The sequence below is a fragment of the Anopheles stephensi genome, chromosome 3, assembly GCF_013141755.1.
Source record: "Anopheles stephensi strain Indian chromosome 3, UCI_ANSTEP_V1.0, whole genome shotgun sequence".
Classification (NCBI taxonomy): Eukaryota; Metazoa; Arthropoda; class Insecta; order Diptera; family Culicidae; genus Anopheles; species Anopheles stephensi.
In genome coordinates, this window is record NC_050203.1 from 44771686 (window position 1) to 45292531 (window position 520846).

At 45.6% G+C, this 520846-nt stretch overlaps 26 protein-coding genes and 3 long non-coding RNA genes across 44 annotated transcripts; 15 read left to right on the forward strand and 14 right to left on the reverse strand.

Moving 5' to 3' along the window:
• Positions 1 to 4351: 4351 nt before the first annotated feature.
• Positions 4352 to 6114, forward strand: LOC118509234. The gene is made up of 2 exons (XM_036049543.1): positions 4352 to 4476; positions 4548 to 6114. The coding sequence occupies exons 1-2, from the start codon at positions 4466 to 4468 to the stop codon at positions 6112 to 6114; spliced, it is 1578 nt and encodes a 525-aa protein (XP_035905436.1). The 5' UTR covers positions 4352 to 4465.
• Positions 6115 to 34016: 27902 nt separating this feature from the next.
• LOC118511049 (S phase cyclin A-associated protein in the endoplasmic reticulum) lies at positions 34017 to 54674 on the reverse strand. Its single transcript, XM_036053648.1, has 14 exons — positions 54540 to 54674; positions 54201 to 54325; positions 53873 to 54057; positions 53614 to 53815; positions 51290 to 53359; positions 49803 to 51213; positions 49568 to 49691; positions 49253 to 49398; positions 39255 to 39400; positions 39087 to 39176; positions 38475 to 38566; positions 37299 to 37463; positions 35230 to 35382; positions 34017 to 34825 (listed from the first exon to the last, which is right to left on the reverse strand). The coding sequence occupies exons 2-14, from the start codon at positions 54280 to 54282 to the stop codon at positions 34760 to 34762; spliced, it is 4932 nt and encodes a 1643-aa protein (XP_035909541.1). The 5' UTR covers positions 54283 to 54325; positions 54540 to 54674; the 3' UTR covers positions 34017 to 34759.
• Positions 54675 to 54960: 286 nt separating this feature from the next.
• Positions 54961 to 55756, forward strand: LOC118511050. The gene is made up of 2 exons (XM_036053649.1): positions 54961 to 55128; positions 55190 to 55756. Exons 1-2 carry the CDS (start codon positions 55053 to 55055, stop codon positions 55636 to 55638), a joined length of 525 nt encoding a protein of 174 aa, XP_035909542.1. The 5' UTR covers positions 54961 to 55052; the 3' UTR covers positions 55639 to 55756.
• A 473-nt stretch (positions 55757 to 56229) lies between these two features.
• On the forward strand, positions 56230 to 63504 carry LOC118511051 (protein bicaudal D). Its single transcript, XM_036053650.1, has 10 exons — positions 56230 to 57108; positions 58739 to 59104; positions 59189 to 59326; positions 59403 to 59560; positions 59649 to 59959; positions 60033 to 60223; positions 60315 to 60526; positions 60658 to 61139; positions 61211 to 61385; positions 61484 to 63504. The coding sequence occupies exons 1-10, from the start codon at positions 56905 to 56907 to the stop codon at positions 61650 to 61652; spliced, it is 2406 nt and encodes an 801-aa protein (XP_035909543.1). The 5' UTR covers positions 56230 to 56904; the 3' UTR covers positions 61653 to 63504.
• Positions 63505 to 67273: 3769 nt separating this feature from the next.
• Positions 67274 to 69347, reverse strand: LOC118511055 (proton-gated ion channel subunit pbo-6-like). Its single transcript, XM_036053656.1, has 6 exons — positions 69024 to 69347; positions 68780 to 68952; positions 68652 to 68699; positions 68464 to 68579; positions 68034 to 68401; positions 67274 to 67921 (listed from the first exon to the last, which is right to left on the reverse strand). The coding sequence occupies exons 1-6, from the start codon at positions 69079 to 69081 to the stop codon at positions 67344 to 67346; spliced, it is 1341 nt and encodes a 446-aa protein (XP_035909549.1). The 5' UTR covers positions 69082 to 69347; the 3' UTR covers positions 67274 to 67343.
• A 273-nt stretch (positions 69348 to 69620) lies between these two features.
• On the reverse strand, positions 69621 to 73024 carry LOC118511054 (transmembrane protein 62-like). The gene is made up of 4 exons (XM_036053654.1): positions 72471 to 73024; positions 71166 to 72390; positions 70778 to 71081; positions 69621 to 70690 (listed from the first exon to the last, which is right to left on the reverse strand). Exons 1-4 carry the CDS (start codon positions 72669 to 72671, stop codon positions 70411 to 70413), a joined length of 2010 nt encoding a protein of 669 aa, XP_035909547.1. The 5' UTR covers positions 72672 to 73024; the 3' UTR covers positions 69621 to 70410.
• On the forward strand, positions 73012 to 77917 carry LOC118511053 (protein arginine N-methyltransferase 9-like). Its single transcript, XM_036053653.1, has 2 exons — positions 73012 to 73621; positions 75272 to 77917. Exons 1-2 carry the CDS (start codon positions 73323 to 73325, stop codon positions 77193 to 77195), a joined length of 2223 nt encoding a protein of 740 aa, XP_035909546.1. The 5' UTR covers positions 73012 to 73322; the 3' UTR covers positions 77196 to 77917.
• A 550-nt stretch (positions 77918 to 78467) lies between these two features.
• LOC118511052 (polycomb protein Sfmbt) lies at positions 78468 to 88660 on the forward strand. 2 transcript variants are annotated; one of them, XM_036053651.1, is made up of 7 exons: positions 78468 to 78846; positions 79847 to 80004; positions 80842 to 81832; positions 82293 to 83600; positions 83672 to 84111; positions 84184 to 84487; positions 85254 to 88660. In XM_036053651.1, the coding sequence occupies exons 1-7, from the start codon at positions 78840 to 78842 to the stop codon at positions 86276 to 86278; spliced, it is 4233 nt and encodes a 1410-aa protein (XP_035909544.1). In that variant the 5' UTR covers positions 78468 to 78839; the 3' UTR covers positions 86279 to 88660. The 2 variants fall into 2 exon arrangements, with proteins under 2 accessions (XP_035909544.1, XP_035909545.1); XM_036053652.1 differs by having other exon boundaries at positions 78472 to 78846; positions 85293 to 88660.
• Positions 88661 to 90505: 1845 nt separating this feature from the next.
• On the forward strand, positions 90506 to 166129 carry LOC118511056 (formin-J). Of its 8 annotated transcripts, none has more exons than XM_036053658.1 (4): positions 90506 to 90607; positions 91589 to 92003; positions 114944 to 115211; positions 157206 to 166129. In XM_036053658.1, the coding sequence occupies exons 2-4, from the start codon at positions 91855 to 91857 to the stop codon at positions 159033 to 159035; spliced, it is 2247 nt and encodes a 748-aa protein (XP_035909551.1). In that variant the 5' UTR covers positions 90506 to 90607; positions 91589 to 91854; the 3' UTR covers positions 159036 to 166129. The 8 variants fall into 8 exon arrangements, with proteins under 8 accessions (XP_035909551.1, XP_035909552.1, XP_035909550.1 ...); XM_036053659.1 differs by having other exon boundaries at positions 90522 to 91422; XM_036053657.1 differs by having other exon boundaries at positions 90522 to 90792.
• A 493-nt stretch (positions 166130 to 166622) lies between these two features.
• On the forward strand, positions 166623 to 177709 carry LOC118511059 (RNA-binding protein 42). Its single transcript, XM_036053669.1, has 5 exons — positions 166623 to 166881; positions 166950 to 167325; positions 167401 to 167568; positions 168148 to 168406; positions 177344 to 177709. The coding sequence occupies exons 1-5, from the start codon at positions 166841 to 166843 to the stop codon at positions 177466 to 177468; spliced, it is 969 nt and encodes a 322-aa protein (XP_035909562.1). The 5' UTR covers positions 166623 to 166840; the 3' UTR covers positions 177469 to 177709.
• LOC118511061 (ras-interacting protein RIP3-like) lies at positions 168430 to 173964 on the reverse strand. The gene is made up of 2 exons (XM_036053671.1): positions 173287 to 173964; positions 168430 to 169525 (listed from the first exon to the last, which is right to left on the reverse strand). Exons 1-2 carry the CDS (start codon positions 173302 to 173304, stop codon positions 168821 to 168823), a joined length of 723 nt encoding a protein of 240 aa, XP_035909564.1. The 5' UTR covers positions 173305 to 173964; the 3' UTR covers positions 168430 to 168820.
• Positions 170091 to 173279, reverse strand: LOC118511065. Its single transcript, XR_004906105.1, has 2 exons — positions 170209 to 173279; positions 170091 to 170149 (listed from the first exon to the last, which is right to left on the reverse strand). It is a non-coding gene; the product is annotated as an uncharacterized LOC118511065 (long non-coding RNA).
• Positions 177710 to 177940: 231 nt separating the features above from the next.
• On the forward strand, positions 177941 to 179438 carry LOC118511060 (radial spoke head 1 homolog). Its single transcript, XM_036053670.1, has 2 exons — positions 177941 to 178360; positions 178434 to 179438. Exons 1-2 carry the CDS (start codon positions 178214 to 178216, stop codon positions 179100 to 179102), a joined length of 816 nt encoding a protein of 271 aa, XP_035909563.1. The 5' UTR covers positions 177941 to 178213; the 3' UTR covers positions 179103 to 179438.
• A 158-nt stretch (positions 179439 to 179596) lies between these two features.
• Positions 179597 to 182963, forward strand: LOC118511057 (ribonucleoside-diphosphate reductase large subunit). Its single transcript, XM_036053666.1, has 4 exons — positions 179597 to 179792; positions 179888 to 179976; positions 180108 to 180285; positions 180562 to 182963. The coding sequence occupies exons 1-4, from the start codon at positions 179753 to 179755 to the stop codon at positions 182835 to 182837; spliced, it is 2583 nt and encodes an 860-aa protein (XP_035909559.1). The 5' UTR covers positions 179597 to 179752; the 3' UTR covers positions 182838 to 182963.
• Positions 182964 to 199709: 16746 nt separating this feature from the next.
• On the forward strand, positions 199710 to 301901 carry LOC118511058 (protein gustavus). 2 transcript variants are annotated; one of them, XM_036053668.1, is made up of 7 exons: positions 199710 to 199821; positions 202569 to 202623; positions 203784 to 204371; positions 227540 to 227600; positions 236023 to 236107; positions 297667 to 298580; positions 298672 to 301901. In XM_036053668.1, the coding sequence occupies exons 6-7, from the start codon at positions 297878 to 297880 to the stop codon at positions 298809 to 298811; spliced, it is 843 nt and encodes a 280-aa protein (XP_035909561.1). In that variant the 5' UTR covers positions 199710 to 199821; positions 202569 to 202623; positions 203784 to 204371; positions 227540 to 227600; positions 236023 to 236107; positions 297667 to 297877; the 3' UTR covers positions 298812 to 301901. The 2 variants fall into 2 exon arrangements, with proteins under 2 accessions (XP_035909561.1, XP_035909560.1); XM_036053667.1 differs by lacking the exons at positions 199710 to 199821; positions 202569 to 202623; positions 203784 to 204371; positions 227540 to 227600; positions 236023 to 236107 and adding an exon at positions 276735 to 278155.
• Positions 227809 to 228823, reverse strand: LOC118511063. Its single transcript, XM_036053672.1, has 2 exons — positions 228615 to 228823; positions 227809 to 228505 (listed from the first exon to the last, which is right to left on the reverse strand). Exons 1-2 carry the CDS (start codon positions 228812 to 228814, stop codon positions 228034 to 228036), a joined length of 672 nt encoding a protein of 223 aa, XP_035909565.1. The 5' UTR covers positions 228815 to 228823; the 3' UTR covers positions 227809 to 228033.
• On the reverse strand, positions 275093 to 276632 carry LOC118511064. The gene is made up of 3 exons (XR_004906104.1): positions 275616 to 276632; positions 275269 to 275551; positions 275093 to 275183 (listed from the first exon to the last, which is right to left on the reverse strand). It is a non-coding gene; the product is annotated as an uncharacterized LOC118511064 (long non-coding RNA).
• An 8036-nt stretch (positions 301902 to 309937) lies between the features above and the next one.
• Positions 309938 to 332388, reverse strand: LOC118511068. 4 transcript variants are annotated; one of them, XM_036053678.1, is made up of 4 exons: positions 332258 to 332388; positions 311344 to 311457; positions 310877 to 311277; positions 309938 to 310794 (listed from the first exon to the last, which is right to left on the reverse strand). In XM_036053678.1, the coding sequence occupies exons 2-4, from the start codon at positions 311441 to 311443 to the stop codon at positions 310636 to 310638; spliced, it is 660 nt and encodes a 219-aa protein (XP_035909571.1). In that variant the 5' UTR covers positions 311444 to 311457; positions 332258 to 332388; the 3' UTR covers positions 309938 to 310635. The 4 variants fall into 4 exon arrangements, with proteins under 4 accessions (XP_035909571.1, XP_035909572.1, XP_035909570.1 ...); XM_036053679.1 differs by having other exon boundaries at positions 311344 to 311460; positions 332258 to 332385; XM_036053677.1 differs by lacking the exon at positions 332258 to 332388 and adding an exon at positions 320257 to 320417 and having other exon boundaries at positions 311344 to 311460.
• LOC118511067 (putative gustatory receptor 28b) lies at positions 329621 to 331296 on the forward strand. Its single transcript, XM_036053675.1, has 2 exons — positions 329621 to 330884; positions 330953 to 331296. The coding sequence occupies exons 1-2, from the start codon at positions 329667 to 329669 to the stop codon at positions 331064 to 331066; spliced, it is 1332 nt and encodes a 443-aa protein (XP_035909568.1). The 5' UTR covers positions 329621 to 329666; the 3' UTR covers positions 331067 to 331296.
• Positions 331293 to 334479, reverse strand: LOC118511066 (U2 small nuclear ribonucleoprotein auxiliary factor 35 kDa subunit-related protein 1-like). Of its 2 annotated transcripts, none has more exons than XR_004906106.1 (6): positions 334397 to 334479; positions 333746 to 334322; positions 333437 to 333675; positions 333251 to 333373; positions 332945 to 333163; positions 331293 to 332880 (listed from the first exon to the last, which is right to left on the reverse strand). XR_004906106.1 is itself a non-coding variant. In XM_036053673.1 (6 exons), the coding sequence occupies exons 1-6, from the start codon at positions 334423 to 334425 to the stop codon at positions 332397 to 332399; spliced, it is 1590 nt and encodes a 529-aa protein (XP_035909566.1). In that variant the 5' UTR covers positions 334426 to 334479; the 3' UTR covers positions 331293 to 332396. The 2 variants fall into 2 exon arrangements, 1 of the variants encoding a protein (XP_035909566.1); XM_036053673.1 differs by having other exon boundaries at positions 332945 to 333101; positions 333270 to 333373.
• A 1551-nt stretch (positions 334480 to 336030) lies between these two features.
• Positions 336031 to 343622, reverse strand: LOC118511120. Its single transcript, XM_036053852.1, has 3 exons — positions 343441 to 343622; positions 339652 to 339799; positions 336031 to 337141 (listed from the first exon to the last, which is right to left on the reverse strand). The coding sequence occupies exons 2-3, from the start codon at positions 339797 to 339799 to the stop codon at positions 336579 to 336581; spliced, it is 711 nt and encodes a 236-aa protein (XP_035909745.1). The 5' UTR covers positions 343441 to 343622; the 3' UTR covers positions 336031 to 336578.
• Positions 343623 to 350606: 6984 nt separating this feature from the next.
• LOC118511111 (glucoside xylosyltransferase 2) lies at positions 350607 to 352492 on the reverse strand. The gene is made up of 3 exons (XM_036053836.1): positions 351951 to 352492; positions 351568 to 351880; positions 350607 to 351486 (listed from the first exon to the last, which is right to left on the reverse strand). Exons 1-3 carry the CDS (start codon positions 352100 to 352102, stop codon positions 350821 to 350823), a joined length of 1131 nt encoding a protein of 376 aa, XP_035909729.1. The 5' UTR covers positions 352103 to 352492; the 3' UTR covers positions 350607 to 350820.
• A 35-nt stretch (positions 352493 to 352527) lies between these two features.
• On the forward strand, positions 352528 to 360565 carry LOC118511069 (dedicator of cytokinesis protein 7). Its single transcript, XM_036053680.1, has 7 exons — positions 352528 to 352995; positions 353104 to 353188; positions 353257 to 355695; positions 355762 to 357786; positions 357853 to 358897; positions 358966 to 359365; positions 359472 to 360565. The coding sequence occupies exons 1-7, from the start codon at positions 352955 to 352957 to the stop codon at positions 359674 to 359676; spliced, it is 6240 nt and encodes a 2079-aa protein (XP_035909573.1). The 5' UTR covers positions 352528 to 352954; the 3' UTR covers positions 359677 to 360565.
• On the reverse strand, positions 360392 to 362265 carry LOC118511113 (reticulocalbin-2). The gene is made up of 2 exons (XM_036053838.1): positions 361163 to 362265; positions 360392 to 361078 (listed from the first exon to the last, which is right to left on the reverse strand). Exons 1-2 carry the CDS (start codon positions 361999 to 362001, stop codon positions 360907 to 360909), a joined length of 1011 nt encoding a protein of 336 aa, XP_035909731.1. The 5' UTR covers positions 362002 to 362265; the 3' UTR covers positions 360392 to 360906.
• A 186-nt stretch (positions 362266 to 362451) lies between these two features.
• LOC118511092 (intraflagellar transport protein 80 homolog) lies at positions 362452 to 365425 on the reverse strand. The gene is made up of 3 exons (XM_036053794.1): positions 364418 to 365425; positions 363956 to 364335; positions 362452 to 363875 (listed from the first exon to the last, which is right to left on the reverse strand). Exons 1-3 carry the CDS (start codon positions 365219 to 365221, stop codon positions 362789 to 362791), a joined length of 2271 nt encoding a protein of 756 aa, XP_035909687.1. The 5' UTR covers positions 365222 to 365425; the 3' UTR covers positions 362452 to 362788.
• Positions 365426 to 366095: 670 nt separating this feature from the next.
• On the forward strand, positions 366096 to 387318 carry LOC118511088 (arf-GAP domain and FG repeat-containing protein 1). Of its 3 annotated transcripts, XM_036053775.1 has the most exons (8): positions 366097 to 366169; positions 366397 to 367404; positions 380579 to 380767; positions 380895 to 381607; positions 381837 to 382538; positions 382969 to 383199; positions 383291 to 383724; positions 383807 to 387318. In XM_036053775.1, exons 2-8 carry the CDS (start codon positions 367241 to 367243, stop codon positions 383849 to 383851), a joined length of 2478 nt encoding a protein of 825 aa, XP_035909668.1. In that variant the 5' UTR covers positions 366097 to 366169; positions 366397 to 367240; the 3' UTR covers positions 383852 to 387318. The 3 variants fall into 3 exon arrangements, with proteins under 3 accessions (XP_035909667.1, XP_035909668.1, XP_035909669.1); XM_036053774.1 differs by having other exon boundaries at positions 366096 to 367404; XM_036053776.1 differs by lacking the exon at positions 381837 to 382538 and having other exon boundaries at positions 366103 to 367404.
• A 341-nt stretch (positions 387319 to 387659) lies between these two features.
• Positions 387660 to 389977, reverse strand: LOC118511115 (stress-induced-phosphoprotein 1). The gene is made up of 2 exons (XM_036053840.1): positions 388569 to 389977; positions 387660 to 388483 (listed from the first exon to the last, which is right to left on the reverse strand). The coding sequence occupies exons 1-2, from the start codon at positions 389471 to 389473 to the stop codon at positions 388411 to 388413; spliced, it is 978 nt and encodes a 325-aa protein (XP_035909733.1). The 5' UTR covers positions 389474 to 389977; the 3' UTR covers positions 387660 to 388410.
• A 22-nt stretch (positions 389978 to 389999) lies between these two features.
• On the forward strand, positions 390000 to 394459 carry LOC118511135. Its single transcript, XR_004906111.1, has 3 exons — positions 390000 to 390151; positions 390235 to 390406; positions 390473 to 394459. It is a non-coding gene; the product is annotated as an uncharacterized LOC118511135 (long non-coding RNA).
• Positions 394460 to 444603: 50144 nt separating this feature from the next.
• On the forward strand, positions 444604 to 513458 carry LOC118511077 (hemicentin-1-like). Its single transcript, XM_036053747.1, is given in 11 exon segments — positions 444604 to 445101; positions 445810 to 446226; positions 492487 to 492676; positions 492760 to 493020; positions 493112 to 493308; positions 507336 to 507781; positions 507783 to 509481; positions 509560 to 509928; positions 510078 to 510449; positions 510604 to 511228; positions 511316 to 513458. Coding segments are annotated over 9 exon segments (3783 nt in total). The 5' UTR covers positions 444604 to 445101; positions 445810 to 446168; the 3' UTR covers positions 510795 to 511228; positions 511316 to 513458.
• Positions 513459 to 520846: the final 7388 nt, after the last annotated feature.

Sequence of the window (520846 nt, forward strand, 5' to 3'; positions counted from 1 at the left end):
AGTCGTTTTAATGGTGTTTGTCCCGTATTGACAATTCAATGATTTGAGCCAGAAATCAATCGGATGACGCCGTCTTAGCACCGAGCCCAAATTAATCGGGCGACGATGATTGGATGTCCGACACATTTTTGGGAACGCGTATCATACAACGGGTTGTTGCATTGTGGTTTCCTAGCCCGAGATTCAGTGAACCACAGCAAGTTCAGTTGAAAAAAAACTTGAAGCCTTTTGGGAAGCGTTTTTGGTGTCTTTATTAAGTTATAACAAAAATAGTGGAATTAAAAAAAAAACACTTTTTATCCCATCCGCTCACCCTTGATAGCGATAGACCTGTTCGTCCCGGTGGAAAACTAACTCTTCGTAAAGCGGCACATGTTCGCAACATATGTCCTAATATTTCAATTTTCATCATCAACTTTCCACCGTCAATCCCGATGCGCCCCTTCTGTGAGCCTGCCAAATGCGCAATCCCTGTTGCCCGCAAACCCTAGAGGCTCGCGCTACACACTCAGCCACGTCACGCGAGATGCTAAATATCCTATCGACAAAACACCCGTCCGGAAAAACGCAACGCAAACGGACAGACGCGGACCGAGTAACGCAGCAGCAGGCAAAAAAAGCAGAAGAGGGAGCGTGGAGAAATGTAAATATTATGCGACCGCATCATTGGTTTCAATAGCTTATGAATAAATTTCCCCCTTAATAACGACAATCATGCGGAAATGCGGCGCTGGAAAAGGCCGAGGAAGCAAAAAAAAACTCGTCGGGCAGGAGAGATACAGCGGGCCAGGGTACGTCTAACTGTGATGGTGATGTTCTCTGACCCAACCCGTCGAATGCAACTCGCAGCGTGTAATGCGCCCTTGTCGGGTTCTCCATGTAAAGTAGCCGGCAAATCCTAAATCCACCCGGACTGCCCTTCATGCTCGGGTATCAGGGGGAAAGTTTGAGTGTTTGCGAATGGAAAGACAGTCGGTCGGTGAAAAGGAAAGAAGACAAAAAAAACACATCAAACGGTGCATGATAGAGAATGAATAAATAGAATTTGAGAGCCATTCGTGAGGGTGGCTGTGTAAGGAATTCGCCCAGACCCGCCATAGCATAGCCATCGGCTATCGGGTGGTTTTCGCCAAGTCACCGTAATCTGCTTAAGTGAAAATCCTAATGTTCATTATCGACCAAACGGAGCTAATCGAACGATCGGATCCGATCGGCCGCGATGGCCACAGCATATGGATGATTATTAATCATAATTATTTGGCAGTACGATCCTTTATACAAACGACCGCTTTAACACTGTTTGTACAGCACGCTGGATTTACAACCGAAGCTTCTTGGATTAAAGTCACACAAATATGCGTACTTAACGCTATTATCGAGCACGGGGTCAGTTTCAATTATTTTATGGCGAAAGCTGTACACGGAACCGTAATCTCGCTTCGAAACAAAGATATCCGTGCCGTGCGACATCCACCCAGTCCCGTCAGCTGTGGTGAACCATGCTCTTAGTTCCACTCATCACACACGGCACCATATGGTCCCGGACGATGTCCCGATGATACTTGTTTCCGGGCGAGGGCTTTCAATTGAACCTATATAAATTTTCTCTTCAGCTTACCGTTTGAGCCGGCAGGACGAGCATAAGAAATCAAGGGTCAGGGTCCTGTTGTACATCCAGCGATCCGTAAGGTCCGGGCAAGTTGCTACTGCTTCGCAATAATGTCCTTTACGGTATTGCTGTTTTTTGTTTCGTGCTCTCTCTCTCTTTCTCTCTTTTTTTCTGTTTTCTTACCACTTACCACTCAACCCCTCGCACCCAACTACCTCCCTCCCCTAGGGACGCCAAGGATGTCCGGGAAGATTAAAATCGCACCCAAATGATGATTGTTTATTGTTCGTCTGGCGCGTACGGTTAGTGTGTGTGTGTGAGTTGTGTCGCGTTTTTAGAGTATGACACTAACCGTACCGAGGCCCCTTTGGTTGTTGGGGTGTTTTTAATCAGGATTGATTGATTTTTATACTCAGTGCTCCCTATATTCCTACAGACAGTGCCAGGGGCCGATGGCGGAGGCAAACAAGGTAGAAGTGGCCTGAAGAGGGTATACCGTCCCGAGGGAGAAATAGCGGATTGGCTTTGAACGGAACGGGATTCTAGGGGCATTTTCGGGTGCGGGATTCCGTTCCGGTAGCGTCGGTACCCCTTTACCCCTTGCGGGCATAGAGCCGAGGTGCTCGATTACTGATGCTACTGCTGCTGCATGTTGTCTGTGTGCCGTTTAGGGCTGATTTACACCACCGAATCATTCATTGGTGGGTACGCGTACTGTGAAGGTGGTGGGAGAGCACGTTCACTACACGATACATGGAACGCGCCGCGTGATGCTGCGGATGGATGGGGTTCATCGTAACGTTATTAGTTGATTACATTACCTATTATCGAGATTATCGTCCCGGGAGTATGGAAGAAGTCATCTACCAACGAGGCCAATTGCTGTGACGCGTTGCATATAAAAAAGGAAACCCACAAACATGAGTGTGTAATCTATCTGGCAGTTTGTGATATCGCGACCAAATGAATGGACATGTGAAAAAAATGAAATTTGTTATAGCAGTAAGAACAATTGCTCGCAACAACACAGCGAAAAACAGGAAAATTACACGAACACTTATTAAATGTACCAAAATTCTATCTGTTACATCTAAATTATTTACTTACTAGTAAGGCTGCAGAATGTCTGCATACCGCTCACGGTCTTGCAGCTGTTCCAATATTCAGGCTGTTCTGGCTGTCCGATGACATTCTCATGACATGTCCTCCCAGTCTATCAGAGCCAAACGTGCATACTTCGTAAAGCTCGTAGAGATCGTCATTGTAACAGACTCCTCGAATGTCTTTAATGTATACGTGGTTAAAAATCCTTCAGAGCATATTCAGATCAAAGGCGGATAAGAGGGTTTCATCGATATGGACAGTGTCCATGCCTCAGAGGCAAGCGCAGATTCAACATCCCAATCGGAATGGAATATGGGGCCCCTTACCACATTAGAATACTTACCGTGTGGTTTCGTTGTTTGTTAGGGGCCTCTTTTGAGGACGCGGGCCTCGCGACCGCTCAGTCCGCGTACCGTAGAACCCGCCAATGCTCGGAGGCATATGTGAGTGCCAGGATTATAAATGTTCTATGCGGGTCAAGCTTTGTGACAGCACTCCTGTACTATGTTGTTGTCGGTGCTGTCTTTGTCCAAGATAGGTAAAGTTTTGGACGACTTGCGAAGATGCAAACACCTATCTGTACATTGTCCCATCTTTAGTCAGTGTTTGTAAGCCGTTGGTGAAGCCAACATTAGTTTGGTTTTCAGCTCATTAATCTGCTATCAGGGGTTCAGGTCCGCCTGCTATACCCTTTGGTATGCTTCTGCTACATAGCAGAGCCTCAAAACAATGATGTCTAAGTCATCAGCATATATCTGAATCTAGATTGACATATAAAAGATCTTCTGAGTCTCTGATGGCCTTCTCTAGCGTCAGATTTAAGCCGCATAAGTCAAGCAAGTTTATCCCTTTAGCTCAGGATCTTGGTAAAACCACGTTAACTTGAGATGTCATGTCGGTCATTGCCATTCTTAGCAGCTTGTTACAGTTGGTCTGGACTCCTAATGCCTTGACTGGGATTGATTTTATTTCATTGATTAGTGCATGGGGACCGATATAGTAAACTAAGCTTTATCGATTCTTAATCACTGAAATGTTGTCCGAAAAATTATCCCAACCAACATATTCATCTCAACATGATAGCCCATCCCATCCACGATTTCGCAGCATTCGTTTTGTTAGCGATAAATGCATTCCAAATTTCTAACCACGCGGTGAAAGCTACGATGTAGTGCTCCAAAGTGTCAAACCGCGTAGGGCCAGCCCCATAACTCAGCCAGTTCGGCGATGGAGTGTGGTACATCTTTTCAAACAGAAACCTTTCGCCACAGAACGATGCAGAACTGATCGCTCGTCGCGTAATCCATCCAGCGTTAGCAGGCCGGCGGCAACATGCGGCGGCACAGATTAAGAAAACGTTCGCGTTGGCCGTGTTGAAAATTCGCTTTCGTTTTCATCGCACCCTTAAAAGCAACGGAATGATTTACAAGGCATCGCCGTTTGTCGCATGCTTTTCGGCTAATTAAAACACACAAAAGGTTTCTAAAGGTTACACGCGACGTCATGAATATTCACTCCGAAGAGTATACTTACGGTCGGTCGAATACAGCCGACCAGCAAACCTGGTACTGGTTGGTTCGGGCAGAGTGGATACAGAAGATTTTAAAACGACTGTCGCGAGAGACCGTTACGGTGAGTATAAATAAAGCTTAAGCAACGAAGGGCTCTCGGGATTATTCTGCAAACTGTGTCGTTCGTGTCCGGGTGGATGCAGGAGCTCAGGGCCTACCGACGTTAAGGTTGATCGCAGTGATGTTGATTAGGTAAGTAAAACTCTTTTTCGATTAAAATTGATTTTTAACTAAACTAACTCAGTTTTCCTTACATTCTTTAGATTCATAACTTTTCTACTCTCCCTGCATGTATCCAAAACACTTCACCTGATGGAAAACGCTAAATGGTATGAAGAAAAGCTAGGCGATGTTCAGGAGATCGCTGCATTCGTGTGCGTTAATTTACATCTGGATTTGGTAAAACATCGCCATGAAGCTGAACTTCTTACAAATGGTTCGCAAACGTTGCATCTAATGTGTGAACAATTAATTGAGTCGAAAACTTACGATCGCTGTAAAACGATTTTGCGCTACGATTTACCTGACTACAGCACGCTAGCCGATCAAATTAGGCTAAGTACTAGTGAGGCCAGATACAGTCCTGACGATCACAGGAAAAAAATCCAATACCAACGTACTGTTACTTTAGACATGTTTAGCTATGACATCTTCAATCAAAACCTAGATTCTGTAAACACGAGTTCCAATGCGGAAGTTCTTGCTGGAATGCTACAAGACTTAGCACAAACAGTCACACGAAAGCAGCAAGTAGTTAGCATGCTCACGAAACCTATCGAAGATGATTTTTATTTTAAATCGTTGCACTCTCTAATGACGTTATCGGAGAGGAATCAATTACTAGCAAAAATAGTTTATCATTGCAGTACATTAAAGTACGCAGTCAATGCTGATGTAACTACTCTAATCCGTATTTTAGAAGCCGTGCATTGCAAACGCTTCGTCTCGAATGATCACATTTTGGTGAAATTGAGTGTACCGCTTGTAAAGGAAAAAAACTATAAGGCTCTTAAATTAACCATACTGCCAGCAGTTAACGATGACGTGCTGGTGTTTCCACAAATTGACAAGGACGTCTTTTTTGTTGATGAAAATAAACATTTCGTAGGCTCCATCAACTACAGCACCTTTAGAAACGTGTGCCAATCGCTATCCGGTACATTTATTTGTAACTTTGCACGCATTAGGAAGGACAAGAATGCACCGCACAATTGTGTGTCTGCTTTAGTGTTTGGTCAACGAACAACCGCGTGCCAGACGTTGGTAATGCGTAGCAAACAAAATGTTTGGCTGGCTACACAAAACCCCAACAGTTGGTTGTACATATTTCCCCGAAAAGAGTCAATGCTGCTAACGGTGGATGGTAAACGGACTAAGAAAACCTTTCATGGCACTGGGTTGTTTAACCTTGTTCCAAACTCGACTGCCCAATCGGATAGCTTCGTGATACGATATACAAATGAGCCTCATACAGCTCGTGGACAAATCAGACCGTTGCCTTTTAATGTAAGCTGCCAGACGATCAACGCTATGTCGATATTGAATGGCTCTGAACCACAATCACCCACGAGCAGAGTGTTGCTAACTCAGGAAGAAAAACATTTCTTGTTTGCTTCGGGAATCGATGAAAATCTGCTACACCATTTGTGGAAAATGCAACAAGCGTCCACCGAGGATGATCCTAATACGGTGCTGTACAATGTGCTTACCGTGATCACGCTGGTGATCGTTATGTTTTGTCTACTCATAGTTTCGCTTTGCGACACAGGCAAACAGGATTTGAATGCTCATCATGATAAAGAAAGTCCCATCTTTGTAGTAAATATGTAACGACAAGAAACAATTTTGCTGAGGACAAAGGTGGTAGTCCTGAAGAATCAATAAAAAGCTCGACTGAAGACAAATAAAAATTTGAAGATGTTTTCAATAACCAGAACCCTATTGCTTTTATAACGTATGCCAAGGTAAGATCAGGTGATCACTTTGAGTCATCGTAATGGAATGTTCAAACACGAGGTAGCCCGTCAAACCATATCGATTTTCTATTCCACCCGAAACATGTCCACGTTCTAAAATTCACAACAAAACAAAAAATATTCTAACCATCCATGGACATGCTTCTACAGGTAGAATTTGTTACTAAATGGTTGTTTTCTACCATAGCAAAACACAGAGGCATGTCGCAACCATATTCCGGTAGCATTCAACCTGCCCATAATCAACCCGAGTTAGGGTTCTCAAGGGCCCAAAAGAAATGCCCAAGAGCAGGGCATAAATGGTGGTGTACAAAAAAACAACCTGCACCTTCAAATCCATACGAACATTTTGATCCTTTGACATGACAAAGGATCGGGACCGGAACTTACCGTTGTTAGACGCTGGGTCGAGCAAGGGGCAATGGCTATCTTACAGCTGCACCGGGCGCTGGGAAGCGAAGATAAGATAAACGAAAAACAGTACACAACCAAAGGATATGTCTTCATCATCCACCGAGCAGTGGTGGTTAGGTGTTTGAAGGTTTTTTGGGTGATGTTCGTTGACGTTAATGTTTCTGACGATTGACGATAACGGCTTAATTTAGTAACCGTATACCTGTATGACAGGGTGGATCGTGATCCCAGTGGTAGCAGCTCCTGTGGACCATGTATTGAATCCTATCCCGACAGACCTGACTAACTGACAAGAACTAACAAAAATTAAGACCGGGCTAAGACCTCTTTATATTATTGTCCCAAAGTAGAAGATTTGTATGATTGATTTGGCCTATGTAATATAAACAAATATGGCTATACTCCAAACAGTGGAGGCCTGGTAGGTCCACAGTGAGATGGAACGACGACGATAATCACATTGATGCGCTCTTCCACAAGGCCATCCAGCTTGGGCCTTCCACGGCCATTAGATTGGCACGACTGTACCGTGTGCGAGTACAGGATCAGGAGGAGGTCGAGGACAACTACCTTATACCGCGAAAATTATTGACGCTGACCCATAGCATCTTAATAGTGTCCTAAATATTGATGGTTGTAACGAATAGATATATTGTCTGCTTAGGCATTTATCATCAGTGCATTTAAAAATATACAAACATAGTAAAAAGGTGTTTAATAGTATTTTATCAACTGAGTGGAACATCATCTTTGTCCATCTCCTCAAGTTTTTCACTTATTGTAAACCAGAAATAAGAACATTAACAATTATTGGTCGCAGTTCAAAAATATCTGTGTATCCGTCAAAAAATCATGGAACGAACAAAAAAATATTTGAGACCGCGGGTCAAAACCAAAAATAGACGAAATTTGCGTCAAAAAATTCCAGAACAAAAGCAAAATTATTATGTGATATCGTTAAAAAACGTTGGGATACCCTGTTATAGATATATTGACTAAACTGCGCAAACAGTTGTACCAAAAGGTGAAATTTGTGCCATATAACATTCACTCCACACCGATCGACTCTTATTTATCAATGACCGCCGATAGATTCTCTCACGCATTCCACCCGAACGACATCCGGATATGGTTGTGCTGTGCGCACGTTTAAGGGTTGATAAATTATTATTGTTTATTTTCCGCTCCGTGACAGTCAACTTTGGTGGTCTCGTGTCTCGTGTCGCTTCCGCCTCAAGAGGTCGGATGAAGCGTGCCGATACGTCCTAGCAACGGCTTCGCGCACCATTGCGCCTCAAAACGAGCAACTTTTGACCATATTTTGACAATTATCTGTGGGGTATGATAACAGGGTCTAATCGCATTAATTTGGTGTTCAGCATATTTTTCTGTACCACCATGGAGCGGTCGCTGCAAAAGGGGTTTCCCCCGATGGGTCCGACGGATGTGCCGAAATTGGACGCAATTGTTCATGACACGTGCAGTCGGCCCTGTGCGCCGTGTTCAGTGCACGTGACAATGCGCGCATCGGTCGCCGTGAACCGAACCGGAATTCGCAGTCGAATGTGGATCCGGAATGGAAATGCCTTAAATGAACCGATGACATCGAGTGCGGTTACGAATGATTTACCACCATCATGTCATGTTTGTTATTACGGTGTGAGAAAATGGAACTGAACCATAGCTTTCAAGGGATCAGTGTATAGCTAGGAAAGGAACACAAATCTCATGGAATAGTTTAAAAAAATATTTGGCCAAACTCACTTTTCTAGAAGTATTTATAGTTTTGAATGACTTTCAAGTGCAGTAAAACTTTATTACTACCGGCTACAGCTAGACGTTCGACACCACAAATTCAAGCTTCTTTGTTTGCAAATGTGGTCCGATTTTACATCCTTGATACAGCAACTATTTGCTCTTACTTTTGTGTTACTTTTGATTAGCGAATGGCGAATAAAAAAAAATCCAACAATCGATCGTTTCATCACCAAACGGCCGTGGATGTCGGTATGTATGGTGAGTATATTGCTCTAATTTGCATACCGAAAAAATAAAACACAACACGTGCGCACCTGCCATAAACCAACACGAATCTTATCAATACCTTGCTACGGTAGGTGTTCACGCAGCCCAAGATTTATGAGTAATCAGTCCGGTTAGTTTTCTGTTTTCTGCACCACTGTTCTATTTCTTGCCCTAACCGATCGTACCCTCATCGTCATCGGAGTTTTGTTCAGTAACCGGTCCGGCACTGGCCAGTCTCACCACCGACAGACTCTCGTAAGTGACCCCGTATTTTATTGTAATAGCATCCAAGAAGCTACCACATTTTGATCAAATCCAAAGTTTTATCATGCAATCGATCGCTTACGTCCAAACACCCCACCAACATCGCCAACTTGGATCCTTTCGCTGTGTGTTCCGCATTCGATCGCGATTGTTTTATACTTTTATATGTGCATATTATTTATACGGTCATATAAAGAGCTACTCACCACAGTTGGCCAAGCGATGAAAGATCGTAGAACGTGTACCAAAATACACACACATACCTAACCTTTCCATGAAGGTGAACTAAGTTGATGAAATTAACTACGCCGTTCCGTCCTTGTTGGATCCATGTCCATGTCCAGATCAGAAGCTAGGTTGGTGAAGGTGTACGGCGTGAGGATATCGATTCAAATTAGATGAATTTTTAATACGATAAATTTTGCATTTGAATTTTGTTCTTCAACCGAGCTGTGCCAGTGCACAGGTGTCCCTGTGAGACTCTTCTGATCGATCTAGGAGGTGCCGAGGTTAACAGATCCTTTCTGTCGATGGAATCACGGGCCGGATTGTAATAACTGCACCTGGAATGGGCCTGGGATTAAACATAAACCTCATAAGTCTAGCAGGGTTAATCCACAAAATCTTGGTGATGAATTGTAATCGCTTCTGCGCCAGTCAATTACAGAGATTCGGATCATATACCAGAGTTTTTGAAACACTCGGTGGATCGTTTCGTGGACTGAATATCAAATTCGTTGTGGAAAGCTGCAATCATATAAAGGAATGTCACATTCAGTTAGGGGAAATTTGTATCTATGGCTGACGAACTTTGAACTCTGCCGTACATTTTAAAAATGTAATTGGATTGTTTATCTCACCACGACATTTCATTCACTATCGTGTGAATTTAGCCTGAAATTTGGCTGCACAGCTGATTTCATAGTTCTACAGTCAAGCAGCAAATGTCCTCTCGCTAAATCCCACATTCCATTGTATTATTGAAATCTTTCACAGTGATATTGTAATATTGTACTATATAGTTGAAACATTTCACCGAGTAATTCAATAGTTCCATTATTTGATTTGAACTTCTGTTTCGTCAGCCAACATGGGTTTGTTGATATCATCGACCAGGAAAGTCTACTGGCGGTTAAAGCTGAAAATGGTGACTCTCTGGAGATACCTAGCCACATGTTTGTTTTTTTTTGTATTGTCTCTATTGCTATAAATTTACTTGATGACTTACCTTTTCATTGAGACAATGCTAGTGTCCAGAACAGTCAAATATATGTGTTGGTCTGCTTCCATCTACCCCAAACCAAATCATCAGCCTGACGCTCGGTGATGTTTGCATCAGCAAATCTAAATCTTGGTTTGGTCCAGATATTATATATTAAGGGCAAATTGCTCTAAATGTTGCCGGTTAAGCACAGCGAAAAAAAACTCCATAATTATACTCATTAGATTAGTTCATTCATCATTAGATTCCATTTGCAGTTGCAATAACAAGGCCAACGAACCGTATGTTTGATATGTCTGATTTAATTATTATTGCAAATCAAAAATTTTGCTCAACGTTGAAACTACTCAAAGACACAACTTTACATCCTCAATGACCTGTAAAAGAAAAAAACCAATTGTCGAAGAAGAATAAACTTTTTCCAATTTTTTACCACACTACATCCCATCCATCGACAACTGTATCATGCCACAAGCTCCGAATAAGTTATCTCGCCGGCACAGGAATTTCGGAACCTGCGCCCGACCGATGATCCATCCTCCTCCCCCTCCCCCTTCCTCCCTTCCTCCGCCATCTGCTGACCGGTTCTGGCAGTAAAAAGCTGTTTCCAAAATAAAGTGTTGAAAGGTTTAAATGTTTGCTTTGTTCGGCTGTTTCAATATCGGCTGCCGTTGTTAGCAACGGGCCCGGTCCGGTTGCCGGTGTCGAAATAATAATAGCGAACGAATGGACGAATGGCCACCGCATATAAAATAATAAATTCTTGTTTATCATTATGATAGATGACATTTTATTGTCACGATTCCTTCCCCGGCCCCCCAAAACCGGCCCCGTTCGGCCGGTTCGGGAACACACAGTGTATGGCACCAGGTGAAGCAAAACCTGGTGATCTGTGCATGCAAAAAGGACCTCAACGGAAGCAGCGGTTTCTCGGTGCCATGCGCGATGGACAGAACCCGATGGAGGATTAAGATGAGTGTGGCCGTGAAATAAATTATCGGTTTAATGTTTGGCGCCAGGCGAGGGGGAAAGGAAGCGGAAAGGAAGAGACCCCGAGAATGGGGCGCGTGATGTATGAGGCTGGTGTGGACGGGCCCAAGACTTAGACTTAGCAGCTAGCTGGGCGACGCAGGCACAAGCCATGGTGGCCCGGATGGGTCGGAAAAGCTCGGAAGAGAAATGGCATACACATATACGAGCAATATCCCAAATCCGAAACAAATGAGTTGATTCCAGCATGCAAACAGCGGTGAACAGCAAGAAGAGAGAAAAAAAACAACGGGCGCATACTAATGGGGGGGGGGGGGGGGATATAAAACGAGCGGATAAAAGGTACAATATCAACAAATAAAACAGAAACACAGCGAGAGAAGGTTGGAAAACCATAAAAAAGCTGACAACTAACGAATGCGTAACGTTTTCGGTAGAAACCGCGCCAACGTGAAGTGTCGAGGCGGCCCTCGATGACACATAGTACGCAGGTGATTCATTGGTTGTGACAGTGGATAAATTATTGAACTGTGGCGACCATTTTCGATTCATCTTTCGTTGCCGGGGCCGACACCGATGGTGGCACATCAAGGCGTTATGTTTGAAAGTGGAACGCATTCCACAAACTTTGGTCCAGTTTTTACAACATTTACATACATTGTACTGCTTAGCAGGAACACTAATGATTTGGCTTAGCGCAAAAACACACACATGATCAAGGGTTTTCACTACCTTTTGCCTTACACAAACCCGCACGTTACATACGCCACCCTCTCACGTGCTTTGGGGACCCGCAGCGTTTTTCCGTGGACAATAATTGATTCTGTCATCACTTTAAGAGCCTTTTTCCTTGCGACGCCCCGATTGCACGATAAGCCCATCCGGGTACGAGAGGGCCGCAGTAAAAAGTCAACAGATTGCACGCCCAGTACCTTAGCAGGGCCTCGTTATCACTCGCGGCAAATCTACAACCGTAGCGCACACAATCTGTTCATTTCCTTCCCCTTCATTTCCTGCAAAAAAAACACGCACCAACCAAAAGTTTACTCCCTCGCATGAAACACCGATAAACATCAGGATCAGTCCGGAAATCTGATTGATAATGATAGGTCTGGTGCTGGTGGTAGTAGCGTTCAAAAGGGAACATCCCTCCGGTTAGGTGGATGTCGGAGCCGTGGTGCTCTTTTCTGGGAAGGAAATTGTTTTGTTATCGGGGCTGAAACCTGAATAATGTGCGACGGGTATTATTTTTCAATTATCGTGCAATAAAAAGTGCTTAATTTGAATGAATGGAAAGTGTGTAAAACATTAAATTAAAATGTCGTGCCGTGTAGATGAAAAGGTTTCTAAAGGAACGTTACATTAGAAAGAAAATTAGTCGAGGCGATTCAGGCGCTGATATTCTGATACGGCCGGCCAGGAGATCGAATCCCATTAGGAGCGTTTCTCCGTAGCGAAGACTTGACCTATCCAACTGGGTGTTATCAACAAGTCCTAGTAAACCATCAGAAGATGACCATGACAGCTAGGTCACTGTTAAACCAAGAAAACAGGTTGCTTTAGAGGATTAAGTAAATTGAACCTTTTTTTTAAACAAACACAAAAGTTTTTCAATTATAAAAATCCACATTTCGGAAACAATGTTTTGCTTTTAAAAACAGAACAGTGGTGTGTATCATCGTGTGCATGGTACAGAAATGAGCGCGAGATGTCGGCGTAACCCAAACCCCAAAGCAGTGCTCCGTAACACGTTTCGTGTGATTAGCGGTGGCTAGCGAGAGAAAGAGAGACTTCACCGTGTCCGAATGTGTGATGGTCAAACATGCATAAGCAAATAGTCAAACAGTCGCTTCAGCAAACAAACTTGAACCGTCCTGCATAATGCGTTTTCCAGATCACTGATTCATTCGTGGAACGTCGCGTAAAACAATCTACCCGCGTATGGCCAACTGCCTCGATTCGATAGCAAAACCGTCCACCAAGTCCACAAACAATCATGAGACCGAAATCATCTTCATGACCTATTTTTCTCACCTTTGTCGTACAAGGAAAAAAGAAAAAAAGATCATGTCGGTAATTCGGCATCCTTGGGCAGAGCGCGTCACTGTGGCCCACAGCTACGACTTGGCTAATCCGCTAAAGAGGATGATATTACGAGCATGGTACATAGAGAAAAGGAGAATAAAAAATAGGGAAACAAGACAATCGTACAAAGACATTTTACATCAGATTACTGGCCTGGCCTACTGTCCCGTACCTTCGCCCCGGGCCTGCAGTAGTGTGTTGTTGGAAGCAGTGTGCGCGTCTTTTCATGCTCCGGAACGAAGCTGCCGATGAGGATTCACGCCAACGTGAGCGACATGAACCCAACAAAAGGACACACTGACTCAGTCAGTCAGTGATCTTTGGCATACCTTCACACATAAGCAAAGCGTCCGTTCTTTTTGCTTTGTACGACTTTTCTTTATCGGAATAGCCGATTCACCTTCCCATGCCGAAAAAGAATGTGTTACGGCGATTGAAGCGCACTGATAAACGGGTGGAGGAGTTGGATCGCGTCGTAAAAATGGGAACATTTCGAAGGTGCCGCCTCTTTGTGCGAAAGACCGCGAGGGCGTTCGAAACGCCAAAACGGCACCACGGCTCCGAAGAGTACGATGATTGAAGGCGAAGCATCGAAGGCACATCGATGACAAAACCACCAGATCGGATACCATGATGGACGATCGATGCGCGAAGATAACTTTCGGACGTCTGCCAACAAAAGGGGGCACCAACCACCCGACTTAGCCGGGAGTATTTCGGGGGTTCTTTCTACCTATCCTTGCTGTGTGCTCGTCCATTGCTTCTTCTCATACGGGCAGCCGCTCAAGATGCCTTCGTCAGTGAAGATCGTTTCTGGTGATATTTATGCTCTCCGGTGTGTGTGTGTGTCTATTGAATAATTTGTGTGCCGCTTTGCGGGCCGCAAAGCGCTCAAAGTCCGCACCGCCGCGCACGGTGTGGAGAAATTAAGACACATTATGTCAGTGATACGGACGTATCGTGCTCGTTTCATCTGTTTCACCGGCCGACGGCCAACAACATCCACACGGCATACCATTGACACGGTCGCCTACCGATAAATGGACATCGATCGTAAGCCTCCGGACAAAATGCGCTCCGACCAAGCTTGTTGTTTTGCTGCCGAAGCCAGCTGGCCGTTGATGTAGCGACAGCTTGAATGAATGTTTGAAGACCGTACAGCACACCGCGCGCTTTTTGCGTGTTTCCCCTTATCCCCCTGACGTTTCGATTATTGCAAGCATTAATTGTTGCCCAGTTATTGGTTGGACGGCATCGTTGTATTAATAAAACAAAATATAACTTGTGTCGGTGCCGTATATTAGCAACACTACCAATACCTTGCAGAGCTTGTCTGCCGTTGGAAAACTAGAATCAATGTCCATACTTCATGTGAACGACACAACAGGATTGAGACACATCCGGAAACTGACGTTGAGGGAGCTAAAGCAAACTTAAAGACACATTGGTATCAAATTACATGCAGCTTGCCTTGTTTGTCTTCCAAATACACCACGGAAGGTACGTAAACATTAAACGATATCTTGTTACGTTCCAACTGAAAACATTTCCTTTATGCTGTAAAAGTTTCTACATTTCATTTAGACAATTTTGTATTGGTTGGCAAATGGGGCAAGTGGGGCAAGTGGGGCAAGTGGGGCAAGTTGGGTCACCTATAATTGTTTTCAGTAAAATTACTATTTTAAATTCCTTTGGCTCTACAGCCTTGAGAGGTTTTGTTCTGCCATTTCTGGCTAACAGTTACTTGATTTTACTCGTAGCCGGATATTCATTCCTACGAACGGGGATGCGGTCTGATTTTTCTAAATGCGATTAGTGCGATTTTCCTCGAATGGCGAATGGCATGAAACCTCGACTCGAGGGAAACCCCGAGCTAAATCAAATCTACACTTTCCATCGGTCACCATATTCAATCTTGTAATGCTTTTTTTAACTCCTTGGGGACACGCGACGAACAAATCTGTTGCTGGGTCTGGTTGGGATTTGATTCCTGGTCTATCCGTGTGAAGATCGGCACCACTAACGATTATGCTACCTGTGCCATATTTAACATATGACGTATGTAAAAATGTAAAGGAGGCCAACAGCCAGAGTATTATATATGAATACTTAAAGCCCGAGGAGTTGACTCCTATCGCCAGTTTGGAGGTACGTTCAGGTCGTTGCGAAACTATTCACAACGCACAGCAATATTGGGCAGTGATAAATCACATTTACCACTTACCAGTACGTGTAAAACACCTGATCCAATCCAGTTTTCATCTAATGCTTTGATTTGATCTGGGTGGCAGTCTTGCTCCATATGGGTGGCACCACTCTTGCCGCATTGCACGGGAAATCACCAACTTTTTAATCATTTTTAAAACGTATAGAAAAAGGAGTCGTTTCATGCAATGACTTTTTTATGTATAAAGATATTTGTGAAAACATGCCCCTAATTCGGCTTATATTAATTTTTTTCTTGCTTGTTCTCATGCATATTTCTTTCTCTCTTCTTGGCCTTGCATAGTCTGTTGTCACTACAGGGGAAAGGTCTGTATGGGATTTTATACTCCGGTCCTGGCATGTGCAGACCGACCCCACATGTTCACATGTATGTTATCTGTGTCTTAATGCAAGTAAAATAAACGAAATATTACAATATTATAACTAGGTGACAACAGACTACCGCACTGCTACGCTGTACTGTACTGTGCTATTTCAACTGTTTTTCAGATTGCGATGTTATTCTTTTGTCAGGCTTACTATTATCAACAAGCATCGCATTATCCGGGGACGGCACAATACCGCGCTGGAACCGTTTTTCAATTAGCAAACATCTTTTACGATTGCATCTGTGCCCGCGTATTCCACACATTCCACCTTGTCCTTCCACGAGGATCAACAATGCTGGGGTACCTGTACCGCGCACAACAATGCCACACAACATTGTCGTTTGTCGTCCTCGTCATCAGCATCATCGTCGCCATCGTTTTCATCATAATCAACATCAACTGCAACAATGAGATCACGCGTACGACAATCGGTGTGCGTTTGGTGCGAAGGGCGCTAGGGGATGGATGGATTGGTGGATGGATATATTTCTAATTAAAAGTAAACAAGCACTGATCTTCCGTATCGAGCGAAACTAAATAGAGAGTGCACGAAATGACAAAAAAAAAACACCACGGTCTTTCTTGCGCTAGAATCGCTAGAAAAGAAAAGAAAAAACTCAAAAGCATACGGGATTGTAAACGAAAACATGGCTCACGCCCTTGTGCTCGACAGTGCCTGCCGTAGTAATAAATGTTGTCAAACTTGTTCGGAAAAATAGGTGCAATGTAAGGAAATGTAGGATACAAAATACCTCTTTATAACATTCAGCTAACACAATCTAACTGCCATGACACATCGATGTCAAACTTGGAACAACTTTTCGTTTTCGTCCTTAACGTGCGCATATTGTTTGCAACGCACTGTATCGTTCGCCACATCATGGGATAGAGAAAAAAAAACAACGAATCAGGACCACCTTTACGGTAGCTTTCCCTTTCAATCCATCGCAATCACACGCTGATTGTAGGGCATTATTCTCACCGGTACTCGCTCTATTGTTGTTGCGCACCCGCGTGATGCAGCGGACCGAGTTCCCCTTGTTTGCGCACGTTCCCTCTGACTGAGACAATGGAAACACATGGGATGACAATTTCAATTTTTGTTCCAGTCCGTTGACGTTTCGGTGACGTTTTGGTTGGATGGTTGCTGCCGTCGTCAAACGTTGTCCCCGGCCAACACTCCCCGGGGTTGCGGAAGTCATTTCCGCGAGGAATGCAGAAAAATTTCAAGTCAATTGAAATGGTTTGACTTTTTCTCGAGCCTTAATCACGGGACACTCAATGTGGGTGGGTAATACGCACAAGGGATTCGGTGATCCGGTGGGACACGCTTCGCGAGCCAAATAGCTGGCCAAAATCTTTACCATGCAAAGGATTCACAGCAAACGATAATCATCTCGTCTGGAAGCGCAGTACTTTAAGCTGTGTGTGCATGTGCACATTATTTCTTTCCCCCTATTTAATGACATACCAACCGGGAGAGTTGTTATTTGCACCTGACAAGCTAAATAATTCATAATAAAGCCATGTAGGCCTTGCACTCTTAAAGATGCTGGTCTATTGTTTCAGTTCAAGCTTGCCACAGTACTGCTTGTCGTCCAGTTCCAGTTGGCGAAACATTTGTAGGCACCCACATGGTCAGCCATGTATTTTTTGGCGTGTGAATTCTTCAGCTTCATTAATACGACACTTCTTATAGGGTACTAAGGGTAAGCATGACCCAAATGGCTGAAGCTTTTACACTTTTGAACCTTCATCTAGAATGCCTTAATAATGTTTGTCCAGTGTATCACGGGTGGCCTTATTATAATACCCTTAACAGATCTTGTACGTAATGTTATCATCTCCTCAATGACACTTCACCTTTGTATTGACTTGTTAAAACCGGCAATAAACATATTTTACATAACAGTATATCAATGTACAGAAACCCCAACAGTCCAGATCGCAGTCCAGATAGGACATCAGTTATAGGGATGAATGATCTCTCCTCGCTGTTGTTTAACATCCCTTGCGCAGGTGTCTTGCAAAGTACGAGTGCGAATTTTTACACGATCAATGGACGACGAAGAAAAAGAGCTCAATTACACGGCTTGAATGTGGAATACATCACTGAGAAGTAGTATTATATCAGTTCAAGTCAGTGATCTCGAAGTGGTAGAGGAGTTGTTTAAAAATCGAATCGCGCATATTAGGGCTCGACAAACTCCTACAATTTAGAAGATTCCAGCAACACATCAAATACCCTCGATATGTCACTAAGAGATACGCCTGGTGGTTCTCTATGGGCACGAGTCCTGGATTATCCTGACAAAGGTTGGTGCAAATATGTTGACTGCAGTCCAAGCCAGCAGGACGTGATAATTATGGCATGTGATGAGGTGGCGGTTTCATGCTTAAACATGAGCTTCTCAGCAATCGTCCTCCTCCTCGTGCCCTCAAAAAGTGCTCCGCACCGATCTGTTAGACACAAGGCATACAAGATCGTAGCGACCTCGCCGGAGATCGGATAGAGTCGTTGGTGGGGGAATTGTAGGCGGCCCTGGATCAAGTTTCCCCGGTCAAAAGTTAGCAACGACAATAACATACAATAAAATACACGTTCGAGTTCTGACTGTTCGATTAGAAACCACTCTTCTGGCCTATCACACCGAAGCAAAGGAGCAACCGAAGGATTATCTCACTATTGTGCAGCTAATTAAACTTGTCAGACTAAGGCAGGTTTTTAAGGCCACAATTATTAAAGGACATATTATGCGTTCTCTAAACAGGCAGGGACATTGCATTGGCCGATGACGCCGCTAGAACACGAGAGATAGCGAAGTCTTCTGCAGCAGTTCATCACTTTTATTTAAGCGATTATAGCGCCTGATAAATAATAAAGTAAGATACTTTCAATACTCCGATTAAAGCACAAAAAATCTTTCTCATACACCTGTTCCTCGTCCTTAGTATGTTGAAGATTACCGAACAAAACGAAGGGCGCGAAGAATTGCGCCCACTTCTCTCAACTGCTTTTGCCTGCTAAAATTAACTTCACTTCCAAGTTCCAGCGGTAACAAGTGCATGCTGCCGGAGGGGCACTATAAGCTAATGTTATTTTTGGTCGTTCGTTTTTTATTCCCCAGTTTTCCCATCCCTTCCAGTAGGCGTTATGTTTTATTTTCATTCTAACACGCCGTGCGGAATCTCTTCCCCAGCGTGTACCGCACGCGTTTAATGAACTTCAACCACCCCATCGGCGCAGGGGGGTAAGCGAGCGTCACACTATTCGGTGGTTGTGCACTGTGCAAGGGATCTGCATTGGGTATGCGGACACACGACATCGACGTACCGCCGACACGTTTCGTTCATTGTAAAGTCATTCGAGCGCTTCCCGTGAACCGTGGAACCGCGAGGCGTCAGTGTCACGTGGATCAATCCAGGCGATCGATCGATCCCCGTCCGCTGCGATGTTCCCTGTTTCGTCGAGGGAAAACCAACCAAACGGCGGTGCCAGCCCAAGTGTACCAAGTGTATAAATATTGTTATTATTCTTGTCCACCCCTCCGCTTGGTAGGCTGATGGCTGGCCCCGCCGCCATACACAGGCTGATAAATGCGATGCGAACAAATGTTTCTTCAAGGGAGTGTGCTAAAGTAACAAAACTCAATCATAACACAGCGGCGGCCTCGATGATGGCCAGCCTGCAGAAAAGGAAAAAGGAAGAACGCAACGCCACGCGACCTACTCGTAAAATCGGCACGGGAAACTCAACACCGTAATCGCAATCAAAGCGGTTGCCGAGCGGGGCTTAATAGAGAAGCGAAAACGTGTGTCCCTCAAAGATGCATTCTTCTCGAAAGGAAGTTATCAAATGATTGCTCTATTTCGTAGAGTCATCATTGTGTGCCGTTCGTTGTGCATTTTTCCTACCGTCTCCAAGCCATTGCTTCTTCAGGACACGTGACCGAATTCGGTTAAATTAATATCAAAACAAATTACGTGTGTAGCACGAAGAACGGCCCCCTTCTGTCTTATCGCGCACCATCCTGGCTCAGCGGGACGCACCGTTTCAGTCACGAAAGAGGCACGGTCGCCACGGTGCTCCGGAGGCGTTACGATCTAAATGGAGACAGTTCCCGTTGCGTAGCGTCAATATTAGGAAGAGCGTATGCAGATCGGTACGGTGGACAACAGTCGCAGCATGCCATCAGGAAGCTAATTGTTGCGCGATTGCCACAATGGACGACCGGGTTTCAATGATAGCTTTTATTAATGACTTGATTTTTGACTTCTGGCGCACACACGCAATGGCGAGCCGACCCATTGTGCCGCAATAAGTGGTCTCGGAAGTTTAAGTGAGTAATGATTTTTGGATGGATGCCGCACAGTTATTGCTGCGAATGATAAATGGGGAAGAAGAAATGCAAAAACGACAAAGAAATTGTAGCAAAGTCGAAGGGATAGCAGAGTTAGTAAACAGGGGAAAATGTGTTTGATAATCTGTGATATAAACCTTAGTTAACCTTAGGGGTCCTAGGGTGATCTATTCACGTGTCACATCAGTTGTCGCGATCGGCAGATCTTTGATAGAACTTAAAGCCAGCGCTCAATATTGTCATCATCTTGAATGTCAACCGAATATCTTGTATCTCCGCTTCTAAGAATCCGAATGACTTTAAATTTATTTTATGTGAGTAAACATGGCAATTATCTTATATTCGTCTGAATTGGTCAAACTTATTGTAAATTTTTATCCAGTACATTCTAGTAGTTTTACAGGATAACATGTAGCCAGAAACTTTGGAGGCCAATAACTTTTGTGTGCGTATTCCATGTTACCTCAACCCTAATCCGTTTCGAAGTTGTGAATGTTCAAAGATGACTTTTTTCCCTAGAATTCAAAATAATGTTTTAAATACTTCAACATAGTTTCCCAAAGGAGTGCTACTTGTATAAGTTATAAATAAACTCTCGCAAACGTGGTTTTATTGTAGTGAAGCGATACAAAACGTTGATGTGTTCGCTACAACGGTCAAGTAGGAAGAGGGCTTGTGCTGACAGTTACAGAGTTCGGCCGAATGAAAATACTACTGCACTAACATACTACAGTATTGTCCTTCCATATTGTACCAGTTACAATATGCCATAGTTATTCCAGTTATACCAGATATGCTGTAATAATTTAATATATATTATATATTAAACGTATATATCACGCGTCTAGCTGGAAAAAAGTAAAAAAGTTAAAGAGGCCTAAAAAAATCATGTCAACTTTGAAGAACCATAACATGAAAATAGATAGCAAAACGGCCAAGCCATTCTTCATGAATAAAAAACAAACGAAAATAAAACATGAAAATAGATTAGAATTTAGGCGAATCTTCACATTAATCGAAAAAACAAAAATCGATTTAACTTTCACTCCACGGTTGCTCCTAAATCGGACAACGCATTCAAAAGTTATAAGCCTCCAAAAATGCTAGCAAACCCGGGAAGCCCGGTTGCCTGGTATATGAAGTTTTTTTCCGGTCGCCCAGGACTGGTTTAAACAATTTACAGAATGTCAGAATTTTACAATTTACAGAATTTACAAACTCATGAGCATCTCGAAAAGAACTTAGTACAATATTGCAATGAAAGTAAATTTCATTGAAATCCCACGTCTATCGACTCTAAAAAGAAAACTTCTGTTGATTTCTATCAGTCTAGTAGGAAGAGAGTACAGAAGAAGTGGAGGAAATGATGGAAATGTATCATCAATTAGTCGCTATAAACAATTAAACGTACAGTACGGCTCTTTTAGTACGCTGTACCGTAGTGACCAACGGGTTAACACGAGCTTGAGAATAAGACACACTCATATAACCCTTTTAGATCTCTTATAGATCTCTCTCTCTCTCACACACACACACAAAATGTCAGTACTAAGGCTTTTATGTTATAGAAGTTGTACAAGCTCTTGTTATGCATTGCCAAGAATATTCTAGTGAATGCAGTGCATAACTCACAACTCAGTAGATCAAAAGCGCAAGTCTCGCAATATATTTCGCAAATAAACGCGGTACCGATCCTGACACCCAGGAACAGAACCGGGGTCAAATCCCATTCGGAACGTTCCCCCTAGTGAGAATTTACTATCTAACCTCGTTGCATGATTAAGTCTACTCTAAGCCATTGTATGGCCGGCATGACCACGCACGTTAAGCGCCCAGTAGAAGAAGAAGAGAAAGAAGAAGTTATGCAAGTGACCATATAAGATCACTGAAACCTTTTTCTAACTAAAAATCACGCTACAACCCATTCCCAAAAGCTTTTAAAGGGTGTTCGTCAGATGCTGATTTCTATGGAATCGGTTAAATTCCTTCTTATGACTAATCGCCCATCCAATCACCCGGAAACGCTGGCATTACACACCACTCACCCATTTTTATTTGACTCTATCTCCGCAAACGCCGCTTAATAGATGTGTTAATGTGATTCCTTGCCCAACCGGCCCTTTGATGCCCTAATGTGTGCCATTGAACTATCCTACGCAACCCGAAAATTGCCCATTTCCATTAGAGTTCACACAGAACCTGGTCGCGTGCATATAAACCAAAACCAAACCCAAAAAAAACAACTCCACAGTAAGAACAGCAGCCCGCACACCATCTGCTTGCCTCGTCGTGACTGTCCTGTACGGGACTCGGCGCGCGACTCACCTGATCAGTCACAGTGCAAAGTGAAAAACGGTAGTAAAATTATCACCCGAAAAGCAAGCGACCAAAGATCGAAACATTCATTCGGCATGCGGATGAAAATGAAACAACCGTGGGTGAAAATCAGAAAAATAATGGAGAGAAATAAGTAAACAAACACCCCGAAACCTTCCTAATGGATGGATGTGTCGTGCAATTCGGTAGCCACAAATCGGCGGTACACGCCGAAAAACGGGATGGAAGGGGTAGGGCATGGGTGGGGGGTGTGGGCCAACGGGTAAGGAAAGATGAAAAAACAGGGTACAACTTAATGAGAGGTGGGAAAACCCATCTCAAATAATACCCATGAAAGCACTCTATTTTATAGCACATTCAGCAATTCTACCGTAGCCGAATGCAGTTCCTGAGTTCCGCGTCTGGTGAACACGAGTAGCGGTAGCCCGGTATATATGTATATATGAATTGTATTTATATTGCCACCGCTTCAGGAAGGCTTCATTGGAGAAAAATTGGAATTTATAACTGAAAAATGTCTTAAAGTTCTGTTGTGCCGGAACCGCAGTCATGCACACGAATAATATTTTAAAATGCCATCTACAGCGTTAAACTCACACAAGGCAATGTGTAGCATCAACTCATACTTGTAAAATCAAGATAGCGTATTCCCCAGAGCTTGTAGCATCAATTTTGGCGTGCATTACTTAAGGACTATATTTAGGATAGGAAGGCACACTCAGTGCCTCCGTTGCATCTCGAGCACCGCGGAAACAATGACATCGATTGTAAGTGTTTTCCATTTGTTCGGTTCGTCGCTTGAGACGGCATTTGGCACTTTTCGGCCCGTTTTTGTCTGGTTCGTCAGCTGTTTGCTGCTGGCAGCGGCATCTGAAACGGCCCAAGCAGTGCGGCTCTTGCAGACAGCACCCTCGGAAACAATTGTTGATGTGGAAGCTGTTAATGGCCACACTTTGCGCGTCACCAAACGAACGTTCGAAGAGCAATCACCGTATCAACTGCAAACGCCGTCACGACGAAATGCATTAGACGGCCGACACTAAAGAACAGCGCCAGGGCCAGAAAATGGAGTTTATGAAGATCGTAAATCAAACCCCCATCATCGGACGCTCAGCAACAGGAGGAACCGAAAAGTGGGCCCCGTTGATGCATCACCGAATCACGAAACTCAACCTACTACTGCCTGGGTGCTTGCAGTTCAAGTGTGAGGTAGGAAACGTCGGGTATCTGAAAGAATTCAGGAACATATGACGAGCCTGATGGCATATTGAAACTTCCCAATTTATATTAGTAATATATTCTGGTGAATTAATTATAAAACTGCATTTTACGAGGAAAATCAAACAGCAAACAGTGCTTAACCAAATAATTTAAAAGAAAAATACTAAACATACTACACAAGCACTTCCACGGCGCCCTCACTCGCAAGTAACATTCCCGATAGATAGAGCGTTCGATAAATTCCACTCGAAGAATGTCCCAGCAGGGGCAACATTTCTTTTACTTCAATTTATGTACCAAGCGGCACATTTGAAAGTAAATTCTTCTGCCTGTATGCTGATGCGTGTCTGCGCCCGTCCCTGTCAGCTACAGAGTCTCCTGTTCCTATTTGCATTACCCTCACACTTTTCACCGGGTCCGTAATCCTAGAACGAAAAAAAAAGCCCAACACAAAAAAAAACACATCGTTTCAAGCTTTCCTGGTGAAGAAAATCACTTTTCAGTGGTTAAACATTCAACAGCATTCAACAACCCATTTTCGACAGCATTCTGCTCTCTTGGGTGTCGATGGAAGCCGCTGCACAGGGGCCGGCCATGGGTGTGTAAGAATGTGGAAAAATAAACATCACTTTTTTCTGTTGGATGCTCGCGCTCGACTATCCATTCAACAACGGTCTCGTATTGATTTATTCAGTGGGGTGGAATATATATATATATGTATATATAAATTGCGGTTACGGTGGTATTCTTTTGTCGGCTTGCCTGGTTTCGTCGCGCTGCAAGTTCAAAAAGAGCACATAACAATATGGCAGGGTGGCGCTAATGTGTCTCACTTGCCTCCGATTTTGTTTTACTTTGCGCTGCACTCTTGCACAGTGCATTTGGATGCAGTTTAAAGAATGCTGATCTGCGTTTCAAGCGTCTGTAGCGTTTAGGAACAATGCTAAAGTTAAGATCGCTGCAAGCATCGAGTATTATTGGAAGATCGCTGAATTTGGAAGAAATTGTAACTGTAACATTTGACGCCGAGCAAGTCATACCAAGCGCTTTGAGCATTTATTCAATCCTTGATATTACTCTACGCGAGCCGCATCTACAGTATTTAGTTTTTTTTTGGTTGTGATTTGATGTAATAGATGAATAATAGACTCAGTTCAACCGTGTTGTCATTTGACTACCCAATATCTGAGCGACTCGTACAACTATCAAGCGTATTTTGTGTCATATCCTATCCTGTAGACAACATTTTCCTTACTTACTTACTTTTACATCCGTTTCGCGGACTCGACCTGCTGCAGGAGTCCTCGATACTACTCACAGTATGAACAGCCTGAAAGGATTTTACACGCTGAGTCGTCCGGTGCCATTCCCATGACATGAGCCTGTCGATGCCTGGCGAGTCTAATTCGCTGCACGATGGTGACATCAGCGTACGCGTCAAGGAGCTCGTCAATGTAGCGGCTCTTCCATTGTCGTTCCACCCATACACGGGGCAAACATCATTCTGAAAAAGGGTTTCTTAAAATTTGGATGGATTTCATATTTTAGAGTATATTCGAGAGGATAAGTTTCCTCAGTATGTCCGACTGGTAGCATCGTGCATCTCAACATCTAGGTTATCATCGGTGGATTTTGATCCCAAGTAGGTAAAGTATTCGACGAATTCAAAGATGCGACGACCTAGCGGTGTTTACCCTTGAGTTAATAATAGTATAGGAACAGCTTCATAGAAAAGCCGCACAAATCTATTTCTATGTCATCAGCATATGCCAGGATCTAGATTGACTTATTGAAGAAGGCGAGCCCTTAATTTCCACCGCGGTAAGCCCATCTCCCTAGCGGAAGGACCTTGACGGTGGTAGAGAACAGCAAGAGTTTTCCATCACTTGATATGTGATGGTGGACAGTGTCAATCTTACAAGCCTGGTTACCTTGGACGAAATGCTTCTCTACCATCTTCTTCAACATTTGCCACACAGTGAAGATCTGGTCAGTGGTTGATTGCCCGTTTAGGCATCCTCTGCTGACAGTTTCAAAATATCTCTTCGATAAATAAGACAAGTCAATTATCTAAAATTAGCGATTACATCTTGTTGGATTTTTTCAACACCGTAATACCCCGGTGGTCGCTGCACTTGCTGCCCAGCAATTTATTCACTATCTTACATATCACATACCTCAGTAATAATTTGATAAACTACCTTCTAGCTCGAGTGCTGCAACACCGTTTTGTCCAGTTGGTCGTTTATTCTGTCGGTCTAAGGTGCCTTGTTGCGCTTGAGCTGCTATGTGGCACAGTTTAATCATATTATCTGCTGGTAGAGCTTCTAGCTAATCTTAAAACGGATTTTTTAATGTTTCATCGAAATATTGACCTGTCGCGAAAGGACCTTCATCTGGTAATTGACTAGAACCCCCCTTTTTCCGACAGCGGCTAGATAAGGTCTTAAAGAATTGTCTTTTATAGCATTATCTCCACCAACATTCAAACTTAGTCCATTTTTATATGCAAATGATAATCATTAAAATAAACAGTACAATCACGTGTTTTAGTATGTTGTAATGTAGAATTCCATAGCAAATATTATATGTTTAAATAGGAGGCTCAACTCTTCATAACGTTCCTACAATGTGTGCAACAAACTCGAATTGGCGCTACAACATATTACACAGCAGGTATGTAAAAAAGTACTTAAAAAACATGCACTTTATGGCAAGTAACCTAACGCACATGTATTATTTCCATCAGTGCATAAAGTGTCTGAAGATGATAACAATACAGTAAATCTCTTATCTATCAAATAAGTACCATCAGCTCGTCTGTGGTGCACCGTAATGCACTTTTCATTGCACTACAAAAGATTAAACTAATGTATGTTGCCGGTTGTTCCCTATCACAAAAAGGGAGATAAATAAGCACCATGCAACAGTTTGCCGCAAGTGGAGCCATCAAACACCAGTTTCCTAATGAATTGCCCCAATGAGGTGAACGGTAGACCTCTTCAAAGCCCAAACAAACAGATGTCCAGCAGTCGTGCAGTCCAGGGTGGAGTGTGCAAAAATTAATTGCAAGCCCCATGCCATTCCTTGCCGCAAAGCAAAGCTGTGGTAGTAAAACATAACGTGCGATAGCGTGCCATCATAACCAGGCTTAAGTTGATTATAAATCATATCTTGATTAATTCCACCAGGGCTACAGGCAGCCATGGGAAAATGGTTTTGATGACTTTCCAGCGAAAAAAAGCCTTGCGCCAATGAACTATGCTTCAGTGCGCCACGGAGGCATGCAATAAGTTACAGCTGTTTTCACTAACTGCAGATCACTCTTTGCAATGGATTCGGACGGACCGAAGATTGGGCACGGAAGCAATAATTACCATTATGTATTACAGCCCCACACAGTGAAGGTGTGGAACGTGTTCCGAAAATCGGTTCAGCAGCAACTAACTCAAACAGCTAACCACACAGACACACCACTCAACCGAAATCAATATGCCGGGTGCAATATGAAGAAATAGGATCACATTTCCGTTTCCGACCGAACCACACATACTGGGAGGACCACCAGCGCGGAAAACCTTTCCGTAGGATCCACGTGGAAAATGTCAAATGCACAATGCGTTATGTCAATATGGAAGGTTCGAATGGAAAAATAACACTTCAAACCACCCTGGCAACGGTTCGCAGTGTGGTTACTACGGTTGCCAGGTCATACTGATGCTTCCGATCTTATTTTGATGGATGTTACTACTTACGTTACACTGCTTACCACAGTTATAGGCACACGTTTTTCATTACTTCTTCGACAGTATGCATGAAACATTTTTTCTTTGCATCTCACTTATATTTACCGGTGCCACCATACAACATATCAATAATTTTAACATAAACTCACACTCCAATGTATTCCCGCGGGAGCGTTCCTCCAGCGAGCATTATTAAACTTCCTTTCATGTCCTGCACTGTACGACACAGTCCAAACCGAGTGCTCCGGCGCGATCGAACCGTCGGCGAAGTAACGGCAGGGAGAAAATATGATATTTTTAGCAAATATCAAAACAAACAAAAACTTCCGTTAACAGGCAAGAGTTTGCTCAGCACATCTTAACCATACCCGCGGCTGCTGCCTCTGCTGTTACTGCTATCCGAAATCATTCGCCAGCAAAGCGATAGAGAACACAGCCAAAAAGGGGTTGACATTCGATATCCTCGGTACGGTTCACTCGGGTGCGGTTTTAGGAAAATACGGTTCGTCCTGCCGCTCAAGCTGTCCCCGCGATGTCTTTTCAAATGGTGCCTTCACGTTGAGGTTACCACCATTAACGCGTGGCATATTTCGAACAACACACCGTGGTAAAGACGTCCTCTCAAAACAGGCTGTGTGTGGTTGGGTGTTGCTTACAAATTGAATGGAAGCTATGCATTGAAACCTTTTCGTGTTATGTCTAGAACAGTAACTTCCCTTGTACAGTTTACAATCCCTAGCAATTGAATCATGTAAAGCTATATTATAACATTTTTACTCGCAGAAAAGACAGGTATAAACTTATTGGTAAAGTCAAATAACTACTTTTCAATAGATTTATTCTTCCTACTCGTTCAGAGCTTTTATTTTTCAATAACTTTGATGTGATATAGACTGCACAAGAATGTTTTACAATATAGAGGCGAAAGAGAACTAGCATTAAGAAAATACTGAAAAAGTCACCAATTGCTTTAGCTTTAATTCGTCTTTCCCGTCATCTTCAAGGTCCACGATTTATTTGAAAAAAAAAATATGGAAATTCTGACATAGAGATTGTCTTATGTGTATTCCCTTCCAGCGCTTCAATCATTATACCAGAAGCTCGTTATCGTTCAGTGATATTGTTTTTCAGTTCATAAAACAAGTATCTCCTTCTTCTTCTTTTTCTTCTTTTTCTTGGCCTAACGACCTTTTAAGGTAATGCGTGCCATTTATGGCTTACTGGGCTTATTGATACCGCATAGTTGGATAGTCATTGTTCACTATGGGGGAACGGCCCAGATAGTATTTGAACTCCGAACCTGCCGTGTGAAGACTGGTGCCGTTGTCGCTGTGTGATAAAACAATTATCTTTCTGTTTAAACAATGCGCGATTGAGGCATAACAAACGACACAAGCAATCTATGTTGCACGTTTGCCGAAAGAGGCGAATGAGGTCTCAAAGACCCAAAGCCTCGATAAATAAACGATAAAAAAATATCGTATGGTTGATAGATCTCGAACAGTACATTGTGCATAAGAGGCGAATGAGGTCTCGGAGACCCAAACCCTCTATGTATCGTTAGTTAGCAGCAGAATGTCGTTCTACTAGAGCACACCCAAGGAGCCGATTGAAGTCTAATAACTAAAAATCTGAAAAAAGAATGTTACCAATCAACCAAATTACACCGCTTAATTTTTTGTTATGTTTTCTTTTTAGTAATACAAAAAACTAATAGCTTAATAGAAGTGAATATAGCCAATGATAATACCAACTTTGATTTTTCAAAGCGCAAGATTACTTCATATTGAGATATTTTTTTAAAACTGTGTATGATTTCTAAAAACTGACAATGAATTCTTCACAATATCTTAGACATATTCATTATGAACACATCAGCTTTGAATTCCACTCTTGTCCACATATCTGCGAGTACCGGTTTCCTGTAGTAAGCTACTTATTACATGTTTATATCTAATGTTACTATACACTCTCAGTGAAGCAACAGCTTCGCCGGTACACAATGATGCCGATATGCGGATGAACGATGGCCGATTGGAAGCGCAAATGTAAAGAATGCTTTTAGTTTTAATTATATATTATTTGAATCCCTCCTCCGCCCCGCACGGCCCATTCCCGCGCCAACGCATACGATGCCATCTTGCCCCGTGCACGGATCAATGTTCTATTAGCTGTGTTGGTTGGCTTTTGTTCCATACAATTTAGATCGACCTTTCTATCACTAGACGTATACGTATGCGGCTGGTACATTTGCCGAGCCGTACGCCATACTACCACTAACCACTGAAAAATGCTACATCATTCCGTCAACCAGGGGCTACCCGCTCTATCAACGCATGTCAGCGAAGCGGGAAGCGGACTCGGTCTCGGCCGTAGCCGAGAGGGCAAAACAGGGCTGTGTTTTGCTGGCAAGATGTAGAAAACATCACCCAGTATCGAAATCGGAAAGGCTTCAATTTCTTGTGCGTTTTTTTGTTTCATAAACACTTTTTCCTGCCTCCCGATCGAAAGAATGCCCGGACCCGGGGCTAGAATATTATTGAGACGGAAAACACCGCTCGATTGGTCGGCCCGGCTATAAATAGTTGAAAATTGGTATTAATTTTTGAAAATGGACCTTAAAAGCTTTTACTGCCGAAGAGAATTTTCTTCCAGCGACCCCCGTCGTTCCTTTTACCGCACCTAGTACTATGGGTATGTTCTCCGCCATGCCGTCATGGCGTCCAAGACCAAGACGACCATTATCTTTGTTGTCGCTCGGCCTATGCTGCGATGTATCCGAGCACTGGTAGAATAAAATTTTCTTATTTGATTCCAAACATCAAAGCTATCATTGGATCTGCTTTGCCGACAGTGTGTTTGATGCCGTTTACCCAACACCGTCAGCATCGTCTACCCACCAAATATCTCTTCCTGTTTGCCTAATAAGGGTTTAATAAGCCAATGAATTGGCGAAAGTTACACAACCAGCGGTTCGGTGCGAATGAAAAGTACACTGGTCGCACAGCACCTGTAATTATTTGCCTCAAACACATCCAAACATCGTAAAACAAAAATCCTTCTTCCTGCGTTACCGTTGCCGAGCGAAGGACTTGAAGAGGGGCAATTTTCTTTCGGCATGTCTATGCACCGTTTTTCGCTTACTTCACTACTATTGGGACGATCAAAGTTGCCGAAGAAGAATGGAAGCTATCTGCGCTCGTACGCGCATAGAAGTACGCAAGCAGCAATGGAGTGAAATGTTTCGAGCTAATTGCCAGAGCATGCAGCAAGCTGCGTGACCTTTCAACGAGCCTGGGTCGAATCATCGATCGGTCTAATGCATTAGAACTAATGAAATTAAATCGAAGCCAATCAAACGGTTCTCCTGCTTGACTGGCATTTGGTTAATATTTTCCTCTCGGTCCAACGATGTGGTTGAGAAAGTTAAGGATGGGGAGGGAGAGGCGGGTGGGGCATGCAAATGGAAGGGCCGAAACCACAAGCCATCCACCATTGTAATGGTTTCGTTCGGGGATGAAAGATGCTGGCTAAAGTCTCCATGTCTGAAGGAACGTTTCAAACAATTGAAAAACGAAACTAGCTCACAGATTAGTTTAACAGATCCGAGAAATAGTCCTTCTCTTTTTTCTAGCTTTGTTTACCACTCACGTACCGACCAGCACTAGCAGCAGTTGGTTTCATTCTACATTGACTGCTCGGACCTTGGATTGAATCCTTCGTATCACATGTAACATCGAACTTTGGTCGCAGTCTTGCATATCATCATATTTAAAACATTCAATGTCCGTCAGTGCTACAGTCACTAAGCTCAAAGACTTTAACCGCAATCGTAATGATCAGAACATTTTGAATCGACGTCAACCAAAGACCGCCTTTGAATGAGGAGCATGATAAAGTATTCACTTTCGAATAATGTTCAATCTTATACTCGTTCAACATGCCGCCATTATTTTGCCATTTGTATTTGGCTCATGCATTAACATAAAAGACACAAATTGTCAAGAATTTTCCACCTAACCGACCATCGTCTTTTGCATAACATGTTTTTTTATTCATTATTCATTGATTTGGAGCAACTTTGACCCTAAACAGCAGAGGAACTGTAATTGAAGCATTGTTCGTTCTGTGAGTTTTCACCCAAAGGATTTGTTAATAGTGAACAACTTCTTCTCACGTCTCGAGAAAGGCAAACATATCTACTAATCGTCTACCGTCTAACACAAAAGTGTTTAGTGACCGTAGAACGCTATAGAAGCTGACGAGCAAATTTGAGACATTGTCATTGTGAAATTAGGATTCAAGGGTCACACCTGTCAGTCTCAAGAATAACTCAGAAGCACTTGATCTCAAAGGCTTATAATAGCTGATAAAAAGCTTACATTTGGGTCAATCATTGCTAAGGCACCACTCGACTGCCGTAAGACTCCTCCTTGAGTATAGCAATCGAGCGAACTTTATTCATGTTGTTAAAGTGCACATACTTTCAAACACTTTTTCATAAAAGACAAAAACTTATCTGAAATCCCGACAGGCTCATTCGGATTCTTAAACGGACTTTCAAATGCTGCAGTTTCCAACTTTCAACAGTTCACTCCTGTACATTTCTTTCACTTCCGTTGACACTAATATGAATGAATGTTTCTTCTGATTCAATTACTGTTTCACCAACCGGTGGTGCCGATTACTCTGCACATTAGCGAACCCTCCTAGCCCGCACGAAACGGAAACACTTTTGTACGGTCGGTCTGTTTCAATTTTTCTTCAAGCTTAAAACGTTTTCAATTATAGTTTTGAACTCATGTAACGAGTTTGGCAAACATTACGCTTGCGCCCATTTTTGGACAGAAAAATTATCATCATACGCTACTGCACTCGCAGTAGTAAGCTGTCCTTTTAATTCGGGAAAAATCTGTCACTTCAATATTTTTCTGTATTTGGCAATGTATTTATTTACACACTATAGCAATAATTCATTTCGTCATCCCTTTTGCACATTGCATTGTAATCGTCGAGCGTTCCGCTTCACCGAAACGAACATAAACAAAACAGGATTATAATCTAATCACACTCATTATCGAATTAGGCGAACAACGGCGAAAAGTGCAACAAGACGCGCCCGAACGAGGGAGTTTGCAAACGAAAGTAAGCATCAGATAGAGAAAAAAACGCACACTCCATATTCAATACTCCACACCCTCTCTTCATGGTAAACAAAGTAATCGAACGATAGTGACACGCTGCGACTTGCGGGAGCTCTGCCTTGAGCACATGTCCTTGCAACATTCGCGTGTCCCTTGACTGTTCAAATAACAACGCACATGCAAGGGCTGCTGCTGCTGCTGCTGCTGGAGGAAGTAACGCAAAGCAGATTAGATGAATTTCATTATCGAGATTTTAGGGAATAGGCTTCCGAACGGCAAGGGACTATCGCTGTTTGTGATGGTGCAAATCCACCCACTTGCCATAGACTGATCTGCTAAACGAAGGCTGACGCAGACTTTGGTCCCCTCGCTGCCGAAAGTCTTACCGTCCCATCCGTGTTGTACGCAGGGGAGAATTCACTAGTGGATGCTAAGAAAACTGCATACTTTGTTTCCCCCCTGTATATACTTTCTTATGCTTACAGAGGGCACAAGAATTCACGCGGAAGTACGTTTTTTGTGCACTTTGGTCAATATGAGTGCTTTGCTTTTTCGCTCTTTTTTGGTGTTTCTCCGGTCACCCTTGGAGTACGTGCTTCTCTCGAGGAGACAATAACTCATGCTCACTACCACACTTCTAACCTACGGTCCATTGAATATATCAACTCCAAACAGAATGTCAGCAGAAAAAAAAAACGAACAACAAAAATATAAAACGCTACAATAAACGTCACAGACGGTCGCACACCACTCGGAAACAATTAACCGAATTATCACACCCATTCGATAGCAACACGTGCCACTAAAGAGGGTCACCGAACGACTAAACAAGCGGACGACACTGAATTGCTCCGACTTTGCCAGGAGTCTGCCGATGGATTATAGCTAATATGCGTGCATAATGCGTAAATTTTAATTTTTCACACTTTGCTGATCCGCTACATCAAAGAGATATTCATGTCTGCATTATGCGTCAAATCAACGATGACCCTTGGTCAAGAACGCCTAATTGGTCATATCCATTTGGCACTAGTAGCCATAACGGTTGATGTCATTATTCATTCCGCTGGACACATTTCTCATAGGAAATCACTTTAAAGCCTCGAGTGTAATTAAAAAAATGGCTATAACGATTACGGTCATCGTACAACATTATTACGAGCGAACGTTATTACATTTGCATACGACATACAATTCGATAAACACGAACAATACGGTTATTAGTTTAGGAGTTTCTTTCCTTCAAACTATTGAGCAACAACGCAAAATTTCCTTCAATGTAATGTTTCATTTTCCAAAATGAGACAACGCAAGAAACAATACTTTTTTTTAAGAAGAGCGCCACAAAACGAAAAATATATGTTAACTGAGACTCTCCAACCATCCCGGACATGAAGTCTTCTGGATGACATTCTGCTAAAGGCTATTTCTAACTATTCTACTTGGTTTAGTTAGTGGAGTGTACGTTCTGTTTAGTTTGTGTTCAATTACAACCTAAAGATTAATCACAGAGTAGTAATGTCGGCTAAACGGTGCTGGGGGTAATGATAATGATGATACTTGTTGTGCGTGAAAATCGAGGCACGAGCGTCGTTGCTCTGACCTGTTTGTTTATCCCACCATTTTACTGCAACAGATGAGGATGTCCACTGAAACACCCGGACACTTATTGTGATTTGTCAGCTGAGCGACGCTTATATTATATTATATTGAAGGCGTTGGTAAAGGTGTCTTTGTTCCGGTCATTTCGTACCTGTTCCAAATCGTAAACCCGTGTACTACATAACTTCGATACTGATTGGTGATGCTGATGGATACGGTTGAACCGATGTAGCCCGTCGATGCTTTTGGCTCCACTGGTTTGGTGACGATGGTTCAAGCTATTCAGCACTGCTGATGAATGTACCATATCACTCGCGCGAACCATTAAACGGCTTTTATTTCAACACGATGACAAAAGTAGTTTGCGACCCCGTTACACTGTTATATCTGTTCGGACGTTCGCTCAAAGTATTACCTGAAATTTTGGTACCAATATTCCTTCCACTTCACTTTCGATGCTCTTGCACACTCTTGCAGATCCACTTTGTAACGCACTAAACCAGAAGGGATATAATGCGATTCTTCTTTGCCATATCGGATCGTCTAAACTCCTCCAGCAGCTGCAATGGGGACGGACGATGTGTCGTGCAGACACCAAAGCGCAGCAAAAGGAACACGATGCAATAAAACCGAAACGTCATAAAGAGAACGAGAAATAAATTAATGTACGATTTTTATGCATCAAAATGGGCAATAACTAATTCGCGATGCATCGTTTGCAAACGAGAGATATCGCCAAAAAAAACGGATAAAACTACGTTAAAGGTCCTTTTAAGCAAACGGAACGAGCGATGGAAGTGACGGTAACACAAATTTTGACAATTAAAACGTAACCAATCTGATAATACAAAAAGCTCGCGAACGCTCATGATTTTATGATGCCGGGCTTTGGATTACGGTGTTCACTTTATGTGCAACACGACTCGCCCATCAAAACACTGATTGTATCTGCATTAGAACTTACCTCAACGTTGAAATCTCTGCCGACCACGACTCTGGCACTGGGGTTGTCATGAATTATAGTGACCAATGTCGGATATGTTATCACGTCGAATTGCTTGGGCAGCTTGGCGAAATTTTTAATGACGCTCATGTACTGATCGGATGTTAATAAATGCTGCAAAATTTAAAAATTAGGATGTTTGGATTTTAAAATGGCTAACGTTAGATTTTTAGTATTTGTAAAACGTTGAATAAAATTTAGTAAGTACTACAAAAATGTTACTCTCACAAGAAGTAATGACCATCAACTTTTACATGATTTAAATTATGCTTGAAACAGGATAGTTGAAAAATATTTCTTTTCTTCGTTGTCATGTCTTTTGATTGTCTATCGTACAACAGAAACATCAACACAAAATTTCAAACCCATTGATGATGACCAGTCCCTGATAAGACCGACCCTTGTTCCCCGTAGGCGGCAAACTGTCCAAATTACAGTGTCCGTAGTAATTTCAGCAAAAAAAAATACCCAAAATATTTTCATCATCTTCTCAGGTTCATGCGACGTATCAGCCGCCAGGAATCAGTACGATGACGTTGCGCAAATCGCTGACTGACATCATGCTTTGCAGCCACATACTTTGGCACCTTGTAATAACAACCAATGCAAACGGGGAAACACAAAACAAGCAAATATGACAGACAGTTCCCGTGTAGTGACGGGAATGTTCGAAAACCCAAAAGTTCGAATCAACCTTCAATTCTACCTTTTCACGATTTCAAACTTTTCTATGCATAGTTTGGTTTAAATGCACACAATAAGTTATCAGTCATGTTGCGCCGTTTGTAATTAGAGGAATTTGTAACGTCACGTACTTGCTAGACTTATGGGAAAGTCATTTTTGGTCAAATGGTTAATCCTTGTTACATATGAGTAAACTGTTTACAGCAAACTAACATTGCCACAAAAATTGTTTCATAGAAGTTTAAATCACTTGCGGTTTAGAGCTGCTGATCATACCAATCATCATTCGAAGATATTCGCGCTCAGATCAGACCGATCAACGAAACACGAAACGAATCACAAAGACATGAGCGTCATACAAGATACTATGGTCTGCGAACTAAAATTATCTAGAAAAAAAATATGTTAAGCTTTCCAGCCGTTAGCCCAGCCCGTTCGCAAGGGCAAACAGTGAACCGCAGATAATAACACGTTTTGTTACGATGTTTTACGTACAATCTTTTCCGAATAACGATCATCCGAGCTTTACTGATGAAGTTTCAGAACAGAGAAACCGCCTGGCAGCCGACAATGGCGTCCGTTCGTAGCGAACGTCAGCATGCGGAATGCTGTGAAAGGAACCAACGGAGGAAATACTCGCCGCCGAGATATCATGGAGCCCTTGCTGCGACGTGATGCAGGCGAGCTTGAATGTGAAGATGTGCGCTGCCTTTCAGCGAACGAGCACGATGGAACAAAGCGATTGGGGGAAAATATGACTTCTCAGCTATTCCCCGTACTTGAGAGGGTGCCCGTGACCACGCGTAAGAAGACAAGGGAAAAGAAATACGCGAAAGGGCCAATGGCAGAGCTCGACGGATAGCGGAAAACATAAACTATACATACATATAGATATGTAAGAGTTAGATTAGACAGAAGAAGAATGCACAGCACTGCGCGAAGGAGGAATCCACAAGTCATAAAAGTAATTTAGATCAAGAAAATTATTGCGGCACCTAAAAGGCTAATGGAAAGGCAATGGCTGAAAGGTGAACGCCGCCGCCCCAAAACAAGAGATGGCCCTGCTAGTCGCAACGGTGTATTGTTCTTCCCCTGCTTTGGCATCTTTACTTCTCACAGGCATTGTCTTGCTTTTTCGGCAGCGAAAAGCGAACCATCAAAGCAGCTAAAACTATACTCAAGGAATCATATAAGCCTCTGAAATACCATAGCCAGAAAGAAAGGTCCGGCTGCTATCCAAAATGGCGCCAGAAACACAACCTGGCAGTCCGACTACACCGCTCTCAGAACCGCTGAGTAAGTGGTCATATAGCGTCGAATAGAAATCAATAATACCAAACCCTTACCTGATTGATTTTATTGTTGGCACAGAAGAAACCTAGTGTTGCTATTAAGTCGATTATCACAGTCTGCGTTTCACTTTTTACATCCGCTTTTGGGACACAGTACTGCAATAGTATACTGATGACATCGAGGAACTTTAGTGAGAGATTTTGCTCTATTAATACTGCCTGCAATGAGGAAATAAAAAGGAAAAATTGTAATAAAGGTGATAATATCTACTGTGCTTTATTAATTGATATCAAATTCAAAAATTCTGAAACTTGAGATCGCCCTTTCTTTTCACCAAGATAGGCCTGTACTATGAACATTTCATAAGTTAATGTTATGTGCGGTATTTTTGTAAGATCTACTTCAAGGCACAAGGTATGCCTTTGAGTGTGTTAAAGCTTGTCCCACTTCATTTACCTCATGATTCACAGAAACAAGTATAATGAACGAGCTCGGTTCAAGTGTTTCGTCGTCCAACGTCACGGAGATGAAGGTAAAGTTTACTTGTTGTTATTGGATAAACAAGCAAAAAGGGATAAAATGTATTTACGGATCTTTCCGAAATCGAAGAATATTGTTCAGCTCCTCCAGGTCGTCGAGTGACATAGCATAGAGAGTGGCAAAATGAATTTCAATCAAATAGTACACAAACCCTCAGTGACAAATATTTTCGCTCTTAGAAAAGTGGCTCACTGATTAAACGAGGTGATACACCATCCAGAGTAAAAGATTTCTTAACAATCGGTGGAAAGCATCAATATTTCCTCAACCTCAAAATGAAGGTTTGATGTAAAATTGTCAAATACGTTGTTAGTCAAAGTGTTAAAACTAAATGCCAAACTATTTCTATGTAATCTTGTTGTCTGTGTAAATCAAAAATGGATTGTGATCAACTTCTAGTTTGTTATTGTTTGTTGAGGTTTAGTTTTACTTATATTTTAATGTTACTTCAATGAATGACACAACCTCGTGCTCTCCTCACGTGGTCACGTGCTCTCATCGACCAAATACCTGGAAAATGGTCATTCATTGAAAAACCTACGGATAACCCTGAATGGGCGCGTTATACCCATTACCGTACGTACCGGACAATGAAAATACGCGGAAACAGTAAAATCACACCATAAAACTAAACCCAACCGAAACGAAACGAAGCACTGGTCCACGTTTACGAGCCCCTGATTACTTACCTGAAACGCTTCCACGTTCAGGTTGGCAAAGGTCACCAGAAGATTAAAAGTAGCTGCCGCCAAGGAAGTCGTTCTGGGAGGAATGCTTTCACCTGCAAATTAAAAGAAGCCCAAAGAGGGCATGCGATTCAATACGGTGTGAACAGGCCTCTTTTATAGGGACACGAAAATCCAACAAGTGCGACGATCCTCACGGGAAGAAGCTGTATCTGATTGCTGGCTATAATTTCCTGGCAGTTCATGAACGAATACGAAGATAGGCGGAGGCAGGCTCGCCTGAAACACGCGCAATACCGTCTCCGAAAACGGCTAAATGTACAGCAGTTCGTGACGTTTAGATTAATCTACTAATTAAGCGGAGCCATTTCCGGTTCCAGTTGAAAGCAAGCAATGACCATGCGCCGAAGAAAATGATTAACATACACTTCATATACACTTTGCCAAGATTGTTCTTCAATAGAATGACCGTCGATTGCACAAGTACCGCCAGGCGGTAAAATCACAAGGAAGAATTTAAACAAATACGTCAAAATTGTCGACATGAGCTCGATCTCACGTTCATGGCTTCTGTTTTTACTACTGCTTTTTGTATTTCCTTTTCAATTAGCTTACCAATGGGAACAACCGCAGCGTAGAGTAGAGAGATGGTTCCAAACATTTCTGTTGCCCGGGCCGTCAGCATAAATTTGGTAGTGTCAGGTCCTGTGGAAATGTACAATTGTTTATCATAAAAAAGCCTTTGCAGCGTTGTGCGGGGATGCTCCTCTTCTCGATACGCACCTTTTGGACATATTTCAACCAACTTAGTCAGCAGACCCAAAGAGGCCAGTAGCGAAAGCACAAGACTAGTTTGATTTTCAATTGACTCATGCACCTTATCGATTCGTTGCACCAAACTCTCCACTAATCCAATGCTTACGATATAGCTGAAAAAGAAACGAAAATTAACCACAAAACCACGTTAACGCAAAATTAAGCTATTAAATTAGAAACGCTGCATGACACAGCATCCTTAGACAATTGAGCAAATACCAAGCTCTGTCAATCTAAAGAATAGACGACACCATACGATAAAAGCTGTACAAAGAGTTCTTAAATAATACTGATTGTCATGAAGCATTAAAGTGTACTGTTGTTGATTAAAACGAAACTGGATTAATTTTATCCCGAGGCATTCCACCCTCTAGGGCTCTCTAGGTATGTCAACATTCGGTGCTGTGACAAAACATTAATCCATCATAACAACGTGCACCCCTTCTTGGTGTACCCTTTTAAACAGGTTCTCCTTTATTTTAAACAAGACAGCGTCACCAAAAAAAAAAAAACTTTTTAAAACACCACTTTACCTACTCTTTCTGCCATGCTTTGTGCATGCTACCGAATTTATATCGGAAATCGTACTCCCATGCTGTATACAAGAGAAACATCAAAATAAATCTAAACCCATTTTCTTCCCATACTCCTGCTTCTATTAGGTGATGATAGTCCTGCAAACGATGTAGAGTAGCCACCAATGAGGATTTAATCGGGATCTGCTTTACCATTTCACATTGTTTCCACCATCCGAAGAGGCACACTGGATCACTGATGCTGAAATATCCATTGCGGCAAGGGGTTGGAGTAGAACCATAGTCACACACACAAGTTGACAGTTGACACTTGACAGCGCCAGGCTAATACGCAGAAAAGTGCAAACATAGATCCTGCGGAAAAATATCACCATGTACCAATATTGCACCGAGGGGTTGCGCGTTTGTAGCCGTCTTCTACACGTCCCTTACTATTTCAAGCGCTACCGAACCACTCGTAGACCCTTTTTATCCGGTTCTACTAGTGTGCTTCCCAACGGCCAGGCGTGGGTAGCTGTCAGCTGCAATCAAGTGTAACAAGAGGATTGCAAACAGCATAATCAGAGTTGTGAAGAATTAACATATGACATAGGTAAACAAAAACAGCTTTATTTGCGCTCTCGGTTAGACTCACCATTCTGCGCGTTTGATAGGAATTAGTTGTAAAAGGAGTCTAATATTCACACTATAGTAGGAAACGTTTTCCATTACCAAACGTTGTGCAATTTAAGACTAAAAAGTTCCAACTACTCGTACGCTTTTCTCTTCACAAAAAGTATGCATACTACATTTGCATTGATCAGATAATGAGCAAATGCACAAAAAATCTTTTAACTAGCAAACGCTTCAGATACTGACTGTTTCTATATTTAATGTAACATCAAGAAGAAAAACGCATACTTTGGGAGTGATGTGTTTCAAGTAGAATGGCAATTAATTTAATTCTACTAAACCAACACTCGCACAGCTTTGCATAGCGATACCACCATAGGAACCTGTTGATTGTAGTGCAGAAAAGGGTTGCAAATGCAAACACTTGTTCACCGTTTTGCAGAACTCTTGCTTGACTAAATAAATCTCGACCCTTTTTCCAAGCTTCTCCAGTGGTCACGACCAAAGGTAAACATTAATCTTATAATACACAGCAAAGACGCGAATTTTGTCCACACGGTCAGTTTTCGTTACGGTCGCCCTGTTGTTTGTTTTGGTTGGGATTTAAAGTAAACCCATAATTTGTATGCAAAAGACGACCCACAGCATTAGAGAAAGGATCATGTTTTCCTTCTTTTTTTTTGCTACTGCTGATGATGTTGCACTTTCCGTTCAATCCGTAGACAGTCATCATAAAACAAAAAGGGGCATAATTTATTCTATTAATTATTCAGGTAGAGAATGAAAGATCAAACCAACAAACGTTTCCAACTTTAGAAGGCCACTATTTGTAGTATGGCAGTACGAAATGTTATAAAAGTTCTCCGTAACTAATAAAACAATGCTGCAGTAAACTTATAGTCAGAATCCATTAAAACTAAAATCTAGATCTAAAAATAAAATCTCAATTTTTACAGTTTGCAAAGTTTGTTGACTTTAAGTGGTTGTTTGTGTTTTTCATGTCTGCCGTTTTTTTTTGTGCAGCTGGATTGATTTTTAATCCCCTGCGGTCGAACCAATATCTTTTTCCATTGTGATCCATTAAGATTATTTCCATTATCAACACGCCAAATGTTACGCCAGCCTACCAAGCCAAAAATAGGCCAGAGTTTTGTCGCAAGCAATTTGAACGTTCCTTTTTCAATAAACATCCTCTCCCATAATCCGCTTAGTAATTTGAATACAAACTTAAATCCACTCCGACGATTACTTCGGAAAAAAACTTTCGATCAAGCGCACGTAAACACATATGTAGCGAGAGCTCTCTGTTATCATTGCATAGATTCATCGAATCAAAATTTGCATCACCATTTGCAGCACTGTTTCCCATCTCAATCGCATGCTGGGTTATGAGCAATGGAGTACGAGATTTGGATATAATTAATATGAATATTGTTTCTACCGTTCAATGCTTTACAGTTTGATGCTAAGTTTAGAACTGGATGATGCAAATTGTGTTGATTATAGATTTTCAATTATTTAGAGATCATTGCAATACTGCATTTTAAAATATTTAATAAATGAAGCAAACTGTTCATCATTATCAACGTGCATTAAAACGTTAAATTATTATTAAACTAGCTGCGTATGAAAACCATACAACAAAAATTCACAATAAAAGTAACAAAAGGCAACAGTGTCATAAACAAACGTTAAGGGTGAACTACATACCATTGCAATAGCAAAGGCTAAGTGCAACTTCGGAACCATGCATGTGGTTTCGTCTTAAAACAAAGAACAAAACAGTATGTACTGGAAACAAGGGATTTGAGCCAATTGAAAAATATAAGTGTTTTCATTGTAGTAAAGCATCCCTGATAAACAATGCAACATTAAGAGCACCAAGAAATTCAATTCATTTTCAAACCAAAAATCTGTTTCCGCTCAGAAAACATATTGATTTACAATCACGCCTTGTGCTATTTTACCACCCAATGATTTTCAAGAGGCTATCCATTTCCATGAACGAGCAGCGAGGGCGATACTTTTGCATATGTAACCCACACATTAATATCAAGTACTTGTTCTTATGTAAATACAGTACCCCAAACGCATACTCGAACACTTGGAAATGGAACAAAAATGTGTGAGTTAAGGGGAAGTTTCGATGGTGTAGGCATGGACAGTCGTAATTCTTTCCGCACGCATCTTTCATCAACTTCCTACTCATCACTACTAATATTAAAACTTAACAAAAATCTGTTCCCAAATTAATAACATGTACAAAAGCTTGAGAAAGCCCAATTTTCGTCGTGTCAGATTTTTTCGTGTCAGATAGAAAAGTTGTACTTTTTCCTACTCATCACTACTAATATTAAAACTTAACAAAAATCTGTTCCCAAATTAATAACATGTACAAAAGCTTGAGAAAGCCCAATTTTCGTCGTGTCAGATTTTTTCGTGTCAGATAGAAAAGCTGTACTTTTTAGCAATTTCTTAACTATTCACTGGAGGACGCAATATTAATATGATATTTCAAATTTGAATAACTATATAAATTTGTGAGTACATATCTTTTTACAAAACAACTCTTTGCGCTTATTTTTTACAATTTTAAAGTAAAGCTCATCCCTATAACGCATAAATCATTCATTAAAACCTAAACGTATTCAATTTTAAGTCCTGGGAGTCCAGATTTGCATTTGGAGCAGTTTTTGATTAAACTGTTATTCGAATTAGCAATAGTTTGAACTTTATAATTAAGTTAAAGTATAAATACTTTCGATTCACGGTTTTGTCTCATCAAACAAGCTGTGTGTGGATTTTCTTCTAACAAAACACAATTCTTACGTGCACAAATCCTAAAGCAGCGAATAAGACTTCACAATATATTGTCTGTTTGTCTTTGGGCCATTGATCTAACTTTCAGCGTGTACAAGATTATAGTACTACGCCTCTGTAAACAAACGCACAGGCTAGGTAGGTATGCACGAAAGTTTGCCTCCAAATTGGCTACTAGAAAACATTCGCAAATAGAATTGTGTTCATGGGATGAAAATTGTGAAATTTCAATTAGCGGGCCAGATAAAGCCAAATATTTGAACTGATGTTCAGTTTTTCGTTCCGGCAGTGCTGCGGTCTTAGCCCACGTGCTCGTACTTGCATAGTACCGTAACCGTAACGAGCAACAATCTATCCATCCCTTCAGAGGCTCTCTTTCCCAGGAGGACGACATCACCCAACGCGTAGCGTCAGTAGCAGAGCAGCCCGGGAAGGATGCACGGTAAACAGAGCGTAGACGTAAGAACTCATCACATCACGCAAGGTTCACCTCGGTAGATTTTGCTGGTGCTATGCTAGAATGCTAATGATGTTCACGTGGCCTCTTGGTGCCTTGCGACCGAAGCGAATATCGACTGATTCATCCGCATCGGGCGCGTTGCGTTAACTAAAAACAAACATGCACAGTATCCATTCGACAGAATTATTCTATCGATTCAAAGTGAGTGAATATTTAATGCACAAGTATCCTTTTTCTATCTCAAGAAGGTATCCAGTATCCAGTACAGTATCCCGCTCATATCAACCATAGTCAATTTTATATACCATTACAGGCTTGTATGATATTTTATTTTAGCAGCTACATAAAGAACTTCTCTTACAACTTCTATGTAAATTATGACTGTTATCATAATTTTATTTTGTTAACAATACGGTCAAACATTTCTTTATGAATACTTTAAAAAAACAAGCTTAACAGTATTGCTATTCAGATCACTGCTATTCACGTAACTAGGATTCATGTACCGGTTTAAACCCAAACAAATTTTCAATCCACACTAATTCCTAGATTGTACTGACAGAGCATAATAAGGCTGCAGCGTACAAATGTACTAGAAACCTGCCTGTTCATAAACTCAACCACGCAGTGTGTGGTCCATTCGCCGAAAGGTGTCAAATTTCAATAAAGCCATCAACATGATCATCATCAACTCTGCTTGGCACATCTCTGCCCAAATCTTGACTGTGTATGGTTAATCCGCACGAGCCTCTAGCCCTAGACACGGGACAGCGAACAAGGCATAACAACATCAGCATCAACCGACGATAGCTCATCGCTGTGCGCAGCGAACAGCAAAGGTGATTATCGTTTCCTAATGGGAGAATAAAAGATTGCCCGATGCCCCAGGGGGCCTTCGCCATCGGTGAGGCAGCATCTATCCCTCGTTTCGAAGCCGAAGTATCTCGGAAGCATGATGGAAGCAAATGAAATATCCGTTCCGATGGAGCTCAAAACCATTCCGTTCTGCTCGGAAAGCGTTGGCAAAAGGACCTCGAAGTGACAGACGGAAAGCTGGATGTTGCAAAATTTGTGGCCGTGGCGGCACTCTATGCCCCCGCTACCGCCGCTGCAAGAGGCTAACATAATACGGAGCCGCTGTGAACACAAACCCAGCGGGAGGCTCTTCTATTGATTGGCTAAGCGGCACGCTGAGAGATGTAGGGAAACATCGTAGGGATAAAAAAATATGAAGAAAAACCACGTATAAAGGAACTGCACCCACTAGTGTGGATAATAACAGCAATAATGACATAACTATGCCATGTTGTGTTCTTTTTATTTATACGCTATAAATTGATTCCACCCGATTGGCTGAAAATAAAGACTTAATCTCGTAAATAGAACCACTGGAGACGGCCGGACAAAACCATCGATCCAGCAGCAGTAGTGAATAATGCTTCTGTGTTTTCCAGCCAGCAGGGCGCTTCCTTTGCGCTTTTCAGATGGGCGTTAATAAAATCAAATCCCCGGGCACGACGGGGTGCATCCCTGGCCCTCCACCAAAACATGAGTACTGCGGCGATACAATGATCTTATCCCAGCGCGATCCCTGTCCTGCGTCCTATTCACTGCGACCAGGTCGTGCACATTTCAGGAATTATTGCCGTGAAACACCATCGTTGCGCTTCAATTTGCGATCCCCAGGGAACCACTTTTGGCGATATACTAACGCCACGTTACCTGATGTTAGGCTATGTTTAGTTTCAATCGCAAATTGTGGTAGGGGGTTACCAGAACCTTTAACCAGAAGTTTATGAATAAATGAATTATAGCAATGAAATTCACTTATCTTTATGCTTTGATTGATATAGGTGTTCATTAAAAATACAGAAAATAAATAGAAAATAATTACAATACGGCATCAGTCCGTAATAATTAATAAATAAAAAAAAATAGAAAATAATTACTAACCGACTATAACATAACATCAAATTAAATAAATCCAAAATAGTCCCACCAAATGATGAGATGAGAAAAAGAGTTGTAGTCATGAAACATGCTAAGGCGCTATTAGCACCCTTTTTCTCTTTTTTAAGCTAGTTATGTGGTATTGCCGGAACTGTAACAATTCGAAGAGCTTTGTATACTCACTCGTTAACTCTGAACATTTTCTTATATTCTACGACAGTGTAGCATATCTTGATTATTTTTCTTCTTCCTTGGCACTACAATCCTTGGGTTATTTTATTTTAGTCCAACGCACAGGGAGACTGACGGTCGTGAACAGAACGGTGCTGCTACTACCTCAACCATTAGATCGCACTTTGTTCAGGTTGGGCGAATAAAATCACCTTACTGACAGATCAAATAAAATAGTTAAACTTTAGGAAAAAAAGGAAAACATAGAACAACAAAGAATGATCCGCTTCTAACAAGATGAAAAGGCAAAACTACACTATTAGTGAAATTGATCATAAACTACACTTACATTGAACTGATTTCATAAAGGGGTCATTTATAGGAAATAAAAAATCAAATAATTACGGTTTGGCTCACGCCAGGCTAACGGCTCACGAAATTATCATCCGATGCATCGGTTATAAAAATGCGATTCAGCCAAGTTCGGGTTATTAGATGCTACCGGCACCCTATCCAGCCATATGCATACGCCTCATCGCATTTTATCTTAATACCCAACGCTACTTTTTATGTTGAATGTGATCTCAAAGCACCTACATACCTCACACTAACCAGCGCTAAGAACTGATTTCGCTTGACACGGTAGCAGAGTTTGAACCATATGCAAAACTCTACAGTCGATATCCATTGGAAACGCGACATATGCAAACAATAGATAGGATGAGCAACTGCACATCAAACGCATTTGCGGGACGGGGTGAAAAAAAGATCTACCACCACCCCGAAAGCTATAAACATCACACGACGAAAACGAGCCCTGTTACAGTCCAGCAAACCCCTTTCCAGCCCTTTTAACAACTTCATCTGGCTCATTGCTGAGCTGCATTTATTATTCAGAGGGCTTGATAAATCTATGCCGAGCCTAGGGTCATACGGCAAACGTGCGGAATAGAAGTGACAGAACAGAACGGGGAACTGCACCCGAAAAGAGAGTAGGGTAAAATTATAGCAACCCAGTTTTTCAAAGACAATTTAATTACGATATAATTAACATGTTACAACAGCAAGTGAATTAGATGGGTATTTTAAACTCAAATGAAGGAAGTTAAATAGGGAGGTGTTTTACCTTTGCACGCGGACCTCTTTAAGGAATGTTACCTTCTAAAATTAACTGTTTGAAACTGTACTGCACTGGAACTGTGGCTTGTTACTGTGCATCAGGCATTAAAGTCATTAAAAATGTTCTACTATATGTATGAACCGCCAGAAGTTCTGCTAGTGATAAATTACCTATACAAGCAGCAATACGGCCTCGTCGTTCCTCATTAATAAAAAATACCCTCGAACAATTTTTTTCATTGTGTTTCTGATTTTCAAATTTATGTCCAACACAGCAAAACGACCCTTACTAAAGTCTACCTGTCTATTTTACCTTTAAAACACTTGATCTTTTCAATAAATCAAGTGCTTATACAGTATATTTACAATGCAATAGCAATGCAAATAAAATGCAAGAATGAATATTTCCACATTTTATACTAAGTTTTTCTACTCTGCAGTTCTTTGAGCAGCTGGCTCAACCAGTTCAATATCCATCTATTCCTTCTCATATAATTTCTTCTTCTTCTTACGTGGTACTACAACGTTGCTAGATATAACCCTACCTACCATTTCTGGTTTCATGTCACTTGAGTTTACCCGTAGCTCGCAAACCGGGTGGCGGTCCGGATGCGATTCGAACTTGGTCCTGCCGTGTCAAGACCGGCGCCGCTGTCGCATCTGCCGCCAGCCCGCCCCAATAAATTGTGTGTAACAAATTAAAATTAAAAAAAATCATATAATAACAATCGTATGCTCTAGAGCATCTTTCAATCCAGAGTCCTAATCTTACTTATCGATAAAAGTGTCAGCACCGTTATTGTTTTTTTTTTCATTTTTATAATACATCTTAGCAATACGGCCAGGCCGTTCTTTATGAATAAAAAATAATAATAATAATACATCTTAACCAAGATTCACCTGCAATATGATTTCTAGTTTGAAAATTGAAACGAAGAGACTGAAATCCCAACAAAACAACAACACACACACATTATCACCGAGTTGCTTAAAATATAGAATACATCATATTTTACCCATCATCCCAATGCTATCCCATTGTTAAGCTGCACATTAAGCATGTATTTTTAACCAAGCTGTCGATGAGATGTCCATTAGCTCATGAATGAACAACACCACCATTTCGTTCAGCCGCGTTCTAGCGCGAAAAGTGTTTTATGCATTTTATCAAAAGGAAACGAAGAAAGACGAAAAAAGAATTCACCATTTTCTCATCCATTATCAATACACGGCGGCGCCTGGTTCGAGGGCTTGCGTATGTTAACACATGTTTTCAACGCTTCACGCTTTAATGGCATGCTTTGGAGAGCACAGGATACACCTTCGTTTTATCTCCCTACGCTCGGCCCGTACCAGCAAACATCATTTCACAAGCAGCATAAATTGAACGTGATGAAAGGGCAGTTTCCTTTGCCCACAGACCTTCGCGATCGACGATCGCATAAAACTGTCAGCTGGTTCCGTAAAGTAACCGCAACTGATTGAGAAAATTGATTCGAAAAGCGCTGATGCACTTCCATCAGTCATTAAATTGAGGCTCCCCCCTCTTTTATTGATCAGTAGTAAAACTGAACCACGTCGTACAGCACAGAAAGTTAAAATTTTAAAAAAATATTACTTTTTTATTATTATTCTTCTTCTTCCTTGGCACTACAACCTCGAGAGGTCTCGGCCTGCCATTTCTGGCTTTCTGTGACTTAATTTTACCCGTAGTAAAGTAGTCAGCCCTATGTATGGGGAGTCGGTCTAGATGGGTTTTGAACCCCGGCCCTGCCGTGTGAAGACTGGCGCCGCTGTCGCCTTGGCCACCGGACCGCCCGGTTTTATTATTCTAATGTAACAAAAAACATTACTTTTATATTGTTTTAAAGAGATTTTATAATATTATTGTCAAAGGAGTCAAAGTTAGGATTGGCTGGCAAAAACATATTATGGTTTCCAAAGAAAAAACAGGCAAGCAACTATCTGTTTAGTTAGCCGTGGGAAACGATCAATTAGGAACTCTTTATCAGTTAAAAAACAGTAAAATAGTCATAAAATAAATCATAAAAATACCCACAAATTTCAAATCCATATCCATACAGCAAATGCATATTGACACGCAACATGGGAACTCGAATGGATCGTAACGGAGAACAGTTCATCGTACAACACCAATACCAACCAATTGCTATCATAAATAAAGCCACGACAAGGAGTATATAACGTGAAATCGATGAAACGTACGGCTGTTAGCATCAGCTATGAATGAGTTCACTCTACGGTACTAACAACAATTTCTCTCATCTTACACTTACCTCAGAAGATCTGGCAGCCGTTCCGCAACCTTCGGGTGTGTCGCCTGCTTGGTCGAAGGACTTGTTGGTAAGAGAGCAACGGTGCAAGCCAGTATAAGCTCTGTGGACAATTCCACCGGAAACAGGCAATTTTTTTCTTCTGGCGCCTGTTTTGCAAAAGAAACCGGTAATGAAACATTATTTTGCTGTGCAATGTTTTAATTGGTAGTTTTATATGACGCTTTTCTATCTTGTGGAATGTGCAGGAATTGGTAGAAATTAAGCAGGTAAGGTATCTTCGATTAAATAGACTTTCATTTTAATATCTCTACTAACCTTCAGTGAAATTAGCAACGCATTTAATAGCACCAATACGGAACCTCCTAATACAGCATGACGAGAGATTTGAGGACACAGTGTGCACGCATTTCGATACAATTGCACGGAAAGAACAACAGCCCTGCAAACACAGAAAAGTTCATAAGTTTATCTCTTTTTGGATATTATCGTGATAAGATTGAACTGCAGCTCTTTGGTAATACCAATACGAAAGGAAAAAAACAATACTCACTTTTTTGACACATCCGTGCCAGGAGTTAGCCCATTTTCTATTACGGTTGCAATTGTGTTCAGACCATCCAAGAGCCACAGTGACTGAAAATCGGCAATCTCTGCTTTAGCTATCAACCGCAACAATTGACCGATTGGTCGTTCGACACCCAGCACACCGCTTCCGCCCTTAGCGATAGTCCCTAGCAAACGAGGCACCTGGCTCTGTTTGCGTATCGACGGTGCCAAGGGAGTAAGTTCGTTGAGATATTCTTCAGCCATCGTCGCCAGCTTTTGACGCAACTTTTTCACTCGCTTCTTGTTAATTTTAGGCACTAAATTCGACCCACTGCCGTGCGAACTTTCCCTTTCGCTTATGCTGGAATTTTCTTCGTCCTGCTCATCGTTTCTCAGTTCGTCCGCGCTGCGACTGGGGATGGTCGCCAACTCGACTGCACGTTGGCGAATCTGCTCAATGTTTTCTTCATGTCGACGGGCTGATTCTTGTTGCTTCTGGATAATCTTTCGTTGCAACTCTTCCGCCGTTGCCTGTTTCTGTTGTTGCAGTGCCAACAAACGCTCCTCCCGGTCACGTGCTTTCTCACGCGCCAATGCTTGACGCTGTCGTTCCTTCTGTTCCTGCATTTTCCCGACCCGTTTCTCACGCTCACGACGATTTTCACTCATCTGCTGCAGTTTCTTTTGGCGCTCCTGTTCGATCTCTTGCCTGCGTCGCTCGACTGCCGCCTCTTTCGCTGCTTTCTCTTCCGCCCGCTTCTGTCGTTCCGTTTCGAGATCCTGCAATCGAACTTCTTGCTCCTTGCAGGATTCCAGGAAATCGAGCCGCTTGTTTTGTGCCTCCAGGTTTTTGATAAACGCAATCTCTCTCAGCTTTTCCTCCTCGTCATGCGCTTTTTTAATTTTATCTTTTAGATACTGTGTCCGATTCTCGGCCGCCCGTTGCAGTCTTTCCTCCATACGAAGCCGTTTCTTTTCTATCAAACACTGTTTGGCTGCTTTCACATCTTCTACTCGCGCTAGTAGATGCTGAATCTTAAGCGCCTTTTCCTTCTGCAAAGCTTGTCGCTTTTCTAAGGCTCGTGCTTGCTTGGCTTGATATTTTTTTAAAGTTTCGTGCAAGGATCGTCTGCGCGAGGGGCTTGACAGTTTGGCGTGCAGCTGCTGTGCACGACCGGGATGCCGTGCCACGATAGCCTTCAGTGTATCGAGTGTTCGGGTTCTGTCATTCCAATTCATGCCAGCTAGTACGTGCTCGTAACGCGCCTCCAGTGTGATTTCTTCATCAGTTTCGCCTTCAAAACCCGTACAATCATTCGGTCGCTCTGTGCCACTTTCAACGGTGGCATCCGTGTCTTCGAAATCTATAATCGCTTCACAGTCCGTCTCATCGGTCTCAGTGTCGAAATCAATTTCTGTAATTATATCCACAGCATTTTAGACATTTCGACATTACACAGCCCAATATTAGGGCTAGCGAAGCTAACTCACCTGTATTTTCCAGTTCCCGTATTTGAGCTTCCAAGCTTTCCTGTTCCTCCAACAGCTTCCGCTGATCTTCATCGCTTTCCATATCATCTCGCTCCTGCTCTTCTTGGTCGTCACTGGTACACTGACTGGTAATATCAACATAATGCGAGATGGCTTTTTTCCCGCTGTAGATTAACTCTGCAGTTTCGCCGAAACAACTCGCGTATAAACTATCAATCGCTGAAGTACTTATGTTCGTCTGAATATTCATATCGACCATGTTTAGCTGACCGAGATTATCGCCTTCCGGCGCACCTGAACCTGACGGTTGCGCACTGCAACGTACGTTATCATTCATCAACTGGACACTACCATTCGGGGTTGGTTCTTGCAGATCCGTGTTTTTAGACTTTAATTTTTCACTACGTAAAAACTCTTTGTGTAATGTTTTCAACTTTAGCCCTGTTAAATCGGACTTCTGTCTCGAAACGAACGCACGACTGGTGGGCACCGTTAGCTGCTGTGTTTTGGTTCCCGCGCTTGCAGTTTGAGGAGGAATTGATTTACTCAGCTGAGTCGTGGATGGAGGTGGTGCTGATTTCACTGTTTTCGAAGACGTCAAAGTCGAAAGTGCCGTCAGTCCATTGCACTTCGATACAGTGCCACCCCTAGTCGCTAGGGTAGGTTTGGACGACTTTTCCATCGCACGCTTTGGTGGCCGTTGCGTATGATTGATTTCATTACCGAGTTCGTTTATTTTTGCGTTTTGTTTCGGCGTCTGTGATTCGGGGTTTTCCACCTCTGTGATGTCATTATTGGTGTTTTCATCCAGCAATGCCAGCGTGGGTAAGCTTGCATAACCGGTCGGCTGATTGAATCGAGTCGCCCAAAGCAAACTAGACCGACGTTTTGTCTTAACCGTATACCAACCATCGTTATTAGTCGTTTCGCTCGACGGCAGCGTTTTCGGTTCCGAACGACGATCAGCACCTTTCGCTTGGCTTGGTAGTGCCGGTTTCCCTGTACTACCGCTGGCAATAGAGTTTCGAGAACCTAACCGATCAGTGGAAGCTTTTAACGTTGAGCTAGAACTATAAATGTCTTCCTTTGATCGGTTTGCTTCGAACGAAAGTTTCGTCGTTGACCGTCCTTTTAATTCGTCGCGTGCCTTGTTTGCAAATGGAAAAGCCCGATTCGTTCGACCGTTGCAAGTAACTTCTATCATCGTTTTTGAACGAACCGCCAGTCTTGATGAATTGCCTGCTGTCGGATTGTTTCCCAGCGGTGTTCTCGGTGCCGAACCAGGCTTCAAAGCAAATGTTGGTTTGATTCCGTTTCTATGCTTTGCTACGGAAGTATGCGACGATATGCTGGACACTGTTGCACTTTTGACAGGCATATTCGCAGCAACTTTCACGTTCGTTTGGGACAAACCGGTCGCCGTGGCTGATTTACGAACCGATCCCGTTTGGACTGGTGGACGAACGACGTTTCCGCGAGCTGCAACGATTTTCGGTACCGTGGATACTTTCGTCTGCGATCCGACACGCGGTGCAGCGGGCTTTAGCGCTGCCGTCATGTTTACCACGGAAACGTTCTTGGCCGAGCCTCTGGATGAAACCGGCTCGTTCTTTGGATCGCCGGAAAGGCATTGCTTCTTCTCATCCACAACGACATCGCCGGTGAGTTTATTCTCTGACGGTTGATTTTTCGCCTCTTCGGCTTCATCCGTAACCGTTCCATTGCAATGGTGTTTGTCATACTTTTCCAAATACTCCGCCAACGTAAGGTTTTCATCTTCCAAGTTTGTTTGCGTGTACTGGTCGAGTTTGAGCACATACGTTTCGAGGCCTCCGTTATCGTACACTGTGGTGACCGTTTCTTCGGACGGTGCAGAAGTTTCCTTCGTTTCGTGGCGGGATAACTTTGTTATGTTTCCCTTCTTACTGAGACTCTCTGTAGATGAATGGGGTTTCCTGGGAGAGCCTATGCGTCCAGATTCTTCCGCCACAGGGCAGGGACTATTTTTGCCAGAAAAGCTTGGACTAGATTTGCCTGACATTCCTGGACTCGAAAGTTGCTTGCGGACTCCTGTTCGTGAGAAAGCGTAATATCGAGTAGTAGAAAAACAAACGGGCAGCTTATTCCTGAGATACAGGGTTCTCGATAGAACTTGCAAACCTATTTGTTGTAGTTCGAAACTGATTTGATTTACAAGAATTATTTAAGTTTACTAAAAGCATTAAACATCGCTATGCCTTTCACCTAATAATGGCAATGTTAGCAAAATAAAGATTGTAAGTTTTAACGAAAACCCCTGCTTATGGTACAGCGTAGGTACTTACTTGGGACGGGATTACTTTTGCGCACTTCCCAAGCCAGCGAGTGTGGTCGCTGTGGTAACGGAGTGGCCTCATAATCCCACGACACCTTAAACCACTCAGCAAGCGCTTTAAAATCTCGAATGTAATTTTCCAGCACCAAAATGGCTTCCTTACATGATGATACATTCTCGTAGCATTCGACCGTTAAATAAATTTCGTTTACCTGAAATGGAAAAACGTTATCAATACACTATTATTGCATACCATCAACTCTGCTTACCGATCGTTCCAAGTTCCCGAACAGAAATGCCCAGTACCGTGCCTGTAGTTCAGATTTTTTGTCCCGTCCTGTGGAGGCACTTCGCACACGGGGTCCTGATTTGGTTAACGATTTTTGGCGTTGCGACACATGCGACTGTAAACAGCGTGGTCTTACACCAATCGGGGGCCTCTTCGGAGGACTTCCTGTGAGAAAGATAGCGCATCAAACGGCGCACAATATTGGGCAATCTGCAAACCTCAACCCAATAACCACTACTTTGCTGGGAAATTCAACTATTTCCAACTGTATGTCCACATTTCTATCGCTTTTGGTGCCCTGTACTTACTCTGAGATTCACCACCATCCGACAGGTGGTAAAAGTTTTTCGCCTCCTTGCCTTCCTGATTGAAGTACTTTCGATTATCCATTCAGCCGACAGGAGAGCCTCCTTCATTCCTTAAACTAGCTAATCTGCAACGGCGAAGCAATAGGTTGTACGAATGTACAAATTAATGTGTGCATTACCGACAAACAAAGAACTCTTCAGAACACGCGAACAAGCCCAAATTTGGTAATATCTTCCGTTCTGGTACAGCTGAGTGCGACAAACCAATTTCACTCCAATAATTCACCGTGCAGAAATGCTCACGCCATGCGTAATGACGACAGCGACCAGATACGTTACCTTGGAAAAGCAGCACATAAATATCATGTAGGAAATTGGGAAAACTTTGGATTTTACACAACACAACAAAGATCACACTTTGATGGTTTTTTTTTTTTTTCGAGTGGGAAGCCAAGGTATCAAAAAAACAACAACAACGAAAAACAATGGGATACCGTTGGACATTTTGATTGACTTTACCGCGAAAGCGAGTTTATGTTTACTAAAAGACACACACTTTATACGCTTTTTAGCGAACATAAGGTAGAGCAAAATCGACAATCTGCTGTTAAAATGCTCTATCGATTATAAACCAAAACTATAACATAAAAAGATACCATTACCATTTTGAAACTCAAATGCGATTGCGATTGACCATGCGATATTTGAAACTCAAATGAACCGGTTCAGAGAAATTCGGTACTTGGGCCAGCACGTCCGTTCTGGAGCTGTCAGTTTTCAAGCTCAACGAATTTTGTACGCGGGTGTTTTTGTTGTCGTCTCCGTATAGTGCTGTTGATTTTTCGCTCAAATATGGCAGAAACTAAATATTCGAGCCAGATTTCTAGTCTGAAGGAACTGAAAGAGAAAATGAGCACAATGTATTATGGTGAGTGTATCATTTGGTTCTTGTAAACGTGTGACTAACCTCACAACCGTTCCTTCTGTAGCACAATCCGCTGAGCAGCAGCAGCACATACCTACGAACTGGGAAACAATTTACTGCAGCGTAAACGCTGTAATGGAACAACTTAAAATACATAACCTGAAAGCACAAAGGCTGCAACACACCGAACCATGGTCCGAAAAGGATATGGTAAATTTGATGAAGATTCTGGAGCTCACATGCATCTGCTTTAAGGATTGCGGTTACATCAACATGCTCACCGAGATGCACGATGAAGTGAACCGAGCGAGCAGTACCACAGCCCAGCAGCCAGCGTTCAGTGAACAAATGGCCAAACTAAAGCAACAGATTGACCTTGTATCGTTCGAAGTAGCAAAACTCCGGAAAGTGAAAGAGGCTCTCGATAATATTTACTCCAACTACAATATGGAGCTAGCTGTTTCATCAAGTGAGCAGGATAATGAGGATGAAGCGGATGATGTTTTTAATTGATGGCTTCTTCAGTTGAATCGATAAAGACGATAACAAAAAGCGTTGCCTTTCATTCTCCCTGTCTCGAATGCTTCATAGGAAATAGATAAATATACTGAAATTCCCTTTTAAGATGAAACTGTTTTAACTTGTTTAGATGAAATTCACTTTGGTAATCTCTTTTTACCTCAAGCGCAATCTATTAAAAGATCTCCAATGAAAATATTCCAACTAGAATTCAAAGAGCGTTTGTTGTGTAGAGCCACGGCCACATGCAATGAATTATTTGACAATACACATGACCAAGATGCATATATAGATTGCGACGTGAATTTTGTCGGAAGAGTGTAGATTGATGTTCGGCTGATGTTAATATATTTGCAACAAGGCCATCATGAGCGATACGCTGCAATTATCGATTGCCAAAAATCTACCAAACACTATGCTGCAATTTAGAACTTTTTGCAAGCGTCTGCAGAGTTCATTATTCGCGCTTCACTCCGTCATGGAAGCAACGAACGGCATCATATAAATAAAGCTAAAGGACGATTACATGACGTTAGCTGAAATTGAAACCGACAAAAAAAAAGTTCAGGGACAACTGACGCGCACTTCAGACAGTCTCATTTTGTTGCATGGGAAACATTTCGTTCCGTCTCGCACTCTGCCGCGGTGGCCAACCAATTTCTAAAAGCAAGTGTAGCCGAGAGAAAAATCGGAAGGTTTCCCTGTTTTGATATGTTTTAAGCATAATACCACACGCTCGTGCTTTGTTTCATGTGCTCCTTCACCATTGCTTCCCCGCGGCACAGTGATACAGTTTCCGACGCGGACGCGGACGAGATTGCCCCGTTTCCGATGATCCGAGTGAAAATAGAAAAGAGAAACGGCCAATGTCACCCAATCGTTTGAGGTGGCACAAGTGTAACACACCTCGCAGCCGATGATACGGGAAAAAAGGTGCTTATATCCCCCATTCGTAGTGTAATGACTGGAGCGGGTGTCTTATCGTGAGCAGACGCACAACAAAGCCAGCATTCCGCCACACTGAGCGGGGCCACATTCCTTTGCGTAACCGTGATTGGACGTGGAGTGCCGCCCGTCGCCGTCGCCTGGTGCATGAAGTTCCACCACCATCTCCCGACAGAATTACCACCGAACCCCGTCGTGCCTCTTCGCCGCATTTGCTCCGATCCTTTTGCGGGACAGAGCGTTCTAGCAGGAAGCCAAACAAGAGGAGAACAACAACAACAAACAGCCGAAAAAGGAACACTCGTCTAACCGAAAATGACATCATCAGCAGAACTAGAAACCTTGCGGTCCGAAATCGAACGCCTAACACGGGAGCTTGATCAGGTGAGCAGCGAGAACATCCAATCGGCCAAGTATGGTCTAGGGCTGCTAGAAGAAAAACAAAACCTGCAAGTGAAATGTGAAGAGCTGGAATCGTTGTACGAGAACACCAAACATGAACTCGACATTACACAAGAGGTAAGTTTTGCATATGCACTATGCCATCGATACTGCTAGCGACAGGTATGTGTTGAGCGGGTTGGGGCGACATGCAAAGCCAACGAAAAGCGCATCGTGCGGAATGGTGGTGCCGTACGCGGTCAAAGTAACACCAGCTGCACATAGCAGGTTGTCCCATACAACGCGGCAAGAGAAAAGCCTACTGCTACTACGACTGCCACGCCAAACCTATCGCTCGCTCCGTACAATTAAAACAATCTAATGATTCACCGCACACATTTTGGTCTCATTTCGTTTTATTTCATTTCACATCCCCCCATGGCAGCAGCGAGAAATGGGTGAAATTTTTCTTTCATGTTTTTCGCGGCTGCATGCAGTAGCAGCAGGTAGGGAGCAAAGGGGTAGAGCAGTAGCAATGGATCTGTATGGGGATCCCTGCTTTCGGTTTATTGTAACTTCCGACGATCGGTACAATTTCATTTGAAATGCAATCAAAATCGCAGTTGGCAAATTGGTGCAGCTCCACCGTGGAGTTCCAAATGGAACCGGTTGAACTACATGTTGACCATCGACATGCAGTAGATGATGAATGCACTGGGACAGACACTTTCCCACACTAACGAGACCCTTCGACCGAATTCGCGTGTCTGGATTCTCGAACGGCTTTCCAATTAGGCGATAAGTGGTGCTTATGGGAGCACCATTCTGCTCTTGGAGCGAGCTATCGATGATCAATTTCATAACGGCAGACAAATGGGGAGAGGGTCGAGTTGTGCAAATAATTGTTTTCATTTGCTCAGTTCCGTTTTCCACACGTGGTCATCTTCGTGCTTCAACAAGCATCGACTGTCGTCGGCGAGCGTGGCGGTGGCCGCGGCTGGTCGAAGGCTTGCAAGCCCACAACAACAACACCCACGAATTGTAGCTCACAAGAAAGTGTGTATTCACAGCAAATCAAGGCGAAAACGAAATAACGTATACAACGACCAGCACGGGGCGATACGGTTGAATAGCTCTTTTTCTCCTTCTGTTCTGTTTTCCTCGTGCAATTTCCCTTCAATTTTTCCTTTTGCCATTGCATGATGCGCCGATAGATCACTGATAAAGCTCCACGTCGTCGTTTGTTGGGCTCATTTTTGGATACCCTCGATGACGATGCGATGATTTTAGCTGTTGCGCCGTTCCAAAGCGACGGCCTATGGAAGCCTTACATAGCCTAACCGGCGGATTTATTTTGAAGGTCAATACTGAGTTCCGCACGGTGAAATAATTTGAAAACGGATGCGATGTGCGCTGGTACTTCAATAAGCAAATATTGTTTACATCATTTACACGTAATAGTTGTCGTTACGGATATTGGCAGGTGGCCTAGCGAGCGACTAAAACGAAACCATTGTATAAACCATAGCGTGTGTATTGAAACAGTTTTTCAACCTATTTTCTTCCATCGTTCGATTGTTAATGTGGCCGCAATAATAATCGGTATGATTAAAATTTTGAATCAATAAATCGCCATGATCGTAGTGGAAAGCTAGCCGCTTAAATAGTTTTTAACGTTAAACATGCTTTTAAGCCATTCGTAGAAATGTTATGAAACAAACAAAAAACGTTTAAAATAATGCGTTTTTTTATCACTTCCTGTTTGTAGGCTTTACAAAAGTTTCAAAAAACCCAACAAGTCACCACGAAAACGGGCATCGAACAGGAAGATGCATTGCTCAACGAATCGGCGGCGATGGAAACATCCCTCAACATGCAGATCGTGGAGCTGGAAAATGAAACCAAACAGCTGCGCCACGAGCTGGACCGTGTCACGAGCGAACGGGACCGTATGCTGCAGGAAAATGCCGAAATTGGTCGCGACAAGTCCGGCACCGAGGCCGAACGTGCTCGGCTTAAGGCGGAGCTGAAGGATATGAAATATCGCGAGGCTCGTATGCTGGCCGACTACTCGGAACTGGAGGAGGAAAACATTTCGCTCCAGAAGCAGGTGTCCAGTTTGCGCAGCTCTCAGGTATGGGGGCCAGGCGAACAAACCGAATGCCTTGGTTGATCTGTGGGTTCTACTAGTTGCATTAACGTTGCCACTTCTCCTCAGGTGGAATTTGAAGGCGCAAAGCACGAAATACGACGACTCACGGAGGAAATCCAGCTATTAAATTCACAGGTTGAGGAATTGGCTAGTCTTAAGAAAATAGCTGAAAAACAGATGGAAGATGCCTTGACTGCACTGCAAGTAAGTGGCTTCGAGAAATGGGAGTCCCCACTAGTTTTCCGCTAATGCCCATTTTTGTTTCGTTTTTCGCGCGTAGGTTGAACGGGAGAATAAATACGCTTTGAAGAAAGAGCTTGATGCACATATCAACCGTGAATCGATGTACAATATAAGTAATCTGGCATATAGTATACGTAGCATGGAAGAGAATGCCCTGAACAGCAGTGACTGTGAGGAAGAAATCCCAGCATTGAGGTGCGTACCTTGACGATTCTTAGCTAAGCGATGGAAACTTTCAAACTGATAATGATTTTCGCTCATCTCACGATTGTAAAACACGCAGAGATTCCACCCTGAAGCGATTGGAAGCTACGCTCGAGGCCGAAACCGCAGATCTTAAGTCACCCGACGGTACCAAGGGTGACCTGTTCTCGGAGATCCACCTGAACGAGCTTAAAAAACTCGAGAAACAGCTGGAAACGATGGAAACGGAGAAGCTCTGCCTGACCGCCAACCTGCGCGACGCGCAACAGAATCTGGATAAGAGCCAGAACGATTTGCAAAACTTTATGGCCAAGCTGATGTTGCTAGCAGCACACGTGGACGCACTACACACGCTCAAAAAGCAAATCCAAATAGAAGAAAACATCACCGGTAAGTTAGGTTCGTTGCCATTTTACGATATACCATATAATGTTCCATCCAATGCACTCCATATGTTGTATAGTGTCTGCCGCCAAGGATAAGGACGTGAATGATAAATTGAACGAAGCCATCGTGCAGTACTCGAGTTGGTTTACGCTCAGCTCGAAGGAAATTGATACACTCAAGGCTGACCTGGCAGAACTGCAGAAGGGTTTGAACTGTTCCGACGCAATGACCGTGTTGCGCAACGAAATAACGAATCTAAAGAACAAGGTAACGTCAACTGCTTAGCTTTTGCGCTATTTTCGTCCTATACTCTCAATCGCCCTGCCAACATTTGTGTCCTTTGTGTCCGTCTTTACAGCTGCTGTCGGTTGAACAAAAATCGCTGGACTTGCACAGTGACATTCAAGTGCTTACCACACTATCGCAAACAGCCGGCCAGAGCCTGAACACGACGCGAACCAACTTAGTGGCATTGAGCGACGATCTGGCACAGCTGTATCACCTAGTGTGCACGGTCAATGGAGAAACGCCCAACCGTGTGCTGCTGGATCACAAGAACGACGACTTAAGGTAATTTACTACAACCTTACACAACAATAGGGGTGTGCCCGAAAATCAAGTCACGGAAAGCCATAATTGGCAGAAGAATTAGAAGACATAGCCAAACATTGTCCACTTACACATTATTTTGTGCATTGTAGCTTCGAGAACGATTCATTGACGGCGATTCAGTCGCAGCTGAAATCGGACATTCTTACCTCGAAGCCGCACGTGTTCGAGGATCTGCAGGCTCTCAGCGATGCGGTCGAGATCCGCAAATACGTGGACACCGTGAGCGACCAGATCCGGTACCTTAAGACGGCCGTCGAGCACACGATCGAGCTGAACAAGGATAAGGTGGTGACCGATTCGTCCGTCACGTCCTCGGGCGACGTAAAGGAGGCGAAGGAAGAGATCGCCGACCTGCACGAACAGATCATCAAGCTGCGCAGCCTGCTCTCGACGAAACGGGAGCAGATTGCAACGCTCCGCACTGTTCTCAAGTCAAACAAGAACACCGCCGAGGTCGCACTGACGAATCTGAAATCGAAGTACGAAAACGAGAAGCTGGTCGTGAGCGATACCATGTCCAAGCTCCGAAACGAGCTCCGCATTTTGAAGGAGGATGCGGCCACATTCTCAAGTAAGTGTTACAGGTTCTGTTCGTTGCGGCTCGAGTTGATTGAAGCATGCGTTCTATTTCTTCACCGACAGGTCTTCGCGCTATGTTTGCCGCCCGCTGCGAAGAGTACGTCACGCAGGTTGACGAACTGACGCATCAGCTAGCGGCGGCTGAAGAGGAGAAGAAAACACTCAACCAGCTGCTCCGGTTGGCGGTACAGCAGAAGCTAGGACTGACCCAAAAGCTCGAAGAGCTCGAGATGGATCGGTAAAGATTGTTACCATTTGCAGACGTTTTGCGCAATGAGCATAATATTCATGGTATCGTTCGGGGTTCGGGATTTCTTTGTTTTTCGTTTATCTCAGTGAAATGCGCCATGTGCGTCGCCCGGCAGCTTCACAGCGCGGCGGTGGTGGTGGCGGAGGTGGTGGCGGTGGCAAGTCGGCCTTCTCTCGTGGCCAACCGGCACGCAACAGCCTTCAGAACCCGAACAGCAACAGCAATAGTAACAATCCGAACCAAGCTTTCTTCTAACATAAGGTGAGCGTACAACGTAAAATTTTGGCGTTCCTTTACACACTTCTTAAGCTGTAAAGTGGAAAACACCGGGTGAGAGAGGTAGCTGTAGTTTTTTTTAAGGTAACCACTACTGTGGAGGGATGAGAATGGCAACCAAAAATTATCCATCAGATATATATGTGAATCTTTCATCGATCTCCTCCAGGGTTATGATTTGGTTGTGTCTTGTTTTACGCTCTTTTTCGTAAACACAAAATGTTCAGAACAAAAACACACACACACAGAGCTATGACCAGGTGGTCCGTCCCACCAATGAATTAGACAAACAGTAACAAAGAAAAAAAAAACACACGTAGTTTGCGTTCCTGAAGCGAACGCACCAGGAATGACCACGAGTAGTAGCTGTAGTATAACAAAGAAAAGCATATTTCCATCCATTAAAGAAACGAACGAGAATTGAACCATAGTTGCAATACACAAACCTCGTTGTAAAACGTACTGATCAGCGCGCAACGGGTCGGATCGGTGGTGTAAGGCAGCACGCTGCGTCCAAGTAAACCTGCGTAAATGTCCGAAGGACACGAACGATCGCGCTTTAAGATATATTTATTCGCACCGAGTGTGGCAGCTGCAATAGCGTGTAACTACTAAGCACAGAAGGACAGGTTGGTCGAGCGTATGAGTACGGCAGCGTTGTTTAGAAGCGAACAGCGATGACTGATTGATGGAGAGGCACATGATCCGTTTATTACATTAACAATTCATTATTAGAAAATGGCAATGGCACACGGTTCGGCAACATTTTATGTTGAACGGTGGTATCGGTGGTTGTGGTACGAATTTTGGCAGGACTTTGGGGCGGCAGAATTTATTTCAAACACTATAGATAGACGTTATTTATTAATTCATCCGGATACTAGCCGAGCCCGATGCCGTTACACAATTGTTATCGAATAGTGCTACACGGCACGATTATCGGAAATAACGAAAAGTTCTAATCTTGAACGAGGTGTGCGCACCCATGTGACACACACCAAAACCTTAAAGTAAAGGGACCTTTTGTTCATCGGTTGTGTTGGTGGTGGTGACGTATGAAGAAGCACACGACGAAATCTGGACCAACATTTTTATGACCACGAGTTCCACCACGTTCCTGACGGTTGAAGCGACGTAGTATTTTATCGCACCTCTGCTCACCTGTGTGGCAAAGCAAATCCGTCATCGGGGGGAGTATGTTTCACTGTGTTGTGTTACATTAATTTCAACAACAGCACAGAAATGATCCCTCAAGATTATTCGAAACCGATGCTGCTTATTGCATTTTTGTACGATAGCATTGGTTCCACGCTTCTTCTAGAGAATGGATGGTGTCACTAACTGTCTTCAAATGAGTAGCGAACGGGATGTTGTTGAGTAGAAAAATCCCAGCAGTAGCGCAATTGGTCCTTTCCGGTGGTGAATCCTAGAAGGCGCCGTTTTCGGTTTTATAGTCTTTTAGGTCTGTTCCCCTTGAATTGGTAGAACGACGGTCGCCTGCCCAGTCGGGAGCGTCTGAAGCATTATAATCGGTAGTGTGTTAAACATTAGGCATTCATTCTTCACAGGAAACAAACAAAAAGAAAAAATATTGAAATTATCTGCCCAGTATCCGTTCGCTCATTGATGATACACCGTTACTAGTAACTCTATCTGTCCAACATAGTACAGGCTAGGTTTTCGAAATTGTGATTTTTGTCCGTTACGATATGCAAACATATTCTCTGAACCGTAAATAGAGCAAAATTAAAATAGCGACAAATGTGTGCTAGGGGGAGCATGAAGCGAATAGTGTCCAAATTTAAATGAAACGAACCAGTACCCAGATGTACACACGTCCCGTCAATGCGAGCGCGTCCAGAGCGTGTCCTCATTGAAACAAAATTCACACAAAAAAAAGAAACACATCTTCTAATCGTCCAAAATTAATTAGTAGAAAACGTTATACCCTCTAACCAATCAATCCATTTGCCAATATTTTTGAGAAGAAACAGGTTATGTGAATAATAAAGATATTATAACAACAAAACTACACACGGTAACTTTGATGTAACTGTTGTTTTGTTGCTGCTGTACTGTTTCGATGTGGAAGAAACAATAACAAGCAACACCAACAAACAAACGTGTTGTGCATGGACTGCACCGAACGGCAGCAAGACTCATCGTCGCGGTCGAATCTCCGACCGGCGGGGTGTAAAACAAATCTATGATTAAACGTACATATTGTAAAAGTCTACCGAGCCATATATTTATTATAAAATAGTGGAAAGCAAGCGACGCACAAGCAACAACAGCAAAAAAAAAACTCACTTTGAGCGGAGGTGAACCAATCACCACTGGACCCCGTACCTCAAAGTCTCAAAAAAAAATATTTGGAAATTCCAAACAGTGTTGCAAATTCGTGCATTCGGGGTCAATAACGACTAACGTTAATGGGCAAAGGTCGCAGAAACAGACAGAGGGACGACAGACGTTAATGTTCAAATTATTGTGCAATAATAGCAACACTAAACTGGTACAGTAATCCGTACCGACATTTCGTAGCAAACTAACTAAATTAGCAGCAGCAGGGAAGCGTAGGAAATGGCGATACGAAGGCGTATCAACTACGAAATTAATAATAATTAATCACCGTCCCTTTTTTGAATGAAACGATGTGAGGTTTAAGGCGAAGGCTCGGAAGAGCGTAATAATTAACTATACGAGATGGGGAGCGAAACTGGTGTCGGAAAAGCATTTTTTGGTACTTACCTACCTACCTACCTACCTACTGCACGGGATATCAAGTGGCGGGAATCACACGGTATCAAATGAATCCGACGTGAGGAGAAAACCGACGGAAAAGCGTCGAGATATCTCGCGTATCTGTGTATTGCGTGTGTGTTTCCCCATTTTTATATTATCATTATACAATGAATTTTGAAATCATATGTAACAGCAACACGTGTATGAGTTATATTTGCACAAAGAAACCAGTCCACGCGCGAACATCATAACGAGCCCCATATACGGGCGTGATTCTCTTTCTGTTGAATGCTGATTTGTGAACGCTTACACTTTCTTGTTAATCCCATTTGGGGGAAGATTCGTATAATGTTTTGTTATCCGCGCTGTTAAATCGATAGGCTTGAAAGGTTTCAGTTGCATCTCCTTATGTTACTATAAAGGGTCAGTGTGGAAAATAGCATCTGGAAAAAAAGAAGGTAGTTTGGAATAATTTAAGCAGTACAGCGAAAAGCGCAGCAGTTGAATGTTTTCAAACATGCAATGTAGTAGCAACACAATTAGCAGCCAAATACAGTAAACATGGGAATTATCGGCAAAAGAAACATAGGAATGTAGTATACAATAGGTTCGCATCTATAGATCGTTTGCTTTCCATTTTGCTAACCCATTTCGTTCGAACATGAGTTAGATTTTCACGAGCGCTTCTTCCGTATCCCTCCCGTAGACGTAAGGATGTTCTCCAAACTATTATAACTGCATAGTGGGCGGTAGTGTCGATTTAATTAGCACAGTTTAGTAGGTGTAGTGATAGTGATTGTAAGTGATTACCAGAAACAACAATCGTATTCCCTCCTAGCGTAGTGAAATTTATATCTACACACCCTTGATCGTTCTACTTTTGCGTCACACCATCCGTAAGCTCCTTCCCCCAAGGTACCGTGACAAAAGGATGGATTAAGGGGATTAGGAACAAAACAAAAGTAACAACAACAACTGTGCAAACTTACTAGCGCAAGTCAAGGGTAGTAATCCAACAATGTCCATTTTGTGTCTAATTCTGTGGAGCATAAGTTCGAGTAAAGGTTTTTGTTTCCGTTCCGACAAATAGCAAACCAATTAAACTGGTAAACATGGTAAAACGTGTTAAACGTGTTAAGCGTGTGTTTTTATTGTGCTTCCGTTCATTTAATTTTGTGTTATTGTTAAAGTTTGAAAACGTTTTAGCCAAGCCACCACCGCATAGCATGTGCTGTGTTCAGCTGATCCGTCAGCAGCAGTGATGGGTCAAGATATTTAGAGGCCCCAAACGGAATGGCAGTAGAGGCCCGCGAGGCCCCCCTAACCCACGAGACCCCGAGCGGCCACTCCTTCTGCTGCTAGGTTGATCCGCGACTGGTCCACACGACTCACGAACCAAAGCTGAACGGACGATTCGAATGTTTTCCATGCCAAGGACTGGCTGTTCAGGTATGTGAATTTAGTCTAATAAGCAGTTATACTCTTCTGTCCAGTGTTCGGCACACTTATCCGAAGCCCGAGGGCCTAATATCATTAAAAGAAATTCGTTAGAAATTGACACTAATTGTTAAAAATCACAAGAACATAATGAGTCATATACTGTTAGATATCGATTTGTCCCACGGGGTTTATAACCATTTCCTTACAAATTTTTGAATACGGTTTAATATTTTTCGAAACCGGCCGTGTCATAAAAAACAACATTTTTTCTTTTTAAGAGAAACCAACAGCTTGAGTAGATCTATCAAACTCTTGTTCTCTACTCTCTAAGGGGATGGTGGACACATTAACGCCATCTCTTCATTTCATTTTGGACCTATCACGCCTTCTCTCGCCTTGTGGGGAAAGTCCAAAAGGACTATACAGGCGAGGTCATTCTCATGACATGACCTGGCTCACTCCGGCGAGACTTGAGATTTTAATTCGCTGCTCGACAGTGCGATCATCTGACGGCGTGTAGAGCTCGCGATAGAAGCGGCTTCTCCTTTGTCCTTCTACACATACGGGACCAAAAGTTAGAACGCGATCAAGAGGGTTTTTGTCAGTTTTGGAAAGAGTTCATCATGTCTCAGAGGGGTGTGTGAGTACTGGGACTTTAAATGTTCAACACAGTGCCAGCTTCGTCCGTTGCGCCAGGTACCCTTTGGGTGGAGAAGTTTCCTTACTCTTGTAATACGATACAAGAACATTGTTTTGGGGCGGTTCGGTGGCGGTTGCAACAGCGGCGCCGGCCTTCACACGGCAGGACCGGGGTTCAAATCCCTTCCAGACCGCCTCCCCGTACGCGCAGAGCTTAGTACTTTGCTACGGGTAAAATCAAGTCACAAAAACCCAGAAAGAGGGGCAGGCCGAGACCTCTCGAGGTTGTAGTGCCAAGGAAGAAGAAGAACAAGAAGAAGTAATGCGATATGTATAAAATTGCACGCCTGTTTGCCTATTTTTAGCCACACTAAAAATGTTTACTTCGTTACGCAGTAAATACCTGATTTTAAAAAAAAGCCAAAAATATTCGGGACTCTGTGTAAAAATTATGGGAAAGTGTCAAAAACCTTGTACATCTGTCAATAGACAGGTTTTAACGAGTTTTAATCAGTTGCCCATGTGTTCAAACGAATCATCCAACAATCCATCGTCTTTCGTACTGTGTCCTTGATGTGCAGACAACATTTGACTGCTGTATCAGTTGATTTGGAGCAGATATGGCCTAAACGGGTGAGGTGTTTTAACAGTAACAAGATATCATTAAGGAGATTGATAATTTTAAAAACAAGCCACATTGATCATGAAAAAGAGCCACATGAGGCTTACTAGCATTGCACGTGTCCATTTACCTGAATATAAAAACATCGATAGCATTTTATTTGGACACCGCTATTCGTACCGTTCGGTAGTATTTATTAGTACTTGTTCTAGAACACCGCGCTACTAGCAAACGTACACGATGAACATCAGTAGGTAGGCAGTGAGCATGGCACAAAACAGGATACGATCAAGGGGCTGCACCACTTCCTGCCACTTGACATCACACTCCTCCTCATTCCCGCTGGACGTCAATTCGTCATCCTGCTGCCGTTCTTGGCCCTCTGCCGCCATTGTTGGTGTGTTCTGCTGCTGCACATGGGTTTCCTCCCAATCGTTGGCCAACTTTCCTTCCGCGCTCGTTCCGTTGAGATACCCGATCGACAAGAACGATGCCAGTGGTTGATTTTTTCTCAAAAATCCAATAACCCGTGCGACTGTACGTGGGCAGCCGGCGGTAAACCGCTTCCTGGTGCTAATCTGTCCCCGAACAAAGTACGTCCAACCGCAGGCAACTGCCCCAAACGCGCAGGATCCCAGCAATAGATGTGCCAGCGTAATGACCGGTTTCATTTTCACTACTCCGTACCAGTAGAGAATGACGAGGAACATGCTTTGCATCACCGTGCCCAGAACGACTGCGATCGCTCGTGCACTGGAGAGTATGTTGAACCAGAGACTGAACAGATTCAACAGGCAGAGTACTAGGAACCATCGTGGAAGGAAAGTGCGTGCATTAAATTACTAACGCTGCAAAAGCTGTTATGAAAATCCAAAAAAAAAAACAAAAAAACACCGTAAAGCATTCTAACTTACTAACGATCAGCACGAGAAACACCACCAGATGTGATCCAATCAATCGCTCGATGACAATGTCCATGCGAAACTCCGGGCTCATCGTGCTATTGACGGTGGCCATCTGGAAGGAGGTAATTTTGTACGGCAGCAGCGGATAGCTCGGGTACGAGAGGCGCCGTTGGAAGTGGAACAGCGACAATTGGTTGGTATCGTACTCGACGGAATAAATTCGCAGCGTGCAAATCTTCGTTTCGAACGCCCAGTACCGCGGCTCCGTATAGCAGTCCACCTTAAACGTGCACAGTACCGTGTAGATAACTTCCCCGTCGTAGCTCAGATGGCACTTGACACGGGAGCACTGGTTGGTGCTTTGGATGCGCGGCGATCTACAACGAAGTGTGGTTACTTGCTACTGTATTGTACGCGCCGGATAAAGCTGGCACTTTACTTCTGAAACGATTTAGCCGCAAACGTTGGAGTCCAGAGATCCTGTTCGGCCACGTTGATAGTTTCGATGTTACCGCTGGTTCGCTTGTTCCAGTGTAGAAACGCGTCGTACCATTGCTGCAAAACGTTTAATACAGCAGCTTCATCAGCCCAACTGCTTGCAAAACGATTACTTAAGAGTGGACATACCATCAACAGTTCCAAAGTTATCTCCAGCTTCGAGTCGTCATCACGAACCTTTGAAAGTGTGAATAATTTTTTATGAAACAATATCATCCCCATCGATAAACCCAAGGCAAGAGACACATTTTACATACTTTTTCCACATTGATCACTTCGGCACCGATGTACATGGCGAGCCGATCTTGCTGATACTTCACTGGCCGGTAACGTGGGTTGTAGCTGGTTCCACAGAACAGCGCATTTTTCAACGCAGTTTCAGTGCTATTAATTTCCATTTGATCCGCGCAAAGGAATGGTTTCGGATGCTCTGCAAAAGCAACAGTCACATGAAAAAGTTTCACTCATCACGAACCCTACTGTCGTGCGGCGTTTGCTTACCCGCCGCTACCACCATAATTAATCCGGATAATACCAGTACCGCTATTGTTCTAACCATGGCGATCACCTTCAAGATTGTCCCGTCTCAGTGCCGAAAACAGTGCTTCGTTCCGCGTATGAATGCACCTGATCCACCATTCACTATCAACTGGCCCGACTGGCTGTCCGATGCAGTTGTGGACCGTTGCTTGCAGTTCACGTCACGCCACGCACGGGCTGAGCGCACGGTACATCTTCGTTGCGAGAAACTGCAGCATCAATCAGCACATTAGTAGAATTAGTCAGCTGGATGTTGTGTTGGATAATGGCAATGGTGGAGTGGCAGTAGCAGAAGTACAAACAGCGGCTGATAAATGCATCATAACTGCCTGCCGTGCAGTATGATCCAGATGATCTAGGATGGGTACGGGGATAGCTGCGAGTTGCGTCATACTGCCATGCGTATAATCATCGTAAATTGGAGCGGAGACAGCTGCTTAGAATGATGATCATTACAATTGCGCTTAAGCTGGGCAGCTAAGGTTGGACGTTCGAAAGGAACTGTTACTGTCTTTTATTTCTTTCCAATATCTCCAAAACGATCGACACAAGCGAAGATTTGATTGGATTGACACATTTTATTAGACTCTCACATAACAGTGTACAGTATATTTGTAGTAACAAAACGGCCAACAAAAAGGATTAGTTTTACACCACACACGAAAAACACCAGTCACATATTAATACTTGTCTACAGTTGCTACATCAACTACGCTTTCACTAGCATTGGCCTGCCAAACGACCATTTGGCTACCATTTCTAAACATTTACTATGCTACAACATCCTTTACACACGCTAAATAGCAATTAGAATATTGCTTTTAAAAAATTGCAATACATTTTTTTCATTTTAACCTACAGTTTTTGTTACTTTTTTTTGGTAATGTGACGGTGGTTGTTTATAATGGTTAGTTTCGATTTTCATTACCGTGATACCCGGCGTGCGCGGTATTGCGGGTTAAAGTTTGCACATTGATAGTAGGTTGTATGATAATCGTTATGTGTTCATCGGACAGGGTTTTCCCTGTGCTGCTCTTCTTCTTCTAATTTGATTGTTTCTTCATTGCAAAGATGACTAGTGTGAAGGAAAGGGTATGAAAACTATGCGCCCTCAACTACCGCTAATCATACTCGGTGCAGGTCACCCGTAGAATAGGGTTGTTCTAAATTTGTCCAAACGACATGTAGCACAAACATGGTTCCAGCTGAATACAGCTTCAGACAAGAGAAGGCAACGTGCAGTCCAGTCGGGATTTGACAAAGTTTGAAACACACCCACACACACACACAACTATGCAAATGGTAATACCATTCGCTATGCATTGGAACAGTCAGTCGTCTGGTCCGTTTAGTGGGCTAGGGATGAAAGTTTGGGTTCCGTAGACGACCAAACAGCCGATGCGGAACGTAAACATTTTTCCGGAATGTAGCGCGATTGGTACCACAGGATCAGATTCAACACTATCGACCACGCACGGAGCGGTGTAATGATGAACGCCAGCAGTCCGTACGAGTTCCAAAATATTGCCGCCAGTAATACCTCCACGGTCATAATAAGAATAAATGCAGAATTTTTCCATAACGCCATCAGCCAGCCATAACTCTTATCTCCGGAACGACGGTAAAAGCTGGAAGGCGGAAAGATGAAATTGATTGTGAATGTTAGCTGTCCGGTTGGGGTTCATCGTCTTACTACTCTTACTGCATGTCCTTACCGTCGCACAACATTGTTGGCAAATATGATGGTGAGCGGCAGCTGGCAGAGCATCAGTTGAAAGAACCCGTACAGATACGTGAGCGTGCCCGGCAGAAAAGCATTATTCACAAAAATACCCCACACAAACACCACTCCCATGTGGCCATCGATCACCTCGCCGATGGACCACGGGCCGCAGGTTAGGTACAGACAGTATCCGACGATCGGAAACATTAAACGATCCACGGTCGATAGTATCCACATCTTGCGAATCCAACCTCCGCAGCATAATGTCCGGAGTCGGGGCCTTGTCAAACTGCCTCCTGTAACAAAAAAAAAAAACAAGGTAAGTAAAACAAATTGCAATTGCTTTTGGTGCTCTGCTCCAGCACAAGGATCTAACGTACTTCGCACCAATGTATGCCATATTCGGAACACACACAACGGTACCAGATAAATGATCAGCGCCACGCTGAAGAACGCTTGGAAAACTTTGTTCGTGTCGTACATCAGCACCAGCTTCGCGAGGAAATCAAACTGCAACCGGGATCCGTCCAGCGTGAACTGTTGCTCCACCACACGGCTCCGTCCGTCCGCGTCCAGCACGTAGATCAGCAGCTTGTGCAATCCCCGCTTGTAGCGGGCCGGTTCCCAGGGCACCACGAACAGTTGATGGCTGGCGCGTTTACAATCCTGCCAACCGGCCCCATCAATTTTGGCCTGACACTCCACAATCTTGGCCGGCGAGAAGATAAGCATCCGTATGTGGGTAGAATCCCTGATCGACTGCAGATCTTCCTTGCCCGGAATGTTAAACAAAGCGTCCTTCGGGTTGGTTACCAGCACCACCGGCCACTGGTTGTGGTGAACGTCGACGAACGAGAACAGGCCATGATCGAACGCCGCCAAACGATAGCGCCGGTTGCGCATCCAGTCGCCAAGCTCCAGCTCGAGAAAGCCCTCCTCCTGCAGCGTATACATTCGTGGCACTGCTCCCCCGAGCGTGTGAAAGTGACCGGACAGGTACGCGTAAGCTTCCCGGTAGCGTCCAATCAGGTTGCGGATGCCGCCCGTACCCAAACCCGGCGTGAGGATGCACGACGTGGGATAGTGCCCGAACCAAATGGTGTAGTTCGTTTCCAGCTCGCGCGATCGCTCGGCAAGATTGATCAAATGTTGCGTCTCATTCCGGGACAGCATTCCGACGAAATTGAACGGTCGTTTCGGTCCCGGATCCAAACAGGCGTCAACCGCAATGAATGCGTACCGTTCGCCACCGGCCTCCAGCTGCTGCATGTAGGAACGGGTATGACGTTTGCCTTGTGCCGAATAGTTCGTGAACAGATCCTGGCGTGCTTGCAACGCGGGCACATTAAAGTTGTCATGATTGCCCCTGATGTCCAGCCAAACCGTTTTGTTCAACACGTTCGTGTCACGCAGCACTTCGTGGTACCAGCGCCATTCCTGTTCGTGCTGCTGGGAACCAAGAAAGTTGGACGTTTTGGCGTCCGTAAGATCGCCGGACGCCAGCACTACGGACGGTGCGATTATGTCGACCGTACGGTTGCAGAACTCGATCAGCTGTGGCACACGGGCCGGATCCAGGTACATGCTTATATGTATATCGGAAACCTACAACGGGACAGCATAAACGCTTACGTGGTGGTTAACGGTATCGGGCCAGCGGGCAGTGAGCGCTTCCCCCTATTTACCTGCAAGAACCACATCAAATGGTTGTGCTGATCGTCCAACTTTAGCTGCTTGGAGTGTCGCAGCTGTCCATCGTGCGAGGCGGCATCGAGCCGGTTACTTAGCTGCTTGTCGATGCCGATCAAATTCGCAAGGTTTGCAACAAAGATCGAAAACACCACGATAAAAACGATCAGCGAAAAGGCAACGGTAGTGAAACGCATCGTACACCACGTTTCGGTTCAGTTATTCACGGCGCGTAATCACAATGGAAACAGCCGTAAGCGTGTGCGATCTCCGGCTTCCTCTCTACGCATCCGTCGAACAGTAACGGACCATAGCTCACACCAGATCGAAGAACTGTCACTACCCGCGAGCGGTACGGGTTAGTTTGTACCGTGGCCAAGAAAAGCGCATACAAAAAAGGGAGTTTTCATCGAATTTGCACCAAAACCCCCTTATCACTACTACACGGGGATGACGGGATGACGAGTTCACTTTTTTCCTTCGCCTGTTGTTATGAAAACAACAAGGCCTGACCTTGAGCGAGTGATTTTGACAGATGTCGACGCCGGCGCACCAGCTTCTGTTTACAAAATATTCTCCTCTCTCTCTCTGGACGGAAGTGGATGGCAAAAAAAAACGGGTCGGAGGCTTTGGGCCAGCCAGCAACAGACCAGCGGTGGTAGACCGTCGTAATTGCTGCCAGGGCACAGCGAAATCACTGCGTCGTGCAAAGTCAACCCCGAAACACGCAGTTAACGTTCGCCTTCGGCCAGCAGCAATTAGCCTGATCCTGATTTCCTGCCAGACGACCACAGTTCAGGAGGACGATTCCGCGGCTACGAAGCACGAAAAACGAGCAAACCAAAAGGATGAGCAGTGATGAGGAAATCGGTGAACTGAAAGTTGTGTACGATTTCATTGCACAGGGCAAATTCAAGAAGGCGTTTGCCAGTGCCACGAAAGTTCTCGACCAGCGGTCGCCCCCATCCCCGGCGGCAGAGGAGGAAGATCCGCTGCGGGAGTTGTTCCTGTTCGTCGTGACCAAGTACGCGGAGCAGCTCGAGCAGGAGGGCAAAATCGAACAAGTGTTTGAAATCATCGAACAAGGCCTGGAGTACTTCCCCGAGCATCCGGAGCTGCTGAACGAGACGGGCGTGCGGTTGCAAAGGTAGGCGCAATTCCATCCCCCCCCCCCCCTCCCCTTCGGCCCGTGGTGCCAGTGTACGCGCACACACAGTACGTACGTAGAGTGGCGAGTGAGGTCAAGAGTGCGCCTTTTTTTGTCTCTTCTTCTACTTGCCATTGGCCACCGCTCACATCTAACATTGCGCTAATGAAGGACATCTATCGCTACCTGTCCCGTTGCCTGAGGGCGAAAGTGAGAGTGAAGCGCAAGATCAAGGAAATTGCCGTACAGTTGTACACGGTCGATAAAGGATTTAAGCAGGGCTTCCTGTGGGACGTTGGCTGCCTGTCGATGGACGAGGTGCGACAGCTGCTCGATACGTTGAAGAAGCTCAAGCTGGTTGCTAGCTCGCTAGTAATTGTGCAGATCGGGCACGATTCGCCCATGGCCGATTTCGGTGTGTGCGATATGAATCGATGGTGCGCGGGTCATGAACGGCGCCCGGTAATTATCGACGTGTCCGCAGGACGTGCTGCTGCTCCACGTACGGCGGACGAGAGTGTGGTAGCGGTGCAATATGAGTTGGTAGATTTATTGCAAGCCCGGCTTAAAGAGGCTGCTGAGCGTGTCTCACAACAACCGCTTACACAAATTGTACAGTGGCCGCTTGGTGAGGACATTTGTCGTACAACCGCGTACGGTTTGTTCATTGGCTATCCCGTAGTTTATTGGTACGAGACGGCAATGACACAGGAGAACTGTTTGTCGCTGGTGCCACTGGCAGTGTTTCAGGCGGGAATTCAGCCACACCAAGAGGAAGCATTCGATCCGTTCGTTTCGTTCAGTGTACCAGCCGCACTGTTGAACCAACCGGCGGTAAAAGGTGCCCTAGCCTTATGGCAAGAGTCTGCTGCAAGGCACAATTTCAAATGCACTACTTTCACCAAGATTTGTAATACAGTGATTATGTAACATAATGTAATCTGATTAGCATGCACTTCGTTCCCATGCACAAAATAATGGAAATGATTTTACGCAGCTAGAATCAACAAAATCGGGAAATGTTTGCCGGGAATTATTACCTTCCCTTTTTTATAAAGTAAGCACTGGTTGCTAAGAAGTAATACGACAGGATCACGACAGGGGGAGGCCGGTAGAGCCGACAACCGCGCCGGCCTTCATACGGGACAGGACCGGGATTCAAATCCCACTCAGACCGTTCCCCCGTAGTGAGGATTGGCTATCGAAGTAACGTGGTATTCATTAAGTCTAGTAAACCAGGAATGGAAGAAATTACCTAAGAGAGGCCGTCGTTAGGACAAGCCAAGATGAGAGAAAACTCGAAAGGACGAATTCATATCTAATCGGCAGCGACCAGGACAGTCTGAGGTTTACAGACACGAAGGAATAGCAGTACTTAACACGCAATAATTAGATAAATCTGGGTTATCATGAGGACCTACTAACTGTGGCGAGGAAAAAATAAAGCAACTGTACCTTAGAATACTCCATTGACGCAAAATGTACTAAAAATACAAACTGAGAAATGAAAATAGGAAAGAAATTAGGGCAAGATGAACTTGATGATGATGATCTGTTGTTGAATGGTGATTCAGGCATTTCATTTTCTCATTACTGCTACTTACATGGTTCGCTTCACCTACTCACTCTCTGCCCATCTGCCCCTTTCAGGTATGGCCGGTCGTTGGAGGCTTCCATTTGCTTCGAGCGTGTGCTGCTGCAGGACTCGCGCTATCTGAAGGCGTACCAAAATCTGCAAAACACCAAATGCGAGCTCGTCGAACGATGGCATTTTCGCATGCTGAATGACGTGGTGCGTAATGCCGCATTTCGCGCCGCGATCGAAAGCCAGATCGCCGAAGGATACAACGAAGTGCTGGACATCGGCACCGGCACGGGACTGCTGTCAATGTACGCATTGCAGTGCGCGGGCATCCGCAAGGCGGCAGCATGCGACGGGTCGGAAATAATGGTGCAGATTGCACGTGACGTGTTCGGCGCGAACGGGCTTAGCGATCGCATCTGTCTGTTTCAGAGCTACTCGCAGGACTTGAAGATCGGTGAACGGTTTTCGCTAATCGTTACCGAAACCCTCGATTCCGGTGCATTCGGCGAGGGCATTCTGGAAACGTTAATTCACGCGAAGCGGCATCTGCTGCTGCCGGAAGGGAAGATCATACCGGCGAAGGTAACGCTGTACGCGTCCGGCTATCAATCGCGCGCCTTAACAGCAAGCAATATTTTAATCAACGAAGCATTTATAGAGGATTTCTCATTGCCCAGCAACTGTTTGCTGTCGAAGGAAGGTACAAAGTGCTACGACGCGGAGGACATTGGTCGGATCCAGGCGAACGATGACTTTGAGTTTGTGACCGATACCGTGGTATCGATGGTGGTCGATTTCAACGATCTGGACTGTTTGATGCGTTTCCAGGACGGTACGGAAGTAGGCGAGGTAGAGCTGACCTGTCTGGACGACGGTCTACTGTTGGATGGGTTCGTGGTGTGGTTCGATCTACAGCTGGATGAGCAGCAGGCCATCAGCACGGACCCTACGACCAGCACCTGCTGGAACCAGGCCATCTTCCGACTCAACCAGCGCCTGCCGGTGGCGAAGGATCAGCGATTGAAGCTGACAATGTCCTGCAAAGACGGTGCGCTCTCGATTGCCCACAATCTGAACTCGGTAGAAAACCAGATCAGTGTCCACGAGCATGTGCTGGAGTTTCTCAACGACAATGAGTACTATAGCAGCCTCACGGAAGCTACCGAAGCGCTCGACGATATGGAGAAGGTGCTCGATCTGTCGCTCTTTCCCTACGCGGGCCTGAAGCTGCTGAAGGAGGGAAAAGCACGAATGCTGTTCTGTCTCGACCAGGCGGAAGATTTGATTGAGTTTGTTGCGAATCAAAATGACATTCCGATGGGTAGCATCATGCTGGTCAGCTCGCTTCAGGAGATATTTCTACTCAACGACTATACGCTCGATTTGATTATTCTGCAACCGGTCGACGTTTTCGGACAGATCAACAGTGAGCACTTCTGCCTTTATCAATCGCTGCTGGCCAAGCTGAAGCCCATCGGTACGGTCGTCCCATCGTCGCTAGAGTTGCACGGCAGCGTGATCGAGTCCGATTGGATCGTGAAATGCAGCCGAGTGGAGAATCCTGAACTGGAACAGTTTCAGATCGATAAGTATCTAGCTTCGCTCGAAACGGAAAATCATCTAGATCTGGGCCCCTTTTCATACCGCAATCTGTCCCCCACTGTTAAGCTGGCGGACATACAGTTCGATGGAAAGCTACACGAAACGGCACTGGAATTGGCACTGACCGAACCCACCGAGGCGACGCGAGTGCATGCCATACTGTACCATTACCAAATCGGGTTCACACCTGATCGACCACTGCTTGGCACGGATCGAGCTCAATCCTTCGCTAAGCGATCTGCCTTCATCATTCCTAAATCTACATTCCACGGACCGTCGGACGGCGATGACCCGTCCTCAGATTCCGCACAGATAGAGCAGCTGTACACTACCGTGCTTCAAAATCATGGTGTCATTAAATGTGATATTGCTTCCGTTAGTCAGTAATGCGACCAATGGGGATCTGTAAACGCGACGACTTGCAATATACTCTTCACAATCCAAACAACAATTCCTAGTCACGTGAGCAAAACCAATAACCTCTGATGAGCAAGCACCCACCCAACTGCAATGGTTCGAAACGTGTATCTATGGTGATCGATGGAGATGAGTAGAATGCTAAGATGAATTTTACCGTAGCAATCTTAGCTTTAGTAATGCAGTATTACCAATCACGAGTAGGTTCTCGAACACCGTATGCATTCCCGTTGAAGCAAAAGCAATGTCATCCATTGACTCTGTGAGTATGACGCATAGATTAAAATGTACGGAACAATATTTTACTTACCTTAGTAAAAGCAATCTTAGTAGTGATTTTTAGTGAGTATCGGTCAAGAATTCGGCAGCAGGACAAATGCATCACATTCACACCCCCACCCTATGGGAAGGATTAGCAATAGGCTTAGGCATGGTTAGTAGCAGTGGAAAGTAAAACCAGTAACATACAAAGTAGATTTACATTCTCACCATTGATTACCACACGTGCACCAGTGATCCAATGTAAGCTATCATCGACAACAAATTGTGATTGGATGTTTGTAAAACCCCACATATCAGCATTATCGTCGATGCGATATTGTGTTCCGATGCGCAATTGCTGTAGTTTCCATTAAATGTACTTGTTTTATCAAAGCAATAAAGTAGAATCATTCCAGTCAATGTGATCTGAATGTGATGTGGTTTCTTCTTGGGTAGCCTCAAACTTTACCTTTGCTAATTCATCGAACAAACCAACGTTCAACAATTTGTAACAAATTCACTCACTTTTTAACCACCACTTGTTAAACTAAAGGCTGACACTCAATCGTTTGTTCGGGATTTTGTTTTGTAAAGGTTTATCGTGATATGATAGCAGTTAAATTTCGACCGTTACGTTTGTGGTGTATCCCAGGGGGCCTGCTACTTTCGAACTCTCCGCTATGTCACCCTGACGCCGATGACAGCTCGTGTTGGTTCGTGTGACAGGGTTGCCATACCTTCCCAATCCTCTCATTTTTGTTGTTACAGCAAGGTCTATAGAGAACGCAAAACAATCGTGCGATAAGGCGGTGGTCTCATGTAATGCTTTGCATGAACTTTAATTCCGATTAGCATTGAATTCCATTGATTTCTCAAAACGTGAGGAAGAAAACTACAGTTTAACTTGCTTGACGAAAATCCAGATTTCATTTGTGAACTTTCGCGGCAAAATTCGAGATTGTCTGCTGCCCCATTTGACATTCGCCAATGCGTCGAACACTGCCTTGAGCACACCTCATCTATACGCATCGTCTTTGAAACCACCTTCGCTATATGCAGTTTGCCTCGCGCTTCCCGATGAAAGATATTTTTTACCAGCGCGTTTTTGTATTTTTCTTCGTCTCGACACAAGCTGCAAGGTGCACTCCGAAAACAATAGCGCCAAACGTTGCGTACAAATTGGAGCATCGAGCCGAGAAACACAGCTCCGCACACACGCGGCAACAAAGCAGCGCTTCCGAATGAAGATAGCTCGTACGGCTTGGGAAGCAAAGAATTCATACGTGCTTGCTGCTGCTTCTCCGCTGGGACGGGACAAACGCAGGCTCGATATGTCGTGCTAGTGTCCAAATAATGAACGGTGAGTATGTTTAGAAGGCTGCAATAGTTGTGTAGAAATAGGTATCATAGTGTTCCGGCAGCCGGTGCGAGCGGAATATTCCACAGGAAATTAATGAAGCGCCAGAAGTCTGCGGTTCGGTACAGCCAAACGGAACAGGAAGGAAGAAAGGAAGAAGGAAACGTATGACAGGCAAAGTGTCGAAGTTTGTTGTTTGTGTTTGTGTGCCCTGTGCGAGTGTGTGTTATGTTCTCCGTTTCCTTTAGAAGCTTGCTAATGAGCATCCTTAAAATGTGTACTTTTGTATGAACTTTTTTCCAACATTGAGGTGCGTTTGAAAGGTTTGGCCGGATGTATGACTAAAATCGTAAGTTTGTTGCTGCCTACAACAAACGTTTTTCTTAGGCATCTCTGACCCGCTTTATACTGCGTCAGGATGATCACCCAACATTCGGATTAAAAGAGTAAAGATCTAGAACAAACGTTTGGATAATTGCTGCACATTATCCATGCATTTCATCAGTGTGACACGGCGCGACGATTTTCTTTGCAAAACTTTGTGTATAGAGCGGCCAATTCATGTTCTCGTTCATCCCATACTTGTGGCAAGGAGTCGTGCAATTATCGTCGTACGTTGAATTGTGGTAACGTGTGTGTGCGTGTGTGTGTGTGTGAGTAAATTCTATTCATCGCACCTCCTGTCGCCTAAATGTTGTTATTCTCTTATTTATTCAAATTATAATAATGTGATTGTGCTCCAGGCAAAAAAAAAGTGTTCCAGTGTTGTTTTCCGTCTCGGTCGGGTTTTATTTAGACTACTTGATTACTCCAGCTAGCCAGCCAGCGAACTAAATGCACTACTGTCAACCAACACATGCATATTCCCGCACACACGTACGCAAGCATATTCTCTCACATATGCACTCGTAGGAACAGATGCTCGAGCGGCTTTCCCTGTTCCGTCGAATGTGGTCCGATTCTAACATTCCCTGTAATTTCGTTTATCTTTCTTTGATTTTAGTGTTCAATCGAGTGCTGCCTAGTATGAATCCTCAAGAGTTCGGTACTATGGTTTGGATGGGACAGCTCGCTTCGCCGCTTGATGAGAACTTAACAAACTACTACGGACCACCGGTTACGAACGTTATGGAAGACATCACACAGCAGACCCAAACTATGGTAGGCAATAGCTATTTTGTACCGATCCGTGTTGCTCCTCGTCCTCAACGGTATCTGATGTGTGTATCTGTGTTTCCAAAACCGCTTACGATTCCTTACTTCTGCCTAACGCAGAGAATGAGTAATAACATTTTGGTGTAATACAACGTTTTGCCTTTTGCTTTATTGATACCCCCAATCAGTGTTGTTTTCTACCCACTACAATACAAAACAATTGCAACATTTCTTACTTGTACACCATGTCTCTCTCTCTCTTCCTCTCTCTCTCTCTCACACACACACACACACAACACCCATCCATCACAAACAGCTGTTGCTTCAGTTTGCAGTATTTTTCGTTTGTCATCTTGTCTAATTTGCATTTCTTTTTTCTTCTATTTTCCCCCTTTTTATGCTTGTTTGGTTTTATCTTACGATTATGTTACACAAAACGGATCTGATGCACACTACCCGCGCCATCCTTCATCACTGTAATGTTATCACCGTTGAATCGAAATGTCTCCTGAAAAAAACTGCAATTGGCATACCTGACTGTACGCAAAATTAATTTACCGGTTTATCAAACGACACGATCTCGATCTCGCCCGAAACTGGAACTGTGTTGTTGAATCAAAACTCTCTCAACCTCGGCCACACACTATTATGCTGCTCTGACGCGACTGCTGAAACAAATCCGTGTCTCGTTTATGTTTTACATCCATACAATTATACGTGTGTATCCTGGTGTTTTTCATTGTTGACGTTGATAACTGTTCATTAATCTCTGTGCATGGGTGTGTACGCACGAATTTCTGGATGTTCTTGGCGTCGCGACTTCCAAATTCGAATGGCGAGCAGGACATGAATCCGGCCGCAATCAGTTCACTAATCAGTGAATACGGTGGACATTTGACGGCAATTCCTACGCCGTCCGGTTTGGCCACGGTGCCGAATGCTGCAGAGGCACTGGCACTGACTAATCCGGAATTGTTCAATATTCAGCAGCAGCAGCAGCAGCAACAACAACAACAGCAGGCGCAACACCATCAGCAACTACTGCAGCAACAGCTTGCACTGTCCGGCTATGGTTTTTTGGACCAAGCCGCTGCACTGTCCGCCGCCAATAGCCTGTCGGCGCACGGCGGTGATGTAGTGACAGCGCCCGGCATTGGGCCATCCCCTACCTTGGCCGGTGTTGGGATGCGTCTCCTAGATGGAAGTGGAAAACTTGCGGTCAACAATAGGGTTCTGGCAGCGGCCGGTGCAGCAGCAGTAGCAACAGCAGCAGCAGCAGCAGCAGCCTCTTCGTCCGCATCAGACGATGACGGAAACAATGAAGGTTTGGAGGGCAACGGCGAGGACGACGATCATTCCGCTGCGTTGCAAAACTACGAGCAATATCAACAAATGATAAACAGCGGAGCGGGAAACGATTACCTTGCCGTACCCGGGCAGGACAATCTGCTTCCGTACAAGTTTATGAACGATCCCCATATGCTGCAGCACAACTTTCTCGACTACGACGTGATGGCCGACGCGTCCAACAGTAACAGCAGTAATAGCAACAGTAGATGCAGTCCCGGCGCAACGGATCCGATGGACGTGGAACAGCAAAGTGCGGTATCGGAACATTCGGATTCACGATTTCAGCAGCAACGCCAGCAAGTCGCACTTGGTGGCAGTGATGTGTCCTATCCGGCGACGCTCTATAGCGGCACAATGCCGGTTGAACGATATCCCAGTAAAAAAATTAGACCCGTGAAGAGACCTGGCCTGGTACTAAAAACCCCAATAGCTTACAAAGGTGACATAGATCCGTCGGTGATTCCCATACAACGTGATGGCATGGGTAGGTTTTTTTGGTTGTTATTTTATGTTTTATTTATTTTTTCTTTCATTTTGTTGCCTCGACTAGATTTCTTCTTTATTGTTTTTTTTTTAATTTATATTTTTTCGTTGTTTCTTTTGTGTTGTAGTAATACTAATTAGTTTTCTACGTTCACACATACCATTTCCGTACACTTTTTGACACTTTACACTTCAGTTTGCTTAAACGATCGAGAGGAAACAGATTTCTTGTTTTATTTTCGTACGCGAACATACCTTGAAACCGTGGCTTGAAAAATGAATAGATTTTGTTATATTTTTCTTCAAGTTATGTCTACTCCCATAGTACAAAAGGTGAAATATGCAAAGAAATGTGTTTCGTTGTCCTAACATAATTCCTAAGTTACTAAATGTGTATTGGCTGTGCGTGTATGTAACGTGATGTACTAATGCTGGTGCTATTCCTTTTTTCGTTCTTCTAGCAATATGTGAAAAATGTGGAGCCATAGGAGTAAAACATTCGTTCTACACCAAGCAAAGGCGGTTTTGTAGTTTGGCATGTGCTCGCTCGTTCGAATCACTACGCGTGTACAGTGCACCGTTCCGAACCGGATCCGCGAACAAAGTGTCCGCCTCGGCAAACGACGACAGCAGCAGACATCTCGCGACGTCAACGTCGACCGACGCGTCCAACAGCATCGGGCTGCTCCCGGCACCACCCGAACAGTTAATAGACGACTCGAATCTGTCCACGGGTGACGTGGATAGCAAACGAGTGCCGTTACCGTCACTGCACCAGCAACAAGAACAAGTACAAACAATCGGCTATCGCTTCAAGATGTCCGGCACATCACTTACTCAACCAACCGCTGGCAGTGGTGGAAGTATCAATAGCAATAGCAATAGTCACGATGGCAGCAGTGCCGCCGCCACCAATGGTATGTTCGGTGGCAAGATGATCGGTGGAGCGGGCCTGCTGCAGGAGATATTGCCTCAGGAGCACATTCCCCAGCTGCCCAAGGGAACCCGTTTACCTTCGCCCTGTCCCCAGGACGACCGTATCAACAGCATCCGCCGCAAGCCGAACGAGTTTCACAACTCGTACGATTGGACGCAAGCGCTAGCGGAACCAAAGTTTTACGCCGCCCCAGTCACCTGTTTCAAGCACGCGCCCGGCTACGATATGTGGCCGAACGTTGTGATCGGGATGAAGGTGGAGGTAGAAAACACGGACTGTGATGTTCAGCAGGCCCTGATTGGCGGCATTCCGCACAGCTTCTGGGTCGCGACAGTATTGCGCATCTGCGGTTACAAGGCGTTGCTGCGCTACGAGGGTTTCGATGGGGATGGTTCGAAAGATTTCTGGGTTAATTTGTGCTCGGCCGAAGTGCACCCGGTGGGTTGGTGTGCTACACGCGGCAAACCACTGATACCACCAAAGAGCATCGAGAAACCATCCCCGGACTGGAAAGAGTTTCTCGTGGCACGGCTGTCGAACGCGCGCACGCTGCCCTCGACGTTCTACAACAAGATTAGTGATAGTTTTAAGTCTCGGTTTCGCGTGGGTTTGAACCTGGAGGTGGTAGATAAAAATCGTATCTCGCAAGTGAAGCTGGCGACCATCAGCAAGATCATCGGCAAACGATTGTACGTTCGGTACTACGATAGCTCACCGGACGATTATGGGTTCTGGTGTCACGAGGACTCGCCACTGATACATCCCGTCGGTTGGGCAACGACCGTCGGACACAACCTAGCCGCACCGGAGGAATACATGGACAGGATGAACGGTAGCGTTCGACCGCTTACTTCCCACAATTGTGCGATATTAATTTGGTTTCTTTCCTCTCATCCATTGCAGCGGCAAGCGATCAGATACTGGAGCCACACGAAGACGACGCTACGATGGACCTGTTCAAGACCAACTTCCAGTTCGAGGAGTACTGCTACGATGGCAAGCAGACGGGGTTCGAAGAAAACATGAAGCTGGAAGCCGTAGATCCGCTCAACCTTTCCTCGATCTGTGTGGCCACCGTGATGACGGTGTTGAAGTTCGGTTACATCATGGTACGCATCGATTCGTACGATCCGGACGTGAATGGAGCGGACTGGTTTTGCTATCACGAAAAATCGCCCTGCATTTTTCCGGTTGGGTTCTGTGCAAAGAACAGTATCACGCTAACGCCACCGAAAGGATACGATCTTAATACATTTACCTGGGAACAGTATCTGCTGGACACCAATAGCAAACCGGCAACGGAGGACATCTTTCACCGCGACCAGATTCGGCAACGGTTTAAGGTAAGCTGGTTCGGAGGAAGCTGGAGTTGTGCGGTAGCAGTAATGTCTCAATTTGCTCTCTTGCATCGATAGGTTGGAATGAAACTGGAATCTGCCGATCTTATGGACCCTAGACTGATCTGTGTTGCAACGATTGCGCGTGTGGTTGGCCGATTGTTGAAGGTACACTTTGACGGTTGGGAAGACGAGTATGACCAGTGGTTGGATAGTGAAAGTCCCGACATCTATCCTATCGGTTGGTGTGTCCTCGTCGGTCACAAACTGGAGGGTCCCCGGATTCTACCAAAGGTTGTGCCGACGCAGAAAATCTCACCCAAAACGACTAAGAAAGGGAAAAGGAAGAAGAAACTAAAAATGGAACCTGCGCAAGATGAAGGTAAGTGGGAAAAAGAAACAATCCGATTCGATGGCATTGTTAGAAACACGCCAGACGGTGTAGTGTTGACAGCAATACTGTACAAGTAGACATTACGACATTCTTTTAACCCAGCGGTTGGCAAACTGTTCCGATAAAATGGTCAAGTAACGTTAAAATACTCGGTGAACTAGCTTTGAGGAGACTCATCGAACAAACCAAACCTCCATTAACAAAATAGACAAATTCTGATTCAGGCAGAGGTTGTAGCAGATAATCTTTTGATGAATAACACGTCATCTATAGAATCGTTTGTTCAAACATGAATCTGAGGACCTTATCCTAATGCTTTGCACCGAAGGCTATACAAGAAACAGCTATGCCCGCGAAGAAGTGGCTTCTCTTTCATTCCTTTTTAATAGTATTCGAATCAAATTAAAGTTTATGGCCAAAACAGTACTGTTCCGTCCTTATATCCGTTCTTCAGGCGGTTCTGGACAAGACGAGGATTGTTATAAAACAACGAAAGCCCAAGCAAAACTCAAACAACTCGAAGAACATGTGCAATCCTCTGATGGAGAATATAATCCCACTGTTAGTGAGATCCGAGTAAAACGTTTACTATAAAGATGGATCTTTTTCAACGAAGAACCAACTTAAGACTCCGCGAGCTGTACTTTGCCGTCCGCTAGCTTAGCACATACTAAATCAATCTAACCATTAAACAAATTATTAACACCGTTCAACCTTCCCCACATTCTCAACCACAACCATTTATCTCGCTCAGAAATAATAGGTTGCTCATATTATGCCGACAATTTTACAGCCCAACCTGCTCCCACGACACGCACGGCGAGAATCAAAAAGGAACAGGAACACTTTGAGCAGCAGAAACTGCTGTCCGCCAATCCTGGCCAGTTCGACTACGGTTCCCTCGGTCACATGGTTACGAGCGATCTGGGAGGGCAGCTATCCCAACAGTATTCGAACGACGACGTCCCAATGCTGATGGGAAGCCAGCTGCAAATGCCACCAAATCAGCAACCCTCGGAGCTGGGCGTTACCAGCAGCAGCGCACCGTTGCACACCTTCATCAAGCACGAAACAAACCACGACACAACGGCATCGCTGCTGAGCGGAAGCAGTTCGCTCGGTCCAATCTTTGACCATTCGTCGAGTGGGACTAGCGGGCCGGCAACCGCTGCCACCACCACCACCACCACCGTCGCCACGGGCAATGTGACCGAGACGGACGATGTAGATATGCGCACCGAGGACGAGGATGGTGAGTCTAGCTCTGCTACCGGGCTTCCGTCTACGGCACCGTCGTCGGAGATTGCCGACAACGAGATAGATAAAACGATACCTCGGTTAATTCACCACGAGCCGGCCAACAGCGGTGGTTCACCAGATTCGGTCGGTGGTGGTATCGCGGGCGGGCTTAGTAACTCGAACGGAAGCAACAGCACCGGACTGGTCGGTGTGGGCAGCATGCTGAACTCGGCCTCCTCCTTCGGCATGGCAGTGTCGGCAAACAGTGGGCAGCAAATCATGCCAGAGAGCTGGGAAGTGAAAGATGTGGCCACCTTTCTTACGATCAACGATTGTGCTGTACATGCGGAGCAGTTCGTGCAGAACGAAATCGATGGCAAGCGCTTGCTGGAGCTCAACAAGGACGATATTATAAAGCTGCTCAATCTGAAAGTGGGCCCGGCGCTCAAAATTTTCGATCTCATTCAGCAGCTAAAATGTAAAATCGATCCGACCAAGCTGCGCCACCTTTCGAAAGCGACCGGCAAAAAGTTTCTCTAGTTGCTGCCATTCGTAGTAGGCTGTCACTGTCCTGGCCTTCCATCGGGTGTGTTGCGGTGGGCCGCATTTTGTTTTTCATTTTCTTTTTTAGATAAATTCTCATTCTTTTAATTTTTTTTTTTTGCGTTGTGAGCCTACTGCACAATTGCTCCATCCACATAGCTGGATGGCACAGTAGAGACCTTTTTTTTTTGGGCACCATAGCTTACATACCTTCTTGTGCAATTTATCATCGTCTCTTTGTTCGATCTTCCTTACATTACTTGCTTTGCTTTTTTTTTATCGCGATAGAAGCATTACAGGAATATTTGATTTGAGTGCAGTTTCCGCGAGTGAAATCTCCGACAGTTAGTAGCAGGTTAGGATAGCTCTATTTTCCAAAGCGTGAAACTCTTTGCTAGTGTGTTTGCGCCCCCCGATGGCACCACGAGATGATGGGTTAAGTACTCGAGAAACGAGTTCGGTTAGGGTATATACATATTTTGTTTTGGAATTGGCAGATGCATAATAATGTAATGCATGGCTGCATTTCGTTAGACTGTTGGTGGTAGTACACATTTATTATTATTTTTGTTTTGTTTTTGGAATAGGAACGTTCTGAGCGAAAGAATTTGAAACACACACACACACATTACTTTGGTTGTGTGTAGCTTACAATAGCTTTTCCTATCGAACGCCAGAGGCTTTCGATTGTACCTTGGAATAGTAGCGTTTCTTTCGTTTTATGCAAACAGATGCAAGTGTCGTTCTGTAAAGTTTTTGAAGGAAGGCACCATTTTCATGAATAAATATTTGGGTAAGGGCGATGGCATATTTTTTGGAAGAAAGCATACGCAAAAGTAAAAGTGTGCGTTTCAAGTTTGAATAACGAAGCATGAATACAGCAATACACACACACCCCACTACTATCATTATGGCACAGCGGAAGCGTACAATGGAGCAGGCAAACCACAAAGAAATCACATATGTTAACACAACTGGAACACTAGTATCAGGGACTATATTATCTAGCAGCGCCAGCAGCAGCAGCAGCAGCAGCAACAGCAACAGCAAGAGCAGTAACGTTTTGCCCTCAAGGCACAAAACAAGAAAAGATTTTTAACAGTTTAAAACAGTCGGTCTCCCAAACGTCAATGCACAGCCCCGAGCCCCACGTCTTGTAGTAGAATTTATGAGTGTCCTTGTTCTACTTAAATGCTGATTTTGATAGCTGCAGTACAGTAGTACAGTATCTGCTTTGTTGCTATTCGTTTTCTTGTACTTGCTTTTCTAAGTCATGAGCCACCTACTCCCGATGTAACAGTTCGTCGACTTAAAACCTTCTCACATTGGTGAACTACTGAGCCATGCATTTGTAAATAAACAAGCAACCCTTGCCATAGGAAGATCGGCCCACATGATGTGTGAGTCCCGTTGGTTCCCTTTCGAGTGAGTCCTTTCAGTTGAAACAAAATGAAAAGAACCCCACCAGGCACTTGCCGTCTATGTCCATTATCCAGTGCTGAACTATTATAGAACTTTTTGCACTAGCAAGTGGGTCCAACATCTTTTTCACGAGATTGCTTTGCTGCACTAGATAGTACAAGGTTAAGGTAACAGAGCACCAATATTATTGTCCATTGTCGACGATATTAACAGACCCTCTTTCGATCCCCCGAAGCCAACCAAACCATTATGATGAGTGTAACAAATCAAAACGCTTCAAATTCCAAATGTCACGTTTAGTTTTCATATTAATTTGCACATCATAAGAGGGAGAGACAGACCGACAGTCTGCGCAGAGCCCGGCTGATTGAGTTTGGTTGTAAGATGATGTGCAGGAAAACAATAGGGGCGAGAAAAACTGGTGTGGCCGCGCAGGTAAATGCAGCAGAACGATTAGTCGTTTAGTCTGAGTTAATTGCTAGCAGAGGGCTGTGCCTCTAGGGCAAGCTATCTTTATTCGAATACGTAGTGTAAAAACAGAAGCAACAAACTAAATCACTTTAAGACGGTTGCTCCGGTTAAGTTGCCGCCAGACTGAAGCTGGTCTGCAGTAGATATTACAATACGGTGGTGAAGGTGCGTGTGCTGCAGCTGCTGTGGAAGCTGTGCTGCCGCCGAATGGCGAGTGCAGCAAAATGCCGACAAAATGAGCGGACATTAAATTTAAGCGTTGATAAGCAAAACTGTACAGTTATGTATAGCGGTATAAGCCAATCAGGATGGAAGAAGAGCAGTAAAGCACGACGTATAAGTTTAGAGTTATGTATAACACGTTAAGATGAGATGAATTCCAATTTGCCGTACACCGCGGAATTCGGAAGTCGGGGTCGGTACGTGCAAGCGCATGAGCGAGTAATTATTTTATTAAAAAATATATCTACACACAGAGATACATGACGATGTGTTTCCGTACCGTTCCGTGCGTTATTTACCGAAACTTTGATTAAACGATCCTGTTTTGCGTTCACTAAACCAGTGCGCCATATATTGTACACTGATATGGCCGGTAGTCCTGGAGTATACTGGCGGAGGACACCTATGCACTGGCCATCTTCAAGCGGCGGGTGCTACGGACTATCTTTTGCGGTGTGTGCGAGCAGCGCGTTTGGAGAAGGAGAATGAACCACGAGCTAGCTGACATTTTGACGGTCGCCAAGGATACGCTGGTTAGAGCTCGCCGTGATCAGCGTATCCTCTTTTCCTGGAAACGAATGTATCCTCTTTTCCTGGACACCAGGCCATGTCTTTAAGACGTACCCCATAGGAGCAGGCCAAGAAAGAAGAAGAATAAACCACCTCAGTACTTCTGGCCCAGGTATGTTGCAATCGTGGTGTAAAGAATTTTCGGAGATCGAATTATTTCTGCATTTACATCGTACCTCGGGACCTCGGCAGGTCTTTTTTGATCATGCAGTGATAACAATGTCGGAGTCTTGCTCAAGAGACCCGCTCATTAGATACACTTTATACTTACAGGCGGACGGTCTGGATGGGAAAAGGCACTGGACCTTTCTTGTAAGCAACTGACACCGCTATTATGTCGCAAGGCTGTTCCAGATACTATGATTGGGGCATGTGAAAAGAATGGAGGAAGATGCAAAGAGCCGTAACTGATACGAACAACTCATGCGAAGGTTTTTCGTTAGTTCAAATTACTCCATCAAGTCTGTCCAAGGAAACAGAATTTTAAGACTAATCTGCTTGAAAACGGATGGCCTTTATAAGAGCTTAAGAACAAGGATAAGAAGCAATGCAATCGAAGCAGGATGCAATCGAAAAAGAAATAGTTGGAAAAGTATGTCTTCTCATCTACCAGGCTAGAGCTGAAAACTTGGCCGATTTGTACCTCTTTGAAGGAAGACTATGGAATTGTGTGCGTTGAACAGTTTCCCAGCTGTTATTGGGCAAGATCGAAAACAAAGGCAAGTTCTACTCTTGTCGAGAATATTGTGTTGGAAAAACGATTTTATGACTGGATAAATAAACTGCATATTTGCTTTTACAAAAAGTTTTTGGTAAAAAAAAGAAGCAAATTGAAATTAACAGCTGCTTTTTGCAAGGCAAATATAAGATGGTTAAAATAAAACATCGAAAATCCTTTAGCTCGTGCACGCTGTTATACAGATCGCTGCGTCATTTACAAGGCACTAAAAGACGACTAACTGACGGTGCAATCTATTACTTGGGGCATGTAACTATTTCACGCACACTCCAATACCTCGACCATATACGCCCAAGCGTTCATCCGAACCCAACAAACCCACATACCCACGCACACACTTGCGCGCAACCCATCTCACACACTGGCGCGCGCGTCTGCTAGCCGCGACCGTTTTTAATGTTTCAATACAATTTGTTCTTGCTTGTTGTATGTATGGTACGGTACACAAACGCACAACAATTGAAAGCAAACACATGGCAAGGTATTTTCATTCGAAAAACATTCAACACAGTCAGAAATTCAAACCATGTGAAAAACGTCTACTCACACCACAGCACAAAGCGCCGACAATGTATGCGTGCGTTGGTCTGCTGCGAGCGAAAGGGAATGAAAATGAGAAAGAGAGAGAGAAAAGAGAGGAATTACCTAGGCTGTCGCCGCGCGAGTTATATACATGCACCCGGCATACGCGCGAGCTGTTTGGCAACGTAAAAACACGCTCGTATATATTATGTATCGGCGGTGCACTAGTGTGCGTTCGGCCGAATATCGAAGCGTTCGACTCAGCTGTTTCCCGCCACCTAGAATTCCCAGAAATCAAGTGAGAGCCATCAATGCGTGTTGTGCGTTCGGTTCGCTCGCTCAGGGGACGCTCGTCCGTTCGTTTCGTGGTTGTTTTTCTGGTGAGCTGCTGCTAGCTGCGCGCATTCTGCGTTCGATCGACGCGGTTCGCAAAAGAAATGGTTTTCTGCCTGGAGTTTCTTTGAAGCAACGGTCTTGGGCGATTTGTAGTGGAAGTGTGAATCGAACGAGTGTAAAAAAAACTGCGAAATTAGTGTGTGATTCAGACGATACTGACCAACTGAAGGTAGTACTTAGCGACAAATGTTATCACGGTGTAATGAAGCATCATGCCGTACCGTGCTTACCGAAACTGTTGGTAGAGTCCAAAGTGTGTGTTGTGCTTTTGTCCACCAGCAACGTGCCAAACTACTACTGTAGCGGTAAAACGCAATATTCCCTATCGGGGATTTTGGATTATATCTAAGGCAGTGGAAGATAAAGGTGTGCGATTTTGTGCGCCGTACTGCAGCAAATCTAGAGGCGGCCTAGTTTTATCACTCAGTGTCATCTTCACGATCAAAACAAGTGGAAGGCGATTGGCGAGTGTGTGTACGTACGTGTCAGTGGCGGTACCGTATTTGGTTAGTTTGGGCGCCGCTGTTTCTCTACAGCTGAGAGTTTACGCAACGACGTCATAGCTTTGCAAAGCAGCTGCCGCTGATAGGTTGCGCGAGGTTGTCAACCTGGCTGGAAGAAAGGATTCATCAGCTGCTGTGACTAGTGTGTGGTTTTTTTTTCTTCAATAGAGCAGTGTTCTAGTCGTATCAATAACAGTATTGTGATACCAGATTTCATGACCAAGGAAATGCGTTACCAGTAGTTACCATTTAGTAGACACAGAGGGATGCACTAGTTGGTGTGTTGTGTTTGAAGTGTGAGTGAGAATGATTAGTTCGCGTGATTTGTTTTGATTCGCTTTACCGTGGGACGTGTTGAGAAGGGTGTCATTCAAATCTGGAATTAATCATCGTGCTCGGGCCAAAAGTTCGACCAAATGTTTTAATCCATCTTTCTTTTTTGCATCGTGTACACTTTTCCAGCGAAAACAAAAATTATGAAATAAGTCGTCATTTGTACATACGACAGTGCGTCTTTGAGAAAATTCCAACGTGCGCGTAGTTCTGTGTTTGGTTTGGTGTCAAAGGCGAAGCAAGAAAAAAAGGAAATATAAAATCCCGCTGTGCTAATACTTCAAAACAATATAGTGCCACAGCTCGGTCCCGGGCCGTTTGGTGCAAAGAAAGTGAGTTGCGGGGTTTAGCGCGGGTTGCGTCTATGTGTTGTGTTTGCGAGTATCGCGCCACGGATGATGTCGTTGGTGGAAGTTTGGAACAGAAACGAAGAATCTCCAACGAAGAGTGATCGCAGTAAGCAAACCACCCACCACCACCACTCATTGCATCATATGCAACTAGACACCATGCAGGATATCATATGTGAGGAGGACACAGTGAGGTGAGTTTTTCGCTATGCTAAACCATCCCAGTAGGCGCAGGCAATGATTTTTCCGAACGACGGTTCGCGAACGACAGGGTGTGTGTAGTGTCTTGTTAATGAGGAAAATTTGTAACCCACCAAAAATCGATATTTTCATTGCACGACGAGTCCACACGATAGGTGTGTGTATGTGTGTTGGTAGCGTTTGTGGTCTAGCTGCACGTACGAGATACCATATTAACGCGCACGCACACACTCACACACATATAATCACTAGCGTTTATCATTGTCCGCGCTGTGTTGCAAATACGACCAAAAGTACATTAGCGTTGTCTAAAATTCCTCAAATTCCTCAAAATTCTATGTGTGATAATGATATTTTCACACTGGACTACTACGTCATAACTCTTGCAATGGTTAAAGGCGACCGTTAACTGCTACATACGTGCACTGGGGAGCATCCTTTTCTGGACATGCGAAGGCGTCGTCTGCTGTAAAAAGATACACTTTGGTACAGCTTGCGCGTTTGTGTGGGTGAGTGAGGCACACATTTAAAAGGTGCTTTCTCCCTCAATGAGTGAGGACATGCCCGCTCAGCTGTGTATTTGAATGACAGGAAAAGTGTGAGTGTGCGTGAGGGAGAAAGCAAGTCGGAACTAGCGTATGGAATACTGCACCATATTTTTATTTATTTGTTTGCAATATTTGTGACAAACATTTCCAAATTTTTGGTATTCGGGTTGCTCATCATGAAAATTTCTTCCAATGATCAGCCCAATGTCCAGGGTGTGGAAAGAGCAGAACGGTTGCAGTAGGTTGCCTCTCTTTCTCACACACTGTACACATTTCCAGGGCGTGTGTACTGTGTATTTCCTCACCAACACACACTCACGCACACATTCCAACTGGTGCTGCTGCATGGTGTATTATCCTCGGCAAGAACGCGATGCGGTGGCTTGAGTTGAGTATGAGTATAAAACGATTAGAAGGGAACGCCAAACAGCATGGGGAAAGAAAAACAAAAGAAAAAAACAGGTATGCCTGCAACTGAAGCGTAAAAGATATGGTGCGAGGAGGACAATTCATCCACCTGAGTGGAAGAAAAAAGGGAAGAAGAAGCGAAGAACGATTTCTCATGTGCACGCAATCAACTTTGTTCTCCATCCCCGGTAGAGCGCTTGTGGCCGCATGCATGTTGTATGTTGCAACGCGTCTTCCCTTTTGCTAGCGGGTTACCCTTTTTCGCCGCCAGAGGGACACGGCGCATTTTTTACGCTGATTTTCCAGTCAAAACATAGGAAACATAGCTCGCTCGGGCGCTGGTGGCGTGTTGCTGTATGTGAGCTGCGCGTTGCCTACTACAAAAAGGCTCACGGTTTGCTGTGGCGCGTCGCTAGTGTGTACTGGTGCATCCTGTGGGAAGAAGCGTCGGCAGAGCATTGTTGGTAGTGTTGGAACACAGGAATAAATGCTTTGAATGTGTGCGGGTTGCCAGGCGACCGGGCAAGCAAAAGTACGCTGAATTGGTATATAAACACAGTTCTTTCCCAGACACAATACTCTAGGCTGCGCTGGGTAAGCGTCATATGCTATTGACGATTGTGTGTGGCCGTGTGTGCGTGCATGTTCTATGATTGAGCATGTCTCTTCTTTCTAGAGACGCTCCCGTGTCAGCAGCATGTGATAGATAGGGAGTGTGTTCTATGATCAGATGTTACCCCACAGCCAACCATATGTTGGGGTGTGTAATGTAATGGATTATATTTTGCACAAATTTGCGTTTTCCCGTTTTTGTCCCAGCAGTGCAGGTCCACCTTTTCTAATCTTTTCTGCAAAATAGCAACATCTATGCATAGTAGGTACAGTTGCGCTCACATCACAACTACTACTTAGATGCAATTATTCTACCAGCAAATGATTTCCAGCTCGGCAATCCAGACTGACGAAAGAATGCAAACATGTCTGCTTTACACGGACGCAAAGTGAAAGCGATTTCGATAGGGAGCATTATTTTTAGGGTGAATAATGAGCGATATTTTTGCGCGCGCGCTTATCATCACCCTGCCACACCAGGCAGGCTGTTGTGATGCGCGCCGGGATTGCATAATATACACCCGGCTGAGCATCATCATCATCTGATTTGCACGCCTGCAAATGCAGAGGTTGGATGAATGGAAATGGTGGATGCAGGAAATCTCAAAGAAAAGGGTGTGTGTAGTATATTATTGCAAGTGTTTCCCCGAGAGCAGCGCACCTTGCATGGTATGGTACGCGGCGCTTCTTCGCTATACCCCGTTTACCAGCTGTAAAAAAAGTTATTCTCGCTCTCTCCTTTTTCGCTCCTTCTTTCTCTAACGCACATTTTTTGTTGTACGTCTTACCTTCAACAGCTGTACATCGGGCTCACACGGGCTACGGTGTTGTGTTGGGTATGTGTGTGTGTTGTTTTATTGTGCTGCTTGGGTGAATGCAGTGCGTCCCTTCGGTCCCCGTGAATCGTCGCGGCCCTTACGTCGTTCCACCAATACAATCTCTCCCTTGCTGTGCTCAGACACAAGCGCGACGCGGCAAGCGGTGACGACGACGGCGACGTTGTTTTGGTAACGAAATTACGCAGTAATTTTTATACCATTTTTTTCGCCCCTTTATCGACGTGCCTCGTTTGCGTGTTCGTTTCGAGTGGTGCGAAAGCTAGACAGAAGAGAGCAAGCGAGAGGAAGAGAAAAAGAGATGGAAAGAAAGAAAAACAATAAGAGAGAGAGAGGGAAATAGAGAGAGAGAATATAGAATCGGAAACGTCAGCATACGCGCTAGAAGGCAACCCTACATAACGCGGGGTTTTTACAACAACATTAACGTTCGGAATACGATCTGCGGCTGCTAGTATTAAACCTGAATGTTAAAAAAATTTGTGTTAAAATACTGATGTAAACACTAATTTTCTTGCATTTTTGTTGAAGATACTTTGACTTAAATCTCTTAATCTTAAAGCATCTTACAGATCTTCACGAAAAACAAATGAACCCGTGGAAATTGTAATATTTAGAAAAGGATTTGTGTGGGTCCATAGTCAGCTGTTGTTGCTATATTTTGTACGCGCGCACAGCTGGTCGTGTGACTGCTGCTGGGCATGTGTGCGTGTTTTTTTAATGCATCAGTGTGCATGACGCGAGCACCCCTGATGATCGGTCGGCTGACTAGACTGCGCCCGAACTAATAACCCAGCTCAGCTGTTCTTTCTAACAGATGGAACTGCGTCCTAATCTCTCAGCAAAGATCAGTCAAATCTTTTCATGTTGTTTATGGAAATTTTCAGACCTTTGAATAAATAGACATTTGGCCATGTTAGAGTATTGGTTTGTTGTAATTACATTACATTATCGAATATATTCTAGAATGTGTAAGGGCCAAAGTAGGTGCAGAGAGAAGAGCACACTGATAGCAAGAACAGATCGCAACAAAGCACAAGACGCAGAAAGCCGGCAAGAAAAAAGTAAAAGATCGTCGATTTTTTTTCTTTTCGTCCTTGTTGGCAGGCCATATTACATCACAAATAGTTTTTTTTTTGTTTTCAGCTTGTTCTAATGTAATTACAAGTGGAAAGCTCCTTGGTAACTGAAAATGGCTTTTCCTTTCTATGTGTGCCCCGTGGGGGAGGAAAAACGAAAGCCCGGTGGTGGGGTTTTACTGCAGATGAAACGTGCATTTGTACGGAGAAAATGCATACTCTCCCTTCTATTTCGCGGTAATGTTCTGGTAATCTAGTTTTATATGCCGCCAGAGTGAAATTACAGGCCAATTACATACGCATGCAGGGGAAGATGTTGCGTAGACGCATCGCGCGGACAATATAATAGGTCAAATTCAATTATAGCCAGCTCAAAGTGCTTCAAAACAACCCAATTGTGCGGGAGGGACAATATAAAATGCTATCTGACAACAAGGATAAACAGAAGTGGGAGAAAGAGAGCACGAGAAAACAAGTGCTTTAAACTACGTTTTTATATTAGTGTGTGTGTGTGTGCCTGTAGCAGTGTGTATTTGACTCCTCCCGCTTTGCTATGACAACGCGAGGTGGAGTGTTGTAGTGCGTGGCGTGGTGGATGGAAAGGTTTGTTTTGTCAGCTGTTTTGTTAGCGGCGATAACTACTGCGTCGTTGTGCTGGGTGCTCTATATTACATGTTCTGTTTTTTTACTATGAACAAATTACTCAATATATCTTAGAGAAGATTAAAGTAGGCCCGAGAGAGAACAATTTGTTGTCAATGTAGGGAACAAAAAAGAAAAAGGAAATTGAATAATCTTAACACACAAATTGGTTTAATTTTTTCTAGATTTTTTTTTCAAATAATCTACGACCGAACCATAAATTCCTATCAATCAGCACATTCCTCGATTTTATTGGTCCAAGAAAAAAAAATAAAATAAAATAAACTGCTGAGCCGTTCGCTTGCAGTCGTTCATTTTACCGTTCAAGGTTCATGTCTTCCATTTGTGCTAAGAAAGCAAAACAGCTGACCTGGAAGCGGTTTCGTCGCTACCAACCCCAACCAACTGGCCACTACCTCTTCTACTACTACCACTGCGAGTACAAAATCAGCGAGGGCTGATTGATGTATTGCATTTGTAAGCATGTGTGATGTGGCGCGGGGTGGAGTACGGGGTAACGAGAGGGGGAGCGGCGAGAGGATGTAATCAGATGGAAGTTCTCATTATCATGAGTCAGATTTTTCTATCGCACATTTGCGCTAGCGTCAGGGAGCACCAGTGGAGCACATCCCACCATATGATGGCTGTTGAAACCGCATCGCCGGGGGAATTCACATTCCCGACCGCTTTGGCGGGTCTCTGACACACAGCGAGCGTAGTTTACTGTATGATTCCCCCCCGGTTAACCTCGCGAGGGAGCAAGACGACGGTGGCAGTAATTACGGTCGCTAAAAATAGCCTTGCCTATCTTCATTCAGCAGCAGAAACGCGCTTACTATGCTACTAGCACTCACACCACTGCGTTTTGTAGTCGCGCGCATCCGCTTGGCTGTTTTTTTGTTGTTTTGTTTTGTTTTCTACGTTTGACTTGTTCGACGTTTCCGCTCTCTGTCGTCTCCAGTCAGCCGGCCGGCCGGCCGGCTCCCCTCTGGAAAGGAAGAGGAACCCAGCGTGACGTTATGGTTCTCCCATTTTACGTTACCAGCGGGCGGATGTGTGTGTGTGTGTGTGTGGGAATGTGTGTTTACAACGGGCTGGCACAAATAACGGATCGGGGGAATGTTTCATCCCCCACTGCCCTCCCAAGCCCCCTTCCATCCCTTGCTCATTACGATTGATAGTATAGTTGCTTCCTTTTATACAAAAAATCCTAGCTCCAACTTTCACTCATTTGCTCGTTATCAAACACTGGCTGCTGGTACGGATTCTCGGTACGATTACAAGCGTGTAGCGTGGCGTATCAGCGGGGACTGGCCTGTGAAAGAATTGTGTGGAACTGTGTAGGACACAAAAAAATCGATCATTGATGTCAAGTGTGCGGCGCAATGACGCCTCTGATAAGGGCGGATGATTCGTTGAGCAATCACATTGCTGGTGGTGGGGTGGTACGCATATGAAGTAGTGGTGCAATCCAACTATAACTCTACATTGTTTCCTTCGATGCAGTTTTGAAAAGGAACGGTGTCTATTAGGAGAGTGTGTTATGACTCAACGGAGAAACGAACCGATTCAAACTGGCTCGCACCGCGCACGAAAATACACGGAGTCGTCCACTTGGACATTTGCCAGCGCGTGTGTGTGTGTGTTATGAGGGTGTTTAGAATAGATGACGTTTACAAAGTTACAACGCTCAGTAAAGAGTATCTATGGGCCCCGCGGGTAATAGTTTGGTTTTGGGGGCCGTGTTGCGTAGTGCATATATGCGGTGGTGCAAGGCACGGTTGTATCCTCGTGCTACAATGTTTACCGGCAAATAAAATGTGTTTGCGCTCTAAATCGTACCTTCCTTGCGGGCCACGACCACCGCATCGGAAAACTTTATTAGCTTCTCTAGTTTCCGAGCGATGATCACAACTGCTTTATAGCTTTTTCGTTGAAATGATCGTAAATCATGGCATGGCAGAGCGCGTCATTTGTTGTTATCCGCATCGTGTGTGTGTGTGTAGTCCACCACCACCTCGGTTGGCGGTTGGTGCCTATAGTAACGGGGCCATTTTTGTGTTGCATATTAAGATGAGCAATTGACTATCGCGGCGTCGGTTGTTACTTTTACGGAAAGGATCGGTATCGAATCCGGACAATCTCCTCTGGACAGTTGACAATAGAATAATTAATTGTTGGTGAGTCTAGAATTTCAAATTGTTTTTTTTTTTTACAAATATCCTTAAACTGATCAGATTGATTTTCTTTGAATTTATGAAAATTACCAAATTAATTCAATTTTCAATCCAAACATTGTTCCAAACAATATTGTTCTCTGTAGGGTAAAACATTCGTAAAAGATGAAATAGATATGTAGAAAAACTGTTTGTTTTGATGATATTTGGCTATAAATGGTTTTAAGCAGATGGCCTAAGTTTGGTCTATTTTAGTCCATTCTTAGTGTTTTTTTTGTTAAGAAATTGTCCGTTAACCTGGAAATTCACGTTGGCCGCCGAGAGAGTATTTCTTTTCTTTTTGGCATATCTCCATTTTCAGTTCAAAATAGAAACATCTATACAGTAAATTCTCATTATACAGTTGATGAGTTCCCATATCAAATTATAGTTTAGCATGAGCCTTGGGCATAAAGATTTTGAACTATGAAAGAAGTTGTTTTGAGTGAAGTAAATGTAACTTAACCGAGTTAGTTCTAGAAATAATTTCTAAAATGGTATGTGCGATGTATCTAATAGGCATATAACTCATTCACTCGTCCGTAATGATCATCTGACCCGGACAATCCAACCCGGTGGGTTCCCCACCTGCAAAACATACAATTGTTTTCATTCGCTCTCACTCTGTCGTTGACTGCAGCAGCAGCAGTAGCAGCAGTCCCCCTATCCCCTCCTTTCCCGCTCTGTCTGGCTCGGTCCGGTATTACATGGCGCTCTGTTACCGCGGCAAGTTACAATGCATGTGGTGTGTTGCTTGGCTTAGCGTGCTGCCGTCGACTCGGCGCAAAAAATGCCTAGCGGGGCGTGATCGTTCTGACGACGACGACCTTCGCGGATATCTAGCTCGCACAACCTACAACAAACAACAGCCGGTACTGATCCGACTGTAATGATTATGGATTGGCGACTAATAATGATGATGATGAGGTTGGCGCCGATATTAGATAGTGTGTAGTAATGTGCTTTATACAGGCGCCGTGGCAAAGCGGTTTGTATTTGTGTTTTGCTTTCGAAAGGGAAATATGTTTGTGAAAAACTGTGCGGGAAAAGGCGCGTTTATCGGAGGTTCAATATCGTCCACGATCGTGATCATTCCACCAATATTTTGCTATCTGTTTTGCTACCGTATGAGAGGTTGAGGTTTTTGTTTCTTTTGATGATTACAAATTGATTGATTTTGGTTCTGCTGCTGGTGGTGGCAGACCTGGTTGCAGTGCAGTCAGGTGATGCAAGCACCCTCTTTGTGGTGACGTAGTAGCGCAGAGTGTGTTCCTGCTTCACATATGCATCATCAGGTGCACGCGGTAGTATATCGCACTGTGGCGCACTTTCTTCCTTCACCCTTGAGGCACCTTCACCCTTTCCGGTTGTGCAGGTGTGTGTGTGTGTGATATTGTTCAGCCGGAGCTGCTGCTCGCCCGCAGTTGTGCTGGGTTGTCCTTGCGTGCGTCATTTTCATTTAGCGTCGTAATTTGCCATCAGCTAGCTGTGCTTGGAGCGAAGGGGCTATACGGCAAGCGGCGCTATTGGCGCCAAAGGGTTCGTCGAAAAGGGAAGCAGCAGTGGTTTATTGACGTGCACTGCTGTGTGTGCTGTGTGCAATGTTTATCCATTGGCGAGGTCGCTTGGCTGTGTAGCTGTGTGTTTGTGTGTAGAGCTGAGTTGAGTGCGCGGCAAAACCACGTTAACGACGAAAATGTGGTTTTACGATAGACGACGACGGCCGCCGCCGTACTCATGCACACATCAAAAGAACGTAGATGAAAAAAGAAAAACGCCGGTACACTCCACTCGCAACGTGCTGGAGCACTTGGTTTGGTGGTTTCGTATGAATGGTTGGTCCCGTACGTTTGAGTCACCTTTTGAACTTGCCTCGTCTGTGAAATGCGTCAAATACGATCGATATCATCAGCTTTCCTCCTGAGAGCGTACGACTGAAGGGTATGGTGTAATATCGATTGACCAGGTCCCGATTGCCCGGTTTTTATAAGGATGTGTGTACCACCTTCGAATATTCGTGCCTGGTGCTTGGGCATTGTATGTGACGAACAGATTTTTCAATAACCGCTTTGTTTTGATAAGCTCGTTCCTTGGAATGATCCAACGACGATGATGATGTGTAGGGCAATATGTTGTCTTTATCACCCGATTTTAATCAAGTGCTGTGTGTGCTTTTTGTGTGTATGTGTGTGTGTACATGTGTCCCGTGTTTATGATACCGTCGTAACTGTGCCTTTTATCGTTTTTATATGTATGTATGATGAAAGCTGTTAAGGGTGGAATTAAAAATTTTTGGGTTTATGCAATTCTTGAGCAAGTGTTGGTGTGTTTTGAAGGTTGGAATTTATTCTGCATAAGCAGTGCTGCGCACATCGCACAGCAGGACCGAATATCGAATCCCGTCCAGATTGTCTCTTCGTATTCAGAATTGATTATTTAACTCAAGGCACAATACACTATAAACTCAAAGCACAATAAAGCCGTGGGAAACCAGAAATTACTGGCCGAGACCACTAGAGGTGTAGAGGATCTCAGGATTTGATGCTACACGGAGTAATACCAAGGGTCCGGTTTCGAATCCCTTCTGGACTGTCTCCCCGTATGCTAGTTCTTAAATCGTCCTGAGCAGTACACTAATGTCTGCATTCTGAGTTGTGTCAAGTGTACCGTGTGGTTTAACCATGCTTGCATAGGATTACCAATATCATTTGCGCGCCTTGAGTATATACGGTTGGGGCGGTGGCCTCAGGAGAGCGAGATCCGTACACGACGATAACACACAAAGTATCTGTGTCATATTTTTGCTGCTACTGCTGCTATCTTTGTAACTACGTATTAGCATTCCCTGGAAGAGCTGGTGGCGATAAGAACCTTGGTGCGTGTATTTGTTTTCTTCTTGCTTGCAGTTCACCCTCGGCCTGTGTACAAGTAGGGTGCGAGCCTAACCTAAGCCCTGCTACCTGCTCTACTCTCTGCTCTGACTCCACTTTCCCACTGCAGAAACGAACTGGAGCCACACGACCCCCCGGTCAGGAGTCAGGTGTGCGCACGTGAGATGATTTAGGAAAGGCGGCGCCTTATAGCGTCATTATATTGTGCGCACACGCTGGAAGGGTACCGGCTTTTTGCTCTCTGTCGCTCCGATGATATCTCTACCGTGCCAGCTTTTGGCGCGGTTACAGCGACGGGTCTGAGTGGATACCCTCTACTACGAACAACCAACCGGACTGACTGACTGACTGAGTGTGGTTGTGTGCGCGCGGTTGGGCGTCATCTGGCCGGCCGGGAAGATGGAATTAGAAACACGTGCTCGTAACATGTGTTTAACGTGGGGCAGGTATCTTACCCTAAAGCGCTCTGGTGATACTATTGGGGTCCACTCGACAGTGCCGCTTGGCGAATTAGTACTATTGTCACCTCCATTTATGAAAACACCAAGCAATGGGAGAAAGGCGTGTGTGTGTGAGTGCGTGCATAAAATATGCAAATTGTAGAACAATTTTCGGTACAGTCAATAAAAAAGAGGGGGGAAGGGGGGTTAAGAAGAAGAGGGAAAGAATTAAAGTTAAGGAGTGTATTAGTAAAATTGAAAACCCCCCAAAAAAAAAAAAAACGCAAGTCCCCTCGGGTTTTCGTGTCAACTTTTCAACGCCTCAGCCAGTAGTTTGGCAACGGAAATGGGGTGGGGGATGGCGCTGCAAAGGTCGACGTTCATCGTTTGGTGAATAATTTATTCCGTCATTTGATGTTCTCGGTTCAGAAGTGCACGCGGTCGGTTGGTCGGTCGGTCGGTGGTGTACCGTTTGCTATAGACGAGTAGTGTATAATTTAGACGGCAGCTTATGGCGTGCGAGGAAGGCGCGAAAATGTAATCGCGTCGCGACATCGAAACGAGTCGTTTGACCGAGACCATCATCACCGGTCGCTCGGTCGGACGGTCGGAACAGCTGTGTGCTATGTGTGCCGTACCGCCGCGCTGAAGGTAAATTTATGTCGATGGCCTCGCCCAGGGTCAGCGCCAGGTCTGTGGTGAAGTTGGAGTTGAAAAGTATCATTATAAAGAAAGCACGTTCGGCATCCACCCCCCCCCCCCCCCACGGTTCTGTTATGCTTATGATCGCTTATGATATGATATCACCGCATGTCACTAGTTAAGACGCTAGCCAAGGTTTTGTTCTGTATGGTAAAATAATATTTTAAAACGCTTTATTCTGGCGATGGAATAGAGCAGAATGAAATTCGTCTAGCTGTATGAAACATTCAGTTGGCACGAGATTCAAATACAGCATGCTGATGATGATGATTTTGATGATCAAGTTGTGCTGGCAATCTTCCTAGAAAAGGGGAAGGCTTCGGCCGGCTAAGGTAAGGTGCAGAATCTATTTTTGAATTTTTGCACTCATCATCAGGCCCGTTTCGTAATTTGCCGGCCTCGTTCGTCGAGTTCTACAGACACAGTGTGCATTTTGCGTGCGGTAAAATTTCACTTTCGTTCGCGACTTGTGTGTATAGGCAGGTTGAGTTTAGCACAAATAAACCACAAAACCGGCAAAACAACGTGGTGAACATCGCACCACAGCGACACGAAAGCGAAGGTTTTTGTTTAACATTAGATGGATTTTTTGCGTTTTAAATTTGATAAACTCTATTCGAATGCTTGTGAGAACCAGAATAACTACAAGTTTTAGAGCAATTGATTGTTTGGTAGTTTATGATAGTTGATAGTTTAGTAAAGCAATGTGTTGAGATATGTCTGCAGCGTCTTGTAATTGATCACTGCTTAAGATATCTAAAGCCAGCCTACACACCACTGTCTACGCTCGGCTAACGTCACGTCACGATGTTCCTGACATCAGACCATCAGTCAGGGTATGAGTCACGTACGCGAACGAACGAACTAACGAATGCCATGCCTCCCGGTGGCCGTCGTCGGTATATATTTGTCAATGAAATCCATTTGTTCGTACTACCATGTTCCCACCATTGGGGCCGTTGTTGGACCACCAACGCACTTCCAGTGTGGTAGACCAATAAAGAGCGGCGTATGGGATGATGATGCACAAGCTTACACGATCGATACAGCCTTACTGCAGGGTTCGATGTGTTACAGTTTTTACACGTATGGCATAGATGAGTTCATTCATGACGTGTCGTCAGCTCGATCGATGATTCAATCGGGTCAATCGATTTGATCTTATCAGCTGACAATTGTACTTGCTCGGGCTGGTGGTGCTTTGATTTGGCCGAAAGTTCTTGAAGGAATTTAAAATACAATAAATTTAAACGTTTAATTCCATACCGAACAATCTAATCGTTATTTTCCAGCGTTAAACGTTATTGTAGCAAGAAAAAATTTACGAGTCGCGCCAGTCTACTGGTCAGCGCGCGACATCCAGGGTGCCGACGTTTTGTCGCGACGGTTAAATAATCTGATGCAACCCACACACACACATATTGTTTCAGACGTGTGCGAATATGCATACGCCCACCGTGCAGAAACCGCTTGAAGAAGATTAAATCGTCTGGGACGGAAGTAGTAGTAGTAGAAGTAGTAGTAGTTGGAGGTCGCAAAACCGGGATGAACACGATGTGTGTCGTGGGCAGACGCGAGGTTTAATTTTGCCTTCAGTATTGGCCGAGCGTTACTCAGCGTTACGTTACGTATTTGTGTGGCGTATTACGAGGCGCCACCTGTCGCGGGTCCCCTGTCGGTGGTCCATTCACACGGGAAGGAATGCAGGCGTTCGAGAGTTGAAAAACAAAATATTAAAATCCCGACGACCGTCTTCTAAGACACGGCAGAGCGCGAAACGCGTATTTTGAGACATTTTCCAACGAGTTAAATAGGCGGCTCAGTTGTAAAGGAAAGATTGTTTTTTACACAGTCAGGTTCTTCTTCCTTTTCGGTTGTCGCCGTCTAGCGCGAGGTTTGAGTCACACGAGCCGGTCGGCCGTGTCCTACTGCTGCAGGAATACAAAAGCATCCTCCTGCGCGCCACCTTTGAAGACGCTGCTGCAAGAAGACACGGAAACGCCACCATCCTTTTTGGATACAAAAATAGCCGTTGTCGCGAGCACGGAACGAGTGGTTTCAATACCACCCGTGTTTGCTTTTCAGTTTGTTTGTCGTCTTTTTTTTTTGCGGTGTGTTTGCTCTGAATCTTGAAAAGTTATGTTGTGTTGTGTCTAGGCGCAATGACACTTTGTGGGAAAACACCAAGCGCAATCAAACGACCGACCGACCGAACGTAATTTTGCACGTGATGCATTGCACTTCCTGCTTTTGGCCAAATTGGCTGCAGTTGGTTGTGTGATGGGAATGCAATCCGCTGTTGTTGGTGGGGTTAACTGATTTAAATGCATAATTGATCGCGTGATTGAGCTTGGTTCTGTTGCTAATTTGATCAAAGTTCGTGGTGCAACCATTAACTGGTGGCCATTTCCGTGGTCATTCATAACTGTGCTTGAGTTATCTGTTTGCCTTTTTACCAAGCGAAATAGTCAGTGGAAGCAAGGAATTGGTACTGATCTGCCTAATTGTAGAAGACGATATTTTTTTTTTCAAGGCAATTGCGCATGGCTGGCTGGTGCAACGAGGCAAGAAGATTCGAAGGCAAAACTGGCAGAAGATAGTCCTTGAAAATGAACCGAGATAAAAATACAATCAACACATCAAATCACAGTGCTAGAACACTTTTTCGTGGACGTTTTATCTGTTCCTACATTATTTTTAACCGTACCGGGACGTAGCCGTGTGTGAATGAAAGTCCTACTGGGAGGGAGGCTTACATTCTATCATCTGATCCGATCCGTGTGCTTCAGGACATTAAAACAAATTGTACTGTTTTGATAAAAGCGAAAAGGAATTTATTTTTCATTCCCACACACTTTCGCTGCTTTTCTACTACCCGCCCCATCGAGCATCGCGATGGCATAGCGTGGCGCAGCAGAAGCAACACCACGCGCTGTCGTGAATTTTTGCAGACCGGGATGATATTCCTTGCTCTCGCTCATTCCGGTTTTACGAACCGTCCGTCCGTCCGTCCGTCTGTGAATGCTGCTTCCTGAACGAGAACTTCTGTCGTGTGCATGCTAGCGGCTGACACAAGCGATGCTATCTTTAAACTGATTCAGCCTTGAAGAAGCAACACGGAAACTCCAACCATCATTCCACTTGCACCGACAATCACATTGCGTTCGGTCTCGCTCCCCCCGATGATGGTGGAGCTGCGTGCTCTCTTTCGTGAATCGTGCCCCTGTTGATATTAGTTCTAAATTTCGCCATGGCCTATTTGTCGAATGCTGCTGCTGCTGCTTCGCACCTCCCTTTGCAGTTTTTTTTCTCCTTCTGCTGTTGTGTGTGTGTGCCATTAATACAGGCACCACCAAATCTTTCGCCAAGAGGAAACTTGTTGAGCTAGCCTAGTGCGCGCTCTTCCAATGGGGGTTGGTTGTTTCCCGAGTGCTGCACTCATTCCTGTGGCAAAATTTAGATTAGCAATGGCAAGCGGATCTACTTTTGCTTCTCCCTCCCCGGCCCGGTCTTACATTTCGCGGCTACCGCGCGCTTCCTGGGTTGGGTTGGGTTGCGTTTTGTTGCCGAAGGATGAGCATGAATCATGGCGCTAAAATCGGGAAGAGCGCGTTTTAGACACTTCAAATCAGTGAAGTGTGTTGCAATATTTGGTTGGTGTCTCTGCGTGTGGTTTTCCTTGGATAGCGGGATGAAAACCACCGTACTTATAGAAGGTAACAGCTTACAGTACAAATGGTTTCCTAACAAACCTTGTCTTGCTAAGATACTCCGACTTTGTTATAAAATTTGAGTCGTACTTCACTCATTGTTGAATACTGGTTTTTTGATATTATGTCTTGTAACTGACGTATTAAGTCTAAATTGTTCTATCAAGTTTAACATCTTGACCGCGTTGAAAATGAAAAAGTACTTCAACAACATCTTGCTATTGTTTATCGAAAAGGACAGGATTTCCGAAACAAAAGTACATCAATTCGCTCCATAGCCTTCCACATGCGGGGCAGGCACAACATTAGCCTGACAGTAGCAGACTCTGGCGTACCTCTGTGCAGCACATTTGTCCGTCCGTCCCGAGAAGGACTTTTAAAACGAAAAAGTCACAGCGATAGCCAGCCGACGGCGGCAGAAGAACGCAACGGCAAAATGATGCCGGGCAAGGGACGCGCGCGCGCATCTACACTGCCGGTGTAAAAGTAGGTCATCAACACGCGCAAACGCACATAAGTAAGCTCGTATACACGTATATAACAATGCATATATATATATATGTACGTGCACACATTTATTGCATAGTGATGGAGCTCCCCCGAAATGCACCCAGACTGCAGCGAATACATATTTAGTCTGCGGCTGTGACTCGTTCACCCGCGCACACACTTGCTGCCGTCGCTCATTCACCCGGTGGCGTGCTGCGGTGTATATGCAAGTGGAGAGATGCGTGTGGGGGAGTGTACGGATGGCGGAAACGGAGGGGCGTAAAAATTGCATGTCTGCTTTTAACTGACCGACCAACCAGCCAGCCAGTCAGCCAGCCAGCCAGCCAGCCAATCGACCCGGCTGATCTGTCTGCAATATTGCAGGGAAGGCCCGTAGCCTTTATCGCCGCAAGCCGTGTGTGTGGGTTGAGTGGGTAGCAGCGCAGTAGTAGTAGTTGAGGGGAGGGAGGGTCGGGCAGGACAACGGGGACGCGTCTGCTGCACTTCGTAAAATGCAATTCGTTGCCGGGCATGCGCAGGGGCGAACGCAACGCGGCTGCAAATGGATAAAAACGAGACAAAACATACTCTCGGTTACGGGCTGATGTTGCTGCTGCAGCTGTGTTGTGTGCCGCACTGCTTTTGTACTATTCCCGTTTTACGACGATCCTCTTCTGATTGTGTGTGTGTGTGTGTGGTGGGGTTTTCCAAGGGGTTGAGGTTACTTTAGCGCGCTTTGCAGCAATGGAAGTACGATGCAGCTCAACGGGTGAAGATCAGTGGCGCGGTGGTGGTGGTCGGCTGCAGTGACTGCCGCCGTCACAGTCTGCCTTAATGGAGCTCTTCTCGCCGTCGTGCAGTCCCACCTTCATCCCCATTGGCGCTAGCGGTCAGCGGGTTTGAGTGTATCCTGGACACCATTACCACCAGGCTTCCAGCGCGTAGCTCCTTTCGATGTGTGAGAGCGAAAGGAGAAATATAATCATCGGCTACACGAAACGGAACCTTATGCACCACGGTGGTGTACTATCCTCGTCTTTGGATCATCTTACTATCCGTTTGTTGTCTGTCGACTGTCCGACGCTGCCTGTCTGTCTATCCATCCATCCATCCAACCAACCAACCAACCAACCATCCATCCGCCCGTCCGTGTCCGTGTTGTTGAGTCTTGCACGAGGCCATCGGTCGTAAAGGGGAAACGTGGTTGCATTAACATTTTCCTCCTAGCATGAAATGACCTATCTGCTGCTGCTGCCGCTGCGACGCTCATTTGCAAACCGAAATGCATGCGAACGGCTTGAAATGGCACTTGCAAACTTTTAAATAGCGACTTATGCTTTGTTCCGCACTTTTTTATGTCTACAGTCTAGTTAGAGAGAGAGAAAGTCCCGAGATAAAGCGTACCGGATTATTTTTATAAGAAAAACAATCAAGAGAAATATATCAACTGGCTCCGGATCAGGATGACATCGAGCCTCGTCTGGAGCAACTAATCAGCACTCGTTTCGTTCGCTTGCGTTGTCCAGAGGGACGTGTACGACTCTTCTTCGCCCACGGTATCGAAAGAGTCCTGCGCCGCTAAGGCAGTTTCACTATCTTTACACGTTCGTTCCGGTTGGTGGGCTTAAATACGCTCCCGGCACGACGACGAATGGATCACCTTGAGTCGGAGTGGTAGCCGGATGAGCCCTGGGGCAGCCAGGGGGAGTCGAGCCGCCTGACAGAGAAGAAGAAGAAGAAGAAGAAGAAACAGAGGCTACGTCTCGTTGTGGTGGCGGCGGCGACTGCTACATGCAGCACATGAATGATGATGAAGTGTACATTGGGTGGGTTGTTGTGATGTGCATTGTGATGCACCTTTTCCCCAAGAACCCCTTTCGGCGGTGAACCTCCCTTTTGCCTTTCCCCGACTGCAACAGTCAGTGCGCGCATAAAAAGGGATCCCCGCCCCCCCCCCGCTGGGTAAAGGGTTAAAGGAAATGATTATCTGTTTTGGTCGTTGTTGCGCCTTCATTTCAGCAAATGGCAGGGTAGGTCCTTGGCAGGCGTATAATAAAAAAAACTGGTGCAAAACTTTCTGGAGCATATCGTCTGGCCGAATGGACGTTTTTGTTTGCCACCCACTGTAGTTAGGGGGGGGGGGGGGGGGGGGGGGACCAAGCCTTCGGTTCTGTTCTTGCCACTGTCTTTCGCAGGCCTCAGAATGTCTCAGGATTTTTCATGGCGTTGGCAATAAGTGATGATGTGTGTTGAGCAGCTTCGGTTTATGAGACATATACTCAAATAGAACATTAATAAGTCAAGGATCATAGCAATAAATGCATCTAATTATCATTAATAATGGATCGTAAAAAGAATTTAATTTTTTTTTTTTTTACAATCTCCGATTCACTTTATTAGCTTGCGAGGTCCATCAAAATAAGCGTTTTTCCTCGTTAAAAGGGAAACAGAAATTCGTTTCCATTCCTCACAGTTGAGATTAATCCAAGAAAAATTGAAAAATTCACAAGTACGAAGAGTGTAAAATGCTAAAAAGTGAAATATTCGATCGACCGAAGGTCAACACGTACCCAGGCGTCCTGTTGCATCAGCCTTTTAAACCTCGATGTGGCACAATGGTTCAAAATTATGCTGTTGGGGTCTTGCGGTTGGTTCGAATTTTCCGTTTTTCGTCCCTGTACTTACTGCTGGTCCCCGGTGTGATGGTTGGTGGTTGGTTGGTCAACCTTTGTCTTTCGTTTCGATTTTCTTGTTTCCAATAAAGCGGTTATCCTTGGGCGTGTGTGGACATGATTTTTTTTCTTCTGGAAGTACTTGAAGAAGGGACTGGGTTACGTTTTTCAGACGTTCGAGTTCGTCCAACTTTCGCCGCGTGGTCCGTGCCGGGGTGGATATGCTATTTGGGACACCAACGGTTGGTTCTACGTTCCCACGATGTGCCAGATAATTTGGGAGGCACCTAAAAATAGCTACTGGAAGGACTACTGCTTTTAAACCTTTTATACCTATTTTTCTCGCCACTGACAAGTCAACACGGCTTGTTGTAGAAGAATGAGAAAGCATTCAAAGGAAGAATGGTTGTAGGGTAGTGTGTGTGTGGCCTAGATCCCAATTGAACTTACGTTGAACTGAACATTATTTTTAAGTCTTTGCCATCTCAACTGCATTTATTGCGCGAAAAAGAAACATAGTTATGATAGATTGATGAATCCTTGCGCGTGCTGCTACCTACCAAGCGTATTAAGTTTCGATTGATTAATGCGCATGAATAGGGTGATTGATAATCCCACGCGGCACAGTCGACGTTTGATGGTTCTCCAAGTGCGTGTCTTGCACTATGTCTCAGCTCAGTGGTTCAATGACTACGCTCAGGGTCTCGAATGGTATTCGAGATTCGTATCTTTCGAGCCTTCTGTTTGCCGATGATGTTTAAACACAGCCAAGCTATAACCGTCTCTGCCGTCCTATTTATGTGTCATATCAATCGTTGCCTAATTGCTTTCAGTAATTACTGTGTGATAATGTGTACTGTGCAGTGGGTTTTACTTTTGTCTGTACCATCGGAAGCATATGGAAAAACCTGTACCACACATGTGACTCATTTGCAGTCGGCAACTGTGAACAAACACACACACACACACTCGCAGAACACAATTTGGAGTTCAGTTGAAAAATGGCCATGAATTCGGCGAACCGTCTCGGATCGGCAAATCTCAATCAAGAAAGACGCACCTAATTTAATAAAGTCCTGCTGCACGAACAGCAAAATAAGCAAATCATACGCGCGCACATCGCGAACCTCCTCCTCCTTTGGTTGTGTGAGCACACTCTGGAATGGAAACTCTTGGAGAGCTGCCCGTCCCCCAAACCGTCGCCATCACCACCTCTGCTGGGGAAGAGTTTGCGGCAAGGCATGCTGGCAACCATGCTGGCTGACCACACGGAACGGGAGTAGCATGCATGTGGGGTCTGCCGGGGCACATGGTCGGTCGGTCGGTTGGTCGGTCGAACGACACGTTACTTGTTGGCGCGCAATATCTCATTCCCTCGCCTTCACATGCATGCTGCGCATCCACTGCCGTGCCGGAGAGCTACGCCTGGTTCGCGCGTCTCACCAACACCAACTTCTCGCTGCTCTGGTCTCTCTCACCTTGAACCTTTCTGCCGAGGGGTGAACGTTGGCGCGCACGGTCAAATCAGCCGATTTTTGCGCATAACACAGCTGTCTATCCCGTCCGCGTCCCGCCGGGTGGGACATCCATTCTCCTCCGCATTATAATGCCGTGGATGGATGAGATTGTGCGTTTGATTGAAGTTGGAGCAGAGCAGAGTACGAGCAAGAAGTCGCCGAGAAGGCGCGTGTGTGTGTGAGAGAGAGAGAGTAGAAACCACTCTCCATCGTATTGCGAACGATGGGGCAAACCTTCGGAACTGGCACCATCGGGTAGCAGTGAACAACACAACCTCGCATAATGTATGTGCGTGCGTGCGTGCGAGTGGAGCTAGAAAAAAGTTGCTCCCCACCAGCAGCGCGCGGCATAGCTGGCTAGCCGACTATGGGGGGTCAAACGCATTTACTTCTTTCGCGAAGAGGAGACCGCATACCCTTGACGTGAGACGGCCATTTAAATCCACCCTTACCGCCGCCTTCAGTGTTGTAAGGAACGAGAAGAAGAGAGCCGCGCCAGAAAGAGAACACTTTTAAATGGCACGCACACACATGCGGTTTCATGCGGTTTGTGGACACATAGTCAGAACCGGATCCCCCCCCCCCTCCCCTTCCTCCCCCGTTCTGTCCCCGCTACCCACCAATGTTCCTTTCCTGTATACGCACATGTGCCGGGCGTTTTTTTTGTGTTGTTCTTATGCGGCGATCATCTGCGCGACGATCGTGCATTCGACGATCGAGGAAACAGCAGGAGCGAAAAGAAAAGCAAAGAAGTCTACTCTATACACCTTACACATACGCGACGGCGCGTAACCAGTGTATCGTGCCGTTGGCGGCGCTCGCACATAAATTCTTGGCTGGCTAGCGTGGATGGGGAGGGGGCCAATAGAACCGAATTAGATGGAATAACTCGCGAAATTCCTTGTGTCGTTCGTCGCTCGTTCCTTCTCGTCCGGCGGCGACACCGTCCGGCATCATCGTCTTGTTGAAATGTGGGCCTTGTGTGTGTGTGTGTTGGTTTCAATTTTTGGATGTCCGTCCCCTCTACCCTGTCCGCTCAACCGCCAAGGGAAGGGGCTCTCCGATTTGACCACTCTGCTGTGTATGCTGGGTGCCTGGTTGTATCCGCGACGTTATCGCCAAAGTTCGCAATAATGTAGGCTAACCTTGAGACGACGGAGCCGTGCACGGCTCCCACATGGTTTTTGCGTTTCATCAAATGGTTCCGTTGGGGCGACACACCACACACACACACACACGTTTACCCACGAAATTAGGATGCCCACATTGGGGGGTGTCTCGCACCAGTTTTGGTAGTGCTCTAGATAGAGTTTCAGTCGCCCTTGCTTTTCGCGCGACTTTGTTACTTCCTAATACTTGCTGGTGGATTCTATCGTATGTTTGTAGTTACTGCATGTTGCGCACATGGTTCGTACCATGGTGGCTCAATGAGCAGTCGTAATAAAGCTGATTTCTTGGGGGCCGGCCTAGGCGAGAATCGATGCACAATCTTCGGTGCATGGAACGTACCAAAAGTTTCTTAACCTCACCTTCGTAGGGAATAATTAGTAGGGCACGATTTAGATTTTCCGCTAGAGAAAGATCGCTTGCGATGATAATTCCTAGTTTCACTGCTTTTGGCTGGATTTGTGGCGCAAAAGGCACGATCATGCGTTACAAATTAACACTGGTAAGAGAAAACGGCATTTTACAACTACCCGCCACATATGTTATCACATAACGATGCTAAACATAACGAGCACTCGATGTGCCATCGCTTTGTTGTTTGTATCGTTTAGAGTATCTGTGTACTGTGGTGAATGCTGAGGAACGGCGACTTGTCAAGCGCGGTCGAAAAACTGTGTAAAAATGAAAGTTTTACTACCAATCGTGCATCTAAAGATGGCAAAGGTTTTAAAATATTTTGCCTTTGCACAGCATTATACGTCCGGTGTCTTCTATATGCATAACTAAAGTCAATGTAATAGTTGGGCTCTTACAGAAGATAAATGTTGTACGCCGCGTAAATAAGTACCACCACCACCATCAGGAGGAGGGTCATCAACAAATCCAGCTACGAGAAGCGGACCCGAGGCGCACCATAAAAGTATGAAAAGTTTATGCGCTTCGATTTGGTTTTATGCAAAGTGTCTACCGAAGAGGATGCCGTTGGTGAAACGTCGTGTCCTGTGTTTTGTCAGTAATGATGGCTCGCGTACGCTTGCTGTTTACGATTGTTTTCCCCCTTTTTGTGTGTAGCCTTTGCAACCGACGAGGTTGTAAATACCGGGACTGATTTCCATAAAGCATAAAACTATGCTGTGGTCGTAAAACTAGCAAAAGGAGTAAAAATCGACAAGAAACATTCAGATAATCGGATTTGTGTTATATGTGCCCTAAAGGGGAAGGTGAGCTGAGCGAGCTGGTTGAACCGCTTGGGTTTTGCGTTTGTTTCTCGGAGGGCTGAGACACAACCACCACGTAAACGTAAAGAGTGCAAAAAGGTTTGGCGAAGGATTGTCTTCTTCCAGAGTGAGCATTGAAATGATCCTGAAAATGAAATATTTGTTGATGTGAAGCAACCCTTCTACGATAAATTGCCGATGCTTGTCGTCAGCTGTCATGCGGTGTGAGGAGTTGTGAAAGAGAGGAGATCCAAATATTATCACAACTTTTTTGTACTATTTGTGGATAAATCGATGATCGATATGGGACAGGATATTACGAGCAGTTGGAAATTGCTAGGGGAATTTCCGATATCCGGTGATGTAAAAACCTAGCAAGGAGTTAATATGTAGAGATGATACTGTCAGTTTAAGTAACTAATCATGATTATTCGCATATTGAACAAAATAAAAAATTGTACACGCACTGGCCTAGCTACACACGACAGCGGAAGCAACAATGTCGCTGCTGGGGACTTTCCTCCGCCTGTTTTTTTTCTGCGTTCGACAAAAAATAGATTGTCATAACTAGGTCAGCTACACCTGTCAAAATTGACGACGTTTTGAGCCGCCGTCGTCGTCTGGTGGTAAAGGTCGTACGTCCATTTACACACATGCGAACGCTGTTGCACCAAAACCCCTGTACGCACAAACCATACAGCATAGAAACGGCTCCCTTACGGTCCCACCACTGGCAAAGGAGAGTGTGTGTATGTATATTTTAGTGTCATGAAGCGTGCCACAAAACACGTAAGCATCACACAACGCAGGTCGGTCTCGCGTAGAACGTAGAGGCCATACGCGGTTGTGAGTGTTTGAAAACTTCAATGATAAAAGCAAAATGATGGACCGTCGGTCGTCCGTCCGTTGCAGCCGTCTCACCCTATAATCTTGGCGGCTAACCCCAATGCAATCGGTTTTGGGCGGTCTATTTTCGACTAGTTACATAGACCGTGGTTGATGATTTCACACCACCACTACATTGGCCGGCCGGCAGGCATGAGGCAAATATAAAGTAAAAATAACCGTTGTATTGTGTAAACGTAAGTGAGGAGCGGAGCGGTGATACGCGTCCCCAGTAGGAAGGACGACTGCCGGTAACGGTGGTGGTACCCTGCATTTAACGCATGTCGATCCGAACCGGCTTCTTACACTTTCGTTTAACTCATAAGTGGTGGCATCATGTTGTTAGCGTGACAGACAGGTAGACATTGCTGTCTACTGAGGCCTAACTTACACCTCGATTTTGGTTCACCGGCTGACCGGTTGTGTGATTAATTTGATGATGCTGAAGTTATCAGAGGTCTGGTGGGATGCTTTGAAGTACTCGATCTTATGATGGATTCAATCCCAGATTGCTGTATTGTTTTGTCCGATGAGGACAAATAGGCCACACGTATTGATTTTATACTTCAGATATCCATTCTCTGTGATCAAAAAGAATAATCTTATGACATTGTATTTTAATGAACGAAAATATAAACGTTTCTACACTTTTAATTCGGGGCGGTCCGGTAGCCGAGGCGATAACGGCGCCGGTCTTCACACGGCAGGACCGGGATTCAAATCCCATCCAGACATACCGCCTCGCTGACTACTTTGCAACGTGTAATTTAAGTCACAGAACGCCAGAAATGGCAGGCCTAGACCACTCGAGGTTGTAGTAGTGCCAAGGAAGAAGAAGAAGACACTTTTAATTCAGTTCTTAATATTAACTTTTGTTGTTTTTTTTCTCTCCCCCCTCTCAGATATGTGCGTTTGAAAAGTGAAGAAAACGGTAGTGTAGGAAACAACAACAACAACAACATTAGCAACAACAATAACAACAACGGCGTCAACAGTTCATCGTCGAGCAGTAGCAACAACGGCAACAACCTTCCCATGGATAAAGACGAAAAGCGTATGCGTCGCGAAATCGCGAACAGCAACGAAAGACGCCGGATGCAGAGCATCAATGCGGGATTTCAGAGCCTGCGGCAAATGCTACCACACCACGAGGGCGAAAAGTTGAGCAAGGTAAGTGTCAGCCCCGTTCTTCTCTAGACATTATTTTATGCATCCTCGAGCAGTCGTTCTTGTGGCTTTCCAACTTTTGGCTTCCTTGACATGGTTATATTCCTGTAAGGAGAATAATTGTTAGTTCTGCTTACGGGCGGGTGCGATTCGCATGGGATTCGAGACACTGTCCTACTGTGTAAGATATCGGCATCGCTACCAACGTGTCCCGCCTGCTAGCGAAAAATGTATTGGATATCTTTCAATGGCCAGGCGTCTCCATCGATATGAGCCTAGTAGCCTAAAACGTTTGAAGAAAACCTCTGGCGTGACAGTAGCACATGAACATTGTCGGGTGTTTGTTAACTTTAAAGAATCTTTATCAAGATTAAGATTTTTTATTCTGAAATATGATGCTATTTTGTAGAGTTCTGTGGTGCGTTTTTGTGCATATAGTTCAAGCTTTTTAATGTTATCATCGATTTCATAAAATTAGCATTAATAATAAAATTAGCTGTTAAAGTAAAACGAGTCACTAAATTGCGCCGAATACTACTAAACGTTGATTGATACAACAAAATATCAGAAGAATAGTGTAATCCGAGGACGTAACAATGAGAATGGCCAGAGAGTTATAGAGTGGTTTACATGAATTGCTTTCGCGTGCTTGTCGTTTGCATACATTGATGTCATTCATGCACCGCGTAATAATGATTATAGCGCATCACCACACACTCACTCGGTATTGAATGCGCAATATTGCTTGTAGCTATACACAATACTTAACTGGTGTAACACAAGCATCTAGCCAAAGACAGCCTCAAGAAACTCTGTGATGAATAGTAAGCATTGCAGATGTTAAAAATGGGAAATGATGCACGTTGACGATGCCAAGAGCGTAATATCCCGCCCATGCATGTGTTGATATGTTTCGATACAGTTGGCCAGACTGCGCGATATGAAAATAACAGTTCAACTCAAGCGGGCGGTTATGACCGGTGCAAATAATTTTGTTGACTAGATGTAGACGAAGGTTCGCTGTGCCGGCAATGATGGCGCCGCCGCCGCCGCCGCCGCTGTAGCACTCGTTCCCAAGTGCAAGAAAACCAGTTGGGGTGAAGTGCATCGTTTCCACTCCACTCCCCATTCCATCATAACCAATCGTGAGGCGTCTGTGTGTACGTGTGTGTGTGTCTGTATCTCTCAGGAGTGAGATGAGGGTGTGAGCAAATTGAGCGCAATTTAATTTGCAACATTGTTACAAACTAATGCCCTGCGCCCTATTTCCCGCGCCATCCACTAGGATGCGGCCAACATGGCCAAGGAGAAAGGGTGTTGAAGTCGAAGAAACATGAAACACACGCTTCAGATGATGGCGATGGCGTTGGTGGGTCTTATTGCCGCTGACCCTCTCCATGAGCTCCTTCTTCCCCGCGCCCTTGCACCACTGTTTGCGGTGCAGGGGCGGGGGCGGCATTACCGCGCGTACCAACGTCACCACAATTATTCCTCGTCACGATACGATAACTTATGGTGCGACATCATGCAGTTGCATGCTCGTTCGTTATAGCCGGCAGAGCGTTGGAGTTGTGTTCGAGTATGAGTATAAATAGAGATGCAACTTTTGCGGGGTACACACAAGAGAGCAGTGTACGATCGAGATGCAGGAAAGAGAGGTTCGCAATGATGTGCAGGTTATCGATGCTTGTGATTGTTAATTTCGAACATCTTCTAATACATTGTCTGTAAGATCGCATCACGAACCACAACAGCTGGATGCACATTTGAGGAGCCGGGCCTCAACTATGTTGATGTGGCCTGAAACACTTGCTGTGCTGGTGCAGTTGTTTGTAAAGTGTAATGCTTGTTTTTACACACAGTTGATTGAAAAAGTCGCTATCAAGGATAAGTGCGTGTTAAGCCGGCTGGCTGTACGCCTAGTATTGATCGTATCGATAGGAAAAATTGCATCGAAGAACGCGCAAATGGCAATGAATGTTGTCATGTATGGGATCATGTCTAAGTGTGTGTCAAAATAATCTTGATGAAGTATGACAAGTTTTTGTAATACATTAATAAACAAGCAAAGAACTGTATTGTGCGAAAAGAAGATACCGTCTACAATCAGCTTGTCCCAGGGACGCTTCCAAAGCGGAAAATCCGACTGGAAATTGCAACAATGTGTAGCAAACGTTACAGACACACAGGGTTTATGGTACTCGAACTGATGAATGTATGTAGATATTTTTGGCACAATTTGCTTATTTCAAGAGAGGCACACAATCGAAGGCAAAGCTCCATAAAATGAAAAGCAATTACGAATGATAAATACGCCTGCAGCATCTGCAGCAGCACTGTTGATGTGCACAACAGCAAATGTGAGCTTAGCAGTTTGGGATATTCCACACGGTACCTATACGTACGACGCGTTTATGAATGAATCTGATTGTAAACAAAATGAGCTGAGTGAATCTCGTACCCCATATGTGTCATGCATTCGGACATGAAAACATCTACATCGGATCCCTGAGCTTTCAAAACCGTTGCGTCCGCGTAATATTTACATTTAGCGGTGGAAAAAATCTCTCTTTTAGCGATAGCAAGAAGAGGCTAGTTAGTAGGCCAATGGGGGGTATGGTCGAAGGGATTGTGTCGTGGTTGGTGATACTCTCAAGTCCACTCAGAATTGCACTCCAAGCTCCTCGACATCCAATGACATACGCATTGATTCGAGAATGTAGGTCACTGTGCGATTGAACATTTTGGTCATCATCATCATCTCGCGCCAATATGCATACTTTCGTTAACCATATGAGCTCTGGGTGTGCAGAGTTAATTTAAACCAAAGATTAATTGCGGTTTCGTTATACATCGGTGTGTTTTTGTTGTTGTTTTCGATTGGACTTGGTTTCGATTTGTCTGGGGGATGAATGGCGATCACTCTGCATCGGTACATCCCTTGCAGATTGAAGGATTTATTGGAAGAAATCTCCCGCTCGTGCTTGGTACTGCATATGGCAATTAGATAGAAAAGCGTTTTTCGCAGTGCAATGAATTGCCCATTTCCGCACCGGAACTGAATTGGCACGTGGGTCCGTTTAGTACAACGCCCGCCTCCGCTGCATCGAAACTGCATGAATGAACAGGCCTGAAGAAATAGGCCAAAATGTTGACAGATAATTTATGGACCTTCAGCTATTGTGATCCCTGAGTTATAGGTGTGTTGGTTTGGTGTGCTAATAGCCGTATGCGCTGCAGGGTGTGATGATGATCGCCCCGATGTCGCCGGTATTGTATGTATGGGTTCGGGTGTGTATGTGCACGAGTGTTCACATTGATGGTGCGCCACGAGAAAAAGTGAGAAAGAATGGTGCACGTCGTTTGACACGCTAGTAGAAGGTGGTAGTGGTTAACGAATCCGGTTACCACCTACCAGATCCTTCCGGTAATTTGTGGGCAGTACCGCACACAGCAAGAAGGCGGCATGCCGCCGGGTGGTAAAAGTGTATGCATAAACATCGGCCTTTTCCCTCTTTTGCCAATGCATCCCACCGGCGGTAACTGCAGCAGCAGATACACAAACACACAAACATCTCAACATAAACTGTCGACGGCATCGGCATGATAAAGGTGGCAACAATGTTGCAAAATTAATTTAGTTTCTTTCACGCCGTCTACGAGTCTACGAGGCTAGCAGCAGCGGCAGGAGGCAGGCAGTGCAGTAAAGTTCTCGGAGACTTGTGGCGGGGGCAGAATTATCATATTTTACGATCGTTACAAGACGCCAGATGCAGTAGCAGCCAGCGTTGCCTACTACTGCTACTGCTTGCACTGCGTCGATACGGGGGAGCTGCGTGGAACAAGAAATGGTACATTTGTTGGTACTTTTTTTTTCGTTTTGTGCGGAGAAAGTGGAGTGTTAATTATCCCAAGACATTCGCAGCCGCACCATTTGCGGACACACTAAATAACACTTCTAAGTTGAAAAATACGCTTAAACACATCCGGCATGTTATTAGCATTTAGTTACAATTTGTTAAAGATTTACATGCAATTAGTTGACACAAACATCGATGGAGAGAAGCAGTTGTTTTGTTATGTCAGAGTCAGAGGCTTGACCGGGAGGTGCATTGGTCATGCAAGCCACATACGGGTAAACTATTTGGTTTGGCATGTAAAACACGTACCGATGATCTAAGGCATGCGGTCGATAACACCCGTAGTAGCATCGGGGTTGGGTATGCCGCCAGCGCTCTAAAACAACGCACGCTGCTAATCAAAAACGGTACTTCGTTTGATTGAACCAAACCGGGCAAATCGTTGCGATAGGTCAGTGTCATTGTGGAAGTGCATCGGTGTTGTGTATGTGTTGCGTCATTTTGCTGGTAGTGATCGGCACCCAAGCTCCGGCTGGCTCGTAGTATAGCGGGGTTAGTCATTGCAGCTGGTTTATGATTAGCTTGTTTATACATTCGCCTAGACCTCTGGCAAAAGGCCACAACGGACGCCTTCCCATTGACGGACAGCAACACACCGCCCACACGGCGGTGCAAGGTGCAGTATTATGCAGTCGTTATTTGTGGAATGTAGGCGACTTTGTTTTTGATGGTTGCAAGTAAGCACCCCGGGGTCGGTCTGGGATATGCATACGTGGACACGGGATCTTGTGAACCTTGTGGTGGTTCAACTCGCAGTTGAAGGGTAAAAAGAGAGATCATGCAGACGGGAGACCATCGCTAGGAGCGTCAAGATGTTATGGTATGATAATGGCCATGTTATACGGCTAAAGATGCATTAATGCAGTAGATTCACTCACTAGCTCCAAACTAAGTTCAAGGTAGTGATGGTAAAATGCAATCTTGGCGTGCCCTACCGATTGATCGTACGAGTTTGTGAGGTCCACTGGTTCGAATTAGAGAGCCACAAGCGATGACATACATAGCACACCGGTTGGCATGGACGGGAAACGAGCTGGATTAAATGGGGAAAGGGGGGGTCGTGTGGGTAGAGGAACACAGATGGCTGGGAATGTAGCGTGCGCTAGCCCCGGCCCGGCCAACTAAACACAACAGTGCATGTATGTGAATGTTTCGATTGCTCTTTGTTGTTGCGACGTCGTCGGCGTTGTTGGCGCTGCTGCTGTTGTTGTTGTTGTTTCGATGTGTTGTGGCAGGTCTTTTTCCTTTCATTCATCCATCCATCCATCCATCCATCCATCCGCAATCATCCATCCGTCCAATTCCGCCCGTTCGGTTTGTACAATCGCGCGTCACTTGTGTGGGGTAGGGTGTGTTCATTCATATTAAGCCAACGAATCCGTCCGGTCATTCATTGGACGAAAAGTGGGAGAGGAAAAAAAGCAACTCCACACGCGACGCGAGATAGCTTATGAAGGGAAAAAGTGGTTTCATTCATAAAACACCCGTTATCTGCGGTACGTTGGCGCGGTTGGCGCGGTGTCGCATGTTGGTGTGTTTGATCGTACGAACTGTTGTTATAGATCAAAACACCACTGCGCGCAGACTGCTGCTGTTTTGAGTTGATTAAACGATCTTTGTGCCTTGGTCATATTATAAAGACTAATTTCTTTAATGACTCAATCGAATTAGCATCACGAGTAAATTGTTGGTGAAGTGCTTAAGTTTTAGTAAATAGCAACCGATTACTGCTCTACGAGTGGGGGTACCGTTCAGAGAAAGATGACCCAATATTACGTTTTTCTTCTTAGTTTCACAAGATTGACCGCAGGGGTGTACGATCGCAGATGCGTCGTATGTGTTTCGCTTACGGTCCATCTAAAAACTCGATGAGCTAGATGAACTTCCGTTTTGGTCGTACTGTTTGTGCTCTGGATAGCAGGAAATGAAATCATGAATAATGTAGTCGATCAATCACCACCAGGTGGAGGAAAAACTTAGAAAGCAAAATAGAGTGTGACCCAGTGCTTCACGGGAACGTATATAGGGAAGTTCATCATCAATTGCTTTAATGAAAATAGATTTCACAGCAGTTTTTATACACTATTGTGCGTGTTGCGTCCCTGCAGCGCACCCCTAATTGATAGATCTCTTATTTGATTCAAGTAGAAAAATGGACTGCGTCAAACATAATAGAATCATCATACCGTTCCCTGGGAGCACTCGTTACCGCAAGGTAAGGTTGAACAGGTTGGCCAGGTTGCGTACATCTAAGGAGCCATATATGAACATCGACGATAGCCATATTGCGTTAGATTGCACCGAAATGGTTATTATTTTTGCTATCAATCATAACGTCTCAGGCAACCTCAGATTGAACCACCTTTACACCTAGTGTCTGGATAGTCTGTGGACAAGCAAGCGGCTAGCGGTGTCGGGTAGATTTATTATCGTTGTTATCACTCCGTTTTTCCTTCTTTAATATTTCACCCTACACCTACCTCCCTTCCGTTCGTCGGAATGGAACTGATCTCTAGCCTTTTCCGACTACAGTGATGACGTTAATGATGTGCATTAAACGGTGCAGGAAATGCATTAACTTTCGAGCCATATACTATTACAAGAACGGAGGGGGGGGGGGGGGGGTTTCAGTGGGAATGGGGTGCTCGGTGCAACGGGTTGTTATAGTACTAGATAAAAAATGCGTACACTTTCACAAGCTTGTTCGCCCGATTCCGAGCATGGTGTGCATGGTAGTGTTACACGCTGCTTTGCTTGATAAATATACATCCGACTGCTGGTTTGGGGTTTAAAATTGTGCCCAACAACAACAGATGTTTGAAGTTAATACCAAAAATCGACACGGAACACCAATTGAAGAAGAAAAACAGGGTAATAGTGATCCAAAGTCATTAAAAACGAATTACTGTAACCTAGTTTTAAACAGTAACTACTCTCGCTGCTTTGTGGGGCTCTGTGTGCATGCATCTCTTCTTGAACATACCTAAAGATTTTAATGTTATGCCATTAGTCGTGAATGGTAAGGGAGGCTGGGAAGTTGGGTAGCTTTGGCTAATCGTAATGTAAACGATGTAATAATAATGCAACATGTTAAACAATGATTTCAATATAATTGTGCATTTGAGGTTGGAATGCATGCATGCAACCCGTTTGATCGCGCACTGCTGGTTCTCTAAAGCTTGTGTGATAGTGCCATCTCTGGCGATCGTGTATGGTGTACGTTTGATTTAGTAAACTATGTGAAGACACAATAACTAGATAATTTTTTTTTGTAGTAGAATGAGCTCATGATCACATCGTTACGTTACGGTAAGGAATTTTTATGACACTACATCACATTATCATTGGAGGTAGGCGGTGTTGCCACCGCCATGTCACTTCCATGCATACGATGATCACCTGATAATGAGGCTTTTAGGTGTAATACGGTCGGCAGTGTTGGGAGTGACCAACTCGCCTTCTTCATACGAGCCTGATGGAGTCGATTTAGTGGATGGCTGGGAAGTGTTGCTTCAATTCAAACTGGCCTCAAACAGGACAGGTTTGTGTCCATAAGATAATGTATTGAAAATTAAATCCGTAAACGTGGACTAGCATATCTAGATGTTACTGTAGCAGTAATTTGTACTCATGTATGGGGAATAGTTAGGTATATTCAGTATGGTTTTGAACTCTGCTCTCTGAATAATCCTAAAGTAATAGCTATCGTGTTATTGTTTCTTGCTTTTTGTTTTAAAAAATATCCTGAGGGGTGTCAAAATACCGGTGAAGGCGACGGAAGGTTGCTAAACCCTAGTTAAATCTGCGCCGTATCCTATCCTACCGGGCATGGTCCTTAGGGCGCATGTAAATAGAATGGGATGGTTTAAAATTCGCAACAGTTTCCATTAAACATGCCGCTCGGTTCCATGCAAGGTAAACAGGTTGGAAGGAAAGCAGTGCAGCATGTACTGCAAAGGGTGCTCATAACAGCTCAGCTCAGCAACAGAGTCCCGTTTAGCAACCCTCCCAACCACAACCGGCTGGGAAGGTCTTTAGTCTCAAGGTAAAGTGCAATTGCTGAAACGATTGCGCTTATATCTTTTAAGCGGCCGTACGTCCGTTCGGATGCTAGCTAGACTTGCTGGTCCTATCTGTAGTATTCGGATCTCATCCAGCACGGGTCCAATCGTGTCCAGACGCAGACCGGACGAACCACTAGCCGAGAGATGATGCAAGGCAACGATGGCCCGCATACGCTACGCAAAACAAATTTCCTGTCTTCTGGCCGTAGAGCCGTTCGATGCGCTCTCATTCAACCCATGTAAAAGTCACAGACGACGGTTTTAATGGCCACTGTACGCGTAGTAGTTGAAGGCTTTCCACTTTTCGCCAGCTCGTATGTGTCCTTTCTGTGGATGTCGCTCTTTTCGCTGCAGTCTTCTTTGAACTTACCCCATTCATATATCAGTTAACTTGCACTCGCTCATGGCGGCAATGGTGTGGTAGTTTGCAGATCCTTCAAGGTTCTGAAGGTTCCTCGGTAAGCGTGCGTGTGTGTGGGATGTTTGAAGGTTTGGGGAGGAGTAGCCGAAAGGTGAAACCACCGAATCGTATAAATCATGACATCGATGGTGCCAAATTTGTTGACTGCAAATCCCACGCAAAAATGGATTTTTTTGTGCGCTCCATTTCATGTACAGTGTATGAAGCAAAAAAGCAAGGAGCAACAAAACATGAAAGAGGTTTGTTAAAGTTTGGCTGCTGGCTGCAAGTGATTTGCGATCCTTCCCGCGGCACATATGTTATGTTTGTTTGCAAGAAAATGTGTGGGTATTTGACAATGGTTGAAAGTAAGAGGCATTCTGTTGTTTTTTTTTGCTACTTTCCTACATCTATTTTTGTTGGCCTTTGCAGTGCAGATGTTGAGAAATGGCGGTGTGTATGGTCACGAGTGTAAATAACATCAAAAGCCGACTTCTTGGCTCAATAATGCTAACATCAGCAAAGAGCAAAGAAAACAGTATTTGAAATAGGTCATGATCGACCGAAAAGGAATCACTCGCAAGATGACCGAAAATCAATCAACAAAGTTCAATGACTACGTAGATTACGGATTTTGCGTTTCACCAATGTAAGGACGTGTTTTGAAATAGAAGTGAACTTGCTGATGATATATTTTTTTTATATTTAAAACAATGCAATTTATACATAATATGCTTGATAATTTAGTGCATTTGCTAAGTATGCAAGATGTTAATCTACTCGAATCGCTCGAACTGCTTATTTCTGTGGTGCTGATAAATGTTGGCGCGCGCTGGCAGAGAACCAGCCTCGTCAAATGGTCGTTCGGTAGGAGGTCGAGGCAAAGCATCTCTGTGACCGACATGCCATGCGCGAACTGCGCAGTTAAATGATTCTAACAAGGTTGTCGCGCCAAGCTCAGTACTCAACTTTGGCTTATTTAAAGTAGTGCATACGACTGGCTAATGATTGCTCGCTTGCAACTTCTTGCTCTCTGTACATTATACCGATTGCAGATGGAACGATCATTTGCACAGTATGAGTGTAAATGATTATATCGCAGTACATTGTTTTACGAAGTGATATCAATTCAAACTACAAAATTTGAGGTCGAAATGGAAAATTTAAATACATTTAATTGCTCGGTAAAATGATACTCGCTGTGTCGATCGCATAAAAATCATAAATCAGCTATGTGTATGATATATGTTCTCACTCGTATGCCACATCTTTCCAACCTGAATAGCTTTCTTCATTGACTATAAAGAGGGCGGTCGAGTGTGTTTGACGTACAACCGCCGGAATGGCGTTGGCTTCACAGCTTGCACGTAGGAAAGGTTTTCTCGAGTTACATGCTATGCGGCAAACATGTATGTTCCCAGCAACTGGAGCAAAATTGCAAATGTGGTGGAATCCTCCGCACCGGGCGCAACAATGTTGCAGCGCGCCCGCTTCTAAACGTCTACCGCAGAAAATCGATCATTGTTGTACCGTCTGTGCCTTACGGAAAGGTAAAAACAGCCACCAGGAAGAAGAAGAGGAGGCAAACACAATTTGCTGACAGAAAGCCGTGGGTCCGGTGATTGGATTGTGTACAGTGGTGCGGTGGTTTGTTGGTGGTTAGTTTTTGTTAAGTTGAATGAGCTGGCTTTCCGATTCGAGACGGGCTAAGTGTCACACACGCCGCACACTCACACTTCAAGTGCATCCAAAGTGGGCGGGCGAAAAGAGGGCTCCTCGCTTAAACCCTTTGGGGTGGCAGTAGCAGAGGTGCATAAATAAATAAATTAATTTGTGTAACCTCGTAAGTAAGGCGAAGTTGCTTCCGTCGTTGTCGCCCTCGATCCTGTGCCGCGCTAGGGCGCGTTAGGCGTCGTCGCGATCGCCGTTTGGTGGAACGACCGTATGGAGAAAATGGTAGTGGGAAGGAAGTAGTAGTCGTCCTGTGCACTATTGCCGCGTCGGATGCGATTTGGTTGCACCCGTGAATTGCCGCTGCCGTGAAGTCGCACAAGTGCGTACACTAGTGTGCAAACTGGTCAGCCGGTTTGCATCGAGACTAACGACGCGCCACCGAGGACGATGCCTTCAATAGGTTGTGGAGGCCATCGGCGCGGACTGTCGCGCGCAGTATTAGCAGAACAGCGGACTTGATATGCAAAAGAGGGTTTGCTGTCGGCTTGCCGAAACCCGACACCCGGGGCATACCTTCCACCAATTGGTGCAGTTTCTGGTATATCTGCTACGCATATCACGTAGCAGTGCACTTACGCATGTAAAGCTTCGGTGTAAGCAGGAACGAGGTCGAATAGATCACGAGTTGTTTCGCATGCTCTTGCTCTTGGTTCGGTTCTCTATGTGGACGCATTTTCTTCTCCATCGATTGTGGGTTGCACTTCTTGAAGAAGCTTCTGCGTGTTCCGGATGCCTTGTTTTTCTTCTGCTTGTTGCCATTCATGAAGGGTGGTAATGCAGCTATTATCAAACCACGATTTGTCTCATATTTTGATTCAACATAATCGAACAACTTCAATCACGCAAAGAGATAATAAAGGTACAAGTACCCAAAACTTTGCTCTGGATGGTGTGGTTGAGCTACTAGTACTCGCTTGTTTAATTTGCATTAGCATTTCTCGTCAAGCATCAGCCGCGTAATTTTACGGAGAGCTTTCCGTATAAAAACCCTCATACGACGACGACGTATTGCTAAATGAAAATGGATCACTTAGTTTAGTATGAACTACGGTAGTAGTGCGTGTCGTTTTTTTGTGTACCTCCTTTTGCCTGTTTTTGCTTCCACTGCACTGTGGCTGCTTCTTTCTCACAGTGTCCCCCTTCTGGCTGGTTGCAAGAACTGCTGCAGGATGCATTTTCCTGCAACTGTGGATGCTGGACCAATCCTTTTGAAAGCATCGCTATGTACACAGAGACAGCGAACGAGATTATGTGCTCTATTTTTGTGTTCCTATATAAAATGGTGTGGTTCAGTGTCCTCCCAAGCGCCTTGGTGTGGATGGTGTGGTGATGAAGGTACCGGGAGTAGTCGCGGTATGTAGTAGTAGTACTACTACTGCTACTATTGGCGTAATACACCACTACGCCAGCACACTATATCCACATAACTGGCCGTGGATTGTACATACCTCTCGACTACGGGGACAGCAGGTAGTAGCGCAGCGAGTGCACTCCCGTGCAGCGTTTGCTGAATAAATCCTCTGCCTTTTGCAAGCTGCGTGCATCCATCTGTGGTAGCAGTAAGGTTGGGCGATCGATAATTTGTAATATGTTCAGATGAAAATGCTGTGTTGTGTGTTGCACAAATAAAATTGCGGCTAGTTTCATTGTTGTGTAAGGTTTTAGTTCGTTTTACAGCGATATCTAATGCTATCTCAAGCATCATTATCATCGATTTCATTTGAAAAGCTTTCTTATAAGTTTAAATTACAAACTTTTTTTTGGTGAAGTTATGCAAGAGTAATGTGCGTTGTGTGAAGCTGTTTTTTATGATCACATTCGCATTTTAAAATGTAAAAATAGCTAAAACTCATAAAGGGCAACAAACACTCTCAATGAAAGCTTAGTGCTGCTCAGCGTAGCTTTTACAATGCGATTCGAGTGTTTTGTTTGTGGCTCTCATCCTGTTACGATACACAGGACATGGTAGTAAAATGTCAGCTGCTATGCTCCCATCCCTTGAGAGGCGGCGTGAAAAGAAAGGGCGTGTGACGAAGATTTGATGCGCAAAATGATGCAACAAGCATTCACGTATCGGTGGAAGAACATAACGATCTGGGCATTGCTGGTATTTTGAACATTGTATGCTCAATTTTTGCATTCAATGAACTACAAGCTTTAAGATGAAATATTAAGTATTATAATTTAATAGTATTTATCAATGCCAAATATACCATTTTCTATGATTTACCATTTTCCGATTGTGCTAAGAATAATTTTTAAAGCTTTCGATTAGCATCATTTATGTATCCACTTGTGTAGAGGTGGGTTAGAGCAATCACGACACAGGAAAAACACGAAAAACAAATCCACAGCCCGTATCATGTGGGCCAGGTTTTTGCAAAGAAAAAGACCAAGTCCTGCGAGAAAAGTTATGCGCATGCTCTCACAATAACCATTTTCCATGTTCCTGACTTCATCCGCAGATAGAACCATTTTATCAGTTGAAACTACCAACCACCATCTTTTCGGATACTGCTGAGCAGCAGATTTGATGTAACATGTCGTTCGGTTGCTTCTGTTTGTAAAATTTCAAATGGGTCATGTAACTTGTTGGACGATTCCAGAGGAAGTACAATTAATTTTGCCAAATTTCTGTTTAATAAATTTTGTTTTCAATTATCCTTATTTTTAGAGTTCTCAACATATTTACCTAGTTTTTGTATTTCACTTAACTGTTTATAAGTAGTGTAGTTTGAAAAAAAAAAACTGACCCCTTGAGTAAAGTACAAAGAATCTCGAACGGCTGCTGAAGCAACCAGTGAGTTGCTGACACATAGTGCTGAGATGGAGCCGCCGGGTTGGTTATTGGTTGCCAGGAGCAACCATTCTTGTCAGAAGGTAGCGTGCCGTTTTATCGATCGGATTCGTTTTTACCCCGTCGCGTCTACACCCGTACCGAGAACATTGCGGTTTACATGACATTTGGGAGAGCGGCCAGGATGCCGAGATACAACTTTTTCTCCCCTGCGTTGTTTGGTGGATTTCTTTTTTCCATCTGGATTCTGGTGGGATTTTATTTTGACGATCAAAAAACAAGCAGCAGCTTCAACTTTTCTCGAAATGTTTTATGCAGTAAGAAAAATTGTGACAAGCTCTGCTCTGGAACGAATTCCTAGAGGCTATCGAGGGTGTCCATGCTATTCGAGAGGCGGCAGAATCGCTGTTCGGTGTCCGACTGTTATCGCAAAAGAAATGCGCTCCTGATCCGTTCGTGTAAGAATATAGGTAACTGAGCGAGCGTTCTAAGATGACAGTGCCGGCGTAGATACAGCCCAAAAAAAAGAACTATGTTACATCAAAGTTGTGCTCCACAGCTGGATTCTTGCGTAGCGTATTTTACAGGGCAACAGTATAAGTTTGAGAGAGTGAGAAAACACACCGCACATTTCTGTTACAAGATTCGGTTTACAATTACATCGTTGAATCACACCAGAGTTACAGCATTTGTAAGGCAGTAACAGAAGCGCAGAACGGCCAGCTGGTAGCTCAATTTGAACCCTGAAATGGGTTGAAATCCACCAGGCAAAACACACACACACGCACACGCACACTTGCACCTAACTTTTCATCCCTTCACATTACTTCACTTTTCCCAGTTCCAGCCCCGTCTTATAGTACGCCCACACACTTGCCCAACATTTCCAAAGGTTCGACGCCCGCATACAATGTTTTCCAATCTGTTTCCCTTTTTTTCCCGCCCGGCCACATCGCGTCAGGGCGAGCGACGAGTCCCTTTAGTCAATGCGAGGTATACATGTGATGGAGCCCGTGCCGTGCGTCTTCGGTCCTTGCTCTTGTGTTGCTGACGGAACTGAAGCTGTATGTGTGCGTGTGTGTTTGTGTGTGTGTATACCCCATTCAATGGGTGATGGTTTGATGCGCGAGCATGCCCATTGGTATAGTAAAGATGGCCCTGGGTTGGGTCGTAATTTCTCTCTGTGTGTACATCGCCGTAGCCCAGCGACACAACATTGTTGCACATAGGACGGCACTGCAGCACACACAGGACCCGGTTGCTAGTATGCGAAGGCACCGGGAGTCGCATTACTACAGACACCACGACACTCAGCTTGCCGCCGAGACACTCCTTTCCTGTTTGGAGGCAGGATTGTTTTGAACCGGACCTGGCGGGCCAGGCCAGGCCACGCCAAGCCAATGAAAAAATGGCGGTTGTTGTGTGCGTGGTGGTGTACACGAGCATGAAGTTCGTGAAGATATGCAGTGTAGGGTAGGTGTGTGCACACGGTCTGAAACATAAGGCGGGCACAGAATGTAAAAAGGTAGCGAGATGAAAGTAAATGAAAGTTCCTCCTGTTCGTTCTACTTTCTGCGCGCTGCTGCGAGGCTGTAAAGTCCTGCAAAAATGGCAAAGGTGTGTGCGAAATCAGTCAATGAATTATGAGCGGCAAAATGTGATAGTGTGTGATATTTATGAAGGTATGAATCCGGACCCTCTTCCCTTGGTCGTTCTTCCTCTGATCGCTCGAATCACACACTCGAAAAACCGGTGTAAATCGAAGCATGGTGCACATAATGGGGGGAGGGGGAGCGGGGGGAGGGGTATACAATTAGCTGTAAATTAAGCGGGCTTTTCGCTGGGGAACGGAAAACTGTCTCCTGGTAGTTTCATGTTGCTGTATCAGTCAGTGATAGCAAGCGAATATTTCTCCTTATCAGTTGCTTTTTTATTTAAAATTTCTATGATGCACCACAATTATAATACTTCAATTTGTTAATATTTTCGTTAGAACAGCCAGTCCATGTAATTTGTAATGGCCACAAAACTTAAAACTAAATATGCGTGTGAGCTGTTGCTTTCTTCAATATCAGATTGCCAAGCACAGAATCACTTGTAACACAGCAAGGGTAATAGTAATGGTAATGGTTCAGTTGGAAAAGTATCAGGCGCCCACGTCGCAAGGTCTACGGTTTACAATGTAGTGGGTGGGTACACCAGGATCCATCTAGTCTCCGGTTCGCCATCATCGCTTCCCACCCATCGTTACATCGTTTCTTTCTCGCTTCTATCCAACGCAACGAACACAGACAAAGTGGTATACATACACGCGCAGCTTCCATAGCAACACATCGATCGATCCATATCGCCTGCAGCCTGGATGTATTCAGCCTCTCGTAACAGTTCCGGCTGGCGGGAACGATAAAATGGACCCAACTTTAAAGAACATTATTAACCCACCTGAGCAACGGAAGTCGCTCACAGTTCCAGAAGCATAAAGGAACAACTGTTGAATTCCGGTGAAAGGCTAATCAGAACATCGTCGTCTATGTTGTGCATGTTGTGCTGGGCATTGTTGGATGGAATGTAGCCAATGAGATTTTGTTTGAAAGAATGTACTTCTAATAGCTGGACTTGCCGTATGACTTGATGATGTATTCTATAACATTTTACTACATAAAAAGATTAGTTTGAGTGCATGGCTACTTTCCATGATTGTGATAATAATAATATTTTCTTTTCTTATTTATCTTTCCAGGTAAGAACCATGATCTGAATTGCATCTCGAGTGCCCAAAACGCAAAGGCGCGGTATGTTTGCACTATTTACATATTAAGGAAACTTGAATTTATGTGGAACTGAATTTTAGAACAAAAAAAACGAACAAGAAGAGTTGAGTGTTTTCTTCTTCCTTGGCGCTACAACCTAATGAGGTGTTGGCTTACCATTTATGGCTTACCGTGCTGACGAGGTGGCAGTCCAAATGAGATTTGATGCCCGGTCCTGCCGAGTGAAGATCGGTACCGCTATCGCCCAAGTTTGGTTTGAATTTTAAAATAAAAAAGTATAGAAATTGTAATTAGGTTACTGGTTCAGTTGAAGCTTCGTTGCTACCGTATGAAGTACGTCTTATAAAAAGCTCGTGAATATTGAAATTAAACACTACTCTCTTTGGGGAGCTGTTGTAACTCTCGGTTTGCCTGAAAGTTCTAATTCTCCTTTGTCAAAAGCAAAACGCGTTGAAAACCAATGCTGGCGTCCAAAGCAAATGTCTCAATACAATATTTGTCTTCAGAGAGATATTAAAATTGTTACTTTTTTTACCTCGAGAAATTAATTCATGGCGGAGGTGTGCATGCATATGACCTTTCTGACCGTACATTCAAACATTATGCGAAAATGGTGCTGCCTTCAGCACATTCCACCCGGTATCATGGTACAATAATGGCACGTCGCTGCTTCCGTAGGACACATTTTCCCACGAGTATAGTTAGCAGAGAGTAATTGTTGATGCGTTTGCCGCCAGTAGCCTTTTTGGCGTTACGCGTCTCGAAATGGACGCTCCCCAAAAACCACCCAAATGAACACCGTTTTCTCGGGATGGTTCTACGAGGATAATGGTAATGAAAATCGTGCCTTATCTTCGTATCTGGTCGTCTGTGCCGGAATTATGTTTAGCAGTTTCCGTTTTTGCCAAACATGCTCACCAAGGCTTCCGGTCCGTTCTCGTGGTAGGGGGAAGGTTCGGGAAGTGGAGTGGTCCTATTTGCGGTTTGTTCGTTTCATATTTGCTATATTCATGCTGAAGGAAGGCAAAGCATCCGGTCTCAAAAAAAATGACAATAGAACGTTTGTAACGTTGATAATTTCTTTCATTTTTATACTGTAATTTAAAAGTATTTAAAAAAAATTTCTATATACTACCAACTGCTGCTTGGTGCTAGCTTCATTTTCACAACGTTTTGTCTTTGTGCGCTAAAAGAGCAGTGGACGCGGACTGCGGAAACGTAATAAAAATTTAAATCGACCACCCAAAATCACGTACCGGCGATATGATTGAAAATTTATATGTGCCTGGTGCACATAAATATGTAATGATATGATTTCCATATTTTTTCTACCATAACTTTGTTATCTTTTTTAGTCGCGCATTGTGTGGATATGTGTGAGTAAGGGTCCTTTTTTTGTTGTAAAAAAGTTGCCGAACAGGCGAATGTAGGGACTGTCCCACCACGTGTATCTTTCACTTAATACATTGAAATGGGTCACCGTTGGCAAAAAAATGGTCGCCGGTACGATGGACTGGGCCGGCGGTAGCTTCATTCAAACAAACAAAAAATCACCTCGTGAATAGACTCTGGGTCCACACCGAACTACTGTTGTAACGCGTTTATGTGCGTGAGTTGGAGAATGTTTGTTTGAACACGGTTAAAGCGCGTGCATGCGACTCCCATGTTTGCCATCAATTGTCCTGTTTCGAAGGACATACACATTGAGTTGAAAGGAACTGCGGGAGTGAATAGCTAGACAGAAATGGTGAAGTTTATGGGCACAGTTTATTTACAACCATGCTCCAAACCAAATCGCTGAACCACATTAGTCGTTAAGTTAAATCTAGAAGAAGTTGGTCTTGCTCTTCATAAAACTGTAGCGGAGAAAATAATGCTTTCAAACTGCGTTCGTATCGATAAAACCGTATCCTAGTATTTATGGCCTGCCAAACAGTTAATGTATGGCGATTGACGATAATAGTATATAAAATACCACTTATACGAACTGCATATTTGATTATTGCATGGTAGCTGTTACAGATTAGCAGGACCGGTATATACGAAATTAAATCATAAGTTACATTTCGTTATGAAATGTGTTTGATAAAATAATTGTTAAAGAAGGAGCTACAGAATATTGGTGTTAAGTAACTTCAGGGTCTGCTCATTACGGTGTTGAATGCTCTTCTTCTTCTTCCTTGGCACTACAACCTCGACAGGCCTCGGACTGCCATTTCCGGCTTTCTGTGACTTGATTTTACCCGTATCAAAGTACCGGATTTGAACTCCGGTCCTGCCGTGTGAAGACCGGCGCCGTTATCGCCTCGGCCACCGGACCGTCCTGTTGAATGCACTGCCTACGAAATTTGCTTCCAGATAACAGTTCAGGATTGTTTTCTTTATTTCATAGCTGAATATGAGAGAATATTCAGGGTGAAACTATACGATGTAATGAACACATTTTGAAGCTTGCCAGGCGTTCTTACAAAGATGACACTGATCAAGGATCATTCACTCCCCTTCACCGGGGATATGTGCGTCCAGACCGCCTCCCCGTACGCAGAACTACCTATCTAGCTACGGGTGAAATCATGTCAGAAATGGCAGGCCGAGACGTTTCATGGTCCTTTAATGCCAAATAAGAAGATCTTCCATAAGTCATTGTGGAACCGGCAATACGTTCAAGACATAGACATCATTGGTCCTACAACAGCCTCAAGAAACTTAGGAACTTCATTGCGAAGGACGTAGGTGGGACTGTAAAAAACGTTTACCTAACTATGCAAAATAGACGAATTTCTGTTAGCCTCATTCGAGAGGAATATGCTCCGAAGGATTTTGTTTCCCAGTTTGCGTGTAATGACTATCGAAGAGTTTACGAGCTGTACGATGATCATGTCATGAAAATGTCACCAGACGACTTAGTGCGTAAAGGGGGTTTAGGCGCGTAAAGTGATGACGGTGATGCGTTCTTCAGAATGGACTCGTTGATTGGATTGGCAGAGTACGCCGGTTGACCAAAAAGAGAGGAGATTGCAGCGCCTGGTTCGTAAGTGAGCAATAATATTGGTTTAAAATTGTTGTCACTGTGTTGCAATTAAAATCACTCTTCTTCTTCGGACGATACGAATATTGGCCACATAAATCTGCAATGTAAACAACCGTTTATACTCCTGCAGGAGGAAGCGAAGGGATTGTGTGGCAGTTGTAGCACTTTGTTTACATAACAATACCATAAAAATGACGATGCATGAAAGTTTGGTTTTCACTCATGTTTTGGTCATGGGCCGTAACCTGCTCTGCCGAGGAAACCTGAAATCTGCAAGCCATTATTGCTACGCGAACTGCACGTTCCCGCCAAAATGGACGGTTCTTCGGTTATAGTTTAAAACGTAAAAAACCAGAAACCAGAAACTTGAAGCAAAACCGGCAACGAGAGAAATCGGATTGATTTTCGTGGGTCATTTTTTTTTGTTGGCACACATTGATACGGCAACATATCGTGCGCGGTTGTATGTACACAGCAGAGCACACTAGCCTGGCACAGCGTAGCACATGCATGAAAGAAAACTGCCATGTGTGCAGATTTTTTAAATGTAACGGCAAAACATTGCGCTAACCGGTTCGGCAGTACAAAAGAAAAAAACGGGAATACCAACGTAGCCCGCAACCACCCTTGGTTTTTGACCATCGTTTCTCATTGTTGTGTATGGACGCTCGAAAATTGGGCTGAACGTAAACACATAATCTTACGGCGTAAACAGAACGGATGCGCCAGCAGCAGCAGCTTCCATTTCCCGCTTGTGTGCATCGGTCGATCGTAACGATGATCGATCGGGTATGGTGGAATTGGTAGCGGCGTGAAAGGACATTTCATCTTATTCATCATCTTCGTCATTACTGGTTGTCTGTTCCTGTTTGGTGCCTCACAAGAACGAGCGCATAGTTTCAAAAACTGTACTTACTGTTTTTTTGTGCTACGGGTTTACGGTACAATGCGTTTTTGTTTTTACAAAAGCGGGTACTCCATATTTTGTAATTTGGTTTGAAATGATGATGGACATGCTTATTAAATTTGCCTGCAGAGCTGCTGCTGTGTGCATCGCGAGCCCTATAATTAACCATTTCCTGGAGGTCATTGATTCGGTAGGGTTGATATTCGACTGGCGTGGTCCAACCGTGGTCTGTAGGCCGAGTAGGCGAATTTTAAAATCGTGTCGGCATATTGGCAACTAACCGAAGTTAATCAGCAACAGTTGAAACGATTTTTTTTAAATATTTGCATGAACAATATTTAAAAGGCACCACTTTCTGCAACTGACCATTTACACACGTAGTTTTATGAGTTCTTTGATCGATACGGATATGCTCATAAATTTGTCTTTTTTTGTAATCTTGCTTTTTGAAATTTTCCGTTTTATATCGTGCAATATTTGCAAACACACATGCCATGCCATGCCGCACAGTGCCATTGGAACTAGTTTGGCTGCTCCTGCTGCCACCATATTGTGACCGGGGCACCGACAACCACTACATTTGGTGTCCCAATCTATTTCATCCTTATACGGTAAGAGTAAAAGCCATGCATTTCGCGATTGCCAATAAAAGTGGAAGAGAGATTAATCAAACAAAAAGGAAGGACAACTGACGCGAGCTTGCTTGGCCTTTCTCCGCGATCTTTGCTGTGGGCCTTGTGTCTATAGCTATTTCATTCGAGGTAAGTGGGTAGAGCGCGATCGCTGTGAGGGCGCCAGACTTTTCTCTTGCAAATAGAGTGCATGTGTGTGTGTGTGTGTGTACGATGGGGCGTGGGAAGATCAGCAACGCATCTAAACAGGGATTGCGTAGGTTTTTAGAATGCGTCCGACACGCGAGACAAACGAGCGCGCGCGGAGGTGGATGCAATAAAATCAACAGCAGCAGCAACAGCAGCAACAGCATGCTAAGGACGGACGGCGGACACATGCACATCGATAGTTGGCCTTTCTCTCTGACTGGCTCGTGATTGCGTGTACTACCATCGCGACCCATACCCTTGAACGATCAAGCGATCAATCCGTTCGTTCGGGATAGATGGTTAATATTAATTTTTCTTTTATTGCTCAATTAAACCGTGGGCGACTCTCCTGCTGGTAAGGGAAGACTAGACGATTCATCTGGGATAGTTCGCTTCAGGGGGTCCCGACGCTGTAGCATTCGTACCATTTCATCGGATCTTCGTACAAAGAATCCGGAAGGAAAGCGAAAGAAAGAATCGTTTAGCAGCAGCGGTTTTGGGAGCGGGCTTGTGCGTGTGTGGGTTGAGGTTGAGTCGAGTACGATATCTACGATGACCTGATCAGGCAACACCCGATGCAGTAAAACCCGGCACATACTATAGGGTGCTTTAGAAAATAATTCATTACCATTACCAGTAGTAGTAGTAGCAGCGGCACTGCTGTTGTTGTTAAAATTGCTGTTAGAGTACGGGTGGCATTTGGGATTGTTCACTGCAGCTGTGTTCCCCCACAATTCACTCCAATTGTAAAGCGATCACCAGTGAGTTGGCCTGGTACGCCAACGCATGAACATTAGCTACGCCATCGCAGCAAAAATGCAACATGATGATGCGAGACTAGCGAGAGGGAATGTGTGAACTGAAGAGCATTGATTAAAAAAGCGACACATTTCAAGAGAGTTTCCTTTCCGTCCGTCCACAAAACGGAAACGGAGGGAGTTGAGCTGTTCAAAGTGAACTCGTTCAATCACATCTCGCATTTGCGGATTTCTCCCGCGGGAAATGAATGTGTCTTAACGTAAACAAGATGACAGCGACTTCTCGGACTGAACCCCGAGCTAGATTGGCGTTTGAACGAAGCATCATGAACCATGAGTTGTAGTGTGCTAGTGGCTGTACTAGTTTTCCCTGGCTCTGTCCCCTTGGACCGGCCGTTAAAAACTGTGGTCTCGTCGGAGCACCATTCCTGTACGAGCGTGGCTTCAGTAGTTATGTTTCACTTTATTTAGTGCGTGTTCGTTATTGACTGCTTCTTTAGGCGGCTGGACAATTGCGTCTCGTAGCGGTGAATGAAAGCGTGGCAGCACCCATTTCCGGTCGGGCGCATTCCTTTGGGCAAAAAGTAGTATCAGCAGGCACCAGTAATGCGCTACCAAACTGTTGTTGTACGCAGAAGTTTACCGGTTGGTGTTTGCGGTCCAAAGAAATGTTACCGCTTTTCCGATACGATGATACACTGTTGAGGCATATAATGGGTAGTTATTGTGCCATGCGTGATATTTTTTCTTGAGACAAGGATAGTGTTATAAGACAAGGATAGTGACAGAAAATAGTGTTAATACACTGTGGCATTTGTAAGGGTTTTGGTTTTTTAGCAATTCTAGACTTAGAAATAAAGTATTTAACTTTAACTTATTTTGAAGATCAAATGTGTGTAGCGCACATCACTGTTGTAATATTATCGACTCTTCCTAAGCCATCCTATTTAAAGCCCACAGGAATCGCGGCTCAAAAAGCGGCAAAATGAATGAAGTGTAGCACAACATGTTGCTCCGCGTTCTGTACCATTCCACTCGTATTCCTCTTCCAGCAAAATGATCTTCACGCTACTATACACATTTGCTTCACGTTCAGCGATTCGCAAATTGACGTTTTGGCATGCATCAAAATTTTTTCTTCATTTTGTTTCCATCGTCTTCCGCATGCCGCGGTGCCCAACAAGAAAAAAAGCAAGCAAAATAAATTCCCCCCCAAAAAACAACAACAAGCGCGAAGAGCGCGCGAATGAGAAAAGCACAAGATGTGCTGGCTGCGAAAAGTGCGCCAAGCTCATGCCGAATTTGAACGTACCTCCCCCCTGCTGCTACAAGAGGGAAGTGGTGGAACGGATTGAAAAAGGAGATTGCGGTCACGGAACGACGGAAGGGAAGGATATGTAAGGCAGAATGTAAACACTCTCTTGCTTCTCCTCATCTATACTCACCTGAGGTTTTGACTATCGGCAGATTGATCGTTGCGGATCTATTTTTGGATTGCTGCGGTCGTTGATCGCGCGCTGGCAGCGGGAGGTGTGTCCACGCTTTACCCTTTATACGTTACATTGGAATGTATTCATCATCGGCATCATCGACGCCATCATTTGAAATCATCAAAATTTCGACAGCATCATCATTGGCAAACGGGTCCACAGCCCAGCCTCCGCCCATCGGCACTTGTGTGCAAATGGTTGTTGTGCTTAGAGCAGCGCGATCGCATGATCGAGCGTTTTTTGAGCTCCGAAATAAAGAAGTAGCGATCACGGGGGGATGAAATTTGCAACATGAATTTAAAGCAAATCGGTTCGGGAAATTTATTTGAAATGGCTTGGTTTCGTTGATTTGTGGGATACTTAACTAATCTTTTTTCACATATTTTATAGAAGCTAAGGCACCTCATAGACTTCGTTATAAGCTGTTCAATGAAAATTTTATTATATTTCTTATCTATTCATCCTCAATTTGCACTTCCTGTATTGACTCGCATTGATGCTCAAATCGCATTTGTATAATATTTTAAAAGTCCATTCGAATATATACACACGCATCACACCTTGTGTTGTGATTTTTGCGCGTTTGATTGATTTCCTTTGCGTCGTACGGTCGAGCAGTTGGTGTGGTGGTTGGCTTGTTTGCATTTTCTTTTCCCATTCCCGTCAGCTTCGGTATTGTGTAGCTATTTTTAGCTCACCGTGTAACACGGCCAAATCCATTCCATGCCCCGTCCATCATCATCTCCAACATCATCATCACCCTTCTCCTCCTCGTCGCGTCATCATCGTTGGCGTCGTCGTCAGTAACCACCGACCCACACTTTCCCACCATACGCTATGCTCATTCATTCGTTTTCGGCAAAATACGATAGCGGCGGAATGGGGATGATGGGGTGGTGATCGGTACGAGTGATGATCGTACACACGAATGGTGGAAGCTGGGGCACATGGAATGATCAAAAAACAGCTTCGTTAGTCCGTTGACCTACGACGGGGCTGTTGTGTGTGCTTTTGTGTTATGCGGCGCATGGTAAGAAGCAATTTTTGCGTGTTTCTGCACAACACCACCCGTACAACTGTGGCTTCTTTCGCTTTGTGAGCGCGTATTTTTATCACCACGACGCTCTACCACGTGTTGATCGTGAAGAATTCGCCCACAAAATAACAGGTGGTCGAAAAAAGTCAGATGCGTATGATGCACACACGCTGAAAGAGATTCGGGGAGTTAATAAACTTAAAAGTGTCTTAACCATGGACACTGGAATTCTGGTTAGCTATTTTTTCAATTTCAAAACAACTTCATGCGACTTTTTGTTTTGCTTTGGCTTGGGGCATCTTTGAGATGAGACGTTCGTGTTCTGATCAGCTGTTGATGTCTTTCTAGTTGAACAACAACGTTTGTCCATCGATGTACAACGACTGTACAACTAACAAGCATAGCATAACATTCCCACCATCAGCGCTGGGGCAAGAAAAGCGATCGAGGGCTGGGGCTGCCCGGTTGGTTCCATATTTAAATTAATCATCGTGTTTATCGCGAAAATGCTAATACCGCTAACATGATAATTGCCATCTATTGCAACGTTGGTGAATGGTGTTGCAGCCCCTTTTGGGGGGTGGGGTGGTGGGGTGGAGGAAGGAGTGTTAATGCCGTTGTGTCGGAAGTGGTGTGCCGCTGTGAAGCGAAATCACTGCGAAGCATTAAAATCGAATAAGTTTTAACCAGCAGCCGCTAGTCGACGAGAAACGACGATGGTCAGTCGGGGGCTTGCACATCCGTCATTCATTGACTGTTTCATCCATAGCCATCCGTGTGGCTAGGGCGTCCCGGTGGTTTGCGCCCGTTAACAAACTAGCTCACTTGTGAACGTTTATCCGAGTTAAATTTCATTATTCGCAAGCTCTGGGAACATAAACTTAGCTGAGCTACTACTCCACCGTGGTTGGAAGGTGGAACCGCGATCTTTCGGGGACGATAGTCATTTCTGATCCATCGACAAGCTTGAATACGATCCGGAAGAAAAAGTTGATATAGTAGCTACTAAGTTTAACAGCTATCGATAGTGAATCAAGCAAAACAGACCTTGCAACCGCCATCATCACGTTCACCACGAACGCGAGGCGTCGGGAGTAAGCAGGAATGTTGTTTCTAGTTCGTGACTCGTCAATCGTTTGCCACCCGTGTGCCGTTCATCACAGCAAACGTACAGACGTGCCTGTCGGCCTTCCCACTGGTCGAGCCAAAGTCTCGCTTTTGCTGAAGGAGAGGTCACTCCGATACTCGGAGTGCCCGGTTGCTCCTCTGCTCTTCGCTTCCATACCGACCCACCACTCCCCAATGCAGGAACGCGATTTACAGCTCACAACTGGTGTGTATCACGTTCGTTTCATGGCCAAATGCAGCCCGTAACCATTGCCCATCTCCCCTAAGCCATCCAGCTCGGGGAAGATCTAGACGAAAGGCTTATCAGCGGTTTGGTTGCAGCTTCTCCTATGTTGCTGATGTATTACCCAGACGTTTCTCACCGTGCCCAGAGTAGCCAGGCTTTAACAGAAGCAACACGAACTTGTTTCCACCGTTCGTCGTTACCCATTCTGATAGAATCGAATAAATAGCAAGAGCACTTTCACTTCTTGATTGTGTGAGAAAAAAAAAAACCCAACTGTATACCAGCAGTGTGTTGTGCGCGTTGGGAAAGATGGGACGATGCGATGATGCGGTGGGAGCAGTAAGAGCCCTAATGAACGGTGCGCGTGATTCAAAGCTCGGATTGCATCAATGACCGTGTAGCGAGCAGCGTTCATGTTTACTGCGCCACTTTATGAATGAGAACAGCTGGGAGATAAAATTGGTAATGAACTTTTAATTTAAAAGTACGACAATTGAGTGAGGAAAAAATCTCGATTATTGTTGTGAGTAGTTTGTCAGGCATTCGTTGGAAATAATTTAAACGTATTGCACATACCATCTGAGATCGGACATTCCATTCGGTCGTTCGTTCGTTCGTTCGGACATGTGTACAGATATGTGAAAAATTGCATACCATGCCTTGGAGGATTCCCAGAATGCATCCGATTCGATTGGCATTCAAATGATCATGATTGGGTTTTCCTACGATCCGTCATGGGGCTAAATATAGCTCTTACCGTGAGAAGCATTCACCGCGGTGCACTCTATTGTGTTCGTGCTTCCACGCTGTTGTATAGGAACTGGTCTGTGTGTTTGGGTGTGTGAGTTCTTTTCTTCGAGTGCCGACTAGCAGCACCAGCAGCGTGCTGACAGTCAGCTGTTTTTTCTATCAATGGAGCTTTAAATGCCACCAGGTGGCGGAGTCAACTGTTGTATGCGGTTGACATGGAGCATGCTCAGGCACGGGCGCTGTGCACAGCCTAGCCAAGCTGGATGACCTAAACCAAAAGTTCCGAAGGCTACCAACAAATTCCATCACACGCCGTACCGAGCAAAGGGCCAACGAACTCGGTCGTCCGTTGTCCATGAGTCGGTCGGCCGCCTAGTGGCGACAAGTTCACCTAAGCCTTAACCAACCACTCAAGCACCGGGAGGAGGTTGTTGTGTGGCATGCATGCATCAGCGTTCGTGTGGTTGCAGCAGCAGCAGCAGCAGTAGCCCTGGGGCCGATAGAAGTGACACCCAATCGCACGTCTCCTTAAGGGCATTAGAGATACACACGCACACTCATACACAAAGTGGGTAGTCAAAGCGTGAGGTGCACAGTTGGTCCAAGGGGGAGGGGGAGGGGAGGTTGGGTGTGAAAGGGAAAGGAAACGAATTTCATCCAGCGAGACACTGAATAGCGGTGAGATGTGGAGGACCAAAGGCAGCAGCGGATGCTGGTGATGGTTCCTACGGCCGGCCCTCCTGGAACAACTTGCAAGTATTTCCAGCGAGATCTCAGCGAAAACCACATTCCATTCATGGGGGGCATGTATTCCCCCCCCCCCCCCCCATTCCGTTCCGTTGCCGCAGCCACAGCCGCCGCTACCGCCACCATGTTCGCGCCAATACGAGTTGTTATTTCTTATTTTCTCGGTTCTCTTAGGCGTTTGCCGCCGTTTGCCTCGCGGATATGCTGACCCGCTTGGTGTTGGTTCGTATCGCTGGTGGACACCGGCATTGACCGGCATGCACAACAAGCGAGAGATGCACACATATGGTGGTGATAACTACGTCGAACCCTTTCATTTCTACAGATTGTGCCGTTTCGTTGTGGCGGTTGTTGGACCCCGGAGATATATTCCTCATCATTTCTTCCCGTTAAGATGGAAGCAGTGAGCAAAAGAGAGTCGATTTTTAAAGCTCCACCATTTAAAAACTGCTTCAATGCGGTACAAGTCGCGCCCTGTGTAGCATCTCTCTTGTGCGAGTAATATGCCTCGCATGCGATCTCCTAACGCCATCATCATCGTGGTATGTAGCATTCTAATGTGGTATTGGACGTTTGTTTTGATTCGGTCAGTTGTAACACCACACCGCGCGTTCAACAACAACTCGGCGGTTTTCTGTGTGGGAAGCGTACAACAACTTTGTCTTTAATCTCGAGCCTCGTACGCTGGACGAGGTTCCCTTAAGCGATGGAATGTGTGCACATTCCTTGATTTTTACTCTCTACTTGGGTCACAACAAACGCTCTCTCTCTCTCTCAAATTCCAGTTCCTCAGCGCCCGTTCTCCATTGACTCGCGCTTCGCGATCTCTGGAGATGGGAAGAAGATCACGCGAACGACTTCGCGCGCGCACGACTAGCGCCCAAACCTACCAGCGAAATCTGGTTGAATCGGACCCGATAAGCAGTTTAGTATTTGTGAAAGGTGGCTCCTTTGGTGCGTAGACAGAGACGGGTGTTGGCGAAAACACCACGTGGCTTGGTCGGTCGTGATACAGAAATTGCGAAACTCTTATTGCTGCCGGATTGCACATTATTTGCATGCAGATTTGTGTTGGCTACGTTTTTCTGGAAGAAAGAATCCTAAGTCCTCTTGGGAAGGTTTTATTTACACGAGAGTCGGTCTTTGACAAACAGTTGTATCACATTGTAACATGATGAAGCTTTTTTTATAGCATTATTTACTTCGCACAATAGTCTGCAGCACGGACGATTGATATCAAATTTGTGCTCATTTTTCTCCCTGAAACGGTTATGTCATAGATAATGGTTCGCAGGGGATTTAAAATCTAAAAGCTCCGAATTGATAACGGCTCATGCTTCTCGTAACCACCCAGCACTGTATGTGGTTCATGATACTACGCTGTGATAGGAGTGGGGCGCGCTAACACCGCCAGCAGCAGGCAGCACACCACTCTTGGTATCACGTTTTTGAAATGTGAGTTAGATAAAGCTACCTTGATTGTTTGCTAGTGAAAGAATATTTCCACACGATTTCCGGTTACACGAAGCCAGAAAGGAGCTGCCGATTGGGAAACCATCCTGCTCCCATGTAACTGATCGCAGGTGATAACACGTTGCGAAAATACGAATCTAAGCTAGCTTCGAGACGATGGACACAAAATAGAGCAAATAGCGACGGCCAGTCGGTCGGTCAACACATCAGCTCATCAATGTCACATGCGCGGCCCGTAAAATGGCGACACATCGTCAGATGAGGGGGTCGGGCAGGGGACGATTTGAGTACTTTGTTGAGGCGAGATGCGCGTACATTTCGGTCAGCTGATCGTCTGCTTGCGGCGGTTTGCACTGAATGTGGTCTCAGCTGTTGTGCGTTGTTGGTTCGCTCGATGAAGAAGGGTGTGTGGTTGGTAGTGTAGCAAATCGCTCGTGCACGAGCAAACGGCGCACACACCACTCTAGGGAAAAAGGTGCACTGCAGCTTCTCGTGACTTGATAAGCAGCTGTGTGTGTGTGTGTGTGCGATAAGAGCGGCAATGGAATTTCGTTCCATTCGGCCAAACCTAGGCCGCTGCCTGTGTCGGTTTTCTACACAGGTGTTTGTCTGAGAAATAGAATTCGGAAGCTACCAAAGCCAAGCCATCGAGGAATAAAAAGGGGTGAAAACGGTGTGACGCAATTACTTTGGACACAGGGAACGCGAGATCCAAACCAAATGATTTAGACTAGAGTCCCATTTGCTAAGGAAGTTTTGAATACTCAAACGCGTCGCATTTTTTTTATTTGTGCTTGTTATGCTCTGCGCCGGAGAATGTCATCTCCCTGGCCATCGAATGCAACCTTCAACTTGTTCGATCGTCTTCTCCACCGTCATAGTACCCGATGAACACACATTAAAGACCAGCTTATCTGCGGCGGCCTTTGCTTAATGGGTGATTTTCTCACCCCGTTCAGGTTACAGTGCAAACAAAAAAAGGTCTAAAGTCGCGCGTCCTTGAATGAAGCAACACAGATAAAAATGTCCCTAAACTGCATATCATTGATCGTTACGTTACGGGTTTATTTAGAAAAACAAGTGTACGACGAAACCATTCCTGGGCCCTTCTCTTGAAGGATGCAGATTGTTAATTGGATGTTCAGCTGATCGATTTAAATGCTTCATTTTTTTTATTTTTGTTTATATACCGCTAACATGCGATAACTCCGTCGTAAATGTGACTGTTTTATTAATTTTGGGTTTTTCTATTCATTCTATCCACAGGTAATGTATACGCGGATTCACTGAATGGACTTAAAAATCGTCTAAACTGTAGCTATGCTATGCTATGTAGGGTATGCTTACTATTGTATGTCAAGTAATCTACGTTGTTAAAGTTAGATTAATTTGCTACAATTTCACTTTAAACTTAAAGGTTGGTTAAATTTCCAAAGGAATTCTGTTTATGTAGAGTATGAAACAAATCGAAGCATACTCGAAAAACCTCCGTGAACCTTGGTCACTCTCTAAGTAGGCGAGCTTTATGCTATGTAATGTCCTAGTCTCGTGGCCCTGAAGACGTCGGACAGAGGTGATTGACATCCATGCTAATGCAAAACTCAACGCAATGTGTACCGTTGCAGTTGTTGTTGTTGTTGTTGGTTGTCATCGGTCATCGGTGTTGCAGTAATGTAGCGCAGCGTAGCAACATTTAATTTCGCATCAGATGTCCATACATTTACACTCCATCTCTTTGTGGGCGCGCGCAGTGTGTGGATTTTGTTGCCGATACTTTTTTTTTTCGTTGGTCGGTTGCGAAAACGTCAAGTGAAAGGCATTGAAAAATATGGCGTGTCGTGTTTTTGTTTGTGCGAATTCCAGGAAAATCTGGTAGGGTGTAATTCGATCAGCGACAACGCCAATGGCCGTCGCCTGCATGGCCGCCGCACTTCTCGTAACGGCCGGCCGGCCGGCGGGCACTGGTCGTTGTTGTTGTAGGACCCAATGCACTCCCCCCCCCCCCCTCTCCCCCTTCTCTCTCTCTCTCTCTCTCTCTCTCTCTTTCTCTCTTCGCATCCCTTCAATTGCAGTGTGACGTGATCGTAACCGCATCCAGAATGTAAACATGGCATGTATTTTCGAACGTTACGGACGCAGCCAAACGCGTAAAATTAACGCGCGTTGAAGCGATCCCGCCGCCGCCGTCGATGATTCCGCGAAGGGCGCTCGGCGTTCTGTAGTCGCTTCTTCGTCTTCCTTTTTTATTCATTGGTGTTGCTCAATGCCATGCATGCTGACCGATGACGTCGAGCGTTCTCATTTTATGTTGTATTTGCGTTTATTTATGGCCCCAACGCCGTGCACACTGCCGTAAGGGGAGAGAGCGAGAGAGCGAAACAGAACAAAATAAAAGGAAAGAACACAGCCAAAAAGAACAAAAAAAGAAGGAGAAAATGAAACCAAAGCGCGCGCGGTAAGGAAAAGTACAGTACCGTCAAAAACACATCGATTCAGCCCGCAACAGAGCCAACAGCAGCAGCATCATCATCAGCCGGGTCGCACGAAACAGCGGCATAGCAAGCCATGTTTATGGAACAGCCGTTGTAAAGAGGGAAAGCGAGCGAAAGAGTGTGAGGGAGAAGGAAAGGAAGCAGCAGCGGTGTATGTATGTGTGTGTGTGTGTGTGTGTGTGTGTGCGTGGTGCAAGAAGAGACGAGCGGATGGATGCGACGCGCAGGTTCGCCGCGTGTTGGTGTGCGTACATCGTACTTCGCCGCGTCTGGTCCGGTGCGGCTGGGTATTATGTAGAAAGCCGCAGCAATGCCATGCTTTTACATAAGGCGGCTTCTAGAGCGGCACACGTGGTTGCGGGACGCCAGGGTTGAAGATGAAATATTTATAAACATAATAAAACCCGGGAGCTTACACACCTCACCAGCGAAGCATGATGACGATGATGATGATGTATGTGTATGTGTGTGTGTGTAACGACGTTTGGTCGTGTGTAGTAGTGGTAGAAGACGGATCATCACCGTCGTCATCATCATCATCCTCACATGTGTTTCGAGCAGAGAGTGCGACGGCAATAGGACTAGAAAGAGATAGACAGTGAGTGTGCAAGAGTGCCGGCACCCCTTATGTGCGTTCGCTCACCTATACACGCTCAAACTACTTGCGTCGACCGTGGCTCGTACGCAAGCGTGCCGTGTTGTGCCGCATCCCGTGCAGCCCGCCGGATCGTTGGAGTACGGCGAAGACACGACGTAGAACGCTTTCTTCCAGTTTCCCAACATTGCCACAGGCACGCTTGTCCTCTCCGCCTCGAGTGGCTTGGCTTGGTATCAAGTGCTGCGGGTGCCATTGTATAGGTGTGCGCTTTCCAGTGGCTACGGCGCATACGCACGTACGCACATTGTAGCCTTCTTCTGCTTCTTATGTTGCAGGAAGCGCGCAAGGTGTGGAAGGCGGAAACCCAAGCCACGGTTTCTTCCCATCTTCTTGTTCCTGTGATTGTGCCGGTGTTGAGCTAGCGCGCGGTGGCGGTGGAAACGCACTCTCGTTCTCGTTCTCGGGTTTCTTCTTATCCATTTCCGTTCTCTCCCGCTGGAGCTTAACCGTCTTCCGTTGTCAGAACCAAGCGTCTAGGCCGAGGAGGTGAACGATGGATGATGGGTGAAGTGGTGGGGTGTCTCTTGATTTACGATGCCAACCACCATTCAAGCCAACCAGCCAATAAGCCAGCCAAACCTAGTGAGCGGAAGAGTTGCAGAGTTGCATTAAGACAAAGGGGGGTGATGCAGGTGCGGCGAAGGTGCGGCTGGAACCGACAAGAACTTGGATATGTGTCCCGTCGCAAAACGATTGGTTCATTTTGCGGATGGCATCCTATAATGTGCGAGCGTCTCTAGATAGGCCAAATGAATCATCTAGCCTAAACAGCCGAAATTTCAAAATCCCTTCGTCCCAGTACCGGATATTCTGATGCGTTGTTGCGTCCACCACGCTATGCTTTTTGAATGTTTGGAACACACTGCCACAGTCTGACCATGATCACCAACCAACCATATGGTGTTTTTGTCGGTGCAGATTCGTACGACTCAGCCTCAGACCCTGGCAGGTGTTGTTTGTTGTGTCCAGAACGGGTAAGGTTAAGTTCCCTTTAAAACTGGCTTTACGCAGCGCATCGTCATCGTCATGCACAGTTCCACGTCTTCTTTCCCAGCTCTCTGGGATCTGTTATTGCTTTTTAGTTACGGATTTTCTCTTCTTCCATGTGTAGTGTGAACGTGTTCTGCCTTCATCTTGCCATGCGTGTGCGCCGCATCAATCCAAGATCGCTGCTGCTGCTGTTCATTGTACGATCACACGATCATGTTGTGCATTTTTGTTGAAGTATTGTACTGAAGTTGCAGCTTGTCAGGGTTTATAGGTAAATGAAACGCAGGACGGATCATGTAGATAGGCAGGTGGGTATTTAAATGCCCTCTGCTGTGTTGCGTCCACGCTTTGGAGATTATTTTTAACTTCAACCCGTGCGCGAACCGGTTCTGATCGGTATTGTCAAGAATTGCATCTGTCGAACTTGAGGACGATTCTAAGGTTGTTTATAACGAAGATCTCTCGCAAATACTACAGGGTGATTAAAATACTTTTACTGTAATCTTATTGTGAAGTATAGTATTGCCTTATCGCTACTATTGCTCATATTCTTTATTTCTGATATAAAAGTCGATCGGTACTGTAGCGTGCGTTCTTGTTCTCTGAGGTCAGAACTGGTTATGGCAAGAATTTCCCGCGCAAAACCGGCAAGTCTCGCTGTGCGTTATGTTGGTTCGTATTGTTGCAGAAATAATATATCAAAGTTAGCAATCAAGTACAGATGAAGCCAAGAATTTTGTTTTAATATCAGGATCACATCGCTCTTTGTGCTGTATTAAATTGGTAAAACATTAGTAATTAAATAGTCGATCAAATTTAAAATACATCAAACATACGACGGATTTTATTCTTACAAAGTAAACATTATTTTTCGCCTGTGTTCAAGTTATATTGTTTAGCCTAATGTTTGATGTATTTCAACCTAACAAAAAAGGCGCGAACGATCATCAGCAGCCTTCTATGTACGATCGATAAAAGCTTTGAAGCTGACCCTTGCACACTACGGGGCTTCCACCACCGTTTACATCCGTGGTTCAATTACAACCTCCAAGTGTGTGTGTGTGTGTTGGTACGCGATCAGATTTTTGGCAGTTGGCGCGTAACGCTCTTGTGGATCGTGATTTTTTGCAAACCCAAACTGTACTTTTTCTTCCTCTTTGCCTTCCATCCAACGTCAACCACAGCAACTTCCCGCTCACTACAGCTAGGCCGCTTCATTCATCATCCACCACCATCACTATCTGGCGATGGATATACATATGTATATACCTGTGGTGAGGAGCCTGATGGAGCAGCGCGGTGCTATGTTTTATGCTTTTGCATCAGCAGCAGAGTCAAGGTTTTTGGTTTGCTTTTTGCGGTTGATGTTCGCCAAAATGTGTCGGTGTGTGCGTGGCGTTGGTTTTTGCGTATTTCCCGTCCAGTCACGCGGGCTTTTTTATTTTTGGGGGGTGTTGTCCATGAGATGATGCTGGCCCCGGCTCCCGAACGAGGAAGTGGTGCGGATGGTGTGCGAAATTTAACTTTTGCATATAACCTGCACAACGTAGTCAGTGCCCCGTTTTAGTAGCTACCATGTTCTTCGAGGTTCCGTACAATGGGAAGTGTAAAGGTGTAAATGATTTTATGAGTATAACTAAAATAGGTTTAATCTCCTATTATGCTAAGCAGATCGTATGTACCATAGGATCGTTACTACTATTCAAATGATTATTTTACATTAAAAGGATAGTATTTCAAGTTGTCTCTCGCATCGTAAACGATTCAAAGCTTTGCGACTTTGAAAGTGTGAAGCTCGATGCTTAAGCGCAGTTTCTGCGGTGCGTGTGTACGATTCGCGCAAAGTAGCTAAGTCAGAGTGAAAGAAAGAGAGAGCGAAACAGTGAGAGAGAGAGAGAGAGAGATGGCTTGGGGGAAACGTGAAATAATACTGCGCAATTTCTTAAAGTTTGGGCCACACGCTCACTTCAAAGGTCCAGGTCCGTCTGACCGGTCTTCTCTGCATTTTCCCCGTTGCCTGCCGTGTTGTGTTTGCTGTGGCATCAATTCGCTAGCATATTTATAAAAAAGACCACCGTAGTATACCAACGCAACAACATCATCTGTTTTTCGCATATTCGTCGTTTTCTTTTTTATTTATTTTTTTGCTCTTTGCTGTACAACACATCATCGTCTTGGGTGTGTCTGTCTCTGTGTGGGTCTGCACGTGAATTTGATTGCGTGTGATTGAGGAGAAAATAAATCATCGGACCACAGCGAAACATATGCTATGATTTCCGCATATTGAGAAGGTTAGGAGTGTGGTAGCAGCTAAAAAATGAGTCAATTGATTTATTAGTTCGCAAAGAATGAAATATATCTATTTTTATTTAAAACTTTAAAGTTGTGAGAGACGGTACGATCTAAAATATGGTTTATAACGGCTCCACCGACTATGCTAATTATCTTTTGAAGGATAAACAGGGTTTCGAATCATGTTATGGGACTTTTCAAACACTCGGTGGAATGTATCAACTGGATAATGGATTATTGCAATCCCATTACAAACCTACGATAGAATGTTGCATGCAGCTAAGGGAAATTTGCAAATAGGCTGTAGAATTTTGCAATCACACCTTTGCAAACTTTTATTGCTTCTCCAAACCGTGAAAGGGCACCTTATCCCGGGTGAGCTCGGTCGATTCGTTAAAAATAATTTCTTCGTCCAAATTCGAAGTAGTGTTGGATGCGAGGATCGGTATCGTGAGTGATCTTCTCATTCCGTTTGTTTTAGAATATGCCATCGTCAGTTTTCTGCATGTCGAGATCCAGCGTTCTTCCAGCCCTCTGGCTTGTCTGGCTTTTTAGTCCTGGATCATCCAGGATATTCCGCCTATGCCATACCAAGCCCCTCTATTCAGTCAATCCGTCGTTCATAAAAAAACAACTTTTAGAATTATTTCAAAAATAATTTTTACTTATCCCACGTTCGGGAAACGAGCACATAACGTCGTCGGTCTTCACACGGCAGGACCCGGGGGTTCAAATCCCATCCAGTGACCGCCTCCCCGTACTCAGGGCTGATTACTTTGTTACGGGTAAAATCCAGTCACAGAAAGCTAGAAATGGCAGGCCGAGAGACCTTTAGAGGTTGTAGTGCCAAGGAAGCAAAAGATCACAAGATCGATTAAGGCACTGTGTGTTCATGGTAGTCAGTATCACTAGACACCTTGAGGTGTTCTATCGAATTTTATAGTTTTTTTTTTATAGATGCTTTGGGTCTTTGAGATTTCTTTGGATGCTCTATCGAATGAACTCAGATGTAGTGAGTTTTCTGCAATGAACTCTATGAGCAGGTAATGAACAAGAAGGACACAAATTGAGAACACAAGTCCCTACCCGATCAGGATCATGACAGAACTAAATTGAATGTTAAATTCTAAGCCCTTGTAAAAATGTAATTACTTTTAAAGCTACAAGTTTGTGTTACTTTGTTTTTTGCTTTTCCAAATATCAGCCGCAATGAGATGTTAATTAAAATAGCAGTGTAGACAAAATAATAATAGTTTTTTATCTAGAGGCGAAAATCTTACTCAACGATCAATCGAGAGTACATACCAAGAGTTTTTCGGAGTTTTCGGTCGACTTGGCAATAGTACTCTAGCTATAGCGCACAGCGCTAGCTCTGGCTAGCTAGCAAGTGAAGCGTCCAATTTTTGGGAGGGTGAATCCACCAACGAAGAAGTTCTTTCGATGCCACTCACTTTTCGGGAGTTACTCAGTGTATATAGAGTCATAGAGCTCGTGTTGCGGTCTGGTAAGCAGCGGCACACGGCACCAGCACACGGCAGCAGGTATATTCGGGGTTCACTGGGCTTGAAACCATAAGTGATTAGGTGCATTTTGAGTCAAGTGTGGGAAGGAAAAGTGCACAAAGAGGTGCCGATGGAATGAAAAGTTTCACAGAGCGAGGATGATTCGTACGCGCGCTTGCCATTTGCCGTAAGCGGGAATGGAGGGTTTAGCCTCCTTTTTTCTTTTAATTTTCCTCATTATAGCCTCACCCGGTTGCGTGGTAGAATCTTAATGGTATCGATGGCCCGGTGGAATTGGCTAGTTTTTCTGAATTTAGTAGCTGATGTTCCGAATTGCCTCGCACAATAGCCTAGCCTAGGGGTGGGTACCATTCCCTACCAAATGGAATCCAATTAATTTCCAGTGACTCGTTGAGCCGACCAATGGTTACAGTTGAAGGGATTTCAAACAGAGTATGTCCTTTCTGTATTGGTAGAAATGATTAATTGCGTACTTATCAATAGAGGAAAGGAACTACTCGGCCAAATGATCAAAATCATTTATTTGCCGAAGTAACAGAACCTCAACAAAAAGTTAGTTATTCTTGTTGTAAAATTCACTCACTATCTCTATTACTATACACACTCTGAACCTTGTTCGTAGTACAGAACAAAAACCTACAAAACCGGCTCGCTCGAGATGATGAGGCGGCCGGTATGTGCCGATGCTGATACATTTGTTTGTTATACCGGGCGTATGCTGTTATCGATCGATTCTTGGCGGAAAAAGTGTGGTTCTGCTGTGTGTGTCAGAAAACTCGTGCTTTACGAACACTCACAGCCATCGACAATATGTATATATACATAGTCTGCGCTTACTAAAACAGAGACATGGGTGGGAAAACTCCAAACAGATGATATTACGCTGGCCGAGCCTTGTTGGCACCAGCTTCCAATGGAAAGTGGCACCTGATTTTACTACTATCCCTGCGACCGTACATGCGGCGGAAGGTCCTGGCATGAATGAGAAGAAAGAGAGACAGTACTAATGCCACACCAATGGGAATGGAAGAGAGCCAAGTTGGTGAGCTTGGGGCTCGCAATCCACACCATACCAGAAGTTGAGCGAGCTGCTGACCAGCATGCCTACGCTACGTCATGCTCCTCTGGTATGAAAGCGCGCCGAAACGCGCGCATTTTCTTTCATACGCGCGTTGCCGAGCGGAATTCAAAAATATTGAATCCTGCTTTCGTGTTATATGGAAGAAACCCATTCCTTAGTAGTATGACGGCGTACGGGGCGCGGAAAAAAGGGTGTAACGAATAAAGGCACTGATGATGGTGGTGGGACAATGTTGGTGCGTTCGGTCGGGTCTTGCTGAAGCCACATGGTACACGGCTGGTTGTGTGTCGTAACAGATTTCCTACGTTGGGACAGGCAAGCAGGCAGGCAGGCAGGCACGGTGAGAGAGCGTGGAGGCCTGGAACTTTGCTCCACAAAAGCTTCTTGGAACGAGAAAAATAGTAAAGGCGCATGCGTTCATGAAATCTCTGATGTGTGTCTCGCCCGTCAGATCACGTCCGTCATATCAAGAGGGCGTATGTGCAATATGCTATATACTTTTCCCTGGATAGGTAAATAAAAACGATGAGCCAACACCCGGGCGACGCTAGTGAAATGAAAAAAAAAAAAGGTTGTAGCTTTTTTTGTCTGTCTACTGTGCTGCTGTCGTACGGTCCACAAGGCACCTAGCAATGCTGGTACGATGATGATAATGATGATGATTGTAATATTCCCACCCTCCACCCAAATGATATTACATGGCGGTGTAACGATGGGAACAGCTTTTCGTCTGGCCATGCCCTGGGATAGGAATTCGAAAGCTTTTGCTCGATTCTTAACACACCCGACCCGAAACAGCTGGTTACGGTGGCAACATCCAGAATTCAGGAGTTTGCAACGGCGCCGCGCGTGCGGGATATTGTGCTGAGAAATGGCTTCTCGGGACATGGACATGGGTTTCAAAGCACTACTACTACCAACGGCACCAGCGTAGGTCTGGAAAGCCTTGTGTTGTGGCACAAGGAAAAACTAGGGACAATGAATGCATTCCACCACACAAACATCCCACTGCTCTTGTGAAGGAATGCTGAAAGATTGCAGGAAGATTAAAGAACTCAATTGACTCTCAGCGCTCAGCTGTGTACAGTCAGGAGGAGATCTCTCCGACTGTTGAATGTGTTTAGCGATAGTGTGTGACAACGCCCATTTTAGCAACAACGTGGAAAAGCCCCATGAGGTTCCGTAATTTTCCGTCGATCGAATCCCCTTTTTTGAAACTTTGTGTTCTTGGCGGCAAGTTCTATAGTAACATCTGACGACCGTCGTCGTACCTTCTTACGCTATTGGAATATAATTAATTTAGGTCAATTTTAGGCTCCCCGCACATCTGGGGAGTCAATCCTTTTTTCGTTATGTACATCGAAAGCTTCCAGTTGTCTGTTGCCTGCTGCCTGAACATAGCACATAAAGAGCCTTTTCGGAACAAAGGGAGAGACATTTGTGGGACTACAGAGTAGTGTGTATGTACGGCAGGCAGGAGCTGCCGGATGTCGCATTGACGTAGTACACGCACACAGAAGATGGCGTGTTCGTTGGGATGAACGCGGATACGGTGGTCCATTAGGGAGGGTAGTGCATCTGGGGTGGGGAAGGATCTGCTCGCTAGCGTCCCCTGTATTTCAGCTGACTGTATCCAATGTAGTAAATTACCCGCCGGGACCCGGGACCGGGGATTCTTTTCGCCAGTCTGGTCGCTCTCTCTTGCTCTTGCTCTATTTCCCTCCTAGCGTATAGTCAATGGTGGTTGGGGAGGAATCATCTGGGAGGAACATCGGCTAGACAAAAACGATTAAGCTTGTTTGGATATTTGCTGAACTATTGTCCATAGAGATATTAAGTGGTGTGCGTTTCCGGTTCCAGGAGCGAGGAATTTTGAAGATGTCCCGCAATTATTATACTCGAGCCCGGTTATTCAAATCATCAAATTGAGCTTAGGGTTGGTGGTACGAACCGGTGGTTCTGACCAGAGGTCAAACCTTCAATATCTTACCTTGGCGTATGGCACAGCAGCGTGGCGTGGGTTTGAAACCACACCCCGTGCAAATGACAAAGGATGGATGACCCACATCGTAAAGTGAAGATCAAACGGTGCGAAGTCCATCTTCCATATGGATATTTCAATTAAACAAATAATGTTTAAAATTTAAACCCCTCGATATATAAAGTCGCCAAAACCATAACCATGATGTCAGAATCGTATGTTTTATACAACAAGTATGATTTATGGCGCAGTGCGATTCCTGGCCGCGCTGTTGAAAGGTAAAAGTAAACTCGAGTAGGAAGAGGAAATCAACGTCTTCCGATCTCACGTTTAGTTTATGGCTGGCCTAGGGTTGTGTTTTAGAGTTGCCGCGAAAGCATTTTTTTGCTGTTGTTATTTATCTCTGTGGCAGAAATTGCCATCTTTTCGGGCCGGGGAAGAAAGAAGGGAGTGTTTGCCGGTTCGGGGCACAGTTTCTCCTCTATTCTTCTCAAGAGTGTAAAGCCGGTAGAGGTTGTTCACCTAAGCTTGCGAATTCACGTTGTGCTGTTGTGTGTGCACAGGCACAAAAAATGTGCGCTGTGATTGTGCCGCGACTAGAAATCTGTTCCCGAAAAGTAGCTAGCTACCGAGAAAGGGAGCGAGATGGCAATAGCGAATTAGAAATTGCCAAAAAAATGGCGAACCTCCATCAATCCAGTTCACTTGCTGCTGCAAAGTCCATGAAATTCGCAAACCAAACGAACGATCGCGGTTCCCATCATCATCACCGTCGTTCCCGGCGGGTGCGCACAACATTTGGCTTCCCACCGTCTGTGCAAATTCCAGCTGGCTTTTCGGCCATGATGGCCTTGTGGCCGTGATGGAGTTGTGTATCTGATTTTACGCTTCGCCTTCCACACATTTATTTGAGCTCCCGAAACGCCGAACGAACGACGTAGCGTGGCTCCTCCGTGCCGCGCGGGTGTGATCGAAACAAATCTTGAACCGGTGAACAAAACTCGGTGTCCGTAGCTAAGTAGCACCAGCACAGCAGTAGCAGCAGCAGGTGTTGCGGAAGTAAAGATTTGCGAATTTTGCGCAGTGGTTCGATCCTCAGCGATCCCGAGGGACGGTCGATGGGGAATGGGTGAAGGGAAACGCGAACGGGGTCAGCGAAAATAGCATGCAAAAGGGGCATGGAACAATTTGCTAAATAACTTCCTGTGCCAAATAATACTGAAACATGCATAGATTCAGCTTCACAAGAAACGGAGCACGGTAAGAGCGCGTGCTCTTTACCCCGCTGTACAATGTAAAGTATCGTGTAGAGTTGTAGAATAAGTAACAAGGAAACCTGCAAATTTGTAAAAGAAAGGAAACTGTTCTCTCCACTTGCACAACGGAACGGAGCAAAGGGCAAGTGCCGCCAAAACGGGGCATTATGTGGGTGCCCTTCTCTTCTTCGGTGCACATAACCAACCGTAGGCGACGCTGGTCTAGAGGCTCCCCAAAACGCATGCATGAATTTAAAATTTAAAAATCCCTCGCGAGCCGTTGGCGTCGGACGCCCTCATTCCTTCTTTCTCGCGATCATACGCACCTGTCAATATGATGCGAATGATCATCAAAACCGGGCAGTAGTCAAGTCATGAATGTAGCAGCAAAAGAAACCAAAACAATAACCCCTCTCGCTCTCTCTCTCTCTCTCTCGGAAAAAGTGCGTATTTTTGCGTAGAAAAACTCCAACAATGATTTCGGCTGTTCCTTGCTGTGCCCCACCACCAAAAGCAGAAGGCCATTAGGTAATACCCACCAAGCACGACAACAACTTCTGCCTGCCTACCTTGGGATAGCGCGTGGAAGTGCGTAGAGTTGCGTATTCTTACGCTTGTGCCTTTATTCCCCTTTCTAAACATTGCCCACGAACGGCAGTCAAAATGAAACGGTGAAGGAACACTGTGCCCACCAAAAACAAGTTCGCGATCACGGGCATGTATAATCGAAAGATGCGTAAGGTCTTTTAAACACATTCGGGGCCGTGTCAGGCCTGCCAGAAGCGCAGCGCCGAACGAGATGCGTACGCGAACGACGCTTTAAAAACGTTAGCCGCCCATTCACAAATGCCTGGCTGCTCTCCACGCTGCTTGTGCTGTTTGGCTCCTCTGCCGTTACCTACCGATTCATGCGTACGCATGATGTGTTGTTGTGTTTTTATTTCTTGCCGCTTTTCCCAATTCTTCTATCGTTCCACTTTCTCGCTATGAAATTCCATGCGAAGATCGAGAGTAACGTTTGGTGAACGAGTGTTTGTGAGTGGAATTGGATTTTCAAATTTCAAGTTCAATGTTTTGATGTGTGACTGCGGTCGGGTTTGCTTTGTTTGGATGAGTCTGCTGCTTGCTACGGATCGCGCCATTTATTTTCACACGGCCATTTTGCCAGCTTTCAGTTTGTTTTTTGTTTCCGATTCTAATAAATAGACATAATGAAATGTAGATGAAGCAATTAAAATGCAATTGATGAACAGAAAAATCATGAGAAAATGTGTTGTTGTTCTGTACTTACCGGCGATTTTGTTTTAAAGAAATTCAATGAATGACTCTTTTCGCGGTGATCGTTTCCAATAAAGGGTGTTCGTTCTAGAACGGCTGCCGTTAATGGCGATATCCATGTAGGTGGTTGTGATGAATGTGAATAAATATTTCGAAGAGCATTCTTATTCGGCACTACTCCCAAGATGTCTTGACCTGCCCTTTTTTGGGTTCCTTGACTTGATTTACCCGAGACTGGATAGTCAGTCCAGATGGGATTACGTTCGAGCGATGTTAAAGATCGGCGCCGCGGTTTATGGTCCACTTTAAAAGATAGATCACCAGGTTGAAGTTTTTCATCCAAAATGATTCACAATCGTTGATATCATGCTTTTTTTTTTGGTTTACTTTCAGGCCGCAATTCTGCAACAGACAGCCGAATACATTTATTCATTGGAGCAGGAAAAGACTCGGCTACTCTCGCAAAACTGTCAGCTGAAACGGACAATTGATCAACAAGATCACAATGGAGCCCCAGAACTTGCGCCGAGTGCGACGCAAGTGGTGGCGGGCAGTACCGCAAACGGTGCCGGTGGTGTGGTCGTCTCTCAACAGCAACAGCTAGTGTCGAATGCCGGCACCACCGGGCAGCTAGGAACTGTAGTGGCGACCGTTGCCAAAAAGCGTAAAATCGACGTAACTACGCAACCGGTGTCAGATTCGTCGGACGAGGGATTAGGGTCAATGTCGCCGGAACCGGTGTCGTTACGCGCCGTGAACGTTACCTCCAACGGAAGTAGCTTATCTAACGCGCACTCAGGCACGACAACGATCTCGAGCCCGTCGTCCGCCCACGGCAGACAATGTGCGACGGTCAACTTTTCCGCGAAAGATGTGCTGGAATTGAAGCATCAGCTGGAAGTGGAGCGACGACAGAAGCAGTTGATTGAGGAACGGTTAAAAGCACTCGAACGTCAGCTCTATCCCACCAGGATACAGTACCAGGACACGTCGGAACTGATTGTGCCGGACCTCATTAACGAACCGACGGGAGTATCGCTTGCACCGGAGGAGGTTGCGGTTTCGATCATTCACAAACCTGTCAGCAGCGGTACAGCCGTGTCCGGTAAGCTGACGCGTGTTCCCACCGAACTGGAGGGTGCTGGTATGCTGCTGATCTCGCAGGACGCCAAGAGTTTGGCCAAGAATCAGCATATCGTTGTGTGTTCGAACGAGCTGATAGAGGAGGCGCACACCATGCAGACCGTGCCGGCGGCACCGAAACAGCTAGTTATCCCGCTGAAGGATGACAAGCTGTACATCAAACGTTCTCGATCTCGATCGCCCACAGTCGGCGAAGCGACAGTGGTGACGTTGCCACCGAAGAAGAATCGTTACCCTTCCATCCTCGAGGCGGCTATCAAAGCGGAACCGAAGGTGGAGGTCGAGCGCATCGATTCACCCTCCTCGATAGTGGTCAATGATGATCAGATGATGGTGTCGACGGCAGGCTCGCATCTGGTCGGCACGGGCACCAGTTTAAGTGCTGTCCAGCAGCCTCGACTTAACTGTAACTACCGTCACAACCTCGAAACGATCGTCGAAGCAATCCGTCACCTCGAAGGTGATGCATTTGATGCAGTTGTACCGACCCAGCAACAGCAGCAGCAGCAGCAGCAGCAGCAGCAGTCATTACACCAACCAGTGCAGCAACCTCAGCCCGCTCAACCTCCCACAGCAACAGCCCAATCGACTATACAACAGAGACCTATGCAGGAAGTTCCACTGGCGCTGACAACGGCGGGTAAACAGCAGACGACCTCGTTAATGCAGGCGAAAACCGACCGCGATCACCGCCAAATTCAGCTAGAACCGTACCTGACGTTCCGGACAGGACCGAATGCGAGCGCAAGCACTGTCCTGCCGACGGTGGCGGCGGCTAGTGCCTCTAACCTAGCAGCTACTGCCTCGAGTGTCGTGACGGTAACGCCACAGGTGGGCTCGATCATTTCCGTGTCGCTTGCTCCAACCGGTAGCAATTCACTGTCGGCCGGTACCAGCTGTCATTCACCTGCAGCAGCAACAGCAGCAGCATCACCCTCGACAGCGACGACTACGATCGTGGCCAACAGTTCCGTGGTGCCGCCAGCGCAGCACCCGAACACGCTCACGACGGCAGCGCAGCTCTTACAGCAGCAGCAACAGTGCAGGCCTGGCGTAATAGTGGTGAAGCAGAACTCATGATCCGTTACTGCTGCGTCAGCGATCGTTGGAAGCTGTAGCAATAACAGTGGTAGCCATAGCAGCTCAACCGTTGCCCCGTCCTCATCTAGTACCATCGCATTGTTTTCGACCACGGCCGGCCACAAGGGAAGTAACAGTATCAAGAGCAAACCTACTACTACTCCGCTGCTGGTTAGCGTTAGCAGTAACAATCTTAGCAAGCTGCGGTACGGTGCCGCCAAAGCAACAGTATCAGCTCCCGGCAGTAGCGCCAGTGGTTCCGCGTCGAACGTTGTCATTACGTACCAGAAAACGATGGATGGTGCTTGAACGATTCTCTCCTAGTGACACAACATCCCTTGATTTTATATCGTTTGTTAATTATTTTATTAGATGTTATTTTCTTTTCGCATTGCATTCTTCTTCTTTTTTTTTCCTTTCGCTCCATAACATATTTTGCTCGTCCATTAGCAGCCACGTGCCGTAATGTTTTAACCTACCTACACATTAGCCAACCAAACCTACCCAATCTACTTACCCACCATATTGTGTAGGGTTTAGCGACAACAAACAAAGCTGTATTATCATTAGGTGTTAATTGGTTGAAACGAAACAAAAAAGGGAAAAACAGAACACAATGACACACTCTCGGTTTGCTTTGCGATGCATACTAGTGGCGGTTTGGGCAGCATCTTATTCTATACAACTCTGCTAGGCTAAGACATCCTCAAAGCAAGAGACCTAAGGCAAGAGAATTTTTTCTTGCTTATTTACTTCTAAGCATATACACGGAACAATGAGCGCGTATCGTAAGATTTGATTTAAGTTTACTTTAAGGCGATTAAGGAACCGCAGTTAGGGCTTTCTGCGCGATTGAAGCAGCGTAACCGTGGTATGCGCGTGGGTAGGATTTGAGGGCAATAGTAGTAGCATCTTCATGGAACGATATCAAAAGTAACGAGTAGGCAAACAGCAGCAACAACAACAGCAAGCGACGAGAGCAAACGCAATACGTTGTGTACAGCAACCTAATAGTAATAGTAGAGTAGAAGTATGAACAAGTTCGATTTTTGATTCGGACCGCCGAGACTAAACTGGGTAGGTGGACACGGTTCGATACGACAAACCTTGAAGCAACATTTGCATTATCACGAAAGGAGCAATGAAGAAGGCAAAAAGCAACCAACCAACAAAACACAACTTTTGCACTAAATACCTGCCGATAGCAGCGGTACGATATTGGCGCACAGGGAGTTTGCATTCAATATGCAACAATGGTGTGAAATAATGCTGATCGTGTCGCGCGTCGCGTGTGTATGATTGTCGGGAGAATAGAATAATAATTAGATACGGGGGGGTAGCTCGATAGGGTTTCATCTGCATTTGTTTGTGTTTAAGCATCATATAATAACTGTACCGGGAATAATATAACTTTCATTAGTCTTTACTAAACTCCGCGCTCCCCGTAACATGGATGTAAGAAGGACACACATTTAAAAAGCAGTGAAGGCAGTGTTTGCTAATAATTGCGCCATGACGCTATGAATAGTGGTTTTATGGCGTTGGTAATACTGTAATTATTGGTGATATACATATATATATATGATGAAGAATGAAGAAACACGATTAACACGGAGAGTGAAACAATAAATAATTTACTGGCGGTGATCTGTAGGCATGTGTGTGTGTGTGCGTGTGGATTGTATTGCAGTAGTGTTTCGAATAATACGTAAAAAGGCGTAGGAAGAAGGCGGGTGAATGCGATGCAACAGCAAAAAGTGGCATAAGAAAAGAAAGCAAACGAAAGGAAGCTTTCGTTGTTCAATAACATTGCAGCGGTTTTAGGTAAAGATTCTGTAGTCTTGTGTTTTTGCTTTGTTCAGGTCCCGATAGTAATTTATCTCCATAAATAGGTGCAGTTAGCTTGATTTCATGTTTTAGAATAATTGCTGTGGGGTTTTTATTTGCTAAATTAGAGAATTGTAAGCAATGCAACACAGATCGAAATTTGCTTCATACTTCCATTCGAATGCATAACACAGTCACTGCTAGTGACTTTAATTCGTTTCTTGTTTGTTTTACACAGGGATACGCACGGATTGACATGGTTTGAACTCCCAAAGAACATTGACGCGCAGGGTGACGAGGTTTTAGAGGTGCAAGAGGTGCATTTGAAGCATCTTGCTTTTCTTATATGATCGTATGATATCATATGCTACTTGGATAATTCCAATGTGTGGCGTCCAGCGTTTGCAGCTTCATGCTCGACTCGAGTACCGCGGAAGCGAACCACAGAACATGGAATCTGTCGAATAAAATTCGTACATGTTGCAGTTTCGAATGAGAGTTCATTTGGGCGGGAAACCTTGATGGTTAACCTCAACAACAAAATATAGGCAGAAGGTTTAATTTTGAATGGCATGCAAATAATAGTTCAGCAAACGGATGGAAATTAAAGTTTCTTTTAGCTAATTTTTCGTTCTAGACAAATGTGAAAGAGTGAAGCGAAACCTCTCAAAACGCATCAATCGTAAGGTGGCGCAAGCGGTAGCCTTCTAAATCAATTGCGTTAGCAAAATTTTGCAGCGAGTTTCCGATGATCCTCCGATGAGGGAAAACGTGTGCGTTTTAGTTTGAAAGAGTTGTAGCTTTTTTTCTTCTTCTTTCCCTTATTCCATTTAAACATGTGTCCAGTCTTGTGAGCTTATTAATGATAGGAACAGATTATTTGGATTTGCTTTTGGTTCGATTGTGTTTTTGATTTCTCTGTTGCAACACATTTCACTGGTTAACCGGCAGAGTGTGCAAATGTGTGTTCCAACTTGGAAAGCTATAGGTTCTGTGTACTATGTAGGCTTAAGACTGATTACAATTAAACCAGGAAACATTTAGAATAGAAAAAGGAATGAATGGGCAAACGTAACTACAGAGCGGCGGTCCGTGAGTTGATAGAGGAAGCGTGAAAACATTTATTGCGTTGATTCCATCAAGCAGGAGCAGCCACCTTGTGCGTGGAATGGTGTGTGGTTCATTTCTCGATTCAGAACAATCCTTTAACAATTAAGCAATACCCACATCAGTGACGAACCTGCAACCAGCTGGAAGCTGAAGATACTGTAACACTGTGAAGCTACGACATTTAAAAAGGCAGGCAAAGGTTTGATTTACTTGTTATTTTCCTCGCGTGAATAGTGCATTTTTAAACGGTAAGAAGAACGAGAATAATTTCATCCAACTGATCCTCGCTGCTCACAGTTTAGCGACAGTTTACGCACCACAAGACGAACCCGAATCAGCCCAGTGTGGATCACCGGGACGCAGAACTTGCAGAACGAAGCAGTATAGTATGGTTTTAACAAAAAAAAGGCTAGAATACACACTTGTCTTGCTGATCGAAATTTTTTATTTTCGTTTTATACAATCTGTATCATAATTATAAACTCACAAGACGCGGTAACGACGAAGCAAGCAAACGCAATGTGCAACTAAAAATTGTAGCTAGTAAGTGGTATCTAATGAATGGGAATATGAAAATGCAACATAATACAATGGAAAGCGGGAGGAAATATATGACCAAAACCCAAAACAAGGAAATGATGCACCTGGGGGGAAGGAAGCATAAGGACAATTGCCGGCTCGCTCCCGTTTGCAGCTATATTCCTTGGGGAAGAAAGGGAGTATGGGGCAACATAGAACGCGGCAATCGATCGGGCTAAATATGATTTAGAATGCGTCGAAAATGGTAGTCATAGAAAGGGAACCATGCAAGCAAGCAAGCAGAGGTCAGGTACAAGGGGGGCAGGTACAGGCGTAGCAAAAATAGGAAAAGGAGTTTGCTTTTAGCTGAACGATGCTGGGTGATAGAGTAAGTAAGACGAGCAGGGAAGCGAAGCAGAGACAACATTTAAATATATATACAAAGCTAAATCATACACGCATGCACAGACACAGATTCACAGGATACATACACGAACATGCGAAGGAGCAAAAGGAGCAACGTACAGATACACACATATATGCAAACAAATAACGGAAAGTGAAATTATAACTGCCCATGAAATGCCTGAATTCTTATCCTCCAGAACCAGTTTTATCGAGGCACGTATGCAGTATGCAGCAGCGAAGCGGTGCAGCAGATGCCTGACACCATATGTGCTGTGTCAGCGGTAATTTTGAATGCGATAAGCGGGTGGTGAGATAAAGTAACAACAAAACACATAAACTGCAGTGGCATAATCGATGCGTAATAAGTATAGGCAAATTGCAAATTGTAACGCTTACATCAACCGAGGACACTTTGGCAGAAAAAAGGTGCAACATTCAGGTGAAATACTCAAGGAAGGTAAAGGCAGATCAGACAGCGCAATTGTATGAATATGTCAAACTGAAACGAATTTCCATCGAACCACGTTCAAAAACGAGAGACACGGTTCGTTCAAAATTCTACCGTAAACCAACTTCCTGAAACACGTTCCTTTCTTTCCACCACACCAACAAAACACTCACCCACTCTGTCTGTACTGGCCTGCTGTATGAAACTGCGGCTACCGCATTTCTCCAACAATTCCAACTCCACGAGAAGATGGCTGCGCACTGGCAGTGGATGGCAATGATAAAATTTTTAAAACGAAAAGAACATCCTTCGGGGGCTTTTCTTTTACGTTTCAGAGATCACTTTAAGCATTTCTGCTTTATTTGAGCATCCACAATGCAGTTGAAGACCGTTGCTTAAGTCACAACGCAAACGTTTATCGCGCGATCCTCGTACGATCATTCTCGTTCCGAATATGGGTTAGTTATTTCGGAAAAGTTTAGCCCTCTTGTTTATAGTGAAAATTACCTCTCTTAATAATGGTTTGTGTGCCCCCAACCCTAGTGAAAACTTTTCCCCTGCCTCTCTCTCTCCAACCTACCCTACATACCCCCCTCACGCAACGTCCTCGAAGATCGGATTATGCCGCCGCGTAAAGAAGGAAAGCCAGAAAATTAAGACAAGCAAAGCAAAGCAATTTATATAAGTATATACATGTATGAGACTCCCCCCCCCCCCAACCCCCACCAATTACCCTCTCCCAAAATACATTTAAAAAAATACATACTACATTTGTGTACATAGTTCTGGGTAAGATTATACGTAAATATGTTTCCATATTTATCTATATTCTTATGTATGTGTATGCACACGAAAATGCCCTAGAATATTGTTTTAGGCCAATCCATACGTCAAACCCATTCGCTTAGCCGATGCCGATTCGATCGGGCGTGAAAAGGATGGGAGGTAATTTCTGTGAAATTATTACGTTTTCTTATATTAGACATCGTTTGTTGTGTGTGTGTGTGTGGGCATTAAAAAAAAGCCGCCAAGAAAAACGGTGCTAAAACTTTGTGCAGTCACCACCGTAATAGCAAAATTTATCCTAAAATTGACCTGTTTGTTTGGTTGAAATAGTAAATACACAACACAGTACGCCTGTCGCGCCACGACAGGTATGGCTCGAAAGGACATTGTCGTATTTATAATTGTTTGGTGGTTATAAGGAAAATAATTTCCTTCACCCTTTTCCTCCACAACCCCCCCCCCCCACACCCCCTTTTTGGCTTGTCACTATGTAAGACTGGAAAGATAAATTTTAGTTTGACATACACGAACCACAATGGAGCACGGAGCCGGGTTTAAAATAAATTGTAAGCCATTCGGAAGGAAGGAAGAAAGGTAGGAAGGACTGGATACAGTCCGATACGTGCTACATGCTGCGAGAACTGTAGTTGTAACCCGCAAATAAATTGAACCAGCTACTCATTAATACTAATCCATCAGGAAACCAGTGCGAGCGAGCTACCAAATGCAATCGTTGATAAAAAGATTATACAAAGTGATATGAAGAATCTGGGTATGGGTTTGTGTGGAGGCCGCCAAGCGCACCGTAAGGAAAGGGAAGACGAAATGATCATTCTATACGTTTACTACTTCTAACTGTTTGAACATTCTTCTTCCGTATAACAAATTCTTGCGCGCTGTTTAAGCCAAAAATTCAAAACAAACAACAGCAAAAAAAGATTACAAAATAACTAAACAGTCTCAAGACGCATAAGCAAAACACTACTAAAAGACGGAAAACCGGCAATCGGACACTGTTAGCGTGCGGAAGGAAAGGATTCACAGTGCAGAACGAATCACGGCCGGTGAGAAGAGAATTAGAACGATCCAATGTGTCCTTTTTTTTTCTTTACGTAAACTGGTTGTTATCATCTTTCGTGGGTTCTAGTTTTCCCTGCTATTGTTTTTGTTTTCAATCGCTCGTCGATTTTCAATTCAGTTTTTCTTTAATTGCATTATAAAAAAGCACACACACCCCACATGCACAGATACGCACCGTTTTGCCGTAAGCTTTTTCTTTAATTTGTAACGAATGCTAGACGTTTAGAATTTTTGTATATTTGTAAAGAAAGCAAAAAATTGTTCCTTTTTTAAATCTACGAATAAAGATTTAAAATTTATGTAAGCGTAAAAAGCGAAAGATTGACAGGCATAACATGGATAAAGGAATGCAAGTGAGAACCACCTGCACAAGGAAAGTTGTGTGGAGGAGCAGCAGCGCGAGATAGTGGCGAAATAGCCTAACACAAGAAGCAAAATCAACAATTTGAACTACGTAATAAAACGCAACCAATACGGCATAATAATGAAAATTGAAAACATAGACCTCAGTCTCAGAGCTATTAGTTATTTAAAAATGTGCCGGTTTTATTTTCAGCCGTGGAAGAGAGTGAGTGAGCCAGGATAATAGAACCGCGAACCGCGCGAACAAGCCACGACGGGGGAATCCAAATATTTGTAAGGCAAGCGACAGCGTGTTGTTTGCTCCATGTTTGCCCCCTCATGCCCCCGTGCCCACAGTTTTCAGTTCAGTTTTAATGCATCGAATGTGGAACGTTTAGTTGGTTTGAGTTTCCGGTGAGGAAACGTTTTCCTTGTAATGTTAGTAAGAATAAGTTTTTTTACAAACCATTTTTTCCCCTTCAACTGACTGTAATAACATTATTTTGGAATGTTTCTTCACACTTCTTTGATGAAAAAGAGAAATATATAAGCTTAAGGGTATGTTTAAAATGTACGGCGTCGTTGTATGTTTTTTTTGTTGTGGTATTTCTTCATTCCGAAACTCGATCCCCGGCAGGTGGTTGTTGAAAAAGGAAGCTCTGTAGAGCTGAAGGAAGGAAGTGGTTGTTCAATTTGGAATATATTTCGTAAAATCTAGAAACTTTCAATTCCTCAGAATTGCGTTTATTGTAAATTGTGGCAAAGTATTCCAAAATGAAGCTGTTACGGTAATATTTTGCAAACGGTTTGCACAAAATGTTTGTGAGCAACGGTTGAATATGTTCCCACTGTGCCCAAGGTATCTAAAGAGTTGAAAGCTCATTCACATTATTTTATTATATTTATTATTTTACCATTCTGTAAATTAGCTCTATTTTAAGTTGAATGAACTGTGTCTGTAAAATGAATCAAAATTTTAATTACACATTTCTAAAACACATACAATAATTAATATTATTTACAATTACTTGCGATACTCGTCATTGTTCGTGTCCAAGCGACCGATCACAGTGTGGCAAAAGAATCGTTGTGTTGTTTACATTCTCATCTTGCGCTGGTTGCCGCTCGAACTTTCGCACGTTTGTCCAAACGCGATCCTTTTCTCGGGTGAATTATATAGCTGCTGGTGAACAGTGGAAGATAGTGAGTGTGATTAGAGAACAGTTCAAATACTTTTCGCATTTTATAAATCCGCGTGTGCTAGCTAATACTTCATCAGTCCGCTATGGGTACCAAAAGGAAGAATATGGAGGACGAAATGTCTCGGTACGTAAAGAACGCTTGAGTGATTGTTGATTAGAAATGCGAATAACACACTTTCCGTACCGTTTTAGGTTCGAGGCAGAGATCTCAAGCGCAACAGTGTCTTATAGTGCGATGCCAGCCCCGGCCCCTCCAGCGGTGCCGGGCAATCCTTTCATACCCTCGCAGGTACGAACGGTCATCGGTTCTCAAACGTACAGCCAGGTACAGCAGAAACTGGCCCAGGTTCCACCCAGGCTACCACCACCGCCCATGCCTCCCTTTATGCCAACGTACAGTGCACAACCGCAACCTCTATTGCCTCAGAAGTCGTACTCTACCGAACCCACGCCGGTTATCGTCAGCAGTGCACCGAAGCTGTACACCGCCCGGCCTACCGTAGGCATTGCGACAAAGTCAGAGACATCTTCGGGTCCATCGACCAGTGCCGCATCGGCTGTACAATCGGTAAAATCAATCGAAATAGCCCCTAAATAAGTCACACCACTAATAACATCGATGTGGATCTGCTTCTTTTTTCAGTACGATATAGCAAACATTCAGTACGAAGTGACTACCAAGATCAAGAAACCGAAAACGGAAAAGTCTGGACCGAACCCAATAGCGGAGGAAGCGATAAAAGCGGCCCGGGCTTCCTCAGCGTTGCAATCCTTTGGCAACAGCGAACGACGGGGCAAAAAAGACAAAAAAGTGAGTATGCAGTGGGAGAAGTTAGACCTGGTCCTGGTTCCCCTCAGAGACGTGTGTACAATGGGATTTTTTTGTGCGGGGTTCTTTTTTGATGCAGTTTCATATGCAGAATCCGTTCTAGAATAGGCAAGGCTTTTGTAAGGCAGCTAAGAAAGTTGCTCAGCTGCCAGACGCTGCAGCTTTTAACAAAAGATGCAAGAGAAAAATAGGGGGAATTAGCGTCCTGATGCAGAACAAAACCGGTATCTAACTGGATAATATCAGCTGCCGCACAGTCCCTTGGTTTGCCATAAAAATTCAATTGGCCGAGCAGAATTTCTTTTCTTACCTACCAGTAGTTATCATCCGTTTCGCGCATAAACATTCTTCAGTGAAGATCGCAATCTCATGCCTACCACCGCTATCGCTATTTCACCGGGCCGTTCCCGGTTGCAATACATACATATCATTATATAGCGGATAATATAAAAAAAACTTTTTTTTCCATTCGCAGTTACATTCAAAGCGTTATTAAAAAAAAGAACCTCCCAACGATCGATACAACTTACTAATCTAATTCCTTTGGCAAATTTACTCCAGCAAACGGTACGCGTAGCCGGCGGACAGACCTGGGAAGACATGTCGCTGTCGGACTGGCCGGAGGACGATTTCCGCATATTCTGCGGCGATCTCGGGAACGATGTGAATGACGAATTGCTGACGCGCACCTTCAACAAATATCCCTCCTTTCAACGTGCCAAGGTGATACGCGATAAGCGTACGAGCAAGAGCAAGGGATACGGGTTCGTGAGCTTCAAGGACCCGCAGGACTTTATACGCGCCATGAAGGAAATGGACGGTGAGTTTGAGAAAGAGGCACAATTATTGACAACAAAACACACAGCTCGTTGCTTTTATTGTAACAGCCGGTTCGATTTTCCACAACAGAATTTTGGAAGTTTTTCGTATTCGTTTGTTTCTTTGTTCAAATTTCAATTTTCTCTTGTAAATTACACTACGATGTACAATGATTGCTCATAGTTACTTCATGCACTTTTATATTATATATGTATGTGAGAGTAATATTACAGTATAGTTTGTTACACTTAGAATGAAACTTGAACTGAGCATATGTTCCGTGCAGGGATATTTGTAAAATATTCCGCTTCTCTCGCGCACCGGCAAGATAGAACGGGGCGGGGAAGCGGGGAGCTTTACTATTCGGCGGGTCTAGGTGTTGGGTCGATGCGAGCTTGCCAGGACGCTTGTCCGTTTATCCCATCGGTCCCCAGCCGTAGGATACAAACAGCTGCGGGACCGTGTACTGGCGGCGCGATGTATTCACCTTCGAGGTGCGCACCGATGACGCACTGTCCGCATAGTCGGTGTCAGTGCGTAGCTGTTGGGCGTGAACAGCGATCGGTTCATTGTCGTACCGGGTGCCATAGGGAAGCGGTTTCGAAGCCAATGCCGGATAGCCGGTATCCTTGCTTGCTGTGTCTTCCTGAGATCCAACTGCCGAATGCCGCTCCCCTTGTATCCTTAATGATTGTTCTGGCTGTTGTTGTTGTTGTTGTGGCTGTAATCGTTGCTGCTCCTGCAGTTGTTGTTGTTGTTGTTGTTGCTGCTGCTGCTGCTGCTGCTGCTGCTGAAGTAGCTGACTTTGTGCGTAGGCTTTCTGTGCCTTCGTGTAATGATTCAGATAGAACATCGAGAACGGCATGCCCGATGCTCCCCAGCCACGGGACATGAAAAGATCCTTTTTGATAGCAGCCGACGGCGTCGACGAGGCTACCGTTGGTACCGCGGCGGGAACACCCACAGACTTTGATCCCGGGCCTGAAGCTCGGTCCGATCGTATGGCATTCACTGTCTGGCCGTTTGTGCCGCTAGTGCATGGCATTGAGATGACTCTTTGCGGCACGCTGATTATCGCCAACACCATCAGCCCAAACCAAATCCGCGTTAAATGGCGATTCTATGGGAAGGAAAGGAAAACAAGAGAGAGAGAGTGAGAGCGTGAGAGAGGAATCGAGCACCGCAGATAAGAAAAATTGTAAGAAATTGTGTGAGAACGCGCCGAAGAAAACAGCATGAGTTATAGGACCGGTGTTTTCCCATGGTTTTAACACGATTCCTAACGTGTTTGTCGTGCAGCGGTGTTTTCTTTTGTTGTGACAAACAACAAAATTCTTGTGTTGTGTGTTTCTTAAGACGCAACTAATCCGTGTTGTGATTGTTTGTTTCTTTACTAGAAACCTGGCGTACGTTTTCCTAGAATATGATGCATAACATGAAAGTGATGTTTTAGCCTATCATGTTCTTCGACGAATAACCAGTCCTGGTCACACCTGGACATGTTTTTCGCCTATTGAGTTGCAATAATAGCATGATGAAAGGCAGCTAACATGAGTATAATTATTTACCTTTTTTTTAAAAAAGCAAGAATAATTCTTCAAATAATCCTTCCGCGATTGTAGTCTTTTTCATCCTTTAATCACTTCCCAGGAAACGAAAATGCAACCAAACCCCCGCTATTTTTGCCAACATCAAGAGGCAATGATTTTATTTGCACGCATGTGAAGCCCCACAACCCATTCTCCTGTGAAAGAGTGCGTGATTGATTTTTTACTAGGCACCAAATGCATGCGGGGCCCTTACTATTGCAACGTGGGAATTCACCGTATGCCAACGTTCGTACACGAAACACCACCGCCAAGATTCACGGCAACTACTGGCTGGCTGGCGACCCTGGCCAGCTGATGGACTTTTCTAAAAGTTCACAATCACAATCAGTTGTAAATATGATCGTAAATAACCACCTACCACTGTTTGCGGGTCTCGGGAGGCTAACGCTTAACTTACTCGGCCACATTGCTGCGGGCGATAGCGGTGCCCGCAGACCCGTACCGTCCCGTTGCTTCCCGTTGCTGGCAACGGCGCGTAGTAAAAACCGTGTCGTGTCCCTATCACAGCTTCCTTGCATGCATGATGATGCTCACGATCAGTTGTTTGTTTCGGGGGATCGCGCTCTTCTTTTCCGTTTCATCTATTTTAGGCGCTATGGCGGGTTCTGTTTACCACCTTCAAGGGTGGGAATATTGATACGAACTAAAAATGTGCGAGCGATACGATAATTGCAGGCCAGCGCAAGTGCACCGATGCTGTGCGCTGATTAGAATGGGTGGTAATTAATTTTCACGTAACAACGGCATGTGGAATGTAAACGATAATGGGTTAACTGTGTGTGTGTTTTTTTTTTGTTTTCCTGGTGTCATACCCCCCTTCTGTAACTGCACGACATTCAGAAAGCTTGCAGTGAAAGCGAAAAAAAAAACATAAACCACCACTGCACACCGATCACTGCCAAGTGGGTGGATGTTTGCATTCGATCGTTTTGATTGATCGTTGATCGTGCGACCGAAGTACAGTTCCGGAGCAAAAGGGTATGGCAACATTTCTACGCCTCATGCCGTGCATGCCGTTCCATGTGATGAACCGGTGGCAAGTGGGTCACATTTTTTCTCACACGAAAGCAAAACAAGCTGTTCTTAATCGATGGTAGATTGTGTTCTGGTGGGTAGCGTTCATGTGAGTGCGTTCCATCTAAAGCGATTGGCATTGTAGAATTGCGTTGCAGTCTCGCTATAAAAGGGCGTGTGTTGCAGGATATCCTCCGCCATTGTTTGATTCTCTTTTAAGGATCACAAGGGACGACAGTGCTCGCGGGAATGGCATTTGTGTATTTGCCACGTAATATATACGGCTTGCCAGATCTTTCCGCAAAATCTATCTATTGGTTTGTGGGCTTATTACCGTGTAAGGCATTCCACTGTCCATTTCACGAATGTAGCTAGGTAGTGAAGGTAGTGAACACAGCACACGGGCATCGCTTTTAGTTTCAATCGAGATACGACGAGATGAAATCCCTTCGATCAATACCTTGAGTGGAAACGTGCCACCCCGATCGTGGACTGAATTATCTCGCACAAAACTTTGAAATTCAATCGCTTTCGTGCGGCTTTATCTTAGCGATACGGTTCTCGTCCCGATCCTGGCAGAAGTTCGTCATCCCCTGTGTGTGTGTGTGTGCATGGTCTCTGTCGGAACAGAACGGTGCAGGAATGTTAATTTCTCAACCCGGTTTTATAGCCTTGAGCTTATGCGGGCAGTAATATGCTGTACGCGTCAAACCGCAAGCTTTAGGAGCGCACCTGATGATAGCTATTATGTTCCCGCCTCTTCATCGTCCTCTAGTTGGAATCTTTGGATTGTTTTGTATTAATTAGGTTGCTGATCAACTCTGAGGCTCTAATTAGCCACGAAGCAGCCGCCCAACCGTCTTTTTAACGAAATTAAAAAAAGACATTTCCACGCCGAAAACCAAGCCGCTTTGGGATTGCTTGTAAGCCCATCATCAAACACGAAGGACAAGTACAGGAGACAGCGCTCTCATTAATTATTGTAGAATGAGGAGTAAAAAAAACAGGTACCTCAAACGCCCCCATGTTGACAATTTTGTTTAGTCAATTTCGCGGTTTTAGTGTAATTAAGGTTATGAGCGGGATTTTGTTCTAACTTACAGCTTAAATTAAATAACGCATGAAAATGATTTTATAAAGCCTATTTATGTTTACTACACAGCCACGCAGCGTAAAGGTGGTTTTTTGAGTAAATAATTCAAATTGCTTCCTAACACAATAAAGAAGAAAGCCTCCATCATCGATGTATGGCTTTACTCACTTCAACCCCCATCCTATGGTTGGGCGTAGAATGTGCGACGCGATTCGCCATTTCCACTTTGAAAGCAATCCCTTCAACTTGTAAAACGTCGACCAAACAATTACGGGCCGATCTCTAAACGCACGCTGACACACCATGTCGAGTGGCTTTTATTGGTTACTAGGCGCCTCCATTGATTCCGATCGGTTAATCGTTTGCTTTGCTCGGTGAAATAATCTCGCGTACACCCGACCTGGAGTTCCCAGGCCAAAACGAGGACAATACGGTTTGACGAGCTCACCTCCGGGAGCCGACCGACCTCCCTCTTAGCGCTATCTTGTTTGCGAGCGAGGCTGGCTGCGGCGCTCGGCTGCTGCAAGATTGAGTTGAGTTGTGTTAATCCGCCAACAGAAACGGCAGCCAGCGAAACCAGCCGAATGACGGAATGCGGATGGATGGCGTGAGAAAGGTTAAAACTACAAAACAAAACGCCGTTTTTACAATCGCAGCATTGGCATTCGACTGGAGACGACACGAAAATTTGACTACCGTCGCAATCGTGGCAAGGTTATTGTGTGACGGGGGAAAGGTTAAGATGGGGTGGGCGTATGGTGAGTAAGAATTTAATGATCTTGTTGCTACTCTGGCCGTGTACTGCGGTGTGGTCTTAGCAGTAGAGTATGGCCTACACATTGATAGAGACATGTTTATTGATATGTGCGTTACCGTGAGCCCGTTGTACTATTGTGTGTTCTTGAGACTCGTGCGACGATAAAGCGAAATGGTGCATGACGCTGGCTGGATTTGGTATTCTAATCAACCTTAAGAATCGGTAAATGGGAGCGGAAAGACAAACGTTTCAATCGGAAAAGTGTTGAATGTCACTGCGGTTCTTCGTTTGTTACTCGATCCAGCAATGTTGATGAGAGCACCTAGTGGCACTCTATTTGCGATTGTACATTCCATGAAGTTCGATAGCTTTACCGGTTGTGTTGTACTATCATTGCATATTCTTACCTTTTCCATTTTAAGCATTGCACTGAATAGGATGTGGCGTGAACTTTCCGTAGACGGCGATCACCTTACGAACGGTGACTGGATTACGTTCCCGGGACCGTGGGTTTTATGTAAGAGCTCCTACTGGAACTTGCCCTATGGTTCGATGGAGGCTAGACACGAATGCTCAAGAAGGATGCGAGAGCTTTGGACGGTGGGGTTTTCGAGTGTAACCGACAGTCCATCCGACACTAGTTTTCCAAGCATAATTCGCACAGCTCAATCACAATTAATTCAAACCAGCTGAACATGTGTTGGGCAAAGCATAATGCTGGGCACAAAACCGCGTGTTGTTGTTACTGGGAGGGTACGCCAAAATTCCAATTGCACTATTTTCTTTTTTTGTACCTAAGTTTCACTTTTCACTGTATCACTTCGTTGGCGAAGCACGGGGGCCACCATGTAGAACCGATGCAGTTTGGAGCCATCGATGTGAATTTAAACTGTTGTGACGTATTTTGCGTTTTTTTTTTGTGTGTGTTTACTGTCCCGGGCACCTTTAATGCTTTCCAGTATCAGTTGCTTCCAATTAAGGTTCGTTGTCGACCACCTGAAAGCGGCCGGAAAGTTTTGAACCGCACAAACCGAAACGGTTGCGGATGGTTTGAAATTCTGCGACAGAATGTAAGCACCCGGTTGCTGGAGTGTGGTATTTATCAACATCCTCTCATCCTGCTGCGTTCGTGGGTTCGAAGTGAGCAACGGGAGAGATAGAGAGAACCATATACAAGCTTTCGCTGTTATCACAGATTGGGTTGGCGTGGGGTTGGGGTTGGTTGGTCGGATGGATGGGCGCCCAGCACAGCGGTAGAATGTTTAGTAGCTCTTCGGTGTGCCGGAGATGATGAGTGCCTACCAATCCGCATTGAGTGATTGAGTGAGTGATTGAATAACTATCAAACAGCACGCTCACCGTTTGCTCAAGGATTCGAAGAACTTCGCGCCGCGTCTGAGATGATTGGAGGGTAATAAAGCGTGACAAAATAGCAACAATTTGCTGTAGTAATGGCAGGATGCGCATGGCTTCAGGTCGGACTTTGACATGGTTGCGCGCCAAATTGTTTTCATTAGGTTTCACCGATCACTTGCATCGTGATCAGTTTTACATGCTGCTTTGTTTTATAGTTGATAGAGGAGATGTTGAGCTGTGTGGTTAAAAGAAAGTATCCTCCCATCGGAGATAGCTTTTATCTGTGCTGCACAGATTGATCCTGTCCAGAAATAGTAATTGCTTATACACAAATACACACACACACAAGGTATTAGTAATTGTTTGTTGCTACGAATTCCTGCATGTTTCTTCACCAACCACCCATGGCTGACATTTGATCTGGATCCGCCTACATCAGGGAATCAAAGCACCACTAGCCCACCATGGCGTTAATCCGTGCCCATGTTTAATCAATTCGAAAAACAAGACCTTTGGCTGGCAAGCCAGCAATCTACATATTTTCGCTACAACTTATCAATATTACCAATGGACGAGAAAACCCGATCCAGGCAAATACGTGAAAATAAAAAAAGGCGGAAAAGAAACGACCGTTTCACCATCACCATCACGTAAGCGCTCGCTAACAAACAACAACGATCACGCATCCTTCTGCTGGTGCTGCGTGTGAGAATCTATTCCAATGCAATACGTTTGATCGTGTTGGGGTAAAAGATACATTGGGAACCGATTTTCGCGGCAGTAAAACATGCAATTGCATAGATCGCTTTTCGAGCATCAATGTGGCTTATCACTTTTTTATCCTCTATTTTCTCTATTTTTCTAATACACGTGCCTTTTATAGTCTCGCAGTAGGATCATTCAAAAGCGTAGTTTTTAACTTTTATTTGTTTTAATTCTTAAGAATAGACAGGTTTTAAACCCTTTCACCTAGACGACACAACGTCATGCGTTACCGATTGAAGTATTACTTAGGCGATCATGAAACGAATGTTGTACAAGAGACGATGCAAATGCATGGAGGGAATAGGGAACAAAGCTTTGCCTAAGGTATGCGCAATGAATATTTCAGCACACCTGCAGTGACTTATCTCGGTGTTGTGTAGGATCGTGCATAATGTGTAGCCAAAGTTTCCTTGCTGTCGTCTGCCACTGTCATTCCAGTCTGTTTTGAAGGAACCCAAGAAGAAACCTTGACGACGAGGAAGTATATCCATCCTCCTAGCAGTATTACTGGCTGAGTGCAAGGGCGTGCGGATGTATCTGATCCAAATCGCAGTCGGTGTCTCGAGCCAATATTATTCCTGTTGCCCATTTGGCCACCATTGCAAATGTATGAATGCACGTCTTTTTCGCCAAAGGGATAAGTGGAAAAACAAATCAAACAACCTCGCAACACAATGCGGCTGGCGTGGAAGATAGAGGTGTCAGGTCAGCCAGTGATCTGCATTCAAAATAGCCGCCCGAAAGGAACATTAGAATTTCTACCTCATCACAGGTCGGCGTGTGAGTACTACCTACCGCAATGCTCAACGCAAAGTGAGTGATCCTTGTCGTTGCTGACAAACAGCCAAGACGACGACAACCGACTAATAGCGCGTCGTCAGCATGGACGACCTTATTTACCTGCTTAGAAGTCGTATATTTTGCATCAATTGCACCGACGACTAAATGGTTGCGTTAAAAATGCGTACCCAGCACGCAAGTTGTCACAAACTGGTCGGTCAGTTGGTCGGTCGGCCTGGGAAACGGGCCACATAATTGCGGTATCATAATTGCTATTGTGAGCAACATTTACTTCGCCCCGCAGTTCGGAATGAATCGAGCGATATGTTCGACAACAGATGCCATGGAAACTCCGTACAGCTTCTTTTCGGCACTGTAACGGTTTACAATAGCCTGAATCACAAAATTGGGCAGCATTCGCTTTAGGCCGAAACGAGAGGCAGTGCCGCATCATCTATCTTTTGCTCGTGATAGCATCGTATCAATGTTGGGGGTGTTCTCGCACGCGTGAACCTTTTCGATATCGAATACTCCAGAGAGCCAGACTTACCGTTTAATTCTTCGATTGCAGCGTTCATTGGGAAGGTGATTTTTGCGTCGTAGCGTTTTGTACGACCACACACAAAGTACGCGTGGGGAGGCGTTTGTTGGGCCATAGGAAAGCATCAATTGTATGATCGAGATTTTTGTGACAGGAGTCAGAACACGGCCTCGGAACAGTAAGCGTAGATTTTTAGTCAAAATCGATAGCTTCAAGCAGTTCTGGAGGCGCTCACCGGAAGTCTCCAAACAGGATAATAAATGAAATGACATTAAATAAGGAACATGTGATTACCCACTGACATTCAGCGGCCATTTCGGGGTGATTTGTTTTACTAACCTACAAAGGTTACATGGAAAACGTGGTGCTCTTATAATACCTCAACGAAGCCAGTATTGCGCTATTTGGCCTGCTTTTACTGCTGGCCGTATCTTGCGGCCGTAGGAAAGGTATTCGCAGTACGAAAATGTCACGGATAAGGAAGCGAGCGGGTGTCCCGGAATGGGATGAAGCTGCTGATAAAGTTTGCCGGTGTGAATTGTCACAGCAAGGGTTTGTTTGAAAGCACAATTTCAACGCTCCAACTACCGACCAGACCGTAGAAAGTTTTGTGAACAATCTTCCAGAATAGATGGATGGAATGTGAGAAACGTGGTTGCGAGTGGTGCATTGAATGACATTTATGGCGGTTGATTGCATGCTGCATCGAGAACCCACAACTGTTTCTGCTCTTGACCTACGGTGTTGAATCTTTATTAGCTACCGGTCTAGCACTGGTATGTTGTTGCTTTTTCCTGTCCCGTATCGCAAGTTTTTGTGGCGTTTACGCGTGTCTCGTCCAGACAGGTTCGAACGTAGCCTAGGGGAAGTGATTTCGTTTCGAGTGTTTGTATCGGTTTCCAAACTGCTAGAAAGGCATACGAATGCATGAGTTAAAAACACACGCACCAAAAAATTTGCTGTCGGTCACAAAGAATGCCTTGACTGTATGTGAAACTCTTTTTTTCCCCCTTTGACCGCAGGACGTTACGTGGGCAGTCGACCAATCAAGCTACGCAAAAGCACGTGGAAAAATCGGAGCATCGATGTGGTACGGAAGAAGGAAAAGGAAAAGCAAGCGCTACTCAGCCTCTTCAATCAGAGCTAGTGAACATCATCGTGGAGGGAAGCTGTTTGTCAGACGGATAGCATTTTAATTGATCCTTCTTCGCTGCACGACGTGTACCGCAAGGATGATTTGTGTATGCGTGATCGAAGCACACGCACGTGAAGTAGGGAAAGTACTTTGAATCACACTTGGAAAATCGATAACAAACCAATCGGTGTTTGATGAACATTTTATTGCCGAAACTATGACAACCACTTTAAATAAATGATCTCCTAGCAAATATTGCGCTGGACAGGGTGAGTATTCTCATAACAAATTTGAAGAATTTTTAATCTAGCCCAATCGTACATATGTCTTCCGATCAATTTCAGATAATATGTTTTTTGGAGAAATCTTATTTTGAAAATAACTTTATGTGGCCGGTTGTACATACTGTTGAATTGACTCTTTTTACAGCTAATCACTAGTAACTTTGAGGTTGTTCCAAATTTGAACTATTATATAGCAACAATCAACAACTAACCAATGAATTGATGTTAAACTAATCGTTTTGGTTGCAAAATAGTTTTCTCAAAACGGCCAATCTTTAGACTTTTCTCTGGCATTATACAATCTCAGAAGGTGGTCTCGGCCTGGCATTTCTAAAAAACCGCACAAAGTAGATACATTTTTTTGAGATTTCTAGCAAGGATGCCTTGTGTTTGGTTGCTCGCCATCTAGTTAGTTACCGGCTGCATACCTAGTTGCACTTACATCGCTGGTATCGCTATACACAGACTTGATCATGTCTGAGCAAGATTGTGGAGTTTTTGAAGGACCCACAGGTTCTCAGGAACTTGTCCCAGAAAAGCCATTATCATCAGAAAACAGTGATGAAAACATAATTGCACAAACCGAAAATGAAGTGGATACATGCGAAAAAAAATTAAAGGTAAGTATGAATTCCATTTGTTCATGGATTTTGTATTTTGTCACAAATATTTGTTGTGCCTATTTCAATTCAGCGTTATGAAGGATCAAGAAATAGGAAGAACGAACCGTATGGCAATGGTAAAGCTAAATTTACGAACGGTGATCATTATGAAGGATCGTTCAGGAAGGGTGTATTCGCCGGGCAAGGTACTTTGAGGCAACGATCGGGCCATCGCTATTCAGGCGCATTCCGCAAAGGTCTTCGCGAGGGACGTGGTGTTCAGACGTATCCCGACTGTTCCACCTACGATGGCGATTGGATGAGAGGAGTCCGGCATGGGTACGGTGTATATTCGTACGCAAACAAGGATGTTTATGAAGGAAACTGGTGTTTGGATAAAAAGCATGGCCTTGGAGTGTATGCATTTGCTCAAAATGGGCTTCGTTTGCGTGGATCGTGGAACGAGGGACAATTGGCTGGACCGGTGGAGATACTGTTTGGAAGCGTTCGGTATCATGGAATATGGAACGGTACCGAGCTGTCCGATGCTCACGAGAGTGTGTTTAATATCGCATCGAGATACTTGCTACGGGGAATAATCAAATGTGGTTCATTTGACGAGTACGCGTGGACACCAAGTGAAATCGATCGATACAACTTCGCTCGCCTTCCATTGGAACCGCTTCCGGTTCCAATTCCCATGATGGAGTGCCAGGAATGCGACAGTTCGGATGAATCAATTCTGGAGGATACTGTGTAATAGTGAACAATTTTGAAACTAAATATTTGAGCCCCAGGAACGCTTTAATGTTAGCTCTCTGGAGCATATCGTTGATATGAAGTCTTCTTGCTAAAACTCAATTGCAGAATTTCTGAGTACTGCTTTGGAACGGAATGAGACTTTATGAAAGCAGAATTCAATATAAAATTTTACTTGAACACGTTAACTTCTTGCTCGGCACAAATAAAACGCAATAAAAATATAGAAAAAATATGTTTTTGGAAGTTTGGCATACAGGCTACGATTCAGATTTAACATAAATCCTGCTTAAAGCGCACTTATTTAACTAAAATACAATTTCGTCGGGACAATCCCTGCATTGTCCTACATACTGTGGTGTTATAAATTACTGCTGGACTAAATGTTGCATTTTTTGGTACGCACTGTACGAGCTGAACTGTCAAACAAGCTCGGGTTGTAGTTACCTTGGTTCACTGTGTGCGCCTGTCAATCGCCGACGGTGTGTTGAAGGTGTCAGTAGAAAAGTGCGCCAAAAGAGCCGCTTCGTTCATTGTTTTCACTTGCGTGTCGCTGAACGGACGCAACTTTTGTGCTGGTTTTACAACTGTTTAACTGTGTAGTGTTATTTATCTTGTACTTTACTTTGTGTCCAATCGGCTGCCTTCAGGATGGTTCTGAAACCGAACAAGATGTATGTCTTCAAGCGAGGTAAGAAACGCGATTGGGCTAACGCACATCAATCGGTAGAGTGCGAACATACCCGTGATGGGGATTGTAACCATGCTTCTAATTTCGCAACAAAGATGGCCGTAAGGAGGAAGTGCATCTGGATAAAATCACTTCGAGAATTCAGAAGCTTTGCTATGGGCTGAACATGGATTTCGTTGATCCGGTAAGTACGGGCGAACCGGCGGATGGTTCCGCCGGCATGCAGCTACCGTCCACGGAGAAGTTTCCGTTGGGGTGGAATAATAATTTTTATTTCATTCTTCCGGTTCATAATGCTGTTACCTTGCGGTGCAGGTTGCCATAACACTGAGGGTCATCAACGGGCTCTACTCAGGTGTAACGACACAGGAACTCGACAATTTGGCTGCCGAAACAGCTGCAACCCTGACGACTGATCATGCCGATTATGCGATCCTGGCGGCTCGGCTAGCCGTTTCCAACCTGCATAAAGAAACAAAGAAGCAATTCTCTGGTGAGTACCTGTTGGCTATCCTCCAATCGTTCTAGGCCAGGCTGCACACAGCTGCATTATAATTATGCTACGCGTGTGAGCAAACAGATTTCAAGAATATTCATGTAGCGCCGTTGCACGCGTCATGACGTATGACCAGATGTCGAACCGAATGCGGTGAAGGGTGAAACATTACATGAATATTCCTGTACTGCACGTTTCGTTCGTTATTTCAAGTGTCCGGGCGGTTCTTCATTTCAACATGTTCTTTTTTTTCATTTATCTTTTTTTCTGCAGAGGTTATGCACGATCTGTACATGATGGAGAACGAGTTCCTGAAAACGAAATCGCCCATGATTTCGGACTTTCACTACAAGGTGATTATGGATAATGCGGACCGGCTGAACTCGGCCATCATTTACGATCGTGATTTCGGGTACAACTATTTCGGCTTCAAAACACTGGAACGTTCCTATTTGCTGAAGATCAAGGGTAAGATTGTGGAGCGACCGCAACACATGCTGATGCGCGTTGCCATCGGTATTCACGGTGAAGACATTGATGCTGCCATCGAGACGTACAATCTGCTTTCCGAGCGCTACTTTACCCATGCCTCACCGACCATGTTTGCGGCCGCTACGCAGCGTCCGCAGCTTTCGTCTTGCTTTCTGCTTACCATGTCGGACGACAGTATTGAGGGTATTTACGATACGCTGAAGCAGTGTGCACTGATTTCCAAATCGGCTGGCGGTATCGGGCTGAACGTGCACTGCATTCGCGCCAAAGGAACGTACATCTCCGGCACGAATGGGATTTCGAACGGGTTGGTGCCGATGCTGCGCGTTTACAACAACACGGCCCGGTACGTGGATCAGGGTGGCAACAAGCGGCCCGGCGCCTTTGCCATCTACCTCGAACCGTGGCACGGGGATATATTCGAGTTTCTGGATCTGAAGAAAAACACCGGCAAGGAGGAGGTGCGTGCCCGCGACATGTTCTACGCCCTGTGGATCCCGGATCTGTTCATGCAGCGTGTGGAGGCGAACGAAATGTGGAGCCTGATGTGCCCACACGACTGCCCCGGATTGGCTGACACTTGGGGCGAAGAGTTCGAGAAGCTGTACACTGGGTACGAGCAGGAGGGTCGATTTATACGCCAGGTGAAGGCACAGGACCTGTGGTTTGCCATCATCGAATCGCAGGTGGAAACAGGCGTTCCCTACATGTTGTACAAGGATGCGTGCAACCGCAAGAGCAATCAGCAGAACATCGGCACCATAAAGTGTTCCAATCTGTGTACCGAGATAGTGGAGTACTCGTCGAAGGATGAAATAGCGGTGTGCAATTTGGCCTCGATCGCGCTGAACATGTTTGTGAAACCGGACAAAACGTACGACTTTGCCAAGCTGAAGGATGTCGCGAAGATTGTGACGCGCAATCTGAACAAAATTATCGATATAAACTACTATCCAGTACCGGAGGCGAAGCGCTCCAACATGCGCCACAGGCCGATCGGTATCGGTGTTCAGGGCATGGCCGATGCGTTCATTTTGATGCGCTATCCGTACGAAAGCGAGGAGGCTCAAAAGCTGAACCAACAAATTTTTGAAACAATCTACTACGGAGCATTGGAAGCGAGCTGTGAGTTGGCTGCCCGCGACGGACCGTACGAAACGTACGAAGGAAGTCCGGTAAGCAAAGGCATCCTGCAGTACGAAATGTGGAAGAAGGAACCGTCGGATCTTTGGAATTGGGCCGAGTTGAAGGAAAAAATTGCAAAGCACGGCATCCGCAATTCGCTGCTGTTGGCACCGATGCCTACCGCTTCGACGGCACAAATCTTGGGTAACAACGAGTCCTTCGAACCGTACACGTCCAACGTTTACAATCGGCGTGTACTTTCCGGCGAGTTTCAGGTGGTGAACCACCATCTGCTGCAAGATCTGACAGCGATGGGTCTGTGGGATCTAGACATGAAGAACCAAATTCTGTCCAACAACGGATCGATTCAAAGCATCGAATCGATACCGAAGGAAATACGCGATCTGTACAAAACGGTGTGGGAGATTTCGGTTAAAACGTGCATTAAGATGGCTGCAGACCGGGGTGCGTTTATCGATCAGTCGCAATCGTTCAACATACACGTGGCCGAACCGAACTATGGCAAGCTGACATCGATCCACTTTTACGGCTGGAAAATGGGACTGAAAACGGGCATGTACTATCTACGAACAAAACCGGCCGTAAATGCGATCCAGTTTACGGTGGACAAAACGAAGCTGCAAAACGCCAACGAGACCAACGTCAGTCGCATGTCGAACGGGGTTGGAGGTACGCCGCCACGGAATGGGCAGACGCGATATTCTATGCTGAACGGAAGTACCAGCACACCTACGCGTAATGAGCACAGTTTGCTTGAGCAGCAGCTACAGCAGCAGCAGTCCCAGCAGCAGCAGCAGCAGCAGCAGGAACAATCACAAATGAACGGCTCATTTGCGGAAAGAAATCGACGTATGGCTGAGATGGTATGCTCGCTGGAAAACAAAGATGAGTGCATGATGTGCGGATCGTAGAGCGATCGCGGAACTTTTCTCATTCATTTTACATTTTCACTACATCTATTCAGTTAGCTAAAGTTTATTTAGAAGGTTTTGAATAAAACATCGATCAATCGTTTATATATATATTTCTGCAAAACATCTTCCCGGCGATCAGTAGTTTGACTTGAACCACGAATCGCAGAAACTGTTTTCAGCTGGCCTTATTTAATAGATATCTAGAATAAAGTTTTTATCTCTTAAACGTTTGTAGTTTTTAAATCAGATATGAAAGAATGAGAACCAATCGAATCGTTAACGAATGTATACGAGGACATTTGAATGTCTCATTGCAGGCTTTCGACTTCTGAAGTCATTTGCTTTGAAATACTTTTCCAATGCTGTATGCAAAACTTGATGCTCTAGTGAACGCTCGATCCTGATAGTATAAAACTGTATTATCGCTGTTATCAATTTTGTCAGGGACAAGGAGGAATGTGATGGCTTGGGTAATTGTACCTCGGATTTCACATCAATTGCTTCTGTTCGCATATTCGGATTCGCGAATCGCTTAAGTTTGAACGCGCTGTCTTCTTTAAATATCCTGACACTGTAAGTATTATAATATAAAATTACCCTTGAACAATTATTATTTGATTCTATGTCTTCTTTGATTTGTTTGTTTTTTTTTATTTTCTTTGAACTTAGTTTCCAGAGTAGTTTGATAATAAGTTTTCATTTAATGTTTTTGGTTATTTTGTTTCGTTTCGTTCTACTGTTAATAATTTTAAAAATCATCCTATGAATCTGCTTTTCATATGTTTATCAAGTTAAAATACGGCCTTACGCCGTCATCTCAGGATCATTATAAAAATAATGATATTCAACACGTTAAAAGGCTTAAGAGCTTTTAGAATTAGCTTGTATTACGCTTAGAAATGTAAAATTACAGTTCCATACACAGCTGAGACCGATCAAGTTGAAGTCTCCTTTACGCCTACCGGGTTCGACACCTTTGCACAGTACCGTGCTGAAGCTAGGCTAAGGAGAGCTTCAAAGCTCACAGCAAACGATGGGCACTGTGGGCTGCTGGCAGATGGAACATAAAAAAGCATATATCTTTCAAACATGATGTGTACATACACACACGTACACACCACAAGATTGCCAGCTGTTCGCTAAAAGAGAGAGAGCCTTATGATGATTTCGCTCTCGCTCTCACGCTACGCCTCTCTTTACTTCTGTTCCGGGCGTACATAGAATGTGGTTATTCCGGCGTGTTGGACGTGGATTTTCAATCGACAAACTGTTAGTAGCTCGTGCTTGAAGAAAGCATAAAATCGTTGTTACAAGACAATTTTGTCCCCATTTTTTCTGTCAAAAAGTGTACGTTTCTACCACAATTGTTCGAACGATTGAAACGTATTCAAAACAAGGCTTTCGAACGTATCACATGCTCGGAATTGGTTCCGAAGCCAGCTGCCAATCGGTTCGCAATAGACGCGAAAGCGTGGAGTCTCCCACCGAATGCTGAACGAGTGGAGCATAAGCTTCTCCGGCAAACCGCCGGACCAGCGCTGAAGGTTCGTGGTGCAGCTCGTGGCTTTTTCAGTTGGCCTATGCTGATGTTCGCCGGCGTTTTTAGTTCGTTTGAGCAAAGTGGCCCGTCCCGTTTGCTGCTGCTGCTGCTGCTGCTGTGGTGAGCGTCGTCGAGCGGTTTTTCGAGCATATTGTTTCCCGATTGCTTTACCCGGGCAGGGGGAGCTGTTTTACGATCGTGATCTGACTGACGGACGGAAAATTTTACCAACAAGCAGTGTGCTGGGAAGTGCAAACTCGGTCGTGGTCGGAAAAGGTCCCACCGAGCATCCATCCTGCTGGACCCTGGTGGTGCGGATTGCGTGCGGAAAGTGAAAAACTCTCGGCTGGGTGTGCGGTGTGGGGCTGTTTCTGTGTGTGATTGAGTAGTGATTCGGTCGGTTGGTCGGTGGAGCATAGAGTTTGCTGTAAGATAATTTGTGCGGAAGTTATCGCACCTTTTGTGGGGCTGTTCAGTGGGATCGGAATGTTGACACAGTGCCGTCCTAGTGCGTAAAAGTGCGTTCGTCGAGTCTAACTTTCGGAAAGTGTACCAACTTTTACGCTGGCGCTAGCGTAGTGACAGCGAGAATCGACAATAATTCAATTATTTTAGCTGAGTTATAAGCAAACCCAGGAACATACGACGATAAGACGGATGACTGTCCCGCAAGCAAATGGACACGAGCAAGTGCGCCACGGAGGCACAGGATTAGAGGTAAGGGCTAGGCGAATGAGTGCTCAAAATGCAGTTCAATCCCAATAGTTCACATATTGACACGCTCGGTTTCGACCCTACGAGCTACGCGCTTGTTAGATTTAATGATAACAGCGCCAGCATCTCCTTCGCTCAGGAATCCCTCCACGACGGAAAGAGAAATTGGGAGAGTGAGCACAACAAAGCAAGCCCCAAGGAAAAGAGCATACCGGCATTATTATTTGTGGGCGGCAGTAGGAGTGGGTTGTGGGTGTGGGTAACTGGGTGGGGGAGGTGGCGATGAGCCACGGCGCCCACTACGAATCGGTACAAGCCCCCACGCGCGGGAGTCCTGAAAGTACACTTTCATTTCGCTTGCACACAGGCGGCTCTGGCGATGGATGGGTGGCCTGCTTTTGCGTTTTTGCTCCGACTGCAGAATTGCCATGCCCCGGCTAGACAGTTGCGGCTGAGGAAGCCGGAGATTGGAGAAGTTTGTCCCACTTTCTTTCTCTCTGCACACCCTTCTCTCTCTCTCTCTCTCTCTCTCTCTCTCTCTCTCTTTCAGGGGGGCCATGGGCCACGGGTGGTGGTTTTGTTTCTTTATTTTGTTCCACTCGTGCTGTTGGCCTGGCTGCTGCCCCGGCAGCAATGATTTTATGCTCCACTATTAATGTTTGAGTTGCTACTAATGCTAGTAGTAGTAGTAGTGTCCATCCTCTCGTAATCCTTGCTTGGTTAGGCTTCGTCCTACGATGAATAGTTTAGTCAACAAAAAAAAAAAAGCTTCGAAGGCGCTCGGTGAGGGTTCACGTTGCCGAACACGACCGTAAAAACGCGTGCGAGGTCTTAATGACAGAAAGCTGGCCTGGGCGATCCAAGGGCAATCGCGTTGCGTATGTAAATGGGCGTTTGTCCTATTGGAATAATGGGTTCCAACGCGCCGGGAAGGTCAAGGCTTCCCTGCCTTGGTGATCATTCCCTCCTTGTGTTAGATTCTGGATCGGCGATCCCGGGGACGATCAAAGTTGTGCCGGGTGCCGCCGCGACTAATTCGGTGTCTGTACTGACGGCATGAATGATGCATGAGTTGAATTTGTTTCAATTTTGACTGCAAATTAGTTGCAGTTTGGCTCCCTTCTCTTTTTCTACCCTAATCCGTTGAAGCAGTTGACTTAGAAAGCCACTCAAGAGCGCCTGGCTGTGTACTATTAAGAGTCGTATTTTTTGTCTATGACTAAGCCACAATTAAATACATTTTCGGTAGCACAGTATTTTGGCAAACAGCTTAGTGCAAACATATAACAACTTTTCCATAACGCGCCGTACACCGACGCACCGCACCGGCTCTGCCAACGTTCCCGACTCGCTCGGTGAAACTTTTATTATGCAAACAAATCGATAGTTTGCTTGGCTTATGTTTTTGCTTTAACGAACGTACTTCCGCCTTCGCCGCCACGTCCTTCTAGCGTATCGTATCGCGATCGTTTGAAATGCTTCTTGTTACTTCCCAATCGACAGAGAGCTTACATGAAATGCACTTGAACTAGTGGCCTCATTCTGGGGGTTTTGTTTGGCCGAGCTGACGTGCTGCGACGATGTGGATAAGTGGATGTTTGGTGGTCGCAAACGTGTCGTCCTGGTTGAATCTTATGGCCCTTCCAATGGCCAGGTGTAACGCTGAGGGTTATTTGATTTCGGTTAAAACTTTTCACCAATTTCCGTACAATATAAATACAAACAGAAGAGTTGCATATTTGAGGAATCTCATCCCATTTAGTGTAACTCAATCGGGGTTGCCTACATCTCCAGATTATTTTATTTTTTAAGTATTATTTCTTATGCTTCTGGTAGATGAACTGAAAATTGGGACAAGTGAGCCATCTTTTTTATGGTGAGCAGCAATGCTAGGTGTACTTTTACAATATTTCAGTCCATTCGAATAAGCTTCCCCAACACATAGAAACGAAAAAATCTAAATAGTATGTGTTTCAGGGCACAGCTGATACAAAAAAGTATCGATTGGTCGTGAGGTCACTCTGTCATCCAAAGTACGATTTGGATTTTTGCGGATTTATTTTTTATTTTTTAAATAAAATTAATTTTAGGTCAAAAGTGCCACCACCGTTCGGGGCTAGAGTGCTACACTCTAAGCTAGTTTTATTGAGAGTTGAGCTATGAAAAACGTAAACGTTGGTTTTAATTTTAACTGGATAGTACGGGGAAGCGGTAAGGGTGGGATTTGAACCCCTGTCCTGCCGTGTAAAGACCCGTGCCGCTTCATTGTTGGTCAGTATCTCGAAATCTAACTTTTGAGTTTGGAAATCGTGTCTGGATAAATCCGACCAGGAATCGAATCCCACAATTCTTCTCTCTTCTCTTCCACTCCTATTGCCAGTTTGAAGCTAAGTTCTATCCGTTATCAAACCTTGTTTTAGCGCACAGCAAGAACAAGGCATTGGTCGGTAAACCGCATTAACCTCTTACATATACTAGTGAAGTGCCTGATCAGATTTTTTTACAACGGTCTTCTTTTTTACGAAGATCTTTGATTTGATCTAGTTCGCTGTCCTGCACAATACGGGTAGCACCCTTGCCCATAGCACAAAAAATTACCAAATTTTTTAACATGATTTAAATTAAGTGTCTTTGCATTTATTTTTTCAAGGACACACTAAAAATGACCAAAAAAAGTAAATAAGCGCACTTGCTCCCAATTGCTGCTCATCGTATGCAGCCAAATTTTGCTAGTGTTAGCATTTTAAACTAAAATGCAGCTTCCAGCATCAATAAACCCATTTCCATTCGTGCCAGCTATCGTTTGGAAAGCCGCGTTCGAGCTAGTCTGTAAATTAGCGCAAAACTTAGTTCCGGCAGCGGTTGGATGCATCGAACGGCGGTGCAGGTGGAGGAAGTGAACAACAGGAGGAGAAGCAATCCAGCATAAACGTGCTAATGCAACGACCAAGTAGAAAGCTTCGTCTAGCCACACTACGGCCAAAGTAAATCATGACGGTTCGTTTGTGTATTTTTGTGATGCTTTTCTGTTGTTGAAGTTCCGTGCGCCAAAGCAAAGGCTGAAAGGCAGGCAGTTTTGCTAATAATGTAACCCCAAAATGTCACGTTCGTGAAGTGAAAGTGATCCGCCTAGACGGGACGAGCTTTCTTTCGCGGGGTCCCGGGCCTCATAGCTACGATATTGGGCGCTTCGGATGGGAAAATGAACGAACGTGTCCAGAACGTTACATCGAGGCGGCTCGAGGCAACAACTCCCACAGCACTGAACCCACCCACTTTCTAAGGTTGTGCGGAGGAGGCTGAGGAAATGATGTTGGCTGCGGGCAGCGACAACTGTACCAACTGTACGCAACTGATGCTGTGAAGTGAGTGACTCATCTGATAATGTAAGGTGAATGGACAGGCAGAAATATTGTGACGTTACGAAGCGATAAGAAAGCACCGAATGTCGCAAAGTACTTGCGAGCGAGCAATTAATGGGCCGTTTTGATTCTACTTTTCCTCTTTATTCTGCTGCTGCTGATTTGATGGAGTTCGGTTTGACCTTAGCGTGGGATTTTGGAGGGGTTAGTAATCTCGTTTTTACTGGATCGACCAGTGATGAGTGATGAGACTAGTCAGCTTAGTGTGAAGCTTATTTGCACTTGAAGCTCTCATTATGTCACATGCGGCTAATGTTAGCTATGACTGAAAAATTCTTTCGCCAAGCTTTACTGAGCTATTATTAGCGCTTGCATATTGAAGCATGGCAACGGGAGTGGTCCATATAAAATGTGTTTTTTTTTCTGCAGCTCGCTTCGTTGTACGCTTCGTTGGTTGTGTAGGACGTTCTTGAGAATTTGGAGAATGTGTCAATTTGGTGTAATGAAACATTCCACATAGATGCCGCATGAAGCCGCCCTCGGATCCCGTATTTGTCCGTTATGGGTTTCTATCGTCCTTTACTCCTTACTTTTCTTGGTATATGTGTACCCATAGGCTGAATGCTGGACAGCATAAATAAGAAAAATCGATCGTGATGATAGGTGATGATCTATCCTGCTTTATTTACCCATAAAAGGAATAATCCTTCACTCTTATAAGTTTGCTAGACTGTATGTGGTGCCGATATTTCATCAATATAAAAGCCAAGAGATGAAAACGAAACTCTAAGGACATCATAACGGCTTGCAGCTGATTCTGCATTCATTATTGGCAGAGTTAAAAAAAAAAACAAAACAATCGTATCAGCGTCCGTCCGTCCGTTCGCTAGAAGTGGATTCGAAATATTTGGGATGCGTTCGTGAAGTTTGGACAAAAACCCGTCGAAACCTTGACATTACGAGAGCGCGAATGCAAGAGGACAAAAAAACCATGGCAACCAAACTCGTCGCTCATCGTTAAGCAAGCCATCAGCCAGCCAGCCAGCCAGTCAGCCAACCGGGTAGCATGAAGTGAAAGGAAATCCATAAATTTTTAGTGTCTCCCAATCGAACACGTATTATAATTTACAGTATTTGGAGGCGAATGGAAAAACTTCCCACATATTTTCGGTCGCTTCCCGAGGTTTTCCATTTATCTTCATTTGCGCTCCACGGTTTCTAAAGTATTTTTGTCCAACTATTTTTCGACATGCCTGTATTCTTTTCACAGTAATGCAAAAAAATGAGGTGATGGATGAAAATCATGTACCAGATTTCGTTTAATTAATTAAGAACGGTCCGGCTGGAATGCTTAATGTACCTATACTTTGACAAGACTAGAATTACACGAAGTCTGTTTACAGGGTTTACACAATCCTCGGTCATTGATATTCGTAAAGTGCCTGAAAGTTATCGTGAAATGGCACACATGTAAAAAAAAGAGATTGATTTGGTGGGATTTGATCGACCGGGGTTCAAATTGCATCCAGATCGCCTCCCCTGTACGCAGGGTATGCCGCTTTTCAGCTTAGCTTCAACCTTACCATTCCTGAACAGCCCTTATTGGTACTGGCACTAAAGGATTGCTGGTATTCGATGCCAGACAAGTAGTTTATGAAAACAGTTAGCGTCTTAACAACAACCGATTGACCGCTTAAAACCTTGAATCCACTAAGCAATGAGGGTATGCGATGGCACTTTGACAGTGCGTAAAAACATTCATGTGCTTCACGATGATCGATTGGATGTATATTCCCTGTGTTTTTGCATATTTTTAATCTAATAATTATTTTCTATTGCATTAGGCAAAAAATCACTGCTTGTAAAATAACTTTAAACGATTGCTTAAAGAGGAGAGACTCTCAAGAAAAAAATGCAGAATGCTTTGTATTAAATTGAGCCGTCATTCAGAGTTCTTACCAGTATTTCCAGCAATCCAAGGCTATTCAGCTGCACGAAATCCTTTAATTTTCGCTCTATTGTCTGTACACTATGGATTATTTAAATTCAATCAACTCCTTCGTTCAGCCCGGAGCTGATAGACAAACGCGATAACGACGATGACATCACTGCACTGTCAACGGTGTGAACCTGTCGGATATCTTCGCACTTCGCTCACCGTTCGCCTCGTTACACTATCGCCCGTTAAATTGGTCCCTAAAGGGATCGCTATTACCGTTGACCTACCGGCAAGCTGCTGCTTGCAGTACGTGCGTCCTTTGCAAATTTTAGCGGACATTTTGCAGTTTAACGCGTGTACGCGTGTACGATATGTGTGTGTGTGTGAGAGTGAGTTTGTTTGCCCTACTGGCCATAAGTGACCGTAGCGACCCAAATTACGGTCCGCCCTGTTCACACAGCCCGCTCGTCGTACCGCGTCGCACTCCACGGAGGATGTACGATCTTTACTACCTTTCACTTTTGCGACCCTGCCGAGCTGCTGCTGGTGCAATTGCGATGTGTACTGTCACCGACGACGACGACGACGACGACAACCGTCTGCAGTGGCGGTCATGTGCGGTTGAAGATTCGGGGCTGACCGACCCGTGATATCCCAATTTTCGCTTTCGTTTATGTTCACGTTTCGTCCCCAAAATATGCTCTCGGATGTTGATTGCATCATCGACCGATCGGTTGCTGAATTGTTCGCTGTGAGGTACTGAGGTGCCAACAGGCTACCGTGTATTTTCAGACTTGTGTTTAAATCGGGCTCTGCGCTCTAGATGTGAGATATGTTTTTAAGGTGCTAGTATCAGTAGCAGCTTAATTGATAGGCCCGTCAAAGTGCGTCACACTCATAATTGGGTGGTCTATGTCAGCAGAGCAGGGCTAGAATTTGCTAACGGTGTTGCTGCTCGCTCGCCTTTGTACTAGGAACCCGTTCTACCACTTTACCCGGTACGCCTTCCTGCAACGCACCATCAGCCATAAACCAAAGCACCAGGTCCAGTGTGCCAATGGGAATTTGCGCAAAAGGTTGATCTTGCAATTCTTGCACATGCTCCTGCCGCCATTCGCGAGAAGTAAATCCGATATAATATTGAGATCAATATTTATTTATTCTTGAGTATTACGGCTCGATGTCGTATTTTTGGAGACCAATATTTGTGGCATCTTGTTTGATATGGCTATAAATATCTGACTAATAAAGTCACAAAGCACTTAAACCCGAACTTGTTGAGTATTTATGACCTAAGTTTGTATAAACAACGAATGTTCTCTCACTTGCAAAAATCAAGCTTAGTTACTCAATTAATATTTTTGAACAAAAATGTCTGTATTATACAATGCTAAATACAAATAACGCACCATTCCGAGAATATGCTCACCCTGCGAAACAATGCATGCAACAAAATGTTTATTAATCTTCAATGAGCGCGGAAAACTGCACTGATAAGGCGGACGGGTGCGCGCTACATGCTCGGGTGGCACATTATTTTCAGCCCGCGTAATCAGCTCCTTTGATACGGTGCAGCTTCTATTAGCGGCACTGCAACGCATTCATCAAACGTCCCATTTCCGAGTACGTAATGCAAACATACGCTTTAAACTCTCCTCCCAGGTTCCAAAGATGCTCCAGCACACTTATAGGTTGCAACCCGGTTGTCCCTCCGCTGTGGTATCACATCCCGCGGTTCGCATCTTAGCGCATCGCTCGAGCCAGACAACCAGAGCAGGCAGGAGGGTTAATGAATTCTCCGCGCACTCGAAGCGCGATGATTCAGCAAACATCGCCCATCGGGGATCAGTGACATGACGGGTATTGCTCGGATTATTACGAATGCCTGCTGCTAGGGCCTAAGCTGAGGAAGCTGACCATTTCGTTCTGATGGATGTCACTGATGGAAAATAGTTCAATGCTATCCAATGATGGTCATTCTAGTGGATAAATGCTGTAGTGTAGTTTTAAAATTAGAAGAATGTTAAGATGCAAAATGGGAAACCAGCCAGCCGGCATCTCAACCTCAAATGAGGTCGCCGATAACGTTGGTTCTCTGCTGCGCACCGAAAGCGGAAGCTTGTTTGAGGTGGATTTGTGGCTGAGCACGTTGAGGAAACGTTTGCAGAAGAGCAGAAAACTTGTTTTAACAGAGGCCGGTGACAATAAATAACCTTTGCTGTGGATGTTTGTCGTTGCCGTTAAAAATACAGTTGTGGTGGCAAACATATCTTCCCTCTGTATGCCACTCCGGCATCCGGCTTCATCCTTTGACAGATGAACCTAATTATTGTGTGCAATCTTATCGAACTCTTTGCGGCAATTTGATCGGAAAGGAATGAATATTGTAAATAGTCATTTTGATGCTGCTTCCGGTACAATCGTTGGCGGAACCACGTGTCAAACGATACTAGGAATGAATGTCACAGCCAAGGACGGTAAGCATCCGATTGGTGGCTGCTGAATTGATTTGAATGCAGATTTGATACGATACTACCAACTCTCCGGTTCCGTTGTTTGTGTGATACATAATCCGTTTCGCCTCGTGCTAATTAGCTTCGGTGGGTCTTTACCAATTACGATGCAATGTGCGATTGACCGGATCGGGTCGGGCGAGTACGAAATATGAGGGGCGATGTTTGGTGGAAAATTCATTCTTTTTCGATCGATCCAATTTTCCCAGCAATTTCCCATCCCAGGGTTCAATATATTATCGTATCGTACTGCACAAAAGCAACACTAATTACGTCTGATTAGAATGGAGCCACATTGCGTTCGGTTTCGTGTAAGCTAGACACGATCGTTATGTTGCAGTGAGGCAGTTGAGCAAGCCAAAAACAAAAAGGCATAAAAAACCCACGCTGCGTTTAAAGATCAATCAAGAAGCTGATGTACGACGCAACGCGCCCAACCTTACACAAGGCACATGTGACTGTGACTGTGAGGCCCACCGGGTCGATAAACATCAATGATCTTGCATGTACCGACAAAACCGGGCCGGACAAGCTTCCAGTACTGGCCGATCGCTTAGTAGAACGTGACACAAATTCTCAACCATACGGACGGACTTGTGCAAGCGCAGCACCACCAAAGTGAAACGGTGTCTTGGTGTAAAATTGGCAATCGGTTTCCTCTCGAATCGCGCCACCAGACACTAGATTCCACCTAGATGCAACCGGGTCTGTGGTGCGGGACGTAGGCAGGGCGCAGACGGGGTGCCGGTAGCATGGACATAGGATCGGAACAAGTTTTCGATAGCAATTCTCTTTCCACCCCACCCGACCACGCCGACTCGGGGACTGACTTTCGGCCGAAACGGATGGCTCGGTGTCTTGAACGGAGGAGTGTGACGGGTTGCTTTCGGGTTAACCATGTGGCCACCACACCGGTTCTAGGCTGAACTCGCTCACGGAGCAACGGACTCCCGCCGAACTCTGAAGCGCCTCCGACGGTCTGACACCAAATCCCATAAACGAATTTCATCACCCGGAGCGTATGATCGCAACGCACTGCCGCACTGTGCCCCTTTACGGGGCGGCATTTGGAAGTTTTGCGAACTAACCGCAACGTCAGCTTTGACTCTCCGGTGCATGATCTTCAAAGCGCTCAGCGCCGTGTGCGCCCGTTGTGGAGAGTCGTTTTCGAGAGTCTGCCGCAGCAACCAATGCAGCAACGAGCGAGTCTTTCGCACCAAACCCGATGCCCGGTGACCGATCGCAATCGCACTGCAATGGGAGAAAGACGTATCAGACCGGCTGCGCTGCAAGCAGGGCTGGCAATTGCCGGTGCAGTACGGTCGATAAGTGGGTCACGGTGGCGTTCGAATCGCCCCACGGCCCCACGCTCCTGACTGGGTGACTTCGTTTAGAATTGTGTGCACGCGGTTTGGATGGTACCGGACGATGGTGTCGGTAAGGGCACTTTGGCAATCGGCATAGGCAGGCAGGATTTAGACCGCTCGAGTCAGGGTGGCAGTGTATGTGAGCGAGCGTTTCAGAGTGGTTTGATTACAAATTGAGATTTCGTTGGCCAATTGCGTTAACGATACCCTGCTAGCTCTGTGGGTCAGGGAAAAGGTACAGATTTAAATAAGTTTTAATGTCATGCATAACTTAGAACTTTCCCGTTTGTAGGATTTGATTAGAATTTCAGAAATTCAGTCTAGTTTCTTATCATGTGCTACAAAATAAGAACAAGCAAGGCTAAGGCAAAGTCGGTTTAGTTGGTGTTCAAATGTTCAAAGATGCAAGATTGGACGAGATCGGGGATCGGGCCCTATCATGACCGCCTTCCAGTGCTATCCAGCTAAGGGTAATATCAAGCCACAGTAAGCCAGAAATGGCAGGCCAAGACCGAGGAGCCAAGGAGAAAACGAGCCACTAAGAATTAGTTATGAATTGTAAGAACTCATCCAGTGGTTTACAAGGTTTATATTATGCAAGTGAGGTGATCATTACAGGAGTTAAACCTAACGTAAAGGTGTGCATTGCGTTTGAGTGCTTATTATCAATGCCACAGCTTTGGACGGTATTGCGCTAATGAAGCCATTAATCATTATTCTTTAATCGTGACAAACCGTGCTTAAGGCAGCCCTTCAGCAATTACCTTAATTTGAAGCAGTTCCTTCGTCGAGTGCGTAAAATAATGGACCTTCTTTCATGTTGTGCCTTCGTCGATCAGCTTGGTGCTAAATTGTTTTTTTTTTCTTCAAAAACCGCTTAGCCAACGATCAGCACTGTGTGAAGTGGATCTCTCGCTCCCGTGAGGCATAGCATGCAACGGGTTTTTCTTGCTCACTCGAGCCTGCGTCACTCTCAAGCGATAGTAGACACGTCATCCCAGGTCTCAAAACGGCCCAAATAAGCCAAAATTGCCCTGCCTTTCGTCGTTAGACCTACGAAAAGCCTTCACTCAGCAGATGTGAGCTTGAGTTGCGCTGTGCTGCGCTGCTGTTGATGCTGTCGCGGTTGGCGCTACTGTTGGCGGACAAAAAATTAGTATGTCGCGATGTCAATGTCAACACGTTTGCGCGATCGCAAATAGCGACCGGAGACGATCGCGAGCCAAAGCGCGGTCGTGTTATGCCTTGCGTTTTGGGGTTGGTTTTCCTTGAGATTGAAGTTCAGTCATAAATCGGTATTTACACACTCACACACATGCTCGGTGGTGTTTACTACAGTGTCAACTAGGCACACACACACGCACACACGCATACAAAGCTAGATGATGAGTTCCGTTGAAGTCAGCGGAAACCCACCATTCCACAAGTCGATCCTCCCTTTGTCGGCTCTTGTGATAGCTGGGTGGGAATGCGTTGGATGAATGCGTAGGACAGAACTGTTCCGTTGCGCGTTCGGTTGCGTTCTTGTGTGGCACAGGAAAGTCGTTAGACATACGTGAATGAACACATTGTTCGGTGTGATGTGTGAGCAAATGAACACTTTTCGAAAGCTTGCAGATATGAAGATAGCGTCCGCCGGTTGAGCAGCAACGAAGTATTACAAACCGCTCTAGGACGAAAGGTACGCATGTAAGCGTGCGGGCTTCGACAAGTACTAACCCTACATTGCGTATCCCACCAGCACCTGTGACCGAACGGTGGTGGACGAAACGGCAGGGAAGCAGCAGGGAAGCGTGGCAAGCACAAACACCATCACGCTTCTAAGTACGTGTCTAAGGAGTGCTGCCATCGAACAGGGGGTAAGGCACCGGGGGACCGTGCTGTTGGGGAGGCTAACTGTGGAACTGTGGACACATAGTCACAACACTTCAGCAAGCAGCGCACCACCAGTGCTGGCCTTGTATTAAAGCGCTAGGTTGTCATTTTTCAAGCCAACACGGCTGAAAGTGTCACGTTTCCTGCCATCCTCCGATTTTCGCACGCCACCTCTTCCGCGGCGCAATGTGTTTTTGTCCCTCGCCGTTTTGTAAAAGGTAGCATTACTTACCTCGCGGTGAGCTGAGCACCCTCCCCGCACTTACCCAGAGCGGCGGGCCTGTAGACAATTAACCTTCCTGCGCACCGCCACCGTGTTCGGTTGCCTTGCTTGCTCAGTGGCGTTGCATCTTGGGCCCTGAATCACGTCCCAGGTGACAGTATCTAGATGTGTATGACTGTTGTTGTTGTTTCTTTGCTTGTTGGCTCCAACGAGCCGGGTTGGATCAGTTGACCGTTAACCACGGTTAAATCTTCTGCTGCTACGTCCGTTCTTATGCAGCTGTCGAGTGTGGTCCTCTCTCCACCAACCTCGAGGGGGCGTTTTTTGCACGCTTCGGAGAAAGCTTTTAATTGTGCAATCTGCATTCGCAGGTGGCTAATGAAGAGTGGTAATCCCTTTTTCAGTGCATTCTATTGCTGGGAAAGCTAGGACAAAGTGTGACCTTGAAAAAGACAGGTTTAATAGTTTTCGCTGCTCATTCATTTATAATAATAGGTGACAAAATTCGACCTCCGTAATCTGACGGAATGATTTTGTAAGAAATCAATTAACACGCTGAACTAATTAACTAACACCGGACCTACGGCCAAAAACAATCGTTAAGGAAACCAGAAAGCGCAGACCAAGATCTGTTGAGATTGCAGTTCCAAAACATTCCTTCTCGATGGGCACCTCATCCTGGGTGAGCGCGGCCAACATGATCGTCTGCAAACGTTGTAAAATGAAAGTCTTGAGAGCCCAGTGTCTACAAGCAGGAAGAAAATTGGCGGTCCCTGACACAACGAATTTGCCGACTGGCCTGAGTCAGAGGAAATGTGTTGGTCAATAGGACATTAGGCGAGGTCCCTCTAGAAGTTCGGAATTCGAGCCCTCATAGCTATCGAGGTTCTCTGGACCGTACCGCTCAGCTCGCTTGTTGAAAGATATGCCTCCGTAAATATGAACGGTGCTCCTAAAAAGCCCCAAGCATCTCCTAGTTTGCTTATACTGAGATCCACCCCTGCGAGAACCATGATATGGCAAAATTTTAGCGAGATGCACACGGAGTTGAAGGAAGTGCTGCTACAAGTTTATTAAATGTTTCAACTAGAAAAATAATTAGATCGTTATTCAAAGCCACATACGTAAAGCGTTTGCTAATAGAGAACCCAAATACGCGTTTTATGGCTGACCTTTTCACAAATTAGCATCGATTTGTTTCCCGAGAGACGTACCATATCTTTCTACTACCAGCAAAAGAGTAGGTGCAACTGTCGATCAAAAGCTGACTTTCGATAAGCTTTATGTGGATGACATCACGCGTTAGTGGAAAACACCTTCCCGCTAGCAGTAGCAGTTCAAACGTATCTCGCGCTTTGTTTATGTTTATGTAAGCTTTCGAAGAATGTTTCAGGTAGGCCGGGTTCGACCTACTTCTGTCAGCCTACCAGAGCCGGATAGAACGATTGCAACGGCGCAGTGTGACGCAGCGTAGCGTAAGGAGAGAGACCCTATTTTTCCCGCCCGTCCGTACGCAGTCGGCCGTTTGAACTGCTCAAACAAGACCCAGTTGTGTTGGGGCAGGTGTGGCTGCCAGGCCAAATGTACGCACGCACGCCTCTGCCAGCAGGCACGAGGATCGCTCGTTTACCGGTAGAGTGGACTCGAAATCGAAAAATAACGGCACTTCCGATCGAACCGCGGGGTTTGGTTGATTAGAATTTGAATTTGAGTTGATTCGTTCCAACGTTCGCGTAACGGGAAAAGCAAGCGAAAGAAAAGGAACGGAGCGATTAAACCCCACCGGGGACGGTACAATGCACCTCGCGCACTCGCCTGCTATCGTGGCATAGAGTTGCACACACAGTGCAATGGTGCAACACGGAAGAAGCCGGTCTCTCAATTGGGCTAAGCAAGCAAACTCCCGCTGCATTTGCATAGGCTCACAGGTGGCAGCAGCGGCAGCAGCAGCAGCAGCAGCATCGGCCCAACAGCATGGCATTGTTAGGCCAACCACCATTCGTCCCTGGGAGAGGCGTCACTGGAAATGTAATAACCACGAAAACCTCCGCTTCACTCGCTGGTGTTCGCGGCGCTGTTTGCTTCTTCCAGCAGCGCGAGCGTGGCTTGGAATTACACAAAACTTATGTGCTATTTTCCTGCTTCCGCTTTTGCTTTCTGCAAACGACAAACCCTACCTCCACATGGCCTTTGAATGCCGAGTTGAGGCTAGAGTGTGAAGGCATCGAGGGTTTGGTTGGATTTCTGTTATTGTGCGCACAGTTACCACAATGTTAAATGCATTATGCGCGGAGTCTGTGGTTGGGAGCTGCTGTATGACATAATCCAAGCTTCACTACCGCTGGCATGTATGTTTTGTTTTGGTGTCGCGGAAGGGAAGATTCTTTTATGGTGGTTCTCGCTTTGCTTCGGCAAAGATTAAAATGGAACCTGGAAGTCGTTCATTTTCATCCATAGAATGTGAGTCGACTTAGTCGAATGTGCGAGACCCCACGAACGGTACGTCCACCAGCCACCTATCTGTACAAATATTTGCTTAGCACATGATGCTTTGCTGCCTCATGTGAAGCCTATGGAACTCATTCAACTTTTGGAAAATCGCGCGACATCACCAATGGCCGGGGCTGACTGACGGGATGCAGCGAGACGAGCGCTGATAAGACGCAGAGTGCATCATGTACTGCCGTTCAGAATCTAGTACATTAGCGATAAGAAAGGAAGGCACAGATTCGTCCGCTTTGTTTCTGCTGCGCGCCTCTTCGTCGAGCGCTCTCCGATTCCACCGAAACCCCGCTTGAGGTGTGTGTGGCCAATGACTTTTCGCTACTTGCTGTTAGCCGCGATACCGGCTGACTATAACGATGGATCGCTGCAGAAAGAAACACAACAAAATGGGAGGAAACAAATATCTAGCTCGCCGTCTAACGAGTTTGCTGTGGAGCACGCAGAAGATCGCGAACATAGGTTATAGAAGGTGGGATCAGGTTTCGGAAGGACGCTAATTGTTCTCACCAGAGGAGCGTTTCGCATACAATCGTGTCACCCGTTCGGGGCGCAACCCGCGATGCACCAAGAAGAACGCGAGTTTGCTGCGGAGTACAGCACTAGAACATACACGCGTGCGTTGCTTTACCGAGCTCTCGGCTAAAGCTGCCCGAGCTCCGTTGCCTGATGCGTTGGTAGTTGTGATGGGGCTAGCGGCTGCTAGATCGTTTGCACAAGCACGTATGGGTCTGGCCGGCCCGCAAATGGGTGGTAGTAGGGTGGTTGTCTGGCTGAGCACCGAGCCCGTCCGCGTGCGATCAGTTTTGTTTTCCATTTTGAAGTGTAATGATCGCTATTCGCTTAAAACTTCCGTAGCGCTTGCAGCACTCGAGTGAAGACGCAGAAGGCCCGTCTTTCGTGCCAGTGCTGCTTCGGTTGTGCGGTATTCTTCGTGTTACTGGAGGTAGTACTGCCGCACTAGGGGAGGCATCATGTAGTGGGGGAAGGCAAGATCTTACGTTGCGTTTCTGGATGGATCGTTCAAAGAGTTGTGCATAGAGAAGAAATGTGATTGTTCTGCTCGTGTGGTATCGCTGTTCGCTGTTCGACGCTGATCGATCGATCGTCCAACGGGAAATATATAGTGTGGTGTGGCCCCAGCTGGCTCGCGAATGGAAATAAATAACACTGACACTGGGAACTGGTTTTCGAATTCGAACCGCTGTTTTTTTTGTGGGAATACGAATTTTCTGAAGGTTATGAACCGCTTTGTCAAGGATTGCAGATTCCGTAAGACTTTCGTAGTCGCCCAGCTGTAAGCTCTCTCGACACACTCGACATTCGCTTAATCGACTCCTAGCACGGACTCTTGTTGTGACACACACATAGCGGTGTGGCGAAATCGTGGCCTTTGTGATGGTCAAGTCTACAAGATGCGCTCGCGCCCGTTGACAATAAACAAGCTCGAAAGAAGAAAGATCATCAGCCACTTTAGTATGCGATCCATACCGACCGGTCCGAACCGATAGTGAACCGATCCAATCAATCATCGTGCTATATCGATCGTCACCAAACCGGCATAGCGTGCTCGAGAAATTGGCCCGTGGTGTTCACTCTAAAACCCGCGGCTTACCAAATCCGATCGCCAGTTAATGTTTCGATCGACGTACTGAGGGCCGCAAGTCGCCGCTAAGGCTTGTCCGAGATGGACGAAACGGAGCTAGTTCTTTTGCGCAATTTTCTATGTTTGCGGCCAAAGTTTTGGCAGCGAGCGATTCCATCGAGTTGACAAATGCTAATTAATTTGCCATCATCGTCCGCTATCAGTGACTGGGTTTCAACAGGCTGGCTGGGAAAACCGAACGGAAAGTGATAGCGTTGCGTTGCTAAGGTGGAAAGAACGATAACCAGTTTTGGGAGAGTGGTCCAGCCCCGGTCCAATCCTTGAGCCTCAGTGTATGTTGCACACTCTCGGCACGGATCTGTTTTTGCCATCTTTAATCTCGAACTCGTTCGGATTAAACAGTCGTTGAACCGTGTGGTTGGTGTGATGCTTTTGTATTTGCTTAAGAGTTATGGCTTTGCAGTGAGAAGGACTTTAGAGTGCAGTTTTTCTTATTGATCGTGAACATCGAAGGGATGAAGAGTTCCACAGCTGTAAGGGTTATGTTTGTGCCTGTGACAGTAGCATGAAACAAGCGGAAAAGGGGTGTCCAACACCCTTGACCATGGACCCCGACTGACTGTATCCCTTGGTAAGTTTACACGCGTACTTTAACGCGCTGGACCAAGGTTCTATTCGCCATGGAGCGTAGGCATGGTGCTAGTGCTGTCTCTCCAAACAAAACAAAAAACCCGAAATTTATGGCACAACATTTTTTTGTCGATGGTTTTGCTGCCGCGATGGACCCGAAAAACTTGATTTGAAGTGTAACAGTGTGTTGCTGCAGCCTGAGCGAGGGTAGAACGTTCGAAAATCGTAAAAATTATACACCGTTCTGTGTAGAGTCTCGGGCTTACTTCGAGGGTGGCTTACCTTGGAAGGTGTTTCTGAGCGAATGCGTCCGCGATTGATTGTAGCAATTCGTCGAGGAGGGGCCATCATCCGTTCGATCACGGGCGGATTTTCGGAGACGGCTTCAATAATGCAAGGTTAAGGTTAGGGCTATTTAGCAGTTGCTGGACAGCCTTGTCAGTAGCTCCGTGGCCCCGGAGGCAGAGCAAGTGATCTAAGTGGTGCCCACTTTAGGGTTCGATATGATAGATGCATAACACACCAGTACGCACATGTACCTTGACTTACTTTTTCCTGCCACCTTATTTCACCACTTTTGCCGGTTAGCGCCAAAGGTGTTGCCCAAAGGACAGTGATGGTAGGGTGCGCGTACGACGGCCGACCGGCCGGCCTGCCGAATCCTTTCCGATGGAGGACGGATGATAAAGTCATCGATTGCTGCTGCCCCCGCGGGTGAATGTATATTTTATTGTGCAAACAACCTTAGCCATATCCTTCGGCCACCTGCCAGCCAGCCGGTTCGGCAACCAGCTGAAGCAACAGCGTGTTCTCGTTCTAGGTGCTAGCTAGCCTCGCAATATTTGTCCAGCGTTGGGACAAGGTAGCGAGACAAGGTGTACGCGTGTAGTGCGTAATGGCACTGCGGTTGGTGTCCGAGTTTTATTCGTTGTTCGCCTCAACGGCGACGAGACTATTTTTCCTTGGAGAGCCGTGCGAGGGTTAAAGTTAATCAGAACGATGACGGCGACGGGCACTGCGACGCTCCTTGAGCGGTTGCTTAGAAGCACGGTGGCAGGTGACACCGGCGCGATGTACTTGTATCTGTCGGCCCGGGGTCTTGGGGTTACGTTCGTTTGTCCATCCATTGGCCCAGTTCCAGCTGCCGCCATCGGGTAACGGGCGGACGGACGAGCACGATAATTAATATGAATTTTTAATGCAACCAATAAGCAACTGTTAGACACGTAGTGTGTAAGTGTATGGTTGAATTTTTTTTGTTACTTCCTCTCATCATGGCTCTCTGCGCCAATATTGCACACCTATCGTAGTTCCCCTTTGTTGTGTGGGCTTTGTGGACGAGTCGCGCGTGGCTATATTAATATGTGTGTGTGTATAGTTTTTTTTATTCCATGCTCCTCTTTCGTGCTATTAATTCTTGTTATCTTGCTGTCTGTTGGGCGACCTTTTGATTTCAGTGCAGTTCCAGCGATCGAGCCAACGAGCGAAGACGGTAGCCAGCCATCCCCACAGGTGACACTTGTGGAGAGTGTTGGATAGCTGCTAGAATCGAAGTGGTGACCAGCGTTGTGCAAAGGAAAAGGAAAAGGAGTGGTCGTTGTTGGGTCAATGGATCGTTGTGCGACGGGTTTATGCTAACTGAAGCATAAACACTTGACCGTGAAACTTCCGTCGAATGAACTTGTGCGGTACTGTGGTGCATGGTGTTATGTGCGTCGACGTAATTGCAATTCAGTAAAAGTGCGATGCAGTGGAGAAACAAATAACTGCAACATCAGCAAACGTGCTCGGTGTAACCCATCATAAACAGGATGTGTGATGTGTGTGTGTGTGTGTGTGTGTGTGTGTGTGTGTGTGTGTGTGTGTGTGTGTGTGTGTGTGTGTGTAAAGCGAACGACGCATTGTTCGGAGTTGCTGATTGCAGCAAGAAGGTGCACTGAGGAACGTGTTCATCCCCAAGTTCACAGAACAACTATCGAAGAAGAAAATGCGGATTAAATGTTAGTGTGTGTGTGTGTGGATCCGATCCCGACCGGTGGTGTGCATAAAACTGGCCTCTTTATTCTTCTAATGCTTGCCAACATAAGTGATTTATTTAGCGCTGGTGTATGAAGAACCGTTCTTGGTGCAATTTTGGCAGTACAGCCAACAGGCTAAACCTTTTTCGTGCATTTATAACGGTTCAGGTCGATTACAGCGAAGTGGTAAACCGATTATACAGATGGAAGGTTTCAATGCGTGTATGAGTGTGTGTGTGTATGTGTGTGTGAATGTGTGTGTGCATGGTGTGCGAAAGAGCAGTCAATAGTCAAAACGAACGACGTTGCGTGAAAGGTGATACTCGCTCAAATAAGGAAGAGAGCAACGAGATATTGGAGGCATCGCCCTCAGAATTGGATCACGATCGTGAACGAAAACTATCCACTGGTGGCAAGGGGGTGTGATGTGCGAGATGCGTCAAACGGGTGGTTTTTAGCTACAGATTTCACAGTCCACTTGTCCGCCATGTCCGACCACCCCACCGTGCAGCAGGATCGCACGTGATCGTGATCTCCACAACGGTTGAATCCGAACTCCACTGCTAACAATGCCAACAAAGTAGCCGGGTAGCGTCAAAGGTGCAATCGTTGGTGATCGTTAATTTGGGTGCTTTTTTAAATGTTCCGTTACAGTGTTATCCCATGCGGTTCGTGATCGTCCAGAGCAACTGGTGAGGTGAGAAAAACGCAGTGCGATTGTCGCGTGTAGAAACTTTGGTGTGTGAAAATGGTTAACGCTGCCATTTCGGCTTCCAAGTAACCCGCTAAGTTTTGCCTTGCCGTGTTTGCCATTTGTCTCAGGTGTGCGTGCGTGCGTGAGTGCGTTTGTGTGCGTGTGTGCGTTGAGCAAGCGGCGGTGGTAAAGTGAACGGCGAGTACAGTTCGTGAGCCTTTGTTCTATTTTCCGCAAGTCCGCCAGTTCCGCAACAGTAGTGCAGCAACTGATCCCTGCCTTGAAAAGATTGGAAAAAATAGCAACAGCAAAGCCCAGCAAAAGGCAACGGCTGCGAAGCTTTCGTACAAAGCATCGGAGAGAAGAATAAAGCCAGCAGCTTATCAACCGTCTTGTTTGCCGAAAAGATTGCTCCAGTTTACGTGTTGCGCACTCGCATCTGTTGGTTACGAGCACGGAGTCCGGCGCTCGGAAGGCAGCTGCGTGGATTTCTCGATTGATCAGCGTACATCGGCACACGGACAGAAACGGATCAGCGATCGTCTAAGGTAAGTCTAATTTTGGCTAACACACACTAACCACGCGTCTTCATTGTGGACCATAATTCGGCCAGAGGGCAGCAAAGAATGAGCTTTTGTGTTTGTTCTGGAGTTCTGGAGAATGGAGAATCCTGGGGGGGAATTCCTCTACCAGCATATGAAGATCTCTCGTACGCGTGCTCATTCATTCTTGCCGTCATTGTATTTAGGACACTGCTTCTATCTCTAATGTGAGCACATAATGACCGCTTTCAACCAAGGTGAATCATCGGGGAGCTTGCAACCGAACGCGCGGAGCATTAGTGGTGTGCTTGGGCTACCTTTCATACCTTGCGCATAATGAATGTTTTGGTTTGCAGCGACCGAATAGAAGGTCCTTGACAGCTGCCGGTAGCAGTATCGTGCGGCTGGATTGACGTAGCCATAATGGATCGGTGGAATTGATACAACTTTCCGCTGCCCGCTAGCTGCGTATTGCTTACTAATACGCAAACATCGCGAGATCCAGTCTGCTCTCGGATATCCACCTATTAGTGTGTTTGCCGTGCCGCGCGGAGGACACGGCAGTACGAAAACTGGTTTTTGGAGGACTAGTAGAACTGTTGTGCTGTTCGATGGTGGATAGCAGCAGCAGAACTGGCGCTACTCCTACTCCGGATCCTCGCCAGCCATACGGGACGTTGAATGGCACCGTGCCGGTGGAAGGTGATCTGTGCAAGCCTTGTTTATAATCCTCGGTTCACTAATGGAAGAGTCTCCCCTTCGGTCGATGTCGTAGGATGGACGCAGTCGGTCGGTGGAATTGAGCTTGTTGGGGTCCGGCTTTGTGGGTTCTCCGTTTCCTCCTGGGAGCTGGATGGACCAGATTCTCTGTGCCTCTGTTATTTGCTCAAGTTTCTCCACTGTGTGTGTGTGCGCGCGCTCTGCTGTGCTGGATAGAACCGAACATGCTGCCTGAGCGCTGTGTGACGCACAACGGAGCCGAGCTAGCGCAGCAGAGCGCACTGGTTCGTGCCAGGCACCAGGAAGACGGTGTAAGAAGATCTATGCATTATTTATGAGGCGGAATGTGCACCGCCGATGATCAATGTTAGAGGACCTGGAAAGTGTAGCGATATCGCGGGCCAAAGGCAGAATAGTGTTGATGACCAGGAGAATCCAACAATCTGGTCGTTGGCTTCTATATCAATGGCCAACAATTATTTTCTATTTCTTCCTCTTAATGAGTCGCGCTCTTCCCGTGCAGCTAGCGAAATGGTTTACGAGACCGGTACGGAGACCGGCGTAGGCAGGTTTTAGCGCTGGTTCCAACCTAACCAGCGGGAGTGGTTGTGATATAATAGTGTGCGTTTTGTTGACATTGAACTTTATTCCGTTTGAATCCTGCTGCTGATGATGATGATGATGACGATGGTGGAAAACGATCACGGCTTCATTTGCATATGCAACTTTTTTTTGTGTTTGAATTTACGAGCCGTTCGTGTTACTTTTTGCCTTGGTCTTGGAACGAGCACAGGGACGCAATGTTCATTAGTTGTGTTACCATGAAAAAAAAAACCCTAAAACCATTATACTGATCTGATAATTTCCGATGGACCCGATGATAGATTCTTCTCGTGCAAAGAATCAGAATTAATAGTGCAATGTGAATGTTTTATCAATCTCCGTATTCCGTTCCGTGCTAAACAGGTCTTTCTGCTGGTGTATTAACATTCCTTAAATGGACTAATTATCCGATGAGCTGAGCCTGTGTCTCTGAGAGTGTGGGATTAATCTTCGAGATCTATGGTATTGAGAGTTTCTCTTCCGGTATCAATCGCGCCCCATCAAACCGTGCTCGCTGCGTTTAGCGGATTGATTATCGTCAATAAACAATGCAAACAAACCATCGTCTCACAATCGCTCGTGGCAGAAGCGTATGGAGGTGGAGGTACCGTGTGATGGAGTTTTGTTGTGTGATTTGCGATTTTACTGTGTACCGACAGGGTTGTTTGTGGTGGAATTGTGAGCTCAAATTTCATTTCGCAAAATAGTGCTACAATAGTGTTACGATATTGATGTTAGATGAATATCAATATCGTTTGCACCAGCTGGCTATAGCTGAAGCTAGAATTATAGTTCAATTGCCAAAAGCAACCGTTATAAAATAAAATAAGTTACAACGACAACCAAAACCCTTGCCTTGTGATTGAAGTTGAAGAATTGAGCGTTTAATATGTTATGAATTACGGAATATCGTGATTTTGGCATTGAAGGTACATAAAAAGCCATGAAAAGCTTATTTGCTTCTTCTTTTATTTTTTATCACTATCCTCATCCTAACCACAAGTATTTATTACTCAACAGAATCATTACGATCCATGATGATCGATGATGTTTCGTTTCCGGCAGTTATAGATGGTGGTTAATCAATTGTGTGTATCTTGCTTTGTTCAATGTAAAATATGACAGCTTCTTTCATTGTCAAATTATAGGATGTTTGCACAATTCTCGGATGCTCGGAAAAGAATCAATGCTTGGGATGGTTCTTACCTATTATTATCCGTTATTCCGTTATAAACATGATATTTTTTTTTACCTTGAAGGAATCCTGAATTGGGTGGGACCCACAAGGTCTCGGTCTCGGTCTATGCCCTGGGTCTGAAACCTCGTCGAATCTACGCCTAACAATAGGCAACCAAATAGTTAAACTTTCTTCAGGTATATCAGGTATGGCAAGATAAAAGAAGAGGGTGGCGTTATCATCTCTAGCGCCGTCACGATCACCTCTTATTTCTGTTGTAGCTAATTAAATTAGGAGTTGTTCGGTGGCTGGGAACAATTTTTGACAATTGAAAGTAGTTCGAATTAATTCGAGCTGCTATAAGAAGGTCACTTTTGTAATGTTTATCAAATGTTAGTTACTCAAACTCACATTTTTAAAGTTCGGTGGCCAAGGCGATGCCGGGTGTATCGGTCTTCGCACGGCAGGACCGGGGATCAAATCCCATCTAGACCGCCACTCCGTACGCAGGACTGGCTCTCCAGCTACGGTTAAAATCAAGTAACAGAAAGCCAGAAATGGGCTGTCTAAGCAGACTCTCGAGGTTGTAAAGCCACGTAAAAAGAAGAAGGGAGAGTCGGCTTGAAAACAGGAAGCTTTGATAAGTTATTTACAGTGTTGTCAAGCTGCGTATCATCCAAACTAGTTTTTTTTTAAATTACGCTGTTATAAATACTTTGCATTCTTAGACTGAAGGATGCGTCTTTTTCATCTCTTTCCCATGGTTTTTTATTTATTTATTTTGATTATTCTGAATCAATGCCATCACTTATTATTATCAAGCGGCCATCATTATCTAACAAGTCATGGAATCAAAATGGGAAGCACAATATTCGTATTGAATTTACTTAATGGTGTAATATTTTGTCGACACACTCATAAAGTAAAGGATGAGGAAGCAAAACAAGGTATTGATATTGTTGTCCGAATTTTCACAAGCATCCCAAATCTCAAACACACCCGCCTATACCGACCCATTCCGACGTGCTTGTTGGGTGCGTAATTGCTAGCTGAACTGTAGCTTAGTGTTGGCGAAAACCCCTTAATATGTTCCCCAATCGATAGCCGTCCTAAGGGATTATCAACTGCCCATGGATGTTATCTATCGGCTCGGTTGCCCCTTTTGCTATCACTATTATGGTGCTGAGAATTATCACTCGTCGATATATGCTATATGGCGGCCACACAATTGCTCTATTTCCATACAACTTGCTCGTACGTATATTACGACTATGCTGTCCATGATTATCCCAGTGTTTGACGAGATATATACATGTGTGCGTGTGTGTGTGTGTGTGTGAAAAATATTTATGGTGCCTCGATGGCGCGTCGCAATTTTCACATGCACTTATCAAAAACTCAACTAGTTCGAATAATTTCTTTTTGTTTGTCAGAAGGAATACAATATCAAAATTCGAATTCCATCCCGGGCAATACCGCTTTCTAGTAGTATTATAATTACAATAGAAGCCGTAAAATTCTGGTTCAAGCTTTCGTAAATAAAAAGGGAAAGGATGATAAGAGGAGGTTTGCCTGCCGTGTTGCTTCACCGAATCAATGCTTGCACGATTTGAATGCGTACGTTTTGCGTGCCCCCGATGGAAAGGTTCCAGCATGATTCCAGTTCATCCGAATGAAGCGCGCTGATTGTGCGTTGGGTTCGATTCGTCGTCTACCAAACACGGTCATTGAACCACGATGAATCAAGTCTGACCATCTGACACAAGACCATTCTAAAGTTGCCACACTTGGATGTCCTAGTTTGGGCAAAGTTTTGCGTTAATTATTTATAATTTTTGTCCACTGTTATCGCCGAGGGTTGCCAAAGGTTGTCGAAATTTTCAGTGCGGCCATGCCGGACGGTGATGATACGCCGGTTGCGGGGAGGGCGTTAATGCAAACCAAGGCGGCATTTTTTCGGAGAGAATTTTTTGGTCAATCATCTTCTAGAAAACTTTAGTCTTAAGGGATAAAGATCAATCAGTAGTTGTTTGTTTGTTTTTTTTTTTTGCGATCCAATATCTTCCGTGTCATGCAGAGATCGGATAACAGTAGAAATCAAACTGTTAACCACATTCGATCTTGTGGCCAACCGACCGTCTGGTTTTTTTCTTTATGCACGCGAAACAAGTTTTTGTTCGGTGTAAACTAACGTTCAAATATTTCGTTATCATATTTGCATTTTGAGCGGAAAGCTTGCGCCTTCTTCGGAATCACAAAAAAAAAGGAAAAAACTTGAATCTTTCAAGGTCCCCCGATGGTTGGTTGGCGCGATGGCTCGAGATCGAGATAGAAATGTGTTGCAGTTCGCAAGCATGTTAAGGTAAGCTTGTATTCCGTTCGTTTTTCGTTTTTCTGCTTTTTTGTTGTCGTTGCTCTATTCGTTATCATTTGTGATTTTTGGAGCTTCGGGGCAGGTAGGTTGGTTGAATTTGCATAAAGGTTCACCGCTGTTAGCACGCTAATAGAAAAGGTTGCTCATGGTTGAAGCAGAAAAAGAAACCTCCCACCCGAAACATTACAAGTGTATTGTTGTATCTCGGCTTTTTTTTATTTCGCAATGATAAGGAAAACACCCAGGCGAATGGATGGAGCTAATAATTTGATGTTTGGTTTGGTTGAGACCGTTTCATACGTTTTTTGCCGGTCGACCGTCGGCGTCAGTCCTGGCATGACCTTGGCAATCGTTTTGGAGCTCTTGAAAGTTCTTCATTCCATTTCGGAATACAAAAACTGTGTACTGGTGCGGGGATCTTGCGTGTACATGCAGGATTCAGACGGCGACCATGGTCCAAACGATATTCACACAAGCGTATCAACACTCGCACTCACTCACACACAGCACATTGCGTCCTTGCAAGTGAGGGACAGAATAAAAGAACTGTATCCTTCACTTGATGGAGCCCGCTAATTTTCGCCGCAAAACTGCACTTATCTCCAAGGCCGTTTTGCTGCCTGTTCGGTGCTACGGTTTGCGGCACATCGAAGGTGAAGGCTGGTTGCTGGCTGGTGTTTTCCGTTAAACGTCACTCGCCCGGATGGTTTAACTGCCGTTTGACTTCCGTTTGACGGTACCGGAACACACCGGTACTTACTGGAAAAGGGGGGTAGTGATGGAAAGAAATGGAATTTGAAGGCCCAAAAACGGTTTGCTATCGAACCAGGCACTTGCGATCTCGTGATGTAGTGGATATACAAGAGATTAGCTTTACTTACTTTCTTATCAGGTCTAGCGCCGTCGTTTTCCAATTCAAAATCCCGCAATTTCTGGTGGATGCCTACCACGTATCTTCTGTCTGGGTGGAAGATCTAACATGATTTTACGCGATGGGTTGTCCGGTATCCTTCACATGACATTTTCTGGCCAGAAGCTGGCGATTTGATCATCGTACAGCTTTGTAGAGCTCATCATTGCAACGACTCCTCCTTTGTCTTTCTACTCATACGGGGTCAAAAATCTGTCAGAGTCCTCTCGAACGCAGTTAAGCAAGTTTCGTCAGTTTTGAGCAAGGTATATGTCTCAAAGGCGTATGTGAGTACTGGAAGTATAAATGTTCTACACCGCCCGAGCATCATCCGTCGTGATAGTTACTTTGAGTGGCGATGTTTCCTAATACTGTAGCATGTTCGTTTGGCGACTAGCAGGTTTTTCACTGACTTTTGACCAGAGAAAGATGATGTTTTGGATGATTTCAAAGGTGCTGTCACCTATATGTACATTACTCCAGCGCTATTTGCTAGCAGGATCGCTGTTGGTGCCTCCATAATTTTGGGGTTTGCTTCGTTAATCTCTTAAACCTGAGGTTGTGCGTCGCAGACGCTCGATCCTTCTGCTAAGAATCTGCTTAATAAAAGAGCCTCAAACTAATGATGTCTATGTCATCAGCGTATAACAGAATCTTGATTGTCTTATAGAAGATGGTCCCCGAAGTTTCCACCTCCGAGTCACGGATCGCTCTGTCGGATAGCGCCAGACTGAAAAGGCGACAGACAAGCCCTTCTCCCTGGAAAAGTTCATTCTTGGTAGCAAAGCATCATCTGACATGTGATGTTGGCCATTGTCATTCTTACAAGTCTTTTAGGACAAGCCGGGAGTCCAAAGGAACTCATTGCGTCGTGTATAGTTTCACCCTGGCTGTGCTGCCATATGCGGCTTGGTAGATCAATTGAGAGGTGGTAGGAGCGAAGCTTCTGCTCCGCCGGCTTCTCCAACATTTGCCGTATGGTCAGAATCTCTACTCTAGACTATCTTCCTTCTTGTATGTGGGATCGATGATGTCAATATTCCAATCAAAAGGCACCGATTCACTACCACACACAGCTCGTATTGTCTTACCTCGGAATAATTAGACGAATTCGAGTTCGAGTGCTGTACCACCGTTTTTTATCGTACTTCCTTGGCACTACAACAACCTCGAGAGGTCTCGGCCTGCCACCATTTCTAGCTTTCTGTGACTTAATTTTATCCGGAGTAAAGTAGTTAGCCCTACGTACCAGATAGGATTTGAACGCCGGTCCTGCCGTGTGAAGGCCGGCGCCGTTATCGCATCAGCCACCGGATCACCCCCGTTTTTTATCAGTTCAGGTTACTATTCTGTCGGTGCGTGGTGCTTTTAGTCTCAAGTTTTAGTTTGATAACTTACTGGTCGGAGGAGCTCTCATACCATCAAACTAATCGCAGTGAGCGACGATTAATGATCTGTTAGTGGGGTCATTGAGATCTCATAAATTTCATGTGGCGGCAAGAAAGCGCTTCACTTGGCACTGTAAAGCTGTAAGACTCCAAGCTCGCAAGCTCCGCATGATGCCGCCGCTGACCTATTGCAATCGACATCTTATTACCCGCGCGCTGTGTTTCTTTCACGGCCCTTATTTTCGTGCCAACAAGCAGCAAGAAGCAGCGCGAAGCAGCATTGTCTGTGCCGATTCGCCATTTCTTCTGTCGGTGGGCGTCCGGACTGCTCCGCGCGTCATCCGACTCTCGGCCGGTGTACGTGCGGACGCTCCAGCGAAGGAAGTGTGCCACATAACGGGATAAAGACCGAACGCAAACGCAAACCCTCCCCTCCCAAGAGGAGAATCCAATAGCAACCAATACCACCACCACCACCACCACCACCTCCATCACCTCCATCACCTCCATCACCATCATCAGCCTTCCTGTCTGCGTGTTGTGTGTTTTCGTCATGGTCAGCGCTGAAGCGACCAAGCGTCTTGGGATCGTCCTCTGCCCTGCCATTGCGATAGAGTAAAGTGTGCGAGCGAAGAACAGGAGTAAAGATGCAGCGAAAGGCAGCTCGGTGACGAGTAAACGTCAACTTACCTCCTCCTGTGCCGTGCATCATCATCGACATCGACCTCATCCCGGTTCGGCAAGCAATCAACTCTACTACTCTATCCCCCCTGTTCCCTGTTGATCGTGACCAAACCATGGTCTCGTAAGATAAGATTGTGTTGAATTAGAGTGTGCGCGTATGTGTGTGTGTGTGTGTGAGTGGTTTTGTACTGGTTTAATGTTGGTGGTATTGATTTTGAGTAAAATCACCCGGCTAACCAGCGAATCAATGATTCGGAACGAAATCGTAAAAGTAAAAAAGTTTATCGAACATCTTTAGTGGCTGGTCTTTTGATTGAATCAAAATTGAGATTTATCGAACATTCTTTGGTTTGGTCATTTAGTAGTGGTAGTGGAAGTATAAAAATCCGACACATCCTGAGGATGTAGTACCAACAAAGCAGAAGAAGAAGTTCATTATTTAATGAATACTGCTTCTTTAATGGATAATTGATCTTGTGTGTAAGTTTTCAACGGATTCAACACCTCCATACAGATTATGTGGTAATTACTCGATAACAATTATAATTGACGAACCGTCAAACTCGCTAAACCGGGTGTGCAAAACGGGTTCAGTCGATCGATTTAAAATATTTTTCAATGGTTCGAATGCATACATACCGAACTGCCTCAATGAATGTGCAACGGGGGTTTTTTTTAACATAAGTTTAATCTATTACTCTTTAGGGCTCTAGTTTGCGGAATAGCAATATATAAATATTAGTTGAATTCCCCGCTAATATCCTTCAGACGATTGAAATTAGCCCAGAAGAGCACACGATTGCATACTTTCAGGCGTTGATGGGTCAAAATGCAGTTTCAGTAGTTAGGAGTTATTATTCATTATTTCTTCTTCTGTAGAACCCATAAATAATGTTGTCGATAACGACAAGCAGTTTTTGCTCTGTAAGAGAAGCACACGAGGAGATAAGTTTAAATCCAGTTTAAGTATTGTTTATTTTGTTTTTGTATGTTCTGCTCATTTACTTATTTTTTGGACCAATTTGTGTTAACCAGTTATGCGTTGCCGGCCTTTAAATTATTGTAATAATTTAATGAATGAATTAATTACACAACTAAAATGTTATAAATTGTATTACTGTACAAAAAAAACATCTAATTAGTAAGATCCACCGAGACCAATTCAAAATTTAACGGTCATAAAATTCAAAAGAAATATAACGTACTCTTTTGCGACGATACCGCCATCTATGGAGGATATATGTTGTAGTCACTAGCGCCACCTGTATGTCGTTGTTGGATTCAACGGTGTCGTTTACCCTTTACTCAAATCATTCGTCAATTCTCGTTGCGCCCGAACTGTATGCAATGTAATGTGTGACATTCGAACTAAATGTGTTGTGCCTGAAAGTATGCAATCAAACCTGGTAATTTCAACCGTTTCGGGTAATTTTGTTCATCTTTCCAAAGATTTCCTCCACAATGTATGCAATTTAATGCACGAGTATGATGTGGTGCATGCGTGGCCTCGTCGTTAATTTGTGTCCCAAAAGTAGCTTCTCGTTGGACAATGTTGTTTCGTTTATGTTGAAACTTTTCACGGTTCTGATAGAAATTGGAAAATATTTTTTTTGGGTAATCTTGATAAAACTGAAATTATTGTCTCATGATCTACGATATCTGCACATTTTATTATTTTTATAGGGAAGGGAACAGATTGTGATATAAATGAAAAATGGTCTAGCCAACTCCTGTACGGCTCTCGCGGGGGGTTATCTTTTAAAGCGGGTTATCTGTTATGACAAGTTTTGCCAATGCGAAATAGACGATATCCAAATAAATGTTAAGCTTATGAGAACTTATGGACTTACTTCATAATGCATGCGCATATAGCATACAATTTGGAATTTATGTAATGTATTTGCAGCATAAAATATTGAACCATTGCTCTTCTATTGCGAACGGAGCGATACGTACATGTTGAATAAAACTTCAAACTCTCAATCCACGAGACATTGCGCCTGGGACGCGTGGCGTTTATTAACACGCGCTCATTTGTATGCTAATTTATGCGCTGCATTTTCCTGAATCACTATAAATATTGTAATTATTGTGTTCTCCCTAACACTTCCTAAAGCATCGACGTTCGACATCGATCCGCCGGCTCGCCGCGTATTCGGTAAATTGTGGCTTAAGGGGTGAACCGGCGGATAGGTGCATCCTTTTTCCACCATGTGTTTACGGTGAGTTCTGTGCTGCCGGGAAAACCATTCATCGTCCTGAATTGAACAGCAAAAGAAAAAAAATACAATCACACATACATACGTACGTACACACTCTGCTCCTGTTTTTGTAACGCTCCGCAAAGCATCACCCATACAGGCAGACAGACGGGCGATTGTACAAAACCGTTATGTATTGAATATGGTACGAAGTCCAATTTAAAGAGGCAGAAAATGCGGCCTTTTACACGAAGGGTAGTTGCCCCTGAAGCGGATAATGCAACGGATCTAAAGCAACATCGTTGACATAGTTTTTCCCCCGTCGAGTGTCACGTTTTCCAATGTTTCCCGGCGCTTGCTATGTTCTGCAATCCTTTTTTCCCCCATGGTGATGCTGAAAAGGACAATGGTTAGACCTTCGTTCTTTTTTGTTGTAGTTTTGTTTCCTTGCTTTGGGTTTTGTTGGCTCGATTCAGAGGCTGTGGAAAGATTACGAGTTTGATAAATTTAAATATTGCAGGCTTCGCACGTGTGCACGTGACCAAACTTTCACTTTTAAGCACATTGTGTATCTTTCTCCTCGCTGCGAGGATAATGAGCGTGAGCAGCAGTGAGCTTCGGTGGCATCGTGAGATCACGGTGGCTCACGGTGAGTTTTGCGTATGGTGGTAGTGAGAAAGGACTGTTGTTCGTTAGCGTAGCTCGGTTTGCTACATCCTTGGCAACCAGGGTGAGCAGATGACCGTTGTTTAAACGTAGGATGCCTGAAAAGGAGCTACAGTTACGAATCTGTGAAATTTGGACTTCTAAAGCATTTTATTCGTTTCATCAAATAACATTATTACTTGTTCTAGGTCTATATTCATAAACTTAACACACAAATGTTCGGATTTTAAGCATTTTGATCGAATTGAATAGAATAAATAAGTAATTTCCCGATATGCGTATTTTCTATTTGAATATTATTCCATATAAAATAATTTTTAATTGGTCAGAGTTTTTATTTTTTTTTCTGTTATACATTTTTTTAAACAAACAATTTAAATCTTAATGCTCGATATTTAAAAAAAAAAGGTTAAAAAATCAATTTATAGATTGAAATTCCTTACGCACTTCGTTTATCTTCTTCTGCTTTCTTCGCACTACAACCTCAAGAAGTCTCGGTCAGCCATTTTTGGCTTTCTGTGACTTAATTTTACCCGTAGCAAAGCAGTCAGCCCTACATACGGGGAGGCGATCTGGATGGGATTTGAACCCCAGTCTTACCGTGTGAAGACCTGCGCCGTTATCGCCTCGGCCATTATTTTTACCACTTTTAACATTAGGTTTTGAAGCATTCACTAACACTTAATTTGATTGTGTTCAATTTCCAAAATGTTCCCATCATCTTCCAAAATGTGTTTAATTAATTTGTGGAAGAAAGCTTAATCCTTGGGGAATTCGGTACAGAATGTAAGCATTAATCAATTTCAACTATATGTCTTAAAAAGTTTATATTTCTATTAAAGAGCATAAATAGCTTCTTCTTCTTCCCTGGCACTACAACCTCGAGAGAGGTGGTCTCGGCCTGCCATTTCTGGATTTCTGTGACTAGATTTTACCCGTAGCAAAGTAGTCAGCCGCCCCTAAATAAAAAAGCATAAATAGCAGCAAAGGAAAAACTTGTGCCTTAAAGTAGTCACCAATCCATATGCTTTTGTTGGAACAGTCTAGAGACCTTCTGGTAAGGGTCCAAGTGTTTCACTGGACATGACCGGATATCAGGACTGACTGAATAGAGTCAATGATTCTAATATAACAGCAGTTTATGTCAAAAAAGCAGTAGAATATCGGTATATTGCTGAATATTCCTACATAATAGATCCATTACACAGCAATTTGTTGTTAGCTAGGTAGACAAACAATATAAGGCCATTACGAAGCCACTATCAACTCATGAAGCGGAGGTCTTAACTCACCAGAGGAAGTTAACAATTCCTGTAAGGGCAGAGTGTACTCCCTGCAGTCCTACATGGATCCTACATCTAGAGAACAAACCTCAGCAAGAGCATGATTGATATACAGTTGATTCAGACAAAAAATTCTCGAGAAGACTTTCAACTGGGCGTAGGACTCTTCTTATTAGGTTATATAGATTATAGAAGCCCTTATTAAACCACACAGCTAAGCAAGCCTTCTATTGTTGGCTGAAATATTTGCTTTGCCGTCTTGGTCTACAGCAGATGTTCTCATTATCGCTCTCGGTCTAGGGCCGTCGTCTGCTCAGTTTGGACCTACTACGTCTCCTCTGCCCGTGTGGTTGACCTAAGTAAACTTTACGGGTTGTGTCGTCTGAAGTTATGCTGCTGTAATGGGAAAAATATTATTCTATTGCATAATGTTGTATAATATTCTCACCACATTCATTAGAACACTTAACCCTACAAACGCTTTATAGCAGAAAACCTGTAAACGTCTTCAAAACGAATCAACCTATGCCTAATGAAAAAAATGTCCGTCCGTTTTCATTTATTCTTGAATTCCTTACACATACAACGACGAGTATAGCTATGTTATATAAAGAATATTATAAAACAAATTCAAACTAGAACAATGTAAAGCGCTAATGTTTTTGCTAATATGGTGATGATTGTGAGGACAAACAGACAGAAACAGCAGCGAAATAGGAAAACTGTGCACAAGAACAGAAAACAGGTAAGGTAACGTCAGAAGACCTCGCCTTGGAGCACGTAAAGAGATCTTAATTTGCATGGCCATTAGGCGGGGCGGGGACACTAGGCAGAAAAGCCCAAGATAAATGGACGTACTTTCTTCGGTTGTGTCGGATGCGGAACGGTTTTGGACCATTATTTCCTGCATCCGTTTCAGTGCCGCGCCGGTGTTGGCTCGAGGATTTTTTGTCGTTGTGCTTTTTCGCTTTGTTAACACGTGGACGACCTGCCAAGATGTACAGCTTCCGGACGGATAGCGCTGTTTTAGACGTCCAACCTAATCCCTAGGTAGTTTCCAGTCCGCTCTCCTGTGTGCTCGTCCTGCCGCGCCCTCCCCCGCTGGCCGCCCGAGTTACATTTATCAGTTGACTGATCGGGTGCACTGCGTCCTTGTCGATTTGCTTTCCCTTGCCCTTCTGTCGCCATTTTGTCCTTTGTTGTTTTGTTTTTCCTCCCGCTCGCGGACTTGATTGCTATCGGCAGTGCGACTGTGGTTGTGTGTGTGTGTATGTACTGTGGCCACCGTCCTGGAAATGCTCGATATTGGCCAGAAGAAGAAGAGTGAACAGATGCTCCACGGAACGGATGCTGCTGCTGCTGTTTGCAAATGCGCACGCACACATAGCCACGGGTCCGGAGTTTTCCACCCCATGCGGACACACAAGTTCCGCAGTTTTCCCCTTATCGCTTGCGCTCTTTTCCATTTGCCCACCAGCGTCGGTATCGACCGGCAAGGATCGCGGATGTTTTGAATGAACCAGGAGGGGTTTGAGCGAACGAAGTGCCAGTGTTGGTGTGCTGCGCCCGTGCCGTGAGTGGGACGGGTCGGAGTTTTCCTACGCCCTGCGCCCTGCCACGAAAGGATATAGCGTTTTGTTATGAGTTTCACGTTCGTAACATTCGCCGGAGAGAAGGTGCAACCCTCGGTCGAAACACACCAATACAACCACTAGCCCGCGTCGGTGGTATAGGGTGGGTTTCCCTTTAATTTCTCATCCAAAATTCGTACCACATTTTCCACAACCCCCGACGTGTAGCTGTACAATTGGGAAACTCAACAGCATTGCAACGTTTGGGGGAACACAGCGCCAGGGAGAAAAAGCTGTTGTATTGAAAACAAACACTGTGCGACACACACACACACATACACACACACACACACAGCAGGGGTTTTGTACCGCAGCCAAGGACTAACCGAGCAATCCTGAGTGTTGGGAGTAAAGTTTTCCGTTTTAAGCGAGAACTGGCTAGCGAAGGCGCTAAGAAACGCACGAAAAGTGACACCTCGGTATGGGGAGACTCCTTCGACGTGCGGGTAGAGGAAGAGGGTTGAGGTTTAAGGAGAGCGAAGCGGAGGAAAAATAGGACTAACTAAATTGGGTACGCGCTACCTTTTCCGAAGTCCTCGACCTCTGCAGGCCTAAAGGGAGTGGTAAATTTCTCCCGAGACCATTCGGGGAAATCATCTGAATGGCCCCCTTGCCTTTCTTTCTCTCACTCTAGGTTGGGTACATGTATCTCCATTTTTTCCTCCACTAGCGATGGAGTTGCGTCCTTGTTTTGGGCTCGCTGTAGAGCAACGATGACATCTTTATGCGGGACGGCGCATCGTCAGCAGAAAAAGCATCCGCAGGAGGTGCTGGGATGGGATAAATAATTTTTTCGAACGAATTTTCCAACCTCCCGGACACGAAGGACACGAATTTCATCCCTCGTTCATCCCTCGTTATCGTGTTAGATGAGTGCGGTCGGTCGGTTTGCTGACCTTTTTTCCCGTTGTTTACCTGTTGTATGTGTCCCAGCACGGTTAATCGATCGATCGAGAGCAATGGAAACGATGTAACGATGACATTCGAAGTGCAATTTAAAATGCGTGCTCGTTTTGTCAATGTTTGGTTGGGTCTCCCAACTTTCAGAGGCATTCTAAGACAAGGCAGGAGAGACCAGTTCCTAAACAAGAACCCATCGTGAAGAGGTGAGTTCGGGCTCCTCTACCGTAACCCTTCTTACCCGATTGTGGTTTAAAAGATTGATAACAGCAAAAAACTGGCGGTTCAAAGTCATCCGCACAACAGCTCCATCCTCCCAGCCGAAGTCTGGCAAAGGCGTGATCAAAGAAACGAGTCAAAAGTTAAATTGGATTTCTTTGCACCGTTGCGATAAGGCAAAACCGAATCGTCATTTCGAACGATGATGAGCAGGGCAGAAGATGGTTTTAGGATGCTCGGAGTCAAACAATTGCCAAATACGTTTTAATGATAGGTTTGCTCCTCACCTGTGCGCCATCATTGTCGATCGGAATGGATGGACCGAAGTTGTGCTACTTTGTGTCCAAATTGTTGCAATATTACATTGTTATTGTATTTGTTGAGTCTTTTTACAGAGGTCCAATAAAAGTTAGTTAAAGTTCACCAAAAGCTACTAGAAGCATATAAAAAGCACAGACAGGAAACTCGTTGTTCGTAATGATGTCCTATTTTACATAAATAATAGAACAGCTTTATGGTTAACGACAACGAGAATGTTTTTGTTTAATTTATTCCCTTCCATTTGCTTTTATATTTGTTCCATTTAAAACAACACCGCAAGCAGTAGAAGTAGTAGTAGAAACGACTTTTCTTACTGTTGTATAAATAACGTCCATTCTTCCCAGGTAAGTAGAGAGCCACAGAGAGAGAGAGAGCGAACGAGATGCCTCCGGACAAACTTTAATATGCTGCGGATGCTGTACGAGCGAACCGGTCGGCCAAAGCCGGGGACTCCACTGTACGAGGGTTGCACAGCTTTTTTTGTGTTCTTTCGTCCGTCCGCTTCCTTTTATTCGAATCCATTTGAAGTGGATGTAGGTTCTTGAGAAGAAAGAATACAAATGTTACAACAGACACAAAAAAGCTCTCGTCGTCGCTCGCACGTTGTGGTATTGCCCCGCCGGGTGCCCGGCGTTCTTTCTCTCACCTTCGGCATGCCCCGCGCCTCACGCACCGCGGAATCTCCGGGGAAGGTTCCTTCCTGTGCTGCAGCTCGATCGTATCCCATACGCGAACGCGTGAGCTTGTAAGTTCACGTTCGGTTCGTGCGCACCGACAGCCATACGCGGCGCGATGTACGAGAGAGTGCTCCCAGACCGCGGAGGCTGTAGTGATCTTGCCACTTGCTCGTGAGCGAGAACACGGCTGTGTGAAGAAGGATGGGAACGAAACGACCACCAAGAAGAAGAAGTGGCCGAACCGAGCCGAGAAGGGTGAACAATAAAATCCCCTATGAGATGCTGCGCGAGTGCGAGTTCATCATCAAGAAATCGTTGACCGCAGTCAAGGTCTCTTGGCTTCAAGCTTCATCACCGCACGTCCGTCCGTCCCGCACACTGAATCATTCGCTCTTCCGCGGACCGCGCCGGTGCTAAGCTCGGTCCGCAACACCTTCCGTGTGTCAGTGCTCCTTCATAGGCGATCGATGCACGATCAGACCGACACGATCGTCAAGTTGTCCACGGCCTAACGAAGCAATCGGTTTGAGTGTAATTTTATCTAAATTTAATAACCATCGGAATCGTTTAGTCTGGGAAGGCTTGTGGGGAGCAAAATGCCATTTACATTTATGTGGCTGTAAGAGTCACTTCCATTAGGCAACATGCAAAACTGGACGCACAACGTCTTTCCGACTATAATGTAACGTTTCTACGGTAGCTTTAAAGCTAAAATATCTCTTTTTACAGTTGTTTCTGTATTGGGTAGTTCTTTTCCATTATCAGGTTACAATACGCTCTTCGCTGTGAGGCTAAGCTGACCGAACTCTGAATATTGACCATACCACCTAAAACAAATGGTAATACTAGTTTTTATACAGTAACATTTTCAATTTAAATATCTACCTTTAACAGCAATTGTAAAGCCAGTTGTGCAGACACTTCAAATCAAAGCTCGGTCAAACCACACCGGTGTGATAATCGATTTCATCTCTCAAACGAAGCATAACCAACTGTTTTGATGAGTGTGGTTAGTTGTACAAATAGCTGCTCAAGTTATTCTGCGGGCAAATCAATTTGCAGCCTCTGCCTGTCCATAATGGGCTGTTCCTTATGATATTCCATAGGTGTAAGCCCCGCAACATTAACGAGCAGCTTGTCCAATAATATTGATCGACCAGATGCACCAATTGTTGCTCGTGTTTGTTGGGAGACGCGGTTCAAATGTACTCATAGAAATGGTAGAAATGTTGGCAGAATTTAATAACGTTAAATGGAAAATAAGTATGCGGTCTGATGCTTTAATACTCCAACAGCGACTAGAGTTGTGTAGTGAGACTATCGACGACCTTTACACGATCAAGTTACAACAGTATTTGAGGTTCGCTTGCTGCTAATCGCACGACCCGTTCTTACAAACAGTAGCAGCCGGTATTGTCTGAGCTTTGGTTCCTTGTGTCTACCGTGATCTACCCCTGGATGATGTAAAAAGTCGCGTATTTACACACAAATGACTCCCGCGTTGAAGGCACATGGGGTCGAGCTTTACCGGCAGCGATGTGTTAGAGAGTCGCCCCGAGAAGGCTTTCTGCAGAGTCGCTTGCGCAGATCGGTCGTCGATGGGCAACGAGGCTTAAGAATAATTTTACACTTCAAGGATAGCTGCGTCGTTCGGCGGACCGGGACCGAGTCCAAAATCTGAGACCGAAACCGTGAGCCCCGTGAGCCGTCTGCAAAAGCCTTCGGAACCCCCGAAACAAAAGTCGTGACGCGAGGGATACGCGCTTCACTGGGCGTAAATTTTTCGGCGTTTCGGTCGATGGGTTGATCGTGCAAGAGTTTTTTGTTGTTTGTGTGTATGTGTGGCTGTGTGTTTGAGTGCGGAACTTCACGGGAGCGTCTCGAATCGATGAAAGTTTGTTGCACTCGCGCCACTTGCGCACCATCCGCACCATGGATCGATCAAGACAAGATCGAGGAAGGAGCGACGTTTTTCGTGCGAGCATAAGTGGGTCGTCTGTGCCGCAAGATTTAGCATACGAGGCTTTAGTGTTGAGTATGTGAGCGTACGGTGAAAATGATGAACGATTAAGCTTGTTAGAAAATACTTTGAAAAGTTTACGTGAGCCTGATATCCTAGAATTTGATGTTGACATTTTGACGATTGTTTATTATCTTGGCTCATTTAATTCGTTGAATGATTAGGTTTGCGCTGATTTCCCGGGTTCAGAATTATCCAGAACGAAGATATACCCAAGATCGCACCGCGACATCTCGATCGCGCTGCACACGTTGAGCACAATCACTTAAACTTTAACATAAGTAATGGAACATCATCATTGTTACGGACGTCGTCGTCGTTGGCGTAGCTGTCGTCGTCATGGAGGAAGGTTCGCGTTTAATCGACATTGTTTCGCATTGCAAACATAACCTTCTGCTCTCGCGCGTTGCCGTTGCGGTTGTCATCTTGCTATTTGGTCGCACGCTGCTGAATCCTGTTGCATACTGTTGCATTATGTTCCGGAAGACGACATGCTTTAAACAATGACGAATAACCGGGCACGAAAGCATTATTCGTGCAAAGCTTAAAGAGGATATTATCTCTGACACGGCTAGGGAGAAGGATACCTGCCACCACCTTAAGCTTGCGAGGGCCGAGTCCTTCGAGGATGAACCGCTACCAGCGGAGGACACGATCGATACACGGAGGCGGTGGGGGTTGGGAAATCGAAAAACAAAGCCCCCAACTATCTCATACTCATCGTGTACAACAACGCGCTCACGTCGTCTTGGTCGCCGTTGCCATCGTTGGATGTGCAGCAATCAGTGCGCTTTCAGGACCTTGAAAGCAAGCATATAAATTGCATTCAATGACCTCTGATGTTGGTACAGTGTGTGCATCGATGGTGCACCCTCGGATCCCCGCCCCGCCTGCCGGATCTTACCAATGTCCAGAGTGTTGTCAGCGTCAATACCTTTGCAGCGTTTTGTACGGTCGGTCGAATTCTTAAGGCGAATTCCCAGTGGCCGTTTCTCGTGAAAGATCGTGAAGTTTTAAAGACGGCACGGTAACTTCAACCTTGAGTCCCTTGCATGCGCCTTCGAACGCGTTTGGCAGAGGACAGCATGGAAATGATGCGTGTAAGAAACGTGCTGTAAAATAGAGCCATAAAAAGATTATCACAGTTACAGCAGCTTAAACATATAGAATTATTCGTTATAATCCCATCTCGTTACGATGCAATTGCACACTTCGTGTTCAAGCTTTTATTATCCTACGAGGGCTTTTATAGGCACACTGAGTCGTGAGTTTTTCTCTGCTGCAGGCGAGCGTGTACGTTATGTTTACTTGGGTTTTCATGTGAAATAGCGTGAAACTTTTCAAGTTGAGTCCACCTAGTATCCTCGTAGTATAATTGGAGACTTGTTAATTCATCTCATTTCCTGAATGTTTTTGGATTGTGTATTACCCGAAGTTGTAAAATAATTCACCCATTTAAACCGGTTTACGGTTGGTCCTGTGCGCAACCTCCACCGAACGTTCGACGACGGAGCAGCCAACGGAAATGAAAAGGGAAAATGTCCCCGCCGTGCCTTGGTTTAGTGAACGACAATGGCGCGGGTCGGGACGTTTTTCATCCGGGCTTTTTTAGGTCTGGACATACGACTCGGTTCAATGAAATCGTCCAAACAATAAAACGGGCAGATATCATTGCACGGCACATAAAAGGCGTATTTATTGTGGCAAACAATACGAACTTCGGGCCGAATCGTTGGGTCGAGGCGGTGAGGCTGCTTTCGATCTTTACCCTATGCACACATGCATGCTGTTGCAACATAATAAGTATGTACGGTAAGTGCAGAACAGCGTCTTATCGATCGCATACGATCATGGCACGGGACCCCAACAGGAACGGGCTGAGGATCGACGAAATATTGAGCATTCATTGCGAACCTTCAGTTCAACGGCCATGGCCATGGGTGAGAATATGGTATCCAGAATTGAATTGCATTCCATTGGGTAGGATCTGATTTGGTATTATCGTGGTAAGACACACGCACACACCGAGGTGGCCAAGGAAAGGATCTGCAATTGCCAACGGTTCCCGCAATCCAATTCCCCGACATACCAATTGCGAAAGGAATCAGCCTTTAAGTCGATCGGGGACCGCTGGCGTCATTGAACCTCGACCTCCATTTTTTCGCTGGCGGCGGCAGCAACGCTCGCGCAACTTTGTTGAAAGAATCGATTGGTTGCGCGTTCCGTACAGCAAGATTGATTCCATTTTTATCGCTTATGATTGCTTCCTCTCTCTCTCGGGTTGTTGGGTACGGATTGCCCGGTCCGACGCACTCTTCTTGTTGCGCCTCGCTAAAGTTCTCTGTTCTCTTATTACGTTAATATTCATTCAGCGCCAGTTTTGTTGCTGTTGTTGTTGATGTGCTTTGGTTTCCCATCGTCACTGCGGGCGCATTTTAGACGTTTATTGAACTTGAATTTCACGGTCGTCAGAATTGGCGGAAGAAAAAAAAAATCGTGAAAAAATCGTTCACACACCTGAAACAAATCCACTAATCGTCGATGAATATCCGAACCGAAGCTATGTTGCTGTTGGTTCAATTTTGCCTCCGAAGAATGAACTACATGAGCAGCGGTAATGGAACAAAATTTTAAACAATTTCCTTCCTATTTCTGTGGAATGTATCGTGTAATAGAAGTTTGATGGATGTGTTAAAACCCCCGCTTGAGTCGATGCAAGCTCTGGGGATTTTTCAGCTTTAAAATGGCCGTAAACATCTCTGTCCAGCACACTATAAGAAACATAATTCGACTTCATTTAGCGCATCGAATCTTAAAACTTCTTGCGTACGATGCATTTGCACAAAATTGCCAGCTCGGAAGAGGATAAGTTTGTTTTTAATTTTCTGTCATTTCATTTTCCATTAAAAGCCTCGTCCTTAGACTTGGGCCCCTCGGTTTCATCGGGCACTGCTGCCGACATCGTCGAAGCTCGGTCAGTATTTCCGCTGTCCAGCATCAGCACCAGTGGCAGAACGACGGCACGCAAGAAAGCAGACACGTTTTTATTGTTGTCCAGCTACTGAGATCCCCCCGGGGCACAGGCACAGTGCTGTTCTGCTGTAGCCCATTCGCCATCCCTGTACAGACTGTTCTCATACGCATGCATCGAGGCATGGTCATTCACACGGAGTGCGAGTTTAATTTTAATCAAAAGCGATTAATAACCCACCCAATTTGTGACCACCGCGAATGTGTGTGTGTGTGTGACTGTGTATGGAAGGCCCGTCGGCGATGCCGGTTTTGAGAAGTGATAAAATGGAAGTAAAGTTAATTTTTACGTTCACAGTCCTCAATTGACGTTGTCGCTGGTCAATTGCCGTGGTGGCGTTTGTTGAGGGGTGATCCTAGTGTAAATGCATCACGAATGTACCAAGTTTTGTGTACATCGCATAGTGGTGCAGGGCATTTAATCAATCCATTAAATATGGCTAATTATTGATTTCAATGGGGTTCTGTAAGGCTCGAGAGAAGACTTGCCTTAATTTAGATAAGTATTGGGGCATCCTATTCCACAGATATCCCCTCCAGAGGATCATTGTTTGTTGGTTGTACCGGTAAGGATACTATGTAGACACGGCAGGTGTGTGCGTGGTGTGTGAGCCGGCTTCTGTGCTTCTTGGACAGTTAGCGGAGGACTGGCCCTGAACTCTGTCATTGAACTTTGCGAGATTTCATCGCCACGATCCAGAGCACCAGCAGCTGTAAAGCGAAACGTAAAATAATTTAAACAAAAACTGCAAGCTCCAATGCCGACTGTCCACTACCACGTGTGCTCAGCGAACACGTCATCTCAGCAATAAAATTGTTTTCGCGACGCACCGAGCAATACGTGGGGATGCCTTTCAATGCATTCTCTCTTTCATTAGACTACATGACTATAAACGCTATCGCTGTACAATATGCGTCCAAAATGCAGCAGTGTTTTTGGTTGTCCATTAGTTGTCTGTTTAACTTAGATGACGATTCGAAATTAGAATTCCGGCTAGGCCTCATGCTCAACGAGAGCATAATATAAATTTAGAGCTATATTTTCATCACAATTGAAATACCGGTTAAGACAAAATAATTTCAGAACTCTAGCCGAGGGTCCAGGAAACTGTCCCTCCCAGCTTTGTTCGCTGATCCCATGGAGATTTGTAGGATGTAGGATTATCTAGGGACTGTCCCCCAGTTTGCTAACCTGATGTGTGATTTTGCTGATGATATGTGTGATGGACCTGACACAACTAGACGAAAATCAATAGTTTTTCATCTCGACGAAACACACATTCATCGCACATCATCGTATGAAAAATGCGTCCATTTCCTTTAACTACGACGATGTTGATGATTCGTATCCGAAAAGGGGCCGGGAGAATAGGATCAAAATTGCGAAGGGGTGGACATATTCCATGCCGCATGACAGGGCGGGCATCACCCGAAAAAAAACGCGTGCTAGGGTGAAGAAACCCAACCACAGAATATGTTTTATATACAATTTTATATTGAATTACGCACGTACCACGCGACCGGCTAGGGGCAGCAGCATGCAGCAAGCCGGAGGGTTCAACATTCCGTTCAGTTGCAATGGCTCTGTGCAGAACACTCAGCCCAACATTCGGGGACCGATGTATGTTTGCGTTCTGCATATCGGGCACACATATTTGGCCGAACGCACCATATTGTGAGTTGCATTGGTGAGAGTGTGTGTGTGTGGGTTTTTTTGTCCTTCTTTGTATCAAGGGAAATCTCCTTTCGTCCTTTCAGAGACACGATGGCGGGCGCGGATATTTGTGATGTGCGCTCGCGTGTGCCATAGTGTTCAGTTTCGCTTGGCTTAAGCTTCCCAGTGGACTAGCTCACAGCCAACGGGGTTCGTTCCAGGGCATGAACTCCTCGAAAACAGGCACGTTCCGCACTCGTGCACCCTGGTTCGATTTTATTTTTGTTTGGTTTGTTTGCGCTGCTTGGCTTTCAGTGTTTCCGCAGTCCGCTCGCAGGCGAACCAGGATACGCCACCATGCTTTCCATTCGTGGCTCAATGCACACTCGAGCATTTTGGGGTAAAAATCGTACACGCATTAGTCATTCCGTGAGCCCCGCCGGATGCACGACTTTCCTCCGGTGCCGAATTGACCGATCAAAAACTGTACCGATCGATTTCACTTGCCCTGCATTTTATCGTGTTCGGTTCGCAGTCCTTTTCTAGTCACTCGTTCCATTAATCCTGTCCATTCGTTTCGTCTTCCTTGCTGGTCCGTTGGCTTCTCAAACGCATCGGCTTAGCGAAGCTGATTGACGGAAGAGGAAACTAATGGAAATCTGTAACCAATTTATTGTCGTCCTTACACGTTTTTTTTTCTTTTTTCTCCTCCACAGACCACTCTAGTCAGAAAAAACGCCACCAGAAGCGCGGAACAGTTAGCGACCAAAATCAAAGGTAAGACAAAACTCGATGGTACTTTATGTTACTTATACTTTATGTGTGGAGAATTGCACACTTTTTTATTTTTATCCAAATGATAATTGACAAGAGGCTACTGTGGCGCAGGTCTTCAAACGGCAGGACTGGAGTTCCAATCCCTTCCGAATCGACTCCCGTAGCGAGGACTGACTATCCAACTACATGGTACGAATAAATCTAGTACGCCAAAACTGGCAAGCCTAGACATTTCGAGGTTGTAGCGCCAAAAGGGAAGATGATTTGAGATTATTGATAATGTTTGCAACAATATCATAAAATGTTTTAATGATTATATTGTAGCATGATTTTAAACCCGCAAATAATATTATTTTCGTCGACCAGAAAATTCTACCCGTATCATTAGAATCAAAATGTTCAAAGAAGTTGTTACATTAAATCGACCAAATGATCAGAATGCTTGGTCCATTGAAACAGGAAAGAATGCTGCCAGTATTGCTCGAAAGCGATACGGTTCTCTTGCTTCGTCCGAGAGCCCGTCCCATGCCTGTTTCGCTATTGATAATGCCTGTTCCAAAACCGGCAGCTCATCTAGCAAAGGATCATCGATGTCAATATCATCTAGATCGTCCGATAAGAAGTTTTCTGTCCGACTTGCTCTTCTCGGTGGAAAATGTGTCCTTTCCAGAGCTTTAAGCTCATTGCATTCTTGTGTGAAATCTTGCAAAAATAGTAGAAACGGATCCGAACATACAGTTACCCGGTTCTGCGCGTTCATCATGTCAGCACAGCGAAAATAGCGGAGCTGTTCCACACGAGGAAGGTTCAAAAATTTAGACAGCATTCTATCCGCAAGCTTGTGAGATCGGGTTGTCGTTGATCTGCTTCGTTGCGGTTCATTCACCTGATCGAATTTGCAAGAACTGGAAACAAAAAACCGTCGAAAACAGGTTGCGGTTAGAGATTTACAAAATTAGCAAATTTTGCGGCCATCAACGTGCGTATCAACACGCGTCATGATGATGATCTCACCTGTGCACGAAAATGTCAACCGCTTTTTGAAACTGTTTCTTGCGGCGGTATAAACGGTGTGATGCTGTTTTTGGAACAGTCACTTGCAATCCTTGGGTAACCGTTCTGACCGCCGGACGAGCTGAGCGGTATCGCCGTTGCCGGCGTTGACGGGAAAGAATTTCGGTTATAAGGTTGGGACTACTAGAATTCTTGGACATCTTTAACGAAAATTTCCATAACGACGCTGAGCACGACTTCTACGCCTACTTGGGAAGCGGGCTGCCATCACGGAAAAATTAAAGCATCAGTTTGGTGTTTATTTGATTTAATCGTTTGTTTACGCTTCTTCTTCTTCTTCTTCCTTGGCACTATACCTTGAAAGGTCTTGGCCTGCCATTTCTGGCTTTCTTTGACTTGATTTAACCCGTAGCAAAGTAGTCAGCCCTGCGTACGGGGAGGCGGTCTGGATGGGATTTGAACCCCGGTCCTGCCGTGCGAAGACCAGCGCCGCTGTCGCCTCGTCCACCGGACCGCCCCAGTACGCTTACAGTAGTCTAATTTCAAATGTGTTTTTCGATAAACTGAAGAATTGTTAAGGATAGATGGTTAGTTAAATTTACACAATTTGCAACACTTGCCTTTGATCTCAATAACTGCATAGTGGCATCGATGATAATCTTCACATGGAACTAAGTCTAGGACAGGTTCCCTCCAAACGTTCCTCCACAGTTAGGAGCCAAGCTAGAGTCTCCAGATAGAGTTAATGAATCCTTAAAACAGCCAAGAAGGAGAAGGTCAAAACATCTCTATGTGATACCTTATCAACTCGCCCAGTAGCAGTTCAAGCTCCTTGGAGGCCCTTAGCAAAATGAAAGTTCTAATATATCGAATTTGGTGACTGTGCCAAAACTTAACTTAAGGTCATTGCCTCTAAATTATCGATGCTCCAGAACTTCACTGCCAGCTTACATGAAGATACTAATCAGTCGATATAACCGGGGTCACTTGAAAGCTCGGGCTGAACATATCTGCTTAGGTTGCTTATTCTATGATCCGCCCTAGCACTAGCCATTAATGTTAATCTTGATATTCGCATATAAGCCACTTATCGCACTGACGAAACCATTTCACCTTCTGCACAACTTTGAGCATGGACACGACTCGGTAAACCATTTAAGAACTCCATTTTGATATGTAAGGGTACTTATCTACGCTATTTGAACTCTTCATTGACTACTTCCAATTTCTAAGCTTCAGAATTACCATTCCGTGGCGCTGTACATGTTTTTTGCGTATCGTTTCGCTTACGTCTAAGAATTTAACAATTACGCACTATTATTGCACTACCTCGTCCTACCTGCGCTTGAAACTACCGTACAAATCAGTACAAAACCTTGGTTTGCAATGATTAATCGCCATACTTTCGGATTGCGAGTTGTCGTCGAGGGCATTATTGATCTTTTCTCACCACAAATTCATGCGAAGGGCTGGACGGATGTCGGCAAGGCAGAGAGAGAGAGAGAGGTAATTATAGTACTCAATCCCAGGCGAATATCGAGTCCCACTCGAATCGGGTATCTGACCAAGCTTAGTGAACCATGCAGAGAAACCCATTCACCAGAAACGGTTTTTGCAGCCGACAGACAGGCAACAGCGGACGGCGAGTTTCCCAACGGAACGGCATAACCTTCTTCTGGTGGTGTCGAATCGAATCGGAAGGACACGCCACCGTTGGCGAGACGCCACGATACAGAAGTCACACACAGTTTTCCTGGACCTGTGGAGGCTCCGTGCAAGTTCCGGACCTTTTCGGGAGCACTGGCTGCGGGGAGGATGGCTTCGTGCTTCAGTGGGTGGGTGGTAAAGGGTGCTGGATGGTGGGAGTGGGGGGGGGGGAGAGAGGATTGGAAAGGTTATGAAATGCCCTAGTTCTTGCAGTTGCTTACAGGCTCCTTACGTGTCGTGAGACTTTCCATCGCAGAGTAGTAGCAGCCACAGCACGGTCGTGCCACGGTTGGATTCGTTTCCTTAATCGATTGTTTCCGTTTCCAATGTCAAACGTGCCCTGATCGGATTGCGATACTGCTGCCCGTTCGGTATTGACCTGAAGGAATCGTGGTGTGACCTCGAGTTGTCCAAGCCTTCGGCGACTTAATGTCCGCCCTACGGAGAAGTGGATCAAGCTTATCAAACGCTCGGCAGTTAAATATACATGCTTAATTGATTATGTTACTTTAACACTAAGAGTGTTTGAGGAACACAAACAATTAATTGCTATAATTAATTCCACAGCCCCAATGAAGCGCTTGAGAATGTGCGATGGCTCTCAAAATTATGGAGAATATTTGAAACTACATCTTAGTTGATAACTTTAAAAACACTTGAAATTCACAATAATTCAATCAAAAAGACCGTTTGATGAAATTAAATACTGCCAATTTTCTGTGAAATTTTTGCTGAACGCACACATCGTTCAATCAATATTTCGACAAATCGATCCGAGTGATTTCGGTCAAATCTTCCAATTAAAGGTATACATGGGTAAGGTCATTTCCAAAGAAACTCCATTACATCGTTTGAGATGAATTTTTCTCCCGATTGACCTGAATTGTTTACATCCTTGCCTGGCTGGCCCCTGGGTTTTTTTTTCATGATATGGAAATTGAAAATATATAAATAAATCCATGCCACCACAAACGATCACAGCGTGGAGTGTATTTACATGAGACGCGCGTGCTGTTTGACTAAATTGGTGTTATTTCCAATCGACCTAGTCTTCGCCTTGGGTTTATGAAAATCAACATTCGCCGTCGTTATCCGGTCGACTGAAGCAAGGTTTTAGACGAATATAAAGTAAATCCAACCGTCCTGTTTGGTAATTAGAATTAGTGGCTCATTTACCTACAAACGACAACAATCCTTGTTTGATGGAAACAGTTCTTGCCAGTGCGTCCTTCGGCCAACTGCCGGCCGAACGGGGTTGCAGAGCGTACCGTGCTGGATAAAATGCTTCCACATGAATTCCAGATTCTCAGATTCCAGGTGAAAGTAAACGATAAACATTTATGACGTTGAACGACCCAAAAAGCTGGCCCGACTGACCTTCACCGGTGAGGAGCCGGTGTGTACTGTTTTGCCGCCAAGGTTGACCTTCTTCGCACACGAAACTGTTTCCTTTTCACATGCGCTTCATGAAGACCTTGGAACGTAAGACGAAACGTTTGCGCAAATAGAATTGTTAACATATCACAAATAGGAGCTATTGGAGCAGTAAATAATTGTCGGGCGCTGTTTTACGCACCATGTAAACCGATTAGCGGTGGTAAATATATGAATGTAACTGTTTGACATTTGGCTCGTGGACGTGGGCCCAAAACCCACTGATAGGTTAGCGATCCTTTTTGGAAGATAAAAATAAACATAAGGTCAGAGCATAACGCAAACATGTTTGTAACTAAAATGTCCGAGAGTGAGAGTCTCACCAAGAAGAGTCCGTGCGTGAAATGAATACAGGAAGAAAGTCATTTAAGCACGCTAAGTAAGGCAATTATCGGAGGAAATGGCAACAGTCGCAGTTGTTGCAAACTGTGTGTGTGTGTATGGATGGCATCGCCAGAGCGGGCAAATATACTGAGAGGCCAATTGGGTACCAGGACAACAAGCGAGAGATCATGGTCGGGACGGACGGTTTTTCTTTTGGGCCGTATTGTCTTTAAGATGACATATGAGTGTCTTCCGATTTGGATAGCATCCAAGAGATCGGGGGGAAGGAATCGGAAGTCTCGGTATGAGACACTCCCATGCATCTTAAGCAATCATTACATGCACAGGCACAGCATCAGACAGATCCGGAGAGGCGGATCGCCTCGCCGAGCTAAAGTAATGATCAGAGCAGAAGGAGGAAGTCAACGCTTCTGCGCTCTGTTCGTCGCATCGTGCAGCGTGTGGCATAAAGACACGCACCATCTTTCACCCCCATTTACCAATACCCGGGTCAATGTTGCCTGCCGGGACAAGGGTAGCTCGTGAACTTTTTCTGCCCGTACATCTTGCGACAACGGCGTCTATGTGTGTCAAGGTGAACTTTTCATACGCTGCACAAAGAAGAGACCAATGGCGTCTAGTCGAGTGCAACTGTGCACTAAAGCTGGCTGAGGGCGAAGCTATGCCTTCATCTCGCTTCTTGTAATCTCCATTCACCGCTGCTCGTTTATGTTAATTCATGCTTCAGCAAATAGTATTATTTAAAAACTTTTATTGGCACACAGGCGCAGCAACAAAACATAATATACAATTAGTGGAGGTGTTGCAAATTATAACGACCTCATGTCTTACGTCGGTGTATTGTTGTACTCCCGTGCAGCGTTACAAGTTTTCCAATTACCGCTCCCTGATTTGCATTTTCTTTTGTTGAAAAATTTGTAATGCATCCCGCCAGGATGAAGTCTAGGCTAACAGTGAAGGATTGGGAGATACAGAACCTTTACCAGTTGTATCGGTCACGGCCTGGCCGCATTGCCTGCAACTAATTTACAAAATAATATACAATTCTCATAAGTTGGAACGCATTTCCTCATCCAAACCGCAACAGGCACCTTATCCGTTGTTCTGTCATCCAAAAGCAGAGTACTGTTTCAAGCGGGTGTATTTGGACGCTTCGTTGTCAAGTATGCCATAATGGATGAGAGAAGTCCTATCCATAGCGTGGGTCTTAACCGTTGCAGTTCTAAGAGTTGTCCTCCTGATTCCTTCTCACTGTCTTGCCGGTCAAGATCTGTGCCGTACCGACCCCTTTACACATGGTAGTCATTGATACTTTCTTTCATTCGTCCATTGATACATCATCAATCGTACAACAGAGGCACAACACTTATATTGTTGTCATTTCGTTGAAGAACGAAATATACGGTATAACTACTACAATTCAATAATCGCTACAATAGATACAACACTTAAAATGGACAGAAAAACGGTAGCAGTTGAAGGAGGGGAATGGGAGCATCACATTGATAATCCGACCTCTTCTGCGTCTCCCAGCAGGTCCCATCCATATCGGGATGTTAGACAACTTTTCAATGCCATGGCTACATTCAACCAGGTGGGTCGAGCCATCTCGTACTTCTCCTTCGAGTATCCGAGACGGCAGCCAGATACCTGGGAGTTGACCTGTCCTATGCTGAGGATCCAAGAAACCAAGCCTTCAAGGACATTTTGGGAGTAATTCAATGAAAGAGCTTCCTAAAGTTCATTTGTTACCCACATCCTCTGAGAGCGAGTCATGTAGAGAGATTGGGGGGAAACTCATGTGCTCGTGAGCTGGGATAAGCCCATCGGTCAATTGGTCTGCCCTGTCATTGCCAAATTTCTTTTGCGAAATAGTTTGCGGTCTTAACAAAGTCGTAGAATAACAAATGTTAAATTGTTAGCAGACAAATATCTTGTGGACAAATAGTTCACCAACATAGCAGTACTTTGAACCATAACCCACAATTAAATGCGGAAGTTAGTCAGGCTACGGGTGAACTGTGCGTGTTTGAATGATGCGGGTGTCATGGCGAAAACGCGTCAAACAATATGAGCTCGTTGCTCGACTTATTTTGTGAGTTTATTATGATTATTTTTTGTTTCACCGCTGCCACACTCGAGCACACCACACTATCAGGGGGAAGTGCGATGTTTTGAAGTACTAAACAACTATTCTAACCCCAGCCAAGAACGGTTTGATGGCCGCCGATGGGGTTGGCTAGTTGAGGAGAACCTCCGGTTCCAGTGTACCACACACAGACACAAACGGGAAACGATAATGCTACCAAACGGTGCAGCAGGATAATAGTGCACTGGACTGGAAAGCTATACTTTCTCCATAATTTTCGTCACCCGGTGGGACGAGCGCGCGGAAACACACCGATAGCGGCGCACATTTTGGGGACCCTCACTCACACACACACCAGACACCAGGCACCAGGACAACGTACCCACGAGTGCGTGAAAATCAGTGGATTGTAACGATGGCATTATTTCATTTTATGCAACATTGATTAGCACTGAAAAAGGACACTAGTAGTGACGGGTTTTTCGGTAGGGCAGCCGTGCCAAAGATCGACTGGAATGCGTGCTGTGACAGGACTAGAGTAGAGAAGAGCAGCGTCGTGAAAATGGACTAACCACCTCCACAACAGAGCACACAGTTGGGGGTCTGTTTTGCACTGCACCATTTATAATTGTTTCGCACAGAAGCGTTAATGCATTTTGCATTTGCGTTTGAAAGCATATTAGCTACCGGCGTTATTGTTGAGTAGGCTACGATTATGGCGCTTGATTTGAGTACCTGGTGTGCGTTTGTTTTGTTGTTGTTGTTGTTGTAGCATGCCGTTGCCGGAAATTGCTACGATTGGATGCATTCGATTGTGTTTATTTGTTAAAATGAAACGAAAACACCTGCAACATCGACCAGGTTGCCAGGTAGCTTGCATGCTATGGTAGTAATTATTTTTGACAACATGTTTATGGCATCGAATAAACAAATTTTTCTCATTTCTGGGTGCTTTTTTGCGCTGCACTGCACTGTTAGATGAAACAAGCTAGCTGCCGAGGACTAGCCACCTAGCGGCTGCTCCCATGCCAAGAGGAAGTTGTGAATTGGAATGCTTATTATCGAAATGTTCTATTTTGTTGTGGTTTATTAGCATGATTAAAATAACACAGTACAGTACGATCTCTAATGAGTTCTGTCCATTGCTCCCAATATTGTTCAACACACTGATGTGCGACGACTGTATTACCAAAGCGAATTCTAACCATTTTCCTCGAAGAAGGTCGAGGTTCAAGAATTCCCAACTACAAATTATCTATTTTAGAAATTAATTCTTTTGTAAGGGATTCTAATTTTACAACAATATTCGATCGTTTGTGCTGTTTAAGTTCAGAATAATATGTGCCAGTTACATTAAGTTTGAATTTGATGGTTGTTTTTTTGTATTACTTGCTCTTGAATATGAAAATTTGTTGGCTGTAAAATTCTAACTTTAGTAAATGAATGCGACTTCACAAGGTTGCGACTAGCACGGGACATATGTAGCTCTGACTTGGATTGGCGGAGGTAATGTAGGTGAACCATGTGTCCCATCTTCAGGGATTGGGTCATGTGACCTGGTTATAGGACTCATTAATGCGTGGTGCTGTGTAGGCATCTGGTCCTATCGTGCGAACAGTTTGCCTGCTTTTAAAGAATTACCTGGACAAAGTTACTGATAGTCAAAAAATATTTTGTTTATATAGACTGTAAATTTGTTGTGTGTTTATTATGTGTATTGTGTCCCTAGATAATTCATTTGTCACAGCAATACTGCCAGATCTTTCTCCAACTTCGTCATATCGTCATCATCAATACTTGAATGTGTTCTTTTCCTGTACTTGTCTATTACAGATATGCCTTCATACAAGCGATGATAGCTGCAAACTCAACCCTCCGTCAACCACTTCAATATCCAGCCTGCCAACGAACATAAAAGGTACGTACGTACAGTACTGTAGCTTTCCAACAGCGTATAATGAATGCGTAAGGCAACCGACAAAGTTGCTTATCTGCTACCATGTTTCCATCACCATCTTCAGTGCTTTGTTGTCTACCAAAAGCTGCCAAAGCCCTCTGAAAACGTCTGGTAAACGGTTCTAAGCTTTCATTATAAATTACGAAAAAAGCAGTGTGATACCCATAACTATGGCAGACTGATTTTCTGCCATGCAAAAAAAAGCTACCTCGATCGATTCCTTGAGACGACGGTAACTGCTTTCAACCGATAGACGATTCAACGACCTTCGGCCGGCGTTGTGATGGCGAAGAGGAATGTATTTCGTTCAAATGCAAAGAAGTCAATACACATAACACACTATACATAAGTAAGAGTGTCTGGGTGGTGGTTTCTGTCTGGCCGAAGGTGTTGAGAAACCACCGAACAACACACCATCCCTTGGTTGAGAGTGGCAAAAGTGGCGACACGGAACAAAATGAATCTGCTATCTTTGCTTCCATGGTGAAGAGAAAACTAGACAAACTGTGTGCTCTGAGCTTGCTTCTGTTTTCGCCAAGATTTTCGTTTGTGCACTATGAACTGCATGGTTATGCGATAAATCAACTATTCTCTCGATTACTCACGTGCTCTCCGAGCTTTGTATGTTTAGTTGTGTCGGATTTTTAAACGACATCTCTTACGATTTTACTGCTTTAAGGACCCTCGAAGAGCAAAAAAAAGAAATATTTTCTTCTGAGTGAACCACAAAATCAACAGCGTTTTTTGTGAAATTATGGTTTCCTTATTCGAAAGTTTGCAAATGAACCCGTAATGGATTTTTTTTTGGGAAATTGAGTAAATCGTCACAATACTATGTTTTCGAACAGATATGTATAATCCGAACCACTGCGTTGCTACATCGTGAAACGAGAAGCATGTTTCGTCATCAACTGGCAGCGAAAGCACCGGCGTTATCTTAAAATAAGAACTGAAAGTACATAGTGGCTGGCAGTTTTGAGAGAAAAAGGCAACTAAAAAAAAAGTCCAGCATCAATGCACTTATTTTCATCGTGCACATATAACTTGCTGCGCATCGGGAACGAAAGGGAAGACAATTTCACCGTGTCCTTTATGGAACGTGGGAGAGCAACCGAAAGGACGTACTCTCGCTATCCTGCCATGTGCCGGCTAGCAGCAGCAGCAGCAGCAATAGCAGCAGCAACACCATCCATCGGCGGTCCTGAGCGCATTTCAACTGTGCAGATTCCGCCGCCTTTGCTTGCCTTGCCGGGCGGATACGTGCAGCATGCAAACTGCCATGCCAGGAACAGTGCGGCAAACGGTTAACGGCACGGCACGGTGGCAATGACGTCGTCTGGGTCTGGAGAAGAACCTTTTCCGCCATTGTTGTTATTAGTAGTTTTTCTACGGGTAGACGAAAGAATCGCATGCACACCAAAACCAACCCACCGCCAACGACGAAGCACGTCGAGCGGTGCACGGATACTGATGGCCGTGTTGACGTTGGCCGGCACGACGGGATGGGTTTGGTGAGTCTTTGGGAAGGAAACACATGGACGGTATACGGACGGGTTTGAGTTTTGAATGCTCCGATGCCACTCGGTCGGTCGGTACGGGCGGTAACATAGACGACATTATCCTTGAATTCGACTCGAACCGTGTTCGCGAAAGCAGTGTTTTGCATCGCTTTCGGTAGTGGAGAGCCAAAGACTGAAACGATCCTTATTCTGTGCATCATCCGGCCACCTTGGTCGGATTCTGAGCGTGTGTGTGTGTGTAATTTCGATCGCTTTTTGCCTAGTGTACTGTGTTTATTCGTAGTTTAAACTTTTGGATTTGTATAATCAAGCGTAACGAAACAATGGTTAGTGCTGCCGGAGTGGACAAAAACACCGGTGTATCAGCTCCTCTCGCGATGGGCCACGTGTTCGATAAGGGTCCCTTCTTGTATCAGGATGCTCAGCGAGCTGGTCGCTCAATGCAGAGTGCTTTTTACACGGGACAGCAACACTTTTATCAGCCGACTAGTTTTATCAACGATTCTTCACTGTTGTGTGACGAACTCCAGCGTGTTCAACAGCTGCAAGCATTTCTACTGCTTATGCAGCAACGCCAGCAACATCAGCAAACGCCTGCATTGCTATCGAGTTCGGTGCAGTATGCACCACACCAAGCAACGAACCGAAACCGTACCAGTATGATAACACGGCCACCATTCGCTCCTGGTTCTGCAGTGTCTGTTACCAATACTGAAGCTACTACTGCAGCTGTTGATCGATCGATCTGTCATGCGAAACACCAATGGCTAAGTGTACACGATCGTTTGACAAAAGCGTCCAACGGCTACAGCCGTTGGCTCGACCACGTGGCACGTTTGCATCTGGACGAGCAGCAGTGCATGCTAGATTCGATGCAAGCTCAGCTGCTGTACAACTGGTACCGAGTATGGGAAGCGACCGATCAGCACAGTGATCATTGGTGGAAAAATCGTACCGATATGCGTACCGCCACACCAGCAGAGCCAACGATCTGTCCCCTTCAGAATGCTCTTTTTCAGGCATTCTTTCAACTGATGTCGGGCGCTGGAGATGACGGATTCTTCTCTCCGTTTATCCACTTCGATCTCAAAAATCGGGAAAAACCGCCCGTTCTGCAGAGGCGGCATCGAAACGGGCGTCGGGGCCAATATCGCACGGAGCAATTACCACTCGGCCAGGCGGTGTCCCTCGCTGCACCAGGTGGGTCCACGCTTCCAAAACAGATCAACACGACAAATGGCAGGAGGCCTTCGATTGGCAATAACAATCCTTTAACACCGTTCCTGTTTGTCTACGTGCCGTTGCTAACGCCGCTGTCCGCACCCCAGCAACAGCTAGCTTTAGCTGTAAACCACAACGCAGGCTCGAGACCGCCGCCGTCAGGGTTGCCGCCGTCAACCAGCTCCTTGGATGCCATCATTAATGACAGGTTAGTGCAACCATTCGTTTACGCACCAATTTCAAACGACAATTAAAACTCGTTTGGGAATTGCGGTTACATCGGTTGTGGAACCCTTGCTTTTTTGCGTGGACCTTTCCAGTACTTCGCGGTTTGCACGTTCGAATGGATCGTTTCGAAATTGTCGGAACACATTTTACACAGACTGGCTGGCTGGCAATAGCTGTTTGTCCATGATTTCCTACTGCTACAGTTAACGTCCATCAATAAGCATTCTACTGTGCGCACTGAGCGGAAGGGACATTGTAAATACATCTTCGAAACTTAAAAGTTACACGAAGATTCCAGCAATGCACTCGATCGAACATCCGTCACATCGCACATTGTTATCAGTTCCTGTGAAACACGTTTTCATGTTGCCGGGTTCATCATCTTTGTTCGGCTAGCGTCACCTGATTCTGGTTGCCAAAGTTTTCCCTTTGTTGTCTGCGCTGTGATCCGGCACTGGAACGGAGGGAAAACGGCCGGGTTGTCTGCACACATGACTTCGCAAAATACTCCCCGTCTCGTCTGTTGGGGGGTTGATGAGCGATAGAATATAAATCTACTTGCGTACGTGAGACAAAGCTTTAGGCAAAAGGATCATCAAGCAGCATGAACGAGAGATAGACCGAATAAGAGCGAGAGAGAGAGAGTGAGAGAGCGAGAAAGAGAGCAAAAAGAGAAGGAGACACGCTTCTTTGGAGTTTGGAACGCTGCGTCTGTGCAAAAATAGAAACCACGTGTTTTCAATGCTTCATTCGCTATGTATTCGTTCGATCGATTTTCCCCGACGTCGCTACTGACTGCCGTACATTCGTACATGAATGTCGGTATGTGTAGGCGTCACGCCAGAAGGCGACCGCCACGCGTCGAGTGCCTGCACTAGAATGAGAGCGAATGAGGAAATGGTTGCATGAATTTTATACTACTTGTTTTGAATGTTTCAAAGCACCTTGAAGCCGGTTGGAAAGCAATACGGCCAGGCCGTTCTTTATGAATAAAAAAAAGAGCCGGTTGGAAAATCTTAGGACCAGAGAGATATTCTTGGCTCAAATTTTCCAATAAGGCGAATCGATGTGAAGATACTACGATTTTAGCAGCATTGAGTTGCCAAGTTTTGCCTGAACATTCACCGGAAGGGTTACAGTTAAAGTTCATCTAAGTTCAATGGAAATTGCCTTGTTGCGCAAGCGCACATTTCTCCCAAACGTTTTATTGTTGCTTGACGGTTTGAGAGAACATGGCAATTTTTGTTTTTCTCACCGGAGTAACGTGAACATTGAAGAATTTGTAGGAAGAATCATGTTTTGGTTTTGAACATAATGTGTGAATAAGTTATTCCTAAAAAGTAATTTATATAACAGTTACTTTTTATGTATCTAATTCGCTCAGTGTAGAAATAGATTTCAAATTGCAATCAGCATTACCGTCCATTAAGTTACGCTTAAGTCTTTATTTACTACAAAATGATTATTAGCTCATAGATGATTAGCTAAATATAATTTTAGGAAAAAAAATCTGCTTAAAATTCAACTAAGCCTAGTTAATTTATAACGAATCACATTAACAATGAATATCCGGCGGGGTCACTTTTTCTAAACAAGCATCAATGCAACTCGCATTCGAGAACATCGCAGATTGAGGCATGGCGTGGCGTACACCTGCATACTAAATTCATATCTCGTAGCTTTCATTGCCCCACACAAACGTGAAAGAATAAGAGTTGTGCCGTTCCGAAAAATCGATGATCTGCATCATCGGCTTTTAACAGTGATTGAATTTCAATTAGACTGCGGTACCGATCGGTGAAGCGTCATAAGGGGTAACAAAAACATGTCCATTTAAAACCTTCGGTTGACTGCATACGAAATGAGAGCGAGTGAGAGATGTTAAAGAGTAACCATCTGGCAATCATTGAGCCAATTTTAGGTCGAAATAATACTTGTAATGTTAATCAAATGTGCTGCAATGCTCACATAAAACAGCTTCAAAATTCCAGCAAGAGATGCACTAAGCACTACGTCGTCATGGGTGCATTTATGCGATCTTACCATGGCACGAACCGAACTGACCTATCTTACGATCGGTGATCTTGCTAGGGTCAGTGTATTTATATTTCGCACCGAACCGAGAAGCAATAGGAAGATTGTGAAAAATTCAAAACGGGACGTCTACCACGTAGTAGAATTTTGTCTGCAGGCTGTTGCACCCTCAACCCGCTTGGTACGATCGCGCGCAGCACATCAACGCTGCATAACGCCAAAATATGGCCCTGAATTTGCTGCATCTGGTAAGTAACGGCCAGCTGAAAAGAGAGGTTCTACTGGTAGGCACTGGTAGGCGATACGAGGCACACTTTTTTGCATGATCACCGCATGGCACACCATCAGTTAGTCGAGGTCGCAGAAGCGCATATGAGCGTGTGTGGTGGATTGCTTTGGCGGCCATGTGGTCAACGGATTATTATGCAACTGAATGTAGATGACGTTGCGTTTATGCACGCTGAGCAGCTGAGCAGCGACCACATGGAATGCTGGCCGACGGCAGGCAGGCAGAGCAGGTGATGTGAAGAAAAAGGTAAACGGTAGTCATGTGCGAAATTACCTCCAAACAACAACGAGCGGAAATACGAACGTAATATGATCACGTTACCAAGGTTGATCGGCTAGAGAATTCTATGGGCGAATGATATGGAAACGGTTGGATAGGGGAGATGTGTGTGAGGAGGAAAACCACTTAGGGGGGGCAGTTAGTACACACATGCATCATCACACTGCGTCGATGCTGAATGTGACATAGCACACAACACTGTATGCAAAATGTGTTAAAAATGTAGCCAAGCATTTGAATCGTACGTATAGACATCAATAAAAACAGAATACGGTCTGGGATAATAAAATAGTTCAACTTAAAGGGTTTCGATGCACATAATCTTTAGAGTAGTTCGGTGGAATGTTTCAGCTGGATAGTTGAATACAGCAATCCGTTTGTGGAAAGTAGCAATCATACAATGGAATATGCCATTCAGGTAGGGGAAATTTTTGTTTGTAGATTTTCTGCAGAGTGTTGGTCCAATATTGTCAAATTGTAATGTTGCAAAATTTCATCATTTGTTTACATGACCATCACCCATCATTCACATTCTAACGGATTCAACGAAGAAAATGGGAAATGTGGTTTTATTTGCTACTTCTCTAATCTCCAGCTTATTGCAAAGTTTTACAGCCTGTTCTAGGGTATGTTGCTGTAGATAAGCATATCTGAAGCGATTTCTGGATCTTCTGATGATGGATGATTCGTAACAATTTCAAAAGCTTTTCGGCAAATGTGTGTGACAAATGTTGCTCTAATTACCTTTTCCTAATTCCACTACAGGATTACCTCTATCCAATTGAATCATTCCATGGAGTGCTTCTAATGTGCCATTATGTAAATCGTAATACATGATCATGAGGTGATCATTTAAGGAAGAAGGAGCTTAGTTCGTTGGTAAGCGATGTAAAGATGATTGAACTCTCATCTGGATAGACGTACTTGTCGGGACTATCTAGCTGCATGATACTCGTAGCGAAGGCAGAGGGCCAATATAAAAGGAGCCCATGGTCGGGAAAACTGTTACACTAAATAAGACGAAGTATTGACATGACCTCAAAGTAAGTACACTAAACGTGCCATCAGCGACAACGACAACTATCCCAGCAGACAAAAACGAGCTGTGCTGTTATCGAGTTGTGATTGTGGCTACTATCTTATGCTGCTGAGCATTACTTGAACGGCAATCATGCTATCAATGGATTGTAGTTAGCAGTTAGCTACATCTCATCACGAAGCCGAGGATCAGCAGGCAGCCTACCACTGGTAGCGTGCGTCATAGATTTGCAACCCGTAATGATAATGATAATGACCGGGTTTGTCCAGCGCCACCATCACCATCACCGCTTGCAGTTTCCTCAACCATCCGGGAGCAGTGTAAAGAAATCTCACGAAGCGCCATCCGTGACCGTAACTTCCGCGAGAATCTCAACAATACGTGGCTCACGCGCCACCGATGCTCATTTCCCATGGCGAACGGTCGCAGGGTGGTGGGCCATAGATAGTGGAGCTGATAGTGGAGCGGCAATAGAAGCTTCTACTACTACAGCGTGGAGGAGAGGGAGGGGGTGTGCGTGGGTCCTGCACGCGGGGTACCGCTGCTTCCAAATGGCCAACGGCAACGGTGGAAAACGAACGGTTTTTCGTCTATTGAAATGAAAATTGTGTGAGTTTTCCAACCCGTGTACCCTTTCAGTGTCAGCCAATTGAGATTGAGAAGATCGTTCGTAATGCTGAAGAAAATAAGTCCCTTACCACACTTCCCTCTTCCATCGCCCTTCTTCAGACGACCGTTGGGTAGTAAGTGGGTGGGTAGTACATTCGGGTGGAAAGAAAAGAATTTTCTTCTCGCTCCGGTGACTTTCTCTCAAGGGTCGTTCGCGAGGGTGGTTAGCCTCGACCATTCAGACTTGCGATGAATATAGCGCTCCAGAAACGTGTCCACGGATTGATCTAGTTGTTGGCTTTTTTTTTCACTGCAGCCGCGCCTGTCATCGCATCTTGGCATACCTAAGCCACCCACTCCGTTCCGCGACTGCGGTTGAGTAAGTGTCTGAAAATCGTTCTACGTCGGTAGTTTAATGGTTGATTGTCAAATCGAAATTAAACACATACACACACACACTCACAACCAAAATCCCCGTTGAACTTCCCGACCAGTTGTACGTAAATTTAAATCAAAATTTTAACCGTCCCATGTTTGAAGGGAAGGAATGCTTTGGGAACCGTATCCTAACCCTGAAGGGTTGGAGCTGTGGGCTGGTGCAATCGCCCAGCAAATTCGCCCAAGACGGAAGCTGACTTCTTTTTTCGGCAGCGAAACCCTTCCCTTTTCCGATTTAGAAACGTTCTACGGTCACCGTCCGTCCTGCTAACGCAGGCTCGATATCGGGTCGGCGAATGGAGATTGTTGTCGCTGTCGGCCGTTGATAATGTCACCTCCGGTGTGTAGTGAATGGTTTTATTTGGGCTTCGTCGTTGTTGTTTGTTTTCTTCATTATTTCGATGGTAATTCCGGTCTAACTGGTTAGCGCTGCGATACGATCCTATTGAACCTTTTCTGTTCAATCGACACTCACCCGTCGATACTGAGCCAATTGCTTAACCATTCACTAGTGTGATTTATATGGCGGAGGTAATCGTGCATAAGCAACATTGCCTTTAAATAACTTTAACCGTTCCCTTTTCCAAATTTATTGCCGTTTTCATTCCACCAACAGTAGTTCAAGCTTTGCGCTTGCAATCCGTTGCTTAATCAACTTTTTGACAATTATTTGACGTGCAATCTAATTTTCTGGGATCATTGAATAAGGCACGTGTGTAGACTGGTAGGCTAATTCTACATATTTTTGTTCTGCTCTTAGTGCAATAGGAATATCACCACTCTATTTTTAAGCAAGCCGGTTTCAGGTTGGTACAAAGTTTCATGATAATGGGTTGAAATAAAAGTAACACCGCTGAAACTTTTGCTCTACAGATTCCTTCATTACAACAAGTAAAACAAACTAAACTACATTTTTATGTGTTAGCAGTAAGAGTAATATTATTTAACCCAAATTATTTGAATAAACCGGTATTTCGTGGCCAATATATATATTTTTGCAAGGTACACTGGTCGATTAGTTCTCAACTCAACATTAAATGAGGAAGAATAGACTAGAGGCTTTGTAATAACTAATGTTGCGTGAAAATCATGGTTTTTATATATCAATGGAAGTTTTCTGTTACGAAACGATTCAATTGGTAGTCGTCGCTGGGAACCTTAATATTCTTAACGGTCACGCCCGAAGCCGAGATTGCCGATAAGAGAGACACGCTTAAAATCGTCAGGAGAGAGAGTAAAGGATCTTTCCGATCACGAGATAGTAGAGAGAAAGGACGCCACAGGTCCTCAAACTATCAGTGTACCAGCAAAAGTGTTGTTCTAAACTATCGAAATGTGTTTATTCATTTTCTATATATGTTTGCTTATACCGATCCATAGATTAATTATTCATCCCCTCCCCACCCCCCCCCACCCCCCCCGCCACCTATCGCCGTCCGGCCGCAATTAGAGACATGTAGAACAGTACGTCTTTGGCAAGTGCTTGGATGATATTATAACCTATTTCTGATCAATTGATGCCGGATTAACTGTCTTTTGACCAGGCCGTTCTTTATGAATAAAAAAAAAAAACTGTCTTTTGAGACCCAGCCTTTCCTCTAATTAAGATGTTGGTTTCGACTGATGGTGGTGCTATTCTTATTTCTACCAGTATATTATTGCTTTTTACTTTGGAGCTAAATATAGTCTCTACATTTTTTTTAACTCTATCTACTGCATGCTATCAACCATGTCATGTGCGTTCTATAAAGCATTAAAACCGCTCGGCACTCGGCTTGCTGTTTCTACAAACAAGTTTTGTGTGAGGAAATGGAAACCTCGACACTGAACTATTTTGGACCAGTATTTAACAAACAGACATGCCTGATGGATTAGGTAACGGTGGCTAGATGTGTGTGTGTGTGTTTTGGAAAGGCCAGCACCGCATTAATGTCAATGAATGGATGGAGACCAGCCCACAAACGAGGTCGTGTGGGTCGTTCACTTCCTTGAGCAATTCTTGATCAGCTTAGAAGCAATGCGACCGGTGTCAATTCGCCTGCTAATATCCTAGTCATATGTACAGGCAGGCCAGTTATGTATGTTCAGCATCGGCAAAAAGGGTTGACGAGTCTTCGTAAAATGCACCGAAGCAGAACTCGGCTCGGGAGTAGAGTCAGAGGGCAAGATGGGTGGCACGAAGCTACTAAAAATTACAAGCATCAAATCCAGAGCTCCCATTCTACCGCATTCCCGTGCTCAGGAAGGTTGAATTGTTTCGTGAGAGCCGGGGGAACATCCTCCACGAACACTGGAGCAACACCCTTTAGTAGCTCAGTTTTGCCGGTTGGTGCATGGCAAAGAACGTTTCTAACTGCACCACTGCTCCGGTTGTCAGCTCGGGAGTCACCCACCTAGGGTTCGCTGAAGATTCCCACAGTTTAAGATTTACTCCCACCATTCAGCGACCGGATCAACATCTCGCTGGGCCACGCGCACCGCTTTTCGGAGCTGATCATATTTTCTGATGTGCGCTCGGCAGTCGTACCCGCTCCCAAGATTTGTAGTGTTGTGTTATTATTTGCGCAAGAAACAGTTAGAATTCCTCCATTGCCATCAGGTGGATTTCATTGTGAGCGTGGGTGTTCTTAGGGGGCCATGGGATGACGCATTCGGATTTGCCATGCGATCCGTTGATCTTTCGGTTAAGGTCGATGGCACCTTGGGGATTAAGATGTTCTGCTATAGCCTGTGTGTCAGCGAACTGAGCCGAGGAAAGGTCAGACCAATTTTAGAAAACGCATATTTCATGATTAAAGAACAGGGCTACCGTCGGGTTATTTTTGTTTGTAAAATCGATGATAAAATACTAATAAAAATATTACGAACTGAAAACGACTCAAGCTCAGCGTACAGCGCTTAAAAATCTTCCTAAAGCTCGTTGCTTTAAGAAATAGGCTATACATTTTGTAGAGAAAAATCATTTCCCATGACGATCGCCACAATTTACTTACAGCTACAAATAGGGACAGCAATAGAAACGAGCGCCACATCTTCGGGAAAGGTGGAAAGAAGTGAAACACAGGCCTACAAGACTTCACAGGCCAGGTGCACTGATTGAAACGGTGTGCAGTGCAGTGCAGGAGAAATGTGAATGGAGCATGTTGTTGGGAAGCTTTGCCGCTGCAACATGCTTTCCGAACCAGTCAACCAGCGTGTCGTTTAGTTAATGGTTACAACAACAAAATACGGCAGAACAGAATATAGCTTCATTCACAGCTTCAGCCAAACATTTGGTTAATTGTTTTAGTCGGAGGCAAAGAAGCGGTTCCGAAAGATGTCTTAAAATGAAATATGTCTTCAGGTTAATTTTGTGCATTTTATCATTTTATCGGCAAAAAAAAAATGGTGAAACACGCTTGGTAATAATAATTTTAAAGCAATCAATTTGCCTGCCCCATCCGTTCGCGCTTACTTTTTCTCGCTTTATGTCGATCCTTTCGTCAGTGCATTTCGCATGGAACGAATCATAATTGTTGGTCATATATATATTTTCCATCTGAGCGTCGCAATCGCTTCCTTCGCCGATTCGCTCCGCAGTCTCTTGCGTACAAGACCCACAGCACTAGCACTTGAATGCCCATGGCAGCATAAACTCATTAAAGGAATTGACTTTTTAACTGTACACCAAAATCCTCACCGAAGCCACAGGCACAGGCTACTGAGAGCGTAAAGCAAAGCAAAACGAGCGAAACAGTCCAGTCCTTCTCCCGATTCCGGTGTGCATGTGTTACGTGGTCGGCCATGCTGCACGCGTGTGCTTTGCGATTGTTTGTGGTGCTTTTGCTAAAAATACGGTAATCGCCATAGGCTCGAGAAGGTGTACCGCCGCATCGATTGAAGGTCAATGTTAAGAAAACATGCGCTCATTTCGAAAATGTCATTAAACCAAAGTAACCTTCAGCGCTTGCTGGGACGGACAGCAAGAGTTGCCCATCGTCTCGAGTCTTGCGAAACGAACGCAACGATTGGGCCAACATAAGGAAGAGGCGCTTCTATGGCTCGCAGCATAGCAACTCTGCTGAAGTTCGTTCCCAATGCTGAAGTCGTGCCTTCGTCGAACAGTCAGTAAAATATAGGCACGCATCAACAGGGGTAGGCCAGTAGGAAGACACCGCAATCGCGGAGCAGGCTCCAGACTCCTGACCACACCGGAGGTGAGCAAACTAATCTCAGCAAGATGCCCCTCCATCAAGCTGTTCGCGCGGCGATCGTCACGATGGTGTGTACCAAAATTAGACTCAATGATCTATCGATCCCTCGAGGCAATGCCAGCGCACTAGAGCACGATCATCGACGTCGTACCAAAGACGCGACGGGGCCAAAGGGTACACCTCACTCGGTGTACCCACTTAATGAAGCCTCCACTCGAAGGTCATTGCCTTTCTCCAACATGGTGAACTTCGCTCATTGGTGATGGTGGTGGTCGAGGTTGGTACGCCGTGCGTCTTCCAGCCGCACGTAGGAAGTCTGCAGAACCGTTACACATCCGTTTACCACCTCGAAGCAGTTGCAGCGCGAGTGTGTCTAAAAGCGTGGAAATTTTCGTGTCACCGATAGGTTCAAGTTTCTCATGACCCATCGCACCGTAGCTCCGTAGCCATTAATGACATAATGCCACCACTGCGCCACGTGCTCCCTTATCCCCGTCGCGAACCTCCGCTTCGAAGAGCTGACGTCACGGAAACTCAATAGACCCCCGGACCCGGTCCTCTAAGAAGGCGGCTAATGGTGGATGTATTTCAAGGTTACAAGGTTGCCAACGGGTGGCAGTCGATCCCTTCCCTTTGCTCTGGCTTTGCTTTGGCCTGTCGCGGAAAGCCACAAAGGAAGCTGCACGAGGTTGATGATGTGTGCTCGAGTTAAGCGAGAGCCCCCTTCCGAGTATGAGTGCTGCATACGGCGCGCTTTGCTAGAGGTCCTACAGACAAGACAAAGAAAACCTGTTCCAGTGTGCGATCCATGGTTGCTTCTCGGTCACGGTTGTACACTACTATACACTGCTGCTACTACTATCAACGGCCAACACATGCCGCACATACTCATGCAAAATTAGGCCCGTTCGCAGTAGGCTCGTGCTCGGATAGCGACACCACAAAGTACGTTAACCGACCACGAGCACTGGGCCGAGTTGTGCTGAACCGAGCTTGTGAACGTGACGTGACTCGGCGTCTTGATCGATCCGCTCCACAAGAATCTATTGACGGCCATGACGGCAGCAGCTCGATGTGTGCTGTGTGTAACTCAAGTCCTTCCGAATGGCGCTGTGTGTTTGGATTTGATAAATAGGGCCACAAATGGCATATGAGCTCACACCACTCTGACGTGTCAATGTGGCGACAAACAGTAGTGCGCCATAATATTGGTTTTTTTCATGTTGAGATTGGAGGGCGCGGCATGACACGTGGTCGCCCATGCCCGTGGACCGCAACAGTTGTGGTGTGGAGGTGTGGCACATTAGTTGGTTGACCGTCGCCATCCGTGCCGCGGTTCTAATTAGAACGCACCCACCTTTTCTGCACAATCAATCACACAAAGTTTCCATTTCGTTAAAGGACAAGAAAAGGTTCTTTTACGCTGTGGCCGTGCCGACATGCGTAGAGCGTTGTGTGTGACATTATGGCTGTTAAAAAGTGGAATATATAGCATTTATAGAGCTGCGCCCACAAAGTAAAACAACCCTCGCGCAAGGATACGATAAATTTGCAGTTGCTTCCCTGAACTAGCCCTGCTCCCATTTGTTGAATAATGCTACCATTGTCCTTTGAATGCTTTGTGTTCAAAGCAGCTTTTTAATGTCAGTAACAAGCGACAGTTAAAATATTTTCATATTATACAAATGATGGATTGACAGTTACTAGTCGTCTAAATTCGATGCACGCAAGCAAAGCAATTGGACGTGTGAAAAAAAGGAGGAAAAATAAATTCAAATAGCAGTTTTGAGCTTGAAAAGCGTAATGACGTTCGGAACGCTTGGAAATTAATTTTCAAAATTTTGTCCGAGTTTTACTTCTGCATTTATAATTCCCTTTCCATTCAGCAACTCTGCAGCCCTGAACCCGGATGAACCCCGGCCGGCCGTTCATTTCCACGGATCAAGAATCTTCTGCTCTCGGTGGCAGCGGCAAGCATACTAGAGCTGTTCCATTTTCAAGGTTTCGTCGCGGAAGCTCCCTAAACCCATCCATACGTCCGACTGGCCACGCGGATTGAGCTTCCGTTCATTTTCCGAGACCCTAGTCTCGCGTTTCCTGGCGGCTGGACAAGGTGATGAAGCTAAAAGCCGAAACGAAATGTTTCTATGCTTCAACTCCCTCCCGGCGTACTTTCGGTACGAGAAGTTTTAATTAAGAAACCAACCGAAACCCAAACCCCGCAGAGACGACGCGCCCGTGAAAAACAAACAGAATGCACGCGGGAAGGGTTTGAAAAAGTTATCCAAATTTGATCTTTCTTTCAGCGCAATAGCAGCAAGTTATCCTTCCCACTTGCTAGCTCGATTAGCTAATGTAGCTCTTCCTTTTCGAGGATAGCTGAAAGATGTTGAATCCTCGTCCTCGTGGTTCGCGAGCTTATTCAATAATTCAAACGAACGGATTCATTCCAACGGTCGAGTTCAATAACGCGTTCGGTGAGTCGCGAACCTTAACTGATGCGTGCGATTAGCGTACTTGGGTGGGGGCATCCCAAGTCGGCTTCCGCAGAAAGAAACCGCCACAAATAGGTGGCAGGACGGCTAGCAACAGTCGGTAACAGCCGACTTCGGAGGCTGCTCTACTCCACAATACCCAACCACCCCACCTCCACCCCAACCCGGGCGAATCTCCATCGTTGAGTAACGATGGAGCCAACGGGAAGGATTTTATGCCGTTTTCCAAAAGTTCAAGGTCTGCCGTTCATTCGCCGCCATCATCGCGACCGTAACCATGCTTCCGACGCGCAGGATGTTGATCGCGACGATCGGACACACGTCTGCACGGGGTTTCCTACGCGATCACGCAATTCTTGGTCATGTGTGTGTATGTGTGTCTGTGTGTGTGTGGATCACCTCAGCCACAGCTTTTGCGAATCGGTGCGTACATACCGCGATACGCACATATCGCGTCGAAACACATCTTGTTCTCGGATTCCTCCTCTGCCTTTTTGGAGTCGCTTGCTGGTCGCAGCCGTTGTCGTAATCGTCGGTCAAGTGGACGGAGCTGCAAAGTTCCATTCACTTCGCTGCTGCCATTGGTACGGGATTGCTTCGACTATCACAGTTGTCGGCGTCATCGTCGTCGCACTAGTCCACTTGCCCACTGAACTGTAGCGGCCGAAGGAATCGAATTTTCCCACGGCTATCAACGTAAACGGTGCGTGCGATGAGTAACGCGTTCTGAGGCAACAGTTCCAAAACGAATGTTCCCTAGGTAAAGCGCGGGGGAAGAGGAGCAGGTGCACTAAGGGGGAGTACCATTTACCTGCCGCGATCGCTCGAGACCTCACTCGCGGAGGTAGCGGCGGCCACGTGTGACGGATGGTAAGACGCGCTTCTGCAACAATGACGGAACGCAACCACACCGTTTAATTGTCCGTGACTGACATCGGAGGACCGTAGAAGGCATGAAGATGCGGCAGTGACCGCGCGCAAGCTCGAAGGCAGGTGGAAAAGGAAGTCAATGTTTGTTCTGATTCTGATGTCGCGTATACACACGAGTGTTGAACTGTGATAAGCTGTGTTGGAAGCACGAGCTCCCAACAGGCGCACTTTCTAAGCGACATTCTGCGTTAGTAGTTGTAATTGATTTGTTTAGCTTTATCATTAGCGTAACAGATGTTGCAAGAAATCAAGTGACACATTTGATAGCCCACGTATTGAGGGGATAGAAAGGTAAGCACGACCGAAGATATCGTTTGGTCAAGCAGAGGAATGTTTGCAGACATCGAATAAGCCCAATCTTCACCATTTACAATATAGGTAATAGTGTGTTACTAAACTGAGGCGCTGAGAGGTGCTCCAGTTGCCGAAGCGATAACGGCGCCGTTCTTCACACGGCAAGACCTATGCTCATCTAGATCACCCATCAAAATCAATTCAAGGAATGCCAGATATCAGAGGACCAAGACCTCTCGAGGTTTTAGAGCCACATCAGATAGAAGGAGAGAGAGAGAGAGAGCCATGGCGCTAACATTGATGCACATTATGAAAGTTTTGGTTGCGCGTATGAACATCAGTCGGAAACGCACATTCGCCAAATGTGTAGAAATAGCACTAATGCACCCAGTAGACGGTCTAGTAGGAGTCTTTGCGCTTGTACTAGTGCCGCAACCTATGCAACACACAAGTTAGCCGGTCGCAAATGAGTACCATTGACGCCTGCGAAAGGAGGAAACTCGTGTTTATTTTATAATTATCAACCATGGGAAGGCGAAGTACCTTTTGGTGGTGATAACGTCGTCCACCGTACCGTCTCCATGTGCTCCACGCTCCGTGAGCAAGGAAAAACAAAAAGTGTCACTTCATTGGCCAGGACCGACTAATCGGTCGGCGTGTGTACATACATATACTGGTGGCGGCAAGCGTAAAATGCACTTCCATTCAATTATCCAATCAAACGACTGGTACAAATGGTTGTGTTACGGTCCGCTGGAGTACATGGAGGCTGTCCAAGAGCAGCAGCAGCAGCAGCAACGTCAGCATTGAGAGCGTGGGTTTCTGGTGGGGCGGAAATGGCAAGAACGGTACGAAACGTCGCACTCGGCGGCAACAGTGACTGGTGTGACACTGCAAGCTTGCACACACCAAGTGCACTTCTCGCCGCTACACGTTATGCAATCTTTTGTACATTGACCTCCTTAATTCTGTTACTCGCAGGCTCCCTCGCCGCCACCTTCCCTGTGCACTGGTCCACCAGGTCTTCCGATCTGTCGATAGCTCTGTCGACCCGCCGTTTTTGCGTCGAGTTTATGCACATCAGCACTCAGCTGCACTTCCCTCGTCAACTCTGAGCCGCGAGCCAGTGGACATAACCTTTGCCGTTCAACCTCGGCGCTGGTGCGACGTCACCGCGTCGACCCCACCTTACCCTACCGACTGTGCCAGATAGTTTATCTGCATGTTTTATCTAATCAAACGAATTGTATTAGCGTGCCGGCCCTGAGCCGCCGGTTGTCTATCATGTATGCGAGCTTTCGGAAATGGTTCCGCAAAGACATCCGAAGGGTTCTACCTAGAGTCGTCAGCTGCGTCGAGTGTGAGCACGAATTTTCCCGTCCGCCTCGTCAGACAACCAAGCGTTCGCGCTCAGCATTGTTGCGTCCACATTTGAATAGCGCGTATAAAACGAAAATGCTGCAAATGGCACTGGCGCGAAGTTGGAACTCACCTTGACAGTTTCGACAAACAAAAAACCCCCCGTGCCATTCTAATGTAGCCATGACGAATTGAATGTGGATTTTTTGTTTTTCGTTACTTGTTCACAAGTTGCACAAAACAATCCACCCACTTGGAGCTTAATGACCAAAGTCGGACAGTACGCGGCTTTTTTTTTCTTTCAGTGTCAAACGCGAGACCCAAGAATAGGACGTGTAGCACAGATAAAGCGCTCAAATGTTAGCCGGCTGCCCATTGGGAAATACACGGCATGAGACGAGTCGCCCCAACTGGACTAATCTTAGCATTCAAGCTAATTCAAGAGGCTGCAAGCGAGACGAAAAAAAAATCAATTTATCAAACGGAACCTCCAGTAAAGTACAGCGGCTCGGTCGGTGGTTGTTTGAGGCCAAGATCGTCGGCGGCATCTTAGACGACTGAGATGATTTCGACAGTTTAATGGCGCTAATTTAGGTGCGCACCAGTCCACCGACGTGTTCGTCAGTGTTGACCTTTCGATGTTCGATCTCGGAACGGCGATCTTGAGATATCTTTTGAATAGTGGCGCTGTTGCATGATTCATCATAACTTGTGCATTAAGCTATGAAGTTTGTTGGAATTAATTGTGAAAAACATTACACTACTTCCATAGAATTCTTTAAAACAATCAAAACAGCGTACGAAACCAACGGAAATTGATCCTCTCTGTACAGGCCAACGAATGGAAGACTTGACTTATCTTCCAAGTGATCTTTCCGCGGTGCAATCAAATGCTTTCTGATGAATTCTGATGTTGCAACATCGGATATCCTACTTCCTTGGCTACCAAGCTCTCCAGCAACCTGGGGTGCTTTAGCGTGATGGGGCTCCAACCACAAAACAAAAACATCACGCACACCAGTAACTACCTTGGGTGGCATAGTGATTGCTAGTGGGGATGCCTTTTAGAAGTTACAAAAGCGACAACTTGATCGACAGGCTATAGAATGGAGCGGATCAGAAACGGTATAGAACGGCAGTCTTATGCAACTCTTGGCTGACCTTAAACTTTAATGAATTTATTAGAACCGGTAGAGGTGTAAATCCCGCTTATACCGCTTCTAACCTCGTCTCCAACAGTCGTTGCAACCAGTCGTCGACTGCCCCGGTGTGCTGTGATTGTGGAAGTAGGGCAATCAGTTGAATTTACCAGAAAGCCTGGAGGCGTTCGATTTTGGGTGAATCAGTGGGTCTGTTCACTAGCTGCTGGTTGCTGGCTGTCTCCAGAAGGGACGGAAGCAACCGTTTCTTTAAGTTGCGAATGGCTCGACAATCGATTCGTTCTACGCTTAGCAGCCACCTTTAAATCAAACAGTGAGTCCTAAACGGCGTGGACCGGACCTGGTCGGGTGGTAGGTTAGTTGAGTAATCAACAAATTACCGCTAATCAACAATCGCCTACAGAACAATCTTTGAAAGCAATGTCAGTAAGATACTGCTGACAGTACCCGGCAGTCGGCGGTTCGTAAAGGTGAAAGATGGCCAGCAGCATCCGCTAGCTGCAAGAAAAGGAGTAGGAGTGGATATCGATCATACACCCGAAACCGTCCGTTAACTGGCAGAAGATTGCGATGCGCTAGTGACGTCGCCAGCAGAACCGTGCCGCATTGTTTAAGGTTAAGCTTAAGCAATGCTGTGCACAATTCATTATAAATCATATCGGCGACGATCGTCTCGCACTTCCCTTCGCAGGATTGTCTGTGTCCAATTGGCGGCACCGCCAGTGTTCGCAAGTGCAGTTTTCCGAAGGTCTTGCGATCGATGCAATGCAGCCACAACGCGCCACAACAGCATAAATGGCAAATATCGATGCGATGCTGGAAGTTGATGGAACCGTACGACCGGATAGACGACCTGTCGCGGGAGTTTTAATGAAGGTAAAGCACGCGCAAATAGTCACGTTTGCCCCGACAACCGTTTCGCGCCGATTGCTGTTTGGTGGTGATGTGATTAATTAATTTGCTTGATCGACTGTGACTGGTGCTAAAGTTGGCAAATTGATTGAAATGTTTGTTTGAATGCTCCATTGCTATGGTCGCTAGTGGTTGGGAGCTTCCAGGAGGCTGTTGCAACAAATGATCGGGTTTGTATTATTGGCGCACGATGTCTGTGGCATTCTTCTAGCGTTGTGATTGTTTTAGTACCATGGTAAGTGACGTATCACACTGATTTAAGTGACAAACTGTAAAAAAAGTGCTGTAACCTTAAATTTGTGTTCTTTAATAGCTGTAGCTGCGATTCAATCCTCTTAGTGCCTTTGAGCAATGTAGGAGTTTGATCCATACAATGAAAATTTTTAATCACTCAGGATGATCACTCAGGTGGTAGAGGCGACAGCGACGCCAGTCTTCACACAGCAGGACCGTGGTTCAAATCTTATCAGGGTCGTTCCACCGTAGTGAGGAGTAACTGCGTTGAATCAATAAGCCAGTAATAACCAGAATTGGCAAGCAGCTAGGCCAAGAAGAAAAGATTGTATGGATCGAAATCCGGTAATGTCTTGCTTTCTATTTTGAAAAGTGATACTTGATCTGATTGGTAGTAGTTACGCTAACTAATGAATGATATCAATTTTTAAATATATCTTTGTGTAGTGTAAGGTAAATAACATGTCAACTCGTCGAAGAATGATTCCTCATACCTCGTGGAATGTAATGATTTCAATTCGTCGTCAACCAATCTACCTTCTGTTGGAGTTTGACAAAAGACCCATGGGTTGATGTTACATTTTTGGAACAACTTTCAAGGCTCTACATTCAGCAATGTTTCTTACTTAAAATCGTTGAACAGCTGCATAGCAAACATACCAAACCCCCGTCCACATGCCGTGCAGCAGGGCTTGTAAGGGTTAAGTCTGCCCTTCCCCCCAAAATTGGAATGTGATCATTGATCGGACACCAATTTTCTGTTCCCGTGAGTAAAAAGGTCAAATCGTTCGTTTCACTCACGCACTTGCTCAAAGTGGAGCAGAGATTTAAGAGACGCGTGTAACGACAAGGGCTGTCCTTAGGCTTTGTTTCTGTTTTGCGCGCGAATGACCACGCGAATCGAATCTCCTATCGACCGACATGGCATACACAGCACAGAAAGTAGCGTCCTCTGCTCTGCTTTCAAACCCTCGAAAACCAACTCCCGAACAGCCCAACTTTGCTATTCCTTCGCTTGTTTGCTTCACGTGGCCTCCCCGTGGCTGCTCACAGGTGTGGCTCAGGAAAATCTTTCATGGAAATGCGATCGACCTCGACACGCCTGCTCAAATCCACCTTTCCATGGCCATTCTAGCGTGGTCAGTGTGGCGAAAATTGCGTTCCGTTCGGATGCCGATGCAAAGGAAGGCGCTTGACTAAGCGACAGGCAAAACAATCTTCCGTCCGCCTAGAAAGTCGTGTCATCTTCTCCGTCATCCTCGGACGCTCCGTTTGGCTTAAATGTGCACCGGTAGAATCTTAAGACGCTCGCATTCAGCGCCAGAGCAACATCGAGTGGCGGCGGTGTGGTACAGGTGGTTTGGTCCGGTGCACTGTTTCCCTGGATCCGGAGTTCAGAATATGATTTGACGCAGTGCGAGGGAATTCGGTAACCGAGGCACAGCGCCATCCAAGCGGCATCGTCTTCGCCCTCCGCCCGGGCACCTTCGCCAACTTCCCACTACTGCTGACAACGCATCGACGATTCTCCCACGTTTCCACTCGGATACGCATCATTCACTCTTTTGTTGTTGTGCTCTCCCAAACGATCCATGGCCGTTCCGTTTGGTTCCGTTTCTTGATTCCTCGATCTCATGTTAGTTCCGAGCAGTGCGATGCAACCTTCTAGTTTTGCGCCCCTCGTCTACCCCATACCCGGGTCCACCGTATCTACGCTTTTCGAACGGGCTCTCAACCTCCGAATGCGACTTCCTGACTCTCGTCCTGAGGATCTTCAATGATCCGCGTTTCAAACAATCGATAAACGATGCAGCTGGATTCACTTGATCTTCTTCATCCCGATTGAAAGTACACACATACTAACACAACTCATTTTTCTCGTTTTGCTTTCGTTATAGGTAAGTCCGGAACAGTGCTGCAGCAATGTTGTACTTCCAGCCTTCATCGGAATATGTGTGAGTGTAAAAGATCGCACAATTTAAAAGCTAAAGTTTGAGGATGCTCGAAAAAAGGTTTCCAGCAGTTGTTAAGTGTTATCCCTTTTTTTTGGCTTCTTCCGATGATGAATCCTGCCTCGAGTTTTTGGTTGTACACGTGCAGGTGCTGTATAAGAAATGTTCCCACGATTCTTTCCGGGATACGAGAGGGAAAGAGAGAAGCGAGAGCGAAACAAAAACTTGGGATGCAGGCTTCTTATTTCGTTTTTATAAAATTATTCTTTTCCATCCATGATTTGGTTTACGCTGCCTGACTAATGGCTGTGGCATCTGTCCTTCGTGGATCATTTTAAATTACCAACAGGAAAAAAACGATACTTTTCATGTTTTTAGTATTATTTCCAGAAGAAAAAAAAACGTATATAATCATGATGCAATAATCTTGCTCAAAATTTTCAAGTGTATTGACCTTTAAACGCATTGATCTTCATTCTCTCGTACAATCAACTCCTGATATCCAGAAGAACGTTTTGCCTTCCGTTGCCATATCCTTGAGCAGTTTTCCGAGGGTATCCTTGACAATATAATTACCTTCCCACTAAGTAGAGCCAGAAATCAAAAGGCTTCCGATGGGTAACATTTTAGCTACCATAGCACAGTGCGGACACAAGCCGTTCGGTGTTCGTCCTTGTGGACTGCGGCTACGTATAATCAACATAACGGATCCGTTGCGACGGCGTAACACTCTATCCAGTACGCTCCACAAAAGTATGCTTTGACGGCCTTTTGTGTGTGTGTGTGTGTGTGTATGATGTCCCTGTCGTGCTAACCAAGGCTAAACGAAACTTCTAGGAACATTGCAGGAAAGATTTATCGACCCTAGAGTTTAGTGCTTGCCAATTAGATTCTAGCTAGTAATTTTTGTGAACCAATTTCACTAACTTGTGGTAATTAGATTTTTTTATGATAAATTGCTTTTCCTGCTGAAATACGCGATTTCTCAAAAATAAAAGTTTAATAAATTGAGTTATAATAGTAAACATAGTGGTAGCGTCCCGAGTTACTAACACATAGGGACTAATAGCAAGTAAATTATGTTAAGGATACCAGAAATGGCAGGACCTCCCTATTTTGTAGTGTTAAACATAGTGTTCATATGCTTTTAATATTCTTATATACTACATTATTTATTAGATTGGCGTATGGCTGAAGCACAAGTCAAGAATTTAATCAAAACCTGGATTTTTTACGCAACGCATCATTTGCCAAAAAAATCTTAAATTCATCCTAATGTTACCTGCAAATCCCAATGGCTGTATTTCTTTCGTGCAGTGACATTTATCTTGCTACTTGTATGTGCTTTAGGATCACGCTTCCCGGGGAAGCATTTGCGAAAAGTTCACTCGCTGTCGCGCTCTGTTCTTTCCGTGCAGAATTTTGACATCGTTGCCCTATTTCCACCGCATCATGCTCAGCTTTAAATTGAAGGTTTCCTCGAACGTAATTTATTGGAGTTGAAAATTGAAAATCATAAAGGTAATGACGGCGATTGTAATTGAAAATTGGAAGGATCGAATCGAATCTCCGGTGCACCGGCCTTCCGATCTGCTGAGCACTGGCACTGTCCAGCCGTGGTCCATGGTGTTACGTGTGCCGGCGAATGTGCGTCCGTCTGTGCACGAGTCGGTTTATCCCGGTTTTGTTTTTGGGGGGCAGAAAGATCGTCAGTGCCTACGGTTCAGCCTCTGCAGGAAGAGGAGCCGCACAACCAGGAACAAAACGTGGAACGAAAAGCCCACGGAAATTATGTTTCGCTTTCATGGTCACCGTCGACCGTAGCCGCCATTGTTGGCCCAACAGAGATACGGTCGAGTCCGAGCATGTAGCCCGTGGTGTCCGAGCCTTAAGGTCCGGCCCGACTCGTTAAAACCCTCGGCTTCTTCGAAGGAATCGAAAGTACGCACAGGTAGAGTACGTGCCGCGTCGGTCTGCTTGTGGCCATCGATCCCATAGTTACAAAAACGACGAAAAAGTTTGTAACCGCAGCCACAACAGAAGGCCTCCATGCAACATGGGAAAAGGAGGTGGGGGTGGGGCGAGGTAAAGTGGGCAGAAAGGGAGCAGAGCCGTTTTCGGAAAGGGAAGGACTCATGGATAAGGTATAAAAATCGAAAATGAACAGTAACACAAACAAAAAACGAGACGAAACTCTACCAGGAAAATTGGCAGCATATAAAGGTACACTTCCACTGACGGTGAGTCCAGACGATTGGAGCATGGTTTCAAGTGCATGACCTCAGTTTCAATATACGTAATGTAAGGAGTAAAATCACCGCTCCAGCAAAAGGACCCCCTGATTGCAGACCCAGGCAACCACGAAACATATAAAAACAACAAACCCAAAGACCCTCATGCAAATGCCGCTCGGGATGGGGATGTTTCTAATGAGCAAGAATGACGAAATGTTTGGTCTCGACTCAAACATAAATTCGGTTGCCATGAATGTGGGCCGATAGTGCATGAAATTCCAAAAGTCAACACAACGACAAAACAAACAGCTTCGACCAGGACCAAGGACTGACCAGTGATGAAACGGGAATGGTGTTCTGGAGGAGCTACGCCGATAAATAAAGGGTCCGCGCGGTGTGATGATCTTTAAATCAACAAGGCTATCCAATCGAAGTGTACGCATGCACCCGCATAGGGAATTTCACTCGATGGCTTACGGTTCATTATAGGTTCGAGGCCAGCACAAGGCCAAATGGGTGTAGAAGATATTCTCCGACCCGGCCGAAAAGGGGAAGGATTTCGACATCGTGTGGAGCTGGTTGCGCGGGACGTGCGAGCAGTAGTAGAAACAGTTCTTGGAGCCGGCGAAGAGATCAAGGTTCCATCCTCGAGGGCCGGTTCGGTCGTGTTCGGTGCAATAACAGGCAAGAAAGATCGTACCGTTTGCAGCAATGCTGCACCAGAGCAACATGCATCATCTCCGGTTTTTGCCCATTGCACGCGTCCAGCTACAAGGACTCCCGGCATCGCCGTTCGTCGACCCCCCCATCGCATCCGTAGCTCTGTACCGTGCGGCAGTAGTTTGCATCGACCAGCATACGATCGCGTATCCATCACCGGCCAAAGACAAACACACTCACACACACACACACACACACACACACACACACACACACACACATACGGCACCACTGAACTAGGGGTGCTCCTGCAAGAGATCGCCTAGTAGTGCTCGGAGTAGCTCGAGGCAAGTTGTTTAATTATACCATATAAATATAACTCACCATCGAGCATCGGTCACACATACAGTCAGCGGCTGCAGGGGTGTTTCGCTTGCATTTCAGCACCAGAAGACATTGACCGATCGGCTGGGTAATTTGGTCTGTGATAGATCTTTACCAAGCGCACCGCGTGCAGCAGCAGGGTTGTTATGTTGGTAAGGATCGACATTTGCAAGCGTTCGACAGATTTAGCATGTAAATGGCAATGTAAATCAGACTTGATTTATTTCTGTAAACACATTAAATAAATGTTTACGACTGCTCGCGTGCATTTATTGTTACACTGCAAAGCCATTGCTGCAGAACTGTTTCAATTTTGTTTCTGTCGGTTTTATTGCTGCTCGCCACCGCTTGTCTGTATCTATTAACATTTATGCTAGTTGCTTAAATTATTGTTTGAGGGCATGTCTTGTTACAAATTCTACCTCATCGATACAGAGTCATGGTTTTAAGGACAGAAGAATTTTGAAGACTGTTGAGGAACATAGTGCACTTAATGCTTGACAGGAGAATATGTTTGGCACAAAGGATGCTATCTAGAAATAATTTGAATGGGAAAATGAACTATGGTTGCAATATTGCTTCTTTCTTGGCCTAACATCCTGGGGAGGTCTTGTCCCGCCCTTAATGGCTTTTCTTGACTTGGTTTTAGTCGTAGCTGTAGGGTTTTTTGGATAGTCAGTCAGCCTTGCGTACGTTCCAGATGAGATTTGTTTCCCGGTCCTGCCAGTCTAAGATAGAGATGCGACCCCTATCGCACCTACCACTGGATCCCGCAGATATTCGTTTGGGACGGCCTGGTCTAAACGTCTGCTTAAAATCAAGATTACAAGAAAGAATACAACTCATATAGGTTTGGAGACAGTTCCTTCTCCAAACCGTGAAAGGGCACCTTGTCCCGGGTAAGCTCGACCGATGGATCCCGCAATTACGTTGATGGAATGTTGCTAGTTAACGATCAAAGTTGCCAAACTGCCGTTTTCATAGCTCCATCATTTTAAAGTTTTGCAGAACGAGTCAACTTTATACAAGCTATCATTTACGCAATTTTTTAAACAAACTGTTGTTTTATTCCATTCATACATCACTTAAAATACACACAAATCACACAGCAATCGATACAGCACGTCGTATGCTAAATGATCATTGCAAACAACTGCGTCGCCTAAGCTACCGGCGCGATTCTTGTCACTGCATGCTTGGCACGTAAAATTCTTGAACACCAGCAAGCACTGGTAGAATTTTGAAACCGTGTCTTGGTATGACCGCTGCATACAAAACATCCGTAGCGAGTGGCCGTTGGGAGCGGAAATGAAATAAAATTATAAGCGCTGTACGTACATTACTGCAAATAGTACGTGCAGCATGGCTCGTTCGGAGCTGAGGTTTGAAGCCTTCTCTGCGTAAGAGTCAGGGAATCAAAATGCTTCTGATTTCTTGCTAGAAGCTTCAAAAATTACTACTATTTTTCCATCGCAAAGGCAGGTTTGGAGATGGGCAGATACATCGCTGCTTACCTGCCGGAGCACTCCTGCCGCATAACGTGTGATATTTTGCAAGATCTTCGATTTCAATCTAAAAATGAACGTCTTGTTGTAGGAGTAGTAGCATGCGTTTGCTAGTTGGTGAGTTTCATATTGCGCTACACATCCGGATCAACGAATCTGTAAATAAATTCAGACATAGACAGCGATCCGTGGAGGCTCTGCTGTTCTAATAGTAGTCCCTAAAAATAGTAGTCCGCAATGATGTGTACGGAAGAGCAGCGAGAGCGTTCGTCTAGAAGGCGATCGACGGCTATCCGACCGAGTGTTCCAAACGATGAACGGGAACAAATTTCAAACACAACCGTCCCGAGTGTGTGTTGTCGATTATTTACAAACGAACGCACGGCGATCTTTAATCATTCCTTAATGAATCGTTCACTTCACCATCGACCGGTACGGTACGGGAATCGCGCCCCAACCAAACGAGCCGGACGAGTTAGATAATTTAAACAAAATTCTTCGTCTTTCATCTTCATCCCGGCCGCACTTTTTTTCTACCGCCCACAAGGCGCCCGCAGTCAGTTTCGAGCGGCTTCGCGAACGAGTTACGGTTCCCTTGCTAGGCTCGCCGCGCGCTCGCGCAATGTCAATACTCGCCACCACATGTGGCCATGATCTTGCGCTTGTCCGAAGAGCAGTTCTTGTACCGTACTGGAGCTAGACACACCAGTTTGGAAACTGGATCGTGCGATGGCACTTGAAGTTCCCCACAATCATGACCACAATCTCTCAGAGGGCACACGGGTGTGTGTCGGTGTATGTGGGTAGCTGTGAGCGCATCACGAAGTCGAGAATATATCGTCGAACTCTGGTTTCGCGATCAGCTTCCCACCGGGCTTTTGCAGAACATCGTCATGGCACAGATCGAGAACTTCACTTCCATGTTTGGGATTTTGCCTAGCGCGAACGCGTGAGGCTACAAATAGAGCCGGATAGGGCAGCAATCAAGCGCAGGCTGAGATCAATCTGCGTTGTGGCGAACCCTGCGTCTCCCGCGGACGTTCTCGGCTGCTTGGTTCTTGTGCAGTGCTGGAGGTCGTACGTGGTGGAACAAGTTCACTGACACCATAAAATGTGGAGGTCTGGAATAGCTGGTCGACGGGAACGGGAGATCAGCTCTCCTCTGCACGGGTTAAACTTCTTCAAGTTTCTCCAGCATCTCAGGAATCGATCGCACACTCACCTCTACATTCCCCCCCCCCCCCCTTCCCCCTCAGTCTACCTGTCGATTTCCGATTCTATCTCATTCTTTGAAGCTTGACTCAAAGCTTACTCTCGAGTCCCCCGTCGGATTGTGAGCTTGGGTTTGGGTTGGAACAGAAACTGTTTCAGATTGCACTTTTTTCGGGGCCGTTTTGAGGCCCATTTGCAGCATTTGCTAAACTTTTCCTCCCACTCCATCGAGTGACACCGTTTCGGGGCCAAATCTGGCACCCGCGAACCAGTTATTGGCAACAATCGGAACAGACGTTAAAGTTGGCTAACTTCTGACACTTCTGGTTGCCCATTGGAGCAAACCGGGGGGCACTTTTACCCCCGCGGACCAATTTAGTACGTGCGTTCGATCTTTTCCTCTTTTTCTCGCTTTCTCTCTCTCTCTCTCTCTCTCTTTCTCTCTCTCTTAATCATATTGCTGCTTCGGCCATTCCATTCTGCACAGCCTTCTGAGCGGCGTTCTTCTGCGCTGTCTGCTGCGCGTGTGCCCGCCGTAGATAAACAGAAAACATGAGGGCCGTAAAGAATCCGGTTTTGGAGTTTGTGACCAAACCAGCGAGACAGCGAACGAACGAATCGTAAGAGGAGCACACACACGGCTCGATAGTGGCAGGAATGCAGCATACAGCTTTTGAGCTGGAAGAACTTAACTTCAACCACCACCACCGTTGTTCTACCTCCGCCAGAACGTATTCCGTCGAGCTTTCCAACCACGGGAAGGGTAACGGACGGTTGGGTGTCGAAGCATGCCGGTTAGAAACCGGTTTTATTTTTCATTTTTTAAGCCAAAGCTCGAACGACGCTGCAAACGACGAGGGTCGTCATAAATCTGGCGCTCGTAGCGAAAGCCAAACGGCTCGGCGCGGTTAGCTTTGGGAACTGGTTCCCGCGGGCTTCAGGATCTCCATGGCCGGAAAGGCTGCCCGCGGTGGGAAGGGTCGAGAAACGCTGGGCCCAGCCACGAAAGGGGCTTGAACTAATCAGCCTTCACTCAAATGCTCAATATTCTTCACGCGATCAACAAAGAGCTGAAGTCGCGCACGCCATCCTCGCCGTCGTCGTCGTTCGGGCTATTTTCATCCTTTATTTTTCCTATCCTTTTCTTCTCTAGTGCTTCATTGCTTCGTTAGTAGAACTCTTGTCTTCTCTCTGCTCTGTAACCTGGCTCTGTTCTATTGTGCTTAGTCACTCCTTTCATCAACTGCCCTTTTCCTTCTGATCGGCCTTTCCTTTCCAGATTGTTGTCCCATGCCTTCTCTTCCTTTTCCTTCTGGGCTCTTGGGTCGTGTTCCTCCCGCTATTACAGCCCTTTCCCGCATTTCCCGCAAGTTGGACGCTTTTTATGTCTATACCTTCATTAGAAGTGTCCCCACAACGGGTTCTCCTCGGTGAAGGCAGCCAGATTTGAACTCTGCTTATGGCTTATGACCGGTAGAATATGTAAACAAACAACCACCATCCAACTGTTGGTCTCCTGCTGCTGCTGTTTTGTGGTCGCTGGCGAACAAAAAGAAATCTTTTTGTTTGATATAGAAAATTTCATCCGAAGACAGAACTGGCCAGCATCTTCGCTTCGCTTTTCTTATTAGGGGAAACGACGGGAATAGTGGACAATGCTCAACACATCAGAAAGGAATGCATATGTGGGATCGGATCGGATGGACAAAATGCGTTAATAAAACATAAAAAGGTGAGAAATACTACACGTTTTTGCTGCACACGATGCAACTACGCACCACCACCTTCCAATTGTGAAGGAGCACTGTCACCGACCGGCAGGCATGGGAGGCTAATCTCGGGTGGGAACGGCGCCGTGGGCTATCTTTTTAGGGAAACCGAGCGAAGAGGCGAGACCCAACAATCGTTCTGGGTGGTGTACGATTATGTGTCGACACGAGAGAGATGAAATGAAAGAAAAATAATACGTATCCCGAGAACCTCCCCAAGACATAGGATTTTATTAATAAACATGCTTATTTTTATCATCCAAAATTGTTACTAGCCTGTGTTTATGTTTTGGTTCCTTGGCAGCGTGTGTGTGTGTGTGTTTCCTACAGCCACGGCTCGGCTCGGCTCGGCTGTGTTCAGCTCCAGTGAATGTGTTTCACAGAACGCGGCCATGACGTTGATCACCAGCAGCAGCAGCATCACCAGTTTCCAGGGGAGACCTCTTCAAAGAAATCTGTTCAGTGCGGTGAAGTGGCGTGGAGAAGCTTCAATTTGGTCGCTTAAAATCGCTCGTGTACGCAGAGATTACATACGATTTTTTACATGCAGTGTAAAGATGCCAAGTGGCAGAATCTATGTTGGAGGCGTTCTATATAAACCATTACTATCACTACCAGGAACAATAGTGGCTCCTGTAGAGCTGGAATTTGTAGAAATTCAACTTACCCCTTCTGGATAAATTTAGATGTTTGCCCTTCTGGTAGAGTCCGTAGCAAGTACTAACAACGGTCAAACCCTCAACAACTGATTTCCTAACTACCAACTGTCACATCGCATCGCGTTCAGCTTGCTTTCTGACGCACATATTTGATTTCCTCAATACAAGTGTGTTTCGTTATGTTTTTGTTCCCCATTACCACCAACCATCTTCTGACAACTTTTTTGCTAGGCCAAACGGCGACAAAGATGTCGTTGTTTCGCGAGAGTTTCGCGAATCAGTTGAAGGCCACACGCGTTTGGCGAGTCTTTGTCTTTGCCTCTAGACTTCGGATATCCTTCGACGCTCCACTCCGGCCTGAATTTTGTCTGTGTATATCAGGTCGAATATGCATACCACCAGGCACATCCATGTCTGCCCATAGTAGTAGTTGGAATTGTTTGTATTCCGTAGGTGCGCCCCCTCAAAACGCGTTTATCAACATTGCGTACGATTCCCGTGTGCGGTAGGGTGTGCTGAGGCACATTATGGTGGATGATGGTGTCAATGATGACGCTGTCGACAAACGTCGGTGCAGTCAGCGCGAATCGTCCGCTTCCTTGTTGTCTGTGTTGTCTCGTTGTTTGCAATGACTAATTAACCGTCATTATGGTAACGTTACCCGTTGAAGCATATCGCGTTTTTGTGGGCCCCGCATCTGCTTCAGACGAAGCCACCAGTACCAGTAAAGAAAGTCGCTTTAATTATACCACAAATTTGCGTGAACGACCCCGCGCTCGCAGGTCAACAAGCGCGGACAGGGACTGGATCTCATGGTTCCTTCCTCTGACTTTGCATGAAGCTGATGAGAGTGTTATAGGACAGCTCCAAAACATTGCGACTATCGGCAAAGGAGTAGCTTATCCAATCAATAGGTGGATGGCGTTATGTCACGTTCCTTGTGTGACGTATCTGTGACCATGAGTGCAAAAATTTGCCCCACGTCCGGTCAGCAACAGACGGAACCCATCGTCAAATGATCCAGCACTCATAGCACACGGGCCCGCTACAACGATCGATTACGTCCTTGGGCTTCCGCCAAATGCAGAACTACAAAAAAAATCAAATCGACCCAACGTAGACCCACGAAAAGGTTCGCTGCGTTTGAATGGGATTTTTTGTCCGTTCCGATGGGATTTTTCGACCTCGATTTCTTCTCCTTCCTTCTGGCAGAGTTTCCAGTGCTAGAGACGAAACTTTAACACAAGACACACACGCGCACGAAAAAAAAACCACTGACTTCCAATAGCGAAATTCTCGTGTTCGAGATTGATGTCTTTTTTTGTTGTTGCTACTTGCCAAAATGGCCCACACTATTTTGTGTGCCACAGTTTTGCGGATGGGTTTTGTCAGCAGCACATGTTCGAACACATTGCGCCAAAGACGTTGTCGCGCGTATTTGATGGCGCAAATATTCCGTTCAACAAGCTCCGCTCTCGCACAGACTGAAACCTTTTTTTTTATTGCGATATCGTCCCATGATCAACATCCACCGACATTGGGGTATCTGGCCACACAGCGTGACATTTTTTATTATTATTTTAAGATCTTCGCCGACATTGGCTGAGCCTTTTTTTCCCATTGCTCGATGATGCTTTAATGTGTGGGGTTCTCATTGTTAGTCAGCAGCCTTTGGTCTCATATATCGAAAATGGGTTAAAAAATGAAGCATTTTTTGTTTGGCCATTTAATTTAAGATATTAATAGCTAGAATCACATTTTGGCAGCTTAAAGTCTCTCGTTCAACCTGTCTTTAATTTTAGGCACCCACTAAGACTGCTATTCTTATTTGATTTAGTCCAGTAAGAAAAGACCATACATTTAATCCTCAAACCAAATGAGTGAAAGTCCTGCTCGTCTATCCATATACAGCTTTCCTGCTTTCTCAAAGTATCCCAACAACGCATTAACCGGCCGAAGATGTTCCTCCAATTCTAATGGTGCCAAATGGTGCTCTTTGGCCTGAGTATACCATTACAGGATTATTCCATCCTAGTGTGCGTATCGCAAATCATGCAAGATTGTAAAAGATTGAACCCTATATGTACATGGCTCGAGAATTAATACGTTGCAGCCCAACGAGTCCTTGCAGTACTCAGTGCCAGCAACATTAATTACCCTCGAACCAAGAACTCACGGCCTTAACACACTTACAACTACACGAATTTGTCGGCCTCACAAAGCTTGTGTGAGTGTGTATGTGTGTATGTGTGTGAAAAACACAGGCTACCCTTGGTGAGGATGCATTTTATTGGATTATGGAAGCCAGGATGCTGGCGAAGCTGTTGGTGGCTGTTATGTTGTTGGTGCGTCGTGCGCAAAAGGGCAAAAACAGGAGCAGTAGGTTGGTAGAAATGAGCGCCCGTGTGTTTGTGCGCCTAAGGATGCATGTGTGTGTGTGTGCAAACTCACGCAACGTGATACGCAACGTTGCCACGTCGGTTCCCATTTCCTGCATCCCGGCAAGACGATGCAGCCAATGCAAACATAGCCATTGGCAGAACATAATCGCATTCGTTACCGGGTTCCCTGCTCCCTGCAAATATCGCCCAGTCTCGTCGCACCATGCGGCACAAGCGTAAGATGCATTCTAAATGGAATCTTCGCTTAACTCCTCAATCGTAGCAAACGGGCTCGATTCGCGGTTCTGGCCGAGGCCGTCCAAGAACGAGCATCGCCACTCTCGGGATGCGGGCCAGCGAACGGAAAAGTGCATCTGTAGCTTGATCAATTAGAGGCGAGCCAGAACTGCCACTTCGTGGATGAATCGCGCAGAAAACAATTCTCGTTCATTTTGAAGTGCTCTCACGACTCGGCGGCGGTCCTTGTTTTGTTCCGTGCTCCATACAAACGTGCGATGCACATGTGCTCGTTGGTCGCGAGCTGCAATCACAAGCGATGCAACCCAATGCATCTCTCTCTCTCTCTCGCATGCATTCATGCAGCTCAACTCGCTCTCTGGCGTAGCCGCAGCTCAGGACAGACGACCGATCTCTGGTGCATTGGCTGTAATTTTCATCACTTCCTTTTGTGGCACCGCTTCGTACGACCAGAGGAAAAGAGATCCTTTCTATTTCCAGACGCAACGTTGCCATGTTTTGCTGCTGCTGCTGCAGCACACGGCGGCCCTTCTGAGCGGCACTTGCTTGCTGGCTGCGACAAATTAAGCAACGAGGAAACAAACCCATCGAGCAGCATCGGCCCAATCAACAACATAGTATAGCATAATGCTGGCACTCACACTACCAGAGCGAATGCGTGTAAACGTGCGATCTTTGCTTCTAAACATACCGCGATCATCCTCCAGCGAGTGTTGTTGATGATCGTAGATCATGATTTATTTTTTATTTACATTGCTATGTTTCGCTTTTCATGACGTGGCCTTAGTTCGTTTCATAGCCTTCTTCGTGTGTTCTATAAAGCGTTTTCCTGGTTAGTGTGCGCTCTATTCCTGGATTTCAATCTGTTCTATAACTCTCCAGCTACACATACAATAACATGCTTTCCTTGGGCTTTGCCCGGAGCAGCCAGGGAGCTAAATGGTTTTTTCTTCTTTACTTCTGTTTAACATCCACTTCGTTCCTCCTTTAAAGCAACATCGATATCGACCGAAAGGGACTCAACAAACTCGGGGCATACAAGGGTCTTCCTTTTTGTGCTGCTGCTGTGTTGGTCGTGTATTTTTTTGTTCCTTGCTTTCTCGAGTCCCCATTGTGCCCAGGATTTCGGTTCGGGTTTCAATCCTGTCTGCCTGCCTGCCTGCCTGCCTGTGTTGGCTGGGCAAGTCTCTATGGACGGGTAGCTTAATCGACATCCGGAGCCTATCGGGGCAGGATTTTGCCGCTCACATTCCCGGTACGAGTAGGTACGACGCATTCGAAGGCTTCTCTAATGAGCTAGCAGGAGAAATCATTATTAACCAACACTCACAACTGTTGTCCCACATTGGGCTACGAGCAAACGGATCCTGGATCCTGGCAGTGAAGAAACAAGTTTTTCGAACCACTCTTTCAGCTGTAGAACAGCTGTTCTGCTGCCGTTCCAGGGTTCCTTGTTGGTAGGGCCGCTTTTCTCACAGGGATATGCCGTATCTGTTTTCCTCTTTTTTGTAGACCGTTGTGTAAACGGTAGGACCGTTCTTCGGTTGCTGAAAAGACACGGGCAAGAACCGGGTTTTACAGAGCATTTGGCTTCTGCACCAGAGGCAAAGCAATTCAAGTTCTGAAGTTCAATTGGTAGAAGCTGGATTTCTTCAACAACTTTGTTGTACGGCTAAATTCATCACACATCACACTGTTGTGTTGAGGTTCAAATGACGTTTTCCATCAGAATATATGAATCGTAGATTAATGCGATCTGAGATCTTAATTCTAATGTAAAGTTTCATCTTTTTCTTTTCTTACAGGTAATGAGAACACAATTTCCATTTTTCATCAGAAAAAGGTATGATATCATCTGAAAACTTTGTAGAATTATTTTATGCTGAAAATATCCTTTACATCGGGCATTAAGATCAATTCTGTAAGATCACTACACCTTGATGCTACAACCTCGAAAGGACTCGCCGTGCCAGTTGCTTCCTTGAGATTATTTTATTCGTAGTTGGATTGTCAGTCCTTCGTAAGGGTTCTAGATGGGAATTGATCCCCGGTACCAGCACTTCAGATGGTGAATTAACAAACCATTGTAATTGATAAACTGGGAAACATAACGATTCAGTTGCATCAAAGACCCAGGTTGCAGTTAAATAAACTTGGGAATAAGACGTCTTGTTACAAACCTGACCTGGCATCAGCTCTTTAACTGTAACAATAGCTCAACATTCAAAACCACTTAGTAACTAACCACGCATCTGCAGTATCTTCTCGTCTCCGCTTGCTAGAACGAAGCAATCAAACCTCGAAAAGTACGATTTTGGAGCAAAATTCAGAAAAACACCTTTCGCTAACTTATGAAAATTAGCTTCTCATACAAAACACTAATGATCATAATCGGGCAGCACATCGAGCACAATCGGTACGGGGCAAAGTGGAACGTACGTGGTGGTGCTACGGTGCCTTGACCGGAATCGGCCCAAACTTTGCAGTGCCAGTGCGTTGATGATGGTCCGGCGGAATAATTCCAGCGAAAGGAAATTATACGTTCCTTCGTGTTTGCATCGACGGCCACACATCTCTCTGTCTATCGCACCCGAATGTCGGGCAGCAGATTCGTTCAGGTCTTTGTTTCTCATTCTTCCCGAATCTTGCTCAAATCAGTCGTGTCTGGGTTCTTAATTTGGTTCTTTAGCCCGGCTGCATCAACTTGGTAGGTTCTTCTTCCTTTCCGATACGTTGCGCCTTCCCGGGCCGGAATCCGTTTCCTTTCGTACCACCTTTTCGTTTCCAAACGATTTTAATCGAGTATTAGACAGGAAGGCAGAGATGATGATGATGATGATGCTGTGAGACGGCCGAGGTGGCTGTGGCGACGTAACATCAACAGAACGAAACATAAAACGTAAAAAAAGAAACAGGAATGGAAATAGAATGGAAAGTAAAAACTCACCTTTCGGCCGGGCTGGCTCGCCGGCAAGACATCCAGCAAGACATGGACAGCTTCCATTCTTTTGCTGCAGGAAAGTTTTATGAACTTCGTTTTCAGAACCATTCTCTTTCACTGACTCCGGGCACGAAAGCACATCCACGGCCACAGCGTGCAGGAATGGCGAGCGAAATACCCTTCGAGCGTACACATATCCGCCTTGTGGCTAGTGACAGGCTGACCAGCAACTAGCACCATGTGCTCTCGAACGATTGTTGAACGAGCTGAAGAAGCAAAGCAACAGCAGCAACGAAAAAAGCCATAAGTTCTTTCCCCTTTCATCTTCGATATGGCTACGTTGTGAGACTCGCTGTTGGATCGACTTTCTAAAACAACCAGTTTGAAGCTCAGGACGTCGTTTTCGAGCTATATTCTTGGTGGAATCAAAGATGTTCTTCCTTCCTTTTTCGGAGCAAAGTTTGTTTCTACCGCAACACATTTGAAGCTTCAAATTCCATCTCGAAAATCATTCTGAATCATCAGCGAATCAGGTTTAACTAAAATGTTCGTACTTTCTAGACACAGTCAACAAAAGTCCTGAGCATTTTTGCTGGACATCAGCAATAACATTCTAACTCTGGTATTTTTTTTACTGTGTTCTTTTCCTCAAACAAATAAAAACTGCCCAGATTCATGCATAGTTTTAAGCTAGGTACTTGAACGGAAAGAGATGGATTGACCCCGGGTGCTAGAACGAATGGGATTGGATTCAAATGATCGGTTATTCTACACAGCACACCTTAATGCCATTCGTTCTTGCCATAGTACCGCTCATGACTTCACTCAAGATCTGCCAGATTCCGGCGTACAATTCTCTGATTTTTCTCCGCACGAAGAACGTCCAAACCCCCCTCAATACTGGGAGCACAGAATGAAGCAAAGTGGTGATTTTCTTCGCAACGTAATCGTATTCCTAGGCACGGACTGGGTACGCTATTTATCTCGCTTCATTCGCCCAGTCGCTTTCCTACCATCCGATTCCTTTGTTGCCGATAGTTGAACCTGAGCCATATAATGTAAGGTTACACAAAAAACCTCATTAAGCGAGCAAAAGTCTCATCGAGCAACCATGGTCCGTCCACCCAGCATCCAGGCTCCACTGGCAGTCCTCCTGCAGGATGACATGTAAAAGAAGCAAATCGAATCTCACGCAGAGACGGATGAGCCGTCCAGCCAGCTCCTAGAACTCTCCGACCGCAGGGAAATCGTTCTGTGCACGGTGGAGATTGTTTTTTCTCCGGTCGCATGGACATTTAGGTGCTGCTCAAACATGACAGTGTGGTGTTGGCAATCCATCCTCTCGGGTAATACACTATCGCTAGAATGCTCGCCCAAGATCGTGGAGAAACGGGAAATCGAGATGTAAAGTGTGTAGCCTTTGGTTAAGCGATCGCTTGCCACAGACTCTTCGCAAGAAAGAAAAAAAGCACACGGACGAATGGCTAGTGATCGTAGCCAAGGTGCGGTCAGCGTCCGAAGCTCATCCCCTTCCCCCCTTTCACCAACCACCATCTTGACTCTCGTTTAATCGTTGCGGTTCCTTGTTGGCTTGTTGAGTCGTGCGCAGTATGTGATGCGCTGCTGCCCCGCGTGTGATGTTTGTTGCGACCGGTCAAACCATTCCTTTGGCAAATTGGACAAGCTTGTTGTCGCGTCCTATGAAATGGGTTGTCGTTATAAAGCTCGGCTGGACTGGGATGGAAACAGCGACTTTAAACGCTTTTTGCTGCTCTCTGCTTTACTCGCGGGTCAGTAATCCCCTGGTGTCCTTAGCGGTTCTAAGAACCATTTATATGGATGTAAACATCCATTGACAGAGGCGTACGATCATGCGATGCGTCTCCAAACGGCGGGACGAAGCACAATGACCACAGCAGTAGTTCTTATGGTAAACCTCAAAATCCATCACCACCGTGATTGGGTGCAATTCGTTTACCAGGCACATAGACTCGGGCGTTCAATCGATGGGCGAGTTCAGGAATGTCGAACTGAGAGAGTCCGTATTGATTTACTATGTGGCCTACAGCAATTTCCTTGTTGATCCAAGCGAAATAAAAATGGAGAACTTTTATGAGACCTTAAATCGATTAACTGTACGGCTAAAAATGTACACGAGTACAGCAAAAGCCATCCTCTGATCATTAATCCTATAAAAGTGTAAGCTGTACAGCATGGGTTATGTTATGTTATATATAGCTATACAATTCTTATGCTTAGGATCTCGAGCGTTCAAGGGGCTCCAAGGAATATCTTTCAGGTGTACTGGTTGTAAAGTAATAAGTGCCTTGGTCATCGAGAGGGCCCCGAACTCTGACTTTGGCCTAGTCAACGGATTTGACGTGTTACTACAACGGAACTTTCAGTCTGCTTAGCGACTCCAGAGGGCTCACCGCCACTGCCATTAATATTGGAGCATTCCAGCAAGAATAATGTAGTAGACGAGGCATTGCCAAAGATGGAATTAAATGTTTGAAATTTATTTTAATGAAGTTCGGAGATAAATCTTCCTTCTCAATCCGTAACGAGCGAATGTTCTTTAAGGAGTTTTACTTGCTTGCTAGTGTTAATATCCAGTGCAGCAGCACTGATGGCACAGGTACATAGATACAATCATCCAAAGCATCATTTTTCCCCAGAATTGCAGCTTTGCTTATGCTCTATTGTTGAAGTTAGCTACCTGGCAGCTTCAGGATCCTGACACTCCCTCACATGGTGCATAGAACTGTTGGAGTGATCTTCTTTTCCAGGCATAACCCTATTCTGTAACCCACAGGAAACACGCTCACACGTTCATACGTGTAGGTGAAGGGTCCGTTTATCCTTTTGTTACATTGGCAGGTATTTGGAAAGGACAACTCAGGTAAAAATAATTCTATCCCACAATAGCTACAGGTAACATCTGCCCATCTGGCCCATCACGGATGATGCTGCAGTAGTGCAAGGAGAAACGGTTGAGCACATCAAGATCAGCATTTTTTATGCAAACCGAAGAAGTAGTATTTGATCGTTCGAAGAGTTGTGCTTCAATCGTATCGAGCGTGCTTTGGGGATTTTCAGAGCAGTATTCCTTAGCGATGATTCATTGCAGTTTTACCCAAAACTGCTCGGTGAGTCACAAACTGTGTACTTCGTTCCAATTTTAATTCCCTTTCCTATTCCATGGGGTAGACGAAAAAAATGAAAGGACCACAATTATGCAGAAGCTTTTCCGGTCGGGGGGCGAGAGAAATGTCCACACATTCCGGCAGAGTTCAAGTTCACGCGGATCCACCCGCCAGCGACTTCCCCGGAGCATCCAGAGCTCGTATCGCTAAAGACGATCAGAGCCATCGTCGAGAGAGGCTCAGGATCATTTACTTTGGACAAAGAGCGTGTTCGATGGCGAGTCGTTAAAAAATGGCTCGCAACGAAACGAAGCGAATTGAATCTTCGGAGCGAAAGGTAGTTTTTATGTGCTGGCCTCGCGTGGCGGAGGTCCGATGCATGGCTAAATGAAAATCCTATCCGAGGATCCAGCGGGAGCAGCGCCGCACAGAAACCTGTTTTGTATCCTTCACGCTTGCCTCCATACCCGCTGCGTGTCCCCCCATTTGCACACGACGGTCGATGGCGCAGTATCCTGTGGTGTACGAGATAGAACCACATCGGAGTATGGAAAGAGAAATAACGCAAAGGAAAACATTCACCCCCGACGAAGACTCAGAACGTTTTTTTGTTTTGCTGTTTGAATACGTCAGGAGCGTTGGCAGAGAAGCAGTTTTGTGTTGGTGGTTGTCTTTCTCTGGCCTTCCTCTTGTTCCAGAACCCTAAAACGAAACAGGAAAACATGTAAGAATTTATATTGGTGGGGGTTTAGTGGTCTCCAAACCACCTAGGTACAACCACACTCACAGAATCTGGAAAAAGAGAAAGCAAAATCTCGAGCTAAACCAGGTTCTCCAGGCCACTGCTCGGTTAAAAAAAAAAAAAGGAAAACACTGCTTCGAATGCGAGCTGGGAAGGTCTCGTAGTTCTAGAGAACGTTCTTGTTGCATCCTCAAAACACAGGTATTCTCATAATGAACCAAAGACCTACCCTAAGAAATGGCAACTGGAACGTCCCTACGGGTAGGAGTCAGCCCTCCGGAGCTATCGACGCTGGAGTGGCTGGTGCATCTGTTTGTCCGCCTCCGTGCTGTAACGATAGGATTTTTTGTACCTTTGCCTTTTCAAGGTTGTGTGTATGCGATGATTCTTACTGAATGTGTGCCATTAGATTACAGAATAGAAAGGAAATTCTTCCTTTTCTACCTGCTATTTATGGATGGTGTGGCTGCGCATCGAGCAAGAACCCAAATGCGCCGAAAATTTATATAAACCGAATGGTCTATAAAGCAAGGGACAGTCACTGGAAAAGGATACGAGCAGCAGCAGTATCGATAAGAAATCTTCAGGGTCAGGAATGCATCCATGAGGCTGAACTCTGTAAGCAACTCTTTTTCGTTGTTGGTTTCATTTTTTAAGTAGAACGTGCAGACACATCGATTATTCATGTTAAGGCGATGATGGTTTTAAAATGTGCACCATCAAATTTGTTCACACTCTTCACAAATTTGACCTACCTAAATTATAAATTAGGTGTTCAAGATTGATCATGCACAGAGGCCCAAAACGAACTAAAAATCTGGCAACACTGTTAAAAGGACATTTGGTGTAACGCGACCTGTGGATTTCCTGCACGAAAAGAGGGTCTTTACTTTTTGACAAAAAAGTCAGTTTTTAGTTTTTAAAATTGTAACGATTTAAATTTTGTACAAAATTGTCTAAAAATCTCATAATCATTTATTAAACTTTTTAAATAATTTAGAAAATGATTATTTTTATGCTAAAAAACTTAAACATTTTGATAGCATTTTGTTCCGCTACAACAAAGTGTGTTTGTTAATTTTGTTGCTCTACTCAATTGTTGTTGAATGCAACTAAGAACACTCTTGTGCACAGTATTAAATTTTAACAAAAAAAAAGTTGAAGTAAATAGTAATATTTCTGCTGTGCTCTGGCATATCGCCATCGCTTTCGTTCCGCAACTTTTTTCCTCTCTGCCGAAACCGGGAGAGTAAAGTATCCACATTCTCACGTTTTATCTTTTGTTTTTGCCGAACTCCCACAGCGACGCATTTCGTGCTCAGAAATGAGCGTAAGGTGAGAAGTTTCGCTCACGTTGGTCTCTTTCACTCCCATCGGGCATCTCGCGTCCACGCGTTCCAGGCCGGCCTAGAGTGAGCGAGCAAAGACGATCGTGAGGAGCGCGCTTCGCTCACAACGGTTCGCTCTCTCGCGGCTCACCCGTTCGTTTCGTTTCGAGCTTGTTCTCATTGATTCCGTTCATTCACTTGAATTTAGTACGCGAACCAAGCAACCAGGCTGCTGACGGAGGTTCCCTTTGCCGTTTCGCACGCAGAAAATCCCCATTGGTTCCTTCGTTTCGCGTTGTTCCGTTTAAACTCGTTAGGCATTTCGTTTACCGCGAAACAATCGCAAAACAGTAGCCATCCGAACGTGTGCGTGTGTGTGTGCATCCTATTTTCGTTAATGTGCTATTAGTTTTTCACGTCCAGCGCGCCCTTGTATCCTGTCTTGCGGCGTGCATCCGCCAAACGCAATCGATCTCAGCAACCGATCTCTGGCCTCTCAACACAGGAAGAAAAAGCTTCGACTTGTTTGAAAACGTAACCGAAATCGGCCACACAAGATTAGCGGACTGCCGAGCGCACGTGTACACACACGCGTTATCGGTCGTTTCAGTACTACGTGCATTTAAGTGTTGTTTTGTGCATGTGTGTATTCGTCGTGCATACCTGGGGGAAAATATGTGTCTTTGTCAAAAACGCGGTCAAACGAAAGGGCTTCGGAAAGCCAGATAAAACGACGGCAAACCATTAGCGGAGCATCGGCATAACCTAACAGTGGCAAACAAAAATGGTACCCACTACTAACAATTGCTGGCCATCTTTTTTAACCCACCCGAAGAGGAAGTGTCGTAACGCGTGAGAATCAACAAAGAAGCCGACGATACAACAGTGTAGGTTGCTTAGAAGGGCGAAAAGCAAAGCGTACTAGAACAAAAGTCGACGAACCAACTCAATATCCGAAGCGCTCGTGTGTATAGTAGAGAGTGATCATCCTTCCATTGGTGCTAATTAGCAAGCTTCCCGTTGCTAGCGATGTGTTTCGGTCGTTTTGTTTCACTAAGTTGAAAGCAAAACGCTCTCACTGTCACGTGTGTGTTGTGTGCGAAGTCCAGTACCCTGGCAGAAGGAAAATATAGTACAAAAATATTTATTTTGTTCAATCGCTTAAAGTACGTCAAAAATTCGCAAAAATTTCCTTTAAAGAAAAAAAACATACGCGTTCGAGAAGCGAAAGGAAAGCAGTGTGATAAATCTTGAGTGTCACAAGCAGTGTAAAAGCCCCCACAGCCTCCGATACAGAAATCGGATGCGACCGCATAGAAATCCTCATCGTTTTCGATCCATCCACGGCATATGAAGATAGTAGTAGGCTAAGTCCTTTGGCTGCACGAAATACGAACGCCAATAACGTCAACTACAACAGCAATCGCCATCAGTATTGTACCAGTAGTGTGTGTGTGCGTGTACTTGGATATTTGCCGCATCGTCGGGGATAAAGATCATCATCGTTGTCCCTGATTAGTACTACATCAAGCGAAAGCGTGGAACAGAAGCGAGAACAAGACCACAGACCCAAAAGACAGCTAAATGGAAGTAGCACGAAAAAGGTAAATGTTTGCATATATTATGGACGCGTAACGTCATACTATGGTTGATTTCAATATGACGATTCTCCCCCGCCACTACTAACACCTTGATAATTCTCCGTACATCTTCTACAATCAATCGAGATTAGGCTTTTGTTAGAATGCTTTGCAAATGGTTATTATGTGAAAATGACTCCTTTAACGAGCGCTCGTGATGATTTCATTTCATTTGTCTATCCTAAAAAGCGAACCGAAGTTTCAGTGTGTTGAAATAAGCCGAATCATGTCCATACGCACACTAACTTGATGATCCATCCTTTCTTATACTGGCGTTACAAAGAACTTACTACGCTGCAGTCGTAAAGCTTCCACGTAATGTAGCCTAAACAAAATGGAAGATTTTGAAACTACACGATAAACTTATTTGTTCTAGTTGTAGCAGAATGGTATCAAAATCGAGTGAGGCCAGCAATCGGAACCGTTGCCTGAATTGTCTGATACGATTGTCACCAATACGGTGAGGCCAACAACATTCGGGGCATTGATCGCATCGAACGATGATCGATCGTTGGTGTTCAAAGCGTGGTTTTGTTTAACCTCACTCGTTCTGATTGGGAGCTAACCTTGTTTGCTCGGTGCCCCGGCGATAAACGGGAAATAATGTCAAACAAACCAGAACAAACCAAACTCACCTTGGCAGTTCGATTCATTGTGAACACCACAGGCACAGACTTGCGCTTCCCGGCGGGTTCTAGCTACTATCACCGACCGACTGATAACGGCCAGAACCGTTATCTGCCTCAATTCTGGGAACCGCGACGTCACAGACAGTAGATAACTGTAGCGGAGTGTGTTCTACGGGACGATGGCTGACAAGGCGGAAGAATGTGATTGTTGGTTTGGCAGTGTAATTCATTTGCTTTTCCCACAGTAGTCAAAATCGATTGCTGAGAAAATTAAAGAGCAGCAAAAAGTCGTGCGAAGAAAGTCGGAACAGGCCGAACCATTGATGGAACTAAATTGCTGTATCGCCGTAAAGATAGATATGATCTGTGATGAAGTGATGAATCAATGACTCAACTCAGACTTAGAAGAAAGATTACGTTCTAGATGCCAAAAAATAGCTTGCATTCTCTTAAAAATTTGCAACCCTGCACCAGTAAAACGACTCTACAGTTATCAACTATCAAAATAGGATGAATCACGTGCTTTGCCTAATCTAACATTAACATGCTGGTGTCTCGTAGGAGCTTTCGATGCTTCACATTTCGATTCCTTTGCGTGTTGTTTTCGATCGCGCTGGTCCCGATAAGCCAAGCCTCCGTTTCCGAGCACGACTAGAGGTAAAACCCTTCAAGTGTAAATATGACAGCTGTTGTGTTGTGCCGTATTCCGTACTTAGCAGTCGGGTTCTCCGGTCGACCGGGTTCGCTGGGTTTTCGGTTCAAAGCTGCTACTTCATCCACAACTGACAACAGAGGAAAGTCAGCCAGCGTCAACAAGGAATCGATGTTGATGCGTGTGTGTTGCTAGGCAAAAGGGGCTGTAAACGAGGACACGGCACAAATGCATCAGGGTAACGATAAACTGTATAGAGAGCCCTACCCCTACCCCTACCATGCGGCACAATCGATAGCGCGTACCCCTCTCGGCTGGCAAGGATATTTTTTATGCGTCATCCTCGAGAAACGTGTTTTCTGATTTGCTCCGCATGCGATGTATGTGATGTTGTAGTACTGCTACGTCAAGCCAAGCTGCATACATCCCGACCTCCCGAACCGACCGAGCGCGTGTAAGCAAGCCTATCCCGATCATAAATCGGACAATGGCCTCAACGTGCACCATATTTCTGTCCCTATAAGTGAATGGCAAGTCCCAAACCCAACCGAACCGACCGGCCCATCGAGCCGAGCAAGCGAAAGGATTAGCTAATTAGAGGGTCGTAAAACCGTACGAATGCATACTGCTGGTGCTGGTCTGATGGTAAAACGTTCGCATTATGAGTAATGCTCGACTTATCGCCGGCAAACATGTGCCCGGCAGCATACACAACACTCGGTTCTCGGCGTACGTCATCGTACGGCGTCGTCTGGAAATGAGACAGTTGCAAACTGCCGGAAAGTGTCATGCTTTCTTCTTGGAAGGAGCGTTCGCGCGCACATTGGCGTCGTGAATCGTGATCTTGATGGGTCTTATGGGGGTTTTTCCTACTGTCGGGGTATCATATATACCCACACAAACGCGTACACCGTTTGGCTAGGTGAGAGCCGTCAGACAGACAGATAATTTGGTTTCATGATCATTCCTATATTCATTTCCGGAATTCGTTGCGGGCGATATCGCGTCAGAGGAAAACTCCCTTCCAGTTTGCCTGTATCGTTGGGCGCTGTCGTTGGCCCGAGAGGGCCAAAAGTCAGCCGCATGAGTCACACGGCCTAGCACAATCGGTGAACCGGTTTTTTGGTATGGCACCCCTTCACCCCAACCCCCCCCCCTCCCCTCCCCATTGGGTGCTAGTGCACAAAGTGTGCAACTATTTGCAATCTACTGCCATAAGAAAATGGGTCCAAGAGTGCCGCGACAACTGACGCGTATCCCGAATTCATCGATGCAAGGCTCGAGGAGCAGCGGCCGAGAAACGCCGAGCTTTTAGCAGCTCCTCGGTGACCGACCACGTGCTTTTCGCGCTTTCTTGAGTTCAGATGTACGACGGGTGTTTGCAGCGGCGCGATGCAGCTCGCCGGGACGGAAAGGGAGTCGACCGTTTACTACGCGGGTTTATGATATTTCGCGCACGATCGATAGACAAAGAAATTTATTTTGAAACTGTGAAAACGAGCAGACTGTGTGGTGTGGAGCCGATAGCAGCAGCAGCAGCAGCAACAGAAACAGAAACAGCAAGCTGCAGTCATGCGCAGGAACTGACCATCCAACCAAACGAAATCAAATCCAACAAATCCACCCAGCCATAGTAGTAGCGCTGTTCGGCGTAACCAAGCAGATTTCCTTATATATCCTACCCAGGCCATGTCCACCGAGTGGAGTGTGGATTTCGCTCAAATCATTCAAGTGTGAGCGCTTTTTGGTACGCGAATTTCAATTGCCCGCACTGGGTAGTGGTAGCATCGAGTATCGAGTGTTGAAAGGGAAATATTGCGCTCCGTTTCGGTCGTCCGGATTTGGTTCGCGGCATTAGAGCATATTTTTTAACAGCAGCACATTTTTGCGCATCCCTCGCTCCCGCCCGACGCACAGTTCCGTTGCAGCGGGCCGTACGCTTGGCCTGGCGGAAAACGCAAATGCGTGTGTCGAAAGCAAAATGCACGCGAAGGAAAACCAAAACAACTTTCCAATAAAGAGTCGCATCTTTCCAATGCAACGGATGAATGGATGGGTGAACGCTAGGTCTGAGCCCCGGGATCAAATTCGACCGATAGAGAGAGAGAGAGAGAGAGAGAGAGAGGGAGAGAGAGAGAGAGAGAGAGAGAGGTGATTGACTGGTAATGGATTGTCTAGAGCAGCTAACAGCAGCAGCATCAAATATCTATTGCGTTGATCCTTCCCGGCACCAACCAGACAACGACAAAGGCAACGTTTATGTTTATGCACCCGCATATGACATAAAGGTGCTCTTGAACCACCCAAGGATGGTCGTCGAGTACAACAAAGTGCACACTGTTTCGGCGTTGTAAGTGTACCCCGCCTTCGATTCTGGTGGAGTATGTGAGCTCATCCCCCACGGGGCAATGAACGAATAAAGCGCGAGAACGAAACCCCAGCATGTGGTTATGGCAATGGTGGTGGCATCAGCGAACACAGAAGCAGAAGTGGTTACACCATGTGGGAGGGTGTCGCATTGAAGCTCTTCAAATTGATCCATCCGGGTTGAACATATGCTCATCGTGTGCATTAGACTCTCTAGCTATAGATTGCAGGAGTAGTTCGTAAGGAAAGCGATAGAAATGCACCACGTGGTGATTTGTTTGTGTCGACGCTCCTTGCATTCCCAATGTGTTGTGTGAGATCTGTGGGAGAACATTTCTATCGGCATAGTCCTATGGGTAAAAGAACCTGTCGTATTAGACCATGGCTATCTATGTGTAGCACGTGATCGTAAATCACATCAGCAGCACTGGCACACAGCCTGGAAACATGCGTGGGGAAAATCGTGGTGAAGCTGGTGAAGCCAATGAATTGCTTCTAAATTTGGAAATCATTTTCTTCCTGCGAGGAGTGTGCTGCTGCATTTAAATAAGTGATTGCTCGGTATCATCCCACGCACTCTTCTCTCTTGAGGAGGCGGTGGTGAAGTGATTTGACGATACGTGTGGGACTCAGAGGAGGCAGCAATTTCTGAGCTGCAGACTTCCCGCTTTGCGCCACGTGCAGAACATTTTAACAGTATTCTGATCTGCTCAAGGTCATTGTAGTGACGTAAACTCGGACAGAAAAGCATCTGTATGTAGGGGACTACTGGAGTTATGTGGGAGTTGTATTATTGTACAGGTTCAAACATGTTTCCATGTGATAGTTAATGATCGATTCCATCCGTCGTCTTTTGGCATAACCCTGATGATGTCGCCTTGTTACATTCCACCCGTTTGTCAAACAAGCAGCAGCAGCAGCAGCAGCGGTTCATCATATCGTGTACGTACGTATCTTTACCAGTTCATCACCAAGGTCTTCTCATCTGAATGAAGCCTGAAGCCTCAGTAACAGATTCAAGGTGATCAACTACGGTAATGACCACGAGGAACGAACTCGTGGTCTGTTGGTCATTCTGTCTGTCTCTTGCGTTTCTTTGTTTTTTTTTTTTTCTTTCGACCAGACCTCCAGTTCAGTCGTCCAAAAACTCTTGTGTTTGAAACTTCAGGGCCATGCCAAGCTATATAAGCTTTGGGCATCAATGAGCTGCAGCTGCCGGTTGATGTCGATAATTATTCATCGTATCATTTCCGTGCCACCGCAAGCCTAAGATGTCTAACATTTTTGGGAGCGTTCAGCTGATTTCCATTTATCTATATTTTGTAGAAAAGATATTAAAATTTTGTGTTTTACGAGTTCCGTGCCGTATCAGAAGCTCAGAACTTCTGGATCGATGGAGAATGTACTGCTGTACTACGATCGCGCGCACCGTTGACCTAAAATCGCATCTTTTGCCTGTCACTAACAGGCCCGCTGGTTGTTCTGGGCTCAAAGTTTACCATCCAGCGTGTCATTTTACTCCCCCTGCACGGGTTGGCTCACAGAAGGAGTGCAGGGGATGAAGCTGATATAAGTTTCACAATTGAACAAAAGTTTCCAATGAATAATTTGAGATAATGTGTGATTATCGTATTTTCAGACGTCGAAACGCAACCAGCAGATCCATCCGCTTCGTTTGCTTGCCACCACACCGGGTATATGGCAGTTGGCGTCGGTGTGCGATGGTGTGTGTTGTTCCGGACTTGTGATGCTACCGCGTGTTTGTCGATGCGCGATACCCTGCGGGTTTGCGGCTTCGGTAGCTCCGGCGTGGTAAATGGTATCGAAAATAATATGCGTTACACATGTTGCCTCTTTTGATGCCATTTTTGACGGTTTTTGCACTCAGAGCAGCAGCACCCCTCCACTGCCGTCGGTCGGTCGGTCGGTCGGTTCGGGTGGTGCGCTTTGGTATCGGCCGGTTCGGGTGGGTCGGTTCGATCCCCTCGGCTGGGTTCAATCCGGATGGGTTTTGTACGGTGGTGGGTAGTTTGTCGAAATCGACCTCCGTCTGCATTGGGGCTGATACGGAAGACGGTCACGATCACGATCACGATCGCTAGAATGGAACCGATTCGTGCCAGTGAGAAAAAGGTGAGCTCAGTAAAAGTTAGCGAACTCGGTCCCGAAGCCGGCAGCCGGCAAGCGGCGTCTTCGGCAGGTTTTATCGGTTAGCTTGCTTCCGTTGCCGTCATCGGCTCCCTTGTCGTTGCCAAGGGAACAACGGGTGGAGGGCATTTAGTTGTTTCGGTCTTTTGAGTATAGTTTTGTACTTTTGTTTGTAGTGTCTGAGCGCTGAGGGAAACGTTCTAAACGGTGTTCCACATCGTGTACTCTGCAGAGAATGGCTCCGCACACTGGTGAATTTTGAATTTTGGAAGTTAGTACACCGTGTCCGTGTTGGGTGTTTTTTTTCTTCCTGCCACCGGTGATGATGATGCTGCCCTTCAGCTGTGTGTGATGCCTTCTGTTGCGAACGAGAGAGCTCGTCAGTGTTCCGTACCGTTTCAGTTCACTAGCATGGAGCGAAATCTGAATCGTGCTGAACGCAAAACACACATAGTGAAAAGATGATACAACCTGGCGAGCTCCAGCTTCAGCCGGAGGTTTAAGGCCTTATACTTATGGTGCGTTGAGAGCCCCGAATACTAGCGAGACAGCTCAATTCAGCCCAGCTGAATAGCGCATAGGTGGGTAGCGCAAAGTCACTCAGCCGGCCCTCGGAGTAGACGTGCGAGAGGAAGGAAGATCAAGTCATCTACGATCTGCTTCCCGAAGACGGCCGTGGCTGGCATGGAAAATAGTCAAGGTTCGGTGTTCAGTTCACGTTTCACTGCATTGGAAACAATATACATAAAACCGTAAGCGGGCTGGGGCCTGGTGCCCCGGTGTGTGTGCATGCTTCGGATCGATTGATTCCTCGAATGGATTTTTATGCTACGACAACCGGCTCTTGTTTTTCACCGCTCTGCCGGAACCGGAGACAGACCATAGCGCTTTAGTTTAGCAGTGCAGTACTACAGACGCAGACCCAGCCTCTCAGTCGTGTCGAAATGCGCAGCGACCAAAGCAACGAACAGCGATACGATGCTCATATGTCCGTCCTGGTCAGCTGGCCATCGGGAATTGAGCGCACGATACTCGGTTGGCCCGCCGTTTCGCTGTGTGCGGCACTGCGTTGACTCAAATTCGCGTAGACGATTATTGTTGCGTCCTGGCAGGTGCGTCATATCGTCAGCTGATGCGTCCCGGTTTCTGAAGAACGCTAAGTAAACTGACCTTCATGAACGATAGGCATCCAAATAATCCCTCAGAGGTTCGCAAGACACAACAGCTCTCGCCGTGGCGACACACGAACGCTCTACCGAACATTTTTGCCATCGACTCAAAGTTTGAAGTGGTAGGGATGCTCATCTATTCTTGTCTCTAGACTAGACGATTTTCGAAGGCTACTCAACTGACAGGGCATTTCGGTCAGCTTTTGGAGCGTTTCAACAGACGCCGGTTGGAGTTGGAGTGGAGGGAGCTATACCGTCGACCTGTCCTCGACAGATGATTTGGTGATCTTGGGTAACTACACGTTTCCTACTTCCAATAGCCAATCGCCATCTGCAGGCATGCCGCCGCAGAAGATACGATCCAAGCAGAAGTGTGAAATATTTAAAACGTATTCAAATTGAAAATGACGTGATCGCTTGTCATTCTGCCGCCAAGTTGTTGAATAAACATCGCACCCGGGGAGCTATGGAACAGTTGCGGTAGCAACAATCTGCAACGCTGGCTGGCACTTCAACCCGCCAATAATAATAAGATGAGTTGAGACAAACTTTCAACATTTTTAAGAGCAAACGCGGGCGCGAATGGTTTTGGCTGTGTGTGTGTGTGTGTGTTTTACCTTGATCGATGATCTAGTGGTATTAGTTTTCCTACCCTCCGTCTGACGAAGGTCGCAGAGTTGAGAGTTTTGCTCAAGAGATCGAAGATGTACAAAAAACGGGCATCCCCACTTGCTCGGCTTTAGATTTAAGGCAACTTACATCGTCGTACGGCTATTTCGGATTTTTATTCACTCAAGACGAACCCCGGAAGCGGTTGTCGATAAAGCCTGATTGGTGCGATCTTTTCCAGTGCGTGCGTGTGTGCAGCCGGCTAATTGAAGCCGGTACTTGATCAGACAAGTTCAATGGACTTCAATGGCCGGCAAAGCAAGACTCTAGACCAGCTGTGTGCTTCTATCAGAACTGTGAGTTTGTTTGAACTTCCTTGTATGTGGTGCCTGTGAGTACCAAGGAAATGCCACGTTTCGTTCACTGCGAGATGCAGTTTCCGCTTGGAAAACGTACTAAAATTAGCTTTTTCCTCTCGATTCTTGATTTGTTTGGCTTTGCGCGAATCGTTCGGTCGTTGCGCGCGCTCTCTCTCTCACTCTCTCTTCACTGCTAGGATGTGCATCTCGGCATTCACTAAGCAGATGCGGAACGATCTGACATTTACACAGCGTCGTCGTATTTTCACTGACGCCGAAGTAGCTGGGAGTTGAGGTTAGCACGCATCTGGTTTCATTAACATTCTTTCGCATGGGTGGGCCCCTACCGTCGTTCTCCGTCGACATTTTCCGTCATATGACATTTTTGGGGATTTCATGTTCCCCGTGCAGTTGAAGCTGGATTGTAAACTAGTAATTGCTGTAATACGCACTTCAAACACCTCTCGTAGAGAAAAGGCTTGAGCATTTTTCGGCGCAAAACAACTTTTCAACGAGATAATACGAACAGTGCTTCGCGGCAGTCGATGGGAGGAACCGGTTGGCTTTGAGTCAACCAGTCTCTGGATTTCCCGTTTTAGTAAAGACGTTATTTTGTGCGTAATTTATTATGAGTTATTTTCAGCGCAAAAGCGGAGTCCTTGGGCACCACGAAAACTCTCGGCAAAGGCGTAGACCGTCCTTACACAAAAGTGTCATCTTATGTGTTGTACGAGCTAGAGGACGGACGGTATGTCGTCGCATTCTAGGTTCCGTAGCCGGGGTAAATGGGTAAGGTCTGCCGAGGATGAAAAGCGGCATTGGTGTGGAAGTCGACCGACCTGCATGACCGAGTAAACAGTTCAGCTGCGTTTGACAATGGATTTCCGTCGGTTTCGCTTGGCCGTTTTTACATAGCGAAGCGGCACGGTTCCGCGGTCAGCTAGCCAAGCGACGATGGTAAGCGATGCGATCAGTTGGAAACGCGTTCTCCACGGTTTGAACGCGGTTTCGGCTCTGCTGCCGTTGCTGCTGCGTGTGTTGGTGCGCACCTTTTTTGCGCCAATTCGGGTACTGGCACGAGGTTTAAGACGACGCGGAAAAGGTGTTGCTGGACGGAAGATGATCTACCGAACAGCGGCGGTCAGCTGAACCATTAAGTTGTGTCGCTTCACGTCTTGGACAACTGGCGAAAAATCGATTTGTCGTCAGTGCAACGACTCAACACAACAATCACGGAAACGGCCGTCGATCGCGAAGATCCGTTCCTTGCATACGAAATGAAGTGCTAGAATCCGTGCAACACACACACACATACACACACAAAAATCGGATTGATGTGCACGGTTTGTGCGTTTTTTCGGTTGCACACATCGCTGGATATCTTTATCGCTTCGCCAAACACGTTCGTTATGCCGCGCACACACCAAACAACGGCGATTGCATGCCCGGCCACCGTTTCACGCCGCAGAGTCCCTTCTGAACGGATCCTTCTTCCTGTTTGGAAGAATGAAGCGTACAAAGAAGTTTACTGCGTACGTGTGCTACCTCGACTTGTCTTGCGATCGATGGACGCATGCAAGCCAAGACTCTGTTCAACGACAGCACAGACGACACGATGTGTGAGTGCGTTGAGCGTGTTCATCCCTTCTCGCAGGTCAACCCTTAGTCTCCGGTTGCTTCAAGAGCGCCGAAGCCTTGGCCGCTCACAAGTCCACAGTCAATGAGGATGGAAGCGGCTTTTGAATTGGCTAACGTCCCACCACAGGCGACCTCAAATATTCATTAACGGCGCGATGTTGGTTGATAAGGGTGGGTGTTACCAACCGCCGACATATGGGCATGTGTGTGTGTGGCAGGGTATTGGCCAATTAATCTAATAAAGCATAAACAAATGTGAGGATCGAGTCGTTGTGTGAACCCCCAGCCGCTTTACAAGGTCGGTGTGGCAAAGGCAGAGCAATAAAACCGAGAGGGAGTTTTAAAATGACGGTCATACTATCCTGCCCCAAGGTTCGTACAGTCTCATCGCCATGAATGTGATCTCATTTTATACATAAATGTGATCTATGCGTGTGTGGTAGTAGCGTGACTAAATGAAGGTACAAGGAGGCGTAACATTGACATAGAACGATTAAATGTACTCGTATCCGAAAGATGTCCACCACGATTTGCTCTTATGCAGCAGCGTGCCAACGTCCTCCGAGAACGTTGGAGGGAGAGGTGTGATCTGCATCTGCGTGTAGTTGCTGTACTACGTTTTGTTGACCTCTCTCTAATAGGCCATGGCACCATGCGCTGGCAAGCGTGTGTATGAATTTTAGAGTACGCATTCGGTTAGCACCGTAACGTCATCATCCTTTCGTCAGGTTACATATGGGATATTGTTGCGTTGCGAAGGTTAATGCAAACACCTACGAGGACACGTTGTACTCAGGGTGCGAAGAGGGGCGGACGGAGAGGATGGAGGTTGAGGGGGGTTGTCCTTTGGAGGTTGTTGAATTGCCTCGACACGAACTCTTCGTCAAACATGTACACGAACGAACGTTTTATTTGCAAGGGTCACAAAACGAACGTATCGATTACACAAACAATAATTTTTAAGGAAGTAAAAAAGATGGTACCCAACGCACAAGGGTACCGTAGCCGTTTGGTCGATCGGTTTTTGTTCATAGTTTCTGGTAAATGATTGTGTCAATTTATAAGGGTATTGCTGACCTTCGCTCAATTTTCAGTCTAAATGAGTGTCTCATAAGTGCCCCAGCTGTGCGTGATGACAGGGAGCAGCGTGAATTGCTGGTTTGAGACATCAATAGTTCACTGTACTGAGAGCCCGCATGGTTCTGTCATTAGTTAGAGCAATGAATGAATTGTTTTTAATTTTTGTACCATTATGAGTTGGTTAAAAATTAAATAGATACAATAACGTTTTTCGGCTCATTTCATGCCGGTTCTACGACTATAGTTTGCCTACTATTACTACTGTGTACTGTTGAGCATACAACTGCTTCTTAATTCACTCGTTCTTACGTCTAATCGAGATAGGGTAGCACGGTTTAGCATGGATACGTCTCGGACACCAACTTTAGCGCGTTTAAACGATTGGTTAATGATAAAGAGATAAATATGTGCGTGGTGGTTACGCGGGACGTCCAAACAAGGAACTCTAGCCACCTCCGCGGTCGTAGATGTCGCGACGCTTATGACCGTAAGAAGTTGTGTGTGCCATTTTATCGCGCCGCCAGTTGCTGCTGTAAATGTTGTGGCAAATAATAGAAATAATGGGTGCTGACCTTGGCCACATTCACATTAGCGCAACCATATGGACCGAAGACCGTTTTTCTCCGGTTGAATAATCAAAACCATGGCTTTCGCTTGCGCTTTTTGTCGGGTTGGTTGGTTTCTGTTAGGACAGGAAAGAGACAAAGTGACTTTGTGTAACGTTAAATTTTGTGTACACTGTTGAAAAAGAAGTGGGTGTTCGGTAGGCTAGACGCGCTTAGGTTGGATGTGTGTTAGCACTTTGCCTTGATCAACTCGCCTCACCTTTTGTTGGGTTTAAGAATGTTCCATTTTAGCATGATTTTATCATTATTAATTCTGTTGTACCACCTTCCAAATGAGGACTGTTGGCCGTTTCTTGGCGCTTTTCCCACAGCACGCGTCTATATTGTGCTTCACGATCAATAGGCAGCGAATGTGCGCAATAGGCACACGTGTGCGGCCAAGGTCCACACACACACAAACGTCGTATGTAAAAACGTGTCATAAACAAGGAAAGGAAAACCGCACGCCGAGGAGATAACGCATAATTGCACAAATGTACCTCTCCACCCATCAACACCCGCCCGTGATATTTATCTCAAGAGGTTGAAAAGCGTGGAAGAAACCAACCACACATAGCTGAACGCAAATGAAGTGGTAGGAAGTTGCACATACATACACTCTTGGCGGTTCGTGGATCCGTGCCGTTGTAATTTAAATTTACATAAAGCAAAAGACCGTTAAATTGCTGCTAATTGTTTAGTGTGTCGTCGCGGTCAAGACGCAAGCTGCTGGTCGGAGGGACGAAGGACACTAGCAGTTTTTGAGCTATAAACGTGGAAGCTAGCGATCATGAACCGTTGTCCTAGAGACCTACAGCATGCCTTCTAAAAAGCGTTTCCATCCGCACTAATGCTTTAGCCGACGATTGTCGTCACCTTACAACGAAAAAACTGATACCACTATGTCACTTGAATCCCCGAGGACACTGCGAAGCTCTCGATTGCTGCTTGGGAGATGTTGATTTAACGATCAGTCGAGCAAAGGGTGCGCATCATAATCTCATGGTCACTAGCACACCGTGTGTCACCGAGAAACAGGTTTACTTTCGGTGCGTTTGTTTAACAAAACCGCCAATATCTCTAGCGATCGTCAAACGCACAGTCGCAAGTTGCCGCCAACAGCAGGGAAACGTGATGTCACAAGGATGAGGACATCTCCCCTTCCTCGTTGCATGTGCCATCTTACTGTGACGACACAACTAAGACGGCGCTTCTATAACAGTTTATTTGATTTGCATTTAGCTTCGTAGTTTGAGTTTGAATCACGACACCTCATGGCTGTTGGGTAGAGGAGAGGTGATGATGTTGTTCAGCTCGTCGCAGTGAATGAAGTTCAAGCCGTTGGTGGAGGCGCCGAATGGGGCCTCACGCGCCATTTAGCGACGTATCGACTGATAGGTAAATGTCAATAACTGTAGCAATAGCACAGCGAACTCTCCTCCACCACTGTACGAAAATGGATTTCCATGCCTTTCTTCATCCTTCTGTCTAGTATCCTATCGAAAAGTTGCCTACAACGCGGGCAAGCGCGCGCGCCGCATCTATTGCGTTTCTATCGATGTGGCAGCTGGCTCTGGTTAAGATTGCGTGGTTTGCTCCATCCCTCACACACGTATCTGTCCCATGCGCTTGGTTTCTTGTGGGGGGTTTGATCACCAAGGTCGTGTCATTATGCTCAATCTGCATAAATTTTTTAATGGTCATTGTTTTCGGTAAAAGGTCAATCGCTAGCCGCGATCTGACGTGCTGCCACTACCCAATCCCCGCTCGCAGCCAGCTTCGAGCATACATGGCACATCGATCGCACACGGTCTCACGTACGAGGTCATCTTAATGGCGCACGGCACGCACCAACACCACGCCTCCTGCCCCACTGCAACGGACTGCTTGCGTGAAGTGCCAGGTAGGCATGAAGCGTGCGCGGGGTCAGTTCGAATGATATGAGGGCCACCGAAAAACCACCACCCGGCATCGAGAATAGGCCACACGAGCGAGCTTTCTTGTGGGTTGGCTGTGGCAAGCTAGGACGAACGTTGCTCGGTTGCTGCGTCTGTTGTAGCACGATTAACCGGTCCTTGCTTCAATGGCTTTGTACGGGCTGCAACCTCAACCGCGCGCGCGATCATTGTGCAACGTGCGCAATGCGGACGATTGTGTGAGACCGCGCGCATATGGTTTACCCAATTTTTCAGCTTTACCATATATTCTAGTTATCATTTATCGTGTTCAGCTCTTTGGGTCACCCGTTTACGATAGCGTACGTTACAGAAATAAGCAATCAAAAGCATTATTGAAACTGTATTATTGCTAAATTTTGTTTAAACTTGCGACAATTTACACTCAAACGAATACGAAGACGACGTTTTAGATTACGCATCGTGTGCCACCGCAACCGACCGCATATAATCTTAGCGAAATTAAGTAGAAACCCAGACATCGATCGGCCCCAGTGAAGGAAATAGATTCATTGCCTGCCGCCTTGCTACGCACTGCTATCGGTGTCAGCAACTACCTCATTGCAACGACAGCGCGCGGCAGCATTGGTTCGCGATCGCCTGCTGCATTATGTAAAGCTGCAAAAATGCGAAACGTACTTGGTTTCGGAACAGGCGCTCCTCGTCCCCGGCTGTGATGCTGTATGCGCACTGAATGCGCAGGAGGATAGAGGCAGGCAGCAGCAAGCAAGCATAGTCGTGGTATGGTGTGCAGCATAACTAGCAACATGCCGTATTTTTTGTAAAGCTGCCGTACGCATGTCTTTTTTTCATTCACCATTGAACGGCGCCACCACCACCACAGCGCAACATAAATGCGCGCACAAACACTCCTTTGCCGGGGTTTCCACTCCCAAATACAGTTCCCAGCGCGCCAAATGTGCTGGTTTATGCCACGATTTTGTCAGATTGAAGGTTAACGCGTGTGTGCCGTCTCTCTCTAAAGCGTCTGTGGCCGTGTGGCTTTTGCATTTCAATCATAATGCTCGGACCTTACATAACCGACGTCTGGTCGGTCGAATCGCACGAACAAACCTTCGCGAACGACGAATTGCTTCCCAAGGTCTGTGAACACTAAACGGAGCAACCGGGGGTCTAAGAGCAGCATTGAACAATCGATCTTTGTTTTAAGCTTTGTAACTAAGCTGGAGAGTTGTGTATTTTAACTTTACACTATTTGTGGGATACTGCTGTACGTGCAGCTTTTAAACCCAAGGATTAATTGTCACTTTGTGTTCATCCGTTACTACGGGTACTTTACGTACAAAAGTGGTAGCAATTTCAAGTTTTACAATTATTATTTTGTACTAATTGCCGATGATCTTTTCGTTATTCGGATGGATATGGCTCACTGCACCGTATCCGCAACAGACAGCTAAATTCCGGTTACATATCTCTGGACATGATAGCCACGACAGCCAACATCATCGTCGTCAGTACCCTTATCCCTCGCGGCAGACCTTACGGAGGCAGCGTCTCGCAACTAGAAATTAATAATCAAATGATTCATTCTTCGTGAGATCTGTTTTGCATCTGGTTCTTGGTCTTAGTCATTATCATCATTATGGTGAATTGAATCAATCTACCATATGCCGTATTCGGATGTGTGTTGTAGGGTAACACGAACATTGACATCAGTGCCGTGGTCGCTTGGAGCACAATGTACGTACATTCACTAAATCAGTCATCGGATCATCGGAAACAGGATGTTTCAGATCATTTCAGTTCGGTTTCTTTTCAGAGTTATCGGCGGATGTTGTGGTAAATGAATATTATGGCTTGTATTTTTACAGTGACGGGGTTTGGCTTGCGTGTTTTTTTTTCAGAGCTTGCATTACGCTAAGATCCTTGTTTGCCCGTTTCCCAGGCCAATGAGGCCCAGTCTCGTAGGCCGGCTGCTTGTAAACCGATTCCAGGCATTAATCGACAGTCAAAAAGTTTCGGTCAAAGTTTCATATTACCATCTTCCAGCGGGTTAGACCTTCACATTAAGTCGAGCAAAGATGTATTTTGTGTGTTCTTTTTTCCGTTGCTAAATGACACCCAAAAGATATTTTAGAGGCTTCTAAAGTGCTTCAAGTACTACATACACAAACACTTTGAAGAATACCACATCCGTTGTTTCTGGTGGAAGTCAAGGCTAGCCTGAGGAGACCAGATAACAGGGCCTGAGGGGCCGTCTTCCAATAACAGACGGCTCATATGAAAATTGATCGTTTTTGGAAGCTATCGAACCTGCATTATAGCAGCGATCGACTGATCAACACCTTTCCATAGAGCGTTAAACGAGACGCTGTTGTGTGGTGGTGGAGAGGCTTGTGTTGCTAAACTGGCGTCGCATGTAACTCGACGAACTGCTGGGACACCCAGTTTAGATGTTGTAAGGCGACGCTTCTTAAGTTTAGTAGCGCGCTGCAGCTTTATGCCGGTGCAATACGTCTGCAATGATATTTATGTGTCTACCCCACGATGGTGTGGCGGGACAGCGATTTAACCAATGGAGAAGAAGTTGTCCTCCAGTTTGTAAAATTTGTTACTTTTTTATTGGCCTTGTGTTGTGTGCGTGCGTGTAACACCGTTTGTGAATGACGTTGCCGTGGTCTTAGAACTCGTCTACCCGGTTAAGCTGTTTTATTGGCCTTTACTTGTTCATGACGACTGCAGATAATTGCGATCGAAACAAATAACGCTCAAACGCAGCTGTTTGAAAGCGAGTTGGACAGAGTACGTACAAGAGCTAGCTGTAGAAAAACGAAGGGAACCTACTTCTCCTTTTGAGTAATGAATTATGACAAATTGATACAACGCACAACTTCAGTGCCTTTTCTGCATTTTATAAGGTGAATTGAATGCATACAACTGCCATGTCTAGACTGTACGAGCTTGCAATAGCTTTAGTGCCTGCCTTGTGGGAGCTGTGGCTGATGATGAGCATATACTACATCCAAATATGATTCATGCAAAGTTGGTGGAAATGATGATTTTGTAATATTAACTGCAATACAACAATAAGTTTAACGCTTCTCAGTTAACGTCATTTAGACCAGGAATAGCTGTATCGTGCCGAAGTTACACCAACAATGAAAGTCTTGCCGAAATTAATGATAAACAACGACAAGCAGTGTGCAAGACTACACATTTTATCGATCGCAATTTAAGCACACGACGGGGCATTAGCAATTCAACAATCAAGAGAAAACTTTTCTCGGAACTATGTGCAGCATCCTATTTTAGGTTCAAGTTCTGGGCAGGATGTTCGTTCTGGGAAAGGAAACACGGAACGAACAGGATTGCGCAAATGTACAATTGTGATCGATGATGCACATAAAGGGGGTATTTTAAAGCATAGAACGGCCGCCGCTCGCCAAGAGCCAGAGCAGGATGGCACAAGGAATAGAAGGGAAGCACAAATAAGGGAACGGACGTTTCGTGGCTGTCGGGTATATAGGGAAACACTCCCCTCACACGGTGGTAGAGCTGTGCCGTAGTGTGGTTGGTACAAGGAACGAATCAAGCATCACAGGAACAGGAACTGCGCATGATCCGCGCGTGTATATCCTGTTCGTCGTGTTACGCTGTCGAGGGATCGTTAGTAAATGCAATGAAAGTATTTACACTGGCCGGATGGATGCTGCCCTAACGTAAAATGTTCCCGGTGTGCTTTCGTTGTGTGGGAAATCGACCGATGGCAGTTCCACAGCAGCTCAGCAACTCACACATACACCACCGGGTATACTGCTGCCGGATGCTGCTGCTTCTGCTCCTAGCGGTGGCTGGAAAAGCGGAGAGTACATAACAAACAGTTTGGCTGCTTGCTGTGCTCGAATTGTGATTGCTCTCCCTTTTATCTTGCTGTTTGACATTAAATCGATACGATTCTATTGTACAAATTCCCTTTGCCGTACCTTTGAAGAGTGTACATATATACGTGTGTTTGTGTGTACTTTTTGTTGTTGCGCTGCTGCGCATTCTTTATCGACATCGCCATTTGCGTAGAGATCCCCAGAGATGTATGTGCGTTTTAATTCATGCATTAGTTATCACGGCTTTGGCTGGTTGGCTCTGGGGCCGGGAAGCAGAAGGGAGAAAGGCAAGTATTCGCTTTAATTTATAGCTCTTAAAGCCAATGCCGAGTCTTCTTCGCTAAACCGCCAATGAAACAATGGAAAAGAAGATAGAATCAGACAGATACGCCAGCATAAGAACTTGTTCGCTAAGTCTCGCTGTGTGTTTGCTCTGTATGGGAATATGTATGCGTGATGAGAATATCATCATGCTTTTTATTGCATACAGAATCGCGCACTGCTTCTCTGATAAGCAGACAGGGCACGACACATACAGACACCAACGTAACGTACACGCAATAGCCAGCCGGGCTCGGCATCAAACGGCAGGAAATTGCTAATGATTTTGACATTTAGTCGCCATTGTCGCAATGGATGCAATCGATGCAATGATAGCAATGTTCTGAAGAACGAGGGCTATCCGATCGTTTTCTTCGTTTGAAAGCAAATGTACCTGATACCCACTCACACACACACACACACACACACACACTTTTGATTACACTCTGTCCGTAGTATGCGTCTCTGGAGTCGTTGGCATCGTTGTCGAGACGTTGCCGACCGGTTGTTTGACTGACAAGTGGTAAATTCAATTTAAAATTGGTTCGACATTTTGTACATAGATGCTTAAATTAGTGAAAACACTACCACAAGCGCACCGCATCTTCCCTCGTACGACGGTACAGCATTTCATGCAAACGATGATAATTACCGAAGTTTAACTGCGTCAGATGAATGCCGACTTTAATGGCGTACACCGGCAGTTAATAGATTATCCTTTGACATTGGGGCACAATGTAGTAAAACGCTGCCCGTGTGATGAGTATTTGTGAAGATAAAGTCCTTGTGCTTCTACTATTCAAAACTGACCATTCACATCCCTGAGCTGCAGTTGGCAGGCAAAAGCAGCTGACACCTTGCGGCGATCGGTTCATTTTCATCTTGGTATTTATGTTTTTTGCCAATGCGTCCACCCGGTCTCTTCAGTAACACCTGCAACAAACTTTGGCAGGGTGAAACAAAAACATGAAAGGCAATAAAAAGGTAATCCTTTGAATGCTTATTTTCACCTGCTAACTTATTGGTATGCTTTTTTGTTTTGTGACTTCTGATGATCTGGTAGAGTGATATAACACATTATGTTTCGCTTTTCTGGGGGGGGGGGGGGGGGGGGCTGGTTTGGTTGTTTTCAAAACGTACATGGAACAGAGTCAGAAATAAGACCATCTGCAGGCTTTTATTGCTGTTCAGTCAGCAGCAATTGTTGTTGCCAAACACACGGCAAGATAGAAATGACCAAAAAATCTCGAGTTTGACCCAAAGTTTCGATTGACACAAACAATTGTTCACGTTCTCTGGGTAAGCAAATGCACCTTGAAAAAGCGTTTCCTTTTACTATAAAATCGCTAAAGCAGCTTTTACTTATTCATACCAATCCGGAGAGCTGGCAGAAAACGGCCAATTGCGTGGTTGGGAAACACATCCATCTCGCTCATAGGCTCCTGGAAAAGACTGGTGTTTGATTAACCTTGAGGATAATTTCCCTTTTTTGGCTTCGGTGGGTAGAACTTTCATTCGACGAAGTATCTGGTTTTCGGCGATTGTGCACAGCGAGGACAAAGTACGGAACGTGTTTCTTTCTGGGTCGGTTTACTGCGCCGCCGATGTTTACAATTCACCAGTCTGGCATTCCGTCAATGGAGTGGTGCACCGACTGGACAGCCCAGAAAGTATAGCAACTTGGAGAAAATCTCAAGGCATCATCTTTGCAGAAAGAGATGTGGGTGTGGGTGGCGTCGAACACGACGGTCTGCGATTATTTTTAGATCGTTTTTACTCAAATCGGTGCAAGGTCGCTGGAGGTGCAAAGCAGCAAACAGCAATACACAGGCTTTGTTCCCTCTGGAGAAAGGAAATACAGCATGCCTTTCTCCAAGGACACCGACACCGATTTATGTATGTTGAGCTGTATCTGAATATGGTTGGTATTTTTAGCAGTTGCTCCAACAAAAAACAAAACAATTACTTCTTTGAAAGCTTGAATCACTTTACTCCCCTCATAAAGAGAGATAATTTCGGAGAAATTTGATTTCAATTCCTTTCCAGCGATTAGCCACCATATCTCTAACGGAAGAATTGTTTCCTTTCTTTTTTTTTGCAGATACAAATCTAGCCGGGGTCCGGTGTTAAGGTCAAGCGAACGTCGCCGTCCACAGAGTATATCGTCATCCACCCCCGCATTACTGCCGCGCGTGGTCCTGAACCGCATCGATCCGAGAGACTGTGAGCAGCGTATTCGCGTATCGTACAAGGTTGCCATCCGTAGCACCAGAAGCAGTCGCACAAATAACACCAGCAGTAGTCACAGTGGCATGAATATGGGCCAAAAAATCAGTGGCAGCGTCAAAACGGTCAGCCGTGATCAGCCGTCCCCGTTCATTCCGAAGATTCCCCGCGAACTGGCAGCCCATTTCCAGCGTCCAGCTCGGCTCGATGTGCTGCTCGATATGCCTCCGGCGCCTCGAGAAACGCAGCTCAAGTACTCGTGGAACTCGGAGGACCGATCGCTAAACGTGTTTGTGAAGGAGGACGACAAAATGACCTTCCACCGGCATCCGGTGGCACAGAGCACAGACTGCATACGGGGCAAGGTGGGCTTCACCAAGGGCCTGCACGTGTGGGAGGTGACCTGGTCGACACGGCAGCGTGGCACGCACGCGGTGATCGGTGTGGCGACCGCCGAAGCTCCCCTGCACTCCGTAGGTTATCAAAGTTTAGTCGGCCTAAACGAGCACAGCTGGGGCTGGGACCTGGGACGCAACAAACTGTTCCACAACTCCAAGTCCTGTCCGGGCGTCACCTATCCTGCGATACTGAAGTCGGAGGAAACATTTCTGGTGCCGGACAAGTTCCTCGTAGCGCTCGACATGGACGAGGGTACGCTCAGCTTTATCGTCGATGGCCAGTATTTGGGTGTGGCGTTCAAGGGACTGAAGGGACGTAAACTTTACCCGATCGTGTCAGCCGTCTGGGGGCACTGTGAAATAACGATGAAATACATTGGCGGACTAGATCGTAAGTATCGCAACGCAACCACACACAGAGCAAGTGTTCTACCCCGTGGATGTGACTAATGGTGGAAATCGTTTTCTTTGCTTTCTTTTAGCCGAACCGCTACCACTAATGGATCTCTGTAGGCGCGTCATTCGCCAGAGAATCGGCCGGACGTATTTAGAGGAACGTATACCAAACCTAGCCCTGCCGCAGTCGATGAAAACCTATCTGTTGTACCGGGATCGAAGATAATAAAACGTCCCACAAGTGATGGTAGACATGATGGGAGAAGGGGGAGGGGCCTCGCTGAGCTCGATAAGGAGAAAACACCATCGTCACCAAGGAACAAGACAGTAAACAACAACAAAACTTACCCCTCTTCAAAAACAGTTCAACCCGATCCCTCAGTTAGCAACAACGTACATCGGCTGCGACGCGCAGAAATGTTGGTGTCGTCATAGATAGCGTGGCTGTTGGGTCCTTGTGTTCTTATTGTTTACCTTTATCTTCATCAACCGCCGAGGATACGCTTCCCAAACACCTCCAGCATGTGCCAGCAAACAGACCCCCGATTCGACTTTGGCGGCGCGAAATGACCAACACCGTGACGTGTGTGTGTGGCGCACCGGAATCGGATCGGATATATTATCAGCAAATATTATCTTGACGGGGGCGAAGAAGCAGCAAGAAGCGCAGTGATAGTATTCGCAAGCGAACATAGTTTTACGATCATAACAACCGACCAAGGCAGCACGGCTATTAAGTGTAGATTAATAATTGTGACCCTGCCTGCGTGGCCAAGATTATGATAGCTACTATTACGAATATTTCTTTGCTATAATTATGGAATTTTTAGGACGAGGCAAAAGCGCATTACACATATACTACGAAAAAGGCACGAAAGGTGTCTTGGACAGCTACAAATGACCGAGTCTTGAGCTTGCGGGCGTCGAGAGCTTGTTTGCTGGTACGGTCTGTGGGTAGTGGACCATATATAGTTTTGATTTATTTGACAACCCTGTACTATTTGTGATAAAAAAGATAGCGTAACAACATTCAACGAATTCGTTTGTATGAGGCGTAGCATGAAGCAAGCTCCCGGTACAACGGTGAGGACACTGTGCTGTAAAGGATCAAATGGTCGATGCTGCTGACTGAGAGAGAGAGGAACCGTTGGCAGTTGCCGGCATGCATGCGTATTCCTAGCAGGTTCGATTACAGTCATGGGCATCGCGAGATCCACTTCTCTACCCTCAGCAGAACGTGGTTAAAAGCAATAATTACTGATAGACAGGCTAGGGCGACAAGTTGAAAGAGAGGTGAGACGTGGCTGTGGTGACCATCGCCTTTCGCACAAAACTCTTACCACACCCGGAACAGCACAACCTCTCATTATACATTTACATACATAGCAGCTACACCAGGACCACTCCAAGAGGAAGAGAGAGAGAGAGAGAGAGAAAGAGGGGCAGGAGAGCCTCTGGTTGGGACGAATAGTGGCATAATTGATCGACAACCGATGCAATAACTTTCCCCATTCTTTGCAGTGTGTGTTTGTGTGTGTTGGTGTGCGTGAGGGGATGAAAACACACACACGAAAGCATGAGCGCCTACAACAGGACCGTTAGCGTTAAAGACGTTGCAGGGTGTGTGAACGGAAACAATGAAGAAGAACCTAACACGACTGGCATCGAAGCTTATCGTACGTTATGGGGATTATTCACAAACATGTTTTAGGCAGAGTTCAAGCTCTGGCGAAAGCTTTTTGTAAGATAATCTCAAGAACCGATGGTGGGCAGAACGGATGGAACCGAACAGGCGCGAACGCGATGCTGTCGTTTAGTATTTAAAAGGATAGCGCTTCCAAGACCGACGCGACTCCAGACATGACCGGACTGTACCACGACGTTAACAACCATCCACCACCACTGACTGACCATCCGTGTGTCATATGGCGCTGTTCCTTTGATATGCTTGTCATCTCCGGTCACCTTCAACAGACAACCGCTTTACGTTCTTCTGTATTGCACTGCTCTCGCGGCATTCTGCAGCTGTAGCCAATTTTAAATTTAATTCTTCGATGCATGATGCATGTACACCGGTACCAGGTGTGTGTACGTGTTTTAGAATTGTCTTGTTGTTTTTTTTTTGTTTTTATCTTTTTTTACGTTCAGTTTCTGCGTTCTCGTATCCCAAACTTCCAACCCGCATTGAGACTTGCACTGTGTTCCTCTGTGCAATCGCGGCTGCGATGTGACGTGTGGTCCTTTCCTGCTTTCCCTTCGACTGTCTGATGTTTTCTGCACCATCCAGCGCCCATTTTGGGAGATTGACAAAATGAATGGTTCGTTGTTGGGACCTTCATTAGAAACTACTACACACGCAACAACTACTCACGTACCCTTCCTTCCCTCCCCCCAAACGGACTAGCAATCACGGCGGAAAAGAGTATCGATAAACTGTGTTCTGTTTTTTTATAAGCTTTTTTTTAACAACAAAACAAAAAAATATGTAAAATAGTTTTTTTAGTGAAAGAATAACAGATATTGTAAACGTGCATATGCGACGTGTGATCGAGCCAGAATAGAGAGAGAGAGAGAGAGAGCGAGAGAGAGCGAGAGCGATAGAGAGATAGAGTGAACGAGAACGAGTGTGCGTGATACGGAATGAAGGGCAAACATCCCTAAATCAGGCGTAATGGTTGGCAAGGATAGCCACCACGTGGAATGCAAGAAAGGACACGCTGTGTGTGTATGTGCGTGTGGGACTGAATGATTGCGGGGACTTTTGTGTGTGTGTGTGTGCGGGAGGATGATTTGGGATGGAGGTTCTTAGGGGAGAGATTATAATACTACTACTGCCTGTGTGTGAATGGGGCGGCCGAGTGTGTTCGGCATTCGATCGAAGTGTGAATGAGCCATGGAATTACTCCGGCCGAGCCGAGTGCAAGCCGGAGGAGAGACAGAGAGAGAGAGATAGAGAGAACATTGCGAATGAATGTGGCGCTAGGGGAAAAGGCAACGAATAGACAAGAAAATATCCTTCCGCAGACACGTGTGCGGATACAAAACGTATATATAATATAGAGCAAAATGTGAGAAAGATTAAGCGAGAGTTTAGAGAAAACAAACGAAACAAAAACAAAAAATCACACAGAAGCTTGACAGAACGAATGCTCGAGTCGAGGACAGAGTCGATAGGTAAGATGTGTACGCGAGAATGAAGAGAGAAAGCATTATAAGAGCGCGCCCTTCCGTTAGTGTGTGCATTTATCGAGTGAATGACTCCCGATGATGATTCCTCTTGTTTAATAAATCTACTGGACTGACAATGTGAGAAAAAGCGGTTTACATACAGACATTGTTTCACTTTCCGTTGATGATGATCCGCAGGTTAAGTTTTCTTTAAACTGTAGCTATTGGTGGATTTTTGCTGTGGACGGGGTGATACACAGGAAGATCACTTCGGCCAACGGTTGAATAACGACCACGCAGAACCGTCTTCCTTCGCCCAATGCATTATCACAAAAAATCCTCCACAATTTTGGACTTTCTCTGTAGATTTCCGATCTTCTTTCGGCTAAGCATTACCACCTTCGAGATCCACCGCTAAGTTGCGGTAGAAAATTCTTCGTTGCTTTTACGAACTGCGAACACTTTTATCCCGATCAGCCTCAATGTCTTAATCATTCGGAACTATGGCCTAAGTTTAGGGAACGTCGAAAGAGTTTCAACACAAGATGACACACTGGAATTTGGTATCAATTTTACAGCCAAATGTAAGCAACAGTAATATGTACTTACAGCAATTGAGACTTGTCACTCCATTTCGATATACTTGACATATTGACAATCCTTCTATTGGAATGGCTTGGCGATGTTTCTTCAACGATCAACGATGTAACTCAAGTTTGCGATGGACATGGACCCCGGGAAAGTACAGTAAGGTTCTGATCGAACTCTACAAATAAGAATTATTGAACATTCTGTGGTTGTTCCCATTTCAGATTTACCTGGATTGTTTCAAAACTGGGAGGCTCCTGTTACGATTGGCACAGGACCTCTCGAAGGTCTAGAGAGTGCTGGTCTAAGGATAACAAGCACTGGAGAAGGCTTCTTCACCTACTGAGGACTAAGGAGGACAATGTAAACAACCAGCCCACAACGGCAACAAGAGATATTTCGTCGTGAACAGCCGCAGCAGCTACAACCATTAAGAATTACTAGTGAACTCGGCTTTGTGAATAAGCTATAGGATCATCCATTCATATCCTTACCATACCGTTCAACAATATAAATTCCACTTGGGCCCTGGCTGGTCTACTGGTAAATAACCAGTTGCAGTAAATAATTAGATAATTCTGAACCGAGTATCGAGCATTTTATAATGGCAAACTCGGACGAAGTTTAAGGAGATGCAACTGAAACTATTAAAAGAGACAGAGAGACCGATAGCTGTCCGCTGACCTAGAACGGAAACGCTAGTCCTTCAGGCGGCAGGACCGTGTGTTGAATTTTATTCGAACCTGTACGCAAAACTACATTATTTAGCAACAAGTAAAATCAAGCCAATGCACCCAGCAAGCGCAGAAATGGTCATGAGGTATCTAAGTACTGACCGTGAAGTGCTTTCTATCGAAAAGCCCGATTATGATAATTTCCAGCAGCAGGCGAAGGCTATTGTCGATCGGTTAGCTGGTGGGCATTGAAACTTCTTAATCCTCCCAAGGTATATTACAAGAGACAGGTTATCGGTTCTCATCGGAACGCATAATTTTTGCTTTAAAACAATCTCTCCTCCAGGATGCTGTGCAACGAACAGTGAACTTACTAATTTTGTAACGCTCCAACAGCCTTTACTCGCAATGGCTAAGTTGGAGGCATTCGGTACATCTCATGAATCTCGTGTAGAACGTTAGTTGTCTTCTAGTTATAAACGTAATTTTTAAACATAATTTTAGGGTTTATTGGCCTTATACACAGTTTGCACGATACATTTGACAGTTCCTGTGGGAAATGCATTTGTGTTTTGTTTTAATGAAGCAAATAAGAAAAAAAAGTTGTTCTACGAAGTTTAGCTTACCATGTTAGCTGCACAAATTACTCAAAGTAGCCTCCCTCGCCATCGACTTCCGCCTGTATCCGCTTCCGGAACCTGAGGCAAACCCGGACTACCATAGCCCTGGGTAGGACCGCATAAACGTTGCCACACCCGGACTACCATAGCCCTGGGTAGGACCGCATAAACGATGCCCCACACGAAATAGTCCAACGGGTTGAGGTTCGGGGTGCTGGGAGGCCAAACATTTAGGGTGGTAGAGTCATAAAAATAGTTTTTAAACCATTTTTGCGATTTGGCGGCTGTATGACAGGGTGCCGAAGCTAATTGCCACGTTGGTTATCCAGGGCTTGACGACCATGTCCATCAGCTTCACATATCCGTCCGCGTTCAGCCCCAGGTCCTGCCCGAAGAAATGTGGTGGCATCACATCCCCATCCGATGACACGCACCCAAACACCTTGACCGTTTGTGGGAATTTTGTTTGCGGAACCCGTGGAACGTCGGCAGCACAGTATTCGTTTCCACAGTTCGAGCGGGTTCCACTTATTAATTTCACTTGACATTTTTCAACGACGGAGGCTGTTTAAAGCATATACGTTTTGGCAGAAACCTGGCTGGACCAGTCTATTCCCTCCTCACTGCTTTTTGGCGATTCCTTCGCAACTTTCCGGTGCGACCGCAGTAGCCAAAACAGCCAAAAGGGGGGGGTGGGGGGAGGGGTGCTCATCGCATGCTCGTCTCAGCTCGCCGCCACACAACTCACTTCGCCATTCGTGGATCTGGAATCAGTATGGGTGCGCGTTAAACAGCATGGGGACAGGATCGTCATTTTTGGCGATTTCAATATGAAATTCATTTCGTGGCACAAGGAATATACTGACTCAAACCATTTTATTCCTTCCTGTTTTAGGCAGCGCGATATGGAACGCATTGTTGGGCTAAACTTCAACAACCTTAAACAACTGTCTGGAATAGTGAACACCACCCACGGTCGTCAATTAGACCTCATATTTGGAAATTCCGTGGTCCTGTTTGCCGGGCTCCACTGCCGTTGGTTGATGAAGATACCCACCATCCCGCCATCGAGATGTCTACCCCGATCGCCCCGGCTCCTGTTGGAAGGCCCCCGCTTGCTGGCATGTCACGTGAACTTCAGGAAGCTTGACCGCAGGAAATTTGACCATCTCATCAACACCCATGACTGGAACTTCCTGGAGTCCAGTCCCACGAACGACGAGGCTGTTGCCAACTGTACGTTTGTAGTTTCGTCTTTCCTCTCCACATGTTGTCCTCTTCGCACCCCACCTCCCAAACCATTGTGGTCTGACTCTCACCTTTGTGCCTTTAAGGCAGATTTAAAACGAGCGCTTCGTGCCTATCGTTTGCATCGCTCCCTTTACCATTTGCGCTCAATATCCTTTTCCCAGGCAATTAGTAACTTGTTGGCTCATGACTTTGAGGGTCTTTTTGTGGACCCAGATGACTCTTCTTCGTCTCTCTCGACGGGACTCACGAGCCCTTCTGACGTCATTAATCTGAACCACATTCTCATCGAGGAACCCGTGGCACTCTCCGCACTCGCTCAGCTGAAGCGTTCCTTCTTTCCCTGTCCCGATGGCATTCCCTCTTCAGTGCTGATAGACTCTAGAGAGGTGTTGGGTCCGATATTGACGCGCCTTTTCGTGAGGTCGGTTAGTATGGGAGTTTTTCCCTCGCTTTGGAAATCAGCCTTTGTGATTCCGATCTTCAAGAAAGGATGTCGCACTATCCCATCCAATTACCATAGGCATCTCTATTCTATGTGCTGCGTCTAAAGTCCTCGAGTCTGTTATCCACTCTTTAATCCTTCCTATCGTCCACCCACTAATCCCATAATCCCCGCATGGTTTCATGCCTAGACGCTCCATCCTGTCGAATCTTATGTCTCTGATGCTTGACCTGTTTCCGCACTTGAATGCTGGAAGACAGGTTGACGTCATTTACACGGACTTCAAAGCTGCATTCGATTGCTTGCCTCATAGACTGCTTTTGGAGAAGCTGGAACGCTTAGGTTTCGGTGGTTCACTTCTTCTCTGGTTCTGTTCCTTTCTGAAGGACCGCACTTATAGGGCAAGGGTCGACGGTGTGCTCTCCGATCCTTTCGCAGGCAAGTCAGGGGTTCCTCAGGGCAGCGTCTTAAGTCCGTTACTGTTTTTGCTTTTCATCTCGGCCTGCATCAAGTCGCTCCCTTCCAAAGGATGTCTGTTGTATGCTGACGATGTTAAGTTCTATCTTCCTGTATCCTCGTCGCAAGACTTCCTTAGCCTTCAGAGCTACGCCGATGCATTTGCAGATTGGTGTTGCTCTAACGGGCTCATCCTTAGTGTAGAAAAATGCTGCATAATCTCGTTCGGCCGCTCTCACAACAAGCAGCTATATAGCTACCAGATCGGTGGCTCACCACTCCCACGAGTCACTCTGGTAAAGGACCTTGGTGTGTGACTCGATGACAAACTGTCTTTTGAGCCACATATCAACTCAGTCCTCGAGCGAGCCAACAAATTATTGGGCCGCATCACCCGAATGGCGTCTGAGGTCCGTGATCCGTTGTGCTTGAGGGCGTTGTATTGCTGCTCGGTCCTTCCTAACTTGGACTACGCCAGCGTCGTTTGGTCCCCAGCGGGTGTCACCTCTATGGATAGGTTGGAGAGGGTACAACGGAAGTTTTCTAGAATCGCCGTGGGGCGCTTCCTAACCGACCCCAGTGCTGCTTCTTCTCCATACTCGGTGAGGTGTCAGTTGCTGGGACTGGTTGGCTTAAAAGACCGTCATTGTCAAGCGCGCAGTCTATTTATTGCCAACATTGACTCCTCTACCCTCCTGGCAGCCATTTCCATCTATGTCCCGTCCTACCGCTTGCGCGTTCGTCCTCCACTTCTCATCCGATTGCGTCGCTCGCGGTTTGCTCAAAATGACCCTTGGATGCGCGCATTTCAATTCAGTAAGTGATTTGTTTGACCATAGCATGTCCTTTGCTTCATTCCGTTCCCTTGTATTGTCTTCCTTGTCCTAATGTGTTTCGTCCCGTGCATGACGTTTTAGTTATATGTTTATTTTATATGTTATTGTATCTGACGCTACTGGAAAGCCCGCGAGCCAACCAGTTTAAAATAGATAAAAATAATAGTAATAATAATAATTGTTAAGGTTTATGTAGATATTTAGCAGCATAGGTTCCTCTTCTCACTCCCATTCTTCTCACTTTCCTCGGTTCCACTTACTCCTTGGTAACATCCGATCTGCAAATATGCTTACCCTGACCACATGCATATAGGAAGACCGGATGCAAGGAAGAACAAAAGATTACCCGGGCCGATCGTAAACAATCGGCCTCCTCTCGGCATTGGGCCGCAATCGGACTCTCCTTCCCATTGCGGTCTCCTTTGCACTTCTTTAACAATTTCGCTATTCCAAAAAGGGTATAAAAAGGGGTTGCAACCCTAATTAACCAGAGTGCGGGCATGTTCCTGTTCGCAGACGACAAGGCCATCGCGACGAAGGGTAGGACCTTGGCAGAGTTGAGAAACGGTGCTCATCGTTCGCTGACCATCATCAGACAGTATGCTTCCAGCTGGAAGATCAAAATCAACCACTCCAAGACCCAGGCGATGATCATCCTCCATCGCCTGTCAAAACAGCTCATCAATCCTCAAACCCATCACATCACCATCGACAGCATCCGGTTGCCGTGGAAGACGACGGTGCGATACCCCGGGATCACCATCGACAACCGTATGCTGTTTCATCACCACACCAAGGAAACATCCATCCGCTTGCTCATCTTACTGAGGAAGTTATATCCACTTATCAACAGACGCTCCAAGCTACACCCATCCAACAAGATAGTCATCTACAAACAGATCGTCCTGCCCACAGCAACGTACGGCATTCCTGTCTGGCGTACCTGTGCAAGGACGAACCTGCTGAAGATACAAACCAGTTGCAAAAGAATCCTTCGACTCATTCTGGACGCTCCCAGCTGGACACGGCTTGAGGAGCTCTACGATGCAGCGAACACAGCACCATCCGACGTGATAACAGACAAAATCATCAACCGGTTGCAGACTTCAGCAGCGGTTTCCACACACCAGCAGGTGAAAAACCTGATATTTAGAGAATAAGGTAGTTAGCTAGTTTTAAGATAGTAGTTTGATTTAGTTCCTAAGTTGTTGATTAGTTTTGTAAGTTTAAACTAACAATTAGCCTAAGTGCATTCAACAACTAATAATTTACCAAAAAAACTGCCTCTTGGCATACACAACGACAAGAGCGCTGAAAAGCTTTGTAGCTGAGTCTCGCAAAAATATGTAAATAATGTTAAATTCTAAGCCATCCATCAATAAATTCTTTAACCTTAAAAAAACTGATTAACCAGAGTTGTCTTCAAACCTTCTTACACAAGAGTCATCTTCAAGCATTCTTACACCAGAGTTGTTCTAACCATCGGAAAGCTCAGTTGCTAAACTAAGCTATCAGTTACATGCGTCACACCAGCAAATAAAGTGTTATAGTGAAAACCAATTCATATTGCTTCTATCATTGTGTCGAAACAATAATAATAATAATAATAATTGTTCAATGAACAATTCCATATCCTTACACCAGTTTACAGTTTTCAGTCGTTCACTATTTGCTTCGACTCGTGAGCTGCCTGTTTCGATTTGCATGCCATCTATGCTATCTCTGCTTCTCTGCAACCTTGGGAGGACTCTGCCAGCCGTTTCTTTCTTTCTATCCTTAGCTCTATCCAGAGCTGAGCGTACGGGATGATGACGATACTCAGTCCTTCCTGTATTTTTTTTTTCAGAACGTAACAAACTCTGAAGTTTTGGAATAGTATCACCCGATCGTCTTCCTAAAGATGTTTATTGGTTCGAAGAACTCATTTTTTGTATTGTCTTGAGCCTTGAGTATTCTTTTGCATATGCTCACGTTCTTCACTTTTAACTACACGCAACTAACACGCAAGGCTCAAAGGATTGAATTGGATATTCTGATTCTCACCGCAGTAGAGCTTGACTGGGAAGCAGGGTATCGGTTGACGGCGACGATCACGAGACGGTAGAGGAATTCTGCTACCTACCAGAAGACTCCAGCAACACACGTAATTTATAATATATCGTCCGCTGATCGCCATTTTAGAGCGACGGAGAGAATCGCCATTTTAGAGAAGAAGGAGAATGAACTACGAGCTTGCTGAGCTGTGTGGCGATTCAGAGATCTGCGGACGGTAATCAAACGATTACCGACGATTAAGGACGCCCCACCAGAAAGGTTCTCGTCCGCGACCTGTTTGGTACGAGAGGTAGGCAACGACAATTATAAATGCCGATTGGTCTTAACAGTTCTTTAGCGAGTCAACCCTGAGTTTTCTTCGTTCCCACATCAATGGGAAGCAGTTTTGAAACGCATGGATGGTGGTCACATGGTTTTTTGGATGTCCCGACGCGCATACTAGCTACTTTTAACTATCAGATAACTAGCGGCTGCAAATTGGACCAATCTTCTTCCGTTATCACTACACTAGGCTGTGACTTCCAAAGTCTCCAATACATTTGAACCTCATGAGAATTTTTAAGGTCTTGTCTAGGATACTGGGGATTGATTTTTGTGAGCCGGTCGTAGAACAAATTCTTCTTCTTGTCTTCGGTACCGGCGTGAACGCTAATGAGACTGGTGCGGAAGTATCTTCCTCGCATGCGTAGGGTACATAGTCTATCTTTGAAAACCTTACAACCGATGATCTTGGATTTCATTCGGAGTTCTATATCGAAACTTGATCCGATCATATCATCGCGGCGGCTATGAACGCCTGTAAGCTGTATGTTTGGTTATATTGAACTATCCACCCTTCTCCTACTTAGCCATGCCATGCTTTATCATATGCCCAAAGGGTTTGGGCTAACTCGTGCTCTCAGACTTGGATGTACAGACAGGTACCGAACATGGGACATCCGTTGGTGTCCTTTTGGTATACTTCTAAAATGCAAAGCTGTTTATAATGTCTTTGAGCTTGAGATCTTATTGGCTCAACTTGTCAATAAGAGTACAAAACAAGAGTAGAGTTCGAGAGGCTGTGAACCCTTTTGGGAAAGTTGCGATTGCTAGGACTCGTGCCCATGTACCCAGGACGTTACGAAAGGTTTCATACTATGAGCGCACTTTCACTGGATCTGCCGGATTTTTCTCAACGCCCATTAGTTTCAAAGACACTCATTTAAAACCGTTGACCACTTAACTGCTCGGCAGGATTTGCTCAAATAGAAACCAAAACAGTGTTACAACAGTATTTCCGTACTTTTTATTCTCGTTCAAATGAAAACAAAAACCTACAAATTTAAAAACAACGTTTCATCCAATTTTTTTGTGTTGTTGTTTGACATTTCCAATCCTTCGAGTTCGAATATTCTGATGGTGCTGATCGAAACCTTTTGATCTTTCGTTTTGTTTCTCCCGTTTCTCTTATCACCATGCCAACGGCTGGCGATGTGAACGATAGTCTCTTTAAAAATTGGTTGACGATTTTCTTACAGTACAATAAATAGAAAGTAAACAGAGTTAAACAGATCTACATTACAAAAAAAGAGGTTAAAACCCATCTCTCGATCGTTTCTGTCCCGACAGCTGCTGCCTTCGACGGCCCTGCTGTCCGCCCCGGAAGGGTTGCTCATTACTCGGTTGCTGGTACATTGCGTTTACTGGCGGTCCCTTGATCGAAACGAACCCAGCCAACTGATTTCCGTTGGTCGATTGGAATAGTAGTAATGGTGGCACACTCGTACATTGAGCGGCGTATACAAAACAAAAATGCAGAAACATTCCTCCTCCACTACTGCACTAGTGAGTTGATGTCTGTTCGGGCGGTCACTGGGTGTTTTTAAACCGTGAATCGTGTATTACGCGCGCGTGTTTGTGTGTGTGTTGGAGCTGCAGACACTGACAGACACCTGTCGCTGAGATTGGTGAGATCTGCAGCTTACAGACGGATGCCCGGGTTGCGGGAGCGAACAAAGTTCAGCAGCTCGTCCGAGTCTTCGCACACGAAGGGCTTCAGATGGTGGCAGGCAACGTCGTGCCATTTGAGTCCATCGTTGTAGAAGTTGTTCAGGATCGAAAGGCAAGATTCGTCGTTACCCTGTGTGCGGCGGACGGGCGAATGAATGTGCAATTAGTGAGCGGGCGCTGCGGTGCACAATAACGGTGGGAGGCGATCTTACCTGTGCTGCTTCACGGTTGTCCGGTTGCTGCTGGCCGTATCCTCCGGTGTAGCTCCAGTCGCCGGTGTTGCGCTGCGTGGTCGGTCCAATCTTGACACCCGATCCGGACCAGAACCAGCCGTTCTCGTTCGGTGGCTGCAGATCCGGGCGATCGCATCCGGCAAAGTTACACTTGCGCCCGGACGTCCAGATGTACCGCACGTTGCCGCGGGCGATGCGCTGCTTGATGAATTCGTTCTCCTGCGGCGTTTCCATCGAGACGGCATCCATGCAGTGTCGCCGGCAGATGTTACGAGCGTCCAGCCAGTCAACCTCCAAGCTGCGCGTCGGCGCATGCTCCCAGCTGAAGAAGTACGAATGCGCTACACCACGGGCGTCACGATACGTCGCATGTCGCACACCTGCAGGAATGATGGAGACGGTTAGCAATGGAATCTGTGTTTGATGGCACAACACTCAATACGTACGGTTGGCGCAGCTTCGGGGATCTGGTAGGGCTAGACGACGCTGAGCCAGCACGACCGTGGCTCCAATGGCCAACAGTGCCAATGTCCGCAAGACAGACATGATGATGGTGAATGCTGCTGGAATAGAACGGTACAAGAGAAAGAAAGCGTTGCTACGTTAGCGTCAATCGAAACACGTACTCGCGGTCAGTTGGTACGACAGTAATGATCCACCCCGAACCCCAAAAAAAAGAAACCTGTACACGACGACACACACAGTTCGATGCACAAAACTAGCGATTCCCAGACCTCGATCGCCGCGATCGATGAAGGCCGCTGCCAGTGGTATTGTTGCTGGTGGCACTTGTCAGTCAGTGTCTGCCGACCAAACCCATTTCCTTTATGGAATCTGTGGGACAGGGCGGCAGGCGGAGGGCGCCACTTCTCCGCCTGCCGAACCTGTGCCCTCTGTTTGCATTCCACGCCCAATCGGAACCGTTGCGTTACAATGTTTGATTGTTGTTTGTGATTTTTATTTTTCCAGATGAAATTGATTGCAAACGTACCGACGGGGGCTGTGGCCACAGGCCGGCCAGTAGATGATCGTTTATGATTGACCCGCTTGCTTTTCGCTACCATTCAAATCAGCACCTGAATGCAATGCAGGGTTTGCTGATTCGAAAACTAAACCCCGTTTGGAGCACGATCGATCGCTCCCTCGGAATCGGCCCCAACGAGTTCACCCCGTGTTTTTCACAAAAAGATTATGGGGTGCGCTGCGCAAACGACTCAAAACCTGTCCGCAGCGGGTAAACAACAACATGAGTTTGCTGTGGGATTTGTTTTCAAGATCGTCTTCGCTGGTTCCGGAATGCTATTTGAATAACGCTCGACAGCCCTCAAAACCACGCGGAAGGTAATGCCGCGCAATTTAGGCAAACAGCCCAGTGTCATTGCCTCAATTATGGCTAATTGCAAAAACCTAACGAACTCGTTAGATCGTGCCCTGGGCCGACGGACGGAGCAGGAGATGGGCGCAATGAAACAAAACTCCATTTGCCCACCGGAATCATAGATCTGGCGGCGCGCGGAGAAGGTCTCGCTGTCAGTGTGTGGGGCCCCACAGTCGATCGTTTTGGGGCCAATCTTAATCTTGCGAACGGCGGCGCAATCAATGTCTTCCGAAAAGTGGCATCCAAGGCCTGCTGCCGGTGGTGGTGCCTTCTCGATCGGAGTGACTCGCGTGACTAATCAAAACATTAAACCGATCATCGGTAGGCGAACCGATCGTACTGAGTTAGCAGCTCGGTCATTCCCAGCCCGAAGTGTCTCTTCTTCGAGATGGTTCGCCAGGTTGCGCAACTCGCAATCTCGTGTACTGGTCCGGACAACTAACAACGCCGCACGGCAACTGCAACGCGCAACTGCGCATCTTCATGCTTAAGTTCATGAATTTGTTAACGGTTTCTTCATTCTTTGCAGCTAACAGTGACGAGTTTTACGACAACCCGCTGCCTACTGCCACCATTCGTCTGACCGTTCCGCAACGTGGCCAGCAGGGCCGCACGTCCGCCCTCCCCAGAAGCTCGAGAAGGTGCTCTTATCCACGCTGTACTTCACACCGGAGTATTTGCAAACCGCGATGGCATGGCGATGACGCAATCGTGTGTCGATGAAGCGACGGAACGCTTCTGCTCCAGCTGACGGCCTAAATTGTGTGGAGATGCATTCGTGAGCGACACACTTGGCACGCGCGTGATGCAATTCCGTGTCCGGTGGGCTGGGGTGGTTCAGGCACGGGAAAGAATGGGTTCCAGCGCAAAACAGGGTGACAGCAAGACCCGCAAGACAAATTGAGCGATGGCACACCACACACACACACACAGCCTCGGAACGGTTGACGTCGAAACTTTCTCTCGATAGGGCCCGCATGTCGCTGCGCAAGAATGAGGCCGGTCGCCGGTGGTGAAAAGCATCATCCAAGTGCACGTCCTGAACAGGCTTGACGACGACGACAACGACGACAACGTGCACACAACTTGTCGATGGGGGATGAACGCTGGGAAACCTCGCAGCGCTGTTCGCCAACTTGCTGATGACGGTGGGCAATTGAGGCCTTTTCCAAAAAACAAAACAAAAAACACCCATTACGACGACCCTTGAAGAACTTACGACAGTGCGCAGGAGTGCGCAGTGCTTGTGTGCGAGGGTCGCATTTTAACGAGCATTTAATGCACTTGGAATGGAAAGCTTTGCCGGGGTGAGCTTTACTTGCCTATGAAAAGCATAAGCCCAACAAGTCGTCCCCTACAAATCTTGGTAGATATGTCGACCCCAAAAAAGGGTACATATGCCAGTAGTGGCCAGACTTTGTGGTCACATCAAGCTCAATTAAACCGATCTGGAAAGATGTGATACAGAGAACGACTACCAACTACGCGTTGCATCCAATCGAATCACTTTCGACAATGGCGGCAGCGGCCTGTGTCGGTAAAAGTAAAAGTTTTCGCGTCAAAGACAGGTTTCCAGGCGCTTTCCCGCCGAAGCCCGGAGAGTGATGTGATGGCAAACGAGATGGGCACCAAATCTTGCCGGAATCTGCTGCTGCTGTGCGGCCAGATGGATGCACTTTTAAGTGGCCGCCCTTTTTGCAACAACAAAAAACCGGTCCCCCCGTGAATGTGCCCCATCGGAGCAGGTAAGACGGTGCGGGCCAATTGTTTGTAATTTTTCCCTCCGAAACCCTACCAAAGACCGGACGCCCCATTGCATCCGGTGAGACGAACCAGCGGGAGGCGATTGTACGGAGCCAAGCCGGTTAGCTGCTAACGGTCTTCTTGGGATTGCCGACCCGGCTTGACTAGACCATCACGATAAGGTTCGTTGACACTGGCAACCTCCTCCCCTATTGCGAACGTGGCCGGGGTGGATGGTGTCTTAAGTCCTGTCAGAACCAACCCAACCTAACGGCACATAGCCCGGTCGTCCGTCGAAGACCGGACCTGAGGTTGTAGGCTGGCTGGCGATGGGCAAAGGGGAACGCACCGCAGAACCGGACCAGACGGTTCACAGGTGGCAATGAATGAATCGCGTTTTTCCGAAAGAATAACGAATCGGACGATTTGGATCTCCCGCGTGGTAGCGCGAGATGATGAATGGGTTGCTCCATCCACAGCAACAGTAGGGAGCCTATTGTGCGCGCGCGGCTTAACGGCTAATTAGCTGGCCGCAAGGGGCAATTGCATCGCCCCCCTAGACTCCCGGTAGCTGTTTGCTATTCAGATTCAGGGCAAGATTTGCGCCACCACCGCCGCCTTCGCCATTATCGGTTGCCGGAGATCGGTTGCGTTACAACATTGCATGTGCAACTGCAACCGACTGGGCTGATAAATGACTCGCGATGGCTCCTCGGTGCTCCCGGCTGTGGGATGGGAATTTGCCATTCTACCGGAGCGCTGTGCTCCTGCCCGGTCAGGTGGGAATGTTTTGGGTTATGTGTTTACTTATTTTATTACCTTCACCCTGCCCCGAGTCCGAGTGCTTCTCGGCATGGGTGGCTCAGCTCCACCCTCAACCCGGATCCAGCTAAGCTAGGGAGGAAAATGTCCCAACTGGGGACCGCGGTGGGAAGCGCGGTTGGGAAAACTAGGTAGCACGGCCCAAGCCCGTAACGACCAAATCATCACACTTGAACGCGGCGATGACACACTGCCACACTTGCGGATGACGACGCTCAAGGGCTTGGTCAATTCTGTCTGACGCTCTGGCGACACCGAAACGACACGAAACAGCCACAAAAAGCTCCGTTACACCGTGCCATATGCTAATAGCGTGATGATCGCTAGAAGACGAGCTCGAGCGTGTTTAGAAACGCGCTTAATCATCATGTACCGGGGGCGTGCGTTATATTTGCTGCTAATGGCACTTCTTTTCGTGCTGGTCAAGCTCCTGTTCCTTTTTCTCTCTTCAATGAGCAATTACGGCATGATAGATGAAAGTTTGAAATGATGATGAATATTTTTGTTATAAATTGCCCCGCTTTGTTTTGCGCACGTGGTTGCATCATCCACAACAGCAGCGCTCTGGCTTCCTGGCCAGTCCCAGTTCCAAAGTCCCGATTGACAGGGGAAAAAGCGTCATCAACTTTCTACGTTACCCAATGGTTGTATCAATGGATCAATTGTTGGTTTGGTTTGTGCTCGAGTATTATTCAAGCGATTTGCGGGAAAAGCTTAACGAGCGAACTGTGGCTCGCCGCCGGCATATTCATTCAACGGGCTTTCGTCCGTCCGGTTGGCAAACGATTTTCAATTAGCTGTGTTTGTCCACGTTTCGGCATTTCGTTCGTGACGCTGACCAAACATAATCGATTGACAGTTGTCCGTACGGTGGACGACCAACAAAACAACGCTCGATTCGGATGAACCTATCACTCATCATGCGACCGGACGGACGCTGGAACTTGCCCGAGGACGTTTGTATCTCCCGCCGGTTATGATGCCCCACAGCGCAAGGACAGCACGCCCGCACTCGTACGGGATCGCCCGGGATCGCCCGGGAGCAGATCTGAAAGGAACACGTTCCGGTTCCATCTCCGGTACACAAAGTTTCACTTTTGGAAAGGTGCGCGATTGCAAACATGCACGCACACACGCACGCTCGCGCCCTTTCCCGCCCGTCCGACGAATTATGGTGTGTGTCCCCACAGCGATGGAATTGGATTGGCCGCGAATGGCCCTGTTCGAAAATAATGGCGCGAGCGCGCCCGCTCCCCGTTCGCTCGGAAGAACTGCTTTGTTGATGAGATCGTTGGTCGGCCGGGGCCGGTGCGAGAAAAACGGGTTTCGTCACTTTCTTTCTGCGCCAGTTTACCACCACCGGCGTGACCGAAACACTTCCCACCTCGTGCCGGGTTTTCCTCCAAGGGATCGGTCGCCCCCCGCCCCAAGTTGGCGCGCAAAACTTGGTGCTAGACTTTTCTTTCTCGTCCGAAGGGCGGCTGGACGCTTGGTTGTTTTGGTCGTTGGATTCCGCACGCAAAATTGGATGAATCCACCGCGACGACGGCCGTTCATCCTTTCTCACCCAACAACCAACATCGAACGGGCTCTGGCTGCTGGATGTAGCATAGGATGGGCTGATATGGCCAGTCGGGACACCTTCGCTTTTTCCTTCGCCCGATGCCCATGTACAGCGTTCGAAAGCGACCACCATCGAGGCAACAACGTGTTCGTCGCTCGATGCCGTCGCAAATCTTTTGTATCGAACACGCGGGCCGCAAGCAATTCGGGGCCACGAGCGACATCCTGGCGGAAGGAATGCGAAACCAATCGGTTGCTGGAACAAGCCGGTCGGTCTGATAATAAACTGCCACTATCGGTGCGTATTTTCGTGCGTCGTGTGTAAGCCACACGCAACTCAGCGAGTGGCGATTCCGGTTAGCAGTATAGGATTCCGGACCCACCTGTCCCTGATCTTGGCCCGACTCTTTCTTAGTGGTGTGAGTATGTGTGTGTGTGTGTGCGTTGTGCTGTTTGGTGGCCAAGACCGGAAAGTATTTTCACCCCAAAGCCAACGGATCATGCTCGTTGTACGGACACGATCACGCTTCTACGGATGGCGTCGGAGATCGCTTTCATTTTCCGAAACAGTAATGGGCGATTCGCTGCCAAGTGCAACAGTTGAAGGGAGTAAAAGCGATTGATTGGCGTTTTTTTTTTCTTTTCGTTGGCCACTCGCTGGGTTTGCGGGGCATGCGCGACATGCGCATTGGGGCAAGAAAGTGTTTATCGATCGTTTGCCTTTATTGGGCGCATCGAAGGGCGGCGTTGAGATGTTTTGTAATCACCCCTGCCGCTGCACGATACACACGCTCCATGATCGTTTTATTTTCAATGGAAATTATTTACCCTTGCGGGACATTCCGAAGACCGCACACTAAGGGTGGTAGGACGTATCGCGTCGTTTCGGCGTTGCCAACTGTTGCGTTCATTCGATTTAACGACCGAGGATCTGCTGCCAATCCTTTCTAATCCATTCGATGCACCATCTCAATAAAGATGCTGTTTGATGAGATTGGGACTCGGAGCCATCTGCAGCCCAGACTGGTCTCGCTAACCAGTCTAACGTCTTGATGCAAAAACCACCACAATCACCACCACCACCACCCGCGTTCCCGTGTGTCCTCGGCAGCAATCAAAGCAAATGAATTGTCGGCGCGACGAACCGAACGCTCGTTGCCTCCGAAATTGACCTTTGCTGGGGGAGGCACATAAGGCACAGCAAGGTACTGCAAGGATGCAAGTACTGCCGGTGCAAAATTACTGCACGGTGAAAGTCGTGAAATGTTACCGCAGAACGACGCTTATCTAATGGCTGTGAAAGTGCTCATAATGCCGAATTAATGACCGTCGCCGCTGTCTCGCTGGGACGTGTCACGAGCAGCATGACATTAATGTCAGTAGCTCCAACAGTTCATAGGTGGTTTTCGGTCGGTAGCGTCCCAAAGCTTAGCCCAGTAAATTGCGCACATCCCTACATACACACCCCCACGCTCAAATCGGATCAATCGAAATGGAAAGTGGTAAGTCGTTCCGTCTTTTCCGTCAGAAGGAAGCAGCAGTTTCGCTCCCACCAACGGTGGAATGTCGAACCGAAAAGGGCGTTAAGCCAGCGGCATAATAATCACGTCGAAATGATTGGAACGTGAATTTGTGGCGGAAATTAGCAACATCGTGGCAAGGCGCGCTCGGATCGGTACGAATCAAAGCTCACGCAGCGACCACATCATTTTGCGCCTGTGCGCGTTGCCGACGATAAATGGTACAGAGTGCGGTTTGTGCGTGTTGCATGTTCCCAGCGAGCTGCCGTTACGCTCGGGAGAAGAGGCGATGTATGCAAATGTCGATGGAGCAAAAAGGCTTTCTATTTCTTTTAGTTGTTTCTTCCGATGTGGCGCGTTTCGGCGGATGTTATTTAATTAGGTGCTAATGCAAATGCTCACCGCGAAAGCGGCAAAGGCGAAGAAATGCTAAGCATTACATCATTTCGGGGATGCGCTATTATTGACGTGATCGTTTGGCTATTACTTTGAATATCGGGAAGTAGGCCATCTGATTCGGCGTCCAATTCCAAACGAGTTTGGAGTGGAGATCGTTTTATTTTGTTTTACTTTCAGTTACCAACCAAAGGGTAGTAAAACATTGAGCATAAAATATAAAGCTTTAGGTTGATGATAATATAAATTTAGTAAGAATAAAATAATAAATGTAGAGTAAAGCTAGATTATATTAAAAATTGTTTGCCTGTTTTCCTAATCTTTATTCTAAAAGCTGCGTAGTATAGTTGAGAATCAATTTCAACCAAGCTGCACCAGCGGACAGTACTCTCCATTACACCCGTTCGCAGGACTGACTATCCAGATACAGGTCACACATCAAGTCGCAGAAAGCCGGAACTGGCAGACCGAGACCTTACGAGATTGCATTGCCAATGAAGACGTTTCTCCATTATCTCTAAAATTTTTGTTTTTTAAGGCAAGGCTCTATCTAAGACAGCTTCGAACTAGGAGAACTCAAAAACAGTTTCCAACAATAGAAATCGATTTAAAACTTCGATTTCTGCCCGTTTCAGAGGGACTCGTCCATCATGAGTCCAGGGTACGCCTCACCTTCAATCCAGTCATTCGGCCAAATGTCAAGTGCAATACTTTTAAATTAATTCTTGTTGCGTTTTCACGCAATTAAACCAGCCTTGTTTTTTTTAAATCTCAAACCGAATATAGTTTAAAGCTTGGAGCCACTTGTTTTATGACCTAACAATCATTGAAGACATGATTTGCAAAGGTTTAAATCGTTTAAATAAAATTAGGTGGCGAGCATACAAATAAGTTAAAAAAGGATTAAATTGTCGAATACTCTACTGACTTCTGAAAAGAATAAGTCAAATGAGAACGACTTCAAGAATTCTTCAGATTTCCGAAATTTTGAGACTTGACTTGACTTGACTGCAGAAATTGGCCCGAAATGTTGTTGCTCGTAGCATTAAGAGCCCTCTTGCTTATTATACAGAACTTCATGGGAAATTCTTTGAAAGTTCTTTGAAACGAATAAGGAATGCTTGGAATGCAGCAACGCGTGCAACAGTTTCTGATGGATGCAAGAGCAACGGAATGCAAGAGCAACGCGAGATTGTTTTCTGATGGATTGTGGCATATTACAAGAATTGCTGGCCATGCACAGAAAATGCCTTTCAACATCTTTACCCGAAGCCTCGATCAACGCATCTGCTCTGCAATATTAGCCATCTTCCCCTTGCAAACAAACACATTCGCACGTTCACTTCCGAAACAAGCCAATTTCCGTTTGCATACCAATCGATCAATGACTCATTCACCAGCAACCTGGCCACACTTTCTTTTGCCCCGATGAAAGTGTGTGCTCCAGATTGCGTTCTAATGTCACTGGGAAAATCCACCGTACAGCACTGCGGTGTGTGCGGAACGCGCTCGGAAGAGAAAATAATGTTCGAACCGATGTGGCTGATCGGTACAGCAAGCCGGGAGAACCGAACCGGGCTTAACGTACACCAGCAAAACCACCAAACGGGCACCATCATCAACATCAGCGCAACGCCACCATGGCAAGAGTCGGTTATAACGGTTTTTCTTCGGTCGATTTCACCGTTGGCACCCACCGGACCGGGCACGACAAGTGTGGCCGGGCAGGCAGCCCCAAAACAATCTCACTGCACTGTGCACACTGTGCGAGGATCGCGCTACTGGCATCGGAGGAGGCACCGTGTCCTAGGTCTTTTGGTTTGCGAAATTGTCCGTCCGCTGCAACTCCACGCGACACTCGGACACCGGTGGAGCTTAACATAGTTAGAAACGCTTACAACGGGATCCCACTCACAGGTGTGAATGTGTTCACTTACGTGTTGTTAGACTCTGGTTTGGCACTTTGAGCACACACTACCGAGGTATACACACAAACACAACACGGTGTTTAGAATGCGTTGAAACGGGCGAAGAAGCAATCCGCTTGCGCTGGCACGCTGGTTGGCGAGCTTAGCATAAAACTGAACGCAAAACCGCGTTGCGACTTCGGTTTATAGCTGATCGCGGGAAGGCTACACCACACTCTTGATCAGCTGCCGCCATTCGCGCTTCTCTTGATCGACGGCCTCGCTCTCTCTCTCTCTCTTCCAGAGATGATCGCCCATTCGCTCATCCCTTGCATTGCTATCTCTCTCTCTCTCTCTCTCTCTCTCGCGACGGCTCCGGAGTGCTTTGTCGCACTGGATCAGCACTTGCTGGAATGTTCGACCCGAAGCTGTTTGGCGGGAATTTACAAGGCTTCGGCAACTCCCGCTAAGATCGCGAGGTTCAGACCATAATCATTTGCGTTAATAAATCCATTACAACTTCAGAGGGCTCTTCCCCATGGGTACAGCTTTTCGGAACGGTATCCACTAAAACTGAAGAATCGCAATTGAGGGTCCATCGGATCGGAGACTCTCCTCCTACGCGTTTCTTTCTCTCGCTATCTCTCGTTACACACACTCTCTCTCTCTCTCGGTCTGGCTCGGAGAATTTGGTGGGGAGGCGCGCAAGCTATCATCACAACGGAACCACCATGCGGACATGCGAATACTTGGCCCATGATGTGAACATTCAATTTTACAAGCTCCTCACAATGTCCAAAGGGTATTACACCGCTGTAAGAAAGCTTGTCTGGTGGTCGGGCCGTAATCTCGTAACGCGTGTGGAAAGGCCACAATCCCCAACATGCAGCCAGCCAGCCCGCCTGACGAATCGATGTGACGCTACTGCGGTAAGATAAATTCAATCAAAATGTCTATTAAAATCCTCGGTACGGGATGACCTTACGGTGAGTCTGCCATGCCTGCGACCCACAACCCCTTTCGGCAGAGCATCCTTCCGGGGGGTACGTCGTGTGTTGCCTCTCGTGACAGCACCAGGAACGTATGCGGAAAGCGAAAGTGCACATTTTTGCACGCGATCACTCGAAACAACCGAAACGCCACCGCAGGCACAGAATGCTGATGATGCTCCTGTAGTTCCAGATGATCGCGGTCACAGAGAGATGTATCTCCCCACACGCGGACACACACTCGCTGTCAGCAGTCACAGGTCTTCAGTCTTCCTGCAGAGGTCGACAGGTAGTGTGCTCATGCATATTCATCTAGGCAATCGCCAAGAAAAAAAGGAACAAACATAGTTTTGCAGTTTTTTGCCCCATTTCCTGCCCGATGAACTCATTGGTAGTAGGAGTTTTTCGAAGAGCCATCCATTTTCTGAATCTTTGCGCCTCATGTTGCACATCTTCTTCCATAGGTCGTGTTGGTGCTAAAATGCATCGTCTAGTAGGCCTATTAGATAACCGGCTTTTGTCCAATATAGATATTGATGGAACGCTAGACGACCCCAGCAGGCCAAGATCTCCGAAATGCGTTTTGTATTGTATAACTTGCAAAATCGAACGACGATGGCTGCAGCTACAAATCTTTCGACACTAAGCGGCTGGACAAATTCCAGTTTCTTCATATTTACCCTCTCGAAGACAATAATACCACCATTGTTTAATTAGCTCTACTACTTCAGCGGGTTTTGCTGAACAACAACGTTGTACGTCCAAGTTCCGCACAAAACCCACTTCCTAACGGCCTATGTCCGGAATTCCACGGTGTTTATTATTCGTTTGGATTCGCATGGTCTGCTAACGATATCCGCTCAAATTCGTTTTCCTTCCACTCTCACTCACTTGCGCCGAAAGGTGCGTACCTTTGCTAGCCCGCCAGAGATAGTCAATCGACAGCAGTAGAGTAACTGATACCGATATTTTCCTTCCTCGAATTATGCTTTATTGTGTGGTTCGCAGGGGTGGTGGCTCGCATTGGGAAATGCTCCGAACTAATAAAAATATGCATTGCAGCTCTAATCGTCTAATCGTTTAGACAGTTTAGCGAAAGCGACTGACAGGCAGGTTCAAGATAAGCGGTTCGATTGTCACTCTCTTCGCCCTCAAGCAAAACAAAAACCATTTACCATTATGTGTGTCAACTCCAAGTTTGCGAGGTATTATGAAACGGTCGACTTTGCGGATGTGGAGTTCCTCTCCCATCGAATGATTTGCGACGACGTAAGCTGTTCCGAACCCTGGAAAGGTAGTTGTTCCTCAGCAGGGGGAAATTGACTATCGGAACATCCTACCGAAATATTTTCTCGTAATGCCCCGGCCACAAGGCAAACCACGATCGACGCACAAACCCCACTTACCACCGCAAAGATTGCAATAGAAAAAATCTCGTTACGAATGCTGTGACAGCATTTTCGGATTTGCCGCTAAATGCCCGTTTTTGGGAACCGTTTTGGCAATCATTGTGTTTTACTCCCACCTTGCGGGACGGATGACGGGCCCATGCCTCTGGGCGTCCGAGATGGCCGGGCATCAAATTTGACATCATACAACAATATTTAACCAACTACACCTTGCTTCTTCCCAGCAAGACAATGCGGCCCCCTTTGCACTTTTTGCTTTGTGTGTCGCTTACGGCGTTACGCGGTTGCATAAAGCTCGTTTAATAATTGCTCGTTGTCGCGGCACCGAGATTCCGCCACCGTTTCATCCGGACCAAGATAAACAACCGATTCCCTACGGGGGTACGATGCGTTTGGGAGCTTTTGGGAAGCTGCGCGACCGGATCGTCACGATCCCGGCCGTTCGGTTCAAGTGCGTTGGATAATGCTCACTGAGCATCGCACCATTCCGACACATCCCATGACGCGCAATGACTGCTGAATGAACCATTCTTCAGCGGGTGAGGAGTTGGGATCCCCTCGGTCCCCGAGTTTGGGTGGCTTGAAGGGGGCTTCGTAGGACTCACGACGGGGACGTACGTACGTATCACACGTGAAGACCACGCACTCCAAGCCATGATGCAACGCGCCTGTGTGACCCTTGAGCGAGATAATCTCACGTCTCGCGGGGTCAGAATTGATATTATCCGTTTCGGAGATTACACGGCAGCGTGTAAGAGTATGTTCGGTTGGAGGCTTTTTTTGGGGGGTTTTCGGGGGCTATCCTCCACGGTACAATCACGGGGCAGCGAAACGCCCGATAAGTCGGCGAAACAGCGGGAGCGTGCTCGAGTGCTTTGAACGGGGGGGGGGAAATTGCGTCATCGCCATCACCATATCATGCCGATGGCACTTCTAGCGCGCGCCTTTGCTATTGGGAAAATGGCATCGACTGTCTTCCGCATCGGATAAACTGCCATCCATCTGAGCGTCGGGGGGGCCCACCACCACGCCACGCCGCCAGGCAAGGCTGCTTTATTGTTACTGTTTTCGTACGATCTCCACACCCACCGTCCGTTCGTCCGCCCCACGCCACTTTCTTTTTCTTATAGCCGATGGCCTTTGTCACCTCGGCCTACGGCGGATTGCTGAGGAATTTCGCCGGTCGCGACCCAAATCGCGTAGATCTTTTCCGCCCATTTGGGTGATCTGATGGGGATGAGGGCGTCGGGGCGGGAGGATGATGGTGGGACCATCGAGATCGGCCATCATCATCGGAGGCGGTGGTGTGGCGACGAGTACCCCGAAATTCGATGCCCATGTCATTGCATAACCACTTTCGTTTATATAGCCACCGGCACAATCAACGCCACCGGGCAGCAGCAGAGGTGTGCTTCCGATCTAGGGTCAAACACGATCGACCGGGGTCGATGGGAGCGTGTGAACCAAGCGCTGGAGGTTCCCAACCCCGTGTTGCTGCCTGTCTGCCACCATCGACGCATCGGTGGCATCGAATTTCCAGCGCATTAATATGTGGGTCAGTGCTACCGGACCTAGCTACGACGGGGCCGGTAAGCTAATCTAGTTCTACGCAGCCGCACATGTGCAAGGGTACGGTGCGCAATGAGTTTCCGCATGGCCACAAGTGAAGGGATGCTGTGATGACACCGTCGGCCAATCAGCTGTTGTTGCCCATTTGAATAGCACAAAACATTACGTTGATTAAACCGAAATATGTCTTGCCTTGTACAATCCGCAAAGGAACGACGACGACGACGACGGAATCATAATTACGGCACTTCATTACTCTGCCTCCACACACACAGCAGCACTCCAACAACTTCTGCTCTTGCAGAAAACAACGTCAATCTGTGGGTACTCTACCGATGGCAATATATTGAGCAATGCCATCAAATTGCCGCACGAACATGGCGGGAAGGATGCATCCGTAGAACCGCCGCTTAATGTAAGCTACTACCAACATAGTACAGCGCTCTGTGGCATGCAGTCATTTATCATCGCGCGCGCTTGCGCCCGAACACACACGCCACACGGCGAGGTTCGGGCTAGTCAAGTCAACTTCTCGCGCAGCCTGTGCCCGAAGAGCAGATGAGACCTCCAAGAGCTGACGGAAAACAACTTTCCATTTTGTCTTAGCGCATCCTTTATTCTGTATGCCGCCGGCGGTGAAGCATTAACGTTTGCTAGGCTAGTTTTGCGATAAAGCCAGCCTCTGATTGGTTCTGTTGTTCTGTTGCGAAGCGGCATCGAGACGATTGAACACCGAAAAGTACAAATTTCGATTAGATGTCTGGAAGATCCCCATTAATTTAAATTAAATTTTGCTCACCATATGCCAGCACACTTTCAAACGGGGTGACCATAAATCAAATCTAGAAGGCATCCTTGTGTTGGGAGAGTGAAGGTAGTAGAAGCAGCTAGATGCAATTGGAAAGATTAAACAAGATCTTCGTATGCTTTTAAAAGTTCACAAACGTTAAACATGTAAGGAGAGCATTAAGAAGAAAGAGGAAATTCAACTAGAATTAGGTGGCTCGGTGGTATATGCGACGGCAGCGTTGGTCTTCACATGGCAAGACCAGGAATCAAATCCCATCCAGGCCGTTCCAGGCCGCTGGTGATACTGCTACGTGGTATCAATAAGTCTAGTAGGCCAGACATAGTAGGCATGTTCTACTTTCCACTGCGCCTAACGATTGATCACTACCTCAATTTAACATTATCCGTAATTTTGTTGAAGCTACAGGAACCAATTGCTGCTAAGCACAACTCCAATAAAGTCCCTTGCTAGGCATTTTCGCGTATTTACATTTCCAGGAAGCTTGTAATTCATTTCCTCCAGGTCATATGCAAGCCGTTCGACTATTACCACCCAACAACTCGACTCGATTAGCTGCTTCTAGCTGAAGCACCTCATTCTAGGATGCGTTTGAAGCTACGATTACGTGACGGGCCATACTTGGCGTGCAGTAGAAATGAGCGATTCGGTTTTCCTTTCACCGCATCACACTCACCAACTTTCCAATCGATCGATCGATTGGAACTCACCCGGTATTCATCACGGGCTGCAAATGAGCACGGATCTAATGCTGCAGTAATGTGTGTGTGTGTGCCCGCTACCCTCTCGCTGCCATGTCTTGATAGCTATGCTATGGGTACGTACGTAATGTTAATAGCTACCCTGCACACTCAATCCAGTAGCACACCTTCTGCGGGCGCGATGCTCTGGTTTGTAATGAGCGGATTAACGTTACGACACACTTACTGGTGCGCTTACTTACTCACCCATTCCAACCACTAAATAGCGTCACCTACAAAAATTCATCGTCCGCAAAAAAGGGTTGCATGGGCTGGGAACCATTACGTTGATAAATGAGCTGCACAATGAAGATTTTATCCGGTACGTTCTTCAGCAGGCGTACAAAGCAATTTGACAACGTTTGCGAAATCTTCAGCCACAGATCGCTCATGGCCGACGAAAAGAATTAATAAGCTCGCTGCTATCACGCTACCTTGAACGATAAAACCCAACAGATGATCAGTCAATCTCGTCTCTTCACCGTCGACACGTAGGCAGACGCAGATTTCTAACCAAAAACCCCGATGCCCATTGGCGGTCCGGTGCCGGGCGAACCGAACCAGTCAGGATCAACGAGCATGAAAATGAAAGTCATTCGCGGCCCCGGTGCAAATGGATGGCTGAACTTGCGATCAAGTGTTCCTCTCTAAAAGCGCATCCACGCAGGCATTGGGATTGCGTGAAGTTCAAGTTGAAGCGATCCGCGAGCCCGAGCGGAAGGCAACGATGCGCCAGTGTGCATTGATATAACCGGTTCCGGTTACGTGCCAGCTCCGTGAAAACGTTAGCAAACAGAATTAGCCAGTAGACGGACGCATGATGACCATCGGAATTTGGTTGAAGGAGACAACTCTTACTTTTTCCACCCTTTCAACATCCACGCTACCCTCGATCACGTGACAGTTTTTGAGCTATTCGACAGCTTTTAGAGTGGTTTAGACAAAAAAAGCTGTCAAGTGATGTTATTGACAACCATAGTTGATAAAAAAGCAGACGGATGCACAAGATCCGCCGATTTGCAAATAATTTTCGCAAAAATGTCCCTTCCGCCCTGTGTCCGATCGATTGCGTCCTTCCGGAAACTGTTTCCTCAAAAGGAAGATTTCAAGAAGCGATAAGAACGCGAGCACCATTTTAAGAATCGACATACATACACACGATCTAATGAGTACCCCGGGCGCTAGACTTAGACCGGAGGAAGCATTTTTTTGTTTTTAACTTCAAGTACCGCATTAATGGGGTGTCAAAATAAGATGCTGCGGACGGTTCAAGGACAGGTTCGGCGTGACTGAAGTGGTTCACGGTCGGCCGCTCGCTATGATCTCGATCGTTCACCAAACCATTCCCTGTACCGATGCGCTGCGCTGCTCAACCCTTGAATGGATGAGCCTTCCGACATCCAATCCAACCCGCCGGCACCCTATCGCCGCACGATCGTGGAGCGTTCGGTGAACGGATGCGGCTGGCTCTGGATCCTTCCTTGCGTCAATGACAACCGCACCAAATGGGCCATCTGCCTTCGCAAACGGCGAGATGACCCGGGGCAGACGAACGCGGATCGTCCGCCGGCAAATCGTCCAATCGAATGAATCTTTAATATGCCGTCCATTCATTATAGCAAGGTCGCTCGGCAGCGTTCGGGGGGTTCTCAATGTTTGCACATACACTTTACCTCCCTCCCCTGGGTTTAACCCTCGCGTAACGAGGGTTTGCGGTAGGATACTAGAATTTGACGAATTTTTGGACATCAACCATTGTTTTTATCGCACTGCCATTCACCCGGTTCAAGATTGTCCTTCCGGGGAATGGCCCTGATACCGGGGAATGGTACGTCCAAGCAAACGAAGCAGCAGATTGAAGCGTTATCAAACGATTCGCAAGGAGAACAGATAGGCACTATAAAATGGAACTTCTGTGTGTCAAAAAAAAAGTTCAAATCGAGAAGCAGAAAAGAGCATAGATCAGGATTATTAAAATGGTTTTTAAGTGCGATCTTCAGTTTTCTAGGCTTCTAGGCTCATAATATATTAGAAACAGATGACGTGGAAGGTCAAAGAACGATCGAATGGATAAAAACGTAAAAGGTTGAATTCCACAAAGCATTTCTTCTCTTCTTCAATAAATATCTAATTTTCAACAACTCAGAAGGCAGATTTACTGATTGGAATTGCCATTAGAACTAAATACGGCTAGTATTCTTTTGGTTTAATATAAGGTCCGCTAGTAAAGACTGTTTTGATAGCGATGAGTCCAGCAAAAATTCGATGTGTTTTTGGCGCATTTATAAGGTTGTAAGCCTAACTGGTAAATGCTAAAAGAAGACTACATACAGACATTGGTGATTTAGTTTATGTGAATTACAAGTTTGGTTACATTCTGTGTCTGATTTCGCGCCCTGCCCATGAGCGTTGTTGTTTTTTTGATTCCGCTAGATATTGAATGTCGGTTCCTCACGTACGGAATATTACGATTCCACGATTCCATTTCAGCGTTCCTAAGCGCAAAAAATCATGGAACGGAGAGTCTCGGTCATATCGCAACTTCCTTCTCTCAGCCTAACACTCAGAGCTCAAAGATTTGGCTGAGTATCCGGTGGGAAGCGATCGGTGTGCGATTTATTACGAACTACTCAAACAAAAGGATGTTGGATTAATCCAAATACTGCGGGAAATACAGCCGGAATATGCAAAACGACATGACAGCAAACTGATCATGTGAGCAATTCCGGCCATATCGATGGATCCCAAGATGGCTGAATACGCTAACAGCTTCGTTTGTGTAGTGCAACCTCGCTATAGCTTGGCCAACTTTATTCAGGATTTCTAGAATTTATCTTACGCAAAGTTGTAGAGCTAGTTCTGGATACAAGGAGTCGATCCATGTGTACGTCGCTTTGCGCTCCTGTCGTGTGAAACCCCTATACCGGACTAATGGGCCCCAGGACCATTTCGATGAACATTCAACACAAAGTTAGTAAAGTTGTTGACGCATAGAAATACAGCGATTGCTAACTAAAACCTTCTCTCAGCCCAATTCTTTCGGTCTTGGGGATTTCAAAAATCTCCAGAAAGGTATACGGAAACTGCCCTTAACGTTTGTGCCATAATTGTTATCCACAATCCTTACAGTGTCTTGCTGTCTAGCATCAAACCAAAGGGATTTCCACCAAGGAGATGTTATCGGTACGGCAGTCGGTTTCACACTGGCGGCGTCGTCCTCAACTCAACTGTTGCATCATCCAACGATTCGTCCAAAGATAGATTCGATGTTTATCCGACCAATGTTTACACGCCGCGTTGGAGTTATAAAGCAAAATTCCAACAACACATAATGCGCATCATCCACGACACACCTACGGAAAGGCTGTCAGCGAATGTCCTGTCCTGAATGATAGGATCGGTCGTCAGGTTTATTACAACCGCTTCCGCAAATGGCGTTCGGATGACACTACACCCTACCGAACCGAACAGCGGAAAACACACATTAGGAAAAGCCCCACCCATACGATGAAACAAAGTGGAGAAAGCAAATCAGCCCCCTCACACACATATAAAGGCACAGCACATTGTATCGGACGCCATTGGGAAAATGAAACGGAAAGTACTACCGTGATGGTTAGTGACAAAATTGGCCGCATGGGTATTGGTGGTTGATTAGGGTGTCGGTGGTTTGTTTTCTCTAGAGCAAACACAGACACACGCACGCCATAGGGATGTTTAGCGATGCAAATGATATTCTTGTTGAGACTGATGGCCGTCACTCATCACGACATTTTTCCAAGGGGCACAGAGGGAGCCTGCCTGAGAGGCTGGAACGGCACGGGTCATCAGACAAAATGAGTTCAAACTAGAACCTCGTGCGATACGGGTAAACGGTTCCAGTTTGCCAACCGTTACCAACCGAAATACATCTTGACCCTGCGAGATGCGGAAGTGCTTGCGTACGTTCCTCAATCCAAAGGATTTTTATGCCGCCCAGCGGCCAGTGCTGCGAGTGTCCTTCTTGGTCGGTATGACTCCGTTCACAGTGGTGAAGGGTCCGACGGAGCTGATGATGCTGCGCTGCACCCCATTCGGCTACATCAACTCGAGCGTGCACGTGATCTTGTTCTGTAGCTGCTACGTGAACGCGCTGCTGAATGGGGAAACGATAACGCGGTTTTTCTTTCGCACCGACATCAGTACGCTGGGCGATGTGCTGCAGTTCACCATCGGCATCACGGCGCTTTTCATGACGTTCTTCTGCAGCATTTTCCAGCGGAACAAGCTGATCAAGTCGTTCCACGCGCTGGCCAGCATCGATCGACGCTTCAAGGAGATCGGCATGGAGACAAACTACAAGAGCACGTTGCACTACAACCTGCTGGTGATGTGCACCAAAGTGATTATCACCTCGCTCTATCTGGTCGTGTGCCTGACTGTGTTTATCTCGTCCGACACCTACCCCAGTGTGACCACGTGGATGGCGTTTCTGCTCCCTTACTTCATGATGTCGATGGTGATCGTGCTGTTCCTGTGCTTTGTCAACCAAACCAAGCATCGGTTCCATCTGCTGAACAAGGTGCTGAAGCATCTCAGGCAGGCCGCACTGGAAAAGAGAATCTCGCCACAGCGACGACCCAGCTACTGGCATGCGATCAAGATCCAGCGCCCGCTGGGGATCGCGTCCGTTTACTCCAACAATGACAAATCTATGCCGGACGTTGTGGCCACCGTGGCCGAGATACAGGACGCACTGTGCGAAGCGTGCAGCTGTGCCGAAGACTACTTTACGATCCAAATGCTAACCATCGTCACGATCGTGTTTGTAATCATCGTGTTCAACTCGTACTACGTGCTGGACGCGCTGCTCGGATCCACCTCGCGCGACACACCCTTCTCCAAGGGACAGTTTGCGATGTTTTTCCTCTGCCAGGCCATGGTGTACGGGTTCGGGGTGTTCAACATCGTGTACGGGAGCAGCTCGTTAATGCAGGAGAACGACAACATTGGTTCTAACGTGCACAAGCTGCTTAACGCTGCTGCCGGAGCGGACAGCGAGCTGGCGGGAAAATTGATGCAACTGTCTCTACAGATGGTGCACCGGAAGGTGCGCTTTTCCGCCTGCGGGCTCTTTAGCCTGGATTTTTCGCTTATTTTTACGGTAAGTGTTGGTCAGGTAAGGTGTAACTGAGTTACATCCTGCACTTAAAAACGCTCTTCTACTCACAGCTCGTGGGAGCGGCCACCACTTATTTGGTCATTTTGATCCAGTACGAGCTGAGCATGGACGAGAGTAAACACGAAACCATAGCAAGAGCTTTCCTGGGCAATGAAACGTGGTAATATTCATCCACCGTACTGTAAGCTTTCTTATGTTGTTTGTAAAGTAAGCAATATAGCCAAGAGTTAAATAAAAAGCACCGTTCGTCAATGGAACAAAGAAAATGCTACCTGCGCTAATAGCGGACGATCTACAACGGCGTTCATGACCGCCCGCATACGTAATGGCATACATTTACATGTTTAAGTGAATCTTCCTACAGCGCCGGGCACATGTACAGAATGTTCGATATGAATTAAATAAATTTATTTCTTTGGTTTATATTTTTCGGTTGGTTAAAGCAATTAACACATAATATTGATCATTTAAAACTTTAGAAACTGCTTCATCTTTACAGTACAGGCTGTGTATTGTTTTGTTGGTATCGGATAAAGGCTCGCTTTCGCGCATGAAAATGATCGGCTGCGGGCCCCGACGTAGGCCGTATCTCCCGTTCCCACATAAAAAACCCGCGGTGTAAAAGTATTGCCTCGGTGATAGTTTAGCGGGCTGCATCCAGGTGTGCGATTCTTTTTGTTATACGTTCCAAGCTTGTCAAAAGGGGTGTGGTCCCGGCAAATGTATCCTAATGGTTCTCTATGAATATTGCTTCAATTGATATTGACTTAGATAACAATATCGTTGTAAAGTCACGGGGAACCTATCTGCGCTATGAAAGAGAATAGCTGAATGATTCGCGCCGTCACCAAAATGGCATTATTCCTGTTCCTCCTTATACTTCCTGATTGCAGTAAAACAGCTAGACATGAACCTAGAGGCTTGACTTGCCTCGTTGTCACACCTCTACGAAAATGTAACAAATGGTTATCTTAAACTTTCTAAAACTTGTTAACGCCGTTGTTGTTAACGCTCCAAACTGTTGACTTTGAATCTTCCAAGTCCTTAGCGCCGAGGATTATTTTGCACGGGGCGAAGTTGTTCAACGGTTCGGTAGCCGAGGCAATACCGGCGCCGGTCTTCACATGGCAGGACCGGTTAAAGTGGAAGCACAGGAAAAAGTTGGTCAGCACATCAAACGCACCTCCACCTGTATATACGCCTTGTTGGTAGTTAAAATTGAAATAATTGTTGTGGTCCTTCCCAGTGGACTGTTTATTTTCGGAAGGAGGATTGAATCTGTGATTTTTTGTTAATAAATTAATAATTCACAGCTTTTTTTTGTACAAAAAGATGGTAAAATATCAGGTACTCACTATTGTCTTTGTATGTGGTGCGCGAATTCTTTTAAGGCAATCGGGCGGTTTCTCGGAAGCTAGGTGGCGGTAGCACACAGGTTGCAGCGTTGTTGCGTTGCATATTACACATTATAGGGAGCGTAGCATAGATGTGTCCTTAGTCCCTCGCTTTTGTTTTTGTTTTATGAGATCTTTTTCGCGAGGGACTGCGGTCATGTGACCGTCGTGGACTTGGTCGTTTGCGGTGGTGATTTTTATCATCGTCATTCCTATGTCTGGAACTGTGCTCTTTGGGGCGGTGAACATCTTTAGCACCATGTTTACGATAATGAGAACGACTACGACTTCGATTCCGACTTCGACTCCGACTTCGGCTACGAATGCGAGTTCGATTGTGATTGTGTTTAGGCGTAGAACTTCGACTACGGCTTCTGTTCCGTTGGTGCCGTATGGAGCTACGGCTTAATTGTTCTGGAGATCGTTCAGTTGCATTTTTACTTTTTCCTTCATCACGGTGCTTGCTTTTCTCTTGCTTCTCAGGGCCTGATTTTTCGACTTCCATCTCTGGCGATTCAGACCATCGCCATTGTGCAGCTTTTCTCGTGGATTGTCCACCATTGGATGTTATTTCATCCCAAGTCCTTGAGGAAAGAAGAAGTTGTTATAAACCCGATCGCTAGTCATAAAAAAATGAATCAACAATACTTTTCCACTAGCGGCGTAGCAATCTGTACAACTTCTTCCTTCCGCATTAATCGGCTTTCCTGAAAATGGTTGTACACGTAACGGTGGTCCGGATTTTTGAGAATGTGCAAAAAATTGCATCCTGCCCCCTTATGACATCGCTTGAGCTCGAATAGTCCTGCAATTTCGATTCGACAGTGTTTTAACATTACAAGATTGAACAATTTTTGTTCAAAAACACTATTTGTTAAGTATGTGGGTTAAGGATAAAAATGTATCTATAGGTTGTGAATGCTCATTTCGATCAAACATTTAAAAAAAGGATACACTTTGTACGATTAATTACCGCAAACCGCCATTGGCCACACGATCGGATTCCTGAACTCCACGTGAAGTTGTTTTTTGGCGTAGAATCTTCCGTTCATTCGCAAATATGCGGCAGCTGCATTCCTGTTGAAAATGCGTTCATATAGTTTAGGAAGTCAAAGTTAACATTTTGACAGCTCGCCTTACCTCAACAATTCATATTCTATGTACACACTGCCCCTTAAGTGAGGTCCAGAATTTCTACAGACAAATATGTGTTGGATTTTACCAAACATTTCAAACTCGACGATGATGTCTCGGAAAAACTCGTTAAAGCAATTCGTCAAGTCGTCTTCATCAAACTCGAGACGAACATCCTGGCCGTACTCGGCGTGCACCTTCTGTTCCAGGGCCGGGTGACTGAAGAAGCTGGGAATCAAGATGACCTACGAAAACAAAGAGAGCTTTTTATTACAAAAAACAAAAACAACAGCGTTAATTGCTCGAGTAGCTCACCTTACTCACACCAGGTGTAGGGTGGTTTCCACAGCATCTATAACCGTGCCGACATGCGCCTGTCTTCAGGAAGAACTTACAATCCTCCGCCTCGTGCCGTGTGTTGTGCGTGGTTTGCAGTTCGTTCAAGTACTCATCAGCGCCGGTCACTGCAAATTCTTGCAATTTCACATGTCGCTCGTGCAACATTCGACGTACAAGTTCCTGCTGCTTGAGTCGCTCTGCTTTGGCTTGTTTTGCCTTAGTTTCACGTTCTTCAAACTCTTTCCGTATCTTTTCCCTCTTTTCATGTTCCTTGCGTTCCTTAGCCTCTTCGCTTTTGCGTTGCTCCTCGAATCTTAACTGAGCGTCACGTTCCTTCTCTAACCATATTGCTTTCTGAAGTGCATGCTCTAGTTCCTCGCGGTTGGCTGCAATCTCATCCTCACGCTCCTTCTCAGCAAGATACAACTGATACTCTGGACAGGCCAACTTCCGAGCTTCCTCTTCGGCTTCTATTCGTTCTTGCTCCCGTGCGGCTTTTTGGCGTACAGCTTTGCGTCGCCTTTTCTTCAACAGCTTTCGCCATTCTCGATGTCTAAACAGGAGAAATTTCCATTACACACTTATCATACACTTTACTCTACTTTACGGTATTTGCAAAATACAGACCTAATTTTACCTCCCGCCAAAGCGTTCATGTTGCAGCACGACAATGTTGTTGTTATGATTTTGTAGACATTTATATTTCCCCTCTCCCAGGTGACAATTTCTGTCAATTCGAGTAGATTTTCAGATTCATGCCAAGATATTTAAAAACAAGGTGTGGATTATCATGTTTTAAGAACAAAATCGAACTTTTAAGATGTTTATGATTACATTTTGATAGAAATATGATGTGACGAAGCTATTGTTATGTTTTTTTTTGTTATTTTTTAAAATAATTTAATTAAAAGTTATAATTTTTATTGACCTTTTGAATGTTTCATAAATCTGCTCGAATTAGAACTGAACCTGCTCGAACTTAACGGATATGAATGTTGGTTAGTCGAGGCAAATAAACGATAATTTTATTTATTTCTGTGCATCTAATCACGTGACGGTCACCAAATACTAGAATAAATAAAATCATGTGGTGGTCCGTTGGCCGAAGAAGTAATGGGGCCGGTCTCCATATGCCAAAACTGGGTACGAATTCCAACCAGTCCATCTACTTATACGAAGGGTTGATTGTCCAATAGGTAAAATCATTTCATTGCACTGTACCGGTAAAATCAAGTCAAGGAACTAATATTGTAGTGCCTCTCGAAACTTGAAGCTGTAGTGCCAAATAGAAGAAGAATATAAGAATATATACTAAAATTCTATTGAATTACTTTTGCACAGACCGATAATAGCTTTCAGCTAACTTACAGCTAAGAACTACAAAGCACCGACAGCAGCGCCGGTCTTCGAAGGACAGGACTGGGGTGCAAATTCAAGCGGGACCATTCCTTCGTAGTGAGGACTAACTATCCAATTACATTATTCCAATCCTATTAGCTATCCAACTATCCTATTAGCATAGCAGAAAAAAAACAATATCAGCGTTAGCTGCCACGATCAATCAAGCATACTCTTCTTCTTCCTTGGCACTACAATCTCGAGATGTCTCGGCCTGCCATTTCTGGCTTTCTGTGACTTAGTTTTACCCGTAGTAAAGTAGTCAGCCTTTCTTACGGGGAGGCGGTCTGGATGGGATTTGAGCCCCGGCCCTGCCGTGTGAAGACCGGCGCCGCTGTCGCCTCGGCCACCGGACCGAATCAAGCATACAGTCCGATCTATTTTATGAGAAGATTTGATTTTAATTGTAGTTCAATACTCTATAATTCCTTTCAGGAAACGGTCCAGGCTGGATGAGTAAGTTTCTGGTGAGAAAAGCCCGGCGCACTACCATCTCGATCACCAAACCGCCACATGGTTGAAATATTATAAAATAAGTAAACATACAAGTACATCTGATAAAAGCTTTGCAAATTAATTTTGCTCCTTATTGCAAATAATTTTTAAGCTCACGTCCCTTTGCTGATTATTTACGTCTGTAGGTTTAACTTTTAAAACATCCCTTTTTACAGTTTAGAACCATTTGATCCACGAATCAAGCTTTGGGTGTTTGTAGAAACAAAGTTTTAAAAGTGTTGCAAATTATTGGTAAAGCCAAACATTTAGGCAATTTTTGTCACTTTTATTTCGCTTCTACTCTACTGGTAGTAGTCAGTTTCGGATAATTGTAGTTTGGTACGATTTCAATTACAAACAAGATAAAATTATTTCTTAAAAAGTCTATTTATTCAATAAATATACATTTAGAAAACATTTTACATGTGTTCCAGTGTGCGCGTTTGTGTGTGTACATGTGTATGTGTGGACTGTGTTTTACTTTTGTATTGATTAGTTTGTTTGTTTAGTTCTTTACACAAAATCGATAAACTGATGAAAGAAAGCGACGTTCAAATGAAAGAAGAAGGCACGCTTCCAACAAAAGGATGGCTTGGATGGACGGTGACCGGTCCTTGATCGTTTGAATTCATATTGTTTTTTTTTATCAACCATTCCCTCATTCTATCAATGGGACAAACATACTGCACTGGATGTTTTCTGCAAAATTCATCTACTAAATGAAATGAGGAAACGTACTACGTCTTTTCGGAATGAGCAGTATAGTAGCAAAACTAAAATTGGAATTAAAGAAGGCAAAAGGAAGAAGGACATTTGGTTCCTCGAGTTCGCGGTGCCGCTTCGAGGCAGTTTCACCATTCACCAGGCAGTTCTAATGCGCTTCCACGTCGAGCACCATCCGCACTGCTCTACCATCCTACAGGCGGATGCCCGGGTTGGTGGCGAGCACGTAGTTCAGCAGCTCCTCGGAATCCTCGCACACGACCGGCTTCTCGTGGTAGCAGGCAACATCGTGCCAGCCGATACCGTCGTTGTACACGTTGTTCAGGATCGACAGGCAGGACTCGGTCGTCTGGTTGATGTCGAACTCGGCATTGTCCGGTTGCGGGATCTTCTTGTGTCCCGATTTGCTCCACGGGTTGTAGCCCCAGCCGTTCGGGATCTGGTTGGTCGGGTGAATCTTCTCACGGTTGTTCGACCAGAACCAGCCGTAGATGTTCTTTGGTTCCAGGTCCGGGCGACCCTCGCAGCCCTTGAAATCACACAGCCGTCCGGCAGTCCAGATGTATGGCACATCGTTCTGCTGAATCAATCGGAAGATCAGGTTGTTCTCTTCTTGCGTCTCTAGCGAAACGAGATCCATGCAGTACTCGCGGCAGATGTTACGACCATCTAGCCAGTCCACTCGTTTGTCAGCAAGCGCCGGAACGTGGGCGCTGTAGAAGTAGTTATGTCCACGGTAGCTGAACTGTTTGGGTCCTGCGGATACATTGGAGATTGTCCAAAAAAAAAAGAGCAAAAGAGAAATCGTTACCGATTACACCGATCCTTGATCACAACACAGGAAGAAACGTTATCCCCGATCGCTAAAGATCACTGCCGATCGCACGTAATCGTGCGTCGCCCGACTAAATGTCAGCGGGAGCCAAGTATTGTTTTGCCAACCATATTATTCCGGCAAACCTGCGATGGGACACCGATCGTGCTCAAGAGCGTGGTGTGCCTGTGGCTAATCTTTCTAATCGTCATCGTCAAGATACGATCGTAACACAAGCACACGCATCGCAACACAAATTCCTATGCCAAATCTTACTACTTGCGACGGTGTTGATGGTGAGATACGTCCCTCTGTGTCTCCGTCCCTCTCCCTCTCCCATGTCTAGTTTACTCTTCATCATCGCCATCACGTTTCGTACTCAGTGTGTTCGTCTTTTTCCCATATTTCTATATGAAGATGCAAAGTTCAAGTGCTTCATTAATTATTAATGAAGCACCACCATTTCAGGTTTACTTTTTGTGGGATGAATGTGCCAGGCGGTGGTATTATACCGGTTGATTGGACGGCCGACCAGGAGACCACGCTGGTGGATGGGATTTATTTTCGTCCCAATGCGAACGCGAAGCCCCGGAAATCCGTTCACTAAAGCTACCACTGGATTTTTTTTATGTTGCGCAATCTTTGTTTGTCAAGCAACAAACCGTCCCGTTTTGACACCTTGAGTGACGACGTTACGGTGGCCCTGACTATCCGGCGTAAAGGCAACTTCATATAAATCAAAGACACTTTTCTACGCATCACACTGCACATGTACATGTTGGAAGGGCATACGTGCATCTAAGCATTCGACATGTTCTTGCATGTCTATTTGCGAATACGTGGTCGTTGTCGTTGTGGTCGTCGCAATCCTGTTGCATCGCCGACATCAATTTTGAATTGGCGGAATAGACATTAATTTCGCTTCTTTGCCAATCAATCATCATTTGAGAAGGTTTTTAGCTCTCACTTTCGATCGCTCTATTTGCATCAGACCACTCCATGTTTCTGTGGGCCACGTTGTGAGAGCACTTTCCTTTTCTTTCTACCTGTCCGAAAGGGGCCACCTTAAGTAGGCCAGCGACGATAACTCGGTACCTGTTATTTTATTGGGTACCCCAGCCCATATACTCCCGCGATCACATCAGTTCACGTCGATCGCCGCGTAGCTTGGTCCGGTTATCACAACCGACTCGCTCGCTCCCTTCCCCAAAGCAATCCAGTTCGTAGCGTCCTGTGTCGGGTAGCTAATGTAGTTCGACAGTGCAAGAAATTGCCTCATCGGCAGCTTCCACCAGCTGCAGAGCGATGCAGAACGAGCCGGGTCCAATGAGGGCAACGGAAACGAAGTGGTGGACTGCGAGAGCCATACCGAGCATGGCTGGAGAAAAGTTTCCATCACGTTCGTTACAGGTCACAGGCAGCAGCAGACACTGCATTAAGAAATCGTGCTTATTAACACCGATAAATAAAGGTCGAAACGTACCATTTGGAATATCGCGTGGCCTGGTGGGGATCGCGAGATCTGCGCGATGAAAATAGCCTCCGGTCATAGGGATGACGAGGGCCTCCAAATCATCTTGCCGCTCCACACAAGGTGATGGTTTGCAGTTCATTTATGTCAAACGCATACTTTGAAATCACCCTTCTCTCTCGCAGCGGCGATAGAGCGCACTATTGATGGTTCCCTTGCTTTCATCTCCCACTCCTTCTCTCCCGGGACCACAGAAATAGTGACCACACGATGGTGCCAATTTATTATGAAATACCTTTGCTTACGACAAAGCGGATCTGTCATAATAGTAAACATTTGCTGAGCCAGCCCGGTCCCGCTTCCCGTGCTGCCCAGCACGTCCACAGGAGGCCCGGCAGGGAATCGCGGGCGCCACGTGAAGCGGACACCCTAAAAGCCAACAAATTAGCGTAATCGTATTGGTTAAGACCGTGCTGGGGTGATCTTCTTGAACGATCATCCTTTTTTTCTTAACCGAGTCTCTTCGCAATCACGCCGCCTTCGGTCGGTTGGGTACAACGAGTTTTGCTTCAACAGCACACAACCTCAAGGTCTGTCGAACCGGTGCTGGCCCCTGTCTTTGGGGCTGGGCGTGACCGGAGTGTCTGGTCTGGTCTGGCTTGGAGTGTGTTCGAAATATGCAAATTAGCTAAGGATTATTCGAGAGCTTCTTGTTCGATTTCGTCGGTTCGATGAACTTGGGCCGAACAAAAGACTTCAACGTCCGGGCATCGGAGCGCAGGCGACGAGCCTCATAAAAACGTGATACTGCGAACAACCGTCAGTTTGTTTTCGTGTTCAAAAATAAAATATATGTTGCCGGATCGAACTGAAATAACTATTACGCTGAACCGATTCTAGTGCACGGTTTTACTTAGGATGAAGCCCTTTGGCCTGATCATCGATCAGTTTGATAGAATGCTTGTTGGAAAGAATACTCACGCGATGCACATTTCTCGGGTACGGGTAGTGACAAGAAGCGACCCGGCTTCTGCACGGGCTGATTTGACTTGACCTCATTGATGGCAGGCTTTGGCTCGGCAAGGCATACGGCGACCAAGGACGCCACCACTAGCAGCAGCAGCTTCATCTGGGGGGAGGCAAATAAAACAAAAACACGCGATCTTCAGTAGATGTATTCAATGAGCTGGTACGAGCACAACAAAATACAAAATAACTAATGGCCTGTGAAGAAAACCGCCACTACTACTACCACATCATTTGACAAGAATTAACCGATGACCTAAACCGGTGGTCTGCGAATGGAGTTACCTTCATTTGTTTTCAATCACTAATTCCCTCACGGTCAACCACGAACTAGGTACGTAAGTAAGTAAGTACGTACGTACGGTAAGCGAGCAGGAAAGTAAGTAAAGCAAGGAACATCGCAAAATGCAGCCGGCACACGTGCACCATCGATCGTGATTGGATTTTTTTTAATCACATCACTTTGTTTTTGTCCTACCTTTGTCCCTGTCCCTGTCCCTGACTACAAGCTTTGGAGGACACAGCTGAATGGGATGCACAATGTCAGGTGTCAGGAGTGAGGTGCTGGTTAGAGAATGGTACTGACATTTCCCAAACCCTTCTTCCGCAAGCCATTTATAGTGAAGTGAAGTTCACTTCTTTCTGATTCAACCTTGCTCCTTACCATGCTGGGATCGTTTCATCAACGCTTGAGATACATCAATCGGCTGATACAGAAAACAATGACTCTTGCGGTGGTTGTTTTATTTTTCTCCATGCTAGACAATGCAATGCAGCTTCAAAACTGTTGCATAGAAGATCGGAAATTGTGCTCCGGCACAACAGACCTCTTCCATGTAAACCTACACAAAAGAAGCCCCAATGGGGAGTAGATGTCAGCACTACCGTTCGATTAGCCCACACCAGTCTGTTAAACCATAATCGTACCATCTGTAGCGAAACCAACACTGTAACTGATTGCTTCCAGTTCAACCTGTTACGTAGCGCCGCAAAACAATGGTTTTGCCGCAAACAGCGTACATACGCCCAAATATCACCTCGGCCGTCCCAAACCACTGGCAACCGACGCAGTGCAGCGCGGTGTCTTGCTAATAAACGACACAGTATCGCAGTCTCCATCGGCCTCCGTTCGCGACTATCTGCAGTCAAATGGTTGTAAAAGCAGTTCTGCCAACCATTCAATTGAAACACTGCCGAGGCTATGTCTAGAAGGTTCGCTGCCGCTGCGGCAGATAAGCTAATAGAATTGTAAAACAACGCAACATGGACAAAAGCACGGCGCATACGAAAATGGTACTCGTCGTATGCGGCTTGCCCGCATGCACCGGCAAAGATGCGACACAATAGAGCGATGCGATTCTCACTTTACATTCCGCTACCTCAGGATCGATCATTGTTGTACTATGACACCGATCCCCCAACGTACTATCTCTTCCCTCTCCCTGCAGTCTTTGCCTGCTTAGTGATCGCCACCGTGAGTGATCGTCGAGAGTGATGAGCTGCTGCTGTTGCTGCCACGTATTGTTCTTTGCAGCAGGAGCTGGAGGCATGATCTTTGCTGTAAGACATCGACGCTCGCAGGTGAAACGTGGGCTTGAAATAAAAACCACACTCGATCCCCGCGAGCCGGATCGTACGAGCGTTTGCATTACTAGCTCAATCCTCGCTAGAGCGTGCATCGATCGAGCTGGGTGTTGTTATCGGCACAATTGTTTCGCAGAACGTCAGCACCCACAGCTCCATAAAGCACCATTGTTTTGCCAGCTAATGATGATGACTATTCCATTAGCGTTGCCACTGCATGCATCCAAATTAAGCCGTTAATCTTCGATGCGTCATCTTGCTTGGTTCTGATGTTCGGAGTGGATTTCTCCCCCTCCCCTACAGGAACTACATCCGGATCAACATGATCTTTCGTTTGCATGCCACAGAACTTGTTTGTTTGGTTTAAATCGGTTTCAAGAAATCTGATACAACCGATGGGAGAACCGATGGAGTGGCCCCATCCTGATCGGGGATTTTATAGCATTACGTCAATGGTTCGCAGTGGAAGTGTGAGACACATCCTTCTGAATCATTCACATGGGTTTAGGCAAATGTCAGCCAGTAGGTCCAAAGCTTCCATAAAAAAAAATCATAGTTTTGTTTTGATACTATTTAAAACAATGATAAGATGTGGAGATGATTTACGCTTAAATATGCTCCACGATCGTGATGCTTCATCGAGTCATTTCAGTGTGTCTCAGTGCTTCAAAACCTTCGAACGTTGAGATAGTTTAAATGATATTGCAAAAGCAGCTGGGGAAGGTAGAACCGCTCACCATCAGTAACTGCCAACTGTAATTAACATTGCACAAACTGAGCCACTCATCAGAGAAGCTGTGCCACCACCAAAACTCTACACCTCAGCCCGAGACCAGTTCAGGTTGCTCGTCTTCCCGTCACTTAGCACATTGTGGTTCTTGCCGTGGACTACAATGTTAGACTCCGACTCTGATACTTTCCCTTCGAGCTCAACAGCTAGACAAGGCATTCTATTTATAACTCTGTGAGGGTGATCATCATCGTAGATCAGTTCTTGGGCGAATGGAATGGATGGAGCAAAGTTTAGCTGCCAACCGCAAACAGTATCTACATTTATCTAAACTCTATAAAAACACTGCTTCTTACCTGTTCTTGCAGGTGCACAACCCACCAACAAATCATGCTGAATTTGAAAAATGATCAAACTCTAAACTGTAATCCTTTTCGGTCGGCAAAACCTCAGCTCGACAGTGCGATGATTGTTCATGCAGACGTTTCGTCTTACATAAACAATCACAAGCCGGTTTTCTGGCAATTTTTCTTCCTTTTGCATAAATCTCCTCGTAGGAAGGTAACAAAAGGTATCATCAATCTTTGCCAACAGATAATCATTAGCTTACCACTACACAACTGCCAGAGCCGAGCGATGTGCAAACGAACTGGTGAAGCCTCCAGCACTTCTGGGTAGCACTGGGTTGGAAGATAGCTCAGGCAGTGAACTACAATTTGCAACATTACGAAATATGAAATGCACAATTGTAGTAAAATTCTCATCCTTTGCTAGCCAGTGTGTTTCGTCCACCGAACCTGTTCGATTATTCAAATATTGCATAATGACGCATTTTTTCCACAACATTTTGAGATTAAATCATCCTGCTGACCCTCGCACATAATATTTGACATATTACACAAAACAGAAAAAAGCCATCGCAACCGGTCACTAGCGTTACATTCCTACCGTCCCCGGTCGTTCGGGACCAGGTTTGATCTGAATGGAGCAGCACGCTGCTATGGCGTGTATGCACATGGATTCGTTTCCATTCTCTTTATTTCGCCTTCAGCCAGGCTTTCTACTTATCGCGACCCCAAGACCATCGTGACGATTTGGGCTTAATGTGCCAGTCAGGAGATGTGTTACGACAGCGTTCAGGCACAGGGCACCACCACAAACCGCTTCTGTACAGCAAAAAAGGAACGGCCGGGACGAATAACAGCACACACAACAGCTTTCACAACGTTACAGTCCATGCTTCAGAATGTTTGCACCTCAAAGAAACCGCAGGCACGGAGCAGGTCGATTTCGTTTGATTCGTCACACACAGCGTAGGTTGCGAACCCGGACACGCAGCACATATCCTGTACTTGTTCCGATCCCGGATTCAATCACTTTCTCCGCACCAGTACGCACAACGCCACTTTCCATGTGGATCACATTCTTACCTTTTTGACTCACTGTGCGTTGCGCTTCTTCCCGAAAAAGGCTCCGATTCCTTCTGTTGTCTATCTGCTGCTGCGCGACTCCACGCTTTATCTAGATCGGTTGAGCTTCGAACGAAAACAAAAGTGAATTCATCAGGGTGTTGTGATTTTATAGCCGTCCACCCCTTTGCAAAGTGCCTGGACCAATACCAGTGCCCGTGCGATTCCGCGATGGAGACTTGCTACATGCTCCCCAACACACCAACACCAACACAAACACACACACACATACACCAACGTCAAAAGCATGCACGAATGAGCCGGGGATCACGATTCATCCGCCCGGGATAATTCGGCATCGATCGTGTAGTTGTGGCTGGATAATGCGGCGGCCATTGGAGTGTGCGAAAACTAGTGGGGAGCAATCGTGAAACCCCTTCCCGCGGATTCTCTCCATCGTGACCTGATGCTACCTGAACCACTCGGAGAACATCTCTGGGATGGCGCCGTTCCGCGCCCATCCACGATCGATGCTCGCCGTTTGCATGTATTGTACACGCAACGACGATCCACCACGTGTGCACAGCACTCCCACCTTCACAAGCGTGTTGGAAGCCATCGAAGAGGAGACGATGGTGCTGCTGCTGCGGTTTGTGGTGGCTTAAGAATCGGCTCACAACAACAACTCCAAGACAGCGAAAATGTTCACTGGAGAATCTCCGACAGCTAGCAATACGGTCAGGCCGTTCTTTATGAATAAAAAAAAATCTCCAACAGCTCGGCAACTGGGCACCCTCCTACCCTCAATGCCCCCTGGAAGTCCTCGCTTAACACCCAACGTTGGTGTTGGTTAAGACAAGCGTATATCGTACGAACTTGTTTGAACCATCGTTCTTGGGGCGGCCAAAGGGTGTTTCGACCACTTTTTGAGCTTTACAAGGTTTTGGAGCCTTGTACAGTGTTCAGTGGCATCCTGGATGCTATTTCACAATTTTAGTTTAATTACCTCGCTGTCCATTTTCTCTATTGATCCATCCAAATTTTTACTATGACGATTTCGCGATACTCCCGGAAGTGTTATCCTGGAGACCTTAACTTTCGCTAGCACTTGAATTGGGGCATGTAAACCGCAGTACAACATTCCATCCTCATAACACCCTGATTCGCACCAGGGACAGCATCTTCACACTCCACGGGCTCTTGCTAATTTCCAGCACAACGTGCAACGTGAACAAATTTTCATGTTCCATGGTCGTGATGGTTTTTGGCACGGTACAACGGATTCGCCTCTCAGCTCACGATTTTTCATTGTTTGCCGTTTTTATCAACATTTATTACGCCCAGTCTTACGCCGGCTCGTGTGCCAAGCAGCACGAATGCATCATCCCGAGCACATGTGATCCTTTCACTGCTTTGGCACGAGCCTATCCCTCCGGGAAGCTATCCCGGCATCCAATCGCTATCACGTGCCTGGGATGGGAATGATTTCAGATTTCGGTCAGCTGCAGCTTCGGACGGACGTGGTGCGATGTATTAGAATTTTAAAATAGGGAATTGTTTCAGTTTCATAGGTTATCTGGCATTCCGTGCCCGTATCCCGGTTGGATAATTATACGCGAGGAACAGCCGATGCATTCAATGTCGTCTAATTATTTGCCATCCTCACTCCCTTGCTGCAGTCGTCGGCGATGATGTACTAGCGGCCCGTTTGAGCGGATGCGATGCATTCAATTACTCATCTTTTGATTCGCGAGCACCTAATAATGCGCTCGCTCAGGGTAGGCTGGCGGGCTTGTAATTTTAAACCTTCCATTTGATCACACTGGGGACGCGTAAACAAATGCAATTGATGCGATCGATCGAATTTGAGTGCATTTGTGTGGCGGTGTGAGTGAGTGCGATAGGCGGTGCGAACTGTTCAAAATCGTGTCATCGTGATCGTGGTGTTGCTCAACGGAAAGAGAGCTACCCGATCGATCGATTTGATTCGGCTCGATCACATTGTACGCTGACTGATTGCAATGCATCACGTGTCCGGACTATACTTACCGCGATCGTTGCGATACCTGCGTCGCGCACGATCCGTGTGATATACCAAACCGTATTATCTCATCGATATATTTGGCGAGTTATTATCGCGAATGACACACCGAAGCTCACCACGGCCGATGCGGGAGAATCTTATTATGGTGAACCTTTCTGAAAGTCAGGGCTGTTCTCAAATTACCTCTCGGCAATGATCTCGCAAAAGTCCAACTTATCGATCCATGCCTGCAACACACGGCACAGTTCAAAGGAGGATGTGCGGATGGTTTTACACAACAAAAAAAGGAATAAATAAATAAACGCACACACTACGGCCGATCCAATGTCAACAGTCGACATTTCAATGGCTCATGGTGCGTAACGGAGATCAAAACTGTAATAGCATTTCATACACTGCTGCGCATAGAACGCAGTGTTCTGTTCAATGCAGTGTTGAGAAGAGGCAGCGCTCAGCCAGTCAGCCAGTCAGTCAGCTAGTCAGTCAGGCCATGCTGCTATCGGTGTCACTAGAAATGGTCACCTTGCAGTAAAAGGCACATCAATCGTAAAAGACACGGTTTGCTATAAAAACGATTCCCCTTACTTGTCAGTTTGTCAGTCATTGAAAAATTAGGATCAAGGTTTGATTGGATTATCATATCAAAATTAGACAAAAATGGCACTATTAACAGTAAAATCTCTTTTGACCAACACTGATCAGTGTTGCTAATTGTTGAATTTTCTTGCAAAAAAATACTTAAATTGGCCATCTTTTAGAGCCCATCACATTCATTACACCTCCACCTCCACGTACTCCTCGAGGTACTTGAACCTATGGGTGGCTGGCTGTTCGTGAGAAAATTGGTGACATTTGAGCTATCATCGACACGCATTCGGGGTAAGACCTTGCCGGCAAACTGCACAGTCACTCGTGTGGATGTGGGATTCGTTTTGCACCGTAGTACACAAAAATCTCATCACCAACAGTACGATATGAGTGTGGCGAATGGAGCCACTTTTTTCCCGATCGATCGACACGACTTCCACCATTCTTGACGGTTCTGACACCTCAGGCGCAGTATGACGAAGATGAACTTGTTGCCTTGGCCATTCCCAGCAACTAAGCACCACTTAATAGCAGTAATGTGTCATCAATTATCTTCGAGGTCAATGTCAATGCTTGGGCACGCTCGGTAGAAGGAGGCTGCTGCAGAGAGCTTACCGATCGAAGCTGTAGAATCTTTATCGCATCTCGACAAACACGCACGCATTTTCGCACAAATCGGTGCCCCGTCCCATGTGGAGTGGCGTTTTAATCGCACCGTCCTTGATTGCGGGTGCAGCTTCCTCGCAGCCTCAGCATGTTGCCAATAAATTAAGCTCTTTGATCTTTGATATTTGTTTTACCTTTTCGCCAATCCAATCGATTGCCCATCGTTTGAAGCCCCTTTACCGAAGAACACCTTTATTCCAGAACCGATTGGAACGTTGCAGCCACCGAGCGCTCCCGTCCGGAGTTCCACTGTCCAGACGAAACATCGACTCACATCCTAAATAAAGCCTAATTTACCAACAATAAATATAATCCCTCGCGTGGTGGTGCTTTACAGAATATGCAAAACCGGTTCATCGTGCATGCCAGCCAGCGAAAAGCAAACCGGTTAGCGTTGATAATAATTTTTCTCGCATTCAGATGGGTTTATGTATCGGGTTGTTCCGAAATTTTGGAAATTAAAGAAAACCATACCCGTGCTTCTGCGGTGGAGAGGATATCACACCGAAACGAAACATGAACTTCGCTTGTATCGGACGACCCATGGCATACGAAATGACTATCTGCAAAAGGCGCTAAAATATTTACGAAAAACAACACAATCATCATATCGTGATTGATGATTTGCATCAAAAGCTTTCTTTGGACAGACGATCGTCCGTTCGTTCGCTCGTTCGTTCGACGGTGGCATGACTGATGGCAAGAGAAAGTTAGTAACGGCCGGTTTGCTAATTTAAATACAGTTTCCTTATACTCCTTGCTGGTGCTATTTAATATGGGGTTCATTTACAATTCGTATTAAGGACCAGTGTGAGTTAAAGCCAAGCCGGCTAATTCGTTCCCATCAAGGGAAGCTCCAGAAACTTCAGCTCACCTGCTGAATGAACTTACGCGTCACAAAGAGCTCTCCAAAAAATATAATGCGAGCGGGTGGGAAGTCTATTGAGTCAACATGATTGATTCATAAGCGATCGTAAAATGCCTACCATTGCCATTCTTCCCCGGCAGCCATCTGACACGATCGGCTGCTCAGTACATCATCCGCCACAACAACAACCAAAATGGCCAGGTGTTGTCGAAGAGTGTCTGAGCTGAGGTTGATATGATTTACAACAGGAACCGCAAACTCGCAAGGCAAGGTACACAGACTCTCGGCCGCTGTTAACCAAACCGCCCCGACCAGACCATAGAAGCGTCTATGGTGGTGTAACAATCAAAACATTAATAAACACTTGCGCTGTTTGTGTTAGCAAAGCTCTTCTTCTTCTTCCTTGCGTTTGCAAATCGACAAACAGTCGTTGCCCAACCCGAAAAAGGCCGACACCCCGATCATGGTGGATCATGGTGGACCATGCATACCGTATAATATTGATAAAAACAATTCACTGCCTAATACTTACTGCTAGCATGCGTTCATCTCATACGTAATGATGAAAACAAAAAACTTTACCACGCGCCTATGTCACATCGGCATGAACTTGGTGGTCATTGGGTGTATATTAACATCTGCTCGTTGCGTACGCCAGCTCCACTTCTCTGTTGCTAATGGAAGAAAGGGATTTCCCCAGCTTTTGGACTTTTTGCAACAATATATGGTATATGGTAGGATGGCCAAACAAAAGGATGGGCCCGACATGGCATGGCGTATGGTGACATGATCTTCCTTGTAACGACTGAAAGGATTTGTCAACACCGCTAGCCACCGCTAGAGGACGCTTTCCTGCAGGAGCTGATGGATGGTTGAGCAAAACAGGCGTAAGAAAATAAAGCTTCTTTTTACAATTTTCGCCAACAAATATTACTGTTTTTGTACGTTCCGTACCGGTAAAGGACAAGGACAAATGCGCTATTTTTTCTCATGTAAGCTGAAAATCAATGTACAATTTGTTCTAGCTCTTTGTCGTACGACCATCTCCTCGACCGATTGACCTCCATTTCGAAATCGATCACACTTCCCATTGATGCTGAAGCTCATTCATCAAAAGCCGAAGATGAGCTTTTCATTTCAGCTGAAATTTACCTTGCTACGCGCCGAAACTCTTAAATAGGACAAACGGCCAGTGGACAAGTGGCCCCAAAACGGGGCGCGGTTCAAAATGTCTGTGTGCGTGTGTATCTGCTGTAAAGGGTGGTTTTGTGATGGAAATGCGCACCATACATAACCGAAACCGGGTGCATACCAGCATAAAGGGTAAAGGGAGCCACCGTGCCAACCCGTCTTGAGTTTGATTATGCCACAAGGACTGGATTCGACCCGCGGGGATCTTCCAGTTCGGTGCTACGGCCGATCGATTGCAATCGACTTCATCCGAACGATCCAACCAACGTCAGACGGCCGAACCTAACCTTGACTTATTTTCGGCATTAAAGACCGGGCCGTTCGGCGTTGGCCCACAGCTTACGTCGCGCCGATCGCAGGCGCGATCATGATTGCGATAATGCTGTCCACACCGGAGACCTCCTCCCTTCACAGGCCCGCGGTAAAACGCATGATAAACAAGTCACACTTCACCGACAAACATTTGGTGAGATGAGAGCCATCTTCAGCATAACAATGCACCCTCCAAACGATGGCCGTAACGACCTGCCGAGGGTGCTTGACTATGAATACATATTTATATACAACGCACGGCTTCTCGTCGCTTAGGTCCTGTTAGGTGCAAGCTCCCTCACGGTGCAAGTTGGGTAGGGCACGGCCGACCCGTAGCGCCCGATCGTCGACGCAAATCTGCATCGTGAAAATGAAGATCGTGTGCCATAACCGTTGGGATGGAACATAAATAGTCGTCGTCCGGCTCATTATGCTCGGGCGACGGGGACGTTGGCACCAGTCGCACCAGACGAACCACTGTTACCGCCAGGCACGAAACATACGCGCCCGGACTGTATCGAATGTCGAATGTCAGCTTAAAAGAAGTTTAACTACTTTTTCAGCTTTTCTCACCTAAAAAGGTTCAACACTCATTACACACGGACACGTATGGGGCAGCACACCCACTACCCCGAGCAAGGCAATCGATCGCAGCCTCTTCATGAGATGTGTCGGACCCCCTCCTTCGAACAAACATGCACTTGCCAGCTGATATTGAATGTAAAGTTTAACAACATTTACAAACGAACCGTGAAATGCAAATGCTACGAGCTCTTTAAACACACACTCACACACTCACAGACACAGAAACAGCCACCAGCTCTGCGCAGCATCTCGTGTGTACATGTGCAAGAGGCTACGCGGTGTAAATTGGCCGAGAGTCAAGTCTTCGTGAGCTCGAGCGTCCAGAAACCGGGCGGTGACAGTGGTGCGGGTTTTTACGTTATTATTATTAATGAAACTGTCCGCCAAGTGCATTTAGCAAAAACCAGCCACGCTACCGATTCACTGGCAGAAGATACGACCTTTACCACGACGGCAGCAAGCGATGCTGCCGGTGGCGACGGGACGAGATTACCGGCTTGCGGAGGCAACGTAGTAACCTCTGTGTGGCCATACCGTCATTTGGTTTGAACTTTACCACCGCCACACGCCCCGTCCCGATTTCACTGCACTGTTGAGCGTACTTTCTGATTTGGACCCGTCGCGCGAACAGGTCCGCAAAACGAGGGGAGATTTATTTTCCGATTCGTGAACCGGTGGCCATTGTCTTGGTACGAGTACAGCTTGCTAGCGAAACTTGTTTTAAGCTCATCTCTCGAGCAATAAGTTTCTTTGCTAATAGGCGTATGGTTTAAGCGTTTGTGGTAATTAGTGTAGGATGCGCTAGCCGACTGCACCAGAACTCAGCGAGATGAAACTATTATCGTTCTTAGCCTGTAGGTGGTGATGCGATTATGGAAGAAATGGAAAAAGATAATCATATTCAATTCTTTTTTTCCACAGTAACACATCATGTAAAAATAGTACAATACATTTATTTATACACACTTTTTTTTTCTTTTACAATACTTCATCGTTTGTTTGCGCCATGATTGTGTCGTTACACTTAAGAAATCTTCTATCGAGAGTCGTGAGTATTGGTCAGTTGGCTTCTCGTGCTGGTACAAATATCATAATGGAATGGCCGACGGTGCGAGTTTAAGTTGATGGAATCGCTCATCACCCGGCGCTACGTCACCTCGTCGTACTGATTCTCCTTGAAATGTTTGCGCGGATCTAGCAAGAATTTGTCCAACAGTTTATCACAGTTCGAGTTGCTCGGTAGCACCAGCGATTCTTCGATTGTGCGTATGAAGTTGCCGTAAACGTCCGTCCGAAATGTATATTCTTCGATGGTCGAGTAGATAAGGTTAAAAATGGGTTGCGCCCGCGAGTGAAAGTATCCTCTATTGCCGTGGATTATTTTCACCCCGTCCGGAGCGTCGCACACGCTCATGTACATGCAGTGGTCGGCGCGGTAATTCCAATCGCACGGAAAGATGTACAACCGATCCGGATTGTAGTGAAACAGAACGTTCAGTATGTCCTGATCGCCCCAGACTAGCTGCAAACGATACTCACGATAAATCGGCAGGATGTGCTCTTCCCAGCGAAAGTCTCGCATTCGCGTCAGATTCATGAGCATGACGCCGGAGTTCACTCCCAACTCGCCGTAGTAGGGATGGCGAGCGAACCGATTATACCATCCGGCATTGGTATCCTCGTGTTCTGGTGCCATGCCCGCAAACTGGGATGCGTTGAAGTTCTGAAACTTTGCCCATATCTCCTGCACGGGCGATAGGAACACGGTGTCAGAATCAACGTACAGCACTGCATCCAGATGTTGCAGGAGCGACTGAAACGAAACGAAGGATATTTATTTTATTCAGTTCACACAACGCGTGAGCAAACAACGATCTGCTAGAATCATGCTTACCGGCAAGAACAGTCTTTGGGCAGCACAAGGTTTAAACAGTTTCCTCCACTCGTCCTTGTTGGCGCGTGGAAACGTTAGGGAATGAATTTCGTACGTAAATATTCGATCTGTTACCTCCTGCCAGTCGTTCAACTTCTCCATAAAGTTTAGCTTCAACTTCTCCTCCGCTATCACGACGAATCGTAACGGCGACTGGTTGCGGTTAAACATGATTGCAGATTTGATCATGTTGAGCGCTTCGTTGTGCCTTTCGTTGCATGCCACCACCACCACCGATATCTCGGTGCCATTCGACGAACCGGCATAAGACTTTCTGCAATGCAAAAGTACATCTTCGAATTTCTGCTCACATTCATTTAAGCATAACATAATGTAACACGTACCTACTAAGTGCAGCTTTCGTTTGTTCATTTGGAAAACGATCAGCCGTAACCTGCTCGGTGAAATTGGGTCGGTCCCCAACCCTGTAGATGTAGTACAGAAGCAATAGAAACGATGCCGCTGCCAGTAATGCCAAATATCGGAAGGTCCTCATTGTTCAGCAACTGAAGAGACCATTCGAGCATCGTTCGCTGTTCAAGCTAGTGGAGCAGTGGCAGCTTCATTCCGGTAGCAAACAAGCTGCTCTTGGTACGGCACGAGGCAAATAATTAAGCGAACTATTGCAAACACGGCACTATGCTGTATGTATTGAAAATCAAGCTCAGCGAGCGTATTTATCACAAGAAATCTCTGCTAAAGTGTCCGCCTGCACACCTGCACTAGTTGAAATTCAGCAAACGCCGCACGTAAATATAAATAATAATAAAATTAAAACGCTCCTTCGGTCGGTTGTCAAATAATCAGCGTATTTCACTGCGTCTTGCACAACGGATGAGCTGGGGTCATTTTTATATCGGTTTATAAAATATTTTTCATGGAAGAAAATATTACTCATACAACGCATGATAAATATCCTATAGAAAGTAGTTTTATAAAATATATCTTAAATGAAAAATCGTTCAATATAAGGAGCAAATGTATTTTGTCCGTGAAATCCACTGTGCGAAGGAGTAGAAGTCCCGCAGTATTGGAAGAAGTGTGGTAAACTAAGGCTATTGACAGCAATAGGTTAACAACAAATATGGTTTTTTTGCACAGCCGTACGGAGAAGTGATTGCAATTGCTGCAAAGAATGGAAAATGAGCATTGTTAAGCAATTACGGTAGCATGAGCAAACACCAACAACATTGCCTTGCTTTTCTGAACTAATCGCAGAGAAACCCGCTTGAAATCCCGATTCCCAGTGCCGTGGTGAAGGGACTTTTACAGAAGAAAGAAAGGTGCAGCCGATAGTGAAGGTGTTTTCCCGACTGCAACGCAAGTAGCGTACATCGCTGCAACGACCATGTCGTCTGCACAGCGAGCGTTCGCTTCAAAGTTGACCAAGTAAGTAAATTGTTTGCCAATTCCCGGCTACGCCCTTGCACTCCAAGAGCGATCACCTCTCATTGATTGCGGATGACACAAAATCAATATACCAACACACTCCCGCAGGCACAACTCGTCCGACATCCGTAAGAACGTGGCAAACTACCAACTGTTATCGAAAAGTGATAGCAGCTCAGTATGCTCCTCTTCGGTGAGTCATTGAAGCGACGATCAGCGACGAGAACAGTTAACTATGTGTACCTTTTGCCTGTTCCACAGATATCGTTGTGTGACCTCGTTGAGCCGATCGATTATGAGGAGTTTCTGGCACAACACAGCAACCTCTTGCAGAAAGATCACCTTCGATCGATTCTCGACTTCCCTTCTGGGGATGTGCAAGTGAGGATTGTTCCACGTAAAATTCGCACCATAGAACATGTCATCCCGAAGGAACCGATGGAGGAATTGCCTCCCTATGTGCAGCACTGTGTCGATTGCTTCACGAGACCTTGGAAGGTGGTTGACTTCTCGGCACGGCACCACTCGAGCTCGTGTAGCACTCGCGAGCGAAAGGAGAAAGGTGCGCTGAGTCCCACGTCGTACCAGCAGGAGTTTGAGATAGATCGAGATTTCAGCAATCTGGTGTCGTTGGATGAATCGGTCACTTCTACTACGCTGTACGCGAGCGAAAGCTGTACCCCTAGCAGTCGTCAGTCCATTGCAAGCCTTTCGTCGGTATCGACCTGTACCGACACTCTTACACCACGCGGATCGTGGGCTTCGTTCGATTTGAGAAGCTCGGTGAATGATCCTCTCATTACGGGTGTTTTGGAGCGTGTACCACCAGAGAGTGTTGACCAAAGCAATGAAAGCAAACGGCAGGAGGAGCGGCAACAGGCGTTATTCGATCTGTATGCGGATGGGGAAATGGAGGAAACCATCGAGAAGCGAATGCCAGCCGAGATGCCGATGGAACATTTGGGCAATCGCATCCACGTGAAGTGTCTTCATCTGAAGTTGGAGCTGGAGGTAGAGCCGATCTTTGCGTCGATGGCTATATACGATGCGAAGGAGAAGAAAAAACTGTCTGAGAATTTCTACTTCGACATGAACCCGGAATCGTTGCGGCGTATGTTGGTGAACCATGTGCCGTTTGCGGACATTAGCACGCAGGCCCGCGAGGCAATCTTCGACATCACGAATCCAAGCAACGAGCTCTATCTCGTAATACGATTGGAAAAAGTGCTTCAAGGAGACATCAAAGATTCGGTGGAACCTTACTTGAAGGAGGACAAGGACAAGTATAAGGATAAAGCGAAATCCAATGCAGCAGACTACTGCGAACGGCTCGGAAAGTATCGAATGCCGTTCGCTTGGACGGGTATCTATTTAACAAGCATCTTTAACGGGGACAGCATGGAAAAGGATGATCGTGAAAGCATTGGTTCGGCTTCGAGCTCCAACAGCTTGGATCGCAAATCATCAACCAGCAGCTTCGATCAGTTCCGGAAGAGGGCCAGCGATATGGGAACGCTTACACGGCGCGGATCATTGGAGCGCAAGATGGAAAAACGTCGCTCCTGGTCGCCGGACGATTTTGCCAACAGCATCGAGACTTTTCGCCCAATCACTATCACCGTAGCGAGCTTTTTTAAACAAGAGTCGGACAAAATGAAGGACGAAGAGCTGTACAAGTTTTTGCCGGAATTGAAACGCCCGGCTGCGCTGATGAAAAAGCACAAATGCATCCCCGGTTCGATTAAGGTGGAGATAGCGCCAGCGCCCGAAGAACTTAAGTATGCGCTGACACCAGAGTTGGCCAAAATCGATCCGTACCCCGACGATCACTCGCGTCCGGTGAAGGAAATTTTAGAATTTCCCTCCACGCCGATACTGAACCCTCATTACGCTTATCGCAATTTGCTGTTTGTCTCGCCCAAGGAGCTTAACTTTTCAACACGTGCCGGATCGGCCCGTAACATTGCGGTGCGCGTACAGCTGATGGGCGGCGAAAAGCAATCCGATGCGCTACCCGCCATATTTGGTAAGAGTTCGTGCTCGGAGTACAGCACGGAGGCGTACAGCGCTGTCAATTACCACAACAAGCAGCCAACGTTCTACGATGAGATCAAAATTGAATTACCGGCAAATCTGAAGCAAAACCATCACATTCTCTTTACGCTATTTCACGTTTCCTGCCAAAAGAAGCCCCAGGAAGTGCAAACCACGGTCGAAACGCCAGTCGGATACACCTGGCTGCCGGTGTTGAAAGATGGCGGTCATCTAAACGTCGGTGAATTTAACCTGCCCGTAATGGTTGAGGAACCACCGAACAACTACTCCTTCATCCCGCCCGATGTGCAGCTGCCCGGTACCAAGTGGCTGGACAACCATCGGCAAGTGTTTTCCGTCACGATTGATGCCGTTACGTCGGTGCACGCGCTGGATGACTATCTGGATAAGTTCATCTATCTCTGCGAATGTCTAGACATGCGAAAGGTGCCACCGCGCATCGGTGAGGGAAACATGGAGAAGGAGTTTAAGAAAACGCTGCAGGAGTTGCAGAGCGCCGACCAGGAACAGTTGGTAAAAAATTTGCAAGTTATACTGGACAAGCTGATTGAGCTGCTGGTAACGAGCTACAAGATTGGTGGTGAAGCACTGTCGCTCGGTCAAACGGTATTCGAAACAATCTGCCAGATATCGGACAAGATATTTGTAAGTATAAAGAAAGGGGCAATGGGGTGGTAGTTCCACTTTTAATCCGTCTATCTTCACTTTCAGTTCCTTCAACCAGAGGAGAGGTACGGTCGGCAAAACATTCTTAGCACCTACATCCAGTATCAGTGCAAAATCCCTCACCCGATGGACCCCAAGTGTAAGCTAGCCTCCTTACAAATGCCCATTCGGCGCCCTGCATCGGCCGAAGAGATGAATCGGAGCACTAGCAACTCGGACCTGATGGCTCTTACCGATCTAAATGCGAGCCGTACTGTCGATCGCGCGCTGAGTATGCGATCGGATGGCTGTTCGCCCGGGTCAGGCGTAAAGGACGGGCTGGTACGGCTTTTGCACGAAGAGATTGCACTAAACTGGGTAGTGGCCAGTGGATCTGCGGCGGAATTGTCCATGACCAACTCGTGGATGCTGTTTGAACTGATTGTGAAAAGCATGGTCGAACATTTGGAACTCACGAATGCGCTGAACTCGCCGCGCAAAAGCCGGTTCCCGCATCAGTACACGGATGACATAGCGACGCTGGTGCACCTGGTTACGACCAAAGTGGTAGGCTACAACAGCAGCGACCCAAAGCTCGCCCAATCGATAAATTCCAGCTTGGCGTTCTTCATATTCGATCTGCTAAGCATCATGGATCGTGGCTTTGTGTACGGGCTGATAAAGACGTACTATAAAGTGATCATGACCAAGAGCTCGTCCACGCCGGACATGATCCACTATAAGCTTGACTTTCTGCGCATCGTCTGCAGCCACGAGCACTTTGTGGCGTTGAATCTTCCTTTCGGCACGCCGTACACGGTTCTTTCGGCACCGTGCAGCCCAACACCAAGCGTTACCTCGAACAACAGTCAAAATTCGTACATCAGCGCCATGACCGGTAATGATCGTGCGCTGTACGCTGATTTGAGCGTAGAATTCCGACAGCAGCACTTCTTGGTGGGGTTGGTCCTGCAGGAACTCTCCAACGTGCTGGACATTTCAAACGCACAGCTGCACGGCAAAGCCATACGTTGTCTGCGAAATCTTCTCACTTCGCACGATCTGGATCCCCGGTACAGCGAGGTGGATGCAAGGGCCCGTGTCGCCGCCCTCTATCTTCCGCTGCTTGGTATCGTGATGGACGTAATACCGCAGCTATACACACCCGTGTCACAATCGCACGACCGCTTGAATACGATCGGCCAGCTGGACGATTACCAAGGTCCGGCGGCTTCTGTGCCGGCGGCAAGCACTATCAGTCCGGAGGTAGCATTTGCTATTTCCGGTATCCGGCGCTACAGCTACGTTTCGGAAACGCCCAAACCCAAAACGGTACTGACGAACGATACCCGAAATTTGCTGGCCTGCTTCCTGTGGGTGTTAAAAAATCTCGAACCAACCACCTTGATCAAGTACACGATGGGCTTGAGCCCGCACCGCGTTCATCAGATGCTGCAGGTGCTGAACATCTGCATCCCCAACTTTGAGTATCGCGGTAAGAAGCAGCCGGCCAACACCTCCAAGCGCAACACTTCTAGCTTCCGCAAAACACCTGACATGCGCGAGAAGCTGGAGGAATTCATTCGTGGCACCGGATCGGCTAGAAACGATCTCATCAACCGGCGTAAGGATGGGCGCAATTCGACGGAAAAGCTTCGCTGGAAGAAGGACCAAATACGCACCCAGTTCTACGACAGCAACATTAAGAACGAGGCCGAGCTAGAGATGAGCAATTTCATCGAAGGATCTCTGGCAACCGAGGTGTGTTTAATCATTTTGGATACGCTGGAAATGGTCGTACAGGTGGCATCGTCTTCCGAAATGCATCACAGCCTGCTGGGGACGGTGCTGAAAGTGTTGCTGCACGCCCTTTCCCGCAATCAGAGCACATTGGCGTTGCAAAACCTGTTCGCTTCCCAACGGTCGCTGGTTTTTAAGTACCACAATTTGCTGTTTGACGAGGAAACAGACAACTGTGCGGATCTTTGCCTGCTGCTCCTCAAACACTGTGGCTCTCAGCTGCCTACGGTACGATCGCAAGCGGCGGCTTCGCTGTATTTGCTGATGCGGCAAAACTTTGAAATTGGAAATGTAAGTATTGTGCGCGCAATGGTTCAAACGCTGATATCTAATCCGATGTTCGATTTTGTGTTGCAGAACTTTGCACGTGTGAAAATGCAAGTAACGATGTCGCTGAGCTCGCTGGTGGGCACCAGCTCGTCGTTTAGCGAGCAATCCCTTCGCCGCGCTTTAAAAACCATTCTGGTGTACGCGGAATCGGACACAGACCTGCAGGAGACATCCTTCCCCGAGCAGGTGCAGGATTTGCTCTTCAACCTGCACATGATTCTGTCCGACACGGTAAAAATGAAGGAATATCAAGAGGATCCGGAAATGTTGTTGGATCTCATGAATCGCATCGCGAAGGGATACCAAAACTCGCCCGATCTTCGCCTAACCTGGCTGGAAAACATGGCCAAGAAGCATACCGAACGTGCGAATCACACGGAGGCAGCCATGTGCTACGTCCACAGTGCGGCGCTCGTGGCCGAGTATCTCAGTATGCTGGAATCGCAAACTCATCTGCCGGTCGGTGCCGTTTCGTTTAAGCACATATCGCCGAACGCGCTCATGGAGTCTGCCGTTTCGGACGATGTGGTAAGCCCCGGTGAGGATGGCATATGTCTCGGCAACAGCTTCACGGAGGGTGGTCTGAAGCAGCTGCTCGATCATGCAGCGAGCGCATTTCAGGTAGCCGGCATGTACGAGGCAATGAACGATGTGTACAAGGTGCTGATACCCATCTGCGAAGCGAACCGCGACTTTCGCAAATTGGCCCAAATTCATGGCAAACTGCTCGAGGCCTTCAATCGCATCGCCCAGCTGCAGGGCAAGCGTGTGTTTGGAACGTACTTCCGCGTTGGGTTCTATGGCGCCAAGTTTGGCGATCTGGACCAGCAAGAGTTCATCTACAAAGAGCCCACGCTTACGAAGCTGCCGGAGATATTTAGCAGGCTGCAAAATTTCTACGCCGATAGGTTTGGTCCGGACGTGGTACAGATCATAAAGGATTCGAACGCAGTCGAAGTCGCGAGTCTGGATCCAGAAAAGGCGTACATACAGATTACGTACGTCGAACCGTACTTTGAAACATATGAGCTTCGGTACAAGGAAACCTACTTTGAACGCAACTTTAACATCAGTAAGTAGTGGGGTGTATCGAGAGTGTAAATGCAGCGTTAGGTAATCATGTATCCTTCTTTTTCATAGAACGTTTTATATTCGCGACGCCGTTCACACAATCCGGAAAAGCGCACGGCGACCTGCACGAGCAGTGTAAGCGCAAAACCATTCTAACCACCGCCAATCACTTCCCGTACGTTAAAACGCGCATTCAAGTAGTGCATCGGCATCAGATCGTGCTGGAACCGATCGAGGTGGCAATTGAAGATATACAGAAAAAGACTGCTGAGCTGGCTGCCGCCACCAACCAGGAGCCGGCCGATCCCAAAATTTTACAAATGGTGCTTCAGGGTTGTATCGGTACGACCGTCAATCAGGGGCCAATGGAGATGGCTCTCGTGTTTCTATCCAACATCGCCAACGGGAACACGATTCCCACCAAGCATCAAAATAAGTTGCGACTTTGTTTCAAAGATTTCTCCAAAAAGTAAGTTGTGAGAGTCCAAGAAGTTGTAAGACGATGGGAGACAGTACAGTATTATCCTCGCAAGGCATGAATTGTAATTGTTTTTTTTTCCTCTCCTCCTTTCCAGATGTGCAGATGCGCTGAAAAAGAACCGTAATCTCATTCTGTCCGATCAAAAGGATTACCAGAAGGAGCTGGAGCGTAACTATCAAGTTTTTACCGAGCGACTAGCTCCATTGATTACTATTAGTCCGTCGCAGGCCCAGGGATTGGTGGCAATGAAAAGCGACCTTCACAATAATAATCGTTGGACATGCTCGCTTCGATTCTAAGAGACTGCAACGCTCTCTTTATCACTTTTTTCTTAAATTTCATTCAAAGATACTCGAATCGATTGCATGACTTGTCTGTTCGGTTCGATATGTGTTGTAATAATTATGCATCAGCGCTGCAGCATATAAAAAGTAACACTACTTTCTCATTTATGTAGACACCCAATTCTAGTTTAAGCACCAAACGTTCTGAAGTTATTCAAATCTTCCTTTGTGTGGTAGTCGTTCGGTGTTAATGATAATGATTCGTTTGCAATTATCACTATCGCTGCATAAAATGTCTGATAGGAAACGCTCTCTACAGCTATTGCAGGAGCAAATATTGTTTAGGGTTGATGCTCTCTTATTTACCTTCCGCTTCAATGTAAGGATCAATTAAAGGTTCTTCCCCGTTGTACCAAATCTTCGATTTACTGTCCCACTGTGTTTCGCATCAATTAGTGCCAAAGATTTACTGGGCGAGAAGTTATGAATACACTCACTCGCAACGTTCACTGCTGCGCAAACCAATTTCTGATCTTCAGAGCACACATATACTCCATTTTATGATCTATTCGCGACCAGCAAGCAGATTTCCCTGTACTATTAATTATTTGCAATGTTTTTTAACGCGTGTGAGCATTGTAATGTGTGTTATTATCTTCGCGAGATAGAAATATGATCTTTTACGCCCTGTTTTATCAAACGATCCACATTAATTAAGCCGTCGGATCTCTACAGAGCATGAAGGAGAAATAAATACTCCGCATTATAATATACCGTAGCTTTGATGCAAATATCAGAACCGTACATTGGTAAATATACCGCAATTCACTACTACACAATAACTAATTCACTATTGGAGAGCATTTCTAAAAATATCATGGCAATAAATGACCAGCATTAGTAACGACAGTGAAATACTTTTCCGAAATCCGAAAGAAAAGCGATAAGAGGTTTTCCATCGAGTAATGGAAGTGTTTTAATCATAGTTTAATAGTGGTACAATGAGAAAACATAAGTTATTTGGCAAACACATGTTAGGTACTCTATGTAATGACTATCTATATGGCAACTGTTATCGATCAGTTATAAAATCAAATTAAGCTTGATTCAAAAGAATAAACAAAATAGCGACTAAATGAGAGAGAAAGAGAGCTTTTACAGCAAGACATTTTTAAAAATATATATGTGCGATATAGCTGCTTATGTGTGCCACCCATACTCATATGGCCCAACCGCTAGAGTCGATTACAGTTCGTCATCGAAATGATGAATGTTCTGCAGATGGTCGCCATAATCGGTGGCCTCGCTACCTACGAAGATATCGTACTTGTCGATGATTTCCTGGTGCGACAAGCGATCGTCATGGTCATCATCGCTGGCAGCAAATAGGTGATCGACTTCATCGCTTGCAACCTCACTGAAAGGAGGGTAAAAAAACAGGCCAAGCATTAACATTCGTTCCGGAAAAGGAGCGCAGGCGATTCGGTATTTCAAAACTTACTCGTTGCTCGGCACAACCCATGAAAGGATTTCGTTTCCGCTCAGGAAACCGTCGTTGTTCTTATCAAAATCCTCCTTGAATTTGTCCATTTCCACCACCAGCCATTCCTTGTCATGATCCTTCGCATTGTCCCCTACAAACTCCTGGAAGTCGATACGTCCGTCCTTGTTCGTGTCCTTGTCGCGAAGCGTTTGCTGCAGAATTATGGGCAACATTTGTGAGAACTCTTCCGGCGAGATGAACTGTACGAACTCGGTCGAATCAAGCTTGCCATCGCGGTTCGTATCCGCTGCTTCGAACATTTCCTTATCGTCTTGAATGAGCTTGCGTTCCTCCTCGTTCCGGGGCTCCTCGAACGGTAGCCGCACTCCTTCCTCGTCTTCGCTATCCATGCCATATGTTTCCTGCAGATATTCGTCCAACGTCACCGATTCATCGTTATTCAAATCGACATCTTCGAACCGCTCGGATGCTTCCTCCTCGGCAAGGCTTTTAAACGACCGAAGAATCCACGCTTTGAGCTCGTGACGATCGACGTATCCGTCGGAGTTTTGATCCATCTTAATCACCAGCAGTGCGAGTCGCTTCTTGGACTCTTCCGGCGATAAATTATCAAACTCTTCCGCTTCCTTCACACTTCCTAGGATCGCCTCATGATCGAACTCTGAGAAGTGTTCTCCACCCTCCATGTGATGCGCATCTCGCGGTGCGTATGCTCCGTCCTCGGTGCGTTCCTTGGTGGCAGTGTGCGTGTGCGTGTGTTTATGCGTTGCCGCACACTGAACGCATACGGCTATTAGTAGAACCGAGAGTGCCGATAACCACATAACGCGATCCATTCTACAAATGCCTTTTTCAAGATTGTCCGCTGCCAGCTGACTAGAATTCCTTTCTTCTGTGGATTGGGACTCACATAAACTCAGCAATAACGTGCGACATATACACTACCAAGAATGAGATGTTGCGTTTGATGCTTTTCTGCAAAAGCACCCGGAAAACCGAGTAAACACAAATATGAAACAAAATGTTGGACAGCTTGCTGGGAGTTCTTAAAACTATGCCAATTTTTTGTAGGACGGTTTGTCAAAACGGGGCTGTCGTAATTGAGGAACAGACATACGTTCCAGCATGGTGCATCTGTCCGTTCGCAGATGTGGCGGTTCGCCATAACAATTTCTCAAAATTGAATTTCAAAAATGTCGGTTATGATAGAGTAACGAAATATTCTAGCCACGAATGTACGGCAGTAGAAATTCTCGTGCTAGTAAATAAGAGAGATATATGGAACGGTAAACTCGGTCCATTGCCACTAGTGATAAAATAATGTATTCAAATATTGACAAAAATTAAACAATTCCGTTGTATGTAGCAACTATCGAAGGCTAGTCCGATGGTCGAAACGATAACGGCGCCGGTCTTCACACGATCGAACTATCCGGAACGTCCGCCCGTAGTGAGTGTCTAGAAAGCTAATAGATAACCGGTCAGCATGATCCAGCAAGTTGGCAAGCAAAGAAGAAGAATGTTACTAAATAATTAGTAAATTGAAGTAAAATTTTAATATTCTTCATCTTATTTTGTTTTTACGGTAGGGTACGTTGCAACTGTGGCAATAACTACACTCTGCTAATCGAGACGTTCATCTAAAGCCAGGAACTGTGGATCGTTTTCTTCTCGCTCCAATGCTTGCAAGTATTTCCGGCGCTCCTCCAGTACCAACTCCACATCGACGCTATGTTTAAGCGCAACCTCGAGTGCTTTATTCCATCGGTGCATGCGCAGACAAAAGCGAACCGCTTCCGGGATGCGCTTGTTGTGCATGAGAATGATCTCAGCCTCTTGGATGCGCCCATTCATAATCGAATTTTCTGCCATATGTTCCGGGCTCGAAAGTGGCAGCGATTTGATATAATTTAGGTAGTTCACCTTATCGATTTGTAACGATGCCGAGAACGCTTCTTCACTAATTTCCAACTGATTGCGCTTGGAAGCCATTGCTGCCAGCGTTGCCCACAGTAGATGATTCTGTGCCAGGCGGCACAGTTTTAGCGCACGTTCCCACTGGTTCTCGGCGAACAGTTTGTGAAGAATGACACAGTAAGTTTTCACCGACACAGTAAAAATAGCACCCGAGCTTCGGAACGTTATGTTTGCCCCTTCAAAGTTCTCCAAAGTGATGTTTTTCCCAAATTCGCTTGTATCGTACGTGAAGGTAGTCAGCGCTATTAGTGTAGGATCTCCGCATGCCTCCCCGGGACAGTACCAAACACTGTAGCTGAGGTCGTGCAAGCCGACTAAAATGTTAGTATCGGATGACCACATCGTCGCTGTAACCTGGGTTCCAATTTTGTGCATCACGTACTCCGGCCCACTGTGCACGCTCGTGATGTACAGGTCCTGATTGGCATCGATAAAAACGAGATACTGATCGTCTGGATTGCCATAACGACATACAGCCACCTCGATGACGGGAGCTTTGCTGTGGATAGTGTGCGGTTCTTCCTGGCGTGTGGCACCGGGTAGCAGATCGAACACATGTACGATCGTTTGATCGGAATGGTCGCGTACAGCAAGTGAATCCATTCCAAGCGATACGCAACGACCGTTCAGGTGCGGTATTTGTGCCTGAGATCCAGGAAACCGGGGGTTCAAATGTAGCCGTCCAGTGTAGGTGTAAATCCAAATGGAGTTGTAGTCAACTAGAATGAAATGTCTGTGTAGAACAAAGAGAAGTGTTAGGAGTAGCTAGGTATCAATCATCAACCATATCGTTGTACGTTCTCTTGTACCCACTTCTTCCCAAGCATTATGATGCGAATATCGCTGCGACCGTCTATGATAATCGGTGTGTTTATGTAATGCTCGTTGAAGATGTGCACTTGATGAACCGTGGCTACAACCAAGTGACCGTATCCTAGCTCCCATTTGATGATTCTCTCAGAAAAGTCCAACGTGTCACTAGTCCGTGCGACAATGTCTTGCAGCTGGATCGTTTTCCGACCCGAGGTTATTGCCTTCAGGTTCCGATTTCGCAGCTCACGTTCGATGATGTGCCCAAACAGCAAGGATCCAGTGCTAGTTGAAGACGCGATCTGTGTACTATCTGCCGACCACACTATGTTGAACAGCGATCCTGTCACTTGCTGATTGAAACGTACGATGCTGTGGCTCCACTGCAAAGCAACAAAGGTAGTTTGAAACGAGTTTTTGTTTAAAGAAGGACAAACATTCGCTCAACACAAATCTCAAACATACCCCCGTGTAATGGCATAGTTTCAGCATATTAAATCCACCGATTGCTAGCAATTCTCCGTCCGGGCAAAAATCCATCGATGTGATAGCATAATCATCAGCCACACTTGTGTAGATGTTCGTTCCTAGAGTGTCCCAAATCTTATACCGACAATCCTCGCCACCAGTGCCGATCATACTGGTATTGTTGGACCACGTAAGGCACAGGACCAACCCGTCGTGTGCTCTCCATTTCGTCAGCTTACTATTTGCAGCTAGCGGTTTAATAGCAACGAACGGCCCTTGACAATACACGATAGCCGTTGCGCTGGGGGACCATCTGGCGCATCGAATTTGCCCTTCATTTTGCACAACTGTCGACCGAAGCATTCCTGATCGGGACCAAATTTTAATGATACCATCCTCGCCGGCAGTGAGCAACCCGGCACCGTCTGGGCTCCAGCGAGCAGCCACAATCGGTCCGGTGTGCGCCGAAACATTCCGTTCGATTCGTGCGCTTTTATTTAAAATCACAAACCGTCCATCTGCACCGGCAATCAGCAAGGATTCGCCACCTTTGCTACCGCCTGCGGCACTGGCGCCTGGCGTACCGATACCAGACCCTTTGCCAACAAGCCAATGCAAATCCGTCGACACGAATCCATCGGGAAGTTTAGCCACCTGTACCATTTCTCGATTGGACGAACTCCACTTGTACACCTGCTGATCCTCACTACAGCTGTAGATGTCTTCATTGTTGCTCCAACCCAGAGCAGCAATGGCTTCCTTCAGTTTGGAATCTTTGGAAATGTATGTCTTGAATTTCATCTCTGCGGTCCTTGTAGAAAATGTCCTCGTACCAACTTTCGATGCTTTTCCAAACAACCGATGGAGCAATTTTGTTTGTGTTCCGTTGCACTATTGGTTGCCATGGCGACAGGAACAAAAACATACAAATACGATTTTTTCATTTACTCATTCTACTTAGTTGTTTAGAGTATTTTAACTGTAAATTAGTGGTAAATTTATAGTAAAGTATAGATAGTTAAAATTAAAAAAAATAGATCATTTCTACTAAAACAAAAAAATAAACATGTAAATAAGCGATACGAAATAAATGGTTGGTTCTTTTATCGCTGCTATCTCTTGTCAGTGGCTTATTATAACATTTATTAAAAGAATATTTAAAGATTTACAGAAACAAGCTTTTGTTTAATGGTATGAATAATCAAATTGATTTTTTGGTATACTGAATTATTTGCATATTCGCCTTAAGTTTGACAACCCTGAAACGGTACAGTGGGAATGGAACACACTGGGCGCGTGTAATCACTCAAATTGGTAAATTAATTATTAAGAAATCATGTTTATTGTTTATCTGCCCATTTTCGATGCCTTCGATCTTCCATCACGTTTACATTTTCATTTTACAAATAATTTATCATTTGCTACTGAGACATGCCAACAAATGAATTTGTTTGACTGTTTCCTGGTCCGTTACGACAAACAGCTTTTCAAAACATCCAAATTAAATGCTGAATAAAGTCGTAATTACTCCACCAAACTTTACAAACATCGTACCAAAAATTTACTAAGAATTAATTATTTATGTTGCACAACTGAAAGCGTAATTCAACCTACGAAATGTCATTCTCTTGGTCCATCGGAAACTCGTCGTCCACTGCTCCAAAAGTCGAAAAAAAGTTGGGCCAGAAACGGCAGTACGAAAGGAACTCGACGCAAAGTGTTTCGAGCGCGCTACGCCATTTGAACTACGTAACACAAATTGAATTACCAGTCCCCGCTTACATTGTGCTATTTTGTGTTTTTGCTCTTCTCAAGTGTCGTCCCCATTTCCACGGACAGTGCGCTTGGATACATAAAATAGGGAAAAATCTTGGAATTGAAAAGTGTCAGAAAAGGATTTTCGTGTCGCACTTTGCAGCAAACAGTGCAATGTTTTTATTCTAAGCCAGCCCGTTTTTTATTTCCCTATCGGACAGCACGACCAGCAGCGTAGTGTGCGTGTCATTCGCGGTACGGTAGTGTGCGTGTGCGTGAGTTTGTCGCGTTTCGTCCGCTCGTTCACTTTCAGGCGCTTTCGTCTTGTTCGGTTGGAGCTGTCAAGTGGCAAAATTCAAAGGTGGTGCAGGCGATTGAAGAAAGTCTCTGTTTGACCGGACTTTGTGCAGTGCGTGCAGGGTGAAAAAAGAGAAAGCCGTCCTCGTCGCCCCCCGATGCAAGAAGTTGCCGCGGTTCTCGTAGAATAGGAAAGCAAAGCAATTGCCATTGTTGGCCATCTGTGTTGTTGCAAATTTTCGAGTGAACCAATAGATAGGTGTGTGGTTGTCCTTTGTTGTGTTTCTTGCGTTATTTCTGTGCCCGTCACCGTCGTCGTCATTGGTGTGGTGAAACCGTGAGTGTGAGCGAGCAAGGAGCAATAAAAAATGCAGTGTTTTTCAGTGGTCCCAAGTGAGAGCATCACCGTTCGTGTCAATAAATAATACGTATTAAAATCAGCCCCGTTGAGCTGTTTCGCATTGCTACGGTACGGTGTAACTACTGCTACTGCTGCAAGTGCAAAAGCAAAAGGAAAGAATAATAATATTCGAACCTCGGCGAAGCGGAGGTGAAATTCAGGCCGCTATCATCATCTTCTCCATCAGCCGGAAGTGGTCAAGTCACTGCTCTGCTGCTGTTGATAGGCGGCAGTGAAGCGGTGCGCCAGTGGAACGCGGCGAAGGTTTTGTTTTACAGGCGAGCGCGGGCACAAATAAAACGCAGTCAGCAGCAGCGCGTACACCACAGAAGAAACAACCGAACGGCCAAAAAAGCGGAGCAGCAACGATGGCCCTGGTGCGGAAGAAACTCGATGACAAAATACTGAAAACGTTGCGAGAGCTGGTAGGCGTCGGCGGCAACAAAGAATGCTTCGATTGCGGCCAGAAAGGGCCCACGTACATTAACATGACCATCGGTTCGTTCGTCTGCACCAGCTGTTCCGGCATACTGTAAGTAATCGTCGGCTAAAATTCTCTGGCCCGTGCCTGTCTGTCTATCCGTCTGCTGCCATTCACGGTGAAACAGAGTTAACATCAGTATAATTCGATTTAAGTCGCCGTCATCATTTTCGCACCCGTGCCGTGGTGGCCTGTCGCCACAGTGTCCGTAAAATTTGAGCTCGCTGTTCAGAGGAAGCAATGCGTCACCGTACCCAGCCAGAACCAAAAGCGATGAAGGGCTATACTAAGGCCAGGGGTTTTCCAAAATTTGTTATCATGAAATGTTTACTTTTTGCTAAGGAATCAGCACCACACACGTTGGGAAGGAAGAGGAAGTTATTCTTTTTTGTACTGATGACGAGACGGAATGTGCGGTCAGGATGCTGTCCAAGATAAGAACGAATGTTCGTCCATAGGTCGTTAAATGGTAATACCAGTAGAGCTTGGTTATGTCGTAATCATACTAGCCTCGCTAAGCAAAAGAAGCAAACAAGACGGTGGAGCTGAAATCTTCACTAAGTTCTTTTTAAAATCGACAGCTATAGCCCATCACGACGGTGATCGGATAAGACGTGAGACACATTAACGAACAGTTTTACCACCAAAGAATGAAAGTTTTGCTTCAAACCCTTTATTAAAAAGGCACGTTCAGTGTGAGACTCCGGTAACCTTTTCAACTGATCCTCAAATACTCATAAACTCATAAGAAAGGGAAGAGGTTTTCCTTGCCTCGGTCGATTTCCTCGACCGCCGCCACCGCCGTTGGGATGTCGTGCACCGGGCACCATCTAAGGGACGGATTATCTAAGCATTACCGTGCTGGCCTTCCCGTTCCATATTGAGCGAATAGTGTAAAAAAGGCCGTGTTTGCGATCAGTCGCTTTTCACAGCACGATCGCTGCTTGCTGCACCGCCTTCGTGACATTCCTAGTGCATGGAGGAACCGATGATGTCGGAGGTCATTCGCCCGTAATTGTCAATTCGTTACAGTGCGATGCACACACACACACACACACACACACACACACATGAAGATGCCTGAAACCCCAACCAAACGACAGAGTGATGGCCGAGACGACATCAATTCTGTTCTGTGAAGGCCCTTTACGTCGTTTTGTCGTCACAGCGACAACACGGTCTTTGGCTCGCAAGCATTCCATCCCTTTCGAGTGCTTTTGCGTCGCCCGTTCACAATCCGGTCCTTCTGGAGCTGCTGCTGCCTGCTGCCGTGTAGCGGAACCGCCCGTTTCCGGCTGCAGCAGTAGCGTGGCCGTACTTTGGACGGCGGATCGTTTTTTTCGTTCCTTTTCAATTGATTGATATTTCTGCTTCCTAAGCGTCGATTTTTGTGCTCTTCTCTGTACACCAAGCGTTCATCTGTCGTGATGGAAAAGGGTCTTGGCTCGATTGGGTGACGGAAACCAGCATTTCTGGTTCGGAATGAGTGCAAATAACTGCATAATGCAGCATGAATCGTGCGAACGGCGGCGGCAGAGCGCATGGTTTGGAATCGGGTCGCACAGGTAGCGAGGTGTGCAGAACACGCACCGGAATGGTGTCATACGAGGTGCATCCTGAAATGGACATTTGTGTAAACCCATCAACAGGTAGAGTCTACAAGCCTACACATGCTTGCAGCCTGATTGGTGTCTTCCAAAGGCGTGTTTAAGAAGGCTCCCTTAAAAGAAGGAATGAAGGGTACATTAAACAGGCTTGCATCGATCGTTTAAGGTAGGTTGGTCCTTCAACTGAGACAGAAGATCGGGTTGGCCCTATACTGTGCAATTTTGAGCACACTGAATGAATCGTCTGCTGGACAAGTACCACCTCTGCAGGGTGAAAAGAGTTTTATTTTTGACTAATTTGTGAGTAACAATAACTAAACTCTTTTGCAATCCACAAGCGTTAATCACTGTTATTTAGAGACTGGCAACTTAGGCCATATGTCTCACTTTTTCTCAGCTCTTCCCACCAGAAACGGCTAACCAAACATAAGGCTAAGTTCAGAAAACATTAAAAAAATTGCCACAAATCAATTTTGCTCAGACTTTATTACCAAGTATTCTACAACATACTTCAACCCCTCTCATGGAGACCCTCCGACACTTAGCTGGGGCCTAAGAAATGGCCTAGCAAAAATCCTCTTTCTGCGCCTTGACGATCACTTGATGCTCTATCTTAACTACAGAAAGATTGGGTAAGCTCCTGTAAAAGATCTTTACAAAAAATCTACTGATCGCTGCTGAGATCAGTTGGAAGTCTCTTAGATCATCCGAGCTCCCACCGCCAGGAAGATATTTTTCACAACCTTACTAGTCACCTGCTGTTTCTGAGTGATTGTCTGAAGGACAAATTCGTCTCAAACATGGAAGGCGAGTTTGGTATAGCAATGTCTGCATTGTTCATATTGTTTACCTTTAGAGTTAATGCTTAGTATCGCAACACATAAGGCACATAAAAGCCAGGTGATAATGCCTCGGTTGTCTTTTGTGACTTCTTTTGAAGAGTCGTAAAACACAGCTGAATGTGCGGAATCTATAAGAATTTAGAAGATGTTGCAGTGCTCTTGTTGGACGTGCCTCACTGTTTCTTCCGTTCCCAACTGGAATACAAAAAGCGGCTATTAGGTTGATGTATCGTTTAGACACAGGATCGTCGAGTGACTAATCGCTAAAATCAGCCTACTTTTTTAACACACGACATACGTTATCACCGTCCCCGATGGCGTTATTTTAGAGAAGAACGCAAAACACACTAGCAAATGGTCTTTCCCCATTTCTATTTGCTTTGATTACAGTCTAGTGTTTTGCAAGCTTAGCTGGTTGGTGCCGCCGGCATGCTTTGCCGATTGAGGAAGCTTTTCAGTGTTTCTAGTACAGTGGGCGAGTTTCGTTTGGGTCAGCAAATCACCACCAAAGGGATCGTATGCAATCAAAACAAACCTCATTTTACTCGCGCCGTTGAAACCGGAGTCCAGCAGCGTGTGCTAGTGGTGGTTTCATCGTAGAAATCAAATGGTGGTAGAAATCAAAACAACAAACACCACACACCGTCGTCCGTCGCGCAAGTACAAGGTCTCAGAGAGCGGGGTGCGCTTTTTGCAAACGCTTCTTGATGTGTGATGATCGCGAAGAAGGCTTTTGCCTGTGCGATTGGTGCTGCTGCTGCTGCTGCTGATGCTGATGCTGCTTCTGCCGTTGCTTTTGCTCGTGGGGTGGGCATTGAAGCAACTTCAATCTTCCTGACTTGGCGCATTCCAGTTGCGTTTTTGTGTCCGATTTGCTGTGCTCGTGATTTGCCCCGTCCGACGCCGGTACGCCAAAACCGGTTTTCAATTCCATTTATGAAATTCCATGCTCTAGCGGGGCGCGCATTTGCGTCGGTGCGGAGCGCTGTCGCATTCTAAAATGCGCGATATCGTCGGCTGCGATGCGATTTACGTATTGGCGGGCGCGCGCGCGCGGTGCCGATCGCACGTTGACTCATGCTATGACGGTAAAACTGCACGTTCCTTTTCGTCTGCATACAACTGATGATGTTTGTTTTCTTTTCATGTTTTTAAAATTACAAAAAAAACGACAAAAATGAATGGAAAACAAATAGGCCATACGTCCCTGATATAGAAGCATAGCGCATAACTTCCTTGTGCGCGAGTGGCTGGCGCATTTGTAGTTGTGACGACGATCGCTTATGAGTCATGCATGAAATTCGACTCTGCTGTGTTCAACTGCTTTTGCTTCGCTAATTGATTCGCCGAATTAAGTCTTCTAGTATCAGGATACGTTTGTAACATTTTGTAAGTTTGTTTGCTATTCATTTTTAGTTAGTTTAGTTTAAGTAGTTTTGTAAAATGCCTTTTAAGTTATGCATTTTAATTTCTGTTACATATTGTATTGAATCAGCAAATTCTTTACCGGAATGTTCATTTGCCGATTTGTTTCGCTTTCGAATATTCCCCCAACGATAAAATGATTGATTTCTGCACTGGATTCGTTGTAAGCTGCGCCTTTAAAGGTGGGAAACACTTTAAATACGGATCGCAACAGTGTGAAAGTCTCAGACATATTACCATTAAAACAGGCAATGTACAGTCGATTTTGGATCACAAAATGTTCATCGATAGGCTGCCAAATCGTTATTGCATGATATTTTGGCAGCAAACGGCGCCGAAACGAGTGCCAATTTTTTGGCCCTTTTGTTTCTGCTGCGTTCGTTTCGATCGACTGCCGATAAAATGCCCATGAAATCTGGCCCTACCGAGAAAGCATGCGATAGTGGCTGTGTGGGCGCACCACCAGCTATCCGTACCCTGGTTTAGTACGGGTGCGCTCATAGCGGAACTTCCATTAGTTTGATTGACAGGGTAAAAGGAAGGTGCTCGCGCTTGTTGTTGCTGTTGTGTAAAATCGTCCAAAAAATGTGTGCAACCGGCGCTCTTCCCATGCAAAAATGCTCACCACACCACACTAGCGGAAGTGTGTGGAGATGATGGTTTGAAGTGCTAAAGCAAATGGTTGGAACTGGTCCTCAAAACGGGGGCTGTGGGGAAAGTTGGTCGTATTCAAATTGGGTGGAAAAGGTCATTATGATATCGATTGACATCTGATCTTTTTCTCGCGTTTTAATTACGCACCCAAACAGGCGGGTTGATTGCATAATGTTCGTTTGGCTAAAACTATCTACACACGGTGGTCGTTGGTCTACCTATCCAAAAGGCACGCATTTTATTCCCAATTTCACATAGCTATCAGATAGAAACGATATAATTTTATAGTAAAAGTGTAAACATACTTAAATCAGTATTGTATCTTACATACCAGAAGCTACTCAAACCACATTAACCTTGCCCAGTTCTTAGGACAATCTGCGAGCTCGTTCTATCACCACCAAACATGTCTGAAGATCGGCGTATAATAGCTTTTTACGAACAACGTTTAATAGCGAACGTTGGCCTTCACTGCTCGGGGCACGGAACTGACCACGGAGCACACGGGACGGACAGACTACGGTTCATTTAAAACTCGCTGGAAATTGCATTCGCCTTGATGAGCGTGGAGTCGCGGTGGCGGTGGATATCAAATTATTAAAATTTCTCCTCATCTTCATCCGCGAGCTTCGGGTTTCTTCGGCTTTAATTTAGCCGGATCTGCACATCAGCCAATACATTTATGTGTGTGTGTGTTTGTGTGCCTGTGAGACTAGGTCCACAAACCGGTCAATGTATCATACAGCGTTTTTACTTTCCATTTTTCGCTTTCCGCATCGTACCGAAGCCAACTAGTAGCTACCAGAGTTCCAGGAGGCTTTCAACGTGATTTGTCTAGGATATGAGTGTTGGCTTGCATCGTAAATGATATGGCAAATGATACGAAATAATGCCAAGAGGCTTCCCAACATTCCCAACCGATGGTATACGATCTCTAACATATAGTGCTGCTATATCTTATTATCCTTTGCTAATGGCTGGGGATTTCCACTATTTATTTAGGGTGGGTCCGGTGGTTCCCCGTAATGAGCCCTGACTATCCTACTACATGGTAGCATGAAGTTTAGTAAGACTATTTATGTGAAATTTGCCGCCCTTTTACACGGCAGAACGTGGTATTGAATCTCAACTTGATCCATCTCTCCGTACGTAAAGCAGATTATCTAGCTACGGTTAAATTCGAGTTAAGAAAATCAGTATTAGCCTCAAAAGACCACTTTTGTATGAATTTGACCACGAACTGTTGCATGACTTTAAACAAAAAATATGGAAATTCTCCCTGAATGGACATTAAAAACTCTCAAGAAGCGGTAATAGTTGAGTCATCAATCATAATGCAAGTTTTGCGAAGGGGCAATCAAACATTGCGTTTCTACGCTTCTGTCTTCTCTGTTCTCTCGGTCGGACGGTGTTCTTCACGAGCAAGGTGACTAAGAATAAACCGGGAATTTCCAGTAACGCTGTGGAGCGGAGCAGCTGGTGAACGCACCTCAATGTGATGTCGCAGAACCATACCAATTCACAGCTTGTGGTGTCTATATTATTTTAAACAATCAAACGAAATTAGAACCAAATATTTGGTTGTTCAATTTGAAATATCACGTATGTTAACAGTTCATGTAAATATGACTTTTTGAATGACGTCACCGTGAGCAATGGTGCGGAACTATTCAAAATGATCTGAAAACTAACCATATTGGCACATGTTCATATAGTGAGCAGTAATTTCGTTTTGATCGCAAAATGGAACACAACGCTGCAAAACTTGTTGAGGCTTATGTGCTGGAGCATGTATTTTTGGGGGTTTGTTTACATCAGAAGCAAATTTGCTTCCTAAATAGCTATTAGCTATTAGTCTATTAAGAAAAAATAGTAGTTTTTAACGGGTATATTTGCTGTATAAATCTTGTATTTTCGAACATATTTATTGTATGCCTCCACCCTATAAATGTAAAACCTATACACATAACGCTCCCTCTGCTCTGTTTCACATGTTTTGCAAAGGACAGGGCGTGTTTCTCCGGATAAACGTGTAATCAGAGTAGTGAAGCCACCAAACTGTCCAGCTTCATAAGCGCTTGAGGCTTCCTTTAGGTCTGACAATAATATGTCAGAAACAAAACAGAAACAAAAACTCAACTCGAAACTCTAAATTTAAAAGCGAGAAAATTTGTTTGTTAAAACTCATCGCTCCGTGAATAGATCGGTGCCGGCCGGGGGGAAGGTTGTCGCTGTACAGATTTTGCAGTTGATTTAAATGTGCTGGCTCAGCAGACCGGTAGGTAAGTAGCAGCACACAAACGAAAGAGAGCGCTCAGCCCACCGGGGGACTCAAAAAACAGTGCCCCATTGGATACAGGGGATTAATGATCTGATTTGCATGCAAAATCATTGTCGAGATTCGAGAAAGTGGTTTGAGAAAGCGTGATGTGACGTTTCTTTGTGTAGCTTTTCGAGGAGCCGGTGCGTTTGCTACCATTTACTTACGGGGAAGGTGTTTCAGTAGGCCTTTTTTACATCGGTTGCATTTGCTGCAATGCGAGCCATAGTGAAACGAAATTTACATTACGGACGAATGCATAAACATCATAAGTATACAGAACATCAACATTTTAATCGAGGATGGACCGGTAGTATAGGTGATGTAGAGCATCCCGACCGCCGGGTTGGAATCTCATCAGAACTGTACTTAACAGAACATTAGTATTGACTATTAACGAACGGATAAATCAGTTTAAGAAATGCAAAACTTTCACGCTAAGACCTTCTGGATCGTTGAATATTAGCCTTAAGATAGTATAAAGATCTTGTCCGCAAGGAAATCTCACTGACTTTGAAGTAAGAAGCTTAAATAGGATTTTTACTTAGTTAATTCTAAATCAACTTTCCATACTGCATGTGGTAATGGACACAACCTGTGCAAGTAGATTTCTCATCTTCAAATGCTCTACAATTTCAAGAGGTCTCGACCTGCAATTTTTGTCTCATTGTCTATAATTTGCCTGTAGCTGGAGAGTAAATGTTGTGTGGGAATTGCACGGATTCTTCTTGTATAGAGCTATTCTCACCATATCTACATCAAAACATTGGGTGCAAAGATAGTACTTTGGACAATATGTTGCTTCGCAGCATAATTCACCATGCAACCAACTCTCTGATTGATGCTTCTGATTGAACTTTTATGCTTTGGAAAGTGATGGCCGAGTAGCACTTCCTGTCTTCTTACGGCTCAAAACCCCCCATTCCATGATGTAGATGTTATCCAGCTTGGTTAGCGGCACTTTAGTGCCAAAAAAAAACCCCGTCTTGCCCAGCAAGAATGATTGTAACCAATTGAAATTCACCTGTTAACTAACACGACGACCAAAACAACACCTTCACCAGGTTGCGTGCGGTGCATCAATCAAATGCCTAGTAGATTCGTGCTGTAGTACAATCTGATGCAGTAATACCGCCGTACTACAGCTGTTACAGATCATAGCGCGCGCGCTCGCTCGCTCGCTCGCTCGTTCCCCTTTTCCGAGGCACCAGAAACTGTGAAGCATTTGAAGCATTAACCATGGCACCTGTATGCGCACGTATTGACGAAGCGTGAACGTAAATAAACGCAACCATTTCCTTTCGGTAGATCGCAAACCCTTAGTTCGTGTCTTGTTTTGTTGAATGCCGGTTTACTGTAGCTACACGATTTACAACAGTGTAAAACGACTCCAAAAGTAACGATGTAACGAGGCGAAGGATGTAAATTGCTTAGAGAAGGGGGCATTTTCCGGTTAATCTTCGACTGGTGATTTTAATGAGAACATAATCAAAGTGTCTTCAAGTGCGTTTTGTATCGACCGCAAGCTTACGCGCAATGGACGATCCATTAACAGGGACAGGGGCTTAGGGCTCCGAGGGCATTTCAACAGAGGCGTATCTTCTTAGAAGCAGGCTGAGGAGTCCTCCGAATCGCGATCATTTAGAGGGATCTGAATTCCATAATGGGCCTCGTATCATGTCTCCACTAGACCTCTAACTCTGGCCTACTTCTGATTCTTCTTCTTTGACACTATAACCTCGAACGGGTGGGGGTTCCATCTTTCATTCTGCTTAGGGCCTCCAGCTGGCTTGATCAGCCACTACCCTTAGACCGTTTCATGTGGGGATGCTACAACAACTGGACGGATGGATCCCTTTTCAATGCTGTTGTGGTGAATGCTTATCGTTCCATTTTGTCTTATTTTTTGCCTTTCCCGGAAGTTGGTGACAATGGTCAACGCGTCTGACGTCGGTTGTGCGATTATCAGCGCTGCCTGGTTCTGTTTATGTTCCTCCGTATCTTTGCAACAAGCAGCAAATCAGTACAATGAATTTGCTGATCTTATTACACGATGCAGCTGGAAAAGCTTTTCATTCATGACTTGTTGCAGATCGTATATTCGGTGCATTGTAAAATAAATATTCATTACGATTACAAACTCTTAGCAAAGGCTGCATGCTAGATAAGTCCATGGTTTGCCTCGTGACCGCACGCCCCTAAGGCTGACTTGGTTATTGTGGTTTGGTGATTTGGCCCCTAAACGTTCAAGCCTTCAGCTAAGCAAGCGTCCAACGCAAAGCGCCAGAAAATTCGGTCCGAAGGCTATTGAGTAACGTTTTGTACTTTTCTGCTGGCAATAACGCCATTCGTGTTTGCTCCATGTGGGTGACGCGTGTGTGAGTGTGTGTGTGCAGAAGTAAGTTTGCATTATGTTTCCATTTCCGGCTTTTCGTGGCAGACACTCGGAACCGAATGTTGCGGGTTTGTAAGAAACCTCACAATTACTTCTACAGCACTGGAGGGAGAGGGTTGTGCACAGAGTCACTCAACTTTGCATTAGCGCGTGTTTACGGTCGAGGTACGGCGACATGTAGAACCGGCATAAACCAAGGGTGGTTAAGTATTGTTCAAGCGAGAGGTGAGAGACAAGGCGTACAGCTTGACTGCGTTTTTTAAGAGCATTGTGGTAATTATTGTGTTCAATTCTTCTTCTAGCTGCTGGCGGATTGTCGTCGGGCAGGTGGTTGCTTGGGGAGAGCAAACACCTACCTTCACCATAGGGACATTGTTACACTGGCGTCCATGTCGCTTGGATAATGATCGTGTCCCTATAGAACGTAAAAGCCGAGTGTTGTCGCCCGTGACGCATGTCGGGAGAATGGTTCTACGAATAACCGGTCTTCTATGAGCAAACGTGACATAACACCTAGTGCAAGCACGTTATTTACAAGCTTCCTGCAAAAGAGCGTTCTGTACTATGCGAAAATGTCCTGCGAGAGGGCAGGGGAGAATGCAGCACTAAATGATGTGAAAGCTCCACATCCATCCATCAATCATTCATTAATACAATCCTATATCACACCACCATCGTACAATGCATATCACACCTTGCTGCTGCTGTGCGTAGCTAAAATATTCACGAAGAAGCATTTCCAAGGCTCACAGCTCACCGTACATAGCTAGCTGCTAGCAGTGCATGATCAAGTAGAAAAAAAACCCACTGCAAACAAAACGGCAGTCCGGGGCGGCAGTATCTCGGGGTTCGTTTGCTTTGCCCATTATTCATACCAGGCACGATGAAAGTAAATGCCACACAAATGGGTTCAAAATGCAGCAGTCTATAGGGTAGGTGCCTGGCAAATGCAACATTTACCCAGCAAACTGTGCTATTCCCACCCCGGGGAATCTATCACAAGTCTTCGGTTTTTGTATTACCTGTTAGTTGGAAAGCGATTGAAAAAAAGCGACGTCGTTTAGCTGCAAACGCCCAGTTTTTATTTTATTTATTTAGCTCCCCGGTCAACGCGGTGAGTGAGAGTGCGTTGTCTATGCGCCAAACGAAGACGGCAAATGGATGGCAAAAGTAAAAGTTTTTCACTGTGGGCTGGGGATAAACATTGGCACTTTTACACCACGCCAATCTACGAGAAGGGACAATATGAGTCATATCGTGCTTGTTCCGGCTGGCGTACTTTCTGGCCCGTCGGACGCCCGTGGTGAATCGAAATCGTGCGGCAGTAGGCAGTGAATGCAGCGTTATCCGGATCAGCATTGACGCGTTTAGCATACTGGGCGAGATTTCTAGCCAAGCCTAACAAAGACACAGATGTGTAAGAAAAGGAAGCCGCCTTTCTGTCGATGAAGATTCTCAACGGCCGGGCCGGCCACCAAACGGTGATGGCGATGATGATGACCGTTGTTTCGTACTTCCATGTGTCATGGGCAATGGTGTGCCCCTTCCTTGCTCAAGGCATCAAGCCGCCGTCGCTCATGGACCGTGTAGCGACGTTCGTGTGCTCCACTTTGAGGCGGCTCTCAGGCAGGGTGGTTCGAAGAGCGAACCAACAACAAGCGTGCATTACCATGCAGCCGTAAAACTGCGGCGTTTGCCCTGTGCGAATCGGAATCGCTTGCAATCGGCCGCCATCCATCCGGGTGATTCGAATGGAATGACCTTCGCCGGATTTCATTGCATGGCGCCGCTCTGATCTCGTTTCTTTGGCGGATTTCGCTTTTTCGACCGGTGTTATCGACGTCGGCCGTAGGGCGATAACGTTGTATCCTGCGCAATTTTTCGGTCGGCGGCGGCGGCGGCGGTGACATCCTTTGTTTGCAATTCAATGCCACGAGACTCGGTGGATGTTACGTGATGAATATTTTTATTGATAAATTGCTGGAAAAAGCTGCAGCATGTTTCCTTTTATGCTATAGTTGTGCGCTGATCGGTCCAAAGAAAGAATAAAACGCCGGCGTTGGAATTTTTCCCCTTATTTCAGTCGATCACATTCTATGTTTGGATGAAACGTGCCATGGTTGTAAACAGGTGTTTAAAAATAGGCCACCCACTCCCAACCGCCTATCGCTTTGGGAGATAGGCCACCCCACACTGTCAGCAGGAGGGAAATGGGAGTGACGTTGCAAGGGATGCGGTGAATCGTTTTTATTTTGAGTGCTGTTTAAACTAATCTTGGATGAGTTGCCCTTTCACTGCCTCTTCGCCTTCCTTGCCCTGCAAATATGGTGCTGGCTTTGTATAGCCGCCGCTAGTACCCCACTGGTTTCCAATATTTCCGTTGTAATAAAGCAAATGCGCTGCTGTGTGCAGCCTTTGCCAAAATTGTAGCCAATTTCATAGAAATCATAGTGTCGCCTTCGGGAAGGGTCGAGTGTGACGCCAGGATGGGCCCAGCCGAAACTGACCGTAAGTGATGATTATGTGATCAAAAGTTACCTCACCAGCTCGGCTCCGGCTTTATTGGATGCTTTATTGAACATGGCGACACGTTTGACGTCGGCTGTGCTGCTGTTATGTTCGGTGAAATCAATCGTTAAACATTACGCAGCTGCAGGTTATAGTTTGGCGATATAAATGGAGCGAAGACTGATTGAAGGTAGGCGGCGGCAAATGGAATTACTTCCTAATACTGTATTTTATGGGTTTTGCTACCGCTATTGCCTTCCTTGTTGATGTCGCATCTTAAAGTTTGTACCTTTTACTTTACCTCTTGGGTACTGTAATCTGCCCCAACGCATCTTACGTTACGCACTTTTTGATAGCTTGAAATAAACAGCTAAAACCGCGTAAGGAATTGTTGACATTCGGACAGTAAAACAGAGAGCCAGGTGCATGTTGCGAATGTAAACAATTGTTCCAACGCGTGTTGTACGTTTGCCCACGATTGTTGGTAAGATAAAACGACTAGCAGTGTTGAATGTACCCCTACGGCAGTCGACTATCTACAACTAGCTATCGATTGCCGACAGCTGCTCATCATTCATTCATAAAGTATTGTTCCCCATCGATTTGCATCGTCTCAACATGCAAGCATTCCAACCTAATTGCTGTCTGTGTACAGATAATCCCTGCCGAAGCCCTACAGCTAGCTGACTGCTAATTGACTATGTAACATACTTTGCCATACAGATTCCTATTAACTAAATAAGATGGCCAAATGTAAGGGAATAAGCTAAAAATAGCAATACCACTGAAAGCTCTTTCTACGGTTACTCCAGACATAACATCCAGATTGCATTCGCGATTGGTTCATAACATTACGACCGAACAAAATACGAGACAGTAGTAATTTCAGACTGCAAATCACTACTTTGAAGATAAGACTAACGCGCAATACTATTTCTAGCAGAGTGTAAATAGTTGAGGCATGCACAAATAAGTCAAGGGCGGAATCTCTGTGTGTGTGTGTGTGTGTGTCTGTAGCTGCTACGTGAGCGGCAGCCAATGATTAGCTTCATCGGCTTGCGTTAGTAGCAGCAGGGCTTCTTCTATGTGAAGCGGGCGCAAGAACGCGTTGATTGTTTTCCTGTTTTTCGAAAGACTTTTCCGTTTTTCTTTCTCTGCAAAAGGCACGTAGAAAGATAGCCCTGGCATGCAGATTACGGACCGATTTACGGACTGCGGTACAGTGGCAATAAAAATGTGCTATCACGCATTGGCGGTCTTAATGGGTCGCGCAATATCTCTCTTGATGTCGCTGTATGATAAATTTTGAAGTACTGCTTCGCAATTAAGTCTATAAGTACGCGATTCGATGATGCAATTAGCTTATTGATGATTCATTAGTGATTTAACTGTAGCGAATGAATTTGGTTTTCCATTGAATCATTACTGATTGAAGCACGCGCTTGCATCTTATTTTCATTTCATGTGCCTGCAGACGAGGACTCACACCGCCACATCGCGTCAAATCGATTTCCATGGCCACATTCACGCAGGAGGAAATCGAATTTCTGAAGCAGAATGGTAACGATAACTGCAGCCGAACTTGGTTGGGTCTCTGGGATCCGAAGCGTGCAATCAAGCAGGAGCATCGTGACTTTATGATAGACAAATACGAAAGGAAAAGGTACGTTGTTTGGTAGTCCAATTGCCCGAGACACCGCGAAAACACATAATTGGATGCTTGCGATTTGACAGTACACTTATTGAACCGCATACCCTTACTGGGACCCTGCTCGTTTGTGCCCTTGCAGATACTACCTGGAACCTGCTAGTCCACTGAAGTCGCTGCCCACCAACACATCGAGCTCGTTGACATCACTGTCGGGAGGGAGCAGCAGTAAGAATGCCAATGAAAGTTTAGTTCCTCTCAAAACGCCAACGCTTACACCCCCGGCAACGCTACGATTGAATCGTACCAACTCCGGTTCGTGTAATGGACTGAATCACGTCAACTCATCATCATCATCGTTGCCAGGTGCAATGGATATTGGCGCACAGTTTCAGCAGCAGTTTACGCCCGACGATTCTGCCTTTTTCGGCACGGATCTTCCCAAAATTCTGCCCCCGACGCCACAGAAGAATAATGCACTCCAGCGCAAGAATGGCATCAAGATCAAGCAAGCGTCCAACGGATTGCCGCCGACGTACGGACGTAACCAAAAAAATGGCTTACTGAACAGCAGCACAGTCGGCGGACTGTCGGGCAGCAGCGGGGACATCAATGCCAACAAGTTTACACCGGACGCTGACTTTGTGGCTGACTTTGGCAGCGCAACGATTGTGAACAACGTCAGCAACGGGGGCAGCCATTACGGGAGTACCAATAGCTTGAAAAATGGTAACAATGGTAACGATAACGGAGCTGGAATGTACGCACAACACAATGGGAACGGCGAGAAGACGTCCTCCAGAGAGATGGAAAACTTTGCCGACTTCGACCACAATCCCATCTTCAACTCGGCAGGTAATGGACTTTGCATATTAAATACTCGGCTTATATTGTAAAATTATGAAACTAAACGAAAAGTTGGTTGCATGGAGAAACGTTGTCTGTTCTCTACGCAATAAGTTACAATTACTTCTGGCTGCCAACGATATGAACGCGTCTATATACATATACATATATCTGTTTGGTTTTTTATTTCCTTCACTGCGGCATTTTCGCTTACTTACTGGATTCTCGATAAAATAAGAAAACATGAAATCATACTTCAGCAGCAATAGCATCGATAGCAGCACGACGACCAGTGTCAGTAGCACGGCCAGCGTGCAGAGTTTGACCGGTCCCGATCCATTTGCAAACTTTTACTCCAATACTGTCACCGGTAATAATTGCGGCAGCAATTCCGCGGGGGAATCCACCGCCGGCACCCCGACGGCCTCCTCGGGTTCAGCATCCACCGGCCTGTCCGTTCACGGTGTTGGCTACACGTGTATTTCGCCGGAAGATAACCCGCACGCAAAGGGTGTCCATACGAACTATCGTTTTGGTCACACTTTCACCGGCGAGCCATGCTATGCGCCCAATGAGTGTATGATCAACGGTGGTTCTGGTACTACTGCCGGATCCGGTTACGGTGCTCAAAATTACACCCTTCCTTGGGGGAACGGTAATGGCGGCACGCAACCGGACTTGACCGCAGCGAGGTACGCTGGCAGCACAAATCAATTGAATAATAATGTCAGCATGGAAAGCACCCAACGTGATGCCGTGCAGTGGAGCTTTTGGCAACAGTTTGGCAATAACCGTTGGACGGCGGACGATCGTCTTCAACAGCAGCAGCAACAGCAGCAGCAGCAACGATTCCGCAATAGTTCCGCTCAACAGATGATGAGTCCTCAGCATCATCAAGCAGTGAACCAAATGTCCTGTTATTCAGATCAAAACCGGTGGAGTAAGTGGCTTTGTGACATTGGAGTTCCTTTTAGCAAGAGAAAGAAAGAGAGAGAGAAACGTATCAGCATTGTGTTTATGTACTAAATATTGCGCTTCTTGCTCTCGGACCCCATCGAACATGGGCTGCTTTCTCGCGTGTGCCTAATAGCGAATGTAGTTCGTTAGTTCATTTTGATTTGTTGATTTATTTTGTTTATTTGGTAAACGCTACTACCTGGCGTTTTGTCGTCTCCATCCGCCATTACTACCCACCATACGTTGACACCATTTTGCTTGTAATTGAAATGTGTGTAATTTCAATTTATTTTATTGTACTGCTAAGAACATCCTTTTACTAATTAATGTTTTTCAATCATTACCTTGTTTGCTGTTAAACTAAGGAGTTTGAGGTATTTGACTATAAGTCGGATTTTTGCATCATACAACAGGTCTTCCCATGCCGCTTGGATCGAACAATTCCGACGGCAAACTGTCCAACGGCAAAAGCAGTAGCGCATCCATTCACTCAACACCGTCCGTCGACCGGTACGCTGCACTGAAGGACCTGGACGACCAGTTTAGGGAGATAAAGCTGGAGCAGCAAGCGGAGGCAAACAATAATACTATAACGTCTAACGGGCTAGGAAATGCAGCCAACATAAACGACTCCATTACACCAAGTATGTGTTTGAAAGGGAGGCGGGGGAGGGGGGGGGGGGTTTAGAAAAGCCAGCCAAGGATTGAACCAACTGTTTGGTCTATTCATTTTAGCTTCCTCGGCCAACCCGTTCAAAACGGCTAATCCGTTCCAGCAGCCGCAACAGCAACATCCGCATGCACAACAACAAACGATGGCTTGGCCAATCAGCGGTATGAACGGTACGTCGCCCGACGCGCGACATCAAGCAACGAACGGGAATGGGTTCTACGCTACCTCACCGTACCAGGGAGGATTTACTCACGGAGCTGCTAGCTCACAGCTCTTCAACGGCAATGTGGTTAATGGAAGCAGCGTCGCCGGCATGAGCTTTCTTCCTGCGGCAGGCTACCATCATCCCAATGGTAATGGCTACACCGCCGGAATGGCGGGAGTTAATGGCGTAATGATGGGAGGACAGTTCAATGCGTCGGCGGGCAGTGGTGCTTCGATGTTGAGCAGCGTTCCCGGCGTCACTAATTTTGCAAACTTTGGAAATCCGTTCATGGTACGGTTGTCGGTGGAGTGTTTTACGTCCGGTTTGAAAATACTTATGAAACCTTTTTTTTTGTTGTTCCTTCTACTTTCAGGCTGCTGGTACTACCGCAGGAAACTCCAACAATCCTTTCTTATGAGTAGCTTCATAAGACGTTGTGTGTATAGATAGCGAATTATATATCAAAACGTTTGGACGCATGTGTTTATTACGCTTTACGTCGTTTTACATATAACGCGTTTTAATGCTTCGTACTATGTTTCAACCGGATGGTAGAAAACGAATCGTGAAATGAAGCGATAAACTGTGTGAAAGAGAGACAGATGTGTGTGCGTGTGTGTGTCTGATCGGCACATCGGCACGGGGATGTATATAGGTTTTAATTTAAAATAATTAAACAGAGTAACTAGCTGACACATTCAACGTTTAGATTCTATCTAGAAAGTCTAGCCTTTTAGCTATCATTTGCGGGAATGCAAAACACTTTTATTTAACCCATGACACATATTGGTGGGGCACCGTTAGTTTGAAAAAGAAAAAGTAAACGGGGAACCCCCCAACACAGCTTGCTGTACATCCGTCGATTGGCAACACACCTTTCGGTAGCATAGCAAAAGAACAAACAGAAAGCAAAACTGCACTGCACAAGGTTTCATTTTCTCTCGGAGGTTTCTTGTAGCACATTTATCAAAATCGATGCAAAATGATGCGCGTAGACATTACGGTTAGAAAAATTCTGCAAACCCGATTTTGAGCACCATTCAAAATGGGATATTCGTGCGGATGGAAGTGCCGCATCGCGCCTGTGTTTTCGTCAACTCCATGCCAGCTGCAATGGTTGCAGCATAGCAGCAGCAGGTTCACTTCCGCTCTTAACTAGAAGCGCTGCGATTTTCGGTTAATTTTTAAAACAAAAATTTTAACACGAATAAATGCACCAAAAACAGATAAGGAGGCATAAGAGGAGCGACGTACACTGCTACTAAACCTAAATGATGCGCAGATACGGTGTATTTTAAGAGGGACAGTGGCAGGTTTTTATTGCAGGACAAAACTAACGATCAAATCGAACCAACAGTCGGCCGGATGCGTTGGTTGGCTCAAGCATCAATAATAAAACGAATCGTGCAAGACATTTTCCTTAAGCTACCCAAACTGTTCCGAAATAGTATCTGAAAACTATCAAACGTACTAATGGTTGTAAACGGAGCAGACGGTACACAAACGTAGCAAGAGAAGCAAATTGTGGTTAAATATTGTATGCGTCTATAATAGGACCCTTGGACACATACAAGAAAAGTGATAAAGTACAGAAGTATTAATGCTAACTGTTAAGACAATTGTCTGTCCTCTAAAAGCTACTCTAGCTCGATTATGCCACGTTCCACAGTGAACATAGCAATAGCAAATGATATCAAAAATTTAAAGCTTGTTAAGTAAACGGAACGTTTTAAACTGACAATTTTTCCTCTCTCCCTTCTCAAAGAACATAAAGCGAGCGTTTCGAATGTCTGTAATCAACAAAACAACTATATGGTCTTCAATCGTAAAGCAAAAAAACATACTCACACACACACACACTCGTAAAAAAGAGACATGCTCAATTTAATAAAGTTACGAAGGATAAATTGCCTTTCCAAAGCCACTACTAACAGTCCAGTACACGACCGGCAGTTTACTAGCTCGAGGGACGATCAAAGATCACAAAACCCTGTGGTGAATGATGATGGATGGGCGAAATCACGGAAAACGCTTATGTGGCCTTACATAAAGACAGAACACTGAATGATAAAGCTGAAAGTTTAAAACAATGTTGTGCATATTACAGTTTAACTCTTCATCCAAAGGCGGAACGCCACCAGCCGTAAAGGACGTTCTGCGTGCGAATAGCTCGACAACACCAAGCGCAGTACCTAAGCGAGATTGAAATGGCCGTTTTAAGAAACAATCAGAACGACCGCAAAAGCGGGATGATCAGCTAAAGGCTACCCGCCCTTTAGACCGGGGACCGGGCAAACTCTTTACTCGTGTAGCGCTAGATGGACTTCTGCCCGCAGTCAGGAAGCGAAGCGAGCGAGCCGGAAAGGTTAGCCGAGGTAAGCAAAACGAGTTAAAATCAAAATGAAAAAGAGAACATCACTTTCTATCCATTGATCGATACACTTCCTGGACGAAAAGGTCTAAATTATAGTAAAGTGATACCAACCCGATGTTACTATGTGTTGAGATATGAAACATTCGCCTTCAAAGTAATATAATTAGAGTGGAAGAGAATTAGCGAAAAAAGAGGTAGAATCAAAAGAATGGCCACGACGGGCACGGGGTAAATAGTATGCCAGAATTGGACTAGCGGCAAATAGTGTGAAATGACTGTGGGAATATTAGTAACTGGTAACTGAAGCTGCTTACTACTACTACTACTACTCCTTCCTGCCTGGTCGGACATCGGACGAACCGGTCTGTAAGAGTGTTTAGAACCACGTTTTACAGCAGCCGCAGCTATGTGTGTGTCGGTACGACGTATTGTTACTGTAGTTTGATTGGTTATGCTTTTACTCACGCACAAGCATACACTCATGCACGCTTAGCTTTGTGTAAGAGACTTTACAGAGAATAAACCTTTGGGATTGTAAGCAGTTTGACGCAGACATTCAAGTTATCGGGCATCGTGCGTTGGCCACAAGAAAAAGAGAGGATGTAATAATCATAAAGTGCTTTTCATTGCCTAAGTTAGAGATATGCGGTCAGTGCTGGTGATTTTATCGGAGTGCTATAGCAAAAAGAAGATTAGTGCAGTGCGCATGCATCTATTGTGCCTTAATTTGCATCAACTCTGCTTCATCATCGCGGGATGAACCCGTCAGTAGTGGCAGGGGGCCGTTAGTTTGCCAGGTTCTATACGTTGCGGTGTCCACCGGTGCGAGTATCAAACTAGACGGACAGGATGGTGGGGGCCCCCTTCTCGGTCGGAATCCGTCCTCTGTACGAATGGATTTAGTATAGCCCACTGGCCCACGTTTTTACGTTGCCGCGTTGCGACTCACTACCGGTGGAAGGATTGTGCAAGTGCATGTGGCACGCTTGTGCGCGCGAAGACGATACGGGCAGGCACCCAATATTGGGGAGTGATACGAATGCAATGTGCGCTGGAGGAATTCAAAGCTATAGCTGAATCTGCTGCGGGGAGCGCTATCGAGCAAATCGAACAAATTGTTGTGAAAAACGTTTAACGCCAGTACTGGTTGGTTGAAGATTTTAATTCAAATATCAAATGAAAAAAAAACAGAAACGTTTAAAGAAGTACCATAGCGTTCTAGCATGAGAGAAATTTAAAGTTATTGTAAACTCTATATATATATACATACATATAAGTATCCCAAAAACCAGGCAAACGAGTACGGTTAATATTCGCCCGTTAATACCAATCTGTAGCGCGTAGTGATGATAAACCAGCAGTTCCGAGATGTAAACCGATACGATTCATCTTTATATACATACAGCAGCAACACGTGTAACAAACGCAAGGTTTATGCGCCTAACTATGTTTCAAAATGGTCGTAAAAATAAAGAAAAATACTATTTAATATTTATTAGGTGACACACACAGACGCAGGTAGTGCTGGGGTTTTTTTTTCTTGTGAATGAAACCTAATGGGAAATTGATATAAAGTTGTTCAAATTGGTTAAACGAACGCGCAATATCTTAACATCTGCGCTTTTTCGTCTCTAGTCGCTTCTAGAATGATCAACCGCAACCGTGACGAGATCGATGTCGTCGGATCTAATTTAAAACTGGACTTGGAACCATTTACCGAACGATTCACCGCGACGATTAGCGATGCGTTCTCTGATCGACACTTGATTGTGTTATAATAAAGGAGCCATAATTTCCTTAGTTTCGTCGTGCAGAACAGTTCTTTCGGGAGACAAAGAACACACACTCAAAATCATGCTGCTAGGTTATGAAGGTAGCAGAAATATTTTATTTTCCGTTCTCAGAGTTTCACGACGCACACACACTCACAGGACCCGCGGCCTGTCCTACAACTGGCTTTGTTTAATGTCTACGGCACTACTAGTAATATGCTTACGTACCCTAATGCTTAGTCGGATTATTATTAACCGTTGTTCTTAGGCAATTCTGAATGCAATTTTACCGGTGCCCGCTCTTCTGCACTGTCTCTGTGGCGGCCAAGGATAATGGAAATTGATTGTATGGTCAACAAAAAACGCTTACACAACGTCCGGTCCACATTCTTGCATTGCAAGGCTGCGGTGCGACGCGTGTTGTTGTTTTTGAATGTTGTTAAACCTCGGGGCTGACCATTCGTGACCAAATGGGTAAAAAATATGAGAAAATTGAGCTGGGACTTCGCGCCAAAGCTTAGCAAAAAGGGCAGCAAAGCGGACCAACGATTTCAATTCACCACCGGGATCATTCGCGATCTTTCTCCCTCTCTATCTGCCTCACTCGCTCTCGTGCATCCACTACGCGTTCCTCCACTTTTTCACTCGATATCACTCTCTCGCTCTCTTTCTCTCTCTCTCTCTCACTGGCTCTGCTTTTCTTTGTTGCTTAGTTTTACTCGAAGGATATTTTCGACCTGTGGTAGAAGAGAGTGAAGAGAGCCGCCGACGCCTCAGATGTTGCTGTGTTGCCATTGTTACCCTTCCGATGTGTACATTCGAGAAGCGTGTTTAGTAAATTTTAATGATTCCGGACCCGAGTAGTTTCTGAATTTTGGAAGCTACCTGAGGATTCTTCAGATGCCTAGAATGAGAAGAAAGATACAGAGTGTAAAGTTTTGTACTCTCGTAAAACGTTTCCGGCCATCTCTCCCCCCGGGAATACTCACTCTAGCACCGCATTTGGATCGTTTTGCATTTGGTCTAGAATGACGCGCATCGCCGGATCTTTCAGGATCTGCTGCACTGCCGGATCGTTCATCGCCTTATTCCATACCTTCTCCGGATCTGAGTGAACATCCACCGTGCACGCTCGGTATCCTTCCAGCGCTTCCGCGTTGTTCGGATCGATCTCTAAGGCTTTCTGGTAGGCGGTGAGCGCTTCGGACGATTTCTGCATCACCTGCAGAATCTTGCCCTTGCGGATCCACCCTTTGATGAACGTTTCGTCCAGCCGGCAGCAGGTTTCGCAATCCTTCAGGCCCAGATCGAACGCAGCCAGCTTTGTGTAGCAGGCGGCCCGATTGCTGTACAGTTTCGCATCGTCCGGGTTGCGCTTGATCGCGTCGGAGTAGTGCTTCACGGCTGTGCTGTAGTCGCCCTGCTTGAAATACTCGTTGCCCTTTTCCTTCTCTTCCTCTGCCTTGGCCGGATCGATGTACGCTAGTCTCTCCATCTCCTTGATCTGCTTCTCGGTGTCGCTAAGCAACGACTTCACCTCGGGCGTTCGATGCTCCGAGAGCGACTTCTCGAAGTAGGTTTTGGCGGATTTATAGTCTTCCAGCTTGCGGAACGCGTTGCCGGTGCGGGTGAACGCTTTCGCGATTAGCTTGTAGTCCGCCCGATTTTCGCGACCTACCTCAACGGCCTTTTCGCACTCCTCGATGCATTTCTTGAACTCCTTCTGTTCGAAGTATACTGCCGCAATATTGTTGTGGAATGTTATGTCCGTCGGATCATGCGTCAACGCCGCGCGGTAGTGCACAAGTGCGGTTTCGAAATCCTTCTTTTTGTAAGCCGCATTGCCCAGCTCCTTTTCCTTCAGGGCCAGCTGCTTGCTTTCTTGCGTGGCCATTTTCACACCCAGCAGTCTTTGCTTTGTTGTCCCCAAACACGATAAAACGAGTGTTGGTTTGTAAGGAGGCGCAGGGTTAGAAACACCCGGTCGAAACTATTGCGTGTGATGGTAGCACTTTTGCACAAAATACACGCCGATTGAATGACAATCTTTGAGCAAGTTGTAGTCTGCTTCCCGTCCGATGGGTTTCGCAGTAGCCTTGTTCCGAAAACACAGCTCACAGTCGCAATACTGCCGAGACACGTTTTTCTTCGCTAAAACGACGTTTGTTTTTTCTTTTCACCCGAATGTTCGAGAATCTTCTGTTCTCTGTTTCTCTGTGTGTGCGCGTTACCCGGTGGTCTATGAAAATGCAGCGGGAGCATGAGCCTTCAAAGTTGGAGAACATGTCAAAATTGCTCAGCAGGTTTCAGATTGCTTGACAGTTTGTGCTGAGCAAATCTACTGCAGGCTCATTTCAACGTCGACCGCTTTTGTCGGAACTTTTTGCTTGTTTTTCTAAGTGTACTTTGTTTGTGTAATCGGCACAGACGTTGGTGGAATTGTTCACAAACTATGTTTGGAAGTAGACAACATTTTTGAACTTTCGAGGAGTCACTTTTGCACAAAGTGTAAAAACTAGCTTGGAATAGATCAATTGCAGATTGCTGAAGGTCATCAAATTCCAACCGAACTGTGAGTAAAGGGGTCATAATACGAAAGAAAATTCTGTAAAAGATAGATTAAAATGTTGGAAAAAATTGCAACCCTTATTTCAGAATTAAGCCAACACTGAAAATGTCGCCAGTATGTATACACGCAGCAGGGGCGTGTTGTACGTGTAAACGCTGCTTAGGAGTGTTGTTGTGGAACTGTCATTTTGCTAAAATCATTTTGCCGCGATTGCTGAAAAGCAAATGTAAATGTACTGAAAATTTCGTAATGTAACAGGTAAATACAATTTTTTACCGTGCCACTGGTTTGCTTTTCGCTACATGAAATTTGTTTTCTTTCTAGCCATATGGATAATACGATGACGAACCCGTTGGGAATGCATTGCAGTCGAGAAAGTAAAACACTGTTCGTAAACAGATAAATTGTATAATAATCTGTTCGGATTTTGCTAATTATGCTGCTTTTAGCGAAAAACAGTATAATTAGACACTCATCATGCTCGCAGCTTTTTAGTTATGGAAGGTACAAGCATACATTATGAACAGTTCATCCAGGCTCCAGGAGCGGTTCATAGTATAAGCTAACTAAACAGATGCTCGGCGTCTTGAGCTTTCAAACCCGTCAATATCGACTGAGGCGTGGAAGTCCTAAATGTCTCGATTATTTGGATTCTCCATGGCTTCCTTATTTACTTGTCAGGCGCTACAACCAATTGATAGTCTTGGGCGGTTGTAGAAGTTCTCGGTGTCGCTCACGGTATTGCGCCGTCGTCTGTCAATCCAATCTCGGCCTTTCTGGCGGACGCTTCGCTACGCTCCATCTCAGCATGGGCATACCAAGCCCAGTTGCCTGGCTGTACTATTTCCAGTTGACGAAAAATACGCTTGACTTATGACTTGAGAAAAATTATGTATTGGGCCTGGCAAGCCTGATTCGCTCGGTTGTGGATTAACCGCCCAGCTCGTAGAGCTCGCTATTTTAACGTCTTCTCCACAGTCCTTCCACACACACGGCACACGGCTAAAGATCCTTCTGAGGATCATTCCCTCGAACACGCCAGAGAGGGGCTAGCCAGAGAGTCCATATCTCAAAATCGTACTTGATATACAATACATGAACTATGAATATTGTACACAGTCCCAGCGTGGTAGGCCGCGACGGCTATTTTGAGCGAAGAATTTTCGTCAGGCTATACTATAATCGGTTCGGCAGGTCTTGGTGAACGGGACTGCTGCATAAAAGAACCTAAAACCATTGATACTATGTCACCTGCGTAAGTCAGAATCTATATTGTCTTATAGACCATGATCTTAGCAGTGTCCATCTCGTTGGCCCTCTCTAGCGCCATATTGAAGAGACGACAGACGAGCTCATCCTCTGGCGCAGGATCTAAGTAGAAGCAAGAGATTTCTTGTACTTGGGATAGATGATGGAATGATTCCAACACACAAGGTTTCCATTCGCTATCTTACATCTCAGTAATAATTTGAAAAATTTCGCCCTTTTTTCAGTTGCTGCCCTACCATTTTTGATAAATTCGACTACAATTCCGTCGATGTCTGGTGCCTTGTTGTTCTTGAGATAACGTATGGCCCTCCATGTTTCCTCAAGGCTTATTGGCCTCATCTGCTACTGGAGTCCTTAACACGTCTCTGACTCTCGGGCAGTTAGCAGACTAGATCCCCGTCCTTTTTTTCGACAGCAAGGAAAATTACATTTATAGCACAATGTGCTTCTAGAAAAGTTAGTAACGATGATTTTTTTTTTATATGGGACTGCATGATGAATTTTATTTTTATTCGATCAAGGATCTTATTTATCATAGATGATAGCAAATAATCCTACAGGGATACACCAAGCGCAAACATTTTAATATAAAGCAATTGTACTAATGCTTGGCAAGACTATTGCAGCCTTATTAAGAGCAGCTTATCCTTCCGCGGTTTGAATGTTGTATTAGACATCGATGCATAAAAAAGCGTTAACTCACCTTTGACTAGCTTCATCTTTGGGCAAATGTTTACCCTATCGAGCGTAAATCATTAGTGACCTTTCCGTTTGGCTCGAGCCATCAAAAACAGTTGATTGCCGGATAGGCGTACACAACGTTAAGGATCATTGCCCACGGCCAGTGGACTGAATCCTCGTGTCCTTTTGAATTCACGCAAATAAACTTAATCAGTGCGGTTGAACCGAACGATTAGGGTAGTGGACGGCGGTGATTAACCTAATCCCGGTCCGAATGACGATTGAAAGTGTCCGTATGTGTAAATCTCCCCACCACCAACCTCGCTCACCTCGCTCACCCCAAACCGCCGCCCCTTAACTTTATTAATAACGGTTCACAGTGTATTCAATTAAGTATTTTCACCATCGTTAATGAAGGCCAGCGGGATCATAGGATAGGTTGCGTTCGCTTCCACAGGGCCCGTTGTGAGAATAGTTTTGCACCGATGATGACGATGATGATGTTGGCGTGGTGGTGGTAGTGCCCTATCCAATGCAACACTGCGAAACGGCGTGGAGTCGGGGACGATAGTCGCCAGCCGGAAGCACATTAGGACATAATTAAAGCGAATATGTACGTAGTAGTTGTGTAGATAATAGAATTTTATACGCACCAGCGCAGGTCCTTTCAATGGGCGATCTGTGAACGATGGGATGATGGGATGTGCAGCGGGCACCGAAGCTACTTGGGGCTTTAATTTTAATCAAACTTCAGCTGAAGCCGGGCGTTAAATTACACCTACAGCGGCACACAAATCACACATCCAGCGCGGGTCCAGACACTGAGGATGGTGGATCAGGGGGGACTCGCACCATGAACATATCCTCGGTTTATTTATTTGCGTTCCACATTTTCGCATGCACCACGGTGCATTCCACGAGGGTGGGGTGCAGCGCGACTGCAGTCATATGGGTGGCAATGGTGAGTTGAAATAAATTAATTTCATTCCGGTGTCCTCTTTTTTGCAGCCCACATACACACTCACACACTTTCGGGGTAAGGATGGGTGATGTCCTTGCTGAACTGATGATGGCCGTGCAACTGTCACTGCAGTTGTGGCGTCCGATGTGGATGGTCTGTTGTGTTTTGTTTTAACTTCTTCTGATTTTCTTTTAACTTTCTGATTTCCAGCAAAAAAAAAGAAAGAGCTGGAGATTTCTGTTTTAGTAACCGAATTTTCCATTTGCACTATCACTGATCAACTGTTTATTTATTTTGTTGCATTAATTTTTATAGCGTTTTGCACTCTCAAAGGGGGAACGCAATCACGCCTTGAGCGCGCCTGTTCCCCAAACGGGAGGGAGCATTCAGCATAAACCTGCCTGCACCGCTTTTCCGATTGAGGATGCATTGAGGGTGCAAAGCAAAGTAAAGCTTATTGAAACATTTGACTTGCCGGCCCAATCCATTTCCACACACACACACGGCCGGTGCAGCTTCGATTTTACCACACCACATATTAATTTTCCTCCTTTTTTCTCTGCGTTTCGGCTTCCCGGTGGCCGGGTTCTTCGGATTAGCGTGGTCGCTGCATAATGGTGCAAATACGGCCCTTCCTCCTCCTCCCCCCTCGGAAAATACGAACATTATTTCCTTGTTTGTGTACCGCCGCCCCTTCCACCTACGTAGGGGAGCACTCTTTCGCGGGCGAGCCAAACAATCGGCGACAAAATAATATTTATAGTTTTTGGGGCCAAAAACTGGATACGACTCTCAAGCAATAACAACGCCATCAATAAGCTATGCAGGGGGAATGGGAGAGGGGGAGGGGAAGGTGGTTTCAGGATTGGGATTGTTTTAGAATTGCACGGCAAGGCATAAAATTGGCCCTATTAATAATCAGTGCACTGCCTGCACACTGTCGCCACACTGTCGATTGGGCTAACAAAAAAAACGCTTCCTCTTCAGCTACATACCAATGCTGTACGCGCAAAGGCGGCGGGGTCATATAGTTATTTATGGTCATTGATGCTGCAGATAGTGGCCGGCCACTGTTGTGAATGCAATAAGCATTTGGCAAAACGGGAGCGGTCGGGCTGTATTTCTCTCGCACCTTCCGGATGTGTATGAATATTTGGTTTTCATCATATGCATGCAACAACGTGATTGCCGGGGCATGTTGTTTTATTTCTTAAATACTATTTGTTAATTTTATCCCGACCGTTGGCGCAGACTAGTACAATTTAAATAAATAAAAACGTAAATAACTTATTTGTCCTCTATTGTTACTTCTTATTATTTTAAATCTCACTTTCAGCGCAGTGCATTGTTCTGCTTAAACAATGTTTAAAGCTTCATTGATTTTCTTATGTTAATGCTGTACGATTTATTACCGCTTTAGTTTTTCAATTAGAGGATGATGGTGCTCCACAGGACAGGACTGATTTCGAATTCAATCGAGACTGTCTGCTCGCATTCAGCGCTGTGACTATATCTCTAGGCGTAAATCTAGTTAAGCCAACCAAACCTCTTGAGGTAGTCTGATTTTAAAGCTTTCAATATGACGCAGTTGGAACGTTTTTCTGTACTCAAATTCACAGAAGATTTGCCGAAATGGTTTTCGGCCACGCTGCAAACCAGAAATTATTTGCTACGCAGAAACTAAAGGTTGATTCCAAAAAAAAAAAAAAAAATCAAAATCAAAAGCATTTGAATACTAATTTGTCATTAGCTTTTATTCGAATTAACTCAGATTCCGCCTAACTGGGTGTGTGCTGGAAATAAAGAAAAACATTGCGAAGGGATGTTATGATATGCACACACCTTTGTTTCTCTTCCTCTTCCTTGGCATTACAAACCTCGAGAGGTCTCGGCCTGCCATTGCTGGCTTTCGGTGACTTGATTTTACCCATGGCAAAGTAGTCAGCCTTACTTTCGGGGAAGCGGTCTGGATAGGATTTGAACCCCGGCCCTGCCGTGTGAAGGCCGGTGCCGCTGTCTTTTCGGCCACCGGACCACCCCAACTGAACTAGCAACGACTTATCTCTTGTTTGGTTGCCCGCTCATAGCCGTATTCTTGGTAATGGAAGTGAAGACCTATTGCCCCAAAAGAGCGCTTCACAAGGGTCTCTTTTTTGATAGGCTTTTCCTACCTCACGAGCATATGCGTGCCCCACAGTCTCTCTGCACGGCTCGGTGGCAGAGTGTGTGGGACACAGATGAGCTTAGGAGGTTTTTCTATTCTATTACGCCCCAAGTGTCCTTGAAACGCTGGTTCCATGGCATCTCAGGGGATCATTGCGTTCATTCGAATGATGTCTAGGCTCAGGTCTAACCATTTCGCATTTGGCGTGCATCGTCAGCGTATAGGACAGGTCGACTGCAAAGCATGTGGCTGCGGCCTCGGATACCACGACATAGATCATCTTCTAAGGTCTTGTGTGGAGTACGAGGCTGAACAACCCTACTTATAGGAACACAGTGCGGGACATCGGCAGAACGCCCAACTGTCTTATACCAGATCTGCTGGGGTTCGGGGTTGATACCTGCCCGAGGTCTATTTTTGAGTTCTGCCGAGCGAATGGTGTAGTAGTTTGGTACCTTTCCTTCTTTTCTTCCATTACTATTATTTGCCTGTTATTTGTGTTGTATGTATGATGGTAGAGGGGCTTAGGCCTTAGGGGGTATGGCGGATAGGCGGTATCTATAGGATCCCGAACAGCAGGCGCAATAGAGTGATGAAGAAACACTGGATCAACTTTACCATGGAGTACCACGTAAAGCGCCTTCCGCTCAAGTATTGACGGGATGTGATGTCCACACACGATACTGATCCTCGCAAGCCACGGTACCACGAAGTTGGATGACGGAATAACAATTAACGGATCGGTCTTCCGGGATAAGGAAACTCGACCGCCTTTTCACGGTGTGGAGAAGGAAATCTCTCCATACCGATGTGAATAGTATTTTGTTTTGTAATCTAGTTTTAAGCAATAAAAAAACTAACTATAACTTCGATTATTTAGGCTTGATCTGGTACATTACATGCCAACTTTAAAGCATTTACGACCATAGCAAATGATTGATAGTACAGCTTCTCCGAGATATCAGGAAACTGGGAAGCTACTATTTAAACCAGCCCTGCGTAATTTCACGCGCTCAAAATTAAACACCATTTTTGTTGCCGACTTACTGACTATCTTAGAAAACTTGTGATTGATTTCTATTTTTACACTTGTCTATGATGTTTTAGCTCAAATTTGTGGAATTTAGAATCCTTTAAGGGTGTTTTATTGAAATTGGTTTTGCTCATATTTGCGCCATTATTATCCCCAAATGTGTGTCCTTGAAAATGGCCCAAAACCAATAAAAACTCGCTGATGAAACCATACTGAATGTAAGCAACACTCAGCAATTATTGTGCTGAATAGTAAAGGTAAAATCAAGTCAAGCGGAGCCAGAAATAGTAGGATGAGACCGTTCGAGGTTGTACTGATAGTTCGAATCAAATCCCAGCTGAACCGTTCCCCCTTAGTGAGGACTGACTATCCAGCTACGTGGTATCATGACGTCTTCTTCTTCTTCCTTGGCACTACAACCTCGGGAGGTCTCGGCCTGCCATTTCTGGCTTTCTGTGCCGCAGTATAGTAGTCAGCCCTGCGTACGGGAGTCGCGAAGTCTAGTAAGTCTCATTAAGCCTAGAAAAAGAAGATTCTGCATGTTGCTTTGCAGTAGTGGCAGCTATTACTGTATGTAAGTCGCATCTCTTCGACTCCACAATTTAACGAACCAATTAATGGATTTAAACAGTCGTCACGTAAACTTCAGGTTTCCATATTCTGGAAGGTTTCTTCCAGTTAGGAAAAATTAAAACTGATTTTGTTTTCTCCAAAATTGGGGCAATTTATCTAACAGTTCATACAATTGTTGGATAGCGTAAGCTACCTGCTAAGCTGAACAGCCAATACTGAATTTAAGCTAGCTGAGCTGATAATTGACACAGCTACTATAATGTCATCGAACCCACCAGCGCCATCCACATCCTTCAAGAGTTCGCTTCAAGCATTGAAATTGAAAAAGAAAAAAAAACAGTACTCCGTAGATTGTGATATATGTGCCATGTAAATAACGCAATGTTAATAGCGCTGACTCGCCCGTTGAACGTGCGAAACATTTTTCTTGAAAATTAACTTACAACAATCAGCCAGAATGGTGCATAGCTTAATAATTAGTTGGCGGGAAAGTTTTGCTCACTGTGCCCGAGCGTCTTGGCGAGCAAAGATGACTGTTCTGCGCTTCGCGGTGCGTTAATTTGTTTCTTTTCCGGACCGGCATGGATCCGGTTAGTAGTAGCAGCAGCAGCAGCAGCTCCGCGGCGATGCACTAATAAGCAGTTCTTCATTAACATCGCCGCTGAGACTGCTTTTGTTGTACGAAGATCGTCTAGCTGTGGCTCCCCGGTACCGGAGCACCGCCCGGTTGGGAGGATTTTCATTTCAAGGATTATACTAGCTTCCTTGCCAAACGGGACTCGCTCGCAACCCTCAACTACTACCCGTTGTGCTTGTCGCCCGGTGGTGTAGCGGCGTCAGATCAGATGCAACACACCGAAAACAACGCGGCAAAAGATGCAGATGTACTCTACCTTCCGGCCAACCGTCGTTCTCCAACAGGCCGAGGTGTTTGGTGTGCCGGGATCCGGGATAAGCCCCCGGGTGGATTTGGTTGCTAGCTGACGGTAGCACAACAAAATTACACATTTTTGGTACCGCGGCCGTAGCGGGCTGGGGCTATCAGTGCCGGTAAGGACGGACCGACGAGAACTGAGTCCTGCAGGGAACCAGCAACATCGCGCACGAGTTGGAAGAAAAGAACAACAACATTTAACATTTTATGTACCGCTCTCGGGTACCGCCCGTACGTGTGCTTACCCACATGGCTCATTTAGGCCACCGGCGGGATGTTGACGGGAACTGGCGCAACTAAAATCACACTCGCTCTAAGGGTTGTTGTAGAGTGGGACTTTTGATTACAGCTCTAGCAAACTAGGCTGAAGAAATCAAGGATTTGTAAGACCACAAATGGAAGGATGTTCAATCGTTTCTTTATTCGTACGGCTTCCTGCATCATCTACAAAAAAAGAAGTATCAATCGGACGTCTTGAGACTACCGGATGCATTAAGATGTCTCGAACTATTATTAGTATATTGAAATTGTGTGAGAATTTTTTGTTGTACACTTCAAAATTATTTGAAAAAAAAACTAACTAAACATTTGAACTTTCGGTCCATCAGTTGTTTTGTGTGTCCCGCAGTTTCGCTTTCGCGTGCAGATCGCGAATTATGCCGTATAATGCTAAGCTCACGTGAAATATACTGGAAACTGTTGCTGCCAGTATTGTGCTGCGTGTTGCTTCGTTCCCGATGGTGTGTTTGTGCTTCCCTGCTGGCGCTGACACACGAAGAGCAAGGAAAAGGGTTTGCAAGTTCGCGACTTGCACAAAAACACCCACTTCGTCCTAATCCTGCCATTCCTTTCGTTTCGTCAAGCATTTTGGAGTACCGCCGTTGTTGGTTCGTGGTTGGGAAAATACTAGTCAGAATTCTAAACGCAGACGTTGTGTGACACGATCGCTGTTCGCGAAACAGGGTTTGTCCCGTTGGCGAAAACATCAGCCGCGGCCCCCGGTGGGGTAGCATAAGTGATATTATATTGTCTATATGTTTATTATGCTGTTAGCAGATAGTGCTTGACAAAACTGAAGAGAAATTGAAGATCTTGCTGCAGCGTCGGGGTGCCACCGGCGTTATTCGGTGGCGTTACTAGATGTGCTCGGTACATTCGCTCACCAGGGCGGTATGATATGATAGTAATGTGTGCATCCCTGTGGAGTATAATTTTACGGGGATCGTTTTCACCGGAATGAAACACAACCATTCCCCGGCGAAAGCGGGACCTCAGGCAGATAAGCCAAAGTGTTACGTGTCGTATGCGGCTCGCTGTCTGTAATGTAGTCGTGTAAAATAATAATGATGCTAAAATGTTCCAAATTTGCTACCGTTTGCCATCGTCGGCGAGGATGGTTTGGTGTGGTTGTTCCGCAAGAAAGTTTGTTGTCGGATGATGCTACCTGCGGAGACTCGTGCGGTCACCGTGGGATATATCAACTGATCCTGCATTTGCTGGCGGGCTAAAACAGGGGCTATGGTCGGGTATGTTAAGTAAAGGTAGGGTGAGAATAATTGTTATAACGCATCGTTTCAGCAGTAATAGCGAGGTAGTGATGCTAAGCGCACAGTATACAGTGTAGATTTGATAGAGTGGTGAAACAGGACGCTAGGAAATAACAAAAATGACAAAATTCTTCAAACACACAACACATTGTTGTGTTGTAGGATTAACAATAACATCCCGCCAATGGGGATTGAAATTCGGAATGATGTGTTGAAGCGTGCTTTCCCCGCACGTCGACAGCACGTTCTGTTTGCTCGCCGCAGATTAATTAGAGATTATCGTTTCGGCATTTAGTTTAGATTTCATTTCCAGCAAACCACCCGGTTCGATAACCCACCACAGACACAGACGCCAGGCGTCTTAGCAAGGGAAACATCCGCACCCGTGGTATCCGGCCGTGAACGGAAGTGAGCGGCACCGGCTTCTTGAAGAATCTCCAAATCCGTGTCTTAATCGGGTATGGGAACGGCTAAGCGCAGGCAGGTCGGAGGGAAAGCATTCACCGCACCACTGGTTGGAAGGAAGAAGCATCGAATCGGAACCGCAAAACCGCATCATTATTGTTGCGGTCGGAACGGTGGCGTAAACCTTAAACATTATCAACTGGCGAAATCTCTAATCAAACAATTCACAGTACCCGCGTAGCTCTAGGACCGCCGTACCATCCGGCGCCCCACGGGACATTAGCCGTGTGTGTGTGTGTGTGTGTGTGTGTGGGATGTAGCTTTTTAATGTTACGCTCCCCGCCATCCTTGGGGTTTTGCGCTTGGCGCTTCGTTACGCGAAACATCACACAAAGCAGCAGCATTCCGTGGGGATGGCATCGCATTATGTGTCTTTGTCCGAAATGGCACCGAGAGCGATTCTTGCAAACGACAGGGATCGTGTGTGTGTGTGTTTGTGTGTCCTTTTGCAACGATCGCCGGCAACTTTTGGCCATATGGCGTGTTGCGTTCGAATGCAGCCTGGAGGCGACCGCCCAACTTGATCGTATGCGATTCAATTAAACGAACCTACGTGATACAAAAGTTAAACCATTGCGGCACTAGCGGTGGCGGCGATGGGGGTGGTTTGCGGGTACAGCCGTACGGCTTCTTGCCGCGCGGTCGGCCCGGACCAAGACAAATTGAACGAGAGCTAATCTCGAAACAATTAACTTCATTAAAGGAACAAAAGCCGCTAGAAATAATTGAAAATATAATATGATTCAAACTGATTTCAATTGCCGTGCTGTGCGCTGTCCCAATCGGAAGACGATGCTGTTTTCGAAGGGAAATTATAAACCAGCCACGGAATGCAGCAAACCACAAATCGTGCCCGGTTTCGGGTGGGATAGGCCGGAATGGTGGTTTATCGCATCCTCGCCAGGCTGTTGAACGATGGCAATATTTGGGAGAAGTTCTACGGATCCACAGCTAATAGTGCCCGTAGGGTTTAATTATGTCCACTTCACGTCTCAGCAAAGACTTTGAAGTGTGTATGTGTATGTACCCATTTGCGTATCAAGACAAGGACGGGGCAAAGTTCACGGTCAGTGATGCTGCATCGAGACGTGCAACCGAACCGATCTGCCTGACGGATGAAGCATTCAATAAGTCGATATCAGCAAACATCAGGAATCAAGCAATCGAACGATGGCGAGTTGACGCTGTTAATACGAAATGATGTATGATGTGCTGGTGTTGGGCGTGTCAAGTGTTGCATTTTTGAAGATCGCTTGTGTTGAGGAACGATTGATTGGTGCGTATGAATTGATGGTATGATTTAATCAGGAATCAAGGAGCAAGTGCAGCATACTATCTGTGCTTTGGTGATTAAAACTAAGAGAGGTAAGTATTTTTTATTTATTCTATTTATTTAGTAGTTTGAAGGCTTGGCGCAAGTGATGGCTTATTAAAAAGTTCACAAAATAACAAGGCATTATCCCGGGAGCGCTAGGATGGGGGCTGGTCGTGGAACAGTTGTCCAGGTCTAATGTGGATGTTGTATTGTAGATGTTTTGGGGAATATTCCGTCCGATTCTATCTATGGTTATGAAAGTTGTAGGCTGGCTCTGGTGTTGGTAGAAGGCTCTAGACTGTAACAAGACAAGTAAAACATCTGGACAGTGCAAACAATCATTTAGACTTACCGATCACTTCCGAGCCCAACTCCAACGAAATCAATGAGAAGTATCTTTCATCCCAGTTCAGCCTTGATACCAGACTGGGATGAAAGATGCTACTGTAGTAAAATACGCCAGTCTCCCTTTTTATGGCAGTGTCGTCGAGGACCTTCAATCCTGTTGCTCTGTCAACGGATCACACCCTTAACAAGATCCCTAAATCACCTCCATTAATTGCTGTTGGATTCCGGGTCATTCCAGAATTGACGGAATCGAGAGATTGGATTCCGTTCAGCTGAACCATATAGGACTCTTTAACGTCGAGACGCTGTCTGCTTCACTAACTCCATAGTTGCCTTACACTGAAACACCACCTGGCATAGCTTACACCTCTCCCCAAAACTCCGCTCCATAAAACACAACACCGCACCTTGGGACGGTCCCGATTTCAGCCAAAGGGTCCTTTCCTACTGTCGCATCGCTCAAACCCGCCTGACACACTCCTACCTTCTCGACAGATCCAACCCACGTTTTTCCAGCTTCTGCGAGATCGACATTACGGTCCGCCACATCCTCACGGTTGCCGATTGCACTACTCACCGAGCCTCTTGCCAATTTAATACCAACCTAGCTATCATAACATCACTCGTTTTTAAATTCATACCTCAACAATTTTACCATTACACAAATGGTAGGCAGAAAAAATGCGAAAGACTTCTCAGAAACCTCAAGTCGCTATGAATAAAAGCAATGTCAACGAATCGGACCAGAAAAGAACAAAAAAAAAATGTTAAATGATAATAATTGCATGTAGCTGAGGTCTCTGGTAATCAAAATATCTCAAACTTCGGTATCCGTGCGTCCGTCGATGCGGCGAACTGCGCTAATCAAGGAGGATCTGGCGGTTTTGAAGTCAACGCAGGACCACAGAAGGACACATCCAAATCGTGGAATTAAAGGTGGACACACCTTTGCCAATTATACACTGTAGATGAGCTTTTAATGCAACATGCTACATAACTCATGGCATCACTCGTCTGAATGCCCAGTTCACAGAGAACCAACCGAACCAAAGCCGCAGGGGAGAGACTTGCGAAGAGGTGCGGAAAAGGAATCGTCCCGAATGCGTCCACCCGAATTCTTCCCAGATGATCTGCTAGCGAGACAGAAAAAGTTGCTGTAGAAAATCTAGGAACTGTTGGGCTAAATTTGGTTGGTCGTTAAATGCACATTCTTTGACGCTTGTTTTAGCGATTGAGTCTGCCTTCTCATTGCTGGAAAATCCACGATGGAACGTGTAAAGTTGCGGTTAACGAAGTAGATTGCACCGAAGGATTAAAGACTGTTAAGCTTTTTCCTGGATCAACCAGGACCAGTTCCTAACGGTGGACCTCCGTTAGTTGCAATTACGGTTTTCCGGGAGATGGCCTTCCCCAAATCGCTCGAGTTAGACTGAAGACCTTTTTCCTGGATGCTACGACAAGTTGCCAATGGTAAACTCTTACGAATTTTCTGACCAGAACCTAAGAAGGAGACTCGAATAGGGCTCGAAAGGAGACTGCTGTACCTTTGCAGGTCTACACGTTCGACCTAACTAAAATACGCGGTGGTCTGATGAAGGAAATGTTCCATGCTTCGATTTATTACGGGCATCCTGGGTTCTCAAGTCTATAATTTCCTTGTGCCGCATGCGTTTATTGGAGCTAATAGCCCTTACCTGAATGTTTGTCGAACGCAAAGAACTTAATTGATATTTTAGGACGCGCGAACCTTATCCGAGGTTTATTTAGACCAGCGAACACGGTATCAGACGATCAGTTACAATTGTTTAAGCTATGTCGTTGCCTATGGAAATGCATATCGTAAGGATATCTAATTCGCTCGAGATTAATAATTGTTTTAGTAGGAAATCGTCTGAATGTGTATGATCAGGCTGTAAAATGGCTGAAAGAAACCTTTGTCGATTAAAATTGTTAATATCTCAACAGGAATCGTTCATTTATAGAGGCTTTGGGTCTTTGACAACCTCATTCGCCTTAAGTTCTCAACAGGAAGGAACTCAATGTTGCAACACCTTCAACGTCTTTTTGAAGATTGAACCAACCAGCCAAGGTACAATGGATTTCCATTGAAGGACATCCTGATTCTTAACATGCTTTTGGAATAGCAGGACTTCAATAGCGCTAAGACTTTATGTAAAAATGAAGAACTCAACCTAAGGTCTAGCGGCTACTGTCAATAATGTATAAAAGTTGGTATGAAAGCTTTCGCGGTTTAAACATTAACGGCTGCCTTCATTTGAAAAAGCTTCGGTGGACTCGCTAAAACACAGAACCCTGTGTTACACAGAGAATGATCTATCAGTGTGATACTGGCCTATTTTTTTCTTGTAAATGATCATACATTACAAGTTCAGGAAAATGTCTGCCATCGGGTGTAGATCGTTCGGAATGGTTCTTATTTCATCACGCAACGAAGGACAGGTTGGACAGCGTTGGTTTACAACGCCTGTGAAGCTCAACTATTTACTTGTAGGGTAACAAAACTTTCGCTAATCGTTAAGAGTTTGCCTTCAGAACCTGTGTCTAGAAGCATTTTACAATATTCTATTATTGAGTGATTTGATACAAGGGGATACAGGGGTTACAGTCGCAGGACATATGATGGGTATGCTCCCACCAAGACCCTGTTGCTGTCCTTTTACTGCACTTTTACACCAGATGGGCGATGTGTAAACACTACCAACCTTCCACCAAAGTACCGAAAATTGTCGGTTGGTGATATCATTTGATCATACAAAAAGATAGAAAGTGTGTAGGTTGGGCCTTCCCTGTTCTAGAGATGAGAGATAATTAAATACTTTTTTTGATCACCATGCTGCTCTTACTTCAAAATTGAACAAAAAAGCAAATGTCCAAAATTTTACAACACTGCGATTGTTTCTTGTTCTCCTTCTGCGAGGCTTCAAAATTCCCCCAATTATTTCCGTCCGAATAGTTTGAATGATTGCAATTCGGTTGAGGGATAAATTGTACAAATTTATGTTCGTCATTTGTTGTCATAGAGGCCGAAAGCTTTTTTTTTGCGCATTGATTTTGTTTTTCCGCGTGCTGGCCACGCCCGGCCTGAACGCTGAAGGAAGCTGTGAGGTTTTGCAGAAGAATGCATGCGGCACAGGAAAAAAGTCGCCGCCGTGCAACGATGGGTTGTACCGGTTTTTGTCATTGCCATCATTTGCAGTCGATTTTCAATCAGATAGATTTTCAATTTGTTCAGATTAAATTTGTACCAATTAAACGGGTGATTTGGCAGCCCGATGCCCGATGTGTTTTTGTATCATTTCGCGCCGAAACTGCTCGAGCCCGTGGTGTTTTTTCTCCGCCGAATGTGCACACATACACACTCTTTTTTTGACTGGCTGGCTGGCTGGCTGGCGTCATAGTACCAGAAGTTTATTTCATTTCCGCATGGCCGATCGCAAGATTCATCGATGATGGCGCCCACCGGTGCGTGGCTGCATGCGTGCGAGCAGAGTGAGTGTAAACAGATTTAACGGGTGCAAAATAGTAACATATTTCCGGGAATGATGCCCACCTTCCCGTTTTTTTTTTGTTGCTTCGTCATGACGCGCTGTTGCACTATGCCGCCGGCTCGCGCTTGATCACTGGAGCTCGTTCGTTACCAAAGTTCATTCTTTACTGCCCGGACATTCTTCGGCCGGGAGTGCACATTCCGTGCACATTGGTGAAAATTGAAATTAATGCATTCCCCATCCTCCATAACCATACCCCCCTCAACCCCTCCTCTCCCCGAAAAGTGCAAATAGTGACGAGCGCGCGCATATTGACGCCCTAATCAAAGCCCGCGTTCGCTTACTAAATGGGAGCGGTTGTGTTTGTTTGCGTAGCTTGATTGGTGTGGTATGCTGTGCCGAGAGCTTTTCATAAGATTTCAAGCGAGGTGAGCATGGAATTGATTGTTTGTGCAGGTTGGTCTTTCGTTAGGGATTATAAATGCCGTATGTTTTTTATCGTAATATAATCCAATCAACTCTGACTATTAGTAATATGGGGGGGTACAAAAGTCCCCAGCATTTGATACTTAGCCTGGAATCATTTTAATGAAATTGAGAAGAATGCCATAAGTTTTTTTTGGCTTCATGGCTGGTGATAACTACTTTAAAATGGAATTTATTGGTATCAGGATTGCCAGTCCTTACTACTGCAGAACCTTTTCGGATGGGTTTCGCTGCCCTATCGCTGCTTATTCATGAAGCACTGCGTACGACGTGTAGAGTCAGATAGAGGAGGACTATAGCGTGAAGAACGGGGTGACTAAGATGACGCGCAATTGACCTTTATGCTTTTAAATGTAAAACTTCTACAGAGACGGGTTAAAAGAAGGCTGCAGGACTTTCAGATTCTTTATAAAATGACAAGTAGTTGTAACTATCCGTCTATCTCTTCTTTGCCACTAAAACATCGAAAGGTCTGGGCCTGACATTTCCGGCAAGCAGTGACTTGATTTTAGCCGTACATACTGAATACAAATGCTACATTTTGTAAGGTTCGTTAGTAAGGCATATGCTAGAGCTCGAAGTCGTCGAGGCTCCTCCATTGTCGGTCCACCCATGCGGGTCCAAAAAACCGTCTGAACATCTTTGGAAATCTTTTGACTTGCTAGGTCATACCGGCCTCAAATGTGTGAAAGGAGCCGCTACAATGAGGAGCTCTACGAGTTGTGCGATGATCTCACCGTCGTGCAGCGAATCAGACTCGCCAGGCTCCGGTGGGCTGGTCACGTCATGAGCATGACACCGGACGACCCAGCCCATAAAGTCCTTTTAGGCCGTCCACACGGACAGAGGAGGCGTTGTAAGCCCAAACTGAGATGGAGTGATATCGTTGCTGCGTCCGCCAGAACGGCCGGGATAACGGTTTGGCAGACGACGGCGCTAAACCGTGAGCCGTATCGAGGATTGTTGCAGCAGACCAAGACCGCAAAGCGGTTGTAGCGCCTGATAAGAAGTAAGTAAGGTTATGCTGGCCATCACATGGTTTACTAGAGCTATCGATATCACATAGATGGATAGTCCGTCTTCACTACGAAGGGACGGTCCGGATGCAATTCTATACTCTTTGCTATCTTGCTGTGAAGACCGGCGCCGCTATCACTCTTACCTGTTCTGTTCTCTAAAGTCCTAGTTTCGCCCATCTCGTAGTATTTGGAGTTGTTCAAAAAACAAAAAGGTTTGGATGACTTCAAAGGTGCGGTACATGGTCCATTGCTGTTTTCCCTAGTTAATCTCCGAAGTAAAGAAGCGAATGAGGTCTTAAAGACCTAAAGCCTCTATAAATATTTTTATTTATTTATTAATTATGACATGCATATTATAAGGATTAGGCATTGGACTGTTGTAACCGATCGCTTTGACTCTTTATTCTAGACTGACCGCCGACCTTCCACTTACATCTTATAATGCACATTAAAATCTAACTCAATAATACTGACATACTAACACACATTATTTACTACTTCCATATAATACATTCTCCCCGCTAAACGGAGTTTACCTTACTTCTTATAAAATCCCTAATCTATGACTTATTCTAACGCGGATACTTTAACCTAGGGTCTCCTCGAAGTCTATCTGACCTTCGAAGTGGTGGGGACTTAGACTCACTACGTTTTCTTTTCCGCAATGGTACTATTTCTTTATCCGGTACGTGTATTATCTGGGGTTTTATAAACTTTTTCAATTGATTTACATGGACTAGACGTACGTTACCTTTTAGATCAATAAGGAAAGTTACTGTACTTATTCTTTTCAATATTGTCTGGTATCGATCGAACAATCTCTTTAAAATGATTTTGATATAAAACGCTTTCTCCTTCGTGAAATTCTAGTTTCTTTTGACATCGCTTAATCTCTTCAACTGTTTGTCTCAGAAACTGTGGTATTTTTTTCTTTTACTTCTAGTTTCATCGGATTCACCTTCCCTATTCTAGTGTGAGGCACAAAGCATAATATTTTTTCAGCTGGAGTTGCGTTCGTTATGGTACACGGTGAATTTCTATATTTTAATAGGGATTTGTTCACTTTTCGTTGTAACGTTAAGGCTTTGAATCTTTGATCAATAGGATATTTTTTTAAGACTTCTTTGACAGTTCTGATCCCTTCCTCGTTGCCAATTTACTGTTGTGACCGATCATTTTGAGTCTTTATTCTAGACTGACCGTCGACCTTCCACTTACATCTTATCTTCTTCTTCTTCCTTGGCACTACAACCTCGAGCGGTCTCGGCCTGCCATTTCTGGCTTTCTGTGACTTGATGTTACCCGTAGCAAAGTAGTCAGCTCTACGTACGGGGAGGCGGTCTGGATGGGATTTGAACCCCGGCCCTGTCGTGTGAAGACCGGCGCCGGTGTCTCCTCTGCCACCGGACCGCCCCACTTACATCTTATAATGCACATTAAAATCTAACTCACTAATACTAACATACTAACACACATTATTTACTACTTCCATATACTGCATGGACCAATGCCGCATTGTCAGCCTCTGTTAATAAATAACACAAAAAAAGTTAATTTCAGAAGCTATGTGCAGCTTGCTCGATCCTTTTGGAAGCTTCCGCTACACAGAAGAGTGTGTCAGGTATCTGGATTGACTTCCTTATCTGGAAGGGTAGCAGTATTGAGAAGAGAGTATTGATTGTAGGCGTAGTTTTGGAAGAACAGTGGATTAACTTATAGAAGATGGTTGCCCAAGTTTTTCGCCCTCTCTAGCACCAGACAAGAGAGCCTAGCCCTTCTTCCAGCTTCTTCTTCCAGAGCCTTCCACCTTCTCGAAACATGCTTGTTGCTTACTGAAGTCTGTTGGATACCTAAGGCTTGACCTTGAGTGCTTCCTTGAGGGTCTCGGGACAATTTGGTTCATCGTCTCGTTGTTCTCCCGACGTTCAGGAAGTCCCATCTGTTTGGCCATGCACCACCATCCGCCCAAGAGGTTGAAACTGGCCCGTGTACTCAAGCTTCGATAACGTGAGGCATCATTATCAAATGCCATCTGAACCATTCTCCAGAACGTCGGAATGATTACCTTGTAATAATGTCATAAAAACTCCTCTTCTTCTTCTGCTTTCTTGGCACTACCACCTTGCTCGAGAGGTCTCGGCCTGCCATTTCTGGCTTTCTGTGACTTAATTTTACCCGTACTAAAGTAGTCAGCCCTACTTACGGGGAGGCGGTCGGGATGGAATTCGAACCTCGGTCCAGCCGTGTGACGACCGGCGCCGTTATCGCCACAACACAATCAAGCTAATTTATAATTCATATTTGTTTGTTTATTTATTTTTTCCCGTATCTCATCTCATATAGCTATAATATTCCTATTCCTGGTGTGTATACCACTCAATCATACCATCTACATATCAAAAATAAATTCCCAAGCACATAACAGACTTACCCATTTCTTTTTCATACGATAGCTACACCAATGAGTGTGATGATGCAGTATTGTTCCAAATAGCGCCAGCCAAAAAAGGCAAAACACACACATTTCAGCGCTCAGTAAAAGTGTATTTCGTCTAATTTGTACTACCAAGAGGAAGTTTCACTTAGCACGTGCATGCGGTACAAACGAGCTCGAGGAACTAGTTTTAAAACGCTGTATCAACAATGCATCATTCCGCCGGCAACTCCACTATCCACGAATCCACTCACCCACCCACTCAGGCACGTCACGCTGCTGCGTGTCTTGGAGTTGCTTGGAGCTGCCTGGTTTCACCGTAGCCTGGCAAGTACGCCAGCTGACAGGTCAGGATGGGAATAATGTCAAATCAAAACTTTATTTATGATTCGGTTATATTGTGCATGCACTACAGCAACGAGGCGAAGGCACGAGAGAGAGGGATAGAGAGAGAGAGAGAGGGGTTTTCCTTTCGGGTGGGGCTGTCCCCTAGAAGCCCCGAAGAAGTATGCGCGTGTGCCAGGAGCAGGGAATAGATCTTGCTTCCTCCTCCTCCTCTGCTTCATCCCTGTGGCGTCTGCCCTCATACATCCCTCCAAACAAAAACCCTCGAGAACAACGACCGAAGGGGTGGGATGGGTTTGCATTTCCCTTTTCTGTGGCCCGATGTCGTGTTTTTTTTCGTCTTCTCTTGTATGCAGGATGCAATTTTCCTCTTTATAGCCCACACCAACCACCAGCACCACAGAACCCACACGCAAAAGTGTGTGATACAGGTAGATTGGGAGGCGTTCTTTTTTTTCCCTCAACGCTGGGATTTGCAATGAATCGAAAACTCTTCCTTGTTGTATGCCAGTCAACACACACACACTCCGATGGGTATGAAATCTCTCTGACAACGCTTTTCACACCGGCTGGATAAGACCGGCCGGATGCAGCGGGTGCTATAAAGTGCTTGAAAAATCAGAGTTGCATAACAATAAGTTTTCATTATGCGAAACCTATACCGGAGGAGCTTCGCCAGGGCCTGTGCCCTTTCCCGCCTTTGAGCTTTTCTTTCTTTTTTTGTTGCTAGGAATGTGTTTGTAAAACATGGACGCTTGCGCCAAGTTTCACATTTTGTTTTCATTCATTTGCAACATCTGACTCGCATCAAACCTCGGTGCTCTACCATGCCAGTATCCAAAGTGTCATTTCGCTATCTCTCGGTTCCATTAAATGCTTCAATGTGACAGTCATTGCACTACTGGCGAGTTGGCCAGCGCCAACGACGTCGTCGTCGTCGCTGGTGTTTGCAGTTTTTGGGCAGAGAAATTTGTACACCACAATCATAGGAAATTGCATTCAATAGCAAAATTATTATGTGCTCCCCAGCATCGTTTGACACCTTCATCGAGCGTCGTCGTAGTGCGGCAGGCATGTGGTAGGGTTTGGGAAATGAAAACCGTTTTATGGTGAACTGCAGAGCCACAGCCAGGCTCCCACAGATCGCAGCACATAATTGGTGAAAACTCATTTATTTTTTTACACATTACCGAAAAGTGCAATTTGATCATTAGACTGCAAGATCGAAAAGACGATCGACTGTATCTGGTTAGATCGATCGATCATGTTTTATTTTTAAAATTCTTTGGCATCCTATTATGTCTTAAGTAAGATGCGACTCAATTGCACACGCGTGTAGAATCCATTCCCGAATTCGACGCCATCTAGTGCGGCTTCCGAGTGCTCTTCAACTCTTGGGTACGGTGGCGCGGTATTTCCGCATAGTCAACGCCAAATCAACAGCATCACGGCCCACACCCTGACCAAAACTGTCACCGGATCCTGCCTGCCTGCCTGCCTGCCTTTCCTGTGTGCATGCCCTCGCTTAGCCTCGCCCGGCTGACGGTGAAGCATTTGATGGTGTGTGGGGTTGATTTTGGAGCCGTTTCCTTAGAACAATGAAATGCATTTTGCGGGACCAAAAAAAAAGAAGACGAAGAATATCAAATATTGTCAACGTTATTGAAGGTTTTATGGTGTGTGCATAATGCGACTTCACTTGGCGCAACGTCGAACATCATCGTCACCGCCATCAACACGAGCAATGAGCATCGTTCACCACGGGGTAACCGGTATGTCGGCTTGGATGATGCTGCAGCACCACTAACTACTGTACACACCGAACTAGTCAAGAGCACTAGGTCTAGGTTCGTGCTGCACACCGGCAGACAAGCCCGGCTGTGTCCGCCGCATTGTTTGCGGGAGGTTAATCAGATGTGCAAAAGATGGTTCGCCCGCCCTGGTCCGGTTCGGGAGCCAATATCAATATGCGCGACACTGTGCGCACAGTGCTCGGAGATGCTAAAAGTGCATGCGAGGGAAATTATAATATATAATTTCACTGACCCGTTGCTTTGGCTTTGGCGTCCATCGAAGCAAAGGGGCGCGAAAGGAAAATCGAACCTCGCGTACAGTATAGCTCAGGGCCAACAGGCACAACAATAGTCTCGGTCGGTCGCTACGGCATTTCATTGAAAGGTTTTAATTCATTCTTAAAATTAAATCCGAACGGTGACTACAAACAAGCTCCTGCAAAATGGCGGGATGTTTTGGTTTTTCATCCTGTCCGGACCATCTGCATTGAGTGCATCGTGGGCTATTCCCTGGTCTCTTGGATCTTTGGCGTAGGTTCAAAGCGGCAGCCCGCTGGTTTAGCCAGAAATTGGGGGTTAAATCATAAATTCAGTTGACCATAAAGTAGTTTTCGTTTCTACCTGTCTCTGTGTAATTTTTGTTGTTACTGGGCAATCGATTGGTTGCTGGTAGGTTAGATAGGATCGAGCTTGGAACCGTGAAAAATGGACAATTAAACTAATCCTTACTTCAAAATTAAATCTCAATCCTCAATCCTGTATTGCAGGGTTTGAGTTAAAAGCTTTCCAGCTATCAGTTCCATTCAATTGTTCCATGGTGTGGGGCCATGGTGCCATTGGAAAATCTTTCTGAGTCCTGGCCATTTACAGAAAAACTAAGTTGTACAACACATTTTGCACCTCCACGTTTTCCTCAACCATACAGCTACTGACAGCAGTACAGCAAACATCATTCACAGGGCAAACGTGCAACAAAGTAAAAATAAATGACTTTAAAGTGAACTATCAGCCGGCCTTGCGTAACATAGTAGCAGACAGCGGACAAATGCTCGACAGGCGTAAATTAAGTTAAAATGTTTACCAAATTAGTGCAAAATGCAGCAGCAGCAGCACTAGCACTAGCACCAGGGCAGGGCCGACCGGATGCAATTATCGTGCAGATCCGTTTGTGTTTGCATTGCTTTGCCCTTTTTTATGTTTGTTTGTCCACTTGAGCATATTTCATCGCCTTGCGTTTTCTCACGCAGCAGCAGCAGCAGCAGTACGCAAGGAGTTTTCCCGGTCGGGGAAAACTGGGGAGACCCGGCAACATTAAAGCAAGTACCAGAACTTTTCCAGACGATGGAAATGACAGTGTCCTCTTTGCCTCCCCCTATCGGCTCCCTCGAGTGACCGGAATTGGCCATTTGGGCATTGGAGGAGGGCGCTAACCGGCCGACACTGAAGATCCTTGCAACACAAAAAACACCCCTTTTTAGCTGCTCCAGCAAACGGTCGGAAACTGAGACACATAAAACAAACGTGAAAGCTTTTTAAGTAATTAACTTTTTACTCGCTGCACTCGCTCGGTGGCGTGGCGTAAGCTAGCATGTTCAGCTGATCGCTGAAATGATACTAATAATATTAAGATGATAGCAGAAATTCAGTTCAGTTCAGTAGCTCCGCCGCTTGCGCTACGTATGGAAAGGCAAAACAAATGCTTCCAACGCTGGCAAAATTATACCCACCAGGAAAACGGGTGAACCGCAATGGTAAGGGAGAAGTAAACGGGTCGGCAGGACTAATGCTTTGAACAGGGCCAATTGTGGGGATCTGTTGCCAAATGGAACTTTAGGGTTGTTTCGGAGCAAAAAAAAGGCTTGTTTAGATATCATAATGGCTATCGTAGATTGAAGTATAATACAATACAATAATTATTTTAATTAATGTTGATGCACAAAAATTTTGATACTTTTCAGAAAAAGCAGAAGCCAAAATTAGCTTTCGATAAACATTAGATATTTAGATATTAGAACAATTTAGATATAAATTTTAAATATTTTTTTTAAATATTAGATTGGTAGTCTCCGAGCTTGATGAGAGCGGTATCGAGGACTCTTAGTAGGCCATGATCGTGACGAGGTTGTAGCACCTGGTAAGTAGGTAGTATAGACTCCATACCTGTCACAGTCATAGTCATACATTAGTGTAGGAGCTTCAAGTTACTTACTTACTACTACTTCTTGGCTTGATGACGTACTAAGTCATGTCGGAGAGCTAAGTCCTTGCTAGGCTTATTCATATCACGTAGTTGAGTATTTCCGGGTCCGGGTTGGATTCGATCCCTGGTCTGGCCGTGAATCGTCGTTGGGTGTCGTTGAATCTATGTGTTTTTCCCATGTTCTGGAAAGTGTCATTTCAAGAAACGTGACACAAAGTTTATTTTCTGATTATTGCAGTATACTTTCGCTCTCTCCTTGTGAATGCAATTAGTGATTTATAAAATGATGCTAGTCGTCCAAATTGGTCCATGCCTAGACGTTAGACATCCGCAAACCAGATGAAATTTAAAAAGAATGGGTTAGAAGCATGAACTGCATTGATAGATGCAGTCTGCAGAATGCAAAATGGATGAATAATAAGCTTAGCTTTGAACAACACGTTTAAGAAGTTTTTGATTCATCATTCGGGTAACCGGGATGAATTTAAGGATGATAATTGTCGTTGGACATTGCATTGTAGTTTACTGTGCAGTGTAGTGTAGTGAACTGGAGTCTTGTGCGCTCTTTCTTGGAGTGTGACTATGTTTTTAGGGGGTGTCCATCTTCTTTCGCGGATTACTCCAGCATTGATAACATTCACCTGAGTGTTGGCTTCTATTTGGTGTTGACTTGAACCAAGGATGTCATGTGGATCAGGTTTGTTTTATAGATGGACTGTTATTTCGGTCTATCGATTTTTCTTTGTCTTTTTGTTTATATCTCCACTAACCCTTCGTGCTAGAGATCTTTTGCCTTTTGTTTTGTGTTTCAGATGGCCTAATTACGTTTACTCTTCTTTTCATTTTAATACCTCACTATCGTTACATCATTTTACTATTATAACTTGTATTTATTAATATTTTTTCGGACCCTGATGGTCCACAAAAATAGCTCAAATTCAACGAAACTTTTATAACATAAAATTTATTTATTTATTTATTTATTTACATTATTTGTCTGCCGCAAGGATAACACAAATTTACTGAATAACTAAGGAATATAAGGAAAGAAACAGTAGGAAGTCAACAAAGTACACGAAACACTAAGGTAGACGCAAGGATGAGGACTCACGTAGACGAGAACGAAAGCGAGACACAGGGACATTGTAGTCGAACAGATGATACGAATTATTGAAGTCCGAGAGCGCTCTAAGAAGAGGTTGATTTGAACCGTAACGCGTATGGCGGGATGGGATGTATAAAGGAGGTCTGCCACGTAGATGGCGGGATGGGGCGTAGAGACCGCCTTCCCGTACGTAAGGCTGACTACTTTACTACGGGTAAAATTAAGTCACAGAAAGCGAGAAATGTCAGGCCGAGACCTCTCGACGTTGTAGTGCCAAGAAAGAAGAAGAAGAATAATCCAATGATTGGTGCATACACGGATCTGTAAGCTTCGACAGCGTCTTAGTATCCTGTATCGATCCTTAAATGGTTCAGATCGTACCTGTTTGAACGCACAGATCACGTAAGATCTGTTGACTATCTTTCCGAATTATTCTCCAGTACTTCAGGTGTCACTCAGTACAGTCTGGAGGATTTACTTTCCTCTCTTTCCGCTCCTCTTTTATTTATGCTTCTTGCGCCTTTGGCGAATACACGGTACGGAACGTTGAGAAAGCATCGAGCCTTACCTTGGGAAGCAAGACTCCGACGTTCCAGGAGAAGTCAATAATTTAACTTGAGATTTATTTATTAGCATCTCCGATGAACTGGTTTTCTTGTCCAATTATCGGTTCTTTATTTATACTTAAATATTTAAATGATTTTACATGGTGAAGCATTGTGGAAACTAATTGACGCTGCTAGTTGAAATTAACTTCTGTTTTGATTGGCTCAAAAACTCTGTGGTGGCGTTTCGTTGCCAGGTTGGTACATAGCTTATGCTGCACGTTGACTGCGTTTGCCTTTTGTTTACCAACTAGAATATTGATAAACTCTGCGTCAATTACCAAATTAGTTGACGCCTGCTGTTTATGCAATGAGTTGGGGTAATTCTATCACAACAGTAACTTGATCCTTTTGATATTCTGTCTATTTTCCGTCTTTTTTGTGTCTTGGCTCTTTGAATATGCGATAAATGAGGAAATAATACAATAACGACCTTCGATGAACAAAAGCTTTATACTGCAGCCGAAAATAAGCTAGTCAGGTCTATCCTCGATTACACCTGTGTTTTGAAGACCATTCAGAAAAGGCAAGAGCATCTGATCATCTGAATACAGCTCTTAAATTCATCAGTTTTGGACAGATTCAATTTCTCAGAGGCATATGTGAATACTTAGACTATACAAAATTCCAGGTTTACCCGACACGAAAGTTATTTTAATAGTCCTTAGGCTCTAGTATGATTGGTTGATAGCCAAAACCTTTGAGCGTATCTCAATAGTTTTATTGTTGTCAGTGAAAAGTTTTTATTTTTGACCTAGGTGACCGAGGTAAAGTTATGGACTACTTTAAAGGTGCGATCATCTACGTTAGGCAGCATTTTTTTAACATCATATTTACTCGTGAGTCAATACGGCGTCAAGCCGTCTTACTAGAAATATAAATAAATAAATAATAAATATTTACTCGTGACTCCGTTGTTACAATCTTAGTTTCTGGCTCGATCATTTCGGACTCCAGATTTTAGGCCATATCATCATTACCTTATACGTTTAACGTGCATTGTAATGGTTTTTAATTGCTTTAAATGATGTTCAAACAACGGACATTTTTTATTACAATTTACTTCTGAAGCATTTCCCTTCATTCATTCATATCGTACACTTCGTTTATTGATCAAATATCATAACTATCTAACACACAACTTTCTAACAGACACTCAACAACTGATGTTGACAATTTTAATTACAATTGCTGATTGCTTGTTCGACAGTTTTTCTTCCCCAACGATTCCCCCAGACGAAGCCCAAGGACGAAAGTTTATTCCTCAAAACTACACACTATCCAGGGTTTATGACTTGCATAAATCTGATTCCTGCTCTGGATAATGACATCAGACTCCCTCGGATGGGCAGATAATGGATGGTTTGGATTTAGGATCATCCGTCGGACATGCACTTTTATACACCATTTGACCCAGTTCCCTTCCTTGACGGCAGCAGCATCCATGACATCCATGCTGTTACCTCGGCAAACACGTTTGCCTGGGATGTTCTTGAACTGTGGGATGTGTCAAATTTCTCCATTTATAGTCCGAACGCTGGCGAGATGTCCTCGGAGCTCATGAATGGTTTATTACGTGTGCCGTGGCGTAGTAGTTGCCAATGAATGTAAGGACATACGGCCACATGGGTAAGAGGAGAAGGGCGCCAGCCTCTCGGCTAGCCCTTTCTGATAGCTTGATTTTCTAGCACGATGTCGCTGTGGATGTATGAATGAAGAAAGCCAAATAAAGTGCTCAGCACCGTGTGCTGTCGTGTCCCCACGACAAATAACCTCCACCAAATCTTGTCGCCAAGGACAAGGTTAGCCTCGCTTTATCGGCCCGCAATGCTTTCGGATGCCGGTAATTTCGTTTATGAAATTTTGATAGTGTCATTGAAAAATATGCTTTACGACGGTTCAGTTTATCGGTTCATCCCGAGCAAGGAGGGCAGGACCGCCCGCAAACGTCGATGTCCGACGGCAATGGCAACTTGTGCAACATGCTTTTGTGTGTTTCCGATACGCTTTTTGCTGTTCGCGACCGGATGACGGTCTGCGTTGAGCACCTCGGACGGGTCGTAAAACGGTTCACCTGATCCGACGTGCCAGCATCCAAAAAGCCCATCCGGACCCAGGCAGTAACGGTCCAAAGAAGATGCATATTACTTGCGAGAAATAAACAGCTCCGTAACCGTATGTTTTACGAGCCATTCCTCGCCGTGTGCTAGGCGAATAATAATGACTTTTCGGGGTTCATTGTCTATCGATCTGCAAACCACCCGATGGTTCCCGCTCGGCCACCGAACGGCGACGGACGTGCGACGCTGCAAAAGCTTTTTCCGATGGTTTTCCACTTTTCCGACCTCGTAAACGCTTCATTACGACGTGCGTTGTTGCTGTTGCGTGTTGGTTGTGCTCGCCAGTCAGTCCTTCAGTCTCCAGGCCAGGCTCTTTGGTCGCTGCTTGACGCGATAAATCCAAAGTTGATCCCGTTCCCGGGCCACAGTCAGATGTCTGTCAACTTATGGTGACAATTTTTCGCACACACTCGTACCCACGGTCGATGAGCCCTGGGCGACGATTAGCTGGAACCGTTGCCCAAAGTCACGATTCGCTCGTATAAACGCTTGCTATCGGTATTGTTTACTGCTGCACGGTTTAAGATGGATCCTATCAGAAGTAGTTGAGCATGTGTGTTTGTGTGTTTGAGGACGTTCTTTGGTCGTCGTTGATTGTACTTATGAAATCGAGAACAGTAATGTTTTTCCTCTGCGGATCTGCTATTGTTTTATTGCCCATTTTTACGGAGTTTCTAAGTTGGAAGCGTAACTTCGCTGGTCGACATACATCGTACAGAACGCACTGACCTTTAGGAGATCCTTTTCTGGAGGAACTTTTACTTGGAGGAAACAAAATGAGCCATCCCAGAAGGAATCTGTACTAAATTATCTGTTGTCATGCGATGGACCGTACCGTTTTGGATGATGTTGCTGGGGAATTATATGCAATGAACAGAAATTATTTGAGAATTTAATATTCAACAATAAATAACAAACTGGATTATGATTATGGTAAAGATAACAGGACATTGTATACTCAGCTTACTACACTGCAACACTAACAGTGGTGGATCAAACGCCTTGGGGGCCTTAAGCGGAATTTAAAATTGACAGTTGGGTGCGTTGATCCGAAAATATCAAATTTATTTTTTGGTTTTTAGCCTACGATAACATTGCGTCTTTCAAAGTCCATTCATTCAAACCAGTGGAGCGCTTACCACTTCCTAAACTGCCGTGTCCTTTTAGCTACTCATTGGTGAATTTTACGGAACCTCTCGAGATTGTAGGGCAGCTTAAGAATAGCATGAAGTTTAGTTCTGGAAATTGTTCCCTAATCGATATTAGAATTGATTCCGGACCTGGTTTCGTACTTGAATTCTGAGCTTGATTCCTGACATGGTTCCGGAGTAAGATAACCGAATTGGATCCGGAATCGGAATCAATGCCGAAAACGTAGTCGGGATCGAAATCGATTCCAATAACGAATTTGGAACCAGGAAGTTCTGATTTTGAGCCCCTTCACTACTGAGGTCCTGTCGTCGTGGGGCGTGAGAGGGGGGGTCGCTGCTTGTAGAGTAAGACTAATGGAATGCTTACTATGATCTATGATGCTTACTATGATGCAGACTATGATCAGGCTCCCCTAACCGACGGGGCTCTAGGTGGTCGCCTGCTTCGTCTACCGCCAGATTCACTTCTCTTCACTACAATTCAACAAAATTAGACGTGACGTTCAAATGAGCACACCCAAATGAACCAGTAAGTAATGAACTCTCGAACGTTAGAATAAACCGTTGTAAATCAACGGTCCGGTAGCCGAGGCGACAGCCTCACACGGCAGGACAGACTCCCCGTACGCTGGACCGACTGACTGGAGCTACAACTAGCATCAGGTCACCGAAAGCGCAAAATGGCTGGCCGAGACTTTTCGAGGTTTAACTCCTACCGGTTGTGTCGTGGATTCTTTCCAACCACGCTTTCCAAGTGCTCTATCTTACAAGTACCAACATGTTTTTAGCGATTTTAGTTCTTGATGTTTCGATGATGAAGCTCTCTCTCTTATTTGTGTTCCTCACAACAATTGCACTCTATGTTCAACAGTGTAATAATTCAGCGGACAAAAAAGCAATTGCTTATAGTGTTGATTTTAGCATACCCCTACGCCGCCCAGCCGACCATTACAGAAAATGTACTCCGACAACGAAACCCTCCCAAGGGTGATGCTTCTAGTAAGATTTAAATTTTAAATTTGTCGCGAAAGGGCACTGACTGAAAGATTTACGACTTTTTAATGCTTAACGCTTATCCTCCCATCATAAATAAACATATTTCGCGTGAAGGCCCGGTTGGAAATTAAGCAGCAGCAACATAAAAGAAACGTCAACCGTAGGCCAATGACGGTGGCCCATGTTTTAACGCCGCAGCTCTTCCGACGACAGTGTGCGCATCGGAAGCATGTTGCTGGTAGCATTTTTGGTCGGAAATATTATCATCATCGGCACCCCGTGCCCGGCTTGCCAGACCCCCGAAATGGCATCGCGGCGTCGCTTTTTGGCATCGTGAATCGTCCTGGCAAAACCTTTCCCTTGCGCCTTGGTGTGGGCCCATCATGGCTCAAACTGCAACGTCGTCAGCGTGTAAGATTGTCACATGATCGTAAAGTTCCAAACGGCGACACACTACGCTCCCGAAAGCTCAGCTGAACTCCACGTTAGAAGATCTTGCAGAAACAACGACGGCTGGCAGTGGATGATTTTGCCGACGGCAGCCAGTCATTTCACTTAAACCGTTGTACGTGAATATTATGATCGTGTGCTGACGGTGATGCTGTACCGTTGTCTGCAGGCAGGACAGTCCTGCACCGCGCCTGCTATGCGGCTTTCGTCATTTGATATCAAATTTTGCACCACGGAGCCGAGCCGCACGGAACAATGTAAAACTACATCAGGTGCGACGCAAATATGTAAAGCGTCATTATCAAATGTCAAAGATTGGCATCGTAAAAGTTATCCCGGTGCAGAAGCTCACGGTGGAAGCTTCTCGCGACTGTGGACGGTGGACATCCATCCTATGCTTAGCGCTTAAAGCACAATCTATTACAGTGTGGCTGTCGCGCGCGATGCCACTAAATGGCACGACACGCCAATGGAAAGAAGTGCAAAATAATGTCTAAAGTAAGATATCAAACGAGCGGGCAGGCTTGCAAGATTTATTGAAATAGCATTTTCATGCTAAGGTGCTTCGAAAACTTTTATGAACGCCGGTCATTTTTAGATGGGATAATAGTGTTGTTTTACTGTTTAGATCTAATTAAGCTTTATAGGACTATTTGGTCAAGCAATGGATCATCTGTGGTCTTGTGGTCATTTCATTTCCCAAAAAGCACTTTACAAAATTTCAAACTAAGTTTAAATTTAATAACTTAAAGATGAGTGATATGAAACCATTTTCTACTCACGATCGTAAATTTTTCATACTGTAGCATTGTTATTTCAAATACCTCTGCTCACAACAATAAAGATCTATTTTATAACTTGCTTTACACAACTTACGATGAAATAGATAACTGAAACTTTTTATAAAATATTGTTAAAATCGATGTATAATAGCTGAGGCCGATTAAGCAGCATTTGAAGTTGGCGAAACTGAACATGCCAACCCAGAAGGGTAAGTGTTATTTAAGTATTATTATTTAAATACTATTATTCAAGTATTAATATTTAGGTACTTTAAATATTTTTTTTTTACATATGTTAACTGGGAACATATTTTTACTGCTTGATACTTGGTTTTCTCCTGGAATGGATTCTACATGATTGAAATATGTTCTCTGTAGACGCTCAAAGTTCGAGGGCAGTCCTATGGTCCTCACACGGCAAAACCGGGGTTCAGATCCCATCTAGCCTGCCTCACCGTACGCTGGGCTGACTACTTTGCTCCGGGTAAAATCAAGTCACAGAAAGCCTTAAATGGCGGGCCGAGACCTCTAGAGGCTGTAGTGCGAAAGAACACGAAGACACCCATTACATCGGTGCCCATCACTAGAACACAAGTTATTTTGAAGGATGACGGCCAACTCCTGGGTAAGAACCTGCACACAGTTCCACCAAAGCCAGGATAGGTCAATTGAAAACTTGGTATGGAATAGATTAAAACAGATCAAATTGAGGACGTAAAACTAATCATAAAAAAACCAAAAAAAAAGGGACTTTCCTATATGATTGGAGCACTAGACTGGAACGAGATCAGCAAATTTTGACGCAGTTTAGCTGCTAGACGTTTATAAGGGAGCTCGTTGTATAGTTCTGGTGATCCACTGCTGCATTGTTTTCAAATGTTTAACAATGTTTCTCACCTGTTTGAGTTCCATCTTTCTCCCCAATATTACCATCGCCTCATCCTACAATTTGTTCGTTCGTTCTCTCTCCGTCCCAGTTCCGGTCTGTATATCGTTATGTGTTGCCTATTTTGACCGCCGCCTATCGCATGATATCTGATTAGATGTAAGACTCTGTTCGCGTAGATTAAATTTAGCCTTTAAGTCACCTATATGCAGCCCTTCTTTTATTCTTCCTTGGCACTACAATCTCTAGAGGTCTCGGCCTGCCATTTCTGGCTTTCTGTGACTTAATTTTACCCGCAGTAAAGTAGTCAGCCCTACGTACGGGGAGGCGGTCTGGATGAGATTTGAAGCACGGTCCTGCCGTGTGAATGCAGTGCAAGTTAACGAATGCAACAACTATCGATCAGGCACCCTGTAACACGCAACACGATGCTATAAATATAGTTTTAAACATCAATGCGGAAACCGTTAAAGCCGCCATACATAAATTGAAAACCTCCTATTGCCCTGGACCAGGCGAAATACCATCAGTGTGATAAAAAAATGTATCGACACGATTTGCCCGCTACTAGTGCAATTATTCAACCTTTCTCCGAATGCTGGAGTTGTACCGCGTGTTTGGAAAACATCCTGGATGGTTCCTTTATACAGAAAAGGTGACAAAAACTTGGCGCTAAACTACCGTGGCATTACCTCTCTGTGCGCTTGTGCGAAGGTTTTGGATCTCGTAATACACGACTCACTCCTACGAGCTTCAACCAACCTCATCAGTTATGTTCAACATGGATTCTTCCCAAAACACTCCACATTTACCAATATAATACGATTTAATTTCAGAGTGAATGAGTAGTATGGATCAGGGCCGGCAGGTGGACTGCGTACATATCGATCTAAAAGCGGTCTTCGACAGCATATCGCATGATATACTCTTGAAGAAGCTCGAAATACTAGGCCTTCCACAACAAATCCTGCTCTGGCTGCGTTCGTATCATCTATTTGACCGATCGTATCAGGTAAAGTACGGACAATGTTTGTCAATTCGTTTCACTAGCAGCTCTGGGGTCCCACAGGACAGCAACTTAGGACCGCTGCTCTTTCTGTTGTATGTGAATGATGTTTGTGAAGTTCTTCCTGGCAACCGTTTTGTGATATACGCGGACGACCTGAAACTGTTCATGCCTGTGAAAACTATTGACGACTGTAGAACGTTAAGGAGTGCTGTATTGTCTTTTAACTATTGGTGTGAACCAAATTCAATGAAACTTTGCTGATGATAAGTGTTATGTGGTGCCCTTTACGCGCTCTTCCAGACAAGTGAAATACGATTATGTTATTACTGGTCAGGTCTTGACTAGAACCGATCAAATACGCGATTTAGGAGTATTATTAGACTCTAAGCTTGCTTTTATGCCTCCCATGGAAGATATAATCGGACGCGGAAACAGAGCATTAGGACTAATTTTCAAGTTTACGAAAGACTTTTACGATCAATTGTACATTAAAACTTTATACCGCAGTTTAGTCAGGCCCATTTTAGAGTACCGTTCGGTCCTTTGGTGTCCTTATACGGAGACATGGGCAAATAGAATAGAAAATTCCCGATTCGCCATTGCGAAGTTAAACTGGAGAGACCGAACTAATTTACCTCCTTTAGACAAACGGACCTTTGAGCAGAATGACGCGTCGATTCAACGATTTGTCAAGCCACTTTGATTTCACGATGAGTATAAGGAGTTTTAAGGACAGGATAGATGAGCCATAAAAATATGTATTTAAAATTAATTATAAAATGCAAAATTGATAATTTGTAAATTATGTAACGCTCTCGTTAAGCCTGCTTGGCGAACGGGTAATAAATTTAATAATAACAATAATAATAGTTATTGCTCGCTCGATAGTGTAGTTTCACCAATTTGATCCATATTTTGTCACGAGCACATTTTAGTAATTATGCAAAGGGTAATATTAGAAAATTAATAAAATTCAAACTTACAAAAAAAAACGAATGAACAATAAGGAATACAAAAAAATCATCAGTAACGGCCTATTGCTATTGCATGGCCTACTGGTATTGCTACAAAAAGAATTATCATTTAAAATAATTTTTAAGAAATTGATTAAAACTCAAGTTTTTAGTTGGTATTGCATCATTTAAGTTTAAGTTGACCTTTTGCAAAATTCTTTAGTAACATAAGATATATTTTACGGCTTTTTACTTTATATTTTATTTGAAAACTTTTTAACTTACTTGCCGCAGTAATTATTTTTCGCTGCTGCATAATGTTAGAAATGTATCAACACAAAAATCCGTTTAACTGGTTATCTTGTAACGTGTTTGCTTTATGCTCTGTGGTTATGGGTGCACTCGACCGTTTTAGTAGCTCGTTGCACAAATAAATCGTCACCTCCACACACCTTCAAAAACACCCACAATCTCGCTGTCATAATCGACCGAATGATGCCGTCACAATAGGAGCAATAGAGTTTTTGTGTTTTGGTCATGGGACGTGCACCGCTTTTCCATTTCTTTACGATCATCTCTACGGCATAAAGCCTCCCACTTGCGCCTTGTTAAAAAAAACACACACACACACAAACACAGAAATGAACCAAGAAAAAAAAATAAATACAACCACAACTGACCCTAGCAGACCACAAGCCGGGCCACCCATCCCTATTATCCCAACAGGCCCCTCATCCACCCGCGTGGCGGCACGGTGGATCCGAAATTAAAACAGCAGCGACGCGGCGCAAAACTTTTCGATGCGAAACATAAGTAATTTTCCAAAGAATCGTGCTCCTTTATCTTGTTTGTTGCTGTCCGTGTTGGAGTGGTGGAAGGCCCTTCGACCCCGTCGAGTGCCCAGTGTTCCTTGTTCTTTCGTGTTGCCATCTTCAGCAGTCAACTTTCGTTGTTATTTTATGGCTCTTTGGCTGCGGATTTGAAGTGCTGTTGAATGCTAATGAAGCATTCCCTTCCCGATTGTCCCTGCCAGACAGGGCGTGGGGCAGGGTTCGGATCCGTTGTTGCTGCTCCGCTCGGGAGGATCAGGCGGGGCGCATCGGTTGCGGCCCAGTCCCGGGCACCCACTCGGTACTGTTCTGTATGCAAAGTTGTGTCCGGAAAAAAATCACGTACGAAATGAATTTGTTTGCAGTCATTCGGGCTCTCGATCCTAAGCCCTTAGGGTCGTGCAGACGGCAGCCGCGTGCTTGCAGGCGGCTCTTCGATGTCCGGTGCCATCGACTGACTGTTGACAGTCATTCTGTCATAGTGGCGGGCTTGCAGGCATCCGTACACTGAAAAAGTTGCCGATGAAAAGATTCTTTCACTAGCCTTCGAAAGTTGGACGACAGTGCTGCACCGCAACCAGCCTAGCCAACCAGTCAACCAACCCAGCCAGCTAGCGGTACCGGAAGCCATCGGATTGAAAAGTTCAATCCCATCAAACGGGTGGTGGTGTGTTCTATACGCTCCACCGTGGCAATAGAAGCTCGACTGGAGGACTACGCTACTTCACTCGACGAATAATCACATTGAAGACGGATGTCCAATAAACGAGTGCCACGAGGCGTCGTCCCGCAGTGACTCCAATCGTTTGACCTCTGACCCTTCCACGGTCGATTCTAATTGTAGCACTCCTCAGGTGAAGCGTTCAGCACATCAGCCCACTGCCAGTCCGTTAGAACGGAGCCCCCGAAATGCAAAGACAAGCGGTCCGCAGTACGTTTGTGGAACAAAAGCAACAGTAAGAACTAGATTACGCACAAATTATCTCCAATTATGTACGATTCTATGGCTACCGTTCTAAGGGCCAGGGCAGTTCACCTTTCGACTTCACCCGGTGCTCATTAGGAAATTTTAGTTTCCTAAAGCAACTGGTTGATTGATGTGTCGAGTGAGTTTTCACTATTGTTCTTCAGGTTTTGGTCTCTCTCGAACGGCCGTACGGGTACTGGTACCGCATGCCGTGCACTGGATTATGCCAAGCTTAGAACTTTCCCCGGGTTTTCGTCGAACTGCAGGAGAAACTTTGTTATTATGTATCGGCATCTTAAAGGTACGTTCGGCGATTACGCTATCGGTCTGTGCATCTCGTGTGCGGCTATTGCCGGTTGCGTTACACGCGTAACTAGGCATGGAGCAACTTTCCGATTGTGAATCTTACTGGAAAATTATGTAAAATGAATTTAATGAAACAGTTACATTCGGCAGTGACATGAGTACAAGTTTTTTTTGTGCTTCAATACAACACTCTGTAACGTAGCTGGCTTGAATGGTAGTAACAGAGAATGATTTACAGAGTCTTGAACAAAGTTCTAGTTCGAAAGTTTAAAGCGTAAAAAACAAAATGAACAAAAATTTACGCCATATTAACTGGGAATACCTGGATTTGTGAAATGAGCTTCTTAAATCGCTCTTAGGGGCGAGCTCGAAGATCACCAAGTCTTAACGAGCATAACAGTCATGTTTTCCTGCCACCACGCTTAGATGATATTAGGCATATGGACCGGTGCGTCGTCTTGTTGAAAAGTCGTTATCCTTCCCATAGAGATCCTGAAGTACTGACACCAAAACCTACTCCAGGAATATATGGGAAATATATTCGGAGTATGGGAATATTCTATTTGTTTCGGAACGCAACGAAATCGTACCAACGGCTTTATGTCAACGGTTTCAGAAACACGGCTCCACGGCCCCGGAACAAAGGAAAAACTCTCTTCCTTCAATGCCTTAGTCGGGAAAATCACCGTATGATCATGTTGCTGGCTTAGGTCATCATAGACATCAATATTTATTTTCACGTCTTGCTTCTGAAATGCTCCCCAATACAAACTCACTACCAAAACCAGCCACCAAGGAGCAATAGATTGTTTTCGGGCGATACCGGCTCCGGAGCCGTCGGAGTGGAACTGGCATCGGTTTGAAGGCGGAGCAGTGGCAGATCAACCTAGGAGCGGAAGGAGTGACCGCTCGAGGCCTCGTCGGTTAAGGAGTTCTCGCCGACGAGAGAAATCCTGTAGGTCTTACTCACAAACGAGTCACAATTAGAGGGGACTCAATAGCCATTCCACTCGGGGCCTCCAAAGACATTGAATCGCCACTAAGTCGGAGCCGGCTCCGGAGTGCCCATCACAAGTCTACCTTAGCTAGTTTAAGTTTAAATAGTTGTCAGTGTTATCAGCTTACCTCCCCAATAATTTCGTGGAACAAGGACAACTGTTTACCCAGAGCTGTGAAGTTTGCAGTACCGCAAGTTGTTCAACCCTTATTTTGCTATTAAAAGAAAAAAAAACCAACAAAATGTAGGTTTAAAAAACTTACCGGAAAACATAAACTTCTTGCAGAGTTGCTGCTGTATCGCAATAGTATCCGTATCTCGCATGGTTCTTGCCATTGAGCCAGTCTTCCTATGACAACCTTCTGAATATGAGGCTAAAGCTGACAGAAATACCAACACGCAGACTGCACATGGTAAGCGCACCTAAATAACGCGATCAAAAGCTGTATTCAAACTTATTGATCGCTCTGTAAGTCTATCAAGTATCTGCCATTACTAGTCTCAAGATTAACTAACGCTGCACTTCTCACGCATGGTTCGCTTATTTACTGATTCTTCCGAATGCGATACTTACTACTGTATGAGCATTTTCAACTACATGACAATCGTTTCTGGAGCAACGAAATACAGGAGATTGTAAATAAACCAGCAAACCCCGTAGCGCAACCGAATACCAACTACGATCGTCTGGTTGTGCTAATCGATCAACGCCGAACCACTGTCCCATCCCGGCGATTAAACGTCGCTCAAGCTGGCCTGTAACGCAATTACATATTAATTTAACGCACGTACATGCTACCGTATTTCATGTTGTCCACTGTAAAACCACTAAATCGCCGCAGTAGGAGAGCAGCAGAAACAGGAGCGTCGGTGGCTAGCCGAATAAATTTACCTTTAATTCAAATGAGAATCACGATTTTCCAATTGAACTTTCGTTTCGCTCGTTTATCGCCTGCTTGCCTTCTCTTGCCTTTCCCTACGCCAGGCGATCAGTGCGAATGCGAGTTCTTTCCTTTGGCTGAGTAATTCTTGCAAACCAACCACCGCAACACATCGGTCATCCGTGTCCGAAGCCTAGGCAAACGTTGTTGCGCTCGCGTTCTAATTCCCAACCATCCCGCCATGATCCGGTTGTCTGTCCGTTTTATGAAGCGCGAAGAAGCCGTGCCAGAATGCTACCCCGAATCCCGCAATAGCTGGAATGTCCCGCGCTAAGATGTGACTGGGTCGATGGCCACTGGGCGAGTGGCCTTAACGCGTGACGACATTTCTGCCGAATCGACGTTTCCGTGTTTTCCGCCCGCGTTTTCTTTTTCTTTTTCGATAGCTGAACGCCGCTTAACAGGCCACTTAACACTTGAACGGGTTTTAATTCCACCCATGTCCGCTTGAGCTTTTCCAACAGTACCACTCCATGGATGGGCATTGCTATCTTAAAAAATGATCCATCGCCTGCACTCTGCAAAAGGTGTGCGATTCGGTGCCCGTTGACTTGTGGCTCGTGGCGGCTTGTTGATGGCCCAGCCGTAATGCATCCGCAACAGACGCAAACCGATCCGGTGTGGATTCGTAATTCACCAAATCGCCAAACGTGATCGGCGACGTGTCGGATTGATTGAAGGAGGGTAATTTTAATAAATTAACAATCGATTAGAGGTGAAATGATTCGCGAGCTGGTTTGCCGGTGCACGTCGCTCCCCTTTCGGATAATGAACGTCTAATCAGCGGTGATTGTAGGCCCCCATCCATCAATTTCGCAATGGGTTGGTTATTTGTCGACAACGGATCGTGGATGGGGACCGTGAACAGTCACACCATCATTGAGCAGGTATTTACTGTCAATTTTCGACACTTCACCTGCGTACGCTAAAGCTGAGTTTTGTAGACAAGGCCGGAGCTGGTTAAAAAAAGGGTTTCGAAAGCTTTGATATAACAAAGAGGAACTACATTACGTTTTGGATTAATTTCGTTTTTATCTATTCAGATATATTGTAGTTCAATTTTTCGTTACAAGCTTCAAAGGTTTATTCATATTTTGAAGGATTAGCTGAACTAGTAAAAAAGAATTGTATAATACCTCCGGTTCGCCGAACTATTCGTTCACGACTCGTCCGACAGGAGGCTCCAAACCAATCCAGGACCCGCATTGAACCTGGCTCCAGGATGAATGTGTAAATCGGTTGACATGATATCAACTTGGGACTAATTTAATTACCGTGTTTCGGAAAATTCGCTCCGATCGACACCACCAATCGCCAATAATCGGTACCAATCAATGTGGCGCTTAATGTGGCCCCAGCCGGATCCACCGGGACGACCAGGAGGCCGTGCGTTATAATCGATTCACTGAAGAGTGCACGGTGAACGCGGCAAATTGATGTGGGCAAAAGCGGGCGCGAAAATTCAAGCACTCGCTGTCCCGGGCCCTGTATCCCCCCCCCCCCCCCCCTACGGCAAATGAAAAGTGTTGGTCGGAACACGGAAGTGTTGAAACGTATTGGAAACTGGACTGGATTGGCGGTTGTGCAAACGTCAGTGCGGAGTTTGAAATTCGGTGACAGCCTATTTGCACATGGATCGAAGTCATTCCCGATTATTGCCGATGGTGTTTACTTTGCCTTTGGATTAGTGTGTCGCTGTCAAAACATTATTGGTTAGTTCCTGCCGCACCTCCTGTGCGCCTGCCAGCGTTCGCTCACAAATCCGTGGTGCATTTTAAATGCGTGCCAGTTGATCGATTTTATTTCAGCAAAACCGATTTGTTCGGCGCTGCGGAATGATGTGGCAAAACTAATGGTGGGAAAATGATACATTTCTTTGAATTTTAGTGTGTCGAAATTTAGGATTTTCAATTGTAAACCAAGTTTGATATGTTATTCTGCGTTGGCAATGTCTAATGACAAAGGTGAAACATTGTAATCCCATCGATTTTTATTTATAATTTATGAACTGGTTGAACAACTGCCCTTCTCTTCATTGGCTTGCAAGTCGCATATGCATAGCATAGCCAGGGAAAGGTTGTACTACAGAATCATGCCCAACCGTACCAGGCTTGAAGTAATGACGATGGCCTACAGCACACGTCAGCTTGAAGGTGGATGAAAAGCTACCTCCTAGGGAGCCTGCGCCAAGGAGATGAGCTTACCTGTCTTCTCTTGAATCTTGCGCTAGAGAGGACTCTGAGCTGCAAAGATCGGGAACCTTTTAGATCCTAATCCCGGCATACACTGATGACATACGCATGATTTTTGTGGCTCTTCTATTTAGCAGTAGCTTAACAAAGGATCATGCTAGCGGCGGAAAACCTTAGAATAGAGACTAACATGGCCAAAGGCAAAATGATGGGATTTGAACTCCAGTCCAGCCGTGTGAAGACCGGAGCCGTTATTGTTTCTGCCACCGGAACGCCAATTTTTTTTTTTATTCATAAAGAACGGCCTGGCCGTATTGCTCGGAACGCCAAATCAACACTGCATATTTTTTTTATTTTAAAGTCAGCACCGACTAACAAAGTTTTTGGACTAGGTGCAAGGGAGCAAGCTACTTTCAATCGGTCTTACTACACCGTGAGGAAACTTCTTAATTCAAAATACCTATACCGGCATGTTATGAGAATGGCACCGAACGAGCCAGCCAGACAAAGGAGATTGAGAGATGGCATCGATGCGACCGCCAAAAATGCTGGCAAACGATGAAGCTAGATCGTGGGCGGTTACGATCTTTTCTGAAGCTGGCGTCTGATAAGAAGAAGAAGAAATGATGTATTTAGATCTATCAAAAGATCATATAAAGAGATTCTTGGTTGAATGACTTTTTGGTCTACCATTTCTGGCTTCCTTGACTTACTGATACCACATAGTTGATTCCCACTAAGGGTCAACGGTTTGGAAGGGATTTGAACCCCGGTTCAGTTGTGGGAAGATCGGTGCAACTGTCACCTCTACCACCGGACCGCCTTAAAAACATGATCTACAGTGAAAGGTTGCAGTTGAAATTTGGGTTGGTAATTGCATTAACCGAATCAATGCCCCGCAATATTCTGCAACTTTAAAGCCGTACAAGTTCATAAGTTTAGGAAGACAATCACTCAACCCATTTACGATCCCATAAAAATCTAGCCTTATTTGAGAGATCATCAAGGAAAAAAGATTCAACCAAAATGGATTGACAAAATCACCGAAATAGGAAATGTGAAGAAATCATTTCAAATGGAAATGCTTAAGTGGACTAACGTGGACCATTTGAGCGCATTTTGGGCGTCGCAGCGAACCAATCGGGCAGGGTTTCGTGCGTAGGTGTCTTTGATTTAATACGAGCAACTCATTTTTAAAAAGCAAAGCTCAAACCAACCCTAAAATGGCCAACTTAAGCAGAACAGTTTAGCCAACGAACCTTTCTCCTGCGGCTACCAAACCTTGTACCGGTGGGGTCAGGTTTAGCCGGAAGACAAGCGCAATCGAAATGCAACAAACCACGTGCAGGATATTGTTTTGCCGCACTCAACGGTGACAGTGATGGAACATAATGAATATGGTTCCCGATGGCGGTTAGCGACGGTGACGGGACCGACGGGAACAGGAGAAGGAAAGTCTTCTTCCGTCGTCGATCGTCAACCCATCGTGAAGGGATTGAACTGGAAAACAATGGAATGAAATCATTAACCGAATTGGGCAGAGCGACCGAGTTTAGATAACGATCGTGACACCCGGAGGCTTCTGTCAACCGTCCACCCGGTTGACACCCGGAGGCTTCTGTCAACCGTTTGGGTTTGTGTTTGTTCGTTCGGCCACAGTTGCTTATCGGCGATATTTCATCCTCAGCTTGTGAAACTGCCAAGCACCACCCTCGTCACTGCGCACTAGAACGCATGCACCCCTGCCATTGACAACCCACGCTCTCACCACGGACAAGTGCATCCGTAACCAACGGTCATTTCTGGTGGATGTTTAACGATGGTGGTCCGTTCCACATCCCTTCCCGAGAGGGTGCGCTAGTCGATGCGTTAAGTGTAACCGAAATCATTTAATAAACGAAAGCAAAAATTGCGCCCCGGGCACTCCTTACCCTCACGTACCTGAAGGAAGCTACGGAATGGCGGAAACATCGAAAAACAAGGGAAACATTCAAATAAAAACGCACGTGCAGGCGCTTCAACCGTCAACCGGCGCATTGCAATGAGCGTTGGGGAATGGTGTGCTTCACGCCAAGCACCACTTGATGGCGGTTGAAAATAACGAATGATTTTATTTATAGCATGTGTGTGTGTGTGTGCCAAGCACGAACTCAGAATTAGGGTGCGTCAGGTACCTCGCTGAACTCAAACGCCGTAACGAATGGCTACCAATTTGACTTGCTTTCTAACCTCTTGCGAAGGCATTTTATGGATGCAGCTAAAGGTATCTAGCGTTCATTGAATCCGACAGGTTGATTGGCAACAAGAGTTACAAAAACTGCATATTTTATGTTGCTGGGTGTGTCTGAGGATTTTGCCCTTAGGATTATTCAAAAGTGCATCGCCAATAAGTAAAAGCTGTTGTATAACTGTTACAGTAGAAATTGGTAGACTGTCTGGGTTTTTCTTTTTTGAAGTAGTTTAATCAACTCTACTTCTTCAATTTTACACAATTTCCGGGTGATGTGACCTCTCTGGACAAAATTTTCAGTTATTTTTTCTCAATTTGAGCCTACCACGCCTCCTCTGTCTATGTAAACGGCCTAAAAGGACTTTATGGACTGGGTCGAACGGTGTCATTCTCATGACATAAACAGCGATTCTAATTCGCACAACGCTCACATGATTATGTGAGTAATGGGAATTTAAGTGTCCTATATAGTTATAGCTTTGTCCGTAGCGGCATTTATTTTGAGTTGAGAAGTGGTGTGTGGTATACTATTGAGCACCTAAGATCAGTAGCCACTATTAAAATATATTTAGCAAATACATGAACCTTATCGCATATTCTTTAAAATAAAAACCGTTTTAATTGACTGTAGCCTACACAACAAACATGAAATAAGGATTTCCCCTGCAAAAGGAAAGTCCAGCTAGACGAAAGCCACGCAATAAGCAGGATAAGCTAAACTGATACAAGTTAAGCTTACAAGTTCTTCTTTTATAATTTCAAAAGTAGCTTATAGTTTTGTAGTAAAATGCCATAGTTGTATTCCCATCATTATTCCACACACAAGACTAATATTTTCCAAATGATTTCCTAACGTTTAATAAGAAAAATTTCTAGTTCAGAGTTTTGTACAATTGCGCAGCAGTACAAATAGCACACAAAGGTACCACTATTGCTTCAGCAACCTTGTAATGTAGTTAAAAATGCAAAGCCACACAAGGAACCTGTTGAACTTATTATTGGAATGTCAAGTGTACATTTACTCTAATAATATAAAGCTTACCCTTTGGGTCAAATTAATGGTTTACTAATTCGTACAAATATTTATCACATAAAATACTAATTGTTTTGTATGCTCGTTTGTATTGAAATCGTTACTGTACGACACTGACGAATGCCGTGCCAATGGCAAATGAAATGTATCACTCAATCGTTAGCACCACCAACCTGGGAATAGAGTTATTAAAGTAAGATTAGCGTATAATTTGTAGTTTGATTACAAAATACAGATTGGTGTGCGATTTGCGTGTTGGAGACAGTTGATGCAAAAAGTTCGTGGCGGCACATAACATTCAACAAACGAACATTCGTGATACCAAAGTAACGGCTCACCGGGGGCAGCCCAGATGTTTGGCTACGAACTGAATAATACACAGCGAACACAGAGAGAAACGCCCGGTGTCAGGCGTTTTAGTGGTTAATTATTTTTCCATTCAGCGCAACCACCATCGCTTCAGATTATGTGAATTAATATGCTCTTCATAATGGCCATTGTGGTGTCACGGCAACACAGAGACTTGATTTCGGAGTTTACCTCGTCTTGGTGCCTGTGTGTGTGTGTGTAGTTGGTGAAGCAAAGCCCCGAAGAAAGGAGAAAAATTGTGCACTTTGCCATTGTTAAGTGAAAACTTCTTACACGATGAGGAAAAATGATTCAGTGTACTGTTAACTGGCTTACTTACGCGGTGCCCTGTCACCCTTTTTCGAGCTCAGCTGTGTCCCGTTTCTTTATGCACACGCGGAATATCTCGGGACGCTTAGCAAATCTATCTATCGACCGTGCATGACAATTAGTTTTCCATCAAAAAATTGGGTGAAAACAGATAGGACCAGGGGTATCAGCACGAGTAACCGATGCTCGTAGAACTAGTGCAAGTGCTCAGGGAGAAAATTTGTGTTTTGTAAATGTTTATTGAATATATAATAAAATCAGAAAGCTCGACGAATATTATCCCCACACGTCTCACGTAAGCCTGCCCGCCGCTGTGCTTGGGCCCAGAACTCGGCCGATTCTATTTTGCCAGTATAGATGATTATTTTTAAAGTTTGGTGTTTTTCTTTTCCGGGCAAAAGTGATTGAAAGTGTTCCCATTATGTGCACACTTTACGTTAAACGGGACGATTTCTGAATATTGATCAGCCACCGTAGGCGACACCGGACTGGGGGGACAGGTGGCAGAGGTTGCGAGAGGTTGGACGAAAACTTTATCCATTTCCTACTTCAACAAATTCTTCGGCACCCGCTTAAAACCCCAAAGTGTGACTGTGTGCATGAAGTTTTCCGACCTCGATTCGTTCTGGTTCGGTCGGTGTTTCGTTGCAAAAAAAAAAAAGGAAGTACCGAGGTCGCCCTGGCCCGGAATGTATGGTCCGGGTCGGTGTTTCCCTGGTCGGGGGAAGCTGTTGCTCAAAAGCGTGTTGAAAACTTGCTCCTGTGCTTGCCAGACCAGACCAGAGTGTTAGTCGATCGATATCAATAATTGGGCTGATGGAGATTTTTCGAGGTTGAGCCTTCACCACAAACACTGGCGTGAGTGCGGAGTGTAACAGTAATCCGGGACCCGGCCCGGCTGCCATTGATACGGTGCACGCAAAACAGTGGAGCGGAAAGCACTCGTCTGATCGAATAGAGGGGCTGTTTTGATTTAGTATAAATTATAACAAGTCTTTTGTTTGCGCTATCATACCATATACAGTTTGCTAGTTCCTGATTCGGTCATGTTAGGTTTTGCGTTTTAAATGAATGCATTTCAACTAAATCGCATTCATTTGGTCAGCAATATGATTGTGGTATTGCTGCGATTTTCCTTGTCCCGTTTGATGATGGTCGAAAATCGTGCGCGCCATGATTATATGGTCATTTTGTCATTTTTTTCTGCTCCTCCATCCCATTACCTTCTAGGGTGAACGAATGCAAGTGCACTCGCACAGTCGCAGCCCACAACTGGTCCGAAAAACTTGTTTTTATCAACATAATTACATCTTAATTAGAGAAGCACTAAAATAATCATCAACAATCGCGCTGTTGCGGGACGCCGGAATTGTCACATCGCTTGGCAACCGGGGTTGTCACCCAAACCCGAACTGGACACAGGAATTCGAACTTCCCAACAGCCCCAGGGATATGGGCAGATGGGCGGCGCGCTCTCGTACGTCCCAGCGTGGCAGAAGGGCATCTCGAGGAAATTGATGATGGCCTGAGCTGGTTTTTGGGGCTATCCGGCTGTCCGGTAAGTTTCGTGAGTAAACTTCATAAAACAGGAGCAACACAGCTAAACCGTTATCTGGTCGAAAGTTTTCGCCCAAAAGTTCCACAGTTCAGGTCGTTACCAGCGGGTAAGGACAAGCTGCCATCATCAGCGCGTCGATCAGCGAGGTTGCCTTTTGGGTGCGATTGCATGCCAATGGCACATGAGCATTCGGCAAGGGTTATATTCCGAGCATTCCGAGGTCGATTGCTCCACCACGTCTCTCCCGGCGTTGGTCGGCGTATGAACCAATCAACAAACCACCGGTCCTCACCATCAGCAAACCAACTTCGCCCGAAAGTAGTTGGATGCAGTTTTTCTATCACTGCCACACTTCCCTACCTCCCCGGAACTGGTCGGTTCGGGAATCTTCTTTTCCGGGATCTTTTTAGGGTCGCATAATTTGGCTTTCAATTTTTCGACGGAGCGCCTCGGTGCGCTCGAGAGGAAAATGACGAGAAAAACTTGACTTGACTTTGAATCGTCCTATTACGGAAGTACTTTACCCCGTAGCTTTTAGTTTCAGTTATGACGGATGCAGCTCGTTTTACTGCTGCTGCTGGAGGACAGACACGCTGAATGGATTGATGGGATGTTTTCGTTCTAATAATTCGCCAAGAAAAAGGAAAACGCTTCTGGCCCGGGTGAGCTTTTCTTTGCTCACTTGGAAAGATGCATAGCTCAAGCGTCCTCGAACGAAAGCGCCCTTTTTTGTTTGTGTGTACCTTAAGCGGCCGGAGCACGTACTGCGTGTCAAATTGCGCTTTTTCCTGCCCCCTCGCTCCCAGAGCACGGTGCAGGGCGCTAAAAATCTGTGGCTGGATAATTGATTTTGGCAAAAAATTTAAACTCGCTTCCAGTGAACACCCCGCCGTGCCACCGACGTTGGTTGTTGGCATGTGCTTTATTAGGCAAGCGGTCTTTCCGTTTATGTTTCAAGACTGCTCTTTTCGTGCGATGCCATAAACTTTATGCGCATTCGCTGGAGGGAACGAACTTGGAAAAGCATTCGTATAATTGCGCATGCGACGAACGGGTCTTACCTTTTCGCAATCGTAATGTTGTGTGTCGAAGAAGGGCAAGTCAAAGAGGCCAGATTTCAGTATTAGTGTAAATAAAAAGTCAAATTTACTTGAATAACAACGAACATATAACCGTTTTCCGACCAAAAACAGGATTATCTCTTTTCACAGTTCGCCCATTTGAAAGGAAGTGCTGCGAATTGCTGCGCGAATGCGATTTGTGATTTTCCGTTCAAACCGACTGCGAACTGTGGGCGACAGCGCCCACTGTCCGTCAAATGTAAAACTACGCTTCGAGATTCTAATCAACTGTGAATAATTTTTGGTTTATCTCTGATACAACGAATGATGTGCACAATGTATTGTAACTTCTTTGTAGTGGTGGACTTTCTTTAACTTTTTAAATTATTCTTCGTTTACATTGTTCACAACTTTTAACCACACGAGCTCAATTAGAATAAGTAATTTGGTTTAGTTAATATGAAGCGAGACCAGGAACCACTTCTAGAATAAAATATTATTAATATTTAAAATAATGTTTTGTAACATTGATTTAATGTTATTAAAATGAAAAGCAAATTGTCGATCGTGCGCTATGAAAGATAGAAAACGATCGAAAACTTTCCTTTACTGATCAACGGTGTCATTCAATCATCTCGAGGTAATGAGATGGTGCTTAAGGAACATCATCATCTGTTTATGGATTTTAAAAGATTGGACGATGCTGCAGACGAGCAGTTTTATGTGGCAGCCGTAATTTCTGTCACGTTCTGTTTCGGGATGACGCTACCGATTCGATCCATGCTTAGAAACGCTCGTTTGGAAGATCGTCAGAAGGAAATGAGTTTTATTGAGAGTTCGATAGAACAGAATGTATTGTCTGCTGCTCGCCGTGATCTGTTCGATTTTACAATGACACGTCCGCTGTACACACTTTGCTGACCCCCTCGAACAGAGCAGCGGCTCATGTCATGTCGGATATGTCTGAGGGCCCGGATCCGGAAAAAGAAATTAAACGTACAAAGGCAAGCGATTTGTTCAAACCATCACCTGACCAGGGGACAGTCTGATTTAGAACGAATCAAACAAAAGTTTTATGGTGGACTACCAACAGTGCTAGTAATTTGTCGGAAACCGACCATCTCCGGTGGTGCCGGCACAGAAAGCCAATTGAAGGGTGGAAAGAGGCACGCGCGGCCATACCACGCGGACCCCGTGTCGGAATGGGTGATAATGAGCTTGGCAAAAGAGGTGAAACCCATCTCCCGGAGCGTTTCCGTCAATGTTCCACCGTTGCTGCGATCATGCTCGTCATCGCGTTTTGGCACATCATCATCCTCATCTTTCCACCATCAGTCGGGAAGGTCTACGAAGGAGAAGAAACAAGACTCAGAACGATTTCCAGAAGCCACTTTACCCCCCTTTCCATTACCAACGCGCTCCAAGACCCCAGGCTTTCTCCGCAATCGCGCGCTTTTTCCTTTTTTTGGAATCCTCAAGCCAAAACATAACCTCACAAAAACCCTTTTCCATCTCTGTCTTCCGTCTCGATCGGTTCCCCTCGCTGGAGCAGATAGCAAAGATGCTGGAGCACTGAACTTGGCAACAGCGCGCAAAGGGAGAGCCCGATAAATATTCATTTATGTAGAAATTTAAAAGCCCAACTCCAAGAACCGGCAGCCATCTTGATCGCTTAGGCAGTTGGCGCACGATCGCGGGCCCGCACCGCTCAACTACCCGTTCCACACCCTTTTCAACCCATTAGACTGCGCCGTAAGATTGAGGCTGTGTGCGTACGCGCTACGATCGTTGGACGTCGTTCGGTGTAGTGTTGATGAAAGACTGTGGGCTAGAGTAGCTTTTATGCTGCGACCGGTCCGTATCTTTTCTTTCGCTCGGTCGTTCGCAGTCACAAGAAGCTTGTTGATCGTTTGTGAGCTTTTCATTTTCTGCCTTTCTTGTTGTTTGTCTCGTTGGCTTTTGTCTTCCGTCAATCCGTCTCCTTCGCGTCACGGTGTCTTTCGAAGTGTCTTATTATTTTCCCCCGCTTCGTCCATACGGCGTTCTGCCCGTCCGACCCCGTCCTCCGCCGGCACCGTTCCATTTGTCTTGGTTTTATGTTTTTAAAGCAAATAATACGGGCTTGGCTGCATTGCGGGCTGGCTTCCCTTCATCGACCCTACCCTCGATGATCATACTTCTGCGAGAAAATAACAACCCGTTTTAGTAACATTCGCTGTCTTATGTTGTGTTCTTGGGCTTGTCTTTTTGCGCCAAAGATCGAGTACTCGATCGAGTCAAGCTATTTATATGCGGGAGGCCCAAAAGTCTGTGCTAGAGCGAAAATCAGGCTTGAGGATATGTTGCTTGTAGACTATTTGGGTATAAAGAAGAATTTAAAGTTACAGCTGATCGTGGATCGATCTGTCACGTATAGCTTTTGTCTAAAATCTGGAGGTCAAATTTCCTATTTTCCTGTCATTTTATACAACTCTGCTGATATGTTTATCCATGCATCGACATGATGATACTAATAAAACCCTACTTTATAGGTCAAATAGTGGTCTTACATGGTCCGTCCGTACTTCCTTTAAAACCACACAACCCACGGTTCCCCACGACGACCAAGTTGTCGTCCCAAAATGAAGTCATTTATTTAACGCCTCGTTCACGCTTTCCCCTCGAATGGGCTAGAAAAGGGATTCGTAGCATAGCGGCCACTTTCTTCGATACAGCCAGGCCATAATCTTCGGCTGATCACGTCCATATGAGTAATGAAGGAACGGGCTAGGGTCCCATTTCTACCTGTTCGGCAATCCGGACCGGCTGTTTATCTACACGCTTGCCATCCGTTGCCGGGTGTAGTCACATCATCCTGCCGGCGCATCCTCAAAAATCCCCAAATGGTGCGTCTTTTCATTAATCCCATCCCTTTACCGAAGCGATTAGCGGGGCGATATTCGAATAAATTTTGTACGATTTCGGAGGAAATTCAATATTGGGCTGCCAGTATCATAATTTACAGCTATTTTTATCGGTAGAATTAATATGTCCGTCCCCGATCCGTGTGCCGGTATCCGTCCTGCCCGTGCCCGTGCCAGCGCCTAAGGTCGACGAGTGACTTCGGCGCATCGTTAATCATAGGTCTCGAAAGCAAAACAATGCCAACAACATGGCCAGCAGAAGAATCGTTATGTTGCGTGCTAGCGATACTTCCGATCGCGGGACCGGATCCCGTGGTGCGCGTATGGGCGGCTTCAAAACGATGTCAGCTATGAAAATGATACTTTTTCTACGACCTACGGGAAACCGTGGTGGATGCCCAACGGTGTTTGTCGGCGAGCGGACTGGAACAGTGCTGGAACGTAAAAACGACGCACTGCAGCGTACGACCTCCAATTTGTCTTGCCGGTCAGAAGCACTGGGCGAGATAGCCAAAATAAGACCAGTCAGAACAGTGCAGTGTGGTGTCGAAAGGCACGGAAAGAAAAACAACTATCGCTAGAATAAACGAAGCGCGATGGTACGTTTATCAGCTGGTGTTAATGTTGCTCCCATTTACGGTTGGTGGTGTTGTTGGGTGATTTTTTTTCTGCTTCCCATTTTCCCATAACAACATTCACACTTGGTACCGCGTTGAGCGAAGCATTTCGAAAGCGACGAACAAAACCGCCGCGCACAATCGATAATTAGTTTATCAACTGTTTAATTTGGAGGCGAGTGATAGAGCTCCGTTAGCAACTTGTCAAAGCTGTCAGAAAGGAAAACGCAACGATCCGAAACTGTAGATCCCAGTTCTAGCATCGTTACAAAGAACAAGATTTAAAACAGCCGAACTTTTCTAGTTATGAGTGTTCCAGGATATAATAATTTAACTATACAAATGAATTAAGTTATGAACACAATCAATCATGTTAAACAATTGTGATTAGGAAATCATACTTATAGTTTTATTATTATTTCAAATATCGAATATACCACGCGACGGCTTAACTCGCTTGAGACTATTTAACACTAAGATTATGGGAACCGTTAATTAGCCGCATTATTAATTTTGTAATGAATTACGGGAAGGCATAATTGTATGAATTGTACCTTTTCTAATTTGTAAATGTCTTCTTCTTCCTCGCCTTGGCCTTGGCTGGGACTCATAATGCTCAATGCTGAACATAATGACTTAGAAATACGCCAAACAAATTACAATACAAAATGCATTCGTTCCTTCATTACATGTTCTTCTTCTTCTTCCTTAGCACTACAACCTCGAGAGGTTTTTGCCTGATATTTCTGGTTTACTGTGACTTAATTTTACCCGTAGTAAAGTAGTTAGCCCTACTTACGGAGAGGCGGTCGGGATGGGATTTGAACCCCGGTCCTGGCGCAGTTATCGCCTCGGCCACCGAACCGCCCCTCACTACATGTTAGCTTTCATTAAACCCGAAGTGGTCGTAGAGTACATTTATCTGTGTGTCGGAATTCTCTGAAATCCTTGAAATGTGTGAAAATATTCTGTGTCTTGCAGTAGGTCTGTGAATGTTTATTTTCAATGCGTCAAGTTTAGCCTAACGTGTATAAATTTGACAGCAATTTGACCATATGTGAGTGAAGGTAATTTACGCTAAGCAATTTTTGAAATCTTAAATTAATTTTATAAAAACAAATGTCAAACAACGACTTGATAAATCTTACCCTAACTCATTCTCCTGTTCCCAGAATTCAAAGGGATGCTCACTGAAAATAATTCATCATAACAGAGACAAGACAGAGGCATAAAACAATTTGTACTACAAGAAAGCTCTCGAGAAGTTGAAAGGTTGCAATAATCACTAAATCATTCTCAAAAGCAGATCTTTAAGTGTTAAAAGTGAATATTAATAAAAATGGTTTCTTAGTTAGGGAAAAAATACTTATCTACCACATTGTTAGTAAAATGCAACGTAATTGATACGGCGGAAGGGTGTTAAGATCGTTCGAAATCATCGTCGTGTAAATTTGCATTTGTAAATTTGTACAGTCTCGATCCTAGTTTGTCAGCATAATGGTCAGCATAATAAAAAAAAAGTATAATTCACGCAACACAAACGAAACATCGTTGACATTTGCAGGAATATTAACGGTCTGCAATTACTTCCTGAGGCATAACTGCCGTACTAACTAACTAAATAATAGTATTAACATAAATGAACGATAGCTTAAAATAGTCATCAATGAAGATTTATTTATATTTCTAGTACGACGGCTTGACGCCGTATTGACAATTGTTAATGAAGATCTCCTAATGAAAATGTTCAGTCTATTTGTAATTCAGAATAAACAGAATATTTTGCAGTACATAGATAAACATGTGAATGATACATATATTTCATTGCTTTATCATTTGTTCCCTAACGGTACGATGTGTGACTATTCATGTTACAAATTAGTTCCAATGAGATCGCCCTGGGAAGTGTCGATGCAACATCATTTCTACCCAGCACTCTCAATGTCACTATGATATGTAAAGCCGATGAATTCTAAAATTGCAACTCCTTCTTCAATGTCTCACATCAAACAAAAAACCAGAACATTCTCAAAGTTCGATCCATCGATGTTCCACTTTGATGTGAGCCAGCGCGTAATCAGTACTGCCAAGATGAGATTCACTTTGCATATCAGGCCAACGCTGATCAGACTACTCCGCGTGCGCAAACGGGCAGCTACCCAGGTCCTAGTTTCCGCCCGGTCGCACTTCCGCAGTCGCGAAATGTACCGGTGCAACCGATGAAGCAGGGTTATTAGAGCTCTTCGTCAATGTGGCAGCGCTAGAGCACACCTCAATGGAAGAAGCCGTTGGACGGACAAGAATTTGCATCGGGAAGAATGTTGCACGAACGTGTAAGTTGCTATCATTTGCGCATCAGTCAAGCGCAGCCGGCTGGCTAATGTCGTAAGGGGCAATCTTTGCTGCTACCTGAACGTGAACCGAGACTTGTCTTAATTTCATGCTAATAGCATGTGCGATGAACATTCTAATTACGGTACGCTTGTGTGGTTGCATCGGTGGCCGCATTGTGCAAAGAAAGCCGTGGAAATTGGGTTGGCAGGAAGAATGACGGTTCGACCCGACGCGACGATCCCCATCCTTTCCGACATCCGTGGTGCATCGCGACAACAACAGGCCCTAGACAGATATGCTTCGGATGGGCCTGCCGGATGAAATGATGACAACTGGAAATGGGGAAAGAACGGCGGACTACTGGAAACGGGTTCTTCACTTTCCCGTACTACAGCACCACCGGGTACTAGCCGGGGTGGTCAGAAAACGGGAATCAGTTCGAGCTTACGCTAAAGTTTTCGTCGTCGTCGTTTGACCAGAGCGAGCGGTTCGTTCTGACCGGTTAAAACTTATTTTGCTGCTTTCACAGATCCGCTGCAATCGTTCCATTACGAAAGCTTTCTTCGCAGTTCGACTTGTGCGGGACTGTTTTTGCGAACCGGGGAGAAAAGAAACTTCTTACAACCAACGATCGGGTTGGAAGGGCAGTGGAAGGGAAGGAATGAACGAGTGTGGGGAATGTCACACACATGCGCATGCAACTTAGCTTTCGACGGCCCAAAGATGCACGTACGTTGCTTAAACCACTAATGGTAGTGCTCGGTGGACAGGAAGGTGATTGCATTTTCCCGTTCATTGCTCTCGCGGTCATTCGATTCTCGTGGATGTGTGGACGCGCTCGCACACATGCGCACACGCTCGATCGATCACCATCACCGTGTTCCCCGTACGAGGTTGGCGTTGGTGTATGCATACGCATTGGCAGAAACAGGATTGGCTGCTGCAAGTCTCCATTTCGAGTTTTGCAACTATCTCTTCCCTTGACGTTGAAATAAAAATCCCGTTCGGCGAACGATCCTGTGCTACTTTTGCTGCTACGGCAGTATATATTTAACCGTGTGGGGATTGTTGTTGATTCGTAGCGTAGGTACAAAAAGAATCGTGCATTTACCGAAATGCTCTCATTCTTTACTAGCTAAAGCTGCCTTCAAATATAGTTCGAGATATAACAAACGGTTTTTAGATTACAAATTTAGATACTCATTCAAACCTCAATTGACAGCCTCTATTTCTAGTTCAAGGTCCCTTTAATAAGTAATGAAACAAAATCATGTGGAGTGAATATAAAAGATAAAAGAATCTGTAAAATTCTTCCAACAACCTAATTTGAACTACAATATGCATGTCATATAGCCAGATATTCAAGATCTTCAAGCAAAATAGGAATAAATGAAAAACAAACAAAACTATATGATCACTGGTATCATTAAGGAGAAAATAAGCTTCATAGGAATGATTACATTTGAAATACAAAACTTATATAAAATTATTTGATTTGATTTGGCTGATTTAAGGTTAACGGTTTGCCTGTTAGGGTGGGGTATGGTACCGGTCTTGTAGTTTGAAGACATCACCAGTAAATCACCGAGACAATCAATCCTTGGGGCTTAACGACCGCTTAGGTCAAATATTTTGAATAGGTTATGTATTTTTTTTCAGAAACTGAAGTCGTTTTCTCTTTTCACATATAATGTAGTTATTATAAAATGGATTTGTTAAGATCAAATCAAACAATTTGAGTCTCACTTTACCAGCTACTGGAGAAATGAAATCCTTTTTGGTATTTGACTGATACTGTTTTGCTTCTACAGCCGATGATTCTGCGTACCGGAATATGTTCCGGGTGGGATTTAATGTCCGGTCCAGGTGAGTGAAGATCGGTGGTGTTGTCGCTCGGTTATAGGCCCGATCCGATTTATGAATTACTCTTCTGCAAATTCGCATAAGAACGATTCTTTCGACACTAGAACTCGTAGCTGACATGCTGTTGAAAAGTGCCTTTTCTTCTACTATTTGATCGCCACTTTAAATAAAAGACTCAAATGCTTTGATGAATTGATCTTGATAATTTAAAGGAAGTTATGTTTTCGTTCCAATTTGAGGACATATTTTGTTTTTGAAAATGCCCAGCGCCCACACATGAAAACTCCAAAACCAGTAGCTCATATTTCCGTGCCGAGGGCGATACCTTTTCCTCGTTCTACCCGATCGTAATTCCCCTTCTGATCAAACGCAAGATTTAGATGGATTCGACCGTTCCTTCCGTAGCGTCACTTGCTGCGCTAGTGTGCGTAAAAGGTGTCCAATCGACGGCGGCTGCAGCAGCAGCAGCAGCAGCATGTTGCACCTTTGCCTAATAGCTGCGCACCTTAAAGGTGCGCGCGTCCACGGACTGTGCTGGTGTGCGTGAACGGTTCGTCGGGATCATGCCAGAGCGTACCGGCGCTGTTGCGCTGTTGCCGTATTTCCTTCGCGCATTTCGTTGGTGTGTGTGTGCGTGTTTGATCGCCCCTGCATATCCAACACACCGTTGCGAATGAGTGAACGAGATGGAAAATTGTCTCGTCTTCTCTGTCTGTTTTGTTACTCCAACCGGTTAACGACTACCGATGTGATGGTGTTTGTGAGCGAATCAACGGCAAGCGACTTACGCGGTGGCAGATGCGTTCGGTTTGCTGGAACGCGCGTGTTGTTTGAAAGAGTGGGCTTCGGAGAAACGACGTCGCCTGTGTGTCGCTGCTGTCGAAGGGTTTTTGCCATAGGCCGAGTGTTTCCCTTAGCGAACTGGGATATCGAGGTGTGTGTACAGGAAAGCAGATAGTTTGAGAGTGATTTGAAATGCGTACACCGTTTTAGCTGCTGGGATTAGAATAGCCATTTGTGTGATCCGAAAAACGAATCCGATATTCAACAAGGCCCTCTGGCATTTGGCGATCAGATTCCTGGCTCCGTTATCACGGTGTGCGAAAGTGTGTGTGCGCGGTGGGTTTGCCGTGTTGCCTGCTGTCTGTCGGGCGAACAGAGTGAAACATTTTTGATTACTTTCCGGGTTACTAGAGCAGTGAAAACAAGCGAGTTAAGTGTGTATCGAACGGCGGCGGCACGCAAGAAGCAGCCAAACGAAGATAAAATAAAATTCACAATCAGTGTAATCTGGCCCGCCGGTAGCCACGGTAACGGAAGGAGATGTATATGCTAATTGGTCGAGGCACGGTTATTTAATTATCTGCACCGTTGGTAATTAATCAGTGGAAAACACAACAAACTACCCACCGGCACATTCGCGCATTTCCGATCGAGCATCGGATGAAGCAAGTGGAGAGAAAAAGAAAAGTGGTGTTGGTGGTGATCAAATCTTACGGTGGCAGTGAGAAGGCAATGGTTCCGCGAGGCCTTTGCGGCTAGGAGAAGAAGCCCCAACGAGCATGAATTGATGCAAAATGGTTGGGCTTGAATGAAACAGCATCATCATCAGCCGTGTACGAATGCGATTGTATCACGGTGGTAGCTCCCGAAGAAGATGACATTCGTAAGGTGGTAAAAGATTAGCCTAAGAGTGCGTGCCGAGCTTCGTTACGCGTTGATAGTGTGCCGGAGGCTCGTTCCTGATCATCATCGTGATCGTTCGTTGTTTGGGTAAAGATACGATAAGTGTTCCGAGCGAAACAAAAATAGCACAACACCAGGTTTATAGTAACACAAGCAAAAAACAAACAAAGTGTGTGTGTGCATGTTGTTTGTTCAATTGAAAAGTAAAATCTCAGTGCCGTCGAACGTGATCGATTGGTAATCCGCAACAGCGTGTCAGTGTGTGTGAGGTAACGCGTTGGTAAATGTTGCTCTTTTGTGGCTAAAGTGCTCAAATTACTACTCCCCAACAGGTCTGTAAACAGGTGGTTCTTCAAGTGTGTATAGTGTGGTGTGTGGTGATGATATTGTGCAACGACGACACTAGTGCTCCGGGCTGTAATCATCGAATTGCTGCTTAGAGCCCGCAACGCCCCAGTGCACAAAACGTTACTGAGACAACAAACCGAACAACGTGTGTCTCTGTGTCTGATCATGACGATATTACTGCGTCAGCGCTAATGGTGTTTACGAGTGTTTACGGTGGTGATATAAGTTGCTGACTCAGAAACGTTCGACGAAGATCCGATATCCAGTTAGTTTGTGTTGAACCTCCACCACCCCGAAGCCCCCGATCGAAAGCGGGGCTCGCAGATCGAGCCGTTTTACAGCAATGTCTCCGAGAATGGATTTATCAGCAAGCAGGCGTACGATGAGCCGTACACTAACAGGTATGTAATGCGAATGCGCGATCTATGTGGGAATATATGATCCTGCGGGAAAAGAGATCAGTAAGAAGATATTTCCATACAACCATTCAGACAACGTATTGCAGCGCTATTAATTTATTTGTAGCGGCTATGTCTGTAACAGGCGAACAGATTGCATTCGAAGCGAGACACTGTTATCACCAGTTAAAATCGCTTCGAGTTCTCTGACAACGCTTTCCAACTTCTGGAGACTAAATACCTAATACCTACCAAATAAAGTAGGGGACGAACTTCGGTCACCCTAGAGTGTGGTATATCTTTACGGTGGAAAATAGAGTGGACAAGGTGGACATTGTTAGACAAACTTTACCCTCAATGTCTGAGACCTAGCCCTCCGTGTGCCAATAACTCGGATTGAGTGACTCTCGACGCTTGCGCCCTCGATCACAAAGACTCCTTAATGGCCTCAGCTTTAGTGTAAGCTTTTTTTTGGAGGATCTCAATAACCAATCGCTATCAATAGTGGAGCCCCGGGTCTTGTTTGGTTCGCTTGACCCATTCATCTGTATGTGTCGATTCCTCAACTCGGTCGGTGAGGCGTTTGAATCCGGAATGTCTGCGGCAGTGACACTGATGCGAGTAAACGTTTTGAGACGAAACCTTTCTGTTGTGCATTAAAAAAAGATATACCTGTTAAATGTAAATTTATGTTCGGCAGCCATGTCGAGAGGGCTAATCAGTCCGTCGGGTTTAACTTTAATAAACAAATTAAACATCCTGTAGTTAAGATGGAGTAGCAACTGATCACCAAGAATGTCCAGAAGGATTCATTTTAAGGATAGTGATGTTCTTGACGTTCCTCCTAATTGCTGTTAGGCCACTCTGGACCCTCTTTGCAGTAATTTGTAGAGTACTGCTCGTACGAAGATTTCAAGCAACTTTTACTTTAATTGAGTTATTTGGTGTGCTTTCTTATTCATCGCTCAGAATCGCTAGATCGATCTTCCACGCATGATGCATAAACTACCCCAGGTTCCAAATTGTTTGTTAGTTTTGCAGCTCAATCGCTTCCAGATTGGATAAAACACATGATTCACGATCACACGAAGAAACAACTCAAAGCTCAACTGCCCAAAGGGGCACCATTGGTATTTCGTGCCCACCGCAATGGCCCACGGTCACGAGTTTTAACGGTCAGAAGAAAACGGCTTTTCGGGGCTGAATATGAATCGCGCAGCAAAACTAAATAAAAAAACGCTCAACCCCTCCAACAGCTGATTTTGCCAAACGGTTAATTGTATTTTCTGCGTCAAAAATGAACTCCTTTTTACCCAACAGACGACGACGCACATACAACCACACGTACACACACGTACACACCGATCGTGAGCGCATGGTTGAATGTAGAGTAGTAGAAGCCTTTGTTTCGTTACTACGCGCCTTCGTCGCGTGGCTTTTGCGCGGGGTGGCGCATTACGATCCAAGATCTTTGGGGGGTGATCGCGTTACTTCATTTTCTTACCGTTTGCAGCTAGCCGCATTTTCTTCCCCATAGTGGATGTGTCGACTTTAAGCGAAGTCGTGTGCTAAGAAGTAATGCAAAACGACCAGGGAGGGAGTTGAACAATGCGGTGATCAGCAAGCGAGGATCGCTTTGGTTTGTATTGGTTTGGGTGGTTTTTATGTTTCGTTTAAAATCGGAACTCTGCGATGTAGTGGTTACGGTTGCGGTAAGGGAAACTTACTCACAGACCGAAACTTGTTGAGCTAGTTAGGGTGGTCAAGAGTGGCAATGGCTACTTTTATTGTGCCTTAAGTGCCTTTCAATCGTAGTTGAGCGGAAAGAGATCACTAATAGGGTAGGGAGTATTTTATTCAGTTTTTTTTTCGGGGTAAAGTTTTGTTACGTCAAGTTAAGTGCAATGATTGCTCCCGAACCGGGGGTCCATTTTTGGTAGTAAAATTCGTAACCGATGTCTAATGAGTCGTTTTTTATGACGAAATCTATTTGGAAAAGGACTCGTGACGGAACTCACATCTTTACAGCAATTTGCTGTCCGAAGTCAACGTGAGCAGAAACTAATTTTCGTTTGCGTTGCTCATCAATATTGGGTCGTAATAGACGAAAATGGCGTTAATGAGTGCTAGTAAAAGTCTAGATAAATGTAAAAGTTTGCCATAACAAGTGATGTGTGTGTGTGCAAACTAGCCACAATCACCAGAATCATTCCACAAGAAACTTGGTACTGGAGGCGTAAAGATAGGTTAACTAAAAGTCAATCTAAAGGCCAGGTGCAAGAGAGCTCTAGGAGCCCCCTTCGCTGGACTGTCAAAAAAGCGTAGCTAAAAAAAAGAAATCGCACTGTAACTGGCAGGCTAGCTAGCTGCTGGTGCCCACAAAACCTAGATAAAAATCGTCGACTCAAGCAGAACTCGCGGTGCACACAATCTCTTGGTTAGCAGAAGGGTTGCCCTGGCTCGGCCGACCACTGGCGTGTTGTCGAATGAGCAGTTGCTGTCCATTGCAACAAGTTCCTTGGGGGCTACCTTATAAATATTAAACCCACCTCGTTCCCGCTTCGTGGTGGATAAATGCTGGTGCAGAAGTATAAAAATTGTGTGCTATGCCCGCAAGTTATCTCAACTCGGTTCGGTGGTTCGTCCGATGCTGCCTGCCTGGCGCGGAGTCGCATGATTTCTGTGGGCAGCAAACATTAAGAGAGGGCCGGCCGAATCATCGTCAGACGCTGGGGACGGATCATCAAAGCGTAAACTGTAAACGAAACTCCAACCCACGGATATTCGCTCAGTTGCTGCTCAGGTTTGCCGTGTGGTACTTTCAGCTAAGTGACGGTCTGTTCGATAATGCGTTCCTTCGAGCGGTGTAGAAATCCGCCCACTGCAAAGGGAAATTGTCAATAACTTATAAATAAATGCAAGGCAAATGATTAGCACAAGATATGTTTATGTAAGAAGTGCTTTGCTGCCGCAGGTACCAACACCGACCGACCGTACCGCTCCATCGCCATGGAATGTGACATCTGTAGGTTTCCTTTCGCACAGGTGTACAGCAGTGTAGCTGCACTAATGTTCGTTTACCTGTTGGTAGAAAATTTTCTTGTGCACTACCATCACAGGCAGTCAGGCCGGCAGGACAGGGCTTATGTGAAGGTTGTAACTTTGGAACCTTGTGTTTCGTTTGTTTGATGTAGCGAAAGTGTCTGTTACCTTCGCAGTTCCGGCGGTATGCTACCATTTTGAGGAAAAAAAAGACAAAAATAGCCGGTTGTGATGCTCTATGATGTGCGGGAAGTTGTGTTTGGAGTTGAATTTTAAAATTTGTAATGATAATATTGCCAGAAGTCATGCTCAAAGATTATAATAGGGCTATATCGAGGATGTTGGTATCAGAAGTTGCTGATATAAAGTGAATCCTCCGCTAAAGGACGGAGTCATCATGTATAATACGATTTGCCGACGAATGTATTAAGCCCTCTATTTACGATGGTACCGTTCAGTTCGTGGCGTGTAGCGCTTCCCTTGTTCGCGTCTATTTTGATGCAAAATAGATCCCCTTAAGAATCGGCTTACTACCTTTTAGAGCCTATATTAAAACCAACTCTACCTGCCTCTCGCGCGCCAAGCTTTCGATCCATTGATTATTTTCGATCGCGGGTTATGTTTATGTGGCGCGTCGATCATTGACGATTGGGTGCTGAAATTAGAAAATCTTTTGCATCCTGACCGTAGCGTCTGGAGGTTGTTCGCCGAAAACAGAGACGTATAATTAGCTGGACACATTCAAGCATTCCTTTCGGGCCAGGCTGCGTGAGTCGACCTGCAAGATCGTTAAAGCTCCAAAATATTGTTCGGTCATAAGTATGATAATTTTTTGCTAGCCCGTATGCCGTGTCATAGTCGCGCAGAGTAGTGTCTCTAGGGTGGATAAGCAAAGAAGAATGAGTAGGCAGGCGTGCAGTTCGGGAACTTGATCTTCGCAGCCGCATGGGACAAGAGGACCGGTTTGGACGCGGGGCCCTGATCCTATCGAGCCAAGACATTAATTTTACGCATTCCTTGCGTCGCTTAACCGGTTTGATCGGCTTACTGACCACCGTTGGGGGGGAACTACGCGAATGCCGGTGCTGCCATTGAGCCGTAACTCTAATGAGGAGTATCTAAAGACGCAGCGAATGCAAACGACAGGAAGGGGAAATAAAGATGGCGCGGGTTGAACTTAGAGACCAGTAGTAGTAGTGGGATGATATTGTGGAGGATTTTAAAATCCAGCAACCAGCTATACACCACCTCTCGCTGACTGGCGATCGGTCAATTGAACGAGATGTTCACGCATAATACCTTTGGCGGGTCTCGGGCGCGATATTTCACGAGTTTTACGATGGCGAAGGCGGTATATCGTATACGTTCCGTTTGTATACTGCCAATGATGCGTCCGTGAAGTTGAAGTCGCGGGGATCGCGTATACGGTTACCTTTGTCAAGTATGATACTTCAAAGGGGATGTTGGGCGGAGAAGTTGGATCTTTGGATGCCTTCCCAATACTTCACGGTAGACAAAATTGGATACCTTCTAGGTATCCTGTAAAACATTCAGAATAACGCACTTTCTTATGCGTAATGGTGTTTCTTCTTTGTGATGATAATGTCTTGTGGCTGCTGAAATTATGTAGAGCCAAAAAAAAAAAAAACCTCTCGTCGTACCTCTCGAAATAAAGAGTACAAAAAACTGTTTAAATAAAGCTCAACGGACGCTTGTTGCTTGTAGCTCACTTTGTAAGGCACAATAGCAGGAGCATGGATGGGGAAGTTTTTTTTCTTCCTCTGGGTTGCTGTTTATGCGAACATTCGATGCTGGCAAGAAATTCGATACTTGAGAAACAACGCTTACTTATCTTCGCTTACCCTTCGGGGTTCACCTTTTGTCCTGCCTGCCTGCCTCCCGTAGGGTCAAAAGAGCGCATCACAATAGTGCACGTTCACGTTGGCAGACTTCATAAATTTGAGTTCGCTTTCCGTGCTCTTTGCTGCATCTCGGTGTCCTCTTGAGAGCAATTAAATTGGCATGCATGCACACGACGCGCGCGGCACTGGTCGACCCTGGTGTAGGTAGTGCGATCGTGTGAAGTTTCGTTCTTTATTTAATTAAATCTATAAGTAAAGGATGTGTGTAATGGAGAAGCCAAGGATCGCTGAAACATGGCAGCTCAAGCACAAATGTAGAAGCAGCGAAAGAATAGGAAGGTTTTTAACGCCACTTGAAGCTTGTTTTTGCCAGTTTCCTTTTTTGCGTACCTTATATTAGATAAAATGTACATCGTTTGGATTGAACAGATTCCCATACCTAAAATGCTTAAAAAGATGTATGTTGGTTCGAGTTGCGCCGGTGTTGTGTGTGATTTATGAGACTGCTGATGCAGCACACGGCGCACAGTTTACGATGACAGCCGGTTAGCACGGAATGAAATGAAACAAAATGTTTGTAATTAAATTTTAAAGTATCCTTTGTTGCGCCTGGAGTAGTGTAATCGCGCTCGAAGAAGGAAGCACTTGCCGTCCGGTTACACCGGTCGCTCCGAATGGCTTCGTCGGTGTAATTGATGTAGCAGGGTGGCTGCATCCGAGGTTTACGCTGCCAGATTCGAGATTGGAAAATTAAACGCTTCGCTCTTCAGCTTCCAGGCGTGCAGCTCTAACGAAGAAATTGTAAAGCGCATCCGCTGCTGCATCCAGGCTGCTACTGCTGCTGCCGCTTTTTTGTGTGTCCGTGTCCCTAACGGGATGATGTTCTTCCCAGGCATCATTGCAGTGTATCGGAATTGGAATGATTCGAAACATGCACCTTCTCAGACGATTCTGGTTTGTTGCTGGCTCTGGCGCTGCACACGAACCTGGAACAAAAGCATCCAACAACTGTTGTTTTCGGGCTCGGGACGGTTCCTTGTGTGTGCATGTTCGGCCTTTTTTTTAATGCGTCCGCCGCTCGCACACACAACGATTAAGCCTTGTCGATATTCGTTCCAGTCCTACGGATCCTACCGGAAAAGGTGCAGAAATGGGATTTTTCTGTGGTGATTCGTGCAAGGTAGGAGGACACATGTAGAGAGAGAGAGAGAGAGAGCGAATAAGAAAAAGAAGTGATCGCTGCAACAGAAGACGGGAGAACAAAAAATGCACGTTTGCAAAGATATGATGAATCAAATCAGCTCACGCCGGAGGTTCGGTCTGGAAGGCAGCTGGAATGTCTGTAGCTGTGAGCATAGGACACAAACATCATTCAGGTAAAAATGGAAAAACCACTGACCTGACCTGCGGAGTGTTTCTCAAATGTTCTTTCGGCGAAGTTGTTGAGCTTGGTTTTTGGTGTGAGGTTCGATCTTTTCGGGTCGAAAGCGATTCTTGGTTGATGGTTGGTGGATGCTGCCTCTGCTAAAGGTAATTATCGCTTCTTTACTTTTGTCTGGTATTTTCGTTTCTTCTGAGCGAACGAATGATACTGCATAAAACAATTCAACATAACATTGCCAGGAGATGTATGTATGTTTGCGGGGATGAAGGACGATTGTCAACGGTGCGCATGAAGCACAAGGAATAGCTCATAATAACAGGTAATAGCAGCGAAGTCGTCATTTTCTTCCTCGTCAGGGAAATAATAACTTCAAGCTTGAAGAACGGTTCAGGGCCGCTCTGTGCACTGTGCGCACGAGCTGTAATGTTGTTCGATTAGTGGCAGGAGTTTTATTACATTAGCCGAGAGTGCTGCTGTAGCTTCATTACGTGCGACTATTGGAAATGTAGCGCATATCGAGCGCGCTGTGACTGCAGTTGAACAAAGAGATTGATGAGTAGCAAGTGGTTGGTGTTCATGACAAGAAAGAATGCTGAGTTCTACAATCTTCTGAACAATGTCTAGAGTTTTCAAGACGCGCTTATGATGTACAGTTTTATTTCCAGTTCATTTTTATTTGCAAATCATTTAGAATTGCGTTATATTCTTCTATCAGAAGATATCAATTTCAGTTTCTTGAAACGACCACTATTGGCCATGAAACGTTTCTGTCCATTAGCGTAGTGAGCACATCGTCCCGAATTTGTACACACAAATCGTCTTTAAACTTGCACACTTACGGACCAACGCATGAATTGTGGACGTTTGCGGTTGATTTGTGTTCCAGTGCAGCATTGGCATTAAATTGGGCTGTTTGTGTTTCTCCGACGAAAGCGCGCGCGAGCATGTTGTCCAGAGATTTCCTTCTCGCTGTATGCCACGATGCCCGCGTTCTGTTTGGCATTGCTATCATATGAGTCATGAGTGCTGTGAAGGGGTTGGTGTGCAACATTGCCTTGGCTGGCTGGCTGGCTGGCTGGCAGGCATTGGGTCAAAAGGCATACCGCACTGAGGTGACATATCGATGAAGGGCTCTGATGATGGATGGTGCGATAGAACGCAAGCTTGCCACACGATTCCTCGATTCGATTCTAGGAGCAACAGACTGGTTCCCTTGCCCGGACAATTAGCAAACGTTGCTTGCTGCGTTGCCTTCGAGCCGCGATCGGTTGTGATTGTCAATGTGGGGCGGCGTGTGCATATGTGGTTTATGTTGATGATCATGCCAATCGATGGGCTTGTTTGTATTGCTCGAAACCGAGGCGATGATAGGCATTTACTGCTGCTGCGCCTGTTTTGCTTCAATGCGCAGCTGTTTGTGGTTTTGGGAATTGCAACACCATCGCGCTGGAATAATGAACGCGGCTGCCCGACACGTTATGTGTGTGTGTGTGTGTGCTGGTAAGTGTGCTTCGGTTAAACAGTGAAACCGATGAGCAATCACGAAGGAAGTGTTGTTTAGTTTATTGCTACCACCATGGAATAATGCCCATGAATACTGGCTGGAAGCTCTAGACGTAACAAATTGATCAAATTTCGGACGATATGTTAATATACGCTTAACATTGCCTTTCACAATGTTGGAAATGAAAGAGTTATTGCACATTGAATCGTACTATTAGAAATAAATTAAAAAAATCACGTGCATGTGGAAGAGGTTGCAATGATTGCCAATGTTGCTAATTAGAGGCCCCTTAATTTAGGCTGCATTGTGTCTGTCTCCTCTTTCAACGACAGCGACTGCTGCTGCATAGCATTATTAATGAACATAATCTTCGGTGTGGCTCTTGTTTTAAAAGCACCGTGCTAATTCTCTGTTGAATTTTTAGATCAATGCCATCGCCAGTGCGCGTCCCACTGTACTGCACACAGTGGTTTGCAACGTGATCTCTCTCTCTCGAACAGCGAATGAGTAAATCAATCGAAGGAGAACGGAATGAAAGGTTCTCGGTTCGTTGTCGTTGATGTGGATGCGAGCCGCCCCGGCTGCTGTGGACACAGCAGAAGCAAGTGAACAATCAATCCGTACCTGAACCGCTTGCTTTTAGCATTATTATTAGCACAGCGCCTGAATCGGCTGGCGAGCCAGAAATGCACGACGATTCGACGTGTTCTAGGCGTCAGGCACATATGACACAGCAGTGATTCATTTTAAAGAGCATGTGTGCGTGTGTGTCTGTATATCTCAGTTTGATAGTGGTAGGAAAGCGCAGCGAGTGGCGAAGAATTGCAAGTGATATGGTGATCAATAAATTTTCATATTTGTAAAAGCCCTGATTGGGCTTTTCTATGCCTTCGTTGTTGTAGTGTAGCGCACGGTTGAAACGCTTGTGTAACGGAGGCTATGGGCACGGAGCGCAACCATTTGCATATTGCAAATTTATTAATAAACGGATTTTAATACTAATGCAAATGCAGGCACTGATGGTGGTGAGCCTGCTGCTGCTGTCTTGTCGTACTCGTCGTAAGTCGGATTCCTCTTTCTCCGGTTCTTGCGCCAGCGAAGAGATAATAAGTAGGATCTACAGGGGGGGTAGGGTGCAGGCGCGAATGCGTTTCCCCCCGGGGACCGATTTTCTTCTCGCCAAGACGAGACATTCATTGGTGGTGCATGGTTGTATGCGCGCACACACACACACCCACATTTACACACAAGCACAGCCGTATTAAATATGACGGGTCGGATTCGAATGTGCAGGCGCTTGCTTGGCGGGAACAACCGGTTTCCAGCTCGCAGACTCCTGGCTCCTTTAACACATCCAACAGCCAAGCCCCCCCACGGCAATAGTGCGGTTTGCATGGCGACTGCGCTTTGTCCCGGTGCAATCGCAGGGAGTGGAAGAGAATCGGATTTGCACCCTTTCGGCTGGCTTTGCCGGTGACGCACAGGAATGTGGTGGGGATTTGGGGTGTGGGGGTCGAGGTTTTCTGGGGCAGATGGAGGGCAGGGGAAGGTTTTGAAGTGTCATTTAGCGAATGTCGTCTTGCCTCGACGCTTGGCATTGCTTGCGCGCATATCTCTCGTCTTCGTTCATTTGGGTGAGTGCTGCACGGTTGCATCCTAAGCTGGATATTGAAAGCGGCTTATAAGTACATTTTACCGGTTAGCCAATCCTTTCTGCTGGAAACATATTTCTCGACGTTTTATGAGTATAAACTCGCAGGAGCGGCGTGCAGCATGGCCATAATATGGCGAGGTAATGGTAAAATGTACGAGAAGCGGCGAATTGAGAAATTTCGCTCAAGGGTTACGTACCATGCCCAGGATTTGTGGTGGCGTTTGCTTCCTAATTCCTGGGGAAGAGGTTGCCATGGCAAACGCTCCGGAAAGGTGACTGGGTCAAACACTGGAAGGAGTGGTGACATTTTTGGGGATGAATTTCATTTATACGTTTGAGTGCTTCTCGGGGTTTATTTGTCCTCAAGCCTTCCTTGGGTTCCGGGAAAAGCTCTGCTCTAGGCGTTGGAAGTTATGATGTGGAAGTCGCCGAACTTCTTCCAAGTGAACTGTTTCTTCCCTAGTCATCAGACTGAATGTGTGTGTGTGTGTGTTTGTGTGTGTGTGAGAGAGAGAGAGAGAGATGAGGAAAGGATCAAAAGGATGATATTTGGTGCAGATGATTTAAAATGGCTTTGTCGAGGCGCATTAATTCGACTGGGGCGCACTCTTATAAATAATGAATGGCAAAATTCTATCTTCCCCTGGTCCCACGCTTTTTCAAGTGCTTAATGATAGCCGAAAATGATATTTTGCATCTCCATCTATCTCGGTCTCCCTCCCTCCCTAGCGTCTCTTTTAGTGACCGTTCCAAGCAAGCAAACCCCGCTTATCGGCACTTGCGAAATGGAAGTTCGTTTGTGGACGTTTAATTATGATTGTTCATGAACGTGCACAACCAACCATGCCTCGGGCCTTCCGTTGCCCGTGGGTTTGATCGCAATATGAAAGCTTTCCTGTTCGATGTTCGCCGGTCTGACTGGGTGTGACGGACAAAAACTAAGCAAAAGGAAGGAAAAGAAAACAACACTACTATCTTCGTAATGGTTGGGTGAAAGTTGAAACACCAATAATCGACGGTTGGGTGTAGATTTATAAACCTTTCCTCCGTGTAGCTCTCTCGGTCTCTCATCGTCTTTTGCGCATGTGAACGCATGCACCGAAACGGAACAGGAACTCGGAAAATATCCAAAAAATGTGTCTCCAGCGGCAAAACTCGTCACATCGACCGTGCGATCATCATCATCAGCAGCAGCAGCAGCAGCGGCGTCATAACTGATCAATCACGGTTCGCCTGCCTGTCTATAAGTTGGTCGGTGGAAAAGTTTTTCCGTTCCGTAGTTTTTATTCACGGTCATACTACCACAACATCGCACAAGCAATCGGCTACACCACACACACACACGGGGAAGGCACTAGTACTTAGTGAGGTGAAAGTGTCTTTTATATGATACCGGCAGCTACATGTGAGTGCACATGTGGCGTTTTTTTTTGTCTTGCTCCGACCAACTACACCGGAAAATTTGAAGGGAAAGCGGTAGTAGCGACACAACGGTGAGGAGTTTGTGAAAAGAACTAGCTTTCCTTTTTAGCATCGGATGATGAAGCTATTAAACGAATTAGTCAACCAGCCGAGGTAATGCAATGGCTTGAAATTGGGCCCCCAATAATTGAGGGCCGTTTGTGTGGTGGTGGTGACTTTAGCTAGCGACAACTTTTGCCATGTTCAATTGGAATTGGAGAAGGAAAGCAGAGATGGATCGAATATTCTGTTTCTCTTTTGTTGGTTGAATTGAAGAACAGTTTTAAATTTCAGTACCCCGAGAACTTCAGTGCGAGCAATGGAGTAAATTATGGCGTAAAAGTGTATTTTAGCGGATAAATTTAATAAAAGACTTTTTGATAATGAAAAGCACATCCAGTGCCAATGTTCAATGGAGTGTGTATTTCATTTTAACGTTGCCCTAAACACGCTGCTTGCGTGTGTTGTGGAAGATGGTAGATTCCCATGGCATACGGGTTATGCATCAAGTTTATACATTTTTGGAGCACACTCGCCACTTGTCATTCGTGGGAACCTGTCCTGATGGCCTGGCTTTAATTTCTTAAACTGAACTGCTTTGCTGATTTGCAAGCAGTTTAATTTATGTTTATATTTATCATTTCTGTATTGCGTATGTTTTCTAGTAAAAGAAGTACAATTTGACTTTGGCCTTTTCAGAACCAAACTGTTTACTGGGAAATTTGGTTCTATATGGCAACAATCTTTATTCCGTTGTTTTTTGTCTGGTTTAACTGTGTGGTTAAAGCTGTGTAACAGTTGCTGAAATGAAATAACGTTGCTAGCTAGTGACCACAGAACAGGCTGACACTGTATAAAATATGGCACAGCACAAAAGTCTAACCAAACACGGAAGGATATGCAGGAAAATTATATGTCTGCCAAAACTGCCCTGTTTGGTTGTTGAAGCAGCAGGCAGGGCCCGTAGAGGGCAGAATACAAACGCACATTTGGTGTTGCCAAAAAATGGGGAGGTTTTTTTTGTATGTTGTGCGGTGTATATTTACGAACAGATATGATCGTGTTGCAACCGTCAGCGGTTTTGAGCGGTCTCTCAACGTAGCTGTTATTACGCCTTTTGTGTTGTCGAATGATGATGACGATGATGCCGAAGACAAGGGCCAACCATGAAACGCTGGTTTGCTATGGGCGTGTTGGAGCTTTGCGCTGGATGATCCTTTTCGAGGTTCGAGATTTGCGCAGGCAAGAACAGGGAGGAGAAGCTTAGAGTGTTGGATGTGGCAGCTGACGGCAGGAAGTGTCTATCCTTGGAGCTTGGTTTGGTGGCTTCGATCGTGTTGGTGTTGAACTGTGCGCAAAGCTTCGACTAATAGCGATCCCCAAATGACGGCAGCCTACTTCAGGGATGAATTCGATTCTCAGAAGCTGTTGCTCGTTAATTTTGTTTTGTTTTCGTTTGCGTCCTTGATAAGAATCAGTCCATATCGACGACGATCACCATATGGTGATGAGTATCTGCTCCCTGAAAAGGAAGGTTTCTTTCTTGTTGGTGCGGTTTTGTGGTTTAATTTAAACGTTTGCCGTTCCCTTTTTTCGATCGCCAATCGCACAGGCTCATACACGGATTTCAAATCACACCTGTTGTTGTCTAACCGACTCGCTTTAAACGCTTCTTGAGCCATTTTGTAGTCGAAGAACCGGGCTTTTTTCGGGTGCAGATGTCTGCTTTTGGGGGACGGTGGTGGGGTTTCCTTCCATTTCACCGCACCATGATGCTCTTAATTATACACGAAGGCCTTGCGATTGCGAGAAGGTGCAATCCCGAGAGCGCTTGTCAGGTGAAGCTTTTTTTCGTTAAGGGAAGATCGTTTCGGATTGGTTCGAAACAGAAAGTGTAGATGCGGCGCTACCGCGTATAGTTTCAGCGTACGAGCAGAGAAGCTCCAATAATGAAGGGTTGTGGAGCAATTATTAGTTGAAGTTGTGCGGCAGCGCGTTTTCAGGAAAATGCCGATGATGGTTCCTTCTTTGTGGTAAGCTGCAAGACGACGCTACCATTAAAAGGTAATTTGGATGAAAAGTGAAATGTTCGTTCGTGATCGTGCATGGAATTGTTCATAGCCCTTTTGTGCAGATGTGCCTATTTAACCAGGAATACCGCTTATTGTAGAATCTGTTCTTGAATTCCTGTATCGCTGTATACATACAGAGCAGCGGTTATGTTGAGAACTGTAATCTGCCACAGTATTACATTGAAAGAGTACGATTATTGTTCACCGCCGACCCTTGATAAAACATGTGACATTTGACAATAATTCCCCAAATATTAGTTTTATTAGTTGAAAAGCGCGGAGCTTTCGTTGAGGAGAAAATATCGAACTGGAGATTATAGCCACTCATAGCTACGCCATTTGAATTATCACAAATGTAGCACCTTTTCCGTGCTGCCATTGTGGAGCTGTGAGTGGCCTTAATTTTCCTGCGTCTGTATATTTTGCTTCCCGAGCCGTTTCGTTGCTCCCGAAGTCCCGAGACAAAGCCATAAAGCTAACTAATTTGCCTAAAATAACAATAAAATTGATTATCAGAGGAACTGAGTTTTGGGCCGACTAACGAGCGAACGAAAAATCGAACAGTTCCAGCTCAGCTATTCTCGGTTCCACGGACTAACGAAGTGAAACGGACGGGATGGATAAAAAATATATTATAAATCCCTTTCGGAGCACGACGAGGTTGGAGCTGAAAATCTGAACGCTTGAATCTTTTCCCTCCCGCTGGTCTGGTGGCTATGATGATGGCGGCCGGATAACGAGCTCCGCGATCTACGTAGGTTTGGAAGAACTCGCATCGCCGCCACGTATATGTACGACAACTTGATTGCTGAGATGTTCTTCACATTGTTTGGAGTTTGGATCGAGAGTCATCCCACAACCCAAGACCGCCGCAGTCCATGGCTCGGTTCTCCTTCTATGAGATGACCGTAAGAAGATAGTCAGTTTTGGGTGCCAAGAACCGACGGACAGCAATGGGAAGAAGTGTCTCCATTTTGGTGACATGGTGACACTACCCGTAATCTGCTGGGCAGCAAAGCGCAGAAGAGATGTCCGTGGCGCAGTTTTGTGTATGCTGATGTCCTCGTTTTTTTTAGAAACGACAGAAACATGGTGAAGAAACATTTTTACGGTGGTGTGTGGATGCGTGGTCCAGAAATGGGTTGAAACGAAATCCACATTGAGTCCAAGGGAAAGGTATCGCGCAGAACATATTCCCGGAGAAAGCAATAAAGAAAGCGGAAAGATTGGCAATCGAAAGCCGGTTTCTCGTTCATAGCTTCCTTTCGATCGACCAAGAAACTCCTTTGAGGAATGGGGTGCGCTGTTCCAATGGTGGCAGCCTATAGCAGCAAGCGCGTTAGGGATAACGTTTCTGTTGTCCGCTTTTTTTCTGGTAGCGATGCGTAGAGAAAGACAGAGCAATAGTTTTTAACAGAATCATCAATTGTGTTGCAACGTTGGCATTCATTTGTCACGCGAGTTTAGTGCGGTAGTCAAACTGGAAGTGATCAGAAGAATGGGCGATTCGCTAGGGAAAATACCGACCAATTAAACCTTATCTTTAACGCTCCGGGAGAAGTGCTTGCTTAAGTACCGCGGTAGTTATTGAAGTTTTTGGGGAACTTGAAGCAAGCCTGCCTCAAGAACCTCGTGTGCGTGCGCGCTGATGGATCGATGCTGGATTGATTGGTTTTTTAATTGGTTTCGATTTGGTTATCACCTTTCTTCCTTTAACGTTGAGTAGAGTTAAGAATATGCATAAAAGTTTATGCCAAAACGGGATGGTTTTAAACAGAAACTGTGGCTAATGGTGACGGAAAAACTTTTCGGAAAGCGATTTGAGGAATTCGATAGATTGGTCATGAGGATAAGGACAGGACGGCCAGGCCTGATCATTCAAAGTTTAATGGTGTTGCTCGTAGGCTTAGCGAAGATGTAGACGTTTAGCGCGTTGATCTAGCGATTTGAAGGAGAGATAGCAGTATACGATCTAATGGTGGTTGTTTTTAATGCATTGGTGTGGTTGGTCAGCCATTTGACTCTTGGGTTTAATTTTTAAAGCAAAGTTTAAAGTAACTATAACTGTTCAACCTGTACGCCAACATGGAAGTGTAGATGTCACTAAAACAATGACAAATCAAAAACCTCAAAGCTCCTTCACGACTTCCCAGTCATGTGTGTGGATCGGCAGGGTATTCAGTAGGTGTTCTTCGAAGGTGTTTGCCCATTCATCGTGACCTCAAATCGTGCGACTAGCTCGTGCCTCCTCTGTTATGCTTTGATGGTGGCAGGAATCAACACTCGTGACAAAAGGTGTTTTTTTTTTCCTTAGTGTCGATGATTATTCTGGCATGGAAAAGGAAAATGGAGTCCATTGAAGTAGTGGAACAGTTTCAGTTGAAAAAAAGGCTGGCGGCTGCTGGGTGGTTGAAACAGTTGCACAAATATGTGCCCGATAGCGGTGGCTCACGCGGCCGTTCGTCTCGGTGCAGCAGCAGCTGCTGTTCATTTTGTTATCCATACTCTGGCCTCGAATGCATGTCGCGTAGAGATCGATGTAGCGATTGGGATTGCGCAGGGGAAAGGGAACGCGTGAGGTGGCGATGACGGGGCACACACACTGCTGCGCACATAAATTATCTCCCCACAGATCATCATATTTTCGGGTTTCGGTGTGTCAAGCTGCAACTGCTATATGTACGTTCGGTAGGTGATGGGAGATTGTTGTATCAGAGTTTGGGAAGGGTTAAGGACAAAGGAGGAATTTGAAGGTTGAAAAGCTGTACGTTGAATTTATATTGTGTAGGATAGTTTAATGCCAGAGGACGAGCGAGTGCGTGAGTGTGTGGTTATGAGTGGCTAAAATTGACCGCGCTGCTATACTTGATTGAGTTGATGTTCGGAACGTATGCAGTTGTGATGTCGATGCTTCGGCCTCCACTTCCAACATATTTCGCAGCATGTATGTATGTATGCAGGTGTGTTTTGAATTGCTTGTGATGTAAAATTTACGACTAAAAGGTGTACAGAAGTTAATTTTTATTCATTTCTTTTACGTCGTTCGCTCGTTGGCTGCTTCCTCGGCGTGGTGTGTGTTGTGTGGCCACCGGTCGGTCGACCGGTCGCTACATCATTTTCTTATTTTGCCTTTAAAGCCGTAAATTCAGGACAACAAGACAAAACATCAGAGGCAGCAGAGGTTTAGAGGTGGGACCGTCCGAAACCCGGCGTAAAGGTACATCGTCGTCATGTTCGCCTGTTCAAACGCCAGCACAGCAAGCGGAGGAGAAGGCCGGAGGCTGCATCTCGGCGGCCATGTTGGTGTTGGCCGTGTCAGAACACGAAACAGCCAGCCAGCCAGGCAGGGCCCGGTAGAGCGAGATACACTACAATAAAAACCGGTTTCTTCGAGGTTTTGTTGCTGCTTCCATCTGGGGGAGATTGTGCTGTGGGTATTGAGCATATCGGGAACGGGTGTTCGACAGGTCAAACTGGTTTGCAGGAAAAGGCCGAGATCGGGAAAGGAGCGAACTAAAACTATAGCCCCCGATAACGGGGTCCAAGTTGTTTGGGGCAGACCCGGTCTTTTGCCTGCTTCCAGCACATAGTTTGGCGTGCTGCTAGTCCAACCGAAGCCTTTAGCGTACGGAGATGCTGTAGCGGTGCTTCGGCCGGGATGGGAAGCAGGAGACGTTGTGTAGTAAAAGCGACTATCGTAAGACGGCACTTATGCTGTTACTAATACTGCTTCTTGTATGCCATGTACAAGTACTACCTTCTTAGGGTGTGTGTATGTGTCCAAAGAGTTGTCATGCTCACTGATGCATCGTAGTTCCTGCAGTTTGATGAATTTTGCGATTCGCTCACTCTCAAGCATCTGGCTCGCTTCTTCCTGCGCAGCTTTCGCCAAGAAAAGGACCAAAGACAAAAGGTAAACGGTTTCTCTTGCCCTTACTTATCTCTGGTCCGTGCGGACAAAGGTTCTTTTGGTTGCTTGGTGGAAAGATAAGCGATCGTGGCAAGAAAGTTGGAAGGACCAGCAGTTTGTAAAACCTTCTTCTCTCTCTGCTCTTCGCCTGATGAATCGTTTTTTATACTGCTGCTGCTGTCGAAGGTTTTCGATAGGATGTGAAGAGGGCGTAATTGGAAGTCATGCATCCTCCGCCAATCCAACCCGCGCACTCAGAACTTGAACCACGTTGAACGCATAAAGAAAGGGGTACAGAAGACAACACACAAAACAAAAATGATTCTGGTTTTTTCGGTCAGGTTTCGTTTTTACCTTCTCGCTGAACAATCGGCAGCAAAGGTATTATTATCGTTGGTGTAATCATCATTGCTATTATGGACGCTCCAATGGCCGATGGATGGTTGGGCAAGCTAGCAGCAGCTATTTTTTGGTACGTGCGTTTGGAATGAAAGGCCAGGGGTACAAGAACGTGCACCAAAATGGAAGGATCATGTGTGGAGAAAGCAGAGCCCACATGGCGTGAAGGGATGGGGAATAGTTGGCCGTTTAGCAGCGAGCTTCTTTTGTTTTGGTTTCAACGACGGTGCATATTTTTATGAGCGAGCACCATCTTGAGGCAAGGACCCTTTCGATGGCCGGCCCGCTCCTGATGGCGATAAGCGGGATGGGTTTTGCTCTTTTTGCCATCCGTCGAAGGAGCAACTTGTTGTTGTGTCGTATGTGTGTTAACTAGTAGCTGTAGCTGTAGGACAGGACAAGCTGATGCTGTCTTTTTTGTGTTTTATATTTGGTCGAACATGTGGGACATCCGTCGCTGGATGTCAGGTGGTCCATATTTAGCATTCACTTTATGTATGCTGTCACATTGATTTTACGTGAACTCTGTACTTAAATATGGTTATAGATTCTTTCTAATATTTGATTTCAGCCATTGATTAACAAAAAAAATATTATCAAGCTCCAAACAAAAATTCTTAATCAAGCCAATCTTCTCAGTGAATGAATTGCGTTGGCTTCGGCGTGTCATTCGATTTAATGTGCTCAGTTTTGTGTGCTTCCCGGGCCCGTTTTCTTATCGTGAATGGGGCTTCACAGTGCCCATTGATTTTGCTCTTCTTGCCTTAGCGCAATAAAAGACGCTCGCGGGTTTCGAACCCGGTGACTGGGGAGTTTCAACCCAACCCGAAGAAGGAACAGGAAAGGTGTTGGTGAGGTGCCAGCACATAACGGCGATGGTTGTTTCGTTTCTAATTTCGCCATACACGCGAAGCAGAAGGTCTATAAATTTATAATTTTCCTTTATTTCGCTTTCGAGTTCATTTTAGAGGCTCGAGGAGGAGGAGGTTAGACAAGATAGCGTTCGACTTTGGTCCAAAGGGTGGGTCATACGTGTGTGTGTACTCCGCGGTGTGTGGATTCCTCTGTGGTCAACTGTGCGTGAAGTTGTCCGCTCCACTCAAGTCAAGTCCTCGGTTTGGTTGGGAAGTTCGTACGCTGGGGGAACATAGAGGAGGTGCTACACAATAATTTTCATTCCACAGCCATAGCGCCGAGAAAGTGATGGGTGGGTGGAACGAGCTAAATGACCACAAGCGTATAGGATTGGAGCTGGTCAAGAACGGCCCGCCCGGTCGTTCAAGCTGTTGTAGGGGTCAACGGTTTTTTTGCCGACTTGTACCTGTAAGACATTTGCATCGAAGGATGGCGTTGGCTGAAAGGTCTTTTCATTACGTTTTGCTCGACACCGACAGCTGCAGTATTGGGAGAGAAATTATTTACATTTTTCTTTCACAGGAAAACAATAATAGAAAATATTTGAGCGCTTACTAGGGCGGCAACTATGCTATTGGGAGGTCTAGTATGGATGTGGTATGCAGCAAACTCGAAGCAGCACGTTGTACTTGTACGATACGATGAACTACTGCATCCCTTGCCCATGCCTGACGATCTTGAATGATGAAGTTTCTCGGGTGCAACACAATTATATAACCATTATCGATGTCTTACACTTCAGGCTCGAAATCAAATCGCTTCTCGGGTCTGTGTTGTGTGATGCTCCAAAGTAGGAGTACCCAGCTTCGCCATGTGTGTTCACCCTGTCTGAAGGCTTGGGTGGTTTCAGTTTCATCTGCTACCGACTTGGCAGTGTTTGGTGGGTGGGTAGGGTTGCAAGAGACAGGAAAGGAAGAGGAGGAGGAAGGGGCAACACAGTACACGAGGTGTCAAATGCAGAGTGGCACTCCGTTCGACGACAAGTTCGTGTTTTCCGTACGTGGGTTAGACAGGCTCTCACACATAATGCACTACTCCGGTGGTGGTGGTGGTGATGCGACGAAGTGTTGGCCGTGTTGGGCTAAGGGTGGTGACTATCGAAATGGAAAGATAAATACATAAATATTATTGCTCATGCATGTTTGTCTTTTATCAATGGTTTGCTGCCGAGCACGCCATTTAGTCTCGTTGCGGTGTGGTAACTATGGCTGAGAATGAAGAACAATCGCTATCGTCAAGGTTCAGTCAGTCAAGTGTGCTGGATTTCTTCTGGGGATGGCGAATGAATGGTTCCAGTTACGGTTTGAAATCGTTCTCTTGTCTATGGGAAACAGTTGAGCGAAGTTGTATCGGAGCGGCATAAAACTTGTGTGAAAGGTAGTCGCCGCCGTGGGTTTAGCAACGCATGATGAACGTATAAACTTATTAGAAGCAGATTTGGTTGGCTTTAACTTGAACGATCGATGTCTGAGTGGGAGATTTGTTAGTTTTTGGAAATTATAACCATTAATAAACAGCTTCACTGAGTTCACCGAAAAACTTCCAATGTCGAAGTGAAAAGTTGTATCGGTTGTGATTTTCAATTTATTTGTCAATCGATTAGGTAGATCAGTTAATTTTAAATTGAATCCTTCAAGGAAATGCAATGCTAGGCTCTGGAGGTACAGGACAAAACTGATAACACTTTTATTATCTGCCACAAAATCCCGAGAATGTTCCCTGCCATGGTTTCAACAGAAAAGTAATGAAAAAGATAGCAGCAGCAGCAGCAGATGAGATATCTCAAGCGGCACGTATCTGCCCATCGGTTGTGCAGAGCGATGTTGCATACATTTGTACTTAGACTCGTAACCGGGTGCTGGAGCAAAACCTTTAGGTAGTTATTTGGCGTTTTTGTAATCATACCTCCGGATCATATCTCATGCAGAAGAAAAGTTGTGCACCAAACATGATGACGGTGGTGGCGTGGTGGCAGTCCGGGGATGGTCAGTGTCCGGCTCCTTCCATCGATTGTGTTTGTGAATGTTTGACTGCACTTGTTCAACGGTGTTCTATAAATTATATTCGGTGCGTGTTGCAGAATGTTTTCTTAGCCGACCGAATGAACTTTGGTCCGAAGACCGACAAACCCCAGACCAAACTCAGCCAGCCAGGCCACTAGCATCGAAATTGTGTTGCTGGCTACCGGCTGCTGTTGGCAACTACCCTGGACTGTCCATGTTTCGGTCGGAATCTTGAACATTCGGCCACAAGCAGCAAACCGGAGAAATGGCCCCCAGGTGTGTGTGTTTGTGTGTGTGTGTGGAAGTGGGCCAGACGCAAATGTGGTGCCCAATCGCACAGGATCGGGCTGTACCTGTGTTGTGCTGGTCAGCCATCGGGACACTGTGCAGTGTTGTGCGGTGGAGTTTTACTGTAGTTTGCTAATCACTTTTATCTTTGCAGTTGTGTAAAGCGTGTATTTCATACAGATTCGCTTTATTATCCCCGCGGCAGAGTTCATCCCCGCCTTTCGGGTACGGGGCCGACCGTCCAGTAGTAGTTCTGTGGTTGAACGTTGGATTTATCTTTTTAAGTTGATGCATCCTCTGTGTGTGAGCAACGATGGTTTGCAGCATCTGTTTCCCGGTTTGTTGCTGTTGCTTGTTATCTCAAGAAGATGCAAATTGTTACCACTTTTATGTAACTGCGGTGAGGACAGTCAGACAGTCAGACAGAGAAAAGTGCAAGCATCGGAGTTCGCTCGTTGCTGGTGCGAGTAGACCAACAATAAGAATACAAATCTGTAGCAGTTGAACAAGTTGCTTTAAGATGAGCTTCGTTGGCAGCAATGCTGTGGGACTCTGAGCGGATTTCACAGTGGTATTTAGCGTTTGAACAAGAACACTAAATGTATGGAAATATGTTTAAAGGTTGTTATTAATCACTTTACAAAATGGCGCTTACGATGAAGTATGGCCGCTGCAATATTCCAATCTGCGTCGCCGATACACTTAGTAATTGCAGCTCTCGTGTGACTGGGTTCGATCAATGAGATACACTCGGTTGTAGGGAGAAACCTTTGGATGTGTCATTCGATTTTATGGTTATTCATGGGATAAATCAGCAGCACTCACTCAGTTTGCCTCATTTGCTTTGTTCGCAGAATGCTGAGGAATGTGGAATGTGCTTGCGCAAAGGTTTTCTTTCTTGCTTCACGTTAAGGTCATTCAGGGGTAGGGTGGGTGTGTGTTAGTGAGGGTAATTACATTTTTTGCATGGACGGTGGTAGGAAATACGTTTCTGTTGGCTTGCTCGAGCGATGATGCAACCGAGTGCTGTGTGCATACGATACTACTGCACATATGTCTTGTAAATCGTAAATTTCCTACTATCGGTGGCAAGGTTTCGATGCCTTTCAAGGGTTTAATTCCATTTACAGCTCAATGATTAATAAACAAAATGTTGTGTATGGACATAACCTTGTGTGAAAGCTTATATTTTAGCTATAAAAGGATTATTCGAGGACCTCTGTCTGGGCGAAACATTTATGGACAGCGACAATGATAAGATATGCAGTATGTGAGCGTTATTCTTCAAAATTGGGCGCAAATGCCGTTTGAAGAATTTTCCCATAGATTGTTCAGTTAGAGTTGCGTTACACCCCGGATAGGAGGGCATATTGGGTGGTACAGGGCAAATTGAACCGATCGATTGAGGAAGGATCACATTTCTGCACATGTAATCGAATACTTATCCTTTCGAGTGTGCTGCAGATAGAAGCCCTTTCCTCAACAGCGGGCTTGTTGCGTCGGTAATGATGAGGAGGGGTGTCATGGATAGTTACAAGTTGCAACCTTCGATTTTGCGGATTGATACGGGAAACGCACCAAAACCACGCACAAGGAGTGTAGGGACCAACGTAGCAGCGGTCACAACATTTATGTGAAACCGAATCGGATGTTGCAATTCCAATGCGAACGGAGACATACGGCATAAATGGCATTTTCCGGTGTGGACATCTCTGTTCTCACCGTTGCACGTAGGTGGTTCCAGTCTGTTCTATGCGGCATGCGGATCTTGAGGTATGAAGGATGAATGGACGGAAATGATACGGTGAAGTTTGTCTGGGTGGGACGAAACGTAACTCAGGTTACTTTCACATGCTCTAGGACCACTTTCTTAGCATGGGAAGGAAGACACGGGACAAACCATTGCACGGAGGGTGTCATTTGTTTTTGCCCTCAGGTAGGAATAGTTTCTTGAAGGGCAGAGAGATAGAGAGAGAGAGAGAGAGAGAGAGAGAAAGATACCGATAGGGCAAAAACGGATCCCTGCGGGAACGATTGATGGTTTGGTTCTCACCGATTTTCCTAAGGTCGGTTGAGGTAAAAATGTTGTTTCCTATAGGTCGAGTGGTCGGTCTTTTACCTTCCATTCGTTATTTGCTATCGTTTTTAGAAGCAACCTTCATCGATTCCAGGAAGTTGGTTGAAAAGACAGCGAAAAAAGGATATTTTTTGTTGTTCCGTGGAGGTTCTTTATTAAGCCCGGGGTGTTGTAATAAACTGTTTCTTCCCTTTGATGCATATGTTTCGAAGCATTCCTTTCGAAAAATACTTGAAATATGTTGTGCTTGTAAGAATGCTGGCTCTACCTGCGGCTGCTGCATCCTGTCCTGTGGATATTTCGGTCTAAGGTGTTTCAGCACGATCTTTGTTGCTCTCTCAAGATTTTAGATCTTCAAATGTTAGAATGTTAAATTGTCACGTAATGCCTTTGTATGAATAATAAATCTTGAGAACAATGAAAGTTTTCCAATGCCTAGCAGGTTTCAGTATTATACCTGTGGAATAATGTCACATGCCTCATAAATTCGAGGATCCGGAATTCAAAAGAAAACAACAGTTGGATTCAGGACTAACGCATATTCTGGGTTTTATTGTATAGATTTACAAAAGGCATTAGTTGGTATAGACTTGGCAGAACTTATTTAAATTGTTGAGTATCGGCTAGTTTTTAAACATAAACTTTGATGTAAACGGCATACTTCTCTCAATATACCTCATATTCTCTCATAAGAGTATCGGAAGATTTCTTGTGATTTGTTCCAAGTGGTTTACTTTGAACTAGTGCACTATCTACACCGACCGATCGAATGATCAAATATGTTTACAAGGGTTTTTGAGATTTATGGATTTTCTTATCACATGTTGTACGAAGAAATCTGAAGACGAACACGACACTACATACACTATGGGTTGTGTAGCCAAGATATGATCGTTTGTTCTGATTTGGTTCATATCAGACGGTCACAATCTCGAAGAAGAATGATTTATATTTTCTAATCTCCTTTCCTTCTTTTTATATTTGCAGGTAAGAATCCATGGAAGCAAACTTCAACACCATCCGACCATTGGAGGAACGTGCGCATATGGCGATAAAGTTTGAACTGGATGTGGATAAGTGTACAAATAAGGCTTTATATTATTAATGTATTTTAAAGCATCTTGGGCCAGAACACAATGCCGAATCTAATTTATTCGACTATTTGTGTTAAGAAAATTAAATGGTAGAATATCCGCTTTGCAGTTCAGTTATTTTGAGGATCGTGGAAAATGATTAAAATGAAAGATGCTATTGTTTAAAGCCAGTGTTGTAAGCTAGTGTTTAAAGATCATATGCAGTCCTATAATGTGGGCATTAAATAGCTTGGAAAAACAGAGAACATACAATAATTATCGCGTGTATTGTGCTGAGAAAGTGCATTCAAGTAGCCTGATAGTTTCCGTTTGCTAATTGGACACCTTAAGGATAAGCTTACTCACTCGCAAGAGAGCCAGTGTTTGAATGATCAGACAGCCGGCCAGTAAAAACAGCTTTGGATCGCACCGTCTTTGTTATCGAAGGCTTTGTTTGATTTTCTATTATCGAGTGCAAGTTAAGCATTGAAACGTGTTTGTTAGCGCACCGGAGAGAAGCGCAAGAGCAATGCGTTAAGTAAGAACAATCGACGTCGTTTGGGGTAGGATCAAACGTAACTCATCATTCACCAGGATAGCAATTATTCAAACCATACTCTTACCCTAAGCCAGCCCAGCCGTCGTGTGTAAAAGTTTGGGGTTCATCTGGCCGGTGATTCCTTTACTGCCTCATTATTTTTATTTCAGCCACGTATCAGGAATACCTGTGTTTTTTGTTTCGGTGTTCTTTCGCACTTCACGCGAAGACGCCATTCTTGAAGAATGTGAGATGGAAGTAAGGGATCATTATTTTTTGTTGTTGTACACCACCCTATCGCTTTCCGTCGGCCAAGCCAGACACAGGGCTGGCTGGTGTGATGATGATGACGAGCGAACGATAGCTAAGAGAAAGAGATACGTAAACACTCGTCGCCGGTGATGATCAAAATTAATGATCCTCTATGATCCGTGATTGAGTTCTGGCTGGAGAAGAATGTTGAGGCTTCGCGTGCTTTGCGTTTCTTTGGGCGAGATAGGATGCTTCAGAAAAAACAGATAAGGGGGCGCGTCACTTATGCTCGGCGGATGCGGAATGTTTGGTTGAAGTGGGTTTTGAAAATAAGTGCGTTAATTGCTTTCTTTGGGGTTGCCCTTTTGAACCCGTCAAGTTGGGTGCGCCCCTAGGTTTCTTTCCTGGGCGACTCCAACAAGGTGTGACCCATCAATCGATCATAGCAGCGCACGCGGCATTAGGAGTGTTAGCCCGCGTTGCCTTCCCGTGTGGTGCGAGAGTCGAGACTTGATCGAAGGGATAGTTGTGTACTGTACGCGTAATCTAAGGCGTGTCTCTGAGTCCCGCTACGGATAGAATATGGTAGGTGTGGGCTACTTTTGCTTCATTCGTGCAAGAGACTATCCACAGTCTATGGTGTAGGACTTTCACAATTTCCTTTAGTCGGCCAGGATCGTTGTGCCCGGGGCAAGTCAATGCAAAATCAAGGTCGATTGTTGTTTCTACTACTGCTGCCCTTTTTTGTCACTTGTTTGACGAACACAATGCCGGATGCTTTGGAGTTATTCGAACCAGACGCGCTAAAAACCGATCATCTATCCTAGTCGTTCCAGCCGTGGCTGCCCTTCCTGGAATGGTACCTCGGAACCTAGTGGAAAAACGCATTCGTCTCGAGATTATCGAATTTTATTATCCCGCATTGATGAGATTGACAACAAGGAAGACGCGTTGAAGAAGCCAAGAAGTCATCAAATGCCATGTGTGGAAGAAAGGAACACGCAGCCACCATCACCCAGGTGTGGTGTAGGCCCTTGCGGTCATCGGAGTTTGTCGATCATTCCGTTTTCTGCCGTAGCACTTCTGCGACTTTTCATTTGGATAAAAGCTCCATAAAAAAGGAACCCATTCCATGGCTTCTTTCCTTCGATTCTTGCGGTTGCGGGGCGAGCGAAACCCGGCGGCGGCGTATATGGGCGACGAAGCGGTTGACATACATATTCCCGGTCAAGACCGTAAAAATAACCATTCCCGGTGATGGTGGTTGTCGATGCTGGTGGGAGTTGATGGGCTAGCCGGGGTGGCCGAGAGATCGAGAAGCGGTGTATGCCGGCAACCCTTTTTTCCTCATACGGTTCTGTAGAGGTTGTTCTTGTCTTGTTCTCTTCACCCGCTTCGAGTTCCGTGTTTGAGGACGCTAATGATGTTGGCAATGGTTGGTCATCATGTAGGCCATTATGTACACGTAGATACAAAAAAAAAGTCTTTCGACCGATGGACAAACGGGCTGAGCAGAGTAAAAAAAGTGTCAGCAGCCGTTGAAGATACGAAGCAGAAAAAAAGCAGAAACAAGGAAAAAAATATAGTCACCCTCGAAATGGTGACGTTGCTGCGAGCGGAGATGTCGTGGCTAGCGTACACCAACGTCCAACGGCGAGGAGCGAGCGGTTGGATGGTCGTTTTGGAGCGTTCGGTTGGGATGCTGAGACTTGATATTCAGCGGCGAATCAATCGATAGCGTCGGGAAGGAGAATGGAGGATCGGTGAAAGCAAGAGCACAGCTTGCTCAGGAGGAAACGAAATGCGAGGATAGCACGAGCCTTCACGATCATAATTTATCGACGACCGTGGCATGGTCTTCTCCACGAGCTGTTGGACCGTGTCCCATTTGGAATGGGACTGACTGGGCGCTTCCCGTATCTGGGAGGAAATGAAGTCCTCGTTCCAATGCATAAAGCGCTGCTGCCAACCAATTTGCCCGACGGCCATGGCTAGCAGCCGGGGGCCCGGGTAGACAAAACCAGGGGCACAGTGAAGAGTTTTGAATAAATCTTTAACCCTTTAAATTTGGGACCTTTCTCCGATCATTCATTTGACCATTCCGTTGTCCTCCTACTGATGTCCGTCCGACCTGGCCTTTCCCCCCTGCCTGACCATAATTATCGATGTTATTTATGTGTGTATGGATGGACGGAACTGTGTAGATATGTGTTTTTCGTACTACTCCCTACTCAATTCCCAATCCTCCAGGCAAGTTTCAGGCGAGTCTAATGTGACCCTCGTATTTCTTTGCGTTCGTTCATTGCTTCCGGCGAATTTTTGACTGCCGATCATCCCAACATGCATGCTGATGATGCTGTTCGATCGTCACCTTGTGGTCGACTGGGCGCACAGGTTTGCCATCATGTGCAGTTGACAAATTCATCCGATTCGTTCACGATGGGACCTATAGATGGCGTTGTCCGACTGAATGCGTGTGTGTTAAAAAGAAAGTTTTCCCTACTCCTGGAGAGGCTTCACAGTGATTCCCTACGGTGATTTCGAGTGCGACGTTATCACGCCAAGAGCGTGGTCTTCTGCGTGGCACCAATATGCGCGTGATACGATGTGAGTGTTAGTGTTGATGAAGTTGAGCTGACACTTTTTAATTTTCTCCCATCTCTCGCTGGTCGACGGTTTTGTTTTTTTTTCGCCGATGTGTTTCTCTCCTCGGCCAGCGCAAAACAAGTGGTTTTTCCTGTGTGGGCCAAACAGGTTGGGTTTCGCCCCCTTTTATCAGGGTTTGTTGGGGTCGTGTCGCCCCGGTCTATGCCATGCGTGACCATGCAGAAAGTGGCAGCGAAAGGCAGCAAAAGTAACGGTTCATTATCAAGGGGGTCTGGGCCTTGCGGCAATTTGCAAGCGGAAGAAGATATGACCAACGCCACCACCTGCGGTTTGTGTGTGTGTGTGTTGGTTTGACCGCGAGCTTGCCCGCGCGACAAATGACCACGATCTGTTTCGTTCAATTGCAAACGCGTAGCACGTATTTAATCTCGTCGAACCTTCAATGATAATGCCTGGAAGATGCAGGATAGGCTGTTTTTTTCTTTCTGCATGAAACTACTACCAAAGCAGTGTGTTTGTTGGAAAGAGTTTATGCAAATTATGCACCAGCAGCCCGCCAGTGTTTGCGTGGTCGAAAGGTGTAGTGTGTTTATGCAGTCTTTAAAATAATAAGATGCCGATAATGAGTGCAATAGGCGGCTGGGCAAGTTGTTCGGCTCATAATTAAATCAAAACAAATCAAGTCAAATCAAATTATGCCTAATGTGGCGTTTTCGGTCTCGTAGCTTCTCCTCGGGGCTAGGGTTGGGTTTAATTGCTACAATTATTGCCATTTATTGATGTGTCCCGTTTTGAGGAGGTTTCTTTTGGATGGAAGTGAATGCCGAAGTAGGCCATCGTCGTGGTCAACATGCCCTCATGTACGAGTGTGACGCGAATGTCACGATGGTTGCGCTGCGTGCGGTGTTATTCAGCTTGTTGCACTAAATATGAGAAGGAAAATCTTTTTCCTGGTGCGCCCGATTAAGCGTGTTGTGTGTCCATCAAAGTGTAATTGCTGTAGCAGGAACATGGTGACAATCTTCCAGCGTGTGTAGATGCCCCCATTAAAAATAAGAAGTGGCAGTGGAACGCTTCGTGCCCTTTCCATCAGAATCAATGCTTGAGAATGCCCTGAGAAGAATGTAACGCATGAGAGAAATCTTTTGCTTGTGATTTTTCCCTTCATGAGTCATTAAAAACTTCACCGCGCTGATATGCGAAGAGAATGTGCTGCGTATGTTCGTATGATGGGATTTGTGCAAAATTATTTGAAGTATTCGAATCGGTTTGTTCCTGGTGACCGCGAAGGGAGGCTTTATTAAGTTCCACCTCGGTTTATCATAGTGGTCCGAAGAAGTTGTGCTCCTCCGCTCTGTGCTGCACTCTTAGAATACCTGGTCAGTTCGGTATGCCAAATGCAGTGGGCTTTGGAGAATGAATGAATGTCTCTCTTCATGTTTGCCGCTTGTGGGTCCGCTGCCTCAGTAACCCAGGAAGTGGAGGGCAGATAGTGGAATTTCCGAACGCAAAGCACTGGGCGCTGTGGGAAAATGTCCCAGCCGGGCAGTGGATAGTCGGCCGCACACCACAATGTGTGTTTGCAATGATAATAATAAATGAAAATAATAATCATAATTGTGTGCAGTCAGTCGGTTGAACAATTTTCCCTTCTTGGTGCGCGATATGTGTATGTGTAGACAGCGCATATGGCAGAAAAGTTTGTTTGTCTCGAAACGCGCGTCTCGAGAATTGTGCCGGACAGGCAAAGGTATGTCTGGGCTTGACGGCTGTGTGGCTGCTGGTGGTGACATATTGCTAGGAGCAGGTCTTTAAAGGGTACACCTTTGTCTTGGATAGTTTCTGATCCGTACCGTGTGTGTGTATGTGTGTGAACGGTTACGGAAAGCAACGATTACGGTCAGCAACCACCACATACATTGCATTGGTCATACCCGCTGGGCGCGCCATCGGCGGCAATGGAACGTTATTAAAGCTCTTTAATAATGTTTTGATGCGTGTGCGATAATTTGCCGACAATTTTTCGCCAGCCATGATGTGGTGTTTCCTTCGCCGTGGGTTTCCACGGTCATCACGTCGCCGGGGTGAGAAACTGCACGAACGAGGTCACAGCCAGCCGCCACACACGTACACACGACAGAGTGAAAACACCCAAAACCTGTCTATAGCGGGACAATTTGGCAGAGCGCAGTGAAGTGTGCGGCTGCTGCTAAAGCTTGACCAAGAATTGTTCAAACATTATAAAACGGAAAACGGATTTCATATCTGCGGCTGGCTGTGGCTGGCTGGTGGTCGGTCGTGTCGAGGACAAATTGAATTTCATCAAAGATTCGTTTCGAATGTCTCGGCCGACAATCTGGCGGAGATGAAACTGCAGCAACAGCAGCAGCAGCGGCAGCAGTTAGGGTTTGAACCGTGTGTAATTAAGCCGCTTTAGATACACAGGCCACATGCGCGGGTTCGTTGTAATCACCGAAAATTGGAAGGCTTGCTTAGGGGCCAATAGACACGCTTTTCAATCGATGCGAAGCGCTCCCGCCAGAGATCGCGCTGCACGAACGTGTGGTACGCCAGTCGGGGAGAATGTTAATAAATCGAAACGTGATCCACTCCTTCCGCGGCATTCTCGGGCTGCCAAGAAAGATTAGTGACGAGCGATAAAGGAAGGAGAGCCGATCAGTGCACTGCAACAGCGCAACAAATTTATTAGTTCTACTGGAAGATTAGATAAAAACGAAGTTGTAAGCGGCTTAGCTAGCGACTTGAGCTTTTCTTCGTCTCGGAGCAATCGTCGTCGATCGCTAAAGCGTTCGGAGGCCGATTTCTTGATTATGTGTCCGTCTTCCAAAACTCTTCTCCTAACCGTGTGGGTTAAATTATTTCCCGGTATTTGGCTTTCCTCCCTTTCTCCACGATTAATCTTGAAAGGAAATCGTTTGAGAAAGGATTAGCAGTAGCTACTGTGAGGTTTGTCAGGCACAATCGTCAGGCATTTTAAGTCCTCGGTAACATTATCAATGATATAAGATATGTTGCAATGGGAAATATCAACCGAACAGCGTGCATACACCATGTAACCTGAAAGTGGTGAATAAGACATTTTAAAAAGGAATTCTGATTGACAGTCTAAGATGGTTTGAACGATATGTATTGTTCGGCAGAATTAATTTTACCAAATAGAACTTGTTAACAGAGTTGCATCTTTCGCTCGCTCGGTTCTCGTTTGCTTGTTACAGTTTCACCTTAATCTACACCGAGTTGGTATGAATATTCAAAGAACGGCGATAAATCTGTCTTAAGCAAAATGTAAGATACATAGCATTTATTCTAATGTCATACTTACTGCCTGTTGCTTACTTCACGTTTCCACAATCAATCTTGTCTTGTGCCCCGACTCGCCAAAAAATTACAATGTTCTGCAGAGTGTGTGTGTGTGTGTTTTTGCGTTTACTTTTTTCATGGCAAACACCTTAGATTGTTTTGTCTTGCTTCTTTGAGATTCATCGTTACTCGCCTCCGCCCCGTTTCGTTAATTGAAACAAATAAATTATTCAATCATTATTTGTATGAGACCATTGCGCGAGTGGGTTCAGCAAACTGCTGCTCCCATCGCATAATAAGCATAAGATGCAAGCAGGCAGCTCTCCCACACGGCGATGCCGGAAACGAGTCGGGAAAAGAATTGTGAGCTGCCAAATTACTAACAACGCGCGAGCGGCCCTGCAAAGACACAGACACCGAACCGAAAAGGAAGGAAATCACCCCACCCGCGCGCGCTATCGGAAGACAGTTAGAACAATAAAAGTGAATTAATTTTATCTCTCCCAAAGGCAACCACCGCGTGCTATCACCTGACTTCATCCCACAGCCCCCGGGAGGTCGGGAGGGCAGTGTGAGCTAATCTGCGTCATTCAATCTAGACGCAAAGGGTCCATTGTTTCGCGGTTTTCTTCAGTGAGGCCCACCGATTTGGCAGGTTACCCTATCCTGACTGGCTGGACCTTACAACGGTGCTAGATTTGATGATATTTTTTTTCTTGCCCTTCCTTTCCATCTCCAACCAACCCCTCATCTGCGCCAGCCACTGGTGGAAACTCTTTGAAGGTGCAGTTTTTACGACGGTGTCTTTTTCTCACCGGTGTGGGCAAGAAGAGATGAAGAAAAAAAAATGGTGAAAAATTACCCACCCAAGACAAAAGGCTAGCCCAGGTCGAGCGCAAGGGGTACTAAAGTCGAAATAAAACTCGAAGGACACAGAAAAAGAGACACCCTGACGAGGACGGAAGTTTCACCTACCTCCCCACGCACCTGTTCCGTGCTCCGGTCGAAGTTCGCGGTCCAAAAAAAAGCAGTTCGCCTGGAAAAGCTCTCCAACCCGAACCACCCCCACCACCCGGACCCCCCCCCCCCCCGGGGACACCAAGAATGCTGGGAAACGAGCGAAGAAAATTCTCACGCTCAGCAAACACCTCGTTTGTGTTAAAATAAAAATTAACATTTTAATTTTATTTTCCCTCACACTTTTCCATCGCTGTGCGCGCTGCTGCTGTTGCTGCTGCAAGAAGATCGTCCGTTCTGGATGATTGCGGGTGGGATGGCGCGTTCAAGCCCCAGAGCTTGGGGTCGTGTGTGTGTGTGTGTGTATGTCTGCGGCGAGTATGCAAGCAGAGCACATGCACCATGTTTGCCTTTGTCTTCGTCTTTAACGGTCCTACGGTTGAGCGATTTCAGCCGTTTCTTCCTTGCCAGGTGACGTCAGCAGTTTCTTCACTTCTCAACCGTGACTACCTGTTTGCATTCAATTTCCGCTTTATGTTTACGCACTCTGGTCCCCAAATGAAATTGCTGGTACCCGGCGAGCTGGCTGACGGTGTGGCCCCCTGCTGAAGGAGAATCAACTCATCGATAAAGTTGCCCTTCCGGTACACAAGCGCACCCATACACAACGTAACACGCGGAGCATGGGGGGCAAATGCATGGAAGCGTGAAAGTTGGCAAAGAGATAGCCATGCACCTACACACACCAGGGTTTATCGAAGGCAAAGGACGCGTTGATTTTGAATTAATAATTATTGTAGTTAACTGTTATTTAAGCTTCTCTCACGATCATGTTCAAGTTAAATTTTTAATTGCAGTTTTTATCAGGAAAGACCCTCCTGACAATCCTTGATCAAGAATTATACAACTGTGAAGCCCTAGGAAGGTACACAACTTAGCATTTTTGTTGGTTAAGGTTAGAGTATGTCCGCTAAATCGCTGCTGGCAAACGGTTGCATCCATTACTTTTAGCTTGAGTCAGTAAGTTATTCTCAAATCTATAACTATTTCTGCACCATTATCATCATCACCGTTATCGTTGATCGTCAATGAGGCGATGAGCGCGCCCTGGCCCTTGCTCTGCTGCAGGTTGTGTTTTCATCGAAGCATCTCAAGATACAGATATTCCACTCGCAACCACGTACCAGCTTTGTGGGAAAATTGTCTTGTCCATGCACGAGGCGAGACCTGCTCGTGGTATAGAAGCAGTGAAGAAGCTGGGAAGGGGAGCAAAATTAAATTAAAGTGAGGCAAAAATAACGTGCTGATAGTGTGTGCCATTGTTGTGTGTGTGTGTATGTGTGTGTGTGAGAGAAAGATGTGCAGGTGGACCATGGCCGTCGTACCAACGACGAGCAGCATATCTATTTATCCATCTATTTGCACTTATGTGATTCGTTCGCACGGAACCGACGTGTCTGCGGACCAATATTCCGGCCATGGTGGAGACGACTTGGCGTCGGAGGTGGAGATACCGGCGGCTCCGTTTGGGTGTTTTTTTTTTATGGGTCACACGGAACGGTTTAATTCCGCCGAACACTCCAGATCTCTGGCTATGCGAAAACGGTGGCCGTCTTGTGTTCTGGCCCGAGGCTTCCATCGTGTGATCGAATTTGGTCCTTCCGTTGTTCCTTGCAGCAGCACCACGTGGTCGGTGGAGCCTTGTGTAAAAGCAGCAAAAGATAGCTCAAGTGCTTCCACATACGAAAACAAGTTTTCAATTGTTCGAGAAGCACTTGACGCTCGAGAAAATTTGTTACAGTTTCGTAGCTGGCAACTACTTGCATGCTTCCGTTTCGAACCGGAAACACACACACACGTACCCACATGCACTGTTCGATTCCCTCGGGCGTACTGTTGGGTAGCAGATGCACTATGCACAGTTGCAACGATGCACAAACATCGGTTGGGTAGAATGCGGCACGGAATGCATCGTGGATCCGGCTGAAACGTACTTTCTTGGCTATTTTCTGGACTTGCACTTCTGGGAATGTAATCCACAATCAAAATAGCCTCTCGCCGACGTACGATGGATCGGAGGAGCGGGAGGAGGAGAGGAGGGTGATCATATTTAGAGCTGAATGCTGCTTGGGTCACCAAACAGCGCACAATGCCAGAAATCGGTGGCAATTTTTTGAAGCACCGTTCAGCACACGAGCTTTGTGTAGTTCTATCATTTTCCAATCGCAAAGTGCCCGGCAGTAGAAATAATGTCGTTTGCTGTAGTGAAGGGCATGAATGTGAATGGGACCGGTAAGTGGGTGAATCGTGGCGTAATAATCGACAACGACGAACTCTCGTCACCCTACAGAAGCCTCCCAGGGTGGGTTGCGGGAGATTAGTCGATCGGGAGCATCTTATCGTTGCCGTCCAAATCCTTCCAGCAGTCAACGAACCAGCGAACCAAACGAAAGTCCTTTCTTCGCTGAAGTAGGATTGTATCGGCTTAACGGGCGCCTGGAAGCGTCCTGATGCCTGCGAATGAAAGATTATTCTTTCCCGAAGACGGTGCCTGGCGGCGTCGAACCATTCCTTCGCCCGACCCGGGACCCCCGGCCTGCTGATGCTGGTAGTTCATGCGAATTCTAATTAATGTTTCGTTTCTTGAATAAGCTATTTTTGCAGTTGACTGATCAAAACCGCTCAACAGCTCACAACATGTGCTGGGCCAGCCCTTCCATTCCCACGTGTAGCCGTGTTTAGGGAGGGATGGAGGAGCGTCGGGGATAGAAGGTAGATAGAAAGTTTCAAAATTCGCGCCGGCCGTTTTCGTTTGTGCCCTTTTCTACATGCGCGCCCTCAGGGGGGGCGTTAGTGAAGAGGACGCTAGGCTACCCGTTTGGACCGGGCGGATGCGGGGCGTTGAGCGCGGGGGTTTGATTAGAAAATCCATCACAGGTTTATTTTGCAGTACAGATAAATAGACACACTAATGGAGGAGTTTATCGCGCCGGTTCGGGTTCGGGATTGAGTGTTTCAAAAGGCTCCGGAGGGCCACGGATATCGAGTTTGTGACGCTAAAGACGCACACTGCCTTGGTTGGTGGTGGCCCTCACGCTAATGATGAGCTCCGGTTTTTGGCGAACTTGCGCCGCGGCGCGCCGGAGAGAAGGTCGCACAGACAATCAATCATGGTGATCGCCATCGTCGCTTGGGAACGAAGGGATGGTGTGACGGATGGTCGCAAGACGATGGTCGAACCGTCGGGCCTGGAATTGTCTTGCAGTGGAATTTTCCTTCAGGCTAATAATTAAATCCATCGGATGATCCTACCTTCCAAGCTCCCCTCAATGCCTAACTGTTATCGGGCCATGGCGTAGCGAAATCGTTTTGATCTCCCGACGTGGAGGCGCTGGCGGTGGAAGGTGTTAGACTATTTCAAACAAAAACATCGTATCACAATATCTTGTGGTGTTTGTGGTGACTGCTGGCAGCAGCTTTTATCTGCCGCTCAATGAAGTGTGCTGAGCGTGCCTCAACAAGTTAGTGTTTAATTCCCTTAGACCAAGATATGGATGCCACGCCACGCCACGCCATCCGCTCCACCAGAGCAAAGTATGCGAAGATAGCAGCACATACATTCCGAAGGCCCTGAAGATATCCTTAAGCACGGGAATTATGTTGCGTGTTTTTCGTTTCTCTTAAGCGGTTTTGTAAACAGCTACTGTCATGTGGTTTTTCATCCCTTGCCAAATGGTCTAGGAACGAAAAAAAAAAAACAAACGCAAAAACAAAAAAGAGTCCTCTTCCACACGTTGGGCGCCCACCCATTTCAACGAGCGGAAAAGAATTTCACCACTCAAAATCTAAAGCGCCCTTCAAACGGAATGTTTTCTCGCCTCCCGGGGGAGCACACCATGCACACCGGCAGGGGCAGAGGGAATTGAGTAGAAGTAGTAGTAGCATTCAAATCATGATTAATTACAGATGTGTCGTTACCACCTTCTCGAGGGCGTTCGAGCACGGCATCAGCGAAAATCGTTTTTCCGGGTCATGGTATATCGATGCAGTCGTCGTCGCCGTTGCTGGCAGCGGCGTTCGTTTCGGCATCAAACTCCCAAGAGTACATTTATGTCTTTTGCGGAACATATTGGTTTTCATCTCGTCCTCGTCTCGAAAGCGATGAAGGAGGCAACACTTTCCTGTGGTCCTGTGTGTGCATTTGGCTGGGTAGTGAGCTGCCAAAAAAAAAAACCGCTGAGTGTATGAGTAAGAGTGTGAGTTTGGGCGCGTTGAAGTGGAAGTGAAAAGTATCGACATAAATACTCAGGCATCATGCATTCTCCGAAACGAAATTCGTCTTCCGTAGCGATTGAAGGGCTGCTTGGCATGATGAGGGTTTGAAGCGGGAGAGGCTATGCTGTAGTTCCTTTTTTCTTGCTGCTGTTGTTGGTGGAATGTATCTCGAAGCAACCATGACCGGTTTTGAGGCGGTGGCCGAACGTACCATAACAAGCGAGCATGCAAATAGCATCGCACGAGTAGTTTGTGTATTGGTGTCGAGAATCTAGAAGCCATTCTGCACCGTGCGGTGGAGCAGTCAGCGGAGCCAACTGAGGCACGGGTGGCAGCACAAAAACATGGATACATACTCCCTTGGTGGCATTGAGTGCAGCCGAGATGAGAGCTCCCGAGATAGATTGATTATAATCTTAAGCAATCAATTTAGTTCTTCCGTAGTGAAGGAGCGTGTTTTTTCGAGCTTGATGGCGGCGGTTGTGCTGCTGCTGCTGCTGTGTCCCCTCGGTGGCATGTGCCAACGGGAACTCGTTTTCTGCATGGTGCAAGAAAAGGATTGTGACACGGTGCTGTGTGCGGAGCGATGCTATCTCTCGGACTATGGGCGGCACAGTTGATCACCTGTTTGTTCTGGCATGAGATTACTTGTAGCCGTTCAATTTTAGACTGAAATTCTACAACCAGCACAGCCGCAGCCGAGAGTGGCAAGCAAAGATGCCGGACTGTTTGATAAGACTGCAACACCGAGCGAGGTGTGTGGAGCAACAAAAATAACAAATGCTGCACAATTTTCCTCACCAGTTACTTCATGCTCTGGTGGATTAGTTAATGAAGTTTTCGGGTATTTTGTGTATCAAAATTCTGGGAATTTTGTATTTTGTTGTCGAGATGCACCCCAAAACAAACCGAATAAAAATACCAACACTCTAGTGGCTTCTGTAGCATGATGGCCCAATGAATGCTACTGGTTGATTTTGAACGGAATCGACATGGTTAGTCTAGAGGATTCATCTTATCGTGCTAATCCAATCTCTCTCAGTGTTGCATAAAATGTGTGCCTAGAACTGGTCAGCCAAAGGCGGCAAAAGTGTGCTTCCTTCGGTGGTGTGAGCACGATGCCGGGGATTAGATAGAATTTTCGGATAGCGAAATTTGTTTTCCTCCTGTGCCCTTGGCCACTTCCGGGGGGAAAATGGGAACAATTAAACATCGTCAGTAGATCGGGCTATCCATCACCACGACGCTAGAGGGCGCCCGAAAGATCAATGTCTTGCTCTCGCTTCCCCAGGCTGCCCCCGTAGTCGGCGTGTGATGTGCGTTGGGGAGTCCTTATTTTCGAGGCTCACTTCGAGAGGCAATGCATAAATTATGGCTCAATCAGGATGCCGGAGCGCGACAGGCTGGCTGGCGGGCTGCGGAACAATCCGTGATGTCGGGAATGTTTGTCATTGTCGTTTGTATATGCTTCGTACGAATAGACATTCCACAAATCACACGCCCTTGCCTCTACACTCAGCCTGAGCGTCGCCTTATCGATGGAATACGCTCCATATTTGTCAAATGCATGTTGTGAAGCGCCCGTTTGATGAGGATGTTGCACAGTAAGTAGCTCTAGTCTGGTCGTCTGGTTGCGTCTGTAGTATGACAGTGCACTCGAATGGTGATTTAAATCATCGATAATACTTAAAGAAAATCCAGCTCTTTTCTCTTCGCTCCCAGGCGGCGTTCTGGATAGCAGAGAGTTGTGTTGTGCTCGGCATGAAGTACAAGCATGAAGAGAGAATGGTAGCACAATTTCGTTCGTTGGTGTGCCCCGGTTCATAACCGGTGACAGATTGCTCGGAACGGATTTGGCGTCCGCGTACTCGTGTCAATCATGCCATCATGCTCAATGTACCTTGGACGGTCTCACACACAACGTGAAGCTGCATGCTTAGTGTTACAGTTTTGCTGTCGCTTTCGTTTTGTGTCTCGTGCCGCTTTAAGCTGAGTGCAGTTGGCGCTATCTAGCCGGGAGCAGGACATCCATGCTCGGAGCAAGCGACGAATAAATCTGATTATTCCGTACAACCTTTCGGATAATTGGAACTCTCCAGCAGCAGCAGCAGCAGCAGATCGTTCGAGCGCGTGACCCGCATGGCCGGGGTAAGAAGTAAGGTACGCACTAGCGTGCCGGGGTTGCATGATGTGCGAGAAGAAGCCGGGCGGACACAACCCTTTTGTCACACTCTGTGGCCTCGCCTGAATCTCATCCTCCATTTCGTTCGTAGATACGACGGCAAGCGCTTTGAGCTGTGCACCGGAGCTTGGTTTAAGCTCTGTAGCTGGATTTGAATCGGATTTGAAGCTTCCGTTCAAAATTAATTTCGATTTCATACTTTCTCCTCGCGGTTTTGCTACTACTGCAGCTGCTGCGGTGGTGCCAATGTGGAGGACGGTTGCTTGCGCGTGACTTGTTTTCTCCGCGCTCTCGATGTCGGCGGGAATTGCGCGACCCCGCGAGAGTGGACGGATTTTTTCTTCTTCCGCGGTTTGTTTGGTTCGGTTTCTTGTCTATTTCCCTTTTTTTTGTGCCTTCGCATTTTTCTTCGTGTTTTAACTGCTGGTAGAAATGAGGGAAACGACGTTGCAGGCCGATGTGGGCTAGTGTGATGTGCTGCTAGTTCATACCGCGGACTAGCTAGGGATGGGGTTTAATCTCGTCTCTTCGTCCGTCTACTGTGTCGTTCGTGTTCCATCTGTCCTTCGAACCTGAAACAGTTTTTTTTTCGTCTCTTTCAACTTCATCAGTTTGTTTCCTGTTCCGCGTGTCACCATTCTTCACGAAATGCGCTGTCACGATCACTACTCCTCTGCGCTGCACTGATTTCGGCTGCGTTCTCTCGTTCCCTCGCTCGTTTGAGCTTTCTTTTTGATGCAGCTATTTTTCGTTGTGGAGGTTCTCCCTCCTTTGATGCATAGTGAATGTTGCTCCTTTCGAATAAGCATAACGAATCTACGAACCGTGGTGCGAAGTCCAGAGGATGTGCGTTGCATTCGGGTGACTCATGCGGGCTTTCTTTCCTGGCGTCTCCCACAAGTTTTCCATTTTTTCACGGGCACTGGCGCGTATGGGGCAGCTAACGTAGCGTGCTGGAGCGTGAAGGACATCTAACTGTGTCTCGGTTTGCTCTACTCTGGCAGACACCCGACCGTACACACCCGACGGCTGGAGCCTCTCGTTAGTCGGTGTTCTAGCATGGCTGTCCGCCAATTGAGATTAGTTGGACATGCAGCGTTTTTCTTTTTTTGCTTATCCCAGTCCTTATGCTCACTAGCGAACGGTTCCAATTCCAAGGACGTATTTTGAGGTGTGGCTCAGTGATTAAATCGTGTTATCCTGCTGCGGTTACTATATTTGCTGCCACGACGATCGCCACAAATGGGCCATTTTGAACGGGATAAACTCGGGGCAAAACGGGCACGAAGCGATCGTGCAACCACGGATCGAATGTCGAAGGGACGGGGGAGGCAGCAAAAAAGTCGTAAAACGAAAACGAGTGCCTGGAGCGAAGAAAATTGGATCGGATTGGATTGCGCGCCGCACGAACGTTAGACGACGCACATTTACGTTGCGTAGTGACTGAGTGCATTTTGAGGTTCTTTCTCTGTCTCGGTCTCGCTGTCCAGCATACGCTAACGGAAAATTGACTGAAACGCACTGGTTGGGCAACGCCTTCCAGATTTTTCAACCCTGGGGCGGCGGGTACACTTCATAAATACGCTTAGTTAAGAGATTTGTTTCGCTCAAAATCATTGCAGCGAAGTTTAGCGACATCGGGGAGCCATGGTGGGCTGGACGATCGTAGACGCCCTTTCGAACCAGCATCTGTGCTGAGTGAGGGCAGTCGCCCGGACCTGGGGACACTTTACGGCTTACGGCTTCGCTCAATACTTGAGACAAAGAGCAATTCATTCGTCACTGTTGCATGATGTCATTTTTCGTTCTCTGTGGGTTAGAGATTTGTGTGCTTTTTAAAGTTCAAGCGTCATATTTTGGCGTCTGTGTGTGTGACCCGTGAACGAGCGACACTAGAGCAAATCGATAATGAATGGCCCCTTTGTGGAAAGGTTTAATTGTGGTGGGTTTAAAAAGAACGATTAAATTAACGAGTGAAACGTGTCTCTGATTAACACTTGTGATCGTTTCATAATACGTTTTGGGTGATTTAATTTGTTGCATTTACGAAACGGTATTGATTCAACAATGTGTTGTGATCACAGCACATTGACAGGCTTACAATGTTGTTTTTGTCATAGAAAATGATCAATTTGTGTTCTGCGGCATAAAACGTGTCTAGAATTAGTACAATTTCATCAACAACTCATGACTAAAAACAAAAGCTCGATAGCACCGCTTAATTAACTTTTTTTTTGCAAAGTTGTATGACGATGCTTCTATGAATAATGTTCATGATTTCAGTGCCACAAAGCAAACACTAATGATTCTCTCGCTTCACAATCTCGTCCATAAAAGTTTATGCACCTATACCAGCAGCAGCACTACCGACGAGCGGGCCCTCTCTATGTGACGAACGGCTAGAATGGTAGAGATCATAAATGCTTTCTCTATCGGTCGACAAAAAAAAGCAACTTAGCCCGGCCCGTTTTCCATTAGGCTCGAATGGACAGGTTTTTCCTTTCTGGTGGACGGATTTAGAAGGAATGCTGCTGCGCTGCGTGCACATTTGCGTGTGCTTTGTGCACCACTACCACCACCCCTTTCGAATGGAAAAATGGTGGTGTACGTGCGTGCGTGGTCCATTTGGCCGGTTCACGGCGCTCTATCGACAGCTGATTAATCAAAGTTGATTAGCATAATCAATATCAAGCGAACCTGTGCAACTTCAACTCTCAACCCGACGACCGTTACGGTATACTCCGTTTGATGCTGGCAGGCAAATGGTCCGCGCGCCGTCTTTCGATCGGCGGTAGTGCCTTGGAAGACTCGAAGCGGTTCCTCCGCACTGGGCGACTGCAGGAGGAAGAAGTGCCTCGAGTGGTCAAAACCATTACGATTATTAGCGGTTATTTTTCGTGTGAGGATAATTGATGGCTTACTTGTCCTTGCCCGGGTAGTGGTAGTTGTGTTCTGCGGTGGTGCCGTTCTCTCAGACGTTCGCTTCGCGTCCATCCGGCTTTGTGTTTATGACGGTACCCACAATAGTGGAAAACCACTCTATCCAATCAGACACCGGATCTTTGAAAGCATGGCTATTTTTCTTTACCTTCGCGGTCCGTGGTCGATAATGTTTGTTTAGTGGCTAGGAATGTGTGGCCGGGGCTAGCCAGTTTGCGAGCGCTATTGCTTCTATTGCTTGAAAATAGAGCGCTTTTGGAGCTTATCCTTTCAGATCCGCGTAAAATTTCTCAATCACCACCGTGAAATTAGAAGGTAATTAATTAGCAGCTTATTCTGCTCCAAGTTCTCGATATGCGATCGAGCGGATAAAAGTTCGCCTTACTCACTCCATATCATAAAGTTCAACACAAAACTCTACGCGGAACTTGTAACGAATTGTTAGTCAGCCAGCCGGTTAAGTTTTAATACATTGAATTGTAAGTTCTTTGGAAGGAATGGCTATCGAACGTCAGGATTTCTTATCATTTTAATTAAAAAAAAAATAAACCAAATTAAATATACTTAAATTAAGCCTAATTTTTGGTTCATTGAACACAATCTTTACGCTCAGCAACAGCATAAAACCGATGCCCGCTGTAGATAGGTGCGGAATCATTTAGGTTTTATGATGAATGACGAGAAGTTGCTCAACTGGTGGTTTTCTTGGACGAAACACACTTGCCCATGTACTTGCGAGCTGAACGCTGAAGCAAACCCCGAACAATGGAGTGAAAGAGTGAGCTCCATCGGGTATGCTTGCAGTACTTGACATAAGCATCATTTATCTTATAGGTTGGCGTGGATGGGGACATGGTGCCGGAATTTGAAAAATTGCACCCAAAGCATAACACCACCACCAACCTCGGTTGTCCAGCGAAGTTGTCCCGCACTTTGCTGCGGCATAATTTCCGGCGAAAGGAAAGGCCCTCGTTCCTGGCTTGGTGTGCCAATTTGAAATCTAGTACCACTTTAATGTCGGACTGCAGGGGGTGTTTGATTGATTGGCTCAGTGTTGTACTTAGAGAAGGAATTGAGAAAGCTGAGTATCGCACGTCCCAATCCCCGGGGGTACACACGATTGGTCAAGGTACTGGCAGAAAGCGAAGTCAGGTGAGCAGAAATCGAATGCTGAATATTTAGTTACGGCATCGACAGCGGCGGTATACAAACAAACTCACCCGGTCTTCCGCTATGGGCCGTGCCACATGTCCGTGGGCTTTGAAGTTTTGGGGGATGGAAAGAAACGTTCAACTAATTACACAATCAATTACATCGCGGCAACTTCCCATGTCTGCCGTCCGTGCCGCCGTGTTTCGGGGGGCAAAAGTGCGCATTTACCAACGTGGGGTGCTGTAGGCGACCAGTGAATATTCCGATCACGATTACTAGTAGCATTTCTGGCGAAAAGAAGCGTCCTACCTTGTTCACCACTGCACACACCCAAGCCAAGCCGCCCGCCCTTGCTCAGATCTCGGAGGCTCAGATCATTTCAATATGCTGACGATCGTTCATCTTAGCCAGACAGACGACGGCTGGGTGGCCGGCCTCCATCGTACTGTTTTTCGCACTGTTTGACTGGACTCTGCGCGAAAGTTTCCGATTTCGTAGATTAATTTTCAACTTCGGTACGATTTAATTAATTTTATCCTCGAGCTACGGGAAACCTTCCCAAGAAAGACTGACTGCTTCGTTCTGCTGTGTGAAACAGGAGAGAACTTGTATCGACAACCGAAACTGGGAATGTGCTGAAGGCAACAAACGGCAGCAGCACTCGAGAGAGATAAGAGACAGAATCCTGGATCGGTTTTGGTGTGGCCTTTTTTCTGATAAAATCATTCTCCTGGATTCCTTGGAGCCTAGCATTGGTTGATTGTGTGCTAGGAATGCAAAACCATCAGAGCAAATTTTGTCTCCTGGAAGTCAAAGCGAACAACAGTTCATACCAATAATAGGACAGAACACGACTGACTACTGTCTGGACGAAGCGTGGTATAAAGAATTCGCTTGGAAATGTTGAAAATATGTAGACATGGATGCTTTCGCCGCAGCAAACTTTCGCTGAAATCAGCAGAAAGAAAGCAGAGGCGAGCGCGAGCGATAGTAGCAGATAAAATGGAAGATATGCATACATAGAGATATACTTATTTTCGATCGCAGCTTAAAAACACCTCAGGATATGAATTGCTCGGTTTTTTTTCCGTTCAATCCACTATAAAGTGTGGAGGCATTGGTTATAAATGTTTGATCAAAATAGAAAAGGAAGGAAATTCCCGTGGAGTGTAGAGTCTTGGCAGAATTTTAGCACGAATGATTGAGAACGGCATATTGGTGGAAAATGTATTTTCCCTCCCTATGGCTTGTTACTTGTGACCGGTGATGGATCGGAAGCAGTTCTCGGTTTCTGAAGCGAGGCCATTTTTCCGAAATGAACGTACCATTAAATCGATTGGACGTTGCTTCGCTGAACATTTTGTCGATTACTTAACTCGACCGCAGTTTTGAAAGGATTGTAAACTTTTCTTCAATTCATTAACAATGTTGCCTGTATACCAGCAAGCAATACATGAAGGCTTTGTGTGCGGTGTGGTGTTTTGTTGTTCAATCAGCTGCACAATATGGTGTTCGAACGTACTGTGAAATTCATGATTTTCACTTTTTCAGGCGAGAATTAGTTATACTACTGTTCGTGTTGAAGGAAATTTAAAATTCATACCCATGGCGAACGTGCGCATCTTCATTCAATCCTTTGCCGCGAGCCTAAGCTACGAGTAACCGGCTGCGTGATGAGACCATGATGTGTAGAAGAGAGAGGGAGAGAACAAACAAGCTTGAAGCTTGAACATTGAGCTATTCAAATGTTGGCGAGAGGTGTCGGTCGCACTGTGGAAAGTGGAACTGAAACGCCATAAGCAGCAGACTCTGCTACTGCATCGTGTGAAGCTCGCGAGTGCTTCAGGATGCCTCCCAAGTAGCCGGGAATCGCAACGGGCCAGTATCAATGTACGATTTGGGATGCTCGTCTCTGTACGATTGAGGGTGTGCGGGTGGATCGGTGGAGAAGTTCAGCATGAAGTCGAAAAGTAAAATCCAGCAAATTTGATAGAAATACACGCGCCCGAGTTTTCAGTTGATCGGCTTATCATGGTGTATTTTTTTGGTTCGTTGTTGCGGCTGATATCTTTTTTTTCTTCGACCCAAAACCAAAGCTCCTCGCTGTAAAGCAAGAGCATAACTAATGCCGCACGTACAGTGCTTTTTTCCCCCGATTAGCTGATTGATTTTCAAGAATCGCTCACACTGGTACGATGCTGGTTGTATGATGAGAGTCTATGCTGGTGGATGGTTCGGGTTCGGGTCGAGTAAAATATTAATTGCTGTAAAATTCCATTTCATGTGAGTGGCATTGACAGGCAATCTTGAAGAAAATGAAAGTCTTTGCTACGCATGTTTTGTTGGAATTATGCATGGCAGGAGCTGCTGCATACCACAGCTAGGCCATTGAGTAAAGTAGAGTAAATTAGTGTGAAAGGCTGGATTGTATGCCAAAGGCAAATGAAAATGCGTACGTACGGTGGCTGTATGTGCAAGCCTATGTGGGTACAGCATGGTATGGTGGTTCATGGAGTGCTGGAGCAAAAGTATGGTCCTGTAATTACTTATTTTATTTCAAATTGTTTTTATCTCACATGTGCGTGGTGCTCCCAACACGGAGCAATTTCGGAATGGTTGAATCAACAGCAACCACAGGGCGCTTGTATCAATACCTTCCAGCAGTTATGAAGGGTAGGAATGTTTTGATGATACTGTTCCCCACTTTTTCCATCGTTCAGGTCATGTCATGATGGGTGGCGAGAAAAGATTTCGTCGGAAGTCACAAATTTGCGGATGGCGTTTCGCGCATATATTTTTCTGCACCGTCATTAGCGAATTAGGTTTGATTTGTAAGAAGCTGGCGAAGGAGTTGGGTTCCCGTGTTGACTCGTACCTTGATTCGCACCGGTGTGTTGACTGATTGGTTCGCTGCTGACGGCGCCCGTGGGACTGTACATCGTTCAGATTGAACCTCCCGCCCGTCCGACCAGCGCGTCGCTCCGGTTTCCGTTACCTCGCCGAGAAACAGGAAACCGTTTCCGAAGAATGGCATGAAAGAGTCTTATAAACAATGCAGCATAATGTAATTATGTTTGATAATGATCACACGATTCTTAACTGTTTCATACTTTATGAATGTGCCAAGCAACAGCGGCGTGGCGCAGTGGAGTTGACGGCGCGGCGTAAGAGTAGCTACTTCCAACGGAAAGGTTCCAGCTCTGGGAGAGCGAAAAGAAAAAATCGAAGCAGAAAAATCCGGACAATAAAGCAAACATGGCCAAGTAAACTAACTGTGGGTTGTGGCCTTCGAAACAATGGTGGTAACCGATGGTGGTGGATGCTATAGCTGCACACTGGGGCAAAGAATAACTAGCCAGGAAAATGAATAACCCACACCTGTTTTCGATTCCGTGGACACTGCCACTGCTTCACATCACGCGTGTGTGATGTCGTGCGTGAGACATATGATGGAAAAATCGTGGGTGAAAAGTCACCGACCGAGTGTTGGCCGACATATGGCTTGATAACAATAGCAGCAGCAGCAGCAGCAACACCATCAACACAGGTTGGATCGTCGACTTAAGAGTCGGTACACAATGGCGCATCACCGTCATCTGCAAGGTGTCGTGCACCTGAGTTTTGGGGCAGGTTAGAGCTCGGTCGAGCGTGAAACGGAGGCGAGGATATGGGTGTGGAAATTTAATTGTTTTATTGCAAACAAAGCTGGCACCGATGGGAGCCACTCACTCCGGCTTTGGCCGCATGATCGGATCTGATGAGAGAAGTCAACATCACGTTACAAACAGGCTTAAGAGGGCAAAGCAAGAAAAGATGACGGGTTCAGGTTGATGAGAATGGCATTGCAAATGTTTTCTCAAGTTCTCGATGTACACCGTACCGTTAGTTTTAAATTATTCTCCGAAAAAAGGCACACAAGTAAGAGCCAGCAAACTAATCAATATTTGAAGCTGAATTTAATTCAAATAGTGCGTGTGTACAATTTTGTGTTTTGCTTACCATACAGCTCTCAGGGAGAAATTTATCAAACTAGCATACGCTACCTTTATGGAAAACGTTTCACAAACACGGTCCGCTTATTGGATCGAAAATACTTAAGCACACAACTGTGTTTGCTTGCTCGTCTAGGGAGGTTTCACTACATGATGGTGACGTTTTTGTTTTGTGCTAGATGCGATCTTATGCGAAAGATCCTGAACGCGCGGTGCTCCTGCAGAGAGACGTTTCTTTGAGCGATGCGCAAAAACCAAACAATCATCCGGCTCGTGATCAATATTTAGCGAGCTGTCTTAAAATGTTTACCGTCTGTGTCTTGCTGGTTTTGGTCGCTGCCGCTGCATTTTTCATTCGCATGCTAATGTGCTGTTTGTCTTTTTGGTTTCTTTTTTTACACAGTTCTGCTGCTGATCGGTTTGGCGATAGCGAACAAAACGATGGACACACGGGAAGGCGAAGATGTGACACTGAAGTGCCGCTTCAACGAGCACTACTCCGACCGGGAGTACTCATACTATTGGGCCCAGCAGTCACCGAATAAGTACGACAATGTTGCAATTAAGGGAGATACCTTCAACTCGAACTACAAGTAAGTATCATTCAGCGAAGGGGAGCGAGTTTTGAAGGAACCGTTGAGCACATGCAACTGTTGCTGTTACATTTACCTTCCAGGATTGACTACCGACCAAACCAAGGAATTTACGATTTGCAAATCTTTAACGTATCGTACGCCCGGGATAATGGACGGTTCGAGTGTCGCATCAAGCAGATCGGAAGCGACAGTGCGATCTATGAAGATTATTACAACCTGACGGTGCTAACACCACCGCAGCCCCCGTTGATCTTTCCCGGCAGCGAAACCACCGCCACGGAAGACAAGAAGCAAGAACTGACGTGTAGCAGTGTGGGTGGTTCTCCGGATCCAACGATCTCGTAAGTATTGTCCAACGCCACTGGCGATTCTAGTAGCTCTGTGCGTTGTCGCTAGAGGTAAAAAAAAAACCATCTCGTCTCGACTTTGCAGCTGGTATCGCGAAGGAAGTACAACACCTCTGGCGGCCAATCTGATCTACGGTGGATCGCGTGACATGCAGACGACCAGCACACTGACCATTATCCCACGCCGAGAAGATGACGGAGCGAAGTTCACTTGTGTCGTGTGGAATCGGGCTATGCCGGAGAGCCAGCGCTTGGAAACGGTTACAACTTTGTCGGTGAATTGTAAGTACACGGCCCGTTTCCCCCTCCAAAGTTTCATATTAAATGTATTTTTCCAAATCGTTCCAAATCGGTGTGTTTTGGGTCCGTCTTCCTGCAATTAAGCTTGAATATTGCACACAACGGACAAACACATACACACACACACATACACTTCGTCACATCCGTGTGTGCAGGAAGATGATCGACGAGCTACGTGTTGGGACAGTTAATCGAACATTTCCAGGAAGTGGGACATTAGTCAGTCACACATTCATTCATGCATTTGCTTGCTTCGTTTTGTGGCATTCGAGCTCTTTTTTTCTGGCGCGCGCGATGCGATTCAGCTACACCTTTCGGAACGGCACCGCAGCCTCACTGAAGCAGTGGATGTCTCACCGTCTTGTGGGGAAAATCCCTCGATCTCGTAACGTACAATCCTCTCGAACAAGCGCACGCAAATCAGTATCGCATCGCTTCAGACAGCGGTGTGTCTGGTTGACCTCATTTTTGTTTTTTGCTGTCGTAGCCGCGGATGGTGAATAATGATTCATTCTTCCTCAAAGCTTGAGTCAAACCTAAGTTGTGCGGGGTACAATTCCAGTTTTGCTTACTCTCGTGTTCCGAAAGTAGGAGAAATAGGGTTATCTGCAAACAAAAACGAAAAATGCGTGTATCTCATCGTTCTCATTTTTTGGCCGAAAGTGCGACACGTAAAATATTAATCAGACAAATTCGCGTGCCGCGCTGTGCACGTGTGTTTCCGCGTACTGTAGCGTCGTAGTCAAGGCTTTCGTGCCGGCTGAGTGGCAAACTTTCCTTTTTTTTCTTGTTGTTTTATTTCACTTCCTTCGGTTCCATTTCGGTGTGCCGTTTTGCTGGTCCGTTGGATACTACTTTCTTTTTCTCCCTCCCATACCTGCTTCCTGTCGGCCTTCAGCATCCCGGATATTCCTTTACGCTAGGGCAGCTATCTTTGCAAGATCCATTGGTTTCTGTTCCGGGAAATGATTTGAATATGGCGCCGAGAGTTATTCACAACTCTCTGATCCTCTTCTCCACAAAAATGGCAACACTGACAAGGATGATGCGATTTTGGGTGTAGAAGAAAGCTTCATCAAGCTTGAAGTTTGCTCGAGGTACAACTGTTGCATTCGGCGAGCGAAGGAATATTCATGCGGCTGGCGGCGGCTTAGTCAGTGGATTTATGTTGGAGGGCAGTGGAACGAGCACACGCTACTCCTGCCGTGTTGTGTTGCGTACAGCGTTAAAGGTTCCGTATTTTGATTATTATTTAGATTTGCTTCTATTAAAGCGCTCGCTGTTCTCACTCGCGTGGGCTGTGCGATATGATTCGCTGGTTGTTCGAGATTTTCAATGAATTTTTTATGTTTTCCGAAACATGATGAACATCATCCCAGCGTCGTCATATCGAACTGGAAGGGTGTTTGTTGTCAGTTGTCAGTCCGACTGTTAGCAAGTGATTGGAATGAATGAACGCATGCTGCTTGTGGTTTGCTTTTATTCAGTTTGTGGAAAAAAAGTCCTGTACCTTTCTGACGATATTCTCACTCAAATGTGAAAGGTAGGCAACCACTACATTGTTTCTACTTCTCGAGGTAAAAAGTTGATATGATTCCTTTATTTTCATAGAAACGAGAGAAATTCGCAATAGCATTCCTCCAAAAATCTATTGAGGAAGGTAATGAATTGTTGATTCTCATACTGCTTCATTCACATTTCGAATTATACGTTGCCGAATTTCGCAAGGTGATACAACATTTCATCAACAGCGGGCGTTTATTCATAGATTTTCGTTAAAGTTGCTGCATTTCGTTAACATTTTTCGTTTTGTTTGGTACTATTGTTTTGGATGAACGGATAGGAGGGAACGAAGAGATAATTCTTGGGCCGATTTCTGTCGTCGTTTGTGTCATTTGCAAATCAGCAGGAGGTTTAAGGTAGTATTACGCTGGCGGTCGTCTCATTGCTTCTCTTTCGGTTGTTTTGTCCTCGGGCCGTACGCGGCGTACTAGATTCTTGTTGGCCCGACGCAAGCAACCAGGCTCACTGACCGCTCTTAATAACCGAATCAAATCGTGAGGGAGAAGAAAAAAGTTAATGGGCATCATTAGCGCCATAGCGCTCTGTGCTCCTCCACAGTGGGAGGCACAGAACCTGTAGAAAGTCGTTGATAAGAATGGTTCGAGGGAAGCCGAGGGAACGATGGTGCGGGCGATTTAGCATTGCAAGCACGACGAAGGACGCTTGTGCCCTAGCCCAGCACTGTTATTGCTGCTGCTGCCGGTGTTGATGGCAGAGAAATTTTGTTTTCCGTTAATTAGCCTCCAAGTTCTTCATTTGCACCACTCTCGTCCGTGCCCTTGGTTGTGGGTGGGTAGGCAGGAGAGTGGTGGTGGTGCTGGTGTGGTGGTCGGCCTGTTTTTGTTGTTTTACTTGCCATTCTACTACTGTATATTTTCTCTTGTTTCACCTTTCTTTTATTTCTCTGCTGCTTGGGCACTCATTTACAGTGCTTTGTGTTTCTTTTTCTCGCTCTCCGTGAGCCACTTCTCTAGCGGAGCGCGCGTTCTTGGTGTTTCGTTGCGAAAATTGGAATTACGATTTGTGCGTTGTTTGGATTGGCTCAAGGACTGGTTGGCAAAATTGGACTGCGAAGTCGCGCAGGCAAAGAGCCTCCGGAGGTAACACCGAGCCACGAGCACAGATGTTTTCCTTGGCGTGTAGTGTGCAGTATGGAGGATATACTCTGTCCTGCAGTTTTCGTTTATGCTCGGTTATTTTTGTCCTCTCTTTTGCTCACTTTAGGAAGGGAGGGTACGCTAATTATTTTTCATCTGATTTAATGCTTGTTTGTGGTACGGCCTCGCTACGGTGGGCAAATGGTGAAATCTGATTTTATCGTCATCGTCGTCTTTATTTGCATAGGGCGGTGGGCAGAAATGTCAACCCTTATCATGGGCTCGTTCAGATACTCACTCTTTTTTTTGGTATAACATTTGAGGTAATCACCAAGGAAGATTGTTTTGGTTTGATTAATTAGAGTCAAAACAGGTCAACGTTGACATTTTTGGCTTAAAGCTGAAGCAGTGCAAATTCACGAGAAACAAAAGGACTCTCAGGTAACGGTTGTGTCCTGCGCTGTTTTTTTTTTAACTTTATTTTATTGACAACAAAAGTAATAAAGCAGTACGAAATCGGCTTGAGCATGATTTCGAAAGCGATTACTTGATCCGAAAGCTTCTGAGCTCAGCACCGTGTAGTACGTGTGCTTCCCGTGTGACAAAATCGTAAACTATTTGTGTTCGGATCCCGGTTCAAACAAATGGATATGGAGATGGAGGAAGGATAGAGCGGAACGTGCACGGACACTATCGCCAAGCTGTTGCCACTGTTGCTGACAGGAACGTAAATAGTTTGCTAGTTTACAGAATGGTACAATATATTAAAAAGTTGCTATTGGTAGCCAGGCTTCATTCCTTATACGTGACGAGTCCTTACGCCGCTTTACCAATCCGGGGCCACACCACAAAACACTTGCTGCATGCATGGGCCGAAGATGCGACTCCTCTCTCCGGCAAATGTTTAATGTATTTAAATAAATTACCCAGCCATGAACGTCGGAATTTTCGTAATTTAGAAAGTTTGTCAATTTTGTACGTAGTTGCCGTCGTCGTCGTCGTCGTTGTTGTTGTTGTTATGGTGTATGTTGCCATTGGGATGCCAACCAAAACTGGTGCCCTAAAATAGATAGAAAACGTTTATAGAATAGCGGGGCATGATCGTTTTGCGTCTCGGTGCTACTTTGGGCTTGCTTCCAGCCTGTATGGAAACCGAACTCATTGATAAGAAATACCAAAGCAAGTTTAGGATTGGACACAGAAGTCTTATGATGCCGCGAACGCTTCTGCAACTTTAACAACAAAGTATTGGGATGCAACGATTGGCGTTGGACGTAGACTGGAATCTTTCATCTCGAGTGCATTTCTTGAGACAGGAAGAAGCCGCCATGAAGCCTAGTAGTTAGTTTGGTTTACAGTAGAGTGGTGCTAAAGAGATGCGGGAGAGTGAACATTATTTCCGGCTTACATTGCCTGACTGGACCCGTAGATGGTTTGTTGGATGATTTGTTATAAAGGACAAAATAGTTTGCCTCGTCTATCTGTCCGTAGCTTATCTGAGATGTTGTTGGGATGTAATCAGCTTGCTTGTTATTATTGTTGCAATCGGGGAGGCACTTTGGAAGTATCGTAACTCTGGCGACTACTAATCTTCTCACCTCCACCCTGACACCAGTTCCAAAGTGATGTATGAGATACATTTTTCACTTTCATTCAACATGCTGGGGGTGTGTCGTTGGAGTGGTTTTTCGGATTCTTCGCATTGCAGGCAATATATACATATACGCTAGCACACGAACCCTCCATCGGGACAATTAGTCGGGCCATAAAATTGATTAGTTAAGCTCGGCTCAATTTGGCTGCCAGGTATGTGGAAAACTAAAAGGTTTTTTTTTTTTCAGAAAACATTCGTAAAACGCAATCATGGTTAAGTGAGCAACAACAGCGGAAAAAGCACCCTGTCTTAAGACGAGCAGCAGCTCGTGATGAAACGAAATCAGTGATAAGAATGTAGGAATAAGAGCACGCAGTTACGCGACAGTACGCCGACATTTAGGCCTAGGGTTGAGGCAAATTGAGGCAACAGATTAAGATATAGCGCGCCCCATTGGCCCCGTTGCCGGTCATATCTCGAGTCCTAATTGTAGAGTGGTCGTAGTTTTTACCATCGACACTGCTGCACGCAAGAAAGTGGAAAATCCGCGCTGTGTGGAGCGAAGTTTAACCGTTGCGGTTAGCAAACCGATTCCGAAATAGTCTTCACGGGTTGATAACCTTCCGCGCATTTCTTCGAGCGTTAGGAAAAATGCCTCGAGCTGATTGACGACGGAATGCCCTTCGGTAGCAGCGCTGCCACGAATGCCCTGAAGATGAAAAATCATTCCATCGGAATTTGGCAGCTGCTAGTGACGGGCTCCTTTCTCGTTCACTCGCTCGTTCGCCGCTAGGGGATTTTGAAACAAGTGGCCGTTCGCTCTGTTCCACCATTCCGAGGGCTTCGGTGGATTTGCTGCTGCGTGCAGACGAGGGCGTAAGAGATTAATGAATTGTGGAGGGTTTCGCAGCAGCATGCGAACGAAGATATGTAGAGCATGTGAAGTTTCTTTTCAGGGTCTTAAACGTTACGCACCGTGGGTTAGTCGTCGGGTTGGTTCGTTCAGTCCGTCGGAGATTTCCGTGAGTCATTTAATCTCCGTTGGAAGTAGCGATCCTCAGGGTTCTGGCTTGTGCTGCCTGGTTGGGCTGTTGTGTGGTTTGCCCAGACTGAACGCTACACTCGAGCACTACATTACGCTGTAAGAGTGTCATCATCATCATCTTGGCGTGGAGGTAAAATAATCACCACCAGTCGATGAAATTATGTCCTCCGGAAGCTGGAATGAAGAATTTGTAAATGGATTTTACATTAACGCGGGGATAAAGCGCGGAGTGCGAGTGCGAGGGAGCGGAACAAGCGCACAAGCAACAGCAAGATTTGACAACGAGAACAAAATGGGCTGAAAAAGCGTTATATTGTAATATTCGGTGGGTTAGAGTAGGGTCTCGTGAATGACAACAGGAATTTGACTGTATGATTCTTACTTGTCGGATTTCGCTTTCGGTTGCCGTAATTTTGAAGGGGGCAATTTGCTGTCATTAGGAATGAAAAATGATGGTTTAAATGATCGTACACGGTGTCTCACTCACCGACCGCTCCGCGAACAGCCTTCCTCCGGTAAGGTGTGTTTCTTCTGGGCTTGTTTTGTTGCCTGGTCGTTTTGCCATTGTATGGGATAGGTACGATGGAATGGTATGACGAAGACGCTAGACCGTAGATTGACGACTTTTCAATGACGCTCTGAATGCGAAGTACTTAAGGGTACGTGGGATTTAATCTAATGGAAGATTGGATTTGTTCAACTTTTCTCCAAAGGCCTTTTCTGACCGATTTGACCAAACATGGCTACTTTACCGGCACTGGGACAGTTATGTCGTGGTAAAGCTATTGCTAATAAACGTTAACAAAGTGTCAATTTATGAGCGATTTGGGACAGAAAAGGAAATACAAGGTTGTTTAAATTTTGTTCTAACAATTCACTTTAGGATAGGAAAGCACGCTAAGGAAAACTAAATGATCCGCTGCCGTTTTTAAAAATACAACCAGCATTTTCTCTGATCTATATGGAGGGAAATAGGTTGACGCCATCAAGACATTCCAGCACGTTGAGTGACTTATGGAGACACATTTAGCGTGTGATAAGTCAGTGATAAAAGGTGACATTTTCTACGATCCGTTGTTATGTAAGCCCGCCGTGTGTTTTTTTTCTCGCTCTCTCCTTCCATTGAAAAAGATTTATTTTGTGCCTGGTTGGTCATCAGCTGCTAAACATTTACTATCGTGATAAAGAAAGCCGGGTGATGTCGGACGAGCAAGCGTTGCGTCAGTGTCGTAAAATATGTTGCTCATTTAATTTACCTTTAACGCTGGTGCGGACTGACACATTCGCTCCGGTGTGTTGTGAGCGTGTACGAAAGAAGGAGTCCTATGCGGGGCAAAGCAGAAGATAGGGGCCGGAGCTGTTTCCTGACCACCGAGAACAAAAAAGAAACAGGCACAGGATAGTGAAGTCCGCGTATGCCGCAAGTATCTTAAGGATCATGTTTCCGGCAAGCGAATAAACCGGCGATACAAGATTGGCGTTGGGGTTAGAAAAATAGTTTAAAGACAGTGAAAAATTTGCCCGCATTGGCATAAATTATGCTGGCAGTGTACTGTTGCCGCGGGGGGTGTTCCCGGTACGTTGTTACAGAGTGTGGACCTGGGTGATAGAATGCTGTGCCTGCGACTGCCTTTTCCGCCAGGATGGCAATTAATTCCATATCAAAGCGCTCGAAGGTCGAAGGTCACATGGCAAGGCGTGTTTTTGCGTTCGATGCGTTACGTTGGAAATGGAACCCCCATTGCTTGATGTTATGATTTCGCCAACAGGTAAAGGGTTTGAGAAAGAACTAGACCACACAATGCTCTAACAGGGTGCGGTGGAAATCAAAAACCCCGATTCACGATTCGCTGCACCGTAACAGAGTACGCTTCAGTGTCACAATTTCGTGGAAAACGATCAAACGCGGGGAATAGATTTGCAATGGTTCCCGGGCTAGATCGGAGCAGAAACCCAACTGCCGCTCGCTGCTCTATCGCTCGTTCTGTTACTTGCATGAAGCTAAATTAATTGTCCTAAACTGTAGCGAAGCGAAGAGCTAACAGCTAACGGCGTTACAACCGGCCCTGCCTTCGATGGGAAAGATAAAGATAATTTATTGAATTTCGTTGCCCATTTTGTTTTGAGGTTGGAAATCGTCAGGTGAAAAACTGCTAGCAGTCGCCCGCTGCTGCGAGCCCGTGCATCGGAGCTGAGCTCTAATTTATGTATTTCTTGTTTCGTATTCAACCTTGTAGCTGTAGCTATCGCAGGACGTGGAGCGAACTGTCTGTTACAGTTGTTATGAATGCAAGAAAATCTGCCGGTCCTTGGTGGGTGGTAATGTAAATTGTTGCAACGATTTCCTTCGCCGCGACGATAGGTGCAACAAAGAGAAATGCAGGCGGGAATGCATTTCGGTGTGTGTGTGTTTTTGTTGTTGCAATTTTGCTTTGGGCCCCGCTTTCGAAACCAGCAACTTCACATTTAGCAGGTGGATTAACGAGCAAATCTTGATCTTTTTTACGAAAAATTCTTGTAACTTCAGTTGCTCTTTACTTACACTCTACTGTCGCGGCTTTGTGCCGCTGGAGACTTAAGAATGCGTTCGCTTTCCGTTCGTTTTTAACATCTGCAATTCCATTCGACGTGCGAGAGACGACCACCCAGCCATGCTTTGGTACTTGCAGGTCGTTGGTCAGTTTGTTCATTCGCCGGGCTGTAAATAAATAGTGGGAGGTATGCAGAATTGGTTGAGGCAGAATAAAAAAGTTAAACCAAATCAAGTAGAGTCTTCCTAGCTAGAAGTTTTATCGCGAGGAACACATCAGTGAACGGGTCTCTCGTGATTAGTTTATTGTGGTACTCTTCAGATCATGCCGTTGCATCGTTTGAATATTTGCAAATTGAGTAAATTTGGGGAATAGGAATAAATTACACACCAAATTAATATCGAGCTCAGTGTCGTTTTCACAAGGGACATCGCAATTTCAACTGCGACTTCAACCTATCAAGCCTTGAGACTGGCAACAAAAGAATTCCAATAGAGCGAAAAGACCCGCAGCAAATTAATAGTTTAATTTTATCTAGCCGAGCCCTGATGTTAAAACGAATTGAACCGACAATCGCGTATGGGAGTGATACCACTCCAACCACGATCGTTGATGCTTACTCTAACCTCCGACGGTGGGTTTGTTTGGGTTTGTATGTTAAACTGGAAAAAATGACCATTCCAAAGACGCAGTTGGCCACAATCTTGCCCTTTTCCTATTTTTTTGTCGGAGCTCCACAATAAAATAACTTTACCTCGTTAGTGGTTCGATGGAAATTTATTGGTCAACATTCCAGGACCCGTTGGATGGAACACGGACTCGATAACCGTCTTGGTGTGCTTGCTGACGGGGGTCAGCGATGTTTCTGGCGGAAAAACCGTCGCAAGGCGGTAGTGTTTTGTTTCTGGGGTGGCTGCATGTCGTCCCGTGTGTCGGTTCCGTTCAACATTGGCCGGAAGTTTGGACTCCGTGCGCTTGGGGTCTTGAAACTGTGCGGAGCTTCCTCACTCTGTCTCTCACTCGATTGTTGTGACCGTTTGTGTTTTTTCGACCATTTACGTTGACCCGTTTCACATCGTCATTGAGGCGGGTGTAGTAAGTGCAGGCTGGTACGCGATACCAATCTATGCAGGAGGACTTTGACTCAAGAACATTGTATCTGGGATGGCAGTAGTGGCAGGGGAGAAAAGGATCCCTTCGCTGTTTTTTTTCTCCCTTGGATCGCTTCAGTTCGTGTGGAGGAAGTAAAAATGAATGGCCTGTGCAAGATTTTTGACAACCGTTCCGAGTGCTAGTCCTCCCTATCATCGACGATGGCAAGATCTGAAGAGGCGGTGAAATGAGCTGGGTAGAGAACGATGGGGAAGATAGTGATGGTGACAGCACACCGGGGAAAGGACTCTGAAGAGAAAAATTGATGGCCTGAATCCTCCCGAGGGGCTCGAGAAGGAAAAATTCCATTTTTTCATTCGACCCACACCCGCACCCTCCCGTTCTCATTCCCACCCCCCGGGAGGGGGGACCCCAACCAACCAGCAGCAGGCCCTGGTGGTTTCCTTCGTGGCAAGTTTCTGCCGAACAACTGGTGAATTAAAAGTACGTTTCTATCTTTGTTGTTTTTCAACCCGGATCCCCGCTCCCAATATGCTTCCGGCCGCTGGCACTCATCTCTCTGTTCGATGGACGAAGAACCGCCGTTGTCGTTGCAATAGCTGTAGGGAAATTCCCGCTCGTCTTCCTCGTTAGTTTTAAACATTTTTTCCACTTATGCAGACGGCAAGGCAAATTTGAGCAAGTGGAAAAAATGAACCACACACACACACACACACTCTGGCACAGCGGGAAAATACAGAGCGCGAACATGTCCCGGCCACACGGGAAGATTCTTACAGGAGGAACTGCAGAGAGCCTGCTGGAGACTAAGACCGCGCGCGCGAGTTGTGTTGTGTTCGGTGTGCACGCTTGATGTGGTGCGGAGGAAAGTTTTTATCCGCGAGTTTTATCGTGCACATTTGCGGTTGCAGGAAGAATGCAGTGCAGTGCAGAGTAAGTGGGGTAGTGTGTACGTACAGCGCGCGGCCGGCTTGAAACTTGAGATGCGATTTGACGCTGGGTTTGGAAGAAAGCAAAACACACGCCGGGGCGGGGCGGTGGCAGTGCCTCTTCCGCCTTTGGTAAGCGAAGAATCTTGGCGAGTAGTTTTTATGCTCCAATCTATCGCGCAATCTTGTGCGTCCTTTGCCGGTGCCGGTCGTGTTTTTTTTGTCTGTGTCCCGCCATCCTGACTGCCCCAGACCGCTTCGCCTGGCGACTGGCGCACAGATGTGGCCTAAACGCCGTGAATCCTTAGTGTTTCATCGTTGTTGGCGATGAAGAAAGTTATTTTTGCCGAAGTTATAAAATTCATGCTAACAGTCCAAGCATAATACACTCCTTTTATTCTCTTGCCTTCCCACGCGCGGTAGTCGCCGGAAGTAAGTGTGAGGGTGTGAGCAGGTGGGTGTGCTCTGGTGGATGGGGGGAAGTGCATGGAAGGAAGATGGCAAGGTGAGAAAAGTTCCCCGTGCGCTTGTTTGAAGGAGGTTCCCGGTTGCGAAAGTAGTATTGACTTTAGTGTGAAGGCTTATTTTTAGTTCGATCGAAAAGCAATTCTTTCACGAAAGCGTAGTTCCGAGATAATGCGGCAAAAATGTAACGAATGTGTTGAAATTGATCTGAAAACTTTGATTTCTGCACGTGTAAGAGCTTTTCGTCGGTGGGGGTGGGTGTGAATCTGTTCGGGGGACTTTTGGGATAATATTACTCTTGTAAGTTGTTTGCAACTGTATGTTTTAAATGTGTTTTGCTGAAAGTTAGTATCTCAAAATTGTAATTTTGTTTGAAACTGTATTCTGTATAGCTTTTTTTTGCCAAGCAATTTTCACTTACCGAAGCACCGGTTGGAAATCCAGCAGATTCGGTTGTAGTGCCTTTATTAATTGTGCATGTTTTCCATGATTGTTGCAAATAGTCGATCAGAAGCGTGTGCCCCGTTCCACGTTACACACAGTTTAACGAGTGGACTCAATCCGGTCTCTAGGGTTGTTGTGCACACCACGGATGCGACGTGTCGTTATCGGTTAACAAAGAATGCAAGGACAAAAACATGATGGGAGCATGTGTTATTTTCCAATTGATGTTTAACGGTGACAACGTTGCATTATGGCACACGCCTCCTCCTGCCAGGCTGGCGGATCGTGTGTGCCCCTGCGGAACAATCCTGAGGCACAGCGACCGTATCGACAGGACACAGAGAAAATATGGAAACAATGAGTCGACGAAAAACGGCAGAATACAGTGAAGTATCGACAAAAAAGGTGGTGGAAAGTGCAACATCATTACGACGATGGCAGGTGCAGTGCAGTGGCGCGAGCTAGCCCGCCGAGTGTTGAACGCAATCATCATCTGCTCAATGAGGAGAGGGGGGTGGGTGGGAGGGGATTTTGTGTGCACTGTATGTCCCATTAGTGAAATGGGAAAGATAAATGTAATGTTGTTGGGTTTTTTTGGATCTCTCTTGCTCACTCGCCTTTCGAAACAATACGCACGTTTAAACCCTGCACCCCCAAGAGCAGAGCAGAGCGGTGATGAAAAATATGTCCTTTTAATAATGGCACTGACAGCTGAACTTGACCGTGCACTGACCATCAATAAATACTCCGTGAGCGTGTTACCAGCCTGGTTTCTATTTAAGCAAGGTGGCTTATCATCGTTAACTCAATTGATCGATTGCGATGCACGCTGATTATTCGGTGTTCGAATGCTTTATGAAATATTCAGCACGAATTCGGTCGCCGCATGATTGGCAGGTGGTAGAGGTGTGTATTTTCGCGGCATGTTTTAAATGCTGATGTGCAAGCCCGTAGATAAGAAAGCTTTTTCTTCAGAGGTTTATTTTAAGAGCATAGACAAGAAATCAAGGACGGATGTGGAAGTACTAGCAATGAGAGATGATTTATAGTGAAATTTCAATCTATATGTAGAAGACTGTAATTTGATCTCGTTCTTTACCTTTTGGGACCTATCTAGCTCTCCTGCTTTCCTGCATATGGACACCACCGTCTGCAGCCGCACCATTGGGCGGAGAAGCAGCGTCGGATTATGAGATACGTTTCATTTACCTAAGAACCCCTTCTTTCGAATTTAATGAGGAAATCCGATCTTCATTGATTTCAATTAATTATACAGGGATAGATTATTCGAAATTACGATTGTGTTCTTGAGTGGAACAGATCGAACTAGAATGCGAGGATGTGTTCTAGCGTCCGTTCCCATGCACTCCTAGTGGCCCGTACCCTGCTACACGGAGTAAAACGGAACGAGAAGCAATCCCTGACCTGTTTCTTTCGAGTGCTATCATCAGACTTGAATTTGCTACATTCATAGGATACGACGTCATCATCATCATCGTCATCAGCATCGTTGGCGTTGTTTTGGTCCGAAACGAAAGGGTGATTTAAAATTCATGCTGCTGTTAAAGTCAAGATGATGACGATGATGATGATGCCTCTGACGATGGGTCGATTGACCGCTGTGCGCCACGTTGGCGACGGTGACGATGGACCAACGAATTTTGACTCCTTCTCTCCCTTTTCTTGAATCTTTGACGGTCGCTTTTCTCCTTGCCAGCAGCAGCAACAGCAGGCTGTATTTTCTTGTTCGTTCAATTCTGGTGCTGCATTTTGCTTATTATTTTTCATGTTGTTTCGAACTTGAAAAACCTGTCCTCTGGGGTGCGTCCGCCGGTGAACACTCTCCCGCGGCAGATGTTCATTATCATTTTGAAACGTAGTCCACTCTCTCTCTCCCCGTCGTCTGTTGCTGGACGGGACCGTCCACAACGCAAACTTATTCGTTCGCCGAGCGACGAAAAACGGGACGAAAGCAAACGATCGTAGACGAACGCAACAAGGCAAAAGCTAAGGAAAAAAAGCGTATATTTATACACGTTACGAAAAGTATCACGCGGACAGAAAGCCTGCAGCTTGCTGCCGTCAGCAGGGCACCAAGGCTACAGGTGTGTCAGTCCGATCCGAGTTCTTCTCCCCCTTTGGGCTTTAGTTTGCGCGTTAGCAAAGGTGCGGAGAGGTTCCATCTTTTAAGTTAAGAGTGTATACGGACTTGTGTTGTATTTTCTCCCATTCTTCTCCATGTTCGGGTGACAAAGTAGTACCGGCGGTACGGTGGCACCTTCTTCACTCTGTCGTACAATCCTTTTGCTGGGAAATGGGAAGGGCCATGTAAAAGACAGATTTGTCCTTTAAAAAGTATCTTCGTCCCCCCGTCGCAACATCTTGGCGACGTGTCAGGAACGATTGGATGCTTATGACAGTTGGAAAGAAAATAAACACTCGCCACTGGCATCATCTGCGGAGTTTATAATGATGCTGGAAGATGAAGCAAATGATAATATTCAACACCATTATCGATAGTGTTGCCGGGCGATACGATCGCAACGTTTGGGCGAAATGTTTCGCCAGTCCGGTGGCGAAGAAGCAGGGTAGTTTAGATTAGATTTCCTGATCAAGTTTCGGGAAAAGTATCGTGTTTAAGCGTTTGCTGGCTCTGGAAGAAAAAAGAACGATTTTCGCAACCGGTTCTGCTTGGAAACTGGTCGAGCTCCGGCTGAGCTGTGCTATAAAATTTCAGCTGGTCCTTTTTTATACCCGATAAGGCTTGGAACGAACGAAAATTAACGAACCTTTTTAACCAACGCTGGGTGAAGGGAATCATTTGCATTGCTAGCTACACATGCTTCCCATTTGCTGTTCTCGTGTGTGTGTGTTCTTCATTTTGTTGTTGTTTTTCGTGTACATTAGGGAAGGAGTATGCAATTAAGAAATATAAAACCAATGCCTAGCGAACGGGAGAGATTTAAGATTGAAAATATGGAGAGATAGTTTCACGTTCAGATTTAGGGCACTGTGAAACTGAATAAGGACTTTTAATACCACCCAAGGAGAAGAGTTTTATCATCGCTGGACGCCTTATGTTGCAAAAGAGTGTATCTAATTTCGCGTTTTTCAGCGGTTTAAATTTATTTTGTTCATCTGCCACCTGTTGATATAAATTGTTGGTCGGTTTATTACTTTTTGTATCAAATGCATTTTAAAAAAAATTGTTTTTATTTTGTTTCCCAGATTATCCCCGAGTGGAAATTGGTCCAGAAAACCCGTTGAGTGTGGAACGCGACCAGACAGCCAAGCTTGAGTGTAACATCGACGCCAAACCGAAGCCCGAGCAGGTGAAGTGGACACGGAACGGGCGCTTCATCTCGTCGCACCCGACGCACACAATTCATCGTGTGTCGCTGCAGGATGCCGGCCGTTACACCTGCTCGGCCGATAACGGGTTGGGCAAGGTTGGCGAACAGGAAATCACACTGAACGTCCTCTACCCGCCGATTGTGCAGATCGAAACGAAGGCCAAGACGGCAGAGGAGAAGGAAACGGTTCACATTAAGTGCAACGTTACCGCTAACCCACCGCCGGTGACCATCGAGTGGCTGAAGGAGGGCGATATTGATTTCCGGCGCAATGGCGATACGCTTGTGCTGCGCGACGTGCGAGCGGAAGACGCCGGGAACGTACATTTGCCGGGGCATCAATATGATGAAGCCGTACGGTGGCAAGACGCTAGAGCGTGAAGGTAACGCCTCGGTAGCGCTGCTGGTGCGCCACCGCCCCGGGCAGGCTGTAATTACGCCGGAAAAACCGGTTGTGCATGTGGGCAACAGTGTCAGCTTGATGTGCAAAGCGGATCCCCCCGGCTATCCGGATCCACAGTACCGTTGGTACCGGGATGTGGGCGGCGAGATGTCAACCACGGTGATTGCCCAAGGAGCACAGTATCTGATACCGAAGGCGGGACTTTCGAGCGAAGGAAAGTACCACTGCCATGCAAGCAACGAGCTCGGTAATGGGGGTATGGCAAGCGCTACGCTTGAAATTCACCAACCGCCGCAATTTTTGGCCAAACTGCAATCGAACATGATCAAGCGTGCGGGCGAGGTGGACTTTTTCGTAACTTGCAGCGCCAAAGGAAAGCCGGAACCGTCGATCACGTGGCTGAAGGATGATGTGGAGATCACACCGGAACTGCACCGCTACGAGGTGAAGTCGAACGTGGACAAGGGACCTAACGGAATGGTAACGGTGCAGAGCATGCTCAAGTTTACCGGCAAAGCGCGCCCGAACGGCAACGACCTGATCTCGACCGATCGGGGCCAGTACACGTGTCTGTACGAAAATGAGGTAAACAAGGCCAATTCTACGATGCATCTGAAGATCGAGCATGAACCGATCGTGCTGCACCAGTACAACAAGGTGGCAAACGATATTAAGGAAACGGCGGAGGTATTGTGCAAGGTTCAGTCGTACCCGAAGCCAGAGTTCCTGTGGCACTTTGGAACGACGCTGCTGAGCACGGGTGGGCACTACGAGATCCTCACCAACTCGGACGGTAATGACGTGTACACCAGCATCCTCAAGATCAGCAACGTGCGTCACCAGGACTATGGCGAATATCATTGCCGAGTGTCGAACTCGCTGAACCACATCCAGGTGCCGATTCGATTGCAGCCGAAGGGTCCGCCAGAGAAACCGAACAAGTTGAAGGCCGTTGAGCTTGGTTCGAACTATGCGATCCTTTCGTGGAGTCCTGGATTTGATGGTGGGCTGGCCAACACAAAGTATTTCGTGTCGTACCGGAAAATAGTGATCCCGAACGAGAGTCTCATGACTGAAGAATGTGCGGCTGTGGCTGCGAGCGGTGCCGAATGGATGGAGTTTGACTGTCAGCGTGAGGTACCCTGCACGATCAGCCCGCTGGACCACCATCAGAGCTACGTGTTCAAGGTGAAGGCATTGAACACGAAGGGCGTTTCGGAGCATTCGAATGAAATCACTGCCACGACGAAGGTGGAAAAGGTTCCGATTCCACTGTTGGCCAATTTCGATCCGGAAACGAAGATACTGGGATTAAATATTGGCGCGACCTGCCTGTCGATGGTGGCGATCGTCGAATCGGTTATGTACGGCGATACTCCAATGGCGGCGTGGCACATTATCGAGAAGGTAGATTTGCAGGTGAACGGTCACGATCCGACGTACCGCGAGCACGAAATAAAGCACTTTGTAGCGAACCGACGCAACAACGGTCGCTCGCTGGGCAACACGCTGGACGACATTCCTATCCCGATCGAGGACGAGCTGAATCCGCGGGTGCGCGTGAAGCTGTGTCTCAAAATCAATCACGAGTACTGTGGCGAATATCTTGAGGCAGACAGTAAGTAGCTACGTTTTGGGAAGATTATTCGGAATTACTAATGCGTGTTTTTTTTGTTTGTTTGCGTGTCGTTTACAGTTGGGCAATCCCTCATCCAGGAAGCATCCTTCGTCGAGCTACCGACATTGATCGCGATTGTGGTGTCGTGTGTCGTAGCCGGTCTGTTCGCCGTGCTGGTGATTATGTTCTGTCGCTGCAAGCGGAACCAGATGAAGGAATCGGTAAAGTCCAAGGAGTACGATATCGATTCGATCCATCCGTCGATTGTGGCCCAACAAAACCAGGCCCCACCTCCGTACTATTCTGCCAGCAGCTTAGAAAACAAGGCGCTGGAGCATTCGATGGATTTGGCAATGGATCAAAATACGGCCTTGTATGCAAGCCAACAGCCAACGTACGGTTACCATCAGCAGAATGCAATGATTCCACAAGTGCCGCAGAATGATTGTAAGTTTCGGAACGCATTCGCCACCCATTCGATGCGGTGCTACAATACGCACGCAATCGTAAGCTTTTGGCGTCGGTTAACGTATGAAAATTGGTCACTAACGGTATGGTTTGGTTTGTATCATTTTATTACCTTCCAACGCATGCAGGGTCAAACATGGGCTACGTCGAGAATTCGTACTCGAACTCCAACAACGGTGGAAGCGTCAACTCGCAGGACTCGATCTGGCAGCTGAAAATGTCGGCCGCGGCCTCGAACTCGGCCAACATGATTCCGCAGCACAACTACATGGACCAGCAGATGCAACAAAACTACGGCTATGACCCGATGACCCACGGCGGATACGGTGCCGTTGACGATTACGCTCCCTACCCACATCTAATGACTACCGCCAGCCAGCACGGTGGAGATGACTATCATCACAACATGCGCAACAGCCAGAATCCATCGCGCCAGGACTACTGCAGCGATCCGTACGCGTCCGTTCACAAGCCCAAGAAACGCATGGATCAGCATATGGGTGAGTAGAGTGTAACTGAACGAATCCGGTGGTGTGTCCGGCGGCGCCACCGTAAAAATCTGTCTCCCCTGGGGTGGTTTGCTGGTGGGGCAATAGTGCTAGTTTTGGTTTTAATCCGATTTTCCTCTCTCTTCCAACAACCCGTCGCGCGTAGACTTTGTCGCCGAATCCCCTTACCACGATGTGAGCGGCCTGCCGGACCCGTACATGGAGCAGGAGGAAGCAAAGTCCCCGGTGCAAAATCAGCATCTCTCGATGAGCTACGATGATGCGCTAGCCATGGAAAGCGGTTACTCGACACCAAACTCCCGCAATCGTCGTGTCATTCACGAGATTGTGGTGTAGGCAACTAGGGCATTGCCCAGTGCGGCCTTGGTGCAAACGAAACAACGAGCTAGAACAACGACAACGAATCATTGATGGTATTGGAAGGAAAGCAAAAAAACTAAACACAGACCGGGCAATCGAACGAATCAAAAACCACGGGACAGTCATCTCCGCAGGAGGCGAGCATGCATAAAACGGGCGACTGACTACTATCGGCAGGGCCAGAAGCCAACGGCGAACGTTGCGTTTGCTTGCACACCTGCCAGCGCTGTCGAACCGTAGTTCAAATTAATTTACCTTTTCTTCTAAATTATTTGTTTTAATCGAAACATTGAAATTGTTGCAATCCTCCACCACCGACGGACGCGCGTGGACGAAATGGAAACGTTGGCTCAGAGCCATAGCAAGGGGAGGCATATGTTGATCTCAAAATATAGCTCCTTGCGGTGTTGGTACGTATATTGCTGTTAAACACAAACGTCTTCCATAATGTTGCACGGGTGTTGTTAATTTTCCTTTTTGCTTTAAAATCTTTCCAGATGAGTGAGTGGTTCCGTTGGAGGTGCCGATGTTGCAACTATAAAACTGTGATTGTATATATAGATAACTGTAATTCGCATGGAGCGATGGTTTTATGACAACACCGAGAGGCGCACAACTGTCGGCCGAGCACATTTCGAGTGTGCGTTTCGTTTGTAGGTAGTGTGCGTAACGAACAATCGAGCTGCGCCGACATCGACGATCTACGAGTCGCGGGATCCGTATCGGCCAATGCAATGCACCTCTGCCAGCAGTGCCGAGCTGTATAAGTAGCGTTAGCAATTAAGCAAAGGTCGGCCTATAGTAAGCACTTGGATTAAGTTATCACGAAACATGACCATTCTGAATCTCTGATGGTATCTATGCAGACGCGCGTCACTGAACCGGAGGTTAAGAACCGAATGTGCCATTAGCTTGTAGTAGGTATTCTCCTGCCAATAGTTCTTTTCCACAAAGTCCGACCCGATGTGACGATGGGCCAGCCAGCAGGTGTCTGAAGGCATTGTGCTGGCTAGAAAAACGAGACCACCTGCCCCTTATCTTCCTGGGAAGGGGAGTTGGAGTGACTGCATCATCGTCTCATCACGGAACTACATCTCTTCTAGTGTGTCCGTCTGGCGGTGCCATTGTTAGATCGTTTCGTGCCAAGTCTTCCTTCTAGAGTAGCGGGCGCATTAAAGCAAAGGTGCATTCCATGTTGTGTTTTTATCGAAGCGTCGTACTATTGCCAACGTAACTGCGGCTCCGGTAGGTCTTCTGCGTTTCGGTTGAGCAGTAGCGTAGTGTAGTTTAGGAGAGTATCGTTTAAAGTAGGATTAATTGAACCGTCGACTTGTGTGTGGCGTCGGTCGTCCGTTTTGCTCCTTCCGCGCGGTGTCTCATTGGACAAGGTTCGGTTCTGCTCGGCGGCTGCGCATGCAAGTAAGCGTCCCGTCGATGGCTTACGTCAGTTATAAACGGAGCGAGCGCGTTAAGCTAAAGTAAAGTAAAGCCTTAGCCCATAATCTGACTATGCTCCTCAGTGTACATAGCGGTAGGGAGCGAATGTAAATGAGAGAAGCGCACATTGCTTAAATACAAAGAATCTGAAAGTCTTGATTCGATTGCTTAAGGAAACAAGTGTGCAGAGCATAACATAGTAGTACGTACGTACGTAAGCAACAATTATGTATTAAGAAGCGTTGGAATGCTGGAGGAAGTTGTTTGGAAGTGTGTTTATTGTTTGTAAAGAGAAGGAAACAACCTGCTGGCAAGCAGCGGATTTAATAAGCATCTGCAGCGGGGATAAATCACGCCGATACACAACTTGAACGGAAACAAAAAGTTTGCTAGACAACACAGCGAAGAAGGAGTTGTGCATCAAAATGGATGAAGTTTCTTAATTTACGCTAGTTTTTCTTCGAATGAAAAGCGCTCTAACGCCGTGCTGCGCTTCATTCACCGCCGATTGCCGGGACTCATATAGCGTGGGGCGAAAAGGCGGACAGCGTATCCTGTCGCCTGGGCAAAACGAGTGGCGGGAGAACGAAGGAAGAGAAAGAGACTGAATTTATCGGCCAACGCATCAGGCGCGCATAAGCTGCAAAACATCATAGTCCTTTGCAAAAAAAATACTTTCCCGAAAGTGACAAAGCACGCGCGAAGACAACAGCGGCCATGGTACAGCTTACATTATGCTCTGCTGCATGCCGCGAACGAACGGGCGCGAACGAAAACAGCACTGTTTTCACCCAACGTCTTGCGATTAGGATAAAAAATCGCATTCGAAGCAGTGATTGACGATAAATATGCTTTCCGCGCTTTTTCACACCACTGCCCCTTTTTTTTGCTTGCCCACGCCCGGCAACAGTTTGGCGTTTACAAGTTTGACTGCCGCCGTGTTGAAGCGCTACGACATTTTAGTGTTAAGTGATGAGGAAATTTGTTTTCGTGTAGCAAACAACAGCAGCAGCAGTGCTTGTGGGCCACGTGCGTGGGCAAGAGTACGCCAATCGAAAGCTCTCTCTCTCTCGCTCTGGGTCTGCTGTCGACCGATCGGGGGGATGATGGGACCGACCAAGCCGGCACCGATGATGGGGCGGCAGCTAGTAATGAAGATAAGGGATATAAATAAATAGACGCGAGAAAGAGTGAGCGCGCATTAAAGAATTCGTATTTCTTTGCCTTCGGAGCTTCGGTTCGGTTCGCCGGTCCTTCCTCCATCCGTTTTGCGTATGACTCCCCCATGGCAAGTAGCAGTCGGTGTAGTAGCGTAGTGTGCATACTTGTTCCGTCCACCGAGAGTTTCAAATTGCTGTAAATATTGACTGAGCAAAGTAGAAGTATTTACACAATTGCGGGACTTTTCTATGCTGACGTGTAAGCCCCGAGAAGCAAATCTTAGTAGTTTTGTTACAGGTTAGCGGTACGATAAGTTTCTTTCATGGCGAAAAATAAATATTTTATTTTCTATTTTAAACAGGCTTCTGGCGTGCGCATATGAAACGAATTTGAAGTGAATATCACACGAAATCGATGGTGTTTGACGCACAAATGAAAGAAACGGCACAGCCCCCAGCCAGCAGAGAGACGCTATGGATCGAGAAACACATCCTTTCTGCCGGTGGGTCTAAGTTGTTTAATACATTTGCCACGATTTAAGACGCAGCCAGCCGACGCAGTGGTGTGGGAGTTGGAGATGCTTTTATTCATCTGTGTTTCCAAGCAATCGTTTAATCATGCCTAATGTAGGCATCGGAATCTAGCTGATAGGATACGGATCGTGTCACCGCTCGAAGCAGCGAACCGTCCCTTATTGCCTCACCTTGGGTGCTGTTGTGTTTTGCAAACGTTGTTAGTCGTCGAAATCAAATTGCTCCGCTTATTGAAATTTATGGCCCGGAATGGAAGAGATTTCATATAAATGAAAATCTGTTTCGGAAGTAATTTCAATGCCTAATTCCTAGTCTTTCACTGCTTCCAGGGGGACCTACCCGCCGGGGAAGCGGTCCGTGGTATTAAAACGTTTTTCAATCCATTAGCATCGACTCAGGTGGACGGACGCTAAGTCAAGTGTCCTGGCACACAAAAAAGGTGCCATTTCAACCGACTTTGAACGCAAATCGCAATCGATTTTAGCGAGGCGGGGCGACGACTGCCAGCACTGTCTGCATGCAAGACAGTGCGCCGTAGAGCGTTTATCTGCTCTTCTATAAATTTAATTAATAATTCAAATTAGCCCCACGCTGCGAGACCATCAACGTGCTTCCATTTTGGGCCGTCGAAATTGCCTATCATCCAACACAACTGATCAAACAGCACGCGAACGACGCGCGGCGGAGTGGGGTGAAGGATTTTTGTATCGTTCCGGCGGGGAATAGGCTCGCCCGCCTCGTGTGGAATTGAGACCGGGCTTATGGACCGGTACCGTGAGGCACAAGTGAGTCGCGATTGTTGTACTGGTTGCACGACTGGCAGCAGCGTACCAATCTGTCTGGGTCCAGTTACCGTTGGCAGTTGAGGTTATGTGAGGGGCGGCCAACGAAGCAGGACGATTGAAAAATATTTACATTCCTACGATCTTAAACTTGGCGAGCGGGAACTTTCCCTTTTTCATCCCCAGTATAGTCATCCGGGATAGGGAGTCACCCACTCTAGCTTGCCGTGTAATAAGACAGCATGTTGCAGCCGTTGGCAAAATGGAAAAATAAATTTCGTTAAATTATTCTTGGCACAGGGGCTCAACGACGCTCGGAACTAGTGGTCGGGATCCCTTAGTTGCCAATCCGGGGACTGGGGGTTGGGTAGTGTAAAGGGCGAAAAATTGGAATGAAGTTGTCGATTTCCCTGCACACGAGACGGCTCTCGATGAGGGAGGGTCATGGTTAACCGATTTTCGCCTCCCAGCAGCGCGCGTACTAGCCCGAGGTCATGCAACTACAGTGGCCGATTATGGGTTTAAGGGCATGGAAATGGTATGGTTGGATTGGAGCGTAATAGAACATACCATTTTGCTGAAATTGTGCTAATTGCAGTAGAATTTGAAACTGGCTTCTATTAAAGTCCATCAGATCGGATCGCACCGAAACAGCAGGATAGCAGGATTTGATCGTCAGTTTTAAACGGTTCAACTCTTGAGCACCATTTATAAAACACATATTTTGTTTAAAATAGCAATTGTACCGTGTGTACACTAAATCAGGTGACAGTACATTTCAGAATATCAGAAAAATCCTATATACACAATATTTCTGGCTAAGATAATGCATCGCCAATCGCTCACTGCTTTGAGTTGCTTGTGCTAACATTTGAACGAAAGAATATAAACTGACATTGGACAAAGTTGAAAATAAAGCTAAAATATTTAATTCAATGGACTTTAAATCGATTACTCCACAAGGTTGGTTGTGCTGAAGCCAGTCAGGGATTCTCTAAGATCGACGCCGCGCTCACAGTGAGTTATGCATGTTCTGTGCAGGAGATTTAGACGGATGCGCTAACCCTCAATAGACTCCGTCAGCAAACTTTAACTAAAATCGATGGTTTATTGCATATGATAATCCACTGAATTTTAAGAATTCAATAGCAGATCTCCCGAAGGCATGCTCCGAGTTACTAAGTAATATAACCATTTTGTGTTAAGTTCGTTTCTGCAACCCAAACGGCTCATAAAAGAGTGGTTCGAGTACATTACTTTATAATTTTATGCCAAAAGAAACAACCTGAAACAAAACCCGCAGCACAACACCGGCATAAAATTGATAAATAGCCATCAACACAGACTATCTCCGTGCACATTACGACAGCCAGCCCCTTAACCTTCACCGTTGGCCATGTGCTGCTGTGGTTCATATTTCACGGGCGGATGCATGTGTGGGGGTGTTGCGGTATGCGGTAAAGGGAAATCTAATTCAGTTATTATAATGTTAAAGGCAACGAATCAGTCAACGGTGTTCTGCTCCTCTCGGTTCCCGAATAGCCCGAAGGGGGAAACGTTCCATCCGCGAGGACACGTCAGCCGGTTACTTTCCCGTTCGGGTAGCTTTCCAGTAAATCTTCATCGCTCGCTTCCATCAAACCTGTGCGCGATGATGGTCGCAGGCAAAGTGGTCGCATTTTTCTCCGGCAGTATGGAAAACTGACTCGTTGCATCGCGCGCACACCCTCAGGGGGCACATATTTTAGATATTCCTTTTTAGTTGAGCAGTACAAGCAGTTTGGCCATCCACACACACACACACACGCACTACTCGTTGTCGTCCTGAACGGGCAAAGCGACAGACAGATAAATATGTTGCCCTTCCTAGTGCTTGATACATTTGCCGGATTGCCTCGGGGCTCGGGTCTGGTGAGTGAATATTTTGTGCATTGAATTGAATTGAAAACACAGCCAGCAAGAAGAATTTTGGCCTTTCGCTTGTACTATCTATTCATTTTTTGGGGGAGGGGCGGTGGTAAGCTGTGGAGTCAGTTGTGTTAAGGGGCCGGGGTGCTATTTACTAAGGAAAATCTTGTTTCGTTTTCTTTCCACCTAGATCAGTGCCAGTAATGCCACGACGGTTCGAAGTTCGAAAGTGAAGTTGTGCAGCAGATTCGCTTACTGCTGCAGCAGGATAAAAGCGCTGTTGTTTGGTGCAGATGTGAAAAATTGGATTTATCTTCTCTGTAGACATGCGGAAATATTACCATTTGTTATCGGAATATTTTTCTCAACTGAACAATAGTGGGTGCAGCCATTTTATGTATTGAAGTACTTCAAGAATAGCCGTGTTTTTCATTCTTACAAGGGATGGGAAACCTCGCGAAGAAAAAAAAAGAAGACGAACGAAGGTTTCCGCGCGTTCTAAACCAAACATTTCGGTGCTTCTTGGTATTCAGCATCAGAGTTCCGGATTGGGAAAGTTTAATTGCATTTCGGTAGCTTCGGCGCTACACAGGATACCAACGACGCATTTACCTCACATGTTAATAGACACACACACACACACTTACACACAGGCGCAGGCCAGAACAGGGCCTGATGGATGGCTTTGGTTTAATTAACGCTAACTGAGGGCTCTTGCGCCCTACGAGCAGCGCTCCTACTGCATTAATGCAGATCGCGCACAGCGAAATAGTTGGAGTTTCGTTGTTGTTGATGATGTGTAGAGTGGCCAAGAGTGGGAAGGCTCCTGAAAAGCATAGCAAACAGTAACCGCACGAGAAGTTTCCCATGGTATTGGAAAGATTTTGCTTCGGGATTCGACCACCGTCCCGCCGTGGTGTGGTGTGGGGTAGGGAAGGATAGTGGGAGGGTGGCACGAACGGGAACTGGACCCGGAATCCGGGGTGTAATTTAATTGATAAGTAACTTTAGGCAGTTTGCTAATGCACGGTGATGATGGGGTGAGAGTGAGTGGGGAGCCGCTTGACGGAAATAATGGCATCGTGATCCGTTTTGTTTGGCGAGCTGACCGAGCTGCGACAGAACGAGAGGGCGGGAGAGGGTGAGCGAGCGTTAACTCAGTTCGCATCTTCATTTCGTATGCGTGTGGAATTTCGGCGCCTGGAGGGACACGTTATGCTGCTATTAATCTCAATTCATGCACATTTACAACATGGTACAACGGTGCTGGGAGCTGGTCGGGCTGGCCGCTCACTGACGACGTTTGCCGTTTTCGGTGCCGAAATAAGTGCACCCGGGCCTAAAGTGGTTGACTAAACAAATGATTCATGGATATGGTGAAATTTCGTTGAAAACAACCAAACCCACGGCGTCCACGGAGCTCTGCCAGGATGAGCAGCAGGACCACTCTTAAAGGTCGGCGGCAACAAATCATGCAGCACGGCGGCCGTACCATTACCGACGGGGGGAAATGCTCTTGTGCGTCAATAAAATTGCCATTAAAGCAATTTCCTTCCTCCCCGGTACTGGGCTGGGAAGGGTAAGTCATTGCTGGGCGCATCTTGAGTTGCGCCGGAGAAAGCTGAATGGCTGCACAAAACCATTCTTGACCAAAGGGAGCCACTTTTAAGGTGAAGTTATGTGGGACAAGTGAAAAACAGGACGATAATAAATGACTCACGCACTCAATGTTCATTGAGCTTCGGTGGTGGAAGTGGAAGGATCGATGGAAGTGAAATAGTTTGGTGCAATAAAATGGAGTCATTGGAATGTCGCTATGAGAAAGTGAGAGAGTGTTTGGGAAGGTGCAAGACATTACATTTGGTGTACTTGTGGATTGACACGGTCCGCTCTTCTAATTAAGAACAGCCACAGCTAGAACGTTTTGAGTGAAGAGCATCGATTTTTTTTATTAAAGATTTAAAAAGGATTTCTTAATTATAGGCACCAATCCAATAGCTCAGATGCTTGCATAGTAATTGCATTCAACAATTTTGCTGTATTACATTCGCATTGAATGGTTCTCATAATCCTAAGTAACAGAATCCTTCTGCCACTTAGAGACTGTCGCCGTCATTCTAAACATTGCTCCCCAGTCCGGCTCTATCACGGCCAGAGCATCCGGCAAGTAGGTACTTTTCTGTACAGCATTGAGCGGCCATCCGTTGCAGCGTATGCCTACAATTGACTGACACCATTACACATCGCACACCGCCGCTAGATAGTTGCGACTTATCCGCTCCACTGCTCCATTCGCTTTGCGGTACATATCGATCATGGGAGTGCAATCGTGCATCGTTCAACATTCTGTAAAACTTGCCTGCTTCCCTCGACTCATATAGCTTCTGCATCAGCCGCTCATCCGACACTTAAAAACTGTGTTTCATGTTCTGGCTTTCGCAGTTTTCTATAGTTTTTCACGTTCTAGCAGGTCTCTTGCTGAAGCATTCGGGTACGTGTTGTGCTCTTCTCGAATATTGCTCGTCAGCACTTATCATCAATCCATTCCTTGCACTGGTTACGTGTTAGACGTTCAATTGTTTGGTTGGTTGTGATCCACGAAAGTCGCAACGATAGTGGTATCCTCCGACAACTTTTTTTTATCTCCGATGTGTGATCTACCCATATGTGAGAACCCACGATTCTTAGAAACCCATACATACAATCAGGTACGTTCGGATTCGTACACACTAAAACCGTCTCGAGCCTTACGCCAAACATTCCCAGATTAGCAACGGCGGTATTACAGTTGAAATTAATGGCGCTGTGACAACTTGGTGAGGGTTGTCGGGCATCTTAGCTTCATGAAGAGCTAATGAGACTCTTCCTGCTTTCAACGGCGATCTATTGCCTGTTGCGGCAGTATGTTCCTCATAGAAGATCATAACCACCGCTACAGTATGAAGCCGGGGTCACCATTAACGAAATGGTTCTCCCGACTAACATTCAAGAGGGTAAGGATCACCCCAATGGTCTCTGCTATAGCGCACTGGATGTTTCGGTTAGAGCACATCAGGTGGATGATGTTCACCACTTGTTCACTTTTTCCCCGACCTGAATGTTACATGCTCAGGTGTCTCTCTTAACTCCGGATGCAGAATATCTACATCATCAGTCACGTCACCTGCCGCGCAATTGGGTTTCATTAAGTTGTCAATGCCGAGATGTATAGAAAATCCTAGAATGAAAACGTACGATAACCGTTGATCGCTCAGTGCCAAGTAGCGAGCTCATTGGGACAGACTACATATCCTTGGACTTAATAACGGTGACGAATTGTAATCCGAAACTGAAGTACACCGTATTTAAAAGAAAAGAAAAGAAAAAACAAACACATAACCCCGGAGATTCCCGTTTTCCTTAGCTTGTACGGAACCAACCGCTAACTGGTGATAAAAACTTTACCGCCTAATGCATCAACCCAGCCAGCCGGTATCACTTCCAGCAGGGAAATTAATGCGTCAATAATTCCTCACGTTGCTCTCGATAATGTTATCGGATGATCGCACCAAAAATGGATTGACGTTTTACTGTACGATAACGCGCGTGGGTTGCAATAGGGGACAGATTTTTCTTGCCCTACACATCCGCCAGCCCGGGTGAAAGCCGAACCCGAAGCGCTGGAAGTTAACTGTAACTGAGCTGAACAATGACCCATGGCACGATATGGATGGTTGTGTCGTGTGTGAGTGTGTTTCGGGGGAAAATTACTTAATCCTACCAAAATCGGGCTGTCGCTCGTAAGGGACTCATCCTTATCGTGCGCTATTAATCTATTGGACCATCCAGCCAGATGGGCTGTCGCTCGTTTGAACACTTAGCATGAGCCAGTGGAGGGAAAGTGGGAAAGATTGGACAGAGACACAGTGTGTGGCGTACACAACAGTAGTGCACAGGCTCAGCATTGTCGTTACTAAGGTCACCCAGGCAGGTTAAGCGACAGCTACGAAATAGGGGAAAAAATTAGCTACAGATTTTTGCGACCGTTGATGTCTATCCGTCGGGGTCGGTATGGACTAGGACGAGCTCAGGACGAAAAACTCACTCACAGACACACGAGACAGGAAACTGTATCCCATTACATCTTCCGGAGCTAATGGTCCGGTGACCATAGCGCGTTTGATGGCAGCGTTTGATTGAGTGGCTATCGGGGTGAAATGGGTTCGGG

Excerpts from the sequence above, each read along its gene's own strand:
- LOC118511049 (XM_036053648.1), bottom strand. The coding sequence starts at position 54,282 with ATGGATAATCGAAAGTACTTCAATCAGGAAGGCAAGGAGGCGAAAAAC. Across the intron at positions 53,816-53,872 it reads TCGGGAACTTGGAACGATCG|GTAAACGAAATTTATTTAAC; the intron begins GTAAGCAGAGTT and ends TTTCCATTTCAG. Across the intron at positions 37,464-38,474 it reads TGAACGTGGAAGCGTTTCAG|GCAGTATTAATAGAGCAAAA; the intron begins GTAAGTAATCAG and ends TCCTCATTGCAG.
- LOC118511050 (XM_036053649.1), top strand. The coding sequence starts at position 55,053 with ATGGCAGAAACTAAATATTCGAGCCAGATTTCTAGTCTGAAGGAACTG. Across the intron at positions 55,129-55,189 it reads AATGAGCACAATGTATTATG|CACAATCCGCTGAGCAGCAG; the intron begins GTGAGTGTATCA and ends TTCCTTCTGTAG.
- LOC118511051 (XM_036053650.1), top strand. The coding sequence starts at position 56,905 with ATGACATCATCAGCAGAACTAGAAACCTTGCGGTCCGAAATCGAACGC. Across the intron at positions 59,105-59,188 it reads CCAGTTTGCGCAGCTCTCAG|GTGGAATTTGAAGGCGCAAA; the intron begins GTATGGGGGCCA and ends ACTTCTCCTCAG. Across the intron at positions 59,960-60,032 it reads AATAGAAGAAAACATCACCG|TGTCTGCCGCCAAGGATAAG; the intron begins GTAAGTTAGGTT and ends TATGTTGTATAG.
- LOC118511055 (XM_036053656.1), bottom strand. The coding sequence starts at position 69,081 with ATGGTTAGAACAATAGCGGTACTGGTATTATCCGGATTAATTATGGTG. Across the intron at positions 68,402-68,463 it reads GCGGCTAAATCGTTTCAGAA|ATCGCCGCGCATCCAAAGCA; the intron begins GTAAAGTGCCAG and ends ACTTCGTTGTAG. Across the intron at positions 67,922-68,033 it reads GTTTCTCGTGCTGATCGTTA|TACTCTGCCTGTTGAATCTG; the intron begins GTAAGTTAGAAT and ends GATGGTTCCTAG.
- LOC118511054 (XM_036053654.1), bottom strand. The coding sequence starts at position 72,671 with ATGCGTTTCACTACCGTTGCCTTTTCGCTGATCGTTTTTATCGTGGTG. Across the intron at positions 72,391-72,470 it reads ATTTGATGTGGTTCTTGCAG|GTTTCCGATATACATATAAG; the intron begins GTAAATAGGGGG and ends GTCCCGTTGTAG. Across the intron at positions 71,082-71,165 it reads ATGGCATACATTGGTGCGAA|GAGGCAGTTTGACAAGGCCC; the intron begins GTACGTTAGATC and ends TTTTTGTTACAG.
- LOC118511053 (XM_036053653.1), top strand. The coding sequence starts at position 73,323 with ATGAGCAGTGATGAGGAAATCGGTGAACTGAAAGTTGTGTACGATTTC. Across the intron at positions 73,622-75,271 it reads ACGGGCGTGCGGTTGCAAAG|GTATGGCCGGTCGTTGGAGG; the intron begins GTAGGCGCAATT and ends TGCCCCTTTCAG.
- LOC118511052 (XM_036053651.1), top strand. Across the intron at positions 80,005-80,841 it reads CACAGCAGACCCAAACTATG|GACATGAATCCGGCCGCAAT; the intron begins GTAGGCAATAGC and ends AATGGCGAGCAG. Across the intron at positions 84,488-85,253 it reads GGAACCTGCGCAAGATGAAG|AAATAATAGGTTGCTCATAT; the intron begins GTAAGTGGGAAA and ends TATCTCGCTCAG.
- LOC118511056 (XM_036053658.1), top strand. The coding sequence starts at position 91,855 with ATGATGTCGTTGGTGGAAGTTTGGAACAGAAACGAAGAATCTCCAACG. Across the intron at positions 92,004-114,943 it reads TGTGAGGAGGACACAGTGAG|ATATGTGCGTTTGAAAAGTG; the intron begins GTGAGTTTTTCG and ends CCCCCCTCTCAG. Across the intron at positions 115,212-157,205 it reads AGGGCGAAAAGTTGAGCAAG|GCCGCAATTCTGCAACAGAC; the intron begins GTAAGTGTCAGC and ends GTTTACTTTCAG.
- LOC118511059 (XM_036053669.1), top strand. The coding sequence starts at position 166,841 with ATGGGTACCAAAAGGAAGAATATGGAGGACGAAATGTCTCG. Across the intron at positions 167,326-167,400 it reads CCGCATCGGCTGTACAATCG|TACGATATAGCAAACATTCA; the intron begins GTAAAATCAATC and ends TTCTTTTTTCAG. Across the intron at positions 168,407-177,343 it reads CGCCATGAAGGAAATGGACG|GACGTTACGTGGGCAGTCGA; the intron begins GTGAGTTTGAGA and ends CTTTGACCGCAG.
- LOC118511060 (XM_036053670.1), top strand. The coding sequence starts at position 178,214 with ATGTCTGAGCAAGATTGTGGAGTTTTTGAAGGACCCACAGGTTCTCAG. Across the intron at positions 178,361-178,433 it reads CATGCGAAAAAAAATTAAAG|CGTTATGAAGGATCAAGAAA; the intron begins GTAAGTATGAAT and ends ATTTCAATTCAG.
- LOC118511057 (XM_036053666.1), top strand. The coding sequence starts at position 179,753 with ATGGTTCTGAAACCGAACAAGATGTATGTCTTCAAGCGAG. Across the intron at positions 179,793-179,887 it reads GATGTATGTCTTCAAGCGAG|ATGGCCGTAAGGAGGAAGTG; the intron begins GTAAGAAACGCG and ends TTCGCAACAAAG. Across the intron at positions 179,977-180,107 it reads ACATGGATTTCGTTGATCCG|GTTGCCATAACACTGAGGGT; the intron begins GTAAGTACGGGC and ends CTTGCGGTGCAG.
- LOC118511063 (XM_036053672.1), bottom strand. The coding sequence starts at position 228,814 with ATGTCCAAGAATTCTAGTAGTCCCAACCTTATAACCGAAATTCTTTCC. Across the intron at positions 228,506-228,614 it reads GTTGACATTTTCGTGCACAG|TTCTTGCAAATTCGATCAGG; the intron begins GTGAGATCATCA and ends TTTTGTTTCCAG.
- LOC118511058 (XM_036053667.1), top strand. The coding sequence starts at position 278,136 with ATGGAAGTAGCACGAAAAAG. Across the intron at positions 278,156-297,666 it reads ATGGAAGTAGCACGAAAAAG|ATACAAATCTAGCCGGGGTC; the intron begins GTAAATGTTTGC and ends TTTTTTTTGCAG. Across the intron at positions 298,581-298,671 it reads ATACATTGGCGGACTAGATC|CCGAACCGCTACCACTAATG; the intron begins GTAAGTATCGCA and ends GCTTTCTTTTAG.
- LOC118511068 (XM_036053678.1), bottom strand. The coding sequence starts at position 311,443 with ATGTCTGTCTTGCGGACATTGGCACTGTTGGCCATTGGAGCCACGGTC. Across the intron at positions 311,278-311,343 it reads TCCCCGAAGCTGCGCCAACC|GTGTGCGACATGCGACGTAT; the intron begins GTACGTATTGAG and ends TCATTCCTGCAG. Across the intron at positions 310,795-310,876 it reads ACAACCGTGAAGCAGCACAG|GGTAACGACGAATCTTGCCT; the intron begins GTAAGATCGCCT and ends CGCCGCACACAG.
- LOC118511067 (XM_036053675.1), top strand. The coding sequence starts at position 329,667 with ATGCGGAAGTGCTTGCGTACGTTCCTCAATCCAAAGGATTTTTATGCC. Across the intron at positions 330,885-330,952 it reads ATTTTTCGCTTATTTTTACG|CTCGTGGGAGCGGCCACCAC; the intron begins GTAAGTGTTGGT and ends TTCTACTCACAG.
- LOC118511066 (XM_036053673.1), bottom strand. The coding sequence starts at position 334,425 with ATGAACGCTTTGGCGGGAGGTAAAATTAG. Across the intron at positions 334,323-334,396 it reads TTGGCGGGAGGTAAAATTAG|ACATCGAGAATGGCGAAAGC; the intron begins GTCTGTATTTTG and ends TCTCCTGTTTAG. Across the intron at positions 332,881-332,944 it reads GCTACGCCGCTAGTGGAAAA|GACTTGGGATGAAATAACAT; the intron begins GTATTGTTGATT and ends TCTTTCCTCAAG.
- LOC118511120 (XM_036053852.1), bottom strand. The coding sequence starts at position 339,799 with ATGAAGCTGCTGCTGCTAGTGGTGGCGTCCTTGGTCGCCGTATGCCTT. Across the intron at positions 337,142-339,651 it reads ACCCGAGAAATGTGCATCGC|GACCCAAACAGTTCAGCTAC; the intron begins GTGAGTATTCTT and ends ATGTATCCGCAG.
- LOC118511111 (XM_036053836.1), bottom strand. The coding sequence starts at position 352,102 with ATGAGGACCTTCCGATATTTGGCATTACTGGCAGCGGCATCGTTTCTA. Across the intron at positions 351,881-351,950 it reads ACGAAAGCTGCACTTAGTAG|AAAGTCTTATGCCGGTTCGT; the intron begins GTACGTGTTACA and ends TTTGCATTGCAG. Across the intron at positions 351,487-351,567 it reads CCCAAAGACTGTTCTTGCCG|TCGCTCCTGCAACATCTGGA; the intron begins GTAAGCATGATT and ends GTTTCGTTTCAG.
- LOC118511069 (XM_036053680.1), top strand. The coding sequence starts at position 352,955 with ATGTCGTCTGCACAGCGAGCGTTCGCTTCAAAGTTGACCAA. Across the intron at positions 355,696-355,761 it reads AGATATCGGACAAGATATTT|TTCCTTCAACCAGAGGAGAG; the intron begins GTAAGTATAAAG and ends CTTCACTTTCAG. Across the intron at positions 357,787-357,852 it reads AAAACTTTGAAATTGGAAAT|AACTTTGCACGTGTGAAAAT; the intron begins GTAAGTATTGTG and ends TTTGTGTTGCAG.
- LOC118511113 (XM_036053838.1), bottom strand. The coding sequence starts at position 362,001 with ATGGATCGCGTTATGTGGTTATCGGCACTCTCGGTTCTACTAATAGCC. Across the intron at positions 361,079-361,162 it reads TGGGTTGTGCCGAGCAACGA|TGAGGTTGCAAGCGATGAAG; the intron begins GTAAGTTTTGAA and ends CCCTCCTTTCAG.
- LOC118511092 (XM_036053794.1), bottom strand. The coding sequence starts at position 365,221 with ATGAAATTCAAGACATACATTTCCAAAGATTCCAAACTGAAGGAAGCC. Across the intron at positions 364,336-364,417 it reads AACTATGCCATTACACGGGG|TGGAGCCACAGCATCGTACG; the intron begins GTATGTTTGAGA and ends GTTGCTTTGCAG. Across the intron at positions 363,876-363,955 it reads ATCATAATGCTTGGGAAGAA|ACATTTCATTCTAGTTGACT; the intron begins GTGGGTACAAGA and ends TGTTCTACACAG.
- LOC118511088 (XM_036053774.1), top strand. The coding sequence starts at position 367,241 with ATGGCCCTGGTGCGGAAGAAACTCGATGACAAAATACTGAAAACGTTG. Across the intron at positions 380,768-380,894 it reads GACAAATACGAAAGGAAAAG|ATACTACCTGGAACCTGCTA; the intron begins GTACGTTGTTTG and ends GTGCCCTTGCAG. Across the intron at positions 383,725-383,806 it reads ACTTTGGAAATCCGTTCATG|GCTGCTGGTACTACCGCAGG; the intron begins GTACGGTTGTCG and ends TTCTACTTTCAG.
- LOC118511115 (XM_036053840.1), bottom strand. The coding sequence starts at position 389,473 with ATGGCCACGCAAGAAAGCAAGCAGCTGGCCCTGAAGGAAAAGGAGCTG. Across the intron at positions 388,484-388,568 it reads GATCCAAATGCGGTGCTAGA|GCATCTGAAGAATCCTCAGG; the intron begins GTGAGTATTCCC and ends TTCTCATTCTAG.